We start from the raw sequence: 465,603 nt of genomic DNA on the forward strand, positions 1-465,603 counted from the left end.
GACCCCCAAACACCAGCTCTCCCATCACCCCTGAGGTGACCTGCACACACAGAAGGTGGCAGCCCAGCAGATGCCTCCGCCCAGGACCCACCACTAGGACAGATTTCCCTCCTTTCCTGCCCTTATCACAAGTGAATAATGTTTAATGTTTTACTAACATTGACACTGAGCTCCCGTTCAGTACCATGCAGCAGCTCCAGCAGCTCACTGCAGTGAGCATTATACAGCAGGGTGAGCCACCGCTGTGCAAGGTGTGCCGTCATCCACTTCTACCGAGGAGAATATCTCAGAAGGACAGCATTTCAGGCTAGAGCAAAACTTACAGGCATAGTGCTCCAAAAGAGGCTAAATTAAATTTAAAGCTCATACTCAAGCTTACAAACTGTACTAATTCCCTTTGCAGGTACGCATTCAGCTACTTCTGATCACAGCAGCACAGCTCTCCTGAACATGCTCTCCATTACTCTTCTGGAGAACATGGGCCACCCTGAGGCCAGGCTTTGCCTTGCACACAGTGAGGTCAACAGCAGCAGGAAAATGCACACAGCGCCCCCCCCTGCCCTGAGCAGGGCAACCAGAACCAATCGTTAAAACTGCAAAACTGGTGCTAACGCTGCTGCCTGCTGGAAGGGGTAGCAGGGCCGTGGTCTCCTGTTCTGTCCCATGCTCCTGTGTGACCCTGCCGCTTGGCTGTCCTTCAGCTGAACAGCCAGCCCAAGGTCAGAGATGCAGACATTAAATACCAGCAGGGGAAAGCAAACATTGGTCCCAGTTCATGAAGCTCTGAGTACATGAAGTACCTTGCTGCTCTCTGAATGCAGTGTGTGTGCATGCCCACATGCCCATGGCCTTGCAACCAAAGGCCAAAATGCTGCAGGATTTGGGCAGAATAAAGAGACCAGAGCTGGCTGCAGGGCCAGCACTGGATGAGGAAAATGGGCATGAATTGAATCCTAATGGGCTACAACAAGCAGCTACTTAGACCAACAAGCCCTTCATGGAGACATGGAGAGATGTCCACTGGTTGGTGACAAATGTCCTGACAAATGGTCCCAGCAGTTGGCTGGGAGCTTTTGAACAGAGCCTTTGGAATAGTCATATCTCCATCCTATCTTAATAAACCTCTTCAGACAGGCAGTGCGTATCCCCATTCACATGCACAAATTTTCCATGAGGTTTCCTTACTTGTCACAGCTCCACATTGATTTATGCCACACAGCTGTGATAGCTCTGAATTCAGCTCTGTGGGCACCAGTGCTTCCCAACCCCAGCTTTTGGTGTTCTTTTACCTCCACCTGCAGATGTCAGTGCCCTCTGATCACAACTTTCCATATCCAGCTTTTCATCCTCTAAATATGGCTGCACAATTTGGTGGGCAAATTAAGGTATCAGTTAATGAATTAAGGTAAGGTCCCAGCTCCCTGGAGGCAGATTTCACACATTGCCTGGAAAAACCCTCCAAGGAAAAATCTGTCTTTATAAATCTTTTCATTCCAAAATTTCCCCTCAGCCTTTCACAGGAAGCACCAAACTCTGAGTCAGTTTGCCTGAAGAGAGGTGGAAAATCTCCAGGTTCCCGCTGGGATAATTCTGAAGTCAGGCAAGAGAGAAGCTGTGACCTTGGCTGGGCCTCCCTTGTCGCGGTCTTGGCTGCATCTTGGCAAGAGGACAGGGGGTGAAGGTGATGTGGCTCTGCTTGGTCAGGAGCATCCATGACACGTAGCAACAGCCCCACTGAAGATTTTATAGATATTTTGTCTGATATTTTGTCTGCTTTTTCTTACATTTTCACTGACGATTCCAAATACTGAAGAGAGAAACCATGTTAATTTAACCACCTGCTCTCATAGGACTTTGATGTTTTGTTTTTCCTACTCCTGATTCTGTGTGTAAACACATTTGTCATTTATTGTTCTTAATATATTTACGTATTTAATTTATTCATGTTAGAATTATGTACTTGGCTCATTATAAAATAAGGATATAATTAACTTGCGCTAATTTTATTTATGCTCTTATATTAATGTGGTTAATGTGTTTATGTAATTTGTATTTCTGGAGCTTCCAGTCAGAGCAGATTTCCATCTGTAATATTTTTCCCCTTTATTCTTGCCTTTTATTGTAGGTACTGTTTTTTGTAGATACTTCTGCACATCTTCATTTGCAGTTTTCAAGGCCTTAGGCCATTTCCTGCCATCCACAGTTCTCAGCCTCAGTCATGCTCTGCACTGCACCTGTGCTCCTCAGATCTTGGGGTTCCCAAGTTGTATGCAGCAACAGGTATAGACAAATGAGATATAACACGAGAGAAGATGACTACATGACCACATGAAATCCTTGGCTAGGGGCTCATGAAGTGTACTGCCAGCTTCCCATACAGCGTAACACAAACTCCTGAATGCAGGCGGGCTTGGCTTCACCATCTTTTTGTTCATCCTCCTCTTTCCATGGGGCATACAAACTGGCAGAATGTCTGTAAATCTTAATTTTGTTTCACTTAGCCTGGTTCCTATTTTATCATCTGGAAACAGGTAAAATCACCCCAGATCGGTGTCTGTTACAATAAAACATCATGCTGCCTGACCTGAGGCAGAAAAGCAATATAAATCTGTATTGCTTCTTAGAAATTCAGCATTATTTAGCTGGCAGAAACCCCTGCCATGTCACAGGGCTCAACTACAGCTGTCTCAATGTCCAGATAACCAAAAGCCTGCCAGTTAATCTTGTCAGATGTTCCCATTTTAATGACTTTGCCACCATACTGAATGGCAGGGCATGCCAGTGTTTAAAAAAGAGGATGAAATCCCATCCCTCTGCCCATAGGTTGTAATGGGAGTATTGCAATCAGTATTTGCAGGTTAACTGGAAAGAAAGAAGGAAAGAAAGAGGAAGAGAGGAAGGAAGGAAGGGAAAAATATAAATAATTTAAAAAAAAACAGAGAGAAAAGGTTCTCCTTCTCCTTATCTCTTTTGATAACCACTATCACACTGAGCATATCGCAAGCCCTAAGGCACTCTGCGAAGTGCGTAATCCTGTCAATCTCTTTGGGGCAGTTTACCTGGGAAGGGCATTTGATAGGAGCTGACTTTCCTTTGCCAGCCTCAGCACTGAGCGTTATCAGCACTACCTATAAAGCACTGCATCTGCTGCGGGCCAGTAATCAGTGTAGGGGCTTTCGTTGGTATAGGCAGTGATCTCCTTGACCTTCAGTGGAGGGGAAAGTATAAAAACCAAAGCAATTTGCTTGGGCAACTCTTTGAGCCCCCGTTGAATTTCTTCATTTCTGAAGAAGACGCTTTTGGGGGAAATTTTGTGGCAAAATGGCAACTTTAAATGAAAAGAAGACCTGCAGTGAACGGATGGAAAATTTCCGCCGTTTTGTCTGGAATCCAGAAACGAAGCTGTTTATGGGAAGGACCTTGATTAACTGGGGTATGTTTCTGTGCACAAGGGTTTCCTTTCTGACACCCTTAAAAATCTTGAAGGGATGGGGGTTGTTCTGATGAATGGGAGGTAATGGAAGGATGGAATTTTTTATAACCTCGATTTTTGGATGTGCTCCTGATCCTCTTATAATATCCCTGCTCTCTGAATACAGCCAATTAGGTCGAAACATTGATTCAAGAAGCTCCTGCAAATATTCTAAAGCATTTCTGGCCCAAATATTTGTTAAGGACAACACTGGACATATAGAATAATAGAGTGGTTTGGGTTAGAAGGGACCTTTAAGATCATCTAGTTCCAACTCCCTTGCTATAGACAAGGAGAGTGTTATAAGCAATAGACATGTTAACATCCCATTAATAGCTAAGTGTTATGACTATAACATGATGCTGACATTGCTGTCTATAAGGGCTTCTGCTGCAGGGGAATTTGGCCTTGCTGCTACACCGGCATTGTTCAGCCCTGCAGATGCCAGGCTGATGGGGCCAAGCAATGGCAGCACTGTGCTGCAGACCTGCACTGATGATCTCTACTCTACAGCTAGCTGGGGAGGTGTGGGAAAATATTTTCTGTCCAATTCTCTGGAACCACATTTTGCTTTTCTGAATTTCCTTTTTAAATTACTGCATGTTGAGTAAATCTCTTTTACCGTTGAACTAATGCCTGTTTCAGCTGAGGCTTCCTGTTTGTAGCCAAGCTTATGTCTGCCACAACAATGTGTTTGATGATCTGATGATCTGTGTTGTGGGAACTGCGGCTTGGAATATTTCAGAGAGTCCCTGCACTTCCTGCAAGTCGTAAGTGTAGCTGCAAGCTTCCAGAAGGTTTTCTTGTGATGGGAAACGTGTAACTGTAGCCTATTAGCCATTCCTATAAACAAAAAGGAAACCTAATCCTTTCTGATTGTGTATACATTCTGCATATATGCACCAAAACCAGCATTATTCTGAATCTCACCCCATAATGAAATAGCAACACGGTGCATTTTGCTGGAGGTGAGATATGGATCTAAAGCAAGCATGCCCAGAACACTGAGCTCCACGGTGCAAGCAATACGAGCAGCAGCTTGCTTTTGTCAATGAAATCCATTGGGTCTTTTGCTCAGTCCGTGTGTAATAAGCAGCTGAATGGCCTTAATGTGGGAAGCTGCTCCATGAAGCCACACAATCCTTCAAGCTTTAAACAACCCAAGTGCCAGCAACGCCAGGCCCGTTCCCTTCTTGCTGACATGATGCCATTAGCTGCAGTGTTCACACAGCATGAGCTCGAAGACCCTTCCCCTCCTTTTCCTTCAGTGTGGATCAGCCTGTACTACCTGGCCTTCTACGTGGTGATGACCGGGATCTTTGCCCTCTCCATATACTCCCTAATGAGGACGGTGAATCCTTACGAGCCAGATTACCAAGACCAGCTCAAGTCCCCAGGTACAGTAACTACCTTAACCATCCCTTTCAACCTCAGCCTGAAAGCAATTAACAAATGTTAAATATTTTAATGAGCCGTGCCAGCAGCCCGTTAAATAAAGGCATAAAATAAGGCAAAGAGACATGGAATGAGGAATCAGGGTTTGTGGGACATGATGTGAGGATGGAGAGGGACAAGACAGAATTAACAGGAGATCACCAGAGCCTATCGCTAGAACTTAAGCCCCCAAGTCACTTTTTATGATTTTTTCAAAGAAATTGCCTCTATTTATTTATTTGTTTGTTTGTTTGTTAGTTTATTGCATGCCTGCTGTACTTGGAAACTTTCTTCCTCAGTATTCTCTTAGTTTGATGTTTGCTGACAGTATCATTTCTCTGTAATATTAAGCACAGCGTTTTCAAGAGCTGTTTCTCACCTGGCAGGACAGCCCATTTCCTTATTGTAAATGCTTTGTTTAACAAGTCCTGGGGAAATCCACTGCAGTCACTGGGATTATTTTGTGATCTGCTCTGATAACAGCACCTCTCTCCTGCTTTGCCTTCCCCTCTCCTCCTCTTGTAGGTGTAACATTACGACCAGACGTGTATGGGCACAGAGGGCTACAAATCTACTACAACGCATCTGACAACAAGACCTGGGAGGGGCTGGTGACAATGCTCCAGACGTTTCTGACAGGTAAAAAAGACAATAAGGTCACCTGAAGAAATGCTCTGTCACCTTTTCCTTACTACAGCTGAGAACCTTCAGGTTTTCCATTTTCTGTTTGTCCCTCTGGAATCAGAGATTTTGAGTGGGAAATACATTTTTTTCTGAAAAGCAGGAGCAAATCACTTAGTGAATCTATAAATCAAACATATGTAAACGTGTATATTAAAAGCAGAGCCCAGCTTCATTGCTCTTTTTTTTTTTTTTTTTTTTTTTGTAGCTTTAATAAAAGAGGCTATCAGAGAGTAAAGAAATGGGAAGAGAAAGATCTACAGAACTACTGTCTAAATTAATCTAATCATATTTGTGACTACAAATATCAAAGTGCCACAGCAAGTCCTGTGGAGCCAGCACATACTGTCATCAAAGAGCACAGCCAAAATAGGTTGGGTGCTCCGTTTATGTTCATAGTTCAATATATTTATATTCCTTGTAAGCCTTATTTTCACATTTCTGTTTCTCATACATGCATTGAAAAAAATCGTATTTGAAATTGCCTTTTTCTGGAGCTGGCAACACAAATTGCCAGCCTTAATGCAATTTTTTATTTTTCTCCCCTGGATATTCTTAAAAAAAAAAAAAAGAATTAAACTTTCCTTGTTCCATCTAATCCCGATTTCACTTGAAGTACAATCTCCCATCATAGAATATACAACCTGATGTTGAGATAGAATCAGAGAATGGTTTAGGACCCTTAAAGGCCGTCCATCCAACTCCTCTGCAGTGAACAGGGACAGGTACAGCTGGATCAGCGTGCTCAGGGCCCCATCCAGCCTGACCTTGAGTGTCTCCAGGAATGGGGAATCCACCACCTCTCCATGCAACCTGTGCCTCACAGCCCTTACTGTAAAATTCTACTTCCTTATATCCAGTCTAAATCTCCCAGATGCATAACTTCTCTATGAGAGGCTTCACAGAGGAATTTTCTTTTTTCTTTCACAAACCCAGCATATAGCCCAGCTGCTCAGCATCTGAACATCAACTGCACAAGCAACACATACTTCATCCAGAACACCTTTGATGGTCCAAATAACACAAAACTGTCCTGCAAGTTTACATCAGATATGCTTCAAAACTGCTCTGGCATCACAGATCCTACTTTTGGATTTCCAGAAGGAAAACCCTGCTTTATTGTAAAGATGAACAGGGTAAGTGCAATGTCAGGCTGCAGAGCAGTGAGGAATTAGTCAGGAAACACTGGGTCTCATGATTCTCAGCTGGGGAGCTCAACTCTGCTTTGCAATGTGCAGACAATTCACTGCGCTTTTCCCAAGAGTGACTAGAGAAGCAGTGGGACTTTGTCACCATCCCTAGGAGAGTAACATGAACAGAATCTCTGAAGCTTTGGGGCACTTTTGTTAGTATCTCTGTAGTGCTGCTGTCTGAAAAACTATTATGTAAAAGCTTCTTTTTTGTAGTACTGAGACCTTGCTGTTAAAGCGTTAAGATAGGGCTTCAGGTAAAGTGACTTCAGAGATGTGCTTCTTGCACATTCCATTTCTCCAGCCTGCAAAGAAAATCTTTGAATGAACAAACATTTCAGATAAAATGCTGAGGTTTATAGTTTAATTTCAGTACAAAATGAAGAGTTTGTATTTGTCAGTTCCTGATAGACAAAATCCCTTCATTTTTGGTTTGGCTCGCACCCTAGGCTTGGGCACTGAATATTTTTGGGAACCCAAAAATGAGATCCACCTGTGAGGGCAGAACCATGCACCTAATGTTTGCAGGCAAAATTAGAGGTGTTTCCTGAGGAAGTTCTTTGTTTTCCTCAGCAAGGATGCGTGCAGAGTAGAGAGAAAGGCAGTTAAGAGGGCCCTGGGGACTTCAGTTCCTTCTGCCTTTGCTGCTGCAGGAAGTCACCCTACTACTGTGTGGGACCAAATGGGTCCTAGAGCTTCAGCCAAAGCAGATGCTTCCTAGAAGGACATTCACAGTGCTGCTTTCTGAGCACCTCCCAGGCAATATCCCCCCCACTACCTTAGTGAGGTGGTCTGACTGACGGGGCCTTTTGCAGGAACACATTCAGCAGCATCTAAAGCTCAGTTCATCCTTTGCTCCCTTTTGTCTCAAAACCATCACCAAAATGACTCAATGTGTGCTTTCTATTTCAGATTATCAAATTTTATCCTGGCAACGGCACAGCACCGAGAGTGGACTGCACCTACGTAGTAAGTGTGTGAGGGCTGCACTGAAAGGCTTTGAGCAACACAGCTCTGACAGCCAAGCAGCCTAAGAACCAAAAAGCAACCAAACAAAAAAGCAGTTTGTTTTGCTCTCCCAGTAGCAAGGTTTATGAATCAGAGCAACTCTTCAAAGCTTTCTGCAACTTTCAGCAGATCTGTTTTTCTTGGCAACAATAGCAGCAGGAGATTTCCACTTTTATTTGAAGATTTGCTCTGAACAGATTGCTGTACTTGAGCAACAGCAAGGAAATATTTGCAGGGGGGCACAACAAATCTCTCTTACATTACAACAGGGTGACGAGTCCCGCCCGCTGGAGGTAGAATACTACCCGGTGAATGGCACCTTCAACCTGCACTACTTCCCCTACTATGGAAAGAAAGCACAGGTGGGTGCCACATATTTCAGTTTTAATTTTCTTCATCTCCTCCAGATAGTGATGGGACAAGGCGGAATGGTTTTAAGGTGAAACAGGAGAAATTCAGGTTAGATGTTAGACAGGAATTCATTACTCAGAGGGCAGTGAGGCGCTGGCACAGCAGCCCAGAGAAGCTGTGGTGCCCCATCTCTGGAGGCGCTCAAGGCCAGGTTGGATGGGGCTCTGGGCAGCCTGAGCTGGTGAGGGGCAGCCCTGCCCATGGCAGGGATTGGGGATGGCTGGGCTGTGAGCTCCCTTCCAACCCAAACTGTTCTGATTCTATGGTGACAATCTTTGTGTAAAATGAAATGACTGCAACTTTCCTGTCATGTTATGTGAACTGGAAGAAAAATCTATTTTAAGGTTTTGAAACTGGCAATGGTAAGATAAAGAATTTTTGTTTGTTTCCTCCTAGCCCACTTACAGTAATCCTTTGGTAGCGGTGAAATTTCTCAACATTACAAAGAATGTAGAAGTCAAGATAGTGTGCAAAATCATTGGAGCCGGGATTACCTTTGATAACGTTCATGACCCCTATGAAGGCAAAGTGGAATTTAAATTGAAAATAGAGGACTGAGCAGCGAGAGACACTTCTGAAAAGCTGATGTGAAGAATGACTTACCTGTTGTCACATAGACTGATATTTATTTCCTATGATTGCCATATGAATGTACTCAAATTACAGTGAGTAGACAGTTTCTACTGAGAGGTAACCCATACAACTAAAAACCAGTACATCACTCAGCGTACAAAAGAGATGGGAATTATCCCCAATGTACACAGCCTAGTGTTCTGTGGCTACACTGTGCTTAAACCTCTATGCAAATCCTTGTACAAAACATGTGTCTTCTAACCCAAGCAGGTGTGCTTTCCAAGAAGAGGAAGTATGGGATCAAATGTTGTTTTTCCTCATTTTTCAAACTCTAATAAATAATTGATGTACAATACTGAATACTGGATATTGTAGAAGCAATAGCTAGAAAAATAAGTAGCTTGAAATACTCTGAGATAATACCCTTCTCAATCTGCCTTGTACAGGATGTTTAAATTGTAAAGGGACAGCCTTTATTTATCTGCATGCCAATGCATTGCTTTGTGTATCAGCCAGCTGAGTCTGACTTCAGTTGACAAATCAATAACTGCAAGAGAAGAACTTTACAGCGGCCTGTAGCTTTTCTAATACCTAGCATCTGTGATTTCTTTCTAACAATAAAAACGCTTTTTTGGTTGGTTGGTTGGTTGTGGGGGTTTTTGTGTTTTGTTCTTCTCCCCAAAAAAGAACTGCCATGTAAAGCAATGAGTTGTGGGCTACCTGGAATAATCTGGAAAAATGAGAACGTTAAGCTAAAACATTAAAGGAATCTAAACTTTGAGAGGTCCAGCCCTCCCACAAACATGCTGTGTATGTACAGTTATGTTCATCTTAGATGAACTGGCCTCACTTAACAATGTTCTAAGCACTCCTATTCCAAGTCTCTAATTCCTTTTATATATATATACACATACGTATATGCACACAAGTTCACATACACACATACAAAAAATACACGTACATTCAGTCACAATATTAGGGATAATTGGTTCACCAACCGGTACCAATGAAAAAAGCCTGTCAGACTTCACAAACCTTTCTTTGACCAAGACACTGAAGCAGTGCATTTCAAACTAAATACCATATAAGAAAAAGAGATTCCCAAGTTTAACTGGATGCAGATTACTGAGACACTAGAAAGAGAAGGCAGCTGGGCCACGTCATCAGAGCAGAGGGATGGGCCATCATTTTTCCTGTCAGCTGTGCAATGCAAACACCAGTCAGGGAAAAAGGCAGGTAATAACATGGCATGAAACTAATGTTCACCAACTGCATTATTTTATCTATATCCAATTTTTTAAAATATCCATTAACTTTCAGTTTCCGACTTTTCTGTTAAAGGTGTTAAATCTCATACTGAAGGTCAATGCAGAGCAGACAAACACAGAAGTAACTTTGAACCATTAAGGTTGGAAAAGACCTCTCAGATCACAGAATCACAGAAAACACCAAGGTTGGAAAAGACCTATAAGATCATCCAATCCAACCATCCACCTATCACCAATAGTTCTCACTAAACCATATCCCTCAACACAACATCCAAACGTTCCTTGAACACCACCAGGAACAGTGACTGCACCACCTCCCTGGGCAGCCTGTGCCACTGCCTCACCACTCCTTCTAAGAAGATACTTTTCCCAATATCCAGCCACAACCTCCTTTGAAGATGAGATGCATCTTCCTACTGCATCCATTGACAAATATTCGTAGAACTGCTGATCCAGTAGTTGAAGCATTAAGTCTAATACTAAAAGTCACAACCAAATATTAACAGGGAAGAAAAATATCAATACAAGCTCTTCAATGCTTAAAGGAGGCTCTTTGCTATGACTATCAGCAAATTAAAACGTTTGCTTTCCAGCTTCCACAGCTCTTAAGTACTGTATATAATATAAAGTCTTTGCTTAACAGTCTCACACAAGGACCACAGTGTCACTGCAATTGCCCTCAGGAATTCCACCTCATCATTTTATGCAACTGTTTTTCACCTCTTTCATTCAAGTAATAAAAGACTGATACTGACCAACCTGCAGCAAATAAAAGTGTCTATGTGCTACTCGCAGTAATTGGATGGAAAACAATCACAACTTGCATGTCTGCAAAAAACATCACATGCTTTGCACACACAGCCCCTTCATAAGCTTCCCCACTTGCAGACAAAAGCATTCAATCACAAACAAGATTATGTTGTTTAATAGAAGATAAAAAATAAGTATGAAAGAATATCTGTATTTTTTTCTCCTCAATTTAAACATCTGAACAACTTCAGACAAAGTTCACTTTTCACTTCTTCCAATCTTTTTTTGATACCAGAGTGGGAACAGCTGATGATTTCTGAATTGTATTTTTGTCGATGAAGGCCCAAGGCCTTATTAAAGCAAGCACTGCTCAGGCATCATATGCAGAAATTGGGTTCCTACATCTCTCACCTGCTCTAAAATGAGAAAGAACTGAATTTTGAAGATGCTTAGGGGTAACGTGCTTCATCAGTGTGCTCATGTGTCAGTCCTACTCTTACCAAAATGAGCATTTTATCATTCCAATTTCATCACGTGTCAGAGGGTTCTTACCACCTTTACCAATTAGATAGCTGATTTCAAGCAGTCTGATTTTGAATTCCAGTCCCTAATTCTTGTGTTGCTTTTCTCTTACATTGATGAGCCCCTTACAACGATGTCATTTTGTGTGATCTGATCTGACAGAAACCCAGACACTTCTTGTGTTTCTTTCCCACAAACTGAGAGTTCCTTAAATCTCATACAAGAAGACTCTGACCTTTGATTTCAAGTAATGAGGAAATGATCTTTTCACAGTCTTTTCCAATTGTTCCAACAATCTTTTTAAACGGCGAGGCCAACAAGAGCACAGTTCCTCAATGCTGGTCCTGCTGTTATGTATCCAGGTGTAAAATCACCTTACAATTACACTCTCAGAGTGGTCAGGCACTGGAATGGCTGCCCAGAGAGGTGGTGGAGCCGCCGTCCCTGGCAGTGTTCAAGAGGCGCCTGGATGACGTGCTGCGTGATGTGGTTTAGTGCTTGTGGTGGCAAAGGTGATGAGGAGATGGTTGGACTAGATGATCTTATAGGTCATTTCCAACCTTGTGATTCTATGATTAATGATTAGTTCTAAGCACAAATATCAGATTAGCTAATTCCTTAAAACACTGTGTAGGAGACTTATATGCAGTTCCCATCTACTGTGGCACCAGATCATTCTGTGGATCCCACGTTTTCAGCACATAATCTTATCTTCTGTACTGTTACCTTGAATTCTTTGTTCAAAAGATGTGGTTTGCACAAAGCACTTTGGCCATGACCTTGCATGCCAAGCAATCTGCATTTATCTGTCCTCTTCATTCTTTTCTAATCATATCACTTACTTTTTAAAATAGATTTCTTTCCACGTTACTGAAGAAAACCTTAAGCAGTAGTTCAGCATTACTTGATGCAACTACTCAGCCAGTTAATCCCACAGATAATCCCACAAAAACCTTCGATTCAGCAGTGAATAATTTTTAACCCCTTAACACACAGTGTATCGATATGGTAAAGCTGGAGGTTCTTAAAAAAAAACTGGAGGTGCTTAATGATATAGAAATATATCCATTGTTTCCTTCCTAAAATCAGCTGCACTATCATAACACATTCATTTGTTAAGACCTATTCTGCAGTTTGTCCATTTTACAGTTAATCTTCCAACCTTTTGACTGAGTTTCAACTGAATCCTTCAACACTTTTTGTAACATGTTCGCTGCTGATCTCAGGCCCTGTAGACCATATTCACAGAGGTCATATTCACATCACTTTTGAAAAATGGAATTCTGGAATTCTTTCATTCTCCAGGCATTTACTTGCAATCTCAAGGTTCATTAAAAATCAGCATCAGAAATATAGAGATTTACTTCACCTAGAATAGATTACTGGGGTTGCAGTTCTTTTTAAGAGTTAAGCTTTAAGTATTTGCTTACATGTTCTGCTTTGTTTTTTTGTGAACTCTCTAACATTCCCATGACAAAAGAACACAACCCTTGCCAAAGATTCCATCTTTGCTATCATTCAACATGCTACAAAGCAAAAATTGTACCTTCTGTTCTGTCAGGACTGGTATGATTGCAATATTTACAGTGATGTACCACAATGCATCCACAGTGAATGTACAAAGAAAATCAAATCCTTGAGCCTAGGTTTGGATTCCGGCCTCATTGAAACATCCAAACACAAAACCAACAGGTGTTAGCAGAACACAGAAGAGCACTGGTGATTTTCAGCTAACACCAATCTCTCTTCTTTATCCTCTACCACATCAGAGCATTCTGCCTTTATGACCACAAAGACATTAATCAACAATCTCAATTTTCTCTGGTTCATGTTTCTCTTATTGGTCTTGGCATACTTTGTATGTCTCTCTGGAGACAGCTGCTCTCTTAATTTTTGCAGAGAGGCAGATGTGGCCAGATGAGCAGCACCATAACATCAGATGAGGACTACTGTAGTAACTGCTGCAAGCAGAAAATGCCCGTGCGCATCCATTGCCCTTCATCTTGCTCACAGCATCACCTGCATTTCTGCTTAGAAACCCCATCCTAAAGAAGGCAGCCTCCTCCCTGCTCAGCTAACCATCTTGTTTCTTCATAGGAGCCTACTAACATCTCAGAGCTTCTGAATATCAGCTGAACTTCCATTCTTTTTCTGCTGAGTTCCCAGGATGCAGGCAAACCAGATGATCCATTTGTGAGACTGCCTAGGAGACTGATGCATAGTATTCTGTAACTTCCTTTCCTTAAGGGACCATATGATAACTCAGGCTGGCAGGCACCTCAGATGACTCCTAGTTCAATTCCTGCTTAATGCAGGGTCAGCTGTGAGGGTTCAAGCATGTGGAGGAGCTCTTATCACAAGAGCAGTTATCTTGCCTTTGCAGTGACTCCCTTTGTGTAAGTAACAAACCCTGATTTCGGGCAGTGTCCTGCAGGGTGACTGAGCCATTTCAGTAACCTGTGCTTCCAGGTCAGAGCAGAGAGCGTGATGTATCAAAAAGGTTTAAGGTTGAAGCGCACAGAAGACATTAGGAAGAGCTGTTCTGAGGATGTGGGAATGCATGACAGAAAACGAGGACTGGGGAACATCGGATGAAAAGTTAGGATAGTAGATGTGGGATTTTGAACAGAAGAGCTGGACTAGAGTGCAAAGACTGGCCCGACAGCCTGAAGAGCAACAGGACTGAAACAAGGAGACATGAAAGGAGAGAGAACACAGTGTATGATATTGCTCTTCGCATCGTATGGTATCAAGACTTATGAGAAGAAACTAAATTAAAAAATCTGAGCCCTCTGTAGTGCAGATGTGGTATTCTGAGAGAGTCAGTTCTAGGTCTTGTGATGAGGAGGAGTGATATGTTCTAGAACAATCCTAAAATTAGAAAAACCACAGAGCTTGTTAAAAATGCCCATGCGCGTTTTATTAATAAAAACTAACAGTGCCAAGGTTAAACAAGTCAAACAATTATAGTCTCTTTATATTCCATAAAATATTACAGAAAAGTTTATTTGTGTTTCAATAAAAAGACTACTGTCTTAGAATAGGCAGCTGACAGTATTTGTGCAGTTAATTGTTTGTGAATAAATTTAAAAAGACTACCACCTGCCCTGAAATTCCTTTTATAAAAATGAACTATTAAAAATGATTGACAAATTTTGAGTTAAAAAACTTAAAACATTCTCTATATTTAATTTCAACTTTATAATAGATTACAGGAAGATGCTTATGAAACAAATACAAACATTTGTTTCAGTACATGTCTTTATATGATAGACTTATAAGTATGTAAACAACTATATAATAAAAAGTTTCCAAAGTCTGCCTGTAAGAAATCAGGCAAATTTTACCATAAGCAATAAATCATTCCAAACCTTCAAGACATTTTATATAGCTGCACCAGCTGGCAGTAAACATTTGCCAAAAAGTTTGTAATTCTTATGTCCCGACATACAGTGACAAGTATATAAACTTGATGGAATCATAATGTTAGATATAATTTAAGGGAAAATTAGTTCACAACAACATTTCTGGAATTTAACATGTAAAAAAGTAGGACGTATCTTTCCTGTTTGGTTCTTTGGACACTGCATGGTTAACAAAAAAACACACTACTACATTAGCTCGCTATCCCTCTAAAGTGGTATAATCAAAATACACTCCAAATAAATTGCCATTCAGTGTATTCATTTTCCACAGAAGGACAGCATTTTATTTCTCAATGATGTGTCTACATTTTCTTTAGCAAACTTAGCAAGAACATTTGGGGGCAAAATCCATTTTCCTTCAAGTAAAAAAAAAAAAAAACAAAAACAAAACCAAATAAAACAATAAACCAAAAACCCCTAAACCAAGAGTAAATAAAGGCTCTGCATTAACACACTGGTATCAAAAACACACATCCACACCACATTTAAAAATATCCTACATAAAACAATCCTCGCTTGCTTATCAGAGGTGCATTTCTAAACTCAGAACTGCTTACCAACACTTTCCTTGAGGGATGGGGCAAAGTTATTTGAGACTTCTCTCCCTAGAACAATTTATTCCTGAAGCTTGCTGAATTTTAACAAGTCTACAAGCAAAGGGCATCAGTCGTCGTCATCGTTTTCATTAAAATCGTCATCGTCGTCATCGTCATCTCCCACGTAAGAAACTGGTGTTTCAACTCTGGAGCCACTGTACTGAGATCCATTGGAACTCGTAGCCAACATCCCATCTCCACCATTGGAAAAGTCACTAAAACAAGAGAAGTCCAGTTGACAGTGTTTAATGTTACTTCCCAGATTATGGTGCTTATTATCACGCGTCTTCTCCATCTCTTTAATGCCACTGCTACTCTGTAAATTAACAAATTTTGAAATGGTTCTTACTATGTTTCTTCCCCAGGGTTGATATGAAATCCTTTCAAGAACTACTTTCATAAATATGCTTTCTAGATTTCATTTGAAGTATGTGTACTTAATGCCTAACAGCTATCTAAGGCCCAAAATGTTCTGTAGCACCTGACATGAGGCACCCCAACTGGATCCGGTATCTTCCAGAAGCACATCTTGATTCAAAGAATTCAAAAAATGAAGAATTCATAGCTTCTCTTGGTTATTATATGGTCAGCTACCATGGCTACATAGTATATTTTTAACTGGAAATTTCTTTTTCCTAGATGAATTATCTGTATCCAGACGTATTCTCTTTCAGTAGTCAGAACATTCCTCATTACTTGCTATTTTTCTGAAGTTTGCTACTGTTAAATTAATCTAGTTCTACATTCTTAGCTGCAAATTCTTGAAAAAACATTTTTCTAAAAATCATAGAAATAACATCTCCAACTTGACAAACACTCATTTTTAAAACTGTTTTCAAAAATACTTTTACTCATCATTTTTAATCTACTTAACATGCATTATCAATCACACAAAATCTTGTTGCATGGAGCTAACTGAAAGGCTTCGGAGTCTATCATTCCATGAAGTGAAGCTTCTTTCAAAAACACGAGTTACATTTCTACTCTTTAATCTTGATGAAAATGCTGTGCTTTGTTTTGGCTTTCCCTTTCATTTAACCTGGAAATCATGTTCAACTAGCTAACTGCACACTTCCAAGGTTTCAAAGTTAACTGCAGTAGACCAAGAAAACTCCTTGGATAGAGCCTGCATCTGAAGCTGTACAAGGATGAAAGAATGGATGGGGTGGATGGGGATGATGTGTGGAAAGGAAATGTAGCACACCCTAGAAGCTTGCAAGGAAAATATATTCAATATGACACTTCCAAGTCATATATTCTATACATTCAAGTCGTATGCTCTATACATTTTTTCAAAAGAAAGATACCAAGATATACATCTAGCTAAAATTATGAAGAAACAAGTTCTCCACAATTAACTGTAGAGACAATTTCAAAAATAAAGAAAAAAGGAGATTTTCCCTGTTTTCCAAGTTTGGAAACAAAAATCAATCTCCCACATAACTAAGAGGATAAAAGCAAGTGGATTTCATAACTGAATTATCCTAGTGACACAAAGACTAGGATGAAGGCACTGGAATTGACATCTTCAGGCTTAGAACAGCTTTCTCAGGAGAGGTGACTGAATAAACATATAGCTTTTATTTGCATTGGCAGCAATTTTTGGCACCAGGCATGCTACACATCTTGTAGTTTCCTACTGCCATGAACAGGTAAATATATACAATAATTAAACAATAATTAATCACTACCCTTTTCCAACCTCCTAAGAAACGTTAAGTGCTAAGAGTTCTTGTGTTTCTCACTATGGTAATGAGCTACAATCAGTCTCTCAATACTCCAAAGTTGTTCCGGTTCTCTTTGGAAAACAGAATGCCTTAAAAGACTAACGCAATCACACTTTCAAAGTAAGCTTTATCTTTAGGAAGGACTTCCTTCCAACTCTAAGGGAAGGCAGACTGGTGAGGAAAAGCATCTTCAGGTAAAAGAAAGAAGAATAAAATGCTATTTCCTTGTCTAAAGATATCCCATCAGTACAGAAGCTTTTCTACTAACATAAATGACTTTAAAAACAGCCAAAAAACTAGGACTTCCTTAATAATTTAAATAATATATCAATTTCCCAAGGCACTGACAAGGCACTCTTACAAAAAGAGCCTACATAATCTGTAATTTGCACTCACCTCATTTTACATTGCCCAGACTGGATCAGTTGCATGATAATAGGACGAATGCAACTGACCTTTGATATCAAGCTAACTTTCCATACACCATCAGACAAACATATGTCAGGTAATGAACACATATACACGTAATTTGCTCAGATAATTGACTCACTTCATTCAAGTGTTTTTAACAGCATTAAACATTTCAATAACATCTGAGTCATTTAACAACTCAAAGCTCACACAAGAGAAACTTCTGATCAATGCAATGACAAAAAAACTTGTCAGTTGTTACTACATAAGGAAAAAGTGCCTTGTATGGCAAGAGAATAAAATATCAGTTAAGCTCTGAAATAGCATATATCTGTACAAGGTTACATAAAAGACATGATTTGTCATTCTACCAGTGTATGATGTGGTTTAAAGTTCAAAGACAAAAATCTGTTTTGTGCTAGATACCAATAACCAAGTGAGAACTGTGCCCTGGTTAGGTCTTAGAAGTATCTGTTCTCTTGTCACAAACTCAAATCTAAATAAAATTAATACCTGCCTATTCAGTTTATTTTCCAATACTTTTAAAAAAGTTTCTTTGTTGACATTATTAAGAAACACCAATAGTCAAATTAAAGTGATTTCCAGGGATAAACTTGAGCACACTCCACACAACATTTAATCAAACCATAACTAGTTTCACAAAATATTTCAGATGAAGTTAATTTTTCTTCATGCTGACAGATTTTAAACATTTATCAGTAATTCCATCTCACCTGGCTGAAAATCTTGTGCCATTTGATGCAGAACCTGACGAAGATGTGACATATACACTGCTGATTGATCCCTGAGCCATTTCTGTAAAAACAAACATACACATCTCAACACTTCGAAACACAATCACCTAATTCAGTAAAAATGCTTTATTCTTTTTGGAGTCCAGAGAATGAGTCTTGCAGCCAATACAACAAAACATATTGATGCCCTACACCCAACATTTCTTAATTAACAACCTAGAGACTGCAACATTTCAAAATGAATATGATTTTGAAGTGAACAAGCCAGATGTCTTCACTATTCTGTATATGGAAAATGAATAAATAAAATGAAGCCATGACCAAGTTCACACTTACTACCTTCTCCCTTCGCAGATGAATCAACTATGAGTAATGTCCTCAAAAAAACCTCACCAAATTACATAATGAAAAGATTGCATGGAGCAATGCAAAAAGTGGTGCTGTAAACAGCAACAGTCTATTTGCTAAGAATGTTATTTATTCCCCAAAGTATAATAAAAAGCACAAACATCTGACAACTTATAAATCTACAGCATAAAACAGTGGAAATTAGCTGAAACATTTTCATGAGTTCATAAAAAAAAAAAGAAAGGAAACTAAAAAAGAAGGAAAACAAAATAGTTCTTCTTACACTAACTAACCTGTCACATATGGTTCCAAAGCTTTGGGAACCAAACTCCTTGCAATTTTTAGGTCCTCTGCTGAACAGCTTCCAGATTCTAGCCCACAGGCCATTCCCATTCGTTTTAGTACTTCTATATCATCATGAATTTCAAAAGTATTGTCAAAATTAAATAGATACTCAAACCTGTAGAGGAAAAATGTCTCCATTAGCTTGAATTACTTTAACTATCTTACCAGACACTTCTAGTTTCAGGAATTGCAGAACTTCAAAAGCTTAACACAGTGTTAGTGACACACCTTCTTAAGTAATCACAATTTTCAAGATACATGTATTTGACAGCAAATAATTAAAAATCATACACACTAACCTTAAATCAAAATTTAAGCTAAAATTAAACATAAGCTCAATTAAAATTAAAATTCTGCATACTATATAATCTTTAACACGTTTAACAGATGTTGAAAGTTTTGGTTAAACGTTTAGTTAAATATTTTGCACATCAATAAATATTTCTCCTATACCTCTCTTTTTACTGGCAACAATTGACTGTTCAGCAAGCAATAATTTTTGGTTTTTTAAGCTTTATAGTAACCTAATAGTGCAAGCAGAAACCACTACTACATTCAGTCTTAGTTGAAAAACCTAGATTTTTGAACTGAAAGCAAGGAACAGCAGTTTTAAAAACAAAATCCAGTCAAGTCTTCTGGCCGTACTTCATGTTAGGGCCAAGCTGACACTCCTTGCTAATGCAGCATTGTATACAACTTAAGTAGAACTGCCTTACTTGGCTTCTAAAATTTCTAGTTCATAAATCTTACATTACTAAATCTGAACACTATTATTCTTTCCATTACAAAGCTCTATTCAACATTACTAAGTTTAACTGCACGTTGGCAATCTGTAAAAGGCACAATTTATTTGTATTCCATTTGAACAAATACAGATTAATTCTTCGTACAGAGTTAATACAGATACAGAACTCATAGCTGTACCAAAAGCCAGAGAGAAAGCTTTGTTAACTCACTTGTCATTTGAAATACTGCAGTCAATCACTGTTTTCTTGCTGGTGTTCACGATGATGAATGGCAAATGGATGACAGAATTGGAAGGTGGCGGTCGATTTGCCTGCTGTTCTGCCTGACGATTTCTCTGAACGAGGTTCTTGAAGGCAATTTGCTACAAAAAGCAATGGAAATATGGAACTCTGAATTAAGATTTCAAGATTCAATTAACCTAAAAAATCTCTCAGTGAGTACCAGCAGCACATGAACAGAGAAGTGAATAAAAAAGGTTCACCACATTCCTGAACTTTAAGATGCAAGAAAAAAATCAAAAATCATAGTATTAAAAACATGATAAAAATTAACTGAGGGGGAAAAAAAGCATTTTCTAATAATTTAATCACTACAGATCCCTGAGTAGAACTTTGACAGAGAGAAAAGACAACAACTGTAAAAAAGCAAGTTTCATACAGCTTCATACTTCCACTTTGTTTAGTATTCCCTACTAGCTATCACATTCCACAACAATAGTTGAATTAGTAAGACTGTATTTTTGCTGAAATTATATGCTTGAAACAGTTAAAGTTTGGGATGTGAATGTCTGATATTACATTTCTGGAACATTCAACTAAGATTTGTAATTTCACCTTGAATTTCCTCAGAATGGAATTTCCATATGAATGGAATGTTTGTATTTTAGTTCTTATGTTTGCCATTCTTTAAAATTATTCCAGTTAACTACAAAAACTCAAGTTACATTAACATCTTACACTAAGCTACCAAACTAAAAATACTGTGTTTCTGGTCGGTCATGGAGTAAAATGAAATAAATGGGAATTTATAAAAAATAATGTAAATACAAAGCCAACAGACGCTGATAAATATCGGATAGTTGTAGAAATTGAAGATCCACAACTGTCTTTTCTTTCTGCATGCCTTCCCTGAGACTCTCATTCTTACTGCATACACAGCACAACTAATACACTATAGTGAACCAGCAGTACAATGACTTAGGGGATTACTGCTTCCTATAAAATACTAGGTGGAATCTGGGAAGTTCAAGTTGCCATTTAGCAACTGTTCCAATACAATTAAGCCACCTACACAGCAGGGCAGCAACGTTCAAGAAAGGCAAGATAAAGATCATTACGAGAGATGACCTGTTACAGTCAAGCTATTTTATCTGAGGACTACTGCAGAAAAACATTCATTGGACAATTCCGAGGAGTACAATATCAATTATTGGTCCTGACAGCATAAATTCTCTTTAAACATACAACTACAGAAAAAAAAAAAAACCATCATAGCTCATAGAAAGTTGGTATCTTCACCAGAAACAACAGTCAACACTGTGGTCCCAGTGCTACCTTTACCACAAACCTCACTTCTAGCCTTCTGAAATGTCTCCCATTCCCCACTGGCACAAAACAACAGGAATACAGATGGAAGTTACCTTGCCCTATAGACAAGAGTACCTTGACTGTACCTGTAGAATGAGTTCTTGTAGTTGAGATTGTTTTTGCTTTATTCTTTCAAGTCTTCTCTGTTTCTCCACCTTAAGACAGTGAACAAACTGATTAGTTTGTGGGTTTTAAGTAGTGTTTTGTATCAACATTTTCTCCCCTTAAATTGTTTAAATACCAGAGAAATGAAGGCAACAAGTGTGTCAGTCACTAATGTTCTGCAGAAGATGCAGAGACCTACAAAGTCTCACATCAGTACTACTGATGGAAACTATAACAAAGAGAAGAGTTAGGACATCCAGGAATAAAGAATACAGAAGGAAGAGCATAAAAACATCTTTGTAAGTGGAAGCTATGCCTCAAAGAGTTACCCATATTCTGTGTACTCCCTCTTCTGAGGGAGGCAAAAAGCATGTGGAACAGAATGATCTATTTGGTATATCCTGCTGATATTGAAGCTATTGGAGAAAAATGCTTAAAGAAACGAAGCTGCTTACATTCCCACAATATTAAGCACTAATTAGATCTGCTGTACTTTCTTCATCTGAACACAATAACACTGCTAACTGAAAGACGGTTAGCAATAGCAAAAAAACCCCAAAACATTTCATAGAATCATCCCCCTTTGTAGACAGATTCAAAAATGTTTTTCTCACTTGTCTGCTTCTACACAGCTTTTAAGTTCTACTGAAGAACTTACCAGGAATAAACACAAACACCTCATTCTCTTCTGGTAAAGCAGAATTGATTTATTTAAATATCTTACATTCACTATCATGTAAATGTGGGACTCTTAGGATGCTTATAAAGACAATAGAAAAATTCAGCCAAAACTCAGGAATGACACTCAGTATAAAACATTTAACTTCCAAGGCTCGTAGTAAGAAAATGCTGATGTATTTGCCTAAGTATCAGAAACAAAAGCGACCTACAACAATAAAGAAGGATCATGCACTATCTGCATCTGCTGAATGACATTTAACATCTATTGCTGCAGATGCATTACTTGTCTGGCATCTGAAGAAAACAGTATTCCTGACTCTTGATTACCACTAGTGTAATGTTGGAAATACACATTAATCACTTGCTTTGATTTACTTCTAATTAGAACAACTTGAATTACTTCAAATATATATATATATATATTAAAGCAATCTGGAAGCTTAGATGCATATTCTGTAAATACAAATTAGAAAGAAAGTCAGAAGGAACCAAACTATTCTACTTTTTATCTAAGAAGATCATATGCACATGTAGAATAAAAACGAATTCAAGTTTTTAATCAAACAAATCCACTGTGAATTTCCCATACATTTACCTCTAAATTCTGACATTCCTGAGCCGAGTTTGTAGGTAGACCAATCCATTTGATTTCCTTCTTCTCCTTAGAGATAATGTTCATGGCCATGAGGACATTTAAGGCATCATAGACACGTCGTCTAATGTTCTTCTGGTCGTAAGCCTGCTGTAGACATAGTGCATTAATCAAAAACATACCTGACAAATGACAAAAACATTTGAAAATAAATACATTACAGCAAATGAGTAAACCTGGCTATTATCTGAGCTGTTTAATTTAGTAGTGGGAAAAGAAATCTAAGCCTCCCCATTCAGTTCACGTGTTACTAGCCTCCCATATACTCACTGATTCATTTGGTGAAATGTGATCATCAGGGGTAGTGAATTCTGCAACCAACTCGTCTGCCACCTCATTGTATGAGGTGGTTCCTTTTCTTTGTACCTTCTCACAAACCTTCATAGAGAAATGACGTAAACCCGTGCCGCTCTTCTCTCCTTTTCTGTTCCGCTTCCTAAACATACATAGAACACGTTGTTTAAGAAGATTTGAACTTTGGAACACTTAACAGCTCTTTTTCAAATATAGACACACTGCTGTGAAAAGCCAAGGTCTTCCCTTTTTTTCTACTCCTCACCCTTCCCAACATTTTTTGGTACGATTCCACCCTCTCCCTTTTAAAATTTAAAGTAACTAATGATTATCTTGCTGTTCAGACACACCAGACAAATGCAGTCACTGTATCTGTTTTTTTTTCCCAGTAAGGGTTAAGTTCTTAACTCAAATGATAATTCAGGATATACTCATTCAATCTGAAGTATATTTCTGGACATCCTCCAGCCAAACAGAAATGTGAAACTAAAAGCTGAGTCACCTCAGATGAATTCCTATGCCCTTTCAGGAGCTGAATTCATGAAAAATAAGTAATGTGAGAACACCTGTCAGTGTTCACAGAAACATCCCAGTTGCTTTTATGACATGAGATGACATCATTCTTGTGTAACTGCATCTGATTTTAGTACAGTACACTTAAACATTGAAGTGCTCCTGATTTGAAGGTTAACAGACTGTCTTTCCCATGCTGCTTTCCCCCATGAAGAACGCATACGCTGTTGCAACAAGCATTTAGAGCAAAAATTCTAAGTAACTTATTGATCCTCTGTAACTTTTATTTTGCTCACCCAGCAGACCACGGCGAAGAATCTGCAGTCTGGTTTTGTGATACAAAATGTGTGTTAGGTGTATGTGGACTTCCTACCAGGATAGTATTTGGCACTGAAGGTCTCTGAGGTGTACCGATAACCTACAACAAAGATAAAAATCATTTGGAAAATAACCATAACTACCCCAAGATATTCAGATGCTGTATTATTCATGACGCATTATTCAAGAATAAAAAATGCTTTCTTTCTACATACTTGTAACAGATGCTTTCAACTTAGACACGTTAGCACAAATGCCTTCAGACCACACATCACAGGGTTAAAACACTCCTTAAGCAATAATCATTTATATTTTATCCTTCCAAAATGAGCTTTTCATGCTTACTGGGTTTCTTACAATTGCAAACAAAACAAAAAGCCCTGCCAGACTACACCTGAAGATGCTGCTGTAAATTACTGTTAAAATATAAATATACAGAAGAAGATGATTTGAAAATCAGTAAAAGCTGAAAGAAAACAGTGCAGTTGCAAGGCATTCTCTCCTACAGGCAGCCCCTCTCACTGCAGAGCTGAAAACAAGAATACATTAGAAGTGAAGATAAAGAAAGGTGCGTCTTTCTTCCTCACTGATTAACTACCCATAGTATAGCTATAGTTAGGCCATTTCTGAAAGAACATTTTTAAGAAGAGCTGGAATAAGCATCTTCCAGGCACATTCTAAATGTCTGATCCCACTTGATGGTTTTTTTGCTCTTAGATAACTGGAATTCCTGCAGCTACCGAGGTGTGATTCTGTCGACAATCCTTTCACTAATCTCATGGAAAAAAAAAAAACCAAGTCTGGTTCACCAACATCTCAGAATGCCATGAAGACTGCCGGTGTGCCACTCACATAACACACACAATAGAGAGAAGAGAGGAAAGCTAGTACCCAATCTCTGTTTCTTCTGATGACAGAGGACTGGAAGAGATTACTTAACAGCCTGCTTGCAGAGGTCAAATTTAAAGGGTCCCCCTCTATGCCTTGGCTTCCCAATTCCACAAACACTCCCACCACCAGCCTGATGCTACATCTAGAATTCCTAAGATCGTGCAGCTGGATGAGAGGCCAAGCCAGCACAGGGGAGCAAGCAGAATTACAAAGCTCAGAGAAAAACAAATCCGTTGGCAGCAGCAAATGCTGGAAATCTACTGTGCTCAGTACTACTGCTAAACATTGAGCAGTACAGAGTAAGTGGATAACCCCACAGGCTAACATGGAAAACTGAAGTCTGTTTGGCAAATTCAAAACCTGCTCAGCATTCCATCTCAAGAAGTTTACAAACTAGCCAGAATAACACACTTTTATGCTATATGTTTTGAAAGCCCGCGCTTTCACATAAAGGGTATGGCTCAGATCTAAGTTCATGTATTATGCTAATAATAATATATGTGAGGGATAGAGAAACTTAGAAATTTTCTCAGTATCCGTAAGAAGTCTAACATTCCTCTTTAATACTGAAAAGTCTTCTTATAATGAACAATCGTATGTTAAGACTGTTCAGTTTCTCTACAGAACACGGAGAAATAGATAAATCCCACAGGCAAAAATGAAATTGTTCAATGTGGGGTTACTTGCTTTTCTTTTTAAATAACTGTTTGAAATCCAATTACTGTCACAGTGACCACCAGGAAAAAAAGATCAGCAATTTTCTTTTTTTTTTTGCTGAAAGTTGCATCTCCACCAGTTTTTAAACACAGCTTCCACAGAAGCTTAGAATTTGCACTTTTGGTTCCAAGGTCCTCTCTCGTTACACTGCTTCCAAACATCCAAGATTTTCTTTTCCATATTTCAAGGACATGAAATGCAGAAATACTCCAGAATTCCAGAAATAACTTGTAAGCATCTACTGGTAACTAAGTGAAGAATCTTGAACAGAGGATGTCGACATCAAGTGTCTTATTCAAAGCTAAACAAGTATGGACTGACAATTAAGGAAGACCCCACAGCCTAGAGTTTCAGATTTAGTCTAAGAATTATTTGATTTAGATTTTGATTCAGTCTAAGAATTATTTGGTATTCTTATTGTCTCCTTAAAAGAAATGCTGATAACCCTAGGTTACTCTCAAATTCACAGGTAATCATAACTTTGCATTAAAATAACACTAAGAGCTCAGTAGAATGAAGTCACTGGGGCACTGGGAACATCCTAAAATGAAAGCTTACAAATGGAATCATAAGAAGATAATCGAACAAATATAGTTGGAATTTTAGGGAAAACAGAAAGGGAAGAGGCAAAGAATGAAGTCAAAGTAGAAATCCACTGTATCTACACTTTTAAAATGTTTTTGGATTTATGAAGAATGAGATTAAAATTCAGTTCCTTAAGAATAAAGAAGATCAAAAAAATGGAAAAGAACAGGCATGACAGCCTTCACAATCCACTTCACTGTACTACAGCGCTGTCACCACTAACATTTTTCTCCTGAGAAGAAATAATGCCAACTGAACAAGAATACAAGCTCAGAAAATTAAATATTTAAGTATTAAAAACATGGTTTTACCAGACAGATGTTAAAAAGTTGATCAGGGTCACAAGCAAACTCAATTCATTACCAAGAACATCTTGCTTATTGGCAAAAAAACCAATTATCTCCTCAGTTTCCAGGTTTAGCTTTTTCTTGCTATCATTCTGAATTATAAGGCCAGCATAATTTTATCCAAAAATTTTCTCTCAATATACACTTGAGATTGAACAAGAACTCCATCTCTTCTCTGCCAACATAAAAGTAAGCATCTTATTTTGTGCCAATAAGAGTCAATACAAATATGCTGATATGGGCCATCTTTTTTCTTACTTAAAATGTTTAGAATAACACTGAAAATGCTGACAAATTCTTCACTGCAAGCATGAATTTCACACAGTGATCACACTAAGAAAGACACCATGAAGAAAAGCAATTTCATGTTACCGTGCAAGACTGAAAGTACACGAGCATTTGTCAATTAAATGCAGTGAAGACAATTTACAGATGTATAATTAGTGCATATGCACACACACAGGACTGTAAACGTTTATTTACTCAACCTTCAAAGTTTAAAAAGGCATCAGATAGCTTGTCATTTCATTATCAAACCCTCGTTTTGATAACTTAAGAAAAAGTCTTCCATGTTACCAAAAAGAATGTTTCGTTTTCAACATTAAACTCAAGTACACAGCCTCAAGTATACAGCCTCAGAGTAATGACCAGAAGACAAACTACGTGCCACTGTGATATGCAGAAAAAACCATTCTCTTCCTACTGCTAGTTACTGCATTTAAATTAAAAGAACATCTAACAGCTCTGTACTTGGATATTTATTGATAAAATATCTCTTACTGAAGAGGTGAACTCAGCTAAACTCATTTTAATAAACTCTACCTTTCAAGCAATTGCTGGAGGCACTGAATTCACCAATGCATACAATGAATAATCTGCAGTTTCACTGACACTTCAATAATCTACAATCATTAGTCTATCTCGTATGGGACTCCTCAAACTATGTGAACCTCAAGACTTGAATGTAGATATTGTAGTTCAACTCAGGACATGGGAGAGTGTAGAGGTTTGTGGGTTTCTCATTGCTTTGCTTTTTTTCTTGGCTTGTTGGTTTTGCTCTTCTCCCTCGCTGTGCTCTTCAAATTGACAGTTACACCAGAGCAGCTCTCTGAACATGGTAACAATTTCAAAGTACAGCTGGTAAGCAGTTATAAAGATAGGACTAGAGGGACTAGACTTTCCACAACAGCTGTACAGTTGAAGTGGTACAGTTTATAGATTTAGGCAGTCTTGCTCCTTAGAGCTTAAGAGTTGGGAAAGGAGGATGGTAAACTGCTTTTGTTTCAAGAAACTCAAACGTAAGACAAATTATTATAAAGATCTTTACACAATACAGTTGCTTTCCATAAGATGGAAACCTTGAGACCTACTCTCTTCAGATCACCACATTTTAATTCTGATCACTACAGAAGTGGCTTCTTATAACCTGTGTATTTTCAACTTCACTATTAGATTCCTTGAATCCTAATTTCATACGCCTCACACAAAACAACAGTAAAAATTCAAGCAAAAGGATACCTCAATTTAGAATAAAAAAAACTTTGCTTTCAAAATTGCTTTCAATTTTGTTCCATTTGACTTCAATCTCACTAAAAACGTGCTAGAAGAATTCATTTACATGTCTCTATGACAGATTTCAAATGAACATGTGAAAGAGCCACTGATTAGAAGTGGCAACACTACCAAAAAAGAAAGCAATCTGAATATTCAGGTATCTGCCTATTGATTTGAATGTCATTTTCTCATTTCCTTCTGCAAAAGCACATTTGTTCTAATTTAGTGAGTCTATTAAAGCTAGAAACATTTAGACAATCTGCACATGACAAGTGATACTGAATATCAGCAACTAAGATTTACAGCACGTAAGTTAAAAGAAAACAACACATCTCCTTACCACTTGTTGTGCAATGTTGACATTAGACCGTCCAAATGTTTTTGGCAGGAGCTGTTTTCCGAGTGTATTTACTGTAGAGGGATGAACAGCCAATAGAGAAACAACTCCTAAAAACAAATAGAAGTAGAAATCTGCATGTCAGCCAAACTGTATTATTTTTGCAATTCCAGTTTCATAAGTATTACCAAGGCCTACTAACAGAAACTAGCTCTGAGCGCCACAGAGAGCCAAAATGAACGCAGCATTCACGCTCTTGAAGCAGAAAGAAATTAAGATTCCTAATATATTTTTCTCACCTTCCTTTTGTGTAATCATTTCAGTGATCTAGTATGAGCATGACTTAACTCCTTACGGTCCACTTATTCTGACAAAGCACAGTAGTAGAGCTAACAGGTTTATGATAGAAGGCATATTCCCCTCCTCTTCAACCCAATTCTCCTTAGTGGCTACCCAAGTCTTTTGCCTAACCACTTAAAAACCATGTCCAATTCCCCAGCATCTGACATACCCTTCTGAGGCATGCTGATCTACAAGAGATTACATTTGTTTAGCATGGACTTTCCAACAGAGTAATTCCAACCTTCCTCTTTCTCCTAGGTGATCCCTTCCAGCTGGAGAGAATTAAAGAAGTCTACAAGAAGCCAGAATTTGAGCAAAACACATGTGAACAAATGCAAACCAACCCTGAAGGGAAAACTTATTTTCCTGTTCATAAGCTATCCACAGTCGCCACTGATGGTTACGTTTTAACTATATAAGACAAAAATACAACATCAGGTATCCTTTGAAATCTGATGTTCCAAGACAGTCATTTCCCTGTCTCCATCCCCCTTTACCCCCCCAAAACCCAACCAACAAGCAACAACCAAAAAAATGAACAATACCACAAGATACCAGGAAAGACCTTGCTTTCCCAAACGCTTGTACTTCCTAGCTGCCATTACTACACCATGACAAATTTGACAGCTTTGCACTAGAATCTACTGTTGGTCCCACACACAGCTTCTCAGGATGTCAGGATGTCTATAGTCAAGGCAAGTCCAACCCACAGCCCACAGACTGTGTGTGGCCACACACAGCTCACACTGCAGCCATCCCCTGCCCTGAACCATCGTGGTGGTGGTTCTGCCCCATGGAGCAGCCCCCAGTCTAGGGCAGCTGGCTCAGCACAGCCATCACTCAGCACCAACTGAATATTAGTACACTCTTAACCCCATCCAGGATGAAACTAGGGCACAGGATGCAGTGCAGTGCCAGCTCAAGTGATGGCAATGAAGTTTATGGGTTTTGATACACTGGCTGAGCACGGTCCTGTGAATAGAGAAAAACATGCAGCCATGCTTTCTGCTGTGATAAATGAATTTGAGAACAGATTTCAAGATTGCCAAGAGGAGAACCAATTTTTTTGTTTAGTTGCAACTCCATTTTCATTTGATGTAAATCAACTGAATCTAAATCAACTAAATCAAATTCATAGGTGTGAGTTTTCAAATGGAACATACAGGACTGCAATCCATAATCTGATCACGTCTACCTACTGGACTTTCAGAAGCTCTCTCTTAGCAGAGAGAACATATCCCTCGCTTCATAGTCACATCTTATTCATGTCACCACTTTTGGCAGTATGCACATTTGTGAACAACTAAACTCTATGATGAAGCACAAGAGTAAGATTTCATCTGACGAACCTCTGACGAACACTTGGAGAGCTCACTGAGAACTGCCATCAAACCTGACTGATGCGTCAGTGTCACAAAAACAGGGTCATGTATTCCACCAGCACTATGCTTTTGTTATTCTCTTTTGTATGTTTTAAATAAATAAGTTTTGTTACTTATACATATTACCTATATTACACATTTTATGAGGGCTGTTCTAAAAGTAATACTTCCCAAGTTATGATGTTGGCCCACAGTGTCAGAGGCAGATGATGGTGGTACGGCAGCAGAGGCTGAACCTTTGACCAACATTGTTCTTTACAGAGAGAGTGGTGAGGTGCTGGAACAGGCTGCCCAGAGAGGCTGTGGATGCCCCGTCCCTGGAGGTGTTCAAGGCCAGGTTGGATGGGGCCCTGGGCAGCCTGGTCTAGTATTAAATGGGGAGGTTGGTGGCCCTGCATGTGGCAGGGGGGTTGGATCTTGATGATCCTTGAGGTCCCTTCCAACCCGGGCCATTCTGTGATTCTGTAATATCTGTTACATGCTGTTGCTGTGTGACAGATGGCAGCAAAGAGGCAGCTTGACACAATGGTGGATGAAGCAAAAGTGAATCACTGAATTCCTCCAGCTGGAAAAAATGGCATGCACTGCCATTCATCTACAGTTGATGACCGTTGACATGGAGATCAAACAGTGGATGTGAGTACAGCGAGGTGCTGAGTAGTGCGTTTCAGCAGCAGAGATGGCAGGTTGCTACAGGATTGTTACAAGCACAGCATGCAGGCTCGTGTTCATAGCAAGCGAAAATGCATAGGTAATAGCTGTGACTGTGTTGAAAAACAGCATTTTGTAGCTGAGAATTCAATCCACTAAACAGTGCTACTGTGCTCTCTGTACCTCTGGAAATTTCCATGGAAATAATTAGGAGGCATTACTTTCAGAACAACCTCCACAGATGCAGCCCCAGGCAATTTCTCTTCACTCAGTGCAGCCCAGACAAGCCGAGAGGTTGGACACCCATGCTGCAGCCTGTCACTCTCACATATTAACTAACTTTTAAATGCTCTTTTATAGAGTCAGCAGCTATCAAGCTTGCAACAGTCTGTTACAACTTTCCCTTCCTTCAGTGCTCCTTTGAGTTCAGCCACCACTATCTGGCTTTTTTTTTTTTTTTTTTTTTTTGTCTTGCTCCTTGCGAATGCTTGAAAATGATATAAACTACTCCAACTACAAGTGCCTGCCTATCTTCTGCTCAGCTTTCTGCCAACATGCCTTTTTTTAAACCTTCTCATTGCTTGAAAGACAAGAAAGCCAACTGGAGGTTCCACTTCCAGTATAAAAGTTGTAACATCTTTATCAAGTTAAGAATTCTTGTCATCTGATCTCTAACTGTACAGAGCCCTCTCCTTACCTCTGATGCTGCATGTACACCTTCGAGCTCTCCTGCTGCTTGAGACTTGTTTTTGCAGGAGACAGGGACACATTACCCATGAAAAAAGGATGCCATATGTTATTGTACAACTCTGCAGCATATTTTCTATTTTATTCTCTGTTGATTTCTAAGTAATTCTTTAAATTTAATTTGCTTGTTCCCCAACAGACACTAATTTCATGTTTCCATAACGTAACTTACAAGGACTTTAATAACTGCTCTGAATTGTAATACCTCACTTGGGGTCCTCATTACATCTGGTTTGGTTTTCATCAATTATTAACCCAATGGAGGACTATCCCATTCTCTGACACCTTAGGTTCTTTAACAGGCTGATTAAAGCCCGATAACTTTTTTTTTTGACCACTGCTTTTGACAAATCCAAGGACATCACACTGATTAGATAACCCTTATCCACATGCTTGTTGATTCTTTCAAAGCATGACTTTGAACAAAGATATAACTCTCTAACTTCCCTTTTTCCCTGCCTTGTGGAAAAGCATTAGCTCCTCCTCATTATCACATCTACCAGTGTGTTTCCTAATTACTTTATGTGTTATAATTACACTGGGTGAACAAAACAGAAGTACCTTCACTAAGTACTTTTAGAACTCACAGGTAAATATTTTTTTGGTCAAATTACTAACGTGGTTAGAGTACTGAAGTGCATGATGTGTAAGGAGAAGCTGAGGGAGCTTGATGCATTCAGCCTCGAGATGATTAAGGCAGGAGATGTGTACTTGTAGTGATCTGTCACCTTTGAATATCAAATGGGTAGTTAGAGAGATGCACAGCAAAAGAGGCAGCTGTCCCCAGAAGCTGCACAGAAAATTCCAACTAGATGCCAGGGAAAAAACATTCACAATGAAAACGGCAACAGGTTGCCTAGGAAGTTCCCTGCAGTTATATAAAAATTCCAGTTACTCAAGGCCCCATTCTTTGAAGTTGCCCCTGCTTTGATCATTAGGCTAGATTAGATGGCCTCCAGCTTCCTTATATTATTCATAAAATTCTACGAATACAGTTATCTTGCAGCTACGTCATCAGCATGAAGGGAAGAGCCTACACTATGCTTCTTTAAGGTTTTTAAGAACATTAATGTTTTTGTGGCATTGTGCTACGGAACCAGCCTGGCCCTCTCCAGGAACTGCAAAGTACATTTGTCTGTATGTACGAACTGATTGGCAAGGACATACAAACACAACTGGAAGAACAGTAACACATGCTTCAGTTCTAAGCAAAGTCAAAGTCAACTCATGAAAGGTAACACATTTAACATTAAAGCATAATAGCTCATTCTATTTTTTTTTTTAAGCATTTTTTAAGAAAGGGTGTTTTCAATTTGTGTCTGCTTAGTGTATCTCCTAGTTTCTTATTTACCTGATGTGCACTTTCCTAAAAATCCAAATGCACTTTTTTCCAAAGGCTCGTAATACTCTGGTTTCTGGGTGGAGTGGGGAAAGTTGTTTAAGTACATAAAGCAGAAATATTTTTTTAACTTAGCTTTGAAGGTGACTGACAGCTCAGTTTCTCAAAGGAATTTTACTAATCATTGGTTAATTACTGTTACATCAATTAGTGCAATCCAAATAATCTTCTGTTTTACGGCCAAGAGACAGCATCCATACCAGCATGTAAAATCTGGAGCAGCATGTTAGCAAACAGTTTGCCTGGCACCAACTCTTTTTACTTTTCAAAATGTTTTATTAATACAGCTAGGTCCTTATTTTCTTTTATTTCTGAAGAGACAAAGACTTCAAAAACCACAGTAAAAGGCCATTTAAAGCATAAAAGAAGTTATATTGAAAGACAAAACTTTCCTACCTAAACTCTCAGACTCTCAAATATTGTCAGTATGGAAGAAAACTCTAAGCAACTTACAAGCAATCATTAAGCCCAAATGGAAGTAGAACTTCAGTACTGTACAGTTATAGAATGCTTCTATACATAAGATAATGATACAGACGGGATCAAGGAGTAATATCACATAAAACTTGAACAGCAAAAGCAGCAGCATGCTTTAACAAAACATTTTATTCACCTGTCTACAAACATTTCTAGGTAAGCGCTTTCCTCACAAAGAAAATGTGTTTAATTGCCTGTTTCAATTACTCGTTTCATTTAGGGAAGAACTCTTGAATCTTTTCTGGCTTATAAAAACAAACCCAAAAATTCTCCCAACAACAGAAATCATTGAAAAAACTAGTCAGTTTTCTGATAATGCAGTCTTTAACACATTAAGTCTTGTAAATCTGTCTCCTAGCATAGGAACAGTAATGTGTATGATTGTTTTTAGAAGGTAATTTTGAAAGCACTTTCTCAATTATCACATGCCAAAAAAATATACAGCATGAGAAAAAGAATGGTTTTCCTGCGGTCAAAGTAATTCCTACCGCTTCCTTCCACAGTTGCAAACTCTCCAGCAGACCAGTTTGTAAGTAAACACTCTACAAGATTGAAGGCTAGGTGCTGAGCAAAAGGGTTATTTTAAGAAAGGTCTAAAGAGAATTAACCTCACAGATGACATTTTGCAATACAACCACTTAAACTACTCTTAAGAACTGCATAAACTTTTGGTTAGATTCTATAAGCTTCGAAATCAATGGCTTTCAACAGCAGCTGAATCTAGCTGAGGACAGCCACACAGCTTGGAAGACAGCAGCATTACTAAGCCAATCTCAATACAAGTCATACAAGTTATTTTTATTTTTTTTAAAGCCAGCATTAGTATCAAGAAGCTGATAAAACTAGAGCAAGAGAGTTGGGGAGACCAAAAAAGACCAATGAGACTTTCCATGAACCAGATGGTTCCAAGAAATGACACTGATGATAACGATTACCACTTTCAAGAAGGCCAAGTGCCATTTGGAGTATAACATTCCAAATTTTGGAATTATAAATTTTTAAAGAAGGCACAGTACCAGTACTTCTTAAGATGCAAATTACTGATGTAGGATTACATGAAAACTACAAGAACTCTCTGGAAAGTGTTGTAGCACCTGATGTTAGCATCTATCTTCTGTTCGTGGATTTTCCTGGGTTAGAAGAGATAGGAGGAGAAAGACCGAATTCTACAAAATCACTACAAAAATTCCTTAACGTCACCATTTTGCAAAGCAAACACAGACAAAGATAATTTGTGCTTTGAAACAAACCAGTCATTAACTGCACAACCTGCTCTTTTCTCTCCAGCGTGTCACACCACCCCCACGTTGGTCTCTGTAGAAAGCTGTCAGAAAAATTACTTAGTTTGGAAACAGAAAGTGACCAGGGTCTCTTATATGAATGTAAAGTAGCTTAACTCCATTCTCATTCTTTTGCAAAAGCTCTTTTTCCATTTACAAAGCTCTGGGTTACCAGACTATAGATTTTTCTCAGGGCTTTTTCAAGTCATGGGACTTATTGCAGATATGGCTATACTGTTCTGAAATACTTGACACTAAAGTCGCTGCCACAGGCTCTACTTGTATTTGTATCACCTTCAACTAGTTCTCACTTGATGTTATCCTACTTAGCAAAAGTTGCATTTGGCCATTATAGCCATGTGGTTGACTGCTCAATAGGTGGTTAGTGGGACCTCCCACTAATTTCAGTCAGACAGCTGGTGACATCAGGCAGTAAGAACACAACCAGGTAACCTGAGGAAAGTCCTCTGCTTGTTTACACAGTATTGCTGCACGGGCAGCAACAAAAAAAAAGTCTAAAAAAACATCCTGGAACGACAAGATAGCTTATCAGCAACCTAAGTTTTCTGTACCAACTCTAGGGCAGACTTCCTCCTTCTGCCTCTTCCTCAAAGTGTCATCATGGCAGTAGGAAAGTGTACTCAAGCCTCAAACCCATAAAGCTGCCTCAATACAATGTGATGTACATAGCGCTTGACTATCTCTTTCAACTTCAATTCCAGATAGAGATAAAGGGGAAATTAAATGCCAGGCAGTTCTCACAAGGACTATTTACAGTCTTTTCTGGGCATTTTGTTCTACAAAAGCTACCTCAAATCAGCGAGTCTGAACTGCTGCTTTCATAAATGTGAGACCATTATTGAAAACACCGCTAGGGTGAAAACATGAAAGTGTCACGTAAAGAACCATTTATCCAGTCCACATTGCTTTAGAAAATCACTTCTTATCACAAAAGCATCAATTTGATTAGCTTTAGGTTATTACTGATCACATATAAACATACAGAATAAGCATAAAAGGTGTACTTAGAAGATCTAGTAATGAAGACAGGTGACAAGCAAATTCTGGGAGCTCCTCAGGCTTCCTTAGAAGCAGCAGTCTGGAACTTCTCTCTTGCCACCACAGACAAAATATGATTATTTACATGCTAATCTTCAAAAACCATCAAACTACTTCTGAAGGTTTCAACCTACTGTAAGTTCTAACAGGGCATGTAGATAACTGCCTCTAGTTGGGTACCAAGAGTGACTTTTCGTATTGAGCAGATCACACTGCCTAAGATATTGTTCTCAAACAGCAATTTGGAAATCTTTTACAAAGACATCAATCTTCCCTTATGTAATACTACAGTATCACTAAATGCTTACTAAACTTCTGAAATCAATTAATGCCCTTAGCTAATTCTTGCCATTCTTAGATATGACTAATAATTTATCCCTCATATTACCAACCAGTCTTTCCAAGTCTGTTCAAATAAATGCTAAGACCTACTCTTAAATTTCTTGGATTTTTGTTGGATTTTTTTCAATATCCTTCCTACTACCAGATACAGTTTTATTTTCCAACTTAACTTTAGATAACAACAGTGGTTTGGAACTGTCCGCAATGCCCAGCATTCCATAATCAGTAGTAAGACACGTGTTTGCTAAAGGGTGCATCCCAGGCTCCTAAATAGATCTCTACTTCTGTTCCAGAGGCACAATTCCAAACACGGTCAAAAATCAGGGAGTTTGATCTCTCTGTATAAAATAAACAGTTATGTTACACTGAAAAAAAGCTTCTTGTCATTTAACAAGTCATTTCAGTTAAACAGTGCTGAAAAGAGCTTACATACACCTTAAAAATTGATATACTCGACTTCAAGTTTTTAAATTAATAAATTTGAAATGAAAACCAAACACAAGTTCCTTATGCCCACACAGCATGAAATCTTATATTAAAGTGTAGGAAAACAAAAGGAGCTAAAGACACCTTGACAAGCACTTGCTGGTTATGTACCAATAATGCCACCTACTGGCATGACAGATGATGCAAATTTTATTTTTCACTGATTTTAAAAGTAACTGAAGAGCGTTATCTTCAATAGAGCATTAAATACCATTTGTTCTCACTTCCTCTCACCTCAACCAGATGTTTTCTTTCACCACACATCCTGACAAGCAAGGGGTAGGATTAGAATTGTATTCTTTAATACTGACTCTGATTTGACCCTAACGACTGGGTCTAGAATGCAGTAGTCTTCTTCATAACACAATCTCACTAAACAGCAGCATTTACAGACTTAGAAAGTTAACTGCCAAATAGATTTTAGAAGACAGACATGTAATGAAGTTTTATTGGTTCGGCTCCTATTAAAAATTCTTTCATTTCCTCCAATACATACGTAATTTCTAAGTCTAAAGATGAATTCTAATCCTAATAATCAGTTGAAGCCCATGTACAGGAAGAATTTGAGCAATTTTTAGTTTAAGCAGTGAGTCACGTTGATATTTCAAAACAAACCCAGCAGATAACACAACCACGTATTTTTTTCATTTTTAATCCCAGAATGGAAACAAATTAAAATAGCAAGCAAAGTATCCAAACCATATTATCCTTGCCTCATAACTTCAGAGGTAATGGCCTCAAATTGTACCAGGGAAGGATCAGGTTGGGTGTTTGGAAACTTCTTGTCAGGAGTGGTGAGGCAGTGGCACAGGCTGCCCAGGGAGGTGGTGCAGTCTGTCCCTGGAGGTGTTCCAGATGCGTGTGGATGTGGCACTGAGGGATGTGGTCAGTGGGCATGGAGGGGGTGGGCTGGCAGTTGGACTGGATGAGAGGACTTTTCCAGCCTTAATGACTTTATGATTCTCTAAGCAAGCAATTATGATCAAGTCACTTCAGAACCTAATCCCACAATTCATCTGTGCTCTTGTCCTATCTTTGATAAAGGGATATCTCCCTTTTGATTATCAGCAAAAAAGAGGTGATATAGCTATAAATCACAGTATGGGTGTCCTTAGAGCTTCACTTTAGCTCACATTTTACATTTTTTAAAACATTGTTTCTGACTATAATGATTTATTAATTTAGAAGAAAAATTTATGAACAAGATTAGGAATGCCCTCCCCGAATACAGGATAATAAGCATCTAAGCCTTCAGAGAAAAAAAAGGCAACTGGCTATTTTGATATGAGGCACAGAAACTTATGTGTTCAAGGGGATTTAGCATTTCTCCACACTGTCACAAGCTGACAGTAAATACAACAGCACAGGGCATGAGCTATAGGATCATCTAGCTTTATAAGGTTATCAACGGAAGGGTGGCTGAATACCACTACCTTTCCCTCAGTGTGTTAACTCACCATCAGAGACACTACCAAAGCTGCATTTTTGAAGTGCCTGGCATTGTCAGGATGTCCTGAAACAAACACATTTACATCATATCTTCTTCCCATTAAACTGCTTGGAGCAGGGCTTTAATAGAAAACCATCTTCCTGGCTACCAAGCACACGTGTCAAAACCTTTCACGGTGGCACTTGTGCCAAATCAAACGCTGCTGACTGGTGTCTGTGAATTTGTACCATGAAAACCCTATCAGACTACAAGTTCAACAGACCTGGTACTTAGCGTGAAAGCTGCTCTAAGATATAAATTTCATGCCTCATCTCCTTAAAGACAAGTCTTCCAGGAGAACATGGACCTTCTCATCAGGACCCCCCAGGATCCAGACACACTGAAAACCTGCATTAGTTGTATCTTTTCATCCACGGACTGGCAGCATCCTGAATACCAAAGATACTCCACAAAGTGCTGTTCTTTTTAGGGTTAATGAGGTGCTACATTTCCTTAAAGGAAATACACAAGAGCTTGGGCAAACAGAAGTGAATTTAGAACGATTTCTGAATAGACAACCTTCTACCACATATCAATACCTCTTACTGCATGCTAAATATGTTTTTAAAGCATGAAGAACATCAACTTACGGGCATTTTACAGGTGGTACTCAAAAATCACTTGCAAAACAGATGTTGTAAAATTAACATTTTTACTTATTTGGACTGTTTTATTAAAATAAATAAAGTCCAATGTTGCTTTAAAAACAAAACTTGTTAGTTGAATCAGTGCTGGTAGAAATCCGAAGTTTTTCAAGTTGTAAAAATAAATGCTTAAAAGAGTTGGCTGAAACTCGAAGGAATGGTGTGGAGCTGCTTTAGGGGAGGGTCACGCTGGGGGTTAGGGAAAAGATTCTTAACCTGGGGGTGACTGGCCACTGGAACACATTCCCCAGGCCACTGGTCATGGCACCGATCTGGCAGAGTTCAAGAAGCGTCTGGACAAACATTCAGTTATATAGTATGATCTTTGGGTGGTGCTGTGTGGAGACAGGAGTTGGACTCAATGATCCTTACGGGTCCCTTTCAACTCAGGATATTCTACAATTCTACAAAACAGGATACAGAAGACTAGACTCGAGATAGCTTGAACTGGACTACAGGTTAATCTGAGTGAGGGCAATCCATCAATGCACGAAGTCAATGGACTTGTCAACATGGAGGTTTATGAGAACACAGATAAGAAGCAGCAGGTGAGTCAGTTCAAATCAACTTTGCCCTACTTAGTACAACCTACCAAAGCACCCCATCTGTTGCACACAAATAAACCAGACTATCAGCATTTGGACGCAACAAAGAAAAACAGCCATTCCACCAAAATCTACTGTGAGATGACTGTGAACCACAAACACAATGTCGCACTGTGAAATACTGATACCTCCATAAAAACATGGCCAACGGTTGACTTGGAACTGTATATACAATTTGGGTCACTTGTGTTAAAGAAGGCTGATGAATGCAATAAAAAATGGTTAGATGACTGAACACGCAGAAAATCCAGAGGACATAGTATACATCTGATGACTAATCTAGAAAACAATCTGGCCAGCCCATCAAACTAGAAGCTTAAGATACATCATTGCTCTTTACAAAGAACAGGAACAGAACATTGGAGAAAAGTATTAAACTGAAAAATAACAATGCCATCAGCAAATGCATGAACTGGCAAGAATACATTTAACTGGAAATCTCACTATGGAAACATCCCATAAGAATACAGAGAAGAAAAATCTGATTTTCATATATAGCATAATCAATTTACAAAAGATTATATGACATAGCTGTCTAGAACTGCAGACAACTGGAATTCACTGTATTCCGTTTTCTTTCCCAGTTATGTTAAACGTAACAGACAGCACATAACTCTTCTAATGTTTAGATATTCTTAGTTTTCCGAGCCTACATATCAAACTGAAGTTTACAGCCTGTTTTATAAAACTGCTTGATTATATTACACTGTCATACAAGCACAGCCACTACGAGCGAGTCCAGAACGGTTCTGTTCAAATTATTATTTCAGACAGAATTGCATTAGTATGAATGCAGTATCATATAAACTGTCAGAACCTCTCTCAAACTACTGCACTCCTACATTTTTCCCACTTGTTAGAACATACTGCCCCAGAGGATGTATTTGGCTATCACAGCCTGCACACTTACATCACAGCTATTCTAATGTGAAGATCAAAATACAGAATGGCAGTAAAACCACAACTGAAACTGATCTTAATTAAACTATAGCTTGTTTGCTGAGCACGTAACATATAACTTAAGAAAAGCTCTACTAAAGCTAAGAAAGTAGATCAAAGCCAGTAACAAGCATAACAATCAACAATCAAGAAACAGTCTTACTAAAAATGGTGTTCTTACCTTTTCCAGGACTTAGGTTTTGGTCTATAAACACCTTAAGCTCTCCATTGGCTTCAATTAGTCCAGCCTATTAAAGAAAGTAACTTTTATTAAATTGACAAACACTGACAGCCTTTTATCGTCAAAGAGGGAAGAAATCACACCAGAAGACTCTGTTGCCACCACTCACATTTCCTCACTAATCTGCCACTTATGTAACCACACTGCTTGTGCTATAATATTAGCCAGACTTCAAAATCAACTGATTTTTATAATTACCATGTTCCTAAAAGCAAGCAGAAAATCAGTTTACACATACCTTGCTATTTTGCGTTCTAAGTTTACGAGGGTACATGCAGTGTCTTAACAGATAGCTGAACACCTTGCTAATTAGAACCACTAACATCTGTGACTGTATATTGTACTTTATAACAACTATCAACCTGCCACTGAAATCATGGCAGAACCAACAGAGGTGTTAAGAAATGCCTTATGTCACACTAAACAGAAAAATGGCATTAAAAATAAACACCGTTTGTTCTTCTTCTTCTTTTTTTTTTTTTAAAGGATAAGAAAGCAGAGCTCTTAAGTGAAGGATTTCATCCAAGTGTATCAAATAATCAGCACCCTTTGAGAATGCTCAGTAGAAGCTATTAAAAACATATACTATTAATTCTGGATAGAAAATGCATGATGCAGTAACACCTTGTTATCTTCAGACTAAGCAGTCCTGAAGGAAGAATGAATGCAGGACACACAGTTTAGAAAGAACAGTAAAAAATTCAACATTTGTACTCACCACAGTATAGCAAGTGGTGTTACAGAAGCTGAAATGTCCCTAAACTGTATTTTGTGCACTGTCAGTACTTGAGGGCTACTGCAGAGAGAGACAATTAAGTGCTCTGCTGTCAGTCAGCAGCAAAACTTTCCCCTCAAAAGGCTACCTGAAAAGCCTTGCTGGTAATTAGCAAGTTCAGCAAACCAAGAAGACCACTAGAGGATGCTGTAGTGCTGCTACTATCCAGGTGTATGACAGCAATCAATTTTTAAGCCAGAAAGAACTTCACACGGCAGGAAACTGTTGCAAATTTTCTCTCCTCTCACTGAAACAGAAGAGGGGAAAAGTGGTTGATAGAGCACTGAGGACAGGCTGGGAGGTGAGCAGAAGAGAAATTTTGCTAAGGTTAGGATTAAGAGCAGAATTCTGTAATAGCATTTTTAGGACCTAGTGGCACAGAGGAAACATAAGTGAGGAGATAATGGAAGCAATGGGTAAAATGAAGAGCTTGTAGTATTTGTCCTTCCTTCTCGTAATTTCCCCCCCCCCCCCCCCCCCAAAAAAAAAATAATGCAATAGCCTGATTTAATGAGACTGCAACAACTTCCCAGGACACAAACAATGCCTGCTCTCCACCTTGCCCACAGCAGGGGTTCAAAGGTCAGCTCCAACAAACAACACTTCTCCTGCCCTACTCCTAAGCACCAGACCTACACAACGCCACAGGCCAAGAGACTACATCTGACCCTTCCAAAGAAAGATGCTATTCACTAACATGAAATTGCTAACGTGCAAAGATGTCATAAAGCAGGCTCTGCAGCAATATAAACTCCCAGAACACCCAAACTCAATGTATTGAATAAGATGTGAAGACAAATTTGGAGGTATTACATTACGCGCCCAACCCTACCTCAGTTACACAACAGGAGTGCTAAACCACACAGGAAGCACAGTTTCACTGTCCCAATTCTTCTAAATGCAATCCTTCAGTTTCTATTCAACAACAGAAAGAAGAGGCTTGTGTTCCTAAGACATCCAATGGTTTTTCTTTTCATGAGAATGAGAAATATACCAATGAGAATGGAAAGATTTTTAATATGCAAAAGAAAACTTGCATCAAGTTTGCATATCAGTTAAAGTAATAAGCCAAATACAAATATTTACAATGTGAGCTTATGCAGGAATTCAAGTAAAAAAGGCAAATCACTACTGAATACTATTTCAATAATTAGCAAATTAGGTAATTCAGTAATCAGTTATTCTTTGGCCTCCCCATATCTTTTAATTGGTACAATCTCCAATATAACCATTTCTATTACTTCATTTTATCCTTCAGTATGCTATCAATTAATACATTACATAATATAATAAGGTTTGTATTTCCTTCTACATCATGATAAATTACCAAAACCAATGGTCAACTCTAGGAACACAATCCAACGTTACAAAGGGTCAGGTTAGTGACCCTGGATCATGTTTCTGTGTGACTGAAAGCATGCAAACCAATGACAAAGTGGAACACATTCAGGAAAAACATTGCATTTCAGTCAACAGCAGAATACAATTTTGGAAAATCTCAGAGGAAGACAATCACCAAGCAACAAGAACCCTGAGGAACCAGCAAACTGATGAAGACCACAGCAGTCAGAGTTCCACCACCCTGCACACCACTGTCTTGCCGAAGGTTCAGTTCTGGCAGTTACATGGCTGGTAAATATTCAACTTGAAAGCGTATGCCTAGGAAAGGCTCCAAGAGATCTGCCTGGGAAGAACATTACCAAATTCAATAGCAAGCAGCACCTCCAGCTGCTATGATTCATAATGGAAGTTGATTTCATTTCTAGTGAAAATTCTCCTTCTCCAGGCTCAGTATGTGCACTTCACACTTCTAGATACAGTATTTGACTATGAGGTGATCAAAATTGTCACTATTTTTGAGTCTCCTCAAAGTCAGTAGCTTTTAGCGACACAGAACTCAAAAGCAAAACTTTCATCCCATATAAAAATCCATCGTCTTTGTTCCACAATAGATCTACTAGGCAAAAAACTCTCAGTACATACTTGAAAGAAATTCCCGCTATTTTACAGGGCAGTTTTTTTAGAAGGGTCCACGATTACCCCTCCATAACCTACCCAGCACAGTGCCCAAAAGAATTAGAGTTGACCTCAGAGGGAAATGTGACCCCAGCTCCCAGTATTTATATCCCAGTCACAGATCCACAATGCATGCAAGTAGTACTCGGTTTTTGTTTTTCTCAATAGAAAAGTAACCTTTCACCAAGAAGGGTATCAACTTTTTTTGATGTGAAAACAGATTTAGTTTTCAGGCCTTATCAAGCTACTTTGTATCAAGGTATTTTGATTTTTTTTTTCTCCATCTGATAACAGAATAAAAAGAAAATGTTTTCTTCTTCTCATGATTCTCAGCTTCAAGATGCATAACTTCCTTTGATGATAATGTCAGTGCTGCCTGGAGCAATATCACGATCTAAATATTTGATTCTGAAAGCTTTATTAACTGCCTCCAACTTCACAATTTAGAGTTGCTTTCCTCTTCAAAGAGGCACGCTAGGTACATAAACTTTTGCAAGGCTATGTAAATGAACTTTTTGTGTTGGAAACAGGTAACAGGTACAAAACCCTTTATGCTTTTCGCATTTCAACAAAACCAACAGAGATGTAAAAAGAAAAAAGCAAATAGCTTTGGACCCTCAACACAGCATCTAACTCCAGCAGCTGTTTCCAGCAAAAACTTTGATCCCCTTTCTGCTAAACACAAGCAGAGTAGATTAAAGACCAATGGACAAATCAGTAAATCTGCACATTTTAATTGTGGAAGCCATGCTTGAGTAGAGAACCCTACCACCATCCGGGATCCACCTCATCACTGTTCAGAACTTCTAAGGACAAGAAAACGACTGATAGGCTAAACATACTGAAGTTTCAATTGAAGTTAGCCTGCTATAAGATCAGTAGCAGCCAAAAGGACTAGGAAGTCTATTTTTGCTTTGTTTCCAAGTAAAAGCTGAGAAACTGTAAGTGGTCTTCAACTGAGAGACAGTAAACTGTGAAATAGTATTTTTTCTTGGACTAAGGTAAATCTGTAATGAAATTTGCTAAGAATGCAGAGAATTTCACTTGTTAAAAAAAATCCCACACTGCAGACTGAGATATCAAGTCCTCTGATACTAGCTAGCTTGTATTTGTGATCTCCGAAGTTACACAGTAGGAATTCAACACCCTTACAATGAAAGTACCATTTCCATAGCCTTCCAGACTTGCAATTTTCTCTTACTAAAAACTGGTATAAAATTATTCATTAAAAGCTTTAAACATTAGAGTTTCTTGCTGAATTTGGACTGCAGAATAACTGGAGAGGTACATGTCTGATGTCTGTCAAGGCTAACCTGAGAGGAAGATCCCCCTGCTACAATGAGATAAGCAAATACAGAGAAGAGAAAGCTGCCTTTGTGCCATATAAATACCTTTTCTATCTCGCTTCTATGTAATGAGCCAAATTTTAAGTATGCTCCATGAGAAAGAGCTGAAAGAAGTGGGAAAGAAAAAAAAAAGGTGGAAATAAATGGAAACAGAGGCATTTGCCAAAAGGTATTTCTCAGAAAGTTTTCAGTTGCTAACAGCATGATAAGACCACCAAAATGAGGCACAGAACTGGGTTTGACAACCAAACAAGAAAAGTAGGTCAAAATACACAACTTTGCTGAAAGAATAAGAGTCAGAATAGGACAGCCGGAGAAACAAGCAGACATCGGCACTGACTGGGAAAGAATGAAAAAGAACTACAAAAATCAAATGTAAGACGACAGATGAGGAGTAGAGTTTAGTGTAGTTGGGAGTCTGTTAAGAAGTACAGGAGACAGAAGTGATGGGAAACTAAAAGTTTTAAAAGAGGAAGGAGACTGGATCCTATGCAAAGAGAGTAAGAACATGGGAACAGGAATAGTGAACACATCCTACACTAAATTAAGCCACAACTACAGAGTGTATAAACTGGGACTCACACTGAGAAGTAGTAAAGACACAACTAGGCAATGAAGAAATGAGAAAGGAAAAGTATTCCCAATAGAGCAAATTTCTTCCTGGAGCTTGTCAAAGGCATCAGGAGGATGCTTCTACTGTCTACAGGCATTTGCAAAGTCAGCTGGCAAAAACCCACACATCTGGACCAAACTACTTAATTTGATCAGTACAGAGTACCAAACTCCAGGATTTCACGCTTTAAAAGTAAACAATAAACATAAAGGCACTATGCCATGCAATTTGATTGTGTGCCTCCTTAATCATAATGTAGGGGTCTGGGGTTTATTTTATCATCAGGAAGCAACAAAAAAACACAATGGAATACGAGCACAGCTACAAATGGAGAACAGCTTACAACCAGAAATAATGCTGCTTAGTTTTACTTTCACCCCTGGCGACACAAAGATGTCATTTGTAACAAGATGACTATACATTATTTTTCCCCATTGGACTCTCACCTCATTCAGGGACCAAAACAAACGTGCCCTGGAAATGAATCATCATACAAATACAGGAGGCTGTCCTATAAAGATAGCCATTTCATTTTTCACAGAAATTAAAAGGTAATTAAGGAATAGAGCAGAGGTCTGCAGGAAAAGAAGGAAGGTTCTTAAGTTTAAAATATTTGAACTGCATTTTGCAAATGAAGTGACAACTATGCCTTATTGTATAAAGTAAGGCAAAAGATCTTCTAAAGTCAGGCGGCAGGACCCTGATCCTACACAATTCTCTTATGTGTTACTTTACTGCGTCCCAGTAACTTTCGTCTGAAGCAGATACACCCCATCCTCAGTTCACAGCACCATCAAGATTAATGTGCCTGATAACCACTGGGCAATGACCTATGCCAAAGTAAAAAGCTTCCCAAAGAGTAAACCGAACTATTGGCTGCTTAACCTAAGCAAGGTGCAAACAAAACACTAAGGCACTAAAAGACCTGAATCATACAGAAGCCTGCGATGATTTAAAAAATAAATAACCATAGGTTAGTAGCTCAGTGAAGCACGGTCAATCTTTGCTCTGAACATATGCTCCACTGGTACTGCATACACTGGACACTGGCATACATACGTGGAATTGCATTTAAAGCTTTCTCTTCATTGTGGAATATTTCAAGGCCATTCACTTTGCTGGCTGTTTTTCTAAAAAGAGTAACATGTAATCTTTGCTGAATTCCAGACATGAAGAACTCATTTTGAAGACCAGTCAAACAGTGACCCAGCCTAAGAAGTCACACAGATCAAAAAATCCAAGCAGAGTTAAAACTATTATAATTGACTGTTTCTCACAGTGACCAAATGGCTGAAGTGACCCAATCTTTGCCAACATTGAAGTTGGTGCCCCCAAAACTAACTGCAAGGCTATAGGAAGCTGAATATGAGATTCCTAGCGTGAATACGGCCAAAGCACCGGTTCACCATCTCTACCACAAACTAATCAGGAAAGGAAATGCTGAATTCACAGAAATGCAGGGGTTGGAAGGGACCTCAAGGGATCACCGAGTCCAACCCTCCTGCTAAAGCACATACCCTACAATAGGTTGCACAGGTAGGTGTCCAGACAGGTCTTGAATATCTCCATAGAAGAAAATTTCACATCCTCTCTGGGCAACCTGATCCAGTATTCTGTCACCCTCATTGTAAAGTTCTCCCACATGTTTGTATGGAACTTCCTATGTTCAAGTTTTAGGCCATTGCTCCTTGTCCTGTCTGTCACTACGCACCACTGAGAAGGTCCTGGCCTCATCCATTTGCCTCCCACCTCCCTTGAGATATTTATAAACATTTATCAGATCACCCCTCAGTCTTCTTTTCCCCGGGCTGAGCAGACCCAGTTACTCAGCCTTTTTGAGTCCTCCAGACCTCAACACTCCCATGTAGAAAAGTAACAGCAGTTGCTGTTCCCACAACTGTCTCCCAATGCCATTGTAGATTTGACTTTAATAGACTTCTTCCAATCAAATCAAATCCTTGAGAAATTTGTTCAACAGTACTCAAACACAGCAGAATTCAACAGGTTACGTTAAGTAAGATTTGTCTGCCTTACTGATGTCTTAAAAGGCTACAACAGCCCACAACATTACTTCCCTGTAAGTCTGCATAACCATGATACCATGGGGCTTAGCAGATGTAATGTAACCAACACAGGACAAGCAGCCAGCAGCATTCCTGGGCATATGGACAACTGACCACACTTAAAATCAAGTTGTTCATCCTCTGAGAACCACTTTGACACTGAGAATATTTAGCAAACATTGGCCCATTTTTTCCACTCACTTCCAATTAAGACACAATAAATCTCTGCTAAGTGATATCCAAGCAAGCAAATACGAATACTGAAATAAGTAATCCCTAGTGTAATTTAACTTTTGAAAACTGGCATTTTTGTTGAGCGTGTTAAGTTGCCAGCACACACTGTATTTACTTAGTAATGCAACAAATAAACATATGCAGCCATTACCATTAACTACACATAAAATTAATGAAGAAGTAAAGCTTAAGAGAAAATGATTAGCGAGGTGACGGTAACTTCTGAGTTGCCATTCTCTGTTTAATAAATATAAACTAACATGGAAAATAAGAAATAGAGTTTATTATGTATTTGCAATGCAAAGATCTTAGAAGTTCTTTCTTCCTTCTGCATTCCTCTCAAAGGCATATTTAAAAACACTCTACCAGCATTTGAAAACCTGGACTGAGATGCGCTTTCATAAGACCTGATTTCATAATACTACTTCATCTTCAGTTTACCAACTTCTGAACACGTTAAAACTGACTAAAGGCAGACAGAAATAAACTAAGCTACTGAGCAGTCGTTGAGCTAAAATGATACCAAACAAGGTGTGCAAACCTCTTGAAATCCACTGACAATTCAATTTCTATAGGCTGCCTCACTGAAATAAAAAATAAACATAATAAGAGAAATACATGCTGATACTTTAAGAAGAACTCTGCTAAATGTTTTGTAGGTTCTTGAGCGCTTCCTAGATGCTCACATTACTTCATGTAAAAATCTTTTTACTATTTCCAACATAACTTCTTTTTTTATAAGTCTATTCCAAATGTGACCTTCTCTTGCCATGAAGGCTTGCTCAAGTTTGATGTATAAGCACCATATAAAAGCAGTTAAGAAGTACAACTTCGGGATGTTCCAGCAAAATTACCTGCACAGAAGTAGAGATCTACCTCCTTCCCCAAAATGAGCACACCTACTGACCTATTAAGTGACACTGTTGTAAGCAATTAGTTAGCTGGTTTCTACTTTTTTGTTGCTTTTTAGTACATATTTTACTCCAAGGATATTTAGGGAGTACTGTGAGATGAATTCATTGGATGAAACTACATACCCAAATGTCTTCTCAATAATCAATTAAAATAAGCCATCAGTCTTAAACCCTGTGTCTTTAGGGGTCTAGTGGTATTAGAACACGTGCTGAACTCTGTACCAGAAGAGCCGCTACCATAGTGTCTTCAGGATTTACGCATACACACAGGGCTTCCTTTGCAAAGTTAGATACATGGGCCGTATCTGGTATTCAGTGATATTAATGAAATACCGAGGACAGACAATATGCTTCAAGCAAACAAGAGGACAAGATAAAAATCACTCAAAGTAACTCGAGAAAAAGACAGCAGTAGAATAAACCATACAATTAAGTATATATATATAATCTTAGAACCAGTCATCCTCAAACCAACGCCACTGTGTGCAATTCATGAAACTGTATGAGCCTTCCTGATGAAACAGCTCTCCAGAAAGGTATCTCAGCCTGTGAGAAGTTCTGAGAGCTAACAGTGGTGTGCCAGTTTAAAAAGTATGCGAAACACCAAATTAGTTTTCAACTGCACATTCTTACCCATTTTTCTTCTAAGAGTGGAAACAGTCTATGCAATAACCGTGAACAACTGAAACAATCACAAGCAACTGTACATGCAGTGAGCATTTAACTTATGTAACTCATCTACTTCAATCTTAAGCCTTAAGTTGCGCCAGAGGAGATTAAGGTTGGATATCAGAGAAAATTTCTTCTCATGAAGAATAGTGATGGACTGGCACAGGCTGCCCAGGGAGGTCAGGGAGGTTGGAGTCACCAACCCTGGGGGTGTTCAAAAACCATGTGGACATGGCACTGAGGGATGAGGTCAGCAGGCATGGTAGAGATGTGCTGGCAGTTGGACTAGATGATCTGAGGTCTTTTCCAACCTTCATGATTCTTTAGGCAATTTTCAAGACCAGAAATTTTACTTGTTCCTTTTGTCTAGCTCCCTATTTGCTGTAACACCATGCACAGGGCTACCCTCTCTAATAGCTCCAGTGCCTAGAAATGAGTCCTGCTTCTTCTCCTTCACATTGGGTCTTAAAGAAGAGAACTACAAGCTTCTCTTAATGGCTGCTTGAAGGGCTCAACAGTTAATCTGCAACAGAAGTATCTGAAAGCAGAACCTGAGTCACACCTTAACTTGGATTTTCTACTACCGGCTAGAAACTACTGAGTGATGGAGAAAATACTGATACTACTGATAAAGAGAAGTATTTATCACCTTACTTATCAGATAATTATAACACATAAGTGAATATAAATAAGGCCAGCAAGCAGTCTTCACTTACACTGGGAAATGGAAGACAAAAAAATTAAGGTACCAAATGTACTTTCTGTCTCCTTCTATTGACACCATGTGCTGCCTAGTTTTAAGCATGCCATGGGTGACAAGAAAGGTCAGCATTTCACTCAGGAAACTCTACCTCCACCTAACCATGAATCCCTTGAGCAGCACAAGTCAGCTGAGGACCTTTGCTCCTCCAGGTCCTGCCTCCGACGTACATCTGTAAAAGCAGCTGAAGAGTTTATGGTAGACTCAGTGAAGTCTCAGAGAATGACAGTTATTAACCAGAAAGGGGATGTGGCTAAGCTGGAGTTTCTGGAGATGCTACTTCTGTTTCAGACCAAGAAATTTCCCATACACTGTGTCCACTGCTCTCAAAGAAGACATACATGGTGCAAATGCACACATCAGACTGTACACTACTAACACTACTGCCCTCAACAGAGCAGTTTGTCATTCTGCCTCTGAGATGCAGTAGATTGCTCCTGCTGCCATGGTGCATGCATTCTGAAGACACTGCACTTGGCATTCCCTCACTCACCCATCTTTTCTTCCCTGCTGTTCTTTTAAATTATGAAAAAGTGAAGTCCTTTTAGTAACTCAGCTCTTCTGAATTGAATGTGATATTCCATGGCCTGCCTGGTTCTATTAGAACTGATTTCAGCTCCACACAATGCTCGCATGCCTCAAGCCAGAAATGGCTATGCTCATTACTATGACCAGATCACACTGGAAAATGAGTTTCTTCTTTCTTTTTCCTTCTACATTTATAGCACTCTAGATCTCCTAACCCTTATATAACCATTCAAAAAAATAGAATTTGGAATTCTCACAGATACTTTAACCTTCACAAGCTGCTGCCTCTTTTTACATTGTTATCTCTCAATTTAACTTAACTACAAGACTAGATGTGATTATGCTCTTAAACTCAACCTGCAAGCTTTTAATTAAGGTGCTACTTGAGAATGTATCTTTTTTTTCCCCCCTCATAGCTCACTGACCACAGCAAAGGAGATGAAAGTATTCTGCCAAAAACCAATGCTTTGTTGCTTATTTTTTCTTTACTGTACACTCTGAAAAGCATTAGTGGGATATATTTTAATATAATACTTAACAGAATTTAGACTTTGTTCAAATACCTTGCAGGCATTATCTTGCCAGCTTACCTGATCAGTACTTTTCTAATTACAGAATCACAGGATCACAGAATTGTAGGGGTTGGAAAGGACCTCCAGAGATCATCGAGTCCAACCCCCCTGCCAAAGCAGGTTCCCTACAGCAGGTCGCACAGGTAGGCATCCAGGCAGGTCTTGAACATCTCCAGAGAAGGAGACTCCACCACCTCCCTGGGCAGCCTGTTCCAGTGCTCCGTCACCTCACTGTAAAGAAGTTCTTGCGCACATTTGTGTGGAACTTCCTATGCTGCAGTTTCCGGCTGTTTCCCCTTGTCCTGTCTCCACTCACCACTGAAAAGAGTCCGGCCTCGCCATTCTGCCCCCCACACCTTAGGTATTTATAGACCTGGATCAGGTCCCCTCTCAGTCTCCTTTTCTCAAGGCTGAACAGACCCAGTTCACTCAGCCTTTCCTCATAGGAGAGATGCTCCAGGCCCCTCACCATCTTTGTGGCCCTAATTACTTAGTCCTTTTAAAAAGCATTTTCTTGGGCTTGCCAGTACTCTCCATCATGCTCCCAATTTCTTCAATTCCCCTAGAAAGTCTTAGTCTGCACACTTTCTTTCGCAGGCACTTAACTTTCCAGACAGGTATTTTCAAATAGCAGTTTTTATACAACAGAGGCATCAGCTGAAAAGCTAGATGTGAGCAACGTAAGGAAAAGAAGTATTTTCCTTCAGCAAGTGGGAGGAGGGGTTAAGCAGGAACATTATTTAGTGCAGCTCTGGCTCCACACCTTCTGCAGGGCCGCCTGTTCCAGCAGCCGCCAGCACAGGACCCAGCAGCACGCACCCAGAGCCCATGTTCCCCAGCTGCAGCATGCTGACACATGCTTGGCAATGGGAATGCCACCTTCAGAATTGGGGGGGAGAGCGGCACAAACCGCCCTCACCACACTTGTGCCACTTCAGCCCTACTTGGAAAAAAAAAAAGGAAGGAAGGGGTGGGGGCATTCATCAACCGTGCCATCTTCACCACATCTTGCAGTCCGTTACAGCACTTGATAGGTGACACAGCAGAACCACAGGCCATTAATTGCAGCAGCATTTTCATGTCAGAATATTTATGTTTACAGGGAGCACAGGTCTTCACAGACCCCGTGCCCAGGAATGCAGTGCTGCTGTCCCTACCAGGACTAACTCCACTGTTTCACTAGGGTAAAAACTGAGCTTTGGAATTTAAAAAAGTGAGAATCACTCTTCCCTTTGGAAAGTCAAAAAACTGTTATATCAATTAGCTTCTCCATTTTCTAACATCAAACCAAACCTAATAGGTTTGACTTGGAAATTTAAGATCTCCCAAGATTCATTACACATTGTAGGCAACACATAATGGTGGCCATGCAATAGCCTGAAAAAAGGCAAGCGGTTTGTTTTTCTTCCCTGAAACAGGACCGTATATATCCACAGAGACTTCTGAAAACAGGTTAGACAGTTCATCAATTAAGACTTCATACACTCCCTATCCTGTCCCAGTGCTCAAACATGCTTAACATGTTACCTACAACCTGAGCCGGATTATCACTTCTCCAAATTCAGTTTATTACTTCTTGATCTACTCTTAGAAGACGCTGAAAACACCTATCTGTTCCTAACTGTAGCATTTTCTTCCATTTCTCAAGTTTACCGTTGTGTATGTTATTCCTCCCTTAATTATTCCCCTCCTGCAGCAAGATAGATCTCTGAAAAATTAGGTTCTTTCTTAGGTGTCTTACACCCATTATGCTCCCACACACTTTCTATGACACTGATCAGTGCTACTAATCTGCACTTCAGGTGCCAGTCCCTCACTCAGCCCACCTCCTTCCAAACGGCAGTATGAAACAGATATATCCTAATGTCTGAGTTGCTCTGAACCGCCGCTATTTCATCTCCTCTTCCACCCCTTCTGCTTCATTTTTTCTCTGCTTGTACAGCCCTTCATTCCCTGAACTCTGCTATCTGTAGCACACTTGAACACCCTTATCTTTTACAGGCAAGCTTGCAGTGACTATGTATTTCTAGTTGCGTTTCTGCACACCGAGATACTTCTCATGTGCTTCTGAACTACTAAAATTCCCTACAAGATTAATTTGTTGAACCAATCACTATTTCACAGTAATTCTCACTCTTTGAAAGCTACAACAGTTCACGTAATAACGTAACCTGCTGTTTAGAATTTGAATCGTATCACTTTGCAACTTGTTTGCTTTTTTTTTTTTTAAAATATATAAGTGGAGATACATTCATATCTGAATACAGAGCGCTCTATTCTCTCGTTTTCCATAAAGAAACGTGGCAGTCCAATTACATTAGCTATGAACAATGCAATAGACCTGAAAGGCAGAACGCATTTAAATGCTTTTTAGAAGAATACTGGAATGGATAAGAGCAAAGGTGGTTCTGAGGCCTGCCTCAAGGCCACCAGTCTTGGCGCGGATGGCAGGGAAGTCTATGCTGCAAGTTCCCGATGCTTGTTTTTACAGACAGTAATCAGCATCTTTGAGTGGACAGGGAAGAAAAAGTGAGGAGATAAGGAGGCTTTGCTGCCCTGAACACACCAAACAGCAGAGGCAGCGCCAGCCAGCAGTGACACTCAGCTGCTGACTTCTGGAGACAACGGGACAGAGCCACCAACCATCCCAGCACCTGAACAGTGTATTCTGGGGTTGTCAAAGCCAACCTAGGATAGCGTTCAATACGAACTCATCTAATGCCAATGACCAGACTGCTTTTATGAGTACAGTAGATCCTCACATCTGCTCTGAGGAAACTGCTGCAGACCTGAAGCCGCTCTGGGGTTGGATCACCCATAAGGAAGCACAGCCTAGGCCTGAGGTAGAGCGGAGTCAGGTTCATACATTTGCACTGCCAGCTATAACAGAGCCTGACCTGCTTTGCTTCTGTTAGCAAAAACAAAAGCAAAAATATGCTATTAGTTATGCCCCTGCATGTGATGTGCTATAAATATACTTACATCTTTTGCCATGTTACCCCAGCCTAGCAGGCAATCCTCTTACAATCCTGCTGCCTGCGGGACGCGGGGACGACGATGCTATTTTCTAGAAAGCAAACACAGCCAACATCAGTCAGCTCACCACAATGAGAGGAGGCAAACTTTGCACCGCCCCAATTCCCGACTGCTCCCCACAGCGTTTTGCTTCACAACACAACCCTCTGGGAGAGCACGAAGTTCCCCCCCCCAGTCCCGCTCTGTCGAAGCGACGCCCCCGCTCACAGTCAGCACGTGGGAGCGACGCCCCGCCGCCCCCCCCTCCCCGCACAGCCGCCGGCTCCGCTCCCGTCCAGCTGCACAGGGGGGTGCACGGCACGGTCGGGCCTCCTCCAGCCGCCCCCATCCCGGCGGCGGGCACACGTAGGCCTCGGGGCCGCCCCCCTCCTCCCGCCCGCAGACAGAGGCTGCAGCCGCCGCCCGCCCCGCGCCCCTCCGCCGGGGCCTCCGCTCATCGGCGAGGGGCCACGCCGATCGCGGCGCCTCCCAGCGACTCCCATCCTTTTCCTCATATCCTCGGGCCGCAGCCGCCCGCACCTGAGCGGCCCAAGGCGGAGAGCGCCGGCTCCATCCCCCGCCGCCGCCCCCCAGCCCGGGTCCCGGCGCGCAGCACCCCCCGCCCGGCGCCGCGCTGCCGCTGCGGAGGCGCCCGACTGCACATGTGCGGCGGCGCGCGCGGGCCCGCGAGCACGGCGGGAGGGGGCAGGGGCGGAGGGAGGGAAGGAGAGAGGGAGGGAGCGGGCGCCCAACGGCCGCTCGGTAGGGGGTGGGGGGGGGAACACGGCTGAGCACGCTCCGTGCCGGCGCGGCGGGACGGGGGGGCGCCGCGTGCGGGCTGTCACCGCGCGGCCCGCGGCCCTCGCACACCTGCCCGGGGGGCGGCTGCGGTGGGGGGGGGGGGGGAGGCGAGCGCGGCGGCCCCTCCCCGCGACCCCGCCGCCCGCTTCCTTTCTCTTAATTTTATTTTTATTTTTATTCTTCCCCCGCCGACAATGGAGGGAGCGGGGAGGGGGGGGGTGCAGTTGTTGGGAGGGGGGGGTAAAAAAATTGAAACTTACACTTTTGTGCGTCCCACCGGCGTGACGCTGCGCGCTGACGTCACGGGGTGTAGCGTGCCTTGCACGGGCACACGCGGAGCGCCTAAGCCAACCGTCCGCCCCTCCGTGGGCGGAGGGAGCATGCGCGGGATTTTCGCGCTTTCCGACTCCCCGCCCTGCGGCTCTGGCGGCGGGCGCGCGGGAAGCACCGGCGCGAGATTGCTCTTCGGCCGGGCACGTGGTCGCGATGGCGCCGCCAGGGGGCGGGAACGCGCCGCGCTGCCCCGCATCCGCGGCGCCGCCTCCATCGGCCGACCCGCTGCGGGGAGGCGCCCCGCGGCGAGCTGAGGGGCGCAGGGGGCGGCAGGGACGTGCGGTTGGGTGCTGCGGCGACGTGCCGGCGCTTCCACTGGCTTGAGCGCCAGTCACACCTAGGGAAGACATCACCCATGGAGTCACCGTCCCGGGATGTGTTCAGGAACCGCGTGGATGTGCCACTGGGGGGATGTGGTCAGTGGGCACGGTGGGGATGGGCTGATGCTGGACCAGATGATCTGAAAGGTCTTTTCCAACCTCAGTCATTGATAACAGCGCTCCTCAAGGCGTTTCCTCCACAGTAACCCCTCACTCTGTGTCTGTCCCACTCAACTGCTGCAGGTACCATGGCCATGCAGTGCCTTGCACTGACAGCCACCATGGCCCCATCTCCCCATTCTTCCTTCCTGGAGGGACATGATGGCGGTGGAAAGCTGAGAAAGAAGATAACAGCGAACGTACAATGTGTGTGCAACTTCACAGGAAGAGACTGAGAACCTTCATAGAATCATAGAATTGCTCAGGTTGGAAAAGACCTTAAAGATCATGGAGTCCAACCACAAGCTAACCATCCTACCCTAACTCTAACAACCCTCCGCTAAATCATGTCCCTGAGCACCACATCCAATTGGTTTTTAAACACATCCAGGGATGGTGACTCAACCACCTCCCTGGGGAGCCAATTCCAGTGCTTAACAACTTTCTGCAAAGAAGTTTTTCCTAATATCCAACCTGAACTTACCTTGGCACAACTTGAGGCCATTTCCCTTCATCCTGTCACCAGTGAGAAGAGACCAACCCACACTAAATAAACATTGAGCACCTTAAAACAGATGCTATATAGATAGATACTATGCATATTTAAACTATTTGTAAAACTCAAGTCCCTGTCTACAACCCCAGCACGCCATTTACATTAATTTTTCCAAGAAAAATTTGCTCCAGTATCCTAATGACCTGCAATTTCCAGGATTGCATCCTCAACAGACAATGAGGCATGTCTGTCCCAGGGCAAAGAAGGGACTACAAAAAAAGCAAATAATTGCTTTTAGAAAAATGGAATTTAACAACTACACTGAGCAACCAGACAGTTCCTCTCATGCTTTAAGTTATACCTCACAGACCAGCTGTGGTGCCCCATCCCTGGAGGTGCTCAAAGCCAGGTTGGATGGGGCCCTGGGCAGCCTGAGCTGGTGGGCGGCAGCCCTGCTCACAGCAGTGGTTGGGGCTGGGTGGGCTTTGAGCTCCCTTCCAACCCAAACCATGCTGTGATTCTGTGAAAATTCTTAGGCTGAAAACTTGTAGCTTCTCAAGTACAGAGGAAGATAGACAGAATCTTCTCATAAAGGTGAGAAAATAATTCATTACCAGTTGTGATTTATAGGAATTAAGAAAACTATACTAGCTTTTTAGAGCTAAGGAGCAGTAACAAAGGACAGAATATGAACCTCGTACCACTGCTTCTGCAAACCACATAGCTTCACTGCAAACAAGAATCGATACTTTCTAGACCACAGTCAGTACAGAAAGTGATTGAAGACCACCTTTTTAATTACTCTAGTTCTTCTATTTACATTTGTCATGTAATTTTGCTGTTGCACCAGCAGGAAGAACTTCAGCTCTCTGCTCTCTCTTCATCTTCTCTTCTCCATCAGGTGTTTTGGAGATGTAAGACTTGTTTGTATCCGTGGAAGGCTGCTGTGCATTACTGTATGTCTGTGGCCTCCTTCTCCATCTTCAGCACGCTTCAGAATGAGAACAGATCACAACTCCAAGCATCAATTTGCTGTGACTCCACAGCAGACGCAGAGAGGAGGAAAACATGTTTTAACTAACTTGCAATCAGAAACCTGCAATGTGCCAGAGAATGTGTACAGGGACACATTTTGATTTTTGGAAATTGAAGGCGAGCCGTCTTAAGAGAGGGACCTGTAAGAGCTCCTTAAATACAGACCTCGTACCAGCTGATAAGCTTGTCAGCATTTGGCATCCTTGGGAGGTACTATCTCCCAATTCTCAAATTTCTGCTCTATTTTAGGAAATAAAAATACAGCTTGGCTCTGTAACCTTAAGAGTTTTGCCATTGATCTGATCTAGGTTTTATTCCCCAAGGCAGGATCAGCTGTCTCTAGGCACTCTGGTCACGTGATTGTCCAGTTTGTCTTTTATTTGCAGAAATTGGGATTCCTTAGTCTCTCTTGGTGTCCCTCACTGTCTCGCTGTCCCTACTGTCAAGAAGCCTCTCCCCACGGGCAGTGGTAATTACTCAATGAAGTCTGTGAGAGATCCAAAGAAACAAGCTTCCTGCTCCATGAAGCTGGTAGACCCGTATCTTTATCTTCCGCCTGTTTCCTTCAGGGCAGGGTGGGCCACACAATTCCCAGCTCTTAGAACATCCTGCTGCATTTCCTTCTCTTTTCACTGGCATCACTGCCTCCCTTCACTGTCAGATCAGCTTATGGTAGTTTGACTGGTACTTGCTGCTGTTAATAAGCTATTGCCATATCCAGCCAAGCTACTAACACTGCTAGTACAGCTTACCCTTGTCATTTAGAGGTCCAGTTTCCTCCACACTCCATGTTGCCCATGTGCTGGAGCACTGCCAGGATTGCTTACAGAGCAGAAATACATTCCTTCCCTAGACAAAACCCAGGAGTGCTTTTGTGGTTAACTGTTTTGGGTTCATTCCAGCAGGCAGCGAGACCACACAAGGTTTCTCACATTCTCCATCAGGCACCATCCTATAGCACTGTTCTCTCATGCGAGGCACTCCCATGTGCCCCTCTGCCCACAGAGCAAAGGATATCCAACTGTAAAACCAGATAAGAAGTACTGTGAGGCTGCTTTCTCCTCATCTTTGAAGATGGAAATAGGAACTCTTAAAGCTCTCAGGAAGTTCTGTTTAGGTTCCCACAGCAGCATTCCTTGAGCTTTCTATGCTAGGGCTGCAAGTAGTTACCTTGCAGCTCCCATAGATAACTTCCAAATGAGAAACTGAAGCACAGACTTCATATGGGATGAGCTGTACGTAAGAGTGGTTGTGGGGCAAGATATACCAATCTGGCCCTGGGAACAGGGAAATGAATCACAAAGTATAACCATAGGCCACACCACCAGCTTGTAAATTATTCCTGAAGAGCTGTGGTTATTAATTTCTAAGTGATCCAACTGTGAAATATTTTCTCCCCTAACAGATCATTCAAGAATAAGACCTACTGTTTCTATCCTAAGATTTTATCATGAGACCACCCAGTTTTGACATGGAATTGTGGATGAAGCCATTCCTTGCACTGTAGGAAATACTGACAATATCTAAATATACCTCCAGCTTTCTGTGGGAGAGTCTCAACCATGTAATTGTAAACAAACTTATGTGTCTAATTGGTAATTTGGACTTGCATCTGGTATCCAATCAGGTAATCCCAGGCTGCGTCAACAAAGAGACACAGAATATTGATATTACTACTTCTTTCCTCAATCATGACCAAATCAGAACTTATTTAGGAAAGAAATAAAAGGGATGAGACAGCCCTTAGGTCACCTGGTGTCCTAAGGTCACCTGGTGTCCAGCAGGTCATACCTGCTGTTTGGACAATGGTACCAAAAGGACTTTTCACTCAAATCTTTTAAAAGGTAATCATGAAAAAAATATTTTTTCTCTTAAGAGATGTAAGCCATCAATATCCCTACTCTCCTAACAGGAATTTTCCAGAGAAATACAACTAATCATAGCAGTTTATTTATACAAAAGGTTTACTTACCACAGATGTAATACTTTGTATAATAGTTTCAAGGTCCCACCGGCTGAAAGAAATGCTGGAACCCAGATAGAGGCCTCTCTCATGGTCTATCATGGCCTTCCTTCTTCTCTCCCTTCCTCCCTTTCTTTTCCATAGAGTGTGCAAGAGCATCTTTCCAAACCAAGGCATTGAGAAGTTTGTATTTCAAGAAAAAACTATAGACTAGAACAGTAGACAGACTAAGCTTTCTTTTCCTAGTTAAGAAATAAAGTTTAAAAGTTGAATTTGGTAGATGTTAAACTATACTGTAAAACTTTAGAAGAATCTCTTTTAGAAGACCAAGTCTCAGATCACCTCATGAGACTGAATGTGTGCAAGTCTATGGGGTCTGAATAGCATGCATCCCAGGGTCCTGAAACAACAGGTTGATGTGGTCACCAAGCCACTCCATCATATTTGAGGAGCCATGGCTGTCAGGCAAATTCCCAATGAGCAGAAAAAGAAAAACATCACTCTCATATTTATGAAAGGGAGAAAGGAAGAACTGGGGAACTACAGGCTGGTGAGCCTCATCTCTGTGCCTGGGAAGATCATGGAGCAGATCCTCCTGGAAGAGAGGTTAAGGAAATGAGGAGGCAATTTGAGAGTCAGTACGGCTTCACTGAGAGCAGATCGAACCCCATCAGTCTGGTGGCCTTCTGTGGAGGAGGGACAACATCAGTGGACAAAGGACGGGCAGCTGATATCATCTGCCTAGTCTTGTGCAAGGCCTTTGATGCAGTCTCACATCACATCCTTATCTCTAAACTAGAGAAGTATGGATTTGTATGGTGGACTATTCAGTCAATAATGAATTGGTTGACAGTTGTAGCCACAAGGTTGTTGTAAATGGCTCTGTGTCCAGTTGGAGGCCAGTGATGAGTGCTATCTGCAGGGGTCCATTGTGGAACTGGTGCTTTTCAACCTTTTTATCAGTGACATACAGTGAGATTGAGTGCACGCTCTCTATGTTTCCGAATGACACCAAGCTGAGCAGTGCAGCTGATAAAACAGAAGGAAGGCAGCCTTCCATTTTAATTTGCAATTTAAACCTACATAACATACATTTTTCTAGCTGTTTGGTGGGTATCAAAGTTGTTTCAAATGACAGTATAATACTGACCTGAAGTGTTAATATATTTTAATAGCATTGTTTTAAACAGATAAACCTCAGGATGATTTTTAAATTGTCAGAGTAGACTACAGTCTATGAATTAAATCTTCTCAATGATTCTTCTGGAATAGGCTTTTACAAGATGCATCCTGTTTATCTACAATGTTTTAAAGAACAAAGCACTTACATCTAAGATCACATTCAATCTTTCTTTAAATATCATGATATTTTAAAAGACTAACAATTTATTCAATATAAATGCAAAGTATAAAGTTGTGGAGTTCCAAATACATATTCAAGCTGCCCTTTCTAGTTTTGTGCAAATTAATTTACTCAAAATAATTTCAAATGCAGACTATTATAAATAACATCCAACCTCTGCAGTGATTTTTTTTTAAACATCTGCTTGAAATTAGACTATCCATATCTACTAAGTTTATTTTGGATTTAAAACAAACAAACAAAACTGTAAACAATTACTGTAACAGTAGCTAGGAACAGGAATGCATGACAACTGTCAGTCTTCAAATATAACTTAAGTTATGCCCTTTTTCACCATCAACTTATAATCAAGTATGTAAATAAATGCAAGAACTAACACAAACAGAAGTTACCACTGAAAGAAAACACATTATATGCTGTAATTTGGAACAACGTAGCACACAATGTTGGCTGCATCATTTGGAATAGGTATTTGACTGCTTCAAACAGTTTGATACTAACAGTTAAACTTTGTAGAAAGGACTAAGACTTTTACTCACCATTACAGATTTGTTTTGTGATTGAATTTACACTGCTCTAATGAACTCATTCCTAAATGCGAAAATGACTCAAGTCATATAATGGAAGGAGATACCATAGGCACCATAGTACACTTTTTTTCTTTTTTTTTTTTAAAACAAAATCTGGTGGTGAACTAACAGTAACGAAAGGAGGATGAGAATTAAAAGGCACATTCAGGCAAAAAAAAAATAATCAACCAAATTGGCATGATGCTACAGTTAAAAAAACAATTTAGACTGCATAATTGATCAGATAAAAAAAAATAGTCTGGCAGATCCTAATCTGTCAGAGAAAGCCAGTTTTGTAAGAGGCGTGCAATTAAAATCAAACAATTCTTTAGTGTTGAATTTTGTTTTAAGGTCAGTGTAAGGCTTATTACCAAGTGCATGTTAAGAGGACTACTGAAAACCTCTCGTTTTCCAAGTGCATAGAAATACAATGAGCAATGAAGATATCTTTGCAAGAAGATGTGTTCTTGTTCATGTGCAAGTCTTATCAAGTACTTGAGCGTCTTTCAGGCCTTGGAACACATTTCATAATTGCAGCTCTCCACAGGGCAGGGGCAAGTAAAAGGCTCAGAGTAGTCACACTCAGAATAAGAAGATAGACCTGGAAATTGGAAATAAAAGCTCTCCACAGTTACAAGGCAAACTAAGAAACCATTGGAAGTTTGATGAGATCGGACATTTCTCAACAGTATTTTCATGAAACTTCACCTGTCTCCTCATCCACCTATGCACACTGTTATAAAAACATACAAGTGCAAGCACAAAACATCTGTTCACCTGGTTTGAACATTCAGTTACAAAAACAACACAATGAACTTACATTAAAATAATTATTTAGATCTGCAGTTAAGAGGTCAATTTTGAAAGCAGAGCCAACAAGTCAAAGGCTAAACATCACTTTATGAAAAAACAAGATTAATTCAGGTTTGCATATGTAACTGCAAAATGCATTACTATTTTAAAGACTAAAAAAACCAACAAAAATTCCTCTAAGTCATACCACACATCTTCTGAAACGAGGTCTTGGTTACATATTCTGAAAGAGTCTTACAAAATGGCAGTGGGAAGAAAACAGAAGAGTGACTTGAAGCAATTTCAGAGCTACGTAAACTTATGCAGTAGATAACAGCATGAAAAATGAAAGCCTAAAGGCCTCCCTCCAAACCAACTGGGTGGGCCCCCCTACATTGATTCTGTAATCACGTATGGGTCTCTTGAAACTCTATACAAACATACAGTATTTATAACTCCTAATTATATGCAGGAGTAAACATGAAAATGAATCACCTTAACATACACAAGTGAACAGCATTGTGTAAATTTTTCACACTTGCTTAATTTGGAATTGGTTCCAGCATTATACAGCCTACTGCTCACACAATGGAAAGCTCAGAGAGCCAGGCAGCGGAGTATTTTTGTGAGCAGAGACACAGAGAACACACATAGCTTTAGAAAGCAGGGTCAGTTGTTACATCTCTGTAGCTATAGTTTACTGAAGTTTGCAAAGCAGATTTCCTCTGGAGACAACAGTATTCTTGTAACTTGAATATAAAAGTAAGTTAAAGTTTTCCTTCATAAGAAATTTTTTTTGAGAACTGCTTTAAAAGCTTATTTCTTCTGCAGAGGATTTAAAATTAACAAATTTCACAGGTGGTGACTACAAGTTTGTTTCCTCCTTTGTTTGTTTAAATATTAAGTCAACTTCCACTTCACCATACCTGCTCTCTAATTTATTGATGTTTCCTTCCTCAGTTCCTATGCTCTCAGTTACCTCTTCCTATAGCTGTATCAAGATTTCAAAAGCACAGGCTTCTAAGCCTTAGTGACTTGCGTAGTAGCTACAATTCAGTGCTCAGTTAATAAGGAAGCTCTAAGGAGGAACAGTTAAGAAAAAGCATTTGTAACAATGTCATTTTAAATTTATGCTTGCAGCTTTAATATTTTAAGTCCAAGAAGTTTAATGAGCGAAAAATCAAACTACGAATCTTGTCAAGGACACACGTTTCCATTTGTATGGGCTGATTATTTGCTAACAATTTAGAGATGCCACCAAATACGTGTGTATTTCAAATACACTGTAAAATAAAATCCCAGTAAGATACTGAGATGCAAAATGCAAAGTTAATAACTATAAAATAGCTTACCTCCCGAGATATGATCCCTGCTCTGCGTGCTCTGCTTCCCAGAACAAAAGAGAATTCACTGACTTGTGCCAGTCCTGCTGAGACAATCCATTTGATATACTGGCTGGTCTTCGGAAGAATCAGAGAAAGGACCAGCACTGCCAAGACAAACTTTGAGAACATTGAACATTTTTTTGGTTTTTTTTTGAGTTGTTGCTGTGTTGTTATTGTTTTCTTGATTACTTTTTAAATAAAGGAAGTATAATAGATAAAATAGAACAATCAATAGAAGATACATTGCATCATGTGCAACACTGGAGTGGACTTTTAATTATGTTATCTGTATTAATGTCAAAAGAGGCAAAAGGTAGACAGCAGAGTAAAAAGTACCATCTTATTTACTATAATAAAACATTTGATAATTTGATAACTTTTCATGAATCCTAAGTTAGACAAATAGGCATTTCTCCATGTGTAACAGGCTTTTACATTAAGAAAGATCTTTTCTTTAAGATACACACACACAAAGAATGTTACATCAAACTGTATTCTATCAGTTAGATTTCTCCAACTGCAGTCAAGATGTAATATTCATTGCTATAGAAGATGTGCAGTTTCTGTGCAATTTTCATAGTGACATGCAGTGCTATTCAGACTATCTAAAGATTAAAAAAAGAAAGAAATACCTTCATTATGACCACAGACAACGTAAGGAAGAGTAACACTGTGAGTTCGTATATTACAAACGTGGGGAAAACATGAAGTCCTAGGAGGAAGAAAAAAAAAAAAAAAAAAAAAAAAAAAGTGCTATTATCCCAGTACTTCTTTTAAAACCAACAACTTTTGCCAAGCATTCAGACTCACATCTAAGCCAAGTCTTAAATAGCAAAGTCTTATGTTTGTTGGAATGGACAAGTAAACAGAAAAGTATGCAGTGTTTCCAAATGCCAAAACAATATATTTTTATTCTACACTATTTGCAGATAGATATACTATGGAGTTGTATTGCATTTAGTAGAGGATTTTCATTTTTTATTTCCCCTTTAAAGGTATCTGCTACACTGGTATATTTCATTTCTATCTTATTTAAAGCATACACAGTTTGTTGCTGAACACTGCTAATGTTTCATAAGAAGCATTTGCAATGGTATTTGCAAATAGCATTTGACTTTTTTCCAGATTTTTGTAACTATTGCTTTGATAAATTTTTAACTTTCAGAATAAAACTATGATGAGGAAGCTCTGATCTCACTGAATATAATAATACCCAATTTGTTATTCTAGGAATCCCTGGAGACAAATATTTCAAAGTTCAATGCTGATATGTCATTATTATCATTTTGAGAGTTAACAGATTTAATTGCAAGACTATATTTTCAAAAATAAACAAAATCCCTAGGATACCTACCAACACTACCTACTCCATCACTGAAACACTCCTTGCCAAATCTTTGGAAGGGTTCATCCCAAACAACATTCAAAATCAAGTTAAATTGTGTATGATTGATGCACAAGCACTTTCATTTATAATGTTTTCTCTCTTCTGCACCAGTAAATAATCCAGAACCTGAATAAAACACATCTCTTTCATGAAAGCTATAAAAATACCACAGGAAAATAATGCCATTGTTCTGCAGTGTTTGCAATATAGACTTCACTAGCCATTTAGCATTTTTGTATGAAGCCGTAGTGGATTATTACTTGGGAAATAATGTCATTTTCAGGTTTTATATACATTACAACTACAACAGAAAATTGCTTTCATCCCATGACCCTCATTCACAATCCCTGAAAATCACCTGAACAAAAAAAATCACTTTGAATGGAATCAGGGAAAGTCATTAACCTCTGAGTATGGCCTACAAGTAAATGAACTGCATAAAGCTACATTGCTATGGTCTAGGAATTTTGTGGTTGCTGGTTTTATTGGAAAAGGAATATAGAAGAAAGGTGGCAGAACCTTATGTCTCAAACTCAGACACAAATTTTATTCCCGATAAGCACCCATGTGCTTTTTCATTAAGCTTATCTGTAGAATCAGTAAAAGGTGAAATTTTACTCTAGAATCAGAAAAGGAAGAAGCAAGATAATAAGAATTGTGAAGAGCACAAAAGCTCAAAACTACACCTGAGTAGTATTAAACATCCCAGGAAATCAAATACTTGTTGGAGAAGTCCTAGAGTCCCTGAAATCACTGCAGAAGAATCTTAAAGCCAAGTCCATCACCTATGATATGAGCAACTTAATACAGGTAAACAACTTTGGAAGCTCATTCCTTTTTCACAAAAGCTCTTAAAAAGGAAACTAAAATAGTGGTGGTGTCCTTGATAAATTCCTAGTAGCTGCTGATTCTTCAACCAAATTGTTTCTGCTGAAGGCTAAGAGATCTGTAAATCAATGCGGTAACTTCTTATTGGAATGCAGGATAAATTTTCACTAATTTCCCCTGCTTTATAGATCGCAGAGCCAAAAGAAACATATAGAACTAAGACTTGTCTTCTTCTCTTCCTAAATGCAGAAGAGAATGTACTTACAGCAACTTCAAGATATTTTGTCTATATGCGTATTCCACCAGAGATTTTTATACAAGTACTACATAGCACACACACACTCTACTTTATTTCTTAATTTCTGTCTAACCAGAGATGCACAAATACAAAGGATTATCAGAATAAAGAAAGAGATGGCAAAACAAAAGAGATGAACACTGTATCAAAAAAGAAATCTAGACGTGTGCATACACATGGAGGGGCAAGTAGCTTCTGTCTCTCTGGTGTTTATCACATGCATGTTGCTTGTTCACCTTTAGGCTGGTCTCAGAGATGATATACATGAAAAGCGGCTAGAGAAACACAGCCTGTAACAATGTCTTGTTTGACAAGAGGGCCAACCAGCATATCTGGAACTGAAGATTTCAAAGGAGGCTGTAAGTATAGCCTAGGGCTCTCATCACTACTGGTGGATCAACTTTCTCAGTTCTGAAGCAGACAGGCAGCCTGAAGTTCATTTGGACTGCCTCCCAACATGGAGATTATTACCTTATTCAAAGGAGCTGAAGTACAAACTACCACAGATTTCTACACTAATCCTGTGGAGGTAAGCACCTATAGGTGATAATGTCTCTAAGCTAAAGCAAGCCTAAGCCTGTAATGTACACAATTCTGAGAAAACAAGCATACAGCCCTGCATGCACGCACATTTTGGGAAAAATAAAGCCCACCACAGTAATTTCATAATTACTACAGATCTTTGTCCTATGCAAAAACTTAGGATAAAGCCATAAGTAAAATCAGGCTGCTATACAGGCACATCAAGCCTTCCTGACAATATGAAGGCCATCAGAGATTAACTTCACAGACAGGAGATGCACTAATTTCAGCAGGTTTACTTAGACTTTGTGACTAGGCTCAGGATTCAGTAAGGACTTGTTCTCTAAGATGGAATAAGCACTTCAATCAAGAACTCAAAAACTTTAGCACCATCATCTGGTAGTGTTGGCCTGTCACTCATAGCTAGTGTACCAATTAGGTAGGTTTTCATAGCTGAACACAGTCCATGGGCCTTCAGCTCTAAGCAATGTTGTGTAGATGGTGGCCTTGCACTGGAAGTCAAGCCAAATGGCACAGTTCATTCATATAAGTTGGTATATTTTCATGTAAGGATGACTGCAAGGAAGACTTTTCACCTTTTTTCAAGTACCTTTTTTTCTTCAGGAAAAAAATAAAAATACTTTAAACGGATTCTATCTGCCTGTTGCATCACAGCACATGAAGATTGAAATGTAGTCATCTGCTTGTCCTGGAAAATCCAGCATCAACAAGGGGAATCTTAGAGATTCTTGACAGCAGACAAGATAACAGAAAACAGAACTCTGGTGGTTGAACCTCAGCCAGGTTCATTCTGACTCAGATTCTGACATAGGATTAACTCTGACACATCCTCAAGATAGGACAATCAATCAGAAAAATAACTTCAGTGATGCATTTGGATCTATCTACAGTGATGCTGTATCTATCAAGACTTTAAAAGCCTTTTAAAGCCTTTGACACTGTCCTCCACAGCATCCTCATGGAGAAGCTGGCTACCCACAGTTTGGATGGGCAAGCACCTTGCTCGGTGAAACACTGCTGGATGGCCAGGCCCAAAGAGTTGTGGCCAATGGAGTTAAATCCGGTTGGCGGCTGGTCACAAGTGGCGTCCCCCAGGGCTCTGTACTGGAGCTGCTTCAACATTCAACATCTTTATCAAATTTATCTTTATCAAATTTATTCAACATATTCAACATCTTTATCAATGACCTGATGAGGGGACCGAGTGCACCCTCAGTAAGTTTGTAGATGACAAAGTAGAGTATTTCCCTATAGTCCTTAAAAAATGCCACTTCATACAACTCAGCTTTCTTTGCAACATCGCTCCTTTTTAAAAACAACTTCCTTGCCACTGACAGAGCTTCCACGCACTGTTAACCACACACTTTGAAAGCAACTGAAAATAATAATGGGAGGAGACAAAAAGTTTGGAGGGAGATGCTTTGTTTTATGGAGAAGGTTTTTGTTTGTTTTTGCACAAGCAAGCAGCACATTTTGTCAGATGCACATACACAGATCATCTTTCTGATTTTTAGCTAACCTGCTTGTGAGGTGGCGTTAGCACCCATTTTCTGTAAATGGGTTTTACCCCACACAAGTTGTCAGGCAATTTTCTCTCCCTTCTTACAATTCTGTTAACAGCAGTCAAAGATACTTGTTGAATTCTGTACCGTAATTTCAAAAGTAATTTCAGTCTTCTCTCAAATCAGTGCTGCTATCTTCTTGTCCCATGTATCAGTCTTATTGGTACTCGTAATTTACAAAGGACAGCACTTCTGTTCAAACTCTTGCAAAATTGACTTCTGGCTTATGATTACATGCCATGCTTTTAACTCTGGTCACACATTTAGCCTCATCACTTTCTTTACTAAAAGACATAAATGACTTATCTGTGAACATTTAGCAGTTACTCATCTAACCAATTGTAGGTTACATTGTAGGGACTGTCTATTGCACAGTCCCAAAAGATTTGCCATAATTTTTTTAAATGAAATGGTGAATGAGTTCTTCATTATTTTGTTCTTATCTGACTGATCAGCACAAATTATCATGGGCTGGGCAAAATGGATTGAGGCTGGTGAGCATAACTTCTTCCCTTTATTTTTAGCTTGAGAACTGCCAAGAAACACTTTTGGTTTCTGTTATGGTACCACAGGCATACAACAGGTACATGTATGAGGTAAGGCACGCAAATTCTGATGAATACTGGGCTTCACTACCATTTGAGTAGACATGGAAATAAAAAGACAGAAAGACCAAAAAGAAGAAAAAAATACAAAAATTTATGAGTGATTCTAGTTTAAAGGAGACTGGATTTGAGACAGCCCTTACTCTAGACATTGCAAAGCTCCCCAGATAGGATACACATCTCCTATATGATCCAGAGGGAGAAGCAAGCACTTTCACTCAGCATGTCTCCTCATTCAGTATACTGAAGCACTTTAGAAATGTGTTTCAGTTTCTGTCAAACAAGGCATGCTAATGCACAGAGAATCTAGCAGTTTAAAATGAAGATATCAGTTGATTATATAAATATTCTCAAAATTAACATGTTCTGGATAACAAGCATGATGAATTACTTCTCTGGTCTTAGGCATCACTATTGCATTTCAGTCAGCAGGTAGTCTTACCCAATCTTCCTGTGCTGAGAATATGCAGATTACATTTTCCTAACTAAAGAAACAAAATGCTGGAAAAAGGACCTGCTTCCATTGCCATATTCTACTTATAGAGAAAAGCAAGCCATAAGGACCTGAAACCTACTCTCGCTGACTCAAAATGGTAATAAAATTTTGGTATAAATTACAACTATATCCAATACCAAGACAGAAGAATAGTTTCAAAAACAAACAAACAAATAAACAAACAAACAAACAAAAAAATTAACTTATTTTTCCCTTAAAATTTTAGTAAGGTTTTTAAATAGTTCAAACAAATTCAGAATTAACAGTGAGAAAGTTACATTAAGACAAAAACTGACAGTACAACATGGGAATTCCTTATGAAAATTGATACTGCATTTAAAATATAAGCAAAATCAAACCAATCGTGTCATCTTTTAATGTTTCAGTGTGCATAGAAATAAAATCCACCCCTCCCCCGAGCTTGCAGACATCAATTCTCTTTTTCTTCCCCTGCATTTGTAGGGCAGCACTATTTTTAGTAAGCTTTGTTAGAAATTACCTATGGATGCAAAGAAAATGATGGCAAGAAAGTCACGTATTGGTTCAATACAGGTCATAATCTCCTCAGTAACCATGTGACCCTGAGAAGAGATCAGAGCTCCAGCTAAGAAGCATCCCAGCTCCATTGAAACATCCAGCAGCTCTGTGATCTGTCAAGGAACAACAGAAAAATCTGTTACCGTTCTCACGTCCAGAGTGACCATATATACCATTTCACTGCAAAATTACAAAACTATACATTGTGCTGGATGTAGCGAATGCTTGTGCAAATTCAACAACAAATAGAATTTGCTGATTTATTTCTGTTTTCTGCAGCGCTGTATTTAGCCAAAAGTCTCACAAAAGCAGTTTCCCTCCATAGTGTTACCTCCTTCCCCACAAAAAATTTTTCTTTTAATCTGGATCACAATGCTTTATGTCACTCTTGTGGATGGCATCTGATTTCAAAGACTACAGAGAGACTAACAGCTTAGAGTCAGCACTGCACAATACACTGAGGCTGTAAAAACAAGCCATAAGAACTGCATAATTTCCAACTGTCAAACAAAGAGGAAAAAAAAGTAAAATCTTATAGTTTGGGAGAACAGTCTCAATATAGCAGACATAATAGACATTTTACTACTGTAAATTGGACCTGGATGTGCTTGTGTGTTTTACTGAATAGCAAAGAATTTAAGCATGTGGAGTTAGCTGCTGGAATGAAGCACCTATTTGAAAGAACTCAGACTCCTCTTCATTGTTGTTTTTTCTTTTCTTTTTGTTATTTGAATATGGCACTTCAAGGGAGAGATTAAACATGCAAAATGACTGAACCAAAAACCAAAGAAACTGCTTAAGGCAACGCCTATAACACTAAAAAAGCAAGCAGCACTTTTCACAGGAATAAATTACTTTAAAGCCACGCTGCTGAGGACAGTCACCTCACTTAGAAAGGACAATTCTATTAATATTAATAGAATATTTCAACTGAAGACTTATTTCCATAATAATTTAGCTTAAGCAACGACACACCATGGTACATTTACGGACAGCATTGATCATATGTCAAACGGTGTTACACAGAGGCACAAAGCTAACACTCAAATGACTCAAAATTAACAGCGGAGAACAAAAGACAATGATAAACAAGCACTGAAAATAAAATCCAGTCTTCTGCGTATTTCAGCATCTCATCACATAAAGCCACTTGCATACTAGTCTTTAACTTATTGCAAGGTATTTAAGAAAACAAATTGCTTCTGTCATTGCAAATGGTTGCTGACTGTTCAAAAGCAATAAAATAATCCATTCCAGCTACTATGTGAAATATGCCACTTTTGATACATTTGTGCCTTAAAACAAAAGGAATTTTTCAGTACAGTTTCAGAGATGCGCAGCGCTTTTCACAACAACTTGAAATTGTAAGGGGGAAGAAAGAAATGCATTAAATTAATTAAAATAAGAAATACACATATATAGTGAAACATATATGTGAATATATTGATATATTGATATATTGATTCACACATATATGTGAAACATTTTTGAAAGTCATAACTTCGTGAATATGGTAGATCCAGTACAGCTTCTTCAGGTAAACTTGGAATTATTTCTACTTCTCTGCTATAAACTCACACACATTCTGGTTGAAACCTTTTTAGCTAGTATTTTAAGTATTTGCTTGCATGTGGATAGGTTACCATTTAAGAAGGGATTTACCACCCCTTGTACTGGAATTGCACAATGCTATCCTGTTCTAAGAATCACTATTGAAGCAAGGCACATTTTAATTGGGAAGCAACTTGGAGAAGAGAAGGCTCTGGGGAGACTTCATTGTGGCCTTCCAATGCTTGAAGGGAGCATATGAACAGGAGGGGCAATGGCTGTTTACAAGGGTGGATAGTGATACAACAAGGGTTTTAAACTGAGACAGGGGAGGTTTAGGTTAGATTTTAGGAGGAAGTTTTTCACACAGAAGGTGTTGAAGCACTGGAACAGGTTGCCCAAGGAGGTTGTGGATGCTCCATCCCTGGAGGCATTCGAGGCCAGGCTGGATGTGGCCACACCTGACTTCTTTCAGTCTGTTCTTCAGATTTAGGGCTAGATTTATACCAGGACTACTTTTTCTATTCCCACCCTAGTAAGTGGTTGTCCAGTAGCATTATCAGTAAGTACATACCTTTCCTCAACTAAATCTGTAGGGTCAGGGTTTATTTTAAATAATGCATACAGACATACAATGAAGAGTGCTTTACTGGTGCAGTGGCAGTTTAGATAAAATTTCTTATATAAGCAAAACTTGAGAAATATTTTGCATTCAGTAATCCCTCTCTGTCTGCACCATTTTTAAAGTTTTGCTTTATTGAACATTAATGATTACTAATCCCCAAGACGTGTTCTATCCTCTTCCCAACTCCTATATTACAGGAAGCTTCTCCACTCAAAATTAAATGAAAAACTTTTGTTAATTTGCATCCTTCTACCTCTGTATAATTTAGCTTTCATTTGTTTTCAAAGGTTCCATTTTACTCCTAACTCAGAGAGGATTGCTTTGCTCTCATGGGAATATAGGATTTTTATGTTCAAATATTCTACCACAGCAATAAAGAAATAAACATTACTCTATGCCATGTTCCAGTTGAATTTCAGCCATTTGTTCAGCAGTTGTTTTGCCTACTAATATTGCCTATCTTACTCCTTAATCATCATAGAAGCCTGATGAATAAGGTAAGTTAGTAAAACTACAGAAACCCCTCAGGGAAATGTATTAATATTTGGGACATTCATAACTTAAATGTGTCCAAGATGAAGAGATGAATACTAAGTTTGCACTTTAAAGAAGCAAAGCCTTAATGAGAACTGAAATAATTTTTTTGTGAGCCTTTTAAAACTCCATCTCGGATGATTTTATGAAATAATTAATTTGAATATAAGATTACAGTTCTTTCTTAATCTTCTCTCCTTACTTGACAAGAAGGAGTTCAAAAGCAGGTTATGAGCCATTGGGAAGTACTCCAGCAAACAAGGAATTATATTCCTAATAGAATGCAGGAAAAAGTATGCACGATTTCTTACATAAAGTACTGCAATAACACAGCTTTATTTTCAACTTTTTGAGATATAAAGACAGCTGGCAATTCCCCTTTCCTTACTGCTGTCACCATAGATCTACCATGATGCAGTCAAACTAAAAGCCCCTTTTTACCCACAACTGATCGACACCCTGGCTGACACACGGCATGTTCTTCAGGTCACTGTAGTACAGTTCATGTCCTGACGTAAAAGCACCATTTTGGCCATCTATCCTCTGTGGCTTTAAAACCAGAATCAGGCTTCACTTTCAAAATAGTACACAGTACCAGCATAAATCAAAGCTGGAAAAGAAGCTGAAAGTTTCATAATTTTCTACTGAACTTTTGTTACTGATGATAAGCTATGCGATTTAAAGATGGATAACCATGTAGCAAAACTCAGCAAGACTTGCATAGGATTGGTACCTGACATTCTCAGAGCCCTCCAATGTGAGGGAAAAAAAGGGGAAAACTTCACTTACATATCTGAGATATCTCCAAAATTTGGTAAAACAGCTCATATTTGAGATGTGTTGCATCTCCTACTCTAAGTTGGCTTACAAAGTAAAGACATATTGAAGGTCCAGTTTCAAATTTTGAGTTGCAATGTTATCCAAGTGAACCAAGCAGATCAGAAATGCTCTAGACAAAGGAATGTTCAAAAATAATTTCCATGCAGAAAGATCCTCAATCAACAGGATAACACTCGCACTGCAGTGTTAGCAAGCAATTTCAGTGTAATAACCTTCTCTGTCCTATCCTCCTTTTTTTCCCATACAGTGGCACAGAAGTTGCCCTTAATAATAGAGAAACCACTATTCTTGTTTAATTTGTCACTGGAGAATTTGAAGCATGGGACATAAGTAAAATAAATGAAATTTTTATATATATATAAAATGTGCATTACACATGAATCCCAACATGAAATAACTTAGGTGAACCCCAGACATGGCCTTCAATGTGGAAGCACATAAGTATTTGCATGCATGAAGTACAAACATCATGCAATTCCCACCTCAGTCATGCACTGGGAAAGACGTGGCCTGCAGAATATCTCATATGTTAGAAAGAGAGCTAAAACATTTTGCTTGAAAACATCTCTCAACTTTTCCTAAATGGAACCACAGAGTTTTCTTTGGTTAAAGCTGCTAAAATATACATTCTCTTACTCTGTTCTTCAAAAGCTTTTTTATAACTACACAAATAAGCAAAATTCTATGTGTCCAGATAATTAAACAAATTCTGTGGATGTTTAGATTTGTTTTTCAAAAGAGAAAGATCTTTGTAAGCACTATGTGAGTTCAATTTGTTCTTACCTGGCACTCAAAATACACTCACATTCAAGAAGTTGATCCTTTCCAAATTCACACAACATTTTCAAATTCGATTGCCCCCATGCTTTTTTTCCTGAAATAATAGGGCATCTACAACAATTTAGATTTAGATCTGTTTTCCAGAAGATCTTCTTGATTAATTTTTCAATAGGACAACCACCTTGTTGGTGGAGGTTTTCTTCTTCTTTCCATTTTTTTCCCTTTAGCTCTTTGAGCTTAAACCACAGCTTGTACTGCAAACTGTGCTAAGTGTATCTGTACCAGAGAGCATAAAGCATCTGAATTGATTTACCAAGGTTACATTCAGCATCTTTTGTACTGATCCTTTTAATACATTATTTATCATGCTTTAAGGGAAAGCTGCTTTTGCTTGAAAGCACACAAAATATTTGTTTCTTTTCAAACACTTCTCATGCTGAAGAAGCACTCCATTTCTGCGATACACATCCAATATGCTCAAACCTATTCCCCCTCAGGTTTGTATACACAGCTTACATCAAGTCACATACACCAATTCCTTCTGTATTTGATGTCAGTTTGGGCATAATATACCCAATTCAATCAGATCAATCTATGCAGACCATTTTTTTCATCAAAGCAGTTGAAGTGCTTCCAGGTACCGCAGTATTTAATGTGAATTACATTGGGTTTTGTTTTTATTAAAGCTGTTCTACAAATGTTATGTCTGCCTGATAGAAAGTAAAAAGGAGGGAATAGTTTTGTTTTTTATTAAACAGCACTTGTGTTTGGAATATGAATAGCTGTTTAGGGGGATGCTGCTTTTAACACACATAACAAAAATCAATAAATTGTGAAGGTATGCTCTCACTAACTTCTTTCTCTATTGGCCCTGTAATAACTGAGCAAACACAGATAGCAAAAAAGGCTCCCAAACACTGGAGCATCTTTGCTAATTTTTCTCAGAAATTCTCAAGGCAGACATAAAAATCTGCACAAGCAGGACAAAGGAATTTCAAACCCACAGTTAATATCGTTGGCTGTCACAGTCTGTTCGCCAACAGAAGAGTCTGTTGGGGGGCTGAAACATGAGATAGAAGCCAGGGGATGACAGATCCAAATAAACCAAACCCGTAAGAGATCTCAAAATCAATTAACGTGATCTATCTCCTGGAGAATTATGACTTCTGAAGTTCTATTTCATCTTCTCACTTCATGCATAAGAATCCTGTACACTGTAGATTTGGTAAAATATCTGAACCTTTGGGCATTTCCATGCTTTCTCAACTTCATCTCCAACTATTTCCCACAGAAAAAAAAAAGAAAAAAAAAAAGAAGCTATTTTATAATAAAATCTATATCAAGAATTTGCCATTGTAAATGAGCTATTAAGTGTCACCATGTGCCATTATCAGTGTCCCCAAAACCCATCCTAAATTATTTTCAAATGCATGAAATACCTCAAAATTAAAATTGTAATCACGTTCCTTATAGTATCTATAAGAGAAATTACCAGAAGTTCAATCTATCAAGTTGTATCAGTTAATACTTACCTGTGCTGTGACAAATGAATCATCTGTGCTTTTCTGTTTTAAAACATTTTAAAGCCAAAAATTAAACTGCAGAGTTATGTGGATATGCAATACCAGCAAGTGCGATGGCTTTTATGGCACTGACGTAGTAAACTCTAGCACACGTATCAAAAGGTTTTATTAATTTAAAAGATTACCGTTAACATTAGGAAGATGAATGCAGATATTCCTAGAATGAGGATTTCCTTATTCCCTTTGCTTTCTGCATGCAACTTGCGATAATACGGTCCTATGAGATAAGTCTTTATAACAAGACATATAAGAAAAACAGCAGCCAGAGAAAAGAGAATTTGGCCAATCAGTATCAGTATTCTCAGTATTTCCTTGAAAATGCTGGAAGAGAAGAACAAACAGAACATTTCTTTCAACTGCTCTCTTGCCTCTAAACCAGTTTTCCTTGACTGAAAAGATCTCATTCCACAGATGTCTGAAATTCGGTACCTACAGTAAGATATTTCAAACGTTAGCAAGACAACACAAATACTACATCTGCTAAGTGTGTCAATCTCTTTTACAGAAGTCTACTTCCATGTTAATTCAAAAAGACTTCTGCTGACAGCTCTTCACAGTAAACAATAATCAATAATTCTATCCCACAGCCTTTATCAAAAATGCCTTTAGAGAGTAAGGTCTAAAGAAATCAGTAATAAACTAAGAAATTAGCAACAAAGTAACAAACTTTTCACCACAAATTTCAGGTTACAAGTTAGACTGGACTAAGGTAGCTATAGCAGAAAGAATATCCTCATACAACATGGCAAGTACAAACAGTGAAGGGAACACAGAAAACGAAGTCCTATTTTTTTAGTGGACTGACATTAAAGGTAACGCTGTCATATTTGTATTTGCAACCTATATACTAAACTGTAAAGGCCAGGGGGGGAGGAAGATATATATATATATATATATATATATATATATATTTTTTTTTTTTTTTACCTGGAATGTGTGCTCACCCCTGCTTGAATAAGTGTAGGCATAACAGCTATAAATAAGCCGAGCTGCACATCCTGCATCACCAACATGCCAAGTAGTACACTGCTGTAGTCAATATCCCCTGCACACCAAACAAAGCAGTCACAGAAACATTTATCAGAGTCTATTAATGCTTGCAGAAAAAACAGCTTCTTAATCAAATGAAGGCTATGTATAGCTCTCAATGAAGTGAGGTCAAAGTATCATACAAAGCTTGACTTTGTTTTGCAGTTAAGCTCTAGTTATGCATTTACTGGAACTTCTTTACAGAAGCTTACAGTCTGCAGAGTAACAGGCAGATCTAATTTAACAAGAGTCAGCATATAGAAAATAAACTTTTGGCAGTGGAATAGGAGTATTCTGGGGAGAAGGAAAACAAAAACACCTTACAGCACCTATGGATAAGAGAGGTTTAAGGGGAAGAAAACAGGCTGGCAAAACTGCTGAAATGAAACATTTAGAAGCCTTTTGAGAAGCCAGCTATACGGCACTTGAAAGTACTTATTTGAAGAGCTGCTGTCTTTGAAAGACTAGCAGAGCTGGTCTTAGCCTGCAGGAAAAGGATGTGAATTACTTCAGTTAGCCTTTCTGCCCATTGACAGTCTGGTAGCAATGGTCTTATCTGGTAGCCTCTTAAAAAGCACCATGCATCCAGAGCCCCAGTAAAGCCAATTTTGCACTGATTTTAATACCGTTCCTTATCCAGAAAGGACTGACTACATAAGTAACAGGTGCACCTCATAGCAAGAACACATATAACACCGACCAGTTAAAGGAGGATGATCCCTTGCAAACCAGACAAGGTTTTGTTTCATTTTTAAACTACTTTCTCTTATAATATCACAAAGTCCATTTTTGTCAAATTTTATTATACATACTCAAGCAGTCCGTATTTAAATCACACTTACCTTCTTTATCTCCTCGAACAGTACCTGCAAGAAATCTTGACACCAACGGTGTGCTTGATAAAGACAAGCAAGTGGAAATGAAGACACTTTGTGTTGGTCTGATTTGGAGCAAGTGTCCCCACAATAAACCAAAGGCAATCATCAGAACCGTCATGTAGCAGGGTCCTTGCAAAGATATTTTCCACACCTCAGGAAGAAAACAAGTTCTTATTAAGAAGTTTGACACGTTACAGAGATTTTCAGTGCAAATAAGCAGTTAAAGTTGCACTATCAGGGGCTGCAGTGCTGGGCTACAGACATAACCAGTTCTCATCATACGCATCCCAAAGCTCTGAAGATATTATACCTAGGAGATAATACTCTATGTCAAGAGGCTCGTTAACTCATGAAGGCTCATTAACTATACTTCCCAAAGCTTGTAAACCAACAAATTAAGGGTCAAAGATCACTATGGGCTAAATTGCATCAAAATCAAATGGAAGACCTGTTATTTACCGTGATTATAGGGAAAAAAAACCCAACATAGGGAGTGGTGTAAGCCAGCATAAATACTAGCAGCCCAATTCATACTAGTCCATACACGATTTTGAATTTGCTTGCAATCTAGTAACGGTTTGCATAGTATCTATTGAAGAACCTCTGAATTGCTGACTTTCATTTTTGACTTCAGATGGACTAAAAATCGGAGAGTAATCTGAATACTCAGACTTCAACACATTTCAAAGAAAGCTTTTATAGTCTCACGAACTCACAACCATCAATTTGGGAACAGATCACAAAACACAACTCTTTAAGTACATGCAGTCTTCACATCTTCTGTGGTAGTATTTTCCAATATTAACATTCTAGCTTATTTTATGAGTTTGTTTTTTTTAATTAAGATCAAAAACAACCTGTACCTTTTTGCTGAATCCCAGTGGCCACTGCAAGTAATACTCATGATTGTGCTAATGTACTTGCAGAATCAGCTTATTAGCCAGTACAGCACGTATCATCAATTCAGTATGTAGTACTTAACAAACAGATTTTTTTAATTACAGGACTGGCAAAAATCACCAGACACTTCATAACAGCAACTGCATGTTTCTGCACGTTAAAATAAAGCAGAGATGGATTGCCATAAATTGTCTGAGATTTTTTGAGCAATCAACCTATTTTACTAAAATGAAAAGGAACAGCAAATTTTGTTGGAGACACTGAATAAATAATGCATTCTATTCTTTCCAGAAACTTAAAGAAAAGATGCCATATTTGTCTTTTCAAAACTGTACAATAACAGAGTTGTATATGGTAGAAAGCATGTGCAAATCTGAAATAGAACTGGTGACTTAGACGTTAGCAGTTACATCTTGTAATAAAGAAGTACAACAAAGAAATACCTTTCTTAGTCTTTCAGGAGAAAATTCCAGACCAACTAGAAAGAGAGTGAAGAATACACCAAATTCTCCTAATGTCTCCACCTGCACAATAGACTTTCAAAAACATAAAATAAATATCAGTGCACAGCAACCTAATTATAAAGCAAATTGTAAGTATACTTACAAAACAAATATTTTCTCATAGGTAATTCACTTGCTAGTAATATAGCAACACAAGTTCCCTCAGCAGTGTAGTTCCCACTTCCTCACAGTCTCTGAAAATCCATTGCTGAATCTTTCTAATGTCAACAATACAATCCTGTTTCTAAACCGAGTGGTCAACCTTCTCATTCCAAAAGACACGTACTCCATAAAAGTTATTATTTATTTTCAATTTTAGAACATGAAATTTTGAAACTGTATTTCTTTAGTCTTTTTTTTTCCTAAAGTGAGATTGAGGGAAAAAAAAAAAAAAAAAAAAAAAAATTTTTTTACTCATCTTACTTGCCCAACAGTGAATTTCAGTAAGAGCCCATGTAACAGCAGAGGTTGTGAAGACAGGAATTTCTAAGCAATTATGTGAATATTAGTGTAATACACACATTTAGCATCTATTCCATTGTGCCAGTTGGTCAAACATTCGTTAATGCACAGCAGACCACTACTCAGAACACATGCATTTGAAGTTGGACATACCATTTTTTAAAATGACTGCTAAAGATTTCAGTAAATGCAATCAGTCAAGAGACAACATGCATGCCTACCTTAATGCTATTTAATCCAGATGGTCCTAACAGTACGCCACAGATGATGTACCCAAACATAGTTGGCAATCCTATCATTGTGCATAGCCAGCCACATGGCAAAGACAACATTCCTATTGTCACAATATCCTAGTATGTAAAATGTACAAGTATGTTAGTATAAAGGATACCCAAATTAGTGGTGAAATTAAAGACTATTACCCTTCAAAAGGTGAGTGGCACTGTAAAGGCACTGTAAAATTACATGTAGAATACTGCCTGAGAAAACAAAGCAGAACTTCAGTAAACTTACCTGAACACAACTGTAGGCGTAAGCACTTCTGTTTGCAGATGAAGCATCCAAACTACCAACACTTTAGTAATAAGGGGAATTCTGATCAACTTATAAAATATCTTAAATACATTATAGGAGGTATTTAGTTAATTAGGGCTGCTAGAGAGACTGACAGTTTGCATTAAAACAAAACAGTGGAATAGACCAATTTTGTTTTTTAAAAACAATTTCAATCCACTTATTTGTCATGGAGAACAAATACAGTAACAGACTGATGCATTTTGCAGCTTCCATTCCTTTACTGCGGTACATGAAGATATAAATTCTCTGTTGTGACAATATGCAAGTGGCTTGTCAGGTAAACTAATAGCTTGCTTTAACACTGTGCTGCCCCAAAGGAGCAAGTTAAGCTAAATATGAACAGAGAGCATCCATGTGGTTCATCATCAGTCTTATGAATACTGTGCTAAAATTAGGAACACACCGGCCAGATTGCAAGGAGAAGTGGGGAAAATAATGAATGCTAGGGTAGCTTTGTAGGGGAAAAAAAAATGTGAAATTGTATTCAACCCAATAAAACACTACCAGCATACAAACCAATGGGAGTAAGTCTTATTAAAAAAAAGACAATAGCATCTCTACAGTTATCACCTTTATGAAGTGATGATCAGCACGAGGAATGGTTGAATCCCTGGGCTTGGTAAGGATATACTGATTGTTCTGGGAATCAATGAGCATACTAAGACCTAAGTCATCCTCTACTTCTCTTTTTGAAGCATTTCTTTTGGAGTTGGCTTCATCTTCTTCCACTCTTAAAACAGCTTCAAAGTTAACACCTCTTACCTGTAAGAAAAAGAAGGAAAAAAAAGAAAAATAAAAACAAAGACATGCATCTATGAAATGTATGCTAACATGGAAGGCTATTAGCTGTGCTTGGAGTTGCTCCAGAAGGTGTTCATGTTGACTAGAAAACACTGCAGCTTCTTTTTATATAAATCTTTTCAACCTTTTTATCAAAACTTGATGATCATAACTGAAAATGCTATGTTTGCTTTTCATTTTAATCAGTGAGAGGTTTTCCAGGCCAATTTTCTATGCCTCTTTAGCCAACCTGTTCCATCAAAAAAACCCCACAACATTATAAAGATGGGGTTTCAAAGCTGTAGAATTCCAATGCAGGAAATTGAAACAAATTCTGAAGTTTGCAGAATTACTTAAAAGTATAATATGTCTAACCAAACATTAGCATTTTTCAGTGCTAGAATGAGAGGTTGGTGACCATTTTAGAAATTATGGAAGTTGTATTTTCCCACTTTTTGCCTACAACCTGCCTCTTTATGTCTATTCCACTTTCACCTCCCTAAGCTCCCCACTTACCACACTATTTTCCATGGCAGAACCGAGCGTCCATTGCCAAGTCTAAGAGACCAAAGCAGGTTTTCATGTTTTCAGCTGATGAGAGAAAGCAGGAGCAGCTGCGTGTCACATACATGCAAACTGCTCTCACAGTATCAGAACAAAGAAGAAAGGCTTCCCTACAGCCAGCATTCACGAAGAACTGTTTCTAATCAGAATACACAATAGATTCCCAATCCTGTTGCTTTTCTGTTATCTACACTCCCAACCTCTTCCTCCACAACCTTATTGCCACTACAAGGAAAACAAAAACAGAGCTCAGAACATAGTGTTAAATGCTGACTTCACGATTTAAAATATACTGATTTTCACGTAAGAATTATTTAACTGCTTAGTGCAGTTTCCCCATCTTGCAGATGACTGATTTCACCAGAAAACTGAAACATTAACAAGGCAACATCTGTTCTAGTACCATCTTGAGAATTTGAAGTTATGAGGTCAATGATAACATTCACTAAACAAAATTACATTATTAAATACATCAGCTTCAAAGCATCTGCTTTGAAGATCTGGAATTCTAAATTCATACAGAGTTTGTTAAGTGTTCCTTTGTATTTGGTAGCTGTGTAAACAGAATCTAACCAAACTTCTCTGTATCAAAATTTAAATAGTATCAAAGACCAAATAAAAGTGACATTATTGGATAAATGTATTCATCCTCTAGAGAAGTTCAGCCTAGTTCAGAAACAATATTAGAAATACAGGGAAAATGTTGCAAGATTAAGACAGTTATGAAAAACAACCTTTTTTTCCGCTGTGTAATATATTTATAAGTCATATATTGTGATGATATCATGCCAGATTTTTGTTTTTATGAAAAATAGACTCCACTATGAGAACAAGAGTAGATGGCATAGCTCCAGAATGCTTCAAAAAACTACTAACAAAACGATGACAGCATTTATTTTCAGGATTTTACTTCTTAAAACAACTATTGCTGAAAGGGTGTTCCATGCAACAATGCACAAATATTGTTGTATTCTATGACATAGTTTAGCTCATATTCTTTTTTTTCCTCCACTTTTATCTATTATACATCTCTATTTGAATATGTCTTCAATAAAAGCCTTTACATCCTAACAGAGTGCTGATGATTCTATTAGAGCTTTTTTCACTTGTTTTTTAGCTTGAGAGAAAATATGCTAGACAGTCCTTACAAAGACAGAGATGTAAATAGTCCTCCAGTTTGAATTTCGTTATTTCTTTTCTTTATTTCATGACTAGAGATATAAGACAAAAAATAGAAGAGACACTGGACAAGAAGAATACGTTGGTTTTTTTCCCTTCAGTGACCAGCTATTGCAGATGAAATAGTACTCTTATCACTAAAATCGGCTGTTATATCCCAGTGTAACAGAAGAGGGCACTCGAGCAAGCTCTTCTCTACACTCTTTCGGTCCTGCTAGGTAGGATTACGTGGAGGTATAATTGCATGGGTCTGGTGTAGACAAAAAGCTACTTTCAATTTCCTTCAAGAGCATACAGTCACCAAGCCTGCCTGACTCTCTCCCACGGAGCAATAGTTTTTCCTCCTCAGTGGAATTCATGAGCTACATCTGTCTTATAAGACAACCTGCAAATCAACAAAACCTTCAAAACGAAGAAGCCAAATAAAACTGCAACCCATGATTATATGAAAAGGACCAACTGAGGGGCTGTCTCTGAGAAAAACACAGTGGGACACTGGAATAAACTGATGTACTCCCAGATCAAACTACACACAGCCTTTCCTGAGGGACACTGTCCATCGTGCAACACAGAAAACAAGAACAACACAAACGGTGCTAAAAGCAGAGAAGGTCACAAGTCCTTACCTTGAACAATACATGTTTATGCAGGTTGTGAAAACTAACTGCAAGGATTCTTGTTTACCTATAACTTTTTCAACAAAGAAAAAAATAAAAATGGAGACTATACTTAACACAGTAACTCCATATCCTGTGAAGTCTAAATATCACAGTCCCTACCACCATCCCAGAGTGTCATGGGTCATAACTCCCATGAGCTGTCTCAGTGAGAAGGAATACACTTGTCACTGTAAGTGGTAGCTACAGGGAGTACTTCCAAATCAAAGCAGAGAAATCTAAAACAAAAAGAATAATGATTCCTGTTTGCTCATTCTTAACAAGCAATTATTCTACTAGTAAACGCTTTCTTTTCTTAAAAGGGAAGAGAAAACAAACGTAGAGCCAAAAGGTGTTGTTTTTTCCTGTTTGATTTTTCAAAGCAGTGACTAAAATCCTAATAACTAGCCAATACAAGACAAATACACCTACTGTGCAAATATCAACATAAATACAAATACACATGAATGAAAAGACAGTCCAAAACCTTACTTACAGATTTGTTGTCATCGAAGGCGTGTTCTTCAATTTCTTCCTCTAGTCTATCAGCTGCCTTCCTGACATCTTCAAGAATTTCATCAAGCATTGACAGGCTTTTGTTTTGATGCTGCATGTTCTTAAGGGCTTCAACCTGATGCTTTTCTGCTGCTAAGAGTTCAACGTATTCCATTTCTTCCTGTTGAATTTCAGAACACAGATAAAGTGCTAGACAGGCTTTTATGCAGCAAAACTTTGATAGAAACAGGCACTTCTTTTAACATAAAACATTTACCAGTAGCACTGCAGAAGCAACACAGACATTGTATCAGTGTCTGCGTACCAGTCTTAACAGAGAGAACAGGGTAAGGAACACAAGTAATTTCTAGGTCAGACTCAGTTGCTTGAACACAAAAGTTTCAATCTCTATTTTTGCTATACTGCCATACCCAGCTAGAGATCAGATCGAAATAGCTCTCCCTTTGATTTTATCTGCCTTCCCCACATCAGCATCTGCAATGGTCCTAAACACCTCTGCCAGAATAAATGAAGTATTCCCTTCTCCAGGCACTTTTGTAGATGGACCTTTTTCCACTTGACACCTGCAAGGACATGCATACAATTCAAACAATTCCTTGATGCCAAGACAACACTATGTTCAGAGCAGCCTATAACTGTGTTTGGCCCTTTTAAAAAATCTTGTCAGTGAGATGAATGCTCCAGGTTGTGTTGAAACCACGGAATTGTGGTTCTTGTATACTGGCATTTGTAATTAGCATAGTTACACTGGAATGATGAAAGGCCCCCAGTTCCTAAAATAACTCTAGCTAGGAAAAAATGTAACTACTAAGGTGTTTGGACCAATAGCAACAGCTTATTCATGTGACAGGTAAGTGAGAGTCAGTCACTCTTGTAAGCTTCAGGGAAAGATATGGTCTCTCTGTTGTTCCCTGTTAGCAGACATCATTTAAAAGATGTAAAACCCCCAGCCAGTATGAGAAGAAAGTAGCATTACTGCTCTCTGCTGTTTGTTCAGTGACAGATGAAAAAAGTAAACTCAGAGGAGGATGCATCTATGCAATGCTCATCTTTTCCATTGATGAATAAGTACTGGACGCCCAAGAAATTTGAAGCAGATAGAAAGTAGGTAAGATTTTGCTGCTTCTTCCAGAACTCTGCCACAGTTCCTTGAGCAAATTTAGGCAGAGCATATAAACAAAAGGGGAACAGCTGTTTACAAGGGTGGATAGTGATACAAGGGAGAACGGCTTTAAACTGAAACAGGGGAGGTTTAGATTAGATATTAGGAGGAAGTTCTTCACACAGAGGGTGGTGACACACTGGAACAGGTTGCCCAAGGAGGCTGTGGATGCCCCATCCCTGGAGGCATTTAAGGCCAGGCTGGATGTGGCTCTGGGCAGCCTGGTCTGGTGGTTGGTGACCCTGCACATAGCAGGGGGTTGAAACTAGATGATCATTGTGGTCCTTTTCAACCCAGGCCTTTCTATGATCCTATGATTCAACACTTCCCTGCTGTGAATGACTCTGTCATGCTCTTTCCCAGAAACAGAACCAGCATGAAAAGCATCACAAACATATTCTGATACTAACAATTTTCAAATACTTGGCAGAAATAAAGTGAATGAGTGATCCTGTATCCTCTACAGTCATTAGTATTTTCCATTCAACTACTCTTCGGAAAAATATCTTCTGAGTAGCTCAGCAAAATACAATGACAACAAAAATATAGTGGAAGAAAATTGGACCTGATGTGTGAACATCTTTTGAACACAAAAATTTATTCCATGTATGTCACTTTCATCTGGCATGTGCTTACCCATCGTCTCTTCCTTTATTTCATACTATAACATAAATTACAAGGTTAGAGAAACAAATACTGCTGAAACAATCATGTAAATGACATAAAGAGTGGTATAAAAGATTGCTTGACTGAATAAATCTCTTGACATACCGAAAAAGACTACACAACCCACTTCTGCAAAAGTTAAGCTCTTACAGGACGCCCCTCTAAAACAGCACTACACACAGAAGCCTCCTTTTATGAAAGAAAAGAAGAAGGAACATTCAAGCTCTACTACAGATCTCCCTCTGTTTGTTTTACAATCATATTGCTGCCAAGAATTAGGTAAATGAGACAAAAGGTTACAGACGGCTTCACTGCTGCTATGTGAAGAACTCTCAGAAGAAAAAAAAAAGTAAAAGAAAAAGAATGTAGCCATGTCTGCTGTTTCTATGCAGCAGAAGCTGGCACTGCCATTAACTGCCAATATCAAAGTCATCCTGAGTCACTGGAACATACCCGGATCCAAGCTCCTTGTTACCAAATTCATCATAATCCAGTCTTTGTTTGCACAGACTGCTCCAGTTTCCTCAGTCTGCATCCTAACTTCTACTCCCAACAGCCTTTCCTCTCACTGTTCACTGCACTCCCTTGTACACAACAGTGCCTTGCCACTCCTCACCTGGCCTGCATGTGTCTCGGACAGCTGCCCTGCCTAGGTTCTCCTCTCTGCCCTCTGTAGCTTAACTATGCTTTTTCCTTTTGCCCCCTTTCACAAGAACAGCCCTTTCTTTAAATTAAAAAAAAAAAAATGCAAAGAAAATTCCTAGCATTTTTCTTCAGTGGTTGAGGGGCAGAGGCTAGGAAACAAGTAATTCCAATGCCAAGTCAGCTAAGCAATATTTCCTCTCAATGGCAGACTTTCAGTACATGCTCTGAGCGCTACCAGATTGGGTGCCAGACTGTGCAAGCCCTAACAGGTCTGGATTGACCTGAAAACCCAAACTTTCCATTAAGCACTTGAGCTCTTTGGTTACACACCCCTGCTTTTCTCAGTAAAGTTCCCTCAATCATCTCTTCCTCGGAGGTGTTATTTTCCAAACCTGCACTTTCTAGGCTAGGAATACTACACTAAGACAAAAAGGAAAAAAAAAAAAGAAAAAAAAAAACAACCAACCAGACACCAACATTTCACACCTCCATTTTACTAACATCCATATGAGTACAGAAAATAAAGGAGTTGTTCTGCCAGAATGATGGGTTTGGGATGAGCAATTCTCATTTCAAGTGGAAAAAACATTTAGTATTTGGTGAATTTGTTGCCTTATTTCCATTCTGATAATCCAAGTGATTTATACAGCTCTGCTGTGTGCAGACTCACCTCGTCTTCTTTCAACACAGTGTTTGATGTGGGTCTTGCAATTATGCTCAGCTTTGTTTTGAAATAACTATTGGCTGCTACTAAGCTTTCAGATCTATTCCAGAATTCTAATTTTGCTAATGAAAACAAACACAACTAATTTCATTCAAAAACTATTTTAAAATGTAAATCTTCAGTTTCATGGAGATCTACTTATTTGTATAGAACAGAGTGAAAAAGCATCATAATGAAATTAAAATATTACTATTCTAGTAATAGCCACAGCGGGGGTGGAGAGCAACTAACCTTAATTGCAGCTTCTCTCAAGGCTTCCAGTCTCTGCCTACTGCTTTCTTTCATATTTACAACGTCTTTGTAATCGCCCTGTAGAGCTCTCTGAAGGCCGTGGATTGCCTGAAAGACTGAGTTTTCACTTTCGTTTAGTTCCTTTTGGAAAATTTCAAAGGTATGCACCTGAAAAAGTTTCTCTTCATCTGACAGCCCAGCATCTTTCTCAACTGCTCTTATAGCATTCTTTAATTTGTTGAGCACAACATTCTTCTGGCGAAGGAGACCAGATAGTTTTCTGCAGCTCTCCATCACCCACTGCTTTCGCTGAGTAATAACAGCTCCTTTCCCACGGTGCAGCTTGATTGCATGCTTTACTACATCTTCGTGCTCTGCAGTATTTCCTAACTGGCCACAAAGCAGTGAAGTCAACGTCCATAGGGAAATAAATCCAGGCACCTTCATTCTTCAGTTTTTACTGCTGATGGGAGGAACTGATAATCCACAACTGCTCAGAGCTTTCTGCTACATGGTTTCTGCATCTCCAGGACACACAACGTGCTGCAAGACAGTACCAACCAAACATGGTCATGTTGGGGTGCTGGATAAACAAATTACAAAGCAAACCAAAGACTTCAATTTACACTGCAATCTTTTATATAACATAGATTGCCTCCTTCAGTCAATGTTAGCAAAATTAGAAAAAGCCCAAGGTCACTGATAAGATTTTGTTCCCTCCTTGCCTACTTTCTAGAGATTATCTTGTTTTAAAAACACTGTACAGAATGCTTACTCATCTTACATGGTATTAATTTGTGCTTCTTCTTAAAGAAAAGTCATTAAAAATACTATGCCGTGATGCCATTGGTTGTTGTACTTCAACCCAGCACCAGAACACATTCTTCCTTTACATCAGTAAACCTCTCACAGTTCTTATCTTAAAAATTTGTATCACATCCAATTGTTGCTTATGCAGTCTTAGAAGCATCAACACATTCAATTACATGAAACATAACAAAACAAATCTTAACTGGAAGAGATTAAGTTATACATTATGCATGAGAAAGAAACGTTTCTACAAGAAAAAAGGACATCGGGAAATGGCTTCAAACTAAAAGAGGGGAGATTAGATTGGATATAAGGAAGAAGTTTTTGATAATAAGGGTGGTGAGGCACTGTTTGCCCTGAGAGGTGGTGCATGCTCCCTGGAGACACTCAAGGTCAGGCTGGATGGAGCTCTGAGCACTGTGATTCAGCTGCAGGTGTCCCTGTTCATGGCAAGGAAGTTGGACAAGATGGCCTTTAGGGGTCCTTTCCAACTCAAATGATTCTAGGAGTCTATGAAAAAAACATGAGCAGGGCTTCCTGGACTTCTGCACACTGCCAGTTTAGATCACAGACCTCAAGGCTGAATGGTCTGGAGGCATTATTTCAACACTAATTGGTCCTCAGGATTTAAAAATAGACTTACAAGAACACTTGAAGTGACAACAGCATCATTCACAAGATTATCTCCCAGGAAGTTCTTTAAAGTCCATATTTAAACTACACAGTTTATCCAAGCAGGATAAAATTCAAGAATCCATTTCCACCTCTCAGCACCCACAAGAGAAAGACCACTGACGTTACAGTCAAATAGCCCACAATATTTAAAAACAAGCCAACTCCACACAGCACCTCCCCACACCCAAACCGTGTGTCTGAAAGCGTGAAAGATGCTCCTCGAACTGCAGCGCTCAGGGCCGTGCCCACCGCCCTGGGGTCGTGACATCCACGTAGAAGAACGAACCTTCGCAGCCGTCCCGAGGCGGTCTGTTTCCCGCCCGCAGACACACGGCGGTAACACCCAACCTCCGGGCCCAGCCCTTTCTCGCACCCACCTGAGAGCGGCTCGGGGACGCGCAGGGGGGGAAGGGAGCGGCGAGGAGGAGCCGCGAACCCCCTCCCTGCGCCCCGCGGTACGGGGGAGGCGGCCACGAAGGGAAAGAGGCCACTGCCCGCCCGTCCACCCCCACCACACTCACCTGCGGCAGGGAGGGACGGAGCGGGGCCGGCAGCGGCCGGGACGTGACCGCAGCATGGAGCGAGAGGGCAGCGCCAACAGCCTCGCTCGGCCCGCAGCGGCCGCCCCTTCGCCCTGCGCCGGGGACCGAGCGCCGGCGCGGCGCCTTTAAGCGCAAGGCCGCACGGGAAGCGTAGTCCGGACGTGCCGAGAGCTGCAGGACGGAGCCGTTCCCTCCCCGTGCCGGGAGCTCCGGGCGCGGTGCACGACTGGAGTTGTAGTCCCCGTTCCGGCCGTACCGCTGCCGGCAGGGCCGCGGGCGCGCAGCCCCGAGCTCCGCGTTCCTCTCCCCGCACCGCGGCCGCTGATAGGCGGCGCCGGCCGGGCCGCTGCGCGCCTGCGCGGGAGGTGCTGGTCGTAGCGGCAGTGGCGGCGGCGGCGGCGCCGGGCGGTGAAGTTGGTTAAAGCGCCGGTGGTAAAATGGTAGGTGGCAGGCGCGAGGGAAGCGGGCGGCGGGCGCGGCGCGCTCTGCTCCGCTCCCCTCCCCTCCTGGCTCCTCGCGCCCTGCGGGCGTTCCTCCGCTCCTTTCCCCCTGCCCCTCCGGGCTGCCGGGTGCTGCGCCATGCCCGGGCGACCCGAGGACGGGGCGGCGGGGGGCGAGCAGCAATCAGGAACGGCCGCTGCGCGCGGGGGCGGCGGGAAGGTCACCCGGGGCGGGCGCTCGGGGCCGCAGCACGGCGCCGCGTACCTTTCCCTTTTTTGGGCTGCGCCGCCCGACGCCGCAGAGTCCCTCCGCCGCGTCCCCGGGGCCGGGCCGCCTTCGGGCCCCCGAGGCGAGGGGCTGCGGGAACTGCGGTGCTGCCCCACGGCCTCCGCCGCTGCGTTCCGCGATGGGGCTGCTCTTCGGGGGCGCGACCTCCAGAAACGCCCCCCCGGCCTCGTAGAGAACGCGTGAGTCCTCCGTCTCACGCCGTCGGGAACTCCCAGGGCAGCGAGAGCAGCGAGCGGGCGGCCGCGTGTTCTCCTCGAGTGACCCCGCTGCGTGCGCTTCGGCCCCTTGTCGCGGGGCTCTGTCGGCATTGCCCTCACGGCACCTGGTGTGCACGAGGAGGGGTTCGGTCCGGGGGTACCTTAACCATTAGCGAGAGCTGAAAGCTTGCTGAAGGAGCCGATAGTAGCCGAGCAAAAGGCTGTTGAGATTTTCTTCTCTAAACACGTTGTAGTTATTTTCCCTAGTAGGGTTGTTGTTTTTTTTTTACTTTCCCGAAAAGCTGCTTTCCATCTTTCTGCTTATATAAAATTGAGAAGTGTTAAGAAGGACTGAAGCTCGTACCTTGTTCACGTGACGCATTTCTTGTGTCGGGTCCACCTGCAGTGGAGATGTCCCGTCCATGTGTGTAGGAGAGATAAGAAGGGTGCTGAGAGCTGCCCCAGCCTCTGGTACCGTGCTCTTCCTCTGATACTTACAGGGCTGGGACACTGATCTTTCTATTTTATCCCCTCATGCAGTATTCTGCTGTATCTGCCTCAGCAGCAGAACAACTGCAGACAGCTTTCTCAGGTTACTTCCTTGTTGCACCTGACTGTGTGCAGTTTAACAGAATGAGGAAGTGCTGGAACACAGGGATTTAAGTTACCTTCTCCTCCTTCCATGTTGACCCGTAGTACTAGCAGACTTTCTCCCCATAAAATCCCTGCTCCTACCTCTTGGGTTCTCCAGAAACGTAGGGATGTGGTGTAGATATGGCTGCTGCCATGAGCTAAGACAAACTCCTTATGGGCTCCTGTGTATCACTATAGTGGGCTGCTTTGATGATTTATGTATTAATAGCATAAATATCTTTTTTTTTTTCTTTTCAGAGTGCATTGAAGTTTTAGGTCATGTTTTTGAGAACTTTTTAGTTTCATTATAGCATTCAACGCGTCTCTAGCACGTGCTTTATTTTCACTTGGCCTTCTGTCTTCTGTTGGCAGAAGTTATGTAAAAATGGGAGAAATATTTCTGTCTTCTCGAGTGATCATTTAAAAGAATGAAACTTTCCATTAGTGCTAGGAAAATGTCAGGAAAACCACTAGGCAGATTTCTGTTTTCTTCAGTTTACAAAGGACTTGTACAGAACCTGAGCTTCTGTACATTGGGCCTCTGTGGTTCCTTGTGTTTATAAGCAATGGATGTATTTTCAGAAGATAGCCATATTGTTATATGATGAAACTTGTTTGGTCATGTTACAGAACAGAAAAACGCTCTTGCATATGTGAGCAGTAAAGCAGGAATATAAATTGATTACTGCCAGAATTTTTGCTGTTAAAAATGTATGTATAGATGCTGTCATTCGTATTTGCAGAAGAAAATGCTGTCTTTTTAACTGCAGGAGAGCAAGGCTTTTGTCTTCCTGTAATTCTGAAGTGAAGGTTCAGCAAGAAAACTAAAACCTTTTAAATATAGACATTAGTAGTAGAATGCTGAAACAAACTTCTGGATTAGCTTCATTGACTTTCCTGCTTCTTTTGCATCCCAAAGCATAAGCTTAAATCATCTCAGAAGGACAAGGTCCGCCAGTTTATGGCGTTTACTCAGGCTGGGGAAAGGACTGCTATATACTGCTTGATGCAGAATGAATGGAAGCTAGAAGTGGCAACAGACAACTACTTCCAGAATCCAGATTTGTACTACAAAGAATCCATGAAGAATTCAGTAGACAGGAAGAAATTAGAACAACTGTATAATCGATACAAAGGTAAGGCTTGTTTTTCTTTTCTTGTTGTGGGTTTTGTTGTTGTAATTATGTCATTTGGGTGGTATCACTCTGGCTCATCCCTCTGCCACTCTGAAGGAGCTCTAAGGAAAGACTGTGAACTTCTGCTATTCACTTTGTGTATGCAGCACTGAGATAAGAATGAGAAAAGTGTGATTTTTCCAGTAGGAATTTATTTTGAACTCTGCAGGAGTGTGTGCCAAAGTTGTGTATTGAACACTAAGAGCATTTAAAACCTACTGTGTGGAAATGTTGTCAGCTGCATATGTGGAAAGGGGAGTAAAGCTTATTATGGAACTTAGTTGATTTACTGCTGCTGGCTGCTCTAAGATACGTGGATGATGTACTTTGTGTGGCAAAAGAACACACATGATCCTGTACTAATATTTGGAGGAGTTTAGTTCAGATATACTAGTATTTCTTTGCTTTGAAACCAAAAAGCATTTCAGGTAACATTACAGCTAGAAATCGGTCTGAACAGTAAAATAAAAACCCTCAGAAAATTAGTCTTGAAGCTCCATCCTTGATTTACTCTTGCACTTGCCTCTTCCTGCAAAAATGATGCATCTGTTTGGATGGGCTTGGTAGGAAAGCAGGGAAGTGGGATTAAGGCAAAGTTGTTTCTTTGACAGTTGATTTTTTTTTTTTTTTTTTTTAAACTTCATTTCTTATAAAGAACAGAAAAAAATAAAAGGAAGAGATAGTAGCATAAGAACATATGTGATCCAGGTAATGATGCTTTTGGGAATGTGGCCATCTGATATGAATGCATGAGCTGTTCTTTACGTTTTAGTGCAGGGCATGCAGGAAGCATCATTACAAGCTGCTGCTGATATCCATAAACTTTCTGTTCTAAAAATTAACAATTAATCAACTATGATTTTATGTACTTTTCCTAATTGTAGTGTAAGTTATGTTTTGTATACACTTTATCTTCTTATCATACTATTTTCACTCTTTCTACTATTGAAATCATACGTTCTACTTTGAGCGTAGACGTTCTTCAGTACTTCATTATAAGGTGATAATGGAGAGACAGAATCAGAAACTGTAGAATTTGCTCTGTGTATGTGGAAAAAGTCTAGTTAACCACTCTGTTCTGTGTCTTAGAGATATATATTTTACTGTTGTAATGTATCTGTATATAGTTGTGTTTTGGTCTTTGAATATTGATCTTGGGGATTGTTTGGTAAAAAATATACATGCCAACTCACAAATGCCGTAAAGAATATAGAAATTTGGTCAAAAAACCTACAAATATTATTTATAAGCAGTGTTCTAGCAATGGCGAACTGTCCCACTTGTGTATGTGAAAGAAAGCTCAGCCAGTTATCTGTCTGGCTAGCAGCACACCTCTGCAATTCTAGCACAGATCACACTAAAATTATAGCCTTAAAACTTTCCAAAGATTGGAAAGAATACAATTAAGGGTTTGATTCCTTGATTTCAGCACACGTGCATTCTGCTTTCAGATCTTCAGTTACTCTCAAAATATGTAAGAATGGCATTTTAGCTCTCTTAGAACTACATCAGGTTTAGCTTGAGGCCCTGTTATGCTGAAGCATTGTTTGAGCCATGGTGCGGTAACCTTCCTAACACATGAAAACCAAAAATGCTTCAGTCAACAGTTGTAGTGTGTTTTCATCTGTCGCTATGAGGAAAAACTCTGTGGGCTTACTGGGTAGGTTTTTGTTTGGCTGGTTAATAACTCTACAACATGCTAACCAGTCAATACATTGCCTTGTGTTGAATTTACCAGCTTTACTGTGTTGTAGATTCAGTCAGGCTTATTTCTTTCTGTTAATTCATATATTGCACAGAGCATGATGGAGAGAAGATATCTGTTTTGTTAATGTTACCTGGGGAATGTAGAAAATAATCACAAGCCAGTTCTTAGGGAAGCTAAGCAGAAAACTTATTTCACCTACTGTTATTCTTCAAGGTACTTAGAACTAGATTTCAAGTGAAGACATTTGTGAAGCTTAAGTAAATCCAAAACCTTGAATTTTGCAGCGTATCAGAATTGTGCTGATAATGACTATTGGTACCTATTGTTCTGAATAACTACAGTGATCCTTTTTGTATTTTCAACTGCAGACCCACAAGATGAAAATAAAATTGGCATTGATGGAATACAGCAGTTCTGTGACGATTTAAGCCTGGACCCTGCCAGTATCAGTGTTCTGGTAGTAGCGTGGAAATTCAGGGCGGCTACTCAGTGTGAATTCAGTAAAAAGGAATTTGTAGATGGCATGACAGAGCTGGGGTAAGTATCCATGTCTGTGTAGTTCAGAATACAAGGCCTGAGCTCAGTTTCTCACTAGAACATTTGAAAAGCTGGTTGTAACTGTGCTGAGCTTAATAGCTGCTAAAGACCTGTAGTGTCCTGTCATCATTACAGCGGCACATTACTGCACAACCTTAACGATGGGCTTGGGAAGGCAGAAGTAGAATGATTCTTATAGTACAGCAAGGAAGAGAGATCTTGTAGAATCATGGAATATCCCAAATTGGAAGGGACCTGTGAGGATCATTGAGTCCAACTCCTGACTCTGCATGGAACCACCCAAAAATCAGACCTGATTATATCGTTGTCCAGATGCTCCTTGAACTTGGCAGCTTGGGTCTGTGACCACTGCCCTGGAGAGTCTGTTCCAGTGAGGTTTATATGGTCAGCTTTAAGAACAGAATAACATATATTGTTGAATTCATAAACTCATGAAGAGACTGCAAAAGCAATCCTGCTTTGGTTGTGTGCTTATGAAGTATAATGTTCCATCTCAATTTGTTTAGTAAAGGTGTATAATTGTTCATATTTTTTAAAAAGGCTTTCCAAAAAGACCTCCTCTTTTTAAGGTAACTGTTGTTTTGTTTTGCTCTGAACTAATCCTAAAAATAACCAGCAGTAAAATAATATAAACTCTTTTGCAACAGGTGTGACTCCACAGAAAAACTAAAAGCTCTATTGCCACGACTGGAACAAGAACTGAAGGATCCAACAAAGTTCAAAGATTTTTATCAGTTTACTTTTAACTTTGCAAAAAATCCTGGACAAAAAGGTCTAGGTAAGTAGAAAAAGTGGGGAAAATATGTAGAGGCAGTGAACTGAATTCCTAATACATCCAGTAATGTAGTTGTGTCATCGGTGATTCTGTAGTAAACTTGTTGTGGATCATTTTTCCTGAGTTGTCCTCTCTTCTGTTCTCTCAGTTAATCGCTTCTTTAATATTCACACGGAACAAATAATTTAATAGAGATTTCTGTTAGTTTTGATGTTCTCTTGTCAAAGCAGTTCTTAGACCTCTGACATAAAATTATGTTTAAAAAAAAAAAGGAAAAACGAAAACTGAGCTAATGAACTTGTGTTTTCTGTTTTGTTCAGAATAAAGCTGAAAGAAAATCTCAGTATGAGCTTGAAAAGTGAGAGAAAACTCTGGGCAGAAGTTATTGTCCTTTTTAGAATTTTTAGCTTTAAGCCACAGCTTTTATGTGAAGTTTTAAAAAAAAAAAATAAATAAAAAAATTATGGATTTGGTTCAAAGCTAGTGAATAGAAATAGGCGTGCAGTGTAACAAGTATTAGTTTAGTATTCTCTCTAAATTCTGAGATTTAGCCAGATCCGTGTCTTGTATTGCTGTAGTAAAATGGATATGTTATTGAAATTCAAATGTTTTATTCTCAAAAAATCAATATTTATAGCATCATTTCATCATCATTGTTCTGTTTGTGTAATGGTTAAGAGGAAGTTTCACTCAGAGGGTGGTGACACACTGGAACAGGTGGATAGTGATAGGACAAGGGGGAATGGTTTTAAACTGAAACAGGGGAGGTTTAGGTTAGATATTAGGAGGAAGTTTTTCACACGAGGAAGGTGACACACTGGAACAGGTTGCCCAAGGAGGTTGTGGATGCTCCATCCCTGGAGGCATTCAAGGCCAGGCTGGATGTGGCTCTGGGCAGCCTGGTTTGGTGGTTGGCGACCCTGCACATAGCAGGGGGTTGAAACCAGATGATCACTGTGGTCCTTTTCAACCCAGGTTATTCTATGATCCTATGAAGTGTTTGATTTCTTTTTTGCCTAGCCACTTTTCTGTGTCTGCATCACTAGATAATGTACGTTAATGAGTAGTCTTTCTCAAAAATTGTTGGAAAGTAAGTGGAGGAACAGAATGCTGATTTGGGCTTTCTCAAACAGTGGTGTCTGTTCCTCATCCTTTAATGAGAATTTCTTTGAGTAACTTGGAATGCTTTTAGTCAGTTTCGAGTTTCCCTTTATCTTTTGCTGCAATTTTTTTTCTCATTACTCTTGTCATTTTTTCATGGGTCACATGCCACCATTTCAGACAAAAAGGAAATAGTTACACAGTGGTTCTGAGTAGCTGGTTGGAATTCAAGTTCATCAACTAGTTGTTTGTTTTCTTGCCTCTCTTCATGATGAAGTCTAGTTCTATCAGACTGCAGGAAAAAGTTATGGTGGAGGCTGGAGTTTCTGGAACACCTGAAGAAATATTACAAATAGTTTCCTGTTTTAATTGGCTCTATTCCAGCTTGAAAGTCGTACTTGGGAAATACGTCTGAAAAGCTTTTCACCTAAGTCTGTACAAAGAGAGGGGAGGGAAGGCAGCCCAACCCAGATTATGGAACTGAATGTACTGTTTATTTGACATGAGGAGGAAAAAGGAATCTACTTGTGTTCCACTGCCTTTCTTTATTTGGTACAGAGGCCCTTTCATTTGTAAGTGTCTTCTCTGTTTGAAACAAAGGTGCTTCTTAGCAATAAAACACCAAAATGTCGCCTTGCACTAAAAAAGTAAAGTTTTAGTGAGATAAACTATGCAGTGCAGAAAGAAAGTGTAGAATATGCTGTAGAAAAAGTTGATTGGAACTGTTACTGGTGTCAGGTTTGAGGAATTATAATAATTCTAACAGTACTTACAATGTCTTAATTTCAAGTGATGCCTAATTCACAGTAACTTGGGGATGGTTTTGGTTAAGCTCTGTTTTGCTAAGGTGACTCTAGATATTAAATCTAAAAGCTATTTCTCTTATTTCTGTGGAGATGCAATTTTCTGTTCAGTGTAAACTTGGACTGCCATAGGTTGAGTAGAAAAAGGATGCGGGCATGCATGTTGTCTAATATGCATTTTTGGGTTCTTCAGGTCACTGATAGTTTAGACAAACAAAAATTGGTTTGGACACCAACACCACATTGGTTTGGAATTGCACTTTTCTCAAGAAATGCTGTTGAATTCAGTGGAGCAGAGAAGTGGACGAAAACAAAGTAGACTGGTGTTTACTTGGTACTGCTTTCTCCTCTGATTATTCTGAGAGTGATTATTGTTCTCTTTCAGCACAAAGTTTTTCATCAAGTTCAGTCAGTTGCCCTTCAAAAGCATTTCTATGTGCTGAGAGCTCTAGTATTTTCAGTTGCTTCTAATATAGGATTAGGTACTTTTTTATTGCATAGTGTATATTCTGTACGCTTTGTATTTTCTGTTTGTTCATCTTTACTCGTTCTCTCCACAACTATATGGAAGCAGGTGGTATTTGAGTCCCTATGACTGCAGGGGGTATTGTTGAGGAGATGCAGGAACATATCTCATTGACAGACTAAGCCCACTTCTTTCTTATTCCAGTGTGGAGCTGGTAGAAACCTCTGTCTAGATCCTTTTAAAGTGCAGATCTCTTCTTCCTTTCCACGTGCAGACTGGATGACATACAGTGCTGTGTAAACATAGATGCTCCTAAGCTGTTGTCTTAGCCGCTTTCCTTAATTTTTTTTCTGATGATGTACTTCAGTGATAGTGTTTGCCTATCCATTTCCATACCTTCACATTTGAATTAGGCTTGAAGACTGTAAGCTCAGTAAGCTTACAGAAAGAATAAGGGTGAATAGAATTAATAAAATGGAAATAACAAAAGGAATTATTTTCTGCCTTTCAATTGGGAGATATTTTAATGTGATTTTTTTCTGAGGCTTGAAGTATCTACTGCTTCCTCTTACTACACAGGGAACTACAGGGAACTAAAACCATGAAGTCTGGTAGCTGTTGCACTCACTGCTTAGGGCAGTGACCTGCAGATGGAAATAACTTCTTCATTCTCAGGTATACATATGACCTGTGAATACTCCTATTTGACAACTAGTGTCAGTGACAAACTGATGCTCTAGTAGTGAATCAAGTTCTTTGCTTTTTTTTTTTTTTAATGTTTTTGATTACTGTAAAAAAATAAATAAATAAATGAAGCATCTGTTGTTCACTGTGTTCAATGGTATGCAAGCAAGACATCCTGCCTTGCCTCTTCAGTTTCAGTAATTATCTGCAGAGTCTGGGGTCTAATTGGCGTTGATCCTTTGGCTGAAAAAGTTGGGCAGCCACTGCCTTTTCTTAATATATTCTTAAATTTCTGACAGCAGGTCTTGTACATACATGGCAGTGTTTATTTATGGTTAGATTTTTTGTTGTTTTTTTTTTTTCCTGTAAATTAAATCTATGTTCCTTAGTTCTGAAGCTCAGTACTTACACATCTACCATAAATACGTATACAAGCATTTTCCTACAGTTAGTAAAAGCTTCTTACGTATCTGGCATATGTATGTCATCCCTTACTCTCTAGACTGAGTTAAAAACAAATATGCTGGTAATCAAAGTAAACAAATAAATCTTCCAAATGACCTATTATTTCCTTTGCAGTCCAACTGATCTAACTTTCTCATCTTGTAGGTAAGAAAAAAGTTAGCATTCCCTGTGCCTTCGATATTTTGCTCCTTGTTTTACAACTCAGTATTGTTTTTTTTTTACATTCTAACACTGACAATATCTGCATTCTGTGGTCTATTATTTTTCTTGTTTTCTGCAAAACTGCAATACACTCTCTTGATCCCTGTCTTCAATTTTTGCAGTTGATTATTCCTACAGGCTGTGTTGCTTTGCACTTCTCCTTAATGAAGCGCTCCCTGATTAAAGTATTTTGGGGTGTTTTGGGTTTGCTTGTTTTTTTTCTTTCATTTTGTGCAGATAACTTTGAATTGTAATCCTGTGCTTTACTGTGCTATGCTTTATCTAGGTTTTGTGTAGGTGGTAGATTTAATTAAGATTTCCTTTGTTGTATCATCTGAATTATGTGTTGGACACTGTTAGATACAGGATTGACTCCTATGTATGAGTCATGTTTTCCTAGTTCGGAAAAGAACAATTGAGAATCAATACTTCAGTGTGGTCTTCTAGAAGCACCTTTGACTTTTGTGGAGTCTAAAGTATGACAGGTAGCAGTTTGAATTTGTTTCAGTGCACTGTGATGAATTTTGCCACGTCCAACTTCGCTTGCAAAACTGAAGTTCTAGAAGTTCTTTTGGGGATTACTGTCAGTCTCCAGAGAAACTTTACCTGGAGCGTACCTCTGGGGGAGGAAGAAAACAAACCAAAGTGTTCATATGTCAAAAACATTTCTTTTCTAGGAGACAGCATCTTTCATTTATTGACATTATTTGTAAGGAAGGGAGTAGAAAGGAACAGAAGGACTTTTTGGTGATGGAGCACTAAAAAAAAAGAACCAAAAAATGAAGAATTTTAGTGGTACCTGACATCGTATTCTTTCATGGCGCAGTGAATTTCACTGCAGGAAAGCAGTCCTGGCTTTTTTTTGGCAGTTTTGTGTTGGTTTTATTTCTTTTTTTAGAACCACCTGTCTTCTACTGCTTCTTTAATTTCTTTTTATTCTATAGTTTCCCTCAGAGCAAGATATTCTGCCTTTACATTATTAGTTGGGAGGAATCCTCTCTAGTAAATTCAGCTGCATTGATTCCATCTTGCCCCAAAGTAGGCACAGAGTTCAGTGTTCATTCTGAGAGGTAGGACTGCCTTTTATATTGGTCTCTTTCTTTTGGTTTGGTGATACCAGGGAATCTTTATATCTGCAGCACTTCTGTCTCTGTAGTCTCATCCAACTTGAATTCCATTTATTTTTATTAGCTTAATAATGTTAAGTAGTATGCTTCTGTCTGAACACAGGCTCTTTAAAGAATAAAAGTAGTACCAGTCCCCTTAGGTGATAGCTCATGTAAGTAGTGAGATGCAGGAAGCAAAAGCGTATTACCAGGATTTCCTTTAAAACAAAAGCTGTGTTCTGATTGCAGTGCTTAGGATCCAACTGTCAAGTCTCTTTCAAATACATCTGAATAGATTTGATTATTGTCTAAGAAAAAGATGTCTGTTCATGAGTGTTAAATCTATTGCCCTCTGAATGGTGGACAGAATTTGGGAAAAGAGAAGTTCCACAGAGCAGTGCCATCTCAGTGGCTGCGTATTAAACCAGCAGACACAATATTTGGATATGTTAAGGTTCATCTGAGTGCTTTGTATTTTTTAGGTAATGTGAGAGGTACAGTTTATTAAGGTCCAGTTTTCAAGGAGACTTTGACAAAGAATTACTATGGATAACTGCTTCTGCCTGTTTAGTCTGCCTTCTCATAGTCTTGCTACTGTATTTACTATAATAACTCTTAAGCTTTGCCAGACGTACTTGGAGATCTTTATCTCACCTTTCACTCCAAGTTTTAGCTTTTTCAACTACAGTCAGTGAAATTTTGCATCCTAGCTCTTGTCTGATTAAAGAATAAGATTATAGACCTTCGGTCATGCTGTGTAGAGAGCAGTCAAGATTTCCAAGGCCACTGTTCAAGTGCAAAACAAGGCCTTAGCTCCATCTTTCCTTGTTTTGTTTTTGAACCTGGTACTTACTGTGAGTCTCTTAATGGATCTCCCTTTGAACCTCAACAAGATTTGTTCAAGACATTCCTCATGCTCAGGACTTTAACAACAGTTTGTTTCAGCACAGTGGAGGCACTTAACCCATTCCTTCACAGTCTTCAGCTTTCAACGTGGAAACAAAAAGATTTGGTCCTTCGTCACTCCTTTGTGGTCCCTTCACCTACTTACTGGCTCAAAAGGTTGTGCTTCCTTCTCTCTGCCAGTTTCCTGGGATCAAGCAAGACATGATACATGAAGAGGGCATTCAGACTTGAATCAAATGTTACCTCAAGACCAGAAGAATGACTATGTTTGCATCCGGTATGTGGACTTCAAGGAGGTTGCATCTTCTGTGAGCAGATGAGTATAATGTGCTCTTTTTAATTGAAGCAGCGTCATCTTTAGCTTTCATCATAGCATTATCTCAAGTTTGAGAGTCTTTAGAGAAGCTTAGACGTTAGATGAGGATATCGTTTTCTTTCTTGCTAGTTATCAACATTTCCTTCACTTTCTATGAAGAATTAGATTGATCCATTTGTAGAGTGCTTGTAAGAGTGAGTAGATGAAGAAACTGAGGGAATTCAACAAATTAATTTCATGTTTATTTTGGAAGGGGTCTGCGAATACTGTATTTTAGGTGTTTGAATAGCCTTGGTCTGTCTGTATGGTCTTTGTTCTATTTTTGTTTGTTTTTCATTCTGACAGCACCTGCTATTTAAGAGAAATTTAGTATAGAACATGGTGCTCTGATGAAAAAGGCTTATAGTGGCACCAAAGATGAGGTATGACTTCCAGTTCTAGTAATGCCTTGTTGATTCTTTTACTCAGATTTGGCTCTTAATTAGGATATGTATATCCAGACAACTTTAAGTCATCAGTTATTGATTGTTTGAACTGCACATGGAGAGATTTGGAGGGACAGAAGGATGGTAAGACTGGCTATAATCAGATTTATTATCCTGCACTCAAACTGACATTTAGATAGTTATCTTCTTCTAAGCCTGGCTCACATTTAGAAGCAGTTTATCTGCTTTTGTACAATTGATGCTCGAGATGAGCACAAAAGGTTCCTCATGGAATCAGTCTGCTTCAGCATGGCTGATACTGAGATAGAGTTAATAAGCAGCCAGACCCTCTGATTTCTGCAGAGATCTTCTGAAGTCCACATACTGTGATTCACCATGCCTCCCCATCCACCAGAGACTCAATTCTGATGCTGTGCATTGTGTCCTCAAGCACAGCACTGGGGAGCTCCTGGCTAATGGTTTTGCCAGAGATAAATGGCTGCAACTCAGCTGGATCCTGAGTTAAGCCAATTCCGGTGTTCACTTCATACTCCTCTGCTTCTCCCCTCCTCTTTTTCTTCTATGAGAGTGCTCCTAATTGTAGATAAGGGTTGTTTTGCTCTAAACATTTGACAATTTGCTGAGGGGTTTCCAGGTTGAATCTTAATGGTGTTTTCTTGCTATTCTATGTAGATTTTATTTGTAAAAGAAAAATGCTATGATTAGGAAATAAACTATTTTTGTGTCCACATCAGTAATTTGGAGGCCCAGGAAGACTTAAAATCGTTCAGAGGCGAGGAATCAAGGAATCAAGTAACTCACTGAATCTTGCAAATATTCATCTGATGGTTTTTTGGTGAGGATAGTATGATAGTTTAGTTCTTTAGATTCACACTTGTTTCCACCATTTCTACATGTGCACCAGTTGGTTTGGGTTTTTTTTTTTGTTTGTTTGTTTTTTTAACACAGTGCCCAGGAATTTTATTGAAAGAAAATAATTATTTGTGCAATGTAGGTTTTGTTTTAGCTTTATAGATATAATTTTTTTGTTGTTGTTTTTTTTCCTGTGACCATAGTAAGGAAACATGAGGGAAGAGATCAAAGATATTAACCCAATGATCTTTTAGGGCAAATTACATGACTACAAGGAAAACATCTGAAGTTCAGTCTCTCATAAAGGTTTAATATAATATTTATCATAGGCAGTTGAATGATGAAATAGATTTGTCTTGCATTTGTCCAGATTACTGTACCTAACATAGCATAAAAAATTAGAGCATCTTGGATACTCTTGTTTTCAGAGTTGTAGAATAAGATTTGGTTAAAGCAGTGAGGAGAGAAAATCTCAAGTGAAGGAACTCTTCGCTCTGAAATTTTCATTTCAGACTCCTTGTTTTTTTTTTTTCTTATTTGTTCTTTAATCCTTATTAACTTATCTAATAAAAGCAGCTCTTTCCTCCCACAACCTTTGTTACATTCTTAGCTAATTTTCTCTTTTGCATCTGAAAGTGGGGTAACACTACCAGATACTTGCTATTACAAAAAGTCCTGCCCATGCAGTTAGTTGAGTACTCTTTGAATACTGAGCACGGGGCTCTTTACAGGCTGCTCGTAGTCTTTCACAAATATGACTAGAGTAACCTAGAAAAGCTTTATAACATTGATAAGAAGATAATGATGTGTTTCCAATCTCTCATACATGGTAGATTATACTATCATAATGCACAGAAAATAGTGTGCCAATTACAGATTTTTATGGGCAACCGTGCCTAATATTGAAGATTCTTGTAAATCTTTTTTTTATACTGGCCTCCAAATTAGCTATTTTGTTTTCTGCCTATTTTTTCCTCTCATGTCAGTAATTTAAATGAATTGGTTATTGTATTCTGACAGCTTCAAACATAACTGCATAAACAGCTCTGTTGGTAGTGCTGTCTGAGAGAGCTGGAAAGCTCTATTTGGCAGAGGGATGACAAGTGAGTGCTGCAATCCCAGAGTGCTGTTTTGGCACAGCAGGTCTAAATGAACTTAATTTCATGTCCCTCATAAATCCTGCTCTCCAGTCATTTCCTTGCAATCTGATGATTTATCTGTTTTCTTGCTTCCTTGATTACTCGTGTGCACAGTGACTTCATTCCCCATATCTGAAATCAGAGCAAAAGAATAAAGAACTTGGTCTAATTTTATTTTTTTTTTAATTTAGAAATCTAATCATGAACATTTTTGTGAACAGAATAGGCATTTGGTCAAATCTTGAAAGTAGATACAGTCTGTCCAACTAGTAATGTTCTTTCTCCTTCTGCACAAGTTGTGCTAGTTTGGTATCTCTGGTCCTTGCTTAGATCTTAGTTTCCATAGGTTCATGCAGCTGTCTTTTCATTTCCAATTCTAAAACTCATAAACTGTTTTTTGTACAAAACCAGCATAATTACAATTTTTTTGTCTTTTATAATTGTTGCTTTCATAACTGTGCAGCACTGAGATACATATTCTTAAGACTGCATAAGAAATTCCCATCTTGCAAAACCATCTTTCTGTGGGATGCAGAATTCATGGCATGAGGCCAGAGAGGCTGTGGGGTCTTTTCCCTGGGGATCTCAGCACTGCCTGTCCACAGCCCTGGGCACCCTGCTCTGGGTGCCCTGCTGGAGCTGGGGTGGGCCTGAGGGACCCAGAGAACACTGCCAGCATCAACCAGCCAGTGGTTATGTGAAGGCTTTTTTCCCTTTCTTATTTGTTTCTGCTTTAATTTTATAGAGCTGTGCTCACTGTAGCAAATAAAGGAACTCCTCAGCATTAGAGTTTATTGATACTACTGTCAGCAGCCTGATGAGGAACTGAATCCTATAACAGAATCTGAAGGCCTGGTTTCTTCCAGCTGCTTTTAAAATTGGTGCCTAAACTAGCACCATTGCCATTTGTTCTAATATCTCTTTAAGTTTTTTACAGGTGAGTGGTGAGGTGCTGGAACAGGCTGCCCAGAGAGGCTGTGGATGCCCCGTCCCTGGAGGTGTTCAGGGCCAGGTTGGATGGGGCCCTGGGCAGCCTGGTCTAGTGTTAAATGTGGAGGTTGGTGGCCCTGCCTGTGGCAGGGGGGTTGGAGATTCATGATCCTTGAGGTCCCTTTCAACCTGGGCCATTCTGTGATTCGCATCGGTTCATGGCCTCCTCTTTCCTTACTTTTTTTTTTTTTTTGGTATTACCTCTGACTAGCTTTGCTTCTTTGCCTGTACATTCTTCCATTTTTCAAGGAATATTTCATCAGAAGTATGTAAACTCTTGTGCTATGAAACTGTTTTTTCATCAAAGTACATTTTGCTTGATGCTTGCCAGTGCTTACAAGATCAGCTTGGAAAAGTTGAGTCTGCATAATGAAGCCTGAGTGAATGGAATCAAAGCCAGACATTTCACAGTGTAGTTTAGGAACTCATAAGATTATTTGAGTTTCTCCCTTCCCGTTTCTTTCACTTTGGAAATAACAGATACAAATAATTAATTTAAAATTTCTATCATCTTAGTCTGGGCTCCACTCTCTATGAAACAGGCTCTAGAAAACTGGCTGTGTTGAAATCTGGAACTTCTCTTTCAGGTACGAAGCCAGGTGGCTTTTGCTTTGTCATAGGACATGCGCAGTTCCAAATACCACACTCCCCTCTTAAAGGCAGGCCTGCCTTCCTTTACATCTGCTGCTACCATAGTCTTTTCTGTTAAGTTTCATATTTGGTTTATACTTAACCTACACTAAAAGCACCAATTGAAAGCATTTTGTGGTTTGAGAAAGGATGTGCCTTTTGTGGTTGCATGACAACGTGTGAATCCGTGACAGTGTTATCTGTGAGACTGAGCAGAAACAGTTAGGTATTGTTGCTGAGAATGAAACCAGCCTTCAAGAAATTCTTTTTCTACCCTTATCCTGCATCTAATATTGCTCCCCCTTTTCCACTTGAACATGTGGCAGTGCTGCAGCCTCCTGGTGGTATGCATAAACTGAGCCCTGCTGTTAGATTGTGGTGTAGAGTAGGATCTGCTTTATGGACTTAAGTTTTCAGCTTTGGTTCTAGGTGTTCTTCTGATAAATGATTCTGGAAGGAGAAAATTGTATTACTGTAAGGGCTGCTGTAGAATTATTATGCCCAGAGAAATAGTTTTATCTACTCCCTCTTGTCTTTAAAATCCCATTCCAGCCATGCGTATCTAAAATGTGATAAACGTACAGTAATTGGCACCTGCAAACTTCAGTGTTTGGGTTGCTGTCAGTATGTGCCTCTTTTTTGCTTTGAGTCTGTGGACAGGTTTACTGATAACGGGTGTGTGTTGTTGCTGGAGATTAGTTGCATCTTTAACCCAGCACTGCTGGGCAATAATGGAAAGACTTCAATCTTTAGGACTGTAATGTTCAATATGCAATTTTTACCACCATCTCTCACTTTCTGCCTTTCGGGTCAGTAAGCACCTTTTTCTTCTGTCAGCTCTAAAAATCTTAGAAAAATAATTCATTTATACCATAACGTATTGGATGTGGCATTGTTTAATTGTAACAGAGTTATTGCTTACAATGTAATGTAACGTTTGATGGTTTTGCTTTCTGTCTTGCAGATCTAGAAATGGCAATTGCATACTGGAATTTAGTCTTGTCAGGAAGGTTTAAATTTCTAGATCTTTGGAATAAATTCTTGTTGGTAAGTACACAGTCTCTTCATCCCTGACTGTTGTAGTCCGCAGTAGTTTGGCTCATGTGGGTGGTACTGTGCTCACAATAAAGAGACAGACTTTCTAAATGCCTCCTTCTGAAGTTCCTCCTTTCTGTAAGCTGATATAAGAGAGTCTTAGACCAAGCCAAAATAAATCTTCTTCATATAACTTTCCAGTGGAGAAGAAAGCAAAAAGATGTAGCAAAGCAATAGCGCATTCTATTGGCTTAATCTTGTGTCCTCCTACTTACAATAACTTCTGCATGAAATGAGGCCATAATTGCAGATCAAACTGATGTTGTCTTTATTTTCAAGACAGCTGTGATTGTTGTTAGCCACATATTTGTGCCATGCTCTGCCTTTAGTGGTATTAATGCATAAACTGTTTTGTGGTTGTTTGTTTGTTTGTTTGTTTTAAAGTCAATTCTGTTATGACTGACTTAACCTGAGAGGCAACTTTTTAGCAGAAGTTCTTTCTCAGAGTAATTATTTTGACTCACTTTGGATAATAGCTGTGAACTGATCTTGACAACTTTGAATTATCAGTGCAGTTCTGTGGACAGTGGAGTAAAGATGTATAAATTGAACTTTAGAAATTACAAAATGTTCTTAATAAAGAAGTGATCTATTCATCCATGTTCCATTTCTATGTACTTGCAAAAAATGTTTAATTTATTTGGACTTTTCAGTTTGATTTTTATCAGTAGTTCAGGACAATAAAAAGTTTCTTCTGTACTTTTTTCTATATTTTTCAAGTGTATACTTTTCATAATAATTGCTTAATTTATTTCTCTAACGTTTTGGGGCAGTATGTTTTCTTCATTGACTGTATGTATCAATTTCACTGAGAATCTATGAAAATATTTTACATATTAACTGCCTTAATACACTTAGATCTTAAAACATGTAAATACATATATATATATATCTGCAAAAAGTTCCATTCACTGTGATCAAATCTGTTACAACAAACAGTTCTGCAGAGCTAGCAGTACTAATGTTATGTTATAGACTGTCTTATTTTGCTACAAACGTTTAACCTGAACCAAAACTTAAGAAGAAATGCATGGATGGGGGTGAGAAACAAACAAACAAACAAAAAACTAAATAGCAGCAAGCTAAGGATTCTTTATGGTGTTATATTTTAGTTTGCTTGTTTGTTTTTAAGGAGCCTTTTCTAGGAGATGATGTTTGCTTGTCGTATCTTGACTGAAAAAAAAAATATTTGGTTTGCTGTTGTGTTGGGTGTCAACTTCATTTTGATCAAGTTCTGGGTTTTTAGAAATGCAGTTTGTTAGTGCTGCTGATTATTAGTGCATTAAAAAATACAGAAAAACCCATTCCACCGAGCCTGTTTTTACACGCAGTTACAATTTCCTGCTGCAAATCAGATCTAGGTTTCAGGAGTGAAATTGAATTTCCAGTTAATCACCCCTGCTGACTTCATTTCATCTGTTGATACTGCTGCATTACTTGATCCTACAGCTCACAATTGCTTAGATGTTGTGATTCTCCACAGTATCTTCCATACCATGTGTTTCTGCTGCTTTCCTTTAGAGTAATTGAGGCACTTCACTGACCATCCTTTGAGTTGTTTCTGTTTGCTAAGCTGGCAGAAAACACCATTCAGATAAAACTGCATTTTTCTTTCTCTGGGCTAATCAGGAGGTTTCTCATGGGGGTCAGAAAAGTGCCAGAGCTTGCTCAGATTGTTCAGCAGAATTGTGTGGCTGGTTGTGGTGTGGAACAGAAAGGATGGAAAGAGAAGGGAGTGTTGCTTATGGCCAGATCCTTGATCCAGTTGATCAAGTTGGGGCTGGTATGGGGAAGTGGAGCAAGGTGTTAAGGTTCTGAAGGGGATTGAGAGGAAGAAAGAAAGAGAATGCAAAAGCTGACTAAAAGCTGAGAGAACACTGACTAGAACAGAAGCTTGTCTGCATGCTGCTCAAACTGGCCACGCTGGAAGCATACTAGAAATTGGACAAAGATGTGGTAATGGAGAATAGAACAAGTGGAGCAAATGCAGATGGGCACTACCGTGAAGGAACAGAATCATCATAGAATGGTTTGGATTGAAAGGGACCTTTTAAGATCACTTGGTTCCAACCCCTTGCTGTAGGCAGGGACATTACTCTCTAGACCAGGTTGCTCACAGCCCCATCCAGCCTGGCCTTGAATGCTTCCAGGGCGGGAGCATCCACAGTCTCACTGGCAGCCTGTCCCAGTGTTTCACCACCCTCACAGTAAAGAATTCCTTCCTAATACCTAATCTAAATCTACCCTCTTCCAGTTTAAAACCATTTCCTCTTCTCCTGTCGCTACCTGCCCTTATAAAAAGTCCCTCTCCAGCTTTCCTGTAGGCCCCTTGAGGTACTGGAAGGCTACTTCACTAAAGGCTGAGATTATGGATCCAGAACGTAGCCTGGGAGTGAAAGGAGAAAGGCAGGTGCAAGTGCAACTGTAACTGTATTGAAAAGACAGACTAAGTAAAGGTAGGATGAAAGGGCTCAAGTTGAAGTGGTTGGGCAATGAGATCCATAACTGGAAGTGCAAAGTACATGCTTACTTTCTTTTCCACCTTTCTTAGTAGCAGTTTATTTTGTAGTTTCAATTTATTAAAGTAAATAATTGTAAACCACCTGTTTTTGTGCATGTCAAAATAAAATACTTCTGTGGAATTTACAAATAGATTATATTGAACAGAAACCTTCTTCTTTTATAGGAACATCATAAAAGATCAATTCCAAAAGATACTTGGAATCTTCTGTTAGACTTTGGAAATATGATTGCAGATGATATGTCCAACTATGATGAAGAAGGTAAACAGTGTCTGAATATCATCAAAAATTTATACAACATTATTGAAATATTGCTTTAAATAAAAAACAGAATATAGAATCATAGAGTGGTTTGGGTTAGAAGGGACCTCAAGGATCATCAAGCTCCAGCCCCCCTGCTACATGCAGGACCACCAACCTCCCCATTTAACACTAGACCAGGCTGCCCAGAGCCCCATCCAACCTGGCCTTGAACACCTCCAGGGACGGGGCATCCACAACCTCTCTGGGCAGCCTGTTCCAGCACCTCACCACTCTCTTGGTGAAGAACTTCCCTCTGACATCCAACCTCAATCTTCCCTCCCTCAACTTAAAACCATTTCCCTTTGTCATGCCCATTATGTACTCTTTCAAAGAGTTGACTCCCCTCCTGTTTGTAGGCTCCCTTTATGTACTGAAAGGCTGCAATGAGGTCACCCTGCAGCCTTCTTTTCTCCAGGCTGAACAAGCCCAGCTCCCTCAGCCTGTCCTCTTAGGGGACATGCTCCAGTCCCCTGATCATCTTCATGGCTCTCCTCTGGACCCTCTCCAACAGCTCCCTGTCTTTCTTGTACTGGGGCTCCAGACCTGGACAAGTATTCCAGATGGGGCCTCACAAGAGCAGAGCAGAGAGGCACAGTCACCTCCCTGTCCCTGCTGGCCACCCCTCTTCTGATGGAGCCCAGGATACCATTTGCCTTCCGAGCTGCAGGAGCACACTGCTGGTTCATGTTGGGCTTTTCATCCATCAGGAATCCCCAGTCCTTCTCTGCAGGGCTGCTCGCGAGGGCTGCTCCTTCCAGTTTGTATGGATGCCTAGGATTCCTCTGGCCCAAGTGCAAAACCTTGTACTTTGCTGTGTGAACCTCATCAGGTTCACCTGGGCCCACCTTTCTAGCCTGTTGAGGTCCCTCTGAATGGCATCCCTTCCTTCCACCATGTCAGCTGCACCACTCAGCTTGGTGTCATCAGCAAACTTGCTGAGGGTGCACTTGATTCCATCATCAGTGCCATTGATAAAGATGTTACCTGTTGCCAAAACATTAAAGATTAAAAACTTGCTATAATATGTTGATGAAAGGTATATCATGGTGTGACAATATCTTTACAGGTAATACCTGAAACTGTTATGGTACAAGTGTCACAGTATTGCAGTACAGAGATACTGCAGAACTGTATGTCTTTTTTTTTTTTTAATCTTTTTAGAGACTATGCCGACTTATTGCCAATAATAATTAATTTCTGAACTGCATGCTTTCTCCTTAGGAGCATGGCCTGTTCTTATAGATGATTTTGTGGAATATGCACGACCGGTAGTCACAGGAGGAAAGCGTAAAACTTCCTAACCGCAGACTCATCAACGTGGACTAAATGCACAGTCTGAACTGCATTAGGTAATGAAGATTTGTTGGCTGATAGCTGTGCACATTGTTGCTGGTTTCAGTGGTCATGGTGAGATTCCAGAGACAAAATGGAAATTCTTCCTTTCTGCCTAACGAAAATGATGGTTGAGTTGTGGACGTTTCGTGAACAAGCTCAGAAGATGGTCCAGGCTGATTGCAGGCTATTGGCTTCAATTATTGTACTGGTTGTAACATATAGGATGTAGATTTTGCATGATTTTATACTTTGGAGAAGTTTAACTAGAGGCCATTTTATTATTGAAGTTTTGACAGCACAGCATGCCATTGAGTTCATGATCCAAAGTGAACACCAGCAGTCAAATAAACAGAACTGTATTATATTGTACCTATATTAAAGGCAGTATTTGTGGTATATAAATTAAATCCCTAAATAAAACTTATGCAGTATGTTGTGTTTTTATAGAAGTTAGCTCTGTGGATGTCTTAATAGAGAATTGTAAAAAAAACATGCTGTTTTATATTTGTATTTATATTTGTAAGCCTTAGCTACAGAGACTGATCACATCCAGCCTTTTATCTTCCACTGAGGCTGACTTCTTCATCACTGTGTTCTTGAAGTGCTTGCACATGCATTGCTGAGAAGGAGCTGCTTCTCTATCCTGTGTTGTGACTTCAGCTTTTTGTTAACCGTTTTAAAGTTGACTTTGTGCAACCAAAGATGCTTTTATAATTCACGTTTGATATCATTATTCAGCTAGTCTTTACGTATTTTTTTAATTTGAAATAATGGATTGGGAGAATATAACTTGTAGCCTGAAACATCATCAATTCTAGCAAGATTCAACAGCTTGGGAATGCAATTCCTGACACATCTCCTAGAATGTAAGCTTGCATAAGCCTGGGCGCTTCAGTAGTTGGCTTTGACTTTGGAAGTAGTTAGAAGTAAAGAAACTTCACATTAATGATTATAGTCTCTGGATATTTTGTATATTCAGTAATGTTTATGTGAGGGGGGAAAAAAAATAGCATCACTGATCTCAAGGCTAGTTGAATTGGATCTGAATGTGTTTTTCTCCCCTCTCAGTAGCTATCTATTATAAAGTGCATAAATGTCAATATCCTTCTTCCCAATGTCTTCCAATGCTTTAGCACAAGGCTTTTTACACAGGGCTCTTGTAAACACTACCTCATCAAAAAGAGGTGGCCAAAGTTTGTTAAAGCAAGGAGTTGCTAAAGAATATTTACAGGTATGATTAATACGTGTGCTGTAATCAGAGCTGCATAAATAGAAGAATTGGAGAAGATTTTGCATTAAGTTATATAACATATCTATTTGGATCACATCAGGTAACTTCAATATTGCATGATCTTATTTCATAATTGTGAGGATATAAAAACTTATAAAACTTAAAGTCTTCTTTTTAGAAAAAACCCTCTAAATATTAGTTTCATGTAAGCAGTCAGCTTTCGTGTATGGCGGTGAAGCCTACAAGAACAAATGTACATCACTGCATACAGAGAGCTTACCTTCATTCTTCTACTTGACAGAACTTCAGTTGTGCATGATCTTTAAAAAGCAGGGCTTACAAATTAACCAATTTTCTATGTGTAGGGAGATAGCAGGCAAGTCACAGATGCCCAACTAGTTGGTTAGTATTCATCTTCTCACCCAAAGCAGTTTCTAAATGTTGGATCTTGCATGACAGCCGCTAGATGTCAGTGTCTCAGTCTTCAGGCGCTTACCTGTATTGTGCAGGAAATGAGCCTGTTAGTTAACGCGTACTCTGACTTCCTGACTTTCTTCTTAGAAGGGGATTTGTGTACATAACTCCAGCATTCTATGCAAGTCAACAGAGATTTAAAAACAGTATGACTATCTTTGTAATGCATTCGATTTTTCTACTTGGCTTACAACTAAAAATTTCTGTGTCTGTCCTGTAGGCTTGGGAGAATAAATGTTACATCCAATGGCATCAACTGCTTCTATCCAGCCAATAGCAGTGGAGTGCTTTCAGTTCACTATGTCACTTAGGATGTACAAGTATAATAGAGCAGAAATTACTTAATCTATTGGTGTATTATGTAATCAAACAGTTTCATAGCACTGGAGCTTGTGAAACATGCTGAGAACTCCCTCAAATCAACCTGATGACTCTTTTACATTTCAGGATAAGTGGAGCATAACAAATGTATGTGGCTTGAGGCTTTTTGACTTAATAATCCAAGGAGGAAGGTGCTCAGCACAGTGTTCTATTTCCATACAGACACTATTGTTTGCCACTCTTAAGCCTTGCAACAGAAGAGGACTGGGTAAAAGTGTAGCAGGATTTTTACTTTTCTTTTGCTCTTCCCAGTCTTTTACCCACTTGAAACCACCTGTGCACTTTACCTTCCCATAAATATGGAATAAGTATGGATTGTTCAAGCTTGAACAATCATAAAAGTAAATGCAAATAAACTGCTTTCGGATGATGACTTCCTTTTGAATTCTAGTATTTGCTGCTGTTCACTCTTACGCTTCACAGTACTCTCTGACTCAGTTTTTTTATATACTGGTAATGCACAGGCTGATCAATTTATAATTATAAATGGTACAGAAATCTTTAAGTTGTTCCCTGCATACCATATTAGTTCCTAGATAAGCTGTTTGTATTTGTTAAAGTTGTTGCCAAGTTGTTTGGTTTTACATCCTAGAGCGTTTGAAACTGAGCCATAGGATTTGTACTTGCCAATTCTAAATTTAAATGTAATTTATCACGTGTGTCATTCCAAGAAGAACACACCCGCAGGCATCCATTTGTGCAATGCACCTGGGAGCTTTGCTGCCAAACGAGCTGTACGTGTGTGAATTTTGTGGCAATGGAAAAAAGGAATAAAGGGACTTGGAACATAAGGGATCGAAGTCGGTCATGTGGGATCTCTGTATGGTTTTGTCAGCTTTCTGCTTTGGAAGCCTTGCAAGGACCAGTGGGATTTTGGTTTGTTTCAGTTAGTTTGTTGGATTCCTGCATTTTTATTTCACTGGGAAGAAGAGGGCAAGGGTATAAGTCGACTTTTTTTAGCAGTTACAATGGAAACAAACGTCTGCCTGTTTTGTTCATCTGTGCCACCTTTAAGCTTTTAAGCAGCTTGCTGTGTTTAGCTGCAGTGCTGGATCCACTACGCCTACCCAATAGCGACTGTATCTCCCATTTGCATCCTCAGTTTGTACTAACCACGAGATGTAACTGCAGGGGAAGTCTTGCTCAGTCTTAGGTTCTGAGCTCTGCAGGCCAATCTATGCAGAGACCTTCAGAGGTATGTATTCAACTGTCCTTAATTCTCTTCTGAAAGTTTGGAGCAAAATAGGTGTCCTCTCTGCTTTCCCCATGGCATGTCTGTCCAGCTTCTGTGATGCCACAAGTGTTCTCCTGTAACAGCAAAACTGCTGATGAGTCATGGCAAAAAATGGAAAACTTTTCCAACCTCTAGCTTCCCTCAGCTTCCACCAACCCAGCACCTGGCTCATCTAGAGGCACAGCCCTTCTGAAAGGGAAAAAGGTCATGTTTTGAAATAATGAGACCTTGTTATTTTTTATTTTTTGGGGGAAGAAGTATTCACCAAAGCATGCTTTCTGACATTTGCATTGTAAAGAATGTAAAGAGTGTCCTGGGTAGAATAAGGTGAGATGGACACCTGTGATGCTCAGCTTTTTTATTGTAAGCCGTTGATAGAAAGATCTGTGACTGCAGCCACCTCTACACTCACAAACACAAGATGCCAAATTCCAGATCAGTGGGTACAGTGTTCACTTCTTAATGAGAAAACACCTGAAGAAGCTTAAGAATATTCACATTATTATTAAGTGATCAGGATGCTTCGTCTTATTGGCTTGTGTAGCTGCTTGACATCCACAGTGTTTTTTCTCTTGTGCCTCTTAGAAGCATGAGATGCTCTGTGCTCTGCCATTTGTTGTTAGACAAACCATATAGGCTTCATGTGATGTTGTAGGCTTTCTGTCAAGGCGGTAGAAAAGAATCAAGTCTATGCTGCAGCATTAAAGGAACATTTTTCTCTCAAGGCAGCGGTGTGAAGCAGCATAAAAATGATGCACCCCAAGCAATTAAACAAGTAAAGGCTTTGCTTGTTTTTTTCCTGGGTCTCAGTGTCTTCTATAGCTAGTACCATTCTTAAAGATGTGATCCCTATGCCAGAGTGAAACCCTTCCCTTTGGTAGTCACATTGCATCTCTGATACATCTGGCCAGGGTTAGTGAATAGGTTCAAGTCTAAGCAGGAGTTGGAGCAGAAACAGAACTGTTGAGAAGCCCTGTCTGGTATCAACTGTACTTCTCTGGGGTACAGCTCTGTATCCTTGGAATAGGTGAAATTTGAATCCAGGGCATTTCCTACTGAGCATACTGACTGGCAGACTCACAGGTCAGGCACCTACGGCGTAGTCTTCTTTTACTCAAAATGCAGAGGGGCTGTTGGTGGCAGCCATCTCGGCTCATGCTCCGTTGACTGGAAGTAGCACATTTAAAGGACATCACGTGCAGTTTACAGATTAAACGAAAGCTCAGTTCTTTGTTGTGTTTTCAATCTAGCCTTATTTCCATTAGCTAAGGGCTTTGTTCCTAATTTGGGATACGTTACGAGCAGTCGAGTGTGCATGCAGCAGTGTAAAGTCCATGGGAGGCAAAAGGGCACTAAAACTGCCAGCTACTTTTAAGAGGACGAGATAGATGGGAAACTAAGAATAGCTTTGCCCATTTCCAGAAAGGAACCTTTCATCTGATAAGGCCCCTCCTAGCCCTCCGCAGTGCCTCAGCAGCTGGTTTGCAAGTCTTTCCATGTGCTTTAAAATGACAATATTCTGTAGGAGTGCCAAAGGCGTGCCACACAGGCTACAGGGACCTGTAACTGAGATGTCAGACTGGCAGCTACTGTGCCTCCAGTGGTTTTTTGGAAGATGTGTTCGCCTGAATTTTCCATTTGAGTGCTCCCTTTCAGACCGCCATAGAATCATAGAATCAATCACTCAGGTTGGAAAAGACCTTAAAGATCATGGAGTCCAACCACAAGCTAACCATACCACCCTAACTCTAACAACCCTCTGCTAAATCATGTCCCTGAGCATCACATGCAAACGGTTGCCCATGGCTGGCCATCTCTGGAGCTGACTGCCCAGCCATGTTGCACAGCTCATGGCCCTCTGCCCTGTGCGGTTCCTCTGGGACATAAGGCATAACTGCCCTTTGCTCTGTGCTTTTTCCGTTCAGAATTGTTCTTTCCTACCAAAGAAACACACTCGTAGTGTCCTTAAAGCTCAGCACTTCTGTTACCTGTGTCCTGATCTTTAAAACACAAGTTGCTGCTTCCTCTGGTTTTGCTTATTTCTTAGAATGTAGAGCGAGGATGGCAAAGTTTATTTTCCATCCAAGTGCTTGGAAGCTGTGTTAAGGTTTCTTGTGTGAAGTACAGTAGTATTCGTACTCATGTCAAATATCCTGTCTGTGATTAACTGCTTATCATTCTGGCAGGTAGCAGGATGCATCCTCGGCACACTGCCCTTTTCCATCTGAGGAGCAATCAGGATTGCTTCTCATAAAAGATCAAAGGAAAACAAAACTCTCAGATATCCTCTATCAAAAATTGACTTTACTGCAGTAAAGCCAATTGCATTCAAGTCAACGCTTTCTGCACGACTGCTTGTATTTCAATCTGTAAACTGCTAGTAATTTGTGATTCTGTAGGTCAGCATGAACCTTGGAACCACAATTTAGGTTGGTCTCTATAGACCCTTGAAGGAAGATGCTGAGCCTACGTAGATGGATTTGTGGGCAGTGTATGTTCAGAAGGCTGCAAAACTGCAGAGCCCTTTCTTACACTGCCTGGCAGCAGCACAGAAAAAAACTACAACAACAGAATGAAGTGCTTGATTTTCCAAGCATCAACTTTGGAAGGATGGCATTAAGAAAACTCAGTTCTTACAAAGTGTGATTTTCAATATATGAACTTTCTGAGATTCGCAGGATGCCATTTAAATACATCTTTTAAAATAGTTTCCTTTACGAGTGCAAATGTGGGCTGCATGTAAGCTCTGCCTTAGGAAAAAGTCATTCTTCGCCAGGCAGCAGCACTTGGGACTGAAGCTGGCATTTTGCTCAGTGCTTGTCCAGGGGTGCAGTGAATTAACTAAACACTCCTGGTGGAACAGCAAGAAAGTTGCTGACAAAATATAATAATTAGAAGTGTGCATGTTACTTCAGATGGGCTTTCTTGTCACATAAGCCATCATTCTTGTGATTCCTGATTAATGGGCACCTCTTTTATTGCAGGCTTTCAGCTTCTCCATCAGTCCCTGAAAGCGAGACTGACTGCAGCCTATCAGAAAAGTGCAGGAAAATGTATTAATTTGCAAGTTATTAAATAAATAAACACCCTTGTGAAGCCATCTGTTTTTCTGGGTGTAGAATTACTTGCACTGGGTAGGGCTCAGAATTTCCTGGCTTGCTTTGTGCAGTGTGGGAGAAACGATGTTTTTGCACTTCGCTTTGTGGACGCGCTCCTGCAGTTCCATTGAACAAAGCCTCTGCAAAGTCCCCAGCTTATGAAATATTTCCTCTCCATTGGGTCCCAGTCAGGGGATGGCATCTGCAGAGCCAGAAAAGGAAGCTCTTGCCTTATAGAGAGCACTCGTGGGGTGACACAATGGCTGATATAAAGTGTCAGAGGAGCTGGGCTGAAGGCAAAGGAACAAAGAAAGATCCAGATCCAGTGGCTGGGAGAGGCAGAAGTGTCTCGAGGATGGATAAATTTAAGGCTGCGCTTGTACTGGCCGGGGTAGGGGATGCTCTTGGTTACAGAAATTTCTCCCGACAGGACAATGCTTTAGGTGCAAAAATCCAACAGGAGCTGAAAGAAATCGGAGGGCTGGAGAACCTGGTGCTCTCCCCAGACAAATGGCCAGTAAGTGACAACACGCTCATGCACATGGCTACAGCAGAGGCTGTCATCACAGGTAGGTAAGCTGGATTTGGAAGTGCAGTCTGGAAAGAAACAAAGCTGTAGAATTGCTGCTTTTTCTTACAATAAGCCCGAGTTGGAAAAAAGTGTGTCAGAAATGCTGTTGATGTGAATGATGATGTTTAGTTCATCTCTTCCATGAGCATGGTCCTGTGGCCACTGCTCCAGCTGAGGAGCTGTGATTTCTTTCGTGTGGAGGGGCTCTCTCTGTGCTTCCCCTCATTTTATAAAGCTGGCTAAAGCATAACGACTTGAAATGCTGCAAGTCAAGAGCAACAAAACAACTGGTAGAGTGGTTAAGTAGATGATCTGTATGCTACATACACCAGGGATTGGTACAGCCACTAGAAAGAAACCTGTCTGAAATTCTTCCATAAAAGATCAGAGCTTTCATGAGTGCATTTCTAACATGTTTGTGCTTCATGCTCCGCGCGGGGGTGAAGTACCCTTGATATCTCGTCCTGGCTAAAATGCAATGGCAGCAGAGGAGCAAGCTGCTTTGTAGAGAGAGCTCTGCACCTTTAATCCAAACAATATTCTAAAATATGATGATAATAAAATATATCCCAATGGTGAAAGTTATTAATATGTCTTCTAAAAGCACAGCAGTTTGAGAGGAAACCTTTTTGTTTTATAAGGTAGTACTGTTTGTCAGAGTAAGCGATATTTTTATCAACACCCTATCCAATGAACTAAGGCTTTCTGAGACCATCTGGGTTGTCACCAGAAATTCTTCACAAGACAGCTGCCTTTCAGCAACATTTTGTCTCCTCCAAATGAAACAAATTTTTAAAACCCATTTCCCTTAACACGTGTAGCACTGGATAACTACTAGCAGCAGAACCCAACAGTGAAGCTGAGTATTGTTATAGTCAATGAATGTGCGTCTGCTTCGTTGCTTTATCTCTGCTTGCTTCTAATGTGCTCTAAATTTAGCGTGCAGAGATCAGTTGAAGAGTGTGGCGGACACTTCATGCCTGGCTGTTAGCAGGCCAATGGTTTAAGGGGTAGCTAATACACTAAAGATAAGGGTAAGATGTCAGCCAATCAAGAACAAAGATGACTAACATATTTCTGAATATAGGCTATGATTAAATACATATCATATGTTTCCTGCTCGTTGAACTGTCCAAAACCATAACTTCTGAGCAGTCGAGCCGGTTGGACTATGAGTATAGTAATAAATCTTGCATGTTGCAGGAGCACTGCCCTCTTTGAAAAAAGAAAGGTCTCACTAATTTTCATCACCTATGCTTATCTCATGCTCTTATTTCCTTGTCCCTGATCAGATGGGCTTGAAAAAGATGCTGCTATAGGCTGGTGAGAAAAGAAAAAGCAGGAGAAAGGAATTTTAGTCAGAAATCTTTCTTTCAGACAACATTCATAAATGGGGGAAATCAAGTCCTTTCCTCTGCTTCCCAGAAGGGAGGCAGGGCTGCCCCTCCTGCAGACATCTTCTCCTTGCAGAGAGGACACAGCAATCTGCTGGGGTGGCTGGGCTCACCCCCTGTGGGAGCAGAAGGCCCCATCCAACCTGGCCTCGAATGCCTCTGGTGATGGGGCACCCACGGCTTCTCTGGGCAGCTGTGCCAGCGCTTTGCTGCTCTCTGAATAAAGCATTTTCACCCAACATCTAACCTAAATCTCCCCTTCTAGTTTAAAGCCATGGAGTGTTCCCACTTAAAGAAAGAGCCTGTTCCCTCAGCCTGCTGAGGCCTCATGGTGGGCTCAGGATCCTGGCTCTGGGGTCAGGGCTCCTGCAGGAGGTGCTGGGTGGTAAATCCTGCTCTTGGCTCACATCCTCATAAACTGACATCTGATTCCTAAATCTGGAAATAGTTGGCAGTTTGAAAGCATCCTGCTCCTCCAGGACTGTATGTGAGATGGCCAGTGTAATTGATAGGGCTTTTTTCTTATAAAAGGAAGGGAAATTTCATTTTGCTCTGCATCTTTTTTGTCTGCCTGCAAAAAAGTCACTTTAGAGAATTTGTGGCTGGTGGGGTTCAAAATTTATTCCCAAATTTAAATGTAGATTTCAAGAAATCACCAATATTCAATGAAATGAAGACATTTTTAGAACTTCCCCTGGTGCTGTTTCACAGAATCACAGAATGGCCCGGGTTGGAAGGGACCTCAAGGATCATGAATCTACAGGCAGGGCCACCAAGCTCCACATTTAATGCTAGACCAGGCTGCCCAGGGCCCCATCCAACCTGGCCTTGAACACCTTCAGGGACAGGGCAGTTTGATTTGGGGGATCATTTGATCCATAGTCAAACCACATTTCAGAGCACTCACTGAGTATACAGAAAACTTGTAGCTGACTGGCAGCCTCCTCTGTTCCCACTGGCTATGAACTTGTAAGATTCAGTGAAGGCTCCACCTCATTGCAAACCAGGGCATCAGCAGCACAAAGCAGCATTTAGACTGTAGAAACACTGTAGGTTCAGTGCAGCAGAGATTCCTTGGGCAAGACTTTAAGGCTGTAGATGAGCATGGGCGTGGACCGAGGTGGGAGAAGCTGGCACCAAGGCAGTGGGCACACACAGCGATGCCTGGGCAGTACTGCACACCTGAGGCAAGAGAAAGCCCCCCAGCAGCTGCTGCAGGGAGAAGAACCCCTCAGTCTGTTCAGTTCTAGGAATTAAAAGTGAAAAGAAAAGTGGGAAAAGTTAAGAACAGAGAGACAGGAGTGTTATCTCTCCAGCCTGCTCTCATGGTTTGCAAAATCGTTCATAGTAGCACCGACACCATGCCTCCGTGTACTGAAAACAGAAACCGGAACATATATTAATTGCATCACTAGCCTTCTGTGTTTGTTGTCAGTGCCCTCTCATTATTCCGCATTCATGTGACAGCCTTTGCTCCTCTTCTGAGCAGATTACTGGTGTTTGGAGGACCTGTACCGGGAGCTAGTGAAGCGCTACGTGGATGCTGTGGACAAGCTCTCAGGGAGGCGGCCAGACCCTGCAACCATCGAGGGCTGCCGGGAGCTGAAGCCAGATAATTACCTTCTGGCATGGCACACTCCATTCAATGAAAAGGGTAACGTACCGCTTTATATTCATAGCCACTGGCTTGGGTAACACCGGCCTTCAAGATTTGGGGCTATGGGGATATTGCTTTGTTTTTCTCCCTGACGTCAAAAGTTACTACCTCTGAAATATTTCCATGTTTGCCTGGGGATGGCAAGAGGTCTGCCAGGAATTCCTGCTCTAGGGCACTGTGTCCTCTCGTAAATGCACCCTACCCCATTTAGCATCTATTTAAAGAGTCTCTGTCCTTGGCTCCGTGCCTCTGGGTCCAGGTCTTTGTCCTTGAGTTTAATGGTTATTTTAAGAAATATTTTCTGCTTTTTTTTTTTTTTTTTTAGTCATTTAAATGTTTGTAGATGCAAGTCTTTTCAGTCATACGTTACTTTTCTTCAGGAGGATGCAATGCCAGGAACTACAGCTGTTTAACTGATAATCCCAAATATTCCCAGCACCGTTTCCCTTCCCAAGACCCTTACTTTCTCTTTGCAGTCATTTCATTTTATGATGAATAGAATTTCTTCTTGCAGCTAATTAGCACACATGCAGCTGTGTACACTCGTAGACCTGAGCAGTGCCACTAATCATGGCAGCAGCCATGGCTGCCCACACAGGTGTTGCACCGTGTCAGTGTGACGCAGTACTGCCGTGATATGTACAGACACTGCTCAACAGCATTGTATGTTGATGCAACACTGTGACAAAAACACAGTGGCACCATGCCTCAGCTATTTCTGGATCTCTGCAGGCAGTTTTATTTGACACAAAAAGGGTCTCACTGAGCCCCTGTCACTACCATAGCCGCTGGGTCGGGAAGGCTCCCCTCTGCTTTACTCTGCCCAGCAGCCATACGCTGGGCAGGATCTGAGACAGTGCCCCTTTGGCGGTCGTCCTGTGCTTTCTGACTGACAGTGAGTAAAAGTCAAAATAACAGTGGGAGCTGCTGCTGGCCCTGAGCAGCTCTTGACACCTCCAGCAGCAGGACGCAGCTGTTCCCCAGCCTGCTGCTGTTTTGCTTTTCAGCCTTCTTCCTCCCCAGCTTTCCATGGCTGAAGATTTGCCCTTAGGATGCTCTGGGCTAGAATTGTCTAAAATGAATTCCTTCAGATCCAGCATCTATAATGCACTGTCTCCATTTGGTACCACAAATATCACTCTGAGATGTTCAGAATCTCATAGATTATTTACTTTCACTTTTAATTTCCACAAACTTCCACTTGAGGCAAGAAAAATCTATGTTGCTCAATGTCAGGTGATATCTTGAATGATCTGGTACCAAAATGATCTTTCCTGGTGTTCATTTTATGTCATCCAACTTCTTTCGAAGTTCATATGCTAGCCTTCATGGAACAGTAAAATTGGAGCCTAGATAATTTCAAACTGCTCATGTAAAGATCTTCTACTCGGCTTTGTGTGTGTATAGTCAGTACAGCAACCTCTTACATCAAACTTCCCTATGTGTCTCATTCCCACCTACAGCCACATTCATTGGCATTGGCATGCTCACTGAAGAGCAAATTACTCAAATTATGTTACAGGGTGATGGAATTCCTATGGCCATCAAGAGAACTGCCCAAGTCTGTCCAACAGCTTCTGTTATAAGAGCTTATATCCACATTATGGCATTGATAAGGACTGATAAGGAAAAAGTTTTAGATAAAGGCAGAAAGTTGGAGACCAAAAATGAAGAGAAGGATAAGCTGCAGATGGACTTAAAGGAAAAGGAGTTGAGTTCTGAGTTTTCATGAAGAACAAACCATAGTCACAAAGGATGTTTCCTCTTCAGAGCTTAGTAGCCATTAATCTGATCTTCATTATTCTACATATGTAGAGTGAGGAAAAACCCACTGAGGTCTTCCATCCTAACAAAGAATAATGCACTGCATGAATGAAGATGATACAGTAAGCTCCTGCAGAGAGAGAATTGTAGAGAAAAAGTTACTTCTCATAAATCTGTTAGAAAGCCCATGAAATAGTCAAGAAACCAGAGGTCAAAGGAGATGTCTGAAGATGTCTGATGCATGAAGTCTGTTTGGATTTCCAATGCATTCAACAGCTTTCGTAGCTACTAATGTCTGAGGTAGATCAGTAAAATTATAAATCGGATGGAGAACATTAATATGGGTAGAGAAAACTCACTGTCTCCTCCAGAACAAAACTAGGCATTTCAGATGAAACCAACCAGTCATGAATTCCAACCAAGTAAAAGGGAGAACTTAAACGTAGCAACTAATTAAGTTGTGCAACTCTTTTCAATGGGAACGTGCAGGTGATGACATTCCTATGCGTTCAAAAAAATAGCTTGGCAAATTCACTCAGAGAAAATTCTTCAAGGGCTCTAAGCAGAGAAATGAAGCAGCAGCTGACTCCTGAACCAGGGAACCAAATTGTCAGCAGTTTAGTTAGTACAAAGGGACCACGCTGTTATAATTTTCTTTCACTCTTTCTTATTGTCATTTTTATTGTAATTGTTATTCTTACTCTCTGTTGCCCAATGTCAGAGTGGATCTAACCTTGTCAGATTACTTCTCCTGGGTGCCCGCTTAGGAGAGTTGCTGCCTGGGAAGAAAGCAAGCCCATTCTAGAGAATTATTCAGGTCCTAGTTGGTCTGTGTTACATCTGGAGATGCTAATGGGTGTCTTGAGTTCATGTTTTAGTTTGGATTGGGCAGGTAACTTTATGCTCCCTCTACTATCACTCACACTTTGATGACGCTCATGATCTTAGAGCACACAAGCAGCTGTCCTTTGGGTTGAGAATGAAAGGAAAGCAGTTCTCTACTACTGGCCTTGGCTCCTTGGCATCTGCTGTTTGACTGTGCCCTGTGGATTGCTCCTCTTGTGCCATTATACTTGCTAACAGAGACGATGTATTTCCTTGCTGCCTGTCTGGGAAAGACAGGAAGAACGTGCTTCTAATGTAGGTCCCACACATGCTAAAATTAGGTGGCATAAATATTTCCCCTTATCTACCAGGGGCCAAGTAGGGAAACGCTAATTGCTCTCACCAATACCCAAGGTTCTGGGAAGTGTGAGTGAGTGAAGGCAGTGCTGAAAACATGCTGAGTACTTTGAAAAATCGAACTCTATCCATCTTGAAATGAGTGCCTGCAATGAGAAAATGCTTTTTTGGGCACCGGCTCACCAGCTGTGAAGAGGAGATAATCACCTCACTGGTATCTTGTGAAGATAAGCCCATTAAAACTTCAGTGGGATCCTGATAGTGCTGTGATAAGTACTGGAGAGAAAATAATCAGTAAATTTAGCTCTGCATTCAGTAAACTGTTTAAAAGATGAACACCTGGAATCATATACTCAGTACTGAGGATTAAAAGAAAGACCGGATTATCAACACATAATTTCTGCACTGCACGAGGCAGAAATTCCCAACAAAAAGCTCAGTAAATTCAGGCAGCATCATGATGAGTATGTGCAAAAGCACTGACACCAGTTTGCACAGGAAACCTCAGTTCTGAATTCTAACTTTTAAGGATTTGGCTCTGTACTCTGATTTTGAGACACATTATTTTATCAAGAAATAGAAGCTATTTTGTGAGCTACCTGTGGGGCTCTCCAGAAGGATCCACATAATAACACTGTAAGATTAGCTGTGACAGTCATATAAAGAGTTTTAGTAATGTACTCTCAGCATGATAACTACTAAAATAAGGGCATACTAAAAGTGTACCTGTTTGGCAGAGCGCTGTTTCCACTGCTGGCATCTGGAGCAAGAAAAGAGAGGTGTCAGCCAAGGATCAGTAAAAGTGACATGAGAGTTGGAATCAAACACTGGTAACAGGAGAGCATGCTGCTCTTTGATACCTGCTATGCACTCAAAAATAGCATATAGCACTCAAAAATACTGGAATATACTGGCAGAATATACTGGAATCGACTAGTATTAGAATAAATTGGCAAAATTACATGCATGAAACGTTCAAAACATTCAAACTTGTTCCTTTCAAAATACGTAACTCTGCTTGCATGCTGTTTTCCTGCTTCCTGGAGAGCTCCTACAGAGGTGCTGAAATAATAGAATGCACTTGTTTCTGATTGAATCAACATATTTATGCATCAACAATCTCTTTTTAAGTGCTTAGCATTGTTGTTTTGCTTTAGGTTCTGGCTTTGGAGCATCTACAAAAGCAATGTGCTTAGGGATGCGTTACTGGAAGCCAGAAAGGCTGGAGTCACTTATTGAAGTGAGCATTGAGTGTGGACGAATGACTCACAACCACCCTACAGGTAATATCTGCAGATGTATTTTTTCTATGAAGTGCCCACAGCTGCTTTTAACTTCTGAGAGAACTAACACAGCTCCTGTGAAGCCACTTGGTTGAGCAGCTTTTGGTTTGCAGACTCCAAGGCCTAGGTTTGAGTTTTGCTCAGGCTGCATATGTGTATGTATGTATACAAGCTTATATATGGGCTTGTGTATTGTAAAAACAGCAGTCTCAAGCATAGGAGTGCTCCTTCCTAGAATCCCAATGACTAAACACACCCTGTCTCATCCAAAGCACATTCATGACACTTGCCCTGATCAAATCTCAGGATGACTCACTGTTACAGGGTGAGCTTATGGTTCAGAGGATAACAACATTTTTCTGTTGACAGGTCTTGTCACATCCAATTGCTGCAGGTAAGGGTAGAAAGCCAAAAAAGTTCTAATTCCATACATTTAGGACACAGTCTGAATTATTATCTAAACAAAACATAAATAATTAGATTTAATGTTGCTCTGGATATCCAGGACTGTCAATCTGATAGTTTCATGCTGCTTAAGCACGTATTCATTCAGTCTGCTTTAAAGAGCAATAAATAAAATTATAATGAAAAGTGACGAGTTCAACATGCTCAGTGCTCTGAAGCAGTCAGAAAAGCCATCAGGATGGCATAAAATTAAAGGAGAAGTATTGAAAGCAAAGTAGAGAATATTTTTGAGGAAACATGCAACATCTATGGCTCATTAGCAACAAGCCTGGTTGTAGGTCTGGGTATCCCACTTCAAAAAAGGACTTAACTTGAGCCAGGAAATGGCAGCAAGGAGTATCAAATGCCTTCTGCATGAGGAGAAATTAAGTCCAGAAGGATTTTTCTGCTGAAAATGAGACAAGTGGCATGGGGGGGAAAGGGAGGGAAAGAGGGGACAGTGAGAAGAGGGGTGGAAAGGGCATGACAAACGTCACTAACATCATAAAAGGTATCGAGGAAGGTTGAGCTGTGAATCTCTTCAGTCAGAGACTGGAAAAACCCAACTGAGATGTCAGTCAGGATGGATACAGGACTGACTCTCCATCCTGGTCCCTGGCTTCGGTCCCACAAAACCCTCTGCAGCCACCTCATGCTGAGTGTGACACTTTTAAGGATCTTTGTGGAAGCTTGGATAGATGCTGCCTGTCCAAGTGAGACCATTTTTGCTGTCTCTGCCTATTTTGTTTTGTTTTGTTTCAGATTCTGAAAACATCTATTAGATGTGACTTTGGCCTGACCTGGTATTGAAGGTTTTATCGTAGAGAGAAGCAGTAATCATCTGCTCTGGAGTTGTAACCTCCTAAAATAATTTATGTTTGCCTTCAGAAGAACACACCAATTTCATTATTACCTCTGTGCATGAAAAATGCTTTCTGAATTATGCACTCAGTGAAGCACACTGTGAAGCAACAATACTCTGCTCACCCAATGCTTGTCTGAATGATAGAGTTGTTTTGTTAACCTTCTTTTGCCCTGGATTGTTTTTTTTGCATTTGACAAAATGCCAAGATCACAAGCAAATATGAGAAACAAGCTTGTCTGTTTCTGACATCATAGAGGATTTAAGTGCCCATTAATAGAAAGTTCTCTTCAAATATATTTGTATCCAAAGGGGATGCCTGTACTTACAAGGGCATGTGGACAATGTCTTACTCAGACAACTGAAAAAAAGAAAATAATGGATCTAACTAGATAAAATGGACTTGTCCACCTGGAGTAAAATAAGCCAGAAATAGTGTGAGATCCACTGAGCTGAATGACTCCATATGCAAAATGACATAGCATTAAGTGAATACTTTTGCACAAGTCCTTTATTCCATTTGACTTCAATTAGAAAATATTCTGTATCAAATCATCATCATCATAGAATCAAAGAGTGATCTGGGTTGAAAAGGATCTCAAAGATCATGTAGTTTCAACCCCCCTGCCATGGGCAGGGTCACCAACCACTACATCAGGCTGCCCAGAGCCACATCCAGCCTTGCTTTGAATGCATCCAGGGATGGGGCATCCACAACCTCCTTGGGCAACCTGTTCCAGTGTGTCACCACCCTCTTTAGTGGATGATGTTTATTTTCGAGCCCTACCTCAATTTCTGTCAAGTTACACCACTGACAACAGAATCTCCCTTCTGTACAAAGTAAGTCATAAACCACTGGGAACCACGTGTTAGCTGATATTAGCATATATCCATATGCCAAGAGCCAGCCAGAAAACAGACAGCAGTAGGTTATGTGCATTTGTTAATCTACCCAAAAGACGAGGCATCCTAGTGATTTTACCAGGGACATGACAAGAACAGTGCAAGTACAGATCACATGGTAGTAATTATATTTATCTATTATTTCCAGGCTTTCTAGGCTCCCTGTGCACAGCTCTCTTTGTGGCGTATGCAATACAAGGGAAGCCCCTGGTGCAGTGGGGAAGAGAAATGATGAAAGTTGTGCCGATGGCAGAGGAATACTGCAAGAAGACCATTCGTCACATGGCAGGTAATGTCTGAACCAAGAGTTATTTTCTTAAAGGTGTGTTCAGCTAGCAAGATTCCAAAGAAATGCCCAGTTTCACCATTCTTGCTGCTCTCCCCTCACCTTGCAACCCTTCAGACTGTCCTCTTGCAGAGTCCACTTGGACTATAAGCTCTTTGCAGGTGGTGCCTTCCTCTTGTACCATCTGTTAGGTGTCCAATATGTTGATGACAAAAAAATGCAAAGAAAATAGCAGTGATAAGACCACTCTGTACAATTTTATCTTTAGGAAATATTCAAAGATTGCTGAGAGGGAAAGAAGGAAGACTTATTAATTAGCAGGTTGTTAGGCAAGCATATCGCTGAAATATAAATTGCTCAGCTCTTTCCATCCATTAACATAGTCCAGTATCTTCCATAAGAAAATCCACTGCCTTTTTACTCATTTTGCTAGGAGAAGTTCACTTGCAGGCACCTCTTGACAAAGAGTTAGCTTTTGACCACAGATGCAGATTTGACCTGTAGCTGTTCTGAACAAATATTTAAAACACAACGCCTCGTATCTTTGTTTTAAAATAAGTGAGCGGACCACAGCTGCCAAACTTGATATTGTTTCATACTGATGTATGTGGTCTTCAGGACAGATGTACTTTAGTTCCTTCTTACCGGGGAGTGATGCATTTGCAACAGTGAGACCTGCTGTGGATGGATGAGTATAATTGCCTTAAAACACTGAGGAAAGAGATTATCCTGTTAATCTCAAGGGACAACCGTTGAGAAAGACTGAATTCTATGGAAAAAATTACTCAAGTACACTCAGAAATGAAGATCTATCTGGGAAAGAAGGCTGCTGCTTTAAAACCTGAAAGAAACAGGGAGCCTGCCTGAAAAACACTGTGTTTTCACCCGCGTCTCATTGCACACTAAGATTTTTTTAGACCAGACCTATGAGGAGCAGGTGCAGGATTAGTGTGAGTGAGATCCTCTTTGAATGACTTTCCAGCAGGTTCCTGTCACTCCACCAGAGCAGGACCCCTCTGCATGGAGGTATGTGTGTTGGACTCCTGAGGCACGCTGTGCAGGCAATGTCCGTATTGTTGAGCTTTGTCCTATTTTGGTAGCAAGATTCTTCTGCATTAAAGATAAGCTCCTTGCCTGGTGAGATGCACTGCAAAGATGTCCTGCCAAACAGAGTCCTCCTGTTTTAGAAAGCACTTCTTGGCTGCTTTACCCTCCTTGGATAACAAACATGATGTTCAGACATGGAGGGTTAGATTCAACACCCCTCTCTGTTACTCAGTTACATTTACTCTTCAGACAGGCCATGGATCAGTGACTATAGTCTTCACCTGGTCTCAAGAAATGGGCCAGAGCCTCATTGTGGCTGGTGGATGGGGTACCTGACTGTGCTACAGGCTGTCCATGCAACCAAAATCTCCTGCCTCTCCTTTCCCCCTTTGCTTCTGAGCCCATGCATTGAATAATCACTCTTCCTTGCTTATTGAGATACTATACAGAAAATAGTCATCCATGACATTTTGATGCTTTATGTACATGGGGGAAAAAGGACAGTGGAAAATATGCTTTAAAATGCAACACAACCTGTCAACTCATTTGTGTATTTAAAAGCAATTTTGGAATCAACTAGTGGGATGGGTATTGGTAGTTTTCTTCAACCAATAAGGTTAATCTTCATGGGATGTATTTTTTCCCTTGAAATACACTCTGGCCTAATGGCTGTGTGCTTTTTCATTCTTCTGAATGGCTCATTTATTAGAATTCTGACAGCTAGCTTCCTTGTAATCAGGCAAAACAGGCACAGAAGAAGGGCAGATGTACATTCCCACATATATGGGGCCATGTGGCTGCTGATCTACCACCTCTTGGAGGTATTGGATCATACAAGGCAGCATGGTTTTGTTTACATGGCGTTTAACTGCTTTAAAGATCTGAATTGGCTAAGAGAAAAACCTGTGCAGCCTTTTAGGAAAAGAAGAAAAATCATAGAATCCCACAATGGTTTGGGTTGGAAGAGACCTCACAGCCCACCCATCCCAACCCCTGCCATGGGCAGGGCTGCCCCCCCAGCTCAGGCTGCCCAGCGCCCCATCCAACCTGGCCTTGAGCGCCTACAGGGATGGGGCACCACAGCTTCTCTGGGCAGCTGTGCCAGTGCCTCATTGCTGTCACAGTGAAGAATTTTTTTCCTCATGTCTATCCAAAATCAGTTTAAATTCTGTTTTAAAACTATTATCCCTTGTCCTGTCACTAGATGTCCATGTAAAATGTCTCTGTCTTTATTAGGCCCTTTTTAAATATGGAAAGGCCAAAATAAGGCCTCCCTGGAGGTTTCTCTTCTGCAAGCTGAACAGCCCCAACTCACAGCCTTTCTTTGTATGTTACATCCTTCAGAAAACTGGTTCAATTGTGTGTATGCTCCTCAGTTACTTACAGCACGGAGTGACCAAAAAGGGCAGAATCAGGGAGAAAGCAGCAAGAATTGATCATATTTTAAGCCATACACAAGTAGTCCCACACTGAATCCCCAGTTTGCCTTGGCACACTTAGCAGCCATGTATATCTCACTGATTTTTAATTCATCTCATCTGCCTTTTCACTCAGGCATAAATTCTGCAGGCATAAATTCTGTATGCATATTCAGTGTGACTTCTGCACCTTTTCAAGCCTTTATAAAAGGTCGATTGTTGCCTTGAAAACACACTGAATTTAGTAAGAGTATTCACATGCACAAAGTTAAAAGTTGTTAGCAATATTCTTCTCAAAGTTACATTAAAAAGGAGAAAGGCCTATGGTAATTACAACTGGCTCATTTGTATGGGCAAAGACATGTGTGTTGTTTATTCTTTTTTACTACATTTAATAAGGATTTTAATCTACCCAAATGGAAATTTTGGTCTTTCCCATCTACCCTTTCCTGAAAGATCAGTCATGAACAGAAATTCTGGAGAAAATGTACGAATAAAAAACTGAGGTGGGAAGTATTTGTACTTCAGGCATGTAAGTATTTTTAGATATTCTTTAATCACAGCAAAACAGTACAAAAATTGGCACAGAACTGACATTTTCTCTCTAATTCATTGACTTTTACCTTTTTCTTAGACTGTTTCTAAGTAAGTTCTCCAAATCTCACCTTGATGCCTCTTAATGTCATTTTAATATGTCGTAAAAATAGCACGAGATTCTGAAAATGCTTTCTTCCTTTTAACATCTGCAGTTTCCAGTTGGATGTTCCACCTCATATTAAAATGCATACTTAGTGTATCTGCCTGTTTAACGTATGTTCCCGCAAAACACCCAGGTTTTCAGATGAGTCAACACAATCATTTTCTTGAGAAGCTATTGAAGTAGAAATGAAAATGTTGCCAAGATGAAATACTACATCATTAACTTCTTTTGCATTCAGAATACCAGGAGCACTGGTTTTACTTTGAAGCCAAGTGGCAGTTTTACTTGGAAGAGAGAGAAATCAATGAGGAGAACCAGAACAAAGCCGTCTTTCCAGACAACTACGATGCGGAGGAGAGAGAAAAGGTAACCATGACTTCAGATAGCGCCCAGAAAGGCTTTTGCTGTTGGTGGGACACACCAATACTTTACAAATGTTTCCAGTGCAGAGAGAAAGTCTTTACTTTCTTCTGAAGTTTTAAGAAACTGTAAAGAACTCCCATCCTTGGTGTGGGTACTTGTTAGTGGAAAAAGCAGCTGCAGTCAGTCCTGAGGTGCTAAAGGTTTCTACAATGGGAGAGGAAGTCCTAATGTCAGATGTGGTGATGCTCAGCACGGGTATAAAGCTTGTAAATGAATCCCTGTCAGCCACAGCTATTTGAGGTAGAAAAGAGAGCTAAGGAGAGGCTGGAGGCTCTCCTTGAATCCTAATGGAGCTGTGCCCAAGTCCCACAGAAATGCCTCCTAATGGAGCTGGGTTAACGTTTCTAAGGTCCTTTGAACAGAAGACAGCCCTCCTAAGCACTGACCTGCAAATACCTGCAGTGCCCCAGCGCTAGTTTTAATGTCTCAAGAGGTTTTTTTTACCATGTTTTATGTGGTACTGTTTTACAGTATCTGTGATCTTTCTTTTGCCTTATTAATACAGGTTATAACTTCTTAACTCAAGATAAATAATGACTCCTCTTCCCTGGTGTTTACAACTCTGATACTTGCTGGCACCTCTCAATGTTCTCCACTTAGCAGCTAAGAACTAAGTATGTAGTCCTTGTCACCCTTCCCCATAAATCAATCCCTTTTTCCAGAGTATAAAAACACCGCTCTATTCTGAGAAGACACTTTGTATATATTTAGATGTTTGTTTCTGCAGTGAAAAGTGCCAGTGGAAGCCAGATTGACTCTAGGTAGTGAAAAAAAATGCTTTAAATATAAATACTAAATCTTCCCTTTTTATTTTATTGATTCAGCACTACAAACTTGTTACTAGTTTTTTGTTCCTTCAAGTTCTGCTGCAGTCTTTGCGGGGTTTTATGAGAGATTAAACTGATCGGTATTTCCCCATGATCATTTTCAAGAGGGAACTGAATGAATTCCCAGAGCAGAAACAAAACTTATCTTCATGAGCCTAACCCAACTAATTTGACCTACTATGCTATTCATTTTGATGCACAGGAAAGGAAATGTTGCTTGACCCTCAGACTGTACCGACAAACAGCAATCACATTCTGGCAGAAGTTCCATTTTGCTCACAAACTGAGCATGTTTATTTTAGCCATGGAAAGAATAAGCAACAAGACAACTGTCTTGCCTGCCTTTTATCCAGGACTGCTTTAGTTTTCACTCCCAACCATTTTGTGTCTAGAGATGTAGCGGGCGGATGGCCTTTCTGCAGGCAGTGAATAAACCACAAATAGCTGGTAGCCCTTCTGGCAGCAGGTCTCATGGGCATGAGAAGAGGCCCCATACTGAGGACACAGCCAGAGTAGATGTGAAAGAGAAGTGCTCAAATGTGGCATGGACCAATCTGAGTATATTGCAAAGGCAATTTCCCTTTAGAAAAAAAGTGAGCTTTGATTGCTAAACAGCAAAGATCACATTCTGTATAGACAGATAGGTACAAATTTGGAGATAACTAGAAATGTAGGGGAAAAAAATCCAAATTAGCTCTTCTTGAATGTATAAGTATGAGCTGGGTGATCAGATGTTGGTAGGAGGTGGCTGTAATGACCAACCACAGGGGTTGGTAGCAAGGAGGAAATGTGGGAATTGCCTCTAGGGCTTGTAAGGAGCCCAGTTCTCTCTCTCAGCATGAGGGACAGCATGGGTACACCTGCACTCATCCCCACTGCTGGTCCTCACCTGCCCTTGCCCAGGGAAGATGGGCTGCCACCAAATCACAGAGCTGCACCAGGGTGCAATGTTCTGCCCTTTTGAAAAGCTTGAGAAACTGTCTTGGAGCAGATCAATCCCAAGGAGTGCTCTCCCTCAAGTAAGGAATTCCCAGCAAAGCGAGGTGACATCAGATGTGCGCAGAACATCAGTGATAGTGTGGGCTAAATGGAGAGAAACTTGAGACGCTGGCTTGCTGGCCCAGAATAGCACTTCCACAGTCAGTGCACTTGCATTGGTAGTGCTGCACCTGTGGCCTTGCTGCTCCGCCAGAATGGAAACTGCAGGAATAAGGCTATAAAGTTTGCTCGTGTCAGAGAGCAGAGTAAGCAGCTGCTGTCTCTAGTCTGAAAAAAAAGAGAACGAAGTGAAGCTGGATTACCCAGTTTAACGTCCGTGCAGATAAACCATCACTAAGTATATACTGGCAGAGGTGGAAGTGAGTAGATATATGTGCTTACCTTCATACACATAATAGAAGCCACGTGAAAGGAAAACAGCTGAAGCTAACTTACCATGATGCAACTAAAGCTCCAAGAACTACAGCTGCCAATTCCTGTTAAGGGAAAATTATGATTTTAATATAAATTAATCGGAGTCTTGAGTTCATTTAGAGATTTTGGGCAGTTCTCTTCAACTTACTTCTCTAGAGAAAATTCAGCTGTCTTTGCAAACCTCACTGTGGTCTTTTTAATTTTTTTCCCTTCTTTCTTCTCTTGGGGAAGAAATGTTTCTTCTGCTTGCAAGTATTTTTCATTGCTGCTCAATGGAAGGTGAGAGAAAGGCTCAGAATGAAAAAGTCATTGACGGAGTCTGAAATTGAGTCCCTAAAGAAATTGCTGAATCAGAGCTTCTTCAGCCTCCACGTAAAACTTGGCAAATAGAAACATTTGCATACATGTCGCAAGAGAAGTTGAGAATATTTCCCAAAAGCAGAAGGAGGACTGATGATATAAACCGTCTCTAACCCTAATTTTTAAAGAATAAGGACTTCTAGGGTGTGAAATAAGAATTTGTCTTGATCTACTTCTTAGCATTCTTGGCTCACCATGTACCTGGCCTGCCAAGTTTCTCTGCATCCTTCCTAATGCCTTGTCCTTGCTGTGGGCATGGTGGCCTCTGTCCCTAGAAGAGATGTGCTGCTTCCAGAAGGGAATCACCCAGCAGGGAGACTGGGAGTGCAGCAGAGCCTAGGAGGAAGTTTTTCACACAGAGGGCAGTGACACACTGGAACAGGTTGCCCAAGGAGGTTGTGGATCCCTGGAGGCATTCAAGGCCAGGCTGGATGTGGCTCTGGGCAGTCTGGTCTAATGGTTGGCAACACTGCACATAGCAGGGGGTTGAAACTTGATGATCATCGTGGTCCTTTTCAACCCAGGCCATTCTATGATCCTATGATAGAATATGAAAGAAGTCGTTTTGCACTCAGTCGTCAGCACAAAGTGCAGATGCCCATTTACTGAATACACCCATGTACTGAATTCAAAATTGTCAGTAGTTGGCAGGATGCTTCCCCTCATTAATGGGCCCAGCAATCTTCTCACTGTGAAAAGTGAAGAAAAGCTCAAGTAGCAAATGCCTTCTTGCGACTCCTAGGACACAGGGACAGGATAGGCAAGCAAGATGCAGTGCACATCCTCCTTTCCACTGATCCACCCTGATGCCTCCATCTGTCTTGCAGACATACCGCAGATGGAGTTCTGAAGGTCGGGGCGGGAGACGGGGCCACGATGCCCCAATGATCGCCTACGATGCCCTGCTGGGGTGCGGCGGGGACTGGACAGAGCTCTGCAACCGCTCCATGTTCCACGGAGGTGAGGGCACTGCCGCGGCTTCCAGCCTCCTTTCCCCATTGTGTTTCACGACCTCCCACTCACGAATGGCTGCTATTGACCACTCTGTTGTGCCACTGATTTCTTTTACATCCCCTGATTTTGCACCATCACAGAACCACGGGATGGCTGAGGTGGGCAGGAATCTCTGGGTACACCTATTCCAAGCCCTCTCCAGCAGGGCTACCCAGAGCAGGGTGCCCAGGGACATGGCCGGGCAGCTTCTGGAGATCTCCAAAGAGGAGACTCCACAGCCTCCCTGGACCATCAAAAATTCTTTTAGCAGCAGCTGCCGTGCAAGCTGTTTATAGTCATTGTTAAATGTTACTTCATCTAAGTCCCATGGTTTTGTGAGAGTTGAATGAAAAGTAAATCTACTATAACTTTATAAAGGGTTGGCATCTTCCCCTGCCAAAATACTAGCACCTTTGGCAAAGCCACATTTTAACTGCATATAGTGAAGTCAAGTAAGGGAGAAAAATGGTACAGTGCCCAGTCAAGTGCCAGGCAAATAAATCATAGAGGCATGCAATAAATTATTTTAATGGCTTTTCACAAAGTAATTCTCTTACTGTCATCTGCATACTGCTGGGCCAGAGCAGATGTGGGCAATGATCCCAGCACAAAAACACCTGTGTCCACCTTTGCCCTGTCACAATGGTGGAAGCTGACAGTCTCTCACTGTCAGCAAGAACCTGCAGGCACAGCAATGCATATTGTTGCTGCTTAACATGGTTGGATGGTTTAAATCATATGTAGTGCTTTGCTGTATTGTTAGGCACACTCTCCAATCTAGAGCATAGATGTCACCACCATTGAAGGTGATGAGGTGCTGGCACAGCTGCCCAGAGAAGCTATGATGCCCCATCCCTGGAGGTGCTCAGGGCCAGGTTGGATGGGGCCCTGGCCAGCCTGAACTGATGGGTTGAGACTGGATGATCTTTAAAATCTTTAAAATCAACCAAACCATTCTATGATCCTATGGCGTTTGCCATGTGGCAGAGACTGCTGCAGTTACTCTTCCCTCCCTTTTTCTTAATAATGGCTATCTGCTTGCAAGAGCTGTTGGGTTGCAGTGGGGTTTTCCCCAGCCAAAATAAGCAGTCAATCTGTGCTGTCAGGGATGATCTTGTCCACTCTGCTGGCCATACCTCTCTCTGTCTCTGGCAACCTTATGTAGTCTCCTCCACTACTAGAACTAGAGGGTACCAAGTACAAAGAGTGAGTGAAAACTCTGAAACAGACCAAAGGAGGTGCTCCTTTCAAACACTGAGAAAGGATGCTGTGAATCCTAAAAGTCCACATACATTCTAAAAGTGATCAGATGAACGTGTGGGAAAAGATACCGTGGGAGCCAGGAGATGGAGACCAGCTCTAGCTCAGAAGCACACATCACGGAAGCATTGCTGTATGTGGGCTTGGTGTTACCTTCCTAGGCATGGGAGAAGACACGGGGTCTTACAAGCCTTTGGGACTAATGCAGTGCAGCCATCATGTCCCTTCCATCAGTGGCTTTGTACTTCTGCCCCTGTGCTTTACAGGCTTTAGTTGTGTACTTAAAGGTGACCCTAAGAGAAATTTGCATCTGTGCTTGAACCCGCAGGAGAAAGTGCAGCGACGGGATCTATTGCTGGCTGCCTCTATGGGCTGGTGTACGGCCTGAGCAAGGTTCCTAAGGGCATGTACCAGGATCTTGAGCAAAGAGAGAGGCTAGAGTACTTGGGCGAGAACCTTTACCGACTGTCCATGGAGGAAAAGTAAAACTGTCTCTGCCATTTTCTCTTTCTATAAAGACTATATCAAATCCTGTAGATAACTGTCCGACTTTAATGATGAAGGAATTAGCTGAGAGTTAATCTGAAAGGATGTATGTAGATTGTGTGCAAGTGAAGATAGCTGAATAACTGAAGAACAACTAGGTATTTACAGTGTTTGTGGGTTTTTTTTACAAATGTAGGGATTTTTTGAATATAAATATTGCTGCCTAAGCCTGTGAGATAATCTCAAATGGAAAAAAATCAATAAAAACTTTTGACTGATTTCAGTCTAACTTGCTATAATACCACTTTCTAAACAGCTGTGAGCAGTAATTACACACACAAAATTAATTTTGAGAACTAATGCTTTCTTGCAGAACTAATGGTAGTGCCCACTTATGGGGATATTCTCTGTATACTTGACAATCCTTTCACCACTGCTGTTTTACCATGTTCTCAAATCTCATGTGTCTGTGACACTTGTAAATCTACTATCTCACGGATTATCCTTTAATGAACCGCTGATCCTCGCATCAGCACAGTGGTGCAAGGTATTGTTGCATTACAAGCTTCCAGAAAAGGAAAAGCCAAGACTAAAAATACCCCTAAGGATAAGCAAAATCATCTGCGCCCAAAATTTCTGAATTGTACTTTTGTCATTCTTCAGTCTTCAGAGCAAACTTTTTTAACAATACAACAGGCTGAAATATTTGTAAATAAATGAATCTTACACTATTTCCTAAACGCCATAATTTATTTTTAGACTGAGCAGATTATATGTTGCTGTATCAGTATCTGAATTTTTGGCTGAGGTCTTCAAGCAGTTGTAATAGGTCAACAGTCAGGCTCTGATACATTTCACAAGTCTGAGAAACAGAACCCCTGGAAATAAAACCATTACAACTACTCTTTTTCTTTTTTTCCTTTTCCTTTTCCTTTTCTTTTCCTTTTCCTTTTCTTTTCCTTTTCCTTTTCATTTTCTTTTCCTTTTTCTTTTTTTCTCCTCTCTATACTTCTCATCTTCCCTTCCCTCTCCTTCCCTTTTCCCTTCTCTTTTCATCGCTATTTTTTTTCTTTCTGTTTTTCTTTGTTTTCCTTTCTCTCTTCTTATTTCTCTCGCCTTTTTGTTTTCTCTTTGTCTTTCTTAATAAAGTCAGAAAACCATGATTCATTTAAAAGCTACATGCAGCTGTAAACAGTAGGAATGGATGAAGGAGGTTCTGATGTTCCAGCAGCATGGGCACAAATCTGGAATTCTTAGTGAAATGATGTGAAAGAATTAAGCACGGAATTAGCACCTGGTGTTTAACCTCATATTTTACCTCACAAGTTCAGAAACTGAGGTCTGCATAACCCTTTCTAATCTTCACAGTTAGTGACTGACTACATGGTGTTGGTTTCTCTTATCTTTCTCCAGCTGCTGAACTGTGTTTTAAAAAGATAGCTAAAAATACATAAGTACTTTCCTATTCGTTTTTCCATGTAAGCAATTGCTGGGATTGTCACTGGGATGTTATGTGGCAGAAACAGGAGCAGGTGGTCTGTGTTGTTATGAATAGCAGCATGCATGACAATATCCGTATGAAAAGGATTTCCTTACTACCAGCTACTTCAGACACTGTTGTTTTAGCATGTTTTCTCTTCTCAGCTTTGCAAGGTGCTTTCTTGCTTGCTTTGGAGATATGTTAAACAAGAAGGGCCATTTTTGTTAGTAGCATTTGATTTAAGACAATACCAAGACTTCCTGAAAACATTCCTTTTAGCTTATGATGCTGTATATATATATATATACAGTTTATGATGCTGTAATAAATTCAGCAGTAGGGAAGAGAAATTAACATATCCTGCATCTCCAGTGCTTCAACCTTTCCTCTTCCTTTGAAAGAAAAAAGAATCACAAAAAGATGAAGTGTGCGAACAACTATTTTGTTCCCACTTCACCATATATCCAGACTGATGAGGACCAAGTTTTGTTTTAGAGACAAATAAGAGAATCTGATTTAAAAGGTTGTTTACATGGGCTGAACTCACAAAGCACCATTTCTGCACTGGCTGGGGTGAGATGTACTGGCTGCCATTTCATCGAGAACACTAAAAAGGCCTCACTGCCAGTCGTACACTTTTAGCAAGCACTACAGGATTCCCCCACCCTATTTTCTGCAGCCCCCAGAGCCCTCACACATTGGGAAAGGTGGGCTGGGGGTGTTGGCAGGGATGGAGGAGAGTGCTTGCTGTCCCCTGTCCGCACATGGCATTGCCCACTACAGAGGTTTCCTCAGGACAGGCCAGCCTCTGGGATAGGGTTGCACTGCGGCCCGTTAACATTTCAGGCTGTTGCCACTCCAGCACTGCTGTGCTAAGTGTCACCAAAGAACCTATAAATAAATAAGTAAATTGCCTGTCTTATGTATCTTAATTATTCACGGGCCAAGAAGGCAAGACACTTTTGAAGATGGCCTTACCTCCCATAGAGGCCCAAGTGAACTGTGCTCCAGACACCGAAAACCACATCCTTACAGCAGCGCTTCCAGGAGCTGGCAGTATGTCAAGGCAGCATCATGTGCTTTAAGAACAACGCAAATCTCCAGGAGAAGAGGCTGAAGTCTTCTTCAGGCCATTTCCCAGCCTCAGAGAGGGGTCTGTGCAGCCAGCTTGTCCTGTGACATAATTCACTCAGAGGTGACTTTTTCAGAGGTTTGGAGTTCCGCCTGCATACAGTGGGTACCTGCTCCATTCCTTCCAGATATAGGTGAGACTAGAGCTGACAACATGCAGTTGATCTGGAGGAGATTATATTTCATTGATAGGTCACTCGGTAAAAGAAAAGCAGGATGCAAATAAGAAAAGGTGATGAAGAAATGCTAGGGATGGTGTCTCAGCCCAGTGAAAATGATGGTCACACTCCAAACCTGGTATGCCTGAGAAATCCTCATCATCGCACTCCCTCTCTGAGGTGGTGAACACGGATCAAACACTCGACCCATGCAACATGTCTTGCTGCTTAAGGCAATGCAGTATTCCCATAAATCCTAATTTCTGAGGGCAGCATATAAGAACACGCTATTTTATATCTTACCACCAGCATCAAAGGAAAAGCATGAACAGAGCTCACAAGTGGTATACTTTAATGAAGTTGTATGGATTTCATAGCTCTTAAGTCATAAATTACTCTTAATACACATAGTAGAGAGAATCTGATCTTCTTCCCTTCACAATCAATAGTAGTTTGACTATGCAGACCTCACTGAGAACAGGACTAGTCCATATTTTACTGTGAACATTTATTGTATCTGAAGTAGTATGGTAGGGAGAGACAAGCAGGGCATCTGTTCTGCTGCTGTTCTGAGACATCAGAGAGCTTAAATCACAATGATTGATGTGCCTGCGTGTGTTTCTGAACATACTAGGCGCTTTTTAGGGAGGAGAGGAGCAATCTTCTGCCATGGAAAGCTCTCAGTGAAAATCCTGACCAGCTCTAGTAGAAAGAGTGAATTAGGATATTCTTAGCCTTAGTTATACCCCAATTTGTTATTTATTTATTAGGTTTTAATTTTGAAAATGTCCATAGTTGTTACAAATGGGGATCTTGATATAACACGGCAGCCTTGCTTCTTCAGCCCCTGGCTAATTCAGTAAGGGATAGGGTAGATGTTACCACATTGTCCATGTGGGAGAGAGCACCTGTGCTATGTTGAAATGCAGTTCTTCCCAATCAAAACCAATGCAGTATTGTTTGTTACATTAGACATACGCCAGTTGTCATGCTTTTTTCTTTCCTTGGCCCCTAAAAATATCTACAAAGTCATTATAAATAGACCTTCTTCCATTCAAGATGGCAACTTCATCCCGCTGCTGAGGGATGTAATTTTCAATATGTGCATGCGCTTGAAACTCAGCCAAGTGGAATCCAAATGTCATCACCCAAGTGGTTGAGGAGCAGCCCCTCACTTTGTAACCAGCCCCTGCAATATCACAGTAGGGGGGCTGGTTTCAGTTTCTTTTGGAGTTTGTGGGGTGCCAGGTGCTGGGGCACAGCTGGGCCTGCCCAGACCTTTCGGGGAAGACATTCCCCAACGGATGAGCCTCCACAGCCTTTCTCCATTTTCTACCCATAGGTTTAATTGGAAGAATTTCTTCTTCTGCTTCTGCTTATAAAAATTAATACCCTCCTGGTATGCAGGCTGCATTCTGTGCGTGAAGCTATTTCACTGCATGGAGTAACCTTCCAGATTTTTCTGGTGTTAGAAAGCTGACACCTCTTGCTTTCTCCCCTCCCAACCCAATCTATTGTTATTGACTTCACACTCCAGCTTTTGTGCTGAGTTCAGTATTTTATTTAGTAACTGATCCATACCAATTAAAGCATTGCCTAAATCCCCAGCTGTCCAAGAGCCTGATTCTTCAATATCTCAAGTGTAGGTCCAACATATCATCCTTCTTGCTCCAGATTAAGGGGGTTTGCAGTCAAATGACATTGCCAGGATTATTGTTAAGTCAGGTGGTGCTGACCCTGTGTGCCCGTACCCTTTCGGAAAGCGGATTTAAGAGCATAATATCTGAACTACTTGTACACCTGATTTCAATCAAAAAGCAAACAATGACATTTTATTTTATTTTTATTTATTTTGTTTTGGAAGCTTACTTACTTCTAAGCACTACCAGTAGCAAAAACTATCAGTAACACGTTCATGCTCCCCAGCCTTGAGATTTTGTTTTAATCATTTGAGTCTTTTTAAGAGTCTGTTTTTATAACCCAAAGGCAGAACCATGTTCTCTTGCCAGCTGCGTCTTCAACGTATTTATCCTTACCTACACTTTACTAAGCAGGAGTGGAAAATATCTTTGATGTTGCCCTTGCATTTGGACACTTTGATACCAAATTAGAGCAAGGGGGGACACAGAGGAGATGTGGTCACCCCAGCTACTGTTGCTCATGCCCTTGAGTGCTCCCACTTGCCGCAAAGTGCAGGAGAAACAGCCAGTGGCGCCATGGGGGCTGTGAAGCTCTGCACGCTCCTGCTACACAATGCCTCACAAAGCTTGTAAAGCACTCTGCATGCTTTTTAACAGGCCACTAATGATGACTCTCTTGAGAATTTATAAGTTTAAGTATTTTTTTCCATTTTTTGCATGCCACTAAAGCAAAATGAGAAGGTAGCAGCAATGTTGACAACTTGAAAAGAATATGCGTGTTTTCTCTTGTGCAGCACCAAAAGCAGTAACTCTTGTGGAGATAAGATGCTGATAGACCCTTTGGTGCTGAAGAAGAAGCTCAATAGGATGGTGACAGAGCAAGGGGCCTTTGCTGTCCTCAGCAGCCTGCTGCTGTACGTCACCGAGCTTGCCGCCTGCGACCCGCAGCTCAGAAGCAAGAGGACAAAATGGGAGGAAGGTAAAGAAAACCAGGTGAGTTGCAAACAGTCATCTCCAGACTCAAACAGGGGCCGTTACCCTACCCGATTCCAGCTACTGCGGTCCAGATTTCTGAACAACAATCGCGAGCCTTATGTCAAAAAAAGAAGAGAAGTTGGTAAATTGGTCATTAAAGAGAGGCTATGGGTGAACAGGGCTAGCAACAAATTAGAGAGAAGAGGAGATGGAAAGGCTGCAGAAGAGGATGAAGACACGGTGCCCACTGAGAGGGTCAGGTGGGGCAGCGTGAGTGGGAAAAACACAGTGAAGAACATTTTGAAGAAATTTTTGGCTGCCGAAGAAAAAGAAGACAAGGAAAAGATTCCCATCTGGAAAAAGAAAGGGCCAAACAGCAGCTTGCCAAAAATAGTAAACAGGAGCTCAGTCCTGTCCAAGCTGAAGGAGCAGTTTGAGCAAAGCTCCCTCTGTTCAGCCACAGAGGTGAAAGCATCACTCTTGCGCAAAGGTGAGAAAAAGACAAAAACCCTCCCAAGCAGAAAAGCTATCCGTAAGCCAGAGGTCAGAGTACTGCGCATGGCAGCACTGGCAGCCACAGACATAAACAGTCCGGAGTCCCAGTACTTAGTGTGCTCCATGGTGCCAGTGCCCAGACTCAGCATGGCTACCGAAATTAACCATCCATGGAGTTGGTCAAAAAATAACGCCACGATGCAGCCTTGTGATCACAACACAGGGCTGAAGGAAAAGGGGAATTCTGAGAGAAAGCCTGATGAGAACAAAACATCACTACATGCAGCAGAGGACACGGAGGACAAAGAAGAACCAGTGGCACCCAAAGAGATGCCTCATGCAAAGGACAGTGCTGAGACCAGTACAGATTCCTCAAGGCAAGGACCTCATTTCAATCCTAGTCTAGAAAGCTCTTTTTCCATCTGCAAAAATAAAGCCCTTGCAGACTGTGATGTTCTCTCATCTGAACATAATCTAGATCGCGATAGGAATAAATTATTAGCTGGGCCTGATACATCTTCACTAATGAGGACTACCAAGGCTGTGCAACATGTCAAGGATGACAGCCCACCTTCTAATGTACCTTACTCTAGCACAGCTGAAGGATTCAGTGAACTAAGTCCTCAGGATACTAAAACAGGCGAGATTCCCAAAATAATTATGCATGTATACAGTTTGGAGGAAGCTGACCAAGATTTGACAGAGCCAGAAAAGGATCCTTTCTTTGCAGGCCAAAAATATTTCCCAGAGCAGAAAGTACTGGAAAATACCCTTCCATTTTACTCTCCAGGAGATCAAGCACTTTGTGAAGTTGAGCCTCCAATGCAGGATCAACACCTAAGCCATATAACACAAGCTGCCAACAAAAGGCCACTAGCAGTTCAGAAAGAGGCACCAGGTTTAAGAGGCAAAGGTTCCAAGGAAGAAAAAAAAGGAGAGAAATATCATAGTGAAGACAAAATGTACTCTACTTCTAGCAAAAATTATAGTGAGATCTCAGCTACAAAAGAACAGGAGAACAAAATGCCCAACTGCCAAATGCAAAATGAACCCCAAACCAAGCAGCCACAGCCACCTCAAATGCCCAGCCTAGAAAATCACTTCAGTAATTCCAGTGCTGAGATATCAAATCCAGATGCAAATCAGACCAAACCCACACTTTCCTCAAGTGATCTCCAGGAGCAGAAATCTGGTGCTGTAGAAGAACACATCCCTTCTGACTGGGATAGGAAAGAAGGCCCTTTGCCAAATGAGTTTGTGAGGCACAGGTTGTACTTTGTAGATGAGGATCTTAGGGAGGACCAGTTACCTTCTTCAAATGTGATGATGAGTCCTTCAAACAATGGAGTCCTGGACAGGAGTACCTTCACTGACCTGGAGACGTGTTACAAACCATCTAACAGTTTCATTGAATGTGAAGAGACCACTGCAGATGAGCTGCCATCGCCTGACTCCGAAGTATGGCTGACACCTTCATCAAACCCTGTAACAACACTAACAAGTGGGATTGTAGGACAAAGAATCCATTACACGCTTGGAAATTCCCCAGCCCTTCCACCTACTGGTCTGGTAACACCGGAAGCTGGTGGTGTAGATGATGAGTATGCCAGTCGTGGCTCTGAGAAGCATCCACCACCCTCTTCAGGTGAGTCAGCAGTACATGAAAACAATGCTGCAGTGGAGAAGAAAACTGCCTGTGATTTTAATAACCAGCCACTGTCCCCAAATCACTCAACAGAAAACGAATATGCTGCAGCTGAAGAGACAATTACTTGTCAGAGCCTTGAGAACAGTCTTTCATTTTCAACTAAGAAGATAAGAAAACATGCAAATAAAACTGTGTTAGCAAGAAATCCCCTGTTACCCTTGGAGAAGAATCAAACGCAGATTTCAGATGATACCCTGAAGCAAGGAAGTGATGTGTTGGAAGAGAACCTGTTTCCTTCATCTGAATTGGTGTCAGGCCAAAAGAAGTGTGCAAAAGGTACTGAGAATGTCTCCAAACATGAAAAGCGTAAGCCTTTGTCTTCAGACAATGACACGAAGCATGGCAATGATAGGATGGAGACAGAGGAAAGAGAAGAGCCAGATGTCTTGTATAAATCTGAGCAGGAACAAGTATTAACAAGTGATTTGATGGATCACAAAAATAACTTTTCAAGTGGGAAGAATGCTCATAGTCCTCAAACATCCCAGTGGCCTCCCTCAGAGCATGACACCAACATTCAAGGAGTGAAAAGTTCTGGGCATGGTTTGAAGTGCCGAACACCTTCTAGAGATTTCATTAAACGTGAACATGATATGACAGTAGATGGAAACATCTGCAGCAATAACAAGAAACACCAGCTGTCCTTGTCAAGCGAACCAACGAGACACACAAATGACACTGCGGGAAAAAGAAACATAAAGTTGAACTTCAAGGATTATTCAGCGCTGCCAAGAAATACAGCAAGACATGATGATGAGACCAGTGATGAGGAGAATACCTTTCGAGATATGAAAGATAATACAGTGCAGCATGAAAAGAGTTTTGAAGGAGAGAGAAATACTTCATACGATCCTAAAAAGCAAATGCCATCATCAAGTCCTCTGGTAAAACGAGACAAGAAATTCTCCCCTCTAGACACACGGCAAAAAAAAGCACCAGGTGACTCTGTAAAGCCTGAGATTAAGTTGGCTGAAAAAAAGACTAAACACACCTCTGAGAAGCCCCAGTCACCTTCTTCAAACACAGTGGAGAGACCTCAGGAAAGAAATTCTTCAGCAGAGAAGAAGCAAAAGGCACTGGAAGCAGATGATGTCCAGTCACCTGAAACAAAAGCTGTAACAGGAGATGATGAACACCAGCACCAGAGGCAGCACCAGTTACCTCTTTCAAGTAAATCAGCAAAGCCTGGGAAAAACATTCCAGGAGGAGAAAAACAGCAAAAAAGTTCTGAGGATTTCACAATGCCTGATAGCAATGCAAAAGAGAAGAAGAAATTTCTTCGTCCCAGGAAGTACCGATCAGTATCATCAGAGACAGCGGTTTTGCCCCAAGAAAAGCATTCTCCAGATCAAAAGCAACAAACATCAGCTACTGAAGGCTTTAAGAAGCCTGAAACTAATGTTGTCAAAGAAAAAGATGAAGAGCCAAATTCTGAGCTCCTGACACCTCCTTCAAACAAAGAGGTGAATTTCAAAGAAAAAAACTCTTCAGGAGATAGGAAGCAGAAGACTCCAGTAGCAGGGGATGTCATGCCACCCAAAACAAAGGTTGCAAAAGAGGATGATGAACACCAGCGCTCTGGGAACCAGCAGATACTTCCCTTGAATAAACCAGCAAAGCCTGGGAAAAAGACTCCGTGGGAAGAGAAACAAGAAACTGTAATTGAAGGTTTTAGAAAGCCTGACGCAAAGGCTGTAAAAGATAAAAGCAAAGATCCAGGTCCTAGGATGCGCCAGGCCTCATCCCCAGATCTGTTGTTGAAGCGCCAAGAGAAGAATGTCACAGCCAAAAAGAAACCATCAACACCACCATCTGATAAAAAAATTATGGATAGAACTGGTATTACAGAGGAAAGGAGTGGGCCCCGGGGAGCAGAGGAATACCAGCGACAGCCTTCAGATAAGATAGGGAAGCACAGCACTGATAGCTCAGGAAGAGGTGACTCTGAGAACTATCGAACTGTTTTGCCAAGTGATGGTGTAGAATCTAAAAGCAATTCTGTCCCCAAGGAGACCAATTTGTCTAAAACAGAGAAGTCCTCCAAATCATCCCTATCGCGTGGTGCATCAAAATGTGATGACAGCCCTACTGAAAACAGAAAAAAGCAGCCTGGATTCAAGAAGTACCGAGTACTGTCATCAAAGGGTTTGGTGAAGGATGAGGGAGGCACTGCTGGAAGGGAGGCTAGCTGGCAGGCAGCTGGCACAGCAAGTGGCAGAAAAGCAGAGCTGGAGGACTGCTCCAAAGCAGCACCATTCTCCAAATACACAGTGGAAAGCTACAGTGAAGGACCCTTAGATTCTTCTTTTAAACCACTGATCATTAGAGTAACTGACACGTTTAAACATCACAGCTAAAAAATACCGTTGCAGCTTAAGTGAGACCTTACAACTAATTGTGCCACTGATTTGCTCAATCTTTCTTTCTTCCTTTACTCTCTGGGGCATTACGTTATCACTTTTTAATCACAAGGACATTGATGTGCATCTGTCTGAGCTGGGCTTTTTTCTTTCCTAACATTAGCCTGAAGACATGAATTAAATTAATCACTGCAAGCGAATTAGCTAATCACTGAATTAATCATCAGTTTATAAATTAAATATGAGAGGGGCTTTGAGATCGGTGTGAATTCAGTCCTGCTCCAGACTCCCTGTACTAACTAGTGGGTTTTGTTTGTAACAAAGACAACTCTTCAGAGTGAGCTCTATCTGTATTTACGTATTCTAATGAAAACCTGCTCGTACTTCTTCCAGGAATGGTGGTAAGCGGTGTCAGCTTTAATTATGTCAAAAAGCGCTTGTTCCTGGCTCTGCCTTTTCACCAGTTAATAGGGGCTGTTGGTCTATGGCTGCATTGAGTGGCACTGCTAGCCACTCAATGGCTAGTAGGGAGGGAAGGAAGGGGGAAATGTCTGTGAAAAATCCTGAAAGGACATTGATGCTACAATGGGATTTACTGTGAATGCAAACGTTCAACCTCGCGAATATTGTGAAAATAATGATTTAGCCTTCTCTGAAGTTATTTGTACTTTAGTCTTATGCAGCATGCATTGTTGTTGATAGGGATAAACCATTTCAAGTTATTCTTAATAACTGCAGACAAACATGCAACTAGTGTAAGTGTGGAAAGCTCAATGCTGAAAGGCTCTGAGGGACACTCTAGAGGGCCATGTCAGCAGAAGGGGCTGAAGGCCCCGACAGGGGAGCTCAACTTCACCTGAAGTTCTGTCCCCGCTTGGGTCCTTGGGTGTGTGGACACTGCCAGCGCTGCAGCTGGCACCAAAAGTCTTAGCAAGTGCTGATTTTACAGGTTGATGTGACATGGAGCAACAGGAAGCAGCCAGTATAACTGGACATTGTTGATGGGCTGTGGCTTTCTGTGTTTAATGTATATCAGTGGATTCTGTAAAGTGTGCGTGGGACAGACTGTATTATGGAGAAATGAGGATGGAATGGTTCACTGCCCCTCTGCATCTGGTGAATGGTGTTGTAGCAAAGCATTGGCACAGGCTGTCCATGGAGCAGGTGGAGTCACTGTCCTTGGAGGTGGTCAAGAACTGTGTGGATGTGGCCCTGAGGGATGAGGCCCTTGACGGAGCACTGGAACAGGCTGCCCAGGGAGGTGGTGGAGTCTCCTTCTCTGGAGATGTTCAAGACCTGCCTGGATGCCTACCTGTGCGACCTGCTGTAGGGAACCTGCTTTGGCAGGGGGGTTGGACTCGATGATCTCTGGAGGTCCCTTCCAACCCCTACAATTCTGTGATTCTGTGATTCTGTGATGTGGTTAGTGGGCATGGTGGGGATGGGCTGGTTCTGTGATTCTGTGATTCTATGAAAGCTGTGACAGAGAGATGTTAGAACAAAACTCTCCCATGCACTCCAGGAGTGCTTTTAGCACTATTTTATATTAGCACTCTTTGCCTATAGTGGCAACTTGGGGTATTTAAAGGCATGGCCTGAAGAGTCAATTAATTTTTTCCCCAGTCATCCGTGCTCAAAAAGCCAATTCAAACTCCAATCTTTTAGGTGAAACCAAGCTTCAGGGCTGGTCAAGAAGAGAGTTCTCACGTGCACAGCCCCTCTCCCTTTGCCTGTGCCTCCCCTTGGCTTTTTCAGATGCTATTCTGCAGCACATTGCCCCAGCGGCACAGCTGCTGCTCTGTCCCTGGCTGGCAGGGTGCCTTGACCTGCAGCAGTCAGGCAGTGAGGATGCAGGTGAGCTGGTAGCACACAAGGAGCAAATCCATTTGCTGGCGTAATGCACTCAAGTCAAATAGGTGACAGACAACTGGGCTGTCCAGGGGACACTATCAGGAGGGATTAGGGACACATGTCCCTTGGCTACCAGCATGGCTTAGGATTTGATTTCTTGCCCACAACATGCCACAAATTAGGCTTCCTGGCACCTGCAGGCTCATAAAATGAGAATCACATTTGTATAAGAGACTGGTCCTCAAAAGAGAGGCTATAGGGAATTTATCACTTGTACAATGCTGCCCTTCTGCATGGTGGTGTATGTCATCCTCGCTGCTTTTATGGGCTGGCACATGTAAAGGACTTTGTGCTAAGCCTAAGCTCTGATTTACGTTTTGTTGTACATGATTTCATTTCCCATTGGAGAAAAGCCCTTACAACAAGCCCTTGCACCAGCAAGTATATTCTGTGAGCTGGCCTTTTGCAACAGCAGAAAGACTTGCTTGTTGGTACAAGAGAAGCCATTTTTATTATTCTCATTTTAATCTTTCAAAAGAAATCTAAGTGCTTTTTTCTTGTTGTTGCCCTTTTTTCCCACCTGAGAGACGGCTGCCTTGTGACAAATGAAAAGCTTCTGTCCAGCAGGAAGTTAACTGTGTGAGCAGCACGTGCCACCTGCACTTCAGACATGACGGACTGGCACCAAATGCATCCTTAAAAAATGAGTATTTGAGTATTTAAGTATATAAATATTTAAGAAAGAGAAAGATAGGAGGACGACGCACATCAACATCAGCTATAGCAGAAACTGCAAACGGGCAGGCTCAAACCCTGCTGCAACCCTTGCCCAAAAGCAATATACAACAGAAGGTAAAAGTTTTATTCCCCACTCCTAACTCCAGTCCCCTGGAGGGCTCCTTCAGCATGTGGGTGATGCTCTGTGCCCCTGTTCATGGAAGAGGTAGTGAGGGAGCCCTCCAGGGTTTCACCATGTCTAATCAGGATCGAAGAGTGCTGCAGCTCCTGCAGGCACATTTCCTGGCTTTTGCAGTTCTGTGTGACGGGTGTAATTTGTACAGTTCTTTTTCCACACTAAACAACAGCTTTCTGCTCAACTAAAAAACAGTGAAAGCAAACATCCCTTGTGGTCATTGAGGGCATTGTGTCCTTAGCTCTCACTGAATGTAGAAAGGTATTATTATTCTTAATATTTTTGCCATTTTTGATAATGCTTCCTTGAAGCCCTGGCTTAGCAATAGATTGTGTCAACTAAACGGACCTCAGCTGAGGATACTGGGCTGTCCAGGCTGGAGGAGGCCAAGAGACAACCTGATTACTTTCCACAGCTCCCTGAGGAGGGGAAGCAGACAGAGGTTCTGGGCTCTGCTCATGGGAATTAATGGCAGGATGCAAAAGAATGGCAAAAAGCTGCACCAGGGACAGTCAGACTGGGCATTGGGCATTAATTTACTATGAAGGTGGTCACACATTGGGACAGGCTTCCTAGAGAGGTGGCTGATGCCTTGTGCCTGGCAGCGTTCTAGAGGAAGGGTTCATGGTCAGTGGAGGGCAGAGATCAGGGCAGGCAAAGAAACCATGCAGGCTCCCACCAGCAGCAGAGTTCAGTAAATCATTTTAGATTATTACGTCCTCTCTAAGTAGACCACAGTGAAAAGCTTCCCCAGCACTTCACTTCAGCAATATACCTCCCAGTAGTGAGCAGTAGTATGGAAATCACAAAAGATTGACTTGGGTATTTGGATATTGAGCTATTTGAATAGCCAAGGCTGGACCCCAAACACCTCCACATTGAAGTGCTCACACAGTCAGTGTGCCTCCTACTGCTGAACATGTGGCCGTCATCTCTAGCTCATCCTCTCACATTTCTGATTGAAGAACAAACAACTCTCTTTGGTCCCCAAAACCAGAAGCAGGTCAAGTCCTGCTCTGGATATGTCCCTTGCTCACCCTCCTTCTCTGTCTCTCTCTTTCTCTTTTTCTTTTAACAGAGAAACTAATGACTAAGACTAATGCTGTAGCACAGGGCACAGCCAAGCCCCCTCAAAATTAGAAAATGTGTCCTTAATTTTCTCCAGACCTCCAAAGAGAGAAGAAATGACTGTCTCAGTGATTCTCCTTCATTCCAGGTTGTTCAAAGGCAACAAATATTTGACAAATCCACACTTAAGGCTAAGGTGTGAAGCAGCTTGGTAATTTAGCATCTTCTTCTACAGTTCTGCCTCAATCTTTAAAAGATTGTGCACAACAAAAAATGATAGAGGCTGAGAATTAAAGCTGCAGTTGTACATTTTTGTATTGTCAGTGGAGCCAGCAATAGAAGTACTGAAAAGCATATTGAAAAAGCATATTGAAAATCTCATATTAAAATGCAACTTCCCACACCATTTTTAGCTTTTTTCCCTGTCCACCTGTAGTCGGCAGGTAATAACACAATGGTGTCACTCAGTGCCTCTGGGCAGCATCCCTTCCAGCCCTGATGCCACAGATGCATCTCTCGGCTGTGGAAACGCTCCATCTAGTGGCTGAATTTGTGCAGCAAGTGATGAGCGAGCATGGAGGAGCACGGAGCGAAAGTCGCTCGGTAGTAGAAAGAGTAGGGAACTGGAGGGAAGCATTTCTTCTCTTCTTCCCATCACTTGAGGGACTGCGCACTATCCAGAAGGATCACATCTCCTGTCACTGTTTCTGACTTGCCCCTAACTGCCTCCATTGCTTGTATTCTGCCGAGCTGCAAGTGCAAGAACAGTTTTGCAGAACGGTGTGATCCTCACTTGACAAGCAGCATGACAGCAGGCTTCTGGAGTGTGTGCGATGCAGAATACTGCTGTCAGGTATGATGTTTTCAGTGGTGGCAAGTGAATATGGATGTCCCAAATGGGATACAGTCACCTATACCAATAAAAAGGCTCCAAACTACAGAACTGGTGTGCAGAAACCAGCCTGTGGGTGAATGCAGACAAAGCAGGCTACTTTTAACATGAAGAAGTACAGTAATATCCCACAGACCTCACAGCATTCTGGCCTGCCCCCCAGCAATTATTGCAGCAGTCCTTCTGGCCCTTGCAGAGCAGTGAGAGAATTTTGACACAGCTGAGATGCAAACCAAAGAGAAAGTGAGTGCTTCCTGTCACTGTGCTCCCCAGAGCTTCTGGAAATAAAGAAATAAAACTGTTGGATGCTGCAGAGCCAGTCCATCCTTGTCAGGAAACAACCACATTTAGTTAAGCTACATCACCAGAGTGAACTACAAATAGGATTTGTGCAGACACAGTGGGCTGTGAGCACACAGCTCTGGCTTGCTAGTTCTGGCTACTGAGATCTTTAATTCTTTTAAAGAATGGGAACGATGTGGGCAGCAGTGATCCAAGAGTCCAGATGGGGTCCCACTGAATGTGTCTCAACTCTAAATACCTCCAGACTGAAGGAAATTATCGCAGAAGAACGGAAAATCCCAAAAGGCATCTTCTTTATTAACTCATTCAAATTATACCCCTCATGTAACAAGAAAGTCTGTACCATTGCCATGTCATACGGATTCCTTAATAAAACTGTTTTCCTTTGTATACGGGCTATTTATTTGTACCACTCAGTCATATTTGTGTGTCAAGAAGATGAAAATAATAAAACCATACCAACTACTGATCTTGTCTGCATTCTGTCATTATAAAGGAAGGGGCATGAGAAACAAATACAAAGAGTGCCTGTGCGTTCCTCATCAGTATGCAAACCTTTCTCCTTTTGCCCAAGAGAGCTGCTACAAGCCCGAGTTTCGTATGGGACAGCTGGGAATAGGTATAAAGCACACAGCATTAGTTATGCAAATGCTTTGAAAAGAGGCTTTGAAAAGAGCATGGTACACCTCGCTTCCTGGTTCCCGCCAGTTCCTCAGATCTGAGCCTTGAAAATGCAGCGTGGTACAACCACCTCTGCCCTCTAGGGTGACCTTTAGGCAAGTCTGAGGCTGCCCTGTGAGAAGTAAACCCTGGGGCTACTCCATCTCCTGCCCAAACTGAGCCCTTCCTCTGCTCCTGCAGAGAGAAAGGAGGGCTCTAGCTGAGGGTTCACTTTGTTGCACCATCCAGGTTATCAGGCTAGGGGATGAGGGGCCGGAGGAGCAGCCCTGCAGAAAGGGATCTGAGGCTTCTGGCAAGTTGAATGTGAGTAGCAGTGTGCCCTGGCAGCCAAAGGCCAGCCGTGCCCTGGGGTGCACCAGGCCCGGCACTGCCACCGGGCAAAGGGAGCAGCTGTCCTGCTCTGCTCTGTGTGTGCTGCCTCACCTCCAGCACTGCGTGTGGGTTTGGGTGCCACACGTAAGGACACAACACTGTTAGAGCGTGCAAAGGAGGGCTGTGAAAGTGCAGAAGGGTCTGTAGGGCAAGGTGTGTGAGGAGCGGCTGAGGCCCCTGTGTGTGCTCAGCGCAGAGCAGAGGAGCTGAGGGGAGGCCTGATGGCGGCTGCAGCTCCTCCCAGGGAGCGGAGGGGCAGCGCTGAGCTCTGCTCTGTGTGACAGCGACAGGGCCCGAGGGAACGGCATGGAGCTGTCAGGGGAGGGCAGCTGGGGGTCAGGGAAAGGGGCTGCACCACAGCGCCGTGGGCATGGCCTCAAGCTGCTGGAGTTCAATGCTTTCTCCTTCAGAAACACAAGTACAAACCAAAAATCAGCTGTTGGCGAGTCTTACAGGCTGAATTACGATGAGACATGCTTCCACTTCCTAGAGGCTGAAAAACTGGCTCGTCTTCACTTCCAAAGGCAGTGAGATCACTGCAGTCCATTAAAATTCCTCTTTGAGTGCCTTGTGACTGATGAAGGATTGTAAGAGTGTGTTAAGTCAACCAGTATGACACCACCTGAAGCTCTGGCAGCTCTCACTGGGCTGCACCTCACCACGTGGCTGCCCTTGGTGTCATCATGTAGCAGAAGCTACAGGTGGGGGCATGGCCACCAGCAAACCCTTGATAAAAGCCAGAAGAAGCCATGGTAAATAGGGGTGGATTACGTTCATAGTTGTTAGGACCAGCCAAATGTGCTCACAAGCCAAATGTGAGGTGAATTAGGGGCAGGAGGCTGTTTCTCATTAGCATGCTGCATGACAGCATTTAAGGCACAGTTTACAAGCATGATGAAGTCAGGGCTACAGATTCTTTCCTTGGTAATGATTACACATGTTTTCCTTTCAGCAACTTTGAGAGAGCTTCTATTCAAGACTGAGTGAAGCTGACGTTGCCTCAGTGGCCTCAATTTTTAGTGTTGAATGTAAATATATATATATATATATATATATATATATATTAAAATGAGACATTTTACTTTGGATTTGACCTTTCCCTGCTAGTTGGATGTGGCTGTGATTCCTGATCACCATAATAAGATAACTTTCTCCTTGGGATTTATTTAAAATAGATAGAAGCATTTTAGTAATATTCCTCCAGCCTGGCAAAGAAAGCTCAAACTTCCTGAAACGTTGCATTTTGGTATCTTTTCTATCATAAGCAAGGTGTCCCTGAGCTTGTGGGGCTGCTCCGTGCAAGTGGTCTCGCTGACCTGCAGATGGCAGGTTTTCCATTTGAAGATGAGAAAAGCGAAATTGTGTCTTCAAGGGAATCGGAGAACCGAATCCTGTGTCTTAGTTTCAGCTGGGACAGAAGACAAGATAGTAACGAGAAGAGTTAACTCTTCGCCCTCCCTAACGCCTCCCTCATGATTGAAGGATGTGGGATAGGATAAGAAAGGATAGGATAGGATACGGCCCTGTAGATAGCAATAAAAGGACTGGCTGCAAATGAAACATGACTGTAACGGAAAGGGGGAACTTCACCACCCACTTCAGCAGCATCTACAGGCTACAATCTACATAGCACAGAATCATTAAGATTGCTTTTCCAGGAGGTGCAGTAAGGGTATATGATCATCCCAATATAATTTCGTTTTCTTGTTCCCTTAATGGCTTTTATTAATCCACCAACATGAAGTAAGGTACTCATATTGACTGACTGACCTGAAGTCTCCACAGCAACACCAAGGTGCAACACCAAGATTTGAGGAGTGATTTTCCACCAGGAGGTCAAAAATGTTGAATCTGGTCACCAAATATTCCTAGGAAAACATGGTTTCCATATCTGTTTTTCATAATCTACGTCTGTATTTTAATCTCATCTAATTCACCAAACAGCTATTAAAATGTAAAGTTGAAAAGAGTACTTCTAATACATGCAAAAAGGCATGTTTTTCCCCAACTGCCCAAATGGAAACTCTGCTTGCCCAATCTCATCTTCTGACACACGCATTTCCCATTGCTGGCTTCCCTCTCATCCTTTCTACTTTCCTACCTTTTCTTTTATATTTCAGTCCTGTCCAAAGGCTACAAAATGAGGCTGGAATGTGAATAAGATATTTCCAAGAAGCATAGAGAATGTGCTCCATGGGTCAGATTTTCCATTTACTTTTCCATAAAGATTTCTGAGCCCTCCCAAGAGCCACATGTTCAGGGGTGTCTTTCCAATATGCGGCTAGTCATTAATTCCTGGGAAAACCCCTAAAACAAACAAAGCATTCAGTAACGCAGTAGTGTTTCCATTTTGAAGTTTCACTGTTGAAAAAGGCAGACATTCAAAAAAACATTTTCAAGGTGCTATTTTGACCAGCTTCCCAAATAAGCACACATACTGTGTTCTGGCTGCAAATTTCAAACTTGATGACAATTTGATGACCATGTGCATATAACATTTTGGAGGGGGGGGGGGCTTTTTCTATTCCTTCTGTTCTCCAGTGAATAACTGGATATGCAGTATTGGTTTCTCAGCTTCTGGACCATAAACCCATAGCAATCAGCTGCAGGGCAGAAGAAGCTGGAAGTTTTCTGCAGCACCATGATGGGATAAGTGCACAGCAAATGTGAAGTGGTGAGGAAAAGGAACAGCTTTTCAGTCTCTGCTCAGAAGGTCATGTTGTTTGCAAAGAGCATCCTCAAGCCTCCTGCTATGCACAGGCTCTGCTTCATTTCTATGAGTTCATAGCTTGTCTTTGACCCCACAGCTGTCTGTGGACAGAGAAGGGGAAAAGCTAAGGGTGTTAAGGGAAATCCCTTTGCATGCATAGCATGTTGGGCTGGAAAAAAAGAAAAAGCATTTTTGCCTGACCAAACCCACTTGCCTTGCTGTAAGGCTCACTGTGCCATTACCAATGATTTTCCCAGCATATGTAAGGCTTCCTGGCTCAGCTGAAAATGAAGATACTGTGGGGTTTTCAGAGTACAAGAGCCCAGCATCTTAGAGTCGCCAACACATGGATCAGTCTTCTTTTATGCTTTATAGGATGGAGATCATTCACCTGCTGCCCAAGATTACTGCTCATAAGAATAATCCTGTCACTCCCACAGTGTGGTAAGAGGCCTGGGAGGAGAACAGCACCACAGCTTGCTGCTTCAGGGCAAGGGTTTTTGGTGCAGTAGGATCAGAGGCCAGGCTGACCACAAACCAAAAGAGACCAAGGGACTCTGTCAAACACCAACCCCCTGTGTTTCAGAGGACCTGGCTCTCTCTTTCCATTTCCCATACTGGAAATGATGAGAGGATGTTTTGCTGAAACTGCCAAACAAATCCACAGTGATTTTAAGGCCTTTTTGACATTTCCATATGTCTTCAGTAGTTTTCCAGCTGCAGACATTGATCAAAGCACTCCCTGTCCCACGCTGCTTGCCGTGGAGTCTGCGTGCTCCAGCCACCACAGGTGCTCAGAGCTGCTTTAACCAGTCTATGTTATCACTTATGAACATCCTCACCCATCTGTTTGATAGAAATTAAAACTGTGAATTGCTGAATGCCTACTTGGCAAACACCTTGAGAGCTGCATATGATGTCGCTGGCTCTAGAAGTTTGGTTGTCTATGTTGGCAGCCATTAGTGCCGCTGGTGTGCACATCAGGTCCCCTAAAAATAGCAGTGTTCAACTCAGAGCTGCAAACCCCGGATGCAACGGCTCCCTGTGGTGTTCTGACTCACCAGTTCTCACACTTGTCACAGAGGGATTTTGTCTCTCAACGAATAGCTTCTACTACTCTTACCCCACTACCCCGCTCTAACAGTACAGACCGTTGACACAGTCACTCTCTTGAAATGCAATCAGGGAGGGGGACCCAGATGCCTTTGGTCTTTTAGTTTAATTAAAGGTAAGTGCTAAAAAAGAAATGGCAAGACATGCATCCTGCGTGTCCTTGTAATCAACCTTTCAGCATCCGCAGTTATGCTCTTTGCAATCATCTGCTGCAAATTTCCCAAATGTTATTTGATGTTTCTCTGGTGGTTTTCAAAAGTGCTCAGCAAGAAATGCCAGATGTACTCTGGTGCAGAGCATCCAAAGGTAGCTTTGCATGTCAGCGAAGCGTGAGTCGACAAAGCCAATTATAGACAGAGAAACATGATTACAAAAGATACCAAAGGGTGCTCAGAAGGAGAAATAGACCATCAGAAAGCTAAAAACAGCTATTGGTGCTTATGTAAGTGTTACCTAATCGTTATTTCTTCCCAGAAAACAGTACATCATGGCTGTCTCTTGTCTTGGTACAAGTGTCCTCTTGGCGAGGGCTCCCTACAGCAACTGTGAGATTTCAAAGTGTTGTTTATTATCACCACATAAGCTTGACTGCAAGGATCAGTGACAGATTTCTACAGTGGGAACATGCTCAGTACTGCCAGAGACAGGCTGTCGCTGCTGTGGGAAATACAACACCTTGCTAAGCTGGTATTTGTTTCACAATAGAAAACACAGTGTGAATATTAACCACCTCTTGCAGTAACCACACATCGAAAAGGCAGCCACCGCAACCAGAAAAGCTACTCGTGTTTTTCCATACAGAAGAGGTCCCAGTCACCCCACTGAATACTGATGGTGTACTTTGAAAGGCTGAATCCTCCCTAGTGCAGGACTCCCTGCAGACTTCTTTGTGGAAACTTTCCCTTTCTTTTTCTTTTCTGAAGCACTCGGTCAGTCTCAGGAAATTCTCAGGATGTTGTCTGTCTTCCTGGGATCTGACCACTTGATTCTCAGCTTGAATACAGGTGCGAGACCTGCAAAGCTTGCTCTTAGCTATGTTTGATTCTATAATACACGGGGAAAAACCTCTCCAGTGCTCTGTAGTGCAATATCCAATGCACCAGCACCTTCTCTATTTGACAGCAAATTGAACAAGTTTCTCTACATGTGTCACAGAATAATATCATACAACATGCAACTCCTTTGTCCTTGATTTCCTTCTTTCCTGAAATACAAAGTATAATTGTGGCTGTATCTTCACATTCAAAATCTGTCTTGCTTTAGCATGTAGCCTGAAGAGCTCCATTGCAGGAGCAATGACGACTTGGCTTTGGAGCTGCACATTGGAGCTGAAGAGAAAAATCACCTTCACAGCTTAGGTGAAGGCCTTAAGATTTTTACATGCTGTAGAAGAGCCATCTCCTCTCCCTGAGTGACTTGCTCACTGGCTGGTCCTGTGCTGCTCTGGCTGTTTGAGCCCCAAGAACTGAGTCAGTCTGGAGCAGAGAACTAGAAGTGGCTGAGAGAGGCATGATGAATACTCAGCCTCGGCCTCCTGGCACCCACGGCTTCCGTGAGGCTGAATCTCACCTTTCTTTGGTGAAAGCTGTTTCATTTACACAAAGATATTTTGGGGCTGCTTAGTCTGGGGAACTGGAGGCTGAGGGGAGACCTTATTGCTCTCTTCAGATACCTCAAAGGTGACTGCAGTGAGAGCAGGATTGGTCTTTCTCACTGGTGACAGGTGACAGGACGAGGGGAAATGGCCTCAAGTTGTGCCAGGGGAGGTTTAGGTTGGATATCAGGAGAAACTTCTTTAGAGAAAGGGTTGTTAAGCACTGGAATTGGCTCCCCAGGGAGGTGGTTGAATGCTGCACACATCCCTGGATGTGTTTAAAAACCATTTGGATGTGGTGCTCAGGGACATGATTTAGCGGAGGGTTGTTAGAGTTAGGGTAGGATGGTTAGCTTGTGGTTGGACTCCATGATCTTTAAGGTCTTTTCCAACCTGAGCAATTCTATGATTCTATAAAGAAAGATTAAATACCCAGATGTCTATGTTTCTCAGCAAATTTTGTACAGGACATATATGCATTTACTGCAATGCATGAAGTTAAGCTTGAGATATATTTCCAGAACAGTGTTAGCTAAGAGAATTGCAGCTGGAATTACTTTTGTATTCATTCTTTGGCATGTAAAATGATTTTACACGTAGGTACAATGGGGAAGTAGAATCCGAGTGGGGCATAACTTATGGGTTCTACTGGCCCCTCTAAGGCTTTCTACAGCAGGCTAAACTGTAGTGGTCTAACTCAGGCTATATTATTTTTGTACTGGGGTAAGTTGATTTACATCTATAAAGGGATTGTAACTATGGCAGTGATGGTCAATTTTTCATCAGCTTCTACTAAGAAGATGCTTACACTTTTGCAACCATGTGAAAAACTCGACTTTGCATAGATCAGGAAAGCTAATTAGCCTAAAGCATGTTTAACTGTGCTCGGGTATTTCTCAATTGCTCATGTAGGACTGCTGGTGACGAGATGCCATAGAAAAGGAAATCATTATACAAAATAATGGTATTGTAGTTACTGACAATAAAATTATTGAAAAAAATGTTGCTGAGAAATATGAAAAAATAGAAATACAATGTACCTGCTGCAGAAGCTGTTCAACTGTGCATCACCATCATGCACAATGACTGCTATGGCTTACTGGAAATTAACAGCAAAATAAATTGTAGTATTTTCCTAAATTCACACATAACTAAGATACATTTTCTTGGGTGAAAAAATAGCTAGTGTATTGCTGACACTAAGCTACACTTTCAGTGGAGAAAGGAATCAAACAGCTGGCTGAGTACATTTTTGTAACAATATGTGTATTGTGCAAACTGTGGAAGTAGCAAAACGTTGAAAATAGTTTGAAAATAGTTTTCAGTGCTGTATATCCCTTCTCAGTTTGATGACTTTGTGACAGGAAAGAACAATATCAGAAAAGCCCAAAATATGAAATGAAATTTAAGTCATTTGAATTTTAATAATGCATCAGATAGAAATTTGTACATCAAATGATTGCGTGTAAATGCCTGTAATGATAATCCTGGTTTATGTTTATGGAATAGGCTATTGTTGAAGCATTTGTAATGAATCTTTGGAGGAGTCCTAGCTCAGCAGAAAGCCAGGAGGTTTGCCTTTGCTTGTCACAGACATGGCCAAGTGTAATATCACGGTATGTATGCAGTGAGGGAGCACTCAGATGAAACCCTGTCCCAGCCAGCAGATCTGGGAACTGCCAGGCACGGTACCTTCACAAACTCACCAGGGACAGGAAAGAAAAAGGAGGTGGGAGAAGTAAGAGGGAGTCATTGTCCTCTGAGGAATTTCAATATTCAGTTGTAAGTGTTGCACTCGTGCCGACAAAGAAAATTAAACAACACCAGCATGGATTTCAAGTGCTTTCAGCATGCTGCCCATGACCATTCAAGTCATAGACAAACAAAAGTGTACCCTGCCTTGTTGGGTAGAAACAAAACAAAACAAAGCCATCTAGAAAATACTTTGTCAGTCCAAATTGCAATCATGTTTTTTGAAGTAGTGGCCTGACCTAAGCTGGGCTCACTAAGTAAGGAGCCATCATAAACTTCTCATTTGGATCACTTAATTCCACTCTAGATGATCACTGCTCTGTGAGTTACTGACTACTTTCTTGTCTACATCCTAGGAATACTTCCTAACGTTCAAGTACGGTTTCCATACCACCTTTGACATACGCTTTTGCAGTGCTTTTCACACCAAGGGTACTGCCACATTATTTCTCTTTCCCGCTGTTCTCAGCACTGTCTCTTATAGCCTTGAGCCCTCTTGGCTGACGCAGCTGGCGGATGGCAGCCGAGTGCAAAAACTCTTCCACAGAGATTTCTATGGGTAATGTTGATTCTCCAGGCGGCTGTGGTGCTATGCAGCGAGCGTTAGAGCTCCTTTTTATAGCTGCTCATATCAGCATGCTTTGGCTCCCGGGGCCACAGTCACAGTAAGAATCATCAAAAGACTGGCCGTCCGAGACGGCACATGGGACTAGCTATAGCTTGTCCTACCAGCTAGTAACCTGCATTGATGTGAAGCCGTGAAGCCTTCAGGGAAGAGAGGAAGTTATTTTTTTAGCTATGTTTCTCTCCTTGCTATACAGTCTATTCCAAAGTTCAGCGATTGCTGTTGGAACAGTTCACATGAGCAGGTTTAATCAGGCCCACAGACTAGTTATGTAAGCATGACGCAATTTTCTGGGACAGATATATGGAGCAAGTTCAGCATTTCATTACCCGTCCAGATCCTCCATCCATACGTGGGCTGAAGGTTGACAAAACTGGGTAGGCAGGTGGTTAGACATGAACCAAAGGTGTCAGGATGAATTGGCACTCCTTAACCCGGCCAGCTGGATGAGTTGTCTCATTCTGGAGCACGTTGTGCTTAGGCTATGTACACCTCCAGTGATTAAAATCTATATATATATCTCCATTTCTTACTGGATATCTGTATACAGACAAATATGCTTAATTTAAACATTTTTCACCAAGTAAGGAATAGCAAATTTTTGAGGAAGTTGTGGATGTCCCTTCACTGGAAGTGTTCGGTATTAGGTTGGACAGAGCTTTGACTTAATGAAAGATGTCCCTGCCCAAGGCAAGCGGATTGGAACCAGATGATCTTTAAGGTCCCTTCCAACCCAAACCATTATATGATTCTAGGATTTTTTGAAGCCAAATCAGTGCAGAGCAAAGCTCCAACAAGGCAGGGTACACTTTCAATAGAATGGTTCACTAAACAGAGACACAGAGATGACAAATCACATATGCTGTTGGAGTTTCACCACTTCCTTAGGATTCTAGAATATCCAGTTACCCACAAGACCCATCTTTTGGTGTGAATACGTATATTTGCTGATGGCAAAGAGGTAGTCACATTTTCTGGAGACTTTGCCTAAAGCTATTGCACTCTTTGTTGAATGCAGACTGCATTACTCTAGTATGTTCTGCCAGCTTTGTTACTACAGAATCCTGCATTAATAGCCACAGGCTTGTACTATCAATGTATTCATTAAGAACTGGCACTTTAAAATGTTATTTCAGAAACATGTTTTTGTCCCAAGTTCCTGCTATCAGATACTTAAGTATTGTAAAAGAACAACCTCATTCTCTGAGATGTATGTTATCCTTCATAGCCAAGGGGTAATTTTATCCCATGAAGTTTCCCTGCTGTGCTGCATGTGATATCTCATGGTGAACTGCTGATCTCCCCTCCGCACTCTTTCCAAGGGACAAGATCCTCCCCAGGCCAGGTCACCCACTTACCCATCCCTTCAGCCTGCTAACTGAGGAGACAATCCAAACTCGCTCCTTCCAAATGGATATGCAACATATGCTTCATGTGAACACACAGAACAGCATATGCTATGGGCTGAATCCCATATATGTGGTCCATTTCACAGGTCTGCAAAGCCTAAAGCTACCTGAAATTATTCCTGATAGGGCTGAAAATTTTGCTGCTGTTTTTATTTAATAACTGCTCTACAAATGCAATGGTGAAAGTGGTCCTAGCTAAAACACAGGGCATGAGCAATACAGGCAAGTAAAGCATTGAATGCCCATGAAACACTACTCGGTGGTGTTTGTCTGCCCTGCAGGGAGCAGACCTACATGCCTAGCCTTACAGGGAAGTGACTATTTTAAGGACTTACTCTGGCAAGCAGCAAGATGGGAATTTCTACCTAACACATAAACACACCACAATGTAAAAACCTCAGGAATACAGTACTGGATGGTTCTGGAGGTTTAAAGAAAAAAAAAAAATAGGAACATCATTCCCCTCGTGCCAAGTGGCAGTGAAGAACGTGCTTCACTGGGTTAATTGCACTGTAACTGCCATTCTGTACTGACACAGCCACTGTCAGCAGCAAACTTTGAAGTCAGGGATAAAATGTCTCTGGTTTCCTTTCCTGCTGATAAGAACCAAGCAGATGCAGTTTTTAGATTTGAGATTTTATGTATTTTATTTTCCTTTGGATACCTTTAAAACAGTGAGATGTGATCCGCCCAGAAGAGAGCAGCATTGACACCCTACAGACAGCCAGACAGCAGACTGCTTCATATTATCATATTTGGTACGGAGAGGAAATTATTGCTATGACTTACCACTGAAATGTAGTAATTATTTCTATTAATTAACATTCTACATAGCTTCTCTATCAGGAGTTATGTGAAGTTTAATGGATGCTTTCATGCGACACCAGCATACATTTGAGCACACCACATAGCTTGCATCAAAGCAAAAGGAAACATACGTAATATTTAAAGTTTGCTGGCGGTAAAACGTCCCATCGTATACACAAGCTATCCTTGATGTGCTGCAGGTGTGCCTTTAATTAATGAAAGCTACAACCTGTAGTTTGTGGGGAGTTTCTGATTGGAACCACTTCAGACGGAAGATGTACAGCAGAGCCCAACTTTGTCAGACGAAGCATAATTGAGCTGCCAACCGAGCCTGTGGTTTTAGGTTTTGGGGAGAAAGCAGCAGGTCTCCATGCCCTTGGTGGGACAGCATTTCTCCATCTAACCCCAGCTCCCTGTGAGCTCTCTGTGAACCAGTGACCAGTGATGGGCAGAGCTGGCTGCTGGGCAAGGCAACTGCCACAGCCATTTGGGGGATCGTCCTCCTGCCAGAATGCTCACAGCCCCACTTCAGCGCTTTTCCCAGACTTCACGACAAGCATTACGTTTTGCTGAGCAATCAGGAACTTTCCCATTGCTCTGATGGCAGATGAAAGAAGTACAAAGCTGTATGTTTTTCCCCATTGCTGGAGCTGAGCTGTATCCACACTGCTGTGTGGGCGAGTGCCTTTGATCCCACACAGCTTTCTTGAGGAGCGCTTTGGGAAGGAACAACTGTTGATCTCCCTCCTGAAATCCCATCTGTTGTCTTCAGCAACTATGATTCGCTGTCTGAACTAGATAATGTTTCCCTGGCAGTGGCTGTAATTTTCCGAACACTTGCTTGGTGCAAAGTCAGAACTTGATTAAATAAGGACAAGCAGGAAGATAATTTTCTCGTCTCCGCCCTGTTCTGCAGCAGTCAGACAGCACAGTGTCTGTGTGAGGTTTGGGTTTGCTCCACGCCTGGATGGCGAGGATCGGTGTGCTGATGGTAGGGGCGGGCCCAGGAAACAGGGAAGCCCTTCTGGGGATTAATATTTGTGGTATTATTATAACTTCACATGCCTTTGGCAATCTGCTCCTGTAGATGGTTAGTTTGTGGTGGAAACAAAGGCAGCAGCAGCTAAAGTTAATAGGATTTCAGTGTAACAACAATGAATGATTTGGGGAACTGAAATTAAATGGAAGAGCATATTGAGGATTTGAGAAAAAAATAGTTTGAACCAACTGAATGAATCCAAACACACAACCACTTCTCACTGGTTATGGGGAAATTCCTTTGGTTGGAATGATGGCAGTTGGAGACTTTCTCGCTGTGTTTCAGTGAGATGTTTTGCTCACACTGAGGTCTCTGACATTCGTTCAGGAGGTAACAGAAATGGGAAATACATCCCAAATAGCATCAGAGCCACATCTGTTTGTGGCAGTTGTGTGGGATGAAGTACACCAGAGCAACAGGACTGGCTTTTAGGACTGTATCTACCCAAAGGGCCAAATCCTGGTTTTGATAGAGGACTTGTTAGCTGCACTTTCAGCACACTGATGTGCATTGAAATTTGGGTATGTGTACACTATTGGAGAGTGAGACTCATTCTGAGATCTTCCCAACAGGCTCCAGAACCAGCCACCTGACTTGATGCTCAGATGCAACCATATAAATACATCCATACTTCAGAACCGACAGTCAAGTCAGAACTATACATAAAGTTAAGCACGCAGGGCCAGGATTCCCACGCCAAGAGTGGACACAGCGCAGGAGCTGCGCACCCTGAAATGGCGGAGGACCGCAGCCGACCCTCCGGCTTGGAGCTGGCGCGTCTCCGCCCCGCTCGCCCCGGGGGGGTCCCTCGAGGAGCCCGGCCGTACCGGGAGCCGCCGCACCGGCACAGAACGGGGGCGGCCGGGAAACGATACCCGCCCGCGCGGAGGCGGTTGAGGCCGCCCCGGGCGCGGAGCAGCCCGGCCCGGCCCCTGGCACACGGGAGGCGGAACCCGGCGGCCGCCCCCGCCCCTCAACCGGCGGAGCGTGTCGGGGAGTTGCGCTCGGCGGCCGGAGCTCCGAATGGGGCGGCGGAGGCGGCGCTGCTCGGCTTGAGGAGAGCCCGCCGGCGGCTCCCGGCCGGAGGGGGCCGAGCGCTGACGGCCGATGGCCGGGCTGGAGGACGGCCGGGAGTGGGCGTACAGGTAGGGCGGGGGGCTTGGCGGCCCTGGGGAACGCCGTTTGGACAACTTTTTGCCCATCCGAGGGAGGAGGCGAGCCGGGTGCTGGAGCGGAGGCGCCCGGTCCCGGCGGGGACTTTATCGGACTTAAAATAGCCCTTTCCCCGCTGGCATCGCGACCAGGGCCAAAGGGAGCCGTATGGCTCCCCCCCCCCCGCCTGCAGCGCAGGTGTGAGGCAGGCTGGCAGCCGGGGCAGGTGCGGGCGGGAGGGAGGAGGTGCCATAGCCGTCCCCTGCTTTGGGCTTCCCCTGTACCCCGCGGGAGATCGAGGGCCGCTGGTGCAGCGTTTCACTCTGCTGCACGCCCGTGTGCTCGCGTGTACCTAGCGCTGTGCAGGTGCCACCGCGGGGACAAATTCCGTCACTGTGTGAGCACCAGCAGGTGTGAAGCGGTGTGGGAGGGAAGGTGCCACCGTCCTGCCTTCCCGCAGTGCGTCCGGCTGAAACTCGGCCGGGTTGGGGTGGCTCTGAGACTCCATTAGCACCCGAGATAAGGTTCTGTGCAGTCATCTGGGTCAGTTTTGCACAGAACGGATCCTTTGCTCTAAGAACTCCTAGAAGCAGTGAAATCTGTAAAACTGGCTGAGCAGTGCGTGTGTCACTTCGCTTACATACATTCCACATTGCATATCAAAGGCGTTTAACAGCGTGTGTACAGCAGGGTTTTGTTGGGTTGTGAGATTTTTTGGCTGCCTTTGGAAATAGCAGCTGGAAGCTATCTGAAGCATTGTAGCTTTTTATTTGTTCATTTATTTTCCCCAACTGCAGGTATGTAGGAACAGTTTTGTAAGAATGCTTTATTTTGCAGGGTTGATCCGTATGGGTTTGAGAGGCCAGATGACTTTGATTACGCGTCCTACGAAGCGTTCTTTTCCAGATACCTCGTGGTGCTCACCAGAAGAGCAATAAAATGGTCCAAGCTCCTGAAGGGGAAAAACAGCATACAGAAGGGTTTAAAAGGTGCGGTTACTTGTGGGTAAAAATGCATTATGGTGGAACCTGTATTAATTGCATTGGTTTGGGCTTTTGAATGTTGTATTCTATTTTCTTATTATAAACAGTAATGATACCTAAGCAAATACGCTGCTGTTAGGGAGATCATTGGTTTGATTTAAAGCTTACAAAGGATTAATCCTTCTTTGGCAAACGTTATAATATCTTACTACATCTGTAACCCAGAGATTACAGCCACGGGAACTTCCAGATGCTGGTGTGCAGCTGTTTGTTGCATGGCATGCTTTGAAAAGATGTGCAGAGCTGCAGAGTCTGCGAGCCCCAGGATGAGGGTGTGAGGGCTCTGCCAGGAGAGCAATTGCTGACAGCTTTCAAATTCTTCCTTTTGTAAAACAACATTTACCTTGCTGCTCAAAGGATGTGTACAGAGAACTGGAGCTAAATGCTTCACAGAGTGAAGGAATTAGGACAAATGCAGTTGAATGTTCAAAGCTCTGCCTCAGGTACAGTCTGAGTGCTAATCTGGGGGTTGGTTTTTTTCTTTTTTCTACTTCCCTTGGCACCAATAATGAAGTGATAACAAGTTAGACATCTTAAGTGGAACAGTGTATGGAGCGATGTCAGTCTTGAGGCTGAGGATCACCAGAAAATGTAGGTTTAAGCTATAGTTGCTAAATCATCGAGTCACAGAATGTCCCAAGTAGGAAGGAACCCACAAGGATCACTGAATCCAGCTTCTGGTTCCGCACAAGACTACCCAACATTCAAACCCTGTGTCTGAGAGTGCCGTCCAAATGTTCCTTGAACTCCAGCAGCTAGGGGCTGTGCCCACTGCCCTGGGCAGCCTGTTCCAGTGCCCAGTTACCTGAAAGTAACTACTGCTCTCTTACTTTTCTTGCAAATATAAAGAAGCTTTTACTTAAAGCGTTACATTTTATATAATGGTAACTATGCAGTATTCTGAGTTGGTGTGGATTGTGGAAAAATTGTTTCCTTATTTTCTTAAAATGTGTGAACTGTGACAGGTGCAACCTTCAGTAATATCTGTGAGTTGGTCACATCTCTCTCTTGTCACATAGCCTGTTCCAGCCTTGTCACACTCCTGTGACATAGCACTGTGAATGCCTTTGGCATTGTTTTAGAGCTGAAACTTTGACTAATTCTCTTAGCTTGTCCATTAGACTTCAATAGCAATAGCCATGCTGCCTCTCCACTAATAACCATTAATGATCATTAATGTTGTGGCAGTATTCAGTAACAGGCTACTGTATTGTATTTTTTAAAGGTCTGCAGCAGTATGTGAGAAATGGGATGTATTAAATCCCCTGAGAGGGTGCAGGCAGCCTTGATGGTAGCAAGCCCCTTTGTGCTGGTGTGTCATCTTTGATAATATTAATTTTAGCAAAAGGTACTTCAGTTTGTCAGCTGTGCATAACTATAAGGAGAACAACTGGAATAAGCAGTGTTGGGGAAATGTGGTCTGAGTGTAAATGTAAAGCTGTTAAAAAAGACCTCCCTTGTTATCTTCAGCTGATACCTTGAGGGAGAAAAGCAGCAGATTAACTTGTACCATTACTGATTTAAATACTTCCCCTCTGATACCAGTATTAAGGTCTGTGGCAGATGCACAGAGAATCATGTAAGTAGTGGCTTTGGTGTGCGCCCTGACCTGGAGGAGGACCCTGTGGGAACCCAGAGAGCAGGAGGTCTCTGTACTCTTGTTGAATTTCATCCTCTAGAATGAGGGTCCTTGCTCTAAGGCTCTGCTCAGGAGCTGATTCTGATCAACTTCCTTGCTGCAGAAGTCAGCCATAAGCAGGAATCATAGAGTGGCCTGGATTGAACAGGACCACAATGATCATCTAGTTTCAACCCCCTGCTATGTGCAGGGTCACCAACCACCAGACCAGGCTGCCCAGGGCCACATCCAGCCTGGCCTTGAATGCCTCCAGGGATGGGGCATCCACAACCTCCTTGGGCAACCTGCTCTAAGGCTTCAACACCCTCTGTGTGAAAAGCTTCCTCCTAATAACTAACCTAAACCTCCCCTGTCTCAGTTTAAAACCGTCCCCCCTTATTCTATCACTGTCCACCCTTGGAAGCCATTCCACCTCCTGTTTATATGCTCCCTTCACATACTGGGAGGCCATAATAAGGTCTCCTTGGAGCCTTCTTTTTTCCAGGCTAAACAAGCCCAGTTCCCTCAACCTTTCCTCATAGGAGAGGTGCTCCAGCTCTCTGACCATCTTAGTGGCCCTTCTCTGGACCCACTATAAGAGCTCCACGTCCTTCCTGTACTGGAGGCCCCAGGCCTGGATGCAGTACTCCAGATACCTGAGGAGTGCTTTCTCCCCCACAAACCCAATAGATATATCTGCAAACTCATATTCTCACTTGGAGTTTTCCTGGGGCTGTTTTAAAAGGCATCCTGCTATGGCTAGCCATGAGTGAGGCAGCTCTGCAGCTCCACACCCATTTCTCTTTACATGCAGAGAAGCTTAGAATTCCTCTGAGCAGGGTGACTTGAGTGAACAGGAAGAAGTGATGACTTGTGCTAATTTTCCAGTTTGGAAATGTGGTGTGTTCACGTGCTGCTGTCATGCCCTGTGTGGTATGTATGTGCTTCTACTGTAAATAAAAGTAATTAGACTTTGTTTTAACAAGGATAATTAAGGAGTGTATCCTGTTGTTCTGGATCACAGCCTTCTGGCAGGGCGGGCCATGGGTATTTAGGCTGATAGCTGCCTTTGCTCATTCTCCAGTCTCTTCCTTCATATTGTTTGGTGGTGTTTCGTTTTGCTTTCTGCCCTAGCTAGCTACAATGACTTTTATACACATGCACATTTCTAGGTGTTATTTGGTCCCTTAACAACTATTTCGATCTCCTTCATTGCTGAGGTCCACTTAATTATTGCTTCCATCCATTTGACTTCTATATTTCTAGGACCAAAAGACAGACAAACTATCAAACCTAATCACCCAAAGGAGCTTAACTCTGGCCAAAAGTATGCTGTGCAAGAGAACTGACTGTTCTCTTATGAGTGCATTGGACAAAACTGGCCAGTAGCAAAAGGTGCCTTTCTGATCTCGGAGGTTGGTAAAACACAGCAAAAAGTGAAAGAGATGGTACAAAACTGTGATTGTAACAGGAGCACTTCTGTTCCTGTGCAGGGCTTGGAGGAAGTAAGGAGCATCTTAGAAAGTCAGTTTGTATGTTTGACAGCAATTTGAATGCTTACAGCACAGATCTGTTTTGTTTCTTTTGCAGTGTGTTCATAATGCAAAACTTTCAATTCCTTCTTGGTAAGTTGTTTTCAGCTCTGCTGTGGAATCTTTCTCTAGGGTCTGAGTTAATTTCCTCAGCATTGAATCGTAACTGTAACATGCAGATGCTTTTTACACTTTTGGAATATTATCAGCAGGATAATTTTTGTTTTTAGCTGGTATTTTCCTGTATAATTTGATTTGCCACCTTCCCACTGAGGCCCAGAAGACTTATCTGTGAACCCATCTCATTTTGAGTTCTCCTGGGCCTTTTTGAAGAGCATCCTGCTATGCTTTCTCCTTGTGCCAAGGTCAAAGACTCATGTCCACTTCTATGAATTAATGTGCAATGCTTTTGGAGGTGGATGCTAGCTCTGCTTTAGAATGGATAGCTGTTCCAGAAAAATATACTATCTGAATTTGTATTACAGTAGCCCAGTAATGTGCTCATCAGCTATGCTTGGAGGATTTGCAGGCTCAGTCTGTCTGTGGTGCAGAGCAGAGCAGTGTAAAGGGGAAGTAAAAAAAAAAAAAAAAAAAAAAAAAAAAAAAAAAAGGTAAATACAACTTTATTTTGTGACAAAAAGGTCAAGAATTATCGTTTTCCTGGTGGGCTTTTCCACCCTTCACAAGCTGGGGAAGCTGGGATAGGCAATTGCCTGGCTGATATGAGCCTCTGGCCACCTATTGTCATGTGGATGATGACACTGAGGGATAATGAGTGTATGCAGAGCTGCAGGGCTGCTTTCCCCTTGTGCCAAGGTCAAAGGCTCATCCCCACGACTCTGAATTTAACGTGTGGTGTTGTTGGATGTGGATGCTGGCTCTCCCTTCAGAATTGATAGCTGTTAAAGTACCGTCTAAATTTATTTGTTACAATATGATAACCCAGTAATTTGCTCAGTCACTGAGCTTCTTAGGAGCATTTGCAGGCTCATCTGGACATTTCACTGACTAAAATGAGGGTTCCTCAGATGCATTCCTGCATTTGCTGTGCCTGTCTGTAGGATTTATTGAGCATCAGAGAGCAAAACGTTGTAAAAAAGATGAAGTGGGGATTATTAAACATGGAAACTTAAGAATTATTTCCAGTCTATCTAGTAGAAGGCTGTAGTTAGTTACATTATAGCTGGAACAGGAGAGACTATTACCTGTGCTATAAACACTCATGGGATCACTAAACAAAAACTGCAGCTTGAAGGTCGAGTGTTTCTTGCAAATGTGAAGGGCAGGAACATTTCTCTGAAGGTACCAGATTTTAAGTGTCTGGAATGCCCATTAAAGATGCATGGATCTCTCCACTGACACTGAGAAAGCAGTTTGGAGTTCTGGAAGATAATGGGCTAAAATAAGGTGAATGCATATAGAAAGTCACTGGTTGAGTTCTTGTAAACTCTTCTTTCACTCTGCTGTTTTTAAGGCCAGTTGCCTTTAATTCAGATACTGTTTATCTTGAGTTACAGGTCTGTGTGACTGGATATAAGGAGGCTAGGTGATGCTATTGTGTGGAACAACAAAGAATTCCTCATTCTCATTCAAGTCCCATTCTGTTAGTAAGAAATATCTGATGCCTTTGTCAGTTTCTTCTCCCTGGAAAAAGCTAGAAAATCTCAAGTGCTTGGCTATCTTTTTTGGATCGTTAGGGTTTAGGATTATGAATTAATTACCAGCATTGCCTCTGTGTTAACGTCTTTCATTCCACTCCCAGGAGGAAGCTGCTTTGGCTGCTAATAGCCTGATGCTTCTTCCTGCAATCTTGCATCCTGGATGTTCATACTGAATCATCATCTTGAATTAACAAACAAACAAAAAGAATGGTGCGATGCAGGTGATAACAGCTATTTTAGATTTGAAAAGACTTCCCCGTTATTCTGGGAAGAAAAACCTGCTGCACACTCACATTTTTATCACTTCTAAAGCTTAGACACTAGCATCCCATTTCATGTGTATCTTTGTCTGCTGTGGTTTCAGCACTTAGGTACTAAGCTGAAATCCCAGTGTTATGTTAACATAGCCATTTGTGCTAGAGCATAAGCAAGCAACCAGTGGTATCATACTGGAAGATGTTAGGGAGAGATCAAAGATGGGCTTCCCTGAACGAAGAAGGACAAAGATTGCTGTTAATATCTCCATCCAGAAAACTGGAAAAGATTCAAAGTCCTTATGGGAGACAGAGGGCTGGGAGTGAAGATCAGTGTGGGGAGTCTAAGACATACTGTGTAGCTGAGAAGAAAATGTTTGTCCTAATTGGTAGTGTAGGTTTGAAAGCATAATAATCTGTAGTCAAGAGTTTTCCTTTGACTTAGAAACTTTCTTTTGGTCATTCTGAAAGAAAAGTATAAGTGGAAATATTTTAAAAATAAATAAACTAAGAAGAATCATTTTGTTTTGCAGTGAAGAGATATATCAGGAAAGGCATTCCCAACGAACACCGTGCATTGATCTGGATGATCGTGAGTGGGGCTCAAACCAACATGGAGCAAAACCCTGGATACTACCAGACACTGCTTGAAGGAGAGAAAAATGACAAGCTGGTTGAAGCAATCAAAACAGGTCATTGTCCTGATAACAGAACCTTTGTCTGTCTGCTGTGCTGTGCCCTTCAAATGTAGGAGATCAAGTATGTGATGGAAAACTTAGGTTTTGGTAGTAGTGGTGAACTAACGTGTAAATTAGATTAGCCATAAGCTCTTTAACAGTACAGTTCTTGCCAGGATTATCGTGTGGTCAAAAACAGTAAGGAAGATTAGAAATTATTTGGGAAGGAACAGCGAACAAACTAGAAAGTATTATGTCATCTCCTAGGTGAATGATGAGTTACTGTGACACCTGCCTTTGTTACTTCCTTCCCCAAAGGACCTGGAACAGCAGCAAGCACAGTGATGAGGATATTTCATGAAAATGGCAGAAGAGGTTGCTGTTGCCTTTTTCCATCTTGAAAAAGCCAGGTTGTTAAAGTTGAGGCTTTACTGATTTCTATCTGGAGTTAGATAAGCATTGAAGCTCTTCTTGTTTTATGCCATGTTCCCCTCAACAGCAGCACCACGAGCTTTTGGGGCTGCACACCTTAGTAAGGCGTTTTGGAACATAATCTTTCATGTTCTGCCTATGCAAAGAGTAGCCAGAAATCTGGTTTGTATCCTGCTCAGAGCTGGAAACAGCAGAACTCTAATTTCGTGAATACAGAGGAAACTACAACATTGAGTTTCTATAGCCAGCCTTGGTAAGGGCCAGGAGAAGGAGCAAGATGTATTCAGTTAAGTGTGTTTGCTGCAAGTGAGGAATGAAGCAATTTCTTTTCTCAGTTATCTTTTAACTGCCTGGCTGCTGCACAAGTGAGGGAATGGGATATAGGAAAAATGGGGTGGAGGGCTTTATTTGAAGAGGGGGGAAAAAAAAAACTTGGTACTTCAGGGTGATAATTTTCCTTTAGAGATGAAACAGCAGTGTGAATGTATGAGGGCTAAAGTAGAGAAGTATTAAAAGTGAATGGAAAATTTATGTTTAACTCAGTAATCTTCTTGACTGTATGAATTTTATTATTGTGGGCTTTAGCTGGGGACTGTTTCAATGTAAACTGTTGCCTGACTTTCAGTACGTTTTGCCTACATTGGTTTCCCCTCAGAGTGGTTCTTTGTAAGAGAAAACTAAGTTAAGGTGTGGAGTTGTTTGGTCATTCGCTTCTCATGTTTGCCGTTCCCTAAATTTTCAGGCAGTCCTGTAGTCGAGCTGTAATGTAATAGGACAGCTCAATGCTGAGGTTTAGAAACAAGGGAAGAGCAGCCATATTTTCCTCTTATTTCAGGAGGAGGGTTGAGAGGGCACAGCCAACCGTGGACTTTTCCTTCAAATTCTTTGTAAAATGTGTAAAAGCCAGTGTTTCCTGTTCCTTTTATGTGCCCAGAAGCTCAAAACAGCTTTCATTTACGTTTGGAATTTACTTGCAGTCTGGAAATGTCTTCAGTGGGATGTAATTAAGTTGCCATCAATTAAGTTGCCAGAGGAACCTGGACAAGCTTGAAAAGCAGGCTCATGAGAACCTAATGAGGTTCAATAAGGCCAAGTGCAGGGTGTTGCACTTGGGTTGGGTTGTTCCTAGTTACAGATAAGGACTGGGAGACGAACTCCTAGAGAGCAGCCCTGCTGACAAAGACTTTGGAGTCATGATAGATGAAAAGCTAGACATGAGCCAGCAGTGTGCTCTTGCCGCCCAGAAGGCCAGTGGTGTCCTGGGCTTCATTGAAAGAAGGGTAGCCGTCAGGGAGAGGGAGGTGATTGTTTCCTTCTGCTCTGCCCTTGTAAAGCCTCAACCAGAGTACTGCGTCCAGGCCTGGGGCCCCCAGTATGGCACGGATGCAGAGCTGTACAGAGAAATGGTCTAGTTTTGAAGAAAAATCTGATTACTGATAGCAATTAAACTGTCCTTTGACTATTTCCCCTCTTCAACTTGCTGATTCCCAATTGATGAGCTTTATTGCTGCTTTTGCTGTATGACACTTGCTGTTGGAACAGGAGAAGTACAAGAGAGAGAAGACATCTTAAGTTTAAGAGCTTAAATAATGCCTGTCTCGAAGTTCTGATGGAAATTTTCATAGTTCAGCGTTAGTACATATTTAGAAGGGAATGCATTCCTACTGAGCTTTGTTGTTCGTGCCCTATTATAGTAAATCTTGTAGAACAAGTGATGTTGGTATGATAAAATGTGGCTGTCCTCCTGATACAAAGGCTATGTGCTGATTACAGAGAGGTCTGGCTGTAAGTTAATGTTTGCTTGCTGTGGGTGCCATTGGAAAATATTCCACTTCTAGACCAGGCCATTGAATTGCAGGTAAGTCCATAGTGTGTGCAAATCCTCTCATTACACACACAGCTAGCAGCCACATTTGTACTCTTGCATTTCAAGAGTGAAGAGGAGCTGTATTGGTGAGAAACTCACAGTCCCCTTGGCCTGTATGACACTTTCTGACCTCTGGTGTGAAAATCTGGCTATGTGGGTCAGATGGTGCCTGTGGGATCGTTTGTAACAGGTTCAGAAAAGTGATGCAGGCAATTGCTGTTGACTTTTCCCTGGAGACAGTGGACATTTTACTCTCAAACCATAAGTAAGTTTCTCTGAAGGGAGTTGACTTGCTAGTGAGGATTGGGCATGCTCACTAAGTTCAGGGTATGCAGGAAGCAACAGCGTTAGTTCTTTGGGCTCTGTGTGAGAGATGCTCTAACAGATCATGCCCAAATGGCTTCCTCACCTTGTCTGTCTGCCAAAATAGCTGAAGGAAGAGCTGGAGGGGAAAAGTGTGTAGTGATACTTCCTCAGAGTACCTTACCTGCAGTCCTCCTCATTGCCTTTCTCCAGTTCTTTTGGAGATGAGAGGGAATGGAGTTTGTGCAATTCATGCTCTATTTACAAAGAAAACATACTCTGGGATCAGAAAGCAAATAGGAACTGATTGTCTACAGACCTTCCCCAGGTTGTGAAATTGAAGATGACTTCAGTTTGGTCAGCCTCTGTTCTCTTTGGACTTTTCCTACTCCTTTTTCATCCTTACTCTGCACAGCTGTTGAGAAGAGCCACAGCTGAAATGTCAGCTTTCATCTTTTCTGTTAAGTCCAGCATATACTTGAATAAACAACAAATTATTCTGATTATGCAAATACAATGCTGCTCTTCCTACCAAGAGGAAACAAACATAGTTATCCCATAACTGCCTGGCCGCTGCTCAAGTCCTTTTAAAATTATCTTTTTCCTTTTGCTTTTCTTGCAGGTCACATGGGAGGTGAAATATTTTCTAACCTTCCCATTTCTGTAAATGATTTATTGACTTTAAAAGGAAAAAAAAAAAAAAAATGGTGATTTGTGTGATGATTTCTTAATGCTTTCGATTTCCATGAGACTAAACAAGATTTTGAGGGACTCCTGCTTTTAGTTGCGTGCAGCTCCAGTTCGTGTCAAGGCTGTGATAGACTTTGTCCTTTATACAGAAACAGCTGATAAGATCTGGTAACTCATAGAACACAAACATCTGTGCAGTAATGTTCACACTGAACTTTTTTTTTGTGCTGACTGTCACTGTTACGTTGTTGTTACATATAACCAACATAACTGTTACTTTATTAATGTCTCAGATTTTGAAAATCTTCAAAGCAACGTTGCTTTTAAATAGAATTTTTCTCCCCACCTTGTGCTTCTACAGATCAGATGTGCAAGTGGACTGGGTGACCTTTGCTCACCCCTCTACAGGGTGAAGCTGGCTAAAAACTTAACTCTGCCTTTTTCTTTCCAAGCACCAAAGAGTGTTGGGGTGACTGGCTCAAACCTGCGTGCCTTTTTTTTGGTCCTTTGTAAAGATTTGTGTTTGATCTGGAAGAAAGGAGTGTTTTGAAATGCCAATAATTGCACAGTCCTTGGTCCGGCATTGAGCTAAGCATGTGGGATGTGCGTAGTCTCCTTCTCCGTGTTCTTGCACAAAGGAAGGAACAGACTGTCTGATGGTCACCTCCTAGAGGAAAAAAAAATCATAAAAAAACCCCCCAAACAATCAAAACCAAATTACAAAGAAATTGTGATTTCAAGTGAAAGTGATCAGTTGCAAGAATAGGTCTTTTATTTGTTTATTTTTTTAATAGTTTGGGAATGTTTGGTGGAAGCCCCCTGGGTGATAATTCAACTGATTTGGTTTGTTATGGAATATGCTTTCCTAGAGCTGCAGCTCATTTTGTGCTGTTTGGCTCAATAACATTGTTTTTTTATTGACCTGAGTGGTTTGCTCTCATTTAGCCTTTGCAGTCACACCATGAGAGAATCCATTCTACAGAATTCCTGTAGTGCTCCTGGAATTGATTTCTGTACACTAATAAGATCAGTCTTTCTAGGAATAGATTATCTGCAAATGCAGATGGCCTTTTAGCCAAAATAGGGGTAAAGCTGCTCCTGTTAAAACTCATCCACCAAAACCACGGTTTAATGAGGTTTTGATTGTACTTCAGGAAAGCTGCAAAAGTTTCTCTGGAAGGCAAAGGGAGGAGCAGCTCTTAACTTTGGTCTTTTTTTCCCCTTCTGTCTAGACATGAACAGAACGTTTCCAGATAATGTGAAATTCCGTAAAACGGCTGATCCCTGCTTGCAGCACACACTCTACAACGTGTTGGTGGCCTATGGACATCACAATAAAGCAGTAGGATATTGTCAGGTATGTGATCACTATTTTTTTTTTTTGGTGCCTCCTCCTAGTATAGGTGGCAAGTGGGAAGAAAATTTGTTTGAAGTTCATTTTATAAAGTCCTCTGTTCTCTTCCCCTTCTGCACTGAAGACACAAATGCAAACCTAACCCTCATGTATGCTAACCAGCTGTATGCAGAGATTGTTTGAAACATGGCAATTAAAAAATTGCATAATTTTTCAATGTTATTGCTCTCAGTATTGCATATTTATTAAAATGTTTAATGTTATGGGAACAACAGAAGATATAGAACTGTGAAGAGTCTGCTTTGCAAACAGAACCTAAACCAAATGCTAGCAACTGCTTTCTGAGGCATGACATAAATAAGTAGAACTCTGCAATTTTTGCCCTCTCAGACTCTCTGGGGGGGCACTTTCATAGTGCTAGTACATTTCTGGTGTTTGCTGAGACAGCAGCATGGCACTGCCTGCCCTGCTACAACCAGTGAAGTTCAGAGCCCTGCGAATTTACGCTTCAGAGAAGTTTTCTGTGTGTGCAGTGCTAAATGCCAAGCAGTCTCGTGTCACCATAGATGGATGCAATTACTAAGCTATCAGCCTAGAAACAAATAGTTGATGTCCTGGCTAGGAGGCCAAGCACCGTGTAAGGCCGTGCAAGGTCTGTCTGAGCTGCTGTGACTCAAAGCTTGAAAATGAGCCATTGGGTAAGGTGCAGTGTCCTAATATTTCCACGTTCTGGGAGTGCTACAAGGCCTTCTGTAGTGGGGCAGGTGAATTGAAGAAATGAGATCTTGGTTTCCATACAGGCTTCTGGCTTCTTGGTGGCTGTCATCCTCCTCAGAGCCGTGACAACACTGCTGCCTGTAGCCACTGGCAATGCTGCAGAAGCTGAGCTTAGAATGGGAGACAGCAGGGAGAAAGATAAATAAAGGGGTGAAACTGAAGAAGACAATGTAACCAGCACTGGCTTTCATAGCCTGTAAATATTTAAAGATAATGTAATTTTCTGCTAGCCTAGGAAGACTTCCAGGGGAGCTTGCACCTCAGGGACATCTTTTGTAAATTGTCACGCTAGTTTGCTTTCTGTATTGTTGTAAGTATAGTCTTGTTTGCAGTAGAACAGACATACTTGAGACAACTGAAAGCTGAGGAATAGAAAGAAAGTAGATTAGTGATATTTCTATAGCAGTGTTATGGTGAATATGAGCAACAGCTCATTAAAGCTACTGGAGTTTCAACTTTTTACTCAGGATTCTTTGGCTCAAACGTTCTACTGTAGATTCGTGGTCCACCTGCAGGTGTGTTGCACATCCACACCAGCCATGTTTTGGTTCTGGCCAGAACACTCATTGACTACACTGAGACAGGGCTTTGGGATTATTATTTTTAAGGGAAAATTGGAAATAAATCATATACTACTAAGTTTTTTTCTTTCAGTTTTCTCTCTCTGAGCTTTTTAAAGTAATTCTTGGTAGCCATCACCATGGAGATTTAACAGCTTATTCAACCGGTGCCTTTTATTACTAAACTTCACCTAATGTTCCAACTGTGTAGAATGGCAGTAAGTTAGCCCATAATCAAAAGAAATGACATAGAAACTCTTAAGGTAAATGCCTGCATCTTAAAATTCTTCTCTTTCTTTCAGGGCATGAATTTCATAGCTGGATACCTGATTCTTATTACAAAGAATGAAGAGGAGTCCTTTTGGTTGCTAGATGCCCTTATTGGAAGAATATTGCCTGGTATGCTAAGAGCTTACACAGTTATCTTTGTATACCAAAGCCTGGCTTTTCTTTGATCTTTGCATTTTAGTCCATTTTTCAAGATTTTAGATGTTAAATAGGCTGATGTGGACTGAAGACATTTTAGGGACCTGGAAACAAGGCAAGGACAACACAGAGGCCAAACTTGCGTGCTCTGCAGTCAGACTTCAGCCTTGGTTTTGTTATTTCTCACTCCCTGCTATACCTGTTTGGTAGGTGTCTTCCTATGCCAGTGTGATGCTGGAGAACAGGGTTTGGATAGTGTCTGGGATTTGTTTGCAGGAATATGAGCTGAGGCATAGAAGAAGCAGTGATTGCAGAGCACGAAGATGGGTGATGCATGCAGCTTGAGTGCTCAGTCTGCAGCAGTGATTCCCAGTGATTTGGCAGGAGGCAGCGTGACCTTTCTTCAGAAGTAGCTGCAAGGTAGTGTGGGTTTCTGCCAGACAGGAGACCTCTGAGCAGGCGTGCCTTGGGCACTGTCCATGCAGCAGTATTGCACAGCAAGGCAAACAAATGTCGCCCTGTCTGTGTGTGCATGTGACTTTCTTATCACAGCTCTTATAAACAATTACAGGATCTAGCCAGGCTGGTCAGTAGAGCCTTGAGGGCAGTACAGCACACCATAAGGTACACATGGCGTTTACAACTGGTCAGCTCAGCAGCTCCCTACATTCTCTTGCCTGCTTGCCTGGCTTTGCAGCAGGAGCTTACTTGCTGAATTTTGCCTTGTGTATAAGCTGAATCTCACCATGTGTGTGGACTAGCTTAAAACCACGAGCAGACATCGGACACAGTTATGTGTTATACTCTTAGAAAGTATATTTGGGAACATACATTCTAGGAATTTAGTTCTAGAGGAAGAATGGCTTTGTCAGGAATTCCCACGAGCATTGCATGGGAATGACTGCAGCTACACCCTCAATGTAAAGCCATGTTGAGAAACTTGTTTTTCTATAAGGAAGCTTTGAAATTTGCTATTGGCCCAGTTTTGCTTTTGAACAGATGTTTTTCCCAGGTGGTTGGAGGCTGAGTACAGTAGGACAGTGTCAGCTAAATGCTGGTCAGAGGCATCAAGACTGATACCATGTTTCTCTGGTTTGGTTTAAGATTTTTTTTTAAAGCGTATCTTTTTCATTTTTGCTCCCTTCTGAACAGAAGAGAAAGACTCTGGGAAAGAAAGCTGTGAGAGTTTTAAAAATTATTTGACCAAGTGTAAGAAAATAACTTTTACACTGAATGCATCATATAGGAGCTGAGTTTTTTTTTAAACATAGACAGAATGGTTGGACTTCATTTGCAAATTGCTGGATTAGAGACAGGTGAGGAGCACTTTGACTTGTGAATCAGTTTGCAAATATTTGAGATTTTACAGCCCCAAAGTTTACTTTTAATCTGTAAGAATAGCCTGAAGAAATCAACTGTCTTGTTTTGGCTCAGCCTTGAGAACTGTAAGCTGTGCCAACAAGTAGGGGACTGAAAGCTGCCCTGTGCCATGTGACCTGTCACTGCCTGAATGCCATTGATGTCCCTGGGGGGGATAAGTCCCTCCCCTGGCACAACTTGAAGGCATTCCATGTAGTCCTATCACTAGTTACATGGGAGAAGAGGGTGATTCCAACTTCACCACAACCCTTCAGGAGAGCAATAAGGTCTCCTTGAGCCTCCTCTTCTCTAGACATTCAGTGCAGAGGCTCTCAACTTCCAGTTGGGAAAGGGATATCTGCTCAGAATGGTTATTCTGGGCAGGCCTTCTCTTCTTCACAGTCACCTTTGAGAGAGCTTGAGATGCTTCTTCCGCCTCGGCTGACTCAGCAAGAGCCCAAGTTAGCAGGGTGAAGCTTTTGTATAGTAAAAACATCTGATAAAATTCATAGCGTGGTGAGTAAGACAGCTGCATAATTTCAGTGAAATATTATGTACGTATGAAAGAGAGAGAGGCAGACTATGTCCATGAGGAAACTTGCTCAGCTGAGCACCTCCCTTGTGTTAGTAGTGCTGAGTACAGTGCCTTTCAGTTTAAAGCCATATAATTACTTGTTGGGGAAGAAGAGAAATACTGTACATTCTCCAGGTTTTTAGAGGGAAGAGTCAGTTTTGTTGGATGCCAACAGGTTGATGAGCCAATCTTTTCCCTTAGTTTCGTTTCTCTTCTGTGGATCAGTTCAATTACAGTCTATGCTTTCCCCTTTCACTGCAAGAGATATACCTCCAAATCATGTCCTCATTTCTGCTTATGTCCTGTCACTGCTGATTAAATTGATGGATATTTAGGACAATTTGGAAATCCCTTCTCTGCCCTCTGCAGTGTTAAAATGAATGCTTCCTTGCCCCTGCCCACACACATTTAATTGCACTCAACATCCACACTGGTATCTGGCTACTGGCAGGATTTTTGGCCAGCAGGTGAAGCCAACCAGCCACAGATCATGTTCCTGAAACCTGGGCTCACCTCCCTGCTCGTTACTGGTCTTTAGGATGAGGGGGACGCATGTGCCATAGGGTGTGATGGAAGTGCAGCTCCTCTGCCCTGGCAGAAGGGGACAGCTTGGCAATGGGGCAATTTAAGTAAAGGTTTTATGGCTGAATTACCTTATTATACCCCTCAAAAACCTTCTGACTCAGCAAAAGTTTAGCAGGACTGGAGCTGGTTGTGTGCCACACATCAGCTGATACAGCTGAATGAAGCCAGAGAGTCATTCTTCTGCTGAAGGCAGTCCCACAGCCTGTTGTGTCTGCCAGCTGCTTAGCAAGGGCTTTGGAAGGATAAGAAATACATCTCCACCCCATAGTATGGGAGAATTGAATTGTTTAACTGAAGTTGTAGGTGGTTTCCAAGATCTTTTTATTCCCAGGTTCAGTCTGAAGATGCTGGAGCCCACAGGAACCAGTAAGAATTCAGTTCAAATCGAGAGTTCAAGTGTCTGCAACTTCTGTTCATTACAGCTGTGCTTGCTGGCACACTTTTTTGTTCAGTTGGGGAAATACTGGGGAGGCTGGATTACTTTAGAGAGCAGCAGGTAGGAAGTAATTTTCAAATGTGGTACCTTGGTATGTAATCTAAGGAGCATAGTAGTCATGTTTTATGTATTTGTGAATAAACTGGGAATTGAACAGGGGAAAAATATGGCAGTTATTCACTCCGCTATACATATATCATGTGCAGGTATCAGGACTTAATATATGTAGAACACATTTTTTTGTGTGCCCTGACATGAGGCAATCTCATGTCAGGGCACATTAACAAACACCACCTTTTTCTCTTTCCCCAACACTGTTAATGATTAAGTTCTTCATTAGGTTTAGCCTGCAAGTACTCCTCAGGGGTCAGTCTAGCGACCTTCCTTCAGCCTGGTGCTTTTTAAAATGGTTGGTTTGTTTAACTGTTATGATGCCTGGTTGTTTATAAGTAACATCAAGTAAGAACAGAGTTTTGAATGATGACCACCAGACTGGCAGACCGCATTAACAGGCATTATCTGCAAGGACAAAAGGTGCAGTGCAAGATACTGCTCTGGTGTGCAGCTTAGCCACTGCTGGTTAAGGCAAACATCTGTGTGTTTGGATAAGTGATATCTGACACGTTTCTGGTTTGCAGTTGTATCAACCATAGGCTTGCAGGTATTGTTGCATAATGCAAGAGAAGAGAGTATTTCAACTGAGTAACAGAACGTAATTGCTCATCCAGCTTTTGCATATCCTCATCTTTCTTCTGATCAATGTTATGACCTTCTTAGAAGTCCTGTCATACAGACTTCAGGTTTTAAGGAAGGAGCCACTTAAGGAATACAGAATGCACTATTACCTATAAAGTATTTCTGTGTAGACTGCTTGTTTTTCTTTTAGTCGCAAGTAAGCGTGCATTTGTTTCCTTCTGGTGACTGAATGAATACCCAGAGGGATTGCTTTGGAACTTCAGAATGCAGAGCTGGCAAGACAGCCACGTCTTTGAAGACCTGCTTCTCCAAGGGGAAGTGGAACTTGGTTCCATATGGAGAATTTAGTCAGCTGTGCAGGTAAAAGGCACTGTGGGACCTGAGTGGAGTAACGCTGAGCTGAATTTGCAGCTTAGGAGGAGACTGTCACATAATGAAAAACATGTCCTTTCAGAGGGAGTGTTTGAGCACTTCAAGCATGTGTGGAGAGCTTGCAAGGCTGTGCATAATGTACGTGACGTCATGTTTGCAAAGTCGTTTTTGATAAGTAATCCTTTTTATAGCATTGCTTCTGGGCTGCTTCCTCACTGTGCTCTACTGGTAGCACCCAGCTGCAGGGCTGTGTGCTGGCAAAGTCCTCACAAACCCACACAGCATTCCTCTTATCATGCATGAAGCGATACTCACGTGCAGCTCTGAGGTACAACATCACATCTGCCCCAAGGAGAGAGGCTGAGTAGTCAGGAGTTTGAAAATGTGAGACTTGGGCATACTCTGCTGCTAGTCAGCTGCACAATGAAAGGATTCATCTCTGAACGTTAGAGGTCAGTTGTATTTATCTAGAAGTTAAGCATGCCGTGTCCTGATAAGCTGAAAGTGGAATGTTGGGGTCATCGTGTGCGTATATTTAGAAACCTTGATAAGCCTGAAATGTTTATTACTTACGAATCTGAACTGCTAGGCAAGAGGGACATGGGAGACAGCAGGAAACAAGGAACTGGGGCTATTCTTCATTCAAATGATAAGTATACTTATACTTTGGAATAATAATATTTCCTTGAAACATCCCTTGCAAATTGCAAGACTCATCAGTAAAAGAGCAAGCTCATTGTTGAGTATGTGTGCTTTAGGTAGCTGGGTAGGAATGCTGCAGTTTTGCCTAAGCCACAGGTCTCTTGTGTGTGACCAAGTATTCATGTTCTCAGTCTTGCTTTTGTGTGGGAACATGCTAAACTTTGGCTGTGCACAACAAAAGGACCCAACATATTTAAAAATGCTGAAGAACATTGTATTCCTCAGCGTGGCTGTATTTACACTGTGGGAGCAGAGCTTAAATCATAGAATCATAGAATTACTTGGGTTGGAAAAGACCTTAAGTATCATTGAATCTAACTGCAACCTAACCATACTACTCTAACTAACAACCCTCTGCTAAATCACGTCCCTGAGCACCACATCCAAATGGTTGCAGCTCATGCTTCTTTTAAGACTTCATTTTACTATGTTGAAAAGCCCATAGAGATCTATGGGATATTTTCTCTGTGAAGTAGTCAAAGTTGCTTTTTATTCCTTGGATAAAAACCACAAACAGAAGTTCCTTACAGAGCTCCATTTCTGTAAGTAGAGCTGATAACCCTTTCTTTTGTGTGCCTTCAAGTCAACTTTCTGCATTAAATGTGAATATCAAACCTAGCTGCAGGTTTCTGATGTAGGTTGGGTTAATGTCACAGAGTGAAGTGACATACTCTCTCTCCTCCAGTAGTGAATGTATCCAAGGATTACTTGGGCTTTTCCTGAGCTAAAACCTGCTTATTGTGGATTTGTTTGTAACTTAAGATATTGGAGTGCTTTTGTTTTGTTTTGAAGTTGGTTGGCTACAGCAAGCTTGGACATTATTTCAAAACACAGTATGATGTATCCTACAGCATCGGTAATAACATAAAGAATGTGTTTGTGGAAGGGTATGTGCTTTGGAAGTAAAGGAATGATATGAAGGAAATTGTGAGCAGTGCCCATAGTGGCTTTTGTCCACCTGAATGTATAGAAGTAGCATCTTTTTTTGAGAGATGTGTGGTTATTTCATATGTTTTATGTTCAGAAGATTTGAATGCTTTACCTACTTCTCAGTTTGTGGCTAGCAGAGGGATGTGCTTCTTCTTTCACTTGTGCCTTTTATAGTTTGCTTCAAGATTGGTGGAGTGACAGCATTGGTGGACAAAGGGAAGGCGACCCGTGTCATTTACCTGGACTTGATCAAGGCCTTTGACATGGTCCCCCACCACATCCTCATCTCCGAACTGGAGGGAAGTGGATTTGATGGGTGGACGACCCGATGGATAAGAAACTGGTTGAAAGGCCGCAGACAGAGGGTGGTCATCAATGGTTCTGTGTCCAGGTGGAGGCTGGTAACGAGCAGCGTCCCCCAGGGGTCTGTCTTGGGAGTGGTGCTCTTTAACATCTTTATCAATGACATCGATGATGGAATCAAGCGCACCCTCAGCAGGTTTGCTGATGACACCAAGCTGAGTGGTGCGGTTGACGCAGTAGAAGGAAGGGATGCCATTCAGAGGGACCTCGACAGGCTTGAAAGGTGGGCCCAGGTGAACCTGATGAGGTTCAACACAGCAAAGTGCAGAGTTCTGCACTTGGGCTGGAGGAATCCCAGGCATCCATACAGACTGGGAGGAGCGGTCCTTGAGAGCAGCCCTGTGGAGAGGGACCTGGGGGTCTTGATGGATGAAAAACTTAACATGAGCCAGCAATGTGCTCTTGCAGCTTGGAAAGCAAATGGTATCCTGGGCTCCATAGAAGAGGACTTGAAGTAAGAGAACTGTGGATTTTGTTCCCTTTCTCTTCAAGCTGAAGGGTGGACGTGTGGATTCCTTTCCACATATCAGGCCAGAACCGTGTGTGTCTGCTCAGCTTTCTAGTTAAGCCTCCTGCATCTGTCCAGGTCTTTTAAGTGATTTAGTAGGGAGTTCCTGCTGTGACTTTTAGCACTGTTGTAAGGAGCTGAAGAAAATGTAACGTTGTGAGGTTATTTTTAAGTGCAAGATAATACAAGTGTGTGTTTTATGCTGAGAGGTTAAGAATAATCTTGTCAGTGCAGTGAACTGATAAAGTAGTTCCTCTTCCTAATCCCATATAGGAATTAACCAGAAATCCAGAGTCCTTGTTCAGCAGCGTTTGCCAGTCCTGTAAGAGTCACGATACAGCTGTAAGTGTTTGCTTCCGCTATGGGTAGAGCAAGCAGTCATGGTAATCTGCTGTGTTTGGTCATGAGTTCCTCTCCAATGGAAGAAATCTCATAGAATCACGATTACAGAGCATCCCGAGTTAGAAGGGACCCACAAGGATCATTGAGTGCAGCTCCTGGCTCCACACAAGACCACCCAAAATCCGAACCCTGTGTCAGAGAGGAAAACTGACCTACAGCATTTTGTTCTGCTGCGTGCAGTCTGTGCGTGAGTGCTTTGATAGCTATGTCTTTAATCTAGATTGGTTTCTAATGATGCACAGCTGCATCAAACATACAACAGTGAGTTACTATTAAAGGCAAACCCAGCCTGTTTCATTCCTTGTAACTGGAATGGCTGAACTGTGTTTGTGCTTTCTAACATGCTGCCAACTTTGCTTTGTTTCTCTGAGCTTGCATACAGAGTCTTTGCTCCTTTGTATTTCATTTTTGTTCACCATAAAGTCAAGAACAATATCATCTTTGCTTTTCTTTCTACAGTCTTTATTTTTAAGAGCATCTCTCTTCTGTTTCTAAACGCTAGCTGCCACATCTGCTCAGTATCCCGTTGTGCTGCCTGAAAAGCAAAGAAACCAGACAGTTCTTTCTATACCCCAGCATCCATTTCCCAAATTTGGAATTAGAGGCAAGAGAAGAATATGGACAAATGGGGTTATGCAGGAAAAATAAAACACCGCCTGTTTGTGCTTGCTGAAAAGGTGTTAAATAATATCTCAGAGCAGCATAATCTAAAATTGTTGCATAACGCCAGTATCACAGCCAGTAAACATCTATACAGTGCCTGTATTCTCCCTATTTTAAGGTAGTAGCCATCCAAAATGAATGGGACTTGCTTATATTTGTGTTTGTTTTGGAGTTGATCCTCAGTGGTGAGCGGATGGCTGCTGCTGCTGCAGTTCAGGACTCCAGAAGTTCTTGTTTGCTTTGACCCAATGAATTAAAAATGATGGCTGGAGCCTATTTGGGGGTTTTGCTCATCTTCCCATGGAGGTTGGGGATCTTGTTTTTAAAATGACATGAGTGTAAGAGTTCAACTTGCCCGTAAAGCACGTATCTGCAGGATATCACAGTGGCCAGGACATCTGCAGGGGGTCACTTCGACCCGATAGTGCAAAAAGAGTTGGCAGTACTCATGGTTTTCCTCCTTTTCCTGTTGTGATTTTCTGATTTCCTCCCAAACATGTGTTGTTCAGCTTTTTTACTCAGAGTCTCGCAAAACAGGTTCCTACAAGACCTGTCTCACCTTTTTGAACTATCCCATGGTGGTGACAGAAGAGCAGAACACTGCCCTGCCTTTCTGGCCAAAGCAGGCTGAGAGTCGCTAATAGGGAGCAAACAGTGAAAGAATGCTGGAAAGGTTTGGCTTTTCTTTTTCCACGAAAGCTTGCAATAGAATTTGATTCTGTTGCAATTGGAAATGTAGAAGTGAATCCTCTTTGTGAAGCCAGCCAGTTGCAGTTGACAGCCTGCTCTTGCCCAAAGCCTGTTCTGCTTTTCTGCTCAGGCCTTGAGGGAAGTCTGGCTACAAACCCACTGCTCTTGCAACAAGGAGCCATGTAAGAGTGCTGCAGAACGGTGTGAAAATGAACCCGTTTTCAGTGGAGAGAGAAAACTTTACAAAGGAGAGAGTGCAGCTTTAGATGGGTAGATGTGGTGGCTGCACAGCACACTGCAATTCTTCCGCTCCTTTACCTGCTGATGGGATCAGTGGGCAGACTGAGGAGCTGCAGATTATTGTACTGCAGAGGTCACTTTGCAGAGAACTTCGTCTTCTAAAACGGTAGGGGTCGATCTTTGTCCTCTTTGTCTCCCATGACAATTACAAATACACTTATAATTACAAATCACTTGGTTAGTCCCAGGCTGAGTTATGTAGGCTCTTGAAATAATAGTTAGAAATGCTGGAAGACGTGCAGCAGGGCTCAGGTCGTGCCTTGGGTATTTCTGCAATACTAAGAATAATTCCTAGGCTGCTTCTTGCAGAAGGAGTGTTTATATTTAACCTGACATATGCACGACAGACTCGAAGGATTCTTTTATAACTTCTGCAGCTCTGACTCGGGGAGGTAATTCAAGGCTAGCAGAGTACTGCATCTTAAACTTTTATTTTTGGAACCGCTTAATCTAGCTGTAACACCTCACAAGGACGTGCAGTCCTCACAAATCCTTATTTCCTGCAAATCTCATTACTGCTGGGGGACACTGGCAGGCAGCCGTATGTGGAGCAGGATGTGGAGAGGTGCCGCTCGCTGTGTGCTGTTCCAGGGATGCAGAGCAGGTGAAGAAGATGTGGGGAAAGCAAGGGAAGCCTATGGGTGGCTTGCCCAAAGAGCTTGGAAATGGGAAGCCTGAACTGGATGGTCTTTGAGGTCCCCTCCAGCCTTAAGCCATTCTATGACTTGATCATCCTTAAGGATCCCTTCCAACTCAGGCTATTCTGTGATTCATATTGGGAAAGTTGGTTTTCATCCAGATGAGTTTCTGGAATTTAGTAACGAACAATAAATTAGAGGAATAATTTCTAGTACAGTATTTTGTTTGTTGCCTTCTGGTATGTGAAAAGTAATGTAGCATGTGATTGCCTCAATCACTTCCATCTTTCAGTGCAGAAATAAAAGGAAGCAATCTGACACTGTGTTTTCTCAGGAGATCACCTCTCATCTGAGGACACTCCTGCAAAGCAGCCCAGATCAATGGGTGACACTGTTGACCTATGCTTGCTGGTTACTTATTTATTTTTCATTAGTGAGTGGCAGATTGGGAGCAGATGCTGGCTTAGGTCCGTTCCAGGTCATAAACTGTGCAGTGCTCCCCAGAGAGGGGATGCTAATGAATATGCTAATTGTGTCTGGGTAATGCAGACTGAGACGTTTCAAATTGTTTGTGGCACAACGCAAAAGGACATAAAGCTGGGGTGTCGGGGTGGCAGGTGAGTGGAAATCATTTGCTGCACAGCATCCTTGTGCAGAAAGGCTCTGTGTAGGCTTGTTTATAAACAAGGGCATTTTGGCCTGGGAGAGACTGGGCAGAGCAGCCAGCTACAGAAGATCAGGACAAGGAGGCACACAGCGGCGTTAGAGATGGGGGAGGAGAGCCAGAACTGCAGAGCTTTGCTGAGGGGACATTTCAGAGGCACAAATACACATACCATGATATAGAGAACGATATATATTATAATTAATATCCCTGGTAGCTCTAATTAATATACAGTAAGTGCATGCATAGAAAGCCATCTTGGATGCTGCCCCTTGTACGTGACTTCTCCCTGCTGTGATCTGGCAGCAGTATCCCAGCTGAGCTCTGCATGCAGCCCAGCTGCCTGGCCTCCATCTAAGAAACCTGAACACAACTGTAGTTTATGCTGAGGCTTCTCAGCTGCTCGTAGCTGTGCTCATTCAAGGAGCGATGGACACATGGTCTCTGGCTGTGAGCTTTTTGCTGGGCAGCTCCTGGAGCACAGCGTGGTGTCTGGTTGCATTCTCACTGCGATGCTGGCATTTGCTCTGCTGCACTGATTAAAAATAGCGGCTGCTGTTGATTTCGGGGTATCAGGTGATGGCACAGGGTCCTTGTTCCTCCCAAGGACACTCACGGGTGACGATGTGAAGACGTTTGTGCTCCTGTCTCAGGAACACCAAAAATAAACAGTTTGCAGATGCATGAGTGGAGCAAGAAGGGGAGCAAAGAGCAGCAGGCTTGTTCTTTTATCTTGAGTTGGACTCCTTGCCTTTTTCTTGCATGAAAGCAGCATTTTAAGCAAAGTTTACTTCACGAGTCAACATTACTCTTCCTGTGCTCCACTTCACAAATGCTCACAGCACTAACATGTGTGCAGAGAGTTCTGGTGTTGGCTGTGAGCTCAGGGTGCAGCTCTGTGTTTGTTTTCAGTGTACTTCCTCGTTGCTTTGTGGAGCATGTCAGAGACAGGCGGGTGAAGCAGTGCATCCTGTGGCAGTGGCTCCTGTTCGTGGACAGAATTTGCTCATCACAGTGAGAACAAAGAAAGTAAGGGTCGCAGACAGACAGCGGAGTTCCAGTTCCTGAGGGTTGAGTGTAATGCTGCTTTGTGCCATGAGAAGCGCAGAGGATGTTCTGCAGCTGGGACGGTGCAGTACTGTTTAGTTCTCCTGGCTCATACCAAGGCAGCCAGCACAGCACGAGGGCACCTTCCAGGTTTGCTTCATGAGGTAAAAGCTGCCCGTTCGAGCCTTCATTGTATTGGTGGACACTTCAGCATGTGGGTTCCTTGGGCATCCATGTGACTCTTGTCCTCCACTGGGCCACCTGAGCTCTGATAAACTTAATAGGAGACGATTTGATAGGCACGAATGTTGTTTTGTGTACAGAGATGATCCTTGGCTAAGAGCAGAGCTGTATGACTACAGTGCAGGCATCTTCACTCTGTGGTTTAATTTACTGGAACTTGGGACACATGAGTTGGACGCGCCTTTGTACGTTCAGCTGTATGCAGGCATTCTCTTCAGTTCTGTGGAAAGTAATTTCTACTGCCTACTGAACAATGGCTGCTTCTCTCCAAGATTATTACAGTCCTGCAATGCTGGGCCTGAAAACCGACCAGGAAGTCCTGGGGGAGCTGGTGAAGATGAAAGTTCCAGCTGTGGCCGAGCTGATGGAAAGACACGGAGTCATGTGGACCCTTGTGGTGTCCCGCTGGTTCATCTGCTTGTTCATTGACATCCTTCCAGTAGAGGTAATTGCTGACATTCCATTCATCACAATGTGCTTATGGTTTCCTTTGTAGCACGTTAGCAGTAATTACCTACAAGCTGTAATCTGGACTCTCCCCTTTCCTGCAGACTGTGCTCCGAATATGGGATTGCTTGTTCTACGAAGGGTCAAAGATCATCTTCCGCGTGGCCTTAACATTAATTAAGCAACATCAAGCTTTTATTTTGGAAGCCACGAATTTCCCTGACATTTGTGACAAATTTAAGCAGATCACCAAAGGAACGTTTGTAACGGAGTGTCACACTTTCATGCAGGTAAATTCTCCACAACCTTTAGTTAGGTATGAATGGGACTGACTTAGAGATGTTTCTTGCATTCAGAAAGGTTCATACTCTCCCATCCTTCTTACCAGGTGAGGTAAGAAGGGATCTTGACAAGAACAGAATTGTGGTGAACTGTGGATTGCCCGTTCCTGTGGTTTTCCTCAGGTGAATTGCAGGAGATGGGTGTAGGACAGACACAAGTGAACTCTAAATGTGCATGGATAAATCTTTGTAGTAGAAGGATCTAAAGCACTGTCAGAACAAAAAGGCAGCACCCAGCTCTTAACCTCCAGTCTGAAAGCATTACCAGAGCCTTATGGCAACCTGCAGACTAAGAACTATTCTTGTAAGTTATGAATAGAGTGAATGCCAGGTGTGTATAGAAGATTCAGAGCTGAACTCAGAAGACTGAAATGTAAGGACACCAGGAGCAGGTCTGCCACCACCCAGTCAGTGAGCTCTGCCACTGCTGTTACTGCAGTGCATTGAGCACAAAGCAGGAGGTTGCTTTTTGCCCCCTGAAGTTCGGTGCCCCTTTCAGAGCTCCGTGCACGGCTCTAGCACGGCTGTGGTAGGTTTCATTTTCACTTATAGATAAGGAAACTAAATTTAACTATGAGTGCTTATGAGTCTTTTAATTAGAGAGTTGAGGGGAAAGGTAAATCACAGGGGTAGCTTAATTTAAAAGGAAGATGGTTGAAGGGCTTTCCCTTCCATAAAGAGTCTAGAGTAAGAGGTTTGTTAAATGTTAACCGTCATGAGAATACCAGCTCAGAGGCCGATGCAAACACCTGTCCCTGAAGGACGTTTTTTTCTTTTCCTGCCCCTCCCTTTAATGCCATTGCATTTTACAGTGGCTGCCTTTAGAAAAGCCACCACTTTTTTCTTACAGTTACACTGAATGAAGATATTGGCGTTGCTTATTTTCCAGCAGTGTTTAGTTGGAGTGGTGAATGGCAGGAGCGGGCTTTCGTGGCAGGCAGATAACCAGCACAGCTCAGGTTCCTGTGTGCCACTGAAGCACGTGCTTTGGTTTCGTTCCTTGCAGAAGCACAGACAGTAGTGCAGGAGGTGGTGATGACAGTGGGTATTTTACGTCTCCCTCTTGAACAAGCTCATTGTTTTCAATTTAAAGCTATGCAGACTTTGTTATCAGATGCTGTTCAGAACTGGCACGTTTATAACCTCATCTTCAGAGCTGTCAGTATAAGTACAGAGAAGCGAGACACATCTCAGCTGTAGACTTAAGCCCATAAACTTGCAGCTTGCCTCACATTCTGTTCAGTCAGAGGTTTTAAATCAAGTAGTAAAAAATGTATTATTCTTGAGATCCCAAAAGCCACAAGCAATAACAAGAGCAATTATAGAAGTTTTGGATAGCATTTAAATTGTCTCAAATCCTTGCGTCCATGTATCTGCTACCCCCAAAAGCCTACTAAGAACAGGACAAAAGTAGTACAGTATGGGAGTAACACTGCATTTTTCTGTTGGCAACAGACTGTTGTAAGTGAAAAATGAATTACCCAGGATAGCTTCATATATTCTGAGTCCAGAGAGGTGTTTTAACTTTGGAGTGGTTCTTTGTGGAGCCAGGAGTTGGACCGGATGATCTGTGTGGATCCCTTCCAACTCAGGACTCTGTCTGTGACTACGCATAGCATCCAGTGCCACAAATACCTTCTAAAAGAAGGTTAACTGGAGGCTTACATTCAAACTAGCCTTTGTACCATTGTTTTTGCATGAATTGTAAAGCAGCAGCTCAGAGCGAGTGCTCCAGCATATCTTTACAAAGGAGTAGATAAAGATTCTTCCCTGTTTTGAGGGGGCCAAACAGCAGTAAGCAATTTCACATCACGGCTACGAGCAAAGGAAGGATCTTGCACATCTCACAGGGAGTTTGTGAGAATTCCTGCACGTTGGCTAAAGGCTCCATTTTAACAGGATTTTCTCATTTTTGCCCCCAGAAAATATTCACAGAACCTGGCAGTCTGTCCATGGCAACAATTGACAAACTCCGAGAGACATGCAGAGAGAAGGTGCTTTCTCAGGGATAACTCAGCAGCAGGAACCAGGCGCTCAGACTCCAGAAATGGACACATTCCTCTTTTTGCACTGACTAAAGCACACTTTAAGCTTTCCAAGAGTTAACTGACACTTGACCAATTTTTTTCCTGCCTTCCATGTAAGTGTTTTTAACGCTTTGTACTGTATGTCAGACTTGATAACTGGAACTACTGCAACTGATGAATTTGTCATTATTATTTTTTAAGAATTCCAGTGTTTTCAGAGTAGAATGTGATCAGTGTAAGGACACTCCTCTTGAAGTCACTGTCCTTGTCTTTTCAGGGCGTTTTGTAATGTTGAAACAGGTGTATAGAATTACATATCCTTCGTATTGTATTAACTATGACACCTCTTTCCATTTGTACAAAATAAATCTAATTTAATTTGTCAGAGCCTGTTTTTTTTTTTTTCTGGTGTTTTGTTTTCTGGCTCAAAAGCTTCAAGGGCACAGCACATAATAAAAGATTTGACTCAAATGTGGAAGAAGTAACATTTCTCACTGTGTAGGGGAGGCTGTAGGCAGACACTGTACTTCTGCTTTGTTCCACACTGCTGCTTTATTCTAAGGTTACACTACAGATGCTCTATCCTCACACAGCTGTGCCCTTGGGAAGGATGCACTTGCCCAGCCAGCTGTCAACAGACTTCCTTCTTAACAGGACAAAGCAGCAGCCAGCTCCAAAGCCATACTTGAATACAAGTCCAAGCATCCTTCTATCTCCTAGCAGGAAGAAGCAGAGCAGCAGCCCTGCCCCTGCTGAATGGCTCTGTCCTCACAGAGCCCTCTCGTGGCCACATCCCTTCCCTCACCTTCCTGCTTTAAAGGGAAAGGTGTCATTCTGAATACAGTTCAACACACCAAAACCTGAGCAGGCACACATCCCAGCAGCTGGTAAGAAGCTGGCTTCGCAGGGAGTGCTCGTACTGAGTATCCTAGCAGTGCTGAGCAGGGCAGGCCTTTGTGCTGACGTCTCTCAGCAAGCTACAATTTCACATAAGCATCATCTTCTCTGGGCCCCAGCTTACTGACATGCAGCAGCCTTCCCCGTTGCCAATGACAACCTCCACAAGAGCAGGAAGTGCCATTTCAAACCGCTGTATACAGGTTGGTGACAGAGAAGGAGGGACAAAGCTCTGGTTTAACAATCCCACACTAAGCATGACTCAGAGCTCCAGAAGTAGAGCCAAACCAAGACCATGCACACATCAAGTGGCCAACTGTGTTTTAGAAACTCACGAGCAACGCAAGGGTATACAGAAAAAAAGTGTCTTTATTAGCATTGTTACAGGCAATGCATACATAAGAACTGATCCTTAAAGTGTACAACCCCCCAGCCAAGTTTAAAGCAAGAGAATCAGCAGATTGAGACCTATATTGTACACATGTGCAGTAACAGGATCTCTCTGAACCTTCCAACAGAAGAGACTGAAATCACTTTACAAAAAAATGTAAATAAAAATAACACCCATTTTAAAAAAGGAGCAGCTCCTAAGGAGCTGGCAGAGCATCGGAAATATCAAACAGGGGAGCTGTCCAATCGCACAGAGTTCCTGTAAGGGTTGAGTATTGCGTTGTTCACACCCTGCATATGCCAGGCATCGTGTTTAAAGCTTAGTAATACAAAATACACACCCTAGAGATGAGGTGGGGTTTAGATCAATTTCGATTTTGTCAGTTGTTACTGAATTCCTGTCAATGCACCATCAGTATTGTTATCATCACTGGATGGCAGCAGTGCCGATCGTGAATGGTTTCCCTTTGTTAAGAGCTCTGAAATTGAGTCAATGTAGATTAGTTGCATCTCTTTCCAGCATCTTTATGCTGACTTTACCTTCCAATTAAAAAAAAAAAAATCATCCTTTAAAAAAAAAAAACCCAAAAACTTTTAGCTTGTTTCTAAGTGGGTAAATATTTCAACTAGTTAGCAAAATTAAACACCAGAATTTTCAGAAGTTATTTTTGTGCATAGTTAAATGCTGCAAGATGATTTCACATTTAATAAAGCAGACTTTTAGAAGCAATTTGCAAGATAAGGTGTTCCCTTACGATATCGATCTTAGCTCGGGGAGAGATAGGGGTGGTTTGTTTGTTTGTTTTTCCAGCTTCTTGCAATTGCTTTTCACCTACACTGGAATTTAGTGCAAGTCATTAAATTGTCTGGTACCCAGCGTGGCTCCTCTTTCTGCCAATCAAGTAAGCAATCAGGACAATTAGAACCAGACCAGCAAGGGCTGCACCAACTATTATAGGGATCAGCATGTTGTTTTCATCCAGCTGACATTCTTCCACTGAAGAGAGAGAAAGAGTTACGTTAGGCACCAGTCCAGGCAGACACCTACCTCCAGTTGCTTCTTTTAACCACAGCCACAAAGAACAGCACTAAGCAGAGCACCAAGGAACTTCCCAGACCTTTTCCCCTCTCACACAACTGTCTGAGCACTGTTAGGAAGGTCCATTAATGCTCCTCCTTAACTCGTTGTAACGAGTCCCAGTTATTCCAAAGCTGCTTTTTACAGACTTGTCACACTAGCCTCAATTCAAACACCTTATCAACCCCCACAGCACCTGCAATACAGCACACAGACTAAGCATAGCACCTTCTTCCTTGACTACAGACTTGGGTTTCTCATAGATTGCAGTTCCCTCCACCCACGTATCAAAATACAAACCTCTTACCTGTCCCAAACTTGTCTCCATCAACCTTGAAAGCCTGGACCTGAACATTAAATACATTGACAAGGGCTTTGTCTGTGACCTGGAGATTCTCCTCTGCACTGCATTTGTAGGAATTCCCCACCGTAGCTCTCAGTTCACTCATGCTGTCATTTGATGCTTCAAACACTGGAGCTGTGTAAGAGAAAGTCTTATTAAAGAATCCTGAAAAGCAGAAGCTGGGAGCTCACTGAGCTTTAAATTCAAAAGACATTCCTCCCCAGCATTCCTAATGTGTTCCTTGATGCAGGCAGCCCTTAATATTTAAGGAAGTGGTCACTGAAAATACACTTAAAAAGTCCCTACCTTTTGCTTCAGAAGGCAGAGTTGTGCTGACATTCACACCTTGCAGGAAGAATTTCTCACTAGTTGCATTCTTTTAAACAAAGAAAAAGACACCAGTAGTTTTCATTGAAAATAATGCTGTTCAACCCAACCTTTGTTGTGTGAGGCTATTCACCTGCTACACCACAACAGTTCCCAGCTTGGGTAAAAAAGCCTTTACAGGCTCATCAATCCAAAGGAAAGAAATTCATGATCCAAGCAGAATATCTGTACATTCTTTCCTTATAAGAGTTAATAAGAATTAAATCCCCTCTATCATAGTATTAAAACCGAAGTCGTTACTCATTCCCCCTCCCATAATTGGAGCTTTTTGCTATAGTAATTGCCCAGGTTAATATGCCCACAGCAGAAATACTGCAGAGATCTTACGTGCTTTGTCTAGAGATCCTTACCAATACAAAGTGGAAGGTGATCTTTGTTTTCTCAAAAGCCAGATTCAAGAAGGCAGATGTATTGTCACATGTTCCAGAAGCACTTGTATTATGTGGTACAAAATTCAGCAGATCCAACCCCATCTATGGGAAAAGAGGACCGATCATGGTATCTATTCTTTAAGAAACTAGCACACCACTACATCATTAGGAAACTTCTAGTTTGCCTGCACTCACATGTATACAATGCTATCCTGACCTACATGCTTTAAGGGCAAAAGGGCAGATATGCATCTAAGTTACACCTGAAATAATTTGTGCTAGAGCTACCGGGCTGGCACAGAGAAAGAACAGCAGGCATATCTGCATTCTTGCTGAAGCTCCCCCCAGCCCCAGCTGCTGCTTTCTCCACGCTAAACTTCTTTGCTCCTAGCAGCACAGAGAAACATCAGTTACCACCACTATAGTGGGAGCAACAAGCTACAAAATGCTGCCATTAAAAGTTGTCACCCTGCAAGTCACTTCTGCACACAATGCTTTAGTTTTGCTCACAGTAAATGATTTTATATTGTCCTGCATCTGCAGACAACTACACGTTAAATGCACTTGCTGAACAACCAAACAACTCAGCAGCAGCTCTGAGACATCAGCTAAACCTCTTGTGACTTTGGAAAATCAATTTTACCACCTCCTCACTGATTGAGGGATCAGCTATCAGCCAGTCCAGCTGTGTGAGAATGCCATGCAATGGGAAGCAGCTCAGGGAACGTGCCACCACGTGGCTTAAACACAGTTGCCAACATAGCTATCTACTGTACAGCCACACATCAGCTGGGATCCAACTCAAATTTGCAGTAAACATGTAGGTTTACTGAGCCTTGGTTCTTGTTTCTTATCAAGGCCTTCAGCAACCCCTGGGATTGTGGCTCATAACTTTGCCTTACTGGCTAATGGGAAACAGGTTTGTATACAAGGCTGGCAAGCCCTTGTAACACCAGTGGAATCAAGGAGCCTAACCCCAAGGCTGCAACTTATGCAATCCATGCAGCATCTTCGCCACTGAAATTAAATTAGTTCTTGAAATTAAGTAACTCAGAATCATAGAACGGCTTGTGCTGGAAGGGACCCCAAAGTCCATCCAGTTCCAACACTGGAACCTGTGGGCAGGGCTGCCATCCACTAGATTACATCACTACAGTTGAGTCAAATATTCTGCTGGTATCAGCTGCAAGTTAAAGAAGTAATTTTCAGGTGGTTCTGGGTCCCCTAAAATTTTGTCAACTCTGTCTTGTTTTACAATGGCAATTATGTTCCCTTCTAACATTGTTTCACTGTTTCACTTAGGCACCTCAGGCTAAATTCTTGTATTTCACAGTTCAGATGCCTTGTTTAGATGGAATCTTTGATATAGGATCCACCTAGTCATATTTTTATCATTTTTACTGTTCCTGTGGAATGGCCATGTACACTAAACTGGATTTGACAGACAAGTTTAGTACTCTTACTGAAGAAAAAAATCTTTAAGTGACCTCTTCCAGCACTACTGAGTTTAACCAGACCCAAGCTTAAGCCAAGCTAAGCAATTCAAATAGAGGGCAATCATGGATGAACCCTATGAAGAAACAAACAAAAATAAATATGTTTTACGGAAAAGAAATACCCTGTAATAATTTGGCAAGTCTTCTCTAAAGAATCTGAAGGTTTTGAAGAAAAATGTACCTTCTCATCTTTTTTCAGATAGGTGATGTTAAGTTGTAACCCCATGGAGGCAAGGACACAGGTTCCATTTGCACCAGTCACGTTGTATTTACCAACTGCAGGATTTGAGGGTGCTGCAGTTGGTGCTGGGCTAGTTACTGGAACCTGGCTAGTAGTGTGCTTTGGAGTTGTTGGGGCTACAGTGGTAGTAGAGACCATATCTTCACTACATTCTGTCTCTGAAAAGAAAGGAAAACATACAGTCACCACTGAACAGTTACAGGATTATCTGCCTTCCTCATCCTCGAGGGAAAGGAGGACAATTTCAAGTAGCTTTTCCTAACAAAAGGTAATAAAAGGTGACAAACAATAACAAAAACATTACTTGAACTCTGTTTCAAAGTTTAAGAATCTCTTAAAACCTAGCATATGAAAATAATACCTCTGCTTTTATTTACAGAAGTTCACGGTGCCTGCATCTGTTTTATTGATTTCTATAATTTTACTTCACAATCAAATCAGTACAAACAAGAGATTCCATGTTGACAGAGCCAGCATTCCTGCTGTCTGCTCACTGCGAGGCTTTAATGACTCCCCCTGTTGGACATCCTAGGCAGCCTTGTGTCAGAAGCAGAGGAGTAATTCTCATGCCTAGCATCAAAAGCAGTCTCCCAGGGCTGTGTTGTTCTCATTTCCCTCTGTATGCTACCAAGTCACAGAACCCTACTTCTTTCATTGTGTCAATACTCACAGTAACATAAGAAATACCATACTGGACCTGTCAAGTTCTCACTCGACACTCAGCAAAGCTGTGACACTTCCATCTCCAATGTAATTGCAAGACACTGGTTCTGATGGCAAGGGCTCTCCTCTATCCTTTCCATTTGGGTCTCATGTCCACCCTCCCTGAACTCTTGTATTTATAGCTACCTACCACCTGAAGTGCATGGCTGAGTGAAGATGACTGCCTGACTTCTCACCCAGCTTCAGTATAAGCTTCCACAGTAAAAGGAGAGAGGTAGAACAGTGCCTTCATTTGCCAGAGTATTCACAAATACCTGGCAGCAGGAACTGAGCTTGTGGATAGCCAAAAAGCTTCCTGCATTGAGGATCTAAGCCAAAACCAAAGGTCATAGCAAAGGCATTACTGTAGCACAGGCTTCCCTGACTTCCAAGTCAAGGTCATTTCCCTGTTTTAGGGAGAACAACTTGCAACTCTGTAAGGATGTCAGTAACTGCAACAGCCTCACAGTCCATACCTATCTTGCAGATAATGGATAAGTAATGAATAGCCTCTGTACTTAAAAGCAACTTAGCATTTCATTATGACTCTAAACACAGCCTAATTACATCTTGTGAACTCACACAAACTCCATCACAGAACAATTCTATTTCCTACTCCACTTTCTACTCCATTTCTGGAAGGAGAGAAGAGCAGAGAGAAGGATGAACGGAGGAGTGACTCTACCTTCTGTCAGTTCATCGGATACTGTTCAGGCCCCAGAATGTGGTGATGTCCATATAAACCAGGCAGCCAGTTTAAATGCTACTTCAGTGGACAATTTCCTACCGTCTGCAAAGCCTCAACATATACAGCCTCTTACTAAACTTGGCAGACACGGACTTCAAGTGGTAGTTTATTCTAGGTGGAATTCTGATATAGTGTTTTTTACTGAACTAACTTACAGCACAGCTCCTACTAGCTCTGCAAAACAGATGTGCAGGCAAAATGCTCTTGTCTTTTTCTGACAGTTACAGGAAAGCAGCTGACAATTCTACCGACAGATAAAATTAAAGCTCTCTTTCTTCAGAGCTGAGAATCACTGCAGCAACCTCAGTCATTAACTTGGAGATACGCTGCCAGAAATAACTACTACTATTACAGATGCACTGACTACTGACTGTACTTCCTTTCAGTGATCACTGCTCAGATCACTAGCAGGAATGAAAGAACTAATGAAAGAACTGTTGATAAAACAAAAAAAAGAAAGCTAAAGGAGAATTCAAGGTTGCAAGTTGATCAATAATGAGCTGCCAAAAGACATGGGGAAGTCACAAGCCTGAGAGTGGAAAGAAGGAACTGATCTGGAGAGAACAAGTTGTTTTCAGGATCGAGACAAAAATGATAAAGAACTCTTTAACTACCTGAATTAGAAATAAGCAATGGAGATAGCTCATGATGCAGTACGAATGGAAAAACTACAAAAGGACTGTGTGCAGTCTCAAGAAATTAAAAGAAAGTAAAGGAAGATATTAATTAAAAAGAAAAAGCTGAGCATGGCAGTGTGGATTACAGTAATGTGGAAGTGGGGAAAAAACAAAAAAAAACACACTCCAAAACCAGTAGCATGAACTAAAACCAAACAGTATCACCAGATGATGAAATCATATTGCCAAACATCGATGGCTTCATCAAGACAGTGATACCACCAGACAAAAAAAAAGCTTAAAAAGAAAAAAAGAGAAAATGAAGTAACTAGTAAGGCAGATGTTGATGAACTTGTGTTCCATAAGGAACACCCACCCAAGATAATACAATATTGCTTTGCAGTTTAACTGAAGGACTGTAAGAATAGACAATAAAAAGGTGGTGCCAAATAGGCAGTAAGGAGATTTTATTGAAGTTTCGCAAAGTTAAGAAGTAGCTTTTCCCAACATCATGGCTCTTGTTGAAGCCTCCTTGAAACTGCTCACATGCCTACCCAGTATGCCTGGATAACTGCACCAAGACACTTAAAATTGGATTGTTCTGAAGACTGGATTAATAGAAACCATATTTTTTAAATTACAAACATGTCCACAGTTGTGCTGCAGACTAGCTCACTGAAGGGAAAATTCTGATTGAGGAAAGGATTCATGTTGGAAACCAACTCAGTAACGTGAGACAGCCATAAAAAAAGTCAACTCTAGTATTACCATGCATCAGGCCAAGTATTTTGCAGAGATGGGACAAAGTACAAATACTCCCACAGAAGGCACTTGTTCAATGCATCACTGTATGCCTGCACTGACTACTCTGGTTTTAAGATTCCTTCAACTTCACAAGTGCACAAATGGGATTAGCAGCATAGGAAAGAAGAGTTCCAAGCTACCTTGAGAAGATGAAGGCTTCTTACTTGCCCTAAAAGACTTACTGCTCCCTAAAACACCATGGGCAACAAGAGCCTTGTAAACTGAAGAATGCTGCCACAAAAACAGAGCATGAACACACTGTGAAGTAGCCTGTTTTCTATTCATTACAAAAGTGAAATTCTGTAACGCTTTTTAATACAAGCAAATCAGGACAAAAAGCCTTTGGGGACTGTGGCTGACATAACATTTTCATAGCTTGTATAAACCCATCTACAGGAAGTTTTAGATACCCTCTCCCTATACTCTCCCTATAGACCAACTCACAGCTGTCCTCTACCACCCATCTTCCCCAGGGCACACAGTAACCAGTCACATTACTTGGGTAAAGAGTAACTCTTCAAAGGGATGAGATGCTCTCCAAACCAGGATCTGGGCCACGTGCCCAGCTGACCTCCTACAGCAGCAGGTGTTTACAGCCTGAAGGGATCACAAGCAGGAGAAACGTTCCCTGGTGCCTGCACACAACTCCCAGAAGCACAGTGCTTGGATCTGTAAGCCATGAACACTGACACACCCAGAGGAAACCTGAAACAAGTTTATTCATTTCAGCAGATTCTGCTATCAGCTTCAAGTCAACAGCTGCCTAAATAGGTAGAATCAAGACTCAAAAGTAACACCTACTATTGGAAATATTAGCCCACCAAGTACAAGTTTCTGTTATGAGATACCTACTGTTTGTACTGAAAGTGCCATTTGTGGGATAGGCTTCCAAAGTAACATTGCTGAAAGTAACGTTCACATGCCTCATATGGATGTACTTGGAGTTGATGCATCTGTATTCTGTGCCAATACGGGCCTGAATAACAGATTTGTGTGTCACTTCCATCACTCTTCCTGTGAAAAGATCACATGGCATTAGTATGTAACAGTTTTTATGGAAACAAATCAGTATTGCATCTGCAAGGGTGACATAATAAGAACAGGAAGTTTTCATTTTACCTTCAGATGCATTAGGGAATAAAGTTTCATCAGACAGATTGTAGTGGAAAGTCAGCTCTTCAACTTGGTACTCATCCAGAGTTTTTGAGAAATTCAGACTTATCAAGTGTCCTGCTCCAAAACTCAATGCTAGAATGGGATGAGATGTGTTACCTTCACCACACGAGCTGTGTGACTGTGATGTGGCATTTTGGGGAAGAAAGAAATGTGCAAACTGTGGGGCAAGAAAACAGAACACACAGAAGGGACAACATTACAGCTTTTCCTTACTGCTTTTCAAATCACCTGCTACAAAACATACAAGTGACTTTCACATACATATATTATAAGGTGTCTACTTACTACTTACTTATATCATATATAGCAAGTAGCATATTAATGGCACTCAGATTTCTAAGAATCATGCTCTCTGAAATTTGAGGACAAAAAACTGTAAATTCTCACATCACCTCTTAGACTTCCCCCCTTAAGCCAGGGCAATGAATTTGCAGGTGCACCCACACCAGGTAAATCAAATTGCAAATTCTGGACACGCAAAAGGTGGGAGAGCTTTAAGTTTTGCTTCCTGTAGTGTGACTGAGAAAGAACAAAAGCAAATGGCAGTCTATGCAGTTTGGATATAATTCTCTGAGTTTAATACATATTGGCAAAGTAACTTGACACCTGAAGACAAACAGCATTCACTGGAAAGTTTGAGTTTATGGCTTCACAAGAAACAGCCAAAGCCTGTTATGAAAGCAGTTACTTCTGAATGCAAGCTTGTACAGCACCATCAGCAGGATTTCAGACCATCAGTGCTGGAAAATGTACTACATAGCTCAAATCACTTACAGAAAGTATCAACACTGGCAAAGCAGTGGATGTTTTAATTTCATATTAACTTGACAACTAGGAAAAAATTTCAACAGGAATGCCTTAAAACACACAACCTCAATAGGATTATAAATAATCAGCAATTCCTGCCTAGTAGTAAAGATGCCAGAGTCAGTAAATTCAAAAGCTGAGTGTTTGCAAATAAAGATTCTTAACTTTTCAGTTTAACTTTGTTAGTAGACTGCAAGCCTGCAGACATACTGGAACCTACAGAGACCAGCTAAAGGAGCAGATCACAGGTTTCAGAGTTTGAAAGCTCCTTGCTAGTGGCCATTTCACTTCAGATTTAGTCAATCTAAGTAACTCGCGATGATCACATTCACAACTGAAAAAACTGGTAGCATTTGCTTTCATTTACAGTTATGATGAAAATCATTTCAGCTACCAATAGGACTTGTGTGGAACTTCACTCTGAGTTCCACACCTCTTATTGTGGTAATTTCAGGCAGCCTGTTCTTCAATTACAGGAAACATCAGTAATAAAGGAGAAGTTGATGCAACATGACTGGAAGAGGGGAACGTTTGCAGAAGTAGTTTTTCAAGCTTAAATATTTGTTCAAAGTTTCAGTAGTGCACACTCACAAAAAGACCCCACACATGGTACAAAATACACAAGACAAGAAGGGAGATGCCTCCCATTACCTGCTTTTGCCCATTGCTTTTGTATTCCACTGAGAAGGCTACTGTCAGGTTAGCAATTATGCAGACTCTGCCTGTTGAATCTCTCACATCAAATGAAGAGGAAGCCTGTAAAAAGCCTGTAAGAGGTACAAGTAAATGGGGGTCACATAAGATTTGATTTTTCAATCCAAGCAAAGATAAGCATGTACAACTCCATTTTGAAGACACATCCTGAACAGCAGTTGCATTTAGAGACTGTAACAACTAAGTTTCCATAGCAGCCTCAGCATCAATAACCAAGAGAACATATTTAACACCCCATTTATAAAAGACAAAGCTGCCCAGACCAAAGCTGTTGACATGCTGGATCCTCAAAGCATAAGAAAAGCTTGTAATAAGTGCATCAGTCATGCTGTTCAAGGCAGCAACTCCATGTTCACCCTGCACAGCAGCTGTTTTGCAAGCTTCAGCCAGAACCAACTTAACACACGAGGTCCTGCAGCCCTGTACTGCTCAGCCACCCCTCAAAAATCCTCTCTTCCCTCTGCACCAAGACACTCAGCTGCACACATGCTGAATGCACTAGTTAGTGGGCTTGGACTGATTGCAGATGTTTGGGAGGCACTGCCAAAGGCAGCATGATGGAGAGTGCCCCGTTTGCCAGGAAAGCCTCTCCTGCCTGCCATCACACTCCCTGCACTTGAGAGAAAGATGGGGGGCCAAGACCTTGACACAGACAGAGGTCACAGTTTCCTGCCTTTAAGCTAATCTCAGGTAGAGCTGCTGACTAAAGCAGGGCTTCTCCTCTGCTTGGAGCCTCACACGCTACTACTGCCTGTGCAGGGAAGGACTGCGTGGTTGGAGGAGCACGGGATCATCCTCTGACAGCAGGGGGGACTTTTGCACAGGGTGCCACTGATGACCTTTACCTGGGGCACGTGTACCAGCAGAGTGCTGGTTATCCTCAACTTCATTTGCACTAAAAGCCCCATGGACAGTGTTCCTGCTTCTGTGCTCAACTGCACCTGCTCAAAGCTCTTCACTGCAGAGCCTTTTCTTCATGTTCCCGATTGCCCCCACACACCCAAAACAAACCTCACCACGCCTGCGCTGTTTTCTGCTAGTGCTTTGTCACCTTGCAGAAAACCTGAAAAAAAGCAGCTGTAAGACAAACCACTCCATTTATCACAAGCAAATAAGCTCTGAAGAGTCAAACATGCTAATCCATTTAACTGCTGATATAGCAAAAAGATCCAGCATAGGGATTATCCATTAGCTGGCTTTCCCATTCTCAAGAGGCTTCTAAAAAAGCAAATCACAACCTGAAAACTTTTTGCTACAGGACTACAGCGCATACAATAGCATTATGGCAATCAGGACAAACTGGGCTTTTATCATCTGGACAGGGCAGAATCATAGAATGGTTTAGGTTGGAAGGGACCTTTAAACCACCTATAATTCCACCCCTCTGCTATGGCAGGGACACCTCCCTCTAGACCCGGTTGCTCACAGCCCCATCCAGCCTGGACTTGAATGCTTCCAGGGAAGGGGCATCCACAGCCTCACTGGGCAGCCTGTTTCAGTATCTCACCACCCTCATTTTAAAGAGTTCCTTCCTAATATCTGGTCTAAATCTACCCTCTTACAGTTTAAAGCCATTTCCGAGGTGGAGTCTCACAAGAGCAGAGGGGCAGAATCACCTCCCTTGACCTGCTGGTCACATTTCTCTTGATGCAATCCAGGATGTGGTTAGCCTTGGGGGGCAAGCGCACATTGCTGGCTCGTGTTGAATCTTTCATCAACTGACACCCCTAAATCCTTCTCCTCAGAGCTGCTCTCAAGTCATTCTCCACCCAACCTGTGTCTGTGCATGGGATTGCCCCAACCCAGGTGCAGGACCTTGCACTTGGCCTTGCTGAACTTCATAAGGTTGGCAAGGGCCCACTTCTCAAATCTGTCCACGTCCCTCGGGATAGCATCCCTTCCCTCTAGCATCAACTGCATCACCCAGAGCTTGGTGCCAGCTGCAAACTTGCTACAGGTTCACTCAATTTCACTGCCATGTCACCTACAAAGATATTTAATAACACCAGTCCCAGCACAGAACCCTGAGGAACACCACTCATCACCTGTCTCCACTTGGGCATCGAGACACTGACTGTAATTCTGAGTGTGACCATCCAGCCAAGCCCTTATCCAGCCAGTGTTCCATCTACCACATCCCTTTTTCTCCAATTTGGTGACTAGGATGTCGTGCAGGACAATGTCAACACTTCACACAAGTCCAGGTAGATGACATCAGTTACTCTTCCTTTATCCACTGACGCTGTAACTATCATGAAAGGCCACTAAGGTCGTCAGCACACATAGAAAGCACTTCAGTTGTAAGGACACACTGGAAACAATTTCTCTGGCACTCAGTAAGCATTTTCCCTTGTTGTTCTTCCTCAGCAACAGTTCCCTTCATCTCCAAGGACAGGAATGCATCTCCCACAAAAAAAGGTGACCAAAACAATTCAGTACAGTACTAGAAATAATTGATGCTCCTCCACACAGCAGTTTCGCTTTGCAAAGTTTCCTTCAAGTTGAATTTACACTTGGAACTGTTTACAGGGTACTCAAGCACTTGTTTTCTCAAGAATAGAGCTGCTTACACTTTCTTGAAGCTTTCTAGCACTGCATAGAAAACAGCAGAGGCAGAAAACAGCCGTCTGTGACGTCTTGAACTGTGCTTGAACTAACACTACCGATGGAAAATGTGACAGAATGAACATCTCCAGTATGCATGCTGATTGCTTGTTTGATAGCTACTAAGAGTTTGGTGATTTTAGACCTAAAAACAAGCAACATGCAGCAGAAAAGAAACAAACAAACAAACAAGTTTTAAAGAGAAATGCAGTGGAAAGAAAGAACTGAAACAGCATTAAGGAAACACTGCTGACCAAAAGGAAAATATGAGTCCTACCTGCTCCAGACGATTCAGAGAACAAAAGACAATGCAAAGGTAGCAGAGAAAGCACTGAGTGGAGCACAGATTGTGGGAATGAACAGCTGACAAATCATTCTCAACAAGTAATAGACAATAAGTGGTCTGAGCAAACATTACAACATTCCACCTGCATAGCTACTAGATTTTTGCAAGGCTAAGTTCACACCATGATATGAAACCCAGTGTGGTTAGATTGAAACAAAAACCATAAAGCCTCACTGCCTCCTTAGAACTGTTCAACAGCTGCTGGATTTGCAGTGTCAGAGCAACAAAAGCCATGCGTCAGGCACGAGACAGCAAGCTGACCTCGATGAAGGGGTGAAGCAAGCTGTTTCCCTGCAAGCACATGGGCATTCATGAGGATGGTGACCAGTGCAAGCACTTTGCTGGCAGCACGACACACACCCTTGCTCCTGGGGCAGAAGTACAGAGGAACACAGAACAGACTGAGGGAATATGGGACAGGAGGGCAAAGAAATTAGCAAAAGCGCAGAGGAACAGATGAAGGCACTGAAGGAAAGAAGTTCCTGCCTACTCTCTGCTCCAGCCAGCCAGCTCAGAGCAGCTCATGGGGTTTGGGAGGAAAGCAGCTGTTGAGTTTGAGAAGGCTGCTTCAGTGCAGACCAGTGATTAAGGCATGAATCATCGCCAGCCCACATATAGTAAGAGCCTACAGTCAAAATGTCAAGAATACAAAAAAGCAAACTGATGCTGAATCGATCTGTCCTGGGATTATTTCTTATTCAGTTACATAAAGTAACGCACAATTTTATTACAACATATCTACAAGTTGGGAATATTGCTTGTACTTCTCACAACAACACTGCCATTTGATATGTCGTGCAAAACCTGACACAACCTCCAGCTTCTTCTCTTTGGACTTTGAATGTTCTTCTCAATCAACCACAGCACCCTACTTGACTACTACCTGTGCCAGAGCAGCAGCAGCACTTCAGATTCCCACAGCTCAACAGCTCACAGAATCTCAATAGAAAAAAAAAAAAGCCACTTTTGTGAAGTTCATTATTCATTCAGCTGGAAATGGTATGAGTATCTGGCAGAAGAATCACCAGAAACGCACTCGCATCAAAGAAACCTCACGTAGCCCAGACGCTTCCTTTGTGTCCCAGTAGGCTCCTACAAAAGGGCTGCTTACATTTATTCCAGCGGCGTATTTTCAGTTGAAACATCATAAGATATTATCTCCCTTTAGAGCTCATTTCTGGTTATCCTGTCATGCAAGAAAGATTGAAGCTAGAAATGTTTATGAAACAGCCTGATACGTTGCTTTAAATCCAACATCCATCCTTATCTAACACTCCTACATGAGGAAAAAAAAAACAACAAGCAGTGTATGTTAACACTCCAAGATGGAATAAAGTCAAGGAAAATTGAAACCTCCTTTCTTATGTAACAATTTGTCTCAGTGATCTACCATGGTTTGCTTTAAACTGAAAACTACAACAGTTGCAAAACAATCTGGCACAGCTGAACAATCTGAATCTGAGCCTTCTGAACACAGTTCAGAGAAAGCTGGGATTCTTGACCCATTCCTGCCCACACCACGATGATTTCAGTCTCAACCTTTTCATGATTCAAATCCTGTTAGTCAAGCACAGCAACACTTCAGCTACTCTCCTGCATAATGGAAACGTATTAAAGGAGAAAGATGAATACCTGTTGTGCTCTAGAAAAGAAAGCAAGCACCTATTATTAATGGCAATTGTTTACACTGGCTGCCTGCAAAGAGGACTTTGGTTACAATAGTTAATGATTCACTGTCTCCAAGTCGCACTAGAAACAATGACCACTGATAAAGACAGCAAAACAAAACTACTTTTATACAATTTGGGGCTTGCTACCATGTTCTCCTGCATAAATATAACCTTCTTCAATATTTCTGTGCTACGGGGTGTGAGGAAAGGGCAGCAATCCATCCCAATTCAGTCAGACACATCCCCAGCACGAAGTGACACAGGTACCTGCTATCCATGGGGCACCAACATGAAGAGCTAAGAATGCTGCTTCTTATCCAGAGAAGGTTTATTTCTCATTGGAGAAGCAAACAGAAGTACCCAGTAATTCACTCCCTTTGCTGGTTTGGAAGGATCCTGTCAACTTGGTGCCATTTTGGGAGCAGAACGGTGACCTTCCTTCTTCAGAACTTGTAGTGTCTATGCCAGACACGAGAATGGAAGAATTCCCGAGGAGTTAATTCTTTCCTCTAATCACACCTTCTAATGTAGCCACCAATCCCAGGAGGACACCTTGAACAACTGGAAGAGCAAGCAATATCACTTGCTTTGATCCTGGACCTGTACAACTTCAGGAGAGTACAGGAAAAAAAAACAAGAACTTTAAAAATACATTTATCTTTAAAGATCACAGTATTTACCCACTCTCCTGTTTCCAGGGAACGAATGAAAGCAAAGCAGATTCGATGCTTGAATTGCTCCTCCCAAGACAAGCTGGTCTTCAAAAAAAATAAACAACAAACCTCTGACTTAGCATTTACCTGCCACCAATGGACTCAGACTGGGTGCAGGGTTTCAACAACAGGAAGAGATAAGGCTGGGCACACTTCAGCTGCTGTTCTGACATGCTTCAGAGTAGATAATGGGAAAAGAGGGACCAGAGACCAGAGTTCAACTCCAGGATGTGGGTGAGTACTGTAGGAGAGAATGGGATAAACTGCACTTGTGCAGTGCAGCACCTGCTGAGTTCCATATCCAGTCCCAAAGACACATCCCTGCCAACTTACAGGGGTGAATTCATCAGTCAATCTAAACTATCTTTTTAGCATTGCTGATTTACATTAAGACAGTTGACATCTTGTTTCTCAATTCAAACAAGCAGGTGGATGAATGACCTCTGCCTTCATAAACATGACAGCATAGGAGCATTATAATAGAAAGGATACTTTGCATCTGTACACTTGCCATTTGGCCAGATAGTTGCATCCAGCTTAGTCACATGAAGCTTCTTATAGTTTACAGTCTAGAGGAAGGAAGTCTTGAGATAGCTCTACAGTAGCTGATGCTTCAAGTCCTGCAGGAGGGCTGACCTACCATGGCGAGACATCCCAGCACTCACGTGAGTTCCTTTAGCACTTGCACTGCCTAGCACTGCTATGTCACACCACTCAGCTAACATGTCCCTCAACAAAGCTGACAGCCCCAATAATTAAATAAGGATCACATGCCCAAGCCCACACTGGAGAAACAGCAGCTAAGCCACATGCCCCTATGCAATGCTGAGCCACGTCTGAAACTCCATCCACTTCTGGCAGGGCCACTGCCCCTGCTCTCACCCTTGGAAAGCAGCACTGGCAAGCAGCAGTGCTGCCAGGTGTCAAAGAGGGCAAAGACGATGTCCTGCTGAATCTGAGTGCAGCAGCATCAGCAGTGCATCTTGAAGTCAGACACATAGCAAACACGATTCGAAACCATCCTACTCACTACAGAATAATCTGGAAGCAGGTTATACAAAAAGTAAAACCTTCAAGCCAGGCTAAGCTGAAAGGAGCATGCCTCAGACAAACTGTGTGACAAGACCTGGCAGAGCCCCGGACTTGTGAGCCAGAAGAGCTGCACGAGTCAGGACTGAGCAAGCCATCACGTGGTGACAGACCTGGCACCCACACGCACATTCAGGTCCCTTAACACTGTGCCAATACACTCAAAGAAGCCATCAAGCAAGCACAATAGTTAAGGGCAGCGTTTGATAAAGCCACATTTCAGAAGTTGCACAACATGTAAGCAGTTGTGTTTCATGAAAACCACTCAATACACAGTCACATATAACTAGCAAAACCAAGACTCAGGAAAACAGTATAACACCACATTATTTAGCAACTATAATTTGCTAGCTAAGTTTCTCTCCCTGTAAGCTGCCATTCCAAAGGAGCGTCTTGGCCTCCTTTGGTTACCAGAGCTCTTGTAATCAGCACAGTCAATGCAAGTACAAACAGCAAAAACACACTGGTACAAAGTTTGAAAATCCCCTTCAGACTAAGGTTGTGCAATTAGAGCACGAGGACTGTGCACCACTAATCCTGTGCCAGCATCATGGTACCTTTATCTCATTGTTTCCCCCTGGGTCTCAGACATTATTTACTCACTGAATCAATCAACATCTGACTAAACTTAGATTTTTTTTTTTTTTTTGGAAACGTTTTCTCTGCCATGCCCATTTTTTGGCACAAGAACTACTGGTGCTCTGGCATAGCAGAAGCAGCTCTGCTGGGCTTGACACACAGCACAGCTGACATGTTGTGCTCAGCAGCGCACAGATCTCTCCATAACACCATCTCACTATCAGTCAGGAAAATCATCAAGAATTGCTTAACACCAACACGTGAAATATTCAGCTGAGTGCCTGCTGCTCACTGTGAAAGGAAACTGAAAGAGCAACTAACATGCAGGGAGAAAGGAAAAAAAAAAATCGAGCAGATATCAATCTCTTATCCCCAAGTCAAAGCCCTGCTGAATGCTTTCCCACTGGACCCACCCATGCTAATCCCTCAGCTGCCTGTGATCTTGCTTTAACCTCATCAGCGTTCCCTCTGATGACTAAGGGGTGCAAACACCTGACGAGCTCCACTAAGGCCGTGCTGCTCCTCACTGCTGCCCCAGCCTCTGTCCTGCACAGGAAAATGGATGTTATCTGTGCTGCTTACACCACAAAGCTCTCCCTTAAGATCTTGCCCACAGCAGAGGGTTGGAACTGGATCAGCTTTAAGGCCCCCTCCAACTGAAGACGTTCTGTGCTTCTGTGGTTCTAAGATCCCAGGGAGAAGTGATGCCGGTGTATCCATTAGAATAAAGCCGTGGCTGTTAATAAACTGTTAGCAGTAAAGTAAACTTGTCCGTTGCTTCAACAGCAGAAGGAGCACACAGATTACATGCTAAGAAGTTAAATGGACCGAGCTATGTTTGCAGTTGCTATTTGATCAGAGGAGGGTTATCACAACCCCAGAACACAGCAGTGGCGGCGGCGGCATCCCTTTAGAACTGCAGTCTGACTGGAACGCAAACAAGTCGCGAACCTCTAATGGAGCCGTACGACGAGCCCTCACCGAAGCAGCAGCTCGGTGCCCCTCAGGCTGCAGGCAGCAGGGCTGGCAGCCGTGCCCCTCAGCGACACCCGTCGGGTGTCACCCAGCCTAACTGCCGCGACCAACAGTCACGCAGCTGCCCGCCGCCCAGGCTGTCGCAATCCCCAAGTCCGCGACACAGCGCTCCCGGGCGCCGTGCTATTTGGGAAGCGCGCTGCCGTTTGTTGCCGTTGCTGCTGGCCCCCCAAGCTGCCCTCACGGCAGCCATAAGGGGAGCAGCCCTACGGAGGAGCGAGCGGCCTCTCAGCGCCGTGCACCCTTACCCTCCTACCGGGCCCGGCGTTACCGCTGACGGCTGCCCTCCCGCTTGCCCACCCGCTCCCCCTTACCGAGCAGAACGGCTGCGAGCAGCGCCCGCGCCATAGCGGGGCAGGAGGCGCGAAGCTGTGGCAGAAGGGCAGCAAGGAGCGGGGGGCGGTGGCGCAGCACCGCGCTAGGGAGGCAGGCGACAGCCCCGGCCGGTCATATGGCCTCTGACGTCACTCGCCCCGCCCGCGCGTCCTCACGTGATGTGTGAGACACAGAAAGGGAGGGGGAGGTGTCGCGAGAGTGTGGGGGGGGGGTTTCTCGCGGCTTTGCGGGGGTTGTTTTGGTTGCGGGATTTAGGCGTGCTTGGTTCTGCGAGCGCGGGTGCGCTGGTACGGGTGGGAGCACGGTGAGAGCACGGTGAGAGCACGAGGGGTGGTTGTTCTGCTGGCAGAACAGTGGGGCCGCCCAGCTGGAAGGCTGCTCTGCAGGAGAGGAGCTGGAGAGATGAAGCTGAACATGAGTCAGCAATGTGGGTTTCCCACTATGAACACCAACAGCGTTCTTGGCTCTGCTAAGCAAAGTGGCCCCAGCATGTCATAGAATCATAGAATCACAAGGTTGGAAACGACCTACAAGATCATCTAGTCCAACTGTCCTCCCATTACCACTGCTACCACAAGCACTAAACCATATCTTGCAGTTCCTCATTCAGACACCTCTTGAACGCTGCCAGGGACGGTGACTCCACCACCTCCCTGGGCAGCCATTCCAGTGCCTGACCGCTCTGAGAGAAAAAGTTCTTCCTTATGTCTAACCTAAACCTCCTTTGAATACAACTTGTGGCCATTTCCCCGTGTCCTGCTTGTTGCCTGGGAGAAGAGGCCAAACCCCTCTTCACCACAGCCTCCCTGCAGGAAGTTGTAGAGTGCAATGAGGTCTCCCCTGAGCCTCCTCTTCTCCAGACTGAACAATCCCAGCTCCCTCAGCCGCTCCTCATCAGACTTGTGCTCCAGACCCCTCACCAGTTTCATTGCCCTTCTCTGGACACGCTCCAGGGCCTTGATGTCTTTCTTGTGAGGGGCCCAAAACTGAACACAGCAGTTGAGGTGCGGCCTCACCAGTGCTGAGTACAGGGGGATGATCACCCCCCTGCTCCTGCTGGCCACACTATTTCTAACGCAGGCCAGGATGCTGGGAGAGTTGTCTTTTCCCTGCACTTGACACTGGTCAGACCTCACCTGGAGTGCTGAGTCCTATATAGGGGTTCCTCAGTACGAGCAGGGCATGGATATATTGAAGAGAGTCCATCATAGGGCCATTGAAATGGTCTGGAGCACCTCTGCTGTGAGGAGGGGCTGGAAGAACTGGGGCTGCTGGGCATGGGGAAGGCTCCGGGGGGGGTCTCAGCAATGTCCTGAGGAATAAATACCTGAGGAAAGAGTGCACAGAAGACACAGCTCCTCCTCCTGTCAGAGGAGCCCAGTGCCAGGATAAGCAGCTATGGGCACAAACTGGCATATTGGGAAGGTGGTAGAGATAAGTGAAAGCAGTTAAACCCACCTAAGCTCTGTGTTGCCTTCAAAACGTGTTTAAAGGCAATCTGATGTGGGTAGAATGCATCTAGGCCCAGCTGTGTACAATCACTGAAACTTAATGGTCTGTTCTCTCTTTAAGTGATGTATCTGTGTGTATATGTATCTCATCCAATCCTAAACAGTGACCACTGATTTGTCATCTTTCAGGTAAAATTGACTGCACTGTCACATAGCTTCTGATGTTGCCTGGTATTTTTATAGACAACATTTTTAAGAAATTCCTTCCCCTTATTTTTTGTGAAGAAAAAAAAAAAGGTATAGTCATTAGATGTTGGTGTAGTAATGGAGATACAGAGCCCAGACATATGATCACTTTGTAATTCAATGTAATTCAATGCTTTTTCTTATCTGAGTTGTTGAGGATATAGTTTCCTCTTACAAGGACTTATTTTACTATTTCGGGCATTAGAAAATGTGCCAACAGCAGCGTGCTTGTTTTCTCAAAATGACTGCCATGTCATCCTTCTCATTACAGCGTACTCTAGATTCATCAGAATCCTTTCTGCTCCCAAGCTGCCTTTGCACATTTTCACTTAGTACTACTTGGAAATGTGGTTTAGCTACCAATAGCTGCTGAATCAAGGTCAGTTCTTCTAGACTGCCGGTCATCTCAGTTCACTTACACTTCCTATTTTCATGAACATGCCTAAAGATTAAATGTAGCCTGGGGGTCTGCCTTTCTATTTTGATGATATTGCTATAAACAAGCCTTCTTATTGTTATACTGAATATAACATATGTATATAACAAATATGTATTTTTATCTGTCCCTTTCTAGAGACAGAAGTATTTTGATTTTCATTTATTTTTTTTTTTTTTCCTCCAGCACTTGTAGCAGTCTTTATTCTCACTGTCTAATACCAAAAGCAGAAGTTAGTTAGTCAGCTTTAAAAAGGACGTAAGTAGCATGAATGGTCAAGTGTTCAAATGAGTCATCTGCAGAGGAGTGGACATGAATGGAAGTGAGACTTTGGTTGTTCCCATTTCTTTTAATCACTCCTTTGAAACCTGCCCTGGGAGTGAAGTAAGGTCTGTCAGAATACAATATGAAGAGAGAGGCACCATGGCATGTTTAGGTTTTCTACTTGATAATCTTCCTTTCTACTGAAAAAAAAAAGTAGGCATTTATAAACTGAAAAATGATAGATTGTTGGATTATTACCAACTATTATCAATATATATGTTGCATCAAGCAATAACATTATGGCAAGAAGTTGGTAATTAAAGAACATAAGACTCCAGCAGTAAATGATGTTGATCTTATATGCTATGGATCGTTAGCTTTTATAGCAGTGTAGAGACTGCACTGTATCCAAGTTCCACATTATTGCCAACAGTTCTGACTTGGTGTTTGTTAGTCTATTTTCCTAATGAAACATGTCTCATGCAAACATATTGCCCATCAGCCTCACTGCTCTAATATTTGCTGGGTAACACCAAGCAAACTTGGTAGCAGTGTAAGATATAAACAAATGTAAAATGCTGCTTCTGTGAAGGCTGGTATGCACATGCAGCCCAGAGTCCCAAGTGAGTGCTGTCACCAAGGGAATAACAGTCCTTACCCAGCCCTCATGCATTTTGAGATGCTGAGCAGTGTGTGCAGTTCCAGATACACCATGGTATGTCTCTGGCACCAGATATGGATGCAGAATGGCTCTTTAAGGGGGAGAACAGAGGAAATGCCCACACTGAGACTCGGTACAAACTGGTGTGCAAAGCTCAGGCAGAACGCTAGTATGGAAGACAGAATACAGATTGAGAATCTTTTTCTTGGAAAGAACTTCCGTGAAACATGACTCCATTTTTTTGCTGTAGCCTTTTGCTGAACATTATCTCACTTCACAGGGTTATTTTCTTTTCAAAGAGATTTGTCCAGAAATAGATAATTGAAGCTACAGTACAGAGTCTGCTCTCCATAGTACACCTGTCAAGGACCATAAACCTCCAAGTAGGTCTCTTTGCGTAACAAATTGACACACTAAACTTCACCAAAGGTTGTGTAATTTTTTTTTCAGAGAGACACAGCACTAGGATTGGCAGAAAGAAGGAAGCTGAAGCAGACCAAAGGAGTTAGATTATAAACATGGGTTTAGACACAGGTAATACCGCGTGAGATAAAAGACAGAATGAGGGCCACGTGGCACAAGGAGTGGACAGGAAGAAGGCTGTTAGTGGCTGATAGCAAAACTTTAATTGCCAGACTCAGGAAGAACCTAGAACCATCAGCCATCGACTTGTGTTCACACACCTGCTTTCCTTCAGAAAACACTGAGATGAAAAACTGGCTTTTTAAAAACATGTAATATATGCCTGGTTGAACTAAAATGGAGGTTTAAGATAAACTGAATTAAACTGGAAGATTTTGTCAAGATTCATGGATTCCTCCTTGTATCCCGGACTCCTGCTGCTATTTTTATTATTCCATAGAAGAGGATTGCTACATAATTTGCTCCAAGGATGTTGAACTGCCCTGATTCAGGCTTTCCAGACATTTTCTACTGAATGTAGATGTACTGCAGATGAAATCTGTTACTTTGCTGCAGCCTGATGTCTTCATCACTAAGCAATCTTCCAGGAAGAAATTTTTAGCAATGTCATCCATGCGGTCACAGATACATCCATGGGGCACAGTGAACCAAACAGCCACTATCAACCAAAAACTGGTTGAGACAGGCTGCTCAGCCAAATTCTATCAGCAGCCTACAAAAAAACAAACCAAACCAAAACAAAAAATCAACAACAACCCAGTGCAGATATGTTGGTGTGAAATAGTGATTACCATGCTGACTGATAAGGTAACCAATTTCCTATTTGCTCAGCAAATACAGAATTCCAGGAGAAGTTTGAGGAAGCCAAATTGAAAATGAAGGCCACAGAACAAGAGCTGTGACCACAGCTGTCAATCTCCCAAAGCTTCTGAACCTCTGAATCCACTTCCAGAGCACTTTGGAAGAGTTAAAATCTTAAGACTGAGTTATATCTTTGCAGGTTGCGCTGGGTAAGGAGAGCAAACCAACTCTGTTGGTTTTAATTCCTATAAGGAGAAATGCACAACTATGCAGAATGACTCCACAGCGCTGCTTCTTGAGATTATTTATGGGGAAGGTGGGGGAGAATACAGTTAGGGACAAAGGGCATACATCACAGAATGATAGGCTTCAATATTGCCACTGCTCATGGAACAACTCCTTTCTAATTGCTACAGCAAAGTAATTAGGCCAAGGAGGCCTAGGCTATGGCAATTAAGAAAAATTGCACATCTCAGCACTTTTTATCAGTCAATTAACATCTCTTCGTACGGCAGAATTGTGTTAATTTTCAGGATGGCACCACTGCTCTTAATATATGGTTTAAACCTATTGAACCAGGAAGATGGCTTCAGAAAGGGAAGGCAATACATGTTCACTGCTGCGTATCAGTTACTGTCTGAAACTGCCAACTTTTTATGTGGTTAAAGCCTCTGCCCATTACATCTCCGAGGCACATGTTCCTTCTTGTTTTAGAAGTCTAGAAAGATGGAGCTGACTGGTTTTTGCAAGTGTGGAAATAAACTCAAGTGCCACATTCTAACAAAGGCTAAGAAATCTAATACGCATCAAAGATTTTATTTGAATTAACTGGGTTCAAATATTAAAATAAGTCTACATTAAATTACAATATTAAATATTTTTTAAATACAAGAAACTGAATGTTTTTAGTTCCTAAACACAAAAGGGAACGAAAACAATTCAGAAGAATGGGATACAAGTAATGACACCAGATGACAGAATGAGGACTCCACTATGTAAATCTGTGAGATGTCAAATCTCAGCAATGTTTAATTTGAGATGGTGGCCTTCCAACTGATACACAAAATCCACGTGGCATAAGCTTAGTAAAGTATCTCTCAGAAAATATTGCTGTTATAATTCTCATTTATGCCATGATCAAAACTCCTTTGGTAGTTCTTTTTCAGAATGAAACACACCGGTATGCAAATCTGGGAAATAAACAGTATCTTGTAAGCAGTACCACAAAAAGTATCATCTTTATAGTTGCAGTTATCTAACAGATCTACAATGTCTTTCATTCTTTAATTCAAATCCACTTACATATATACAATACGTAACAAAATACTCACAAAATCCTCGGTCTTTCAAGACAAAAAACTATGCTTTCACAACATCAAGACCATAAAAGTCTTTTTTTTTAAAAAAGGTTTGTTTCTTAAAGTGGATCACACTGTACAGTAGTTTCCCTGTATGTGATTTTAAAGGCAAAACTAAATGTTGTGGCAAGTACATAAATAGTGATAAAAACAAGCTGCCCTAAAATGAGGTAGGGCATCTGACTCAATCTAATCCTTGCCACTCAACCCAGCACAAATAGTAATAAAATAATAATTATATCTTATCTAAATAATCCAACAACTCACTACACACACACTTGTCCTCTTGGCACATAAAGGATCTCACTTCAAAACCTGATTTATCAAACCAGACTGAAGTTCATAATCATTTGAAAGAAAATTAAACGAACACAAGATTGAGAGTTTTCATGATGCATAATTTCAAAAACTCAGTGTATTTCAACAACACTGTTTGTACATAAGTGTTCATCAATTAGGGATTTTTAAAAAGTTACCCAAGTTTGTCACTGTAGCTAAAGAATGCAGCATATAGGGTCCTTATGGATGCAGCTAGAACAGAGAAATGAAAAAAAAACAGACTTGCATCCTTCACAAACATATGTCTTGCACAGGTAATTTTACCTTTCCATCCAACTTCAATGACATTGTTAAGCAAAACAGTAAAAATAAATTTTCAAGAACCAAAAAGAACAAACAAGTATCTAAAAGAAACAAAAATGTGACATTTAAAACTAATAAGGAGTCTTGATAAGGATGATCAATTAATGTCATTTTGCTTCTTGTCCACAGCAGTGCATGCAGCTGGTTGAATAATACACATCAACCTGAAATCTGCTAAAAAGAAAGTCTTGAACAGCATAGGTATTCGGTGTCCTGAAGATATATTTGGATGATTTTTTATTATTATTATGATTTTTAATATGTATTTCCTCTTCGTTATGCAACATAGTGGTACTGATTGGGGTTGTCTTTGTCTCTCTCCATATAGTCTCTGTCAATGAGAGATTCAATCCTCTTTTTCAAGTCTCCAGGCTTCAAGAAAAGATGAGATCAATAGAACAGTTAATGACATGAATGCAGATATATTTTATTTAAAAAACAAAGAAACAGAAAAAAAAAGCCCCACCAACAAACAAAAAACCCACGAATGAAAACAAAACAAAAAAAAACCAGGACAGCAAAATACTACATAAGAAAGTGAACCATAGCAAATAGGTGAACTGTTTCCTTCTGATACCTCGGCTCATTCTGTTCACAGGCTCATTTTAATACTTGAATCGTTGGACTTGATTCTGAAATACTTCACATTTCTTACTCTTACAGATAAGCTGAATGGGAAAATATATTACATGCTTTTTGATAATTCTAGAGGGTTTGAAAAATAAAATCAGTTACCTTTACTGGAAATTTCAGTTGGTTATACAATTCAGAAACAAGGAGGTTGTGACCAAGAGTCTTTCTCATCTTCATTATTCGTACAATGGCAGCATCAATCTGATATTGTCTGTCTTGAAATACTCTTTCAGTTGTGCTAACCTGTTCCTCGACCTAAAGAACAGTACAAAACCACAGATATCATCTTTTATTGCTAGTATTTTATCCATTATATTTCCATAGTTTTATTATCTGTCTTTGGGACAGATACATACATTACTGCTTGCTAAGAACCAAGTGATTCTGAAGTGCGCTGCTTAAGCAAACCAAATATAAAATGAAAGACAATCTAAATAAAGATCATGTCATATTTTAAATCTGATAAATCAAACTACCTTATAACAACTCTCTTCATATTTTCAGAAGAACACACAAGAATTTGACAGTCCAAATACTGTCTTCTGCACAAAACTGCTCAACTCTGATTTACTTTTTAATTTTCATGTACAAAGGCCCAAAGGAAACAATTCAATACTAATTAAAACACGTCAGCTTGTGTCCAAAACTGGAAATCAAGTAAAACAAGGACATCCACTACAAACGAGGGGACAACCCTGACTTTTTAATAGTCCTCTTACTCTCCCAATAAAGAAAAGTGACACAGTGACACATTTGAGCCGTGAGTTCAATGCAGTACTAGCTCTTCCACCATACCATGAAAACTTGTAAGACGCACCGAAACATTTGCAAGACCATATCATCAGTTCAATATGATAGCATTTAATTTTGCAGGCAAAGGAAGGAATCTGATTTGTTTCGATTTCACTGAAATTTAGAATCTTTATTGCCTCAGTAAGTCATCCTCACTACCAAAAAATTGAAGCACGCTTCCCTTCTATTAACACAAAAGCTACTAGAGGAAACACAGAGATTCTGTCTCTCCATGTGGAACACGGATAAACAGTTAACCAGAATAAATGCAAAAATAAATACATACTGTTTCTTTCATCTGGATTTGATTGATCTTTATTCTAAACAATTTATGCTTGAAATCACCATTAAAGATGAATTTGTCTCCATCTTCTACATCCTTGCCCTTTGGATTTTTAATCAATACTCGTGCTTTCCCACAAGCTAAAGACTGCAAGGTTCTTCTTAATTCACTGTCCTCTGTGAAGAAATTCAAAGTATAGGAGAAGAGAGAGCAAAACATTAATGTGAAAAGTTTTATGCAATTAAATGAGGCGTGTAATGAAAAAAATGTCTGATTTTTATATTAATGCATTTTTCCAAACTAAGTTCTAATTACCTAGCAGCTTAACGTCTTCAAGCTTGGCCTCACACATCTCATAGATAAGTGCTGAGTGTGCACTGCGAGTGTGCACAGAACTGCACAAACCAAGAGTACAGACCTGACAAGAACACAGGGATCTTCTCAGCAAAGCTTCTATCCAGCAGCAGTATCAGAAAAAAAAATCTCAGCAACATGAGCCTAGTTTTATTGCTGTAGCTATGTTTGGCAGCAACAGGACATCAGAAGAAAAATCAGCTGATGACAAGAAAGTCAAACCACTCATTTTATGTGATTTCATCACTATTTCTAAACACTCAGATGCAAATATAAACACAAATGAAAAACAAAAAAGAAAATAGAAGTGTCAGCAAACATCTTTCTATCAACTTAGAAGGTGCCGCTGACAGCTATTATGTTCATAAAACTTCTCCACAATAGGAAAGGAGGGGAAACAAGTGGGCAAAGGAAATTTTATCCATAAAGATTTAAAGCTAAAAGCACTTGGACAAGTAGATAAATGAAATCTAAAGCATTCCAGTAATTATCTTGCAAAGATGTCTCAGGATTTTGCATTAAAACAGCCCTGCAGTCTCTAGAACACTTTTATTTATAACACAAAATTATCACCAAGTGTGTCAGATCTGAAAAGTCTACGAATCAAAACAAATGTTTTGCAATGCAGTGCTGAAATGCACAGAATGGCTGAGTTCAAGTATAACACTTATTATTTCTAAAATACTTTAGCTTACACATTCACACAGAATGACTTTCAACAACTCAACAGAACAACTTCCATACATTCTTTCATTATTAAAATAGTGGAAACCCTGTTTCACAGTTTTTAGGTTTTTCACTTTCAGTGAATACAGATTGCTGATGTGTTTTTGTCCATACTTGCATTACAAACCCCCAGTACCCTTCAGAGCCTTGCTTCTGCTGTGCATGTGAAACTGCAGGTCACAGAATGCCAAAGGGTGAGGAACTCACAACTGCCTTTCAATCATGCAAGCAGGAAATGCAATTATCTCAGAGAGGCTTTCTCAATAATGAGAAAGGAAGGGAAAATGGGGAATGTATTTGGACAATGTCTCAAAGAAGCACAGCAACCAAACAGCAGGTAATCACTCTTTCTTTGGGTGACGGTTGATACATTTTCCATCAGTGCATCAGCAGCAATCTCATATCTTCTAAAGAGACTGGGTATAATTTATTCTGTGACTGCAAAACTGTAACAAGTCCCAGCTCTGCCCAATTAATTCTTCATAGGTAGCATACTGTTAAGGTTCCTAATCTTTTATTTTTAGATTACTTTTATATGGCACATTTTAATCGTGTCGATTTTCTGTATGGCACTGGATGTTGTGATTCCCTGATCTTAACGTACAGACGGGCTGAGGGGCTAGGGAGCAGCCCCATACTAAAGGATCTGGGGCTTCTGGCTGACGGCAACCTGACTGTGAGCCAGCAGTGTGCCCTGGCAGCCAAAGGCCAGCTGTGCCTTGGGGTGCACCAGGCCCAGCATGCCAACCGGGCAAGGGGAGCGGCTGTCCTGCTCTGCTCTGTGTGTGCTGCCTCACCTCCAGCACTGCGTGTGGGTTTGGGTGCCACACGTAAGGACACAACGCTGTTAGAGTGTCCAAAGGAAGGCTACAAAGCTGGGGAAGGGGCTGTAGGGCAAGGTGTGTGAGGAGCGGCTGAAGTCCTTTGGTGTGTTTGGTGTGTGGGTGTGGAGCAGGCTGCCCAGGGCAGCGGGCACAGCCCTGTGCTGCCAGAGTCCAAGGAAACACCCTCAGGCACAGGGTTTGTTTTTTGAGTGATTCTGTGTGGGAAAGGAGCTGAATCCTTGTGGGTCCCTTCCAATTTGGGGCATTCTGTAATTGTACGTTCTATGTGTATGAAGACAAAGGCATATAAAGACAAATGGAATATCTCTGGGGTGGGTGGGGTTGTGTGTAAATACGCTGACAGGCCATGTTTTGTCCCAGAATAGTGTAGGTATTCTGTGTTAGATGGGACTTAAAGATGCAATAGATAAAGTCCAAAACACAGGTAGCGACCAGCCTTCTGGTTATTTCAATACCTGGGAGTTTTGAAACCCAGACACTCACCTACTTTAAGTTTACAAAACAAACCTGTAAAACTGTAAATCCAGCAATAGAGCTAATGCAGAAATGACTAAGAGCCCGAAAAGCAGAACTGCAGAAGATATCATCTTCATCTCTGTAAACTGCACATAGTAGACCAAAACTGTTTGACTAATATGAACTGATGCCCTGTCCTGCAGCTCCTATCAAGTTCAGCAAGGAACAAAGATTGCTCAGTTTCACTGTATGAAGTGCTTCCTCAAACTATTGAAAGTTTTGAGTCACACCTTCTTACTGATTTCTGCCACACAAACCTATAATCTCTTTCTATTAACTTCAGTATGACGCTCCAGCAAACCACAAAAGTACTGATCTGACTGGCCCCATCTCCTGCTGCAGTCAGCACAGGAGCTGGGGATGCATGACTTAGAGGCCCAGGGAACTGCTGTGAAAATTCCAACAGGAGAGGGAGACTACCAGAGCTGCCTAACAGATTTTTCTAACACTGGAAAATCCCAAATGCTTTACACCTCATTCCTGTACATTGTTCATGATGCCTCTAAGAGGCCTAAGGGAACATGTTAAATAAATAGAATTTATGATCACCTTTATGGTGTTCTCAATTAAACATCAATGCATGTACAAGAAACTGGGGGCTGACTTGATGTGAAGTTTGTGAATTACAGCTTTCAGGCCTGCCATTAATCTTTTCAGCTAACTGTTTCAGATGAGAACAGCTGCACAATGCTATATGGATTGGATCAAAATACATGGCAGTCGCACATAACAAAGCCAGACTCTGCACATGTGGTTAAAGTTATTTCTCTCCCTCCACAGATGTGTTTGTATTCAGCAACACTGAACATTTGATACTATTTGATCTCCTAATTGTTTGAGTGGGAGATCCCTTTGCAACTTCTAGGAGTTTCAGACCTGGCCTTCCTAAGGAAGACATTCTTCCTAAGGAAGAAGCATCAAATTCTGTCAGATCAATATTCTTTTTCAGATCGTTAGTGATTAAGTTGAATAATAACAAGGAAATCCCTACTAGGAGCTTCCTTTCACTATGAAAGTAGCCTTTTAATTTCTAGCTATTTTCTGTCCTCTAATGAATTATTCACCCATAAGAATTCATCTCACAAGCACTGAAAACTTACTTAAGAGCTTGTTGTAAGCTCGAGAACTTTTAAAAAACCAAGCGTACAGTTATGACTATGCACATCCTTGCTCACTCAATTCACCTCAGAAACTGTGCTGGCTCTTCCTTGACACAGATTTAGCCATGAGCCTATCAGTTCTCTTCTTCCCACTGCATGCCTTATACCCTGCAGAATTACTCCATGAACTTCAAAAACAAATACCAAAACAAAACTCCCAAACCAAACCACTGCTCTCGTCACCTACCATTCTTCCCACACCAAGGCTCACTTAAGTTATGAGAGACTAATTCAGTATTTATACGGGAAAGTTCCTGTAAAACTTCCAGGTGAATGTCATCAGATGCTGGTGTCTAACTTACTATCTTTCTATGTCCTTTATTGACACTTCAACTTGCTATATTTTATTTTGTCTTATGGCACTGGTATAGCTCTGATCTCTTCTGCAGTAACTACCAGTGTACAGAGACTGGTTAATACCTTGTAGTAGAACACCAAGTAAGAATTGCACAAAGCTTCCAGCACCCCCGAAGAAGGGCCAGCACACATAAACAACAAAGTAAAGGAAGTAGCTAAACACAATACTGCAGAGCTGGGAGGTTCAGCATCCATCTGCATTTGCTTTACAACAGAAGAACACGCATCTGGGTCAGAAGGTCCATCCAGACCAGAGCCCTGTCTTCGACAGGCCACAAGCTGGCACACATAGGATACTATGCAAGAAGGAAGCTAATGCTAATGGAGGAATGCTCCACGCTTCCCTGCTTCTCTCCGTCTCCTGCCCTACTGCTGAGTTTCAGTCACTTAGGACCAAAAGACTTCCCAAGGCAGAGGTGGCTTCCACGCACTAAGAAACCTCCCAGTGCATTGCTCTTCACTGAACCTTGTCCCTTGAATGCTGTAAGCTTCCTGTTTGCATAATGCGGTGGTCAACAGTTTCACAGTTTATCACTGCTGGGCAAAATCCAGAGTACTGCTCAGCAAAAGGATCAGCCAAGTAACAGGAGGCAGGAAGGGGGCAGTGTGAGACTGATTCCTGAGAGCACTTCTGCCCATAAGATTTTCATTTACAAGGAGGGGGATTGCTAAATGGGAATGGCAGAAGCTCTGAATACCATGTCTGGAAGAGAAATTTTACTTCAGCCACCCTGGACACAAGCAACCTGTGGGCCAAAAACTGTCCTCATTACATGGATTTCTACACTACTTCGTCTTAAGAGAAATAAATAGGCATAGCACTCAGCGTGATTACATGACAAAACAGACAGCTCCCAACAATCAATCAGTTCTAGCTGGTTGCCTTAATAACAGTTCATTGAAATCCTTTCTATTCTGCTATAATGTAACGGGTTTTCACACAGCAGATTTTAATCTGTTGCTGTAAGGCAGCCAGAATGTAAGCTTTAAAGCAAAGTAATACAAAGTGAGAATGCAGGATCTGGATCAGGCTTATGTGAGCTTATGTTTGTTCTGTAAGCATTGTACTCTGACCTAATGAGTCTCTGGACTATCCCACTGCTTATCATTCATGCTGGCACAAGTTTTCTTCAGCTCCCTTAGCATTTATGGAATGAGTGACTAAGCAACAAGAAGCTTCAAGTCTGAGAAGCTGGAGTATGTCATTTACCAATGTCATTCACCTGGACTTGATCAAGGCCTTTGACATGGTCCCCCACCACATCCTCATCTCCAAACTGGAGGGATGTGGATTTGATGGGTGGACCACTCGATGGATAAGAAATCGGTTGAAAGGCCACAGACAGAGGGTGGTCATCAATGGCTCTATGTCCAGGTGGAGGCCGATAACGAGCGGCATCCCCCAGGGGTCTGTCTTGGGACTGGTGCTCTTTAACATCTTTATCAATGACATCGATGATGGAATCAAGCGCACCCTCAGCAAGTTTGCTGACAACACCAAGCTGAGTGGTGCAGTTGACACAGTAGAAGGAAGGGATGCCATTCAGAGAGACCTCAACAGGCTTGAAAGGTGGGCCCAGGTGAACCTGATGAGGTTCAACACAGCAAAGTGCAGAGTTCTGCACTTGGGCTGGAGGAATCCCAGGCATTTATACAGACTGGGAGGAGAAGTCCTTGAGAGCAGCCCTGTGGAGAGGGACCTGGGGGTCTTGATGGATGAAAAACTTAACATGAGCCAGCAGCGTGCTCTTGCAGCTCAGAAAGTAAATGGTATCCTGAGCTCCATCAGAAGAGTGGTGACCAGCAGGGACAGGGAGGTGATTGTCCCCCTCTACTCTGCTCTTGTGAGGCCCCATCTGGAGTACTGCATCCAGGTCTGGAGCCCCCAGTACAAGAAAGACAGAGAACTGTTGGAAAGGCTCCAGAGGAGAGCCACAAAGGCAATCAGGGGACTGGAGCACCTCCTCTACAAAGACAGGCTGAGGGAGCTGGGCTTGTTCAGCCTGGAGAAAAAGGCGGCTGTGGGGTGACCTCTGCAGCCACTCAGTAGCTAAAGGGAGCCTACAGACAGGAGGGGAGTCAACTCTTTGAAAGGGAAGATAATTGCAGAACAAGGGGAAATGGTTTTATGTTGAGGGAGGGGAAGATTTAGGTTGGATGTCAGGGGGAAGTTCTTTACAGAGAGAGTGGTGAGGTGCTGGAACAGGCTGCCCAGAGAGGCTGTGGATGCCCCATCCCTGGAGGTGTTCAAGGCCAGGTTGGATGGGGCCCTGGGCAGCCTGGTCTAGCATTAAATGGGGAGGTTTGTGGCCCTGCATGCAGCAGGGAGTTGGAGATTCATGATCTTTGAAGTCCCTTCCAACCTGGGCCATTCTGTGAGTACTTAGGCTATGCTACCTTCTGAAATGCATCCTTCTGAACCACATGGATTCTTGACAATCCCTTTTTACAGTGTTTTATTAAATATATTTACAGTATTTTAGTGTTTGTGTGTATTCAGATACTTCAGCGGTTGTTTTATTGATCTTAAGGTTTGACAAGCAAAGGCTACTGGATATGACCTATTGGTTGATGCAGAGAGTAAAGCCATGGAAAAGTTATCCTTTTTAATGCCAATGGTGGTAACTGTTTTAAGAAAGCATAAAGATTAGAGAAACAAATGAACAAAAACCTCAAAGAATATTCTACTGCAACAGTTACTACCTCTGGTTAAAAAGAAAATCACATTTTTTTTTTTTCTTTTCAGTTTTCTGCATTCCATCCATCTTCAGATTCAAAGTGCAAGAGGAATAGCTACCATATATACTTGCTACTGGACACTACTCTTTTTAATGAATCAGATCTACTGTGAACAGGGCACTCCAGCAATAGTGGTGAAGAGGAGATGGTCATGCTCTCAGAACGGTTCAATTGAAATAATTTCTTGAATCGCCCCAAAATGGCAGCATTCCATAACAGATCATTTTCAGATTATAATACTTGAAAGTGTGCTAGAACACAAATAATCTGTACATACAACAAGCCTTCATCACCACTTGCATTTTAAGAATTGCAATCATGTATTTTGTAAAAGTGACATTGGTAGTAGCATTCTTAAAGCAAGGTCTTTACCTGCAGATTCATAATTGTCAGTCACCCAATGAATAAATTTAAGAAGCACAAAGTATTTCTCCTACCTATACCGGTGGCCATTTTAATTTCTTCAAAACTGAATTCATCTCCTTCATTAAACATAAGCAGCACTAATGTCTGAAAGAGCGACACTTGAAATTCTTTCTTTCCCTAAAAAAGAAATATCAAACGTTTAGAAGTAATTTTCAGACTATTTTCTCTTGTACCTCCCAAATCTGGTAAATTAGAGAAGCTGTACATTCTTTATTTATAGATGTGCATTCTTGAATGCCTGTCACACAGAAGAATCTGCTTGAATGCAGTATGAAAGAAACAGGATATTTTCAAAATCTTTTCTGTTTATCTAACAGTAGCAATATAGTACAAACCAGAACCTCGTTAGAATGGCCTAACATTCCCTCCACACCACTTCAATTACAATATATGGAATTCTGGCTTTGCTACAACCAGTCGCAAATTTCTTTATGCTTCAACCCCCTTTCAACAGTAATAAAATGTTTGTTCCAGTTGGCAGTGAAAAGGAAATAACTGAAACTCTTCAGACAGATGTACAATCTTTGGTCAATTAACAACCTATCTATCTATCCTACTGATACGTGGTGCTAAAATCCTAAGTTCTTTATTTACAATGTGTTTATAAAATATCACTGTTGTTGTTTATTTCAACTAAGTTGCATTCATTAGCAAGGCAAGATATTCCATGAGAAGAAACAAACCCACATTAAGAAACAATGTGATTATTTAAGACTTAAATAATTTAACAAGTGTTTAAATTTTAACAAGTCATTACATCACTAATGCCCTTCAGTCTCCTTTTGCAACAGTTAAGCATTCTAAAAATGTCACCAGCATTCCTATGATCAAAACAATCATCTATTAAAAATAAGATGCTGATTTTTTTCTTTAATTTCCTTCCTTATTACAGCACTCATTTCAATAGTTTTGTTCAAATGAATACAAATGGAAGGTTTCACTTGTGTCTTCTAGCTAGGCAGGATTTCTGTTTCATTAGAAAAAGCCCACTTTCTGTTCAAAATAAACTACTGAACAGTGATTGTTCCTCCATTAAACATGTTTCCACCTTTATTTAAAAAAAAAAAACAAAACCACAACTAAACATGACTAGATTCTGAATAACTAACATTAATTTTATCCCAACAGGCTAAAGCATTAAATAAGCAAACTTCTATGAACAAACTCACTTCTTTAAATTCTGCCTTCAGGACCGCGTGCCCTAATGTGGTCTGCCACTGAAGCTTTCGACCACTATGCTTTCCTAGGTAAAAGGTTTTAAACACCTCTTGAAGCTTAATCATCTGCAAAACAAAGAGACAAAGTTTATTAGTATTTTACCAGTACAGTGATGCTGGATGTTTTCATACGTAATTCCTTTGGTTCTCCTCAACAGTATTTCATGCTAAGTGTTTTTGTGCAAAAGAGCTAAATTCAAAAGAGTTAGCTTTGCTCTCAAACACACTGATGCTAAAAAATAAATTCTTTATTCAAGCATAGGTTTTAATTTCTGATTTTTTCCTTAAATAAAAATGAAATAGAAGAACCATAAAGGCTTTTAAACCTCTAAAATATTGTTCTTGTCCTGGACTTTGCTTCTGATCAAGCAGCCATCCAACAAAAAGCACATATCTCATACTTGTATACTGATTATTAACCTTCTTCCCTCCCTTATGTCCAATTCCAACATTTGAATTCCAAGTAACAGGTGTTTTCATCATGTGTTGTTCAGGCTGGACCCTTCCAAAGTAGTGTGCCACTGAAGAATCACACAATGGCTTTTGTTGGAAGGGACCTCAAAGTCCACCCAGCCCCACCCCCTGTCCTGGGCAGGGCTGCCCCCCCAGCTCAGGCTGCCCAGGGCCCCATCCAACCTGGCCTTGAGCACCTGCAGGGATGGGGCACCACAGCTTCTCTGGGCAGCTGTGCCAGCGCCTCATTGCCCCCTGAGGAAAGAATTTCCTTCTAACATCTAACTTAAATCTCCTCTCTTTTATTTTAAAGCCATTCCCCCTTGTCCTATTATTATCAGACCATGTAAAATGTTTTTCCTCCCTCATTCTTATAAGCTGCCTTCAAGTACTGGAAAACAACAGTGAAGTCTCCTCAGAGCATTCTCTACTCCAAGCTAAACAAGCCCAGCTACTTCAACCTGTCTACACAAGAGAAGTGTTCCAGCCCTCTGATCATCTTCATGGCCCTTCACTCCAGGAAAACATGGCACAGAAGCAAATGCACAAAAGCTTCCACTGTTCTGGACTGAATGGGAGCACTGTCACCACCTCTGGTCTCCTAAGTGCTTGCTGCACTTCAGATCAAGCAAGGTAGTGCTGGAAGCAGTACTCCAAATATACATATACATATACATATACATATATATATATATATATATATATATATACACACACATATAACTGCAGATATGAGCACTGCAAAAATCTGTCAACTTGGAAGCAGTCTTTTTTCAGACACACCATTTAAGTGCTGGTGCTAGTTTTATGAGACATTACAGAGAAAAAGAATCTTATGGGAAAAAAAAAATAAGATCATGCAATAATGTAACTATTGGCTGGATAAACATGCATAACTATCGTAGCTAGACTGGCTAATTAAGGTGAACTGTTTTAAACTAGTGCTCAAATGCAATGTTAATTAGGACACTGATTTTCCTTTAATACTAATTTGAGACAAGTATTATTAGAAAGTTAAAAAAAAATATATTAAGTGAAGCAATCACCTGAAAAAACCCCAGAGCAGATTTTATCCACTATGTTTGAACTTTTGTACATTTTAATCTTTGAAGTGAAAAAAAAAAAAGTGTTAAAGTCTTGCAGAAATATATTACATTAAGGACATTCATTCACCCTATGATACTGATTAGGATACTACTACATAAACTGCACTTCGAAGGAAAATTCAAAAACTAACCTCTGAATTCAAGTGAACTTCCATAGGTGTGTAAGTTGGCCAATATCCCATTGTTAATATATTTACTGTCAGGTCTATGTTTCCTGGGTCACTTTGGTTCTGCATGTACTAAAATACAAGAGACAAAAATCATTCAGGTATACTGTTTGCATGATAAATTAGAAAAATTATATACTTAAGTTAGAAATCTAAGCTTCAGAGAATAATGAGGAATTCCTACAGGTCACATTCTTCATTAGAGATGATACAGGGTATCTCACACACACGCACACACATACGCACAAAAAGGAAGCAAAACAAAAGCTTTCGATCAGAAGCCAGGACAAAAATTTTAAGGTTCCCTGGGACTTCTAGCTTTCTGTGAGACAACACATCTTCTTATAATTTCAGTATAAGATCACTCCTCGACAGGGCATGAAGTCTGGGGCAGAAAAATCACTACAGTATTTTAGTAGTGGAGCAGCTGCTCCAAGTCACACCTCTATCCCAGTACTTGGTCCACAGTAAGGCTCCAAAAAGGTGCCCAGGAGAAACATAACAGGGCAAGCATGCACAACATTTTCTTGCAGCATATTTTCTCAGTCACCAACCATTTTGAATTTCAGTGCCTGAGATATATAAGGTTTCTATGCATTTTAGCAGCCTGTGGAGAGTTTCTCTGGCATAGGTCGTTCACAAAGAGAAACAACAGTTTACAGAATTAAGGAATATGGACTTTAAAGGATGTCAGCAAACTAAATTACTACCTGTCATTTAGACTTCAATTTGCTTAGAAAGAAATCACATAAATCTGTAAAAAAGGATTATATCTGAATAGAAATGAATAAATAAATTCTGCTCTATAAGTAGATATATAAGGACTCTGTGACTACAGTCAGGGCCCTGCACAAAAGCTGTTTAATTTCATTTTAGCTTAATTCAAATTTAACACTATGAAGTGCTTCCCCATTGCTGTTGAAAATTTAGCACATAAACACAATCTGAAGGTACCTGCTTAAACTGAACCATGACATCTTTTGACAGTTCCATGTCCTTGAACATGCCCTCCAGTTTGCTGGTAAAAGCAGCCCCACATTCTGTCACACAAATTAAAGCAAAGATCCCACAATTACAAACAAGCACAGAACAATTTATGAATGTCTAACCAGAGATAGTTGTGCCAGATTTGCCAGGGTTTGCAGCACCCACAACTAAGTACGTATTCTGCTCCTATGTAGACAGATTAAATGAACCAGTCACGTTTCTGAGAGGTCAACCCAACAGGTCTCACTGAGCACAATGCTCAGATATTACTAAGGATCTGGCTTGTCACTGTTTAAAGCATGAGATCATGAAATTACATTCCAAAAAGTAATAAACAGTTAACAAAGCTGAAGATGCCTACCATGTTTAAGCTTTGACAACATGGACTTCTCAGCATCTACAGATGCACTTTTTCCAACCAGCAGTCTTTTGGCCAAATCTTTCTTATAGAATGCCTCAAACACATCTTTACCTGCATGTGAATTGAAACAACAATAAAGTGATACATTCTATTTGCACCATCACACTTCAGGTTTGTGACACAAGCCTTAACTCATAACACATTGATCAGCTGATCGATATTCACTATCCAACAAAGAAAACTACATATACAATTGGTTCTTTTTATGTTTGAATTATTCTATTACCATACTTTGCTAAATCTTACTCTCATTCTTTGGTCTCCACCATAGACTGTAACTTCACCTCCAAAGAAGCCTGTCCTCCCTGTTGTATTTATTGTTGTATTTATTGTGCTCCTTCAACTGTAAGGCAATTCAGATATAAGACTAATTCTCGAGGAAGCTCATGCTAAAAATGATCTCTTACACTCCTCATAGGACTAAGTGCAGCTAGTAGCAAAGAAAATATTTTTAATTGTATTAACCTAGAATGGATATTTCTTACCATGAATGAATCTAAATATGATCATGATTTTGTCGAGGATTCTTTCCAGCTCTTCATCTGTTGCTTCTTTATTACCAGCTCTTAACTTGGAATCCACATATTTTGCTACAAATAAAGAAAATTTAACACCTTAACAAAAAAAAAAATAAAACTCTTAAATCACCAACTCAAGCACTTCCCACTTGAAACAGTACTGTATATTAAAAATATAGGGTAAGTGCTAAGCTTCCTATTTTCTGTTCTCCCACCCCTTTATTCAGTAGACTGATAGAACGCTTATTGTAAGTACTGCCATAATGGAAAAAAATATCACAAAAAGGAACCATCCAAGAAAAGAACACAGTAAAATCATTAAAATTAACGCAGTAGAAGTTCCCACATTTTGTGTTATATTCATTGCAAGCACGCTACTCATTGAAAGACAACATTCTGAAAGTGTACAATGCATATGGATGTATTTCATGAGAAACAGAAACAAACAACACAAAGAGGACTATAGTTTCTGTAGACCTTTAGCAAACCCCTCTTGCTCCTTGCTATGAGCATACAAAAATTTAAACAGAAGCGATGCTTTCAAGTTAGTAGCTTCAGAACGCTAGAAATACTGTTAAGCAATGAATTTAGCTAAATGTTGATTAAGCCACGTTAGTATCCCTACACAACCAACTGGGGTAAGAAGGAAATCACTGCAATAGCTGAAACATCACAATCAGCAGATGACAGCAGGCTGTATCATGGCTTTAACCTGCATTCACTAGATTGCACAATTTGACCCACCAAGTTTATTTTAGGATGAAGCCACAAACTATGTTGAATAGAGGCAAGAGAGAAAAAAAAAACAAGGAACAGGATCCTCTGATCCTCTACTGGTGGGAAATGTCCTAGCTATGCTGGCCGTAGGTAAAACAGATTGCCAGATTTTGCCAGATCAGAGATAATCCCAGTACAAATATTTTTCCCCTTAATGAGCGTTAGTTCTCCCTTCAAGATACTCAATGTTTTCTTCTGCCTTTTATCTGAAGGCCTTAAAATTGTTCCAACAGTTCCTGCAAGTCAGATGGGCTGTACTTACTCCTTTCTGAGAGATCTTTAACACCCAGAGAACTCATCTGCCACCGCAGCCAAGAATTCTGCTCTGGCTATACTTTCCCTAGCCCTTCACACCGCTGGCAGCACTCGCGTTGCGCTCCTTGGGCACAAGTTAGCCCAGTTGCAGTGCAGGAAGCATGGTGCAGGACAGCAAAGTGATGTACTCCTTAGGGACACCGCACACACCTCAACGACACCCCGCAGTGCTCCCAAAGCAAATCTCCTAAAGCAACTGCATAATGCACCACTATTGCGCTAGCACACTCAGCAGCATCATCTTATCATGCTTTCTACAGATTTTGGAAATATTTTACAGAAAAACATTTGTGTACCTATCAATTCTGCAGGCTTATTTGGTCTCTTGTTGATAAATGTTTCAAAGGACTCCTTCATCAAGTTTATAAATTTTTCATTTTTCTGAAAGCACACTTCTATGATATGGTCCACTTTATCCTTAAAATCTAGTAGCTCTTGCACCATATCCTTGTCCTTTTCAGGATTAACCACTATTGTTGTCCCAAAGTTCTGTAAAACAAACACTTTTGATAATAAAATACTTCAGAGCACTACCTGTCTCCCCCAACAGACACATTCACCCTTATAAAATTAATCATTAGAGAGAATAATAATTTTACAGAGCTACTTATGTGACTTCACATTTTCAGAAAATGAGATGCATTAAAATTTAAAATAAAAGCCCAGACACACATTAATGGATTTCAAACATTAGCGTTTGATTTAAAGATTATACACATTTAAGACAGGAGCTAAACAAAAATACACAGTAGACATGACTGCACGATGTACAAGTTTACAGTTAAATACATGATTCATGTAAAAGAAATCATATGGAAACTGCCTTAGAAAGTGTAATGGTAAACTTTGTACTATTCTTCTGGACCCCACTAGTGAGCTCCACTGACAAGAACAGAGGGTTGAAATCCAACTGCTGCTCATCCCTTCAAGATTTCTCATTCTGTGAGGGCTCCAGATCAGCTGACTTCCAACAAACAGGATTTTCCCATTGGCAAGAAGAAGCCACAGACCCGACTTTCTTCTCTTGTTCATTTACTATCCAAGAACTAGGGCTATGATACCCCTTGCCCACTGAACCAAACCATCCCATGAGGTTAAGCTATCAGACAATTTACAGCTGCTTAGTAACACCAATCATTGCCCTACATAGAACGAGTAGTTTTCCACCATGAGAAAGAGGAACACCTGCACAATAACAGCTGAACAGTATTTAATTGGTGCACTTATATCAATATGGTGGTATGCTTTCCACCATAGTGAAGCAAAGATGAGAAAATTCCTCACAAGCCTCAAAATTTCCACCTTGATACCTCATTATCCCTGCAATCTTCACTAAGATGTTTCTCAAGAATCATTTCTTAGTGAATCAAGCCAAACACAAGGGTGCCAAGTGTCCTTGGACTCATTTTATATATATCTTGCACTAAGCCCATTTTCCCTTTCATTAACAGCATCTGGATCTCTCTCAGCCTCCATCATCTATGTTCCAAAGCTGCAAAGCATCTTTCCAGTCTGCAAATGGGGAGCTGAGATATACAGAGCCAAGTGGCATGCCTAAAATCATAAAAAGGTGACTACACCAGAGCACTTATCTTCCCTTCAGGACTTTGTCTCTATGTAACTCTTATGCTGCTTCACAGGATAGAATTTAAGTTCCTCAAGCTTCACTTTAATGTGCTCTACCATACAGAATGTTGGAATGGAGATGTATTGACTCTACAGATCTAGGTTTCTAGATTTCTGAGCATGTGAAAAAGTTTCTTTAAAATGAGGCCCTTGAAGGTCTGATTCTAAGACACACGGCATGGTAAGCCAACTTGCAGCTGCTGAAAAGCAAGGTCCTGGTCCTCCTTCCCACAGTTTTCTACATGCTGGCCCAGCTAATGACATATAGTGGAGACACTGCTCAACAATCTGCTTAGCAAACTGTCTCAGCTTTGGGGGTGGATGGGGACATGGCCTCTCTCCAGGTGCTGCACATAACTCTGGGTATGGGTAAGCCAGAAAGTCACCTCCACAGCAAACTCATGTTGTGCACTTTGCCTCTAAGGAAGAGGTAACCATGGATTATTCAGGAGAAAACTACACGAGGAATTAACTCCAGAGAAAAATATTTTCTGTGACGCTTTGCTGCCTTCATCTGCTCAGAGGCAGCATGTTACCTTACTATTACACCTAGCTAAACAGACCAGAATTATCTAAGTACCGCTTTGATCATGGATTATTTTCAAAGGGAGCGTTCCTTTCAAACAGCTTAAGCATTCATCTTACTGACTGCATTGCTCTACGTTGGTAACATGAAGTGCACTGCCAATCTGCAGCAGAACAGCTGCATTCTGCTATTCTCCTGCATTTCCAAGTATGTAAAACAGGTGAATATATTCGTACTGAAACTCAACACATTCTACAATCCAGCATACTCTAAAACAAGTGTGCATATGGCTCTATCTAGAAGTAAACCAGAATAGCTTGTTGTGTACTGTTCAAATGTATGATGAAAGCAAATTCCAAGTAGTTGAGAATTTAAAATCAAAATTTAAGCGTTGCTGTTTCTCGCCATGTGATTTTTATTATGGGGGGAAAGAATGCATTAAGATATTTGCTTAAAACAGTTTGGATGCATATGCCTAATGATACACTATTCTTCTATTTGACAGAATAAACCTATGATAACAGCATACATTTTGAGGGTATTAAGAGATCTGTGAAATACCTTGATGTATTCGCTCCAATGTTGTAGAAGAATCTGCTGCCCCCCTTTTACCCTGCTGAACAGCTGGTATGTCTGGGTCAAATCTGATATTCTGTTTTCATCAAGCAGGTTATCAAGTCCTTAAAAAGAAAAGACGAGAAAATCAGAGTTACAAGCAAATTTGAATAGCACTGCATAAACAATTGGAAATATAGGAGAAAACCAAAAATCTCTATGAAATACACCAACAGACTCTCCAGTGTGCTTAGAAGCATAAACTTTTAAAGACAACATTTCTAAAAGTGAGTGTTATGCTCAGGGTTAGCATGTTCCCTGGTATAAACCAGCTGAAATGACTTACATTACAATATTTTAAGTCAGCTGAAGTACTTTCCCAATAAAGTGCTGACTCAAAGCCTTTTGCAGAATGTTTATGAACAGTACTTGATATTAAGTGTAGAGTTTGATCAGAAGATCTCACAGAATCTCGAAGGAATGTCAAAAACTACGCTAAGTGTCCTAAATTTAAAACAAAGATACATACTCAGCAAGATTTTTTTTTCCTCTGGAACGTGGTAAGTCATGTTTTTAGATTAAGAACACAACATAAATGGTGCACATCCATTCTGATGTAATAACACACAATTACAAATTCTTTCCAAGCAACTTTTGCCTTTTCAGTTCATTCTACATGAGACTAGGCCTTGGACTAATGAGTGGAGAAGCAACACTCAGGGCTGAATGGAATGGTTTTTTTTGTTTGTTTTTTTACAACTACACTCACCATATTCTCAAATTTTACATTGTGTATTTACTCCCAGTGCAATCACAGATCCATTGGCTGGTGTTAGTGATAGAGGCTTCAGTAAAATGGGAAGGTAGCATTTATGCCAGCGTTTAAAATCCAGAAAGCTTGATTCTACACAGGTTGACAATGCACACCATCAGTGCAGCTGATACTGTTCTACGTCATGCACAATGTATATGTAATTACTTTAAAATTTTAAATGGTATTAGATTACAAAGGATTTTCCAGCCTTACTTAAATGTTCCCTTTTTTACTCTCTCCTTCATCTCAAAATACTGCAATTTTAACTTATTTACGTGTTCAGAAAGGCAAACAATGTTCAAGAATGATGTTACTTTTGCTCACTCTGAGAGATCAGAAGAATTAAAATACTTTAAAAAGTATACAAAATGATAAATTACACAAATTTTAATGCATGTGACTGATGTTCTTTTGGTGCTGAAATTTGGAAATGCCAATTCTATCACACCCAAGCATCACTCCCTTCTCATTTAGAGAGACCAATGCACTCTCTGCTTTGTTACAATCTAGCTGATTAAGTTCAGCCTTCTTTCTTCCTCTGCCATACAGACTGTGATGGAAAAAATACTTTGTGACATCCTTGACCAATGAAAAAATATATTGAGGGAACTCCTCTGACACAACACACAACTTCCAGAAAGCACTGTCACAGCCTTACAAATTTCTATTATAATCACAATGGAGAAAAAAAATGCAGTAACTATTAAATAGCAGTCAGAACAATACAAGAAATAAAGTATCGCATACATACCCTGCATTTGTAAGCTTTTTTTTCCTGTATCAAACTGACTACATCATATGCCTTCTCTCTCCTAAGGAACAAAACCTACAAAAGGCAGTATCTTCTTCTACTTGCACTGAATACTAGGATGTTATAAGTGGATTACAATGTGCCCTGGATCAAATGAATGCAGAAAGTGAAGTAAGCCAAGTGATGTTAGACTTGCTTCTTTTTTTTTTTTTCTTTTTTTTCTTTTTAAATAAATAAAATGTGTAGACATAGAATGCAAAAGAATCCAACAGTATTACAATCCTGAATTATAGTAAGTTCAAAAATGTACATGGACAGTGAATGTACATTATCAACCAAGAGAGAATGCAGATTAAAACAAGAACATTTTGTGACTAGCCAACTGATGAACACATTTATCACTGGCAAAGTGACTTTAAAATAGTACTGAAAAGCAAGCAAAATTGACACGTATCAACAAAAGTACAGGTTATTCTTACAATTACATAAAAATAACTCAGATGGAATAAACAAGCTTATTTTTGCAAATGTATTGGAAATAGTGAAATAACCTATTCCCAGAATAGTTCAGAGAAAACTGTATGCATGTCTGCCTTTAAAAGGGGAGTAAAGAAATAAGCAAAAGGAGTACTTCTATCAACCCAAAAGTATTAAACATTGATGCGATGGAGGCTGAAGATAACAGAGTACTAGGGACATCAGTACTGCAGCAGTAGAAGAACGAAGATATAAGCATAACTTGCTAGAAGATCTAAAGCCTGAAAAGTGGCTAGTGCAAGAAAAGAAAAGGATCATTTAAAACACTGAAAGGTCTGACCTTCAGGAATTTAGGGAAAAAAGACAAACACTAAAAGTTAAGAGGGAAAGAGAAATGCTGAGTTGAAGACACTAATATCTGAATAAAGAATTCCTACGACTTCAGTTCAAATCTGGATTTGCCAGCCAAAGGTGCAATACAAACAAAAGCGTAAGAAGTGCACTGCCTCTGACTTCTGTAAGTTCCAATAACTCACCATTCCTTAACCATCCAGTCACAAGGACATGTGACACTACTTCACTCGCACTCTGTAACCATCACATAAAAAAAACTACAACAATATTTGCAGCTTTCACTTGGAAGTTTGCAAGTTTGAGAAAATCAACAGTTCCAAAGCAACTCCTAAGCCCATTGCTCTGAGCCAAAGGGGACTTATGGGGTTCAGCAACATGTACAAATATGGAATTACATTTTAGATATTCGTTTCCACATACAGGATCTGATGGCACAATGGTGTAACAGTTTTATTGAATTAGCTTTCTGTGTCCACGGAAGTTTTTTTTCCACAGCTAATACATCCCATTAAATAAAAGCTATAATACCTATAGTTATCACAGACTATGAGAATCTGTTGATAATCAAAGAATGCATTAGTTTAAAAAAAATACCTTTTTGCAAAATAGCTGTTAAGTGTTCTCCTAGTAGTTGTTTCTCCACACAAGCAATCAGTGGTTTCCTAAATAAGGCAAGAGAAGTATATTAGAAGCACTACAGTATAAGGGAGTTACCTCCTGTCATGGTACAATTGTGAGCAATTCACATTATATTGAAAATATCAACAATTTTCTACTTAAAACAGAGCTTACACATTCTGAAACAAAAATTGTTATAAGAAAGAATTGGATTAAAAAAGAAATTCAGTTTTGAATTCTAAAAAGCAAGCTATAACAAGCAGGAACTTAAATACCAAAAATCCTTTTTAAGTCTCCACCTTTGCCAAAATACCACCTATGAATGCCAGGCAAAGAATTAAATACAGTATACAGTTTTAGTCCCTTCATGTCAAAAGAAGGGATTCAAATTTAAAATGGTCCAAAAAAGAGAATAGGGATGATCAAAATTATGTAACAGGAGCTGCAAGAGAAAACTGTACACATTTGGGTTTGGAATCTCTGACCTGGCAGTAATACATAAAGTAGTACACTGATGGGCAGCAAAAAGGTGAAAAGAAACAGGCTGATCACTCCTTTCCAACATAAGAGCTGGGGACATCAGTGATGGCACAGGGAAACAGACTGGAAATAAACAAAAGGAAGTGATCTATTATGTGGTGGCTGGTGTGCTGCTAGGGGGGGAATCTCCTTGCCAGAAGATGTCATAGATGGAAAAGCTTACATGAATCCAAGTGAGATGGCACAACTGTTATAGAGAGATTCACTGGATAATACAAAACAGGCAAACAGCCCCAGGATCAGAAAATATGCTGAGTTGAAAACAGGCAGGTACTAGGACAGTGTCGGGGCACCACAGGTACTTCTTCTGTTCTCCTACAGCGCTCCTAAGACTTCACACACAAAGCCATTTTTATGACTACTTTCATTTTCCCTGAAACTTCCAAATATTGCTACCTACAACTGCTGATTGTCCACAGGAACAGGATTCAAGGTTACATAAAACATCATCCGTTACCCCCAGAAGACCTTCTGCCTACAGAAAAAGTAAGGACGACTGGTCTGCTTGAGGCAGAGTAGTATTTACCAAGAAACAGACAGAGTATCTCATTTATGTACAGAAATAATTCCATATGTTTTCGCATGACTAATTTTGCATGAAGAAGCTAGGCACCCTGCAAGAAAACTCCTGTTCAAATATGTACCACGATATGCAAGGCATGTGCTTATCTAGTTATTTTCATCATATATTTATAGGACAAAAAGAGATGTTACTCAATTATCCTTTTAACACCCAATGAAATGCCAACATCACCTAGGGGAAGGAAATAAAAAGGTGTGAGGGCAAAAAACTCTAAGCTAATTCTATCTAGTTATGCTCTTTATTGAAAAAGAACAACTACTGCATTATTTATAAATTATATATACATTTATAGCCCATCAGTGACTGTGCATTGTTATCCTAGTAAAATGCATGCTCTTACTCAATACCTCAATGAGAAAAACAACAAGCTACCTTGCACAATCCATTGGCAGCAGCTGTACCAAAGCTGATCCACTGTAAACTAACATGGAATGTTTGTATCCACGTTCTCTATGTCATAATTTACATTTCCTCCCCCTAGTGAATGTTCCCTTATGAATGTTTAAAATCAGCTACTAATCTCAAAACACATGTGAGTTATATTTGGTTGACTTCAAATGACACGGGAAGTTTCCTAGATGAATTTCTCCCCTTTTACTCAAGGAATACTTGGATTTTAAATAAATAAAGTCTTTAAATAAAAAAAACCAAACAATAAAAACACCAAATAGTATCTACAGAGATGATCTCTGTGTCTCTACAGCCATGGATAGTCACACTGTTTTATAAAGGACGCTTGACTTATGCTAAAAATGACAAAATTTGCACTCACTGTGTGCTGTGGTCTAAGTATGTTATCACTCTGTCTCCTTCTTCTTCCAAACGTTTACTAACATGGTGAAGATATTCTGGGACCTTGCAAGATAAGAGAATGACAAATTCAACAGTTAAGTACAATAGCATGAATGATCATCTTGTTCATCACAAGTATTTTAAAACTTCAAATTTAAGGAGAGCACAGATTGGAAATAACTATTCCACAAGTATGTAGCATGTTACACAATCTATGTTTTTACTAATCAATATAACCTCATAATAAAAGTATTGTAATTGCACCTACCTATTCTCTACTGGTCAAGAGTTGGTGTTAAAATTGAATTAATAAAGGTAGCATGCTCTATTTTAGACAACCAGAAAATACTGTTGTACATTTTCAGGAAGAAACACATTTTCAGGCTGCCCACCACAGAGCATAATTTCATCTCAAAAGTACAGAAAACAAAAATGTCTCAAGTCTACTTAGCTAATAAGTAACTGGAACAAAACAGCAAAATAAATGCAATTCTATATTTTAAAAGTGAACAGTTTTTTAGCTATTAAGTACAGAGCAGAATGGTGCCTGTGGATATTTCACAGCTTTTGAGCCAAAATACTATTCATGGCACACCTTTAAGCCTCACATAGGGATGAACTTTTTGGCAGCATGACTTTAGCAACAGAAAATGTCACTTGACTTCTCCACCCTTAGTTTATGTTCTTACATGCAATATACAAATACTGTGAAAAAAAAAAAAGTTATATATATATATATACATACTATATACAAATACTATGAATATATAAATATATATAATATATATATCCATACTCAACATTATGGCTAACTGGAATGGGTTCTTCTCTTTGACACTTTATATTGCAGTCCCCAAAGCATAAACATCGTTTACCCCTGTAAATTTCTTTTAGTATTCACTCTGTGGTGCTACCAGAAGTTCCCACATAATCCCATAGCAGATGGAATTAAAATAAAAATGGTTAATTACAGCATGTACCTACCTCTCTTTCTTGCATTAATCTTTGGCCCTCTGCAGCATATAAGCAATTTGTCTCTTCCAGAAACCTCTGTTCAAATGATTCTTTGTAAACCTGTTCAAGAAATCAATTTAATTACTTACATTAAGCCACCAATAAAGGTAGTGTACCCTAGCTGTCAGGCATAGGGGGCAAGTAAAATCACAGGAAGGCAAAATAAACGTTTAAAATAAATGCTGAAGTTTGCTTTTTTCCCTGCTGGTTTTAGAAAGACTACAATCAGAGCTGACTTCCCAGGGTAGCAGTAGTGTGTGTTTCAGTCATCAATACTAAGACTGTCTAAACTGACAGGTTTCTGTTAATTCACACAAATACCAGCACTCAACACAACAGCACAGCAATGACATCTAATCCATGTCAGCTCAAGACCCCCACTGATATTTCTGTGCCAGTTCCAACTGGTAAAACAAAACAGGTAATTCCCAACAATAAAGTGACTATACTCTCAGTAACGAGTCTTAGGAACAAAGCTGGTAACTACTTTCAAATATTTGACTTTTTCTCAGTGCGTCAAACACGAAATCTCTGGCTTGACAGGTATGCAGACTGTAACGGTACTCAGTGTCATAAGCAGACATTGACTGATTGCTTTAACCATCTCTTTAAGCAGAACTGAACATAAGATTTTGTTTCTTACCTTCCTTTCCTTCTCTAACTTTCTGAACTACGCTAACAGCATATGAAATTATTTCTACATAAACCACATATAAAGCTTTACAACAGGGAACTGCAATAGAACAAGATTTATGCAAGCAGGAATCAGCTTTCCGCAGTTGGTCTTCAATTTTGTAACTGTCTAAACATTAGGAATGAGTAAGAGCTTAATTGTTTTTGAATGAAATATAAGATTTGAGTTATTAATTCATCTTTCACCACAAGGTAACCTCCAGCGAAAGAAGAGAGAGCAGCAGAGATCCTGGAGGCATTATATTAGGCATCTGTGCCTAATAATATAAAAGAATACATTTTGTCAGGCTCCCTGGTGAAGAAAGAAAACAACACTTCTGAGAGAGTGAAGACTGCAGGCTGAAATCCAGTTTTGTAAGAAGGATCTAATAAAGGAGATATCTTCAGTTAGCAGTGTACATTGCTAAATCACTGATAACACCTACAAAAAACTGATGCAGTTAAGAGAAGACTGGCAAGCAACAGGAAAAAAGTGGGAAAGATCTATCAGATCTATGTCTTCAGATCTGTTAATAATTTTTGTATCTCAAGAAGTTTCTCTTCTCTCTTGCACAGAATTATCAGTTCTAAACCTTTTGGGTACACTAAAAGTTATGGATAAAAGTCAGGAAAGTTAACATGGAAAGCAGAAAAGCTATGTAAGCTGCCAGACTAAGAAGGCACTTTTTAATAGCCTTTTAACATAGAATTGTAAGGGTTGGGAAAGACCACTGCCATCACCTAGTCCAACCATCAATCCATCCCCACCATGCCCACTAACCATGTCCCTCAATGTCACATATCTACATTACTCAAACATCTCCAGGGACGGTGACTCCATCACCTTCCTGGGCAGCCTGTGCCACTGCCTCAACACTTCTGGTGAGAAAAGTTTTTCCTAATATCCAATCTGAACCTCCTCTGGCACAACTCAGCCTTTAACTTTTGTTCTATCGCTGTCAACTGGAGTTGTAGAAAGCAATAATGTCACCCCTGAGCCTCCTCTTCTCCAGACTAAACATTCCCAGAGTTCTATGAACCCTTTGCCCTCTTTTTTTAAACCTTTACCAAGTCATGTAATAATGTACATTAGTTGGGAATAGAGCAGCAGAGCAGGTTCTAAGAATGAAAGACTGCTCCTCAACTTTATTGCACATCATAGGAGAAGGCTGTGTTGTTGAACAGAGGACAACATAAATACAAGTCAAAATCACATTTTTTTTTCCATTGGTTGATTGCCAAACATTTATCCTAATGGAAAATTTCATTCATTTACAGACTGACCATAACCATTTAAAAATGTCTGCCTTCACTTTGCATCTCATTCCATCTTTGATCTTTCTGCTAAGCAGTTGCTGAATTGGCAAATTTTTTTTTTGTGATAAGAGCCAAGATCTGGACTAAAAAAAAATTTTTTTTACAGTAACAGAAGCAGCCTTTTTTGCTTGCTATGTTTAACCTTCATTAGGATTAGAAAACAAGCTAAGAAAAAAACAAGCACAGAAACCTCATTTAAAAACAGGGAATGAAAGACTGTGGATTGGGCAAAGAAAAGGGAACCACTTTCTCAATCTGTTAGCCAGATTTTGAAGCACACATTCACTAGAATAAAATTATTTCTGTACAACACACACATCAGGAAAGTCCAAAGTCAGTTTCTAAAACTAGTGGTAATGACTGAGGTTTGCTGTACTCACCTGTAGATCAGACAGCATACTCAACAAACTACGCAGCAAACTTCTGTCCACTGCTTCACCACTTCGCTCTCGTTCAATCAGCAGAAGGATTCCATCAATAGTCTTGTTTTGAACTTGCTTATCACTAATGACATGATTTCTAAATAATTCCAGCCCCATGTCCCTGTGTGAACAATGAAAATTAATACCTCACTTTGTTGATTCTTCTCAAAAATTTGCATGTTTGAGAAAATTTGTATGTATAAAGATATGTATTATATGTGTATATATTACACAGAGAGAGAATTTATTAATCACGTATATATTCTATACGAAGAACTATCACAAAAATACAAACTGAGGTTCTGCCAGATGCATAAATTGCAGGTCAGAACTGTGACTGGTCTGCATCTATTTCACATAACAGACTATAACATTATCTGTTTATTGAAAAAGAATTACTATTGTAATTTTGAATCTGAATATATATCTGAATTAAATATAAATAGGTAAATGCGACATTCTCAGTACAAGGGAAAAAAAAAGACCAATTAATGAGCAGACCCTTTTGATGGCTTTCAGTAAAAGACAGCCTAACACAAAAAGCTGAAGGAAGACCAATGCAGAACGCAGAAAGGAAGACTTCATGTGGGACCTAACCAGCGACAGAAGGTTGCCAACTTCCTCCCCAGTCTGAGGACACAGGTAATACATGCAGGGAAGAGGTCCATTGCTACTTCAGCATTTTATCTACATCTTTTCTGGCTTTTGACAGAATACTGACACCAGAAAATTTTGGCAAAGCACGGGTTTGTCTGTCTTGGTGATGATACAAAATGTCTCTCAAGAAGGATGCTGAGAAACAGACATGGCCATGGGGTGCTCAAACTGCAGCAGCAAGCAGGGGTTAACCTCAGAGCTCTGAGCCACAGGTCTCAACTCACAAAAGGCCGGGGCAGGAAACATGATCTGCACCTTGTGAGTGCACCTAACATCTAAAAAAACAACAGAGTCAATAGCCAACCTCTGAACTTTGCCAAGCCAGGAGCACCTGAAGAACCACTAGACTGAAAGCGAAGGCCCAGAGGCAGCAGCCTCACTCAAACTTGGCAGCTGATCCAGACTGACCTTCCTCTTCCACCCTCATATTACCTCCCGGGGAAGGTGGATACGACAGAGACTTAAGTTTCCACACATTAATACAAAAATTTAATCAACCTACTACACAGCTCCAATATAATGTGAAGAAAAAAATATTTTCAACCATTACAAATACAGTACAAATTGTACCGATTAAAGGAGCGCTTATGTAGATACCTACCATATAGAAGGAAGCATTGAATTCTGAAGTACGTATGTGCGATCCAAAAATAAGAAAATGCTTCTGATCATGATCTGAAAAGATATGAAGAAAACATTTTTCTCTTACCGCCATGTAGCACTTTAAATTATAAGGCAAATTCTGAAAAATTACATTGCAGACACATGGTACTTTCATTGCTGGTACACCTATTTTCAACCCTTGTGGCGACCTGCATCTCTACGGGAATGTTTTATTAATATTAGTGCTATGACTAATCACTATAACCAAATACATTCAAGACAATTTTCAAATTCATAAGCAATTAATGGAATAGTTTTATTAGCCTTAGTGCTGTTTAAGTTTTAGTGCTATTGAGATACATATTTACTCAAGCATAACCATCAACTTTCAGTACACTGCTGTCACAGATTTCACTTAAAAATGTTTTAGGCAGACAGTAACAAACTCGGCAATGATGTCTACACAGTGAAAGACAGTTGTCAAAATGTATGAGAAAAATAGAGATATATTAATTATAACAAGAGGAAGAATGTATAAACACATTCTTTTTTAAAGAAGAGAGAAAAGGAGTGAGCTTTCTTATTACTCATTCACAAACATCCATTTTTACTTTTGTTCATTCAAAAGGCTGCACAGCTTTTAATTTAGCATTACAGTACCTCAGGATGTGCATGCATAACTCACTGCCAGGCCAGCTACTGAATTTTCTATCCTCAGAAGCCTACCCAATCCTCCTCTAAAGGATTTCATTGCTTCTGAAGCAGTTCTCAAGCTGACATAACTTCTAGCCAACCATGCTAAAGTAAAACAGCAACGTGATAGTTTTTCTTTTGTTTCCTTGAACACCGCAGGTGCTATCTCAGCACCTGGGCAAGAAAGCCACTTCCTACTGGTTGTTGTTCTGAGGAGTAAACATAAATAAAACCAATAAAAGGAACACTCAAAAGTAATTAAAGCCAACAGAGTTCACAGAAAAAAAAACACTGTATTTTTATGAAAACACGGGTCTGGTTCAATTAAACTTTTAAGGCAATAACCTTCAACCTTAATTTCATCAGCCTGTGCAATTTGTTCAGAATATTTTCCACAACGCTTTCATTTCAGATAAAACATGCACACACATACCTGCCCACCCCTCACAGGGAAGGGAAAAGGAGGTAAATTGGGTGCCCCACTATTTTGGGGACCCGTAGCTAGAGCTTGCTGACAATGCAGTGGAAACTTAGAATTATAATGAAGTGGTCTTAAAAGGCCAATTCCTATGGACTGTTTCTGAGAGGGCACTTTTTTCTGGTAACAACTTATCATAGAGGTAGGTGACAAAAAAGGGGAGAAATAAAGAGATTCAGTTATTTAATCTTCCTGTTTCTCAGCCCAGTAAGTCAGGATATTGCAAAAAATACAAAATAAAAGTCACAAATTAACCTAGCGGTTGGAGCTATCTATACAAGCAAAGACTGAAGAAACTGGTGAACAATTTCACTGGAGTCAATATGTTTCTGAGTGATATTCCAGCTGGTTACCATTATGAAATCAATGAAGAATAAACCAACAACCAGCAGAATGTGTCTTTTGACAACAGAACTGCTCCCAGCCAGCAAAGGGGAAAGTGAAAAATCCTACTGAAACTTGGAGGAAGTGCAACACAGATCCAAGTAAAAATCATGACAAATTCCCTTTTGCCAGACTGTACATCTCAAGAATACGTATTCTGAACAAACACTCAACTTACCATTTGTCTGCAATGATCTTGCCAGCATTTATTTATCTTCTTTAAAAATAAAAGACTATCCAGAGAATCTGTACAGCACCTATTAAGGAAAACTAGCTCACCAGTAACTTTTTAGGTCAGATTCCAGAGATGATCTTTGCCAGCCATTAAGCAAATCTCCTTCGTGGATATTCCGATGTTGCTGGGACTGCCTAGGGATGAACAGTTAATTGCAAAGCTTCTGCCCAGCACAGGATCTGGCAGCTCTCCAAAAAAATCTCCCTATGTTTTCAAGGAACAACACTCACAGCCCTTCACTAATACCATCTAGCGACTGTACTGTCTAGCTCTGATATAGATTTAAGTAAGAAATCCCATCAGTGTCAAAACCAACCTTATCACGCACGGAGGTGAGCTGGATAGAAAGGTTTACTTTGTTTAATGAGTTCACACTGCGCACCACAGGAGTGACCCTAATCTCTTGAAAGCAGTTACAGTTTCAAATAATCCTCAATAAATCCAAATAGTGCTGTTTCCATATACATCTCTAGGTCTCCTTAATTAAACCATGAAGTTTTACTCGTCATACAATGGATCCAATTGTTGCTTGTGCTGTCAGAATTCTAGTGTATCACAAGTAAACCCAAAGGTGGCTTTGCCTACCTTTCTTACACAATGCCATCTCCAACTCCCTCTGGTCAAATCTGATTAATCTAATCTCATGTCCTTGGGATATAAAGCAGTATACCTGTAGAACACAGAGTTCTCAACTCTCCAAACATTGCTTTCTCTCCACAAACCCAACCAGAACCAAAGAACCAAAGTTTTACAGCTTAAGTTGCAATAACATTTTCTCAGCCTGAAAAGTCAGGGAAGCAAAACTGGGCAACTGTATACTGCTTTAAAGCAGACCAAAAGATTTGGTTCTCAGTTACATTTAATAGGCTGCTGTATTGACTAACGGACTTTTTAGTTGGATGTGATTTAAAAATGCATCAAATCAAACCTGAAAAAAAAAAATGCCAGAATTAAGAGGTGAATTCAGTGCCAATTCAATATCAGTGTTTCATGTACGACATGTAGAAGCAAGGCTCTTTTACTGGGATTCAAACAAAACAAAAAACACCATGCTGGAGCTAAGTCATATAAAAGGGAAAAGAAAAAAAAAAGGAACAGAGAAAACAATTTATTTTCTTTGCGAGTGTAGGCACCTACCTGAGAATGCGGTGAAGTGAGAAAATGAGAGTCACAATCCTAAGCACATTAAAGGCATTCAATTAGAAAGAGGGCTCTTTCTGGGCCCCATTCCCTTTTTTCTTCCTATTTCAACCAATCATTTTCTGTAACAGAATATCCACCAGAGACCTGGGAAACAGGGCAGGCACTCAAATCACTACAGCATCTGTTCACCCCAGCACTCTCCAGCATCTGTTTGCCAAGACACTCTCTGGGAACAACCTGCTGGGCATAGGCTCTACTTACCCTACTTCCCCAGCAAGTGCGAACCAGTAGGCTATTATGCACAAGACACATAAAGCATGCTCTCAGCATGCAAAGCACAACAGGCTTCAGAAAACAGTGCTGGCTGCACTCAAGATTCCTGAGGAGATCTGCAGGCACTTTTGTCATCAGTTCAGAGGGAAAAAGAGAAGCCTAGTAATCGAACTTGAGAAAACAATGGGGAAATTTGCTGTCAAATGCCAGTGAAGTCACAAGCAGCCAAATGATCTTCTGAACTTTAATCTGTCTCCCAAGGTACACGTGAGGTATCTGAAGGGCTCCGTGAATGCCTCCATTACACATCACTGCTGACCAGTGGCCATACAGATAGGCTTAAGAACTATTTCACAGAAGACTCCCAGTTGTCTTTTTCGTTAAAAACTAGTTTTTCTTCAACTATTGCTACTGTAAGCATCTCCGCCACACACTTGCCACAAAAATCCACACCTGCTGTTAGATATGTGAGGATTTTAGACTCATAGTGCTCCTGAAGTTTTCTAGATTAGGTGTAGCATTTGCACTCATAACAAAACAAATACTTGTTTTAATGCTTCATTACCACCATGCCTCTAAATACTAAAATTATTCCCTTGGACAACTCCAGTTGCTCTTGGTCCATCTGAAAGTGTGTCACTGGTTAACAAAGCACCTCTTTGAACATTTGCAAACACCATCATTATTAAAAGCAAACAAACAACCCACTTAAAAATAATGATTTAAGTGCAAATCTAACAATTCCTTTGCACAGGAAAAGGATATTCCCTGAATTGAAGGATTTGTGCTTTCACATGATCTTCACAGACTTGCCGCAGTTGTTTGTACAGTGTAGCAGAGACTTTGTAGGAACAGAGGTTTTCAACAGCCTAAAACCAAAAAAGAGATGAGATTTAAAAAAAAAGCGAACTCTCCCTTTTGTCCCTGTGTAATTGACATTTTTTCCTCACAAGAAACTCAGGGGAATGCCAAAGAGAAAACGTAACCTCATTCGATACCACTGCCTATATTTAGATTTTGTTCCAGGCGCGCTTTATTTTAACTTGTGTCCCATATTTCAATAAACTATTTTATTAATAGACCACAGCACCTAAAATGAATCACAATGAAGACAGCCAAACATTCTGCGAGGACTGTGGAGTTTACAGCAGTATTTTTGGCCATTCAGTGCTTCACAGAATGCTATCCAAAGCAGTTAGATGCGATGAGAAAGTCGGCTCACCTCTTTCTATAACCTCACCTCAGTTTCCTTTCTTTTGTCAGACACTCCTGTATCATATCTAAGAGCACTGCTTCACTCAGACAACTACAAGTGACCCAAGAATCTTTTCCTTTGCTCCCAAAGACTGACAGTGACATATTTTGCTGATGAATTTGCTGACAGCATCAGTGAACTTGGACAAAGTCTTGGAGTTTTCCCAGGGCTTGGTCTTTGTTTTTTCTCAAAGTTTACCTTTATGTGTGCATTTTGTTTGAGATGTGACAAGTAACGCTTAATGCCAGCACGTAACTCTTTACCTCAGTACCAGCACATGTTCTCCATTCTGTTTTACTTTAAGATTACAAGAAGAACTGTGTTAGCATATGAACAGATAAACAGAAAGGTGAAGGGGAAAGTGGCCCTTTGGACGGTGGCACTGGCTTGAAGTATGCTTCAAAACAGCCTTATCACTACAGCAATGCCTTCAGGAAGCTCTTTCTGCTTTCCTTTTTTGACTAAGGCAGAGGGGAAAACCAGTAATTTCCTTCTGCATGTTTTGCTTTGTTCAGATTTTTTGCTGCCTCTGAAAAAATCTGATTTGATCTTTATTTATCTTGCACACAATGAGTCTAGGGAAAAAGCTGTAATAATAATTATCACACCTATTATGACATGAGAAAGACAGCACTGTAGGCTCTTCACCTACACAAGCCACGTACAAGTTTCAAATAACCATTTTAATGACTTGCTTTGAGCAGAGTCCTCTGTTTTAGCAAGCTACTTACTGTTGCTTGTACTATTTCCTCTGTCAGTTCCAATATCCTGAGGAGCTTATCTTCCAAAACATACAAGATGGAAACAAATAGGCATTACGTGACTACTGTTTTGTTTATGCTGTTTTTTAATTTCAGTCTTAGAACAGGTTAAGTGAGGTGACCTCTGCAACAAACAGCAATCACACAACTGTTTGTCAGATATTTGGTTATGCTTTCTAAGACACAGCCTTTCCTATCCACCCACACAAAAGTCTAGTCAAGATTCAAACCTTTTTTTCCTTTTACTGCAATAATGTTCTATTCTGTGCCCTCAAGAAGGGCAGCTGCTGCCCCATTTCAACTTATTTAGGATCTCGCTGCAAAGGGAATTTTCTTTTTCCATTATTTTTATCACACACTCCTCACTTGGCAGTTCTTCACACTGCCCCACTTTCTGTATCCCATCAAATATCAGCCACTTCCACCCAGATCCAGGCAATCTACCACCAATCCCAGACATCACTTCTATTTTAGTAGCAAAAATTGGCTGCCACCCTCCCATTGCTCACTGCCTCTGCCAAGCACCTTTGTGCTTTAACCCATGCTGCAACTGCTGCTTGGGAAAGACTATGCTTTGGGTTTCCCACCAGGCCTTGCGATCATTCCTTGTTTTTAACTCCGCCACCGTGCCAAATTAAATAAATCAATCAAAAAGTTCAAAGGCAGGCTGGGGTACCGCTGCCTGCCACACTGAGCCCCAGCAGGCGCTCCCTCCTCCTCTCATGATGCCACATAGAGATGCACAAAAAGGAGCCCTGCCAGTGAGAAGCAGTGCACACGCAGACATTTTCCCCATGGATAGCTCCATGCTCACCAACCGAGAGTTACAGCAATCTGTACGTACAGGTCAGGCTGCTAAAAGATGCAAACTTCCTCTTATTCCTTTGGCAGAAGGAATAAGTACGTATGCACGGGCATGCTCACAGCCACCACCCACCATACAGGAATCTTGCTGATTTACATCAATGACTTCCAGACTACTGGGCTGTCCTTGTAACACACACATTTTTACAAACAGGCAAACAGAACAAGCAAAAAGTACAGTTCTCTCTTCACAGCTTATCTGAGATCTCCCTCCTCCTCTACTGCCAAAGCTCAAGTCCATGCCCTGGCAATTTCATACCCATATTACTATAATCTCATATCTGAGCCTCTGAAAACAAGTTAGGTAACATTCAAAGCATCTGTGTTTTTTCTAGCTGGGCATGAAAATGCAGGATTTCTCAAACACTCAGTTTAAAACCATCAAATGTATTATGTAATTCAGATTCTGCAAACCTGTAAGTATTAGCACATGTATTTATCAGTCCAGCTTGAAGACAGTAAATTATATTAGGACAATATGCCTTCACACAATGAGCCATTTTGATGCCACACATTACACTCTAACTAATGACACAGAGAAGTCAGGTCAGCTCTCAGACTCACCCTGATTGTTCCCTGCATAGACTCAATACAGACTGCTGCCTTTCTCCTCCCTCACAGTCTCTATTTTACGGATGTCATCAAAACTACCGCTGTTGAATATTTAGAAAATTTGGGGTGAGGATAACATCTTCAATACTGATGTGGCAACGAGATCCACATCTACAGAGAAACACCCACAGAATGCTCACAGTTAATTTCAGCAGCACGGCACAACTTACTGCATCAGTAACGTTTTGTAACAACACAAGCAGCGTGATTCTTTCCTTCCTTCTCCAAACAGTACTGGCACTGAAGTCTGAGTATTACAACAAATACTTTTAACGCTGGCTACTCACAAATGCCAAAGCACATACCAAAAAAGCCATTGTAAAACATGGCAAAGCCCAGAGAGAGCAAGACCCCATTATTTTCAGGATCTGGAGCGGGCAGAACATTGGGGTGGCTGGATGCCCAGGTGCAGCTCTCAGCACCTCCTGACACAAATTGCTTTTTCATGGGCCCAGACCTCACGGAGCAGCGGAGCTGTGAAGCTGAGGCATAACACTGTGAGCTGTCTAGAAACAAAGCACTGACAGAGTGTTCCGGAGGCGTAACCGACCTTTAACAAATCAAAATACATCCTGCTTGATCCGAAGCCCTGCGAGTCTCAAAGCACTCCGTCCTCCTCGTTACAGCAAAAACAACACCCTGTGGGTCTTACCTGGTAGAGCTCCTCGAGGTTGTATTTAATAGAAGTACTGCTCTGAATGGCTGCCACCGCCTCGTGAAGTTTGCGCCAGGTGTCCTGCGTGTAGTTATCGGGCAGCTTGGGCCTTTCTGCGGGGGAACACGGAGGCGGCTGAGGGCGGCCCGAGGGGCACGGCTCCCCGCAGCCATCTTCCTCCGCTCGGCCCAGGGGCGCTCGCCGGCACAGCCGCGGGGCGGGTCGCGACCCCACGCGACAGGGCAGCGCCTGAACGCAGCCAGGCCCGGGGCCTCCTCCTTCCTGCAGCGGGGCCACCCCAACCCCGCGGCCCCACGCGAGGCCCCGGGATGCGGTTACAGGAGCGGCGGCGGGCTCCCCGCGTCGCGGATAAGGCGGAGCGGCCCCCGCGGTAAACAAAGGTGCGGAGAGGCCGGGCCCGGCACCTGCCGCCGCTCGGCCCCGCACCCACCTCTGAAGTTCTTGATGATGAGTTTCTTAGAGGCGGCGGCCGCGCCGCCCCCGCCGCCCCCACCGCGCGTGGCGGCGGCCAGCGAGGCGGGCTTGGTGAGCCCGTTAGTGTGCCCCACCAGGGCCGACAAGTGCGGCTTCTTCTGGGCTTCGTCCGCCATCTCCGCCCCGGGCGCCGTGTCCGGCCGGGGCAAGGCGCTGCGCTGGGCTGGGCCGCCCGGTCCCCGCCTCCGCTCTCTTCCTCCTCCTCCACCGCCCGCCCTCCTTCCTTCCCTCCCTCCCCTCTGCTCCGGCCCTGCCTGCGGACAGCAGCTCAGCCCTCTCCGAGAGCTTCCCACCGGCTCCCTGGCGGCCCCATTCACAAGATGGCTCCCGGGGCGGACAGCAGCGGAGCGGAGAAGCTCCGGCAGACCCTCGGTGCGAGCCTCTTACAAACAACGGCGTGGCGAACTTATTTATTCAGCTTTTTGGACAACAGATTGCTAAAGAGCGCGGCTGTCATCTCCTCGAAACGCGAGCACTGCGGCTCCGAGAATACAACAATCAGCCCCGAGGCGCACAGGTGATACCGAGCTGCGCAACGAACGACGCAAACCCCTCCCGCCACCCCACCCACTGAGGTGCATACGCCCGATGCACGTGTTTATGCCTAACGCGCGGTCTGGCCCCGCCTACTGCTATTTGCCATTGGCTGCCGCGAAAGGCCACGCCTCCCAAGCGGCACTGGGGGCGGGGAAGACGAGAGGCGGTGTTGTCGCTACTGTGTCACGTGGGGTGCTCTGGCCTATGCTAGCGCCGGAAGTACCTCGGGGACTGCCGGAAGTATCTCCGTGACTACCGGAAGTGCCGCTCTGCGCCGCGCCATGGCTGGGAGGTTGGTCTGTGTCGGGTTTGGGGGTTGTGGGAGAGGTTCGAGTAGAAGCGCAGTGAGAACGGGGACATCTCCGTCCCGTTCTACCTGAGCGCGAGGAGGAGGAGGTGTCACTGGGGTGCCAGCGCCTTCCTTTCTCTAAGATTCCGGTTCTTTTGCAGAAGGCGATTTATTTAGGACTCTTGCCCCTTCTATCCCAATGGCACACATCACCATAAATCAGTATTTGCAACAAGTAAGTAAGATTTTATTTATGTATCTATGAGCAGTTCGAATATGCGGATTTATTTTTCATTGCAGGAGATTAAAAAAAAAAAAAGCAATCAATTTTGAACGTGAAACGTGGTAAGTATGGCTGCTGTGTGAAACGGTGCGTTCAAAGAATTTCTGCCAAGTGTGATCCTTGCTGGTAGAATGTATAGTGTACAGTAAGTCGGATTGTGGCAGCAGCACTGGCCCAGTGAGCAGCCTGGCCCCATGCGCTGTTAACCCCATCTGATCTCAAACCAGGGCACAGAGAGGGCGCATGCAGTGCTAACTCAAGTTATGGCAAATAAGCTTTTGGATTTTGAGATGCTGGCTAAACACAGTACTGTGAAGAGCAAAAGAACATACAGCCATGCTTTTTGTGGTGATAAAGTTTTGAGAAAAATAAATTTGAGAATGGTTTTCAACATTGAAAAAAAATTATTAATATTTTGCTATGTTTGTGACTATATTCAGTCAAGGTAAATGCTTTATCTGCAGGTTTTCAAGTGGAATGTATAGAGGTGCAATCATATATTCAACTCAGAAATCTGATCATGGCTCTACTGGACTTTTATAAGTCCTCTCTTAGCAGAGGTAGATATGTCCTATGTGTCCCACTAGTTCTATGGTTTTGCTGGTCCCCTTTGATATGTTTGAATAAAAGGTATTAAAAATTAAAATGTTTTGTTACTTTATGTGCATTAACTGTATTATATAATTAATGCTCCAGAAGTAATGTCTCCTGTGTTATGATGTTGAACCACAACATCAGAAGCAGATGATGGTGGTATGGCAGTAGAGGCTGAATCTTCCCACTGATATTCTGTTACGTGTTGTTGCCATGTGACAGATGGCAGCAGATGACACTGGTGTCTGATATGGAAGTGCCTATGAAGCAAAGATGTGTCACTGAATTCCTCTGTGTGGAAAAAAATGGCACCCATTGGGATTCTTCGACACTTACTGAATGTTTATGGAGACCAAACAGTGGATGCGAGCACAGTGAGGCAGTGGGTGGTGCATTTCAGTAGTGGCAACAGCAACAGTGGGTCACTTCCACTGGTGCAGATTTTTACAAGAGCAAATGAGGGCGTTTTGTTCATCACTGGCAAAAATGCATGACTAATTGTGGTGATTATGTTGAAAAATAGTGTTTTGTAGCTGAGAATTTGCTCTATCAAACACTGCTATATGATCTCAGTGTATCTGTTGTCGTTTCCTTGGAATTAATTAGGAGGCTTTTGCAACCTATACATATGAGGCCCAAGATGATTCCTTTTCAGTCGGTGTGGCCCAGGCAAGACAAAAGGTTGGATGCCCATGGTTTATGGCAGATGGGATGGAGAGACAGGAGAAGGGTCACATGGATATCAGCAACGCTGAACCTTCAACACCGAGCTTTTAGCGTGATGCTCTTGCTGCTTCTTTCTGAACCATCCCATTTCCATCATTGTTATCACCCTGCTCACTTCAGTAATAATCAGTGAAGTCAATTAAACCAGGAAAAACTAAACCAAAACCCAACACCTGCTTAAGCACTTCCACTTCCACTTAACTTTTTCATGTTAAATATTAAGTTCAAATGAAATACATTTACGAGTCGTGATTCATAACTTTCTAATTCCATCTGTAGCATCACAGTCATACTCAGTCGTACTCAGAGACTGCTTGTACCTTCACATCTTATATTTGCTGCCTGTTACATCCAGCTGGGCAACTGGGATTTTAAAATGCTTCCAGGAATCTTTCACAGCTGTTTTATGGTAATAAATCCATATAAGCTGTTTTGAGGTCCTCTGGTTTGCTTGTATCCTACAAACAAGGAAAAACTGCAATAGCATTCTTTTCATCCTCTCCATTTTTGAAAAACAGATGTATTGAAAATACAATGCTGATTCATTTAGTTTTAAACCTTTCAGACTCAAACTTGAAAAGATTCTGACATGGATGAATGCTGTAAATATGTTCTATGACTGTACCTGGATTTAATTGTATAATGTGCCTGTTTTGTGGGGTAGGTGCAAGAAGCTATTGACAGCAGAGATGGACAGTTTTGTGCAGAATTGGTATCATTTAAACATCCACATGTTGCAAACCCAAGGCTTCAGGTAAGAACTTTTTACTCTAGAAGAATCCTTCTTTGAGGTTTTGTTCAGCATTCATTTTTCCTAGCTCTGCATGTGCATTCCTGTCTTCTGAGGATAAGCTTCAGGAATATGCAGGGTCCTCTTCTGGATTTGATTCCCCTTTCTTTTTATAAGAATATTATATATTTGTAGTTTTTTCTTGGGTGGCTTTATGGGTTCCATGTTTTCTGAATAGTCCTGAAGGTCCCCAATGGCCAGGTTTATATTAGTAATGTGGCACAATGGGAGTGAATATGGAGAGCAAAACTTTGGCTAGTAATGGTCAGGTGTTTGTGCTGTATGCATTGCAGGTGCTTTTATGTAAGGCTAGCTATGATCTGACTGTGTACACAGAATGTATAACATTTTCTTACACTAAGTTTGACATATTAATAATATCTATCTATTCTGATAGATAGCAAAGGCATGTATGCATAAGACTGCCATGATAAAATACCTGTCTGATATTTTTGGTGTAGTAGATGTTTCTTCAATTGATTTATTCTATTCTTAGCTTCCATCTCCAGAGGAAAAGTGTCAACAAGTTTTGGAACCACCATATGATGAAATGTTTGCAGCCCACTTAAGGTAAAAATGGACTTAGGAATAGGCAAGTCAGTTAGAAGATGTCCAGCAGGGACAAGGAAGCATATCCCTAAGTTTACTTAGCTATTTTGAAATGGTTATATCTGGAAAATTGCTTAGTTACTCTTATAAGTAGCACTAGGACTATAGGAAATAAAGGCCTTCTCTTTTTTCTCCACATAAAGTATTTTTTTGTGTACCTGTAAGACATCTGTATACGGCAATTGACAGAGCTTTGGTTTCAGTGCTTCCTATTTGGTATTTACTGCATCTCCTTGAACTATAAAGTCTGTACCTGTTAAAAGGCAAAAGAAGAAATATGTGTCTTACATGTGTGATATTTTTGGCTGCACTAATGCACCTTTTCTTTGACAGATGTACTTACGCCGTTGGAAACCATGACTTTATAGAGGCGTACAAATGCCAAACCGTTATTGTCCAATATCCTTTTCCATATATGTTGTGTATTGCTTTCAGGTTGACTAGGTTTTCTTGTCTTCATCCCTTTTCAAATCTAATGTGCTGAGGTCTAGTTCCAATTACACTTCAGCTATTTAGATTCTTAAGGAAATCTAGGTATGCTCTTTTTGGCTTTCTGTAGGACTAAGAAGGAACCAGTCTCCTGCCTCAAAACCAAAAAGTAATTTCTCACAGAGAGCAGGCGTACCTGAATCATTAATATACATCCCAGTTTCTACTTGGATGAAGGGAAAGATAATTCTAAAGAAAGCTGAAGGTTCATCTCTAAGTTTCTCTAAGAGAAACAGCGTTTCTCATTGCTGCCACAGTACCAAAAGTGTGTGGCTTCCCTTCTGGGTCTTTGTATCTTCTCTCCTTGTTTCCTTCCTGCTTTGTTGGTTTCTGCTCTTTCATGTAACACATTGTACCACATAACATCTCTGTTTTTTAAAGTCTGTGCTATGTTTCATAGCATTTTAAATTCTCCTAAACGCAATACATCTTTCCTGCGAGCATTTCAGGCACATAAAGAAGAAAATTGGTGAGTATATCATAGTCTAACTTAAAAACTAGACTCCCATCTTTCATGTATATAATATTGTAGCCATAATTTCAGTTTGCTATAAATTTTTATCTCCAGCAATACTTAAATGCCACCTAATAGTTTTTGCTGCCCGTTTGAGTTTTTAGATCCAAAACTGTGAAAACTATATGTACATCTATGTTTAATTATATACAATGTCTGTAAACAAATATATTAAGGATTTGTTGAAGGTGAGATAGCTTTTCTGTTGCTTTATTTTTTTATAGCCTTTAAAGCTGAATTAAAAAAGTTGTCTGAATTAATTGCTTTGGTGTAGGACTTCAAAGACACTGAGTTCTTGAAGGCTTCTCCTTTTAAAGAGATTCATCTTTTAAGTAAAAGTTCCTATATATTTTTACAGTTTTATGTCCAGCTAGGAAGAAAAAAGTGTCTTATTGCATGATTTGTACATAGCACTTAGACTTTGTCTAACTTTTCCAGGGCTTTACCTATTATGTATGCTGTAGCCCTTGATCTTCGAATTTTTGCTAATAACGTAAGTAAAACAACCTTAGTACTTTAACCTGTTGGGATTTTCTATGTTGGAAATGTTTGAGACTTGATTACAAAGCCTAATTTTGCTCATTAGTGTTCAATTTGTTAAGATTTTGTTAGTGCACTAAATTTGTCCTGTCCTATCGTAGAATTAGTTTGCTCACTCTACCACTTGAATGACAGAGTTTCTGGGCACCTGCATGCAACTCACAGTTTAAACCTATAAAGCAATTAAGTACAGTCATAGAAGAGTATGATGGCACAGCTTCTTATTTCCATGTGTTATTCTTGCAAGCTGAGTCTTTGAAGGGATAGGGATACACAAGACAACTAAGCTTGTCTAACTACACACCGTATCTGAACATGTGAAGTTTCTGCCTTGTTTCCCTCTTCCATCTGTGTATGTTGCTTTTGATGCTCATTGGAGCCCTTGCTGAGTCTACAGCTCCTGTCAAGCAAAAGAAAAACAGCCCCAAAGCCAAAAAAAACCAAGCTTATATTATTTTTCCTCAGGTTAGTGAATTGGAGTAGCTAGCATCTGTGGAGAAATTCTTGACCCAAGATTGAGCAGCTGAGATGGGCAGATGACTTTGCTTCTGGTCACTTGACCTGAAGCAATGAAATTAGGAGTTCAAGCTACAGGAGAGGTTGTCAATATGCAGTATTTCCAGTGGTTGTCCACTTGATGCTTCTTGTGCCTAGGAAGCCACAAAACAGCATGTTTTTCATGCTTGCACAGAGAAGGCTTTGCGTGTGTTTGTGTGTCTGGTCTATAGCAAGTCTCAATTCTCAATCTGAACAAGGCAAGTTTGTTGGTTTGAGATGCACAAGAAAGGGAAAAGATGGGGTCAGTTATACTAGAAGTGTTAGAATGCTATCTTCTGATGCCCATGTGTTCAAAAGATGTGGGTACAGAGAAGACTTTTACAGCAGCAGTTACATTCCTATTTCTTGTCCTTACATTGCAGCTAGTGAGAAAGCACGCATTGGAGTAAAACTTTTTAGGAGGAACATAGCAAATACCTACTCACTGGGTTTTTTTCCCCTTCTTCTTTGTTGTTTTATTTCTGCATTAACTAGTGCATGGTTCTTTCCCACTTCATATAAAGTAATTTTCACTTGCTCTGTAGTGTACATGTTCCTTTCTTTTGAAAATGTGGGGCTATAGCAGTGTGTACTTCTAGCAGAAAAAGTGGGGTATGTTTTAGAACTAAAATCTAGTCCTTGGAGCTGTTGAGAGAAGCTGAATTATAAATTCTAAAACTCAGTTTCCGTAACTGAGGAATTAACTTCTGTTTGTTCAAAGACATTATTTTAGCTCAGGTCTTGTTCTTTGGAAACTTGACTGGGAGTGTTAATCCTCTAACTCGGCTATAAGGTGATCCTGAATTTAGGCTTCTGAGAGCTGCATTAATCTTAGTGTTGCTGAAGGCCAGTGCTATTTTCAATGTTCTGACTGGCCCTGCTATGCATTAAGTTTGGTACAGGGTGTTCAGGAACTTCTCCAAGTGTTTTGTTCTGTTTTGTTTTCAGTCCTGTCAGCATGACTACTCTCATGATTTAGGCAATAGTAGGCATGTCAAATGTATTGTTAAAATGTGGTATTAGGGAACTAAATTGTTTACAAACCCAGTGTATTAGAACATAGAATTTTGTGCTGTTTCTTGCTATGTAATTATAGGCAGATCAACAGCTGGTAAAGAAGGGGAAAAGCAAAGTTGGCGACATGCTAGAAAAAGCAGCAGAACTGCTGATGAGCTGTTTTCGAGTCTGTGCCAGTGACACGTAAGTGGAAGATGCTCTGTAAAACTTGCATGATTATGTTCTTAAGAGCTTATATAAAAGTTTTCTCTGCTTAATAAGACTGTATCTGGATAAGAACAAACACTTCTGAGGCTTATTTCCTCTCATGTATAGTCTGCCTTGACTATCAACTGCAATTGGAGGTTAAACCTTGAAGGTTTAACCTTCCTAAAAGGTGATGTTGGGTGGGACTGACCCTGTCAGGGAATATTATTAACCCTTCTGTACACTTTTTAGCCATGAAGTTTACTTCAGTGTGGTTAGACTGAGGATGGGTGACTCTTTGGTTTATTGTCTTGGTGATTTTAAGGCTTCCCAGGTGGATAAAATGCTTTTATTCCCCATCAATCTTTCTTTCACCTTGAATATTACCAGCAACTGCTATGCTGGTGTATGCAGACTATAGTGAGGACCCTGCTGCAAGTGAGTAATACTCTGCATGATATCTCATTGCAATGAGAAGAAAAGCAGCAGCGCTATTTAAAATTTAAGATTTGAGACATTCCATTTAGAGAGTGCTGTCATGTTTTAAGGCAAGGAGTTGGCTTTTATTTTCAGATTTCTATCCTAAAAACCATCCATGAAATATTTATCTAGGGATGGAATTTACTACACAAAAAAAGGAAGTAATTATTTTACTACAGTGTTCAGTACTAACAGTTTGTTTTTCTTTTTTTTCTATTCTTATGACAGTCGAGCAGGCATTGAAGATTCCAAAAAGTGGGGCATGTTGTTTCTCGTGAATCAGCTGTTCAAAATTTATTTTAAGGTAGGGCTTAAGTCTGGTAAGCTGCTTTGTATTTCATACTCTTAAGTCAAACTCATCCTTTTTAACGTGATGTTGCATATCTGCATTCAGTGTGGTTAATTTTATTTAACAGATCAATAAGCTCCATCTATGTAAACCCTTAATTAGAGCAATTGACAGTTCAAACCTGAAGGATGAATATAGCATGGCACAGCGAGTTACATACCGATACTACGTTGGACGCAAAGCCATGTTTGACAGCGACTTTAAGCAAGGTACTGTGTGCCAGTAGGGCACATTTAAACTCTTGCTGCTTGGTGTGAACTCTGGCATGTGTGTGTGCAGTTCCAAATGTGTGCAGAAGATTCAGTTGTATTCGTGATGAGCAAAGGATAGTCATGCTGAAAGATCCACAGGCTGAGTCTGATTGGAGATGAGGTTACATGACACTTCTATTTCTAGCATATGCCAGCTTTAAAATACTTGTTTCTGTGAAGTTCCCTGTACTCTAATGCATTGTGTGCATGCTTATTAGAACAGTTATTCCCTGTACTAGCATCCAATGGAATAGGTTTGTAAAAGGTTTCACAAAGTAGGCTTTGCAGTTGTCTTGTCCTCTTGAAGTTACTCCGTGTGTGTAGGATATCTTCAGCAAACTGTGCGGTGGAATGCATTCTCAATGCATTGATTTTGGGAGACCATATTTCTGAGATTTGTCATTCACAAATGCTTTTAGAGCTGAGACATAAACCTTTAATTACAAATGTGAGTCTCTGTCCAAATAGCCCATTACTTCAAAGGGAGAAACTACTATTAGCCAGTTTTGTGACTCCTAAGAAGCATCTTCTGACCGTCAGGCCTGTCATTTTTTTTTCTAAGAGAAGAATGATGGAAAAGTTTTCATACTGTAATGCTGTGTGATATCACTGACATATTTCTGCAGCTCAGCAGGTGTGTGCACCACGTGCAGCTTACATCCCCAGAAGAACCTAATTTGTGCATTTAAAAAATACCTGTTCTGCTTCATCAGTGCTTCGTGAAATTTTACTTTTCGGTAGTAAATAAAAAAAAGAAGAAAGAAGAAAATTGTTAACTGAGCTGAGCATTTCAGTACTGTTTGTAACTCTTACATCTGACATCTGGTTATTGACAGCTTTTCTTTTCTGAAGGAGAACTTGTTTTTCTTGTAATACTTTGTCTTTTGTGTGATTCACCAATAATTCTTACATCGTGTTTCTTAATGTATTTTGATTGGTGTGGTTTTTTTTGGATATCATTTCAAATATCATAGGTTCAAGCTAGAAATGGACATTGAGCACAGAATTGGGTTATGGTTTTGATCAGTCTTAGTTCTTGACTATTTACTATCATTGCTTTTATTTGTGTCTGCAGCTGAAGAGTATCTGTCATTTGCTTTTGAGCACTGTCACCGTTCAAGCCAGAAAAACAAAAGAATGATTTTGATCTACCTGCTGCCTGTAAAAATGTTGTTGGTGAGTAGATGTTATTCCTGCAAATTGTTTTTCAGGAGGCAAATAAGCAAACTGAAACTCAGCATGGTTCTTAATTTTCTTTCTTTTCCCTTATTGGCATGCAGAGGTTATTTGTGCCTGACCTCCGTATGCACCAGAACATGCAGATGTTGTACAAATAAGGACAGAAAATGTTGAATTGTAATTTACAGCAAAGTAGGAAAGAAGGAAGTAAAGCTGCTTTTTGTCCCCCCCTGCCTTATTCTGCCCCTCTGAAAGGTGGAACTTGAGGTTACTGCTATAAGAAAAATAAGTGCTTCTCTAGAGAGCTCAAAGTTAACTTGGCATGTACCAGAGTGCCTTCATGGTGACAACTGTGCACTGGCATCCAGGGTATGTCTGGATTCACTGGTACAAATCTGTGCTGCTTTCACCTGGCAAAGGGAAGGAGCATGTGCAAATAAATGGTTGGAGACTGCTATGGTGGGTTTACCACAGGAAAGTGGTCTTTGTTTTCACAATCGCACCTTGCGCATTATTTATCAGTTTAAGGCATGTCAGCTGGTTTCCATTTGTTCTCTTCATCTTGTTGCTGAAGGAATTATGTCTGCTTCTTGTTCCTGTCCTTTCTGTGTTCTGTGCTGGCATATGTCTTCCTTGAGTGGGGTTGTACAGGCTATTAATTCAGTGTAACTAAGGAGCCAAGGACTAGATTTTAGAGTGTTTGCCACTCCCTTTTACCAAATTTCTCACAGAGAATGTTTTTAACATCCAGTTCTGAGAGTTCCCATCTTCCACGTTTACCCCAGCAAAATGAATCCTGACCATTCTCACTTACTCCCCGTGCTCCCTTTTCAGTCCCTTGCGGTATCAAAAAGCAAAAAAGACAGAAATCACATGTAAGGGGGGAACATGGTGGGTATGATAATTGGCTTCTGTTTTTCAATTTTGTTCATTGTCTTTCTTAGTGGTTATTTTCAGATCAGACAGTGGTAGAGTTGATTAAAGGAAACTAACAGACCTTAAACCTTCCTTAAACTTGTGGACCCTTTAGTGCATGAGATTATGGTAGCTTGTCTGAACAGTTCAAGAGGCACTAAAGAATCTATATAAAGGTCATTGTTTTTACAGTTGCTTTTTTAAATCACAATCCAAACGTTAATACTGCCCTTAGAACTACAAAAATAGCTTGGGTATTTGTTTTTTGGGGGTTCGGTGGTTTTTTTCTTTTCATTCCTAGCAGCTTTTAGTAAACATGCAGCTGAGTTCTGCTCTTGACTAATCCTCCAGCCAGGAAAGGAATTAGCAACGGCACCATGTAATGGTAACTAAATTTAAATTCTGACCAAGTTGGTATGCAATCTGATCTCTGCTCTCTGCAAAGGGAAGAAACGAAACAAAGTTTCTGTTTGGTACTGTGCCTAATTTTGTCTTACCTGATCGAACGATGAGAATTAAATCTGTTTCATTCAACTTTCTTCTCTTTCTCTTGACATTTTAATGGCCATACGGAGGCACAGTGAAGAAATAATCTGGGAGACTGAGCTAACACGTGGCAGTGTTGAAGCACTGCTTGTGTTGTTAGTAATGCCTGGGATTCCCACAGTTCTTCTGCTCGCAAATAGATCATAAAACTGCAACACAAAATTTGGACTTGCCTAAGCCTCATGTCACATGATCTTGATGTTTCCTAACACTCAGAAATATCAAGAGCCTGCCTAAACCATGATAAATAATTATTGTGAGTTGAGTTGCAGGAAGTTTGACAGGGCAAGAGGATGTCTTACAAATACTTTCATTTAACATTTGTTCTGTATCGAACCAGAAAAGAAGGTAGTCAAACACTTGTCTGTTTCTCTGAAAAATGCTTTTATAGATTACATTTTAAATGAGCTTGACTTTATCCTGGAAAACTTGGAAACCTTTTATTTTTCAGGGCCATATGCCAACTGTTCAGCTCTTAAAAAAGTACGACCTTATGCAGTTTGCTGAAGTAACAAAGGCTGTGAGGTATGCAATTATTTTATTACATTGTGTAGTAGTTCAAAAAGCTTTAACTATAAAGAATTTTATTTGGAATGATTGAGGAAGGCAGAGGAAGGATATTCCTACCAAGTCATACACTTCCTTTTCTTGATGAGACCTTCTCATGTGTTCATTTCTTCCATCCTTCTAGTGAAGGCAATCTTCTCCTACTGAATGAAGCTCTGACCAAGCATGAGACCTTCTTCATTCGATGTGGAATCTTTCTTATCCTCGAGAAGCTGAAAATCATCACATACAGAAATCTCTTTAAGAAAGTGTAAGCATAACAAAAGCTACATTTTTCTAAAAGCAGACTTAATGTGGTTTCACCTAGGACTGAGATAAAGGTGTAATGCTCTTCAACTCTCTCAAGGAATGCAGAATTCCTGTTAAAGTGAATCTGTAGTAGAATGTCTGTTTTACTATGAACTAGAGTTCTAAGTGATTGTTTCTCAATAACAGATTTTCTGTTGTTTCTTGCAGATATTTACTGCTCAAAACACATCAGTTATCCCTAGATGCCTTTCTTTTTGCTCTGAAATTCATGCAAGTAGATGATGTTGACATTGATGAAGTCCAGTGCATTTTAGCTAATCTTATATATATGGTATGTGCTTCCTGCTTCTTTGTGAGTCCTTCCAGACTGAGTAAAAAGCATTAGGCAGAGATTATAAGTTTGTTGCAGAAATATATCAGTAATCCCATCTTTTCTTGTGTGCGAAAGTTGATGCGTTTGTGCCTGAAGTGCAGATGTTTTCATTTGCCCTGGGAAATTTCTCTACTTCCTACTTTTGCAGGAATCAGTTAAAATTGCAGTTGAGTATGCATTACAAGTTCAGTACTGACTTTTCTAAATAATGTATAAATATTTGTTTCAAAATGCAAAAATTACATCTAGTACCAGGAAGGGATTTGTTTTTCTGCATTTGAAGTAGGAGACTGTTGACATTCCAACATCACAAGAACTACATTTCCTTGTTTCTCGTTTTGTCTTTTACTCTAAATGAGTCTTCAGTACTTATGAACAAGGTACAAGCTTGAAGTCAGTAGTTTCCTAATAAATCAGAAGTTTTGGAGCAGCATTGTAGTGCCAGCAAGAAAATGAACTACTTCTCCTGGAGAAGAAAAGGCTCAGGAGAGATCTGATAACAGCTTTCCAGTACTTGAAGGGAGCTAATAAGTGGAGGCAAATCAACGTTGTGCACAGTCTGGTAGTGATAGAACAAGGGACAATGCTTTTAAATTAGAAGAGGAGAGATTTAGATTATATGTCATAGGGAAATTTTTCACTGAGAGGGTGGTGGGGTGCTGCAGCAGGCTGCCCAGAGAAGCTGTGGCAGCCCCATCCCTAGAGGTATTCAAGGCTGGGTTGGATGGGGTCCTGGGCAGCCTGGTCTAGTGCCTGATTTAGTGGTTGGAAACCCTGCTCACAGCAGGGGGCTGGAACTAGGTGATCTTTGAGGCCCTTTCCAACCAAAACCATTCTATGATTCTTTGATTCTGAAACAGATTATTTGGTACCTGCTTAGAGTAGCGGAGGGGGGGATAAGGTGACTGGAAGACTTCTTTCAGTGCTACATGTCTGAAAAGGAAGAATTTATTTTTTTAACGTAAAATAGTGATTAATTAAAATCCCAATTTTAATAGAAATTATTAGAAACTTCTCCAGAGGTCTTATCTCTTCAAGGGAATGTAAGCAAACCAGTAGGGGTCCCTGGCAGCAGGCAATCCAAGAGCAGCATTAGAAGTACACAAGCATGGATATGGTACCAACTTTCTGCTTGCTGTTTGATGTGACCCACTTACATAAATTGGGTCCTTACAAATGCTTAGTGCGGTGGTGATTGAGTGTGTACACATAGCTTTGATTTAGTCTAGCAACAGCTGAGGTATCACCAGCTTCCAGTGCTAACGCTGTGTTTTCTTCTCCTGACAGGGTCATATTAAAGGCTATATATCTCATCAGCATCAAAAACTTGTGGTCAGTAAGCAGAACCCATTTCCTCCTCTGTCAACGGTGTGTTGAGTATTGTGTCTTACCCATGCAAGAACAGATCTGCAACTTGCCCAGTGGAGCTGCTCCTCATCAGCCAGAGAACATTATAAATACCTGGTTCATATCCAAGGCTGGAATACCAGGAACTGTGTGTGGCTCCTTTCCCAGAATGACCAAGGCTGTCGGTGTAACAAAATGCATCAACTACTTTTCAGTAGTGGTTTCTGAAGGTTTCTTAGATCATTAAAAGTATCTCCTGAGGAAATAAAAGCAAAGCGTTCCAAAGATCTTCCAGAGTACTTAAAAGCTTTTACGAAGTACTTCATGTTACTATTTCTACTTTTATCCTTTGGAAAATAAATGAATTACATGTGGTAATCCATTATTCAGAGTGGAAGTAATATTTACTTTTATGATACCCATTTTCTAAATCTCTTCAATAATTTTGCTGGCCTTGAGTATGCTCTTCAGGCCTTCTATAAGAAGCAGAGAAGTTGCTCTTGACACCAAAAGCTTTTCTATGTCATTGATACATAGAAGTTAAAAGTACATGTGAGATGTTTGCCTGTAAGTACTCAGGGATAGGTTTGTTTTGTTTTGTTTTAAATTCCTTTAATGTTTTGTTTAAAATTTATTGTGATGAACAAAAGAATGCATCTAAGTAACTTACCTTACCCATGTTCTGTTTTATTCTGCTTCCGGGGAAGAGATTGCCACTGGGTCCAATATTTTAAGTGTTCCTTCTATTGTGTGTTTGTTCTGTTCTATTTTTTCTTTTTTGGAAGTAGGAAGGAGGAGGGGTACAGTGTACCTGTTGGTTATGAGGCGATAGTTCTGGGGTTTTGTTTTGGGTTTTTTTGTTTGTTTGTTTTTAAAAAGAAAATAAAACATTTTTCCCCCCTCTTTGACAGTCTGATTTTATTTTACTCACTAACTGAAGTAGACATGAAGTAGACATAATTCCTATGGCAAAACACAGCTACCAAGAAAAAGTTTCAGCGTAATGAATCATCCTTTATCAACATACACATTTAAATGCTTGGAGTGTCCCTTGTCTTTATAAGTTGTACAAATGAGTGAAATAAGAGCGTGGGTTTCTTGAACCAGACTTGAGGATAACAAGCATTGTAAAGACTTATTTTAGCAACATTTAAAAGACCTCATAAAAGGCATTGATAGAAAAGCATCAATACTTTTTGAATTTTAGAGCAAACAGTTTAGTAAACTTAAAGTTCAGTCTGTTTATTAGTAAAGCAGCTAGGTTTTCTGCATCGTGGCTTTTACAGTACTGCGTGTTACCAGAGGAAGGAAAGACAAATGGGCTTTTCTGTATGAATTGGAGTAAAATAAGTATCATCATTGCAACTTCTACTGCTGCAAATGGTGATAATCAGATGGCTCTACTGGCTGCTTCCGCATGTTTCCTTGCAGTGATTGGTAGGGGTTTGGTAGTGGAGGATTGGTTGTGTTTGCGTCTTACTTCATTTTTTGTTTAAACCATATCATGTACCTAGCTGTGTTGGTAAATAAAAATGTTTTCCTGTCTGCATCTTCTAGTGGCCAAGGTCCCAGAATACCAGTCAGGAACCATGTGCCCTTATACACAGTGGCCATAAAGCTCCCTCCAGCCAGCTGTTTCTCTATGGCCTCCTGGCTGTGTCCACAAAACTGCCTGTTTGTGAGGCTTACGTTGAGTATTTGTTCACAATCCTCGGTGGGAAGATATGAAACCTGCAACTCGTCGCCTTGAAATTCACCACCTTCCATTTTCCAACCAGTGACTGTACCAGCCAATTTTGGAATCAAAATGTGTTCTGCAAAGTCTCTTTCAGGGATGCATACAGGAAGCTGGTGGTTACTGCACTCAATGTGCTCTTGGAGTTGCAGCAGTGCAACGTCATTCTCACCAGTGTCTTCGTCATACCGGATGTGAATGTGTTTCTCATGAACTTCCATGATCTTCTCGGCTCCGCTTGTTCTGTTACACCCTGTGAAGCAATGACATGTTGACTGCTCTTAGGAATCACAGAATCACAGAATTGTAGGGGTTGGAAGGGACCTCCAGAGATCATTGAGTCCAACCCCCCTGCCAAAGCAGGTTCCCTACACCAGGTCGCACAGGTAGGCATCCAGGCAGGTCTTGAACATCTCCAGAGAAGGAGACTCCACCACCTCCCTGGGCAGCCTGTGCCAGTGCTCCGTCACCTCACTGTAAAGAAGTTCTTGCGCATGTTTGTGCGGAACTTCCTATGCTGCAGTTTCTGGCCATTTCCCCTTGTCCTGTCTCCACACACTGCTGAAAAGTCTGGCCTCACCACTCTGCCCCCCACACCTTAGGTATTTATAGACCAGGATCAAGTTCCCTTTCAGTCTTTTCTCAAAGCTAAACAGACCCAGCCTTTCTTCATAGGAGAGATACTCCAGGTCTCACCATCTTTGTGGTCCTCCACTGGACTCCTTACAAGAGATCCCTGTCTTTTTTGTACTGGGGAGCCCAGAACTGGACACAGTACTCCAGATGAGGCCTTACCAGGGCAGAGTAGAGGGGGAGGATCACCTCCCTCGACCTCCTGGCCACACTCTTTTTAATGCATCCCAGGATGCCATTGGCCCTCTTGGCCACAAGGGCACACTGCTGGCTCATGGCCAACCTGTCGTCCACCAGGACACCCAGGTCCCTCTCCACAGAGCTCCCCTCCAGCAGCTCATCCCCCAGCCGGTGCATGCGATTATTCAGTGCATGCAATTATTCCTCCCTAGATGCAAGATTCTACACTTGCTTTTGCTGAACCTCATCTGGTTTCTCACTGCCCAGCTCTCCAGCCTGTCCAGGTCTCACTGAATGGCAGCACAGCCTTCAGGCGTGTCAGCCAATCCTCCCAACTTCGTATCATCAGCAAACTTGCTGAGGGTGGCCACTATCCCCTCATCAAGGTCATTGATGAAGATGTTGAACAAGACCGGACCCAGCACCAACCCCTGAGGAACACCACTGGTTACAGGTCTCCAACTGGACTCTGCACCACCAATGACAACCCTCTGTGCTCTGCCAGTCAGCCAGTTCTCAACCCACCTCACTGTCCACTCACCTATCCCACACCTCCTCAGCTTTGTTATAAGGATGTCGTGGGAGACAGTATCAAATGCCTTGCTGAAATCAATTACCAGAGACTGGTATTTATTAAAATTACTTAAATTATTTAAATTACCAGAGACTTGATAACTGCATGCACATTGGTAACAACTGCCTAGATGTGCTGAGGAGTATGTACGCTAGAGAAAGATGCTCTTTCTTGAGACAGATATGTTAAAGGTGAATTAAGAAAGACAGCTTGGCAGCCTTTCAATCTTGTGTAGATGCATGCATAATTGAGAGGAAGGACAAATACCCAACAACAGAACTGAATTTGGGCATGAATAGTTTCTTTCCTTGGGGGTGCAGAGCAAATGAACTTTAAATGAACCTGGTTTAGCTTATCCCAGGTACTGAGCCAGCCCCTCTGAGCTGCCCTTGAGAGGTACTTGTCTCTCTTCTTGGCTTGTAGAGAGGCGTATCACAGTGGTAGTTCTAACTCGATACTTAACTAAGGTGCTTAAATGAGGTGGCAGCGCATTTGTGTCCCAAAGCAATGTTTTTGGGAAATTTCAGTAAGCAGCAGAAATTTTAGTAAGTTGTTTTTAAAAGAAGCTTATCCATGCTGAAAAGTGCAAAAGAAAATACTTAAATCACCTACCAGTGCCAACCCTGATTTTAAAATGGTTGTGCAGAAGGGCGCACTCTGCTGTGGTCAGTACAAAGTTACTTTTCAGCAGCACTCCTCCACAGAAACCTTTCCCTTCTGAGTTCAGCAACAGGACCTAAGACAACACAGAAAGAAGATTATTAAATAGCACTGTCCACAGGAAGTTGAGTAATGAGTTTCATGAGTTTCATGAACTGCTAGAAATACCTGCCAAGGAAATTGCTTGCCATGTTCCTTTGGGGTTTCGCTTATCAGATTATCGCTGTCTTGAAGTCTGCCACATGCACATTGATCTAGCAAACAAACAAACAAACAAACAAAAAAAGCAAAAACCTCAAGCTGCAATATTTCAAGACAAAAACTACCTGCAAGTTATGTTATTCATTCCTCATAAAATGTAGGGTTTGGGAAAAGGAGAATTTCTCAACTGGTGAAAATCAGAATAATTAATTTCTGTTGTCTGATAGCTTAGAAATGACAATGAACAATTTGGTCATTGTGTTAGGCTCGTGGTGGCCAGATTTCACTGCCCGTGACTTAGGAACACAGCTTCCAAAGAACAACACTTCCACTCCAGACAACTCATCACAGGTTTCTTCCTCATCCTCATATCCTGTATCTGAACTGCACCAAACACCTCATAGCTGTGGCCTAATCTCAGCAGGATAATTCTTGGCCTTCCTTTTGGAAGACTATAAGGGGGATGTGCATACTTTTGTGATCTGGTTCAGAGGAGGAACCTGCATTTCAACTGAATCTCTGAGTTAATGTGCATTCACCACACTTTCTGCCACCTTGTGTCCTCATCTTGGATCACATAAACTGGATTCTGTTCAGGTGAAGCTGAATCAGAAGTAAGCCCCTGTAACCATGTGCTCTTACAATTAATGATGTTTAGCCCTAGGGATAGTCTGAAATAAAACCCATCTGAGTTGAGCACTTGGTGTGAACATTAAATCTTCATCAAAAGCCACATACACAGATCATATTTGTCTGTCCTACTTGCTAATATAAACAGGGACTAAGCATACTACTTTGTTTTTAGTAGACCTTGCATACAGGGGGGATGAGGTTGAATGAGATACTTAGACTGAATGCAACAACGAAGAGAGCTACCAGTTCAAACTAACATGGCAGCAAGTTCTGCCCTTCATTTATCATACCATCACGTGCCCAATCCAAATCAACTGAACCTCATTCCCAAACAGGCAGGTCATCAGTTACCTTTTACTGAGGTTAAATTAGTGTGAGAAAGAGTGGAAAACCTCTTATAACTGGGTAATATGTAGAGTGATGCAAATGCTCTCTGCACACTCATGTTTAAATGTTCAAATCAAGTATTGCTTCTTTTACTGCTGCTTGTGCATCTTTGGTGGTGGTTCTTAGATTTCTCCTTTTTCTCTCCCCAGTTTGAGAGGTCAGTAATGCTTCTGTCCATCCAAGCACCAAGCATGGATCCTCACTAACTTCCATGCTCACACTTACCTAATGGGATGCATTGTTTTTTGTCCTTCCCGAGCTCATAGCCGTCAGCACAGGAGCAATGGTAGGAATTAGTTCCTGGGTAGCAGAAGTGCTGACATCCTTCTTTTCCTTGGTGCCGGCATTCATTTTTAGCTGAATGGAGCAGACAGAGAAAAAGCCTTAGTAACCAAAAGTTAAGCTTTGCACATGAACCCGTGAAAGGATGCTGTAGGTTTCTCTGCTCATTTAAGGAAAACACTAAGAAGCTGCACCAGAGTGGCTTTCTGCACTTTTTCAGAAGGCAGGTGTTGTGTGAGGAAAAAAAGGCTACAGCTTGCTGTTTTGCAGCTTAAGCAAATTTATAGTTCTTATTTTTCATGTTTGCACTAAGAAAGTTAAAACTAATTAATAAAAATCAAAACTAGCAGGGAAAAATAAAGGAAAGGAGAATTAATCATCCTTGAGACATGGGCAGCCAGCTTTTTACAGTTGAGCAAACACTTAACCTTCAGTGCAAAGCAACAGGAAGAGGTTTTGGTGCTGAATCTAGCCCACAGGCAGGGAAGCAGCAAGGAAATCTGTACTCAGCGTGGTTCTTGGTGGCTCCTGTGGAGCAGGTGCTGCTCCCCAGGGGGCCGCAGAGAAGGGCCCTGCTGGGCAGAAATACTGACCTCAGGGCTGAGAACCAAAACCTGGTGGAGGTAAGCATGAAGACCTGGTCTGGTGCAGTAGTATCTGATAACCATTAGGCATGCAGTGGGGTAGCATTGCGAACTGTGGCTTAGCATAGGTAAGGATACATAGGCTGAACATCTCAGCTGGAGGAGCATCAGGAAATAGTGCATGCTGTGGTGGGTCCAAGCCTGTGTCCTGGCAGCAGTGCCTCACCGAAGGCGCAGTCCTCCCCCTCGAAGCCCACGGTGCAGGTGCAGGTGTAGCCACGGATGGTGTCCTCACACAGGCCACCGTGCTGGCATGGGCTGGAGGAACACCTCCAGCCACCTGGGGAAGGACGGCCAGACGTAGAGGGAGGTGGTGAAACACTCCCACCCCTGAGAGCTCAGCTGTAGGCAGACACTTCCTGTACGGACAGTCCTGAACAGCACCCGGTTAGAGTCAAGGAAACGCAGTCCCGCCCTCACAGGAAATTAATACCGCCTCCCTATCCACTATCTAAACCTCCGATTACAAAAGAATAAAAACTAATTAAAAATAAGCGAGAGAACTTTTTGGACATGCAGTGGTGAGGGAGGTGTGAAGTCTACTTGCCACATGTTGCTGCCCCAGGCTCTGTGCCCAAGGGGGTGCCTGGCTGCATCACTTCATGTCAGCTTTGCAGGCTCATTTCTGTCCAGTCGTCTCTTAAACACTCTAATGCTCAGCATACTGTGGAAAATACACCTGTTTTCCCTTCCATACCTTGGTTGCTCTCTGTTAACACCACCCTGGACCACAGCTGCCACCACAGCCTATTCTGGCCCCACAAGTCCATGCTGTGGAAATGGCAGCCACAGACAGATGTAGCCACAAACAGCAAAATGTCCTGCTCCCAGGTGACAGCCAGGGAGAGAAACAACCTACTTCCTATCATAGCATCTGCTCCCCTTCAGTTTGCACGCACTCTGCAGTTTTAGCTATTTCTTCCTATCTAGGACTTTTTAAATCCTTTCACATCAGCACTTTTCCTCTTGCTTTACTAGAGACATGAAAAAGTAGCAACTGAGTGTTTCTTTTTGAATAAACTGCTGAAAACTCAAAAACAGCATAAGACTGATATGACTGAAGCATAATGTTCAGAGCATGACACCACTGTGAGGAGAGAAATCAAGAGACAAGCTTACCGTAGTAGTTATCCCAAAACATTTTCTGGAAAAAAAAAAAAGAAAAGGGAAAGTTGGACTTCAGTTCTCAAATAACATTACTTTCCATGGGTACTTTGTAAGACAGAAACACTACATGAGAGATTATACTGTCCCTTCCTTCCCAGAGGGAGCAGCCAATGCTCTTCTATAGCCTGCTGCTCCTGATCTTGCCCTGAAGCACTTGGATCACCAGTCCTGTGGTTGTTTTTTTCTTCTTCCCTGTATACACCATCTCTGCACAGATTCCTGTGTTAGAGAGCAGAGCATCCAGCTGCACATTGCAGAGGACCTCTTGTACAGTGGCACTTGTGGCTATTGACCCAAAAATCCTCCTTCTGTAAGTCTTACTACTGCTATGGGTTCTTCCCACCATCCCAGCACCCCATTGCTCCTCCCAGTCCCCAAGGGATGTTGAGACTGTATTTGTGCATGTGTGGTCAGGATGGGATAACACCTGTGTGCTTTCCCAACACAAGATGCAGGACACATCAATTTCAGGAGGGGATTTTAAAAGTGTAGAAGATCGTTTTACACAGAGAAAAATCCAAACGGTGGAAGCAAGCTGCAGAAACTTGTAGTAAATAAAATAGCAATAACAAATCAAAACAAAACAAACCAAAGTCACCAAGAAAATAGTTCTCCACACGCACAAAGTATAACAAAATACTTACGAGCATTTCATCATTTTCAAATACTTCTCTTGCTTCCTCATGCGTGCATCTCTCTTCAAGGCATTCCCTTTCCAAACTGCCTTGCAAGACCTCCTCAAAATGCAGGGAATTGGCACGTCGATGCCTCTTGATAACTTTGTTTGCATCATCAGTTGATATAAACACTGAAATGATGTTGTTGATATTAGTACTCAGGCTATCCTTTATGATTTCACTTTAATTTTTTTTTAAGATCTTATTAAGCTGCCAATTTTTATTGTGAAGAGAAATCCTTTGGATGATTCAGAGTTTCAGCCACAGTAAACTCCAAAAAAGGTCTACTTCTTCAGCCCAAACCAGGCTGAGGAGTCACAGGGATGTAGCATCTCTTCTGAGGGTGCCTTGCTTATTCCCAGGCAGGTGGCATTTGGTACAACTGCAAGCCCCTGGATCTTAAAGACCCATGGTTGGGTGATGTGTTTTGCGGCTAGGCTTTGCTCTGCCATGGGTTTCATGGCTCTTTGGTCTCAGTAAAAATTGGAAAAATAATTTCTGAAAGGCAGACAGCTGAAGACATGAGAGAGATCAAACCTTGAAACTCCTGTTTGCAATGATGTCCACAACAGAACTCACCTAGCAGGGGGAGGGCTGGGGCAGCACTTTCACCTTTGACATTAACTGGGACATGGCCACGTGTGGCAGCGCGTGTTTGTCAGTTCTCCTGTACTCAGAAGGTAAATCCAATGGGGCAGGGACTGGTTTTGTTTGTTTGCTTGGTTGATCTGCATTTTATACTTTGGGGACCCAAAGGTTGAGATTATAAATGATATTAGAATTGAAGTATATTAAAAGCAATACAAAAAATATTCTGGAGTTCGTTAGTTATGCTTTTGAAGGCTTGCAAGCATGCAGCAGGCTCGCATGCGATATTAAGTAAGACAAAGCTTCATGTTCATGCTTTGAATTTCTAAAAGTTCTCTAGACCCCCGCTGCACATTTGGACAAACCATGGAGGATGAATGCAAAAAACATATACTTCTTTTTATTACATCAGCAACTAGAAAAACAAAATTCTTCTTACAATGTCAGTGATGGTATTACCAGATTACGATGCCTCAGTAACCTACTGTCATTTTTACTTAGGTATATGAAAAAAAACAGCAGAAATGTACTGAAACACGGATAGCTGTTAGTGATGTCAGCCTGTGCTACAAGGCAAACATGACAGGAGGTACATAAACACCGGTATGTTTACAAGAGCAGGAGCACAAAGGAGAAGGAAAGCCACAACAAAACAAAGGCCATACCTGTCTGCTCTGTCTGAAGGAAAAGGGCAGAGAGAAGAAACAACATTGTCCAAAAGCATCTTGCCATTGCTACTCTCTGCGATCAATGGTGGCTTGCCTGCATTCCTGCAGCTCTTTGGGGAAATGGCTCAACAGGAGATGTTGAAGTTTAAAGTCCAGCTGCTCAAGAGAAAACAAAACCTCTGAGGGCAAAGCCCGGCCTCAAAGTCAACACGTGGAAACCTTGAAAAAACCTGTTTGGTGGTTGAACAATTCCCCTTCTCTCATTGCAAGGGCTGAAGGCGAAGCATGCTTGGAAACCTCCAACTTTTGGATATTCCTTCCCCAGCCTTCACATCTGTAACACAAAATAGGAAGAGGTGGACAGCATGAGTATTTCTTTGTGCCATAGCAAAGCACAGGCACAAGCTTGGTGATGACTCCAGGATCAGTAGTGCAGCATGGCTGCTCTGCTCACCCACTCCACGCAACCTTTATTGTGGTGGGGCACGGAATGAGAGGATGGATGTGCTTCACTCTGCAGGTTTGGGGCAGCCTGGAGGGGAAAGTACTCTTTAATCTTAGAAACATAAAGAACACACCAATTTGAGCATATATGAGTAAACCCTCAAATAAAACTTCACATCAACTGGAGTTTTAAAAATCAGGTTTGCTGCAGAGCCTGGCTGTCTCATCTCAGCACCCTTACATGTCACCACTTGATGTCAGTACAGGGCTTTGCAGCACACATATGTACATCTGCAAGCATTAACTACTTTTTATACAAGCTTCTCACACTTTGCGAGCCTATGCCAATTAAAGGACTCCTGTTGCTATCAGATATTTATTCAAATTAGGTTAATAATAGCAACACACAGCTTCAGAATCTGTATTCTCCGTAGGGCTTAGTTCACAAGTTCATGTTTTCTTTTTAAACAAAACATGCCTTGAACATCTGTACAGGCCACAGTGTCCTCAATCCATGTACAGCACCCACTTTGCCTTTTCTGTATTGACATTATTGCAACAGTTATTATGAACTATTAAGGAACATAGCACAAAGGGAGGGGCTTAGAAAGGCAATCCTTTTCTTGTGTGGTGCTTTAGGAAGAGCAACTGGAATTTCTTTTTCCATTTCCTTAACATCATGGCAAGAAGACGGATGCAGAGTTTATCAGCATGTCCAGCAGCCCTGTTTGCTGCAGGCCTGGCAGGCTGTCAGCTGACTAACTCTGTCACTATCACACACTTTCGGGAAATGCACACTCAGCTATGGAAAAGGGACAGCAATGATATTCCAGAAAACATTACCCTTGCACTAAGCAAATAGAGAAAGCTGACGGCTGGGCTCGCAGCCACATTTGTACCTGGGAAGTCCTGATGCTGAGTAGCATGAGAGCACCGTAGTTGGTTTGTGGACACTGGAAATGGTTCAAGGCTAAGGAGTGATATGTGCTGCCCATGGCAGGAGCTGCTCCAGCCTCCACCTCCCTGGGGAGCTGGGGGACAGGGAATGAGGAAGAACTGGCCAACAGGAAGCACATACTCTGCAAAGGATTAATGCTTAGTGCAGTTAAAATGAGTTATAATTCGGGTTAAATGTCTGGACAGCAGCCAAGCAGTGCTGTTTGCCATCTGCAGGAAAAGAAAAAGCTTTTCTTGCTGTATCTGAAAGGCATCACCATTCTTAAAAGCTGGAGGGATTTGCACTTGTATTGAAGGAACATCAGCACTGCCCTTCTGTTTGGTTGCAGATTGCAGGACATCCTGAGGGAGGAATGAAACCACAGGAGATTTGATTCTCCCCAAGGGCTTCTGCACCCCCAGGGGCTTTCCTTGAGGTTGTGCAAGCCTTCTGACAGTCTGGCTGTGAAAACAGAAAACATCTTGGAGCTACTCTGACATATCTGCAACCAAGTGCTGACATTTTCTATTTCTGTTTCTAAAGATATCACAGGGCTCTTCAGAGCCCCTTACTAGGCTCAGTGTTCTTGCCTAGAACTCGGCTCCTAAAGCCTCCCTGTACCATTTCTGCTCCTCTTTTTCCACCTGTTTCTCTTCCTCAGGTGGCAGATGAGCAACCCTGCAGCTGAGTCCAGATGCTGTGATTAATGGTGTCCCCGTGGCCATCCAGTCAGTTCCTTTGCCACAGACTCAGCAGAAAGGCAGCCCTGCCCTGAGATCAGTGCAAAGCCATCACCACCGAGCTGTCAGCTACATCCTAGCCAGATGGGGCCAGGAGGTGGAAGTGGTTCCTACTGAATACCTGACTCCCAAGCCACGGGAGACACAGACTCTGTGAGCTTGTGCTGCTGGATTACATTTAGAAGTTGACTTCAGTATTCGTGACAGGAAAAGAAAATATCCCTCTGCAACAAATGATCTGTGGCATTTGTAGGTGTTTATGGAAGAATCAAAGTAAATCTTCCAGAATAGCCTGAGTTACAACTCCATCCTTTCTCTGAAGTCTTAGAAGATTGACAGAGGCAGAGCACCAGTAATGTGATGCATGTCTTTGGCGTGTCTCTTGAGAACTGCAATTTTCTGTGCAATTAAGCAGTTGGGTGAAACGCCTCTGCAGACAGCATTTGTTCTCATGTACTGACACTCTTTTTGAAGTACATCACAGGGAACTTTATTTTTCCTGTAGGGACCCAAGTGTCTTACAATCTATTTCATCATTTTTATGTACCACTGAACCGAATAGCAGATCTTTGTTTTTCTCTCAGAATTAAAGTAAAGCAGACAGGGTACTTGTGGTTCAGCTGGTTTTAGAGTCAGACTTTTCCTACTCTTGGAAGAAAATTTACCCTATGAGATTTAAAATCTCTCTGGTTGTTAATAATTTAAATAACACCTTATATAAATGATGACTTACAACAATATTGTCATTTGTGGAATATGTAATACGTTCACTTTATTACAGACAAAATCATGACATTAGTAATTATGGTGAAAGAAGTATCTCAGAGGGACAGCAGGAGATTATCAGAACACCAGTGATGTTGGTAATTATAAGCAAGCTTTGCCAAATCAGTTAATATAATAAGGCACTGGTGTCAGTGACATGCCCAGTTCCTTAAACTCAAATGTGGATACACAGTTGGTTTCCACTTTTTTTTCCAGATTTTAAGCAGTTTTTCCAGAGTCTTTAGAAATACTGTCCTACTTTGATATTATTCTGGTCTAGGTTTATTTCTATAAAACAAGTACTGCCACAGGAAAGTTGAGTTAGTTGTAGCCTTTGAATGGGAGGAGGGTGGGCAGCCAAACAGCCAAAGCCTCCTAGACAAGTTCAATCAACCACACCATAAGCAAAAAGAACTCATTCATTGTATTTGAAGATGTGCCATTATTGTCCCAAACCAGCAAGTCCAAATACACCTCCTGAAAACCAGGCATGAGCACATGAAGAAACAGCTGGCATCTTGACAGAAATGTTACCAGGATTACAGCAAGCATTTTACAAAGAGGAAAATATTATTTGGGGATTGATGGCTAAGACAGTTGGGTTGATTAAACACCAAGCCATTAAGAGTTTTGTGTCAAAACACTTCTTACCCATGGCAGGAAATTTGATACTTTAGTGTATATTCCATATTTTCCTTGTCTCCCACACCCTTCTCCCCAGCTGATGATACCAGTAACAAAGTAAGTGCCATTGTATTCGGTTACATGTGGGCCTCCTCCATCTCCTTGGCAGACATCTTGTCCATCTTTATTATAACCTGCACAGAACATGTTTCTTGTGACTAAATAATGAATAGCTTGCTTGCAAGTTTTCTTATCCACATAAGGGATCTGAAGAACTTTCATTCTTCTGACTGGCCGCGTTTGTTCATATGAGTTCCCAAAACCACTGACAATTCCAAATGTTTGGTTCATCAGAACATCATTAGCAAAGTCTTCTTCTGGAAGGCACGCTGGGACAACATCCTCAGAAAATGTGATAGGTTCTTTTAATTTGATGAGGGCTATGTCACTGTCATGGGTTTCAAAATTAAACTCAGGATTTGAAATTATTTTTTCCACTGTGTGCAATGCAGTACTTGGTTCTTCCTTTTCTCTGTCCACCATCCCTGTGTCAGATTATTAAAACAGTTGTTAACAAGATTATACCAGCAAGCCCAAACAGCACCTCAGTAAAAGATGGGACTAAAGTTTATTGTACTTGGAATAGACATATGTACTGTACAAACAAAATAGAGCTGGTCTGTATCTTGATGCTGTAGCATTTTATATCGATTTTGATACCAAGTGCATTTAAAGTCAAAACTTTTCTATTGGAATGACAGTCTCAATGACAACGTTCATGTAAAGTTCGGGCTACTACAGTGCTACTCCTCATATACAAACGAAACCCCAACATTGAAGAGTAGGACCTTGCCCCTGTTCTTTGTAGAGCAACACAGTCAAACAGACTTAAACTGGAAACATTCACTGTCTTTAACATTCTGCTCAAAAAATATAAGACTTGTTTATATTTAATCTTCTCAACTTGTATGAAAACATTTTAGGAATTAAATTGATGGCCATTAATGCTTATACAGGTTTTGAATTACTATTGTAGGACAAGTGGAAATTTTGTGAATCAGAATACTGTTTTCAGTGCCTAGAACTTGTGACAAGCTACCTTTTTTTTTCTCCCTTCATAAATTACCTTAATAAATAATGAAGGTAAGGTTTGCAGTACTCAACAGTCTCAGACATGCTGTCAAAACATTTGTTAGCATCTGAATGTGGCATATGGAAGTCTTCAAGGTTTGGCCAGCACAGGGAATTGCACGAAGGTGTAACTGTAGACCAATTAACTAAATCTAAAATTAAACATGGAAGACCTTCTTTAAAGTGAGAGTGACAGAACACTGGAACAAGCTGCCCAGAGAGGTTGTGGAGTCTCCTCTGGAGATATTTAATATCCATCTGGATGCTTATCTATGTGGCCTGTAGTAGGGAACCTGCTTTAGCAGGGGGTTGGGGCTCAATGGTCTCTAGAAGTCCCTTCCAACCCCTGCAATTCTGTGATTCTTTGAAATCAGCTCAGCGTCACTTGCCCACATATTTTCCCAGTTCCTATTAGAGACAAGCTATGCTGGGCCAAGCAAGGCTTAAAGAACCTGTCCATTCAACCAGGCTGAACATGTAACTTATTGCTAGCCAATAGACAAAATGAAGCAGTGAGATATATCTGGGGATAGTTCAGTGTCTTGCACATAGACACTAAAAGACAGACTTTGGTACACTTATTTCTATAGTAAGGGTCAAAATGACAACAACTCACCAACAAGAACCCGTAATTCTGTAGAATTGTTAACACAATGAGCTGCAGTAAGTATAAAATACTCATTCAGAATTGTTCCTCCACAAATCCATTCACCATGCTTCTGTACTAGAACAGCCTGCCAAGAGAGGAAAAAGCATAAGTGCAAAAATGTTTGTGCAGGGAAATCCTCAACAGCTAGTTTAGCTTCGAGTACTTTTCTTAAAGAAGAAATTTTCATGTGTATTTTCTGTCAGCAGCATCCTCAATTTGGATGTAGTGAGAGTTACACTCAAGAAGTATAAGCCACCACAGAGGGAAACTTGACAAAAAGGATGTTTTTCCTGGCTCAGAGTTGAGTTTGCATACTCCGTTATTATTATTTTCTAAACAAACTTGGTTAATATTCTAACTGCATTATTCCTCTCTGGTTTTTGTTTGAATTCAGCCACGGTGAAAATAAGAACTTCAGCCATCCTTTCAACACTGCTGTGTTGCAATCTGAGTAGCTGTGTGGTTGGCAGGGAGTTCTGGGGAAAAGTCCTGTTCTATGCTCGATGTCTGCCACCCTCCTTCTCTCCTAGCCTCTTCCTCTTAGCACATTCTTGAGTTTGAAAACAGTCATGTCTTCATTCATGGTAGTAGAACTATGCAGAAACTAGTCATTCAAGAGGGACGAACAACCAGATGTTGACACCAGCTTGTTTCAGAGCTCAGATTCCCCTCCCCACTGTCATCCAGGTCTGCATCTTCACCCCCCTTCCCCGCTGCCAACACTCTCAGCACGGTTGCAAGCACAGCCAGGAGTCCATAACTTCATTGTTTCCAAATGTCCTACCAGCTAATTGCCACGGTGAGACCTATTTGTCCTAATAGTCACCATGCTATGGGCGAGCAGCACGGCAGGTTGAACCTGTTGCTTTGGCAAAGTGGTGAGCTATGCAATGTTGCCCTGTTTGTCTTCTATGCAACTAATAAACAGGGTCTATTCTGACCTTTTAGATCTGCTTAGAGGAGCTGCAAGTCCTGCTCAAGCTAAGCTACATCCCCATAGCAAGCAGAGATGAGGGGTATGGTGAAATGTAAATGATTTCCAGACCTGGTGAGTACCTGAGGTGTTAAACCCCTTGAGAGTAAGGCACCTTACCTGCCATGGACATATGCTGGGTATACTGCCAGCCTCTTCTACTGCCTTAGAGGTGTTACTTGGGGCCTCAGCAGTTTCCTCATTTTTAAGATGATCTTCTGGACTTACAGCATTCTCTTGATCCACTTCGTGATTTCTCTTAAATTTACCACATGGGAACTTAACTGCAAAGACAAAACTGGGACACTAACACTTGATGTCTGCATCTGACTGAGAATCTGGTGCACCTGTCCCTTATTAACAGCAAGGCCGACCCAGCTGTAACCCAAAGCAAACCAGCTGTGAAGGAAGACCCAGCTGCTGTTACCAGCCTTCACTTTAGCTCAGTACTGCCTTTCTTGCTGGTTTGGCACAGCCCTCGTTGTAACAGCTTTATGGTCAGCAAAGAAAATCCAACTTTCAGTGCATCTCTTACTGTTCTTCACCACAAGAAGTGTCTCAAACTGGCTGGAACATGGGTTTTGCAGTCAAAAGTAGTCTTCAGATTTGTAGATCTGTATATACTGTGGAGGAAAATGGTTTGCAAGGAAACAGGTTGCTTTCAGGGTGTCAAATCTTTGTGAAAATGAATGAAAATTAACTTAAGAGTTCAAGAAAAACTTTTTGACAACAGCTGATACAGCAGTTGGATACTCAGGTATCCTTATCAGGGTTGCCTCTGCAATAATTTTTATATTTGCAAAAACTTCACAAATGCAAAAGGGAAACAGACCCGGCTGGTTGAAAAATGAAATAAAAATTCCAGTTCTAAAACTTGCTCATGGGTTTAGCAGTTCCAAAGTATTTAGAAGTTAAACATCTTCTGTTATTGGTGTTGCTATTTTCATGTACCTGTTGGAAGATGGGTTTTGCAGTCAGGTCTGAGAATGTACCCATTTGCACTATTTTGGCCATTGTACATCACTCACAGTTGTACAGTTTGATACTGGTTGGATTATCACCTTTTGCTAAACAACTTTTCATTGGTAACAAATCAAGCAAGCCAGATGCCAACAGTGAACATTGTTCCTCATGCTGCAACAGCACTGCAATGCATCAGCCCTTCCTAAATACAGTAAAGATGTGATGTGTATCCAACAGAATGAACTTTAAGTGTGGCTTCATACCTACAGGAACACAGGTTTTGTTGTCATCATCCAGAGCATAGCCAGAAACACAGGAACATACCACTCCTTCATCTTCCTCTTTGCAGAACTGTGTGCAGTCCCCGTTGTTGTCCTTGCATGTACTTGGTGTGACTGCAAAGGAGGCAAGCTTAGAGACAGGTTCATATTCCTGCTGATTTCATAAAAGCACAAGCAGCTATAAAGTCTTGCTTGCAAGCATTATTCAAAACCCTCACCACTTTGTAATTCTGTGCAGTTCCTGCCAAAGGCCTCCAGTAATCACAAGTATAAAAATGAGCATTTTTAAGAAACCCATAAGCTGTTAACCAGACCACTATCATTTCATATCCTATGTTGGAATAGTTTCCCAACTGTAACTTGCAGCTCTTTGAGAGCACAGGCTGAAATAATCTACAGTCAGAGGAACAGAGGGAGAATAAGAAATTAGCAAACACTTGACTATCAGTCCCTGGCACTATGAGCTCACAGTCTTAATGGGAAAAATCTTCCCTGCAGTAACAGTGTGGGGGGTAAACCAGTCCTAAGAGAGGTGGTCTAGTCCTTCCTACAGGTTTGTAGGATTCCATAGCTTGTCCATGCAGCTAACCCACTCTAGATAGCCTTGTAACAACTAAATGTATAACAACAATATCCATACAGAGTTTCCCACAGTGTGGCATGATCCCATTGATTCTTGTCTTCACTTTTTGTCTAGTGGAAATGGAGGCTACTTCAGTTCCTTCCTTGTTTTGTTACATATTTCAGAGACTCCCTTGATTATGCATTGTGGGGCTAAGGGAGAAATTTTGTTTTGCTCTTCCTGAATTACCTCCTATTTCTGTTGGACTACTGTACTGTTATTTTTACAAGATGGTCTTGAACTCTCATGTTGATTTATGGTAGTCTTTCATTCTGGGACCAGCTATAAATGTCAGGAGTCACTGGGGAAGATACTGAACAGCAGCTATCCTAAGGCTCACCTGTGTGGAGCCCTGCACTCTCCATCAGCTTTCCTTTGACACTGAAACACTGACTAGCACAGCCTCACAGCCTGATGTTCACCAACCTCTCTGCATTTTCATCTAGATCACGCTTCTCTACTTGCTATGGTGAGAGTATTATATAAAATGATGTGGATGCATGGCATCTTTTGCAGCCTGTTATCCTGTCCCCGGGGAAAATGAGATTGCTGTGATGTGATTTGTTTCTGACAGCTGCAACTCAGCAGTTTCTTTTCTTCTTGCTGAACACAAATAATCTGATACCTCGAGGAAGAAAGATTCTCTTCACCAATGGGGAAGCATTCTCCTTGTCCTCTCTTTCTACACCTGTATTCTTAGATCAGCGCTGGACTTTCATGTTTATTTTATTTAGGCCTTAGCTGTTCTGTTTTTATGCCAGGATGTTTGCAATTTTTTTATGCTCATCCTCTGTGATTTGAACTAGTTCTATTTTTTCCGTGCTTCCTTTTGGAGGCCAAGTCTTGAAGCAGCTCATTATTTTAATTAATCCTCTTCCTTTTTTGACCTTGGGATAGTGTGACATGTAAGCTTTTATTTTAATAGATACATCCACATATTTTCTCTCTTTCAAAGATACATTAATTTTATTCTCTTGCTGCTTTTCTGCCTTCATAATAAGTTCTGTGATTTTACAACATGGCGTCCTGGTTCTTCTCTGCACTATTAAACACATGGGTTCAGTTTGTCAGTAGCCTACAAATCAACACCGATAATAAGGACCATTAAATTCTTACATCCCTCGAGGACATAAGAACAGCACATCCTTTGTGCTGTCAGTTTGAAAGCACTGCATATTGACATATTAACCCTGTCCTTAACACCGACACAGCCCTTTCACCAAAAAGGTATTCCCCCAGTGACTAAGCCAAGAACATACTGTAATATACTGTATAACTGTAGCTGGCAAATAGGAGCAACGTGGGTAAGAAAGCAAAGCTAACAAGTTTCCCTGCTGGCACCCTGCTCCACAGAGTGCGAACGATGGCAAATAGTTACCTGTGCAGCTGAGGCAAAGCAGCACAAAGCCAAGTTAAAGTGAAGACTGCACCTGTTTGCAGCGTCTGAAGGAAAAGGAGGACAATGGGAAGAAGCCACACTGCCCGACGGTGACCCATCACTGCCATCCTGTGAGCTCACTTGGTGTCTCTCCCCGGTTTTCCTGCAGGGCTCTGGGGCAGCTGCTAAATAAGAAGCACTGCAGAGCAAAGGTCGTTAACTCAGGAGAAAACAAAACTGCTAGGGGCAAAGCGTGGGCTCAGAGTCACCAGGGACAATGTTAAAGCAGCAAAAGCCACTGTGTCACAGCAGTGCCACCCGGCAGCTTGTAGGTGTCCCGTGCAGCAGAGATCCACAAAGACACCAGGCTGGACAGTACTTTCACAAATGCATCAATTTCCACCTTCTTTTGGCCTTATATACATATTTATTGGCTATAGCTGATGACAGAGCCTTGTGGTCTGAGGCTTTGACCATTCTGGATAATTCTTCAGCTGAAAATGGATTCCATCTGGACCCAGCCTCTGAAGCAGTATGTTTCCCTGCCATGCTGGAGGATATCACAAAGGCCTTCTTGCCCACCTTCATTCCCTACAGCCCCATTGTGCTGCATTCTTTCTCATTTCTCAAGAAATTCCAGCATTTGAGACTTCACCCAGACAAAAACTGTTAGAGGCTTTTCCAGAACAGAGGTAGAAGGGTTTCCATGGGTTCCTCTTTGAATCCTCTTTGAATCTTCCAAGGGTTTCCTCTTTGAACCTTCCTCTCTGCAAATGGGCTGGACTCTTTTCACCTTCACCACGGACATGAATATCTGATTAGTTTCTGCTTCTCTACATCAGGATGTTGTATTTTTTTCCCCACACACAGAAGCTGTTGCTGTGTTTCTGCTCAGACCTTCCCTACCTAAAGGAGCTTCACTTTTCTCATGAGATCCAGCACCTCATGTTCAAGAGGCTCTTTCCCAGATACTTCATCTTGGATTAGACCTGACAAATGCCCTAGCTTCTTGTTCATAGAATAGATTCATTGAATCACTTAGGTTGGAAAAGATCCTTAAGACCAAGCCCAATTGACCTGACACTACCAAATCCTACCACTAAACCATATCCCTAAGGTCTATGTCTACATATCTCTTAAATACCTCCGGGGATGGGAACTCCACCACCTCCCTGGGCTGCACATTCCAATGCCTGACCACCATTTCTGTGAAGAAATTCTTCCTGCCATTCAATCTAAACCTCCTCTTGGGCAATTTGAGGCCATTTCACCACATCCTGTCACCTGAGAAAAAGAGACTGACACCCTCATTACTGCAACCTCTATTCAAGTTGTTGTAGAGAGCAAGGAAGTCTCCCCTCAGCCTCCTCTTCTCCAGCTAGGCAACTCCAGTTCTAAACGACCTCCATTCCAGATTCATTGTATTATTCCTCTCTAAAGCTTCAATGTGATTGCACTCTGCTTGCCATCCTTCCTTTCTACCATTTCTACTCAGCACTGCCTTTTCCTTGCAGGCTGAGAAAGCCTGAGCACCTGAGGGTAGCTTTGAGCTTCCACTTCCTCCATTTACCATTGAGCTCTTGCCTAAATCAGTAGTGGTTGTTTGCCACGAGGAGTACTTGCATTTTAAAATCCACCGGTTTGCACTGCTGCCGTGTGCTCTACCTCTTGCCTGACACTTACAGAATATGGAAGGAATACAAAAACCCTGTGCACTGTAGGCACCATACACGATTAAAGCTTGGTGAAAGATAAACTCTAATTGCAAAACCCAAGGACAGTCTCTTGTACACTACAGAATAACGACACTTCCTCTCTTCCCAGCATCAGCCACCTTTACCAGCGGGAGGTCCTCTCCTCGGCCATCCCAACACTTATCTATAACACACATAGTCCAGTCCAAGAGTCACTTCAGGCTTCTCTGATGGAGAACGATGCCATTAGCACAAGTGCTTGTATGGAATTTGAATAGCACCTGTGCCTGAGCACTTCCCTCTGAAAAGGGATGTTCCACCCTGATGGTGTATGGGGTGAATGTGAGACAAAGGGTTAGAAGGTACAGTGGACAGAAAAATTCACGGAACTAACATTGCTGAACAAACATTTAAATAACCCTGCTGTGATTTTATACAGGTGGAGATCATCCATCTGGGGTAAACGACCTGCAGTTCTTCATGTCTGCGTTTTCTGCTGACTGCAGCAATACCCTGGTGCTGAGCAGAGCTGTCTTTCTACTTTTTTAACATGCCTTCCTCACTGCACCTGCTATACAAAACTAGCCAGTACCCATTCAAACCCTAAGAGATAAGTGGCAGGTGTCTGGCAATTGGATTTGTTAAGCCAGGGAAAGTTGCATTTAGATCTTTCAACAAGAAAAGTTCTAGGTGGATATGACTAATTTTTAGCTGTGAGAGTGCTAAAATACAGCAGCTTGTTGCCCAGAGGGGTAGCAACTCTGCCTTAAAAGCTTTCAAAACTTGACCAGAGCCTGCACAAACTGATTTCTCTTTGATGTTAGCCTTGCTTTAAGCATGGGGTTGGACCAGACAGCTTTCACCCATCCCGTCTACTGCAAATTATTCCATTATTTCTGTGACGAGAACTGCAGCTGAGAAGGTCTGAAGAAGAATCACAGAATCACAGAATCACCTGGGTTGGAAGGGACCTCAAGGATCATGTAGTTCCAACCCCCCTGCCTAGCAGGGCCACCAAACATACACATTTAGATCAGGTTGCCCAGGATCCCGTCCAACCTGGCCTTAAACACGTCCAAGGACGGGGCATCCACAACCTCCCTGGGCAGCCCGTTCCAGGGCCTAACCACTCTCCTTGTAAAGAACTTCCCCCTAACATCTAACCTAAATCTTCCCTCCTTCAACTTGGATCCAGAATGTATGCAGGAACAGCAATCCATATACATAAAACTGAGTATTGAGCCACTGTTAATCATAAGGCAAGGGAAATGTGTCACGTATTTGTTTGGAGACATGCACTCTTTCTTCACTTCCAAATTAGACTCTCTCCTCATATATGTATGAACTGACCAGAGGGAATAAAAAAAGAACAAAAAAGAAATAATGTTTTATTTCAAATGCTGATGTATACTGATAATACATCTTACAGTAGCACCTGGAACAACTACACACAGAAAGACCTCTCCGATCCTTAGCCATGCACAATCCTATGATACAGGAAACACTGTACATACATGTTATTTTTTTCTGAAGAAGCAGAAAATCAGTGTTCAAATTAAACTAGAGTGAAGTACAACCACATAAAGCAACACAACATTTTATTTAGCTGCTGTGACCTAAGTTGGAAGTTTTGTGGAACATGGCTATTTAGCAACATATACTGAACACTTACTTGTGTTTCAGCTTTGTCCAAAGAAGCTTCCCTTCTCCCTTTATCTTCTAAAGACAAGCACAGGTAGAAGCTAAAAAGCTCTAGTGGGAATAAACTCCCTACTGACTGAGTGGCTGCAGTAGGGGGACTGACTGAAATCCTGGCCTTCCCACTTCCATCATGTTACGTCCAGGAGTCTTTGGTGGAATCACTTGGGCAAACAGACAGGAACCAACATGACAATATGAAAATAACTAGTCAAGTAATCAGAAGACACCGATGAGCAGGCATTTTGTTTGGTGAAAGCCCCTTACTGTGCGAACTCAAAACAACACCAGCAGACCACATTTACATGCTTAAAGTCAAGAAAATAGAAGAAAGAGAAGCAGCACTGTAACTTCAAGAAACCAGCTTTCAAAACAAGTTTAGCAGATATGGCTAAAAAATAAAAAACATTTCCATTAGATAAACTGCACCTTGTTTCCTAATGGGAGGATTGAGAGCTACACCACTACTACTTTTGTCTCATGACTGTCCTTACCCAACGCAAGAATCTGGACAGTTTGGTATATATACCGTATTTGCCTTTCCTTGCACATCCTTCTCCCCAGCTAACAATTCCAGTAACAAAGTAAGTATCCTTATATCTGGTTACATGGGGGCCTCCACTGTCTCCTTGACAAGCATCCTTTTGCTCTGTTTCATAACCAGCGCAGAACATGTTTTCTGTTATTGCAAAGTTAGTGGACTGCTTGCAAGTGCTCCTATCAACATAGGGGACTTCAAGCACTTTCAGTCTTTTGGAAAGCCGTCCAGCTTCAAATTCACGCCCAAAGCCACTAACCATCCCAGACTTTTGGTTCATCAGCACTTCATTAGCAAAGTCTGCTTGCGGGAGGCATGCTGGGACAACATACTCAGAAAACTGTATCGGTTCCTTCAGCTTTATGAGGGCTATGTCATTATCGTAAGTCTCAGCGATGTACTTAGAGTGCACAAATATTTTTTCTGCAGTATGAGTCGTTTCAGAATGTTCTTCCTTTTCTCTGTCCACTTCACCTGTACGAGATAATTAAAAGGATCATTAATAGGATAAGATGACAGCAAACAAGAACAGCCTTGATAAAGGAGGACACTAGTATTCCCATTGCAACTGCTCTAAGTCTTCATACTGTACAAGTAAACTGCAATATTTATTAGCCCCACTTGGATGCAGTTTCAGCTCCAAGTTTTATGAAGTTTTCTGTACTAGTTTATGTAAATCAGCATAAATTCATAAAGCTAAACTAATGCAAATTTGGTGGATGTTTTACAGCAGCTTGAGCCTGGCCTATACTGGGGAAGAGCATCTACTCTGAATCAAAACTAAAAAAGTGCAAATACATAGTTGTGTTGATCTAGTATCATTTCTCAGAAGTGAAGCAGTGAGCTAATGTGAGATGAGTTTCTTCTTCCTCTAGTCTGTGTTTCACAGCTTTCCTATGTGTTCCTGTAGAAAAAAGTTGGCGTGTTTTTCAGAGCTGCAGGAAAAAAATTATGAGCTTTCTGTTGAAGCATTAATCTGATAAGCACAGTGCTCGCCAACACTTCCAGAACATTTGTTCTTAAACCCTTCCAGCTACCTGGCAAAGGAGAAATTATCACCATTATCACCTACTTCAGCTGCCCCAGTGATTACAAAGCAGGATTTCTGCAATAGGAAACAGTACATAGCATACCACCAAAACACCAAACAGGTAACAAACCAGTCGATATGATTACATCTTACATGGGTATTAGAGCACACAGAATCAGTCTGCAACACATACTCACACATCACAAAAACAAAAAAAAAAGTACACACCAACTTACCAACAACAACTTTGATCTCCTTGGATTGGTTTATGCAATGAGCTGCAGTAAGGATGAAATCTTCATTCAATATAGTTCCGCCACAAAACTCTTCCTCTTTCTCATTTATCAGCACAGCCTATGAGAGAAAAGAAATGGGAAGTGCATAATTTAAAAGAGCAGCTTAATCTCAGTGAGCTATAAACAGGTGATTGTTTTCTCTGCACACTGCATATGTGCACATTACAGGAACTTGTATGCAGAGCTCCATAGATTGTCCATAGTGCTGCATACACATGTGCATATGCTACAGATCAGCAGGTACTGTTACAGAGTCTCAGCTGTTTTCCTGTGATACAGAAGTTCAGCTTTCTGAATTCATAGTGCCTCCTTTTAGTGACACCTGCTAGGAACAAGATGCAGGCTGACTTGCTGAGCAAAGAGCAAGGGCCTTGACTTACTATCCCATAGAATTTCTGCCCAAGATCTATTCCTGTTTGATCCCCCTAGTGTTTTGAAGACAGGGACAGATTTTGGCTGGTCTGAGCTCAAGAGGAAAAATTAGTTATGAAAGCAAATGCATGCTGTCAAGTATACTACCTAAAGGGCTATCTTGGGGAACAGGGATGGAAGGCTGCAAGACAAAGGCACTGAGAATGTGACTGTATAGTTAGAGTACTCAAGCCACACTAAGAAAAAACAAGCATAATTCCCTGATAAGCAGTGGCTCTGGCTCTGCAGATAGCCTGTACAACACATGCACAATTTTACTGTATGATATTTACTTTTGCAACTAGACGTTGATTCAGTTAAGCTTAGGTAGTGCTGGCCAAGCCATTAGATCAGCAATCTGCTAAAAATGTTTAAGCTCTGTGCCCATGTTACCATGGGAAGCTTCTCTTACCTGTGTCAGACCTACACAACACTACACCCATACAGAATTGGACTACTATGCTAATGGTCCCAGTGAATGAACAGATCAGTATGGAAAAGCACTCTATGATACATCTCATTCAGAGAAACAGAGAAGGTAAGTCATCATTCCTTAGAAAGGTTGAGAAAGGAAATGCAAAGAAAGATGACAAAGAACAGCAGAAGCAGGTCAACTCTGCCAGAACAGCCCAGCATAAGCACAGAACTGCAGTGCAACCTGTAAAGACAACATTGTTGAACCAGCATGTCTCAAAAACCCTCTCTGGTAACAGCTTAAAAGCAGCACTATCTAAAATGTCACAAAAAAATTCATTTTGATATCCTAAGGCTGCAATTTGCAGAAGAGCACACACAAGTGCCTGAGTTCATGTAACTCAGCCAATTCCAACTACAAACAGCACACAGCAGAACACAAATTGACTAAATAAGCAATTATGCAGTTTCCATCAAAATCATGTGCATCAGACTTACCTGCCATGGGCATTCACCAAGTTTACACTCATCCCCACCGACTATCCTGGTATCGACATTCGGATCTGTCATCCTCGATCTGTTGTGAGGAGGGGGAGTTGGGCTTTCTGTGGTAGTTGCAAAGTCCTCCTCCAGACTTGTTTCATTCATGGAGGGGACATCTTGATCACTAGTTGCATTGATACTACTATTAGTGGGTAAAATGATAGACCTTTTAGTTCTTTTCACAAGAACTTTTCCACATGGGTACTTTACTGTAAAGACAAGAATGCTACAATTAGAGAAGAAGGACTGAAATATGCATGGAAGAGGAGACTCTTTGACAACACCATCTCACAGTTTATCAGTTAATGCAGCTGTTTTCAAGACTAACAAAACCCTGGCAGATGCAACGAAGGAGGAAAAGCAGTTGTTTTGGCAGATGAAAGGCATTTGTGTGTCCTAAAACTTGTCCGTAAGTTCAGTCTCTGCACAGTGTTTTCAAAGTATTTAAAGTTATCTTCAGTTGTTTACGTTGCCATATGCTTGTCGTAGCTCTTACTACAATCATCTTAATTAGAAAACTCAGTGTACTGTGCAAGAGAGACAGCCCAGGTTGTAAAGGATATAAAAAACAATGGCAGAATCATACAGTTGACTCACATTCCCCTCCCTCCCTTGATTTGTTGGAATACAATGAAAATGTACTTAAAATAGCATCAATCTTAATTATTTAATGTCAGCTGTTACTATTTAACTAACTGAAATCAAAAGAAGTTTTTGCAAGTGGCTATTTTATACAGAATGTAAGATACAATTACAGTTTTCTCAACAACTACAAGACACAACTACAATTTTCTCCTGTCAACAGCACTTTATTTGCTCAGGTAGTTCTGTGAGAGGCACCCTGCAAAGGGTGCCTCAGCTTCATTCATAGAAGTTCATCACATCACCTCATGGAAGGCTTTGAAAATACAAACCAGTTGGCTTCAGTCTTAAAACTATGCCACATAGAATATGATTCAAAACATATCCTTTAGCTGTGGAACAAGCATCACCAGCATTAGTTTACCATGTGGCTTCGTACCTTTTGAAACACACTGCTTGCCATCTTCTGCCAGCTCATACCCACTTGTACAGGAACACATAACATCCTTCTGCAAACTTTTTTTGATGCTGCAGAACTGCTCACAGTCACCATTGTTTATTTTGCAGTACTTTGGTATGACTGTGAAAGACAGAAGATAGACAGACAGATTTAGAAGAAAAAAAAAAGATGATTCCTTGCAAGGCTTAAAAATCTCTGCATTGTCTTCTGAGATCTGCCTTCTTTGGTTCTTCATGCTGTGAGCTGATCAGGACTGTACTTCTGAGCTTGGAATCCAGGCTCTTTGATATGATCAGTAAGATTCTTGTGGTTCTTAGATTTATTGTCATGCTTTGGGGATTTAAGCTCACGTAAAGAGGCACTGTGATAATTAAAAGTGCTTTCTTTGGAGCAAGCATAGTGTTGGAGCACTCACTATCACTATCCAGATGCTGAGCCAGAAGGCTTTCCGTTTCTGACACACTTCCATCTCATTGTTGACAGCCACCTATTCTATGCATTTTTCCAAGTGAAAAATAATGCTTGCTAAGGGATTGTTAAGTCTCTATGCTTCAGCAACCTGGCATATTCATTGCCACAATTCTCTGAAAGAGAAACCTACCAAATTCACAGTTCTTTCCTTGATAGCCATCCAAACAGGAGCAGGTGTAGGAACCAAGTCCATCTTTACAATGTCCACCATAGTGACAAGGATTTGAGCTGCACTGGTCGCCATCTACAAAAACAAACCAAAAATCAAATTGTTGTTAGAGAAAATACATTTTCAATGAACTCCAGAGGGGGGTTAGTTTTGACAAGCAATCATTCTTTTAAGACATATGTCTTGTGAGTGGCCACGTTCCAGGCAGAGCAAGAGCAACTGCAATCATTCCAAATAAGCGTGATTCATATATATAGCCTCAGTTTTGCAATCTGTTTTTGGTGGCTACTCTTTGACAGTGTGTAGTTACAGCTTTTTTTTTCCTAAGAAGACAAATTAAATACTTGCTTGTCAAAGTGTACATTATTTATGGTGAAGACTGTAAAAGCAGACTGGACGTTTTCATGTTGCAACTACTGTCTAAAGCATTTCCCTGCCATTTCCACATAATAATAACTCAACTATTAGTTATTTAAAGGTCATCTCATCCCATGTGCATGTGTTTTGCCCACAGCGTTGCTCTTTTAAAGCAACCAGCATATGAATCAGGAGATAAACAAAATAAAACACTGTAAAAGCTCTTCTAAATCCATGTTTGCAGGACAAATTCCTGTTTTGTGCTGCCTGTGGTACCAAAAATGTCTCATTGTATCCACTGAGGTACGAGCGTCAGTATCAAAGAATTAGCTCTTACCTCACTCTCCCTGTATTTAAGCTGGGATCTCCGTATCTGAAACACAGTTCTACAGTCTCTCTTCCTTTCCACGACACAAGAACAACTGCCTGACTTGACCCCAGCCACACATAGCTCACAAATAACACAGTCACAAGAAGGGAAATCAGGCTATGCTGCATTTGGAAGCATGTGACACATAGCAGCCCCTTCTCCTACCCCCATGAATGGATCTCACTCTTGCACTGATGCTTGCTACCATGTCTCTCCCACACAGCAACCCACAGTAACAAATGCACTCCTGCATCACATGAACCTGCCAGGCCCTTCTGAATGATAAGAAAAGGAGGATATCTGGAGAACTGATGCTTGCTAATTCATTGCCTTAGAAATGCACATATTTCTGAATGTTACCACCTATTTTACCTCCATTTGGAGTAGCTGAAAGAACAGCAGTGCCCACAGAAGAGAGAAGATGCAGGATACTGCTCATTCTAAGGATCCAGTGTGTCATCTGCATGATGCCCTTGGCTGTGAACTCCTCTGCTGAAGTTGCATCTGTCACAGAGAACACCTGTGGGGCTTTGTTTGCACTGCCCCACAACTCTCCATCCCTTCTGTACCTGAACGTGGCCGCAAACACCAGCATTCCAAATGCTGCATCCACGTGATCTACCACAGAGGTGTTGAAGACTGATGTTTATCCTCCATGGTAGAAAGGCAAGATCAGCATTTATTAAAACAAAGGCACACTGGAGGCCTGCAGCACAGCTCCTGGTTTCTGCCTCCTCTGCTGTACTGGAGGGCTCTGTTCTGTAGTGGACTCAGCTAAGCAGCATCCTACTGATAGAAACCATAGTTTCTTAATTTTCCTTGTACTGCAGTTGCTGCTGGAGAGCTGAGTTTTATACCAATATTGCACAAAAACATTGCAGAATCCCCTACTAAGAAAAGAAATGAGAATGAATTGTTCTGACTTGGCTGAGGGCAGCTGTGGTTTTCAGAACTTCTAAACACCAATAAGGCATGCGTGGACTGTGGTTTAGGATGTATGAAATTGGCATTTCCGCTGTGAGCACTGGCACTGATGTTCCAATGCCTGTATTCTCATGAGAAAATGGTTTGAAAATTTCCACTTCTGTTCACTGCAGCACTGATGCAGGCTTTGTTGGCAATTTCACCCCATAGGATGAAGAATTCTTCCCTCCCTTAGAGGATTGTGAAAGCCTGCATCTTTTTCGTGACCACTGTCTTCCATTTTCTTCAGACTCAGAAGACAAAGCTGAGCAATCTCTGGTTAACATTTTTGAGGTACTTCCTAACATGAAGGCTAGACACATACTTCAGGAGAACATGTTACCAATCAATAATACATTAAGAATATGTCCCTGTGAGCTTATTATGAACAACAGAACCCTAATAAGTACAAGTTAAACCTCCAGAAAAACAAAACCAGAGAAAACTGACTGGCAGTATCTGCTAACCCGCTGGTATGTCATCCTTGAATGCAAAACAGCTCTGTAGAAAACAATTCCCACCAAATCTCTGTCTTACAGGAATCAGCAACACTGTGGCATGGGCAGTGGCATGCAAACAGTAAGTGACTGTGCAGCACAGACTGATATGTTGCATCGCCTGATGTAGTGAAGTGCCACCCCCATCTATGACTCTTTGCAACTTGGACTCCTCCATCTTGGGCTGACCCTCTGCAGGATGATGAGTGGGCAGAGCTAAATGCCCAGCTTCTGCTTCTCACTACCCTTGGCACGCAAAGGGCCAGTATTCTTTTTTGAGAGGACAAAGATCATCCCAGGAACTGGAGGCTGCTGAATCTTGGTGTCAAATAAAGTGATTGGGTTCGAGAAACTGCAAGGCTGTAAATCAATCAGATTCCTCTTTCAGGGGAAACAGTGAAAAGAATAAACAAGGCAGCAGGAAGTGGTTATGTAAGAGGTGCATCCTTTTTAACCTTGCAAAAAGGAAGCTTAATTTTCTAAACAAATGCAGACTCTTTCTTACCTACGTAGATATTCCAGAATTCCTCCTACGGGTTGGTTTGGGGCAAACGAAAACAAAAGAAAACAAAAAGAGTTAAATGAGAATTACCAAATTCAGTTCTTCAGAAGAATATCAGAGCTTTCGTACAGAGAATACCTGAAGCTAACAATTGTTGAAACAAAAATTTAATTTACAGGCAAACAGTGGCTTGCAGTCTGATATTGTCATGTAATTAATTTAAACCACCTGGTTAAAACCATCTATAATGCTCAGCTCAAGAGAAACAGGCCTTACACGCTTTTCAAAAATACCTGAACCTCCATAGAGATTTCTTAATGTCACTCACTCAGCATAAGGCTCTTCATTTCTTGCATAACTGTCTCTTGCCCTCGGTTTTGATTGAACTTCCTTACCCTCCTGCAATGTCAAATTTTCAGCTTCCTTCCCCTGTACCCCCATGGAGCAGGACCTCAGAAATCCTAAGGTTTAAAAGTATTTTGTCTGACTTGTGTTTTTCTGTCCCTCTCACTGAGGACTCTGGGTACGCTGTCTGCCCAAGACGGTCCCTTCCAGCCAGGTCTGGTCACCAGGTAGAACAGGCTGTGCTGGTTCTGCTATGGTTCAACCCTTATACTTTGAAGTGCCCTGGCGATGCACCCACGACTCCCCACCCAGTTCACCTCAGGGCCACTCTAAAAACATTCTGGCCAGCAAATAACACTACAGTTAAATGAATCTGGCCTTGATTCCAGTTTCAGAGCTGTTCCACATACAGCCAATGTTCCCAGTTTCCCTCCACCACAAAGTCACTTATGTTTTCATATATTACTACTGATTCTAGTTCCCGTACTTTCCCCAACTCTGTAGCTTTAGCTTGGGCACTGACTGTACTTCTAGCTAAAGTTAATCACCTCCAGGGTAGGGAAGGTGACAAAAAAGTCACACACACAGACTTCATTCCATGTAGGCAATTTAACATAAAGAACTGTCCTCAGTACACGTTCTGTCAATTTAAATGTGGAAAAGACAGCCACAAAATGATATAAGCCCTGTAAAACTTCTTGGGATAAATATGGAAAAATATTCACATGAAGTTCCATGTCAGTATTTGACATCTCAACCTTCCATGGGCTCTCTATCTAAGAACTCTTGAACATAGTCACACTGCTCAGCTACACCACAAGAGAAAATAGCTTTAACGTAGGGAGTACCAAATTATTTAAAGGTCAAATACCTCATGATGAATTAAGCAGATCAGAACAGGTAAAAGAAAGGAGTCTTTAACATGGGGTGACCTTGCAAGAGATAAATGATGTCTGTTTTTGTACATGTATGCCTTAGCAATTCCAGCCAAAATCAAAATCACCACCTATTCTTTGTGGTAAGTGATCAACAATAACACTTGTAAGTCTTGGCTCATAATACATCAATACTATTTTGTAAACACAAAATATGTAGGCCTATGTTCCATATTAGTTCATCCTTACAGTTTTCTCATTGTCTTCAAAGGCTTCTCTTGCTTCTTCTTTTGAGCAGCGCTCCTCATTGCATTCTCTTTCAATATTGCCTTGCTTCATTTCTTCTAAAAAACTGTTGGCACGTTTTGTCCTTTCCAAGAACTTGTCGGCACTTTCTTTCTTGATGAACACTAGACAGTAGAGAAAATGGTACAATTACAGGGCAACATTTGGTGGCGGTAACAAGTCATCAGAAATAAGTGAAGAAAGAAAAACAAATCAGACATTCTCAGCACCCTCCCATAGGCAACATCACTTGTAATATTAGCCCTCAAGCAGCTGGGATCTCGGGATCTCTGTGAGATCAGTAACTCCAAGACAAGCCAGAGGCACGCAAAATTCTGTCCTCTGTTGTTAGTCTTCAGAATAAAATGTGCAGGTTCCTGCCGAAGGTTTACATTTCTGCTGCTCCTGCTCTAGATTCCAGATTTGAACAGAAGGACTTGCCTTGCCACAGTGATGGTGTGGGAGGCTGCAGTCCCTGATTTGGTTTTAAAGCTGGCAACCAGGCAATACCACTGGCTGCTCTGGAGACATATGGTCCAGCAAACAAACACCACACAAACAGAAGATGCAGTAATTTGCCAGCATTGGGTTCCACTGGCAGATGGGAACAGCTGTTCCACAGTCCCACTTTCAAAAAAGAAACAGCCCATGTGTGAGATCTACTGCCCTGCACTACCCCAAGCCCCAGTGTACTGCCCTTGGGTCTTTCTTCCCACTTAACAACTGTCTTTCATAGTCTGTGCTGGTTCTGTCTTACTTCTTACACTTCTAAGTTTCCAAGTACAGCCAAGGCAGCTGTATTCAAAGATTTAATAAAGAGCAGGTGCAAATGAATGTCACCTTCAGCATCTAAAGAAAGTACAGCTTGAGTTCAAGTTGCTGGGTCATTTTATTTTTTAAAAGTTTGATGTCGCAGAGCACAGGACCTGCTGCCTTGAAGTTCAAGATGCAGGTAGCTGATGATTTAATGGAAGGATCAGAGGCATTAAGCTCAGCTCAGCCACTTGGCTGCATGAGCCATCGTGACACTCTGCAGTAACTTGTGCACGTATTAACTGACAGGAACAACAGAAGCAACACTGTAGTAAGTAGATTGCCAATTACCTTGTAAAAAGTAAATGTTTTAGGAAAGCTTGTGGATTCTGAAAACTAGCATTCTAAAAACCTGAAACCTACAGAGGAAAAAGTACTTTCCAATCACAGAGTGGAAGGAAGCACTGCAGATGGGACTTGAAAGGCAGTGGAATCAGTTTGCATTGACCTTAAGCAGCCCAATGCAGCAATATGTGAATTATCTGATCAGTACTCATACTTTTTGATAACAGAGCCAAATTTTGCAAGTGCTGTTCATAATGAGCAGCAGCACAGAGCCTATGTGTGTGTGGAACTGTGGTGTTCCACTCGCTCTGAGAAGTCTATGTGCAGGAGGGCTACAGCAATGCTTGTAACTTCTAGCTCAGTAACAGTCAGTTCATTCACCCATGCCTCTTTTGTCCTTAAGTCCCTCTCTGCAGTGCAGGATGTGAAAGGATGCAGCCGGTGGGGTCACTGTACTCCTTTGCCTCCACATCACTGCTGCATGAGGATGTTTTTGTAAACTTGAACCAGCCGATAAGCATTCTCAGCCTCGAGCTTCCTGCCGTCCTGCCTTCTTCAAAAACACGAAGGAGCTCAGGGTGTTGGTTGCTCAAGTAGGACACTCCAGCAGCTGGCTGTGGAAGGACTTCACTGTAAAACCCAAGCAGGCTGACTCACTGAAAGAAGAGTCAAAGCCTTCAGAGAAGCCGCCCGGTGTGGCTTTCTGCTCTGACTTTGATATTGACCCTCGCAGCAGAAACAGAGGCAGGACGTGCTCACCCCTAAGCTCCATCCCGCGGCCAGGGGCAGCCGGCAGAGCACAAGAACGAGAGCTCGCCGCGCTCGGAAGGCAGCCGCGCTCCCGGCGACGGCAGCCCCGTTCTACAGGGAAGACCCCCCGGGGCTAAATCCCAGCGGCCATCTCGCAGTACCCCAGTTGCCCCCCGGCCGCTCCCCGCCCCGAGGCGCTGCTTTGCCCTCCGGCAGGACTCAGGCTGCCTCTTCCTGGGGGTGACAGCCCGGTCTGCCCGCTCCTGGAGGCCGCAGCCCCCGCTCCTCTCACGCACCGCCCGCGTGCGGGAGGCACTTTCCAATGCGGGCGCTTCAACAGCAGTTCCCTAAAAGCTTTGAGGAGGGCACCCCCTCCTCGGCCCGGACGCCCCGCAGAGCCGCCCCTTACCGCCTCCTTCAGCCCGGAGCTCGTCCGGCAGCGCAGCGCAGAGCAGCAGGAGCAGCAGGCGGCCGGCCATAGTGGCGCGGGATGGGCACCGCGACGGGACGGGACGGGACGGAGCCTTCACCGGGCGGGCAGGGACTGCGGCGGCGTTGCTTCACCCTGCCCAGAAATAGCGGAAGCGCCCTGGAAGGGGGAAAGCCTCTGTGGGATTTCTCAGCCGGGGGGGTGGCCCGATTATGTGTCGCCTCTTTTTTTCTTTTCTTTTTTTCTTTTTTTTCTTTTTTTTTTCTTTTTTTCTTTTTTTCTTTTCTTTTTTTTTTTTTTTTTTTAAAGGAAGAGGTTGGGAACGAATCGTCAGCTTATTGAGCAAGTGCTGGCCGAGGCTGACCTCACCCAACGTGGTGCTGGCAGGTGTGGGGCTTGGCGTGATGCTGAGGGGTGCCCCATGGCAGCCCCACTCCCTGCCGCTGCCACACAGTGTTGCTCAATGCTGGCTCCGTTGGCTTTGCCACCCTGTGGCCCCGTGGCCTGTGTTGGCACACAGATTCCTCACCCAAGGAGATGGTCCCCAAAACTGGCCTCTGTATCCCTATTTTTTGGAGTTTCCCAGTGCCAGTGCCTGGTGAGGTCTCCTTGCTGCCACAGCGTGCCTCCCATCGGTTGTATGAGCTTTAACAAGACCCATTTGCACTTGGGTCACAACAACCTCAGGTATTGCTACAGGCTTGGGACAGAGTGGCTGGAAAGCTGTGTGGAGGAAAAGGACCTGGAGGTGGTGGTTGACAGCCGGATAAACATGAGCCAGCAGTTTGCCAAGGTAGCCAAGAAGATCAGTGGCATCCTGGCTTGTACCAGAATTAGTGTTGCCAACAGGAGCAGGGAAGTGATTGTTTCTCTGTACCCTGCTCTGGTGAGGTCACACCTTGAGTACTGTGTTCAGTTTTGGGCCTCTCACTATAAGAAAGACATTGAGGCTGTGAAACATGTTCAGAGAAAGGCAGTGAAGCTGTGATGAGCCTGGATCACAAATTTTACGAGGAGCAGCTGAGAGAACTGGGGTTGTTCAGTTTGAAGAAGTGGAGGCTCAGGGAAGATCTTATTGCTCTCTGAAACTAACTGAAGGGAGGTTGAAGTGAGGTGGGGTTTGGTCTCTACTCCCAGGTAACAGCAATAGGACTAGATGGAATGGCCACAGGTTGCACCAGGGGAGGTTCCTGTTGGTTGTTAGGAAAAACTTATTTTCAGAAAGAGCAGTGATGAACTGGCACAGGCTGCCCAAGGAGGGGATGAAGTCATTGCATCGGAGGTGTTAAAGAACTGTGTGCACGTGGCACTGAGGGACATGGATAGTGGACATGGTGGAGATGGGTTGGGGTTGCACTAGATGATCCCAGAGGTCTTTCCAACCTTAATGGTTCTATGATTCTGTGATTGTTTACATAGCTGTTATGTTAAAAATATGCATAATCTTGGCTTTATTATGTGAAAGTTGTGCCACGCTGCCATTAATACTGGTTGGATGTTTTGTCTGCATTTTGCACTTTTTCTGCAGGGTGACTTGTTCATAAATATCAATATTTACAGTAGAGAAGTCACCCAGTGGAGCCTGTAAAATCAACAGCTATTCAGTTTGAGGGGCCTAGGGGGATGATGTTGCAATGCCAGGTGCCTCACCTTGGTGAAAATGAGACTTCATTTGCTGGCTGCTGCCCCCACTCACCTTTCTCCCTGGGAATTTTCCTCAGTTTTTAAAAAATATTATTTGTTTTGCGTGCTGCTTCTGCTGGTATAAATGCTTTCCTTTTTTTTTTTTCCTCTCACTCACAGTGGGTCTTGTTATGTCTTGTTATTTCTTTAGGTATAACCAGAACCTCCAAGGCATGCTTTCATACTTGTTTCCTAGGTCTCTGGAATTTGCAGCTTCTCTCATCCCCCCATTCCTCTGTCAGTAACACAGATTTTGGGATGTTTGGTATTACATGTACTGTATAATGCCAGTGTTCTCCCCTGATACTAGAGCACAGTAAGTGTCCTACTTGCTGATAAGTCTTTGTGATTAATCTGATATTCAGCATAATTTGAAATAATCCAAATTTTACAGAAAGGCAAATATGGGATTAGCTCTGTGGCATTCTTCATCAATCATAAATGTATTGTTAATAGCCTTACTGCAATAATATTTAGTGCAGGAAGACTAAAATCAACTTTTCATAGCAGACTTGTAAATGTGGAATTAATCTTTTCCCAGCTTTCTTGTCCTGAGGATGCTCTGCAATTCCTCTCTCTTAAATTCACCTGTTGGGACTGCAAGAGAAAGTTCCCTCACCATAAGCTAAAAGAAACACCATTTCTCTTTCTCCTGCTGTTGCTTCATTATATTGCAGGACCTATCAGCACAGGAAGTTGTGAAAGCCCAAAGTGTAAATGTGTTTGAAAGAGATTGCACATGTGTATGGCAAATGGGGTCATTCATAATCATTCAGACTCATGTGACTTCTTGCTCAGGAAGTCTGTACATCATTGATTACCAGCAGCCACAATGGCAGCACACGGAAGGATCGCGGTGTACTCGACACATTACTGACGGCGTTTCTCAGCACCAAGCTTTTCTGTTACTAGATAATGGGTGAAGAATGAGGGACTCTGAGTCTGGTTTGATAGGGCCTTTCTGTGGCCTCTTGACAAGAACACTGAAGTTTACAACAATATCAGAGTTATTTTATGTATTCAGGCAGGCATTAGGCTCATTGAAAATCGTGAACAGTATCACATTTACCACGTGTCTAAGTTAATGGAGGAATGCTTCAGTACAAAAATGCCACAGAGGGATGAAGGAAGGGAAATGCTGTGGTTCACTGCTGTCATTCCATGTACCTCTTCAACCAGTCGATGTATCTAGATACCCTTGTGTAAACCCCATAGCTGCCTTCAACAGCACAACCCTTTCCCCAGCTGACAATCCCAGTCAGAAACCAGGTGTTCTTGTACTTTGTGGCATGAGGTCCACCACTGTCTCCTTTGCAGGAATCCTTTTTGCCAGTCAGGTCTCCTGCACAGAACATATTCTCAGTGATGTTTAAATTGGCCTGCTTTTCACATTCTTGTGTCTTTACACGCGGCAAATCAACTCGCATCAGAAAAGTAGAAGTAGCCCCTCCATCTAGTAGCCGTCCCCATCCGCTCACCGTTGAGAACTTAATGGAGGACAGCTCATACATGGCAAACCGTTTTTCAGGCAAACATATTGGCACCACGAAATCGGTGAGATTCACGGGTGTTTCCAGCTTCAGGAGGGCAATGTCATGATTGACTTGTCCATTGGTGTATTCTTCGTGTCTGATGATCTTGCTAACTCCACTTTCTTGCTCAGTTTTCTCGTCAACTTTTATTGAGTATTCACCTGGAAAAGTTAATGGTTGCAGGTCATGTTGGCCAGAAACTGGATTCCTTGGGAGTTTGTGGATGCAGGAGATTTCTAGTCTGACACTTTTTGTTTTTCACACTTTGTCAGAAGGAGAAATTAAGACAACCACAGCTTGATAGCATGGGGAAGGGAGATACATACCCAGCCTCACCCGGAGCTGTTTGGAATGAGTGTAATCCAGGCAATGAGCTGCAGTCACCACCCATTCTGGCGAGAGCAGACTACCACCACACTTCCCTTTCTGATCCTGTATTATAAGGGCCTGCCAACAGAAAGAAAGTTTTTGACCTGAATCTCAGTAGAGTCCAGTTTTATATTGCTTCTTTCTGTCATTGTACGCAGCTGTCTTTGAGAATATTATTCTGATTTTGCAGAGAGTTTAGGAGGGAGGAGTTTTCACATCAAACTTTTTAGCATAGATCCTGTGTATTTTGGCCAAGAGTGTATCCATAGGTAAAATTCTTAGCAGTATGGTTAATGATGAAGGGATCAGGAGGCAGAGGAGGTTATGTTACCACTCAACTCCTAGGAAAGCAGGCATTCAGAACAAGGCTGAGATCCGTGATTGAAACAGGTGGAGCTGCTGGGTAATGGATGGTTTGCCCAAACCTTACACTTTCAGTGCATTTTAACATTCAAAATACTGAATATAAGATAATAGCTTCACAAGAAAAACAGCAATGACCACAGTGAATATTTGTGGAAGACTCACTTGCCATGGACATTCACCTGGAGGACAGGTGACACCACCTACTATTCTCCCCTGAGCAGTTGCATTCTTTTTTGCCAGCACTGGTATTTTTCCACAAGGGTATTTTACTGAAAAAAAAAAAGAAAAGATAACAAGTGTGATTTCACTGCACTGAATTCACAGCAAACTATCTCTGACTGATTTTTCTAAACATCTTCAATGGAGTTCTATTAGCTGAAAAACAGGTTCATAGTGTGGGAGCACGGTCTCTCAGAATTCACCCAGAGCTGCTCAACAGGCAGGCTTTTCTTATTTGCAATATCTTTTTATTTGCATATCTGCAAACAGCCACATATGGTTTTACATTGACTTATCCATATACCACCACTGTGTCTTCTGCTATATCTCTAACTTTGCTTCTGTTCAGGTCATCTTTAATTCTTCCAAGCTGCACTTATCAGTCAGAGGTCCTTCTATAGCCTGAGCATGCGCATGAATATTGGCAGTAGAGTCTTGAGGACCAAACCTGCTTTTGAGCTACAGTGCAGAGGAAACCGTGGTGTTTTGTATACATCCTTCACACAACAGATGCAAAGAGCCTGTTGCTGGAAGTGGGGTGCCAGCTGTGCTGTAACTGAATATACCATTCCTCCCATCCAGCAATCGTTCTGCAGTAGCACTGTGATGAGAAGTGCTCTCACTTTGTCGTTTTGGGACCCACGGTTCTGAATTGAATCCATCTCCATGATTTTGCAGCAGCCTCCAAGGATGGGGCACCACAGCTTCTTTGGGCAGCAGTGCCAGCACCTCACCACCATCTGAGTGAAAAGTTTCTTCCTACCATCTGATCTAATATTCCCCTCTTTCTGTTTAAAACCACTCCCCCTTGTCCTACCACTGTCTGCCCATGTAACAAGTTGGTCCCCCTCTGTTTATAATCTTCCATTAAGTACTGGAAGGCCTCAAAAAAGTCTTCTCACAGCTGAACAAGCCCAGTTCCTCATGCTTTCCTTACAGGAGAGAGGCTCAGCACTCTGGCCATCCTCATTGCCTCCTTTGGACCTGCTCCAACAGCTCCACATCCCTCCTGTGCTGGGGGCCCCAGACCTGGATGCAGTACTGCAGGTGAGGCCTCATGAGTTTTGCATTCTCGCAGCACACAGTCAGCAATATTGGTATTTTGGCTCCAAGAAGGCAGCCACAACAAGTGCATCTTCTTCTCTTCATGCAGGCAAAAATGCACTTTAAGGCCTATGGGGCATATCCAATTCTTTGCTCTCAGCTTTTCAAAAAAGCAGCTTCCCCATCACGTGGCATTGCAGAATCTGCTAATAAGGGATAAGCACATTACCAGTATTTTTTTTTTTTAAACAGAATTGCTGTTGTTGAGAGCTGGGTTGTCATTATCAGTTCTCCGCATGATTGCTCCATTGCTGCATGTGTATGGGGGCTCTGCCCTCAGAACTGCTTCTTTAGCCCTGAGCACGTGCTCCCTGCAGCTCTGTTCATTATGTGCGCAGCCCTGAGAAGGGCCTCCTTTTCCCCTCTAATAACATAATTGAAGGAGGCACCTGCAACAGAGTTAGGTGCCAGCTTAGGTATTGGGAAAACAATGAACTTGTGCTAATGGAGTCCCATTTAGCATTTACCTTCTTGGACGAGTGAAATATCTATCTGTATTACCTAGAGCAACACCAAGTGTGTCGTACCTGCTAAATAGGAAATAGGTCTTACTACAAAAGAAAAAAAAAATGGATTTTGTGATTTTTCTTTGGTTTTAATAGGCTTCTTCCTCTCTTGACTCCTGCACTGAAATAAAAATGGTTGCAAAACTGATAGTCATGAATTCTCATGGATTAGAGAGCAGCGAGAAATCAGCACTGCCCCCAAAATAATCACATGCACTCACAGCACGTGTGAGCTAGAACAGAAGAAAATTGACTTATGAGGTGCAACCCCCCTCTTATCACCTGAGACCCTTCAGCCTGACCCCAATCCCTGGGCACTGCTGCTCTGCTCTCTTCATCCCACCCAGCCATGGGTTATGCTTCCACTGCCCAGGTCTTGTCCATGGAATGAGTGGTGAGTGCTGCCCAGAGAGCAGACTGGGCTTGGCCCCAGGAGTTGGGACATTAGAAGTCAAATGCCCCATGTCTCACAGGAGGAGACTTCTGGGGACAAGAAGTGGGTGATCCAAAGGGGCCATTGATTCTTGAGGGCCACACTCAAGAAGATGTCCTGGAATACAGTCTGCATGCATTGAACCCCATAGAGTGGGGGCCACAGACCTAATTCAGCTGCCTCAAGTAGAGGCTCAGCAGATCCCACCAGTGCTTTTAGGGTGGGCTCAGTGCACATGCTTTCTATACTGCTTCTTTGGGGTGCTTCAGCAGAAGCCCAGACTACTGCTCTAGACTCTGGCCTAGAAGAAGGAGGAGCTGGCATTTATGCATGACACCTCACACCTCCTAAGGTGTAGGCATTGAAAAGTTGTCTTGCAGGGTTGGCTCAGACTAAGCATGGGGTGCATGGCATCCTACCTTGGGGAATGCAGGACACGCCATCACTTGCTAAAGTGTAGCCCTCTGCACAGAAGCACACTCGTTTTTCAGACTGCTGGTCAGCACAGTACTGCTCACAGCCGCCGTTGTCGTAAATGCACTTCAGGTTCTTGTCCACAGCTAAAGGCAGAGAAAGAGCATTAAGGTTTCTGCAGGTGGGTTTTCATGTTTAACATGATCGAATTACAGCTTGAAATGTTGAAAGGGAAGCAAGGCAGCCAGGCAGGTTTCAATGATTTGTGTATGGATTGATTTGTGTACAGCAATTGCATCAAAACTGCTGCTGCATCAAAAGCTGCTTGGCAAAGCTCTGTAGGAGGAACTCCAGGCAGAAGGAAGGAAGAGCCATGCTTAGGATGCATGTATAGCTCGGCTCTCATTCACTCATTGCATCCTCCTTCTAAGTCAAAGCAACTTCAGCTCTTGGGTAGGAAAAACTATCTTCCTTTTCTCTCAGCTGGTCCAAAATTATTGTAGGATTTGAATTATGTTGGCGCTGAGCAGTGCCTGCCTGGTTAAAGCCATCAGTACTGATTGCTCCTGTCAATCTCAATGCCTTGCATTTGAGTTAGCAATGATAGTTTAATTTTGTTAAGCCGCACCATTGCTGACCTGTCTCACAGCTTTTGCCCTCATACGCCGGAGGACAGCGGCAGACGTAATCCTGAAACTGGTCATCGCAGATCCCTCCGTTCTGACAGGGGCTGGAGTCACACTGGTTGGGGTCTGCAAAAACAGGCAGCGTCAGCCTGCGTCACGTGAGGAACGGAGGCAGTGGGAGCATCACTGCAGCTGCAAGGAAACATGGAGTGCTCCTACCAGAATAGATGTGCCAGAACTCTTTCTGGAAGAAAAAGGTGAGAGATTTAATTAAAGAAATTGCTCAGATGAAGCCCTATGGCTCCTGTAGCATAGGATGGCAGACAGCCACAGTGGTGCCACTTTTGCTGTTACGATCAGTGAACACCATGACATCCGTAAAATACTGTACGTTATTTTCCACATTCTACAGTACTTTCATGCCAGCAGACAAGGGCACACTGTAATACACACTGATAGGTTATCCATCAATAACCTGTGAATATAGAAGGTGGGAGGGACTGAAGCAAACGCTGCACAGTGCAGTAATTGAAGGGATTGTCAGCCCTGGGTTTACTGGAGAACTGGAGGGTCACAAAATCCCAGAATCAGAAGGGTTGGGAGGGGACTCTGGAGATCATCTAGTCCAATGCCATTGCTGAAGCATATTCCCCACAGTAGGTTGAGAGGGAAAATGTCCAGGTAGGTCTTGAATATCTTCAGAGAAGGAGACTCTGCAACCTACCTCTCTGTGCAGTCTGAGACAGCTTAGAGAGAATCCACCTTCCCACTGCCCCCCAACATGGCACTTTTTTTTCCCCTCACGATTTGAAGAGTCAAAGCACACCCTTGAACAGTGGAGAGCCCACCTGCCCAGCCCTGTGTTACTTACTGTCCTCTCATCATCACGGTAGATTTCTCTTGCTTCCTCAAATGAACACTTTTCTTCCATGCATTCTCGCTCTAGTGACCCCAGCTTTATCTCTTCGAAGAAGCTATTGGCTCTTCTGCGCCTTTGAAAAATGCTGTTTGCCTCTTCCTGCTTTAAAAAGACTGTAAAACAGTAGCATGTTGAGTTGGTCATATGTCTGTGCAGTCCAGAAAGAAAGGGCAGGGAGGAGGATTTCCTCTGAAAGCTTTTCTGCTGCTTATGAGAAGCTGGGAAAATACACACAGCCCTGCAGAGCCTCCTCACTCTGGCGTGCTTCCTGGCATGTCAAGTGACAGCACTTGGGTCCCACAGAGCCCAGAGCTTGTGAGAAAATGGCGTAGTATCCCAATGTTGTATGTCAGTGACTCCTAAAGCATTATCACACATTATAGAGTAGGTCTCTACATGTGTCATGAAGTTTCTTCAAATTCTAGGAGCTGAAAAGCATTTATCTAGATTTATCTAGTATTGATTGATGTACATGGCAACACTCAACTGTCCTGTACTCACTATGGTAAACCACTTGGTGATGGGTCAGGCAATCAGACCTAAGTCCCCAGTGCTCTGTTCCTTAATGGTTTTATCTCAAAACCTTTCACACTTCAACAAAACCACAGATTGGCTGAGGCTGGCAGGGTCTTCTGTGTCCCTCTGGTCCACTCCCTCTCGAGCAGAGCCCTCTGAGCAGGGTGCCCAGGACTGCTGGAGATCCCCAGGGAGGAGACCTCATAGCATCTGGGCAGCCTGTGCCAGCACTCTATCTCTAGCACAATGCAGAACTGGTATTAAGAGGGATCCCCTGCATTACAGTTTGTGCTCATGGCCTCTTGTCCTGGCACTGGGCACCATTTAAAAGAGCCCAGCTGCATCCTCTGTGTACCCTCTCTTTGGCTATGTACAGATATTGATGAGATCCCCTATGCCACCTCTTCTCCAGGCTGAGCAGTCTGAGCCTCTCCGTATACTCCGGTCCCAAATCATTCTCATGGCCCTCTGTTGGACACTCTCCAGCATATCCAGGTCTCTCTTGTACTGATGTGCCCAGAACTGAGCCCAGCACTCTAGCTGTGGCCTCACCAATGCTGAGCAGGTCACACTGCTGACTCATGTTCAACATGGTGCCCCCAGGACTCCCGGGTCCTTTTCTGCAGAGCTGACTTCCAGCTGGGTGCCTGGGGCTGTTTCTCCTTCATGTGGTTCCTATCAACTCACCTCTCCAACCTGTTTAGATCCCTCTGAATGTTAGCATGACCCTGTGGTGAATCAGCAACTCCTCTCAGTTTTGTGTCATCTGCAAATTTACTGAGGGTGCACTCTACCCCACTGTCTGGATTGTTAATGAAGATGTTAAACAGGACTGGAGCCAAAGCTGACTTGTGGGATACTCTGCTTGGACCCTTTGGACCTGCAGATGGGATTTTCTTGCTGGTCACAATTACAGAAACAGTGCTTTAATATAGCTTTCTCTATTTCCTTCTGTAAAATACCTACACTGAGGTACACAGGAAGGCAAGACAATGCCCTCTGCTTTGCCTGCTGGAGCCTTTGCATGGCTCCGTGCTGCAGCCAGTCTCACAGACTGCAGCCATGGGCCCCTTCTCCCTATGTGGTGCTGCTGTCCTTTGAGACAACACGGGGACAAATGCTCGATAGAAAACATCAGCAGAACTCACTTCCTAGAGCTGCATCTGCTCCCAGCTCATAGAAGCATGCTGATGGCACTGTCACTGTGCTGAGCTGCTCCTCAGCACCAGGATGCATCACACCACACGACAGTGAACAAGAACTCTGCAATGTACTTTTGCTCCATCTAATACACAGTGTAAGTCCTGAAATAGGACTTACTTTATTTTGCATTGTTTTTTCCCTCGATGTAAGCAGAGAATCCTAGAGCTTAGTGACAACAACTTACAATTTCAGTGCTTGCAACTATTTCCCTTCCAGCTGTGGCTATATTCAGGGATTCAGGATGATGTCTATGTCCTGCCTAATCCCCAGGACATTGTCCACTGCAGGACCCCCAAAGAAGGGGAGCTGCCTCCTGCCTGCTGGGAGAGCATTTGTTGAATGATGAGCAAAGTTGTGGTCATTTTCAACGTATTTCAAAATTATCTGAAGGGTTAAAGTACTGTGTGGCATGCACCTCATTTATCACGGGATGTTCATAAACATTTGTCCATTATAGGAATGTCAGCTGGGTTGTTCTGCCGAGATCAAGTCAGGCTGTATGCATTTAATATGGTTTTCTTTAAGAGCTTATACTTAACCTCACATTGCAGATACATTGCATACATATCAGCCTACATACAGACCCCAACAGGGCAGGCAATGTGTGTGGTGCATGGGTAGTGGCACCCTCCCACTTCCATTTCTATGTCCTTCACTTATTTGCACTGGAACATTTCAGACTTCAATGTATTTCTTCCAGCCCTGTTCACCACAATTTGAGAGACCTGGTCAACCATGAAGCACTGGTTTTGCTGTATTCATCTAGATGCTGTTTTTCAGACGGACAGCAAAGCTACCGTAGAGCTGCTGCTTCACTTCCTTTTGCTGCTTCAGAAGCACAGCACCCTTCCCCTCTCTCATTTCTTGTCAGCTGAGTGCCAGGCTATCGGTTCTCTGCTTTGCAAAGTCCCACAGCTCAATATACATCACAGCAGCTCCAGGTGCTTCCCCTGTGGGCAGTGGACCCGATTGCAAGAGACACGCAGGAGCATGGAAGGAGTTTCCCTCAGCTGGCAGAAAAAACGCATGGCTGCCATCACCAAGAGCAAGCAAGAGCTTTAGGGAAACTCACAGGACAAAGGTTTCTATGTGCAACAGCGGAGAATTCTGCTGCCGGTGAGCTAACTGCAGCTATACTCTGTGACATACCTGCTTCCAGAGAAGGAGGAACAAGCAGCGGGAAGCACAGCAGCAAAGCCATGCAGTGCCTGGAAACCATGCTGACCCTGCAAGCTGGCGTCCTGGTGGCGTATTGACACTTCAGAGCAGGCTGTTGGGCCAAAGGGCTCAGCCTCCAATGCTGGGAGCCAGAGGAGGGGCTGGAGAGTCATGGGAACCGCAACAATCAGGGCGAAGCGTGAGGCACAGCCTGCAGCCCGCCCGTATGGGGAACTGCTGTTGTGCAAAGGCTGTGCAATAGCCTTTGCACAGCCTTTAGAGAGGCCAGGTCCCATGGCCGCCTCGCAGAGAGCCAGGCACAGCCTCTCAGTGCTCCACAGGACCAGCAGGTGCTGACAGCTAGCTTTTCCAATTTCCCAGTCGCCGTTGGAAACCCTGAACTTCTGATGCTAATTAACCAGCAAAACAAACCTTACACCAGTTTTCTCTAACTGGGTTGCCTGGCAAGCTGTACCAGCTCAGAGCCGATCCACGGCTCATTTTGTGAGCAACAACAGGGTTTTGAGGGACTGATCTGCAAGTAACATTGTACCTGGGAAGCAAGCAACCCTCAGATTTAGTGGAAATCAATTAGTGGCATCAGAACAGAGAGCTAACAACTGGCTTAGGTAAATGTTGACTCGAGATAGCAGCAAGGTAAAGAGCTTGTTTTCCAGTCTGCCCTCTCCTTAGTGCATGTAGGGAAGGGACTGTTCTGCTGCTTCTCTGCCAGGCTCAGCTGGGTTCCTCACAGCTGGGAGCCTACAGCTGGGAACAGGGCCTCCAGCTGCTCTGCACACCTGTTCCCATTGTTTGGTGGTGGTGCACGCAGCAGGCGTCCTGCTCGGAAAGCTGCTTTCCTGATGGGCATCCTTGGGGAAGGCCACATCCATCTACGTGAACACCACATGCCTCTGTGCCCAATGCACAGTCTGGTCCCTGCCACCACCTCAGTGATGTCTGTGTGGCTGTGCCCTGTGCCATGGCTGCGTGACCACAACTGGCTGTTCTGCTTCTCTGCTGCCCTACGGCTGAAGCAGTGCTCCTTTCTTCTGTTGGCTGCCCAAGGAAGATTTCAGTTTTGTTTGAATACAGCAAAAAGCCATTATTAATGCAGAGCCAAAGGGGAAGCTCAAGTGCTGGGAACAGCACTCGGTCCGTATGCTGATAGCCCATTTTCCAGGAAAATTGCTGCAATGGGATGTCATTGGGGTAGCAAGGATGCCTTTCCCTGTGAGAAGCGTCACTGGGGAGTCATCTGGGCTTCAGGTCTTTGTTACAGCCTTCGCTAGTTTCACACAGGTCTCTTCCCAAAGCTCAGCACATCCCTCACATTCACTCTGTGGCTGATCTTCATGTGTGCTTTTACTGTAGTCTGTGAGAATCACCCTGGTGTCCCACTCAATAAACCTCACCAGTGGAGGCTTCAGCTTTGACTTGCAGTTTCTGAGCATTTCCAAAAAAAGTAATCTATCATCCAACTAAAAGCAAGCAGGCTTTAAAGCAAGCAGTCCTGCTGCCTGTGAGTAGTACTAGCATCAGGCTGGAGACAGCTGTTCAGAAAATACGATTTAAGGCATTTGGATGTGGATCTGCAAGACATGATGAACAGGTGCCTTAGAAAGTGCCATTCTTTCTCCTTGGTTTGTCTCACACTGATATTTGCCCTGTCAGCACTCAGAGGTAATTTAAGTATAAAAACCCAACTCAATTCTGTTTTAGAAATACGCTGAGATTACTTGAGTGGATGAGTTACTAAATCTTGTTTCTGTTGCACTAACCTATAAACTTATGAATATTCTGCCACTAAACTTTAAAGCAAATCATTGCCTTTTTAGAGTGCAAAGGCAGAATTTCTTTCCAGGGGAGGACCACGTGCCCATCTGCCTGAGCTCTATGCCTGTGTGCAGTGCTCTGCTCACAGGGACAGCACACAAGGTGGGGAGATGATAAAAGTTTAGAGGCTTTTTTTTTGTGATCAGCTCTGAATATGGGTGGCTATTTCATCACCAAACTGGCTCACCTCAGTTAAAACCCTTCAGAACAGAAATGCAAACATCCATCCTTGATTTTCTACCACCATCTGCTGGTACAAGCAGCGGTGACTGCAGCAATCCTCAGGATAGATACAAATACTGTATTTTTTAGCATGGCATTTCTTCTTACCTATAGACCTCATCCTGCTGTAGGGTCTCGGACTTGTGGTCATTGGGCTTTGGCTTGCTCCCATGGGGCTCAGAGTCATGGAGCCCCAAGAGAGCTCCTCACAGGTTTCCTTTGCCCAGGTGGCAGCTCAGCCTCTTGGTTTGAAAAGCCAAGGACACTCCTCTGCATATGGACAGTGCTGACCTAACACAGGCTGCTCAGCCCCAGGAGCAAATGTAGTCACCACCATGCAGGAGGAGACAGGTTTGGTTCTGGGAGCTGATCCAGCCAAAAACTGCTAGAAAGGGTCACAGAAATAACTCTCTCCTCACTCCAAGTGTGAGCCCAGAAAGAAAACAGGCTTGTATTAGATGTGGAACTTGGTGACCCTGCCTGCAGCTGGGGGATCGGAGGTTGATGATCCTTGAGGTCCCTTCCAACCCAAGCCATTCTATGATTCTTTGACTCTATGAAATGTGGCTGGCAGCTGGCAAGGAAAGTCTGTGCTCCAACTTTGAGCTGGTGATCCAAGATATAAGGAACCCAGGATGAGCTCACAGTATTTGTGACAGGAAATATTTGTCAACAGAATTAAAAATAAATGCCTCTTCCTGCAGAGGCAGCTTTTACATTAACAGAAGTAGATGAAAGCAACCAAATCCCAGTGAGAGCTTAGCTGGATGGTGTAATCCTCAGCCCAAACCACCTCCTGCCTTCACAGCATGATGATCCTTAAAGCCATTAACTCGTGAACATACAATCACCTTCCTCACTGTGTGAGGCAAAGATACATTTAGTTTCTCCTTTCTCATCTAGCTTCAGCACTGGCCAGACACCAGCCTCCAACCTGTTTCACTGAGGCCACACAGCCAGGAGGAGTGCATACAGCAGGGAAGGAGCCATGGGTTGTGCAGTACTCTCTTTAAACCCAGCAAGAGGTGAGTGCCAGTCTATTTTTTTTGTATGATGCCTGTAAGCAACTATTGGACCATGATAAGAAAATAAAGCACAGAGCATGTCTATATAAAGGCATTCAGCAAGAAGTGCTGACATTTATTCAAATTTTCATAGTTACAATAAAGACCTCTGACTTTGAACTTCTAAATCACAACAGCAGTTAAAAAAAAAAAATACAAAAAGGAAATGGGTTCTATTAAAGTGCCATGATGTAGAGAAAACCATTGAAATAACGCAAATGAGCTGCAGTGAGAAATGACAGTCTTATCTGAACAATGACAGCAATACATAGGTAAATTATGTTACAGAATTTACATAATAACTTACAAAGACGAAGGTAAGCTGAATTTCATGCTGCCATCTCATTGTTAAATATCAGCTTAACTATTCCTTATCAGCACAGTATCATACAGGATAATTAAAAGAAGACCAGAGGATGTCTGTGTTGAAAAAGATGTCTGAAGAAAAACCCTGATCTGCATTTATACGGCAGTACTGCCAGAAACTTAAGTATGTATGAATTGTAAAGTGACACATTCAGCAGCAAGAAGACTATAAATACATCCTTTACATTGATACAGAATATCTACACATTTACATATCTACACACACATGCATACGCAGGCACATACATGCACATACATACGTGCATAGATGTGTGAGTATACATGTGTTTCAGTTTGTACTGACCACAGTCAGCTGCTCTTTGATTGTGTTTGGGTAGGGTAGCTTTTGCAGCTCAGGACCAAGATCATTATTTAGAATCCTTCTCCTTCAGTTTCCTAAGCTATAGGCTCTAGTATCTGAATTTCCAGCACAAAGATACACTTCTGGGCTCAACCATCAGAGAGAGGGTCCAATAATTAATAGTAGTTTCAATTGACATTGAAAAATTTTGCTCACAAAGTCCACAATACTTTTAAGTAATATGGTATACAAATCAGGTAAAAGCCTACTTTCATAAGTAAGAACATTTGAAAGGCACAGGGGAATGAATACATATTGAACATGCACACAATTCTGTACTGTTTGTAAGGACAAAGCGCAAAGGTGAAAAAACAAGGTGAAAATTCCTAACATTGGCTTACATGACACCTTGAAAAATAGAAAGTTTAGCACTATCTTCCCTTTAAGAAATTTATATTCCTCTACAGGACAAGTCTGACACTAATAAAGATTGTTTTTCAGCCATGTTCCACTTTATAAAAAACTGTCATCTCTGTCTCTTTGAATAAGTCTGTAACAAACACCTTTGACTAAAAGTATCTGGTTTCTCACCCTTTTAGGTATGCCTGAAGATGTGCTTTTGGCCCATAGTGAACTCACCACAGTTTTCTTTGCCTATAACTGCATGCTGTTAGAGCTGAAGGTAGCCATGCAATTAGTTTACTAAGAAATGATCTAGTGAATAAGAATGTTTGTGTTTCATTGTGCATCTGTGTAAGGAAGAAGATACTACTAAATTGCCAAGGCTATGTAAACACAGATCTTGGTGAAGACATGGGTTGTGAGGCCAAAATATTTCAAACAACAGCTATCCCATTGCATGAATTATCAAAAGGTTGGAAAAGATAAATTGATTTCCTCTTCTGATGCTGTTATGGTCAGTGGATCAGTCATTTCTGCATCCATCTCCAAGGTGCAGAAGAGTATCCTGAGGACCCCAGAGAAGTGGCTCACCAAGCTTATTTCCTGGTGGCTATAGGAGTTGAGTGCACTGATTGAGGTACATCTGGAGAGAACAGCTATTTTGGAGAGGAGAAACTGTAAACTCTGATTTATTCTCCTCATATCTATCCTGTACAGTGATTGCTACGTTATTATCTTACAGCAAGGATTTAGCACTGAACACACTGTTTGCTCACAGATTCTGGATGTTATGAAATGATACAGTTCTGCAGAAACCTGATTGTATATCAGTGGGAAAATGTGTTTCACGCCAACACCTCTGCAGCTTCAAACTTCAGAGGAGAAGCTTCTACAATACCCTATTTCAAACCATTTAGTTTTTATTTACAACTTTACATTCCATGCACTTTTCACCAGGATCTTCTTCTGTGAGAATCTATGAAAAATCAGAGAAAACACTGAAAACTAGCAATTCAGAACAGGTAGTTCTCTGATGGCCATCTTGAGTTTTGGCTATTGGGCTCAAACTCCAGATTCACTTGCCGTGGAGGTGGGGTGAAAATATGATGTTAGCCCTTAATGTCTGAGAAGCTGGTGCTGCTGGCATTGCAGCTATCACTGCAACTTGACGACGTGCTCAAAGTGCTGGAAGCAGTGCCTGATTCTGGGAAAGAAGAGAAAAATCAAAAGAAATATGGTTGTCTTTTTTCCACAGCTTTCTCCCATAACAAGAATCTTCAGTTAAACCACCATTTATAGCAAGTAGCCTACCAGAGCTGCTCAAGGATTGAGCTGATTTTGAATTGCCTATGAGCATCAGCAGATTGTTTGCTGGGATCCAGCCTTCTCTACCAGTGGTCAGATTCTTCACATACCTGTAAGAACAAAAACAAGTCAGACTGCTTCATTTGCTGCCTTTAAAAGCTTTGCCCTCAGCATCTGCCTTCTACACACAGTTGTGTATGAAGGTTCCAAACAGATCTGCATACCAAAGTCCATCCTCCCCTTCACGAATCAGTTGAACCAGATCTCCACTTTTCACTGCAAATTCTTCAGAAACTCCTTTCTCATAATCAGTCACAACCGTGTATTTACCAGGAATCTGAATGCACAAAGGGAAAGAGACAAATTATTTCTATTGAGTATTTTAAAGTATATTGCAGCTTTTATTACAAACATCAGAGCACTTTCCCCTGCTTTCTCCTTCTTGTGCACATATTTGTGCGCTGTCTTCAACATGTATGTTCTGAGGGGCAGCAAGACTTTGCTGTTCAGTTATGTGCAAATTCAGCATATGAATTCTCACATCCTGAAAAACATTCCATTACAACAATTAAGTAAAATCTCTACCAAATAAAAGAAAAAAATCTCAAGGGGGTAAAAAAAAATAAACTGGAGAATTAGTGACACGATTTAAGTGATGCAGTAACTTGTCATTGCTTGACTATGGCATAAGCAGCATTGCTGGTCTACAGGTACATGAAGGCAACTAAGAGCTGATTCAAGGACTGGGATATTTCCCATTGCTCCAGGAATTTTGCTCAGCTAACAATTTCAAAGCAGACACTTTTCTTCCCACAAGTATCAGAAGCATTCCTATGTACTGTCACACTTCACAGTAATGTTTGCTTAGCTCAGTAGGAAAGTGTTTCTGGTTACCAGCTTCATCTCATTTCCCCCTCCACCTCCTCCTGCTTCTTCTTCTGCATCCGATGAATTCAGCGGCTCCTCAGCACTGGACCAGCCATCATTTTCTTCAGATGCATCAAGAGAATGAGATGTTTTAGCCCAACCTTGGTGAACAAACAGCCGACAGTTAATGTTTCAGCAGCTTAACACTGAGTGGGAGAAGTGTTCTTCTCCCTGACAATCACTCAAGTGATCAATGTAACAGGAGGAAATCTTGACGGAGGGAAGTTACTACAGCCACCAAGTGAAATTCACTGCTGGCAAAAGGTTCCCATGAGGCTAAGTGAATCTGTGGTGATGCACAGCAGTGAATTTGGCCCTTTGGATTTACGGAGATGGAAAGAAAGCAAATTCCCAACCAACTTCTGCTTTACACAAAATTGAATGATGGATAGATGCTCTTCCTCGTGGGAGGGTGTAAAGGATGTGTTTTGTGGGAAGAGGATGACCACACATGGCTGTCACCCAAAACAGTCTAACTGGGTTGGAACAAGGGTGGATGGGCATTCTGATGAGCACTTGCAGCTGTCAAAGAATTCAACAGGAGCTACAGGCACTCTGTATTTCACATTATGGGTTGCATTGTCAGGTAAGGGCATTCAGGCTGACACAAGGATATTTTACCATGCTGAATCATGTCAGTGATAAGTCACTGAACCAAGAAACACAAGAACAATCTGCTGCCTGTCACTTATGGCCAAGTGTTCCTTCCCCCCCCCCCCCCCCCCCGTAAGTGAAGCATTTCATGTGCTTAGAAGGCTGGATCACATCCAAAGCTCACAAAATCCTTTTCCAAATTAAGCTACTGTAAGTTGCACTAGCAGGATGCTTTTCACCAAGACCAGCAGCTGCTAATACATGTGCTGAGCTTATAATGGAAAAAGTCAGAATAAAAAGGACAAATAAACAGCTCCAAGTAACATCTTGGTTCAAGCCAAATAGTAACAATAAGAAAACCCAAAGAAAAAGACCAAAAGGAAAAAGGAAAACTTCCCAGCCGTTAGTTAACTATGAGGTAAACTGGGAGAACACCAGCACTGTTACTTGCTCAGAGCACTTTACATTCGCCACCCAGCTGCTGACGCCAGATGCATTAAGGCTAAAGCAGAGCATTGTCAAAATGAAGTCAAAGCAATTCAGGAAAGCACACTCAGAGCACACCAAACTGAGCAGGTCTTTTACCTCGCCTGCGCTGCTGGATGCCCTGCACAAGGCCAGAAGTGCTGACCCACTTGGCCCTGTCCAGGGTTGAGAATGACATCTGTGAAGAAACTGAGTAATAAATTCCTGCTGTATTCCATGCAAATTTCTTTGGAAACACACATCCTAGCAGAGCTCCCTATAAAGGCAGGAAACATAAGGAAATGGCAGAGTTCTAAGAAGACCAGAGACTATGGAGAAATGAGTGAGCTTAGGTTTCACGGTGCCAGGAAATCTGAGAAGTCACAAGCTGCTTCTCTTCACAAAGCAGCTCTCTGGTTTCTTTAAAAGTAGGATCATCTCCAATATACAATTTTGTCACTAATTCATTTTCCTTGAGCTCATGGGGATGTAAGCAGGTGTGATGCTGCCATGAAAGGAAAAGAGAGAGAAATAATGTACTCCACACTGACAAGTTGAGAGCAGCACCTGGTGCAGTCTCACCCTGACATGGCTGAGCCCACTGCCTGCTCATCCCAGTTTGAGTCATTGAGGAAGAAGCTAAAGTGTCAGAAAAGAGATCAGAAGATGCGAGACAGAAAGAAGGAATTACTAAATACAGAGGTTCTCTGGGTGTCTGCCCTGGGATCACACTGCTTCCTGCTCAGACACTGCACAAAGTTTCTTGAGCACAGCAGCAAAAACAGCATCATCTCCACAGGTGAGAGAGATTAATGGCTGTGAAAACCCAGAGAAGAGGAGGGTAGGGCTCAAAACAGCTTAATCTTTAGAATAATATGAAGAGATGGCCATGGGAAGAGAGCTGGGAAGAGAGGGAATACTTGCCATGTACTCTTTAGTTAATTGATGTCAAGGATTTGTACTGAACCCTTTGCCAACAGCCTTGCTAGTGAGGGGAAGATGCTAAGTGGAAAACCATGCATCTCATAGCAACTAGGTGTCATAGCTTTATTAACATCCATCTTCTGGTTGTTTCTCCTGGTTGAGTACCAGATCTAGAGGTTGGTGACCCTGCCTGTGGCAGAGAGGCTGGAACTTGATGATCCTTGGGATCCCTTCTAACCCAAGCTATTCTACGATTCTGTGACTCAGGAAAACATCGCTTTCCCACCACTCTTTTCAAAGAAGTGCAGTTAACCATATGCTACTCCATTTGATCCAAAGGTAAAACTTTGACAGGTTGTGCTATCAGAAACTATGTGTACAAAGCCAATGGATCCATGTAGAAAAGCCCAGCAGATATCAACACTGCTGCTTATCATCATCATCATCATCATGCAGGTAGCACCAGGGGAATGTGGATATTTGCAGAGTATAAGATGTGGTAACACACTACCTCTTACACCAAAAGGAGTTGGATCACTCACTACTTCGTGCCGCTTAGCTTTTTTGTCAGGACTGGTAGGAGAAGCTGCAGGAGGATGAATAGGCAAAAAAAAAAAAACACACAGATATTGAAGAACTGGAAAAAAGAGATGAGGTGGATTGCATGCTAAATACCTTTGAGTTTACACTGGAAAACAAATTCCACAAAACAAAGATCACTCTAATTTGAGATGCCATTGCTCAATTACACTAATAGCTAACTTTTCACATTAATTTTTTTGAAGATAAATTGACAAATTGCTTTATGATAATAGATAATGCCTAATTCATTTCAAAAAGTTTACATATGATTTCAAGTGAATACAATTAATTTCAGTTTTAGACAAACATTACCAATTTAAACAATCGCTTTTATACAAATCTAGTGCTACAGCAATACCTGGTCCTGTAAGAAGGATCATTGGCAATGTCTGGCTTTTAGCAGTAGAAGATGGAGTTTCTGTCAAGGCAAGCATGGCATATTAGTGCTCACCTGATTACCAGCAGATACACAACCCTAAAGAATCAGTCTCTCCAGAAAGAACTCAAAGGTAATCAAGGTTTAAAAAGGCATACTGATAAGATGCTCGGAAAAGAAACCATGCTCTTGAACAAGTGTGATCATCTTAGTGCCATTCAGAATGTTTGAAGATAGAGATTCAAAGCAAGAAGTGAATGTATCCATGCAATTACTTGGCAGGAGGAAATGAGAGATCTCAGACTCTTATTGCCTGTTTTAGCAAAAAAGAAATAAGAGAATTTCCAGAAGCATAAAGAAGTTCCTATTTACTTCTGTATCTAGCCAAATAACCTTGTCATAGATGTTTTGCTGAGGTCATGCTTTACAGATAGAAATATTCTAGCAAAACCTTGATTCATTCTTGCCAAGTATGGGTACATTTGGGGCAGATCCACTGAAGCTAAAAGCAGGCTAGGCATGAATGAGGCCCTTTAAACTCTTTCCTAGGCCTGAATATAGGGACTGGAAGCACTGGAAACTACATTCCTTCCCTTGCATCTCCAACAGCTCTGCTTTTCTGGGCTCATCACCCTCTCCCTCACAGTGGAGCCAATTTATCTCAAAATCTCTCTGTCATGGTCTGTGATTGAGGAGCCTAGCTTGAACATAGGAGAACAAGCTAATATACACATTGAAAAAGTATGCATGAGCCTGTTGCACTACACACACACACACACACACACAGTGATTCAATTACAACCTTACATAGAGAACATCTAACTATTTTTTTTCCTCTTTAAATTACCTTTCTGACTTGTGAGGTTAGTAAAGCCCTGCAGCGTAAAGCGCTTTTTTGACAGTACAGAGCATTCTGAGGTAGAGCTAGTGTCATCTATAAAGGAAAAGAAAGAAACACAGAAAAGGGAAAAGGCCATGAAAAGGTCGAGGCAAAAAAAATGATTCACAGCCCTGCTAAGGAACCAGGGTGAGGAAGGACAACTGAAAGTCCAAGTCCAATAGAAGAACCCAAGTGTCCAGTTGTTCGTATCTGTACAGGGGTCTGTATTTGTGCTACTCCAGTAAGTTATCTCAGCGACATAAACCAAAATTCAAGGTGAAAAAAATACTCTTTAAAATGAGTAATGCTGACAAATTCATCCATAAGTACTAAAAGCTGAGAAGCCAGGCAGCTCTAAGAGAAGACATACTGCAATTTAAGACCTCATAACCCACAGTTCCCAGCTCCCTGGTTCTATCCCTTCACTAGCATGGCTTTGGGCCTGTCCACACAGAGTGGAGCACAAACCTCTGAGGCAAGGGCAGATTGGACTGGCATGTTCACATGGTGCATGCAGCATGTTGTGGGTGGGCTGCAAGCAGCAAAGCCCTGCTCCTTCAAGTTCAACGCTGCACTTGCCTGTACTACCATGGCTACCATGCTGGTGGATCTGCCTGTGCATTTGCAGTGCAAGCATGCTTTTTACATCTAAAGACAACAATATATATGTCCAAACTCACCTTTGCCTTTCTCAGGGTACTTTGATGCTACTGTGGTGACATAACCTTCCAGACCTGTGAGATCAGCTTTTCTCTCATCCATTTTTTTCATGTTTCTGATGTTGTTCCTTGAAGGACTGTTTATTGGAAGAAAATTAAGACAATCAATCCAGCAAATTTGGATATCTATCTATACACACACACACACACACACAGGCTGAAAACCATTTCTTAGCTACTTGGTTGAAGCTGTGCACAGAAAGACCATGAGCACATATAAAGGTGAAAGGTTTCAATTTTGACTGCAAATATAGTGTGGCAGTTGGAAGCTACTAAAAAGTCAACTCAGGATAACTTCCTCTGAGTCTTAACTATAGAAACATGTTCCAGAAAAAGCAAATAAAAGGGGAAGAAAAGAACAAAAGGAAAAAGAATAAACTCTGCTTTACAGAAGCTCTTAGAATAGGAAGCAGACAAAGCGTGAACAGAGATGACGTGCTGAATGTACGCTCAGATTCCCATCACACCTCTGATTGCAAATGGAAATAAGAGACACCCTACACTTGCTGCATACCAGGAGAATTTTCAGTAAGTGATAAGTAGGTGCATGGAACATGCAGGACCAAGGGCTACTGATGCATATTTGAGCACACACCAATTACTAAAGATATGAGTATATAGGTGTATGGGTGAAACTCATACAACATAGGCAAAAAAAAAAAAAAAAAAAAAGAAAGAGAAAGTAGCAGAGGTCAGAGAAAGGCAGAACAACAGGGGAGAGCAAAGGACTGCACTTATAGAGGTTGATAAGGATGAAGGATGAAGCACAGGACAATAAAGAAAAGCTTGACTCTAAACTTGAACAGACACTGAAGGAATGAATATATCACTCAGTAAGAAAGCTGGAGGAAAAAAGAAATGAGAAATAGAAAAAAAAATGCTCTGTAAAGGACAAAAAGAAAAATGACATGAATCTGGAAGAAAAATAATTTAAGTGATGGAAGAGAACAGAGAAAAAAGGAGAAGGCTGCTGTACGTAACTCTCTTACCTGAGATGTAAAGTGTATAACTGACCGTTCAAGAAACACAATCATGGTACCACCAAGGATTATGGCTAGCGTAAAAGATTACCTATCTGCAAAGCCCATGCCACTGTTGCTGAGCTTAACAGTTCTGCAGATGTATGCAAACCCAAATCTTTGCAGCTTTATACCAGAAAGAGACCTAAAAACCCCTAAAATAAAAATGTCAGTACTGAGGAATAGGAGTAATAAAGATTGCAAGGTGAATGCATTAGCATACTGGGCTGATTTGACAACTAACTTACTTACCTTGTACAAGATGATGCTGGTAGAGGTAAACTCTGAGTGTGTTCAAGTGTCCTATGCTGACTGGCTTCTGTAATGGAGAGAAAGAAATACTTAACTGATTTGTTATTTAATCTTTTCACTCTTGCAATCAAACACAGTGGTGAACAGATTCTGAAGTTGAAAGAGAAATGAAATTAAAATAGATGTGTGTATATATAAAAAAAAGTACCTCTGCATGCCTGCAGTTGACTAGTCAGCACTTTTCTGATTTCATTTACCCAAGTAGCTTTAACTTCAGGAGTTGGTGCCTACCCAGAAAAAAATTATGACAATCACGCATTAAGCATACAAAAAGCTGCAAGCTGAAGCACAACTTCGGAGGAATTTTTCAAGAGGAACAGCTAGCTCCTCTCCCTAGCCTCTCAGTAAGCAGAAACTGAAGGATAAAGCTGTGCACGTGCCACAGTCTTACCCTGGCTCCCAAAACTCTGCTGCTCCAGTGAAAACAATAGCAATGGGGTATGCAACATCCTTGCATGGGTATTGCAAAATATGATTAAAAACAAAGGGAAAAAAAAAAAGCCAAAACAAAATAGATCTTGTTAGGTCTAGAATTCACCCCCTTGGTTTTTATTTTATTATTATTATTGTTATTATTGTTATTATTTAAAAGGTATTTGCATGTTGTTACCTGTATGATGTAAACTTCTTCCCTTGCATTATACCAGATTTCAAATTTTTTTGCATCACCTTTGACATTTTCTGTTATTCCAACTGCTGCCATCTGGAAGCAAAAAGGACAGCTGCTGACCTACCAAATTGCAATACAGATAACAGAAGCAGAAGGCTAACGCTATTCTTTAGTAACCCACTTATGAAAAACAAAACCACATTTGGCTCAAAGAAAAGAAAGCACATGATCTGCATGTTGGACACAAGGCCTTCAATGCATTATGTCAGCACGGCTACCTCAAAGGGAAAAAAAGGTTTAAGTTAATTTAATTAAGATTGACTCAAACTGTCTCTTAGAATCCAGGGTGACAAATCTTACATCTATTTTATACTACCCACTGTGACATTTTCCAAGTCATTAATGCAACTGCCATCCAGCTAGATTAGCATGGTTTAGACATTTGCAAAGGACAGTCAACCCCTGACACCATCACCCATCAGCTCAAAGCGACTCAGACTTGCACTAACAATTACACTTGCCTGAAAGAATGAAGCTTACACTGAAAAACCACAACACGACAACAATAAAGAAGTGTGTTACTGCAACTAATCCCTTATTATCACTACCTTCCTGGACTGCTGAGTGCCTTACATTTAAGGAGTGTTTATAGCTATACGAAGGTGCCTTCTCATATCCCTCTCCGTTTTCTTCTCGCTTTTTACAGAACAGCACTGCTTTCTCGTGGAGGAACAGGTGCCGCTGCATTGGCTTGAAGCGTGCCAGATCTTTCACCTTTGAGTGACCCTTTTTATGATCAGTCCAGACGTTGAAGGATCCCTGCATTAGAAGCTTGCCCAGCTCATTCAGGTTTCCCTAGAACAGAAAAGTGGTGTTTATAACTACAAAGAGGTAACATCTGACTGAAACACACACTCTGAACAGGTTGTTGCAAGTTCCGTCATTCCAATTAATCTCACATCAGTGTTTACATTGAATTTGGAAAGATAATGAAAATACAGTCAGTGTTTAATATTCTCTCTCCAACACTGTTCAGGCATGATTTTATAGTCAAGAGTAGCAATGGCAAAACACAGAGATCAAACACAGAAAAAAGGAGGAGGTGCAATACATATCTGTTTTTTTGCCTACTGCAAAGCTCCTTATATTTATCTGTTCATTTGTTTTCTTCTCCTGGAAGTTTTAGATGTAGTTTCACACATGGATACAAAGAACCTGAAAGTGACTCCTGTTTGGCAGTTTCCTAAGCCAGACTGTTCAGGATGGTTTTCTGTTTCCAACTTGGTGAAAAGTAGATCAAAGACAGAAAACTTGAGCAGACAGAGGAAAATATTATCCATAACAGGAAAACCTCAGAAAAGAGAGAGAATCTTTCCACTGTTTTCATTATATAATGCAGTTTAAAGATGTATTTTGTAAAATATTCTTCTCATTATTAGTAAACAATAGGGAATTACTTGTATGTATGTAGGTGCCTAAAAAATAATAATATTGTTACTTACATCATAGCCTGTGATGGCTATCTGGTGCATAGAATCATTGACTGCTTTGAGAATACCCAGTATAGAATTTAATGCCTCCTGGAGGTCTTCAGCACCTTCACAGTTCTTACTGTACTTCAGCATTTCCTGAGCAGGCAAAGACAGACAACACACTTTGTTTTGCAAACAGCAGTAACTGGGATTATTTTAACATTGAATTTGGCCTACATTTTTAAAGTTATCCAGTGAAGTTTACACTGTATAATCTAGTGGATTAAGCATTGGCTCTAACTGAAAAGACCCCAAGTTTTACCTCATATCTGCTACTAACCAGTCTCCTAAGTCTCCTAAACCTTTTATAAGCACAGCCTAAGAAATTTACAAGTCTGAGTTACTGAGCATTTTTAACCACAATTGCTTAAAACAAAAGCAGAACCCCAATGTCATCCTTTTTGCTTCCACTCATTTTTTACATTCTGTTGCTTTTAAATAATAAATATAAAGACATTGGCAAATTGCATTGATTATTTGAATTATTGTAAGGTCTGGAATGCTAGTTGCAGACTTAAAACATACTATGTATAACACTGCTTACACATTTTAAAAAGTATTTCTTCTCCAAAAAGCTTACTGGGGAAGCTGTATCTTCCCATTTGATTCAGATATACAGAGCAGTATGAGAATAAGTATTTACTCATGGAGTTCAGAAAGAAAAGATTCTTTAAATAGAAAACTTTTCAGGTACTTCTCTCTTCATAAAAGCTTGAAGTAAATTAAGAGCTTTCAAAGAATTAATTAGCTCAGTTTTAATGGTAGTTTACTCTTGAGTTAAACACAGTTATTGAACCCTGTGTCCATGTAGTGACTATTTCCTAAAACAAATCAGTTTCAAGCACAGCAAAAAGTTAAACATTCATTTAAAAATATATATAATACTACATTCCTCTCATTTTGTTCTCTCTGTCCATAGTATGCCTAAATGAATCAGAATGGCATCCTTCCTAAAAATTGCATACAGTGACCACAGTTAAGTACATTCCCTACAACACAAGTTGCTTTGAAGACTCCAATTAACTGAATCTTTCTGGACACATTCTCAATTTTGATTTATACACTACTCTGCTCATTTAGATTTCTCTGCAGCAGGATGAGATAAGCAGCATTTAGAAGAAAAAAAAATACAGTTAGCATTATAATTTTGTAACACATACCTTTAGCAATAATTGGTATTTGGTTATTCTTTGAACTGGCTTCAGCAAGTATGAGTCCAAACTGAGCTTGTGATCAAGTTTCCTTTGACATTCCTGTAATCAGTGTCAGATTTTGTCAGTACGCAAATCAATATTCAGTACACAAATCAATATATTTTGTTATTCATACTTGAGATAGATTAGCAATTTTAACAAAAAAATAAATACAGAAATATTTCAGAGAATCACACAAGCCATACCTGAAAGAATACGGAATCTGAAAATTGCCTCCACAAACTTTCAGATCGAGGTTTGTTTTGACAGTATTTCTCATAAATCTGGAAATCTTCCATCTGAAATGGGGGAGAAGAGTAAAAAGTAAATGATTGCCTATTAAAAAAAATGAAAAAACAATGTTCTTAAGAATTTTTCAGTCAGCAAGTCTAAGGAAAAAGGACAATTCCTTCAGGCATCCCTAACAGGCAACAATTTTTCAGTACTGCTCATTTTGTAACAGCTACTCATTTTGTACATGGAACATACGAATAAAATGCTCCTGTTAACTTCTACTTAATTGAACAACAAGTGCCGTATGAAGAAGCATATCTTATATTTACAAATGCATTTGTGCCACCCTATGAAGAATATGGGGTCTTTTAATTTAATTCAATTAATCCCAGAAAATGATTCCCTCTGCATAGCTTACTAAAAAAAAATTTTGCCCTTCTTTCTTTATGCATTTGCATTTTGTGAATGTGTTTGTCACTGGAAGTGGACCAACTAGTTTGCTGTCCCTTATCACTTCAACACTGCCTTCAAGAAGCGGATATTTTTCAATCGTGTTTGCTTACACAAGCCCCATAGTGCTCCTGTTGCTCCATGAGACTTTCACACATACAAGATATTATTTTCATTTGGTTATTCATGAAATTTTCAAATTCTGCTTTCTGTTTTAAAAAATATTTTCCAGTAAGATTAAGCAAAATAATCAGTAATAGTGATCTCAAATGATCCAACGCATGATGCTTCTTCATGTTTTCCTAATTGCGACTTCAATAAGGCAATTTTCTTTCAAAACAGTAGTAGCTCTTCCTATTAAAATTAATTACACCCCACAGTGGAAAATATCCCCAACCCTCTCATCCGTTCAAAACAAACGAAGGGGACCTGGTGGCAATTATTCCATAAAAATTACTCTCAGCAGTAACAGTTTTAGAAGAGCTTATGAATGAAATGTCAGCTAGAGATGACACATACCTGATCCAGAAAGCACCGTCCTACCAGTTCTGGGTATTCCACGTAATTTTCTAGTTCCCTCAAGAATATCCTACAAAGAAGAACATTTTCTTAGAGCACACGTCAAAGAAAATTGTAAACATTCACATTCTTGCAATTCACTGTCTAAACTTAAAGAAACAGAGCTGTAACTGTGCTGTAATTGTGTATTATGAAATTAAACAAAACTGTCCTAGGTGACGTTTTAAAAAGGAGTAGCAAAATAAACACGTTCTGACCAATTTCTTCTAGCTTACTGTTGCTACAACAGAACCAAACATAAGATTTTGGTGGGGGCAAAATGGCTTTGTTTCCCTGCCTTATGTAATTAGTAGTAGGATTTATGAAATTTAGTAGGTTTTTTTCCTTCCAAAAGCTATCAAGCAACACAAGTCAAATAATATATGAAAAAGTGACAAACACTAAAGTCTAGTTTTTCCTGAATAAGAAACAGCTACTTAATATGCTTAATTTGTCTTGAAAATATTTATCTTCTGAATATTTAGATATTGCCATGTGAAGAAACATCTCTCCAGCAGCAATAAGGTCGTTAAATATGAAAATTAAATAGCCTCAACCAGATGCAAGAGCACAGAAAATTTGTGGTTTAGGATAATAACTTACTTTCAATTTAAAGTTTAAAAATAAAAGAAACCAAAAAAGCAAACAAACTTAGCTTCAATAAGCTTGAAATCAGACCATAATACTTTTCTTCAAGATGCAGAATTTTACCAGTGTTCTGAAAATGTTTCTTCTCTAATGCAATATCAGTTTTGACTCAATAGAGAGCTAGGTGAGGCTCAGTAAGGATCTTTTAGCAACATCCCATCCAAATGTTACTTTTACATCTGAATCCAAATCCTCACCTGTTGTGAAAGTGATAAATTTCTTCCATATTCCCAAACAAAATATCCTTCTTGTTTTGGAGCTCTGGTGAAATGAGGTGAGCCATTAAGGGGTTGTCCATCTCTGCAGCATACCCCTAGAACACAAAAGAGGGTACACTGATTATCTTCCTCTCTTTGATAGGACAGTTTGCATCAGCAGGCTGATAACCAAAGAAAGAGTTCAGTATTAATCATGAAACAAATCTACAAAATCTGCTCTTTCATCAGTCCAGTAAGATGCATCTAATGCAGGTTTTCAAAATACACACGGATAATTACTGCCATTTTTACTGAAGTAAAGATAAAACAGTTGCAATCATTTCCACCAAAAACCATATATTCCCATGTTGCTCAGACATAAGTTTGCACTTTGCATTAGATTTTACATATCTGAGTTAAAGCCACAATTCCAGAAAACCTTCATGCTGGTTTTAGCTATTATGAAGAGGGAGCAGGACTACAATTATTTCTAAAAGAAAGCATTAAGCTTCATGTTATATTTTAAAGATATTTTCATAGATTTATCACCCAAAGTCATTACCTTTAGATTCTGACATCTTCTGTGTAACATTTAAGGCCACATTCTTTTATACACCTATTTGGCACAAGTGAGGAAAAGGAGGCACATATGGCTTTAGCCCAAGACTGTTCTCCTCTCATACCCTGAGGTGATTAAGCTGTGATTAAGAGATCTCCCAGAAGAAGAAGGAAAAAAAAAGTATCTGTATACACAGCAAGCATGAAAGAATGGCTTCATTTAATGCCAACTAATGGTACCTGCATTTCTTAGACTTCCAGGTGACTAAAAGGCATTCATCACCTCCAAGACAGAAGGTGCCTCAGCTTAAATGACTTCCTATGAATTTGTCAGTGTAGTAAGGGGAATTGAACAAAACCATGTATAGTAGGAAAAGATCAGATGGATTGGACAACAAGTGCTAAGAATGATGAAAGATTTAAATATTACTGCATTTCATAGTTGAAGATGATGTGAGGTAGTTTAGATTTGGATTAGATTTCCCTCTCTTGCTCTCAACACAGTTGTCATGGACAAGGTGGTCACAGGAAAAATAACTGCATGAGTGTCAACTATTTATAACAATAAACTTAACTGAACCATAACCAAGTGACAAGGTAAAAGGAAGGATAAGCAACAACACACCTGCAATCAAGACTTTAAAACCCGAACTAGAAATAGTAGGAGAACTAGGCAGTGAAGTCAGCTAACCTAAAGAATTCAGGCATTTGATAAACTAGCAATTAGATTTTCATTTATATTTTTAAAATCCTTTAAAAATCAGTGTTTTTTTCCCCTCAAACATTGAGGGGAAAAAACAACAGCGGTATAGGCAAAGCTGCTGGAGCTCACTGACTGCTAACCACCGTCCCTCTCCCATCTCTCTTTCCCATGAGTACAAAAACAAAGTCTTAGTTAAAAGAAAAGAAAAAAGAAAGGTAGCAGTTAGAGAAATCCAAAAGTATCACCTTTAAAAAGATAAAAATGATTCATTGATTTGCATAAAATGGAGTACAAAAAAATAAACAGGAAGAAAAACTATGAACACGAAGCAGTTCAGATTCAGAGAAGCGATACAGGAATAGACCACTACATTTCCATTGAAGTGAGGATGATGTTGGACATTGCAACAAAGACAGGATTGGCCTCAGGAAGAGGCAACTAACCCAGCTCTGATGAAAAAAACTCACGAGCTCAGTACTCTGTTCTGAAAGAACAAAACCATGAAAATACATACACGGACAAAAAGTTGTTAACAGTATGTCAAGGTTTTGTATTTTCCCTTTAGAATGACATAGTGCTTATTTTTCAACTGCAAGATGAAAACTTAATGCTTTACTGCCTGAGTAGTATTTGTATCTTCAGAAAGGAAAAGTTATTCCTTGCACCAATGGGGATCAATAATAATACACAAGGCTTTGTTTAATCTTCTATTTGAAAGCTGTTCTAAAAGTATAGAAATAAATGGAAAAAGGAGTAGAATGCAATTTCCACTTATCATAGAATCACTAAGGTTGGAAAAGACCTAAAAGATCACCCAGTCCAACCGTTCACCTATTCCCAATAGCTCCCACTAAACCATGTCCCTCAACACAACATCCAGCCTTTCCTTGAACACCCCCAGGGTGTTCAAGGGTATAGACTAGACCAGCATTTTTTCCCAGTACAAATTTTTGGATTTCACAGACTAAAGTGGAATAAGTGTCATTATTAATAAAAGAAAAACTACCAGGCTCACTTGAAAACAGCTACAGGAGTTTCCTAGTAATTGATCTTGTAAACTACCTTTAATTTTCTATCTGAATGCTTTGCTGAGAGAAAAGGCATAACAAAAAAAACAACAACAACAACAACAAAAAGCAACATAAAAGGAGATACTGCCCATGTATAATGTTATTTTACAGGAAAATCAGAAAGACAGAACAGGAGGAACAAAAGAATTGGGGAAATAGCATAAACTTTGGATTATTAGTAAGAATTCCTCAAAAGCTGGAAGGCTGCCTTTAAAACAAACATCAGCAAGGATCTGACCCAGAACTACTGTTGGCAGTTCTCATCATCCAGATTCAAGAGTGATGAATCCCAAACTGCACAAAGGTAGAGGGAAGTGTGATTGGCACAGTCAGAGTGCTGGAGAGGCAACTGAATTGTCAGAAAATGAAGAGAGCTTGACTTTGCAAGACAAAAGTTTGCACTATTCTCTATGTAGAACAAAAAAAAAATACTAGAGGAATAGAAAGATTCTGCAATACCTCCAGTAGTAGCAGGAAGGACCAAAAATCCTAAAATCATTTGAACCTTGATTTTAACAGAATTATACAGACAGCATTACATAGAAGAGCAAAGAATAAAGCAATCCTTAAGGTCCGCTCCAGAGCTACACTGCTTTATTATCATCAGGCACAGCTGCCCTATCATTGGGACATCCCAGCACTTGGACAAAATCCATGGCATGAACACTACTGGAAACTGACCATAAACCAAACAAAAGCAAGGCCAGAGTTCATACAATACTACTCTTACCTGAAGATGTATACCCAGAAAGTATTGCTTTCAGTCCTTACATAAATATGAGACAAATAAGACAGCTCCTATTGAAAAGCCTAAAATTGGCATGGACACCAGAAGTTGGTTGGCTCAGTTGCAATTCATCCTGATTAAAGTCAATGTCAAGTTATCTGCAGCTTTAATATTTCCAAAACCAGACTGGACTACAACAAAATGCTGCATATACGTCTGAACAAATGAATACAGAACTCCGTACCACGTTCTAGAAGCAACTTGCAAATGCTGCAATTATGTCTCCATGAGCATGGAGCAAAGGAAATATTCTTGTTGCCTTCACTATTTTGCATCCCTATATTATCACTACCAGCTACTCTGTAGCCATAGCTGTACCTGAGATATTTGGAAGGTTACTTAAAGGCCTACAAAGAAGGATGTGATTAACAGATTTGCTCCTCTGATTCAAGATTCTTTCAAAGCAAATTCATATTCCAGTGCGACATACAATCTTCCTGGAACTGATCAAAGACTCTGGAATGAAATTCTAAAACAATTAATGATCATTAGAAATCTCAGTATGTTCTACCTCAATAGTTGGGCACATCTTACTTTTGCTATTTGATAATATAAACTCCTAGATGTGTATTTTTAGGAAAACATGCATTGAAATCAATATGTGAAAACACGAGGGCAAAGAGGTGTGGCAAGAAAAGGATAAGCATCACAGAGATGAGGAAAGCATAAGAACATCTACGAAATGGAACAGAAATAGATTCAGATCAGTCAGAGTGAAGTTTAATCTTTACCTCGAGAACACAGAGAAGTTCTTCCACATATGCTCGTTCAGTTTCAATAAGTTCATTCATTACATGCCTGAAAACAAAGAATGATAATTAAGGAAGGCCTATTCATTTATACGAAGTATTAAGGCAAGGTTAACTTTGTATGTTTCTATTTCAACTGGAAATCGTTTTTATTTTCTGAAGTAACGTAAAATGTGATTTTCATATATATTTCTGCACACAGCTTATATATCCACACTGAGAACCAAGCACTTTTAAAACATTTCGAAGTCATAAAAGTGTTTAAATAGAAGGAAAAAAAAAAAGCCAAAGCTGGAATTTCAAGCATCACAGGAGCTGAACAGAAGCAGTGAACAGTTTTTATTATTGTATACATAAAACCTGTTTATGTTGCATTTGCAAGTATTACAGAAGCTGAAGTTAGAGGTGCAAAGGTTTCAAGTTACATTGGTCATTTTAAATTTGAGGCATGTGCTGTAGCTTAAAAGTCACAGTGTCTCTTTTTCAGGTTAGCTTGCTTAATTTCTAAGGAAAAAACACTTGCTTCTCCCCCCAGCCTCTGTAATTTCAGATGATTTAGCACACATTAAAATAGTGAAAAGACAGCAAGAATATCCAGGTTTCAGTTAGAAATGCAGGTTCTGTACCACTTGCAGGTAGAATAAGGGATGCTATTTAGTTTTAATACTGAAAAGTTCTTAAGATTAATCAAAACAGGGTCTAAAAAAAGTCAAATAATAATAAAATTGTCCTCTGAAGCACAGAGACCAAAGTATATGACAGATTTACAGGAGGTTTATTCCTCAAAACTGTCTTCTCTGACATGAAAATGTGTAATTATCCTCCCATGGTATTATCTCGCTGTAGCAAAGCTAGACTGATACTATATAAGCCTTAAATAACACTGCAGACAGACTGAAGTATCTTTCTTCATGTACAAAGCACAGAAGCATACTTGTCTTATCAAATCTTTAGCCAAACTCAGACTTCACTGGAAGCAAATCAGAGAAAGAACATTTGTTGTTTATCAAAATACACTTACTGCCGTAACACAGCTAGGTTTTCTTCATCATCCATTGTAGATCCTCCTCTGCTTTGATGGAGTTCACTCGTTTCAGTCTAAAGGAGGAAACAAACAAACAAAATTATCACAGCATAACAGACAGAGGAGGAAAAAGCACTAAAATATGGAGCTTTGCACTCAGGACTATTCATATGAGTTCTCACAGGGAAAGCTGTACTCCATTAATTATGAAATCATTTTGCAGAAACTCAGTGAAAAAAATCCAAGTCAACCTGAATATTTCAAAGCATGTATGAACATTTAGATACAGAGAGTTCGCTGTCAAAGGTCAGATTAGAAAAGACGGTGGCTCAAGACCTCTCTGCAGTAAGATAACATCAACATAATCTTGGAGGCAGTGCTGGCCTAAATCTGCTTTCCAAGCTAAAAATCAGGTACTGTGCTAAAGTTCTGGTAAATTACTAACTTGGTAGAAGTTCACTTTCACAAATTTTATTGTAATGCCTGAGCCAATTCAAGCTTTTGCTTAAAAACAAAAACAAAAACATATATATATATTCTCCTTCCAGTTCCCCCCCAAGCCAACCCTTTTCTCCAGCTGTTGTCCCTACTGGTCATACAATCTTATCCGTCTCCTTGCGTCATCACTTGATTCTCGCTGAACCTTTACTGAGTTAATTCAACCCTCTAACTCAGTGGAAAACTATTTGTTTCTGCTGCTGTCGTCAGGTTATTTTCCTTGCAGGAGGCGGAGCAGGAAGACCTTCCCCACTTGGGAATGGCAAACCATTAGGTCAGGTGAAGCTTTCTTTGAGCCAATGACAACTACCTTTTCACTTTCTCTAGTTTTAAGAGTAGCCAATTACTACTGGCAAATAATAAATGTTTCCTGTTCATAGATTTTACATTTTGCTGCCCCTAACATTTTTCCTAATATAGGCAACTATTTACTTTTTCTCTCATACTCAGCTGCGTGACAAAGCAGTCTTTATTTAAACTAGAGTTACCTTGATAGGGGCAATATCAGCACATTTTCAGTGAAATAGCCTAATTCTTCTTGAAGTTGTTGAATATTCCATTGTGTTATGACTTTCTCAAGCAGTGCGTACATGAAAAAAACACTGAAAAGAATGTTACCTTTCCTCTTCTGTAGTTTACTTTCCGAAGCACACCGCTTTCTGTGTTGGATACACAATCTCTTTGAAGACCTAAGCATATAAACCAGAACCAAACAGCAGTTAGAACTTGAGCGGATCTAACACAGATGTTTGCACAACCACAAATTACAGCTGAAAGTTTCTTCAAGTTTCTTAACATAGTGTAAAAAATTACTTAACTCTGCTACATTTGCTCACCTGGAGAGGTACAAGGAGATTTTACAAAGGCTTCGGGTCTAGGTGCAACTGGCTGAACAGGACGTGTTTGCTTAGCTGCCAATTTCTTAAGACTTACTTGTCTCTTTTGAAACATTTCTTCCATGCTTTCTTGCTTCTGGAAAACCTTTTGTATATGCTCCTACCATTGCCACATGAAGAAAATTAAAAATCACCGTCAGAGAGCCATCAACAAGCTATACTTCTATTTGTGGTGCATTGATTTGCAATGCTTATTGCTTTCATACCACATATAAAAATATTACCCTACTCATCACACATAACAAGGCATAATTTACAGTTATTTAACATGCTTAAGATTGGAACATATTGTCACAAAACTTGTTTCTCTACAGAAATAGCAAAAAAAAAAATGGGGCTCAAGTTTTGATTAAAGGAGTAAAAACTGAAGTTTTCTTGAAAGTGTCTAATGGTTCTGCTTCAAGACAACATCAGCAAGAAGGAAAAGGAATGTATTTTCAAGTTTTATTTTGTAACTGCTTTTTTTTAGAAGTTGTGCAAATATCAAGGAAAGCCATGTTTTCATTATAAAAAAACATATTTCAAGTATTTGAAAGACTGGAGATCTATTTATTACAAACATCAATGCTACTATCTGAAGAATTTAAGTTGTTAATTGGTTCTGGATCCCTTGATGCCTATACAAAGATACAACATGACTACCACCTTGGGTAAGTACCCATTCAGATAAATGGCCTGAAGTCACCTTCATGCCACCTAGCTCTATCAATGGCCATGCAAGACGGCAATTCTAACAAATTGATGCATGCATACATGAATAAATTATAGTACCTTTAGGTCCTCATTGAGGATGTGTGCATACTCTCTGTAAACTTTTTTCAACTCCTTGATTTTATTGCCTGCACCAGTGTCTAGGAATTTCTCAATCTCCAGTAACGCTGATTCTGCACCATCCTGAGACTGACACTTATCTACAGGCTGTGAAGCCAGAAGATAAATTCCTTCATCGCACCACTTCATAGACTGGAAACAAAGAAAAGAGCAGGCTCAGAATGCATTTATATCAACATCAAATGCTAAGGTCTAACATATTTCATCATTCTATTTGTGATGAATTCAGCTATTTAAGGACAAAACTTCCAGCATACCCAGGAATTTTTTTGATCCGCTGTTTCAATGGGTTGCTGGAGGTTTTAGAATACAAGACAAGAAACAAAACTGCTCCACAGAAAATTTACCTTTTCCAGTAAGCCATGCAGTTCTAGAGATTTATTAAGAACATTCCTCTTCTGTTCCATCTCAGTAGTGAAGGCATCACAGAGATGATGAAGTTCGCTGCATTTTGGAATAATGGAGTCCACAGCATAATGATTGCTCTGAATAAAAGCGTCACCCTCTGAAGCTAGCATTCTGGCTTTTGCTACAGTTTCCTAAGAAAGCAAGCATTGATTGAGGTACATCTTTCCTGGAGTCAACATCAGTTTAAAAAATTAGAACTTAAACTATTTGGTTTTGCACAGTAAAAACGCATAGATACAGAATACATAACAGTCTTAGTTAACAAATCGAAGCGATTTCCTATTTTCCCAGATGCCTAAAATCTTTCATGCCTCCTGCCTTGTCATATCAGATACTTCGTAAGTATGAATGAGTTTAACCACATGGCCCCTGGGAACCACTTTTAGTCCTTGTATGCCTTAGTTATTCAGCAGCATGTTTGTGCGTATACACATGCAACTTGGAGTACAGAAGTGATCTGAAGTGAAATAAAAACATTACTCCAGCACCTCAGCCTCAAGAGCAATAGACTCACTTCCATTAAACATAGGTCTTAACACATTAATTGTGTTCCTTTTTTGTATTTCAGAGTATATTTTTGTTGATAATTTTCAACTACATTTTACACTCAATACAGAGCCTTCTAATTTTTGGCTTTTAAAGCAGTAAGTGGTTTCACAGGAATGGAAGTACCTTGAACATTAAGCAGAACTTGGCTACATTGGCATTTTATGAAATTCTTCCACGAACCAATCACACTGGCTTTATGGTTAGTCACTCTGCTCTTTATCAAGGGCTGCCTGAGAAGTGAGTGACTTCAATGGTTAAAAATTGCTTTAAAGTAATGTGCAGTACTAATTTGGAAGACACTTAGTTCTGCCCTGCTGTTAGCATAAGCTCTGGTCATACAATATTTCAATAACTAAAAGTCATTTCTCTCTCTATAAACACACACATGCTAGAAACACAGTAAACTGCAGAGTTCTTACACGGGATTTTTCTTCAAAGTTGACGAGATCTTTCAAAATGTGCTCCACATGTGAGCAGCTGTTTCCCACATCTGTGAAAGCAGACAGTCTCTCGGACACAATATCCAAAGCTGCTTTAACCTGAAATGAGATACACGTGTGTGTCAATGAGGATGACTATGCCTTTGGAGGTGCAGTCAAATAGCTGATAGCTTGTATTCCTACTCCAGTGACTTACATTATGGTGTTCCTGAGGCAAAGACACAAATCTACCTTTCCCCCCCAACTAAAACTAAAATCACACACAAAAAAATAGCAGTGAAGTAATCTTGTTTTCTGAGCATTAGGTTTCCTGGTACTAGAAAAAAAATAATAAAATATCCAGGATGAATATATCATCTTGCTTTTACCAGATGGCAATAGTACAATCTGATACTAATGTAGAGAGCACAACATGAGGGTGAGGTCCTCACTGTACCAATTAGTTTACGGAAAGACACATACGCACATACTTGTCATATGGTTTTTCAATGTTGTTCCTGGGGAGACACAGGGACCCTATTCTGAGATCAGCTACACCAGAGTAAACCATCTGTAGGTGCAATAAAGCACATGCATTTAACTAACATGAGATCAGAAACTGGCTGTAAAAATTTTAGTTCAGCCTCCACCCAGCTTCTAACGTTGTGGTTGCAACTTCCCACCCACAGTGCTGGAGGCTGCTTTATAAGACTTCAGCCAGAAGGTTTAGGTAAGTCTTGGTTCCATAAAAGGGCCTATTGGCAAGATGAAAGACTTGCAGCCAGCACATTATGCTTCTGTGGTAGAGAATAGATTTCAAAGGAGTTTTCGAACGCTTATACACTGCTGGGTTCATGGAAAAAAATAACACTACAGAAGAGAAGCCATTATGTCTGTATAGGCAAGTATTCAAGGTAGTAAAGATAGCAAGCTGTCATGTAAGGACACGTCAAAGAAAAAAGTTGGAGAAAGCTTTCAAGTACACACACGAGAGCTGTGAAAACAAGAGGGGAAGTATTTGCTTCTGAATCACTTCTACGTTACCAAATATTGACTGCCACCAAGAAGTTCTCACCTCTCTAAAATTCTGTTCAAAATTCCGAAGGTGCAGACACTGCTCAAGTTTTTGCTGGTGCTTAATCCAAAACTCATCAAAGGCGGACTCTGTTTCATGTAACTGAGCCAAAAGCCTTAAAACACAAACAAACAAGAGCAAAAAAAACAAACTGTAAGAATGGGGGTTGCAACCTTCAAGGACAGTACACCCTTCCACACTGAAGAAGTCTCCTCAAAGCATTACTTTCCAGAAAAAAAAAAAAAATATTAAACTGAATACAGGAAACTTTGAGCATTGCATGGAATTTTTTTCTAGAATAACATTGATGTAAAACTGGAATCCAACACAAATATTAAATGCTGACAAACCGTCAAGCACTGATTTGAAGGTTGCTGCAAATAATGCTTCTCAGCTCTGACCTGGGGACATGGGGCTTGCAAATAGAAACATGTGGGCTACAACTCTGAAGAGCCTGAGCTTAGAGCTATAAAAAAAATGAAGCATTAAATTTGTACTGCTGTGACCAGCCAGCTGCCCTTACGTTTCATTCCTTGGAGCAAGACTCATAAAAAAACTGAAGGTCATTGCTCCTCTTCTGAGCAGAGAGACTACTTTAATATCATAGACAAGCATAAAGCAGTACTGATATGGAAAGAACCTTCTTCAATTATAATTCTAGCAAGATTCCTCAAGACTTAACTTTTCAACCTTTCTTTGAGTAGCGTATTTGACATTGTGGTATTCTATGGACTACACAACATGCTTTGTTATATTTAGGCTACATCTGGAAAAGGCTGGAGGACAGAATTTTAAATAACTTTTGTCTTTATTAGAACAGAAATGAACCCTGGATTTGCAAGTTAAATCCAATTAGAAAAAAAAAGGCAGACATTTGAAAGCTACTTTTGTCAGATATTGTATCAAATAGAACATTTTGGGTAAATTAGCAACCCCCACCTCCACCCTGATTATCCTTCAGATAGCCAATAGCAGCAATGACTCCAAAGAAGCAACTTCTGCCAAGATTTGTCCATTGGAAGTGACACTTACTTGGAAAGAAAAGTCAGTCCAAGAGTAACAGTAACATGGAATGACAGACAAAAAAAGAATGCAGATAATTGCCTTGGGGAAATGAGCTATGCTTTTATAGCATTGTTCAAATTTACATCTGTGCTACGATGATATAATGTCTTCAAAATTGGCAAAAATTTAAGGGGGTGGGTGGGAGAAGCAAAGAAAAGTAAGATCGAATACATGCCCAGAGGAAGCATATGGGAAGTTTGTGCATAGATGACACTCCAAGAGCAGAGTAGTCCTTAAAAGCCCTTTAAAAGTTTCTAATTACATTGATATTAGCAGTGTTGGGAGTCTTTTCAGGCAGGTTTCCTTATATTCATGTGATCCAGTAGTGGACATCAGAGAATTACTTTACTTAAGGCAGATCTGATAACAGCAGAGTCATTTCTGAAAGTGCCTTTTATCTATTCACACTGCATCATTTGCTTACTTGCTACATATAGATATACATATAACATATAGAATTAAGTAACAGAGCCAGGCAAGGGTCAAAAACACAGAGAAGCAGCATGTTCAGTATTTCACTCCTCTCACCTTTCTACTGTAGTTTGATTGTCTAGTTGGTCTTGATTCAGTTTGTATTCAGGGTTCTCAGTAACTGGCTTTGTAATACTTCCAAGGATATCGTCTCCCTGTTCTACTGCTAACCTTATATCTTCCTATAAAACAAAAAAAGAACAAAACCAATAAACAAACAAACAGAAAACCCACAAAAAAACCCCACATAGAAGAATTCCCTGATTACTGGATTCTTGTTATTTTGTTTAAATAGACTCCTCTAGGCATCAAACTGAAAAAAAACCAACACTTTGTTTATAACAGCAATAAAACAAGCATAGCTTGATTAAAAGCAGTGTTGACAATAATTATGCTAGATGCTGTATGTCAGTTTATGGGTCTTAAGTCCCTATTACATTGGGCTGAACTTTTGTGATAGATAATATTCTAGAATGTCTCTGTGCTACAATTATCTCACAGACTTGAAACTTACTGTTTTGGAACCCCTAAACATTATTCATTTAAGCTGATTTATAAGAACATTTGCCCATTCAAGAGGTTGTACCTTTTTGTATGCATGCAAATACAAAAAAAATTTATCACTACAAACAAAACAGCAAATTTAAACTCATCACTTCATAGAAGATTATTTGTTTTCACATAAGTCATGGTGCGTTTGTACATAAGGTGTACTTAGCTTTAAGAACTGTCCTTATTGAAAACAGTGAGAGGATTCTTAACTTCAAACCAAGAAAAACAATTTCAGTGAAACTTCAATGCAATAATTTCATTATCATCTATTAACCAAATGCCCTCCAGGCTTTTTATTAGCCATGTCAGCTATAAATTACAACCACTCAAACCAGAAGACAGTGTATTTACAAAATGTACATACCTTCATTTTGTCCTTCTTTTCCGTATGCGTTGCAAGAAGGGAGCTGGTTGACTGCACATCATTTGGTAGCTCTGTTTCAGCCAGTTCAGTCCCAAAGGACTGAAGAATCTGAGCTGTTTGCTTAACCTTTTGGGCAAAACCTTCTATAGCCTTTTGGAATAAAAACCATTAAAGATGTTTCATGCTCAACATATGCATATGTACAAACAGACACATACACACAAAATATAACTGACAAAAGAAACTCGAACAGATGAATTACATGATTAAAAAACGGTCAAAGTATAGTTTTGTAAGCAACAGATACCATCACCATTAATTCCTTAATTGTATGTTTTTCCTAGGCTTGTATCAGGTATATCTTCTTCATATTTTTAAAATCTGGAGCTATTTTACAACTTGAGCTTTTTCTTTCTTGTAGCAAAAACAACATACCCCAACACAACAATACACTGTAGTTCCTTTGCTCCAAGCATTCAGAAAGCCACTCCCAAGTTATTACTCATATTATTTCTCTAAGATGACTAAGTACCATTGGGAACATCTCACTCAGACCAAGTCAACTTGCATCACTTGGAACACGTTTTATAAGTGACAGGGTATAAAACAGAAGAGCTCATGAAACTGAAAAGTTAAAACAACCACCAAGACTTACAGTGCGACGGGATAGCCATCTGTTATGGCAGTAATCCAGGGTGCCACCAAGATCTTCTGTTAATTGTGTTTTATCAATGTAACCCTGCAGTTCTGATACTGAGCCCAGCATTATGATCTGCAGAAGTAAAGAAAAAGAGAACATGATCGGTGGTGAAAAGTCCCTTGTTAAGGATTCTAAGCCGTACCTTTCAGATTCTATTAGAGAAGCTTCATTTTCATATAGAAACAAGTGATAGAACTATTTCCAAAAAGAAACAATGTAAAAACAAACAAAAAATGCTTAACACTTGATGATATAAACTTAAATAACTGCAAAGAAGCAGGAGCACTGGGCTCCAAAGCATTAAAAACATTTTTAAAAGCTTCTGAATCATACAACATAAATGACTCCATCAGATTTTACTCATTTTTAAATCTTGATAAACTGTACATGAGCTTTTTTTTTTTTTTATTAAAGAGCAACAACATCTCATTTTTTGTCCATTTTTGGTCTCCTCTGTCTGTGGGAGAGAACAGTAGTATCTGCATGGGCTGGGGATGTATGGACTGGTTCTAAGAAATAAGTAAGGACCGTAGGGAACATATCTTAACTAGCTCCAATCCTGGAAATTAACATCTGACAGACATAAAATAACTCATACCACCATCTATTTGCATTTATTTGATTATCTTTAGCTTGCACAGTTTCAAAGCTTATTTTAAAATATAAACACCGCTGGCTAGACTAAGTACTTCAACAGATCCCTGATAACAAAGTGGAAACAGAGCATTACTTACAGGTACTTTCATTTTAAACTCATCTTTGTTGAACTTGAAAGCAATGTCTGAGAGAGCTCGATGAAAAAGTCCTGTTGGGCGCAGAACAAGGACGAGTTGCAAGTTCCCTGGGAAAGATGCCTGAAAAACAAGTTTAATCTGTTGTTTTCTGATGCTTCGAAGGAGAAGCCTCTGTTAAACCACAAACCAACTGTATCAAAGTTCTGCATAACGGGGTGACCAATTATAAACCTAACAAGGCGTGCGCAGAGAGCTCCATTCAAAGAGACCTTTATGCATCTTGGGAACAGGAATCTATTCTCCTGGAATCTAACTTTTCAGGGCTGGCTCATAATGCTCGTATCTTCAGTTAAGATGACATCACAGCCAAGGAGGCAAATGAACAGACAAAGATAGCTTAGTACTTTTTCAACAATGTTTCCAATGGTTATCTTATCTTTTCTCTAATAGAAGGTGCCAAGAGAAACCCCTGCTATTATGTGAATACATAACAACCAATTTCTTGTTTATGTGTACTACCTTGCCAGTTGCCTACACAAACTAAACTGAATTTCCAAGACTGAATTTTTTCCACCACCAAGACTGAATTTCTCAGACAGTAGCTTAGAAGAGGTAAGCATCAATTTTGCAGACAAAAATAAAACAAAAATTGTCCTCAGCTGTGCTTTTTCTCCTCATCTTTCAACTTGTAGTCTCACAGATTCTCCCAGTTCTAAAAGTGGCATGGGGAAAACAGAAAAGAGGAGAAGGAAAGCAGGCTTGTTGCACTAAATTATGAGATAAGCAAACAAACAAACCCTCTGCTGTGCCAGAAGTTCACATACTTAGCATTTAGCCATTCTTGAAATGACACAAATCTTCTCTCATATTCAGTATTTCCACAGCAAGGAGGCACTAAAGCTCTCTAAATAGAAGTTCATTATAATGATTAAGTATGCAATATATATACATTTTTATTATATTGTTGGAAACTGTGGGACATCTCTAAGTAAAAAAAGCACCAACATGCATACACTGACTGAACGAGCTGTTGTGCTATGTTCTCTTCCTATGCCTATGAAGCTGTCAGTATCTGGGAGGCTGGAGATGGGTTCAGTAGTCATTTTAAGGTTCCAGGGTATTCCAAGCATTTAGCAGCAGACATGACAAACTTTCACACAGAAAAGTAGTTAAAACTACTAGTATTGGAGATCTCATGGATGCACTGTGGTTCCCCATATACTCCAAGAACTGAAATTAACTGAGAGATCATACAGACTTAAACTTTACAATCTGCCTCCACTCTAACAATGTCCATATTTTCTAGGAAGCCCTATGATTCAGCCCCAGTAGAGTCCCTTAGAAGGCTGGGAACAGAATCCCAGCAATTTTGAGTGCCCACACAAGTTCTCCATCACTGCACCATAAATAACCTTTCTATGCATATTGAAAGTAGTACACCCTGCGGACTTACTAACCCACAGTTATCAAACAGAGGATGGACCTTAACTACAAGATTCCTGCCTATAATCAGATGAGAAAAATAAAAATAAGTCCATTTTTGAAAGTTATTGTAACAAAGGCAACTTCAAATTTAAGAGAGTGATTTACTTACACTAAGAAACACTTGCAAGAATGAACAATTTTTTTTTTTATTAAATGCCTGAATAGTTGTACAATAATAATTACATAGTTTATTAAATTAAACTCATATCAATTTATTTTGTGCCTGTAGTGGCAGAGTGCAGCCTCCTATTGACCTGTTAATTTTCACCTCCAATTCACCTCCCTCAGAAGAAATTTATTCACTGGAAATACCAACATCAGAATAAGGAATTCCAAGAAGAAATAACACATTTTAAAAAACTTGTTCACATGAGATATGCATCCCTACTTGAAATCCAGATGCAGCATCTTTGGCATGTCTGTTGGCTACCCATTTACCTTTGCACAGAGCATAGGGAAGCACTAGTTTGGTTTTTTTAGTGTTCAGTAGATATGACAAACATAAAGAGGAGGTGAAATTATGAAGCACTAAAGACAATGAACAGCAGAAGTAAATTTTTAGTTATATACAATTTTCCTTATTCTATCTTTAAATTCTCAGTTTTACACTTTGTAATTCAGACTTTGATGTCATGATTTTAGAGAAAATATTTCAACTGGTACTGGAGCAGAGTAGTTGACAGATTCAAAGCAAGTTTTTCTAGACTGTACATTACCCTTTATAAGATGTGTTCAATCACACAGCTAAATAGGGCAGGCTGTCCTGCCCAGGCAAGAAGGTAAAGAAGACACATTACAACTGCTCTCCACTGTGTCTACCCAGAAACTATGCTGCTCTACTCACTACAGTTGTGCACCGTGTAGAATAATTTCTGTTCAAAACTTAGAGTTTCCTCTGTCTTTCATCTAAAATTCTTGGTCATTCTAACTTTGTCTACGATGTTGTTCTTATTTCCCCCAGTCTGTCTCCTGCGCTTCCAACTGGGTTGCTTGTTTCTTCCCCCCCTACCCCCCAAAACACAGAGCAGTCTTACATGTTAACAACTTTGCTGAGCACTGCCGAGAGTCAAATTCAAAAACCAACATATGTGAAACAACAAAGAAAGAAGGAACTGATTGACACAGTAATGATGCTGGACCAGTAACATTTAACTGAATTTGTATCTTCACTGCCTAAATATTACTGCTCTCCTAACAGCTTTTATTTTTTTCCCCTAAAACTCTGGTGACTTGCGGAGACAATGATATGATTCAAGAGACACTCCTCAGATGCATCCTTTCAACTTCATCAACAAGCCAACCTCAGCCTGAACAGCAGAGCAAAAATCTCCATTCCAGTCCAGCAGAATGCTTGTTTGAAGCCACTGTATCCTATGCTAACATAGTGAACAACGACTTCTCAATAAGGCTGTGCCAGACATTATACATCGCAATAAATGCTCGTGTGTGTTTAGTAGTGTCATAAAATAAAGTGCCATCAAGGCTTGTTTTATTGAAGTCACTGAACATCACTGTAACACCAAGAAGGGCCTGTGCACTTGAAAATTGGTTGCGGTTTTTTTTTCTTTTAATTCAAAAGCATATTTCTTTACTAGATTACTATTAAACTGCTCCACCATTATCTTGTCTCAAATATTGTACTTTAATGCCCATGCAAAAAAATATCAGTGAAAGAAAGAAAAAACAAAACTCTACACAGAACTCGCACATTTCTGATTCTGCTTAGGTCAGGGTAGCCCCCACTCTACTCTAGTTCATATATTGCTTCATTTCACTTGCATCAGCATGGGCACTTGTTTGGTGCTTCACAACACTCATAGGATTAGTTTTTCTGTCTGCTCATCTCTCTTCATGACTTTGATGTCCAGTCTGACAAGTGCTTATTCCAAAGATTCAGGTGAGCACGGGATCATCAACTTTGACATTAACTGAACCAGGAATTTATAAACAGCACACCATCCTTAAACAAAACCTTTCCAGTAGAGGAGATGCTTGCTATCCTATGGCTACTTCTAATCTGGAACATGGGAAAAACCTTCACAGGCTGAGCAAAACAGGAGCTGCCTTAATAGTAAAATTTAGTTACATACAGTCCTAATCACCACCTTCCTTGGCAGGATATTAATGACACAGAGGCTGCCTGTAGCACCAATACTGAACCTATGGTTAAGAAGCTGCTAATACAGGCACTCCCAATAGGAAGCCTACTGAAGTCATTCTGTCATCCTACTTGTGCCAGTCAGATCGAGCAGCAATCCTACCCACTCCTGTTAGACCACTGGATGGTCAGATGGCATTTTCAAAATAGGAATAATATAATTGAGTAGCCTATATTACAAGAGTCATCAAAATAGGGGCAGGCAGTCATTGAGACAGCATGCAGTGTTGTCAAACTCCTCCTTGGGAGTGGCAGGGCAGGAGCAGAGCAGTGGCCTGGGACTATCAGCAGGTGTTGAGTCACTATGGTTTTCAGCAGCAAAGACCAGGCGTGCTCTCAGAGAGAAGAAACACCACCTTTGTGATTTCACATCTCAGGCCACCACCTGTGGTGCCCCGGGCTTATTTAATATACACAGGAATTACACAGACAGGTACACATACCTTATACACAGAGATGCAGTTAAAGTTGCTGTTCAGTTTCACAGAGCAATTCACCCAGCTGCCTCAGTATACACAAGTGTTTGATACTTTCATATAGCAATGGAAAGGTGCTGTGATAAACAGGTAACCCAGGCCCCTTTCTCTTACCTTCCCCACATAATCAGTCAGATTTCAGAAATCACGTGAGCTACCAAAGAGCTAATGCCAGACTCAGTTTCATTCTGTTTTAAATAACTGAAACAACACCGTTTCTCACTTTATAAAGAGCCTCAGTATAACCACATTACCAAGTCTTGTGTTGTTTTTCCTCCTTCACTTACTACTATGCTGCAAGCCTCAGGACACTTCTTTTCAAAATATCTCTGCATATAAGGGGGCTAATAAGCAGAATTTGGGGCTGGTTTATTATTATTTTTAAAAATTATTATTTAAGACAGTTTATTCCTGGCTAGAATGAAAGCTCTTACACAGACTGCTTGTCAAGGAAGAATCTTAGATTAAAACAATTCATAAATGGACCAATTTAAATTCTAGCCTTAAAAACATCAAGCCATTTTGTTTAGGTCTGTGATTGATATTTGTGATACTATGATCCAGCATTCAGATTTTAAGTGATTCTCTTTCCTTTTTTTTTTTTTTAAATTAAAAAAAAAAAAACCCTCATGTAATACACAAGAAAAAATGGCTGACTATACAAGGAAAACTGCAGAAGTGCTTGCACATATAATTTTCTCAAAACTTTCGAAGCAATAAAGGCAAAAAACATACATCTCAAAATAACCTTTTTATTATTTACTACAATCATTCAAAAACAACAGCTACAAAATTCACACAGATACTGTCGTATCATCAAGATTTTGGTGTGGTTTTGAACCTAAGCAAAAAACTGCCTTTAATAAGAAACATAACTGGGGGCTGAAAGGAGAACATTTTTTTCAAGCTTAATCCATACAAACCACTAAGCATCATTATCTTTTACAGCACAAAATGCAAAGAGCTAGCTATAAAATTGGGCTAGCAGGAACTCCTGTCCATAACACAAAATAGCATCTTTCATGACCCTAGAGCGTTGGTTACAAAATCTATCTTTCCTCTACCATTCAAGTTGAGAGAAATTCAATCTCTCTCTCTACAAACAAGGCCAAAGAACTCAAGGTTGGATTACTGTGATTCACTGTTTCTCTCACCTTGGATGTCAAACCAACGATAAAACTCCAGATGGCAGAAAAATGGGACTGCCTGGCTCCTGCAAGGTTTAGGATGGTATTAGCACTCCAGTCTCTCCTTTTGCTTCTGGTCTCCTTCTGCCAGCTTAAGGTCTTGGCCCTAACCTTCAAAGCAGTTAAAGGACCAGGCCTCTTTTACAGAGAGCACTGTGCTTTGATTTATGAACACCTAAGAAAAACACAGCGCTCTAAACAATACAGCCCAAAACAGAAGGCACAAAACCTGCAAACAATGCATTCTAAGTTGAAGATAGCAAATCATAATGCAAACTTCTGCAGCAGGTTGGATAAAACCCAAGTCCTGTCCCATTTAGACAGACTGCAAACTTTCAGAACTGGATAAAACTTCCTCACTACCTGAGTGACCTCCATACCAACTGCTTCCTCAAGCAGCTGCCCACAGATATGTTATTCCCTAAGGAATTAGAAAGTTTATTTCCTTTGGACTTTCAATACGAGGCTGATGGATGACTATGAGTGAAGCTTTTCATGAAGCTGAGTGCAGATTTTGTTTGCCTAAAAGTCTGAGCTCATACTTCAACCTTTCCCCTTAGATGAAGGAGAACGATGGTAGGACAACAAAGATACAAACAATGTAATGCCACAGGTTTCTGTTTTAAGAAAGCACACTGGAACTATGAACAGGGTATCATGAGTCAGCACACTTTCAGTGATAATGGGCAACCTCTTGAGCCACCTGTCATTGTAACCTTGTCAACTAGAGTATTACCAACAGCAAAACTTGCATGTCTGTGTACATCCTTGCTATTCTCTCTGTTACATCCCAGGAAAGGAGGAGCAAAGGCTCCTTTCAACCCACTACCTTCTGTATGGTTTCAGTTCTGCTGTTGCTGCATGTGCTTTAGCAGCAGCAGTACTAGGTAAATGCTACAGACACTGCCATTCTTATTTGTACAAAAACAGGTTTATCTTTTACCTCACCTTCATAGCTTTGGCTCTCTATAAAAACCATGAAGTGTCAGCATGAAATATGGATTCTGCTCTTCACTGCTCATTTTCTGTTACAGGAAATAAATTGTTTTCTATGAATAAAGTGGGAAAAATCAAGCCTAGAAACTTCTCTTAACAGAAAGATTTTCCACATGAATTCAAAAAAAAATAAAGATTTTTTTTCATTAGCTTTGTTTTAGAACATGCTTTCAACACTTAATAGTATAAATCAGACATTTATGTGAAGAGTCTTGAAAATAGAAAACACACGTTACTAAGAATTTCTGTTTAGCAGCTGTTCACTGCTTACAAATGTATTTCCTACAGTTGTCAGAATATTAGCAATGGGCAGAGATGCTCCAGCCAGGAACTCCTGCTGGGCACTGCTCCAGCCACAACACCCTGTCTGTGCTGGCATCTGATTTTGCCAATAAAAGGGTCAATCCCCTAAAGGTGATCAGAGAAAAAAGACAGCAGGGTAGATTTGTATGACTTAGGAGAAATGAGCTGACAACCAAAACTCTCAAGCTCAAAGAAGAAAAAAAGCCAAAAATGAGCTGCTATCAGCGACACTACAACCTGCACTTAAGACCCATCTCCAAGCACTGGCAGAGGCTGCAAAGTGAAATAGCAGAATCACCATACCTGGAGGTGTTCAAGAACCTTGTAGATGTGGCACTGAGGATGTAGTCACTGGGCATGGTAGTGATGGCTTGATGGTTGGACTAGAAAAGACCTCTGAGATCATCTAATTTTAACAACTCTGTGATTCTCCAGGCCCACAGGAACCCTCCAGGCTCCAGGAAGGAACCAACCCACACAATCACTGCACTTACACATCTGGTATCAAGGGAAATAGATGCCCAAGTTTTGAAAATTGCATTTCTAGGGAAAACTGTGCACACCGGTGGCAAGTTACTGTAAAAGTTAATATTGTGACTGTAAGTGACATGTCTGCAGTTGCCTATTCCAACATGCCTTAATCACATAAATAAAAGGACTGCCATCTGTGAAATACTTATCTAATATACTGAACAGAAAGTACAACACTGAATTTGGAAAGTGATTCACAAACTTCAGAGATTGAACCCTTTTTCTTTCTTTAACCACCCACAAATTACGCTGTTCTTGGCTTTCCCTACTGGAATCTGTTCAGTACTGCATCTCAAAAATGCAGTGGCAAAAAATATTTTTGCTAATATTTCTGTGCATTTTTAATAGCTTACCATCCCTAAACAGACTTATTTTAGAAAAAGCTGTGTTGCAGGCATATGTGGAGTATGGCCCAAGCATAGCCTGCTGAAGAAGGGGAGAGGTTGTATAAAACCAGGGAACAGGATGAGAACTACCCATAGCTGTGCAGGTCAGATAAGGCTGCAGCTATGCCTCTGTCACTCCACTCACCTCCAATTGCCTCTACTTGCCTTATCTATGCCTAACAACATACAGCCTAGTACTCATGTCAAGGGCCTGAGCTAAAACTGGAAGTTGTCAAAGAAAAGAGAAAGTGCCGCCTTTGGCAAAAATACGGAGACCGTAAAACCACGTGATAATTAACCTACGAACAATCCCTCACGTTTTTGAGAGCTGAAATGAGGTCATAAGGAACAAACGGAAGTTTCTCTGCTTTTCTGTCTGTGTTTTTCATACCCCTGCTTATATTTTAGTCTGCATACATTCTAACAGTTCGCTTCTCCTTGCTTATCAAGGCAAACCACGTGTAAAAAGGGTATAAAAATCAGGTTGCTGGAGAACAGTGTTTGCAGCTCCCCTCAGCTGACCTGAAATCTCTCCCAACATCTGTGCCCCCAACCCCACCCCCCTTTAGATCTCAGTTTGCAATGGATGCACTGACAAGATAGGTTCTACAACCTTTCCTACCCTAATTTACCCTCACTGGAATTTGTATAACCATACCCAATATAATTTACCCTTAACTTATCCTAATTTACCTCCCCCCAGAGTACTGATTAGTCAGTCTGATACACTGTTTGTTTAGAATACCTGTGATTACAGATCATGTATGCAACAGCTTGCTCAGAATATATGTAATAATTTGTTTTGGTGCACCTGATCTGTGTCAGTGAAGTGAACTGTAGTCACTGTCTTTCTTCTAGGTGAAACAAATTGGGAAACGGGGTGGGACAGCATACTACTATTTATGTGTTCAGTCACAAATAGCTATACAGCAGGAGTATTTTGTTACTATTATGTAAATACTTTGTAACTAGTAACAAACAAACATTTGATCAAAACAGGGCCACATAAAGGTGACTTTTACAGGTTGACAGGTTTGATTGACAGGTTTGATTAGACTTACTAATGGAACTAAAATTTTCAGTAATTAAAGAAAATAAATGAAATACAGGATTCTTACAGCTGTTTTTCAGCAATTACTGAAATTGTTTTTCAGCAATTACTGAAGGCAATTCAAGCCAGGACAACATGAGAATTTAAAAATAAAAAACATGTTATGATAAGGACTTGAGCACACGACATTTATGAATCTCCTTTCGTACTTCAGTAAAAAAAAAAAAGTCCTCTAAATGTCACTTCCCTTATTTCAAAAATCATTATTAAATCAGAGACCAATATTTACAGTGTGTGGGTATTTGTTGGTTAAGATTTTTCCACTTAAAGGCAACACTTGTTTTTATTCAAACACCACATGACCAGCTTTTAAACCTGCATTCTTTTGACAAGAGGTAAACAAATTTAGAACCCTAATGCTCAGCTAGTGCAAAGCGGATCCACAGCTCAGCAAGACGCATGGGCTGCCCGTGCAAGGGCTGCTCCCACCTGGGGAAATGCACACAAGACCATGCTCCCCAAGTGCCCTCTCAGGCTGATATTATGAGCTGCAAACTGCATTAAAAGCATGTCAAGGGCACATGATGCTCAGCTCCACTCAGCTGGGACACAAGAGCTACATATTTTGTGTGCCATACATCAGCTAACATTCTGTTGAATAAAAAGCTCCCGCGACTTTTCTGTTTATAAGAGAAAGGCTCAACATGGGAAACCTTTTTAAGGAGTTAATGTAAAACAGTACTCACTGCTATCCGCAGTATGGAAGCTTTCACAGAAGTCCATTTGTCCTGTCTGCGGTCTATGACAAGGATAAACCCGATTCCAGCATCTCGTAAACTAAGTTTGGAGGAAAAAGAAGAAGAAAAGGAGAAAGATCAGTTAAAAACAGAGGTGGAACTTCTCTGCTTCTCAAAAAAGCAGAGATAAAAGCTAGTTAAAAAACAAACTAAAAACAAAAGACAAAACAACAAGATGCAAACAAATGGCAGCTTGACTCTTCTGTGCAGAATTTTCTTTAAGGTGTTGTAGATAAAGATGCAGTACACACCGTTGGAAAGATGCAGCAGTCCCAGAAGTGTTCCACAGAGCTTCAAACCATATTCAAATCATTAATTGCTTTTTCATGGAAGGTCATTTTTACATGTCTTGCACAGAGGTTATTTCAGGGGAAAATAACACACTTTGATTCTCCATTGTTTTGGTGCCTTCATAATCCCTCATTTACGCTGTTTCCAACAACATAATTCCAGGATGAAAACAAAGTCATTTTCCTTTTGCATCTGCTTTCAACCTTCTGTTTGTATTGCTTTCCTCCTTACTAATATGTAAAACACCTTAAAAACGCAGGTTTTTCTGATCCTTCCACGACATTCTTCTGTGCATCTGAAATTCTCAAATGCTTCCAGGTTACAAATTTGCTCCCAGGTACATTCTGACATTCACCAAAGCAAGAAACCCCTATTGCGTTTAAAAACTCCAAGTCATGGATCTGAAAAATGAGATACGCAGCACTTCCTTGAAATGGAAACATCTGTGAAAAAGAGCACTGAAATCCTTGTGTACGGGTGACCCTCCTTGTTCGCCTGTGCTCAGCTGCATGTGCTACAGAGTACAAATAAAGCGATCTGCTTCTGTTTTGTAATTTCCCATCTAAGCCAATTGTGTAATGCCAGCAGCAGACTTTGCTGGCCAATCGCAATCAAAATGAAGACGACAGGCAAACACAAGGCAGACAGACTCGAATTTGTTATTTTCTTGTGTATTTGGTTATTTTTAATCACTCAGCTGGCCTGTAATTCCAGATGTTCATTTCACTGCAAGGCCTGTCACCTGTGCTGTGTGAAGTGCTGGGAAATAGTACGTATTGATTTATCACACCTTAAAAAATAAGAAAATAAAAAAAACCTATCAACACAACAGAATGTGAGGATCCCTGAATCACACTGCTGACTCATCTGAAAACACAGGATCATTTTGACAGCATAATAATAAAAGGATTCCAAGGAAAATGTAAATTACATGTAACTAGATGCAGCACCTTCAGCTAATCTTCAAAATGACAAATTTAAACACGACTTGCAGTCTATTCCCTCTCCTTTATGAGGTGTACATTTCTCTAATTCACAGACTAAATACTTATGGGGAAACACAAATAATCAGAAAAAGTGCTAAGAAACACCAACAGTTGCTTTCTTCCATAAGCAGCTAAGTAATTTTATCACAGGAAGGTTTTAGATACCACCTCCAACAGCTCGCTACTTAACTCTTGCCTCTTAGTATAACACAGATAAACAACATCCGAGTGGTTGTCTTGTAAGCTTGACTAACACTTGCAGACAAAAGGGGCTTTATACTAGGAATATGCTTACAACCACAATATATTTACATGATTTAGTAAAGCTTACCTTCTTCCTTCTCTTTCTTTATTTAAAGAGCAAGAGGAAATAAATCTAGACCAGTTTTTTAACATCATCTTGTATCCCATTAAAATTTGCCACTATTTTAATGTTCAGTCACTGAGCAAAATAAAATGTGAACAGCAACCACATCCCACAATAACCAGTTGACATAATGTACATGTTGGGTCACACAGCCTAACACAGATGGAGTCCAAAAGTGGCTACAACTATTCCCATAACAGCTCATGGAGGTTTTGATGTTTTATGACTCTGGAAGAATTATTTTCAATAATCAGTAGAAGTCCTCAAAAGTCCTGAAATTTCTGCATACTTTCTCAGTGCCAAGCAGAGCTTCAGATCACAATATCCAAGTGCAACATCTACATCATACTTCCAGAACCTACCAACAATTGTGTACAACAAGAAGAACATTAAAGCCTCTGAAAGAACATCAGACTTATTTTCAGGGCACAGGGAAGGACAAACTCAGCTGGGAACCTGGAGAAGGTCCAGATGAAAGCGCCACACAGATGAATGTTCATCACCTGCCTCAACATCAGGCATTAGGTAGTCTAATACCAAAGACAAGTTGTACTAAAAGGGAAGAGCTGACAAAGGAGAACACCAAGATAGCCCCAAAGGTGTCCTTAGTCAGCGTTCTTTGATTTAGAACAAGACTCCCTTCCAGGCTAAGAAATAAGAGCTAGCATTCCAACTGCTGTCTAGAAGAGATCCAGTGGCAAAGTCTTGAGCATCTGACTTCAAGCTACTACCACGCTTATCAGGTTGCTTAAAAAAAAAAAAAATATAATTGCTCTGTTCTGAATCCTTCACTGAGTTTCGTTATGTCACTCAAAAATACATCATCTGTCAACTCCTAAATCAAGATTTGACCCACCCAGTACATACAGAAGATATGAGAGGAGAGCATGGAGAAAAAAAGAGAAAGATAAAGAAGAACTTCAACTTGGTACTAGAAATTAACAGAAAAGTAACAGCCCCTTTTGCACATTCAACTCTTCCTAAATGAATGATTATAAATTCAGATGCTCTTGAGGAAAAGGGCTTTTAAACACTCACTGTGGGAAAAGGTTTGTTATCCTGACAACAGTGCCTCACTGCAAAGGGTTGGCTATTGAGCCTGCAATCCAGCTCCAGCAAATGGTAAGCAGGAAGCAACAAACCAAACTGAAGCATTGTGTACAACAAAGCTGAGAACATTATCAAGACACAAAGTCACGTCTACAAGAACAAGTAAACACTGCAAACAAGACTGCTTGCCAGTCCAGCCTTGCTCAACTTCCCTCTCTTTCCTACCACCCACACTTACATACATCTTGTATTTGCAAGACCCCTCCTCGCCAGTCCTCTTTAGTGCATAGGATGAATGATGCTAACAAGCATGTTTTCAATTTTTCATTGCTTTCTCATCCACCTGAGAGTGAATTGACCCATTGTACTGTATTTATTACATTCAAACCAAATATTCATTTCCTGATTTGCCCCCCCAGTTTGCTTGAGAATGAAGCATTTTGGCTCCTGTTCTGCACCTGTGCTTCAGCACAAGAACGCTCTGATAAACACAGCCTGCTCCTGCTCATGGAGCCTTACCTCAAGCCTTAATCCAGCTGTGCTGTACTTGTACCAACTTAGCTCAAGTCTTTCCATGTGGCTGCATCAATCTCCAGCAAGCTTATCACCAACACCCACATTTGTCTTCTTCCCACTCATTGCTTCAGCCGTTCTTATTCCTTGCTGTCTTGTACCACAAATACCTCAGCAAGTCCCAGCAGCTTGCTGCTCACACCAGCTTGTCAGCAGAATGCCCTCACAGCCCAGACAGGCTCCCAGCTCTGGTTAGCTGACCTGGCTCCAAAGCAGCCCCTGCTGCAACTGCAGTGAAATCCCCAGGCCAGTTCAACAGAGGACACTTTATGATAACAGACTTGACAATCTGTGACCATGGATTTAGCAGTTTAACTGAAAGGAAGGTGTTTCCTTACCATAAAGGCCATCATTCTTAGAAATGTCAAGTTCCTGACTAAAGGATAGAGAAACTGGATATTTGTTGGAAGCACAGTGGATTGTTCCCTATCTTCCTGAGAACAGCTCTGACGTGGTCTAACACTCAAACAACAAGAAAGGTGAGAAATCAGGAAGAGAAAAAAAATTGTCAGCACTGTAAGCAACTGTAAAACCAATTCTCACAGTAAGAAAGAGGAGCAGCCTTAGCAGTAGCACCTGACTATCAAGGCCTCTTGACATTTCCTTTACAACCTCTGTGTTTTTTTTTTTTCCTTAATGCATTAACTTGTATCCGGTGTACTTTCTGAAACATAAATCATAAGCTTGTAATTCAAATTTAGTATTTCCTTCCTATGTTTCACTCCTAACACAAAACATACATCACAAATTCAGCTCTGTTCTTCTGTTTCCACAACAGCACAAAGAATACATCATTTCTGGAAAGGCAGAGAAACCAGCCCAGCTCTGTGGGGAACATAACTAGCAAACTCACAAAGATCAGATCAGAAAGGTAGAAAGCAGGGAAAGGGGAGTGATGGCCACAGAGGACAGATAATGGGAAAAAAAGTGCAGCAGAGGATGGACTTCCTGTTCACCCCTCCTCCCACCTTGGGGATCCAGTGTAACACCATTTGGAGATGGTGAGAGTGAGGTTAAATACCTGCCAACAAGCACTGAGTGTAGAGCAGAACCTGAATTTTTCACCTAGCGACTCCTCTGCTTTTAGGTTATGGGGACATCTCCCTCTATGTCCTGTTTACAAGACTCATGATCTCATGCACCTGGGGGAAAGGGTGGGAAAACTTATAGTATGTAGGACTGCAGAAAGGAACTTCCTTTCCCCTGGGGTATGTGGAAGGAATTACATAGTCACCATCTGAAAGATCCCTGCATTTCTCCAAGGCATGGGTGGTGACAACTACTATACCATTAAGGTCCTACTGCTTTTACAGTGTTGTATGGCAACTGCTTGCAATCCCTGCTCTCTGCTACCAACGAAACAGTAAATCTTCAGACTTGTCACAGCAACTTGTTAGTATCAAATTTTTGGATGTTTGAAATTCAGAGCAGTATTTTAGGTTAAATAATTTCAGTGTAATAAAAATGGGTTTCAGTCTTAAATTCCTATTATTATTATTATCCAGCTGGCTTCCATAATACATCAGATTGCTCACTACCTTGAGAGCCTCTGCCTATACGTACAGGCTGACTAGTAATTCTTGCCTTCAGTGGCTGAATAGCTATTTCAATAGCAGAACTTCAGTAATATTCCACGTGGAATTACCACATCAACAGCATCAAGGCAGAGTGTGCAGCAAACTGGAGGCAAGTCACTGCATTATACATACAGATCCCTAACAGATCCCCAGTACCACTTGCTCTTCAGGTTTACTCATTCTGTAGCTCATCACTAATCATCAGTGTGTATTAGTGGTACACACAAACTGCTTGAAGAGATGTGGCATCTCATCAAGCTGCTTACTAATCCAGATCTTTTCTAGCATACAAGATGTGAGCCTATGTAGAAAGCACTGTGGAATTGAGCCATTCACACAGCATTGCTCATACTACTGTACCACAAAAGGGTTAAACATGCAAGACATGGTGAAAGTTCATCTTAGGAATGCTACTGCCTATACTGCATACTGTCCACCATCCTATCCATAAGGTAATTATGCTTATGCTTGGGCATGCCACAAAGAGTTATGTGGATCAGCTCTTTAAAAAAAGAATTCTCAAAGGCGGGCTTGCATCTGGTATAGAAGACAAGTTTGTACTCAAAAAAGTTCAGCATATAAAATGCAGGCAGTCTCACAGCCTGAGCACTTGAATATCATGCGATCCCATCACGCAACTATTCATGACAGTGCTTCCAGCAGCCATTACTCTTTGAAGTCAGAAATCATCCTATATTCAGTCATCAGAGCACAAGTCAGTGCCCCCTGGAAGAGCATTTCCTGTTCCTTTGCTTAGGAACAGACCATTGGAAACCAGACAATAGCTACCAAGGCTATTGTTTCCCAAAATAAACTTTGTATCCTACATTTTATGGGACATTTAAACTGATTGAACCTGAGCAACTTCAAAGACTCCATTTCTCCTGCTGCTGCTAAGGATGCCTTCCAAGGGAGGTGAGGAACGAGAACAAGAACCATAAGTTTCCTAATCATAAGTGTTTTATAGATTAAAAAACAAAACAAACATTAGGCTCCGAAGACAGTCAGATAATATAATGAAGAATATGATATTAATAAATGAAGAAAAAAAAGAAGAAATCTTCACTACAGCAATTACAAAAAAAATAATTCAGTCAAGCCCTATAGCCACAGGAACTAAACAGTTTAAGACTGATTTCACATTATCATTTCTCATACTGTATTTCCCTCAAAAACAAATAAACAAAAAACGCAGCAACAGGTCACCTGGCACAGCCTTGTTCCACATTACCTCTCTTTATGCCCTTTCTGTGTGATATCCAGAACTTCTATCTGAACACCAGATGTGCTCTAGAGGACGCAGTTCTTCACAGAGCAAAAAACCGAATGGCTTATGAATTTAACAAAGATAAATCAAATTTAAAGTTCAATTGTCATATTAAAGTCACCAGGCTCTAACAGTAACTAGTGTTTGGATAGTAGCTACACTACTTTTAATTCTTTATTGTTCATTATTGTAACATCTACTCCATTCCAAAACTGGGTAGCTTATCCATTTGATACTAGCACAAACCCATTAGCTAGATATTTAAACAAACAAACAAACTTCCTCCCCATACACAACAAAATAAACTATGAGATCTGACACTTTCCTGTAATTTTTGCAACATATTCTATTATTTTCAAATATATTTATTCTTGATGGGATCTTCACATATTGGTTTTGACAGCCAGCTTCTCACTATCCAGAGTGAGACAAAGATGAATGACTTCTTATCCTTGGTAAAGATGCTTACAGGAAATAAAACCAACATGTTCATTCTTGAGTAAACATTGGAAACAAGTAGACTTATAATGCTCCACAAAGCTCCAGTTCAAAAGCTTCAGATATCATGGGCTTTTATAGCTTATAATACTGAGCGTTATTGGAAAAGGCACAGGATAAAATCTGTTCAGAGATAGCAGGAGCTAAAAGAAAATGATAAAGCAGGCGTTGTTTGAGCTCTACACTAGACAATGAATCTTGTAGCTTCAATTACTAAGAGAGCCTTGAGGTTTTAACATAGCACCTAAATAAAATACTGCTTTGTAATGGTGCTGCTACTCAAGATACTGCTTATACATTTTCTGAAAACCTGCAAAGGCTGAGAGCTGGAGCTCTTCAGCCTGGAGAAGAGAATGCTCTGGGGAGACCTTATAGCTGCCTTCCAGTACCTGAAGGGGCCTACGGGGAAGTTGGGGAGGGACTTTTTATAAGGGCAGGTATAGACGGGATAAGGGGAAATGGCTTCAAACAGGAAGAGAGTAGATTTAGACCAGATATTGGGAAGGACTTCTTTACAGTGAGGGTGGTGAGACACTGGAACAGGTTGCCCAGTGAGGCTGTGGATGCCCCTTCCCTGGAAGGGAATGGATGGGGCTTTGAGCAACCTGGTTCTAGTGGGAAGTGTCCCTGCCTATAGCAGGGAGTTGGAACTAGGTGATCTTCAAGGTCCCTTCCAACCCAAAGCATTCTATGATTCTATGGATAAAAATGTTGCAATCCTTTTTAATGTCAGCATTGCAAAATGATGCTACAAATTCACTATGTAAATGCACAGATCATGAAGTTACTTATGCACCCAAGACGCATTGAAAGTGTTTTGAAAGATGGAAGATATCTCTCAAGTAACTATCCTTGCTCTAAAGAAGCAAACTTTAAAAACATATTTGCTGTTTTTACAACAGAAAATTCGAGGTTTGCATTATTACCAATGGAAAAGAAAAAAATCTATGAAGAAAAATGGGATGAAAACATATTCCCAGAAGATGGCTCTATATGTGCATGATATTGTGATGACATTTAATTGTTTAGACAGAAAATAGCATTTCAGTGCCAAACGCTTCCACAAACAAATCGTCTTTCAGGTCAAAGCAAATTGCATGCATTTGAGAACAGAACTACTCTTAACAAGCATAAACATTCACGAACAGAACATTTCTCAACATTTCTCAGGTAAAGCTCTTTGGCAATCTAGCAGAGACCTCTAGAGCTCCTAAAGCAAACCAGTGTGGCATTTCAGCTCTGATTCACACTGTGGGCCTGATATCTCAATTTGGATTTCTTCAGGAAACTCTTCCAGTTGAGGTGTATAATCATTCTATCAGATGCTTTTTTTTTTTTTTTTTTTTTTTTTTTTTTTTTTTTTTAATTCCAGCAACATTCATGAGAAAAACAAACACTGAAGAGCATTCCAATTTTGTTAAATACAAAGTGGAGAGCAACGATTGATGACTGGCATAGTCTTAGATGGAATTAGTAATACCCTTCTTGTCTTGAATTTTTCTAAACCTGTATCTCTTCAACTAAAAATGCTAAAGAAGTCAGTGCTGGCAGCAGTGCTGAAGATGTGTCCATTACCTTCTGATGCCCTTGAAAACTCACCCTGTGAGCACAGACCCAAGGAACAGGCTCAGCTCAAGCTTTCCGAGGTGCTCTGTGCGAGTCACCACACCACAGCTTTAGTTCTCTATATCCAAATCCCTGGAATTTGAAAGAAATTTGCTATATAATCAATCACTGTTTTTAACTAGTACTGTACTAGCCTGTACTGTGTTTCATCAACAGACCATACATCTGAAGAGTTTATTATTTGGGATTTTGGTGCCCTTTCATAGTCAGCTGAAGGCACTTTGGCTGTAGAAGGAAAAAATCTATCCAACCTTAAGGCAGGCAATTATTCACAAAAAAAATTATAGGAATGAAGCAAAAGCAATTTAAATGAAGCAGTCAGAAGTGCTGCTATCCAAGAGCAGCCTCTACTGGTCCGTTCAAAATTGCTGAATGCCAAGTAAAAATGATAATATATAAAGCTCCTAGCAGAAATGGCTGCATTTCACACAGCACAGCTGATGATGTGACACCTCACACCAGGAGTATTAACCCATAAGCAAGGAGGCAGCACTTCTCATTGATTCTTACACTGAAAATCTGATAAAATAAAAGACTGCTCTTAGGAACTTTGCAAGTAGATACATCATAGTTACACACGAGTTTTTGTCAGAGATGGAGACTTTGAAGGTCTGCAGAGGAGCAGAATAACAAAGACAACACCAAAGAACATTACCCAAGGGACTGACAGTTCAAAATTCTGAATGCTTCATCCAAAATTCACAGCCTCTCCTGCTGTGACTGCAGCCCAAAACACCGTATGGTCACATCTGCTCCAGCTCATCCTTGGATCTAAAAATCCTTCAGTCCACTTGAGAATATGGCCACAGAAGCTCCTTGTGTCTGCCCTCAAAGCAACAGCCTTCCAAGGAAGATAGGCTACTGTCAGAGACACATTATAGAAGAGGTGAGTGTCAGCTCATAGGTGCCAGGAGAGTTGCTCTTACGCCCATAGGAAGGGCATTGAATGAAGAATGCCCAAAGGGCATTATCCTTTCACAGCAACAGGTCTCTTGAAATTGAGCAACACAAATCCAAACAGGGCTACTTGATGGACTTGTCTACAGTGCTCCTTGTGCTCCTCAGCCAAATAAGGAATCTTGGCACACAGTTTACTAATTTTTAAGTATTTGCACTGATTTATATGGCTTACACAACCAGACCTCTCTTCCACACCCAGGTTTAGATATGGGTATTCCAGTCTTCTTCACTGTCTCCTACTCGGCGATCTCCCAACACTCTCTTGCACTTTCATGCCAATTCCCCTTTAAACTAACTACATAAAAATTGCCAATTGCAGTACAGTAATGCTGGCTATATTCCATCATATATGCTGGTATTCTTTCTGCTCCAAATACCTTATGCTGTTGCGAGGGAAAGATGAGAGAATATAACCAGAATTAAAATAGGAACTAAAATGTCCAGGCATCACCATCTAGCTGTAGATCTATGACACACACTTATTTCCTTTCCACAGTACCCATCAGCCTTTTCGTATGTTAACATAGCCCACTAAAAAAACCCCACAATCTAAAAATCAGTGTGATTTAGATGTATTTCTGCAAGTAGAAGAAATAATTATTAAAAGACAAAATTGCTGCTTAACACAGCCTCCTGTAGAGCATGAAATCAACCAAAATATTTTTAAGGAAGAACCTTTTTTTCTGAACAGAAAATTCAGTGTAATTTTTTCAGGTCACACAGAACTGCTTCCACAAGGACTGTTTGAAGAGAGACAAGAATTTTGAGGACCGCTTTAGACTTAACTACAGATGGCTGAAATAGGCCACATTATCCTTGAAGGGACAATTAAGGATAAATAGGTCAGTGAAGGCAAAATGACTCTATGTTTGTTAAGTTAAATAAACAACAAAAAGCCAGGGTGCTCCTAGCTTCAGGACTACGAAGTCTGACTCCACAAACACATTTCTACACCTACTCAAAATGATAATATTGGAACTACACACACTGCAGTATGCTTCAACAACTAATGCCACTAATGAAGTATTGACACATTCTTCCTAGAAAGTTACGTGCTGTGCTTTAGGAAGGTGAGCTTATTCTTAAGTAGAGGGTTAAATTCTCTGCAGTTGAGACTGGACTAATGGAAGCTCTGGCACAGGGTCCAGCATTATACTAATTAATTCCCACAAACTGAGCACTGCAAAAATACCTTGTCTCTTTATCAGATAACATGTGCCACGCATACAGAATCTATATACTATTCAAATCCTCCAAGTCCTTAAGGTGTACATGGGATTTAAAGAACAAAAAGGCTTTGCCTTAACAGTGATGCTTTAAAATAAGTTAAGACATTCACAAGGTGGACATAAAAAAAAAAAAAAAAAAAGATGAACTGCCTCAAATCTAGTAAAAATTCAGACTAAGAAACACACAGAGCTTTCATCTAATCTCATCAAACAACGCATCTGATGCAAAAGATTAAGGCAACATGCTTTACCTTAGGATTCAGTGCTCTTACTTCAAACAAAACTTTACATTTCTTTTTTGCTTACAAGAACATACTGCATTTATACAACTGTTTGGCAGCTGTGCTCAGAGAGGAAGGCCACGCACAGCATGACAGATTTTGCTGGAAGTCTTGGGATGTTCTCATTGACAAGTCTGAGGGGCTGCCAAAGTAACAGCAGGATACAGGTTTTTGCCTGGATTGTAATCTGACGAAGAGGAGAGCGTGGAAGTGAAACTGGGCTGACGCTAATAGACACTGAAGCTGCAAAACTGTTCCTCAGCATGTCAGCGTGAACTGACAGAGTGCCTGGTTTTTGGCACTTCTTACTCACTATGCCATGACATTCACCCCTGGTGTTCCATAAAATAGAAAAAGTTAACTCTTAGCTAGTTATGCACTCATTTAGGCTGTAGATAAATGAGGTAACATGTGGTTACTCTCCCATCGGCTCCTCAGAACTTCAGCTAGGGCCTTGAAGGACTCATCAGCTAGAAACATGGTGTTAACCCTAACACGACTGCCCTGGATTCCAGAGCACAGCAGTGAGTCCATGCTAATGAGACTAATAAAAAGGTTTGTTGGCTCCAGAAATATCTATGCCATGCTGTGGCATGTTCTCCTGGTCCCCAGCTATTCATCTCCTCACGCGTTGCTGCTCTCACTCTACATCTTGTTCAGTCTGAGCCCCTGAGGAACTTGGCACAGACATCTGTTATCCCAAATGATGGACAGATGCTATGCTGCACCTGGAGCTCAGCAGATAATAACAATAGAACTTCCAGAGCCCTCAGACACCAACTCTGTCTGAGGTAATCTTGTTCTGTTTATAACTCGAACAGTACTGCTCCATAACCTCACACACCAGGCGGTACCACAAACAATAGCGTTTCTTAGAACATCACAGTGTTGGAGCATTTGTAAACCACAGAGATTCTAAACATGAGGACATTTTCCTGGGCAGGAAGCTGATGGGGAAAGCCTCCCAAACAGGAAATAGCAGAACACAATAATTTAACCTGAGATATGCTTAAGGCCATGCAGTGGGACAGTGGGGCATTACAAAAAAATCTCCAAATACAAGCACAGGAGGACTGAGCACTGTATTTAAAAAGCAGCATAAGACTTGATCTGGCCATGAAAACCTGTTTCAAATTTTCTAATCTATACTGTTTCTCGCAAAGGGAGCTTCATGTTTAAAATTTAGCATTACACGTTTTAAATATTTTCTTTTTAATCTCTTGTGACCACAAGAGTTTTAGCTTTTCTCCTTCTTCAAAGATAAACCTATAAGAGCAACGAAGAAAGTTATTAAAGCCATTTCTTTTTATTAACAACTTACTGTTATCAGATTTCAGTAGAAACTGCTAATTAACCAGAAGCAAAACCATATGTTTGAGAAATCCTATCCTTTTTTAAACCACAGCAATTGTCTGTTAATTTATTTTACACTGAGTTCTCATGCCACACTCCACAGTTTGTAAACTCACATTCCAAGGCATACACACTGTTAAGTTAGCAAAAAACATGTTTAAGTTACAGCCTTGATTGAGAGAAAAAAAGCATAAATAACACTTGCCTTCAGTGTACATCACTTATCATTGAAGTCTACTTACTAGATGATATAGAAAGATGAAACATGAAAGTTAAAAAAAACTTTCAAATGAAGAAAACAAATGGTCAGTGCCCAAAATAACTTCTTAAGGGTACAACAGAGTTACATCAAGATCCTATTCCAAAACTGAGTAAAATATTCTCCTTCCATCTTTTGTAGAGAATGTAAAAACAGTACATCCCACAGGTGCCTTTCCTCTTTGCTATTGGAATAACAGGCACTGTGTATGGAAGACCTCAGATTTTTTACTCAGCTATGTGGCTGTCAACCTAACCAGATTACCAGCAGGTTCCCAAAGGACTCAGCCAGTGAAGTAACAGGAGTCATTCTTCACTGCAGGCTCTAACAAACATGAGATCTGCTACACAGATGTTGTAAAATGTTCTCAAAGCATCTCAAACAGAGGCAAAATTGGCTCACTATTCTCTGCTGAAACTGCTGACTTCAAACAGCATGTTCCTTACAGACACTTTCATATAGATATGAATGCAGCACCTCCATTGGCAAGACCTATTAATTCCTGTGGATCACTAGTTCTACTGAAAGTATATGCAGCAATTTAACATTTTCAGGTACTCTTCCTAGAAGACATTGCCTTAGAACATTACATACCATTGTGGATTCTCCTTGTTTCACTTTGGATATTACATGTATAAAACAAAAAGTGATGTATAAAGCATCACTTGAGCTAAACAAATTCTCAGGGAGAAAATCTCCACTTTTTCAGTAAAGAAATATTTTGTACTTCAATAACACTTCTAAAATCATGAAATGTTAAAAAGGAAAGATCTGTTTCAGAAGTATTACACGTATACCTTTATCATATACATCTAATCACTGAAGCAGCAGTTATAAAATGATCAACTATAATCTCCTACTGTCTATATTTGTCATCCTTAAACCACTGCCGTAGCAGGAAAAAACAGTGATCTTTAATAACACATAGTACGCAATTGTTGTCGTACATCATGTCAACAACCCTGGAACAAAAGCTTGGAGGTTACGAACTGCACATTAGGTACTGTACTTTATCCAATTGTCTACAAAACACAAATTTACCCTGCAATGTAAGCAAGATACTAACCTGAGAAAATGGTTCAGCTTTCTGTTTAATGGCATACAACTGCACCAGGTTTAACAGAGTATCTTAAGTTGAAATGAAGTATTCCCTTTCCATCATCCCTTTTCTTAACTGCCTCAAATATGAGACATTTCCACATCAGAAATTACATTGATAGCTCTGCTATTTGCATTATCCTACTCCACGGGCATGTAGGTTGTAACATGTGACTTAAAATAGTTCTGCTTCTGAACGAAAGGTGACCTATGAGGCATTTAACTCTTCATGAAAAGAGCACTGTCAAGAAAGAATTTACACTGGAAAATCTTGTAAAACTGTGTTTGTACAGTATAGAATAATAATACAATAAGAGGGTTCAAGGTTGTGTTTGCACATATATAATTAGATGGAATAGTAAAGACAGGTTAAGAAGTTTTGGCTTCCCTATTTGGACAGAAAGTCCTTATTATCATTACAGATACTCTTTTCCTTGGGAACAAATCTGAATTTACTATCACAGCAAATACTTTACTGGACAAAATCTGCTGTAGAAGACAAAAGTCCTTTCTTTTTGAGTCTCTTAGCAGCTTCTCATTGTCATTCCCACGAAATATCATTTCCCTTAAGACATGATCGAAGGCATTCAGACAATGAGTTTTGAGTTATTGCTGCCAACCCCTTGCTGTGATCTGGAATCCTGTGTGAGGCCAAGTGGCACTAATAGCTTAGCACACTTTCCAAGCAACTGGCTCCAGACATACCTATTGCTCTACAGGGCTTTTCACAGAAAAGCTAATTTCCTCTAAGTCAGAATAACCGAAAGACTCGTGTATTTCATAAACTAAATGACATCAAGCTGTCGAGCATTCCATGCACAAAAGCTGAGCTGCATAGGTATGCTTCATGTCAATCTGTATAACTTAGATATTTTTTAATAAGCTTACTAGATAAACAAATGATTAACTAACCGCTTCCATTTCTCTCAAAAACAGTTTTCTAAGCATCAAAAACAGCCTTCATGATTTTAGCCCTTGTAAACCAAGTTAACAGCAAAAATCCTGCAGTAAGTAACCTTTAACGTCATTACAAATGCCAACAAATAATTTTACAACACTGCCATCTTTGGGGTATTTGCAGCCAATAGCTTATCATTAGGGGAAGACAAACAGAAAAATGAACAGAATGCCTACTCCTAGATTTTTCATTAGTGAAAACGTGCTCCCATCAAACCAATGCCCTGCGACACACTCAGTGCTTCCCCTGCACCAGATGTTGTTTGCTGATCAGAATTTCCCACACAAACCCACTTGATGAAGAAGTTCTGCAGGCCATGATAAAGTGCCTTACCAAGGACTTTCAAAAAGAGAAGATGCAACTACAGTACATAATTATTTTGTAATAACAATGTTCAAGAGAGGTGCTGTCAAGGGAGGCTTACCACCATACACTTTAAACAACACAAGGATAAACAAAGAAAGTGAGGCTGACTGTTGGCTTGCAGCTCTTCTCCCTGATTTATGTAGATGTTAATAAGGTGTTAACAGGAGGGCACAGGAAGCAGGTCCTACAAGTAATTAAGAGGGAAGACCTTTACAAGACCGAAGTTATAACTCTCCATGCACATTCAGTAAACAAAGGCACCCACGTGCATGAGGGACACATGCCACGATTACTTTCAGACATGAGTTCAGCATGGCCCATGCTGAACAGCGTTGAATGTTGTCAGTGAAAAGAATGAGGAAAAGCAGCTTTAGACCAACATAGTGCATTACACAACTTGTGTTTAAGAGTTTTTAATCTGGCAGAGTCACACAGTCCATTTTGGGAAAGGCATAAAGGAGATCTCTTGAGTCATACAATAGCTGAGAGCTTCCTGAGATGCTTTAACATCCCACTCAAAGAGCCAGACCTAAATTCAGAACAGGTAGCTCAGGGTTTTGTACAGCCAGGTCTCAAAAACCTCCACAGATGAAGGCTGTCTACCTCAAAGCCTTATTACTCTCCCAGCAACAAACCAATGATCCAATTTTCTACCCAATTAGCTGCCCTCCTGCCAAGGCTGTAATGACTCAATTTGGATATAAGAGTGCTGGGGAAAGGCTGTAGAAAGTGTTGCTGAAGTTAAGGTAAAAGGTATATACAGCTTCCCCTTATTTATGCATCTAGAGATCTCACCACAGAAATAGGATGATTAAGCACAATTTTCCATTGTTTTATTCATGCTAGCTACTTCCCAGCACTTTCTTCTTTCTTGTGACTGTAAATGTGTTTGAAGAGGACTCACTCTATAAACTTCCTGACAGAGTAAAGCAAGGTCAGTTAGCCTACAGTGCTTCAGAACATTATTCTCAGCCTTTGCAAAGATGAATGTAATATTTGCTTTTCCCCGGACATCACAGACTGCCTCTGATCACTAGAACCTTTAAAAGATGATAAAGAATAGCCTTGCTGTATTACTGGCCAGCACCACAGATACTTCAGATGCAGCTTAGATTATCCCATAGCCTGCACTTAGGTCAAATATTTTCAAGAGATCCTGCAGATCCTCATTTATTTCTAGACGTTCTCCTCCTTGAACACTTTCTCTAAGAATACAGGCTTGGAAGATTCTGTCAGAGAAGACTGAAGCAAAGAATTCATTAAGTATTTTAGACACATCCATGTTGGCAACCGCTAATATACTCAGCCCATTCATCACAGGTGCATATTTTCTTTGTTCATTCCAATACTGTTAACGCAGCAGAATAATTTTCTCTATGGGAGCAGGGTGTGTGGGTTTGGGGGCTTGAGATGCCTCATTCCTTGTTCTTCAGCTCAAGGTGCATTGCGACATTCCTGAAACCACCCCTATGTGTTTGGGCAATGTTTCTGTATTTGTCCTTTGTAGCTTGTCACTACATTCATCTCCTGCATGCTGCCTTTGCACTGCAGCAAAAAGTTGCAAGTTTCCTATTTAGCCCAGTCTCTCAGTGGGTGTCTTCATTTTTCAAGACATAGCATTATTGTGCTTTGACATTGCTTGTCCTTAAAAACCTCACAGCTTTCAACCACAGATTTACTCTTCAGAATTGGCTTCCACTGAATTACACCTACCAGTTGCCTGAACAAGCCAAAGTTTAGGGTCTGTATTCCACTCTGCTACTTGCCCTCCTCACCTCTAACAGGATCTTGAATGTCACTGTTTTGTTCCCTGACTGATTTTCAACAGAACCACAGGTTTTGATGAGTGGTTGATTGACAGTTCTACCATGCCCTCTAAGAGGATTGAGTTTAATTGCGGGACCTGATTAGCACCACCACTCAAATTTTTGGAAGTGCTACAGAAATTGTACATTCAGTATGATAATGAAATGGAACAGAAATAGTTAGGACAAATCCCCACACGTAACTGTGGAGTTCTGCTTCACACTGTGTAACATTTTGAGTAACATCCAGGAATTAGCAACTTCTGCCAAAACTGTGTTTTCAATTAAAACACAGAACATTGCACTCTAGGATCTAGAATGCAAAGAAATGAAAAAAGAGCACAACTTCTATCACAACATCTTTATCCATGCCTACAAGGAAGTAATTTTTTTTCATGGCCTGATGAACTGTAAATAGCACTATATATAATTAATCTAAAATGCTACATTAGACAATTCACAATCAAAACTCTCATTGACCCTGCACCACCAGCCGCATTTGCTTCTGCTTTAAATACTAAGCCTGACTTTCTCCTCATGATGCGAATGACTGAAAAAAAGAAATATTTTATCAGATAAGAGAATTTTCTACCAGACAGGTGCTCACCTCGGGATGCTGGTCAGGTAGGTCAGGACATTCTGGAACTCCTTCTCAGGGATCTCACTGAAAGCTGGGTAGTCTGGAAAGGTGATAACAGGGCATCCATCTCCCCCTCTTCCACCTACAAAAGAAACAAGCAGCAAGTGTGTTTACACCTCGGTCCTTTTATCTAGTCTGCAATTTGCCAATATTTAAACTACTGTACTTTTTGTTCTCTTTAAGCAGTGCTCAGATTGGACGCTATGTATTCTAAATAAGTGAGTCTTCTGAGCTTAGAAAGTTTTATAGGTAAGGACTTGTTGCAGCACATGGGATTTTTTTCCCCATGTACGTTGTTTCATGTGAACACAGTTCAGACACCAGGTGGCAGTGCATCTTTCATTTGATAAGCGATAAATGCAAGTAAATACAACCCATCTGGAGAAAAACAAATAACTGATTTAGGAAAAAAAATAATTCAGAATTAAGCAGGCAAATCTTGAACCAAACTCTACCTTCTCAACTTGACTAATTCCTGCAAGCCTCTCCTCTGCTCTGCTTTCAGGACAGTCTAGAAGAGGCGGCAAAACAAGCTAAAGGAAGATATTTTAAATGAGGTTTCCTGTTCAGCTTCTCAGACTACCTACATCTGGTAAAGCAGAGCCAAGCATCTACACTACAGCATAAGTAGATAGTTGCTGAGCAGATAGATCACCTAATCTGTACTTTTCTGACACTTGCACCACAGCTTTTTAAATGCACTTCACATGCGTTTTATATGCCACAATACAGTGTCATTATTATTATTGTTCTTTTTTAAGGTCATGCTAATACTTAAGCAAATATCTTCACAGAACTACACTGGACACAGGAGCTGTTGAACTGTAGCAGCTGCATGACTTTCACAGCTGGGGGAGTTGTGGAGACAGTGCTGGAAAATTATCTTTGCTCGGCAATTTGAAAAAAAGAAGAAAAACAGAGAGAAATGACTGTGACAAAATGATAAGTATATATTTTGCGGCTTTGAACTTTGCCCATTTTGTATAAATACATTGTAAAATGTATTACTAGCACTATTTGATCATGAGAGCAAGTGCCTCTGCATCCAGCCTCAACAGAAAAAGAAGAAATACTAGAACACAGACTTATTTGATAAAAGAAAGCACCATTTCCCTCTGAAGCCACAAGTAATTGCAACAGCACAAACGATATCCTTCTGTTAATACACAGTGAATCTGACTTGCATCTACTTGGTTGCAGGCAGTATGGCACTCCACCATGCAGCTCTTGAAGTCAAAGATCAGCAAATAGTGTGCTTTGGATTCATTTAAGCAATAATAAAATGCAACTGTTAGATAAATCATGAGTTTGCAAACACAACCTTTATGACACATCCAGACACTGCAACACTAAGTTAAGGGAGCTACTTTTAGCTACACAGATGCTCACAGTACAAACCTAAGTTAAAAAACAACAACAGGGATTGTTATTGTTTTTATTTTGCTCTATCCATGTTCTAGGGAACAATGCATTTTCCTCTCTCATTTCTTCTGAAAGCATTTTTCAGGCATGTTAATGAATGTTGCCTAACAGAGTGTCCTGCTCTCTCTAGAATACCTATATTTAGTTATCATTATACATTATTTTTAGTTTTCCCCTGGTTACTTGCTTTGTTCTATAAACTCCTATGAATAGGCCATATGAAACAAAAGAAAAAGAACAATACGTTTGGCTGGACATGGCCTCAAAGCAGAACCATGGAGCGTGACTTCTGGGAAGTTCCCAGACCACCACTAATTGTCAAGGGGAAATGCAGAGCCATCCTGCCTTGACAAAGCCTATAAATTTTCAGTTTCTAGTGTACTCATCATTTGTTATCGTGGGTGGGGATGACTCTATCCTATGTGATAGTACCCAGTTGAGCACCAATACTCCTGTATTTTCCTGATTTAATGCTTGGACACACCTATACCTCCCAGGGCTGCTTGAGCGCTTCTCATCACCAGAGTCTCACTGCTGCAAAGAGCTTATTTGATGTGTTCTTAATAAATACTACAGAATTTCAGCTTTAACATCTCAGTGCAGAAAGTGACTTCTTGACATAACTTGAAATAGATGATACTGCAACTGGAAGTACACTGCTGCAAGTGAGAGACATGCTGCTCTAGAAAGCACTGGCTTCTTGCAAATGAGCGTCATGTTTCTGGTAAGGAATTTCTCCTTTCTAAATACATTACTCAAGTAATTGGAGTACTCAGAGCATCTGAAATTAAGAGTAGACTTAATTAAGTAGTGGATAAAAGCACATCCTTTGCAAAGGAAAAAATAAAGAGAAGCAAGAAGTAATTGTTAAAAATATCTGCTCCTTGAAATGAGAGGCAAGGTTTGTTTATATTACTTCCAAAGCTGCATTTTGCCCAGGCTGATCAGCAGTAAGTATACCAGCTTAGAAAGGAGAGGTTTTTTCATTATTATTATTATTTTTTAAATCTCTACAGACTAAGAGTTCAGTGTTCTGAATGTTAAGTTGCAGTCAAGTCTGTACCTGAGTGAGACAAACTGCTATGTTTCTACCTCTTCTACTGTCAATACATAATGTACAGACTGAATGTCATATGGGCAACAAAACACATGTTTAAATTTAAAAATAAATGCTACTATATGATGCTGAATTCACACAAGTTCAAACAATTTTACAGACTCAGCGCCCATGGAGCAATTTAACAAGGGAGGTATTTCCACATCATTTCCACAGAAAAGAGCAAAAGCACTGATAATGAAATAAGGTTACAGAGAGCAAGGAGAAACGTGTCATCCACAAAGATAATTTAAAGGGCCAAAGCCATCAGGCATTTGAAAGCCAGTAGCAATAACAACTTCCTCAACTGCAGGAAAAACAACTATTAATAAACAGGCAAGTTGCTTGAAGAACTATAAATAGCAATACATGCATATTGCATTTAATGCAAATATCTTTTTTATTTTGGAGTTGCGCAATGCTTGAAAAGGCATTCAAAGGAAAGTGAGATTAAAAAGTTGGCTCAGTATTTCCAGTGGCCTAAGTGTCATTTGCACATTACATAACATACGTGATTTAAGATGCGCATACACAGATACCTGTCTCTCCTTTGTTCATCTACACTAACTTCATTACATATACATATAAGAAAATATAAAATACAAACGAGAGACTGTAAGCAAGATATGCATTTTCCAGAGAGTTTTGAATGAATGTTCATATGTCCCTTGAGATGATTTAAGAAAAAGAAAGAAAAGGAGGAAGAAAAGGAGGCAGAAAAGCCTTTGCTGTGGAAAAGAAAAACGGTTGCACAAAAACTAACTAGAAGAAAGAGTAAGATGGATGAAACAGTGAACTAAGTAGAAAAGGACTGTCTGTTTGTGTATGTGGAAGGGGATATCTAATACAGACAAGCAACAACAAAAAGAGTAGCAACAATTCTTGAAAATAAAGATCTTGTTCCAAAGAAATAAAAAGCTCCAAAGAAAAAAGCTAGGCCTGAGGTAAAATATTAACATCATGTTTTTAAATCAGTTATTTGCAAAAGGTGAAAAGATGGAAACCTCATCCAGAGCTTGCCCCAGTTAACTGTAGATTGAACACACAACTGCAGACACACTGCTGAGCCACAGCTGGAGCCTTCAACATCGACAGGAAGAGTAATACCTTGATGCAATTACACTTGGCTGTGTTTGCTGAAAAACTGAAGGATGAAAGTTTTGTTTTAAAGTGTCAAAGTGAAATGAAAATGCATAAGTCAAATTGTCCAATAATAATAAAATAGAATATGGCTATAGTCCATAGTAATGCAGCTGTCCTACTATAGAAGGCAAAAATAACTGAGTTAAAAGAGATATGAGCCTTGCATCTAAACTGATGAAAATAGAATGACAAATGGCTGATCTCACTAAGCTCCAGTGCACAGTAGATTTAATGAGTGCTGACGATGCTTGTGGCTGTATGAACTCAAGAATGTTAGGGGGTGAAGAAACTACCATTGGACTCCATGAGACTTTTTTATTCATCTTCTGTAATCATCAGTTCTCCGCTTCTGAGGGACAAAATGTAAGCACTACTTGCAATTGCCTAGATAGGCTGGTTCTTGAACGACATTATAAGCTATTTTTTTTGGTGCCAGTTTAAGAAGGAAACTTGGAAAAGCTTGGAAGCTTAGAAAGTAGGAAAAAAATTGCAAGAAAAGAGTTGTAGCTTAAATACCATCATTTCAAATGGAGTGTGAACACTCAACTTCATAAAGAAATTCTCACTTCCACCTGATACCATCACCCTATAGAGGAAATAATCACTACCACAGACCCACACTTAGTCCAGCTTATATGGAAAGAATAAATTATAATAAACAGTCACCAGCAAGTACAGTGAGATTTAAAGAGCTTTTGACAAGCAAAGCAGAAAATCATTTCATTCTTTTCATCTCATGCAGGAATAAACAGAGAAGAAAAGAACAGTCAGAGCCCAACTTCACCCTAGAGACTATAACCTCCTTTATACTGAAGGAGGCAGAGTAGCTCTGCGAAGCTACTCGTGCTCTCCCTTTCCCAGACAACACTAAGCCGAGTCGTGCAGTTGATACAATAGAAGGCAGGGATGCCATCCAGAGAAACCTGGATCGGCTCAAAAAGTAGGGACTATGTGAACCTAATGAGGTTCAACAAGGCCAGAGGGAAGAGGGAGAGAGTAAGTTCACTGCTGCACACCTGCATGAGCCTTACATACAGGAAGGCAAGAAAAAAAACAAAAAAAATAGCCAGCAGCTCATCAGATGCCTATCAGCCTAATCAACAAGCAAAAGCATTATCTCCCTTTACCCATTAGCAGCTAGTCATGGTCCCAGCACTGGATTGGACCAAGCTCAGCATCTGATGCCTGCAAGCACAAACACATTATTTACTTGGCAAAGTTAGTCCAAGGATATCAAAGACATTCTGTGCTATGTAATTACAACTGTGCTGATTTTAGAAACTTTTTTTTTTTTTTTTTTTTTTTTTTTTTTTTTAAGACTAGAAGCAGGTTCCTTTGCAGAAACAAGGCAGCAATACCGGTATGAAAACCCCTTCCAGACCTACATATGTTTAAGCCCAGCACTGAGACTACTGAGAAACTTGTGGCAGTGCTGCTCACTGAAACATTGCTTTCATTAAGTTTCAGGTAGCAGATCCAATAACACCTTAGCCTAGGTAAGACCTACAAGAATGCAACAGCACATCAGCACAGTCACACTGTGCTCCCCCATTTCCAACAAGGGCTTGGTTAGCTCAAAGACCTCTCTAGATCAGGATGTACCAAACTCCTTAGTACTTCCTTCCTTATTTCCTGTGCTTTTCAACATGTTTATCAACCACCTGGACAGTGGGATAGAATGCACCCTCCGTACATTTGCTGACAACACTGAGTAGTGCAGTTGATACAATAGAAGGGAAGGATACCTTCCAGAGGGACCCGGACAGGTTCAAAAAGTTGGACTACATGAACCTGATGAGGTTCAACAAGGCCAAGTGCAGAGTGCGTCATGTGGGTCATGGAAATCTCACATATGTGTAACAAACTGGGAGAACTCCTTGAGAGTAGCTCTTTTGAGAAGGACTTGGGGGTTTCTGGTGGAAGAAAAGCTGGACATGAGTCAGTAGTGTGCTCTTGCAGCCTGGAAGGCCAACTGTATCCTGGGCTGCATCAAAAGAAGGGTGACTAGCAGGGAGACACAGGCAATTGTCCCTCTCTACTCTGCCTTCTGAGGCCCCATTAACAGGACAGGCCTGGGGCTCCCAGCACAAAAAAGTCATAGAGCTGTTGGAGAAGGTCCAGAAGAGGACCATGAAAATGAACAGAGGGCTGGAGAAGAAAGAAAGGGATCTGGGCCTGTTCAGCTTAAAAAAAAAAAAAAGAAAAGAAAAGGCTCCAGGGAGACATCACTGTGGCCTTCCAGTACTTGAAGGGAGCTTACAAACAAGAAGAGATCAACTTCTTTCATTGTCTGATAGTTATAGAACAAGGGGGCTTTAAACTAAAAGAAGGGAATTTTATTTTAGATATTAGGAAGAAATTCTTCACTGAGGGGACAGTGAGGCGCTGGCACAGCTGCCCAGAGAAGCTGTGGTGCCCCATCCCTGAACATGCTCAAAGCCAGGTTGGATGGAGCCCTGGGCAGCGGAGCTGGTGGGGGGGGCAGCCCTGTCCAGGGCATAGGATGGGGCTGGGTGGGCTGGGAGGTCCTTTCCAACCAATGCCATTCTATGATTCCATGATTTTCCCTCATGTAGTCTTTCCTCTGACCCTCAGTTCCCCCCCACTCTACTTCATTTTCCAGGAACCAGGATAATTTAAGATTTCCACTAAGAAAAAAATAATTTCTTTTTATAGTAACAAGCCTTTGTAGACTATTCTGAGTTGTTCATAAAGAACAGATTTCTCTTATACATGTAAGACAGAAACTGTGAAAGCCCAGCAGGTCTATCTGTACACACAAGTGGTATCTGTATAAAGGAACATCATAGTCTTACCTGACAGATAAGCAAATTGTTTCTTTAACTGGTCGTGAATATCTGCTGCATAGAGGGGGATGATATCCTGATGCATGATTTCATCTGTGGAAGAAAAAAAAACGCATTGCAAAATTGTTTTGAGCAAAATTTTGCAGCAGTAAGTAAAATAAAATCAGCATTAGAACACTAACACCCAGGAAATAGCCTAATTTGGAAAAACTATGTGAAAATACTGGGAGACTTCCAAATGTTTGCCTTTTCATAAGTTTTTCATAAACTTTTCATAAAGTGCATTGATAAAGAAAATTAAAAGTCGTGTGGATTTGCTGACACTTGAAAGGTATACTGCCTGTCTCTGCACCAAACATGGAGAAATTAATATTCCTTAGCAACAATCATAAACAGTGAGTTTACATATTAATTTTTTTTTTTTTTTTTTGGTTAAAAACCTTCTCAACTCATATGAAAAAGGAACAGGTACACCTCAGCACCCAGCTTGTCAGGCCTTGCTGAAGCCATCCCACACTTCTGGATGCTTACAATTGTTCCAGCACCTACGAACTTCTCAGTGGCCCTTATGGAAGGAACAGCATGCAGCTATGGAAAACATCACTGCCTTCCAAAGGGAAATTTCACTGGTGAATAACCCTTGCACTGTTCTGCATGAGGCAGGCCTGACAGGACTGGACATACAGCTCCCGTGAAGTGCACATACGCATACTTAGCTGTGTAAAAGCTTTGCCTCATCTTTTATGCGGCCCTTCTATCCCAGCTTATTGGCAAGTGTAATACTTTCAATTTTCTGCCACAGAATCTGAGCCAAGGCACTTCCTCCAGAAGGAGAAGGTCAAGCAGAAACCTAAGCCTTCTGACCGCAATAAAGACCTTCATTTCCAAGGCATGACAGCGTTGCCTCATTGACTAAACTATGACCTTGTTCCGGCAAGGAAACAGTTTTACTCTTGAAATGCCTAAACCCTGACTATTCTGCCTTTTTAGCCTCACTGAAAAGCAGTGGAAGAATAACCTAGCATTTTTTACTGCTCAGTTTGGAACATCTCTTTAAATCTACCATTACATAAAAAAGGTTTTTTTGTTTGTAATGTACATTAAGTGTCATTAAGATACACTCACTTCTAACACTCAACCACAGAAAATGTACTCAATGCATAGAAAATGTAAGTAAAAATATACAGACATAGTATAGAGATAAATGTTACCAGACCTGAAGTACAAGCTGATCAAGCAGAACTGCTGCTTGATTCTAGAGGACAGGATTTATCCCTACTGAGACCTTTGAAATGTCAAAAAAGCAGGGATTTCCCTGTCATTTCTATGAGCGATTCTCCAGTGTGCACAATTCTAAGAAATATGATTATTTGAGAACAGCTCCCAGAAATGTGCAGTTACTTCTTCCAGATAAGCACTAACTTATACTGGGAAACAGAACTTCTCTGTTCCCTTCCTGCCAGCCCAACAGTGGAGCAGCTGTGATCACTGTCAAGGTCACACCAATCAGAGCTATTTTTCTGCATCCGGTGAACTGCTGCTTGAACCAGAAGACCTCTGCATACCACACTGTCAGATCCCTAAGTGGTTAGGTCTAGCTGTCAAGTTACATTTCTCCAAGACCTTCAGTTACATCATCATCTTAATGTCTTAAAGGAAAAAGTAGAAACAGACCTTTTACAAGTTAAATCTCAAATGGCCAACTCATTTCTGTTTCCCTCTCCAGGGTCAACAGATTTTTTTTTTTCTTTTCTTTAAATGTAAGTGATTTAAGTGCTTAGTAAGTCAAAGCCAGCCCCTGATTCTGCAGATCAGTCCCTACAAGTGGGACTTTTACCTGAACACACCGTATGATAGGATCAATGTCAACTTTTTCAGTGGGTGATAGGAAAAAGGAGAAAAATGCAAGCACCCTGTAATGCACTTCTAGTCACAGGCAAAAGTAATTTTTCCTATTATCACATAAGCACCTTATACATATATACATATATATACACACACGTATTGAATACATAGGTAAATATCTGACGCATAACATTCAAGTACACAAGACATTCATAAGTCAAGGAAATGGGTCTGATAGACATAATGTTCAATAAAGATCACTACTTCCTGGCATGCCTGCATGATCTGTCACATCACTGTCCCAACTCATGCCATGCAAATACATGAGCACTGTTTTGGTTGTCCCCTGTTCTCTGTGACAGAACCAACAGCTTTTGCAACTAGCACAGCCTTGAGATCAAACACTTTCACTGAAAGCACGGTACTTTCCTTCCAAAAGTTTAAGTCTCACTTTAAAGTCACACGTAACAGCCAAAGTGCCTGCACACAGACTGACAGCCTCCTGGAGCCTGTCCTGCTGCATTCCCTCTGCCACAGCACTGCCCCTCACCTGATGCTTGCTTGTTTGCTTTCACAGCAGGCTTCAGGAAGTGGACTGTGTGTTAAGATCAGGGCTAACCTGCAATAATTCAAGAAAATTGAGATAACAAATAGTGTAAAACGAAGTGAGAAAATGAAACTCTGGAAACTTCCAAGCTGTCAGCGTTCAGCAGCCTGATGCACTTGATGCACTTGAGCCCAGCAGCAGTGATGGGCTAAGAAAACCACAAAAGCTCATGGCAAAGGATGCAGAGCAAGCATATGCACTTGAATGAACAGTAACCATCAAAAACTAAAGACTTAAAAACCGAGAACATCCATGAGACTAAGAAAGCTAATAAGCTTGTATAAAAGTCATGAGTCAGGGAATTTGCTTTTGCCTCTCTATTATGTTTGGTGTAAATTTTACCTACAGTATTACAATATCCTTCTTTCCATATGCCATCTAATGAATAAAAACTAACCTTCTAAATCCAAAAAGTTACGCATGCTAATAGCATAATTGAACAGAACTAAAAGATACAGCCTTGAAGTTAGAGTGACAAGTGAAAAGTAGCAGTTGCATGTTCACCACTCTTATTGGTCATAAGAAAACAATAAAAAAAACCCTGTTAAGTTATATCTACTAAAGAATAAAAGTTATCATATATTTAGCTGAAGAAAAACAAACTTGCCCTTCTACAGCTGATGAAGGGAAGCCAAAAATGCAAATGCAGTAGATGATACAACAGCTGCAATGCAAAAGCCAAAGTGCCCCAAATACACTAACGTGACTGGATTTATTTTGATACTACAACACCCAAGCCAAGTTTCATTGAAATGAAAGTCTTCTCGTCTGTCCACTTTGCAGCTGTGTGGACTGCAGTTTACACAGATGTTCCCCAAACATCCTCCTCATGAGTGCCATTAAAACAGTTTGACAAGCTATGACATAAAGTTTATATACACTACAGAGCTACAGAGTTCAATGTGAACTGCAAAGCCTTCATAGGACATTACGTTTTGCATCTTATCACTTCGTAATCTTTATGCAGTACAGGCGAGGAAATACTAATTGCTTCAGTGCTATGCTTCAGCATTCTGCTTAGCCAGAAGTTAGACTTATTGCTGCTTGGGGTAAGTTTTGCTTCTTTTTCTTATAGGACATTAGCAGGATTCACTTTTGAACTTCCTACCCCAGGCACCTACACTGTAAGATCATCACTACTGAAAAGACTTGCCATTGACAATAATTAATAAAACATTCCTCAGCCTTTGAAAACTACCCTGTAAGTTGACTCAAGAGTACTGCATTTTGGGTTTAATACTACATAAAATATCTGTTGTTCATTCTTGTTTGCATTGCCATTGTTCAATCTTAAGATTAATTGCCAATAAGGATTGAAAAGTGAATTTAATAGTTGTTTTTATGTTTTCTTATGAGCTAAATTGAATTATTTAAGAAAGAAAAACTGTTAAAGCATTTTCCAGCAGCCTCAGAAGTGAGGAGGATGGTTGTCAAGTCACTACTCATGCTTATAAGAACAATTAATTTCCCCCCCAGTCTCCTCTGGAGGTTGCCCTCCCAAGAGCTCTTCCCATGAATTTTGACAGAAATCTCTGCCAGCTCTCCCCTCTCCAACATTCTGTGTCCTTTCAGGGAAAAAGCCCTGAAATTATATATGAAGGAAGTAATGTGGGACAATTAGAATTCCCCCAAAATAAAGAGTTATTCAAAAGTTGGAGTTCAATCTGACTTTGCAGGAAGTTTCTCCATTAATACATGGATACATGGTGTCCTTACTAGAAGTAGAAGGCAATAGAAGCTTGTACATGCTGAGCAATCTACAAAGACACATGCTCCTTTGGTTCACAGATCTGGAGAAAATGATATATTTAAATCCTTTAAATTTCTATAATATCCTTTAAACAGAGAACCCGCCACCTGCTCTGCTCTTCAGGGACTATTTTCACTTTAGTGAAGCTAATTAAGTGCATATTAAAATAGTTACTAAAGAAGTCTGTTTTCTAAGGAATTTTTAAGGGCACACTTACATGAAATAATACTCATGCAGACCATGACTATTTTTAATTTTACATTGACTCTCTAACACTGTTTTCAAACAGATACCCAAGAGTTTGGTTTACTGTATATGAAAGGTATACAGTACAGCATGCTAGAATATCCAGTCTTTCCACTCGCTCTCTTTTTAAGAGTTCATTTAAAGATATTTCTTGAGTAGCTTGCTTAACATAAAGCCCTCAAGATTCACAGCACATCTGGTATTGTAGCTGCTGTAAAATAAAGATTTTTAAAGTTATTGCCACTTTTTAGAAATCATTATTTTATTTTTAAAACTGAACGCCCAACAGCTGGGAACACAAAGATTTCTTTTTTCCTAAGCCAACACCTAGAGGTTCTTTAAAAAAAAATAAGATGAAAAAAACCACAAGAGCTAGTGTTGCAATTGAATCTAAGAGAAGACAAAAGTATCATCTTACTAATGTAGAGGTATCAGTTAAATACATATATTTTTACATAGAAAAGACTGTGTCTCTTGAGAAATATATTTTAAAACTAACTTCTAACTCCATTTGAAATCTTGATTTAATAGTGCTGTCCCTATCTATGAGGGAGGAAGGTAGCTTAGAGATGTCTGATACCAGACCAGCAGCAGCAATTGCCTACATCTTAAGTGAAACAGGATTACAGTTTAATAGTTTGATCATGAGAGCATAAAGGTAACTCATTTTTGAGTTGTCTGGCATGAGAAAGCCCTGAAGAAAAATGGATTTGAGAAAACGGTCAATGTCAGTCAGGTTAAGGTTTTCTCTTATCAGTAAGAAGGCTCCTCTTTCTTATACAACCAAACTAAAGCTTATCTCATTCAGAGTTAGTCAGACATGAAGGAAAACCTTTTTCATACAACACAATACCAGAGATGAGTTTAAAACAAACTGTATCGACATTATGCTGAAGATGATTTGATTCCCACCAAGCCAGTGGGAGTTATACCACCCTTACGATTAGCTCTGTACAAAATCCTATGGCTATCACTTTACATCAGCTTGAAAGCCACCCTGTTTGTGCATTTGTACACACATGGACCCAATTATGCCTTTCAGCACAGCATCCAGTAACACATCATAAAGCAACGTAGAAATCATTTTCCTGCCTCATCTTGCTGAGCCAGCAAGATCGTCCTGAAAATGCGACAAGAGCTTCTCTATTAAATGCATGCCTTAAATTGAAGAAATATGATTGGTCTCAATCAGTCTTGTTTTTGATTTCTCTGTAAAGTCTACCCACCCAAAGAGTTGAATGCCTTTTATGACAAAGGTCTTCATTTGAAGAATCTTTTTACTAAAGCAATCCTCCCATCTGGTAAGTATAATTGCAAGATAATGACTTTTAGAACAGTCCCTTCATCTCTCTCAGCCCAAAGGCAAACTCTTCATTTCCTCATTCTTCTCTCTTTATCCACCCGTCTTCCCCCTCCAACCCACCAGCACTAACAGTCATCTCTTGTGTAGCCCCCACAGCAGGAAGGGCCAGAGAAGCAGAGCTAGCGATGACAGCCCTCTATCCGCACACCAACATGCGAAACTAAGAAAGTGATCAAAACAATGACAACTCTCCAAATTTAAAATGGAATAAGGAGGCTGAGGGGAGACCTTACTGCTCTCTTCCAATATCTGAAAGTTGCTTACAGTGAAAGCAGGGCTAGTCTCTTCTCACTGGTGACAGGGTGCGGGGAAATGGCCTCAAGTTGCACTAGGGGAGGTTTAGGTTGGATATCAGGAAACACTTCTTTACAGAAAGTGTTGTTAAGCAGTGAAATAGACTCCCCAGGGAGGTGGTTGAGTCACCATCCCTGGATGTGTTTAAAAACCACTTGGATGTGGTGCTCAGGGGCATGCTTTAGCGGAGGATTGTTGGGGTAGAACGGTTAGGTTGTGGTTGGACTCAATCTTTAAGGTCTTTTCCACTCTGAGCTACTCTATGATTCTATAGAGATCCCTGAAAACTCCATGGTTAGGTATGTTGAACCCTAACAGCTGCTGACCAAGTCGCCCTGATCTTGCACTATTTGTATCAGTCCAACCTGGCTACAATTATCTTATAGAAATATACATAATCAAGTATCAGTGTCTCACCAGCCCAAGATGTCCGATGGAAGAACTCATTTCTCTTTTATTTGACTAAGCTGCCATCAAACTAAAAGGTCAGAAAATGCAGGAGACTAATTCCTATGAATCAGCGTGCAAATCACAACCCTCTCTTCTAAGGACAATAACTTCCTTTCCAATTATCTGGATAAAACCACATTCTCTCAACTTCCTGGTGAAAATTTCTGGAGAACCAGCAAACAGGAAATGCTAATTCATCACCTGCATCAGCATCTCAACTACTAGGAAAAATTGAAATAAAGCAACCTAACGCTCCAAATAGCTTTGTAGGATATTAGTGTCCAATAAATATTTCAAATGAGACAGGCATATAAGATTTTTACGAGAAAAGTGTACAGAACAATCACATTACCTGTTTTCCTTCCTAGTCAGAAAGGATAATTTCTTTTCAAGAGCCCCGAATCACAAAAAGCAATCTTCAAGTCTTGACACCTTTAACTAAAACACGCTTTATGTAATTTCTACTTCTGTGGCATTGTTAACATCAGCTTGTTTTCTGTATGGCTCCTGATTCCCTTTAAGCTAATAGAGCATAATTTAAAAGGCCTTACCATGAGAGTCAGTGACATAGAGGACTCTACAGCCTATTACTACAGTACAAGCCACAGCAGTATGACTGTATAGTCCACTGCTACAACAGTCTACTCTGTAGTCCCATACATTTTCAGTGTTGAGTAATGGTCTAACTGAGCTAAGATTCAGAACTGGTACTGTCAGAGAAAATCTGAAGTCTTATAATAGAGGGGACATCACTTTCAAATTCAATTCTCACTCAAGCATTTTGCCTGTGAATTCCTGACTGCTTAGATCTTTAGCAGAGCCCATGATATTTCTGCAGCACTTTCCATAACCCATAATCTGGTAATACTTAAATAACTTCATTAAAATGAAACTGGGGAATTTCTTTTAATCACATCTAGAGAAGAACATACTTTCTCTAATGAAATATAGGGGTCAGTAACTTTCCCCTATATGTGCAAAAACAGAAGAACTAAAGTCTTTATATTACGTATGACTACCAAAATACTGCTTCATTCAAGTAATTCTTATTTCCTGTTATTGTATTTTCAGAAAAAAACCCAAACTTGTCCATCTGTTTCTTCTTTCACATCACAGGGTTGGAGCTTTGGCACCTCACTATCTGCAGAAATGTGAGGATGGTGGTCTGATCTCTTGTATGGAGATTCATCACTGATCCTTCTTTTAAAAACTGTTGAATGTACAGCAAATACAGTGCTGCTGAGCTGGCATGAAAAGACAAGAAATACAGTAGTCCACTTTTTCTTTGCTCAGATAGTGAAATAGCGGCTCAAAAGCATACTTTGAAAGAAACCAAAATCTTGGTTAGCACTGTCAAACATGTCTCTAAAACTCCTGGATTTGAGAACTTACACACTGTGAAGGATGTCCTTGTCTTTTTTTTTTTTTTTTCCTTTTTTTCTACCACTCTTTTGCAGAAGGCAACAGAACTCTTAGCTCTAGTTTGCCTATATAACATCACCTCAAAGCACAATCTTCAGAAAAAAATATTATTCTCTCTTCTGTGTGTAACAGAAATACAAGATACTGAGAAGGCAAAAACCAACACCTCCTCAATCTTAATCAGTCATACCTATGGACTTAACGCATGTACTTTGTAGTCATTTTACAAGAGTGATTGAACACTAGGTAATCTGTAACTAGAAGAAAGCTGTGAAGTAATTAAGAAGTCAACGTAAGAATCAGTAAGATCTAATGTTCCCTATACTTGAGGAAAATTTAAACTAAATTACAGAAGGAGTTAGGGGGAAAAGTTTCAATTCTTGTAAGAAATCTGAAAGAGTTACAGTGACTGATTCGTTTCAGTGTCCTTTTTCTCTATATGGTACTTAAGCACATCTAGTTTATTTTTGTGAAAAAGAGATGCCCTTTGTGCTATTTCAAGTCATGATAATTATTCCCTTCCTAAACTGAGATGAGGAACTCTGAATCACGCCACACAGCCACTTTGTGTCATAACTTTTTGTCAGCAGCAAAGAGGACTTGCAGGGAGAAGGGACAGCAAAGACATCACATGGACCCACTATGCAGAAGCAAAAATTCACATAGTGCGCATGACATGGTATTGCTAACACAACAGTCTCACTCCCTTTTCAAGATGTCCTGAAGAAAGCCTGAACTTACCTTCTGCCTGCCAGTAAGCACTTCTCTGTTCTTGCAGAATGGTTTCAGACTGCTAAGAACCATGCCCTCAAAATACATTTAATGATATTGCCAAAACTGCAGCATTGGAATATTAAAGACTTCTAAATTGTACTGAGTGTATAGCATAAATATACTTATGAAGTATTAGAAGTGTTTAAAATCAGCTCCAAGGTCCAGATTTTGCAAAAAGCAAAGGATATTTCAAGCAGAGAAATATTACGTGCAGACAGAGCAGCAGAGAACAATTTCCTAGCAAATACTCAAGTGTTAAGAAGGTGATTGACCCAGATGCGTCTTACTCAGTACTTTATCATAAAGCCTCCATATAATTTAATGAAGTGTTGGACTTAGCAAAACTCCCATAATAATTCTCTCAGAGCATTAAATCTTATTACATGCAGCTGGCTTTTTAAATACTAAAGCCTTCCAAAGGAGGGGGAGAACAGTCTAATCAATATAGCAATCATGAAGACCAACTGTAAATAGAAGAACTTGCAAATCACAAGACACATTCAGTGCAGCTTAAGAACTATAGGTCTATTATCACTTTAAGCACATACCCTAAAATAGATAACTTTTCAGGCAACCAAGCCAAGGACACTTCTTGAGTGCAATCCTTAACTTCCAACTCTCTCTACAGAAAAGTACTCCAAAGCATAAACTGAGAAATGAACACTCGCAGGACCAGGTGCACAAATACCTGGAAACTCTACTTAACAGAAACCGGTTTTGAACAGAATTCTGGAAGAAAAATAAGATGTTAAAGAAAGCATGCTTTCAGCCTTGATTAGCAAATGGAAACCCCATTTAGAAAATAGTAGAGTGGTAGAAGATAGTTGTAAGAACATATTCTGCACACGTTCAAAGAATATTACCAGCCAGCACTGCTGTGGTATAGCCCTACACAGCATTTTTGCTTCAAGTACTGAAATAGGACTTGAAGTTCATCTCTGCAGCATATCACTGCAATAACAACCATAGGAGTAACAACAAAAGTGAGGATGAATTGAATCACTTCTAACAAACAACATATTTAATGGTATTTGGACACAAGCACACTTCTCCATAGAGTCACAGTGTATAAGCTAATGGCTTGAAAGGGGATGTTGAGAACTTCATGGGTGCCAGAGCGTGCACAAAGGAGGAGCCAAGTACTCATGAAGTGGTTTATTTGATTCTGAGGAAGCTGTTCAGCTAAGAAGTGCTAGCCTCCAGCTGTCTGTGAGCTTCCTAATACCCAAGACTGTCTAGAGATGGCTTTCTGAAGATATGGCTGACCAGCTGATGGCCAAAGTGGCTTTTCCATATCAAACAGCAATGACAGAACTGGTAATGGAGCAGCTCAGGACTCTCTGCAGCTTACTGCCTAATATCCTTATAAAGATGAAAAACAATGCATCTCTTCTCTAGCACTATCAATTTTAACTGGTTCTGGCAATACAGAGGGGGGACATGGTTCAGGGTCTCACAGCCAGCTCCACCTCTCACATCCAGCATTTTGAAGGCACCATGCTGAAAGTTTGGCAGGAAGCATTCTTCTTTTGCTTTAGAGATGCATTTTCACCTACTTCAGGTCTCAAATTAAGCATCCATTCATTATCTAATCTGGGAATTTGGCACAGTGCTATAATGACTAAACAAGTTCCGCTAAATAAAGCCCTGGCTCTGTAAGCACTGGGTTATTTCTGATGGAAACTGACTGTGCAAAACAAATCAATGAATATATAATTTCTTGGATTTATTTCAGTTTCTCTCATCTGCCTCAGAAAGAACACAACCCTAAACAAACATTAGATTATGTTTCTATAAATGAAACAATCTAAATGGATGTCAACTCTATTTTGAGAGGCTGTTTTGCTACATTTAAGTCCACAGATTGATGGCTCTCTCTTAGAAGCTTGCCCTTGTAAAGGATATATGGAAGTAGCTTAAACTTCTTGTAACAAAAAAATTTCCTTGTTTTCTATGCACCAAGTACTGGATGCATGTTAAAAAATAAATTGCTGTATGTTCGTCAAGAAGAGTCTCAAGTAAAACATAAAATCCTTGCTTAGTGCTTGAATACAACTCTCACTTATTATGTTAACTGTGAAGGGAACAGACACATCATACACTCTGATGTACAATTCTGCAAACTCTGTGGAATTAAGTTTTATAAAAACCATGGTTGTTAAAAAAAAATAATAATAATGCTATGAGCTACTGCTCTTGCATTTTCAAAGGCTTTGATTCCCCTGTGCAGAACAGAAATGCATAAGGCTGCATTCAGAAGCAAAATATCCTGGAAATGAAAGGAATCCTAAATATTTGATACTTCAACAAGTGCCTGAGAAACAGGAACTACAGAAACATTTGAGGGAAAACAACAATAATCAATACCACAGGAGGGTCTTTTTATTCCAAGATAATGCGGTAATGATGAGAGGCAGATCCCCCATTCATCATGTGCAGTAAAGAGGCAAAGGAAAAAGATCTTGAACATCCTTGCTGTTGGGCATTCTCCTTTAAGTGATCATTTATCCATAAATGCAGCAAGGTGCTCCTTTGAGACTGAATGCAAGTTAAAACAAACAGAAAAACAAAAGAAAAACAACAACAACAACCAACCAGCCATATCAGCAGTGTTAAAACCAGTATTTACTTTTAAAAACCTGGCCAGACATCCTAGTAAATACCTGTTTAATATTCTCAATGACAGTGCAATGATACTCTACAGAAGTTTGGAACAAATTTTTAAACCTGACAAATGCTTATTAGAAAGGAGAGAATGTCCTTGTTGAAGCTTTGCACAGCGAAAGGATGAGAGGGAACAGTCCCAATCTGCAGCAAGGAAATCTTCAACTGAACACAAGGGAAAAAACTCACCACAAGGGTCATCAAGCACTGAAGCAGACTGTCAAATGAGGCTGGGCACCCTCTACTCTTTGAGATTTACAAAATTCAGATAGACAAGTTTCCAACAAACTCACTTCAATGTTAATTTCACTTTGAGCAAGAAGTTGGACGAGGTGGTCTCCATGGATCCCACCCAACCTCCATTTCTCTGTAATTTTGAAGGAACTCCCAATCTGGAAGTCCCCAAGCCCACCTTACAAATCCAGAAAGTGAAAAAACCTGCAGAAAAGATACCATGGCCTTGCAAGTGAACTCATGCAAACTAAACTGTGTCCCAACTTCAGTACATTGACCTTAAAAATGAATTTAGGATAGGGTAAAATTTAGTTATGTTGACATATCTACCGTATCCTAGGCTAAAAAAAATATCTATCTACTGCTGTACATTACGTCAATCTTCTGGAATACAAAACTAAAATAGCAAAACCAAGGAACAGCATTTTTAAAGAACAAGAGAAGAAAAAACATCCCAGAGTCATAATGAAGTAGCACTGCTTTCTGAGAAGACTCAGTCCATAATTTGTTTCCTCAGAGCTATTCACAACTATCTATGGGTTGTAAAGGTCTCATGTCAACAACAGCTTTGCCGGATGCAGAGATCCTTTCCCACTATACTATATTATCCACCATAAGCTCCAGTATATGACTGCTTTTTAGTATGTTATCTATTGTATGATCTAGCGATAGATATTCCCACTGATGGCCGATGTCTTCTCCCAAACCATTCTGTGACTGTATTCTCAATATCGAGCTACAAGTGCTGAGAATTCACCCCTGTACCACTCATTTCCAGAAGTGCAACACTCTCATGCACATATCTTCCTCAAGAGGCAGAAAGCAGGCCAACTTCACTGCAAAAAAATGAGTGAAAAAGCCAAGCTTTAAGGACACTCCTCTCAATTACATGCACTCACAGAAGACCTCTGCTTGAACTCAAGACTTCTTTCCGCATTTTCCCTACTTAAAAGATTATCAGGAGAATCTCCCAGTGGGACTTTTTTTGGGATCCAGTCCCTCCAGGAGAGGGACATGCCTTACTCTTACTTCTGCAGTGTGCCTACAAGCTGGGAAGTGCTTCCACCCCCATTCACATATTGAAAACCAGATTTGCTCACAGCTATCTGCAAAGTCTTTAAGCAGAATAGAGAATTGAGTCCTACAGAAATATCTCGCACCCATTTTCTCCTTTCATTTTGTACATCCTTTTTCTTATCTCCTTATCCTCACTTCCTGAGATATACTGATATAGGAATTCCCCCCAAAATATTTTTTTTTTCCTGAGAAACTATGAAAATTTCCAAGGGTTGGGAACAGAAGGATCTGAGACCTCTTCCCTGCTTTTGTTCTTTCCTTTTTGCTGACTGGAGACAAGGTGCATCATACACCTTGCAAGAGCACAGGGATGGAGAGGAAAAAATCAGAGTACTGGAGAAAGGAACACCATCTCTGTCCCTTCTGAAGCTCTGAGAATGAAATATTCTAACAGGGTCACCATGAAAATGCTCAAGAAGTGGTGGCAGACAAAATGAAAATTAAGTCTTGGCAATTGCTAAAACCAGCCCTTCTAACTTATTTCTCAATAATCACATAGAAATTAAAGCACTCTATTTTTAATCTGGCAATTTATACAGATTGTCCTAGCACAATAACACGTGTATCACCATGATCTGACACAAAGCAGAAATCCCCTCTTTCATAGAATAACACACATTTTCCTAGAACTACCCCTTCCCTCTCAGCACATACAGAAACGCACACAATGTTCAGTGTTCAATGTTTTCATCACTCCACACTTTCAATCTGGCTATAGCTTCATCCTTCTGACATCCTTCATTCAATTCCCTTAAGCAGTGTGCCTTCAGGTATTATCCATTGTAACATGAAGCGCTGCTGAAAAGCAGAGCACTTGCAGACTCACTGATAATTTAATTAGCAATATGAAATAGAAGATCCACTCTTTACATACCTTTTTCATTTAAATTTGACATCTTAAAAGCAGCAACTGCTGGTTAGCCACCAGTCCATTAGTCCCATGTGCTCTCTCTGCTATTCCTCTGCAGTAGTCATGCATACCAAAACCAGAAAACAGAACTGGAAATGTGAATTCAAGCACCAGAATAAGGAAGCAATTTTTGCTTGTCCCTATTTCACAAAACACGCTTTCAGTTTTGCAATGGACTGTAGCTGCACTATTAACAGCAAATAATATCTCCACTGTTTCATTTATATCTTAACAGAAACAAGATTCCTATAGAAAGCTTTGACTGGAGGAATTTAAGAAATAACGTATTTGAGATTAACCCTCCTATATAACAACCAGGGGATGACAAATGACATCCTGTGAAAGAAACCGTGCCTCCCCCCACACTTCAAACAGGGACTGGGGCAAGTTACATATTTGGTATTTACGTGAAATGCAACAAACTGAAAATTAAAGCCCACATTCAGGGACAGCAGGGTGGCTGCAACAGCACATTCTTAAGTCTTAGCAGTGCTTCTGATGGCCATAATCGCTGCGTGACCGAATCCTGAACCAAGTGCTTTCTCTGTGAAACGCAGGAACAGATTCTGTGGATCCACGTGATGTACTGAGAAACGCATCCACAAAGAAAAGGACACAGCAAATTTACACAAGCACAGAACACACACAAGCTCATAACAATAAAATGTACTTAAATATAAGATGCACAGCAAACAAAAGAGTACAGCTTCTGCCTTTGTACTACATCACACCATCACATTTTCCTCAGTAGGATGTTATCTGTCTGAAATCCTGCCTGAATTGCAATCTAGCAACTAAAAAAAAATTGAAAACACTCAACACACCTGTGCATTTCTTCAGAAACAGCCACAATTCAGCAATATCTTTGTAGAGCAAGGAGATCAAACTTAAGGTCATGTTGCTCCTAATCGATTAAGTGCAGAATAGTTCAGCAGACAGTGACCTATTTATCTGTGAGCTCGTCTTCAGCATGCAGGAAGAGTGCAGAACTGTATCTTTCAGCCGAAGCCAAGGCACTCGGGACACAATACCTTTCTTCAAATTACATGTGCAGCAACTGTGCCTTTCAGCAACACCAGGTCCTCTGCTGGTTAGCCACTTGCTAGTTACTTACCACGTTTTGTCTTCCTGCATCAAGCACTGGCACGCGTTAGATTCCACCCACTGACTTAAATGGGAACAAGAGTACTGATCAAACACCATGAAGAGGAAAAAAAAAAAAGTCTAAGTGTGGCATGTCAAAAATCTCATTTTACGAGCACTAGTTTTAAACCTGTCCAGTAAATCCATCTTCATTTTTTTTCTAGCCACCAGTTAATTTCTTCTCCACACAAGGAAATTCTGTAGTGAGCTCACGGGCAGAAGTCCCTCAGAAACAGACCAAGCATGTCACACTGCTGAGGAAGTTCTTACCCCAGTCTTTGACAGAACTGAACTAGGGTGTTTTGCTTGGTCATAAACTCATTAAGCACCTGTTCCCTATGAAGAATTCTACCCAAAGCAGCAGGAACTGTCAAAAAGGAAGCATTCAAGTAATGTGACTTTTTAAGTTGAAACACAAATCTTATCCAAAAGAAAATGGGAAATTAAGGCAATAAATAATCAACAATAATCAAAATATTCTGTATGATCTTTCAGATACTAATGCTCAGCCTTGCTTCACTTGATCCTTTGAAGTAATCATCTGGTGATGGACTACCTGACAATGAATGCACTTGGGGTCAACTACCAGCAACCCAGACTCACTACTACAAAGAGTCAGACCATGAATGAGTGACAGCAACAACCACGTGAAAACAAACAGACCGATTTCCTTCACTTGAAGATGTTATAAGAGCCCTTTCCTGACAAGAGGGGTCAAGGAAAGAGGACAGTGAGGATAAAAAAGCTCGGATTGATGGTTGCATCTGTTCACAAGATCCCATTTACAGATGGGAAAAGCTCAGTTTTAGCTTCAGCACGTCCAGCTCTCACACAGTACCATAAATGCAAAACCCAACAAATCACAAGCCACCCACAGAACACAGTAGGGGTTATTTGATGGAGTGTCCCACATCTGTTCTCACCACTCATACTGTTAATAATCACAAGGTGATCTGCCCTATTATGATAAATCTATTGAGAAATAGGTTTAATCAATGCTTCACATTAAAATACAGCCTGAATAATACTATTTAAGCATGTTATTTTAAATTCTGCTATTGCATTTTCTGATTTATCACTTTCTGTTAGACATCAAACTACAGGAGCTCCCTAAGTAACACTGAACATTTTAAATCAAAGGGACATTTAAAAGAAACTTTCCTGAGAAATGTTTTTAACTGTTCTCTAATTCACAAAATGATTACTAGAATATTTTATTTTGATGAGAGAAAAAAAAAGTTAATGAATGAATCTTCTCACCACTCCCACAAGTCATGTAAATACTCTTTCGGTTCCACCACATCCGTGAAAGTTGAGACAGAGCAAGTGACCTGTCTTGGATCAGGTAACAGCATTTGTTGCAATGTCAGAAACAGGATCTACGTCTAGTCTCCAAGTCACTGTCACCTAACCAGCTTGGTGGAGGTGTCTAGTTCACAGACAGACATCACAAGTCACAGAACTTTATTTCTAGCTCTTGAATTGTAACATAAGTTTAGGAAAAAAAATCTTAGATCCTACTATATAATATATACCATACGCAAGTATGCATACTGACCCTCATTTCTTATATAACATCACAAAGCTGGTCTCAAACATTTGCCAGTGAGAGCCAGGCACGTTGCTTGGGATTGACTAGACATTACTGGTAATAGCAGCAAGGGTTAGGTCTCACCTGCAACATGACTCTCTGAAAATATAACTCCTACTATCAGAAGCCTGACACAATGACAAAGCAGTCATTGCTTTCCAAACATGAAAAGAGTCAGAAAGGAAACTTTCTGGTCTCTGTTCAATGATTAAAAACAAATGAAAGAGGAGCTATATCCTTGTCAGGAAGGTATTACCCACATCCATTCAGTAAGACACAGTAATGAGGTTGTGGCAAGCTGGCTACTCCCTGAAGAAAAAAAACCCATCAACATAAATTAGAATAGGAAAAATAACTACTCAGTGAGTTGACTGTTTGCTCTCATTGCTCTCACTTAGCTTCCTACTAGCCTTCAAATCTCCTAAACTCAGTTACATCCTGACAACTCAGGAAGTAACAAAGACTGTGGGTGAGAGAACTCAAATACAGCATTGTTTCAATCCTACTATCTTTCAACATTAAGCAACAGTTCACATCTTCACCTCTCACCTTCAGGAATTTTAATTAGAGTGTCCTTAGTTTGAAGGATACATGTGAATCATGGAATCATAAAGATTGGAAAAGACCTCTAAGATCATTTAAATCCAATCACCAACCCATCACAACCGTGCCACTTCCCTCAGTGCCACATCTACATGTTTCTTGAAAGCCTCCAGGGACAGCGATCCCACCATCTCCCTGGGCAGTTGTTCCAGTGCCTCACCAGTCTTTCCAAGAAGAAATTTTTCCTAATAGCCTGCCTGAACCTCCCCGGCACAACTCAAGGCCATTATCTTCTTGTGAAGAAACAGCACAAATAGCACAGCCCATGTATAACAGACTGAGTTTGTTCCCTAGTCACTGGGAGGGAAAAGAAGTCTTGCACAGCATCTCAAAGGAAAGTGGCCACAGCCATCTGGCTACACAGTTATTTCAGGTGAAGGTGATTTTTCCTAGTAGGTCTACTCTGCACAAAAAAACTTCTAAATTTCACTGGGTTTGAAATACTACACACTCCCATGAAACAGAGTATAAAACATTCTCTTGGGGAAAAAAAAGAGGGCTCCAGCAAGAAAAAAGTACATTTTATATTTGGCTATATTTATACACGAAGCACAGAATAGTACCTGCGGGGAAACGTTTCATGCTTACAGTACCTTGTCTCCTTGCTGCACATTTCAAGAAAACAACAGCAACAAAGAAGAACAAATTAGCTGAATCTCAAAACCTTCTTCTAGCCTTTGTTGTTGAGTCTGAAATACAACTGGATAGTAAAAATGGAATGTGTGGGCATGCATGTTAGCAGTAAGACTTAGGGGGCATAGCTAAGATCTGTTCAAACACACAGAAACAGCTTTCATGAGAAAAATCTGTGTCAATACGCATGTGTATATTTAGAAATGCATTAAAAAGATTTCAGCGCCTCTCATGCTCAAGTCAAGGTCACCCTGATGCCTCCAGCGTGGTCTGTGACTAAAATGTAGCCCACCGACAAGAAGGAAAAAAACCCAAAAGATTAGAGAAGCTTTCAAAGGTTGTAGCAAAGTAAATAGAAGGTAGAAGTCTGTGCCAGTTTGGTGAAAGCCAAACTGGGAAGCCATGACTGTGGCTTTAACATATAACAGAGTGCATGCCCTAATAAGCAGATGCAAGCATGCAGCGCAAAGGCAGCAGTGCTTGTGATAAAGTATATTCAAGGTTAAGATTAATTTTGAAGTACAGCTACTAAACCTACTTCTTCCTGGGGTGTGGTACGTAGCAGAAGGGACATCAATAAAATGAGCTGGCGCTGCATTATTCAGCATGACGAGCTATCCCTATAGAATTATCTTCAGCTTAATGCAAACATGCACAAAATATACCTAGCTCACACCTGTAACCACAGACTTTATAATTGGGTGGAGCTTTGAAGACATTAAACAATTTGATGCATCACCAGCAAGCATCTAGTTTAGCATACTAGATTATTTAAAAAACACTATTCATTTTCTCCTTTTAAACCTTCTTGATGCTTTTTTTTTCAAAAAATAAAAGCAAAAAAAGCTTCATTCTTTTTAAAGTCATCAAGCATTAAAAATTGTCATTTCCCTCTACTTTGAACCAAAAGCTTCCAAAGCATTAAAAGTTAGTTTATACATTATACATACACATTTGTATAAAGCCATTATACAATTTTTTGTTGTTAACCCATCTCTACCCAACAAAACCAACCAATTTTGTGACAGCTTTAGCCGTTTTCAGCTTGAATGCTAATTCATCAGAAAAAGTCTCTGAATCACATGCAAACCTAAATTTAAGCAAGTACAAGCAATCAAAACTCATGGTCTGAGAAAAGCAACAGACCCCACCATCCATGAGGACAATTGTTTCACAAAAATGAGCATATGCTTGTAACACCAGTAGTTGTTGGAGCACTTCAAAGGGTTCAGGATGCAGTTTAATTAGCAGGATGAACCCTGCAATATTTATTTTTGGAGGATATATCCAGGAAGAATCCTAAAGAAAACTACTGATACATTACATCTTGAAAGTATACTTTCCACTGTAAGAAGGTAATAAACATCAAAGCTCTGAAGATCACATACCCTACAGTAGGTATCCAGAAGGTAAAACAAAAGCAATAAGACTACTGCAATTTTTAAAAAAAGTGCAATACACCATCAAAGAACACAAGCACAGTTTTGGGACTGAAGACTTAAGAGCTTCCCCCAAGAATACAACAAAAGCTTGGCCAATGAATGCTCTTGCACATCAGTTTTAATTTCTGGTTTCAAAATGGAATATCTTTGGTTTTCTTGAATTTTAGTCAGTTTATGTTTTTCTATTTGTGTCCATTCTAAACAAGCTCCCACAAATCACAGACCTCTCTCCTTTACTGTACTGAAGAATTTACCATGGTTTCCATTTCAAAGAGACAAAAGCTGTACTTATTTTTAGGTCAAACCAAGCAGGAGTTAGCTTGTGGAGTTTGGTGATGTTATTGTCTGTTCACAGCTGCAAAAGCCAGAAAAGAAGATAGATTTGACCTCTTTAACTTCATAAACAGCTGCAGCACCTGCACAGAAATGTCTGTAATCTAACATGGCAATTCCAACTGCATGGGGATGAGGAAAGGAGGGCAACTGACTCCACACCAACTTCGTCAACCACAGTATTCAAAATGGAGTACACAAGAGACTGCAGCCTGATAAAAATGGGTAACTGCCACTAAAGGTGGAAACAGGTCACCACTTGCATTAGACACAAGCTAGGACCAAAGTTAAAGAAAATTAAGAGGATGAGACCCATCATTATACCAGCAATGGGACTCAAAAAGCAAACAGAAACCAAAAAGAAGAAGTAAACATGAAGTTCAGTGATAGCAGAAAGGAAAACTCAACAGGAACTAGTGACAATAGGAGCATGTGATGAAAGCACAGAAATATAATTGAGGAAAAACAGATATAATCTGTATTCTGAAGTATACATGTACACACACATAAATAACAACATGATTCCAGAAAGCAATTACAACAAATGAAGCATTGTACCATGATCATAACTATATTTGTAGCCAAAGGATAAAATAAAACTTTTTGAATGATCGGGAACCCTTTTTGCGACCCATGAAGTATACAATCATTTTTTCCAGTTTAACAAGACACTCAGGAAGCAGAAAATCTTTCAGGTCAAAAGTTGCAAGAGAACTTGTTCCAACACAAATATAAAATGCTCTGCAACACTGATGGACACAGATAAAGGCTGCAAAACAATTTATTACAAAGGAAGGAAAGGAAAACAACTTTTGCAGAAATAATCATCCCCAAAATCCTGAAAGAGCGAACAGGACAGAGAGAAGAGAAATTTTTTTGATCTGAGATGAAAATAAGAGAAAGAAAGCGCTTATTCCATCACATTTCCAAAACATCCATTTGGGGTGCTTTTGAACAAGTTACTTTAGTACTGGCGGATCACTTGTAACTAGCAATGAAATAGATCAAGAATCTGGTTACCAGGTGATCCCAGTTACAGATCATTTCAAATTGGCAAGTTTACACAAAATCCTGCAAAGTAGGCCATCAACCTTACGTCTTACTCATGCCTCATAAATCCAACCCCATTGTGGCATTATGCTTCAAAATGGCCATAACAGATGACATAAAATTACCACTGTCCTCCTAGCGGTTTATTTGTCAGGACAGTTTTGGTTTTAATACATGTTTTGGAATTTCTGCAGTCAAGTCAATGCACACTGCAACAAACTGCATGTGGCCCTTAATCATCTTCGTGGCCCCCTGCTAGACTCCTTCTAGCACACGCCTGTCATTTTTTGACCTAGGAAGCCCAGAACTGAAAACAGAAGTCTAAGTGTGACCTTATCAGCATAGAGTAGAGTGGTAGGATCACACCTCTCTTGACCTGCTGGCCATGCTCTTTGTAATGCATCCCAAGATCCCATTGGCCTTCTTGGCCACCAGGGCACACTTCTGACTCACGCCAACCTGTTGTCCACCAAGACATCAAGGTTTCTCTGTGTAGAGCTCCTCTCCAGCAGGTCAGCCCCCAAACTGTAGTGATGCATGTGGTTATTCCTCCCCAGGTGCAAAACTCTACAAAATAATACCTTAATTTCTCCTACTCCCAACCCTTCCCCTCTCCTGGGCTTCATCAGGTTCCACGGTACTCTCACAAAAATAGAAGACTTCGCATCAGCAAAGAGTAAACAAAGCTTGTTTGCCACCAGTCAAATAGAAAACAGAGAGCACAAGGAGTCTAGTCACTTCTGAAAAACTAAGTGGAGAACCGTTCCAGGTTCTCAACAGAAATTCATTTCCATTCAAGAAAGAAAACCTCAATACAACAATCTCATCCATTGTGCTTAATGCAGAATATTCTTGGTTAAGTGTACTCAATGCAGGAAAGACAAAATTTACACCATTTACTCTCTGTTGAAAAATGCAATAAGACTGACCTTCACATTTTGTAGACACAGTACTTCTAAAATAATAATTCTGTAACACAAAATTCAGCGATCTCTTCAATAAAACACTTGAAAATATACCTAGGGCTACAAAAAGCTGTTACAAAATCCATAAACAACTGCAAAGACGCACAGCAGCTGTAACTATGTCCTGCTTCTAGACTCTGGGAAGCAAACAGGAAACACATACCCCTACCTGATTGAAAAAGCAGCCAGTCTGTGAGATTCTAATCAACCAAAACAACAGGCATTTTCCTTCTTCTCCAGGTTCCTAAGATGCTTCCTGGCCTGTTCAGAGTGGCAGTGTGGAGGCCAAGCTTTCCAACAGCAGTATTACCTTCATTTTCCTCGTTACGTACTGCTACCATCACTATCACTGTATTTACTTTTGGCCTAGGTGTGACAGCAGAGGCATGGCTGTGAATTCAAAAAACAAAACCACTCCTCTGCTGAGGGTGGTTTATTAGCGTTAGCATCTGACTGCAGCTTGCTCTGAAATGAGCAGTTTGCTGCTTCTTTCCATAATAAAGAAAACGTAAAGAAGGATGAAAGCAAGACCAAAGAGCAAATTCCACTTGTGGTGATTGACACACACAGTGTGTGTCACCTGAACTAACACCCCTCAATGTTCATGCAAGTAAGGGACAATCTACTCACAGCCTTCAACCATTCTCTCTGCTCTCCCTCTTGTTGCCTTGCTAAAACTGCTTCTGGCTGCCAGTAGCTCCTATCCTTCTTCCATTTTATTGCTGACATGATGAGAACCAGATTCTTCAGACTCTCAGTGAAACAGTAGGAAGAACACTTGTTAACTCCTGAGGTCAAACCAATGACTTCAACAAACGGTACAAAAGAGCTGATAGGATATCAGAGTATTCTATATCCTGTGCCCTTCTTTTTTTTTTAATTCATCTTTTAGAATTTCTGCAAGCCTGTAAATCCCATAAGAAACACCATAGCTCTCCTGCACACACAGCAGCTGGTGTTCAATTTCTCCTGTTTGACAAGATGCTCCCATCCAAACAAACTCAAAACAGAGTCATCTGCTGCTTACCACGTCCACACCCAATCAGTTTGGGTTTTACTCTTGAACTGGTACTAAGTGAAAAACACAGGGCAAATGGATCAAAGGTTCTTCATGTTTCCCTCTCCAGGCAAGAAGACAGAAGCTCTTACTGTATCCGCATGGAAGGAAAAGACTTGCAGCTCTGTCATCATTGCAGTATGGAGAAAGCAAAGCTTCTTCAATTAAGGCCTCATCCAGCCAGTCTTTAAAACATTCAGCAGTGTCCTTTTACCAAGACAGATTTCACACCCTTGGCCAAAAGCCTCCTTTTCCCTGTCTCAAACAGAGAACATCCTATGATCACTACTGCTTTAGACCTTAAGTTACAGTGGCTGAGCCAAAGCTGAACACATTTTTACACCTTTTCAGATGACTATGTGCACAATACTGAAGACATCAACTACAGATATCCAAAAGGATCAGCAAAAATAAAACAAACCAACAACCAAAAGTACTGCTCCAACATGAAGAGAACATCCAAATAACATTAAAAATACTAAAAACATCCCTTTTCCTCAACTAGGGTTTGTTTGATGCACTGCATATGTTTGAGAGAAGTTTCAGGGTAAGAAACTGGATTTCTGTTTAAGAAATTTCTCTTACCTATTTTTTAAGTAGTACCTGGGAAAAGTAAGGGGTGAAGGCTCCAAAACATTTCTTTTTTTAATATTCTAAGCATTTAGAAATGTTTTTCAGCAGCTCTCAGACTTTTTTAGCTACTGAAATTTCTTCTCCAACACTACGAAGTCTGATGGAGCTTATACTTAGGATACACTCAAGACTCTATGTTATTTACATGTATTTCTTTATAAGAGGAAAAAAAAATCTTTTTAATCCCCCTAGCTTACCAGCTAGTGAAGGACACAACAGCTCAACCACAACTACGTAAAAGCGCAGAATTAGATTAGTCTCAACCAACAATAAGACACCATAACATAGTTGAATTTGTTTCATGTTTTGTTCTTCAAGCAACACAAACAAACAAACAAACAAACACCAAAATAAAACAACAAACCCCAGCAAAACACATACTGCACCTGAGCAGAAGGAAAAGACTTGCAGCTCTATCATCAGTTTGCCCAAAAAAGGGACCCAGGTATATGTCTATCTGTCTGATCCCCCCCACCAGCTGACCAGAGTTAAGTTCATCCAGCTGGGATGGGTAACAGATATTTAAAGATTCACAGGTGCAGATAGAAACAGTTGGGTTATTTCCTTTCAGAAATTGTATTTCAGCACAAATACACCAATGAAAACTGAGAAAGTGGTTCAGCTCTTTTTTTGAACCAGCTCCCATATTACATATCTCCCCTGAAGCCACTTGCTCCCACAAGGCAGTAGAGATGAGGAGCTGACTGGGATACTCCATGATTTGACTAACTGTAACCCAAAGCCTCCTTTGTTATATTTCCTTTATTTTTATGGTATTTTACTGCTGTTTTCTGACCTTTTTGTCTCCTCTCACTTGCTTAGCTACTGCTACTGTCCTCTAAAAGATACCTTCTGTCTTTGAAGTACTGGTGCTGCCTGTAGGTACTAGCTACAATCTATGTTTTTTCCAACCAAAAATAGAGTTATGTAAAAGAAATTGTTCTGGTTTTGTTTTTTAATGAGATCTATTTAAGAGTGACCAAATCCACTGTTTAGGGAGGAGACTTCAAGGCAGCAGTGACTGTGTTGTGGCGCATCCATAAGGCTCATGTGGATGGCAATGGTTTGCATGCCCTGGGACTGAGAGAGAGGACAGAGCTTTCTTGTTGTTAAATGTAAATGGTAACAACAATAGGGTTTTGTAACCAAGAGAAGGAAGCAATCTAATACGGAAAACAGTTGTTATTACTCTGTTTACAGCCCTTTCCCTATTCCAAATATTTCACGTTACTCTTGTAACACTGAGAAAGGCTAAACTGAGATGACCTGAAACTGGGCAAATGGCTGAAAATCTGACAAGATGCACTTAGAAACACCTTTTTTTTTTTCTTTTTTCTAAAATTGCCTCCTACTAGAAGCATGCCAGAATGGAAAATACTTCAAAGTTGCACTCCTGTAACTGTGAGAGCTTCAAACTCTGGATAAATCGGTTGCTTAGGTTGTAAACTGGATCTGCTGTTGTGTGGTGACTGAGGCACTTTCTGAATGTGTGGACCAGACCAGAATGCCTATGGGATACAAGCAAGGGATCTCCTTGCTTAGCTTCCCACTGCAGTCCAAGGATCTGCAAAGAAATGCTTCAGGGCACCGTGAAAATCCTCCTTACCCAGTGGTGATATCTAGGTATCTAAAGGGCCAACAAAGGACTCTAGGGGTCCCACTTTCAGGCTGGTGAACCAAGCTTCCACTAATGTAATTTCTGTGTCTTTTAGCCTTGGGACTCCTATGAAGCTTAAGTAGTATTGCGTAGACAGATAAATTTAGCAAAGCAGCTCCTCATATAAACTTAAACATTTAGACCCTTTGTAGTACAGTGTAAGTCTCAACAGTTCAAGTCATAGAAAAAGATAGTAATCTCCTTTCAGGATATTTTAAATGCATGTTTTGCCACCTTGCTTGCATTAGAAGATGACTCAATCTATATTCCATTTCTGTGATGCTTTCCATGCCATAGGGCACTTAGTTGTGTCTGCAAACTGTTTTGAAGCATTACAACTTATTATTGCATTTATTTTTTAAGAAATGTATTCCTAAAATAAGGCTCTAAGTTAAATCAGCAGACCAACATCTGCAAAAACTTTCAACACAACTCATCTTACAGACAAAGAACATAATTTTCAATAGCTGGAAGTCAGGAAAAAAAAGCAGAGAAGGAACCAAGGTCAAATGTCTCCAACAAAAAGGGGAAAAGTTCATGCTGAGGAAGGTATTAGAGACCACCTGTACTTGCACCTGAAGTCCTTAATCAACCTTTGACAACCACAGTGGCAGATGATACAAAGACAGTTATCACTGCATGCACAGTTCAGTTAAAATGCATGAACACATTCTAAGGGAGTCCTAGAGGTTCAGATGGAGTTAGAGAGTTCGATAGTTAAAGAAGAGCTGCAGGTCTGGGGCTCCCAGGAAGGACACATTCTAAGTTTCAAGGGCAAAAACCTGCCTATGACTTGTAGTATTGGAAAGATAAATTATCTCTAATGTAAAAGGACAGTTGCAGTATCTTGAATTCATTCAACACACTAGTTTTCATTTAACACAAGACAAATGACATTCTGATTGCTGTCCATTTTCTCATATACTCCTTCTGAATGCACAATGGCAGTAGGAATTAGACAACTGATTAAAATAGGCAAATGTTTGGCTAAAACAGAGAAAATGGTCATTAATGTTTAGCAAAGAATAATTCTCCCACACAGACTCACTGAATAAAACAAGTTACTTATATTTTGTGAATGCTTATGATCTTCACCTAAAGGAAGACAGAAATACAAGTTTTATCTTTCCTGCAAATCAAAGCATGAGAAGCAACGAACTCTTGCTCTCAGAACCAAAGGATACATTTAAACAAGTTCTTCAACTAGCTCTCCCACATATATAGGCTGCTCCAAAAGTAATGTCTCCTGTTTTATTCTGTCAGCCCATAATGTGAGAGGCAGATTTTGGTGGTAGAGTTGGTGGAGGCTGAACCTTCCCACCAATGTTCTGTTACACGTTGTTGTGACAGAAGGCAGCAGAGGGGCACTCTGACACAATGGCATCTGACATGGAAGTGCACATGAAGCAAAGATGTGGATATGAATTTCTCCATGAAGAAAAAATGGCACCCATTGACATTCTTTGATGCTTGCTGAACGTTGTAGGAGAACAAACAGTGGATGTGAGCACAGTGAGGCGGTGGGTGGTGCATTTCAGCAGTAGTGACAGCAGCAATGGCTCATCTCTACTGGTGCAGATTGCTTTGAGTGTGGCACGTGGGGTTGCGTTCATCATTGGGGAAAATGCACAGCAAGTGGTGGTGAGCGTGTTGAAAAACTGTTTTGTAGCTGAGAATTTGCTCTCTCACATAGTGTTATTGTGCTCTTTGTATCTGTTGTAGTTTCCATGGAAATAAATAGGAGATACTACTTTTGCAGTGACCTACTTCATGTCAACTGTACGATACACACCATGTAGGCTTCTAAACTGATTTTTCAGATAAATCAAACAAAAAACTGACTCAGAGAATGACTCGTGACTAGTGCAATTGAGCAAATATGTAAATACTGTCCAGCTGAAGCTCCTAATGTTCAGAAACCACTCCAGGTATGTTAAATTACAGTAGTGACATTCACAAATCACAAAGATTGTTTTAAACCAGGACAACTCAAAGATAATTTTTCACCAGAAAAGTACCAGTTATTGTTTTTGAAGTATATTCTCCACTTGCATCTGAAATTACAGGATTAATCATGAATATAATTTCTTTCCCAATTGTCCCACAACTCTGAAGTGGTTGTTAAGCAGAGAAAACTCCTTGAAGATGACTGCAAGCTACTCCCTTCAAGCTCTCAAGATCCTCTTCTAACTTGCTCCCTAGTGTGATAATTTGTGTCCTTACCTTAACAAATTTCTAAAATTGACATGTAACTTTGAAATCAGAAATAATTGCAAATCTGATAAAAATAATAAGATTGGATGGAGACTGCATGCTGACAACTGAGTAAGCACAAAAAATGTGAGATTTTTCCACCCGAGGATAAAAAGAGATGATAAGAAGAAGCCCCTACAGAAGAAGATTCCCGTATGTTCCTGTTTTCTCCAGTTTGTTTTTTGGCCTCTCCCCAGAACACACTCAATAGCCCTGTCACTAACCCAATTTTTGAGCAAACTGACAAACTAGTTCCCAATATTCAAGGCTGCAAATACTGAAGAAGAGTAAGTAAATGTGAAAACAAAGACTACAATAAATCATTAATTTTAGGAAAAAAACATCAACAAGATTCAGGAAGGTTTCATGCCAGACACAATTCAAAGTGCAAGAAACAGAAGTAGTGTGTGAGGTAATATTAACTGCTGACTAAAATAGAATCTCATTGGGATTTTTTCCTAAGATCACTGAACAAGAAATGAAACACAAAAGTTGTGTTGATCTTCACTTCCTGCTATGGAAGAAGATACAGTGCTTCTGAAAAGGGGGAAAAAAATTGGAATTAGTTCAAACCAGGAAGTGCTGTAAATCTTACAATAAACCTTGATCCTTTTAACTTAGCTTGCTTTACCAAAAGACCACATATGTTCAACCTTTTCAGGTTAACTTAACGTTTGAGGTTAGTTTGATGACCATGTGGGAGTTTGTTAAACACTGCATGTATACACAGTAAAAGGAAGTAGCACAGACCATCTTACTAAGCATGACTTCAGTACAGCTAAACAGATTGCATAAGTACATGAGATTGCAAATGTCTTAAAAGAACAATGAAGAAGATAAAGGGAGTAAATAAAACTACATCCTGGCTCCAATACTGGTTCTGCCCAGAGAGTAAATACCTTCTTGTTGACAATTCTCCATCTGGAAAAGCAAAACTACGCTGTAAGGATAGCTAGTAACTTTTTGTTGAAGTGAGGCATCTCTGCTTATTCATTAGGGAAACAGTAAGTCCTTTTTTTTTCCACTGTTGCATTATTTTTTCAAATATCCTTTCCTCGTTAAGGTTTATAATCCTCAGCAGCCATGAAAGGAGGGAAAATATAACTTCCTCCTAACTCAGAACATACTATGGCATTACACCACATATGCTAGTGCCTTTAATTAAATAGGCATTTTAAACAGCACTAATGTTGAGCAATACATTTTTTTCCCACTTCAAGAGTTGCATGCACAATCAGATTTTGTCTTCTGAAGATTCATTTTGTATGTATTGAAGTGACACAACTAATTTTTACATTTCTTCTTCCTTTGCATATATTCACACCCCAAACATCACAGAATAGCACTTAGAAAAGGTCTGTTCCTCGTAAGAAGACTCACAGATGGCCTAAATCTGAATAAGTGGAGACAAAGAGGAAACCATAGGGCAGAGACTGGGGAAATGGCAAGGATGCAGGCTCAAGGAGCTCAGAGTCACTAAACTGATTGGAAGAGGAACCTAACAAGTCAACTCTTGTATTATTACCCTTAATCACGTGTACATGTTTAGTTTTTTGTTCAAATGTGTATCTTTCTCACATACTTTTTTTTTCTCCTCAGTGAACACGCTGGTTACATCTGTAAATGTAATACTAATTTTAAAAGAGTAGTTTGAAATATTTTTAACAGCCAAAAAGAGAGCTGACGAAGCTTTTGTAGAATTCATATTCCTTACACAAGAGAGGAAAATTCTCCAAAGAAACACCTTTTTAACCTTTTTCACAAACTCAAAATATACTTTCTTGTGGTATTTCATTAAATTATGTGATGAAAATTGCCACATATAAACATACGGATGCAGTGACTCTCTGACCTATTAACACAATGACTATTTTGTATCAGTTCTCTTGAAGGATTCATCACAGGGGATAAGTGGTGGCCTGTATATCAGTATCCCAGAGCCTACATACTCCTTCAGCATTCTGAACACAACCTGAGAAGTAATATCTTTCTGTCTACAAACTAAGTAAGGCATCAAGGATTTAAAAATATTTACTTTTATAACATTGCAATTTATAATACTATCGTTTTATATTATTGGAAAAGGAATTGCAATAGCTTTTTCACAACAAGAGTTAAGAAATAAAAATGATTTCACAAATCTGAAGTGTGACCGCTCTCAGAAATCTGCTGACAATGTCATCTATTTTAGATATTTCTACTTTCTCTCACAGCATACATCTTATCATGATTATAAATTCCACCCCTCAAATCATGCATTCCTTCACTCTAACTGACAAAAAGAATAAAGATTTCAGAATAAGAAAAACCCTACATTAAAAAAAACTCGAGGGAAAAAAAAAATTAAAAAAGCCCAACAGCTACAAAAGGAGGCTGAAGTTTTATAAAAAAAAGTCCATAAAGACTTCTGAGTGGAGGAAGAAAAACATTTGCCAGAATCACTGCACTGGTATCTCTGAAGTGTAACAACCTCTTTATCTTAAAATGTATATTAAACTGATTCCAGCACATAAACTGCCCTAAAAAAAATTCTTTGACGATGCTCTGAAATTGATCTCAAAAGGAACAAACAGATCTCTTTTGATGGGCACACTGCTTGGGAACTTCTCTAACTTTGGAGGGATGACAGCTGTGATGCTGCTTTTTCTGACAGTCACTGTGTAACTTGGCTTAGCCCAATATGTCACTTAATTTAGCATTTCATAGACACTAAATGGTTACAAGTTTTGCAGGTGTTATTAGAGAGGAAAGGCTTTTTTGAAAAACTGTGCACAAAATGTATTTTCCAGAATGAATACACTAGCAAAATTTATAGTGGTAAGACTGTTGACATGCACAAGCTTTTTTGGCATATAAAAAACACACTGAAGATGCTTCCCAGAGCACTGTCACACACCTTACACACACCTCCCTGCTTTGGCAGACTGCACCATCTGTTTATATTTACAATAGTTATTGTAAAGTTAAGCCAACTTACCCTTTGCCACAAAATGCAACAAGGAACACCATTCTGAGAAAAAATAATAGCTCTTCATTTCTGCTACAGAAATTGTTCTCTGATTCATCATGAGAGAAGAGTGTCAGACAAGAAAAGTGTCCACTTTCCCCTTCCTCTGCTCAGAACAAACTGCCCTCAGAAGGCAAGAGCCTTCCTATAAACTGAACTTTGTTCCACAATTGCAACAGGTGGCCCACGATGACTTTACAAATATATTTTCCTCCAGTGGTGCCATTGTTCTTGTAATCATCTCTTTAATGATAGTGCTCTCTTCTGATGTCTCCACCCCAAGTATTTGCAGACTGCTGATATACCCACTGTCTCATACAGTATATCTTGACCATAGGCTCAGGCCCTAGACACATTTTCTCTAGTGTTAGCCTTCAACAAGGCAAAGCAAAACTGTCTTTCAATGAGACATTTGTAACACTATCTGGAATGAGCTGTACTGAATTTCTCAGTCATGGTTTCAATATTTCTATGCAGATTATCATCTTTTGGGGGGGATTCACCCCCAAGCCTCTTCTACAAATTTTTGCTGGACAAAGTACAATGGCATTTCTAGCAGATAATGGAACATTCAAACATATAAACTTCAAGTCTCAAATCTCTTTTCAACACATTTATCTAGTCAGCAAATGAACATAGCAACAGCAAACACAGCTTTATAAGCCTGGGCCTGTATAGAATGGCTAACAGTAATTAATGTGTAGTGCCAAACTTGAATGCTGATCAGAAATCTCAGTGTTTACAAAGATCAAGGCAGGTTTTCACCATGTCAAAGCCTTCAGGTACTGAAGTATTCCTTCCCCTACTGTATTTATAGAAAGTCTGGAATATATTTAATCTGACATTGGCTGATTCCTTGCACTTCGCTATCTGTCCTGTAAGCTATAGACCACATGATCTTCACACACCAAAAAGACCAATATCCAACAAAAATACTCATATGACACTTAGATAAAGAGTGAGAAGCAGAAGAACCTGTGAGGATGCTCTGATAACACCACTCTGGGAAGTCCACTGCAATAGGCCACAGCAGGATGCTATCTGGTAAAAATTCCCCTCCGTGTGGATGACACATCCCATAGGAGACTGTTTGAAGCCACATGTCTCCGGGGATGATATCCTTTACAAACTCTACAGCTGCTGTTGTACCTGCCTACAGAATCACACAGAAGATGTACAGTTAGGGATGGAAGCCAAGACCGTGACACCCTTAATATTTTGTAACCTGGTCATATAAGTCGAGGACCTCCCTGCACAGGCAGGAGGGGAAATACGGTGGTCAGCCTCAAATCCCTATGGTCCTAAGAGTATGCATCACTGGAGAAAGGGTAGGCCAAGTCAGAGGGATAAAGGCTGAACATGGGGAAAAGACTTCTGCAGAGAGCATCCAGAACAGGGTTAAGCCAAGGAGGACAGAATCACAGAATCACAGAATCACCCGGGTTGGAAGGGACCTCAAGGATCATGTAGTTCCAACCCCCCTGCCTAGCAGGGCCACCAAACATACACATTTAGATCAGGTTGCCCAGGACCCCGTCCAACCTGGCCTTGAACACGTCCAAGGACGGGGCATCCACAACCTCCCTGGGCAGCCCGTTCCAGGGCCTAACCACTCTCCTTGTAAAGAACTTCCCCCTAACATCCAACCCAAATCTTCCCTCCTTCAACTTAAAACCATTTCCCCTAGTCCTGCTATTGTCAGCCCTTTTGAAGAGTTTACTCCCCTCCTGGGTGTAGGTTCCCTTCAGGTATTGATAGGCTGCAATGAGGTCACCCCGCAGCCTCTCTTCTCCAGGCTGAACAAGCCCAACTCCCTCAGCCTGTCCTCATAGGGGAGGTGCTCCAGCCCCCTGATCATCTTAGTCGCCCTCCTCTGGACCCTTTCCAAAATCTCTATGTCTTTCTTGTACTGAGGGCTCCACACCTGGACACAGTACTCCAGGTGGGGCCTCACAAGAGCCGAGTAGAGAGGGACAATCACCTCCCTGTCCCTGCTGGCCACCCCTCTCCTGATGGAGCCCAGGATCCCATTTGCCTTTCGAGCTGCCAGAGCGCACTGCTGGCTCATATTCAGTCTCTCGTCCATCAGGACCCCCAGGTCCTTCTCTGCCGAGCTGCTCTCAAGGACCACTCCTCCCAGCCTGTACAGGTGCCTGGGGTTCTTCCGGCCCAAATGCAAAACCCTGCACTTTGCCATGTTGAACCTCATTAGGTTCACCCGAGCCCAGCTTAAGACAGACCCAATCCTCCACAAAGTGGGAGTAAATAAAGTTGTCTTTGTTAAAATGAAAGTAGAGGCAGGTTTGATGAAGCATAAAGATTTGGGAAGCCAGCACAGCCTCTCTCATGAAAGTAAATAAGGTGGTGCAAAACCAGTCTATGAACTAGGACACTTACTATTCACATGAAGATTTCTGTAGTTTTTTTAACATGGAGGGAAGGAGTGAAATGACAGTGAGCAAAACCGCTCTCGGTAGTTTCCAGAGATGGGAAATGGAAATGGGAAAAGAACGAAGCCCTGCAAGACTTGGGGTAACAGGATAGAGCGGCTTAATTTTGTCACAAGTAGAGAAGAGATGCATACATCATGGGATTCACAGACTGAAAGTACAGTAACTTTGGAAATAAGTGCTTGCCAAAACTGTAACTTTAGCCAGAGCAGCAACAGGACAGAAATGCTCCCAGACTATATGATCCCTCCTTTTCCACAGTCTAAAACCTTGATCCACATTTGGTGTAACATTTGGTCTGAAACTGCCACTGAATGCTAGTTAAAGTCTTCCAACAGGAAGGTGGAAAGACTGTTATCAGTGCAAAAGGCCATAAAATGGCTTTGACCAAAACAATGGACTAATTCTTTCTGTATATGTAAGGTTAACATTAGAACCATGTAATTGCTTTTCTACTGTCAACATAAAATGGATAACAGGAAGGAAAGGAAACAGAATTTTTGCATACTTGTAGACTTCAAAAAGAAAAGACCGCAGCTCAATCAAAAGGAGTTTTGGTATAATGATAATAAAGAGAGAGAGCTTCCTACAGAATCATATAGCTTTCTGACTGTACACATCCTTATGTAGTGAAAAGAACCTCTAAGTAAGAGACAATTGTATAGCATTATAAGATTTATATCAGAAATCGAATTCTGAAGGAAATAAGCCTAAGATGAGGATTTTTCTTTACATTAGTACATGTTCAATATATTAAATCCACGTTTTTCTCCTGCGCAGTCAAAGTTTTGCCTACACTTGGGATTTGCCCCAGTTCCTTCATGAATGGCCAGCAGGCACCCAAAATTCAGAAGTAAATACATGTTCGAAAATAGTGCCAGTGAGAACTTTTATGGTTACATTTTGAATTTAACTGCAGTGTGACTACAAGTGAGTGATGGCTGAATCCTAAATAAAGGTCAGGCTAGACTCGAGGAGGCCTTGTTATGCACTGGTTTGAAACACTGCATCCCACGTGCTTTAAGCATGGCTGAATTCCTCCCAGTGTTTTTCACTGTAATTCCCAGCAATTAGCATAAAACTTTTTTTCTGGTCTGATCAAAATTAAATTAATTGTTGAATTTTGATGATTAGTTAACACTCCTAGGGGTACCAAACCTTGACCTCAAGAATATTGAGATCAGCTAAGTCAGGAAAGGTAAAATATTTGCATTTTGAAAGTTACAAAGAAGAAAACTTATTAAAAAATCATATGTTTTTCATTCCAAGCACCAAAGACTACATAAGACTCAGTGAGTCTTTACAGCCTTTACAACACAAAAGAGGGGGAGCAAAAGGAAACATCATAGAGGCATTTTTCTCTTCCTAACTTTTCCCAAGTACATGTGTCAGCATGAAAAAATGGAATACTGAGAGCTTTGAAAAGTGTATACTTATTTAAAAAGCTGCTTAGCATATTTTGACTTCAATTTCACGTGCTGCAAATTAATTTAAAAAATCAACTGAAAAAAAATCCTTTTTTTTTTTTTTTTTAAAACCACAATAGGTCACTGTGTATACAGAACCAGGAAAGGATTCATTAACTATTGAAAAACCTGTTTTGTCTATCCTCAGCCAGTCAAGGCTAGCCGATCTCACGGAAAAACCTCAGCAAAACATAGCCTTACTAAACACAAAGATGATATAATTTTTACTTTTACTAAGATATGATTATACAACATACTGTATGAAACAAGACTTCATGCTGACTAGATATTGGCAAGTCCCAGATTTGATGCATTATATTCAAAGATCGGAGTCTTTAAATACAGTTACAGGTTTTTTGGTGTAGTTACTTATGTTGTCCCTGTTTGTTGCAGGGGAGTTGGTCTGGATGACCTTCAAAGGTCCCTTCCAACTTGAAAAATTCTATGATTCTATGTTTTTAATAGTGGAGCACCCAATGAAGTTCTTTTACATTACTGAAGGCAGGTTGATGTAAAGCATTACCATCTGTGTTTATCAGATACTATCATACACTGGAGCTGCAAGGAAAAATAAAATTGCATGCACATATAATGTTTTTCTCCTGTAAGTGACAGTGAGCAATCACTATGCAGAGGTAACATCTAATATGGATAAAGATTTAAATATTTTAACTATAACAAATGCTGGCTCCCTGCATGAGCATACTTTGAGAAAACATGCTAGCTCCTGCAAGAATCACTGGAGTTGTGAAAATCAGCAAGCCCAGTAGGAGGCTCCTTATTGCTTTTACGCACCTCACATGCTGCTCAAACTTAAATGCAAACATTCTGTGCAGAGGTAAATCACAAAACAGGATCAACTATACAATCACCTCACCAGAGCATATTTGGCGTGTGTGATTTCGCGAGTGCCTTCTACTGTGAAGGATTTGGCTGAATCTTGGTAGGATCCTAAAGTGACTTTCATGTCCATCCTTTAAAAGCCGACGTTGAGACATGGATGCGTATCTCCGTATCTTCAGCAAGTTATTCACTGAAGGAAATAAAAATCAGCTCTTCAAAAAAGCACACTTCTGATGCACTGAAACACTGATTTTGCTTGTAAATGTCAATGGAACAGAAGATTTCTTTGTCAAAGTCAAGCACTACAAAAAGAAAAAAAAAGATTGAAAAAAGACTCAGATCTAAAGAAGTGAAAATAGATGCAGTTCAGTTTTTTTGTATCAGATGTGCTTTTCCTCAGAAACCCATGCCCATTTTTACTACAAAGAAAAGAGAAAAATTAGTTGTAGTTATTGGACAGAAAATGCTGGACAGTTTCCACACAAAGATGCAAGATCTCCTCAGTTTATAGCACACTTCACACAGCAGAGAGATGGGGCATCTTGCTACTGCTTACAGCCTGTTTTCTTGTCTCCAGTGCGAGCAGTATGAATAAAGGAAGCAGAGCTTCTCACATAAGCAGGTTGGATTACCAGATGAAACTTCAAAAAAGCACAGAACTGTCTGGTCTTCAATGTTTCATCCAAAACAACAGTGGTTTCAGCTGAAGAAAAGCTTCCTCAAAGAATCCAGCCCATCAGTGCTCCAAAGCCGCTTCTCATCCAAAGCAACTGGCCCTGCTGCCAGGGTCTTCACATCCTTCTCATTACTGAGAGGAGAGGTTCAGTAGCTGCACAGGGAGCTGAGGTTTGTAGTGAAGAAGGGCAGCTGAAGGTCTTTCACACAGTCTTGCTCTCAGGTTCCAAAATCAGCACTCAGATGGGCAGGAATTTCATGCTGACACTCGCTGTGCTTCCTAGTTTTGGGTCTGAAGCATCCCGTCTCCCTCAGGGGCCTGCACTGCGCTTATGCCAGCAAATTAAAAGCAAATACCATTGGCAATACAGTGTTGTTGATTAGAAATTACTCTTCTGTTCATTTATCCTGAGTCAGACCCTTATCACCAATCTCCTCTCTCTCTCTCTAAATTCATACAGACACAAGAAGCGAGTTGCTCAAAGGCTGAGCGTATCTCCAGAATCTGCAAGCAGAAAGATCTCACAAGAAAAGCCTGAATCTTCCTGGGAGTTAACAAACAACTAATAGGAAGGAAGGGAGGGGAAATTAATCCCATGCTTTCTTAAAACACATCAGGAAACCCTACACTGTCTGTTCCCCCTGTCTCTTTCAATGCAGGAGAGAGGAAATTGATAATAGTGCTTTACTTGGCAGTCAACATTTTCCTCTCAATTCTGTTTAACTATGTCCTGTATGGCTACAGATCTACCACAACCCCATATATAGCACTGTGCGCATCAAACTGAAAAAGTATTCTGAAGTCTGGTTCCCAATGATCATTATTCTGAAAGCAAATTACAACAAACTTGCTTAAGTCATATTGAAGTAAGTATTAAATAACTTAGTATACTAGCTCGAAGATAGCTGGTTAGCAGAGGAGAAAATGCTTGACTTTTAGCATGAAATCACAGGCAAATGTGACCGTCTTGACATGTGAGGATCAAGAGAGGTAGAAAAATGAATAATAACTGATGCATTTCATTCAAACATCACTTATTTCCCAAATTCATTATAATAAGAAAATGGACCCTGCATAACGCAGTTGTGCTACTCATCCTGGATCAGAGTCCTATCAGGCTTATTTAAGTAACAGAGGAATTAAAAGGAAGAAAGGAAGGAAGGGAAAAGTCTATTAATGGAAAACCACCACGATGTACACCAGCACTGTACTACATATTTAGGGTTCAAACAAAAGAGAATGCAACTCAAATAGGCAGAACATCACTGTTAGACAAAATCCAACATTTTCTGGGGTTGCTCTGCACTTGGAGTTCTTCCTGGCAAGCAGTCCACTCCTCCTTTGGGGCTTTTGGGGCACACCACATGCCTGCCCAAAGGAGCCAGTCTGGCTCTTGACTGGCACAGGAGAAGACCACACATCACCCTCTAGCAGCCAAGGCACCAGCCAGAATAGTGACTGTCCCAGTGAGTCATCGACTGTGCTGTAACACACACATGGTGTGTTAGTGGCACATGGTGAACATCTCATCAACAGGGATTATTACAGTGAAGCATAAAAAAGTTCTCCTTGCTTTCTTCCTGTATTTAATGCACACAGAAGATTGATGACTTGAGTTGTAAAGTTGTTAAGTACACAAAATCCTACCAAAAGCTAGCCATTAGCTATATCCCCATCCACAAAACAAGCTTTTAATCTTCTTTTGAGCACTCAGATATGTGCCTAGAAGCAAAAAATTAATCACAACAATGGCTGCGGTAGAGTGCAATCAGAAGGAAACAGATGGTGTAATGCAGTGTTTTCCAAACAGCAGCAGCCTCTATCTCCAGGAAAATAACCAGAATAATTTCCCTCGCCGTTGGCATTACTGTAACAAAAGCTTGTATTAGAAGAGTTTCTTCTCTGCTCTGTACAGCATCAGGAAACCCCTTAGCAGTTTAAAGATGGTAATATTCTGTGGGTATTATATGGCAGATCCAAGTAGACCAGCACCTATTTTTTCTTTCTTATTACATAAACAGTAGTATTTGATGGGCAACTCTTCCACTCTGTGAATATCTTTAAATGGCCACAAACAGCTCAATGCAGTCAACAGAATCTTGGCAAGGAACAGCTTGTGTTTTTCTCAACTTCCATCTCTGGGTCTGCTTTTGACTGCAGGCACAGTGTTACACATTCACAGCACCCATGGTGAATTACATCTGTATCCTCTCTGTAATTCTCCCCAGGAACTCTTGCAAAATTTTTATTCATAAAATAACTTCAAGTTTTCTAAAAGATCATTAAATTAAATTGCCATCAGTTTCATTACTGCTGGATGTTCTCCTTGTTCCTTTTAATCTTTTTGTTGCTATTGGAGTCTTTTCTTTATGGAAGAACGCCCCAATATGTTTTTTCCCCCCACATCTTAACAAGTATTTACAGACCCTTCCTTACATCCTTACATTAAATGCAGAGCTCTGAAAAGTTTGCATTACATGACAACACATATCTCCTAGCAGTACAGTGCAGGAGGCTCTGACAGCAGAATCACACTGCATTAGCACACAGATTTATGTTGCTGTGTTTCTTCCACTCAGAACAAGTTAATCTTCACGCCTGATGATAAGTCACTGCCACCAGCATTGCCATTTCTTCTTCATTTTATATCTCGTTTGTTAGGGAAAAGACTGCATCTTATAGGCAAGAAATCACGCATGGTACTTCCTACAGGTTGCATTTCAAAATCCCACTGTGCACACACAGTGCAGGAGTCAATCCATGAGATCTATACCTATAGATTATCCTGTCCTTTTCTCTTGAGTCCCTGCAGGTAGGATTTTCTGCAGAGAAACTTCACTGTCAGAAGGGGCATCACATCTCTGATAAAAATATGGAGGAGTGCAGGAGAGATCTTGCATGAAGAACGTAAAAGACTATGAAAATTATATGGGGATCTTGATCATACCATATGCAAAAACAGTTCTGAAATTGCTGCTTCTTGAAACACTAAAAAACAAACACACATACAAGCTAAATCTCAGTCTTGAAAAAAGGTGCAAGTGCCACGTGTATCTTTCAGTCTCAATGCATTTTCAGTAATAGTGGAAATTAAATGAGGGGGAAGAAAAGCACACCACAAGAGATCTGTTGTTTAGCTTTCTCTGTTTAAACCATGCTCCATTAGTTATCTCTGCACACAAATGATACTTGCTTAGTTGAAAATGGTAGCACAAACATCTAACTTGGACTCATACTGTGTTATTGAACAAAAATATTGTTTTGCGCACATTGGAAAGATAATACATAAGTTACTTCTGATCTGAAATGCAACCCATTTTATAGAGATACGCAGTAACATGGGAACACTAGTTGTTATGATGCTTAGTCCTGAGCTTTCTTATAACCATACTTAGATGTCAAATTATGGCAAGTAATGTGTTGATTTTTCAAATGAAAAACAAGTTGACAAAAATTAATCCATGCCAGGGGCTAATCACTAGTCTAAAATAATGAAGAGTCAGCTGGAGGCTGATTTAAATGATAAAGGAAGGGTAGCAGAGATTTTGAAGACACAGAACTTGATATTTTTGCATCTAGAAACACTACAGGGCTGTTGTAGAAGGAAAACATTGAGAGAATATCCGATGAAAACATGAGAAATAAATCACTACTCCATGATGCCAAGGATACTTAAATACAAGAAAAGAATGACTCTTCCTCTTTCAATGTGGGGGAGACTAATATGAAGTTTAGGTACATCTTTTACCTATCCTACTTTTATACTTATTAAAATTTGAAAGGTGTTCTTGTATTTCAGTTTTAGTCTAGAATATTCTCTCTGAAATATATTATCTTAGAGACAATAGGTCTCCCATAAAGTAGACTAGAGAATCTGTGAACTGAAATGACATTTATTAAAAATACCATGACATATAAGAAGAGCAGACTGTAACTGGTGAGAAAACTCAGGAATAAGTATTAATTGAAATATATTCAAGCAAACTTAAAAACTTCTACAAACTCAGTGTTTTGTAACATCTATCACTATCAGATACTGGTAAATATTCACAATACTTTGATATTAATTTATTAAAGTCTAGGAGGTGAAATTATTATTTAATTTCATGAGAAATCTAGAGGCAAATCTTGAATTAATTTAAATGAACAGATTAGTTTAGTTGTCCAAGCTTAACCCTAACCAAACACGTCTGCTCAGAGACAAACCACGATTGTACTAAGCCTCAGCATCAGATGAATGTAAGTGGAACAGGGGCTGAGATAAATGGGCAGCCTGCATTCTATTTATAATTACACATTATGTTGCTGAACCACAGCTGCCACTCTTTCTTTAAAAACAATCACTTGAAAAGAGTTCAGCCATTACCATATAAAATAAATCCCAAAATCGATAAAATAAGTGTGCAACACGAAAAAAAATTGCAAAATATAAAGTTAGGGTTTCAATATTCTGAAAGTCTTAGTATTTCACTGTAAAGACAACTATGAAACTTTTAAAGCCTATCATCTGCCCCTCTAATTTAAGCAATTTTATCCCCGCATGTCTGAATTTGCTATGGGTTAGCAATAAATTTGACACCTGTCTCCAAAATAACAACTTACTCCATCATTAGGGATAAAAATACTCAGCAAATCGCATCTGCTCACACACACACACAAAAAAAACTAGAAGGGAACAACTCTATGTTACCAGCTAGGCAAGGTGAGGTTTAACATCCTGCAAGACTGCACTTCTTGTTTATCCTTCAGTGTAGTAAGTTTAGAAAGCAACTTACAATCAGCTTCAAAACTACAGAAGATGTTCTTGGAAAGAGCATGAAAACTGTGCTTGTCCTGGTTCAGGGCAGGAGGCCAGAAAGGGGAAATGCTGGATGAGCAGCCAGTGCCTGTCTGAAGCCAGAGGTAATGGATCACATTAGAGGTAATTAACCAATTGCTACCTCCAAGTCATTCATTTACTTCAATTCTATCAGGTAAAATGGCCTGCTGAGTGACACAACAGGTCACCATTGGGCAGTTTTGCCAGAGGCATGAGGCCCGGCTTATGGTCTGAAGTGAAGATGGGTGAAGAAAGCAAAACGATCCAATCAGATTGGATTGCTCACATAAATTATTTCTGCATCTTCACACATTATTCATATTAATTTCAAAAGATTAGCTTTATTCCCATGCTTTTACACTCCCAGCCCATGTCTGTTCTTCACCCAGTTGCCTGTTGTTGAGGCTATGAAGACAGCACAAGGGAAGGAGACAACCAAAGGTAGGTGGCTGAGAGGGGATTTCTCTGACAAAAGCAGAAAGAAAGGGATGGAGACCATGGAATCTCTGTCCCACCATGCACTGTCATGCCTGGAAGCCATGAAGCCATGGGTAAGGGGATGTTACTGACATGAACTGAGTAAAACAATGGCAGGGAAATGAATAATCTTTTTTCAAAAACCAATTATGTCTTTGTACATATATGTGTATATACATACATATATATATATAAATATATATTTAACAGAATAATAAATGCAGTCAACAGCATTTACTGGGCTTCTACAAAACAGCTCTGCGCAGAACCAGCTAGGGACAGAAAGCCAAAATTTGATGCTGAAAGAATTTGCTTATGTTTAAGAGTACTCGATTTGTTTTCAAAAGAATGAATTTGAGCTCAAAAGCAGTATCTTTTAATAACTGAATAGAGTAGGTACATAGTACTTACTCACTGGGTTGATTACTGGCAGAAGCAGCAAGTGAGCAAAAGGACGGGCTCATATATGTTTACACCATTGCTGGGTAATGCTTGTCTTCCCAGCCTGGTCTACCACATTTAAGTTCAGCCCACTAGTGAAACTTCAGTTTCAGAACACTGCCAAACTGGATAGTTTGGAGGGATGACTTTCAGAAGGTCTTTTCCTTGAAGACAATTCCTTTCACAATACAAAATGTGGAATATAGTATTGCTGGCTGCTGCGCCTATGCATCTATACAGTTCCTAGCAGTGGTGGACCTTAGCTACAGCTTTTTATGTTCTCAATAGTCTAATGTGTGCAGTAAAAAATGACTACTGTGCACCTGCACAAAGAGCTGACAACATCTTTCACCATAAGCCACAAACAGCCTTTGAGCTCTCTGTCTCTGCTGTTGTTGTTTCCTTCTGAAAATAGTTTGCTCTTGCCATGTGCTTTGGATCCAAATGATGTTGTGCTCAGTTCTCACCTCTCCCTTTCAGATTTTAATCCTTTTCCACATTTCACAATCCACATTTCACAATTCTTCTGCATGCACTGCTACACCAATTACAAATTTATATGGCAGTAATCCACTCAGCAAAAAAGAAACACTGCAGTTAATACTCGACAAAGCTGGTATGCAGCCATACATAATACCTTTTAGAGATTTGTCTGAAACACTATAAGAATCTTCAGGCTATAAGAACTAAAATGATTTTTCTCAGGCAACTGTTACAACGCAGCACACTGCAACTTTCTAAAATGCCATAGGGATGCAAGAGTGATATACCACGCAAGTGTTTGGAGAAAGAAGGAGATTTCTGTAATATTAATAAACACAAAAAAATTCCTTAACTGCTGATTCTGATGGTTACGTAGAACTCCAGCAAAATGGGATTTTTCCCATGTGCAGATAAACACATTTAATTGAACTGGGATCAAAGGAGTTACCGGTGAGATGGTCAATATTTTACTAGACAGACAGTCCAAGTTTAGCCAGTTCAGACTCAGTTTCCCTCATTCTGCTTATCAGGTCGCCAATTCTAATAGAGGTTTTAATTATGCTGTCATAATTAAAGACATTCAAGCAAAAGGGGCTGAATATACACTAAGAAAGAGACCAAGGGTTTTTTGACCATCTGGAACTGCCAGTGCCAAGGACAAGTCTGTGATTAAGTTAAAAAATGAAAAGCTCTTTGACAACTAAGAATCAAGACAATTTTTCTTCTGAAAACGTAAAACAAACACAGCGTGATATGCAGTCACTATGGTGTAATTCTTAGAAAGAATGAGAAACACATTCCATCTATAGCATATTATCGGCAAGTGCCAACACCGAACACTGCCACAGTCACACAGGCGCTTTATTGGACATAGAATTCCTGTTCCCAGGGTTTCTTCCTCTTGTTTCTCTTGTGCCAGCATGCTCATTTCTGTGCTGCATTGTGAATTTTACGTGGGCATTTCCAGGTAGGAATAACAGGGCAGAGTCACAAAATGTGGCTCCTGGTTAAAGAAGCCAATAACCTTGGCACAAAATGTGACGAGTGGAAAGCTGCTGACATTATAGAGACCTATTGATTTGAAGGTCGGGAAGATTTATCATCACTATTTCCTCAGATGTGTAGTGCTTTCCTGTTGCCATTCCTTACCTTTAGAGTATTTCAGGAGAGATCTACACATGGTTTAAAAAAATAGCACCACTGATCACTATGGCTGTGCACTTAGAACTCAAGCACAATGGGCAAATATTTCATTGAAGTTACAGTCTTCAAATATATTGTTACATCAAATCTATTGAAAGACATGGAAGATTTGGTGAATTAAATATGTTAAGCAGAAACAGCGACATGGTCACCTCCTGGCATAGTCTCACTGAGAGAAAAGGTCAATTCCAGTCAATGTCCTCTTCTTCCCTTCCACAATTTGGTCTTATTTGTCATATTTGGATTCACAGATCTTTTTCCCTAACCTAAATGACGCTTCTAACTTGTCAAGTAAATGTAGATCTGTGCCAGTAGTTTTTGTTTCTTCCCATATAGAAGAAATGTTACACATTTCAAATGTTTCAAGGCATACGCTGCTCTCCATCAACAATATGTTTCTGAAAAGTGTGCCAACTAAAATCATTACCCCATGGTTTCCTTCTTCATCCTCCAATGACTTGATCCATCCAAGTTTGTCTGAGGAAGACAACTGAATGCTGTAAGTTGAACCACTCAGGAAGAGAAAGCAAGAATGCTCACACTAGAAGACTGATACTAAGAACATGGTTTCAGAGATGAAGAGGCTGGGATTTTGAGGAGCATGATCTGCTCCTGAAAGCTGGAATCCCTTCCAGGTGACAATTTTGAAACTCCTCTTTCCAATCCATCTACTATGCCATATATAGTGTCCCAATGCATTTAAACTGTGTGCATTTTAGTCCCTGTACACAAATCCCCCTCTACATATGCCCTCCAAACTCACTTGTTTCACTTGTGCAATTGACAACAGTTAGCAGGATGCTTAATAACCAGCAGTGGGAATCCAAATCCAAGGACATGGCTATCTCAGAAAGCAGTCATTTTGTCATGCAATCAAGCATTAATCAGAGATTTGGTCACAGGAAGAATCTTTGATCAGATTTGTGATACATAGAAAATAGACTGGCACCAGGCTCCTCTATTAGCAAAACACAGGTCTGTATGGTATATCTTTTATTTTGGACCTTAAATACAGGCTGCACAGCTGAAAGGTGTCACACATACTGATCTTATCCACCAGAAGAACATACAGATACATCCTGAGAGTCAAAAGCAGGTGGGAGAATGAAACAGAAAAGGCACAGATGGTGAAGTTCAGTGTTAAAGACATAAAATAATCAAACCTTTTAGAACTTCCCAGCTGTTCTCCAGTCCAAATAAGCCCAAATCAAACCAAAGTTATATTAGGGAAAATCTTATCACTGACTACAGAAATTTTGCAGAAGACAGGTTAAACCATGATATATATAACACTTTATTAAACAGTGAATCATGCCATGCAAGCTTCTTTGCATCAAATTTCATGAGTGGAGCATCATCCCCTGCTTTGCAGCTACATACCACATTTAAAACCAATCTGTAAAAACTACTACATTGTATTTTAGAATGATGTGGCAAAATAAAACCCAATAAATGACAAAAAGAAACAACAGACTGCTATAAAAATAAAGTCAGATTATTTTAAGTTGTAAGACCCGGAAGCCTTCATAAAGTCAGCGCGTGCTGATCTGTTAAAGTCCCTCTTAAAAGTGAGCAGTAAATGTTTTGCTCTAGAAGGTCCACCATCATGACACTAGTACACCACCTGCATGCTCTGACGAAAAGATCTGAACAAGTGGGAACATATTTCATACTGCAAATCCCTGCAGCTGGCCAGGCAACAGGTTCCATGTATGTGGCCCACATATCAGAGGACACAGGAGACTCCTAGAACATCATCTCCACCATCAGAGGTGTTCATAGAATCATAGAATGACCTGGATTGAAAAGGACCTCAAAGATCATCTAGTTTCAACCTTCCCTGCTGTGGGCAGGGTTGCCAACCACTAGACCCGGCTGCCCAGAGCCACACGCAGCCTGGATGCTCATCTGAACAAGTCTATGATAAGTAGATGTGCTTGAAGGAGGCAGTTGGACTAGATGACCTCCAGCAGGCCTTTCCAATCCCAACTATTCAGTGATTGCATTGCCTATTTAGCTCCCTTGCTGTTTTTTACTGCTTGTACTCTCCCCAGAGAAAAAAGAAGCAATTTTCAGTGCTTAATATGTATCACTTGTTACAATTTCCAATTGAATTAATAATTTAGCTGAATCTTATCTTCCACAGTTTAGAGTTATGTGAAGAAGCAAAGTGGTAAAGTAAAACATTAAATTATTTACAAGTTGTACAGACACAGAGGCAGATAAATGGTAGACACCACATTATATATTTAATGGTTGTTAGAAAGTACTGGAACTATAAGCCTGCTAGCCAAACTCCTTCATCAAAAGAGAGAAAAGTAGTCTTCAAATCTGGTTTTTTAGACACTGAACTGAAGTAAAGCAGATGTATTTAAGGTAGATTTAAAATCTGTGGAAGCTTCAGTATTCCCCAGTAAAACAGTTTCTGGCTGCGAGTGAAGCAATGAGGCTCCACCTTTCCATTGGCATTTTTCACCAAAGGCAATAGAAACTGTTCTCAGTATTTCTGCAGAAGAGAATTGAACAAACCAAACTGTGCAGAACCTTCTGTGCAGAACCTTCAGATTCTGGCAGCTGATTAGGTTATCACACATTAATAAATTATAGATTTACTTGTAATGGGTGGCTAAAACAAGGAACAGACTTCAAATCCTCTCATTCTCGAAAGTACCATTCACTTTGCTTAACTGAAGGATTACGTCTCCTTATTTTAGTGTTCAAGAAATAAAGAACTAAGAATTAATACTAGACTTCTCAATTTGTGTACCCTATGACTCCACATGTCAACAAGTACAATGAACATAACTCCCCATAGTCCATCAATTTGAAATGTATTTATCTTCTTACACATACAGCTGAACAATCTCTTTCAAATATAATTTAACAGAAAGAGGTTTCAAAAACAGGCAAAAGGTTTGAAATACCACCTTCAGAAGATTTACTGAGAAGTAATCCTGATACAGAACAAAATACTGTAATGCTTTTTTGCCCTGCAACTTTACATTTTACTTGAAAACTGTTTAAAAAGATTCTTCTTTTATGTATATTTCTGTATATTTGACACAAAGGCTTTCTGTTGAAATTCATCTGGCTATTCGACCTCCCTTACCCCCAGATGCCCATGGACAGACACAGTCATTAAAGGACTGGCTGAACAAGTCCTTTCTTTTCTGAAAGGGGCCCCTTTAACAAATTATCTCGGAAGTAGTCCTTATTGTTAGCCACCGAGTGATGCAATTCTTTATAGCAGTGAAGATGTGGGATCCACTTCCTCCACGTCCTGACAAACAGTCACACCTCTTACCCACACTGTTAACATCCTTCCACCTGCTGGCATTTTATTGCTTTTCACTAATTCCAAGTTCAGCAGGAAGAACTTTGAGCACCCAGTATAAGCTCCAACATCCACAGTTTTTTATCCATAATACACATTAAGCCCATAATTTCTGGTTTAAAGACTGCAAGAGGACAGGGTACAGCCATCTCCAGCTTGGGGGCTGGCTGAGGTGCCCTAAAACACCAAACCTGGCTGGGAGCTCACCCCTTTCCCTAGCCCAGTTGGGAGCCACTGTGGTAAAACACAACACTGTGGTATGTTACCTGCTTTTACAGGATTTTGTAGGCAATAATTTATGGTCTACAGAGCAAAAATTGCAAGGTCCTGGAGGAGAAAACAAGTTATTTGGCAGGCAAGCAAACTTGGGTGCACCTTGCTTGCAGAGTGCATGTTGTGTCTCAAATCCGTGATTTAAGGCACTTTTCCAGCTGAAAGAATAAACTTGAGATGTTGAATCTAATCACACTGCACCAAAAACTGAGAGGGTATACAAAGCAGGAAGTACAAAAACATGTGTTTCTCACATTAACTATGCAAGCATTGTAAATAAATAATAAAAGTTAATAGCCAGTGAAAAATCAAAATGTCCTTGGTTAACATTTAAGATAAATAATTCAGCTCTGCAAGATGTTTATTATGAGTATAGGTTCTCAGTGGGAAAAACCACCACCACCAAAAACCAGAACAAGCACGTTTCTTATGAAGGCTACCAACCAGCACACAGCTGCCAAATAATTGGACTTTTCTGGATCAAAACAAGATAAATGGCAAACATTAAAAATATCTGTAGGTCTCACTAGTTGGCTTAGAAAAAGCACAAAGAGGGTGTCCTGACAAAAAACTAAATCACTTACACCCCTTATTGCTGAGATTGATCACCTGCAGATATTAACACAACTTTGTGATTAACCAGCTAATCACACTTTGTGAGTAAGCAGTAATGCTTTCCAGATTTATTTTTTTTAATCCCATTTAATTTTGGATTACCTATGGGAAATCTGTAGGTTATGATTGATAATATTCACTGAACCCGAAAGGAGGAGAAATTTAATGGCTCACTAAAGAAACAAGAGAGTCTCATGCAAAGGTTGAACCAATGATATTCTGGACTTCATTAAAGCCTTTGACATGGTCTCCTGTAACGTCCTTCTCTCCAAATTGGAAAGATAAGTATTGGATGGATGGATTGTTCAATGGACAAAGAACTGATTGTGAGATCATACCCAGAGAGTGGTGATCAATGGTTCAATGTCCAGATGGAGATTGGTGACAAGTGGTGTCCCTCAGGGGTCAGTACTAGGACCAGTGCTCTTTAACATCTTCATAAATAACATCAACAGTGGATCAAGTGCACCCTCAGCAAGTTTGTAGATGACACCAAACTGTGTGGTACAGACAACACACTGAAGGGATAGGATGCCATCCAGAGAAACCTAGACAGGCTTGAACAGTGGGCCCAGAAGAACCTCATGAAGTTCAACAAAACCAAGTACAAGGTCTTGCACATGGGTTGTGGCAACCTCCACTACCAATACAAATTGGGGGATGTAAGGATAAAGCACACCCCTGCCAAAAAAAGGACAAGGGGATACTGGTGGATGTGAAGTTAGACATAAGCCAGCAATGTGCCCTCATAGCCCAGAAAGCCAATCACACCCTAGGCTGCATCAAAAGAAGTGTGGTCAGCAGGTCGAGAAAGGGGATCCTGCTCCTCTACTCTGTGCTGCTGAGGCCTCACCTGGAGTACTGTGTCCAGATGTGGAGTCCTCAGTACAGAAGTGGACCTGTTGGAGTGCATCCAGAGGAGAGCCACAAAAATGATCCAAGGGATGGAACACCTCCCCTGCTAGGAAAGGCTGAGAGCTGGGGCTGTTCAGCCTTGGGAAGGAAGGGCTCCAGGGAGACCAGAGAGTGGCCTTTCAGTATCTAAAGGGGAGCTGTAAGAAAGAAGGGGACAGACTCTGGGGTCTGTTGGGACAGAACAAGGGAAAATTGTTTCCAACTGAAAGATGGGAGATTTAGATTGGATATAAGGAAGAAGTTTTCTGCAATAAGGGTGGTGAGGCGCTGGCAGAGGTTGCCTGGACAGATGGTGGATGTCCTGTCCCTGGAGATACTAAAGGTCAGGCTGGATGGGACTCTGAGCAACCTGATCCAGCTGTAGATGTCCCTACATGCAATGTTCTCATTGCAGGGGAGTTGGACTAGTTGACCTTTAAGGGTTCCTTCCAACTCAAATGATTCTGATTCTGTGATTCTAAAAATAACACTTTTAATTACAATCTGCGTGTCAGTCTTTCAAGCTCTCGACTTCCCAGATCACCATCCTATCATGGATTTATTTCTTCAGACATAGCACAAGGTCATGTAGAACTGCACTCAGATTGTCAGGTAAATAATGATGCAGAGGAAAATACAGGGTATAAAACAACCACTGGCTGAACCTGCCTCCTATTTATTCACTTTGTGAGTTAAAAGTCTGGTACTTAACCAACTCCAAGGACTGTTTCATACATACTAGCAATTTGAATTCCCCCATTATTCTGCAATTTTCCTCTTCAAAGCCTGCTGAAAAATATTGTTTGAGATATAAAATACCTTGTGTTTGTTTAAGAGGCACAAAGAATTTTGTAAAAGACTCGGGGTAAGTGGTGCCATGTAAAATGCAATCATGACTACTTTTTACAGGAACAAAGATAAATGTTTAGTAAACAAGAAAACTGTGTATGAGTATTACAACTTAAAATGCAGTAGTCTTTAGATAAAGGGGAGAGGATAAGCTGAAATGTCACGTGTCTAATTCTTGAGATATGGAAGACTAAGAGCATGATACAACATCCACTGAAATCAACTCTAAGATGGCAAAAGAGCTTGAGATTGACGAATGCTGACAAAAGCATGCATCAAGTCTCAGACCAGCAACTGGATCCAGACAATCAAGTATCCCCAGTATCCACTGTATTACAACAAACAGGTCAAGAAGGATCTCTGAGATTTGCAAGCCAGCAAATCAGCAATTGTAATGTTCCACCACAAAATACCCAAGTAAGCTTTGGGGTTAACCCAGACAATTAAAATTCCAAAGACATGACTGCATTTGATCCAGTCAAATAGAAAACAAAAATTATGAGATAGGCACAAAGAGTTTTGTTTTTCCCTTCATAGTAACTGTAGCACAGAAATCCTCTTCATGAGAGCCTAAGATGCAGCCAGAGGGTTTTCCAGTGCTTTGAAAGTTGTGCTTAAGAGCTTCCTCCTTACAATTATCGCTTCACCCAGGGGAAGGCTGGGATGTATTTCACAGTAAGTGCAAAAAGGTTGTCAGGACAAGACTTCCAAAAGAGCAAACTCTGCATAGAACCAAATGAGGCAGTCATTTTCCAAATAAATACAAAACAAAGCATGGTACTATATTGGCACTTGTAAAAAGCCTCCAAATCTTACCTAGGCAATTGAGAGTCAGATAAAGTGAGTGTAAACTATGTGAGACCAGGCTAAAAAAATACAAACTGTCTTTAAACTACAAAATGGAATTGGATTTTTATATGGGACAATCTTCCCTAGAGCTGTTGAACACATTTTGAAGTGGGCACTATTGAGAAATTATTTAATCATGCAAGCAATTACATTACTTCTACTTCTTCCTATATTATATTTTGCTTTTCAGTCATGCATCCAATGACACGGTTTTATAATACAGAAAATCTTTCCATAATTCATTATGTTGTCTCTGTTAGCTGCCTTCGGAAAGAATCATAAATCATTTATTTATTTTTCCAGTGAAGTCTAATGTCTCATACCTGTTCTTAGAAATGAAATAAAGGCAATTATAAATAATACTTTGGTTATTCAGACATACTACCCTTACTACCCATACTCAGAAAAAGAGAAGATAATCCTTTCCGCAGTCTCCCATAAGTCTGAATATGGCATCTAGAAATGAGATGCTCATTATATTTGCTGTCATAAACAAGAATATTCAAGTCTTCTCAGCTTCCACAGGGCTGTTTTCCTAAATATTTCTAATCACAAATTTTCAGCAAAATTATTTAAAAATATTAACAGAAAATTATGTTTTTTCTACACTTTTATTTATGACAAAAAAAAAAATTCTGGTGGACGTTTCTCAGCAGCCAGTTAAAGCTTTATTTTTTTTCTCTAATAAAAATATTATGATAAACTCCAGTTTTAAAATAAGATACTGATATTTGACTTTTTGCTTTTTACTGGCAGTGTTAGCAGAGAACTGCCTTCTGGTACAAACATGACTTAAAACTTTAAGACAGATAACATTCTAATTCATTATCAGCAAGGGCAAACACACAACAAAAGGTGCGCAACAATCTTCAGAAAGCCTCAAAAAAGTTCAGTACTTCATTAAAAATGCTTCTTTAAAATTCCTTTAAATTGGCCCAGTTTATCAGGTGGCAGCAAGATGATTTGTAATCCTATGCTCCGCTTCATACTGCTTCCCCCCCACCCCATCCCATCCCATCTCCTGAGGAAAGGAGACTCAGCTATCCAAGCTGGATGGGAACTGCAATAGGGCTCCAAAGCAGCAAACAGGGCAGTAGCTCTGTGAGGATGTACCATGGGACATACACTTCATATTCACCCACCTAGGAGCTCCGTAAACTGTTCCAAAGTTGTGAAGGCACGGTGCAGCCCTGGTGCAGCAGTATTCCTGACCTTATTTCACTCTGGGAATGCTCCTCCCTCACCAATTCCAACATGCTCATCTGATGTTCCCTCTGCTGCTATGTCTCACAGAGATAACAAGTTACTCCAGGCAGGGAGCTGTCAAGTGCAGTACAGCTCATCTGCAAAGGGCTCGGCAGGCTGTGCAGAGCAATACCCAGCAATGAAAATAGAACAGAGCAGACGGGCAGCCTTTAAAACAAACACAGCTTCATTTATTCATAGCTTAATAACTTACTAATGTGTTATTAGCAACACTCTAAAAAACAGGCTTTGACACTCAAAAAATCTCTTTCTAAAGGCATGAGTAGTTCCAATTAAGATTTTTTTTTTCTGAATGCAGTGATAATTTTCAAAGCTTGAGATCTCTGGTATTAACATAGCCATAATTGAAACTTTTAATTACTTCTCCCTGAGTAATTCCCCCTGCAGCAAATGGCAGCCAGTGCAGGGCCTGTGGCTCTCCAGGGGACACCAGGATCTGGTGAGGGTCTGCAGACCATGGTGCAGGCCATGCTCCTTGCACAGGACAGCAGCCCACGCAGCAGGAACTGGGCTGGCCTGTGAGCCTTCCTCTTCTTAATGCGTACGTGAGGGTTTTAAAGGCCCCAAGAGGTCTAATGAACAAAAACAACACCCACACAATTGCTCCACAGTTGGCTTGGAGACCAAAGAAGAGGGTTAGGGAGGAGAGGAGAGTGGGTGCACAAGTGGTCCTGCTTCCTTTTTTCCCTTGGATATCCTTAAACCTGAACACTATGCGCTGGATTATCTCTATGTAGTGTCACAGAACTAATTCAGTACATGCCTCTCCCACGACAGGAACATTTGCAGCTGGCTGTCCAAAACCAAGGCTGTAGCTCACGGCAGTGGCTCATCTCATAGAAACATCATAGAATGGCCTAGGTTGGAAGGGACCCAAAGGATCATCAAGCTCCAGTCCCCCTGCCACAGGCAGGGCCACCATCCTCCAGATGTGGTACTAGACCAGGTTCCCCAGGCCCCATCCAACATGGTCTTGAACACATCCCAGGGATGGGACATCCACAGTCTCTCAGGGCAGCCTGTTCCAGCACCTCATCACTTTCACTGTAAAGAATCTCCCCCTGACATCCAATCTAAACCTTCCCTCCTTGAGCTTAAAACCATTGCCCTTGTCCTGCCATTATCTACTCAAGTAAAAAGTTGATTCACCTCCTTTTTATAATCCCATTTTAATTAATGGAAGGCTGCAAAGAGGTCTCCCCTGCAGCCTTCTCTTCTCCAGGCTGAACAAGCCCAGTTCCCTCAGCCTGTCTTCATAGGGGAGGTGCTCCAGACCTCTGATCATCTTTGTGGTTCTCCATTGGACCCTGTCCCATCCCTCTACCTGCTCCCACCTCACATCTCAGCCAGGAGCTGCACTGGGCAGAGATCTGCAATGCAGCAGCTAAAGCAATGGCCACGTGTGAAAGGTCAGGAGCTGCTCGATGGGAAAGGAAAGGAACAGGAAGGACTTCTTCTTGGTTTGACTGCCAAAAGGTAACACCCAGATTCCTTCCTGCCTTGGCAGACACTCTGTGGGACTATTTCAAATACCTGTATTTCCCTTCAAACCACTTTTGAATCTCTCTTAACTCCTGTACTCCTTAGGGGACAAAAACCTAAATCCTGCCTTTTCTAACCAGATTCAGTAACGCTTCCTTACAGCAAAATATAAGTGTCAGACAAAATCTTCACCGGATACAGTCCTAGATCACTCTGAAAGAGCCACTGGGGTGATGTTTAAAAATAATGGTAAATAAAACCCAGAGACATTTTTCAGTATCCATGTTTTAAAAGGCAGGTGGTAGGATGCAGAAAAGACAATTCCTGATTTTCTGAAGGCTGGATGGGAATTGTTAGTACTACTGTAAAATGCTAAGCACATGGTAGCAAATTAACACCACAGTATTTAATGCACACCTTCACTCTCATGATATGAAATGCATAGCAGCCTCTGTGCCATGCAGTTTTTAATAAGCCTTTTTAATTCCCGATAGATGTTCAAAATGTAAACAATTGTAAAAAACACCTCGTGCCACACTAAAATAATTCATCTTCTGCCTTCATACAACAACAGAGAGAAGTCGTTCCTATTAATAATCCTCTCCCACCCTGAGCCGTGTACTCCCTAAGCAATCTGGGTATTCATAAGCTGGGGTGAGAAATGCTGAAGAGGCTCAGCAGAGGAAAATTAAGAATGTATGCAGTTAGAAAGCTCAGAATGCTATCTGTTGGTTTATATTTTTTCTTACCTCCATAAATTACTTCAGAAGTGATTTGGTAGATGTGGAAATAACCAATTTTTTCTAGAAGCTGCTGACACCACTTCGGCCGCTACAAACTTCAGTGCCCTCCTTTTGCTCTCTCCAATGCACTCAGATGCTCTTTGCCTTTCTCTGCCTTCAAATCTCTAATATTAAAGCTTCAAAGTGCATCCCTCACGTCACTTACATCTCCAGTAGTCTTTGCAGAGAGCTCAGAAAGGGAATTTCTGACTGTGTGTGTCCTCAACAAAACCAGCTGTGCCAGGGTCACAGCAAATGTCTGGGTACTGAGCAGACTGGAGCTGTCTCATAATTAGAGCCTGGCATCCTCTCAAGCATGAATTAAATACTAATGATGAATTTTCGTCACTCTTGTGATTCTCCGTATGTAGGTCATATTCCATCATAACTATTAAACATAAAGCTATTGTGTTCTAGACATATTGTAGCAAGGGGCCCCCAGCTTCATGCCTTACTAAATGACTATCTATGGGCAAAACATCCAGAAAATCTTTTTATGTTACCTTATTTCTGCCAACTATTTTCATCCTAGCTGCACAACCAAACACACAGCACCTGTTTTGCTTCCTTAATCTATCCACTTCTTTTCTCTTTCTCTTAAATTCTTCTGCTCTCCCATCCTCCTCAAGCAAAGCTGGGAAAATCTGTCACTCAAACACAAATGCATTTGTTTTCCTTGTGTGCTTAATCAAATGCTTGTATGTGAGCTTTTATTTTGCTCTGGAGTATTTTTATAAGAATTTTATATAGATTCTGTATAAGTGTATCTTGTATTTAGACATATACACAATGTGCAAACAAAATTTGTGTCAGAACTGTCAAATGGTAAGAAAAAAAGTTTCAAACTTCAATTGCTCTGGCAGTTGGGTAACAACAACCAAGTCACAGACATGACCAGAAGCTGAAAACACAACTCAGTAGAATTACCTGGTGTCCAGAGAGAGAAGTACACATTACATAGTAGTGAGAAGAAATAAAAGGGGTAAATTTTGCCCTGACCCACAGAACACGTCTGGTGAAGCTTAGGCTCTTCTCAGAGGCAGGCAGGGACTCTAACAAGCCAGCTCCTAGTTCTCCTTTTTCCAGATGAATTCATCAAATGACTGTCTCATTCTTCACTGCAGTAAATATGGAAATTGAAAATGCTGAGATAATGGAAATAGGTATTCATCAATTCAGTTACACAGTGCAGCACAGTGCAGCAACACATAGAGCCGTAGGGATCACTGACACTGCCTTTCCAACACAGCTGCTACAGGAGGCATTGTGCCTGCAGCAATACATGCAAGGTAAATTCTGAGAAATAAACAAATGAGTCACACACTGATTCACTTAGTGTACAGCTAAAAACCTGATTCAAGGTTGGACTGGAAAAGCAGCTGTTAAAGCACAGGCATTTGACATGAGACATAAGCCACACAGGTGGGATGGAGTGACAACCAGCAGCCCAGGACAGAATATGACCAAAGCAAAGCAGAGTGTCCAGCCCAAAAGCCAGACGTAAGACTGTTTAAAGAAAGGGTCTAATTTACCACTGAATGTTTATAATAACAAAGGTTGTAGCCTGAAGATTTTTTTTTTAAGATCAGCTATGTGCATGCTTGTGATTTTCTCTATCAATTATCCCAGTCTTTTATATGTAAAACTGCCTTCCCTTTAAATTCTCTTGGTTACAGGCGGGAGTTGGAAGAACAGAAGATGCATTTCTGGTTCAGCAAGAATTAAGAACTACAAAAGAGCCAAGACAGTCACTTTGGTGCACATTCTCCATCTGCTAAATAATGTTTCAAGGGCTGAAAGATTTTTAGTAAGACTGGTGCTTAGCAAGTGCCCCCAGAACACAAATGGGGACAGAGCTTATGCCCCTGAAGTCACAGCTTGGGTGGCAAGAAACCAAGTGCTGCACTGCGTGGCTGTTCTTAATTCTCCAAATATCCATTTGCACAGATAATCAATTTTCAGAGTCAGGCTGCTGCTGGAGAACATGGCACACCTTTGTTCTCAAAACCAACCATCACCCTGCTGCGCTGCATTTTATCAGCTTGCCAATATTTGAGCAACATGCTCTGTCTTTCACTTTGTCCCCAGAGCAATTTAATTGCCTGAGATCCCTTCACACCAGCTTCTCCCATGCTTGAACGTGCTTAGTCTTCACATAAAGATACAAATGTTTGCAGATGGGTATCACATGGCTTCTTCGTTTCAGCTTCTTCTCATGCTGAAACTCCCAGCCAGCTCTGTCTTCTTGGGGAGAATTTCTGCATTTCTACATGGTAGTGCTAGACTCCTCTTGCTGAAATCCCCATAGTTCCGAGGCATCATGTGGGATGGACAACAGCCAGCCCTGTGCCCTGGCTACACCACAACTTGCTTCCCACTGGCCATCAAGAAATTCAGATCATTAGAATAAAAACCTAACAGCCACAAAAAGATCATCAGAGACAAATCAAGAATATAATTAATATCCAAGATTGCTGCAAGTGAGGGGAACGTTGAGCTGGCAGTACCTGTGCTGCTGTCAAAGGTGAATGTTGCAGGCTGGATGACCAGGCAGTTTGTCTGCATCTCAGTATCTGCATTTCTGAGGCTGGTAGGATAACTCATGCCAGGCTTAAGCTACACAGCATGGACAGTTGGAATGTAAACTGGAGTCAAAATAGCTAACAAAGTATTATTACAGGCATAGTGAGAGATGTACAAGTTCTTAATGCCTGTAAAAACATTCAAGATCACACTCCTATCTGAAATGAAAGAATATCTGCCACAAGACAAAAGAAGGAATGAAACAAAACTAAAGCAGCTTTGCCAGACTTTGGGGAACAGCAGGCTGAAAATTCCAGCTGGAACACCCAGTTTCAGATACCTGAAAACCTTAAGAAGCTGTCAGTCTGATGCGGAAACTGCAAAACCCCAAGCCTCTTCTACAGCTCACTCAATGTGCGTCATTAGGGGAAAGGGTGAGTGACCCAAACACCTTCTGCTCCAGGCTTTGCTCAATATGTCAGCTTAAGACAAACAATGCTTTGAAAACAGTGCAGCCTGTATTAGGTGTTTCACCTCTTCTGTGTGCTGTGTTGATCCTTTTCACTAGAAATTCCTTATTATTTGATATGCATGAGGTCATCTTTCGGCTTGGCTCTTTTATGTTCTGTGCATGAAGGCAGCTGTGCCAAGCCGTTGTGCCAAGAAGGCACTCTGAGTCACTAGGGTCATAAAAACTCATCCAAGTCACAGGCTTTTTCTTCTTTAATATCACAAAGCACATTAGTCCAGGCAAGGCTTCCCTGATTGAATGGCAGATCTTCCGAGGAGCAACTCCGAGTTTTAGATTTGGAATATAGTAAGACTCAGATGCAATGCTGGTGCACCGCAGAAGCACTCTGATTAGTATGCACCAGTCTGAGGATGTCTTGATGGCTCCGTGCAGAAGCTAACTCTTTCCAGTTATGTTGGGCACTTTTTCATTTAGTAAAGTGGCATCTCGGTCCATCTCTTCCTCCATCTCTTCCTAATTTTTCAGAACAGGCAAGCCTGCCTTTGATAAGAAAAGAATACATGGCCAGGGAAATGTAAAGATTTGGCCCAAAATGTGAATATGACAGAACTGGAGCTACTGGAAACTGAAGCTGAAACGTCTCAGCATTGCTACCTGTACTTAGGTAATAGCACTGCATACGTTTTTCCTTAGAAACAAATACATGTATTTATCTTCCTTGATTTGCAGATGTTTCTACTTTTTGCAGAATGCACAGATTTTGTTCCAGAAGAGGAAACAGATGGTAGCTGTGACAATGGCAGCATTCCAAGGTGGAGAGAAACCATTCTTGAGGCTACCATAAGCTTATAGCTGGGACTCCCAGATCTGTGCAGTCTGTTGGTGTGAACTGGATGCCGCTGTCACTGCAAAGTTTCCAAACTCAGAGATGATGATGCAAATCTGAGTAGCAGCAGAAAGAGCTTGTCCCTTAAAGCAGTTTCTCCATTAGTCCAAGCCCTCAGCTGAGAACCCACCTCATGCAGTTGTACAGTTAATGCACAAGAAAAAACTATGGCCAGTGAAGAGAAATAATTAAAAATATATATGTATACCAATAGTCCTGCCTGAAAATAAAAGCTCAAATGTAAAAACAAACAAACAAAACAACAGCACCAACAAAAAACACCCATCTTTGGTAGGATCAGAGAAATTCTTCAAATCCCTTCTGTCTTAAGGAATGACCAAAAAGCCACTTGCTAGGAGGGAAGAGACTGTAAAGACTGAGGATCAGATGTGGGAAAAACAAAGGAAAATGCCATGGGAGCACATTATTTGCTGCTTGAAGAGGGATAGGTACAAGGTTATTTTGAATTGTGCAGCAAAAGGAGTCAGAGAAGGAATATAATGAACATGGAAGACAGCACTATTCAGCTAAAGAGCAGGAAACACGACCTTAATAGCTAAACTTGGCCAGAAGCACTTTATAGGAGTATCTGTGAAATTCTGGGGGATAAAGTGAAGGTGAAAGCCAAGAAATAATCAGGAAATCTGAGAAATATTTCATCAAATGTTGCTGAGAAAGCACTCGTGGGATCCTGTGAGAGACCCACATGGACATGAGAGGCCAAGGAGATCTACAAGGGGCTGGGAGGGCAACTACATCAGTTTAGGCAGAGCAGAATGAGCACGAGGACTCCTGAGGGAAGTGTTGGTGTGATGATGTTGGACTAGAAACCTGAAAAGGCTGTCAGATGTGGATGGACACACAGAGCTTCCTAGGAGGCAAGGAGCCAGAGGTAGAGAGGCTGGTGTGGAAAAAAAGAGAAAACAACAGAAGATCATGGGCTGCAACCCGGACTTCTGGAGGCATTCAGGAGGTGCTGAATTAGGAGCTGAGCTGCACCAGGCCACCTGCAGTCAAGGGACAGAGGCGTGCACCTCAGAATGACCTGCTTCCCATGACCAAGTATGGGCCTGAGGGGAATTCCTCTTCTGTCCTATGTGCCATAGATGTCTAAAGCTACCTGAGATGAATCTGAGCCTTTCTGCCGAGAGTACTTCTCTGAGAAAGAAGTGTTTTGTCCTCCCCTCCAAAAAAGGAGAAAATCCTTTTTTAAAGTGGACAGTTGGACTAGATGATCTTGGAGGTCTTTTCCAACCTTGGTGATTCCATGATTCTATGATCCCCTGAGGCATGAAGGTGACTAGCAGAGCTATGAGGCACTAGGGGAACCTTTGCATTACAATTACTTGTGAGCCTGCAGCTAGTGAAAAACAGGCTTGGAAAAAACCTGCATGTGACCACCGGCTGTGAGGGAAATCTAACTGCTTACAAAAGGCTTCTGGGTTAACAGAAAGACAGTGGTGGAGCCAGAGAGCAAGCAATTTAACCCAAGGACAGAGTGGAGTGTAAGGAAATGAGAGCACCAGAGAAACAGGCTAAGGAACTCAAGAGAAACAAGAACAAAACCAGACCAAATCAAACAAAGAAATAGAGATGCAAACTGAAACAGAGCTATAAATAAATGAGAGAGACCTAAAAATAAAACCACTTTCTGTAGAAAAGTAATGAGAAGTGCCATTGCTAGGGAATCCCCATGTGAGGATTAGAGAGGGAGAAAGAAGCAGGATAGAAACCAGCTAAACCACATGATCATGAAACTGGAAGCAAGAGAAGAAGAAAAAAAAAAAGCTGCTTTTTTTTGGAAAATATGCAAGCTTAGCAAGCTAAAGATCAGCACACAGTCAGAGCCTGCCAGCAAGCATGAAAATAGCATTCAGTAGCGCTGGTGGCTCACATGAAGGTCACGGTGCATGTAGGTCTGCACAGTGCAGCAGCGGGGCTGTGTATCACTGCCCAGTGCTGGAATACCTGGTGAGCATCTGCAGCTGAAAAACTACAGCAACAATGTTAGAGGAGTGAAAAAAATACAGTTTGGGTTATTAAAATGAACTGCAAATGACAGTTTGCCCAGGCAAATATCAGACAGGATTTCTTTTTACTTACAGGCTCAAAAAATCAATACAACAAAACAAATATCCAAACATTTAATAAAGAAAAAGAAAATAGAATGTATGGTGGCTGCAATTTGTAATTTAATGCTTGCTTTCATTGGACCAAGCTTTGCTTCTCCCCCTGAAAAATTGTATTAAGAAGGCAGAAAACCTGCTTCCTCTACCCAGGGACACCAGTGCAGCTAACCTGTCCATTCCACATTTCCCATTTCATCTATCTGCTCAGTGGGCTATAGCATCAGCCATCTTGCTAATTATCTCCTTGTAACACATGGAAATTGCTGAGAATTTCCCCCTTAGTAAACAGAGGTTCAAGGAAATGAGAAAAAAATTCCAAGTTTTGCTACTGCAGGGAATAATGCCCTGAATGCTTTGTATCAGCAAACCGTCAGTTTGCCTCAGATGACAAGGAGATATGCAAGGCTTCCAACATCTGCCAGCAGCCTAATAAAGGGCAAAAGAAGCAGTTTCAAAGGAGCAGAACCCAGATCTCTTCTCTTTCTGTGTAACTTCTTTATCCTGAAATACGTTTACAATTCTGCAAGAGCAACAGCCAGGACAGTAATCCCAGATCCTTTCACAGGTCACCGCTGCTGCTCGGTTCTAGTTTCAAACACAAAACCATTCACATTTTTGAGAAAATCTCTCAGAAATCATCATATTCTTTTTACAACACTAAAAGCATTGTTAGCAGTTCTGTTGCAATTTTTAATCCATTCAGATGTAAACCTAAACTACGATTAATGTATTCAACTCTTCATTCCCATGAAAGCGCGATTTAGATCCACCTGAAATACTGGTTGCAGTTAGCCAGGCTTTCCACTGCTTCCTGTTAGGCTCCTTCTGCTAGGCAAATCTGTAGTCCCCCCTGCTTCTTAGCTCCAGCTGAGTCAGATAAAAAAGGAATCGAGAGCCATTGAGAGTATGACTGGGCGAGCAGTGACTGAAAGTATTCCAGAGGACTGAGCCTCCTGAATAGCCAAGCGCTAGAAATGCTAATTAGTGCCAATACAAACAGAAGTTTAACCCTGAGACAAAACATTTTCTTTCCTATTAATGAGAACATGCACGCCGGATTTTCTGTAAATCCTATAAAATCACTAACAGCATCAAGGCAACATATTATTTAAGAGCAGCAGCTCCTCCTACCAGTGCACTGGGAAACCGCATTTAATCTTTGCATCAATTCTTCTAGGGCCATTTCTTCAGTGTGCAGCCAGCGTCTCATTCTCTGATGAAACAAAAAGAATCCACAGCAAACATGTTCCCTCTGGTCCAAGAATGGAGAAGGGAGGAAAAAACAAAACAAAACGGCAAAACAGGCAGCACTACAGCAGTGCTTCGCAGCCCTGCATTTCAATGACTCCCCAGTGCTCCCTGGGTGAAGGTGGGAGCCCGCGCTCTCTCCTGGGCGAGGCGGGTGCTGCTGGAAGCCTGAGCCGTGCCCGCTGAATCCAGCAGAACCACTTGGGACGTCTCTCTCCTCCTCTGGGCTGGGGTTTGCCCGCAGCAGAGCTCTCAGACGCCACAATTAACGTGAAGCAGCGACGAGCAGCTTGCTAGCACGCTCGCTGCCAGCCTGCTGAGTGCATGAGGAAGGACTGTGCTGTATTGACAGCACGTTTAGGAACCGGAGAGAAGCAATGGATTGCGTGAAGCCCTGGCCTCATCCCTACGTGAGCGTTCTGCCTCTTGCTACCTTCTTGTCAGCTTGCTGCAGGCTAAATTGCTCTGGAGTAAAATTCCTCCCCACTGACAATCTCAAAGCCGTTCTGCTGCTTGCCTGTGCTTTCACGCTCTGTTTGAAAGGTTCGTTTTTGAGAACAGAAGACTCCAAATTTCCTTCAAATGCTGAATTTGCCCCAACTATCTTTTTGGACTAGTTGAAGGAGCTGGGCTGCTTAAATGCTGAAACGCAGCAGTCTCCAGAACTGCGCACCAGGAAAGAGTTTTAGCACCTTAAGCACCTAAAGCCTTTGGGTTTTAGCTTCTGGGTACATGAAGTATCCCCTTTGAGGCATGTGGGGCATACACCAGAGAGCTGCTACGCCAGTTAGCCAGGACAGGCAAGCCTGTCAGCCAATACACCTCTGCTGGCTCTCTATGCTATGCTTTAGGGATAAAAAGAACTCTTAGGGATATAGAAAATCCGGAAGATTGAGAGCCAGTACTGCTCCTTGTAATGGGTTTTCACTTCTTTTACAAAGGCTATTTGACACCTTTCAAACCATGAGGCTTTTAATGCTCCCCCCTTATCAAGGTTATCTCAATGCCCATTAAATCTCATTGCTGTCATCTTTTTCTTGACGTTTGGCTGCTTTTCTCTAGTATTGTACTCAAACTATTGCTTTTAGTTACATCCTCTTATATTTTAGCCATTACATAAATAAGAAAGTTTATGGAATCGTAGAATATCCCAATTTGGAAAGGACCCATGAGGATCATCAAGACCAACTCCTAGCCCTACACAGGACCACCCAAACACCAGGCCATATGTCTGAGAGTGTTTTCCAAATCCTCCTTGAACTCTGGCAGACTGGGGCCTTGATCATCACCATGGGCAGCCTGTTTCAGGGCCCGACCACCCTGTGGTGTAGAATCCTTTTCTGACATCTTGTGTACTTAAAAGGATATTGCTATGTTACTTAAGATAAAGCTTATTTTCTACACATCGCACACAGCAGCCAAAAAGCAGCAGTTCTTTCTGGGAAGTGTGTGGATAGCTACAATGATTTGTCCATAACTTTCAATAGTAACTTCCAAATGTTTCTTGAACACCTCCAGGGATGGTGACCCTACTCCCTCCCTGGGCAGCCTGTGTCAGTAACTCACCACTCTTTCTGAGAAGTTTTTCCAAAATCCGACCTGAAACTTCTCAGTGCAACTTGAGGCCTTTTCCTTTCACCCTATCGCTATTACCTCTTAGAAGAGGCCAGCTCCCATTTTGATCTCCACTTCATCATTCATCAATGAATTCCAAAATGTAACAACCTTCAGCATGAAAAACTGCTTTTGTTCAAATCACCTTCCTGGAATTTTTCTGGGTGCCCCAGTTTGCCTTTTGTGAAGCAGTGGAAAAAAAAAAAAATACCACCACAGGAAATAAACACTCGCTATTCACTTTCCCAAGCTATTCATGACTATACAGACCTCCACTGTAGGTGATATTATGTCCCTTCCAATTGTCTGTTTTCCAGACAGAAAATTTCCTGCACTAATTAGTTCCTATTTGCACAAAAGCAATTCCATACTTCTGGCTGTCTTTGACATACGTTTGCATAGCCTAATTCTAGTGAAAGAAAGTGAATAAAACAAGACATAGGACTCAAGAAGCTGTCACAGCACGGGTTATATGGTGCCATAAAGACGTGGCTCCCTGTTTCCCTCGCAATGTACTCTTTGCCTTTCTGACCAACACTGAGTGCTGACTGAGCAGCTGCTGTTTGCAGGGAACTGCCCACAGTGAGCCCAGATCTCCTGCTGAGGGTGACAGCTAACTCAGGAATACCATTGGCTTTTTTCAAGTGTATGACTTTGGACAAACAGTTAATTTCAGACACTGTACTGCTCATGATTGAGCATCACAAATTGATTCTCTATCTGTTTGCAATCACAGTTGAATTTGATTACGTTGAAGAACTTCTTACATCATTAGCAAAAGTTGTCTTTTGTGCTTCATTTCCATTCCCAGTTCAGGTATGAATACACTGAATAGCTGAAGCTCCTGCAGAAACCCCTTCTTTATTCCACCAGTAATGCCCCCTCACCCACAGAAAACTAACCACTCAAAGCAACTCTGTTTCATACTTTTAATACTTTTTGTTAAATACTACTAATCCTCAAGTGGGCTTCCATTTTAACCCATGGGAGCTTAGTTTCCCCAACAGCTTAATAGCAGTTACAGTGAGAGCAATGCTGTTTGCAGAATACTAAGTGCAACTACAAGAAATTAAAACACTTCCGGTTCTCCCCAATACTTTGCATATGCTCCGAACCACCACCTGCAAAGGAAATAGGCAGAGCACAGAGGTAGTTATGCCCAACCAGGTAAATCCCCTGCCTCACATCCCATACTGGTTCCCGGCAATACAGAGTGTTCAGCATTGGATTGGCAAACCAGCCATAATCTTTCCTGCATGGGCCCAACGCAGTGTATCATGGAACAGCACAGAATGTGGAAGCATTGAAGCTACAGGTACCCACCTAAAGTAGTGCAGATGCAGACAGACTTACCTAAGCTGGACCTGGGCAGAATAGAACGAGACCCACTTTCCCGACTCAGATCCTCACAGGTCACACAAAGAACTGACACATGCACCCAGTGTACCAGAGCAACACTGAACGCTTGCCTTAAATAACTGGAAGCAAAAGAGGAAACAGGACAGTCGATATGAGAGATCCAAGTAGAAAATGCATTTTTAACATTTCGGACTCATTTTGGCACCATTTCTTCCTCCATGAAGCAAAGGAAATTTTCCTTTTATTTTTCTGAATGACTGAGTTCTCTTGGTAATCAGCCCAGTTAGGCTTTATTATGTAAAGCATCTGGGATTTGAAACCGGGATTCATAAGCAGAGATGGCAGTATTCAGTTTCTGGCAACATCTCACTCTTCCACAGGAACAAAATTGTTCCTAGATTCACAATCTGAAGGAATACAGAGGATTTTGCATTGTATAAGTCATTGCTTTAAAAATACACACAGGAAGGAAAAATACTGAAAGCTTTCTCTTCTTAAAAACATGATCCTCCAGCATTCATACAAAGCTAAAGTGTGGGCAAGCTTCATATAAGAACATGGGATAAAGAACCCCTCAGATGTATGAGCTTTTAACACTGGTACTCCACCAAAACTATGCCTTGTTTGCTACCGTATTCATTTACTGAACCTCTGTCTGCCTCAGTATTGGATCACAGCATTCTCCAGGAGAAGCTGGAAGCCCATGGCTTGGACAGACACACTTTTTTTCTGAGTAAAGAACTGCCTGGATGGCCCAGAGAATGGTGGTGAATGAAGTTAAATCCAGCTGGCATCTGGTCACAAGTGGTGTTCCCCAGGAGTCAGTACTGGGGCCTGTCCTGTTCAGTACCTTTATTGATGATCTGGATGAGGGCACTGAGAGAACCCTCAGTAAGTTTGCAGATGGCATCAAGTTGAAATGAACTGGGGGTGGGAAGGTCCTTCAGAGGGATCTGGGCAGGCTGGATCACTGGGAAGAAGTTCAACTCATCCAAGTGTCAGGTCCTTTGGCCACAACAACCCCATGCAATGCTACAGGCTTGGGACAGAGAGGGTGGAAGACTGTATGGAGGAAATGGGTCTGCGAGTGTTGATCTAAGCTTGGCTGAACATGAGCCAGCGGTGTGCCCAGGTGGCCAAGAAGGCCAATGGCATCCTGGTTTGTGCCAGCAGTAGCAGGGAAGTGATTGTTTCTCTGTAGTCAGCTCTGGCGAGGCCACACCTTGAGTACTGTGATCAGTTTTGGGCTCCTCACTACAAGAAAATTGAGGCAGGCCCTGGAGCATGTTCAGAGAAGGACAATTCTATGTCCTTCTATGCTATGAAGCTATGAAGTGTCTGGAGCACAAGTCTTATGGGCAGTGGCTGAGGGAACTGGGATTATTCAGTCTGGAGAAGAGAAAGCTCAGGGGAGACCTTACCACTCTCTACAATTACCAGAAAGGAGGTTGTGAGGCGGTGGGAGTCAGCCTCCTTTCTCACAAAACTTGTGATAGGAGTAGAGGGAATGGTCTCAATTTGTGTCAGGGGAGAATCAGATTGGATATTAGGAAGCATTTATTCTGCAGAAGAGTAGTCAGGTCCTGGAACAAGCTGCCCAAGGAAGAAAGAGAAGTCATCGTCCCTGGAGGTGTTCAAGAAGCATTTAAATGCAGTAGTAAGGAACATGGTATAGTGGCCAAAAACTGGTGGTAGGTTGATGGTAGGGCTGGATGATCTTGGAGGTCTTTTACAACTTTGGTGATTCTGTGATTATATGATTCTATGAAATCAACCCAGAAAACACGCTCCTGTCAGGGAGGGTGGTTTTCTTTCCAGAATAAATACATGGTGTGGAATCACAAAATTAATTTCTGAAGAAAATCCGCCCAATGTTTTTCAAAGCTCAAATATTTTGAGATTTACAATCCTCCAAATCCTTTTGTGCGTGTGTGTGTGTGTGTGTGTTCAGATTTGGAGTATTAAGAAAATCCAAATTTTACTACATGCCCTCCTTTGTAAAATCACTATTTCAAAAGAATTGGCTGTGCACATGCAAGTTTATTAGCTCTGCCATTCAAGGTCAGGGCTAATTTAAAATGTTCTCAGCAAATGACTGTAATGAGATGTGATATTTAGCTGTCACTTATAATTGTTAATTTCACAGACAGTCAGTAATCTAAAAAGTGTTCAGAAGAAAAATAGTAGGATATTTCCAGGACCATTCAATTTGATTCCACGGAATAAATTTGAAGTGCTTGCCCTTGAGGCACAGGCTGACATGTTGTATCAGAGAGAAAGGACAGAGTAGAAGGATGTCAACTTTCATTCTAAACTTCCTTTAGTAATGGGATGTATCCAAAACTTAGTCTGCCTTTTTCCCCACTTTCACAGCTTTAAAAACGTAGCATCCATTGGAGCTTTGGAATCACAGAAAGTTCTTCCCTTTATCAGAACAGTCAGAACAGCCAGTAGTGCACTCAGCAGAGAAGGCACCCAGGACATGGGAAAGTTCAGTTTATGAGAGGCCTAGCTGATCTCAGGCCCAAATGTCAGCACAAAATTTCAGGTCCTTTGCTTACCATTTCTCAAGTACTTCAAGTTTTCTTTCTGCAAAGTTTTGCTGCCAGATTTCTTATCAGATCACAGAATCACAGAATTGTAGGGGTTGGAAGGGACCTCCAGAGATCATCGAGTCCAACCCCCCTGCCAAAGCAGGTTTCAATATGATAAAAATGACTTGCTTCTTCAGCTTTCAGTTCACCAGCAGTGAAGCTCAGTGCCTGTGGCATCTCATGTCATGCACTTTTAATACAATTCAACCACCTGTGTTTACTCATCAGATCTAGCTAATACATCAAGGTTTAAATGTAGAATTACTGTTTCCTCAAACACCAATAGCTGAATGCATACAAAGACAGACTCACAGAACTCAGATATGCCAATCTATAGTGCTGTTTTTGATCCAATTCCAGTCAGTTGTTACTTACAATAAATAAAAGAAAATCATGAAAATAAAAAAGACCAGAAGTACATAAAGACTTCTGAGGAAGTAAAGGAAAAATACACAGGGCTGTCAGATACATAAGAGAAAGCATCTCCTGCTATTTCATTGAACACAGTCAGGTATTTGTCACAACACACAGTGCTCAAACACAGCTACTGTCAGAACATTAGGCCTGGGAGAGATTTCAAGGAACAAAAGAATTATTGTATAATTGCATTATTTAAAAGCTGTGATTGCAAAGGGCAGCATATAGAGGAAACTGAAGATGCCAGACAGCCTGCACTGGAAAGCACTAATATGTACGAAAGGAAAAAAGTTATTTTCACTCCCTAGAGACAGTTCTGTGTTAGCATCACTCTAAGAGCCATTTACTTCCTTCAAGACCTTGACTGACCCTTAAAAGAAACAAACACGCATTAACAAAAAGTCACCTTGATATCCTTGGTCTTTAATTCAGTTGGATCTGCCACTGTTAGGAATACCTTTGACAAAGGTTAAAAAAAACAATAATAAAAAAAAAATCAACAAGTAACTTCAATGGCAATGCTCTATTGGGTAAAAATAAAAGAAATGCATAGAATAGAACCCCACCCTATCAAATAATGCTTACAGTGTTATCAAACAGAGAAGTTCAGAAGTCTGAATTACACAATGCTACCTGTGAAAACTGTTACCTTATTTCATCTCTTTAAATACCCAACTTCTCTTTGCTGCCACATCCAGTAAAGTGAGTGGAACATTTGGTATTTGGCAGGGGTATGGGAAGAAAGCACAGACAAAAGCTTTGAAAAAGTGGTTATTATATGGCTCAACTTTGATTTTCCTGCTTTCACGGGATTAGGCAGTGTGCTCATCAAAAACTGCACTGCTTGCTTTGCAACAGAATAAATATTTTTGTAGGTATTTTCTAGCTTTTTAAACGTCAACAAGAAGATGAAGCACAGGATTTGCAAGACAGATCACGAATAAAAGATGACATATATATAATTCCTCTACACTCTTCCATCCTGTGCTTGCTCCTGCCATTTGCATTTAAAACTAAAGACCAGTTTCTCATGGAAAAGACAGTGCACCTACACACTCCTTCCACCTCCTTAGTCCTCCAGAAGTCTTACTTTGTACAGAGGGCACACCAACAATTCTACGGTAATATGAGTAACTTATAACAACCAAAGGAAATAGTAATTAAAAAAAATCCATGAATACTTCACTTCAAGTGATGTGGTGACACACTGGAACAGGTTGCCCAAGGAGGTTGTGGATGTCCTATCTCTGGAGGCATTCAAGGCCAGGCTGGATGTGGCTCTGGGCAGCCTGGTCTGGTGGTTGACGACCCTGCACATAGCAGGGGGTTGAAACCAGATGATCATTGTGGTCCTTTTCAACCCAGGCCATTCTATGATTCTATTTTTCAAGCCATCTCTAGAGAGATTTCTTTAAAAAGTTATACCTCTGCCAAGACAGATACAGATTATCTGGTGGAGGTAGAAAACACAGCAAGGTCCTGGAAACAGAGACTGATGAATACAAACAAGTAAACTCCTAAATGCAAAGGACATAATGCCTAAGTTTACATATAATTTTACATGGGCAGCTGCCTTCTTTTAGAGAAACGTGATTTTATGGGACACCATAGAGACTATTTTAGATTTGGAATCACTGCCAGATGTCTCTGTAATATTCGTCAGGCTACAGCCAATGTTTTGTCTGTTAAATGTTTTGTTTGTTAAAATTTTTCTTCCATACAGCAGACTCCTTAGTACAGTGTGTTACTTTTCCAATATATTTGGAAAACCTTTTCACTAACAGAAAATAGTCACAGATATGACTGCTATCTCACATACCTGTGACTCAGTTACTCACATAAAGCTATGTTAAAGAAACCTGTCAAAATCAATTCTTCTTTAGTGCTTGTTCAACATAACTTCTCTTTCACAAATAATACAATAGAGCAAATAAAAGTTTTAAATTCTTCCTGATATAATTATACAAACCACACTGTTGCATGGATTTGTTTTTGGCTTGAACAGTTGAAGCTCATTATATGCACCACCAAAATATCCTAACACAATACATGAAATCATACTCCTGTCACAGCCAGAACAAAAATACTCTTCTGAAAGAACACGTACATGTACCCCACAACGAATTTATTAAATAAAATACAAACAAAGCCAATGTCCTGCCAAAAATTGTATCATGAGGCCAATGTACCAACAATTATTTTCAGCAGCATGCTAACCACCAAAATCCAGCTGATTGCAACAATTTGCAGACAACAGCACTGAACTTAAAAGGTAAGACTTTAAAAATAAGTGTGCAGAAAACTAGATGCTGTAGAATACACACACACACACACACAGTCCATGTTTACTTCTGTTAATACCAACCTTTCTTATTGTTCTGTCCAAAATCCAATGCATGCAGCCCATCTCCTTTGATTATGTATTTTAAGTAAGAGCAGCATACATGACACAGCATTTGAGAAACAAATGTAGTAATAACATCCAAGTGCGCACATCAAACTCCTCAAATGCAGTAAAATTGACAGACTCAGTGCAGTGCATTTTGCTTTTGCACTGAATTTGTTTCCAAGGAAACCAATAGCTGCAGATGTTTTCCCATGTAAGTGCAAAAGAAAATTCAACAGTGTGATTACTTGTTTATTCAGTATTTTATTCACACATTTATTCTATTCAATATCAAATTATTCTTCAGTTTCTGTTAGAAGACCAGAATTAATGTGTCTTTTGTCTTCCCCCATAATCTTACTGAACATGTGTTACTAAAGGAAACGGGCTACCTATAAATGTTTTCCTCTTTATCCTCTTTTAATGTCCCAAAGTGATCAGCTTCCCCTGCTTTTCCTCCTTCAATAAGAGCAAGCAAAAAACACCCTATGTTAGGTTTTCATCCTAAAAGGTTCTCCAAACCTGGCAATACCCCAAGCTTCCAAGGAACAACACTGACCCAAGGAGGCTGCAAGAATGTTAATTCTAACCATGTGGAATAGAATTGCAAAATTGTACCACGCTATAGAGATATCACCATGGCCAACATGATGTAGGCTTCTTAGGATGAGAGTATAAAATATAAATATTAAATAAAAACATAACAGAGATGCAGGCTAGAAAATCACTTTTGCTGCAGGGGACATTAAAACTGTAACTCACTACTACATACATCTCTTATCTGTTACTTATATAGAAAGTTCCAAAACTGACACATATAAATGAAAAAACCTACAGACATTGCATCTTTTGTAAATTTAGACATTCTTTGCCTGCATAAAAAATTAGAATATTTACCATACCTCCTCTTTCAGCATTGGTGATTCAACAGCAACATCTACTGGACACGAAGGGGCAAGATACAATTTATTTAAAGAGATTAAAGAGCCAGGCTCAGAAGCAGAAAATACTTACAGTGTCAATCTTTACATACTTTTACATACTTTTGCATAACCTGAGCTGAAAAAACCTAAAGATTTACAGATGAATTTGGTCTGTAATTACCTCTCCAATGAGAAAACAAACCCAATAAAAAGATGGATAAAAATAGCAGTGACTTACCATTGCCATCTGGAGACCAGATATTTTTACTACATCTTAGAGGAATATTAGATATGCTGTGCTAACAGAACCATTGATGGGAATTTTGCCAGCAGAAGTATGCAAACAACCTTCAAGTTCATGCAGCAAAGGAGTTTATTATACCCCTTTTTCACTCTTTAAATCTGTTTTTCCTATTCATTAAACAATTTTCCTTTAAAAAACAATTTAAAAAAGAGAGAGAGAAAGAGAGAAAGAGAGAAAGAGAGAAAGAGAGAAAGAGAGAAAGAGAGAAAGAGAGAAAGAGAGAAAGAGAGAAAGAGAGAAAGAGAGAAAGCAAACAGGAATAACTAATATTTTGCCAGATCAGACCTCAGACTGAACAAAAATTCTTGAAAACATCATGACCACCCGTGGACCTTTAAAAGCTAAGGACAAAGATCCCCAAAGATTTTGGCTTTATGATGCCCAGCACTGGCCTTCTGTAATGGCAGAACTGTAATGGCAACGTCTAAACTTCCTAACAGGAGCATAAGAAGATTTGAAGCCTTGCAAAAGAAAAAACAATCTATATTCCTATTGAGGGCACTGGTCACAGCACCAAGCCAGCTGAAATTCATGGAGTGTTTGGACAGTGTTCACAGACATAGGGTTTGAACTCTGGGTTTGCCTGTGTGGAGCCAGAAGTTGGACTCAATGATTCCCATGGGTCCCTTCCAACTTGGCACGTTCTATGAATCTGTAGGCCTTACTTTCCTGTTGCCCACTCTGATCTAGTGAGCAAATCCTGCCTCTTGAGACAGTCACTGAGGTGCGCACCAGGCATCTGTAGCAGCCCAAGAGGCTCAAAAGCACAACTCACACCAACCTTCTCAAGAGGGCAGCAGGGAAAACTCCAAGATGTCAACCTGAGGTAGCTCAGCCTTCACTAGAAAGAATGCCACAGGAATTACTGAGAGACTAGGGATCACCTCCTTGAACTTGAGCGCCTGAGTACCATCAGTGTTCTGAGAGTGCTGGTACTGCTCTTTCCTGCACTCTGCTGAGCAGCATCCTCTTCTGAAGTACAGCGAACAAAAGCTCCCTGCTGGAGCCAGGTTGTAAAAAAAACAGGAGAATAACTTGCTCACTCTGAGTCCAGGACTGGTTGCACACACATTATCATACTAGAATCCCATTTATAGCCTTCTTACGAAAATATATTTCATAGCAGTGAAAAGGGCAGACACAGCCAAATTCTGTGAAATGAAGTGTTCCATACATTATACCATACTGCTGTTCAGAGCTGGAATTAGGCCAATGGAACAGCAAACTTCTATGAAAAACATTAAGATGAAATACATATTCTAAAACAAGAGGTGTTCCTCAAAATAAGTAAATATAGGGAGGGAAAAAAACAAAAGAAAAATGACTTCTTCAACATGTGTAATGGGGCATTTCTGCAGAAATTTTTCCCCACTCCTCTGGTTCCAATCCCTGTGGATAAAGAGACTTCTCTTGGGAAAAAAACAACAACAAAAAAAACCTCAAACCAGCCAACTCTCCTCAGTGCACACAGTGTTAGAGGGAGACATTTTCAGCCTACACTAAGAGAGTAGATTCTGTTTCTAAACCCACTAACCATGGTCCAATTGGATTTTTTTTTGTAACCCCTTGCATCACTATGAAGGTCCCCAGTAGCTTCTCTGCACATACACAACCTCATGCATGCACCCACACACCTTACTGGATATTGCAGCTGCTGGTAAGGCTGCCCAGCTTTTCAAGAACCTCAGCCTCCCAGAAACCTCAGCAGAAATGATACTGATGCAGTTTCTCTGGAAGCTTCACCTTTTAGACTGGTCTCCTTGGCAGCAATTAATCCCAGCTTATTTTCTGCTGCTGTTTTCCATAAGGAAACGGAATCCATTCATCGTTTTCATTGTAGCTGTTCTGCCCCAAGGTGATGCTTTGGTGGAACACGCAACAGGGCTACACAGTAATTAGCAAAAATACATTTTCCCAAATCACCTTCTGCAAAAGAGGCCACGACAACCTGATAAGCAGTGGTTTTAAATCAGCCAACTCCAGGTGCGATACCAATTCCATTTTCATCTCTCCATGCAAAAAGATGCTTTGCGACTGTCGGTGGAAAATAAATTAAACTGTTCAAAAATTATTTTAGATGATATTTTAAGACTTCAATTACGTGCCAAAAATAATTTTTAAAAGTCACAGTTTTTCTAATGAACCTAATGATCAACAAATAAACTGAAACAGATCTGATAAGCTAAGGTAAAAAACAATAAAGCTGCTCACTGAGTAACTGAAATTGCATGTCCAAATTAAATAAATTCTTCTTAGCCTCTAGCAATTAAAACAAGCACCGTATCTTTAGCTAGAGGAAAGGTTTTCCTTTGACAGCTGGTCATTTAACCAATTATAGCTTAACTGTACTCTGCAATTGGTGCCAGGGAATAATGTAAAACAGAGCTCTGTAACATCTGTATATTTTCAACAGTAGGAAGGTTTCTACATATGCTACTTTTTGTATGTAAACACTTGTAGTAGCCAGAGCAAAATGCAAAAATGTACTTGAAAAAAAAGCTTATATGGTTTAATCTCATCATTTTCCAATATTTCTATTATCAAACTCCTCTCCCTTGTACAGCTGGTTTGATTTTTTAAACACCAGGAGAGTGTGCACTGATTTAAATCCAGCAAATCTGTGTATGCATTTAATTATTTACATCAGGCAGCCTTGAGTAATTCCTTGGAGCCAGAGGCAACAACTGAACCCCAAACCTTGTCAGCATATTGCTAGAACAGAGGCAAAGCAATTTATTTCCATGACAAATGGCCCAGCTGGAAGCCAGCTGATCAATTTAACTCATCACTTCTTCCGTAAACATTTACAGGTGGTGCTGAGAGACATTAAAACAGCATATGAAACTTGTAGCTCGGATGGCTTCTACTGCACCCATGCAAGACCTGTTTACATCCACAACTCCAACTCCACATGCCAAACCCAGCACACTGCCTGCTGTTATGAAAGCACAGGAAGAACTCTAAACCCACCATGTGACTGCCCCTCATAACATAGGAGTCACATCTCTAAGACGTGTCTCAGGTCATGCATTACCCTTTCAGAAGAATAAACCAGTTTCTATGATAGAATTCATTTTTTTTCTTGTTTGTCTTATAATCAAGCAGCTTTACAAAGATATCCACTGTCTACAGCTGCAGCAAAATGGGATTTACAGAATGCCTAAACAGGTTAGACATATAACACCTGCTGAATTTCAATTATGCTTCTGCTTAGGCACTTTTCCTATTTCTTTGAGCCACATGAGGTACCAAAAGCACAAAGATGCTTAAGTCAGGGTCTAAACAGATTTGACAAAGCTTTCCTACTTCTGTTTCAGCAGGCATCTAATACTTCTTCCCACACGGAATACCTGAAAACTGAAGCGTGAGGTAAATCAAAAGAAACATTTCATTACATTCAGAGGCATTGCAAATGCAATTAATTTCCATAATAAATGAAAAATGGCTGCTGTATCTCTAAATAAAATGACCATACGTGTCAAGTATATCTCAAACAAAAAGGCATATACAGCTACGTAACATTAAAGTGTAGAAACCCAAGAAAAACGTAGTTGTTTTCACTAGTTTAATATTGATAGAAAATAATTTCATACTTCACAATGTTAAAATGCCGCTACTCGAGAACACATCAACTTAGACATAGTTTGGGAGATTTCTAGCACAGGTGGAGCATTACTTTTTGATATTGGTGTGATTGAGCCAACAAGGGAAGGTGGCCCACTAGATGTGCTACTTGCAAATAGGGAAGTGCTCGTGACTGATGCAGTGGTCAGACACTGATGTCTGTCACCATGCCCTGGGATGCACCAGGCCCAACACTGCCAGCCAGGTGACAAGAGCTACTGTCCTGCTCTGCTCTGCACTGGAGCAGCCTCACCTCCAGCACTGAGCACAGGTTCAGGCACTACAACATAAGAACATAAAACCGTCAAGAGTAGGGCTGAAAAGATGAAGGGTCTGCAGGGCAAGGTGCGTGAGATCTAAGGTTTGAATATTGGGTGATTCTATGTGGAGTGATTCCAGGAGTTGGACTAGATGATCCGTGTGGGTTGCTTCCAATTCAGGATATTCCATGATGGTTTGAGGCCGCCTTGGGCACGGTGATCACAAAATGACGAGTATCTGATTTGATAAAGTAAGGCAGGTGGTGGTTAGTCCCCACCTCTGGAGCTGGAGGTATTTAGGATATGCACAGATGTGGCACTAGAGGACACGGTTAAGCAGTAAGACACAGTAGGTCAGGTTGATGGTTGGACTCAATGATCTTGAAAGTCTTTTCCAACCTAGACAATTCTATGAAAATTCATCACGTGTGGTACTGAATTACATACACAGATATGCACACATACGCACACACATTGTGAATGCAATTGCTGACATACTGAAATACTTCTCTTTGGCTCATTTTCCATCTGGCAGTGTCTTTTTTACACTAATAGAGCTTTTCTGCTCTAACTTCTTGAACTGAATGCCACTAACTGAACAGGGATTTATTTCAATATATTCCATATTTGCTATTATCCCCAAGAAGTAAGGAATTAGAGTAAGATGTTCCATATTTAAGAGGCTGGCTCACCTGCACAGCTTAAGACTTAGATGAAAATCCTGACAACATTCTTACTGATTCTAACCAAGCTGGGATTTCCACACTCTATTACTTAAATCAGCAACACAATACAGATGAAGTGTACCATGCCAACGTTCTCCTTTCTGTGTTGTTAAAACATGTTTAAGTTAATTGCAACAAACTGTCTCATTTTGAGGAGTTCAATTCCTATGAATTTGCCAAATGCCTTCAATACAAGTTCAGTTTTAGTTGAAAACAGGACTTCCAGCTAATAAACAAACATTTGCTCATATGCATGTGCTGAGACTGATAGCAGCCATAGCATGGCCAATAAAGGAACAGATCTGTCAAGAGATTTGCTTATAAAAATGAGTCCAGCTGTAAGCAAATATCCTTGAAAACAGAAAAATATTAACTGTGTACACATAACACATGCTACATCTTATTTGGCTATGCACTTCATATCAAACTTCTAGTGCCAAACAGGCAGCTCAGGGTAGACGTAAAACTCCCATGGTAAGACCCAGCCAGACCGTTATTGACAACACACTGCCACCAAGCAAACAGAAAAATAAAGAGCAGAACAGAATGCTTTATCAGCCAACTGTTATGGCAAACCCAGTTTTACATTCAGAAAGGAAAAAAAGCAATTCCAAGCTCCCTCCTTCAGCATTATGGCAGATACCAACAGTGACAGCAGTAGTTCTTAGTTCTGTGCCATGCATCACTAAATGGCTTGTGTATTACAGCTTAGGGACTCCCCACTGATTATTTTTAAAGGCAAGAAAGGTTGTGGGCTATTTAGTATCTGCCTGGACAGCTCCAGATGCCTGTAATGCCATCTTTATTCCACAGAAGACGTCCCCATGTTAATCAGATTACAACACAATGTTGTCACTCAAGGAAAAGAAAAAACACCAATCTTTCTGCAGCTGCATATGGAAGTCCAACACAGAAGTTCCTGACTGCCCCACACATTTTCTTCTTCATTTGACTTTTTTGTTGTTGGTTTTTTTTTGTTTTTTTTTGTTTGTTTGTTTTTTGTTTTGTTTTGTTTTTAATTATGCAAACAACCTCAGTAACAATATTTGGCTTGGGATTTATAGCCTTATGATCTACATATACCAGCCACCTGTATTAACCCAGCTTATATGTAATCCTTTGAAAAAGCTTTCCATTAAGTAGTGATTTGTGGTATATCGTAACACACACAACCTTGACAATGAAAATAAAATTCCAATGAGATATTGAGTATGACAGAGTCTTGGAGAATATAAACAACTCCATGAATCAAGGAACTTTCCAAATATATTGCATAAATGGAGGACTTCTCCCCAAAACCATACTGGTTTAATCTTGTCCCTCTTAAATGCTAATAGATGAGGCTTCTAAGATGCCATTTTAAATCTCTTATGTTTTAGGTTTTTTTTAAGTATGAATTTGTAGACATCGAGGAATAGAAGGAATTTAGAAGGACCACTGCAGTGCTTATATATGCTAAACAATGCAATTTATGATTTTGAGATAACACCAAATTCATTTATTTCCAAGAGCAAGTAAATGTAACATGAGCGTTTCAAGCGCCTGTGAATACAGCAGCTGATGATTTGCTTTACAGCACGTTTACAATTGTTAGAATTGGCACATCACATTCACTCAGCTGTCTTTTCAGCTGCCATTTGATTTCTTACATAAAAATCCTCATAATTCTGTAAAATGGTGAAAAGGCACCCATTGTAATTTAGAATGTTTAAAAAAAAAAAAATACTTTCACCTTATTATGTCTTCCCAGGTAAATCTGGACTGAAGAGACATAAAGCTTTGCAATCAGCAGTCACCTATGTCCCGGATTTCTCAAAGCCTAGGCAGTCATGATGATCCTTACACCATAATAAAGTTTTGACTGTAGCACCCTTGTTGCTACGTGTTACAGCAACAGCAATGAAGGTTCTTAAGATGTTACACTAGCAAATTTTTACACCATGAAGTCTCAAAGATTTGCTCCGCTTTCCTACTGGCTTAGCAGGTGGTTAAAAGAAGAAGAACGTGTCTTACTACAAACAGATCTAAACCGAACAAATGAATAAGGAAACAAAAAGGCTTACAATCGTTTCAAGGAGGCTGTCATCAGAGCAGAAAGGCCCCAGTAAAAAATGTTATGTAAACAGGCCTCCAAGCAGAGTGCTCCTGAAGTTCAATCCTGACCATACGGAACAGCATAACAGGCATTGAGAAATGGTGGATGTGCTGGATTATCCTTATTTATTGTTTTTTTAAAGACTCATGACTGCCTTTCACATCTCCGCCCTTTCTCCGTGCTCCATGTTTTCCAACCTCTTCTGAAGAGTGGGAAAAATTTATTTATTATACCACATGGATTGAAAGAAAGCAACACAGCTCAGTTGGACATTGTCCTGCTTCCATCTTGGTTACGCTCTGCTTGAAGCTGCGTTTTGCACGTTTCCTCATCTACAGTTCTCAAGCTAAGCTCTTAAGTCTTCCAAGATGCAAAATGTTCTCAAGCAAAAATGTGTAAATTCACAGACACAAGGAAGACCTGCTCTTAATTATAACTTCTAGGAAAACACTGCAGTAAAAATACTGCTATTAATATAGTATCAATAGCATAACAGATGAATTCCTGGGGAGGAAACAAAAACACTAAAACTTCAGCAATGGCAGCATATTGTTTAACTTAGAAGAGCTGCAAGATCCTCTCCATACTAACAGTGTTATCAGGCTGCAGGAGAGGCTCTCACATTGGCTTACAGAAGCCAAAAACAGAGATCATGTTGTAACCCAGATATACTCTTATGATTTCCACTGAAGTTCCATTTTGTCAACTTCTGGCCAGGCCTGGAATTTCTGAGAGTTTGGAGTGTGTTGGGTTTTTTTGTTTTCATTTTTCTTTGTTGCTCTCAAAGAAGTGTACCATGGCTGCTGAGACCTCACTACTACATGAATGAAACAAATACTCTAGTAACTGCTTCCTGCTAAGCTACAGCAGAACAAGAAGAACTTTTTCTTCTGTAGTTGCACCAGTATTCAGGCTAAAAGAACCACTTTTTTTTTTTCCTTTGCTGTTACTGCAAAGGAGTCATAGCCTGCCCTGTAATTGTATATTAAAGGCAAAACTGCATTTCAGTTGACTTCACCTTTCTGATTTTGGACCATATTTCTAGCTAAAGAGGTTTGCAGGTCTGAATACCTGCAGATATTTTGCAATGACCTAGAAGGCTTACATATATAACTTAATAAAACCAGAGGAATACGTATTAATAAAGACCACTCACTATCCATTAGAAAAGTTTATCACATTATAGCACTGTAGTCCATCTCCATCAGTATCAAGGCAAAAGCCTGTAACAATTTCCTATGTGAGTAAATGTAAAATCATATGGCAAAGGAAAAAAGAGTTCTTCATCCCTGTCACTGCATACCAGCATTCACTACATTTTTCTCCTGCTTATGGACCATGGCAACAAAAGCATGGTGAAGTGCAGAGTTATTTCGTTCTTGCTTCTCTGAGCAGTTTATCTAGAGCATGATTTTAAAACAGTAAGAAGGTAGGTCAGGTTCCTCGGGGATGACTATTTTTTGCTAATCAATTAATTTATGCAGTTATTTTAATTTCTTATGGCAAGCATCAATACCCTAGAGTAAAAGCCTTCACTTCTTGCTGACTGCTCCTAGACATTTGTTTTTGTTGTGACACCACCCTCCCCCAAGCCAATACTTGGCAACTGCTTGATTTGGGTTCCCTTCCCTATACTCACTGCTCGTGATGAGACACAACCAGTGCTAGAATCCACAAAGCCATCACTCCTTCCCTTAGTACATACAGCCTGGCAGCCAGTGGGACCATGTCCAAAACACACCACGTTTTTCTCACCTGCTGTGCTTTCCGGCACCTCCTGCTTGTCTCGCACAAGCTGCATGATGTCTGACACCACAACCTCGTGGTTCGTGTCTTCTTCTTTCTCCTCATTAGACTGATTGGCTGTTGCAAAACAGTTACAGCTACCGGTTTCTTTGCATGGGACCAGCCTCCAGTACCAATAGTCAGACATGAAAATGCTCTGCGTTGATTTCTGTAAATCAAAAACAAACAGAAAATCATTTGCTGCCAGATCTCCCACACAAACATGCCTAAAAACTCAAAACACAACACAAAAAACATAATTTCTGAAAAGAAAACCCTCAAGTAATGTCAAGATTGACAGTTACAGATTACTGATACCTTTGGTTTCATCTGAAGAAAACTTATATGCAGTTTATAATAGTCACCTATGGCATCTTACGCAATTCATAGAAGCCATCCATGGAAGAGTATCCAAAATACTAACCTCAAGAGTCCCCTGTAGCTTTTTAGAATGGTTATATTGTAAGTCAGCGAGCCACTCACATACACAAAGACCCTTATTTCATGCAGTCTTAGTATCAATTGTATGAAAGCAAAAATCAGCGATGTCACTCCATATTTTCAGAAGGCTGAGTCAATATTTGGAGAGCCAATTGAAGCAGGTGAAAGAGCACCCCAGAGTGTGTGCTGGCAAAAAGCAAACTAACGCAAGGATTAAAACATGACAGAATGCTTTCTGCACTATGGGAAGCTGAACTTGCTGTGAGAAGCTTTAATAAGCACACAAACTGAAGGAAACCTTGATGATGCGAGAGCGGAAAGGGGAACTGATAATGCAGACCAGTCAGGTTTGGCTTTGACCTGGTGCCAGGGGCCCTTGAGCTGCCCTTCCTGAGCAGGAGCAGAGGCACAGGAGCACCCTTAGCCCCCCTCTAGCCAGAGCTCATTCTCTGCCCTACTTGCGATTAGGGGGAAGGGAGCAAACATGAGCTTTAACACCTGCAGGTTGCTACATTTACATATACAAATGTCAGAGAGCTACCACATTCTTTCTCTTTTACATTAACAAAAACCATCTCTTCCCAAAATTATAGATAATTCAACATTCACTGTATGAACTTCCCAATTGTTTACAGTTGCTAAACTGTACTTGGGAACTCTGCAAAGTGCACTTCCTTTGGGAAACCACACCTCAGCCCCCTGGGCTGTCTGCCCTCTTCCCCAGAGGACACACTGGGGAACCAAAGATGCCTGAAGCACCGAGGCCAACGCATTTTTCTGGCCATATCTAGAAATGCCAAGCTGAAGAGGGGGGACACATACATTTCTCTAGGTAAATGTAATGCTATCTGGATAAGGAAGCACTGGATGATGTCCATTTGTTCCAAAACCCAGTGCTTCCAGTGTAGCTGCATTGCTGGATGCTCCAGTAAATCCTACATTACGTTTAAAGGTGACAGCTTCAGAGAGCTGAAGAAAGTAAATTCCATTAAAAAAATAACTTGATGTAAAAGAGTTATCAGCTTAAAAACAAGCAAGAAAAAGTCAATCCCATGTTATTTAGCAGCAGGTCCCCCAGGAATCAGGTCAGGAGCATTCAGCATCTCTGTCTCTTATTTCAGTTCTTCAACAGAACAGAGGATTTCCTGTTGAAACACTGTGCTTGAAATATCACAGCAAGGTGAATCTTCTCACCGGATTAAAGATAGCAATTCCACTTTATTTTAGGCCAGTCATACAGTTCCTACAATTTTCCCTTTTCCTGTTTCCAGACTTCTGAGGCTTTGCCACATTTGCCAGTGGTCTGAAAATGCAGCTGCAAGCAACGGGCTCCAGTTATTCTGCAGCTGCCCAGCCTCCCATGCCCAGCACACACATCCCCGCTGTCAAACAGGTAGCAGAAACCTGTTTGCCTTCAGTACAGCTGCATTTGCACACACGCTGCTTGTAAGTAACTGTATTTACTTTTAAGCTGCATCTACCTCTGTGAGTGTTTGATGTGCTGCATGCAACTGGGCAACACGTGCGCACACAGCTTAACGGAGCAGCACTGCTGTTTGAATGAAAGAAACACTTCACAGCACTTCAACAGATTTTTTAGTTGCGTGGCATTTCTTTCAATTACCTTTGAGACGTTAAACAAATAGATTTTTTTTCCTCCTTAAAGTCCCTTAGAAAAGTTTAAAGTTTCTGGTCCCGAATTTCTCCTTTCCTTGCTTCCTAAAATTGGGGCAGGGAATGGGAAATCTGCTCTGAAGAAGCAAAAATCCCAGAAAGTTGCAGAGGATTTTTCCCCAGCTCTTACGAAAGGTTAAACTGAAATGCAGCTGGATCTACGCTTCAGTAATCAGCAAATTACTCTCAGAATAAAATTTTAATTTATTGCCTTTCCTTAAGGAATGAAAACTCCTAAAGATCACCAGAAATAATTATATCCAAACACGCAGCTAGAGACACACATTTCTGACCTTAATTCTACTTTAATTAAGTTTCCTGACCCACTCCTTTTCTTTATTTTGATTTTAAGAGCAGTAATGTGAACTTACTTTTTGAGCCAACAGCTCAGGGACCCCAGAGAAAAAAAACCCTGGGAAATAGAGGAGAGGGCTAAGACATAATTGCTACATCCATTCTTCATACTATTTGTGAAGAGAGATGGCTCACAGGGACACCCATAAGATTGACCTGAGAAAGACTGCCTAGAAGTTGGAAAACACCTAAGAAGGGGGAAGCAAACAATCAAACCTCATCTTTTGTCTTAAAAGCAAACACAAAACGTTCCAAGCAGTCACAGCTTCCTTGACAGATGCACTGCAGTGATCTGAGAGGACATGATTCTACAGACACAAGTTTTCATTGTTTCAAAATGTCTAAAGATAAACTAATGCCCGCAACCAAACTGATGTAACAAGGAAAAAAACAAAAGGAAGCAAAAACCCACTATTTGATACCTGCTACCAAATGTCAGTTTTGCATGCTAAAACCAACACTTTCTGTTTCCTTAATTCAGGCTGCAGGTACCAGAGTTGGTTAAAGATCTAAGGAAAAGCACAGGCAGAATCTAGATCTACTTGTCAGAGCCTGAAGGCACTGCCAGGCTGCCCTGGCCCTGTATCAACCCAGACCACTTCCTGCATTTATGTTCAGCCCAGGGCTGAGTTTACGCCTCAGGCTGGATATCAGGAAAAGCTTCATCACCACAGGGTAGTGGACATGGAAAGGACTCGCCATGGCAGTGGTCACATCCCCAAGCTGCTGGAGTCCAAGAATCTGGACAACACTCTCACACATCTGGTCTGACTTTTGGGTGGTCTTGTGTGGAGCCAGGAATTGGACTTTATGATCCTTTTGGGTCGCTTCCAACTCTGGGTGTTCTATAATTCTGATGATTCTAATGATTACAGCCTAGGAGTGGCTCTCTCCAGCCCTGACCCCAAGGCAGACCTCAGATCTGTGCTGAAGCCCTGCTTTCAGACCCAGCTCTGGATTTTTATGCTCCTCACCGTGGACCTGGTTTTCACTCACCACATCTGGGAGTGCTGGTAGAGCCTGTTCCTTACGCTCTGTTCTTGCACTCAGCCCCTGTGAGCAGTGCCCTGGCTGGCAAGATCTGTGCACAGCCACTAATCAATAATACTAATAAATAATGCTAGGGAGCATTCTGCACTATTTCTTAAGGGGTAAAGGCTTTCCTCAATCACTGCCTATTAAATTCATAAAACAGCAACAATTTTTTGAAAGCAGGAGTCTTTGTACTTCAATTGCTCTACACTCACACATGTAACTAATTTGTTTTCCAACCAAAATCGCACTTTAACTCAAGACCAACATTGCAAAGGGAGTAGTTAATAATTACCTTCAAAAGTGGCCAGTTACTTAGGGCATCCAGCTGTCCCACAGACTTGTCTTCATATTCTGCAACCATGACCCTGTACAGCCATATTGGCTGAGGCAGCAAAGTCATCTGATGGACCAGGAGAGTTCATCAGTATGCTCAGTAGGTTTCTGCAGGAAAACTGGGCTGAACGGGACCCCAAAGTCCAGATAGTTCTACTCAAGACTTCTTTCTTTCAGAATGGATTTCAACACATGGAATGGTACTTAAACCCGTACAGTAATGTTCTGATGAGAATGTTATTTTTAGTAAATGAATCTGGGCTGCAGCATTCTCTACAGTTTCTGTGCTTTGCAGGACTGGCTTGTTGTTCTTTTCATTGCACAATGCATGGGGAAACTGCTAAACACACGGGGTACACACAGATGACAGCTTAGATGCCTCCCAGTAAATTCAGACATCAAACAGGGATGTCTAAGAACCCAGTTGAGGGTTGGACTAAATGATCTCCAAGGGTCCTTTCCAACCCCTGTGATTCTGTGACCCTTCAAAATTCACTGGAAGAAAACATGTGCATCTCCCAAGGCCCTTCCAACTCAGAGCATTGGGCATTTGTATACAAAAATGGGTCTTCATCATCTAACCTCAGATGTGCCCACATTACCCACACTCAGTAGTGTGCCACAAAGAATGGATCACATAATAAAAGCAACGAAGAGGTTTTGGATGTTATTAACGCCTATTCAACTACTCAAGTTCTGCCCGTGGAGATACTGTATTTCTACTCTTACCATTCCTCAGTCCTTTCACGTTCTGCTCAGAGAAGAATAAGGCAATAGCAATGAAACCCCAGATGTGCTCATCTCTATCTCTAGGGCACGCAGAATACCCTCACAAGTATCAGAAACGAAATCAATGTAAAGATTACATCTTTTCCTCATCTGGAGCTTTGCTCTGATCAACATTTAACTTGAGTACTAAGTGGTCCTTCAAGACAAATGTTCTCATTTTTTATTTAAAAGTCTTCCATAAAGCATCAGAAATCATCAGCGGACTTCTATAGGAAATGCTAATTTCTAACAAACTGCAAGACTGCTTAGCAAGGGCTAAACTGAGGCCTCTTCAAAAGAAAATCAAATGGGTTTAATAATAGAAATGCTTTCTTATTTGTTCAATTTTTCATCTTACAGACAGAAATTACTCTTTTGAGGAACACTCACATATTTAACTGCAATTCCCTCAGCTGTCTTCCTGCCTCCTTCTGGGGCAGCTGTACAAGAAAATGTTATCTCTTGCTAGTTAACTCAGAATTGTGCATTGCATATAAGACATCTAAGAGAAAGAAAAGAAAAAAAATACCACATAGCATACTTGAGTCCTCCTGAGCCTTAAGCAACCTTCCCTACAGCAATCTGCAAGTACGTGCAAGAGTAACAACAAGCAAAGAGTCAGATTCTGCCTCCGTTTCTTGAACTACAGGCTCCAGAAGTCACCACCAATCTGGCCCCAGACCCTCAGAGCAGAGTGTGAGGGCATGGGAAGAGCTCCTTGAAGGTACAAAACAAAGTATGGACAGACGTTGGAACATCCTCCTTCTCTTTGCCCACCAGCTGCAAGCATCCTACCATGAGCTACATCTCAAGTCCTTCACTAGTCTGGACCAGCCACAGGAGGCACTTCCACTTCTGATCTATCAGAGAAAAAAAGAAAACTAAGGGCCTCAAGTTTAATACAGTAGTTGATTTGTCTGTTTTGTACAAACCTCATGTCTAATGGTGGATGACAAACTGTTGCTACTTTCGGAGAACGTCAACATGAGAAAGGCATCATATTATAGAGTTCTAGTTGCCTAGAGATCACTATTAGCAAAACCATATTTTCCTTAGACTTTAAGACTCCCACCAAACCACCTACATCCCTGGAAACTGAGCTTTCCGAATTAGGTACCTACATTTCTTCTCCTCCTGCCCCCTCACACTGCCCCCACGCTGCAAAGTTCCCATTCCCACTCATTTTTCATTCCACCCATTAGGAATCAGATAATCGCACCAGCCTGAATGCTGCGTCCTTTGGTTTTGACACCTCAAGGCAACAGAACAGAGAGCAGCTGACATCTCTTTAGAACTGCTCATAGTCCATATCTGGTTCCACTTGGATCATATTTCGGAGATTTTTCCTCAAAGCCTCAGAGAATGACAGGCCCTGTTTCATTTTTAAAATAAGCCTGGAATACAATAGAAGCTGACAGCGCTACACAGCATTTTGTGGAGAGTGAGATGGCTGGGTGCTTGACCCCGTACTTTAAACTCTGACAAACCTCCCCTTCTTCAAGCTGCCTTCCTGATACACCTGAGCTCCCAGCTCACCAACACAATACCCTTCCATGTGCAAAGCCACAAATAAGATGCTGTCATCAGCACGAAGCCACTCTATGCAGACAGGTGTTTAATTCAGAGGTGCTCACAGCCAAGCAAGCGAACTGTAGCTACCAGCTAACTCTGTTGAAACAAAGAAAATAGATGCTACTTTCTGAAGGTCAGGAGATACATGGCATGTTCAGTTTATTTTTCATTTATTATGGAAACCAGCACTGGAATATCAGCATTTGGAATGTTAGAGACCTCTGTCTGGATGAAGCCCCTGGGAAAGACAGCTCAGTGACCGCACAGCAGCAGCCTTCTCTCCCATTATAGCATGCCTGTGCTCATAGGGCATGGGCTCTAGGGACGGCCTCGGTCATCTCGCCCCACAGACCTGCTGACAAACATACAAAGGGTGCACGTTTTCAAAGGGCTCACAGAATATCTACTGCATCGAGTCCCTTCTCTTCTTCCTCCTGCCCAAACTCGGTCTGTCAGAGGTCAAAAACATTTTGAAATAACCCATTAAAAAAAAAAAAGCTCAAGACTCATAGCTACAGCATTTATTCTTTTGCCATAACACAGCCAGGAAAGCAGGATGGCTGAAGTCTGCTGAGAACGAGAAGCCTTCCCTGCTGCCTGCCTGCAGGGATGCAGAGTGCTGCCACCATCCCACGCCTGCACAGTTTGCACAACAAGACAAAGGAGACCCTTCAGGAAAGGGGCAGCGAGCTTCCTTCTGGTCAATGTGGGATTAAATTTAATTAACATTAAGCAACCATGCTGAATACTTCCTAACGAAGTTCGTATAGATTTACCCTGCAGAGTAACTTTGTTAGAAATGGCAATTGATAATAACTTCCTTCTTCAAAGGAGCACTTGACTTAGTCAGTAAGCGCGTGTCATGTGGTGATTAAAATGGGGGCTGTTTGAAACCTCCTGCAAAGCCTCGGCAGTGCATGCAGCTGCTCACCTTCCTGACTGACTCAAATGGTACAGAATGATAGAACGGATTGGGTTAGCAGGGATTTCAAACATCACTTAGATCCAACCCCTTCCATGGGAAGGGCTGCCCACCAACAGCTCAGGCTGCCCATGCAACCCCATCTAACCTGGCACTGAGCACCTCCAGGGATGGGGCACCACAGCTTACATGGGCAGCTGTGCCAGCTTTGACACAAACACACACACAGCAGTGCTTTTCCTTGTGACTTCTATAACTACTTTTGTATAGTCCAGTCCTGAATCAGTGGAACCTATAACTGCTGGAAATCACCCCAAATGTATGGATTTCAAAGTTCAACAGAAGGAAAAAAAAAAAAAAAAAAAGTGGTGTGGCTGCTGCCCAGATGTCCACACCGAGGAGCTGAAGGCAGAGAAGGGGCTGTATGGAAGCTGCCCGGCCCTGGGCATTTGGTGGCTTTTCATTCACTCCCTGAGCCCTCACTCAGACCCCCTCTGTCTCACTGAAATCACCAAATCGCTTCTGAAACAAAACAGGTTTGCCAGTGCAAGCCTGTTGGCAAGCGTGTCGAGATAAGAGTTTCACGTTATTTTTCCATGTTTTCAGCCAAAAACACCTTGAAGTCTTTTTGGCTTTCGGATGGCAAACCCTTGAGCTTCCTTCCTTTTGGAGATAGAAAAAGACACAGAAGTGAGGAAAGAAAAAAAAAAGAAAGAAAGAAAAAAACAAACAGCAAAACAACCAACAAGTCTGCAGCCAACACGGCTGCCTCATTTATTTCGATAGCCCAGCTCCAGCCAACCGCAAGCCCAAGCGGCGCGGCGGTAGGAGCATCCCGCGTCCAGCGCTGGGCTCAGCCGCCGCGGGTACCGGCCGCGCCTTCACACCGCCTCCGCAGCAGCGGAGCGCTTTGTCTCCCGTTGCGGGACGCCGAACCCGACCGCCAGCAGAAGCCCCGCTCGGGGAAACGACGGGCAGCGCGGACTGCGGGTGGGACAGCACCAACCGTCCGCCCCGGAGAGAAGGGATGCCAGCCCGCAGCGTCCCTGCATCTTTTTGTTCGCTCGCTCGCTTTTAGGCAGGTCGCCGGGCTCGCCTTTGTTCCGCTCCCCACCGTCCGAACCCGCGACCACCGACACCGAGAGGGGAACGAGAGAAAGGAACGGCAGCCCGCAGCCGAGTAACCCCGGCCCTAAGGTCCCGCAGCCCCGCCCCGGCCCACCCCCGCCCCCGGCAAGATGGAGGCGCTGCCCGGCGGCACTCACCTCGCGCCCTGCCCGGGACCAGGTGGCCGCCACCGCTCCGCAGCCCGACTGGGGCAGCGCCTCCCCTCGGGGCCGGCAACGCGCGGGGAGGCGCCGCGGGGCCCCGCCCGCAGTGAGGTGGATGTGGGCGGGGGGCGGCGGCATTTTGTCAGCGCCCCGCTGCCCGCGTGCGGCTCTTTGTTCGCGCCGGGCACCTGTAGCGCTGTGTTTGGGTCTTCTCCGTCGAACAATTGAACAGCTGGAAGAGAACTGCCTTCCCCGCAATAAATATACGATGGGGGTTTGTTTGCTTTCTTACTCAGATGTCCCTGAGTGGTAAAAACTTCCGAAAGGAAAAGTACTGCAGGGACCTGGAGCTTGTGGGGTTACAGTAGTGATAGTGGCGCCTGCATCTCCGTACTCAGCTCTGGTGAGGCCGCACCTCGAGTATTGCGTTCAGTTTTAGGCCCCTCACTTAAAAAGAAAGACATCGAGGCCCTGGAGCGTGTCCAGAGAAGGGCAGCGAAACTGGTGAGGGGTCTGGAGCACAAGTCTGATGAGGAGCGGCTGAGGGAGCTGGGATTGTTCAGTCTGGAGGAGACGTGGGGGAGGCCTTATTGCTCTCTATAACAGCCTGAAAGTGAGGTGGGGGTCAGCCTCTGCTCCCACGTAACAGTGCATTTCTCCTCTGAAATCATGGTGAAGCGCTGGGCCCGGGCTGCCCAGGGACGGGATGGAGTCACTGACCCTGTTGGTGTTGCAGAACCATGTGGATGTGGCACTGAGGGATGTCGGCAGTGGGCATGGAGGGATGGGCTGCTGGTTGGAGTAGGTGTGCTCAGAGGTATTTTCCAACCTTAACGGTTCTATGGAAAGAAGACACAGCTGTGTTGGGAAGGAGTATGAGAATTTATGGGAGACCTGCCTGGATGCCTACCTGTGTGACCTGGTGTAGGGAACCTGCTTTGGCAGGGGGGTTGGACTCAATGATCTCTGGAGATCCCTTCCAACCCGTACATTTCTGTGATTCTGTGATTCTGTTTTGTTTCTTTTCAAACGTTGCTTGTTCTGCATTAAATAAAATATACTAATTGGTGTAGTACTGACTTTGGAGAAGGATGCTATATTCTATGGAAAATACTTTTTTGTTCTGGCTGTGCCGATAGGCTGGGGTGGATTTCAGCAGGGAAGCAGCTAAGTTTCAAACAAATGTCAGGAACAGATGACATTTAGGAGGTCTGAAGAAATTAATAAATAAAGTAACCAAGCCACTGGAGCAAATGTGTACTTTTACATTGCAGCAGCTGAGAGCAGAACAGGGTTGGACTGAGGTTAAGGTATCCATCCTAAAGTGGTTTGGGAGTGGTTTGGGATTCTGAAGGCTGCGAAAGAACAGTCTTACAGTTTAGGCAAAAACTGTCACTGAGCACCTTCTTCAAATACACAAACACTGTGCTTCACACCCTGCCAGCATGAAAGTGCTGTAAGTCAGCACAGGGAGTGAGGCGCTAATTTTTCTAAATCTTTCAGCTCAGAGAAAAGCTGGGATGAAACAGCCCAAAAGGACCTAACGAATGCCATAGGTGCTGGATGTGCTATTGTGCAGACAAAGAGTGGTCAAACCCAGCAAGGCATTGGAGGCTCAAACAGACTGATGATGATTCTCTTCCTTGTAACTAAGGCAGTACTTAGTGAGCGATGCAGAATCATTTTGATTGATAGAAAGGCATGTCTCAATATCTCTAATTCTCATTTCAGATTGTGTGATGAAGCACCGGGCTGAGTGATTTGTGAGTGGCTAGCATCACTGAGGTGTGGTTACAGTAGGAAAAGACGTAGAGCAGACTTTAAAGAATCCCATTGGTAGGCTGCAAAAATTCCATGTTTGTGCAAGATGTGAGGAAAACATGTTCCCAGAAAACTCGCCCATCTTCTTGTTACACTGCAAACGTTAACAAACATGACTCATAAGCTCAGGGGACTCTACACAATCATGCTGGTGGCTTAAAGTATCTCTGGAAATTCCTCCTCCTCTGGTACGAAATATTTACCTCAACACAAATCTTACGAACTCACTAAAAATAACAGCTCTTTCTCCATGAATGATAGACTCTTGGTTGCAGGTGTATTTTACGGCTGAAAATTTAAGCTGAATGACTTAGAACAGCCTTCAGTATGTTCAGTCTGTGGCATGTTCCATTCCATCAAAAGGGCACAGCTGAAGGCTTGGCGTGCTGTGGCTGGGGGATCCTTTGGTATCACTGCAATGCTCTGGTGCCCGCCAGCTCCTAATGAGACCCAGGACTACCACTGTAACAAATGGGACTGCGTCAAAAGAACCTGGTTTGTGGAGGAATCAAATGGACAAGGCACTCAACATGCGCACCGACTAGGACAAAAGCTAATTGGCTACGAGGAAAAAGAAATGTGCTCACCAACTGCTTGTTGATTGCCTTCCTGAGCTCATTTTGATCAAAAAGCAGTGCACATGCTGGGGCTTTAAAAACCACTTGGTATAATGGGAAAGATTTTACCTAGCCCTGGAACAGAACTGAAACCCTTGTCCAAGTCCTTACCCAAATTTGTTGGGCTCCAGCTTTGTGCTGTGCTGGATATGGAGGCTCTCAGCTCGCCAATGCATCAGCCTGCTCTGCTGCTGAGCCCTGCAGATGTGTGGGTGTTACAGGTGGAGGAGGTGGCAGATGAGGTATGGAGGGCTGAAGGAACAGCTGATCCCAAACCACGTAGCTTTGCGTAATCCTCCTGCTTCTGTCCTCTGTTCCACATTAAGATCAGGGAGTACTTTGGTCACGCTCAGCTCCCACGACATTGAATGGAAGCTGAGGGACGTAGTGCAGCGAACTCTTACTCAGAATGCTATTTTTAGGTCTCAGCATTAAGCTTGCTGCCAGAGTATGTGGGCCTTCCAGCACAGTTAGGTGCACAGTAAGCTTAAGAACTGTCATGACCTGTGTTAGGACGTGTGGGCTTCTGGAGACAAAGGCACTTGTTGGATGTTTTCTCCCATCTAGCTCCCTCAGCTAGTCACAGAGCAATTGTGAGGTGCTGGGAGAATGAACAAACCAGGAAGAAAACTGTCTCAGGGAATCAGCTAAGAAAGGAAAATCCTTCTGTTGGACCTACCTCTTGGGAAGTCTTAGGAAATCTCTAGCAACAGGAGCATGGGACTCCATAGCTTATGTGGAGGAAGACTTCATTTCCATTGCTCTAACAGTGCAGCTTAAAAGCTCCTCACTTTTCTGAAAAGCAGAAGGCGTGCTGCTTTCTCACTGTAACCAAACCAACGCTGGGACGCTCAGCAGCCGGCAGTGATGCGGGACTGATGTTCACAATAGCCACCCAGCACTGCAGAGCTTGCAGGAGCAGCCTGGCAGAGGCAGATGGTGCTTTCTGTGAGCTCCGTGATCCCACAGTGGGAAATGATTCCCCACGGACATGGTGGAATCTACAGGGCAAGCATCTCCCTGAACCTTGGTTTAGCAAATATTTGAGATTGCAAGCAAGTTCACACTGGAAGTGGCCATGGAAAATCTGTCCTGTTGTTTTCCTCTGTAGCTGGCACGGAATCAGAATCTTCCAACTTTTGGTGCAAAGTATCTGTGACACATGGAGCAAGATTGCCTTTCCTTTCCTTTCCTCTCTTCCTTCCTTTCAGGGTTATGAGAGTCAGGCCAGGCCTCGTTAGCTGTTCCTCTTCCATTTTAAGTGCTGGGAGGTCTGTCTGCAACCTGTGTGCTGAGTACATCCGAAGGGAAGCGAGGAGATTGTTGGGCTGGCGCTCTAAATGTGCTTAGGTCCTGTAAAGCTTCATGCAGTGTACAAACAATGCCAGCTAAATAAGATTAGTCCTAATCAGCATATTGGGGACTTGACCACAAACAACAAAAGTCATGTGGGAGGATGGGGCTGCAAGGCCATCCTACTGCTAGCTAGTGCAGAAGTCCCCAGTCCTACCCTGCTTGAACTTTGCATGCTTCTATTTCTATGCTGCCAGAGTGACAGAAAACACTGAGAATATTTTGTCTCTTTTTTGCTTGGACGTGGATATGAAACCTCCTTTGCTGTATGTTTTTTCTCTTAGTTAATATTTTTCCTGGCTTTCCAAGTGTTTAAGAAATAACTGAAATTGTTAATGGAGTTCACTGTGCTTACATCCAGTACTGTTACTTATATTTGAAAAGTAAAAACATTTGAAATGTCTAACTAATAAAATAATTACTGAAGGGCTTGGGATGAATGTCTTGACTGATTAACAATAGGTTAAGTTGTAGGTACTCTGTTGTTAGTGTGCCATTCAGTGGGGAATCTTCTGCTGGCTCTGGTGGGAGCTCAGACACCTGCATGGTAGACACAGCTTTGTCTGAACCTGAATCTCACACTTGTCTTCCTGGATCAGATTTGATGTTGAGTTCATGGAATCTGTTTGAGTTAGAAGGGAGCCTTAAAGGCCATCTGGTCCTGCAACGAACAGAGAAACCTACAGCTCCATCAGGGTGCTCAGTGTCCCATCCAGCCTCACCTTGAATCTCCCCAGGAGCGGGGCATCCACCACCTCGTGGTGCCAGAGTTGTTCAGATACTCAGCTCCCAGTAAATTCCTGCTTATAAGGGAGGGAGAGGAGTGGAAAAGTTCCTGGGACTAAGAACATGGTGTGCTTTGGGCTGCAGTGTGGAAAGAAGGGATTTCTAAGTCATGCATACTGCTGGTTGTTCTGTGGGGAAGACAAACTGTGGATCAGAGCTTGTGACTGTGTGCCATGAAACACCTGGAACAGACTGATAGTTAGAGAAAGATGATGTTAGGACTGGAAAACATGGCATTTCTTTTTTTTTTTAAAAAAAGGTAGTAAAGAATAACACGTTAGTTTTGACTACATCCAGTGTGGTAGTAGAGAATAAATGAATTTGCAGCCCATGAACCCTATTATAATCATAAAGTCATAGAACCATAGAATGGCCTGGGTTGAAAAGGACCACAAAGATCATCCAGTTTCAACCCCCTGCTATGTGCAGGGTCGCCAACCAGCAGACCAGGCTGCCCAGAGCCACATCCAGCCTGGCCTTGAATGCCTCCAGGGATGGGGCATCCACAACCTCCTTGGGCAACCTGTTCCAGTGTGTCACCTCCCTCTGTGTGAAAAACTTCCTCCTAACATCTAACCTAAACTTCAGGCTCAGTTTAAAACCATTCCCTGTTGTCCTATCACAATCCACCCTTGTAAACAGCCGTTCCCCTTCCTGTTCATATGCTCCCTTCAAGCACTGGAAGGCCACCATGAGGTCTCCCTGGAGCCTTCTCTTCTCCAAGCTAAACAAGTCCAGTTCCCTCAAGAGCAATGTAACATGACAGTGAGATGAAATACATGTGGAATGACAGCGTGAAAGATGGGTTACAGGCAAATGCGGAAAAAACAGGTAGTTATCATGTCGACAGGCCAA

At 41.1% G+C, this 465,603-nt stretch overlaps 14 protein-coding genes across 40 annotated transcripts; 5 read left to right on the top strand and 9 right to left on the bottom strand.

Moving 5' to 3' along the window:
* The first annotated feature begins 3,321 nt into the window (after positions 1 to 3,321).
* Positions 3,322 to 9,061, top strand: ATP4B (ATPase H+/K+ transporting subunit beta). The gene is made up of 7 exons (XM_048962068.1): positions 3,322 to 3,433; positions 4,741 to 4,869; positions 5,432 to 5,545; positions 6,524 to 6,723; positions 7,690 to 7,743; positions 8,055 to 8,147; positions 8,593 to 9,061. Exons 1-7 carry the CDS (start codon positions 3,322 to 3,324, stop codon positions 8,752 to 8,754), a joined length of 864 nt encoding a protein of 287 aa, XP_048818025.1. The 3' UTR covers positions 8,755 to 9,061.
* A 5,149-nt stretch (positions 9,062 to 14,210) lies between these two features.
* TFDP1 (transcription factor Dp-1) lies at positions 14,211 to 55,045 on the bottom strand. 3 transcript variants are annotated; one of them, XM_048960725.1, is made up of 12 exons: positions 54,893 to 55,045; positions 53,799 to 53,883; positions 40,267 to 40,333; positions 28,247 to 28,353; positions 23,791 to 23,912; positions 22,958 to 23,123; positions 22,631 to 22,777; positions 21,336 to 21,404; positions 19,873 to 20,024; positions 18,865 to 19,031; positions 18,203 to 18,284; positions 14,211 to 15,545 (listed from the first exon to the last, which is right to left on the bottom strand). In XM_048960725.1, exons 2-12 carry the CDS (start codon positions 53,808 to 53,810, stop codon positions 15,398 to 15,400), a joined length of 1,239 nt encoding a protein of 412 aa, XP_048816682.1. In that variant the 5' UTR covers positions 53,811 to 53,883; positions 54,893 to 55,045; the 3' UTR covers positions 14,211 to 15,397. The 3 variants fall into 3 exon arrangements, with proteins under 3 accessions (XP_048816682.1, XP_048816845.1, XP_048816771.1); XM_048960888.1 differs by having other exon boundaries at positions 22,631 to 22,774; positions 54,893 to 55,042; XM_048960814.1 differs by lacking the exon at positions 54,893 to 55,045 and adding an exon at positions 54,372 to 54,481.
* Positions 55,046 to 60,919: 5,874 nt separating this feature from the next.
* On the bottom strand, positions 60,920 to 88,827 carry TMCO3 (transmembrane and coiled-coil domains 3). Of its 4 annotated transcripts, none has more exons than XM_048959861.1 (13): positions 88,691 to 88,821; positions 86,685 to 87,227; positions 83,237 to 83,416; positions 80,132 to 80,323; positions 79,207 to 79,335; positions 78,464 to 78,556; positions 77,085 to 77,271; positions 76,141 to 76,258; positions 75,339 to 75,642; positions 69,266 to 69,416; positions 63,680 to 63,759; positions 63,015 to 63,164; positions 60,920 to 61,471 (listed from the first exon to the last, which is right to left on the bottom strand). In XM_048959861.1, the coding sequence occupies exons 2-13, from the start codon at positions 87,129 to 87,131 to the stop codon at positions 61,358 to 61,360; spliced, it is 2,145 nt and encodes a 714-aa protein (XP_048815818.1). In that variant the 5' UTR covers positions 87,132 to 87,227; positions 88,691 to 88,821; the 3' UTR covers positions 60,920 to 61,357. The 4 variants fall into 4 exon arrangements, with proteins under 4 accessions (XP_048815818.1, XP_048815900.1, XP_048815987.1 ...); XM_048959943.1 differs by having other exon boundaries at positions 75,339 to 75,534; positions 88,691 to 88,820; XM_048960030.1 differs by lacking the exons at positions 60,920 to 61,471; positions 63,015 to 63,164; positions 63,680 to 63,759 and adding an exon at positions 63,778 to 64,560 and having other exon boundaries at positions 88,691 to 88,822.
* Positions 88,828 to 89,029: 202 nt separating this feature from the next.
* On the top strand, positions 89,030 to 110,270 carry DCUN1D2 (defective in cullin neddylation 1 domain containing 2). 2 transcript variants are annotated; one of them, XM_048962195.1, is made up of 7 exons: positions 89,030 to 89,151; positions 91,190 to 91,406; positions 93,522 to 93,690; positions 94,359 to 94,489; positions 105,556 to 105,638; positions 108,373 to 108,469; positions 109,733 to 110,270. In XM_048962195.1, the coding sequence occupies exons 1-7, from the start codon at positions 89,149 to 89,151 to the stop codon at positions 109,810 to 109,812; spliced, it is 780 nt and encodes a 259-aa protein (XP_048818152.1). In that variant the 5' UTR covers positions 89,030 to 89,148; the 3' UTR covers positions 109,813 to 110,270. The 2 variants fall into 2 exon arrangements, with proteins under 2 accessions (XP_048818152.1, XP_048818239.1); XM_048962282.1 differs by lacking the exon at positions 89,030 to 89,151 and adding an exon at positions 89,382 to 89,619.
* Positions 110,271 to 116,357: 6,087 nt separating this feature from the next.
* ADPRHL1 (ADP-ribosylhydrolase like 1) lies at positions 116,358 to 150,980 on the top strand. Of its 3 annotated transcripts, XM_048956791.1 has the most exons (8): positions 116,358 to 116,833; positions 119,719 to 119,883; positions 123,990 to 124,115; positions 126,473 to 126,613; positions 130,014 to 130,141; positions 133,626 to 133,758; positions 135,380 to 135,533; positions 140,741 to 150,980. In XM_048956791.1, exons 1-8 carry the CDS (start codon positions 116,524 to 116,526, stop codon positions 145,479 to 145,481), a joined length of 5,898 nt encoding a protein of 1,965 aa, XP_048812748.1. In that variant the 5' UTR covers positions 116,358 to 116,523; the 3' UTR covers positions 145,482 to 150,980. The 3 variants fall into 3 exon arrangements, with proteins under 3 accessions (XP_048812748.1, XP_048812904.1, XP_048812836.1); XM_048956947.1 differs by lacking the exon at positions 135,380 to 135,533 and having other exon boundaries at positions 116,364 to 116,833; positions 140,741 to 140,884; XM_048956879.1 differs by lacking the exon at positions 140,741 to 150,980 and having other exon boundaries at positions 116,366 to 116,833; positions 135,380 to 140,730.
* Positions 150,981 to 163,561: 12,581 nt separating this feature from the next.
* On the top strand, positions 163,562 to 191,328 carry GRTP1 (growth hormone regulated TBC protein 1). Its single transcript, XM_048961477.1, has 8 exons — positions 163,562 to 163,758; positions 164,603 to 164,754; positions 170,407 to 170,565; positions 175,075 to 175,199; positions 176,836 to 176,932; positions 188,404 to 188,576; positions 188,683 to 188,868; positions 190,842 to 191,328. The coding sequence occupies exons 1-8, from the start codon at positions 163,721 to 163,723 to the stop codon at positions 190,929 to 190,931; spliced, it is 1,020 nt and encodes a 339-aa protein (XP_048817434.1). The 5' UTR covers positions 163,562 to 163,720; the 3' UTR covers positions 190,932 to 191,328.
* An 866-nt stretch (positions 191,329 to 192,194) lies between these two features.
* LAMP1 (lysosomal associated membrane protein 1) lies at positions 192,195 to 210,220 on the bottom strand. The gene is made up of 9 exons (XM_048960627.1): positions 210,068 to 210,220; positions 201,655 to 201,770; positions 200,140 to 200,353; positions 199,873 to 200,034; positions 196,090 to 196,307; positions 194,392 to 194,514; positions 193,961 to 194,030; positions 193,619 to 193,789; positions 192,195 to 193,230 (listed from the first exon to the last, which is right to left on the bottom strand). The coding sequence occupies exons 1-9, from the start codon at positions 210,099 to 210,101 to the stop codon at positions 193,091 to 193,093; spliced, it is 1,248 nt and encodes a 415-aa protein (XP_048816584.1). The 5' UTR covers positions 210,102 to 210,220; the 3' UTR covers positions 192,195 to 193,090.
* A 4,951-nt stretch (positions 210,221 to 215,171) lies between these two features.
* Positions 215,172 to 251,510, bottom strand: CUL4A (cullin 4A). Of its 3 annotated transcripts, XM_048959600.1 has the most exons (20): positions 251,289 to 251,504; positions 250,835 to 250,950; positions 247,455 to 247,559; positions 245,218 to 245,286; positions 243,483 to 243,556; positions 242,183 to 242,345; positions 239,784 to 239,873; positions 238,780 to 238,862; positions 236,861 to 236,928; positions 233,877 to 233,995; positions 231,460 to 231,652; positions 230,039 to 230,143; positions 229,494 to 229,604; positions 229,100 to 229,185; positions 228,110 to 228,217; positions 226,372 to 226,485; positions 225,214 to 225,319; positions 218,083 to 218,255; positions 217,107 to 217,259; positions 215,172 to 216,743 (listed from the first exon to the last, which is right to left on the bottom strand). In XM_048959600.1, the coding sequence occupies exons 1-20, from the start codon at positions 251,446 to 251,448 to the stop codon at positions 216,648 to 216,650; spliced, it is 2,292 nt and encodes a 763-aa protein (XP_048815557.1). In that variant the 5' UTR covers positions 251,449 to 251,504; the 3' UTR covers positions 215,172 to 216,647. The 3 variants fall into 3 exon arrangements, 2 of the variants coding, with proteins under 2 accessions (XP_048815557.1, XP_048815645.1); XM_048959688.1 differs by lacking the exons at positions 215,172 to 216,743; positions 217,107 to 217,259; positions 218,083 to 218,255 and adding an exon at positions 224,485 to 224,662 and having other exon boundaries at positions 251,289 to 251,507; XR_007379709.1 differs by lacking the exons at positions 215,172 to 216,743; positions 217,107 to 217,259; positions 218,083 to 218,255; ... (3 more) ...; positions 229,100 to 229,185; positions 231,460 to 231,652 and having other exon boundaries at positions 251,289 to 251,510.
* A 518-nt stretch (positions 251,511 to 252,028) lies between these two features.
* Positions 252,029 to 264,991, top strand: PCID2 (PCI domain containing 2). 2 transcript variants are annotated; one of them, XM_048961117.1, is made up of 15 exons: positions 252,029 to 252,161; positions 252,320 to 252,393; positions 254,426 to 254,515; positions 255,048 to 255,121; positions 255,494 to 255,559; positions 256,077 to 256,118; positions 256,602 to 256,656; positions 258,337 to 258,440; positions 259,152 to 259,227; positions 259,340 to 259,481; positions 260,599 to 260,699; positions 262,615 to 262,688; positions 262,855 to 262,980; positions 263,187 to 263,310; positions 264,640 to 264,991. In XM_048961117.1, exons 2-15 carry the CDS (start codon positions 252,358 to 252,360, stop codon positions 264,727 to 264,729), a joined length of 1,200 nt encoding a protein of 399 aa, XP_048817074.1. In that variant the 5' UTR covers positions 252,029 to 252,161; positions 252,320 to 252,357; the 3' UTR covers positions 264,730 to 264,991. The 2 variants fall into 2 exon arrangements, with proteins under 2 accessions (XP_048817074.1, XP_048817154.1); XM_048961197.1 differs by lacking the exons at positions 252,029 to 252,161; positions 252,320 to 252,393 and adding an exon at positions 252,464 to 252,503.
* Positions 264,992 to 265,602: 611 nt separating this feature from the next.
* On the bottom strand, positions 265,603 to 273,888 carry PROZ (protein Z, vitamin K dependent plasma glycoprotein). Its single transcript, XM_048960982.1, has 8 exons — positions 273,726 to 273,888; positions 272,440 to 272,603; positions 271,748 to 271,772; positions 270,795 to 270,908; positions 269,928 to 270,059; positions 268,650 to 268,735; positions 268,434 to 268,557; positions 265,603 to 266,687 (listed from the first exon to the last, which is right to left on the bottom strand). The coding sequence occupies exons 1-8, from the start codon at positions 273,790 to 273,792 to the stop codon at positions 266,176 to 266,178; spliced, it is 1,224 nt and encodes a 407-aa protein (XP_048816939.1). The 5' UTR covers positions 273,793 to 273,888; the 3' UTR covers positions 265,603 to 266,175.
* A 3,132-nt stretch (positions 273,889 to 277,020) lies between these two features.
* On the bottom strand, positions 277,021 to 283,406 carry LOC125700539 (coagulation factor X-like). Its single transcript, XM_048961332.1, has 5 exons — positions 283,288 to 283,406; positions 281,218 to 281,349; positions 280,112 to 280,275; positions 278,986 to 279,103; positions 277,021 to 277,783 (listed from the first exon to the last, which is right to left on the bottom strand). Exons 1-5 carry the CDS (start codon positions 283,361 to 283,363, stop codon positions 277,236 to 277,238), a joined length of 1,038 nt encoding a protein of 345 aa, XP_048817289.1. The 5' UTR covers positions 283,364 to 283,406; the 3' UTR covers positions 277,021 to 277,235.
* A 2,883-nt stretch (positions 283,407 to 286,289) lies between these two features.
* Positions 286,290 to 298,174, bottom strand: F10 (coagulation factor X). The gene is made up of 8 exons (XM_048960381.1): positions 297,993 to 298,174; positions 295,700 to 295,860; positions 294,234 to 294,258; positions 291,503 to 291,616; positions 290,881 to 291,021; positions 289,815 to 290,068; positions 288,432 to 288,549; positions 286,290 to 287,639 (listed from the first exon to the last, which is right to left on the bottom strand). The coding sequence occupies exons 1-8, from the start codon at positions 298,060 to 298,062 to the stop codon at positions 287,095 to 287,097; spliced, it is 1,428 nt and encodes a 475-aa protein (XP_048816338.1). The 5' UTR covers positions 298,063 to 298,174; the 3' UTR covers positions 286,290 to 287,094.
* A 1,766-nt stretch (positions 298,175 to 299,940) lies between these two features.
* LOC125700133 (coagulation factor VII-like) lies at positions 299,941 to 309,306 on the bottom strand. Its single transcript, XM_048960499.1, has 8 exons — positions 309,053 to 309,306; positions 306,137 to 306,297; positions 305,485 to 305,509; positions 305,278 to 305,391; positions 304,645 to 304,785; positions 302,126 to 302,232; positions 301,555 to 301,675; positions 299,941 to 301,389 (listed from the first exon to the last, which is right to left on the bottom strand). Exons 1-8 carry the CDS (start codon positions 309,120 to 309,122, stop codon positions 300,851 to 300,853), a joined length of 1,278 nt encoding a protein of 425 aa, XP_048816456.1. The 5' UTR covers positions 309,123 to 309,306; the 3' UTR covers positions 299,941 to 300,850.
* A 2,918-nt stretch (positions 309,307 to 312,224) lies between these two features.
* Positions 312,225 to 460,266, bottom strand: MCF2L (MCF.2 cell line derived transforming sequence like). 16 transcript variants are annotated; one of them, XM_048957705.1, is made up of 35 exons: positions 460,166 to 460,266; positions 451,772 to 451,970; positions 373,262 to 373,345; positions 366,752 to 366,866; positions 349,550 to 349,640; positions 340,231 to 340,350; positions 339,452 to 339,568; positions 338,797 to 338,946; positions 337,938 to 338,062; positions 336,345 to 336,459; positions 335,270 to 335,389; positions 334,241 to 334,432; positions 333,834 to 334,025; positions 333,003 to 333,162; positions 332,785 to 332,855; positions 331,666 to 331,742; positions 330,627 to 330,693; positions 326,778 to 326,893; positions 325,894 to 325,963; positions 324,897 to 324,989; positions 324,658 to 324,750; positions 323,468 to 323,593; positions 322,599 to 322,820; positions 321,966 to 322,058; positions 321,504 to 321,582; positions 321,296 to 321,362; positions 319,986 to 320,101; positions 319,273 to 319,359; positions 318,408 to 318,467; positions 317,979 to 318,053; positions 315,452 to 315,585; positions 314,782 to 314,894; positions 314,564 to 314,667; positions 314,336 to 314,456; positions 312,225 to 314,228 (listed from the first exon to the last, which is right to left on the bottom strand). In XM_048957705.1, the coding sequence occupies exons 2-34, from the start codon at positions 451,947 to 451,949 to the stop codon at positions 314,362 to 314,364; spliced, it is 3,717 nt and encodes a 1,238-aa protein (XP_048813662.1). In that variant the 5' UTR covers positions 451,950 to 451,970; positions 460,166 to 460,266; the 3' UTR covers positions 312,225 to 314,228; positions 314,336 to 314,361. The 16 variants fall into 16 exon arrangements, with proteins under 16 accessions (XP_048813662.1, XP_048813577.1, XP_048813757.1 ...); XM_048957620.1 differs by having other exon boundaries at positions 312,225 to 314,456; XM_048957800.1 differs by lacking the exons at positions 451,772 to 451,970; positions 460,166 to 460,266 and adding exons at positions 408,049 to 408,316; positions 408,571 to 409,204 and having other exon boundaries at positions 312,225 to 314,456.
* Positions 460,267 to 465,603: the final 5,337 nt, after the last annotated feature.

This window comes from Lagopus muta, chromosome 1 (genome assembly GCF_023343835.1).
Source record: "Lagopus muta isolate bLagMut1 chromosome 1, bLagMut1 primary, whole genome shotgun sequence".
Classification (NCBI taxonomy): domain Eukaryota; kingdom Metazoa; phylum Chordata; class Aves; order Galliformes; family Phasianidae; genus Lagopus; species Lagopus muta.

Bases quoted from the DNA above. Each gene is read 5' to 3' on its own strand.
- TMCO3 (XM_048959861.1), bottom strand. From the start codon at position 87,131: ATGAAGGTGCCTGGATTTATTTCCCTATGGACGTTGACTTCACTGCTT. The intron at 63,165-63,679 runs GTATTTCTTTCT...ATGTTCTCAAAG, and splicing joins TGTCTGTGGTCATAATGAAG to TTTGTCTTGGCAGTGCTGGT. The intron at 61,472-63,014 runs GTAAGCTATTTT...TCCAATTTCCAG, and splicing joins CAGGGATCATATCTCGGGAG to GTCTATCTTCTTATTCTGAG.
- PROZ (XM_048960982.1), bottom strand. From the start codon at position 273,792: ATGGCAAGATGCTTTTGGACAATGTTGTTTCTTCTCTCTGCCCTTTTC. The intron at 268,736-269,927 runs GTAAGTGTGAGC...TTTGTTTGCTAG, and splicing joins AAAACAATGCATCCCATTAG to ATCAATGTGCATGTGGCAGA. The intron at 268,558-268,649 runs GTATTTCTAGCA...GTGTTGTCTTAG, and splicing joins GCAAGCAATTTCCTTGGCAG to GTCCTGTTGCTGAACTCAGA.
- MCF2L (XM_048957705.1), bottom strand. From the start codon at position 451,949: ATGTCTGACTATTGGTACTGGAGGCTGGTCCCATGCAAAGAAACCGGT. The intron at 335,390-336,344 runs GTGAGAACTTCT...ATCTCATTTCAG, and splicing joins TTGAACAGAATTTTAGAGAG to GTTAAAGCAGCTTTGGATAT. The intron at 314,457-314,563 runs GTAGGCTACTTG...CTTCTTTCCCAG, and splicing joins TCAATCCTTGAGCAGCTCTG to AATCAGGCACTGCTTCCAGC.
- DCUN1D2 (XM_048962195.1), top strand. The intron at 93,691-94,358 runs GTAAGTATCCAT...CTTTTGCAACAG, and splicing joins GATGGCATGACAGAGCTGGG to GTGTGACTCCACAGAAAAAC. The intron at 94,490-105,555 runs GTAAGTAGAAAA...TCTGTCTTGCAG, and splicing joins TCCTGGACAAAAAGGTCTAG to ATCTAGAAATGGCAATTGCA.
- LAMP1 (XM_048960627.1), bottom strand. From the start codon at position 210,101: ATGGCGCGGGCGCTGCTCGCAGCCGTTCTGCTCG. The intron at 200,035-200,139 runs GTAAAATGAAAA...ATCTTTTCACAG, and splicing joins ATTCCCTAATGCATCTGAAG to GAAGAGTGATGGAAGTGACA. The intron at 194,031-194,391 runs GTAAGGATCTCT...TTTGTTTAAAAG, and splicing joins TCACCTTCCACTTTGTATTG to AATGCAACTAGTGAGAAATT.
- LOC125700133 (XM_048960499.1), bottom strand. From the start codon at position 309,122: ATGGTTTCCAGGCACTGCATGGCTTTGCTGCTGTGCTTCCCGCTGCTT. The intron at 304,786-305,277 runs GTCAGCAATGGT...CTCTGCCTTTAG, and splicing joins GGGCAAAAGCTGTGAGACAG to CTGTGGACAAGAACCTGAAG. The intron at 302,233-304,644 runs GTAGGATGCCAT...TTTTTTTTTCAG, and splicing joins CGTGTCCTGCATTCCCCAAG to TAAAATACCCTTGTGGAAAA.
- ATP4B (XM_048962068.1), top strand. From the start codon at position 3,322: ATGGCAACTTTAAATGAAAAGAAGACCTGCAGTGAACGGATGGAAAAT. The intron at 6,724-7,689 runs GTAAGTGCAATG...TTTCTATTTCAG, and splicing joins TTATTGTAAAGATGAACAGG to ATTATCAAATTTTATCCTGG. The intron at 8,148-8,592 runs GTGGGTGCCACA...GTTTCCTCCTAG, and splicing joins ACTATGGAAAGAAAGCACAG to CCCACTTACAGTAATCCTTT.
- ADPRHL1 (XM_048956791.1), top strand. From the start codon at position 116,524: ATGGCTGATATAAAGTGTCAGAGGAGCTGGGCTGAAGGCAAAGGAACA. The intron at 119,884-123,989 runs GTAACGTACCGC...GTTTTGCTTTAG, and splicing joins CACTCCATTCAATGAAAAGG to GTTCTGGCTTTGGAGCATCT. The intron at 135,534-140,740 runs GTAAAACTGTCT...TCTCTTGTGCAG, and splicing joins CGACTGTCCATGGAGGAAAA to CACCAAAAGCAGTAACTCTT.
- PCID2 (XM_048961117.1), top strand. From the start codon at position 252,358: ATGGCACACATCACCATAAATCAGTATTTGCAACAA. The intron at 262,689-262,854 runs GTATGCAATTAT...CCATCCTTCTAG, and splicing joins GAAGTAACAAAGGCTGTGAG to TGAAGGCAATCTTCTCCTAC. The intron at 262,981-263,186 runs GTAAGCATAACA...TGTTTCTTGCAG, and splicing joins AGAAATCTCTTTAAGAAAGT to ATATTTACTGCTCAAAACAC.
- CUL4A (XM_048959600.1), bottom strand. From the start codon at position 251,448: ATGGCGGACGAAGCCCAGAAGAAGCCGCACTTGTCGGCCCTGGTGGGG. The intron at 233,996-236,860 runs GTATTTTTTTTA...TTTCTTTTTAAG, and splicing joins AACAGCTATTTTGCAAAAAG to GACTTGATAACCTGCTTGAT. The intron at 218,256-225,213 runs GTAGGAGAAATA...ATTTCTTCACAG, and splicing joins TAAAATGGCCACCGGTATAG to AGGACAGTGAATTAAGAAGA.
- F10 (XM_048960381.1), bottom strand. From the start codon at position 298,062: ATGGCCGGCCGCCTGCTGCTCCTGCTGCTCTGCGCTGCGCTGCCGGAC. The intron at 294,259-295,699 runs GTAAGGATGAAC...ACCAACCCGTAG, and splicing joins TTGAAGACAATGAGAAAACT to GAGGAATTCTGGAATATCTA. The intron at 290,069-290,880 runs GTACGAAGCCAC...TTGTCTTTACAG, and splicing joins CAAGCAGTGTGTTTCAAAAG to TAAAGTACCCATGTGGAAAA.
- GRTP1 (XM_048961477.1), top strand. From the start codon at position 163,721: ATGGCCGGGCTGGAGGACGGCCGGGAGTGGGCGTACAG. The intron at 175,200-176,835 runs GTATGTGATCAC...TCTTTCTTTCAG, and splicing joins AAGCAGTAGGATATTGTCAG to GGCATGAATTTCATAGCTGG. The intron at 188,869-190,841 runs GTAAATTCTCCA...TTTTGCCCCCAG, and splicing joins AGTGTCACACTTTCATGCAG to AAAATATTCACAGAACCTGG.
- TFDP1 (XM_048960725.1), bottom strand. The intron at 23,124-23,790 runs GTGAGCAAAATA...ATGTATGTTTAG, and splicing joins TCTTCGCCGTGGTCTGCTGG to GAAGCGGAACAGAAAAGGAG. The intron at 20,025-21,335 runs GTACAGTCAAGG...TGCTTTTTGTAG, and splicing joins TACAAGAACTCATTCTACAG to CAAATTGCCTTCAAGAACCT.
- LOC125700539 (XM_048961332.1), bottom strand. From the start codon at position 283,363: ATGGCAGTGATGGGTCACCGTCGGGCAGTGTGGCTTCTTCCCATTGTC. The intron at 281,350-283,287 runs GTGCAGTCTTCA...CCTCCTTTGCAG, and splicing joins CCTTCAGACGCTGCAAACAG to TCACACCAAGTACATGCAAG. The intron at 277,784-278,985 runs GTGAGTTGTTGT...AATCTGACACAG, and splicing joins AGAATTACGGGTTCTTGTTG to GGATGGTGGACAGAGAAAAG.